This window comes from Pimephales promelas, chromosome 14 (assembly GCF_988280905.1).
Source record: "Pimephales promelas chromosome 14, fPimPro1.hap1.1, whole genome shotgun sequence".
Classification (NCBI taxonomy): domain Eukaryota; kingdom Metazoa; phylum Chordata; class Actinopteri; order Cypriniformes; family Leuciscidae; genus Pimephales; species Pimephales promelas.
Genome location: NC_142782.1, coordinates 19,899,597 through 20,362,345, shown reverse-complemented (window position 1 = coordinate 20,362,345; position 462,749 = coordinate 19,899,597). Strand labels below are relative to the sequence as shown.

Here is a 462,749-nt window from a genome sequence, read left to right as displayed (position 1 = left end):
TTATAATACAATATTGTAGAATTTGAATGCATTATTCATTGTTCAGGTTTTAGTGTGGTTACATAACACCCTACAGAACATGATTTTCCGGCCAGCACATAACTTGGTACACTTGTTCATTTTGTGCAGATGTACTCTACAGTTCAAAAGTTTGGAGTCAATACTTTATTTTGTTAATAAAAAATGAAAAATTTTATTTAGCAAGTCATCAAATGTAAAGTAAAGATACAGTAATTATGAAGTTCGATTTCAAATAAACACTTTGTTTATCAAAGAAACCTGAAAAAAGAAACTGCATCACAGTTTCCATGAAAATATGAAGCAGAACTGTTTTCAAAATTAAAAAAAGAAAAAAAAAAACCTGCATGTTAGAATGATTTCTGAAGGATCACATGACCCTGAAGCAGCACAGTGGTGTCAAACAGTTGGAAGCAGTTTCCAGAGAAACATTACGGCAGAGAGCACCTGTGCCTTAAGTGATAGTGATGACCCGTGGACTCTTGTGTTTACTCGTGATCTGCATCGCTGTGATATACTGAGCAAATGGCATCACGCTGGCACCCACCTGCTTCAATTTAGTCCCTACTGCTAATCTTTCCCCTGAGAAGGTCCCTCAGTCTCTCCTCTTAAACTTGTTTCCTCTAACAAACACACCCAACACTCTTTCCAGACCTTCCGTGAGTTTGGCGAATCCGGCATCCTAACGATACCAGAGGCCTTCTGGAAGCCTGAAGACTCCAAGCTCTTTCTTTCCCGCTTCAGGTCCCTTTCTCTCTTTCTCACTTCAATCCTCCATGGACGTTTTGTCCATGCAAATGGCTCTTATCAACTCTCGAGTACTCAGCATTTCAATCCATCCACCCCAAGACAGTTCACTTCATTTCAACTCACTTTTTTTTTTTTTCTGTTTTCACGGTCAGTCAGCCAGAAAACCAATTATTCGGCCTCCCTTTATCACCTGAATGAAAGGGAGAGGGGTTAAGGCCTGCAGTGATACTATAGTCTCACTCCAGCAGCCCCAGAGCCTTCTTTTTTTTTTGGTACCTCACCTCCTGCAATGGCCCCGCTGTATCGGTTACTGTCTTCATCTTGTTGAAGAGCCAAAATAAATTATCATGGTATTTGCGTCTTCATCCTCAAAAACTGCTGCAATTTCGGGATACGTGAATGAATGACCCAATTTTTCCAAGCACTCTGTCACCCTGCTGATGGGGAGGGTGGAACATTTTGACTGTGTGAGACACAATTCAGGAACAAATTCGAAGAAAACAGCTCAGCGAAAATGCCTGCCTCAGATCCAAGATCACGAGGGGATTGATGGATTTATACACTCAGATGCGGAATAGTCAATTATTCTCGTGGGTGAAATGGAAATTGGACATTGTGACTTTCCCTCCCGCATCTTCGATATTACAAGAAATTGCCATCTTTTGCTTGTTGCTAGTTTAATAGCGTACTTTTATTTTTAGATTTGAGTCTCGCCCAGCTTCATTATCCCGGGCTTCCACAACATGCGTGCGAGATTAGTTGGTTCTCCCACTCTGAGTCGGAGCCTAACTCCAGGCAGCTTTGCGCAAGGACCGGAGTCGACCAAAGCAAGGTGTTCCATTAATCATACGACACAGACTCCACTGAAGGGCAGTGCCAAGGAGGTGGATTGCGTCTGTTGGCCCCCTTTGGTCTGGCGGTTGGCGAACCCCATGGGGTGAACGAATCTGTCACAAAGGGGCTGCGTTGTGTCCTAGCTCAGCACTTAAACACACTTCTTGGTGCCCTTGAAAAATGCAAGCCAACTTTTTGACTGGAGGCATTTTGTTTAATATATAGCGGGGACGGGGTAAAAATAAGAGGTTAGATTGATCATGTGCTTGAGGAAACTAAACCAATCCTGTTGTTTCCAGTGAAACAAAAGCCTTTTATTTTGTGTCACAAGCCATAACTTATCATTGGCTTGCCCGGATTCTTTTTTTTTTTTTTGACCTGGGGATGTCGTCTGCGCTTGTGGGTTGGGAGAACAAAAGACGGACACCGAAGCTGCTGTGACATTGTGTGATTGGGGTCTTTCTCTCTCGTTCTCTGAGGACAGAGAGTGATTGATCTAAAGCGTGTCTGAGTCCTGGTGCGGCAACTGTAAATAACCTGAAACTCATCTTTATTCAGTCCTCTCCACCTACGTATTGACCCACGCGCAGCACAAAACGTCCCTTTATGGACACGCTGAGTCCCTGTACGAGCAAACCTGTCAATATTTTAGCAATGTCATTATTATCTAAAATGTTACCTTTGCCCTGGGCAAGTCAATTACCAGGAAATCATATATGTTTTAGAGCAGTCATCATTTGCAAATCTAAGCATCGCATCCTCTCCTTTCCCACTGCAAATCTTCACTTCAAAGCCTTTGATTCAAGTCAAGTGCCAGGCTGCTCAAATAGAATGGAGCCCTCTGCTGTTTGTCATAAGGTACTGCTTTGTGTTTGAGTTTTCTCTGCACAAAAGACAACAACATTTAGTCAGCTACAAAGTTTAGTGTCAGACATCACGTAAAATGGATATATGATTCAGCAGATGCAGGTTTGACCGAGGAATTTATTTTTAACAGGTTATACCATCTCTAAAACTGACTTCCTAGAATTCAGCACCATCATAAAAGGAACAGCTCCCTGAGTCATGTGCAGCAGATCAGCACTCTCTATCAGCATAGCCCTCCCCGAGACCAGCACACAGCTCCTTCACCACTGTGAGTGAATAGGCTCTTATTTATAGAGCACAGTTTACTTTATGATGTCTTTCGAAACACTAGTCATCGTAGTCCAGCAAAGACCAGGCTCTAGCTTGCAGGTTTTGTCAATGAAATCACATTTTCTGGAGTGAGAGACTAGCTAAAAATTGATCCACCAACTTTAATGCCCAGGCAGCAAATTACACATAACAGCCACAAATCACAAAGCTATTTAGACTCCATTTATGAGCAGTTAATGCTATTTAGTAATGGGAACGAATTTCAGCCAAGTGTGCAGAATAAAAAGTTGCAATTGTGTTTTATTTCTTGGCCTTTATTTGAGCCAGGGATCAGCTATGGTTTCACACACAGGTGGAGCTATAAATAATGCATGGACTGTAACGTATAGAAGTTGAAGTGCTCTCTTTTCATTCAGACACAGTGGCTTTTGAAACTGATTTTCATGCAGTCTATCAAACATGAAGTTCTCAACCTAATGTTACAATAATCTGTTTCCAAATTAGTATTCATGGTGCATGCTAGGCTAGCCAGCTCTGGGTTTCACTTCAAATATTAAAGTCTGTTGCACTTATTATGAATGGCGCCATATACTGTAGCTAGTGTTTAAAAGGAAGTATATCATGTTTAATTATCTTTGTAATTTGCACCGTTCCCACCTTATTCGCTCAGGCTATGGTTTGATTCGGTTTCGGAAGTTCCCTGGAGCTTTGCGATATTTTCGAGTTAAAAGGTGTTTTATTATTAATGAAACTTTGGAAACGTTGGGTCTCTTCTCTTATGCACAAATCTAAAAATGAATCCTCTGATGCCGGGAGACTTATAAATATTTCGGTGAGAATATCAGGACAGCCACCGATGCCAAAACAAGCTCGACAACATCTTCTGAAGTGCGCCCCACATCTGACTCTCAACCCCAACTTTGCTCAGTCAAACTTAGGCCGTGACATTGCAGACGGATAACCTCGTGCTCATTCTGTTTGCTCTCTAATACATAATTCATTTCCAGAAAACATGGTGTTGGTGAGCTCTGAGTGGCTGCAGGAGTTATGTTTTAGAAATGAGCCCAGGTGGAAAGTCTAAAAGAATGGAAATTAGTTATTTCTTAGTTTATTTTTTGCATAAAATAAGACATTTTGTTGTTGGTGAAGAAAGATTTGACAGAATGCGGCACCTGTTCAGTGTAGGATTGACAATGTAGCCTTCGCAGGACCTCATTATTTCCCATGCGGTTTACGTGGCATCTATTAAGTGGCTTATCAATATTTATGTCTGGAGCTAAAAGAAGAGAGGATGGTGAGTCAAAGGTGAATTGACGCCCGTCAACAATCCCTCATGCCATTACATGTTTCTCTAATGGAAAGCTGTGGTGCCTTAAGTAAATGGCATATCAAGTGGCTGACTGCTTGTATCTGTTGTGCAGTTTGAGACAGGAGTCTTGCCATGATTGACCTCTGTACTGTTCCCCTGGGGTACATTGATATTCTTCTCCTCCCCTTTTGTCACACGCCTGATGCAATCTCCGTGTTTAATGAGCCATTGCTCTCACTCTGGATTTTGAAGTGTACAGACAACAGCTATGTGTTCCTGTCTCCCATAATCCTCTGGGTTCCCTTGGTCACACCAAAATCAACAGTCTCATTGAATGCATAAACGGGTCCTTGGAGTCAAATTACACAAAGTCGTCATTTTATAGGTTGTAAGTTGTGACAGTCTGACAAATTGTTGAATGTCACTTGATAAAACAATCTTTTACTTTTGTCTTCAGGACTGAAAGCTCAAGGAAGCCTCTTTGAGGTAGAACAGTCGGCACGTCACCTGAAGGTCACGGGTAAATAAATAAGAGGATTTAATGTGGTGACTATACTAGTACAAATTGAACTCCAAACTACTTTTATCTGAACTGTTTTATCTTGCAAAGTGGAGACAGCCCATGACACAGTGCTATTAAGCAGACACAAATTATCCCAACGGAGCAGGTTTGATGGATATGGAGGGTAGTCTTTATACCTCTGTGCTCAATGAGCAGTGCAAATCCAGTTTGTGGCTGCCATCAGCAGTGATTCTAGGTTTTCAGCCTTTGGGGGGCTCAATCTTGTATCCAAATATGAGCTACTGTGGCTCAGAGGAATGTTTCTTGCTTTAAGATTGACCGATTGTAAATTTGAATCATGCTTGACTGAGATTTTCTTTGTTTGTGACAGTAGGGGGTAGGGTTTTCATAGTGTAACCTCGGCGCACTTCAGACGCTGTTTTCAATACATAAATAAATGATCATGCAGGGCAATAGTAAAAATGATTTACACACTAGTTAGGAAAGCATTATTTGTTCATGTGGAGGTTCATTAACGTTTTTTTCGTAAAGGTGTGCGCCAGTGCTTTCACGCAGCAATGAAAACAGCCGCAAGCATTGATGTCTTGACAGAATTAGTCACAAACAAAATCAAAAAAAGTAATAGGCCTAGTCAATAAAACTCATGAAAATAAGCAGGAACTGTTATTGTGATATGTAGCCTATTATTCAACGTATAAGTTTGTAACTTTGTTTAGGTGCTATGTTGAAACCATAAAACAACCCCACAAATGTGTATTTTATTTTAATTAAGTGAAATGTATACCGCATATTAGTAGTATAACAATCATATATCACTATATTAATATGTACAAAAAGTTAAATTGTCATTTTTTTTTTGTATAGCCAATTAAATCTTCTTTCTGTTTCATTTTTAGGAGCCAATAGCTGCATATTCGTTTTTTTAAAGACATAAACTATTAAAAAGCATTGCATGTTCTTACTACTATTTGTCATCTTTCAGACACAACTAACCGACCATTAACACTATCGGTAAAATTTCGGTTTAGAAAACGGTAGTTGCAGACTAGATGATTGGCAGTTGCTGGACAGGGGAGGAGCCACAGTCTCACAGATGAGTCCTCTCTCCATTATCTTAAACTACCTCCACCCACCCCACAGTGGATCTCGCTCGCTCGCTCTCTCTCTCTCCTCCTCCTCCTCCTCTCTCTGTCCTCTGTTAATTCAGTTCTGGACAGCGCCGGGTACTGATGCTGCTGCCCGTGTAGTCGCATGTATCCTGGGGGCCTCCTCCCACTCATCACAGCTCGAGAAACCGCATGTAGAGCCGTTCGGTGTCTGTCGCAGAAAAGTCTCCGCAGTACTGCATCGGAATAAGGGCTCCTCAGTGCAAACAAATCTTCAACTGTATTCGTGCTTGTGGTTGTGGCGCTTTTCTGCATCAGCGCGAAAGGAAGTTCTGTTCAGTCGTGCGGTGGGTGAGTGATACTGTGAGATGCGTCGTGTTTAGCGCACGGAACCCCGATTTATTCGCTTAGACGGGAGAATAGAAACCCCAACAGTTAATGAAGCACATTTTAACTTTGCTTGGATTTGCTTGGAGATCTTGAACATCAGGATGTTTTGATGGGTGCTCTCCAAACCTGGTTACTGAAGAATTCGCCTTCAACAGAAAAAAAAAAGCATCGGCTGACAGTTTGAAAGGAGGACAAGCTGTCTTTCTGCACAGGATTTAAAACTACCGTCGCTTCGACATCTTTCTGAACCTATAGAGGATAGATTTTGACAGGAGAGATGAAAGTTTTTCCGGCAGTATTGTTTCTGATCACATTTTGGAGTCTGGAGTGGGAACCCGTGCTTCCCGATTCAATTATTCACATTGGTAAGTTCAGATCTCTGATGTACCATCAATGACTGTAATTCCTCACTCAAGCCACGTTGAGAAAAGCTATGCATTGTCGTGCAATTCGTTGAGATACTGAGGCCAGACTAACGTTGAAAAAGGTGGTGGGTGCAAAATCAGGTTAGATAGATGAACGTCTCCATCTGTCCTCATCAATGCGTCCATTATGTAGTCTGTACGGTGGATGAGAACAGGTGGTTTGACTGGAAATTATTCATCGCGACGCCGCAATGGATGCACGCATCATTATGACATCGTTAAAAAGAACTTGTATTTGCAAAGATCGAGTGTTGGTAATAGGATACTCTTTGAAATTGAGCGAACGCGCATGTGCGCGTGCGTGTTTGGCGATGGGCACGAGGATTGGCACTGAGCGAGATCGGATAGGGTTCAAGAGAGGTCTTAAATCAGAACTGTAAAAAAGGGTTTCTCCGAGGGACCACCGTGTGGAGGTGGAGGCCAGGGTTCTGGGGATTTGGCAGGAGGGAATTTGACGTGGGAGCATGCGCGTGTTTAATTAAATTAAAGCTTGATGCACTAAACAAATAAATATTGTAGCGCGTGTTGGCGAGATGGCGTTGTGCATGCCTGAAAGTTGGATCACGCGTTATCCATGTAGGCTAATGAATAGTGCATCCCCAAATGATCAATTTACATATGATTCTAATGTAAATGGACGAGTTGGATAAATTATATATAAAGCTAATGCATTACACTAAAAATTTATAAATTACGATAAAGGCCATAGTTTTTCTTGTTTGATGGTTTGAATTGAAGTTAGTTTCTTATTGTATTCTGTTAATTGTACGTCTTTGTTTTTGTGTTATTTACAATGCGCTTTGTTTTTGTTATTGGCCACAGATGGATAGGCCAGTTGGTTTGTTTTATCTTTAAGACATCATGTGACTATCATGTTATCTAGTCATCATGTGACCTGCCATTACCACTTGTGGTCACACACATACAATTTAATGATGTAAAGTATAGAGTTAAATCATGTAAACTAAAATAGGCTACTAAAAGTGATCTCGTAATGCGCGTAACATACCTGTATTTTTCATTTAGTCTCAGAATCCTACTAGTATCTGCCAAACACAGTTGTCAGTTTTACAGTAGCCTACTTTTCTTTCTTTTTTTTATAACTGTGTTCGTATTTTACTCATTTGATGGATGAAGTTGTGATAATTTAGTGGGGTGAAAAAAACTGACTTGTGCATAAGAAATCTACCAAAGCAAACAGGTGGTCTACAAGACATTCAAGATATTTAATCTCAATCAGAAATGCTTTTCGCCACGTAGCCTACGGTTCTTTGCACAGCGGTGTACCTTAACATGAAACAATAAATAAGATTAAAAGCATAGCCTACAGAAACAAATTAATCTAGCCTACGTTTACGCCTCCTCTTTATTGCCGTACAATGCTTTTGCGTGTTTCAGAGGGACATAGCTTTGACAGATTTGCTTGCCATTAGTAAGTCTCTCCTAATCGGTCCTCTGCAATACCTCAACTGAAAACGTGACGTCGTTTCTTTTCAGCGAGACGACTGATGAAGGCATTTTATCACACGCGCTTTCCTTGATTGCAGAGGAGCCTTTCTAATGATGTGCACACCAAGAGAAGTATCTCGCGAGTCGCGCGCCGTGCGCTGCATCGCAATGCTGCCGCTCCTTTAGGAGCCCATTGAGAGAGTCACAGTGATTTATGTGTGTGGAGAGCCCCGAGTGTCCAGCAGTATGCGGGTGCATCTCCAAATGCGCCCTTTAGTGCCGACCAATAAGTGCCAGGAGACGGCATAGTCCAGCTTCGAAGTTGGTTAGAGACTGGGGATTAGGTAATTAAATTAGCGGCTTGGTGCCCCACAACTGTTTGGTTACAAACATGCTTGTCCTAAACTTCAAATTCTAGTTTTGCACTTTACAACTTCTAGTATTACACTTTTTAAGGTCCCCTACAGACCCATTGTCACACATATTGTTGCTCATAAATAAATTTATATTTATTTGCAAATAAATACATATCAATTTGTTATTGTACACTCTAAAAATGCTGGGTTGTTTTAACCAAATTTTGGGTAAAACATGGTCATGGACAAACCCAGCCATTGGGTTAAAAATGTAACCAAATGGCTGGGTTTGTCCACATTTTACCCCAAATTTGGTTAAAACAACCCAACATTTTTTAGAGTCTATATTGTATGTTATTGTATACCAATTATTGTTTGAGTTCTAAAATTAAAAAAAATGTTTTTTACTTCAAGTTATTTTGAGATCAAACGATAATTGACAGACCCCCTGCCTCACCAACATCAGACCCCTGTTGTAGACCCCTGTGCTAGGTTGCTCTTTGCTCATCTATGAATGCTTTTTGTGAGATATTTGCATTCCTCATTTTGTGTTTCAACCATATAGTGATCCCTTTAAAGAGACATGTAATATTCATATTTTTTCCTCAGATGCATTTTTCAGATGTCTAATTGGTTAGGCGCACAGTATGAATTTTGCAGTACCCATTTCATTCGGATGAAATCTACTCACCCCTGTCTGTGTTCACAATAGATGTTGAGCTTGGACTAGATTTTGTCTGTGACAGTTTTAATGGTATGGATCGCCCTCATTCTCAGGAAGATTTGACATATTGAGAGCACGTCTGGGGCTCTTAGGGGATATCACAATACTCTCCACTGACAGTGCGTGTGTGTTTTCAGTCTGTCTGAAGATTCCTTGTAATATAGGGTGCGTGTATGACTTTTATTGCACGAGTGAAGAGAATAAGACCGAGGGGGGACAATATCAAAGCTGGTGAGGGAATCAAATCATCATCCCCTTCCTTTGCACAGTCATGGTTAGTTGCATGTTAAACTCTAAAGCCAGAGGAAATTGTAGATTATAATCCTGAGCATTGCATTGTAGGTGGGACAGATGGGTTGTGCCATTTTGTTGATCTATTTCTGGACCGAACTGATGTGGCCTCCATCCCAAGAACATGGTGATAATGAGATGTGCTAGCCTGAAGACTATCCTTCATAGTCTTTCTTAATCTCTCTCTCCCCCTCTCTCTCCCCTTCTTTGTAGTCCTGCAATATAAATTTGAAGGTAATGAGGAGCGGTGCTTGTAAGATGTTTGTTTTGATTGGATGGCTGTATTGTGCCTGCTCAGGTGTTGTAACAGATAATGAAAAGTTGAAACGCCAGATAAAGAAGGCTTTTCCAAAGATGATTAGGTGATTAGTTTTAGGCTGGGGTTATTATTGTGGCATTAACAGAAGCATTCCTTTATATTATGGTGGAAATGTTCTCAATTAACTGGCGCATTTTGCAACATCCTGAGTTCTGAGTCGAAAGCATGATTTCTATAAGTGGTGACTCATATAATTGGATGAAAAATGTACTTTTGTAATAGTGTTTGCATATAAATGTGTCTTTGCAGTGTGTGGACAAAACCACCATACAATGAAAAAAAAAAATCCATTCACTCCTTTTTTTTATAATCCTCAAAAACACTCAATCAAGCCATTTGAATTTTCTGAGCAATAAGAGTCATATTGCTCAAGCTCCGCCCACAATCACTGACGGACTGTCCCGTATTAGCATATTTCCGCCTTCAGCCATTTGTCTTGTGTTGACACCCTCCATGGCAAAGAGGTGTGGGCTCATTATCATTTAAAGAGACATGCACCGAAACGGGTCGTTGTGAACAGAGCTGTTTTTGAGGTAAAAGGGTGTTGTTTTACACAACCATTGAGGAACTTTAACCAAAGTATGTTACAAACTTTACATGAAGACCCCCAAAGAATCATACCAACTTCCGATTAACCCCTTTAAGATGTCAGAATGGCTGATATTGTTCGTACGTTTATGCATGACCAGAAAGGCACCTTTTATTCCAGTCCGTTCTCTTTTGACCATACGTCAACATCCGACGTTTTAGGGTACCCTTAAACGTCAGTTAGATGACTCTAACTCTAAATCTAAAACCCTGCCCCAGACCTAAACCTACCCGCGTCATCTAACTCAGTGGTTCTCAAAGTGGGGTCCGCGGACCCCTGGTGGTCCGTGAGCTAAAGCCAGGGGGTCCGCGAAATAATTTATAACAACCTAACGTTTTTTCCGTGCTATAAGTCATGTTTTCTTTATCATCTGAAAACATGCTATTTATTCCTAAGTAACTTATATAATGCATTTAACATCAAAGTAGACACTTAAAGTTTTCTATAGATAGATAATCTATGTCTATGCGTCAAGTAGACTATTCGCTGCTGTTGATTTTGCAGGACGTGCGCCAGAAAGGAGACAGATCGACGGCATGAATCCGCATCCAGTTGTTTTCTGTATTTTTAAAAGGCATGACATTTTGTAGTCATTTATAATGTAGCCTATACACAATTAAAAAATGGACACTTTACCGTTTCGGATGATGCACTCTTGTCTTATCTATGACCATAAATAAGAGTATTCCTGTTTCCACTGCTGAGGAAAAATTCCCACGTAATCGCGCGCCCGTCTCGCGTGCGCGCACAATAGTTGGTTCTAGCACTGCTAGATTTGACATTAGAAGTCTGATCATTATCAAAATAAAAGTGCATAGGGACAGGGCCGAACCCATTGAGGTTGCAAGGATGCACATCGCGATGATAACTGACCTTCTCGTCTGAGCTGCTTCAGCAGACTAACAACGATAGCTCAATGTCAAAATGTTTGAGTCGGAGTGAACTCAAAGTTCTCTGCACGACTCGAATCCCCGCACGACGTTTCTGTCAACGGTCATAAAGTGCGAGATAAGATGTAGGCCTAAATTAACATTAAACAGCTGTTTTAGATAAAAGTTTTAAAAAACGACTGAAACAATCAGTTTGCAAAGTATTAACCGAGCTCAACTTTAACAAAGGAAAAAGCAGGTCAAGAGAAACATACTGTGCCCATGAGATTAACATTATGGATTCATATATTTAACATATACTGTATGTTTTTTTTTTTTTAGCTAATTACAGTAGCTCAAATTAACAATGCACACACCTATTAAACATAATGCCATTATCACTGTATTTATAGGCTTATGGGCTTTATTTGTGTGCAGAATAGACCTAATCATTGAAACATTTCTCTTTTAAGGCCATTCCTGTTTGGAATATGTGATAGTGTTTCGTGACATCTTGACAAAAAAAATGTATGCCACTGCCCACTGACATGCTTCTAAATCTATAGTTATCCAATTGTGGGGCCTTAAAACACCTTAAAATGCACATGTGTAGATCAAGAACATCAAAAATTCCTAAGTGAGGGATCCTAAGTGATTCCTAGCAAGATCACTTTTGGGACCTCAGTAGGCTATTTAGAAATTCCTGCCCTGGGTGGAGACCATTCATTTTGGGCAAAAATATTTCATTAGCCGCTCACACATTAACTTTGTGCTCAATAACGGTTATAAATATGAGGGGGGTCCTTGGAATTTTTTTTCCCCTGAAAGGGGTCCCTGACTCCAAAATGTTTGAGAACCCCTGATCTAAGTGACGCTAAAGGTAAAGCGTCGGTTGGTTGACGCCCTAGGATCGTCATCTAACTGACGTTAAAGGGTACCCTAAAACGTTGGATGTTGGCGTATGGTCAAAAGCGTCAGTTATATGACGTCTTGGGATCAGAATGTGTTATTTATTCCTAAAGAAGTTTTGGTAACACTTTACAATAAGGTTCATTAGTTAACATATTTACTAACATGCACTAACCATGAGCAATGCATTTGTTACTGCATTTGTTCATCTTTGTTAATGTTAGTTCATGAAAACACAGCTGTTCATTGTTTGTTCATGTTAGTTCACGGTGCATTAACTAATGTTAACAAGATTTTAATCAAGTATTAGTAAATGTTGAAAATAACATTAACAAAGATTAACAAATGCTGTATATGTGCTATTCATTATTAGTTCATATTAACTAATGTAGTTAACTAATGTTAACTAACGAACCTTATTGTAAAGTGTTACCGAAGTTTTATTCTTTTATGTAAGGGCATGGGTTATTAAAAATAGCTTGTGTAATTAATCTTACATGAACACTATTTCTTTCAGTTGATGAAAGGCCAGAAAAGGTGTGACAAAAAATAAAGGTTGTTCAGGGGTGCTGCTTGCAACTTTTGCATTTCTTACTCTGGAATTTTTCCCAGAACCATTAGGTAACTTTTGATCTTTTATGCTTCTATATCACCAATCTTTCAAGAAACCATGCAAAGATCATTTGGACTTTTAGATTAATTCTGAGAAATGTTTCACTGGCACCTGACCTCTTGAGTTTCCCTCACTGACAATTGTGCATTTTCTCAGAAATTACCATGTGATGTAATGTCATGTGCATCATACACAATACATACAACAATCAGTCAAAAGTAAAGAAAATAGCATTTACCATCAACAACCATGTTTTATCTGGAAGTACTAGTATGAAATATTTATAATAATCTTAGATCTCTCTCTCTCTCTCACACACACACACACACACACACACACACACACATACACACATAAAAAAAAAATATATATATATATAAATCTTACTGAGCAAACTTTTGATATTATAGTATATACGAAATATAGAAAAGTCATGCATTTCATGTTTGTTTAACCTAACCAGCTCATTTGAGTTAGGACGTGTGATGAATTTGATTTTCAAAAAAAAATTATTTAAAAAAAATATATAATAAAAAAAAAAAAAAAAAAAAAATATATATATATATATATATATATATATATATATATATATAATTGAAGTCATTTACCACACAGAAAATGAGGGCTAATGGGGAGTTATTATGTTACCAGAACATATGAGAAAGTTTCACTATCTCTCTTTGTGTGCATTTGTTTCAATCTTACACTACTTTTGAAGTTTTAGAAAGAGGCTTTACCCGCTGTCATGAAATTTTGAGGATGTAAGGGACCAGTTTTTCCTCTATTGTCTCATTGAATTCATGACACTAAGACATTGAGAGATTTCTACTGTTTAGTAGACAGGCTCCCAGTCGATTGCAATGCAGCGCTACGCTGAACACATCAATCAAGGCTTGCTGCGGGCGTTATGGTTTGTTACAGTGTTGCAATTACAAAACATGCGCTTGAAAAGAGTGTTTCGCCTCAATAACCGCTACTCGATCGTCCATAATATCCCCATGCAAATGTGATGCTTGTATTGTAATAATGTTGGCTGAACTCAAAAACAACACAAAAGTATGGGTGGTTCCTGACTAACAAATGCTGTTACTCTAGGAATGATGTTTGTAAGATTTAGAAAACTCCTAGAACATGTGCAGATGAAAAGTTGTAAACAACCATGCTGTAATAGCATGTAGACACCTTTTCAAGAATCACTCTAAAGGGAGCGAGTCTCCTTTGAGGACTTGTGCCTCTGATCATTGCAAGCTCTTTCACAGGGAGCCTTGGGCCTCCTCCTTTGACTTTTCTCTCTCATTCTTTCATTTTCTTTCTCTGTCTGTATCTTTCTCTTCTTTTTCCACCTGGCCCCGTTCAATAGCTTTCTGCTCTGATCTGCTTCGAAAACCCACAAGTTAAGTTTGTGTTTCTTACAGTCCTTATGCAGTCACTCCCCTGTAGATGGCAGTAGTGAGGCTGGATGTGTGAAATGCAGTACTCTCATGTGTTTACTGCCATCCTCGAATTGTGAATCACAGTCATTTGCAGGTAGCCGGTTGTACTGCAAAGAACATATTTTTATTTTCGGTTACGATTACACTTTTGGTTTCATTGCTTTCTCATGACAAGCTTTGACACTTTCTATCTTTTACCATCCCTCTCTCTCTCTCTCTCCATCTCTTTTGCACACACTTCCCCAAAACTGGTGCACTTTTCATTGTGCTTGTAAAAAAAAAAAAGCTGTCTTCTCATTTGCATAGAATGGTTTTGCCTTTTTCTTCTGAGTCTGTGGTGGAAGCCTGTTTTTGCCTCTCTGTAAAACAAGTAATTGTCCTATGATTTTTTAAATTAACCACATTGAAAAATATAAAGTCCAAATTATTAGAAATAAAGAATCGCAAGAAAAAATGCAACTGTCATATATAAAGTATCAATTGTGAGATATAAAGACAAAATCATGAGGGGGAAAAAAAATCGCAATTATGAGAAATGGTTACAATTGGGAGATATAAAAATGTAATTGTCTGAAATAAAGTCGCAATTACGGGTAATAAAGTTGTTTCAGTAATATCAATTGTGAGAATGACAAAAATCTGTAGCGTCTCACTTGTGAGATGTAGTTACAATTAAAATAAATAGTCAGTATTAAGATATTAAAATCAAATTTCTCAAAAAATGTGATAAAGTAGTTTTATTTTAATTCTATTTCTTTAAAGGAGGAACCTTCTACATCTCTAATTATCTGAACTCTATAAATATATTTATATGATAATTTACTCACCGTCCATGTCTTTCTTTCTTCAGTCGAAAAGAAATTAAGGTTTTTCATGAAAACATTCCAGGATTTTCTCCATATAATGGACTTCAATGGGACCCAAACGGTTCAAGGTCCAAATGAGTTTCAGTGCAGCTTCAAAGGGCTTTAAACGACACCAGACGATGAATAAGGGTCTTATCTAGCGAAACGATCGGTGATTTTTAAAAAATAAATAAAGTTTAAGTTTTATAAGCACAAATGCTCACCTTGCTCTGTTCTGTGATGAGCGTTCGTGACTCTCTTATTCAAACTCGTTCATCAAAATTAAATCTTTTTTCAAGTCATGACTCGAAGGGTCCTAGATAAGACCCTTATTCATCATCTGGTGTCGTTTAAAGCCCTTTGGAGCTGCACTGAAAATCTCATTTGGACCTTGAACCGTTTGGTTCCCATTGAAGTCCATTATATGGTGAAAATCCTGGAATGTTTTCATCAAAAACCTGAATTTCTTTTCGACTGAAGAAAGAAAGACGTGGACATCTTGGATGACATGGGGGTGAGTAAGTTATCAGCAAAAGTTAAAAAAAAAAAAATGAACTACTACGTTAAGGTGTAAACAGGCTTCCTAGTGTTCTGATGGTATTACATGGTTGATATTGATGTTTGATTGTTAAATTACACAAGTTATGAATTGTGCAGCTATACTTATGCAAATACCTTATTCAATTACTCTGTTCAAAGCATAAGTCTTGTAAATCTTAAAAAGTTAATCTTTAAATCCTCTTTGGAAAAAGCCTGCTCTAAATGTGGATATTGTTGTTTGGTCTCACTAATTCCTCTGATTTTTCCTGACCTGGAAATGAGGCATCTGCCTTTGTTCTTTGTAAAAAGTCAATTCCCCTCTTATGCCACTCTAGATCCTCGCCTCATTATTTTTAAGAACTCTGCTTATGTCAATAAAGGTAACAAAACGACAACACACACACACGCATAACGCCATTTTAATGATTGGGACCATAAGCAGCTGCAAGGTAACTGTGTCTAGAGCAGGCCGAGTAAAACGCAATTTAGTTATGAGGATGTGATTTTTGTCTTTCCGGTATTAAATCAGGTGTGTTTATCTGAAGCAAACAGGAAATGAAAATCAGGATGTAGCAACAACAAAAACAGAGAATGGAGTTGTTTAAACGAGTAGTTGTTTTCTGCAGCGATGTCCTATGTGTTTCTATAGTAGGGAAGGCAGTGAAACCACTGTACATTCATGCTGAGAAAATGGAAGTCAGTGGGACGTTACTTACACTGCTGCTGGATAATAGGGCTTCGTTCCAATAGGCAATACGGCATCAGCTTCAAGGCCCGGATCCCAGCCAGGGAAGTGCATGGCTAAAACACTGATCTCAGGCTCTTGCTAGATATTCAGCAATATATATTTTTTTTTTTTGCCATGTAATGTTGCTCTTGGGACAACCTCCATTTGGACTTAATGCACCATGAAAAGAGGATAAACCCTTCCCTTTAGGGTACGAGAGAGGAGGAAAAGTCTGTTGTGTTTACTTTGATGCGACCGTGTGGTAACATGATTCAGACTCCCACTCGGTCCCTAGCTGCATATGCTTTAATGTACTTATTGGCAAGTTTAAACTTCTTGTAACTTCTGTCAAACAGGGTTCTTCAACATATTCAAGGAACAACCAGCGCTTAACACTGGATTCGATTTAGGACAGCCACTCAAATGCTCACAGCAACCAATCAGATTCCATCCTTCTTTTTTTGCTAGAATTGGACTGTATTTAATAAATGGGTCGATGAATAATTTGATGATTTCTTGCAAACATTGATTATTACCTTCTTTTTCCTTCTCAGTTTCACAGTAAAATTTCTTTTTCACACATGATATTCAAATAACACCAAACTTGGTTGCACATTTTATTTGATTATATTGTGAAGTATAAAGCTTTACTTCAGTGATAAGTTAGATGACGCTAGAAAAAATGAAATTTTCATTTCATATTAATCTTGCAAAAGCATTCACCAGCTCAACCCACTTACATTGTTGAATATTGTAATAATCCTATCCGTATTTACCACTCAGGACTCGTGAGAGTATACTAGATGCTGTACAAAGATAATCTCTAGAACTTTACAGTGGTTCTTAACCTTTTTATTTTTATTTCAAGGCCTGTCATTGTCCAGTGTTTAAGTGATGCTCAGCTAAGCCCCCCTTGGAAGTTTGGCCCCCTGCTTGAGAACTATTCTGCACTGTAAAAAAACACAGATTTGTACATTTTTACAAGAAAATAATTTAGTCTTTTGACTTAAAAATGCCCAAATTCAATGTGGTACTTGTCGATTACTTACATTTACATTTATTAATTTAGCTGACGCTTTTATCCAAAGCGACTTACAATTGATATGTCAGAGGTCGCACGCCTCTGGAGCAACTAGGGGTTAAGTGTCTTGCTCAGGGACACATTGGTGTCTCAAAGTGGATTCGAACCCGGGTCTCTCACACCAAAGGCATGTGTCTTATCCACTTTGATTACTTGTAATCATTTGTGAAAGAAGTTATATTATTTTTGTAGAGTTTATACAACCTTTTCTGCAACTGTTCAGAAAGGTGAAGTGTGTCGTTTCTGTCACTATCAACAAACAGAATTTGAAAAATAACTGCAGATTTTCCTGCTCACTCCATTATCTGTCATTGACCAGCCAAACAAATATTTTATGCACAATGAAGTTTACTAAACAAAGAAAAGTTCAGAACATAACAGAAATGCTCCTGAACACTAGGGGCAGATGTTCCTGAGTTGGGCAATCAGTAATCAGTAAGATAAAAAATAAAAACCAAGTTATGCCCACTAAGGGTACATTTAAACAGTCCAAACTATTATATTTAGAAATATTATTACAATTTCTTTTTTTTAAATCCAGTCTTCAATGTCACCTGATCCTTCAGAAATCATTCTAATATTCTAACTTGGTACTCAAGACACATTGTTTATTATTATCAATCATGGAAACCATAATGCATTTTTAGAACTCTTTGATGTATAGACATTTGAACACTATTTGAAATATAATTTTTGTAACTCTATAAATGATTTTTATTGATTCCGTCCATGCTGAATAAAAGTTTTGATTTCTTTCTTTACCTATAGTTGTCCTTGCATGTTAAACTGATTTGTTTGCACGCTTTACTTTTAAACAGGCCAAACCTGCTCTTCTGTAACTTCCAGTATATTCTGTCAATTGCATTTATCTTTCTAAATCATTACCTTTACCAGCTTTCTCACACTGTGCCTCTCACCTCAGCACTCAAGCTATACCTACTCTTCTCTGCTGCCCTTGGTTTGATTACTTCCATAAGTCTTAGCCATTTCCAAATGACCGCCTCAGAATGGGAAATCTCCTCTTTAACCCCTGCTCCCACCCTAGTTTCACAGCTTTAACCAGCCCCTCTGACCTACTCCATCATCCCTTCTCATCCTCCTGGAGCCTTGAGCATCACTCTCATTTGCACTGTTTAATGCCGTGTGACCACCCAGTCAGGCCATCAGTGCTTTGGCTGGCTGGTTAGGATCTCATGTTGATTTCCCATAACTCAGTGCATGTCACTGCATCTCTGTGCATCTTTGACTCATAGAACCTTTGATCTGTGAAAATGCAGTGATTTTACACGTTTTTTTAAGCGTTGCTCGTGAAACACTCGGATGACGCGGATCGACAATGCCATACAGTATGGTCAATGAAGCGTAATGACCTAAATACACTTGCGATATTAATTTGTGTCCATATTGAATATTTCAGCTGCTCAAACTCTTTGCATGTGCTAAAAATGTCACCTTGTAATTGTGCTGGTGAAAAGGAAAAATATAACATCCCTACTGAGTTTAGGTCTATAAACCTTTTCCCCATCGAGTTGTAGTCTGATAATTGGCTTGCACCACCAAACCTGTGCTATTATAAGGTCAATTTGAGAACTGGGCTCACCAATCTAACTGAAAAGTAAGTGTTAAGAGAGAGGAGCCGAAAATGGGCAAATTGGGATAGAATGACGCATTGCTTTTCTCTTGGAGCAAAATTAGCTGTGTTTTGTGGATTGTTTGATCTGCTTGCAATGGCCTGACAGTCTGTCACACAGCCAGTCCGCTGTGCAATTTGCCAACATGTTGAGCCACCATCTACTCAGCTCTCATTTAGTTTCCCCATTCTGCTCACATTCATGTCATCTGACTGGGAAATTGCTTTTCTTGTTATCGGATATCGCTCTTCACGCGAAGCTCGGCATGCGCTTATGCTTAAAGAAAATAGTCCAGTGTGTCTCATAATGGCTTTAAGATTACACTGGGGTTATTATTATGCCTGTATGTTACAATTATAGAGGCCAGAGGCAAATAAAAAAAAATTAAAAATCATTGTACAGTGTGAAGAATTTGGGGCATCAATAGAGATTGTAGCATTCTTTCATGATTCTCTGTCACTGATATTAGATATGCATCCATATATTATGTAAAAGCTGCTCCTGTTATATATTCAAAGCTATTTTTTGATAGGACTCATGCTGTTTACACCTGGAGGTCAAGGTTTTTCTGGTTAGAATGGCCCTATTAGCTCCCAATGCTGTAACTATCTGGTTCGAAAAATCTTTTTCACTCACAGCAATTTGAAGATAACAATGCTCAGTGTTTTATTTTTATAAAAATCACACACACGCGCACACACCCAACGACTGAAGGTAAAATCGTACTTCATACTTTTATGAAGTAAAATCACTAAAACCTTCCTTCCGCTGGAAAATAGTCTCACACTGACCTTGAACAACAACAGAACATTATTTCGCCATTAGATGACTCTTTATGAGTGAGTCTGTCAGTAGACTGTTATATTTAAAGGACTGGGACTTGTGAACATGGAGAACCAAGACACAACTAACAAATGGACCAACGGAAAACCCCGTAGGACCTACCTGTTAAAATGACAAGAGAGCCTATATTTTTTTATTACGAATAGGACTGACTTGAAGGAAAATGCTATATCTACTGTAAATGCAGATACTGCTTACTCGATTCCTCACAATAAGCTTCAATGAACATTGTCAATGAGAACATAACGAGCCGTAACTGACGAAAATAATCGTAAAACTTAACCGCCTAAAGAACAGCAAAGAACCGCACGACATGAAGCTTATATTAGCTATTAGATGTTAGCTATTATTGCTATTAGCATTAATGCTGATATTAGCTATTAAATGTTATTATTTTTTATATCATAGCTCATAATAGTCATTAATGAAGTGTTTGGGACGGTCTGGATTATACTTCATCCACAGTAATTCGTCACATGGCATTTATTCCTCAGGTAATAGGATATGCACTATGGATATGCAGGCAGAAGTTCCGCATTTGACGCAATGCTGCTCTTTAGTTTCCGGTTGGGGAAATTTAAAGCGGAGAAAAACTGGATTATGGCAGAGTCTTTAAAATTTGCTGTCCTCCCGTCTTTGAAACGAAACCTTCATACGTTTAGATGTCGTTTTATATAGGCCTAGTTATATTTATTTAATATAATACACAAAATGAGGGGTGGTTTGAGGGGCTATACTAAACGTTCCGTTAGTATAGCTATAGAGTATAGAAACCAATATAAATTCTCAGAATAGCATAGGACTCTAGGATCGGTGGAAGTAATCCAGCATCCTTAGACCTTCACCGGACATAGAGCCAATTTGGCAATTATGTTGTCCCATGATCAGCCAAGCAAGTGCTATTGAGATGAAAGGGAAAGCTTTTTCGTGTATGTAGATATTCTTGTTTTATATCTGGAGTAATGCACTTTTTGACAACATAAATATTAAATATTGGCTTTTACAACTGCTGCACGCCGGTGGCCTACAGGAGGATGTGGGCGTAATGCAATTTCCATATGGAATCGCAGGGGGACAACAACAGATTGGAGACTGTCGCTGTTAGCAGTTCTTGCCCTTTCCAAAGCGGTGGCATTTTCGTCGGTCAGTTTGTCCCTTGTTTCCTCTGGTCAGTTCAAATTGTGCTACTTGTGTTTTTCTGTCCAGCTGGTAGGACACTGATGTGGTCTGAACTCCCGAGAGAGTGTCTGATCACAGGGCTTAAAATTGCTTTAGAGGAATCAAATAAGGATGCTTCCTCATAGCAAAATATCTCCTTCACCTTTATTGGATAGCCAAGGTTGCGGTCTCTTCTCTTCCCACAATGGCTCGTTGAGTCACTAGCTAATTTGAATATAAGTTCATTTGTGTTGATCGCTGAATGCAGAGTTTTTCTCCGACACTTTAAACAGGGAAACCCACAGGCTGATGCAAAGGCTGGAAATACACGTTTTATTCTCCATGTGCATTGCAGAAATTCCCCACCACCACCATCATGCTATGCTCTCTGACCACCTATCTTTCCATTGATAATTGGATCCTGGAAAAAGCTTAGTGAGAACTACTTTACATAACTTTCTAAATCAGAACATGGATTCCAGTGCTCTTCAATATTGCATTCCAACTTAGTGTGAGTGGATATGAAAAAATCACCTCAGAAATCACTTTAATATGGGAATATTTCTAGAAGTAAGAGGGTGTAATTTGATCTGATATATTGGCATTTAATATGTATTGGTGTTTCGATGCTCTTTTGCGCTAAATCTGGCATATATGCCAAGTTTAAATATTGAAACCCAGTTTTATATGCTGTGGTTTAATAGTTCAAACATTTTGATATCCGTCCTTTTAACCATACATGTAAAACATCATCTAGTTCAAGCTGTGTAGAGGGTAAAAGCACAGGATGCTAATAAGATTAGAAGCTAGCTTTGCCAGGATTGTAACAGTTGCATGGTTAATGCTTTGTAATCCCTTAGTCGTGGAAATGGAAAATTGGGAATTTTTTAGTAGTTCTAAGATCAAAAGATAGAGTCGTTCTGCATCTAAATTCTGCTAAATGAATACTGTAGCTGAAATATAGCAGGACATTTGCAGTAGAGCTGCTTATTAGTAAATCAAACTAAGCAGTGTTGGGGCGTAGCTAATAAAAAGTAGAATCACTACTACTGTAACTACATTTTCATTAGCCTGACAGTAGCTCAGCTTTTCCAATAACAAGCTACTTTATCCAACAAGTAGCACTGTAGTGTAACAACATGGTATATTGCTGTCTCATTGAGTCAACTGAAACATAATATATATATATATATATATATATATATATATATATATATATATATATATATATATATATATATATATTTATATCATACAATACTGTAGCTCGAGTTTAAAGTCCAATTTGTAACCCAGGCTCATGGGAAAAGCATTTCTGACGTTGTTTCTTGCACATTTTATTGCTTCTTACTTAGTTTGATTTGTTTGATTTTTATTTTTTTCCCCCTGAATCTAGAGTTCAGATGCAAAAGCCTCTAAGTGACATTTGAAATTTTCTTCTAGAATGATCATTTTTATCAAGCTTGTATATTTAAGTTCAGTAATTTCAGTTAAATGGCAATGAAGATTACCTATAAATTGTCATTTAAGTGAAAGTACTGAATGTAAATATACAAGTGTGATAAAAATGATCATTCTAGAAGAAAATTTAAAATGGCACTTAGAGGCTTTTGCATCTGAACTCTTCATATATATATATATATATATATATATATATATACACACACATACACACGTGTATGTATATGTGTATATGTATGATATATATATATATATATATATATATATATATATATATACATACAACCAAAGTAAATATATATATATATATATATATATATATTTACTTTGGTTGTTGTACTTATTGTGTCAGTTTCAAAATGAAATCAATGCTCTATTACATTTGAAAACACTGTGTCGCCTAAATTAAAACGTACCCTTAACCTATCCGACAGTGTTCAAAAAAGCAACAACGAAACAGCTATGCCATTTTAGAGCAAGTTTACAACTTGAGCAAGTTGACTTCGACTCGGCGCATAATATGTATCTATGGACTCGGCACAGTAATATCATCACTCTGGAGAGGGAAAGGACTTTTTTTTACGCGTGATGATATTACTGCGCCGAGTCAAAGTGCTCCCAAGCACTTGCTGTGGTATTCCGCCATACATTATAGTTATCCACTTTGCACGCTTATATAAGTGCAACGTTTTATTTTGTGTCACCATTCTTGGTCGAGTCACACTGCTTGAGTAACTGTATTTAAATAGGGAAACCTTGGAGGTGTTTGGTCGCTTCTCTGCTTGGCCCCTATTCAATGAACTGGGCTAGTTAAGTGCTATCAAAGTGTCTCGCACACCAGAGCGATTGAATGCACGCACTGAGACGAGAGAGGTATGCATGAACTCGTCTTATTTAAGGGAATAACATAGTTTAATATGAAAAAAAAAAAAAAAAAAAAACGTGGATTATCCCTTTAATGTAGCTTCACCTACATTGCCTAAGAAATAATAAGCTTTCCCAGCTTACTTCATAGTGCTCGTCTCCTAGTCTCCACGAGAATTTCACAGCAATCAAAATTCAATTAAAAAGATTGTCACACAGTGATTTTGATGTTGTCAAATGTATTGATTTCCAAAGGAAATGTGTCACTCACGAGAGACACACCGTGGGTTGTCATCACTGTCTCTGTGATGTGCTGCTGTGCATTACGATGTTGATGCTGAGCTTACGGTACACTGTTTGATTTTCATAGAAGTGTGTGTTGGCTGTATGAGTAATAAAATGAGAGCGAGAGCACAATGTGGTGCATTTTATAACGGAGCCATAGTAAAAATGATTGTGCATGTGCTCTGTTTGCAAGCATGCCTGACTGCACAGTGCTCATCTTTCTTATTCCAGCATTGAAATTGTGCTTGTTGACCAAGTAAATAAAGCCCAGTCAAAGACCATCTTTTTCTAACTACCTTCAAAAATGATTGAGTGTCTGGTCGAATAGTCATTAACCTTTGTGGTTTCAACAAGGCTTCATTATCTTAGGTGTTATGTTCTCATAAAAGGAACACAATGATTCTTTTTCTAATCACCTGAGCTTAACGGTGCTATATTACCGTAACAATAAATTACTTTGATTTGTGTTTTTGTCCTTTAAAATGAAGAGAAATTAAATGAATATTAAACCAAGAAACCATTCAGCTCTCAGTGCTGTGGGAGCATAAATCACTCTGGCAAAGCTGAATTTTCAACAGCCATTATAATTTTCTATTTTAATATATTTTAAAATGTTTCCAACAGCCATTACATTGTTGAAAACAGTTGTGATTCTTAATATTTTCTGGAAACCATGATCATTTATTTTCTAGTAGGCTATTCTTTGAATAGAATGTTCAAAAGGAAAAAATAAATTTGAATTAGATTTCTTTTATAATGTAAAAGTCTTTACTGTCTCACCATTGATCAATTTAATAGTGTTGCACTTTATTTTACAGTATCTTACGAGTCATGTTTAAGTCAGTGTACTACTTGAGTTAAAGTTATGTTGGTTAGTACCCAATTATTACCTGATTATTGTAACTATTATAATAAGTAAATAGTATGTACATGGGGAACAGCACTGTAAAACAAAGTATTACAATTTAATGTATTTTAGTAGTTACCAGTGTTGTGCCAGAACGCGTTTAATGAACGATAGTTCATGAACATCGACAAAGCAGTGAGCGAGGAGTGAGGTCGTCAACAAAGCAGCGAGCGAGGAGGCGTCATATGATCATTTAAACGGATTTTATGACGAGGCCGAAGATGGGAAAAATCTTACATTTCAATAATAATAATAAAAAGCTTGCAACATGGATAAAAATAACTATGAATGAACTAGTTCATTTTTTGAAGTATGAACTATGAACTGAACTAGTTCATTTTAAAATGTGTGAACTAAACTTAACTAGTTGATGTAGAAAGTGAACTTTCCCAACACTAGTTACTAGTTACACACTGCTACACGTAGGTACTATAGTAATAATTTATGCATAATTACAACTAACTAACCCTAAACCAAACCCTAACCGTAACTCTGTAATAAGTACAGGTAGTTACTTAAAGAGTAACTAAACCCTAAACCAACTTTTTTTAGTTAATGATCTGTAAGAATGGATCTTTATTAATACCAGTCATAGATTTGAGTAACTTTTTTGACATTTGTGTATAAAGTGTTTTATTTCTACTATATATGGTGTAAAACGTCTTAGTGCTGCCCTCTTCAGGTTGAACGGTGGCTGTTCCGCACTTCGCGACGTACGCAGGTTTCATCTCACCGTGCTCTTCGTACGAGCTACGCCCTTTGGCAGTATAAAAACCAGCTTGTTTCGTCAAAACCACTGTAGCGAGTCAGGAGTTGGAATTGCAAGTATTGAAAACGATCAGATAGAGTGTTTTAGCATCTATTTCGTCACCTCTATTTCTGCTGGGGTCTGCCCACTTTTACAGCATTTTTCAAATATTGCCAGTGGGTGGAGTCAGGCTCTGACCAGGGGTTTAGTTACCCTTTAAGGTAGTTAAAAGTAGTCACTTAAAGGTGCAATTGGACAAATGCTAACTTGCCTGATAGCCTGATAGCATTAAAAGCGTACGTCCCACCCTCCCTGCAAATCGACGTCCAAAGCTACACTTCCCGAAAGCATGAATGCACATAGCCAAGAAGACCGGAGACAACGTTATATATCATGACATGAGTCATTCACCGGTGAGAGAACTTTATTGTACAGTTAGTAACAGTACTACAGTACCAAACATCAACAAATTATTAAAAATGGAATTAGATGCAGCAATTTTTTGGTTTGTTTAGCCAGCAAAATTGTCAGTGTGTAATAATATGCCAGGGGTCGATGAGAGTATGCGTGTTGTTGCCGCTTGCCTGTCATTTTTGCTCTGTCTGCGCAGCGTATGTGAACTCGCTGATGACTTATGTCTGCGTGAACAGCCTGCGCAGTGCTATGCAAACACACATTGACTGACAGGGACCAAATGATTGCTATCAGGATATGAGGAGACTTTCAACCATTAGTTGGGGTGTCATGATTCTCCAAATCTTCAATTCGATTTAATTTTCGATTCCAAGGTCACGGTTTGATTCTCTCTCTCTTTTTTTTTTTTCATTTTTATAGCACAGATTGCTATGCCATTTTTAGACTAGACTTTTATGCAATATAATATCTGACATTTGTTTGCAAAATTGTCAAATTTAAAACATTTATTAACAACATAAAGTGCTTATAATATAATAACTTACAGTATACATTTAGTCAATTAGAAACTTCATCAGAATAACCTGCCATAGTTTCTCTGCAGTCTTCTTCACAGAAGATGACATTCAAGTTCACAAAACAAACAAACAGCTGTTGGTTTAACAGATACATTTTTGTTTTTGTGGTGCCCGCGGAGATGCCCTGCCAAGTTAGTCCTGCTGCCAGTGGAAGAATATGGGACACGCACATATTGCAGAGCTTGCAAACTGTGGCTTTTTTGCGAATGCAAATGTTGTCAACATAACTCACTGGAAATCCGAAATATGAAGATGAAATGAAAGCGACTTCAATGAAAGAGTAGACATTCAAGTTCTGTCGATGGATCTCCTCCATCAGCAGTTGCCATGCTATCATTTGATTGGCTGTAGCTAAGTAGCAAATTGCAGTTCTTAAGGAACACAATCTCGGGCATCATTACTCCTCTTAAGCTTTCAGAACAACATTAGGGTGAGACAAATCGCTCACCTTAGAAAAAGCCTGTCCCTCCATCAATAACAGTGTATAAATCATAGATGTAAAAACTTGGTTAGCTAATTTCAATTGAATTTTAGGCCTACTTGAGTATGAAGAGATGCTTGATTCTTACTTCAAAGAACAAAGTTAATCAGGAGGACAAAGACTGGGATTGATAAATGGAGAGAGCAAGAACGTAAACACAAGTCGAGCCATTTGTTTTTCTCCCCAAATCAATTTCAGAAATGCCAAATGGGCAGCTTTATCAGGCCTCGGCTCTGAGACGCATCTTAAAAAAAGAAAGAAAACAATACGTTCTGATGGAGCACAGAGAAAAAGCAAACAGACTGATTTAATTATGACATCGCCTGTGGTACAGTATCTGAGGGATGATGAGTACTAATGGCTGAGCCCAGGCTCACACGACGTGTAATCTGGGACTTGTTTGTTTATCTTTTTTCCCTACTGAGGTGACGATCTACAGTAAGCAGAGCACAGATTAATGAGATGTCATCTGATGAGATTGCCACGAGAAACCACCGGAGTGATCTGGATTTACAGTAGAGTGCATGTGTCGAGCCAGTGTTTGCTGTGATTGAGCCTCTGTGCCTTGTTTGGCTGCTTTAGGGACCATGACAGGATGATGGTCAGAGGTGTTGTTGATTGTTGAGTTGCAGTGTTGACCGCTATAAAGAACCGAACATATTCATATGGCGAAAAAGAACAATGATATATTGTGTTGTCATGCGTGAAACGATTGATTTCGTAAAAAAAAATACCTACACTATCTGTGATATTTTTTCTATTTTTACAGCAATAATAACATAAAAATTAAGTCAAAATATGGCTTAAATATAATTGAACTGTTTTTTGTGAAGTGTGGATTAAGAATAAAACATATTTGCTTGTTAATTTTTCACACTATCCAGCACCAAATTCAATTGAATCATTTTTGCTATTGTCACAAGAATGTCACATTGACTCGTGAGTCGTAAATAATAAGTGTCTTTTTAGGGTAAGTTAATTATTCATAATCAAATCTGCTGAGAGAAGAGTCCCATTGAAGCTTATGTTTTTTATATCTTTTTTTCTTCTTTTCATTCCATAACACTGATATTGTCTTGGTTATTAAATGAACAAAAACACTGAAATTTCATGACACCTTATGAAGTGGGTGTGACGTGACTTGTCAAAACCTTAATATGTAATATGAAGTTCATGAAAGTTAGACATGAGTTTTGAGTTTGAGAAACCAGTCTCTTTGCTGTCAAGAGAAGGAAAAATAGCATAGATAAAAGCATAACATTCTCACTGACAGATCAGTGAAATCATAAGTAACTGGCTTGAAATGCTTGTCTTTTCCATCAAAGTTTATTTGTTTACAATTAAAGGCAATTTCTTTTCATCTGAATGATCTAGCAGGCATGGGACTGAATGCTTGGATGACTAATTTTGTTTTTAAGAAATGAGAGCGCTTTTGATTTCCTTGAAGAAACAAAACAAAACAAAACAAAACAAAAAAACAGACATACAATCTAAATGTAAAACCCACAAAATCAAATCCATTTGAAAGAATTTTATAATGTAATTCTCAGCCGCAATTAGGCTTACTCACGTGATCCTTCAGAAATTATTGTAATATGCTGATTTGGTGCTCAAGATGTTTTTCTTATCAATATTGAAAATAGTTTCTGCTTAATATTTTTGTGGAAACTGTGATACATTGGTGGTACAGGATTATTTGATGAATAAAAGGTTCAAAAGAACAACATTTAATTGAAATGGATTTTTTTGGGTTACACTTTAATTTGTTCTACTTATAATAAGTAACTTTTCAAATATGTGTCAACTAACTCTCATTTCAGTATTAGTATATTACAGTAGACTGTCAGGAGACTGTTAGGTTATGGTTAGGTATTAGGCTTTGGGTTAGTAGAATAAGTTTACTTGTAGTCACCAAGTTACCTGTAGTCAGTTGAATGTCTGTTGAGGGACCAACAAAATAAAGTGTTAGCAGATATTAAGCTAACAGTCTACTAATACTCTAATGACAGTTAGTTGACATGTAGTTGAAAAGTTACTTATAGAATGTCTAAAGTGGACTATCGAAATAAAGTGTTACCTTTTTTGTAACATAAATGCCTTGATTGCACTTTTGACCAATTGAATGCATCCTTACTGAATAAAAGTATTAATTTCTTTCAAAATCTCACTGACCTCAAACTTCTAAATGGCCTGCAATTTTTCATTTTATTTTAATATAATTTTAATATTTTTTATATTTATTATTTTTTTTTATATAATTTTGTTGTTTTTATTTTTTTTAACTTAAACGAATAACACATATAAAACATATAAAACCTGCAGAAATAAGGATTTATCCTTCACAGCCTGATGGTAAACGAAAATATCCAAGCCTTGGCAAGGACCGCTGCCGCATCATCAAAAGAGATTTCCACCATAAGATGTGTGTGTGTGTGTGTGTTGAGCTGATTCAGAGAGAAACAAAACTCTGGCGATTATCTCGCAGCTGTCTTCCAGAGGGCTCACCTCAGCCCCCTTGCGCCTGCGTGGACCTCGAGTTCGGATCTCTGGGCCCCGTGTTCTTTGATTCACCCGAGACGCCGGCGAGACGTGACCTCTCGTGTGCACTCTGTCGCTCACTGCTGCCCTACAGCAAAGCTGCACGAGGACCGCAGATTTACACCAGCGCTGTGCCAGTCTAGCTCTGCTTCATTTGATTAAAGTCTTGGCATAGGAACAAAAGGGGAGCAGATTACTCTATTGATCCAGCCAAGCTCAGCTGCTTTGCGAGGAATAGCTTAGTTCAAATACAAAACTATATACTTTGTATGCATGTATAATGGATTTGTATTATGAGAAGCGTAACCGGAGGATGATATGTAGCGCTTAATATCACGTCTGCCTACATGTGTGCTCATTTTAACCCTCCCACATTTGTCGCTGTCTATTTTTCCTTACCACTCTGAGTAGGTCCTGAAAGCTTGGTGGAATTGCATTGAATTCTATTCTGGTCGGACATTGTTGCAGCATGAGCGATGCTGATGTGGATTGAGTGTTGGCGTGTAGGTGGCGGTGCATCAACTGCACGCCCCAGCCACGGGGAATTATTCCTATGTGCTTTCTTTCACTCTTCAGAGGGAGAACGGTGCTCACATCCTCCCCTTTTGTGATGCAAATGCAGTTTTGTCTGAAAATATGCAGCTTAAAGTGTCCTTGAGGATGGCTCCCCAGCTATGGAATGTCTTTTTTTTTTTTGAATGAATCGCTTTGGAGCACGACCTTGATATTAATGAAAATCACAACTCCTTAAATGCCATCATCTATTGAATGATTCAGGTGCACGCACAGATGCATGTGAATGCTTTTCATAATGCTTTTTCTCTTTTTTTATGCAGCCACCATCCTTTTTTTGTTTGTTTTAGTGAGCGAAAAGTCATCACGGTGTTAATGTACAATTAGGGATTTTATTGTCAAAGACCCGGGACTGTAGTTAACGACATTTGTGCTTGTAGATTTTTGCATTTAGATCTTTATTTACTGCAGTTGTAAAATGGCAGCTATCTGTGCCCCTGCTGTAAATCTAATAGCATAAACGGTTGATTTTACAACAGCACCTTATTGGTTTGCCACTGTGGAATGTTAATTTGTAGGGCGTACATTCTTTTATTGCCCTCATGTTTCAGTGCACTTGTCCGACTGGCACGACTAGTCGTCATCAGTGTTGTGCAAGTTACTTTGAAACTGTAATACATCAGGTATTACTTGTTACTGTTATTTAAAAGTAATTCATTACCTTACAATATTACTGTCCCAGAATTGTAATGCGTTACATTACTCATGTATTACTTTTGAGTTACTTTCACCAAAATAACTAAGTAGAACTTAACTTTTGGGCTGTAACGATATGCAATATGAAACCGAAATCGCGATTCGCCACACGACTCAGATCCACGAACCTACAGAATCGCGACACACCTCTTCCAACTCCAGCATTATTCTCCTTACCATCCAGATCCAATGCTGCCTTATCTTTAAAATAGAATATTAGTATTATTTGAAGTTAACATTATAAAATACGTAGACCTACACCACAAAACTAGTTGAGGATAAATTATTTAAAATTGGGGAAGTCCAGCATAATGGACATGACATTTGCAGTCAAAACTTGAAATAAAAATTCTCAGGAAATACATGTTGAAACGTATATAGGCTACTTCCTTAAAGGACTCCAGACATTAGACAAATATCAGTCTATGTTTTATTTTTAATATTAGGGAAAAGACACACATTCATGCGTGACAAAAAAATAGGAGGCAAAATATATTTTTTGTAATTCTGTTAATTACACTGCGCAAATCGGATGAGGAAGGGTTGGCTCTGCAGTCTCCATAGAACTTAAAATATTCATTTTATTTTAGTTTTCGTGTTTGCATTTATGAGGAAAAAACGATATTACATACATTTACATAGATGTTACATACATTTTACATTTTAGTGCCGCTCTGAACTGGCACTAAAAGACTGCTTTAAAACTTTCACATAGTCTGTTGCCTTTTAAGAAGTAAAAGCAGACAATAATACGATAATAATAATAATACAACTGTAATACAAGCCTCACTGAACATGTAACGAGTAAAATATTACTGAAAATTGATTAGTAATGCCTTACACTACTGCGTTACAGCAAAAAGTAATATGTTACTGTAATGTATTACTTTTGTAATGCGTTACTCCCAACACTGGTCGTCATATTTGATTTGATTTTTAATCACGACTGTTGAATAATAAATATCTCATGGAGAGCCGATCAGGAGCTGAAGGTCAAGCGATCATAAGTTTTATGTTTTAGAGTTAATTCGAATTTACCCGTGGAAAACTAGAAGAGGAAATGGAGAATGAGTCATGATGTGAAATGTTTTTGCATGTTTGTTTCCCTGACTTTTTAAAATTGAATATCTACTCATCGCATTTCGCATCGCAACACTGATTGAAAATCACTCGGAGGGTGAAATTAAAGTGCCATGTGTCGAATCTACCTGCTAGTTGAGAGTGGAGGAACAGGAAAGTCCCTTTGAAGAGTTTCTCCTAGGGCCTTGCGTTTTTTTTGTTTTTTTTTTTTCTAGAGTGGCCATGTTTTAAATGACAGGTGTGAAATTGCTGTGCCGTGGCTGAGGACATCCCCCACACTTCTTTTAAGACACAGTAGTGCCATTCTACTGTCCTCTGACTTCATTTACATATCATATATCTCGCCTGCCACACCATCATAAAAAGCAATTTCAGCCGAGTAGCTGAACCAAAGTGGATATTCTTGATTTCCTCCCAAGAAGTCGGCGCATATAAGCACAGACAGAATGTTTATGTTTATATTTTATAGGTTGTGATATAAAGAAGCGTGTGATTGTGCACAGTGTTTTATTTTTGGGTGTGCTACAGGGGAAGTGCATATTGATATACGTTATATAATCCAAGCAGAAGCAAACTGTGTTTGAGATATCACTATATTGAACAAGCAGTAAATTCTAATTTAAAGCCATGAAAACAGTTGGCTTTTAATATTGTGAGGCTGGTCTTTCACATAAATTGCATCGTATTCGTGTGCAAAAACAATCATATTCTTTGTCTTGTTTTCCTGGGCAACATCTAAACATTCTTGCTAAGCCCTTCTGAATTTAGTGAGGATTAGGCTTGAAACATGGAAAAATGAAACAAGATGCACTTCATCTTGTTCTATTTTTACATGTTTCCTGCTTTTTTCAAGCATATGTTTAACAGTTTGTCTTGTCATGTTAATTTATCCTTTTTTCATGATGCTATGTGTATATGAACAAAATTCAGTATTGAAGAGCAATATATTACTAATTTGAATTGAATTTGGTCACACTCCAGAGAACATTTAATTGGTGAGAAATTTACAGAATTGAAATTCAAATAAATTCACACAGATAATGGGAAATGAAGTGTTCTTTTGTCTGTCTGTAGTTTTCTCTGTACATGTCATCTATGCATACGGTATACAAATTATTTTTTCAATCTAACATACATTTTGACAAACTTGTCTTATAAATGACAGAATTTTAGTGGATGTCAATAATTAGTTCAATTTCAGGAGTTCATTTGGAATGTGAAAGGAATTCACAATTCAATTCTGAATGATACACAACCCTGAAATGCTGTAAATGGATGTGTGTTCTCATCTTCTCTTGGATTCACATATCTCATATTACTACAAATGACTGTAACTACAGTCTCGGCACATATTTTCCCTTTCCTGAGGAATGATTTCCTGTTGTCCTCCCCCATGCCCTCATGACATCTCATTGGTGTGGAAGACAAGACTTTTATAAATTACACATGAGAAAACATGTAATACCTCCACATCAGCAGTGATGTTTTCATATATGCGCTTTGGTCGAGAGTTTTTCATTTTTCTCATTTCGCTCTGAGGCCAAACGGAGCCCTCCGACAGAGGTTACAGTGTGGGATTCTGGAATGACAAACAAGAGGGGGTGGAAGACACCTGGGTTAAACTCTTGAGAGGACACATCGAAAACATGGCATGGTCCCTCGGATGGAAATTTGCGTTCGAGTGCCTCGGTGGTGACCTCGCCAAATCTCATCGGTCTTTTCTTTTAACCTCAGAAAAAAGATATTCTTTCATCGCTTGAAACAGGGAAATGATTATTTATTTATCATGAACGTCTTAACTTCTGACGCCTATGTTGTATTAAGACCTTGGTCTTTGACTGATTCTTTCATAGCTGCTTCAAAAACCCAATCAGTCAGTTTTGGGAGATTTCCTCGGCGTTCATCTGATCTCATTCCTCCGAGTGTATAAGAGCTGTTGAAGGTTAATGAGGAGCACTGGGGCGAAGAGTTTTCCAGCGGCTGTAGCCAGCAGTTTCCCAGCAGCAGATGCTCTCTTCTCAGCCTTGGCGACATGGTGGGAGGCTCTAGGCGTGGAAATCTCACTGTCCTACATAATGCATGACGAGAGATTTTTTGAGTAAACGGGTAGTGAATTTTTTATCACAGACCAATCGGATCAGCCTCTGTCTTTCTGAAGGAAGAAACAATGGTCAAGTGGCTAAAGAGTTTTAAGGATTAGCTCCTCGTATCACGGGTCTTGAAGCTCCAGAGGTTTCTGCATTATTGAAAAGGGGTTTTGCACTAGCTGTCTAACGGCAAAACTGTTTTATTGACAAGCGTGGCGTACAGATAGTGGGAAGATTAAGCACTGGTATCAGGGGAGGATCTTTGCAAACCGCTGATATTTGTGTTTATATCCAAACTCTGTTTTTCATGAGTTGTCTCGCAGAAAGTCTGCATGGTAAGAATACACACAAACACACAGACTGAATTCCACCTTATTTGTATTACCCAGTAATACCAATCGCTCGGTTCCCTTTTGACACTGGATTGCTTGCAAAATCTCCTCTTCTCTATGAATCAAATAATACAGCAGATGACCAGATGACCAAATAATACAGCAGAATGTGGATTACATTAAAATGAGATGTGATTGTCCTGTTTTAAACAACATTCTCTTCTCTTAAAAGGCACAGATGTACCCTTTTGTTGTCCTGTTGAGTGGACCGTCTGTTTGATTGGTGGGCTAATTAGTCAAGATGAATAACTTTAAATAAAAAAAAAACCTAAACAATAAAGGTGGATTAACTGAACGGTTGATCTGTCCTTAATAGAAGAACGATCCAAATTTTTAAATATTTAAATTTTTTTAAGAACCATTTTCGCTGAAATTGTCAGACTGATCTCATGAAGTAGCGTGTGTATGACACGCCAATTCGTATTTCCATTTTTGGCGTGCTATCAAGACGCATAATCGCCTTTCAGCGTGTTTATGAACGCCGTTGACTTAACGTTATATAAATATATGACTTACCTCAACCCCATCCCTAAACTTAACCGTCACTGGGGTTAATGGCATTTATGACTGGAGATTTGACTGCGTGTTCGGACACGCGGAATGAAGCGGACGTTAATGGCGTAGACATATACGCATACACGCGGATACACGCGGATAGCACAAAATGCGTGGAGATAACACGCCACCTGACTCGAAAGTGGCGTATATGTTTACGCAAAAGTCATGATGTCATGTTGGAAATTGTTACCTTTTACCGCTAGCATATTCAAAAAAAAGGTTTTTGTTGTATGAATATCTGAACATGCAATGTATCAATGGAGAGAACAGAGCCTTTGCTTTCAATCAAAGAAATTTATTATACAGGGATGTGATTCTTCTGGAATAATCTGGAATTGCGGTCATTTTAGCCTAAAATCATGACCCACGTGAATCATGCAGATCAGTAATAAAAATAAAATCGAGGGTCGTGGGGAGTGTTTGGAAATTTTGGGAAAGTCATTGTAATTTGTTTAAAAATATTTATATAATAGAACATACGTGATAACATTAGTTAAACTACAGTTCTTAACATTCATTAGATCCATCCAAATACATCATTTCAATCACATTTCGTTTTGCAGTGTTGAGCATTTTAACCAATCAAAGTTTATGAGCATGATGACCAATCAGAGGCGTTCAGATTTGTTTTGTTCAGTGCGCTGACTGAATTCTTCTGACTTCCATCATAAACAACAAAGTGCAGATTCGATGTAAGATTCGTTTTGCTCGTTTCTGTGATTTTTAATGGGAGTTTTGGGAGTTTCGTGCTAGACAGTTATGGAGTTATTGACAGCCTCACAATGATTCCTGGCACTGCGTATCTAGGCCTATAACACGAGTTATTAGGGATTACACCCCTACTCTTTTTCGAAGGACATCCTGGGATTTTTAATGACCACAGAGTCAGGACCTCGGTTTAACGTCTCATCCGAAGGATACTCGTAAAGAGTGACTAACTAATTCCCAATAAATTTCTTTGTGTCATATTTTATAATCTGTTGATTAACGTATACAGATCCTTTTTATTTTGTATACTTGTATTTGTAGATGTCTACTCCCTCTTACAACAATTCAATATGTTCATTACATCTTAGCAGTCCAATCAACACTTCTCAAATCAGGTCAATTTTAGATAGTTGTTCACTCACAAGATGTAACAAGATGTAATATTGCTTAACCTATTCAAATTTGAAATGTATATGTTATCACATTTGGCACATTTTTTTTTTACTAGAATTTGAATCTAGAATAAACTCTTCTTGGGCATGAGAAAACAACAAACATTGTGTGGGGAAAATGAGAGACGTTTATATCTACCTGACCTTCACACTCTCAGTGGGAGCCAAACTGCAAATGATAAGAGTCCTCATTGTAAGAGCAAGGAGAGGAAATGGAAGGAGTGAGAGGGAAGAATGAAGAGAGCGCACAGTGGGAAATCGGACGTGGACAGGGGGTATGAGAGGTGCTAGAGAAAGGTTGAGTGTTGGGTGGGGGGAATTCACAGCAGGGGTTTTGTTACAGTATTGGAAATGAATGCCTTTTTGACTTAAAGAGATAAAAAAAATATATATTTAATTTACTCCCCTCAAGTTGTTCCGAACCTGGACCATTAACTTAAACTTAAATTGAAAAATTATACAGATTTGGGTGAACTATCTCGTATGATCCATTGAAAGAGTCATAGACTAGGTTGTTAGCAAAAAAGGGGAAGCTCTTGTGGAGGTTTGTTGATTTCCCTCTGACCCTCTTTAAAGACAGGACCACTTTAGGTGCATTTTCTGTGACACTTTAATGTGTTCTGCCAGATGTTTTCAAGGCTAGGTGATAAAACTCTGTTTCAAGGACATCCAGACAATAAGTAATAACATCTAGGTGGAGTACTCTTTGTTGAGCGGTCTCACCTCGCTTTAACATGTTATTATGCCAGCTATTTCACTCCCAAGAAGAAGTCATGGAGTTTGATCAATGGCAGTAACTCATACACAGCTGGTGTGGCTGATACGAGAAGCTCTTCACCATAAGTAATGACAACATAAAGGAAATTTACCACCCTGCCACTCAGTGCAGTTGGGCTCTGATATACTGACAACACCCTGATTCTAGCCCATCCAAATGCAAGAGCTTGTGAATGACAAAGAAACAGCGAGGGGTCGGGAAGAAAGAGCAGTATGATTTGGGGAAGAATAAGCTGGCTTGGGCTCATTGTGTTGGGTTTATATTTTTCGGACTTGTCCATATGTTGTTTTGCACTGCTGCCACTGCTGTGGCTGAAGGGCAAAGTATCCAAAGTATTTTTCTGGCTCATGCTGACCTGTAAGGTTGCAAACCTTGAAATGTTTCTTTTCCAAGAAGCAATCTGTGTTAATCTTTCAGAGTCAATGGAGACAAAAAGACAGCAGTTACCCGCTCTGGCCTTCACTATTCACCAGTCAAGTGATCTTCTCTAAGCGTCCCACTGTGATAACAGTGACAGCATCTTGATGACACAAGACGAGTCATGTAGGGTAAATTTTCATTCACAGCAGATACTGATGGCCCTTTTTAAACTTTTTTTTACCCTACCTGCAAAGCTGACTTTCCATTCAGTTCTCCATTCCCTCTCAATTTTAATTATGCAGTTTTCCACAAGAATCCCACATTTTTTGTACTTTTGGTCAATCGCACTTATCAGTGTGCTGTTTCTCCTTTTATTTTTGTTAGTGCTGTCAAACGATTAAAATATTTAATCGCGATTAATCGCATCAATGTCATAGTTAACTCTCGATTAATCACATCTATTATAAATGTCTCTTGAAGTCGATCGGCTTAGCTTTGCGTAAATGTTTTTTTTTATTTTATTGAAAACAACATTAGCATATACAGTGTTCAATTTCACACTAACATTCTCACTTGGAGCAAATAATCTCTCAATGTAACTCTGTCTATCAATAAAAGGGTGAAATAAATTCTGAGGAGGTCCGGAGGGGGCGGAGAATTCGCATCAGCTGTGTGTGTGTGTATGTGTGTGTGCTTGGCCATCATCAAGTGGTATTTCAGACTGGACGTGCTGCGATGATGATAGCTTACTGTAGTTCACAACGACAAAACACACAGATCACTTTGGTCTTGTCAATGGAACCATTTGGCAACTTTTTAAAAGTAAACTTTCCATCCAGAATCTTATTGGCATCCATTTCGGTGTCTCATGCCCATCATCCACTCAAAACGTAACATTAACCAACTATTTTGCCGGCTCACAAGCCCAAACAAGTGTGTGCGACGTGCCTGTTGTTTTGTTTCCGATCTAGCTAGATCCGCTTGCGCTTTGGTCGACGAAGAAACAAAACGTCCTCGCGCGGCGCAAGCCATTGAAATGAATGGGTTTCAGAGCACGCGCTGCACCGCACATGCCGCATCCTGTTGCAAAAGCATGTGAAAAAAATAAACTACAAAGTTTGCTAGGCCAAAACCAAAAACACAGTTAATCGTGCAATAAAAAAAATTAACACCGTTAAAATGGGTTTGCGTTAACGCCGTTAATAACGTGTTTAACTGACAGCTCTAGTTTTTCTCCTTTTTTAATTTTGATATTTTTTCAATATATTTTTTTCAATGAGGGCTTAGAGTTATTGATTTCTATTTTTAATGTCTTTTCAATTTATGCATTTATTATTTATTGTTCAACACCCCCCCCCCATCTCAGTTGAAAATGAATGTGTCCATTACATAACCACATAACTTGTTTTATCAGTTCTTTTGTCTGTTATATTTCAAACAGCTTTCTATCTGTTCTAAATCAGACACAGATGAAGTAGCAAGTAGCGCTGTACAGTTTACATTATGAGTGCATTAGTGAGAGAGTGATTGTGTGTGAATTAATTCTACCTGGCAGCGTCTGTCTACTAACAGTGAAGCTGTGGGTTTTAGTGACTTTTAGTGACCTTTCAGTTTCTAAGCTATTTATCACAGAAGAGTGTTGACAAAACATTTATGAGCTACTGAATGTTCCTGTGAGCGTGCAATCTGCTAATGATGTGCGAACTACTGTCTATATGACATGTGTACATTACAATGTAGTAATGTTTAAGGTATTTGACAAGGATTTGAAAAGAGGATTTGGTCGAATTTTGATATAGAATTAAAAGTTATTGTTTTGTGTACTATTACGTTATTTGGCACCAGTATTCACTCTGCTCACTCTGTCACATGTTACTGAGTTTTGCTTTGGTCATATCTCACTTTAACTTTAGAGAAGTCTTCTGCATACATTCTTAAGCATACTCTGATATTGTATAGTCCGACAGCTCACTCAGTTTATACAATCTGCCGAGTTCCCATTGGAATTGTTCTCCGCTACTCCATGTAGTGGTGTTTATTTAATACTGCATTGCTAAAGGCTTCTCTTGATCGTCTGCAGGCAGAGGGACCTTCAATAGAATTCTTAATGGAAAACATAGCACTACTCACATTACCATTTAATAGTATGCGATCTGCCTGGACCATGATTAAGACCTCATCTTGTGGATATAAGGAGACATACAATGGGTGGATTTAGCTCATACAAGCATACTGTGTGACATCTTAATAATTGAGAAGGCATCTGTTCCAATTAATTTGCCCCTTCATATCAAATCCCCATTTAAATTTCCAAAACTGGGTCACAGTCTCTATAGCATGATGGAATGGAATGAATCGGCAGCTTTATATCTTTACATTTGAACGCTGCAGAATTGCTCATTTCTCTAAAGACTTCAGGTCCCCTGGGCATTTGGCCACGTGGGAATTTAAAGTCGCTAGCGCACAGCACATAGGCTTGTGTGGCAATCAGAATGCAACTCTCCACGCTGGCTTCCTTTGAATGATGAAGCAGATATTTATAATGTCTTTGTGATACAGAAACCTCATTAACCTCATATTATGTTGATAGATGCATTAACACATCCTTAGCGCTGTTTAGTATGCGGTAAAGTAGGCTTGATTGTAAAAATCCTCTGTGGGCGAGATGTAGTGCGCATTTCTCACACAGAATATTAAATTGCGAGATTCTTCTCCATGTCTCTCCCTCTGAGTTGTCTCCTCCAGGCCAAAGCATGTGCGATTCCCTGTAGTAGTGATGGGTACATAAGCTGCAGCATGCCCGAGTCTGACATTACACATGCTATCATCACATGTGCTGTTTGCCAGGCTTATGAACATGTTTGCTCTTTGTCTTTACAGTGCAGTGCAAATACATTTAGTGCCATGGAGGGATATAGGAATCATTTCCAAGTATTAGTTGCTCTAATGATGATCATATCTGACTGCTCCTGGTTCTCCCAGTGCTTTACTGTGCGACTTAGTTGTTGCTACCCATGTACACCATTTGATCTCGAGCTGGATATGATTAAAGCGAGTTGGGAGACCTCAAAGTGGAAGGCTGAGAGACCAAGGGCAATCTGGCTCCATCTGTTCCATAGAGAATCATTAAGGAGCACTGCACCAAATGTGTAAATCTCACCATGCTAACGTTGTCGGATAAAAGGCGTGAGCCGACAACCATTTGGAGGTGAGACACTCAGTATCGCAGTATTCTATCACGCCTGTCAATGGCAGATAAAGCCTTTTTTCGGAGGTATGGCAGTTCACTCCCACCTGAGCCGAGAGCAAAGCTACTCCAGTGGGTTCTGCTTTTCGAGTAGCACAAAACTCTCTGCCTTTCATCCTCCCTCGTTTTTTCCGAACGACATGACATTTCCCATATATCACGGATGTATTGCGCCATAGAAATGTGCTTCGCTGCAAGACACGTCAACTTGTTATTGAAAGTCAGAAAGGGTGTTTAAATGTGGGTGGAAGCTCTGCGATTTGATTATCGCATTTCTATTTGTTTATTCTTAGGTGTGCATCAAGAAATAACCCCATCTGCGTGCAGCCTGACTGACATTTGGCGGTGACGAAAATAGAGAGCGGTAGAGACCAAAACATGGTGCTACAACCCACAATGTGTTTATTATTGAACACTTTTGGTACACGGCTTTCAGGCATTTCCGTGGAAAGATGAACTCTGCCCTGATAGCTCACTTCAGCACAAACAGCCTTAGGTGCCTTGGGTAAAGTCAGAGCTTTAAGCTCTTTCTGTACGTTCAGGGTCCAACACTTGAAGCTTGAGCTCCAAGTGTGTGTTTTGTGGTTTGTGCGCTGTAATTTTTCTCTTGTGGACACTTTAGTACATCTGATCTTGTTCAGTCGAAAAAAAAAAAAAAAAAAGAGTGAGGAAACAAACTAACAAGTCAATAACACATTGTCAGGTTCGCAATACATGAATGTAAGCTGTCTATCACTCGCTTCTTTCACCCATACAATTCTTACTGGTAACCACTGGATCGTGTTTGAACTGGACCTTATTTTTAAATACCGGTAAACAAATTCCCGAACTTGTAACACTACCACTAAATTACTTGTATGATGCAATGTTTGCTAAGAATTGGATTGTCTATGATGTATAAGAATGTGCTGATGTAAAAAGTCTGCTTTGGGTCAAACAAAAAGCTCTAAGTATGTAAACATGAACTAGACAGTGTTTTTTTTCCATTCATCCCATGTTTTTATGAACAAAACGATGTTATTTCACTTCCCTGTGATCAAAAAAAATTCTTCTTCATCCAGATAATTTCCAATTATTGATATCACTGAGTACTTTGGTACTGATGTGTGAATGGTTTCTTATTGGTTAAAAGAGACAACACTTGGTTGTGGGGACGGAAAGTTGGTTTTGTTTTTATGTGCTTTTAAAATAGTGTAACTTTTTCAGTGACAAGTAATTCTTTTTAAAAGCAGCCAAATGCCATATCTGTTTTTAATGTCACGTTGTATTGCGCATGCAGCTTTGTATATCGTTGAAAAATATAACTGATTCTTGTGAGTTGGTTTGTTCTAAAATGTACTCTCTCAAATGTTGTGTTGGAAAATGTGATTCATTTTAGTGAAACCGTTCCTCTCAAATGAACTTCTTTCAATGTTGGATAGTCAGTTTCATGCTAGGGAATTGTTCATGCTAAATAATTTTAATGAATCAGTCTGTCCTAAATAATCCTCTTCATATGTCATAGACATATACACTAGACCTCACCTTGGATACGGCAGTTCATTAGAACGAATGCGTCAATAGAGCCGCCATCTTGAAACAGGGGAGCCCCTCCACTTTAATGCATCAGCGTCAATGTAGTAGACACAGGTCTAACGCAAATAAAATCACCATAAATCATCATGAATGCGATTTTTCTTGTTTTTTTGGTTTGTTCCAACGGTCAGACATGTATTTATCATTGATTCCAGAAAGAAAAAAAAAAATTAATTTTTTTTTTTAAACATTCTTCCTAGTTCAGATTTCATCCGTGAACTTCATACGCTGCACAAAAGTCCGCCACCATCAATGAATTCGAAGTAAAGGCAGAGATAGCAGCGTTACCTAGCTACTTCCTATGACAAGACCCCTGTTCCAAGATGGCGGCGGTTTTGACGCATGCTTAGAACCCCCAGGTGACGTCTAGTGTATATGTCTATGTTCATATGTAATGCTGGAATGTCTGGTGAATTGGTTTGTACTCTACGGTTCCCTTCTCTCACATATGTAGTTATTAAAAAAAATGGTTATTCTCTTGTGAATCAACCCTCTCTTACGGTTTTGGGTAGTATGATTTATTCTGTACGGTCCTCTTCTCTCTAATTTGTAATGTTAAAAAGTTTGGTTCATTTTTCTCTTTCATTGTGCTGTTCCATTGATTAATTAATGAACTCATTTAACATTAGGTTGGTGTGCCAAAGAAAAACAGCAAACAAACAACACAGAGATTACTTTTTCTTATCAACACAACAATGTTGGAAAACTCAGGGACCTCGCAGACAAGCCTGGAATCAGGTTTCCTGACAGCTCGGGGAAATCTGTACAATAGTACAACACACTGTATGGGTACATCAGTACTCAAGATGAGAGCATGCTTATCCCTCCTCTTACAAAAGCCTCTCCCCCCATTAACGTCTTTGTTATTGAAGCTCACAACAGTATTTTAATCATTCAAGGATTACATATTCTTCAAAGGGAAAACCAGCACACATACGTTTGCACAAATTTTGCTCGGAAGGCATCGAGTGCATACACAAGAGATTTTCTCAGCATCATCTGTTGGCACATGCACCGCCCATTCAGAAAGTTAGCAGCAGGAAGGTGAATTTGAGACTGGATTGAACAATGAACAAATTTGACACTTGTTACTGCATTAAAGGGATAGTTCACCCAAAAATAAAAATTCTATCATCATTTACTCACCCTCATGTTGTTCCAAACCTCTATGTGTTTATTTGTTCTGCTGAACACAAAGGAAGATATTTGGAAGAATGTTTTAATCAAACAGATCTCGATCCCCATTGACTACCATAGTATGTATTTTTTCCTACTATGGAAGTCAATGGGGATTGAGATCTGTTTGATTAAAACATTCTTCCAAATATCTTCCTTTTGTGTTCAGCAGAAAAAATAAACACATAGAGGTTTGGAACAACTTGAGGATGAGTAAATGATTATAGAATTGTCATTTTTGGGTGAACTAACCCTTTAAAGGAGTGATTTGCACTGATTGTACATTGATTATTTGTTGGTTAAATGTTACTGGAGCATTTTCTGGACTGAAAGAAAAACTTGGCTATAAGTATAGACATCTTTATTAGTTGCGTTTTGAGTAAATATGTAAATAAGTGTGTTTTGTATACACTTAGCCCATAATGCTGTAATTGTGCACTGTTAAAATTTTCGTTGTGAATTTACAGTAAATAATTGGATAAATTTTGCATTACTTTCACAGTAAGGATTACAGTAATATAATGTGAAATATGCTCACAGCAATTTACTGTAATTTTATATCTGTGATATTACAGTACATTACTGGGGAATTACAATATATATATATATATATATATATATATGAAGAGTTCAGATGCAAAAGCCTCTAAATGCCATTTGAAATTTTCTTCTTTAATAATGATTTTTATCAAACTTTTATATTTAAGTTCAGTAATTTCACCTAAATAACAATTAATAGATAAATATCATTGCCATTAAAGTGAAATTACAGAACTTAAATATACAAGCTTGATAAAAATGATCATTCTAGAAGAAAATTTCAAATGGCATTTAGAGGCTTTTGCATCTGAACTCTTCATATAAACACACACACACAATGTAACCCCCCCCCCCCCCCCAACAACAAACAACTCTGAGGTTAAGTCAATGTTAGCCCAATGGCATATTTATTAACACATATGTTTCAATGTACAGCAAGAATTTAAGAAATTAATTTTTTTAGAATTTCAACTTTAAGATTGTTTTCATAAAAGCCATTTTAAAATGCAGAAAATGCAGAGACATTGTGCAAACTTTTAACTGTGGAGCCTGACAAGTACCACTGCTAAAAAACACTATGACGCCAGTCAATTAGTTTCCTCAATAGGGTGCTAATATGAGGGTTCATTGTGGTCCTCTTCTTGGTCTTCGATCCTCTTTCGGGATTGATGCCCAGGAAGCACCTGTTAATAAGCAAAAATAGTTTCAGTTCTTAACACTTTTCACTCGTGTTTGTTGTTCTAACCGAATCCTGGTCCAACGCACAAGGTGTGCACGGATCTACACTTCGGATTCTGACCGGGAATAGTAACGTTAGACCACCCGATAATCTTTGAAACACTTATTTCAACGTGCGATTTGGGACGTAAGTTACTAATTCTGTTTTCGAATACTATTTAGGACGGTTAGTATGTGAATTGGGACGCAGAAATGTATTAACTTAAACAGCTAACGGTTAGCCCTGCTAATCTATGATAACATTGACTAAGTACAGAAATGTGCACACATAAATAGTAATGTTTGTCCCATCACTGATTTTATAAACTCTACAAAAACCAGATTTGTCTAAACGGTGATAGACATGAAAATAGCAAAACTCGATCGTCATTACTAACTATTAGTATGCTGTGAGAACTTTCAACAATTCCGGGCAGCTGCTAACAAAATGTGAACTGTGTCATGCGATAAACGTTTATTTGAAAGTAAATATTATCATATTAAAATAAAATGGGTGTAAGTGCTGCAAACATGCATGCTCACCTTCTCCGTTAAGCCCGAAATAGAAGAGGCGGCGGGACACGACGGAGCCTGCAACAGTTCGGTTATGTCACATGACTTCCCAGGGCATAGGCTACAGTATTTCACTGCAATAATACTGTTTGATGCTGTGAAATCCTTATTTTTTTTCACTGTGTTGCTGTGATATTACAGACCTTGCTGTGACATAACAGCAGGTTTTAAATTGCAATGTTTTATTGTAAAATAAGAGTTAAATGCTGTAAAATCCAAGGATATTGTAGTTTTTACAGGTATTCATTGGGATATTACAGGGAAATGTAATCACAACAAGTTACTGTGAAATAATACTGTTAATTATTGTGAAATGCTGGTAATTTTTAACAGTGTGGACAAATGTGGGCACAGAGGACTCAGGTGTGATCCTAATTTTTATTTATTATAAATGTTATATCACTGTCTTCGATAAAGTTTTGTCTATCCATTTATGGTGTTTTTTTATTTTGGGGGTATTTTTGAATTTATTTACTTCAAAAAGTACCATATTTTCTATGTAAATTATGCTTATTTTTATGGGAGTTTTTTTTAAACTACATTAAAATATCATTCCAATAAGTTCTTAGAGCTAAAACTTTGCTGTCACCTGGTTTTTCACCCACTTAACATTGTAGAATTGAGTCAAAAACAATTGTGTGTGTTCAGGAGGCAAACATAGGAAAAGAAGCCAAGTCTTCTACTGCTCAGATCAAGGGAAGTATTTTTTTATTTTTTTAAAGAAATCAACACTATTTTGCCCACATTTGTCCAGAATACAGTTTTAGGGTTAAATGATTTGACCAATTCTGTCATACAGTAGCCTTTTCCAGATCAAAAAGTTGTCCCAGAAGTTTCCAAACTTCATGACAATTATTTGAGCTCAGAGTATCAGTCCAGGAATTATTCTTTCAGCATGACTCAAAACTACTGTTGCATTAGCAGGAATCCATATTTTTATCTTTGAGCCGACAATGTCATCACACTGATGTTTTTGTTCTTTGTTTACACAGAAATAGCCCCGTACGGATGCACCGTGTGCTTATGTAAATGCTTGATTTTTGTTATGCTAAGCACTCCATACCTTTCATCATTTTTTTCCAGCTCTTGGCTGGCTGCTAAAGCAACCTCACCTGAGTGTTTACGTCCATTGTTAACAAGATAGTATGTTCAGTGCGACTTGAATTTTACCTTTGTGTTTAGCAAGAATTATTGCTGGCTGCAATGAGGCAAGCTTCAACAGGCACAAATAAAATTTCTCATGGATAAAAAAAGGGTATAAATGAACCTTTAAACAGATTAGGAAAAGGACATGTAAAAACATTGCTGATCTATACAAAAGACTTTAGGCTGGAAAAAAATACTGTGCCTTTTTTGGTCCTATAAATGTTTAATTTTTCCCCCCTTGACTTTGCTTCTCATAATAAGGCGAGTAATTAATTTCTCTCTGTATTTTGGTGGAGGCATGCTTGTCTGAATATCCTTATCCAAAGGTTGAACCAAATTTATTGAATGCTTTTTAAATGACAGTATTAAGAAATTGTTTTGTTCTTTGTTATCTTGATGGAAATGGATAACATAGGTAGAACATAGTAAATTTCCCAAATGTCCTTGGCTATAATTTAATTTTGATTTGGATTAAATTCTCTGACTTAACCGCAGGAACAAAATGCATGGAGAAAATGTCAGGATCTCACACACCCCCCTGAGCCATGAATCCCCTTCAAACCCCGTTTACCTCATTCACGTCATGATTTAGCTGAGATATATAGTTCACAAAATAGCTAATTTAGGAATAATACAAGCAAGTGATTAACATTTCAGACTACAATTTCACTTGCAATTTGAACCACTAATACTGTACATGATGATTGCTTGTGAAATATGCAATCTGAAATAGGGTGAAATGTTAATTTTTCTTCCTTGGCAAATTTCGTTCATTGTTCTTCCTTGGCAAATTGAATGTAGAGCACCGATCAAAAGTGTGGACACATTACGTTTTTTAATGTTTTTCAAAGTAGTCTCTTAATCTCACCAAGGCTGCCATGTATTTGATCAAAAAATACAGTTAAAAAAAGTTATACTGTAAAATATTAGTAACATTTAAATGAACTGGTTTCTGTAATTTATTTAAAAATGTAATTTCTTCCTGTGATGGCAAAGCTGAATTTTTAGAATCTTCAGTGTCACATGATCTTTCAGAAATCATTCTATTATATTTATATAATATTACTGATTATGTAATATTTGTGTGAGATTTGTATTTATTTTGAGCATAAAATAACAATATTGAGCTTAAAACAAGAAAAGACTAAAGATATAGTAACTGAAAATATAATATAGGCTAAAATGTATTTTTTGTAGTGTGTGAGGATTCATCTCCCCCATGATTGTCCACTATAAATTGACCTCAATTCCATCAGATCGCTCTGAATATATGCAGAGCTGCAAAGCTGTTAGACTGTGGGCGAGTGGAGAAGTCGGGGCTGCATATAGCCTGCTTTGCTGGGAGATCTTGCTTTTTTTCATCTTCTTTGCTCCCCCACTCTCTTGTCCTCCAGGCCACCCACTTCTACTGCAGTGATGAATAAAACAACAGACACTGGTTTGTTACATTTGTGCTGACTCTCTCTGTTTTAAATGAAGCACCAGGCAAGCGCGGCTACACTTACAAGTTGCTTGCTTCGTAAAGCACATACTTGTGTGTAGGTCAACAGGGTCAAATGGTTTTTGAATACTTTGGTCCATTGAAAAGATTCCATTCCTTAAATGACAAAAAAAATTACCATTTAAAAATACAAAACATTATGCAAGTTTCTTGGAAAAACACAACTGTTCACCCATAATAGTACATCATTTTCCATCAAAACTCCAAATTTAAAACCCTATTATCCATAAAATTATCAAATTATATTGTAAAAATATTCTAGCCAACAATCTATCAACAATCATTCTTTGAACTTTCATTAATATACCAATTGGAGGTTATAAAACTGCTAATTTATGCCATAATGCAGAAGCTATCAAATTATTCACAATAAATATTCTACCTCTTTAAGACATATGTGGACGAAGCCTTCTCATTTCTACCATTTCTGTAGCAGTCTGTAGAGTCTGTATAGCAGGTCGTACGGGTCCATGTTGTTGATGTCAAGTAGTCTCTACCGATAGAGCCCCTTTCCCTTTTGCTTCCCCCTCTTAATTTATTCCCAAGAAACTGTGCCTTACCACAAAAATGCAAACAAATATCAAGCTGCTCTCTATCTGTGGCTATTTCTCTCGTGCTCACGGTCAAAGTAGCCATGACAATGGATAGCGCATCCTTCTGAGATGGCGACGCCGTCCCACAATGCAAACGTGTGACATCACATTCTCATTCTCAATAAAACACTATGTGGTTTTTCCATCGGTTCTTGGAGCTTTACCATTGGCCAGACTCATCACTGTTGAGTACAGTTCAGTCAATAACAATGGGTACTTTCAGAAGACCTTCAAAAGATTTCTGTGCAATATTAAAATCCTATAATCTGATATTCAGAGGCATATAGATTTGAATAAATATCAACAGCTCTCTTATAAATTTCCGAGGGCTCGGTCAAATCATTCCCATTATCATCCCGTAAGGAATTAATTAGTCTGCTTTGACCATTCTTTTGTTGGTCCAAAAAACCCCAAAAAACCTGGTTGGTGCATCCATCTCGTTTTAAATTCTGAAAGCGAGATCTCACTAATGCTCCTTTTTCTTTGATTCCCAGCAGATCTGTTAAAACATCTTTATTCTTTATAATAGATTGCAAACGACTTTCCAAATGATTTTGAGTGGAGTCACTTAAAAGTGCAATTATTTCACATTATTTCACACTTCAATTAATTTTACAATTCTATTAAAGGTACTAAGATTATATTGTTTACAAAATTGTTAAATCTGAACTTTTTCCAGATCCCTCCATTGTTGAGTTGATTCAAACTGATGTAAATTTGTCTTCCATTGTTCCCTAAAGAACAAAAACCCTACCCAAAACGAGTATCATTTAACAATGAAACATCAAAATGCCAATAAGTACTCTTGGTTTTATTTATTCATGTCATGTTCCATGGAGACGAGGAGGGATATTGATAAGCACCCATCGTCTGTCATGTGATTCCCTGTTTGTCATGTGATCCTGCCATGTGTCTTGCCATTGGTTAATCGTCTGTTCATTGTTCACAGGTGTCCCTTGTCTAATCATTAGTCTGTGTATTTATGCCCTCATGTTTGCCATGTGTCTTTGTCAAGTATTGTTTCCTGTGACCACTGTTAAGTAAGTACATGGTTTTTGTTTCATGCCATGTCATGCTTTATTTTATGTTTTGATCTTGTTATTTTGAATAAACTGCACTTGGGTTCTCTTGTTACAACTTGCCCCCAGTAGATCCTTACACTTTGGCAGAATTGATAAAAACAACTCTATAAACCAAACCACGATCTGACAAACTGGAGTTATAGCACAGGATTTAAAGATCTGTAAATTATGTTTAGAACAATATATTCTATCAATTGTAGCCATGAAAATAGAATATTGTCTAAAAAAAAAACAACAACCTTGTTTATCACGCCTGCTAAGTCAAAAGTTTCCATAATACTTGCAAGCTTGTTTCTTGAAGCCATGTGTGGCTCAACATGATTGCGATCTAAGTTGTTAATCGTACAATTAAAATCTCCTGCTAAAAAAAAAAGAGAGAAAATCAGCAGACTCACATCTTGCCAGTGTATCAGATGATTTTTCCCCCCCCAAAAAAATCTTAATAAAAATATTGTTTTTCTTTCATATTTTACAGTAGCTTTAATGAGCCTTTCTGTTATGAATTCTACCTCATATGACAGATGTATAAAAGATTTTGGAAAAAGAATGGCAACTCCAGCACTAACGTAACTTTTATGACTCATTATAACAGTGCCATCCCGTTCCCTCTGCCAATCAACTTCATTATCAATACATGAGTGAGTTTCTTAAATGAAATGTCAACGTTCCTTAATTTCATCAACTCATCAAAATAAACTTTCTTAACATCTTGTGCTCCCATTTCAATTTAGTGAGGAATAGAGTTATGATTATCAAGATTTAACCTAACATTTCCATGAATTATTTTGGTCCTTCCAATTCATCCTATGTTGATTGTATTTTTCCCTTTTGCACTAATTTCTTAAGATGATAAACTTCAGTTTCCCTGAGGTCATCTCCTACATTTTCCTTTGCAGATTCAATTAAATTAGCAACTACTCCTACATTCACCTTTGCAGATTCAATTAAATTAGTTTGATTCAAGAAAAAAATCAACAGCCACATTTCTCTTTCCTTTTGTTACTTGTAGGAAGCTCTGAAATTGTTCTACATCATAATTCTCCTTCTTTGCACTATTCATGAGTGAAGATTTCTCTTTCACTTCACATCAGATTCTGATGTATACTCCATCTCACTGCAAGTATCAGTCTTATTCACTTCTTTTGTCTCTTTGTCTCTATCTCTTATGTCTCTTAGTATGACCTCTTTTTGAGTTCTGTTCACCTGCAGTCTTCGTTGCTTTACGCTTCAACTGGTATTTTGAAATCTAGTTCAATAACTCCCATCAAATCTTGCCCTGAAACAAATTATGCAACATCTTTTACCATTTCCTCTCTCCCTCTTTATTTTCTATTGCAGTAATATTTGTTTTTTTCAGTCATGACAAATCCCAGTCGAACCCATCAATCGTGAATTTGAACGAGACATTCAACTCTTTAACCTTGTTTCAGCACCATAAACCCTTGTTGTCTCAACGAAACTATGTGCTTCAAAAGAGGTAACTTACAGCCTAACAGTATTTTTCTTGATGCCAAAACATATTGAACATATCGTGACAACTTGCGTACCAAAACACCATCTTTAACAAATAGTGGGACATTTGACAAAGTAATATTCTTTGCTGGATTGACAAACAGGAGTGTGTGTGTTTTTCACTTCAATTCCTTTTTCAACAATCTTCACCTTTTTTATGTTCATTTATTGTTCACCTTCTCTACTGAGTCTAAAAAACCATCGCACTATTCATTCTAGTAGCCAATCTTATGCTTTCATCTCCAATCACCTGTCCAACCGCAAGACTACATTCCTCCACTGAACACTCACCTTAATCCCATGACGCAGAGTGAGCCGTTTAAACCTCATTCCCTTCTTCACACTGGACATAATGGTCAGCAACAAAACAAAAAAGACAACCCTCCTAACTGCTCCTGACTACTAACTTCTAAAAAACGAAATAAACCTAAAAACAAACGATCCGTGAAAGTTGGAAAAAACACAGCCGCTCTCACAAACATGCTTCACTCGCTCCGCCACACACAGAGAAATAGAGAGAGAGGCCCCCATGGGCGGGTGGATGCTGTCAGTGGAGCTTTTAAGTTTGAACCCATTCCCTGCTTCATTTCTACTTGCTTATGCCTGATATGCTCCGTGATGATGGGCCTGGGCGCATTGTGTTAGATCGTGCATATCTTCAGCCAAGCCAAGTCTGGAACGGACCAACCTAGTTTTAAATGAATCCATTCTATCTCTCTTGCTTCCTCGTTGCCCTCCGTTCTTTGACACCTGAATGAGTGGGCAAGTCTGTCTCTTCTCATGCTGAATTTTTTTTACAGAATTACATCAGTGTCAAGCAGGCGATTGCTTCCAGATAATTTACCTCTCAGCTGAGATGGATTTGCATTATAAATAAGGGAATATTGCTAGTCTGTGATGCTGCCTTATTCAAAAAAGAACTGAGTGCAGCCACCTACTTAAAGTGTCACTGTCCTTGTTTATCATCCTCTGCTTAAGTTTCAGTGAGTCTGGCTATCTGCTTAAAAATGTCACAACAAGCTAAATGTGCTTTCGTAGCGAAAGCTTGTGCTTAGCAGCCTTGTTTGAGAAATCCCTTAGAAGGTTGTCTAGTTTTACAGAGGATGTCAGTGTCTTCTAACATGTAATTCTTGTTGATTTTCACACAGACCTGCAGTAGAAACTATGATACAATTAGAATTGTATCATAATGGTTTGGCCTTTTCAATGATGTGATTCTTGGCTCACGTTGGGTTCCTCCTGAGGGCATCGGTACTTAGCGCCACAGTTAAAAAGCAGCATTTATACCTCATTACTGAGACCACCTGTGTGTGTTTCACACACTTGCTGTGTCTGCACACTGACAAATGGCACTGTCTTTAAAGGTAGGAAAGAAAAGCCACATTCAAATTCGTCATAGCTACTAAAATTCCTTCATCTGGCTTATTTTTTAAAGGTATCGTAGGTGTATCTTTTATCCCACAAAATAATTGTTTTTTATTCTAAAATATTTTTCACATGATCCTTCAGAAATCATTCTAAAATACCGATTTGCTGCTCAAGAAACATTTTCATTATTATCAATGTTGAAAACGGCTTAATATTTTTGCAGATACCTGATCAAATTGTTCAGAATTTGGTTGATTAATAGAAAATTCAAAGCAACAGTATTTATTTCAAATAGAAATCTTTTGTAGCACTATAAATGTCTTACTGTCAATTATTTACTGACGCCAATGTTTTTGAACAGTAGCGTTTCTCTGTATATACATTCATAATGGATTTTATTATGTCTGTTGACTTGAACATGTAAATAAATTATCCCATATGTCAAGTTTAAGGGTAAAAACAAACAAAACCATTGGTACAGCGTTTCTTTTAATTCTTAGACTGCGTCATCCCCAATAGGTTTATCTTTTTGAGTTTTGCATCTGCTCTTATAGGACTGAATAGAGTTGACAAAAAAGCCACGTTGGCAAGAGAGAGGGGTACAGGATCTGAAAGGACTATGAGCCGGAAGTCAAATGTGGCCTGAAGCACAAAAATGTCAGGATGCAGCCCATGAGGGCTTAGACCAATGTAGTCATATTTAACGCAACCTTGAAAATGGCCAAGAAAGGCCTTCCAGAAATGGGCAGAAGGTGCAATATGACTCAATCTGGTTCATTCATCTGCATTGTCGCATATGTCGAGTTCAAGTGTGCATAAAAAAAAGAATGGTGTTGTAAAAATGTTCACATTTAACATTTTTATAGCCTGTTATACTGTGAATGAAGGCTCAATGTTATATTAAATTTCCCCCTTGAACTGACAAATAGCACTTTTGAATTTTAAATTCCTTTATGGGAACAAAAATCTATGGATGGGTTCATGAACCATGGCATCATTAATGTGTAATATGTGTTAATACGTAACCCAATCACTCTTTGATAACATGATGATTACGTAACTGCAGATCATCTGTCAGTCATCGTATAAAGCCTGCCCTGGCAATTTGATTGGCCTGACGATTTCTGAACCAATCATAATTACTCCTCAATAGATCGAGTCCAGACCGAACTTCCCAACCAAAAAAATGTTGTGGGCGGGGTTCGGGCTGGCATCCAGGCTAGGGCATAGCAGCAACACAGTCGAATCTCACTGAATTATCCGCACATAGGGCAAAGATTCAAGATAAGTTTTCTTTGTAAAATAGATATGTGAATTCACAATCTAGATCTTGATCCACAATCTGCATTTGATGGAGTGGTTTAAATTTAAATGTAGGCTTTTGACTGCATTTCTGTAGAGAAATGAGGATTATGGTCATTAAATATTTGGTTGGTTAAAGCTCTCTTGAATTTGTTCTAGATAATTAGGCATGCATTATGGTGCCTTAAAGCCTGTCTGACACCAGTTTCCTAAGGGAAGGGCATGTAGAAGCACTGGTGGTTCTTGACTTACAGACACTTGAAGGTTTCGGGACCTCAGAGGAGTAAAGGCGCTTTCCTGATTCAGGTGAGGGAACTTTCCAGCCCCTTGGGACTTTATGGGAGCTCATGTTCTCGCAACGGGAAACACGGATATAGAGGCGCCAGAGCATTAATCACCAAACCGTACGCAGAGGTGAAAATAACTCTTGGCTTGCCCCACTTTCCCCTGCTTCGTGTCTCATTTCTTCTGCGCCTTTCCGTCTGGTGGACAGCGTGACTCATTGTTGGACTGTCACTCTCTTAATGATGTCAAAGGGCCCTTCTCTAACAGGAGTCATGCCTTCACGTGCCCATCTGTCTGAAGACTCAGCAGCCCCATTTAAGCCAGGTTTGATTAAATGTCAGAAGCAAAGATGTGTGCAAAAGGAAAAGGTGAAGGACAGCAATGCAGGATGGAAATTGCTTTAGAGGGGCAGGGGAAGCTGGCAGCTCAATGCATTAATGATGAAGGGAAATTAATTTACATTGTAATAATGAAAGTGTGTCGGAGCCAGAGGGAGGGCAGCATGCAGTATCTTTTGCAGAAGAAATAGCATCTTTGGGAATATTTTTCAAATTACTCTCAAAAAGGATAATGCGCAGCAGGTGTCTTAATGCACACAGGTCATGTCAAGCCATCAACAAAGCTTTCACTGGTGTGTTTTCATTCAGCCAAAGTATTTAATATGGCCGCCATGTACTCTCCTAAATGAGAATTGGACCTGGTGTAATGGTTTTAACCTCATGTGGCTCAATCACAGTTCCTTGTCTTGGAACAACAGGACTGTAAGCACAAATTAACAGTGACTAGTTTTTTTTTTGTACTTATGTTCAGAGCTGAACAGTAATGGAGTTCATTTACTGGAGTAGAATCCTTAACCCTTTCACGGGCACAATCAAACCGGGGTGATCAGTCTTGGCTGGTCCCTGGAGCGTACGATCACACCGGTGTGATTAGAACGGTCATCACGTGATCAACTGCTAAATTCAAATGTGCTTTCGAACGTGCCAGTTGAGTTGCTTCTGTTTCAATTCGTTCAACCTTTTTTTCATAAATGACTGAAATATATGGCATGATTTTTGTTTAAGAAGCGCAGATATGTGATATCATTACCAATCAGATTTTATTCCTGATTTAAAGTAGATTATTAAGTGCATATTATTATTATAAGTGTATTATGAAAGTCTTTCCTTCAAGTTAAAATGAGCTCATGTGTTGCAGTAACCAGTGGGCTTCTCACACTAAAGAACTGGAGAGACATTGTCAAGCTCTGCAAAGGCACAAATCACAAATGCAATTGTTGTGGCCATTGTTTATTGAAATATTTTTCTACACCTACGTGACGTATAAATTAAGAATGTGGCCACATAAAAGTCTGTTTTTACATAATAAAAATAATTTCTCACTTGTACTTTATACCTTAACATAATCTCTATGTTTAAGCCAGTTAAGCAGCACGGTCGAGACATCCCATGCTGGGCATCAGTGTCCAAACCACAGGGTATTCATGGAGGTCTTTCCAGCTGGGGTGTCATCAATGTTTTAATACAGTCACGATAAGCTTTGTTAAAAATAACTGCAAATAACCGCAGCGGGTTAGCAGTCGTTCACGACAGTTTAATTAAATTTCTCCCACGGCCCAATAAATGCGGGCACAGGCTTGAGGGTAGACCACCATACATCCTCAAACAAAAGCCAGAACACCACCGTTTGTTTGCATGCTGGCAGACGACAAGAGGTCCGCACGACTGCAAAGCAAAAAATGGAGAGTTATTAATGGCTGACAGTGCGTGGCGGGCCACTGCCAGTATGATAAACAGTGCTCAGTGTTGCTGTTTTTATATCACATATTATATCAAGCCATTACTGCACTCAGTGGTCTGCAAAGCTCATTAATCCGCCTTGTCTCAGGGGTGTCACCGCAAACAGGCCTCCCTTTTTAGAAATGCGCCCCTGTGACTGTAAATCTGCACCTAAGATGCAGATATCCTCATGTCATCGCTAACTAATATATCATCATCATCAGGCCATGCCTACGACTGAATTGCCTTCAGAACCAATGGCCAGAAGGGGGTTCGGGGTCAATCAGAACAATACTTAAAGATCAATACAAGAGATCAAGCCTTAGCTGGTTAGCATGGTCCATTTCAGCTCCTCTCAACTTTCTGTTGATGCCCAAACAAATGTATCTGTATTTTGTCAGAGTAGACGTTTTATTATTCTGAAATGGATGTATGTTTTCCCAGTTGGCTGCTTTTGACATCACAGCTCAGGATAGTTGCTAGTGAAGGGTTTTGGATTCAGTGCCAATGAGAAGTTCAAATTGTATTCTTCCCGGGGGTCCTAAGCAATTCGCAATTCCCTTGAGGAGAATGCTAACGGATGGCTCTCTCCAGGTATTATAGACCTCCCACACACCAAAGAGAGTTTCCAAATAGCAATTTTCTTGCAAATGCAACATGTGCCTTAGCTCCATTACACTGCCACCCTACTGACTTGGGTTTCAAAGGGTGAACCACAGAGACTTCTCCCAGCTGCTGTCCTCTAAAACTGTCCAACAGTGACAGGCTTGTCAGTGTGCACCAATATAGAGCCTCTAGCTGCTCTGACTGAAGTGTAGGAGGGAAGAAGTCGTCTTTCGTTTTCTTCAGGTCGTGGCAGTTCGCTGAGGGAGAACACATTGTAATACCCGCTTAAGGCCAATTATCCAAGCTTTTCCTCCAATGAATTTGACATTGTTTGAGAAGATCAGTGTGTTATTGTCATCAGTGTGACACAGAATTATTGTGGCATTGTTCCATGTTCATAATCTTTTTTTTATAACCTCAATTGATTCTCACATTTTTTTTGTGCGTTTTGATTGTCCTGTGCCCTTAGTTGAAAATGATTCATTCATGTGTGGCATGCGATCAGTGGCATGTCCAGAGTACTTTGACTAATGGATACAGGCTCTTTCAGCGATTCAAAAAAATCATATGACTTAATAATGTACATTTCTTACAGATAATTTAAAAATAATTGTAGTATCCACCTCATGTTTAACGGAAGAGTGAACATGCACATTTTTACTTTAAATTTGAAAGGCTCCCAGTGTCAGCAGCTTCCAGTTATTTTAGCGGTTGCCAAATTATTTTAATTTATTATTGTAATCATAAACGCATTGTAGCACAAATTATCCATTAAGTTATTGTAAGAAATCGTGCACATTCATATTAGAAATAGCTTACTTGTGCATTGAAAACAAGGTGCATTTGAGGTTAGTTGGTATTAATTAGCTGCAATAATAATGTTATCAAACAAAGCTGGTTCCCCCAATATCTATAAGTTGCACCAGGGCAGCCCATTCTCATCCTTTAGCGTCACATAAAACACTAAATGACAAAACGGCGCGATACGCACATGGCGCCCTTTATCGTTAATATAACATGCGAACCCAAGACGTAATAAATCCTTTAGCGTGAATGACACGCAGACCCTACCCCACACCTAAACTTAGCCCTCACAGCACGTGTTATATTAACGATAACGGGTGCCATGTGCGTAGTATAGCGCCGTTTTGTCATATAGCGTTCTATATGATGCTAAAGGATGAGAATGCGTTGACCAGGGACAGCAAACTGCCATTTGGGTAATCGACTTGTGTTCTTACATTTTTGTTTTGGATATAGCCAAAGCTGAGTAAAGATTAATTGATCCATTTCTTTATGCTGCTTCCAATCCAATCAGATTTTATCAAAGGTCTCATCTCTTGGGAGATAGCTAATCATAGTTAGACCACCCATCTGGACGCATTTATGTTATTGTGAAAAGTTGTTGTTATAGTGACATGACTATGACTAAATCCAGTTGCCCTTGGCTTGTCCAGTTGAGCCAGACTCAGTGCTATTTCTTTGCTCTTTGATTTATTGGATAAATTTGTCTTTTGCCTCGCAACTCAATTGCCCAAGAGCTGCAGCCTCTCTGCCTGTTTAGAGCCGCAATCCAGCAGGTTGTAAATCAGGATTCACAACTACCCTCTAATACTCATCCACACTTACACTCTCTCGCTCATCCGAAGAAGAGAAGCCCCATGGGATGGTGAGTGGGACTGATTAAGACAGGCAAGAATTTGATTCCTGTTGCTTTATTCCTCTTGAGAGTGGCTGCAGGATATTAATCTGGCCAGTGTTGCTTATGAGGACTTGCCACAGGCTCTTGAGTACTTTATTGTGGAATTATGTTTTGCTCTCAATCACACTACCTAAGTGCTTGAGGAAGTCTTTACTGCAGTTTCAACAAGCTTCTACATCCTTTCAACATTTAGATTTTTTTTTTTTGTCTGAGCCGTCTCTCTTTTTTATTTTATTTTTTTAAACATAATGAAACACAGTAGCAAGGTGCTTGTTATTGGCATGCAAGTTCTCAGCAAAAGTCATTTCTTAATGAGATTTTCTTGTTTCCATCTAAATATGTTGTCTATTACAACAGGGGTAAAATTACTTGTTTTGTTTTCAGAGAATTTTGAATTGCATGTTTTTTTTTTTCCTCTATAAAACTCACTACATTTTGTTACTTTAAATATAAATAATAAAAAAAAATATTTGTGGAATATATTTAGCATTTTTTTCCTTGTCATTTAAATGTATCTTTTAGGAATGTTTTAGTATTATTACTAGAAAACAAGACACTAAAAAATCTGATTAAGAAACACATTTGTTAGTCATTTCCAACCTATCAATCAATCAATCAATCAATCAAAATGTACTTTGAATTGCATGTTTTTTTCCCCATCTATAAAACTCACTACATTTTGTTACTTTAAATATATATATATATATATATATATATATATATATATATATATATATATTATTTGTGGAATATATTTAGCATTTTTTTCTTGTAATTTAAATGTATCTTTTAGGAATGTTTTAGTATTATTACTAGAAAACAAGACACTAAAAACTCTGATTAAGAAATACATTTTTTAGTCATTTCCAACCTATCAATCAAGCAATCAATCAATCAAAATGTATTTATAGAGCACTTTCAAATTCAAAGTGGACACAAAATGCTGTACACTAAATCAATAAATGAATACATTTTAAACAAATAAAAACCATACAATGAATGAATAAAATCAATATAACAAAACCTGAATCGTCAATTTCAGTTATCAAAAGTCAAATAATAAAAGTGGGTTTTAAGAACAGACTATGAAGACATCTGTCAAATGTGCAGAGGTAGATCGTTCCACATTTTTGGAGCTGCTACAGCAAATGCACGGCCCCCTTTTAGCTTGCGCTTTGTTTTGGGCACACTTAGGAGCAGTTGATTGGCTGAGCTGAGAGAAGGGGTGGGTCTATAGGGCTGTAGCAGCTCAGAGATGTAGGGTTGGGCAAAACCATTTTGGCCTTTAAAGGCAAATAAAAGAATCTTAAAATTGATCCGTTGATATATAGGCAGCCAATGGAATGAGGATGAAATTGGGAAAATTGGGACCCACTGACCCCCATCTACAGTGCATTACAGTAATCCAACCGAGTGGTAACAAAGGTGTCAGGGTCCATTTTAACCCCTAGGTTAGTGATTGTTGGCTTAATATATTGACTCAAGGAACTCAGATCGGTACGGGGGTCCCAGTGTTGCCAGCAAAAAAAAAAAAAAACAAACAAAAAAAAACCCATTACTTCTGTCTTATTTTCATTAAGTTTGGAGTCATCCAGGCCATTATGTCATCAAGACACTTAAGTAATGGACCAACAGTTTCATTCTTTTTAAGAGGCACATAGATCTGACTATCGTCTGCATGACAGTGGAAAGACTGTGTTTCCTAGATATGGATCCAAGTGGGAGCAAATAAAGAGAGATGAGAAGAGGGCCTAAAATTGAGCCCTGTGGGACCCCTTAAGACAGAGGAGGACACAGACGAAGTCACAGGTTCAAACAGGGGGGGGTCATAATTTAGGGGTCATAAGCTGAAGGTGTGATTTGAGTCCTAATAGTAGTGACCATCAATAAAAAAAGAAAATGAACTTTTCACACACACCATAGGAGGCATCAAAACAGACAGTTAGCGGTACATTGAGTACTGAGTCAAAACCGGGGCTTGTTACAGTTTAACAGAATCATTTCAGCGAAATATTTCCTTTTAGCTTCTTTCATACTTGTTTGATAATGCTGCCAGCAGTCCCTTAACATTTGAAAACACACATGAAGTTTATCCTTTTTCCATTTGCGCTCAGCCCTACGGCACTCACGCCATGACAACACGGCTAGTGTCGTTCAGCCAGGGTTCAGCTTGGCTAGTGTCATTTGCTAGTGTTCAGCTTGGCTAGTGTCATTCAGCCAGGGTTCAGCTTTAATTTTAGATTGCCTAGTTTCAATAGAGCCACAGCAAGTGGAGTGAAACCTTGAGGTAAGCTCCTGAATATAGACTGGTATGACACAGTGCTGACTGAAAATGGAGGAGAATTGGAGCAGTGGAAGGGTTAATAATACGGCAGCGCCGTACAGTAGCGCATGGTTTAGCTGTATTACAGACAAGAACAATCTTAAATAATACTGGCATGTGGTCAGAAAACACAGCGTCACAGGTCTCTAAATTATGAATAGGCAACCCATAGGAAAGGATGCGTGGGACCAGACAAAGACTGCACAAGTTTAAAAGAGAACAGAATAACCTAATAGAATTCAGAATTCTAGATGGTTTTAGTTACGGTGGCAAAACAAATCAAGTCAGATGCGTATGGATTTGAGAATAATACCCCTTTACGGTATTCCCTATTGCAATGGATGAGATATGCGGCTTTAAAAAAGCTTCCACCTTGAGTTTTGTTTCTATGGCAACTCTATTCTGTCCTCAGATAAAATACCCATTATGATGTTTTTTTCAGAGGACAAAGTGAGTTTTTTTTTTTTTTTTTTAGATTTGTCTTGTTAAAGGCTTGACAGATTTCAGAGGGCCCTGCAGGTAGTGTCATGACTTGGCCTGTTCACAACTGACCACAGACTCTAATGTGATATGGGCACATTGACTTCCTCCGGTGTGCCACTCATTGAAAGAGCACCAATTTGTCCCCACTACTGTGAAAATACTCTGCTTCAGCCTACTTCCTACGTATCGCTGAGGGTTGACAATTTTTTGACGTAGCTTTCATGTATACAAGTCGACAAGATTCAATTTCCTAGTACATGCAGTAGATATACAGGATTCAATTTTAGGCCCTGAAATACTGTTTTCCATTGCAGCTGGATCTGTAGAGACCAACAAGTGTAGATGAAATTACTTAGAGAAACATTTGCAGTCTGCCTGCACTTATAAATACCTGACGTGCATGTTTGAAGACATCATTGCATGTTTATTTACTGTATATACTTTTTTGAAAACTTTGTCTAGCTCAAATAATTGTCAGTCTACAAATACCTTTTTTACTTAAAAGCTGGTACTGTATATATTCTTTACCTCATCTAGGATTAATTTATTAAATTAATAAAGTAAGGTCCTAAATTAAGCCAGACAGAGTAATAATAATAAAGCATTGATTTTTATTTATTTATTTATTTTATTTTTTTTGGCACAGTGCTGCTGTCTGGAACTCGTTTTACGTTATGGTGTTTGTGCTGTGCTAGGCTGTTTTCTAACTTTTTGTACAGTATGCACAATGTAATTTATTATTTAATTATTTTTTTTTTACTGTTACAGATTGCTTCAAATATTACTACTGTATAACATGAGAGTTTGTATTTATCAGGAATGAGCAATCTGGATTCTGTTAATTTCATGTGCCTTTTTCTATGTCCAGTTGTCATCTGTATGATCTTAATCTTAATATATTATCTTGTTTTAGGGGCCATTTTTGATGAGTCTGCCAAAAAGGATGATGAGGTGTTCCGCATGGCGGTGGCAGATCTCAACCTCAACAATGAGATCCTGGAGACAGAGAAGATCACTGTGTCCGTGGAGTTTGTAGATGCGAACAACCCTTTCCAGGCAGTGCAGGAAGGTACGTCATCTGATTATTTAAATCTGTTTTAAGAACAAACTCGCAGACCTTTCTGGACTCATCCCCTTTAATGCAAGCCTCTATGGAATTGCAGTGAAAAGCAATTCCAAAAAATCTGATAATCCAATATATGCATCCTTAATCAATCTAAATAATAATTTGAATAGAACAAGACAAAGAGAGTGGGTGGATAGATGGACAGATATGGATAAATTGGTTGGTAGATGGATAGATGGGTAGGTACATGGATGGATGGATGGATGGATAGTCAGACAGACAGATCTGTGAGTGGGTGTTTAGAAATGTACTGTAGGTTAGATAGATCAGTAGTTGGGTGGGCAGATAGGTCATTTAGATCAGTGGGTGGGTATCTACATATGTTATATTGTTAGGTGGGTGTCAAATAGGTTAGATAAATCAGTGGGTCAGTAGAAACTACATAAACTGTAGGTTAGATAAATTGGTGGATGGGTATATAGGTTAGATAGATTAGTGGGTGAGTCGGTATTAGATCTTTAGATTAGAGTGTCTAGATATATTAGGTTGATCACTGGGTTGGTAGATAGATACTGTAGGTTGGATATATCAGCAGATAGATATTACAGTGTATCATATACAGAAATGCATCATGAACTGGAGGGTACTAAATGTTGTAAACAGACCAAATGTAAAGCAGTTTGTTGAAACAAACACTTGTAGGCAGGGGAGTCAAAACAAGTCAATGTTTCTTGCACACAGCGGAAGAATCCTAGTCTTATGGCAGTAGGCAGGAATGACCTTCAGTGGCACCCTCTCTTACACCGTAGAAGGATCACTCTGTTGCTGAATGCACTCTTCATTTTGGCAAACATGCCTGGGAGAGGGTGGGAGACATTTTTCATGATGTTCATTAAGTCGGACACCATTCTGCTCCGAGCCACTACCTCTATAGAGAGTCAAGTAATGTTTGCATAAGACAAAAAAACATGAGTACCCTGCATTTGTTTACTTGCTGTTAAAAAATGCACGTATTATGATGTAAATAGCTTGGCTGAACCTATGAAACCTTTATTTGTAGTCATATCCTCAGTTCATGAATTTAACTTAAAGGGTAAGCATGGCTTAATTAGTTGCCTCTTTTTATCATTAGAATAAATTCTTGCCTCAGTCCTCCACTTTACATGCTCACCCGGCCTGATGTTATGCAACTGTCCGGATTCAACACTTTCATGGCATTCCGAGGTCAGCATTATCTCAGCCTCTAATATTGCATTTAAGATCAGTTGGGTGATCTAATAATATCATGATGCTGTGGTTTCCTCAAATCAGTGCTGTTAGTTCTTGGAGCAGGGCCATTTTCTGTTGTCCTGCGAGAAAAGAGGACAGGTACAAGGCCCTTGGAATGTTGCCATTCACGCATCAGCAATTTCACAGTCTTCTATACTATTGCATAGTTCAGTTAACTAGCACTTAATCTAACTTTGGCTCCTTTCGCTGTTTCTCACTCTGTCCTTATATTAAGTTTTATATGCTTGTTCTTATGTGTTCCAAGGTAAACTGCTTCACTATATTTGACAATGGCACAATATTGGATTCAGTGTTTTAGCCGAGACCAGCTCACTCGAGTCCGAGTCAGGACGAGACCATAGAGGGTCGAGACCGAGACCATAGAGGTTGGATAACCTAAGGTTGGGTCTGAAACCAGACTTAAAGATATCTTCAAGAATATGTAAAATATTTGGTGGTAACAATAAAATTGGCACCATACTACCAAATATACCATGGAATCATGTACAATGTAATGGTAAAAAGGCCACATAGTGGTATAAAGGTAATTTTACCTTTACAAGAAAGTCAGCAATCATTGGACATTTCAATCAAACAACAATTTAAAGAAATATTAACGCACAGTAATAATCATGACATATTTTGAATGGGACTCGAGTGGACTCGGGAATAAATCCGAGTCCTAATATGTTCGAGTACGAGTCAAAATGCACACGAGTCCATTAAAATATGGTCTCGAGACCGAGTCCGAGTCTCGAGTGCACAACACTTATTGGATTGATCTGTATTGTTTCAAACAGAACAAGCTGTAAACTCGCATATGATACCTTACACATGTTATGTTGGTTTTTTTATTTGCATCTGCTGTTTTTCGCACAAGATTCTCTAAATGATAGAGAACAGTGCAAAAAATGAGCGCTCATACTAAATGGGTTAAAGAATTATCCACCTTCTAGTGTGAGGTTGTGCATTTTTTTTTTTTCAGGATCATTAAAATGTGCTCGACTATACCGTGCATGCAAGTCCAGTCTTGATGTTCTTCTCCATTATTTGTTCATCATTTTGACGAATTACTGCTGCCACGATCAACAGAAAATGTGCACAAATACCTCTTTTCAATAAAAGTCTGTTTACTGTCTGCTTAGGATGGGTGGTAATTGTTCAACAATAATTGCACAAGGCAAATAGCACTGACTGAGGCTTGTTGGCACTGAGAAGGATTACAATGGCATTATAAATAGAGGCTAGTTAAGTTGGACTGCAGGTGGTAAGTGAATTAGATGTAGGTTTATGAGCTAAAATGCCACACTGTTTGGACATTTACATGTATTGTAATTGTATTGAGTATTGAGCAATTATTGTTTTGAGTAACTCATATTTAATGATATGTGGCTTTAAATTAAATGCATGCAAAAAAAAATACATAATAAAAACAACAAAATTGCATGGCTGCTTGAATCACACTCGTAACCTCCCTGTTAACTCTGTTAAGATATGTTAATGTAAACATGGCTGACATTTTTCTGACTCTCGTTCTTCTCAATTAATTGTCTGACACTGTTACACCAGTTGGCAAGCGTCTCAGCTTTTTGTTTTCCTTCGCATCTGAGTGTGGATGAATTCAGTGGTGCCGCCATCCTTTTAGCCACACAGAGTGTTTGAGGTGAAGGGTAGAGTGGGAGATGTTGTAGTTGACCCCTGTTATCTAATGGAGCGGGATGCATTAACTAACAACACCCTCTGCTTTTGATGGTTCTTCTCGCTCACATAAAGTGCTCCTCTGCTCTGTTTGTGTGCTTTGCCATCCTTTTTTTTTTTTTTTTTTTGAAGATTCTCAGTGAGGGAGTCTAATTACAGGTGCACATGTGTTTTGGTTCAGCATGAGCGCAGTCGATTCTGCTTCTTATGGATGTATGATTCTGGACCTTGTTATGTATACCTCATTTGTTTAAACATCTGTTTATCTCCTTAAACTCAGCTTCCTGCTATGTGATTAGATGAAACGCATCCAGAAAACACGTCTCTCATGTGCAATCTGTTCTAGCTTGGAACTTTTTAACAAGCCAACAGATACAAAACAACTTTTGTCATAGGTAGAATAAGCCCAATATTTGACAGATTTAATAGACTCTCTAATGCGTAGATCAAGTTCATGCGCACCTGTTCCCTATAGCTCTTTTTATTGAATGTAAATATGTAGAATTCACATTAATGAAGATCAACATTTACATATGCTACAGCATGCATGCTACCGTTGAAACATTTTGGAGTTACTGATGAGAGTAGAAACTGTTAGCAATATTGTGCAGAGTTTATGTAAATGAGCTATGACAACCAATGAGAATGCAGGCAGTGGCCTACAATAGAACACTCTTAGAAGAAAAGATTTTATATAGAACCCCGAAGGGTTTTGTGCTTCATATAGCATTTTAGGGTTAAATAACCTTTTAATAAGCTTACAATAAAATGTAATGCAGTCATTTAAGACATTTCACACATAGAACCTTATGGGCATATATATATATATATATATATATATATATATATATATATATATATATATATATATATATATATATACATACATACATTAAATTGATTGTACTTAAAAATAAAACTTCTTTCATAGTGTAATCAACTTGAATGTTTAAGTCATTTAAACTTAAAATTGTATTGAACTGATTTTAAAATGTGTTAAATCTCGTATAATGTGTAAAACAAATGTAATTGTAATTGCAAATGTAAACTTATTTTGACAAGTTAATGTAAAAAACATGTTGTCATAACAAATTGATCATATACTTTTTTTACAGTGTAGAATCTTTTCTTCTAAGAGTGTAAAGCAGTAGAGACCACAGACTGTCGTGCCAATTAATTATTTTTTAGATTATTTCTTTTTTTGTATTTTGCATGTATTTTACATGGTTATATATATATAAAGAATTACAATATTATACAATGCATATTTATATATATATATATATATATATATATATATATATATATATATATAAAGAATTACAATATTATACAATGCATATTTTTATAACTTTATAAATGTATTAGAGTTAAATCTAAAAATGTTGTTGATACATTTCAAGCTTATATTTTAATGCATTAATAGATGTATTTGATATCTAAAAATGACCTTTTCATTTGGTTTTCCCTACATGTTGTTCCATCTAAATACACATTTTGTTCATGGCAATAGATACAGGTGTACAGAAAATGTATATGTGTGGATCATTTCATACACACTCCTAGTGGTCGGAAAACAACCGAAGTGATATAAACATCAAAATATATATATTAGACCATCCCATTGCATGATCTCGTGTCTTTACATTTGTTTAGGTTTTTAACCTGTGTAGCAAAGGGGGAAATCTCTGTCTTCTAATCACAAGTATCTTAACTGCTTGCAATGTCAGCTTTTGGGTGTGTGCACAGAGAGCTTTGTTCGTCTAGGTTCCTGGGTGCAGCGGGTTTCTTAACCATCAGCGGCTTGTCTGACCTGCCACATACGATTGACAGATTCTCTTTGAACTTGAATCTTTAATTACAGTATGATCTTACATAGATGTATCTTGTTTTCTCTTTTTTCTTTCTTTTTTTTTTTTGAAGCATCACCAGGCTCACCGGGGATCATGTCTATATGAAAGGTCATAAGCACTGAAAGATGTCTGGTGATTTGACAGGCCCTTCACATACATTTAGATTCAGAGAAATAAAGCATGTGCTCAATGAAGTATAGATTTATTTTTTATTTATTAATTTCACCATAAAACACTGCTAATATGTATTGTGAACACCAGATCTTATAATTTTGAAAAACACACAAACCAGTGCTGTATCTATAGCCAATGAAACAGAAACGTCCACATTTAGTAGTCGATTAGCATGGGTGATTCAGCAGTGTTAGATGTAACTCTAGGGTGGGCTGCTTCGGTCCTGGAGTGGTGCTGTCCTGCAGAGTTTAGCTCTAACCCTAATAAAACACATGAACAAGCAAATTGTCACAGAACGTGGTCGTGGAAATAGCATGAAGATGGAGGAGAATGATGATGATAATAATAATGGTCTTTAATGACAACTTGTAACACTAGACATTAACGCACCGTACACAGACAATAACCGACCAGGAGTGAGGGAGAACACAGGGTTTAAATACACATAGAACAGATTGGGGAAACAAGGCACAGCAGGGACAAATGAACTGATAATGACAGGTAAACAAGTGAATTAACTAAACAGTAACAAGGAGCGGGAAAATGGAAACAGGTCTGAACCAAATACACAAAGAACTGGGGAAACACAGGGCACACGTGTAACACAAATCTTCAGGATTAGTAGAAAGCTACAGGCTTTTGAGAGCTAAACTCTGCAGGACTGAAGTCGCCCATTACTAGTTTAACTCATTATTAAGTAATCAATTGCTGCAATTTAATTACTTTTCCTTTGAAAAAGTAAAGCAAGTGATTACTCTTATTTTTCTGTAATTGAATTACAGTTACTTGTAATGTAATTGAATTAGACTGTAGAACAATTATATAAAACAATAGTGGATTTAACATAAAAATTTCACGTCTGATGTGTAAATTTGTTTTTAAGTAACTTAATATACCTTCAAAGAATCTTTCCAGTAAATACTTTGGTCAGTTTAAGAATAATGTATGTGTTTTTATATTATTTATTTAAATTACTTAAGAGATCAGTTTTAATTCTTTTTTTTAAGTCTTATCATTTTAGTTCATATCCTACGAGTCTATCCTTGTATTGTTCAACTGGTCGAGGTTGATATGGGAGTTAAAGGAATTAGTAATGCAGTAAAAGTAATAAGTTTTATAGAGTAATTAAATAATATCTAAATACTCAACTAATGTTGATATTCATTTCTTTTTTAGAGTAACTTCCCCAACACAGTGTTTCGGTAACATATTCATAAACTTTTACCTTTGGTCCTCCCCAGTCTTAAATATTTGGTTACATTCTTGACTCAAATTTTTTTTCTATAATCATTGAAATATGCAATAACAGACTTTATTGATTTTTGTTTAATTTTTATTATCTAAATTTAGGGAAGCACTATGTATAGGAAAGCACAGCCATGGAATCGGCTGATATATTTTCATTTTTTATGTTATTGTTATCAGCCCAATAATAATACGGCAGATATATTAAAAGTGATAATTAATGGATTCAATGCACTGTTCTCCATGTTGTCTTTGAATTGCTTGAAATATGAATGGAATCACTTCAAAAAGGAAAATACAGTTAAGTGCAACATACATGTCTGTCATATAGGCTACATATAATTACATAATAAGATCGTTACAATTGTGTCACGGCTTTTAATGGTAAGACTGTTTTGTAATCAGGATCTTAAAAATGAGATGTATATATTTCGATTTAACTGCCAATATATTGATTGTCAGCTTTCAAATATAAAGAATTATTGGTATTGACCAAAATTTTTATATTGGTGCATCGCTATCAATTAAAAAAAAAAAAAAAGTTTTTTTCTTCAAAGCAACATTGCACAAGATTTGTTTGCTCAGAAAAATTTATTTAATACAATGTATTTCCTCTTACTGCATTGCCACTACCTGATATTTTATAGACTGTGTCCTCAGAAGTCTGTAGTGTATGTGCAGCCTATCACTATACTGGATTTGTGAAAACACTTCCCAGGAAACATTATAATGTGTCAGTTAGAAGTCCCCCATATAATGTTTTTGACAGAACGGTGTACTAAAGCTTCCTAGCATCGTGACATTGCTGTCAAAATACAAGCTGGTACTTTGTGATATAACTGGTGTTGCTTTTATATATCACTGCTTAATACAGTACGTATTATTGCACGTATACTGTTTGGCAAGTGTTTGACACTGATGAAGTGTGATGCATTGTGGAAGGTTTTTTTTGTCCAATATCAAGAGAAAGATAAAGGGACTGATTATAAAGACGAATGAAGATTTCAAGCTTAATCTTAACCTCCATGTTTTTGCATTTGAAAATACAGTCCCACTTTATATTAATTGGCTTTAAGTACTATGTACTTGCATTGATAAATAAATATTATATACTTATTGTGTTCAGGTTGTATTGTAAAACACTTTTCCTGCTATTAAGTCAGGTGTCAGGTGTGGTGGCATGGGTAGGTTTAAGGGTAGGTTAAGGGGTAAGGTAAGGGTCAACAACTGTTATTACAGCTGTAATTACATGCAGGTATTTTCAAAATATAAGTACAATGTAAAAACATGTACTGTATGTACACAATAAGTCCATTGTATCAAATGTCAATGTAAGTGCGCAGTACTTAAAGCCACTTAATGTAAAGTGGGATCAAAAATACATTTTGAAAAAAAAAAATGAAATTTAAGTAGGATTTTAACAAGCTGAAAGGGTGATTTTGATTTATATTATTATTAAATTTTCAGAGTTGTTAAAGTAAAGTTAAATCATCACTATTTTGTTTGCATTGGCTCCTTAACTCAGTACAGCCTACCCTATCTCACGACCAATTCGTACGAATTCGTACGAGTGATTAAAAAGTGGCTAATTCGTACTAATTCGTACGACCTCACTCGTGCGAATTCATACGATTTGTCTAAACCCACGTGACGGTTATGTTTAGGGGCGGGGTCAGGGGTAGGTCATTCGTACGAATTCATACGAATTGGCCAATTCGTAAAATATGTACGATTTAGCAAAAATCGTACTAATTTGTACGACTGAGGTCGTATGAATTGTTACGAATTAGCCACCTCGTAAAATTCGTACGAATTCCCGTGAGATCGGGTTGGTACAGCCTATCCATTATTGATTTCATGGATTTGTCACTAAATCTCTGTTAAATGGAGGCTTTTCATTATTGATGACACATAGCAAGGTATGAGCTTAAATTCAGGCTGTCCCTCTGCTGCTAATTTGTTGATATTTAAGAACAGTTTGTTTAGCCTTTTTTTTTTCCATTTACCTCATAAATCAAGTAAGTCTATAACACTTATGGGAGTTACAGCTGTTAAACTTTGCCTTAGGATATTTCAAATTACTTTTTATAAAAAAAAAAAGAAAGAAAAAAGCATTTAGTTTTAAAAGACTACTAATATCTCAAACTACAAGAGAGGGATTCTGGCTTTGGCAGGTTTTTCAAAGAAAGCCTCAAGCGTCTTAAGTTACTACTGCATGCCAGACAACTGAAACTGAAAGAAATGTCACCTAATGCAATACAATAATTCTAGGTGAATTAAACACTTGTAAGATTATTATTATTGCACTCATGTGTGCAGAAACATTAGATAGTTTTATTGATTTTTTTTTACCTTTTATTTAATAATATCAAAAATATGTATTATTTTATTATGATAGAAAATAGAGAGATGATCGAGAGAAACAAGGCTGGTGTGTTTGTCTATGTTGTTTTGTGTTCCGATTATAAGTTCAGAAACAGAGCTGTTGTACAGTGTCTGTGGCACTTAAGACATTACAGTACACTCTCAATATTCGAAGTGTAAACCGAGACCATAGCCACGAATAAACAATCAAGAGATGGGTATTGGGAGACAGACTAAGACTATGAAGCCTAATTTGTGCATAATGCACATCAGGGAGCTTGTGTTTTACTTTCAAATTGGTGATAGCGCATACTCTGTGTATAGGGAGCAGCAGTGCTGAGCATGCATTCTACAAGACATTTATCAGACGTTTAGTCTATGTTGTGAAGTGAATCCTCCGCCTTCGTCACGCGATCAGTGAATTGTTACTTGTGCAGCACTGATTGCAACGGGAACTCATGCTAGATGAGCCGAGCAGACTTGCATTCGTTTATAATGGTTTTTATTTTTTTTAATATAAACAGCAAAACGATAGTTTAAGCGAATGTGAGTGTAGCGGTGGGATATTCTATTGTAATCATACCCTCACGCTCAGTCTGGCGATATCGCGAGACAGCTTTTCACTCAACAGGAAATCTCGTCATATTTTAGTCTAGCGAGATCTTGTGGCACCCCTAATCACAACATAGACGTAAGAAATAAAAATAACAGTCGTATTTAACTAAAGGGTAAAATATTATTCCTGACTACCTGAATCACAAAATTCAGGGCTCCCCAGTCTGAATGGAAGTCAGAGAGCTTTGGTTCGTGTGACACACTAGCAACTCTCGTCTGTAAACGCTGTAAAAAATATATATATATATATATATTTTCATGATTTGTAATCACAACATTTTTTCTTTTGTCAAATCAACTTAGACAATTTATGTAGTTCAGATAACATAATATTTTGAGTTTCTGATGATTAAATCAATCTCCTTCATTGTATAAACTCAATATTTCCATTTCAATTAACTTAAAATTTTAAGACAACCAGGTTACTTATTTTTTTAAGTTAAACCAACAATATTTTTTACAGTGTATAGTAACCGGCTCCTACCCTTCAATAGGGAGGAGTTTGGCTCATCTGCAACTGATGGCTTCCAATGCCTCCGACCCCTCAATGGAATGGAGTGATCACCAACCGTCTGCCTCTGATAGCTTTTGGTAATACACTAGTCTGCTTCCAAGGACCTGGTGTCCCACACTCATGTCTGAGTGTGTGCGTAAACTCACTGTTTTACTTCCTCACTATATCATAGAATCCATTAGACTCATTAGAATGCAGTGTTCTTAACCAGAGCTTTCTTGAGCTCACACTTTGTATCTTAGTTCCTCTTGTCCGATTCTTCAATATGCACATCCTCACGTTGTATTTCATGGTTTTCACCCTCTAATTGCCCCCCGGCCAGTGTTTCTGAGGTAGAGCCACAATCCAATTATCCAGCCTCTAATCTATGGGGGGTGTTTCCAGCAGTGAGTCTGACATTTCTAATAAAGCAATGATATGATGGCATTCTATAGCTGACAGCTGGATACAACCCTGCTGCTGTGTTTTGGTGGAATCTCAGAGGAACTTGGCCTTCCAAATGTGAAGTTTGGCACTTCAATGGGGCAACTGGCACTTTCAAAGTTTCCCATGAATGATGGACGGACATTTCTTTGCGCTTTTGGAAAATAGGAAAACAGCAGCTGGCAGAATGTCTCTATTGGACATCGCAGGAGGGCTAGCCGGCTTCCTACTCCTGCTGAGAGCCGTCCGTTTGAGCCGTAAGTGTGAATTTGGCTTGTATGATGGAAATGATTATTGTAAGAGGAGTCAAGCACTTGATGGTCTCAAAGACCAGTGTTGAGCAAGTTAATTGGTTTTTGGATTTAAACCCATGGAAATCAGGAAATTCAGATGAAGAAACTCAAAATATATTTGAGGATATTATACATTAATACCAAGGGAATAAATGTACATACTAGGGCTTAAATGGACAGTTCACCCAAAAATGAAAAGTTCCATACAATGACTGTCATTGAATGGACAATAATGGTTTTTCAGAATATTTTTTTTGTTTTCCACAGAAGAAAAAAAAAGAGAAAAAAGAAGAGAAGAACAATTGGTTGAAAATAATAAAGTGACATTTTCTTTCCAATGTTATGATTTCATAGACTCCACATGGAGTTCTCGCCAATAAAAACTAATACAATAACTAATTTAATTCAACAAACGACATGGCAAAAAGTGCATTCGATATACACTCACCTACATGATTATTAAGAACACCATACTAATACTGTGTTTGACCCCCTTTCGCCTTCAGAATTGCCTTATGTGGCTTTGATTCAAGAAGGAAGCATTCTTTAGAAATGTTGGCCCATATTAATAAGATAGCTTTTTGCTGTTGATGGAGATTTGTGGGATGGACATCCAGGGCACAAAGCTCCCATTCCACCACATCACTAAGATACTCTATTGGGTTGAGATCTGGTGACTGTGGGGGCCATTTTACTACAGTGAACTCATTGTCATGTTCAAGAAACCAATTTGAAATGATTCAAGCTGTGGCATATTTCATTATACTGCTGGAAGTAGTCATCAGAGGATGGGTACATGGTGGCCATAAAGGGATGGACATGGGCAGAAACAATGCTCAGGTAGGCCGTGGCATTTAAACGATGCCCAATTGGCACTAAGGGGCCTAAAGTGTGCCAAGAAAACATCCCCCACACCATTACACCACCAACACCAGCCTGCACAGTGGTAACAAGGCATGATGGATCCAAGTTCTCATTCTGTTTATGCCAAATTATGCCAAAAAACTCTACCATCTGAATGTCTTAACAGAAAGAGAGACTAATAAGACCTGGAAACATTTTTCCAACTTTTCCAACATTCTTCAACTGTCCAATTTTTGCGAGCTCTTCCAAATTGCAGCCTCTTTTTCCTATTTTTAGTGGAGATGAGTGGTACCCGGTGAGGTCTTCTGCTGTTATAGCCCATCCGCCTCAAGGTTGTGCGTGTTGTGGCTTCACAAATGCTTTGCTGCATACCTCGGTTGTAACGTTATTTCAGTCAAAGTTGCTCTTCTATCATTTGAATCAGTCGGCCCATTCTTCATTTTCACCCACAGGACTGCTGCATACAGGATCTTTTTCCCTTTTCACACCATTCTTTGTAAACCCTAGAAATGGTTGTGCATGAAAATCCCAATAACTGGGCAGATTGGGGAATACTCAGACCGGCCCGTCTGGCACAAACAACCATGCCACGCTCAAAATTGCTTAACTCACTTTTCTTTCCCATTCTGAAATTCAGTTTGGAATTCAGGAGATCGTATTGACCAGGACCACACCCATAAATGCATTGAAGCAACTGCCATGTGATTGGTTGATTAGATAATTGCATTTATGAGAAATTGAACTGGTGTTCCTAATAATCCTTTAGGTGAGTGTGTATTTGTTACAGTTGATTTTGTTGCACAGATCAAGCAGAAATGTTATTCAAGCTATTGACATAATCCTGACTTAAATGTCGGTCTGTGTGTGCGTGCGTGTGTGTGCACTAACTCTCCCATGTTGTGGTTGTCCAAAGCATAGACCCAGCTTTCAGTTGTCTGAAAAGAGAGGTCCAATCACCCTGGGGCTAAAGCGATTGCCTCTTGCTCTCACTAAGCAGCCTGCCTCCTTCCATCTCTTTTTTTCCCCGCTTTGTCTTTCTCTCCATACACAGCTACAGCAGAAATAATAACTCTCATTTATTTCACAGATTTCCTTCTCAACCTCAATCGCACTCTTTTCAAATCATTCCATTGGATCCTGTCACCGTAATGACACTTCTCATGCCTGATCCCCTTGAGCCGTTGTGTGAGAGAGAATTAGGTTCTCCTGACCAGACCTCCTCTACTCTGCTGTGAACCTGATTGTGCAAACTGCCGACTGGCCTTCCTTCCCCCTCCAGCACAGAAGCAGAATACAAATAAGCCTCCATTTCCCTTCATAGTGATTTGAATCACTCTGAGAATTATAATGACCCAGGGCTTATGAAAGGTAGTATTGATTCATTAGTGCAAGTCATGCGTGTGTCCAACATCACTGCTCAGGTCTTGGATTTCTGGCACACATTCTTATTCCTTTTTAATGTACTAGTTAAATACCTTTTATAAAGAAATTTTGAAATGAAAATTTTGCAAAGAAATTTTGACCTATCATCAATATGGCAAAGTAACAGATTGATTTATTGATTGAATTATTGTATAATTGTCTATTAAACTTTTTAAAGGGTTAGTTCACCCAAAAAGGAAAATTATGTTATTAACGACTCACTCTCATGTCATTTTAAGCCTGTAAGACATCCGTTCATCTTCGGAACACAGTTTAAGATATTTTAGATTTATTCTGAGAGCTTTCTGTCCCTCCATAAAAAATTTATGTACAGTATTCTGTCCTTGTTAAGAAAGAAAATAAAGACAATCAAAGTAGTCCATGTGACACCAGTGGGTTAGTTAGAATGAAGTTAGAAAGACGCTGTTGACGTGTGTCTGGTGTATTCGGATTCAAATATATATGGCTGGGTAAAAAAAAAAAATGCAAATATCAGCAGCGTCTTACTTCATCAGCATCACTGAACGCAACTTGACAACAGAACCGGAAGAGAATACAATGCTGCATAAAGTCGTATTTTTTGTTATTTTTGGACCAAAATATATTTTCGATGCTTCAAAACATTTATCCGAATATGAACGGAGGTCTTACGGGCTTGGAGTGTGTTTTCATTTTTGGGTGAACTAACCCTTTAACTGCTACGGTATTAAAGGGTAACTAAACCCCTGGTCAGAGCCTGACTCCACCCACTGGCAATATTTGAAAAAAGTGGGCAGACCCCAGCGGAGATGGAGGGGATATCGAAATAGATGCTAATACACTCATTTTCAATACTCGCAATTCCAACTCCTGACTCGCTACAGTGGTTTTGACAAAACAAGCTGGTTTTTATACTGCCGCTCGTACCAAGAGCGTTGTGAGCTGAAACCTGCGTACGTCACGAAGTGCGGAACATCCAATAGGACAATTCAACTGCAGTAGCCTCCGTTCAACCTGAAGAGGGCAGCACTAAGATGTTTTTACACCATAAATTGTAGAAATAAAACACTTTATACACAAATGTCTGTATATGTCTGTAATGTCGGTATTAATAAAGAACCATTCTTACAGATAATTAACTAAAAATAGTTGGTTTAGGGTTTAGTTACTCTTTAAGTTGCAATATACTGTATATATGTATATATATATATATATATATATATATATATATATATATATATATATATTATAATATATATATTATAATATTACACTATTTTTAGATCTATAAACTTGTTTTTTTAGTTAATATAAGATACAATTGTGATATTAATTTTAGTAATAAGTGTTTAATGCAATAATTTCCCAAACATTTACAGAATGTGATCACATTACTTTGTTTCATAATGTGTGTGTATATCTGTATATCTGTGTATATACTGTCACATAAGTAAATAATTAGAAACAAAATATTGATCTGAGTCATCTGAGTGTGGCAAGTTCAAACTAGACGGACATTTAAGAGATACGGTATACAGTCCACTTACTACTAAGTATTTCGCCACATAAATAATTATGGGGATAAGAGATATTGATTTGTGATGAAACTGTTTTAAAATCTTACCTGTTTGTTATCTTATATTCCATTACAGTGTTACAGTCGCAAAAGGACAACATCTGCGTTTGTATGAAATAAGAGATTGCAAGTCCACAAGACCAGATGACAAAGCCCTAATTAAATAACTGTACACAAAATATTGATTTGACTGAATTTTAGTATATTTTTTTAGCTTACCAAATGCAAAATTTTCATGAGGAAAAATATTTTCTAGCAATAGTACCGACAGTGACAGATTGAGCCTGTGTTATTAGTTTTTAGCAGTTGTTTCCAGGAAATAATGATTATTCGATTGACCGATCTGTATCAAGTATTCCACAGAGGCGTGTAATAATAATAAAAAAAAAATCACAAGCAAGGGTTCAGTCAAACGTACAAAAACAGCAATATAGTAGGCCATACAGGACTTTAGTTAAATATACTAGCCTAAATATAAAGTATGAAACAGAATTTCGCCCTTAACCAAAATCGATTTGCTCTGGAACATGTGATAGATTAATAAGACCAAAGATTGCCCGTTTGATGTACCCCAAATTAATTATATCTCATGTTTAACCACAATCTACATACAGTAAGAGCCAGCAGCAAATTCTCGAAGTACTGGCCGAGATGACGTTGTTCTCTGTGGGTACATGAGCTCTGAAAGGCCTAGAGCTCAGTCTCTGAAAACGTATTAACAAAGTGTAAAATAGGCACTATGCATAATATACGAGTCACATATTTGAGGTCTAAATAAGTACACTCTCGCCTAAACAACTTAATTCCATGACACAACAACACTTGAGGTTCATTCCACTATTTAAAACTAAACATTACACTGAACTGGCCAAATGTTCCCCACCAAAAAGTTCACATCAGATCGTACCGCATTGTTATAAGGTTAAGCATCACTCAATGAATCATCCATTGATTTGTCCACCTCTGGAGGTCAGACATTGTCTTCAGAAGTCATGGCTGACCTTAGCTCTTTTACTTTACTGTTTTTCTATTGATCTCCACTGTCAAGAGTTCCTCAGACAAGGAAAGAGGTTTTGCAAGGGTTCTGCGGGCCTCAATCCTCTCACAACCCTCTAGCAGCATGCACTGTACTCAAGAATTTACAGCTCCGTTATTCAAAGGCCCCAGATTTAAGTCTCATTTGAGCAGTTGGATGTCAGTGGATGATCCTGGGATGATCTGGGTTTTGTCCTGAAATGAGACACCATGTGTTGTGTAGATCCAGGAGAAAGACACACTCTTATCCCTACACTGTCCCTCGTGTAATCTCCACGTCTTCCCACCTCTTGGCAGCTGCAAAGCCTTGTTTGCCAACACACAAGTGTCGTTCATCACTCTGCCAGTGATTAAAATCCCCAGCTGTTGGCATCTGTGATAGACTGTCAGTCAGCTGACTGAGTTAGTGATCTTCTCAGACACTAGTGGTATAAATCAGGACCTCAATAATTAATCAGAGAATGAATTCTGCATAGTTTCAGTCTTTATCTTTATAATTACTGTCCACCAGGCCACAAGGTAAAAGGATGAGTCAGAAGTCATCAGGCAGCAGGAAATAATTCAAGGGGATCTGATTGTGAATAAGGCCATGTCTGTCAGATATGTTTAAGGAAATCAAACGGTAATGATAATTATAGATACTGTAGGTGATACTTGACTGTCTGTCTTTGACCATGCGATGATGATGATATTTGGTGATGACTTTTTTGGGACCAAATAATCTCGATTTTGTAAATATATTTTAATAATTAAAAATAATTTTTTCTTGTTATCCTTTTAGACATTTTAATAAGCATTGTGCCACTGAATAGTATGATGAACGTTGCTTAGTATGATTGTATATTGTAAAACAAATATCGTTCAACTGAAAAGTCTTTTTTTTCCCCTTTCAGAGAACATAAATTAACATAAAGCTATAAAACCCCACCGATCTTTTAAAGGATGTTTAAGATGCTGAACCTCAGACTGTGAACTTACATATTCATCATTGCTTAATGGGAGTGAAGGCAACTTGTGTTATTGTAAGTCCTCTGATAAGCTCCCAGCTCACAGTGGAAGGTTAACAGATGTGAAATTGGAGGTTAGACAGGGCGCTGAGGCTTTAAAAGACGAGGTTAAGCACATTATTGAGATGTCCTTTTAGGAAAAAATAGCTTATACTGTGTACAGCCTCATGTATTCATTTTCATTGTTAGACTTTGTGAATCCAGTATGTGATGAATGATGACAAGGGGATCATTCTTAACTGTCTATCTGTGACTATGCAATCGCTCTCCTTGTTTAAAGAAAAAGGAAATCATTCTGAATCCTCCCTCTAACAGTAGTTGTAAAGTTGTAAGGATCATTATATTTTGCATTATCCACCCCTCAGTGGTAGACCAAGAGCAGCAATGTTCTCCAGGGCAGCAGGGTCGGGACAAACCCTGCCCTCATCCATCACTCATCAGCAGCCAGCTCTCCATTCCACTTGAATCACAAGTAAATTCCCCCCCGATATACATCCATTGACAAAACATATGCAATTTTGACTCTTTTTTTTTTATTTTTTCCCCCTTACTAAAGGCAAGAAACACACTGTCGATCTAGACCAATGCAACTCACAAGTCTTGTATGGGGCTCAAGCCCCTAAGGCTAAAATCCTAGAATCGCCCCTGGCCACATTAAAAAAACACACTAAAAAACTCTGTAAAATATAGTTTTTCCCCACAGTTTAGGGCATACAGTTTGTGTCATAACTGCATGCACAAAACTTAAAGATGCTAAATGTAACTTTTCTTCTAAAATGAATCCTTTTTTATTGCCTGTGTGTGTGTGAAGGGGTTGTAATCACACATTAAAATGATCCACTTGTCGGGTTTTGCAATTACATCTGAAGGCCAGTATTCCTATTTCTATGTGAAGTCTCCAAGTCGGATTTTCTGCGAAATCCATCTGATGTGACGTGTATGTGCGCATAGTCACAGTACGATTTTGGACATTGGACAACTGATTCAGATCAGTTGGACATGGCTGTGGTAACACGAGGTAAAAACGATATAAATACTGTTCGTTTTCTCACACAAACTGCTCATTGAAATCAAAAATGAATTTCAATGTGAACTATCCCTTTAATGCATGGCACTTGCATGTCACTGTAATCGTCGTCATCCATTCAAAACTTGAATTGCTTGACTCTGGTTTGCTTTATCCAACCTAGAGATGTAGTTTGCTTATCATATGCTCATGCAGCGGTTGGGTGTTTTGAGCCGCCGTTTAGTCTGTTGAGATGAGAAACCGCTTGGGCTGCTTCGATAAAAATCACAGAATTGGAGCGAGATCGTGCTTTGAAGCCAAATACACTCTTCTCTCTGCCATCTCTAATGAAATCGCTGGACTTTTCTCTGCATTAGGGCTGTTTTGGACTGACTATTTGAATGCATTCACTCTCTGCATCCTTGGACAGGAGTTTACGGTTTAAAATGATCTGATCGAAAGCAGAGGAGCGGAAAGATAGTGACGTCGCTTGTCAAAAAAACCCCTGCTTTTTGTTGATTTTGTTTCCCCTATAATGGATTGATTGAATGATTTATCATTAATTAACTCTTGTAATTTTTTTTACCACTTTGTTCGCCTCCCCTGACATGCTCTGGTGGCCCTCACTTTGAAAACCCCTGCAGTAGATAAACTCACCATATGAAGATCAGTACTAAACGTATATTCAAACATTTTCACATAGCGTTTTTATCTGCAGCTGGGCTTTAGTTGCTCTGTAATCTTATATTTGACTCAGAAATGTTCTCTTGCAGCCTGAAGTAATGTTATTCATTCCTTTGGCCTGCCACTTGATGACCCGGTTCCATGACTGCCTGCATGTATTTTTTTTATTACACTTCCTTTTTGGCTTACCCTTCTACTATGACACAAAGCAAGTGACCTCTGACCATTTCTCTCTTCCCTCGAACCTTCTGGCACCATCCATGTCAGTTCGTTCCTAGAACGTCAGTTCTCTTACTATTCTCTAAATTGACTCTATAAATAGCACAGATACAGTTGTGAATAGGGAATGAACACAGGTATTGCAACCATTAAAAGTACTCTTAACGGCAACCGTCTGCTCTTCCATCGTATCTCAATTGATTCCAGGCTCCGTAAAGTGTTTATAATCAGGCTCTTCCTCAGTCCTCCCTCTTCCTGCTGAAACTAATGAGGTGACTTTTCAAAACGCAGCATATCAACCCAGCCTAGGTTTATTTAATTAAAAATGCTCCAGCACTGCTCACGCCACAGCAGCAGTGGAGGACTCTAAATGCCAGGGCCCATGTTACTGCTTCTCTGCTTCTCAGGAGAGTGTCTCTGGAGAGAGATAATTGCTTTGTTTAGTTTTAATGTCAGGATGTTTTTTTATATATATATATTATCGGAGATGCAGTCCAGAGGCTTCCTTGGCTTTTGTTAGATGCGATAAACGGCTCCCTGGGCTTGAACCATAAAAAAACTCTTTCACATCACTTAATTGAATTAACTTCTCTACATCTGACAGCCAGGAGTGGGTAGTGCCACTATGAAGTGCCTTTGACGGAGATCGGCGTTGAAAAGAAAACCGAATCTTGTCGAGGTGGATGAGGTTGTTGTTGATTCTGAGATATTTATGTGGGCTATATTCCAGGTCCAATACAAGGTAAACTCAATCAGTAGCGTTTATGGCATAATTTTTATGAAATAACAGAAATATGTCCTTTTTTTTCTCAAAAAAAAAAATCTGGGTTACAGTGATGCAATTACAAAGGAATTGATTTCAACAGACATAAACAATATGTTAATTATATCGATCTTTATTTATTTGATATGGCATGTTAATAAACATTAGTATAAATTACAAAACAAGCTGGATTATACCAACAGTGCTCATTTACATCCATAGTCCCTATGCGGGTATGCGTTTGACGTCACCGTCGGCCGGAATGCCTGCAGTTACTCACAGTGAGTGGCAAAAAGACTGAGCGGCTGTATATGTTTTCAGCGTGAATGCCGCAACAAACAAATACAACAGATATAAAGTGGGAAAGAGATTTGCGATTGACTGTACAACTGGATTTGACAAAAAATCGGACGTATATTTTTACAGACTGCTATAGAAAGAGGAGCAAATGGATCGCTGCAATTCACAGAAACAACTGGACTGGACCACCAGTCGGCAAAAGGTGGATTTGCAGATCCCATAGAGTTATATGTCAGTCTTTCGTTCGACTTGGCAGAACAGCAGAAAGAGTGTGACCCCAGCTGATACATTGTTTTCTAGGAGGTCTCCATCACTTAAAAATACTTTCCTGGATATTCATGCTCTCACGCCACTGCTGCAGGAGACCTGAGGCTGATGTTGCCATGGCAATGTCATCATCATTGTGTTACTGTCGCTAGGTGCTGACTTTGGTGTGGTTTGCAATGAGTACGTGGGCAGAGACTTCCTGTGAGATAATCGATTTCTGCATGTGGAGATTGTGTGTGGGTGAATGTGCGTGTGTGTTTTCATTGAAGGCTATTAAGCATGAAAACCAGACTGTGTGTGTGTGTGTGCTTTTCCACACTACACAGAGGTCAGTAATGAGATTGCTATCTGTCAGGATTCATTTTTGTGCCGGTTTGAAGATATGAGGAGATTTAGAGAGGGTCAGGAATCACATTGCGCTGGGGTTTTGCTGACAGCAGCCACCAAACATTGCGCCTCTTCTGCTGGGGAGATATTCTCATTTTTCTGGCTCTTGTGTGTGTGACTGGTATAAATATTACTGTACGTCCATCCGTGGTGAAAACAGTCTCTGCAGACAAGTAATAAAAGTGAAATAAAATAAGAGAAAGGGTTTTGATGAAATGTAAGTGACGAGAGGTTATAAAAGAACCGTTTCTGATTGCATTAAGTAGCAATGCCACACTCTCCTCAATCTCCTCAAATCGCCCTCTCTGTCTTGCTTCTTTCTCCACATGTTGCTGATGGAGTCCTGTTCACTTCGGCTCTGCTTCTCTACATTGTAATGAAAGGGTCTCTTTTTTTTTTCTCTCCCAGGCTCGGCACAAATGCAGCCATTAAAGTGCATTAAAGAACAAAATAATTCTCTTTGTGAGAGAGGGAAAATGTCGGGCTACTGTCAGAGTTTTGGCTAATATATGTGTCAACCTGGTACTCCTCAAAATGGAGTCTGTGTATCTACGCCTTTTACAGTATCTACAAAAAAAAAAGCCTGTAAATTACAGACTAATACAAAACAAATAAATTACACTTATGCCAGTTCTTTTAGCGTATCAAAACAATACAGTGCAAGTATGATTCCATAATTAATGACTTTTATGATCTGGTTAGTGGTTCTGTTTAGTGAATCAAACGCATGCAGCTCGACCAACGCAGTCCGATTCACAAACAAATGTTTCTAATGAGTTGGTTCTTTGTAGTGAATTAAATACAGGCTGATTTGCTGAAGAATGATTCTTATGAACCAGTTATTTTTAGTGCATCAAACACACCTGGCAAATAACTGTAAGTGAGCTTGTTTCTTTATACATACAGTAATAATGAGTTTATTTATTTATTTTGATTAGTATTATTGTTTAAGGAGTAGTTCACTAAAAAAAAAAAAAAAAAAAAACTTTTGCTGATAATTTACTCACCCCCATGTCATCCAAGATATCCATGTCATTCTTTCTTCAGTCGAAAAGAAAATATGAAAACATTTTTGATGAAAACATTCCAGGATTTTTCTCAATATAATGTGAACCAAATGGTTCAAGGTCCAAAAGACCGTTTCAGTGCAAACTGCAAACTGTTCAAAGGGCTTTAAACGATTTCAGACGATGAATAAGGGTCTTATCAAGCGAAAAGATCGCTCATTAAAAAAAAAAAAGTTTGTTTTATAAGCTCAAATGGTCGCCTTGCTCTGTTCTGTGATGCGCGTTTGACTCCTATTCGAACTCGTTCATTAAAATGAACGAATCTTTTCCAGAGTCAACTCGTTAATTTCGTTCATTGAATGAACCAAATGACACGAAAAAGATTTGTTCATTTTGATAAACGAGTTCGAACAGGAAAGTCACGAACGCGCATCACAGAACAGAGTAAGGCGACCATTTGAGCAATCTTTTCGCTTGATAAGACCCTTATTCATCGTCTGAAATCGTTTAAAGCCCTTTGAACAGTTTGCAGTTTGCACTGAAACTGCCTTTTGGACCTTGAACTGTTTGGTTCCCATTGAAGTCCATTATATGGAGAAAAATCCTGGAATGTTTTAATCAAAAACCTTAATTTCTTTTCGACTAAATAATGACATGGATTTCTTGGATGACATGGTGGTGAGTAAATTATCAGCAAAAGTTTTTTTTTTTTTTTTTTTTTTAAGTGAACTGTCTGTCATTCTACGACATTTTGATTAAAACGTTTGATCATTTAAATAAATAAAAAATACCTGGATGAATTGTTCAAAATAAAATCTATAACATTCAATTAGAAAATAAATGTGTTGGATTTTCATTTCATGCCAACTTAAGAAACTATGCCACATCATGCCTAGGGTGTTCGACTTCATGTTGTAGAAATAAGCAAGGGTTAGCAAAAATGGGTTGCCAGAGTATTTCCCTCCTCAGGAAGATCTGATGGCTTTTTACAAGCAGCAGTAGTAAGTCGATGTGAGCTGGGACATCCTGACTGGAAGGCAAACACCTGACCTTCAGCTCCTCTGGGAACACTTTAGCACAGAGCAATAAACACTCCTCTAGAGATGTGTGACTCTCAACACTGCAATGTTAAGAGTGACCTTTGTTTTGTAATTAAAACCATGCTACTTCTGCTAAGCCAGTAAATTAAGCCAATAGGATATTGTTAGTTGAAATTAATGTGACTCAAGGAGTGTAACAGCAAGAATGCTAGCCTTAATTACTAGTGAGGCATGCAGGTGTGCCCTTTATGTACTCTAAGCTGGACTTAATAGGAGATGAAGTGAAAAAGTGTGGATTAAACGTTCCATGTAGTTGTTTTCAATCCTTGTCTCCTTTAAAGCACTTTGCAGTGATGCTTTGTATGCTTCAGATGGCAGATTGATGTTGAAGGCACAGTTGGAGCACATCCCTGCATGCCGGTCTTGAGCCTATTGATTTCGCTGCCTCCAGAATGACTATTGACTCCATTTATTTAAGCGAGGTCCCTAATGACACTTGAGATCAACATGATTTCTGTCAAACTGACTGAACGGAGCATGCTCTACTGATCTGGTATAGTCATCTGATCCCGTCAGATTTGCAGGCAGAAGTGGAGATTGGAGTCCCTGAGGGGGCCTTGCCCATATTCCTCACTGAGTACCAGACTCAGGATCTTGACCTGAATTAGCATAACCATCATATTTCTCACCCAACCCTCCACATCATCAAGCATCCAACATTATTTGGTGTTAGCTTTTAAAAAAAAGCCTACTAATTGTCTGTGATTGATGCACATTGCCGCCACTTGTTGATGGTGCACATTTAGTATCAATTTGTAATAGATTGCAATTGCAATTGCCAGAGAGTCTAAAACAGATGCAATTATATCAGTATTAAAGAGATGAAAGCTAATTAATTTTGTGCTATTAATTATTGAAATTGTTCTCTAGAGTTTGACAACTAGGTAACACTGTTTGACATATTGTTGCCATGGCAACATACTAGACTAGTTGGCAAATGCTCCTAGTACACCTACGGTTGAAATGGTGGATAAAAAGCTAGAGATATCCCCAGATGGACCTCTGGTAGGATGAATTCATGACGAAATGGGATTTTATGTCTCCTCAGCAGATGCACCTGCATTCTCCATAGTCACTGTCTCAGCCTCAGGGACAGTAGAGGCACCACAGGATGGAGAGGTGAGCCAAAAGATACAAAAACGATTCATCCCTGTACTAGGAGATGGCCTTAGGAGGATATTGCTTTCATACACTCCCAGAGTGCAGTAGGAAACAAGCCTCTACTTTACCAGGGTCAAATCACCCAGCGGTGTGGAATTAGTTTGACATAAGCAGGCGTCTCCCATCATCCCTGCTACCTTTGGGCTCTAATTATTTACATTTGCGCTAAAATAGCTGCAGATCTTCATCAATTAGTCTGTCACCCAGTCAGAAAGAGGAGAGAGGGTTCCTGTCTCTTTCTTATCACCTCTGTAGTGAATGGTGTCAAGTCCAGTAGTTATTAGATTCACTGTGTGTCTGTGTGAAATGCTTGGATGCATGTTGATGAGGATGGAAAAATCATCTTCTGTACACACTGTGGTCTCCTTGAAATGTTCAGGAGATATTAATGCTCCACTGCTTACGCAATAGAAAGTATCCAGATGATTTTGTAAGTGTGCAAAGCATCATTCACTCTAAGGTCACAACCCATAGATTAATGCAGGAAAACATCTTCCACATTATTACTTTGCACTCAGGTTAATAAAAGCTTGGTCTACTGCTTGAATGTCTAAAGATCTGAATTATATTTGCCAAAACACCTTGGATATTCTCTTTACTTTTGTTGAGGAGTCTTTATATGTTATTCTTCTGTGTTTAGGCAAAACAGCCCAGACACTTTAGCACAGTTATAGTACATACAACTCACTAAGTCAAATCAAAGGAAAAATATGAAGAGCTCTTTTCCAAAACGCTATAAATCCATTTCAATAGTTTTCAGGAAAACTACATTTTTTACCTAGACCCACACATTTTGTGAATATTCAAATTATCCTGTTTAAATGTTTTATTGGTTCAGTCTGAACATTTTGAACAATAATTATTAAATCAAACAACAATATTGTTAATGATAATTTAAAAGTTAATTTTTATTTTTTTCCAAAACGCTATAAATCGAAATAAACCTCAAACAAATAGTACCAATTTCAACATATGCATGAAAAAAAAACAAATTATTAATACCAATTTCAACATATGCATGAAAAAACGAATTATTAAAAATGATCAATATATGATAACGATATTCAAAAAAGGGATGGGCACCCCTCCAGCACATGCACACACACACACAGGCTACATAACATGTGAGCAAAGCGGAGCAGCATGACGCTTAAATATAAGTAAAAATAAAAATAAAAAAATAAACATTTCACATTTGTTTTTAATAATATTACATTACTTATTTTTATTATTTCATCTATGTTGAGTAGGCTATGAAAAGGGAACCGCATGAGATGAGTAAGATACGATCAAAATTCAAAAGCTGCCCAATATCGGAAAATATTTGGAGTGCTTCAGACATGATTTTGACCACTTATTAAGTTTTGTTTTGTAGAAAGCTTGTAAATTTCGTTTCATATAAATTGTATCTTCATTTTAATAAATGTTTCATCGACAAATTGACTGGATTAATACATTAGAAGTAAATATTAGACAATATAATCAGGACACAGAGGCGCGCAGGTGAACCGGAGCGCGTCTCATAATATGAACCGAAACACCGCGATGCTTGCCTCACACAGGCCTGAGAACTAAGCTACAGAAAGCTTTAAATATCTACTTTTAAACAAAACAATTAAAAACTAAAATAAATTGGCAACTCTCTGCGTATGTATAGGCTAATTCGAAGTATGCGTTTCTCTATGCGCGTTCACTGCGAAGATGGCGAGTAAGCATCATCAACTTTATCTTTGTTGCTGACACTGACAGAAAACACTAGTTTATTAATAAACAATTCAAATGTTTCATGCATAATCATTACTTTTGCCGGTTCTTTGTGGCAAGCTTTATGCATAGCCTACGTTGAGATGCGGAATATGCCATTAAAAACGCTCATATGGTTTCTCTCCCATTTAATTAAATCAATATATGTGATTACTGATAATACAAATGGCTTAAATGATCTACTACTAGTCGACTAGAAAACTAGGACTCATTTTGAGGAATGAATGAACATAATAAACCTCTGTTCAGAGTGCCGCCGTGCTGGATTGTGTAGAGCGTTCATTGAATTTGAGGATTTATCGTGTTTAGGCTAAAAACAGGGCTGGTGCTTATCGCGGCTTGGGAAGAAACTGTATCTTGCAGTACATTTTAAACAAGGAAATATAGCGATTCGGCATGAAACGTTGATAGAGCAGTGAAAGGGTTCTGTCCGCAGCAGAATGACACGACAAACTCATTTTTTTTAAAATGTCGTTTAACGCGTTTTGGAAAAGAGCTCTTCATATAGTTGAGGTAAACAACTTTATTATTGTTAAAAAAAACCCACATTTATTAGACATTTAGCTTTATTCTTTAGAACAGCATCCAGGTCCTAACATTGTATTCTGGTGTTTTACATGTGGCTCCAATAATGAGAAAAAAGCTCTTAGTAAGTAGGTAGTCTTTCAGTAGATGCTTTTATCAAAACAACAACAACAACAACAAAAGAACATTGCACAACCTGTGGTTAAGTGCTTCGCTCAAGGACACAATGGTGATGCAAGATTTATAGTTCATTTTATCTGCCATAAGCTTTAGCCGATGGATGGATGCAGGAGACACAACACAGGAGTTCAGCATATGTGAAATACATTTTTCAGTGAGCCAAAGAGAACTTTTTTTACTTAAAATGCGTCCTTTATCCAACGGAGATGTTCACATTTCTCTCAAAGATTCACTCCTACAGTCAGTATCAAATTAACGTTTATGAGCGTGGGATGCCACACTTGTATTAGAACAGCCTCTCTCTCTCATTTCTTATCAAAAAATTGACAAAAATGTGCTGTAATGGCAACAATCCTAGATCTCCAATTCAAACTCAAACGCTACTGAAGAATATAATTATTTGCCAGAATCTACCTAAATTTGAAATGTAAAAGAGGGACATCACTCTAGCTCATTTTATATTGCCTAAACAATAACAAATTATTTAGATAATATATATATATACAGTATATATATACTGTGTGTGTATATATATATATATATATATATATATATATATATCATTTTATATATACCTGCATATGGTTGGGTTAAAATAATATTGGGCAGCGTTTATAAAATGCAAAAATCTTGAAATATTTAAAAAAAAAAGAAGTAAATTAAAAAGGGAATATTGTTGATTAGTTGACAATTGGACAGATGGTAATAACAATTGTGACATCTCGCAGTGCGATACTGTGTGACATCTTGGGATCTTGAACATATTGTGCACTTAAAGTAGAATTATTTGCCTGAAGGACTTTTAGGATGCAGAAATGATTTCATATCGGGAGGAAGATGAGCTTTGACAACATGTTTGTTTTTTTAAAGAATTTTCAGCTTGTTTGTTTTCCATTTTGGCTTGTTCAATTGGATCACTCACTGCCTAGAGCAAAATTAGACAAGGAAGTGAACCAAGAATACAAAGTTGCTTTCACCAGACCTGAATGCCCTCTAAAAACTCTCCCAGCTAAAAATGTTATCATTCACCTGTAGTTAAGACCAGAAAAACAATAGCATATAGCTTTCCTTCCTCTTTAGATCATGATGGTAATGTCATGTTGCATGCTATCTAAAACCAAAACAATCCATCCTAAAACATATGTTGCCTTGTGGTAGAAGTAGGACCACAATTGCAGTTCCTGAAAAATGAAAAATGTAAATAAACCCAAATAAATTCTCAGTCATGCTCAGTGTTTGGTCTCTCTGAGGGAGTGAAGCGCTGCACAACCCATCTGGCCCTAGGCTTATTTGTGACCTGCATACCATTATGGTTGGTGGTCTCTCCCAGTACAACTGAACGATCATTAGATATTAAATAGAATTTTCGGATGGCTATCATCCACTGGGAAGATAACAAAAGCATTTATTGTGGATGACACATTTACATTGATTGCCAATAAGGATAAAGTAGCCTCAAAAAAGACTTGCACAGGTTTTTTTTTCTCTCTTCCCAAAGGAGCAGCTTTATGAACTAAACCGTACAATATAAATGCTGTCAATGAGGAGGTCTGTAGCCATCTTCTTTCTCTTTCTCTCCTCATCTGTCGTGGGTCATGCTGCTTTGTTGCTTAGCTCAATTATCTACCTTTCTTTTGGTTGATAGTTGTGTGCATGTTTGATGGCTGTGTGGTCTCCCACATGAGATCCTGCAGACTTATGACAGCTATTAAGTAATTCCCAAATCGATGGCGACAAGCCACTTCACCCACTGGATTTGTTTTGTAAGGATTTTTGGGTACGCGTCTGAATATTGATCATCATATTTCAAGGAACGCCTGACATCTGGAGTCCCTGTGGGTTGATTTGTCATTCCTCCCCCCACCTCCATTTGCATATTTCTCCTGTGTTTAATTCCCTTTTTAAACAGAGGCTTAATTAGTTGGAGTCACTGGAGCAGTCTTGGATTATGCCTTTCAGAGAAACAAAACATTTGATCTCATTTAGGGCTGTTAAAGAAAGCAGTGAGGCTCACTGACCATTAGCTACGCACCCAACCAGAGCCTCCGGCACATTTGTCGAGAGCAAAGCCATGAGCTACACTCTAAGGGCCTTCAGAATATGCAGATCAGCCTCTAAAGGTGAGATAAATTGAAGGGCTTCAGTACAGTGTATGGCGCTTTCCATGAAGCGGGAGGGGGGAAAATCATCGGAGGCACAAACACCCTGTTTTTGTTTCCAAGAACAAGCAGATATTGCAGATAATGTAGAATCTCTGTCTAAATTTAAAAAGTATCGAAAATGAACGAATAAATACCCCTTTTTTTGTACACTATTTGCAGAAAAGTGCCATGCACAGTGGCCCTCATTTATCAAAAGTGCGTTTACCACATTTCCAGCGTACACCTTGCGTACACTCAAAACCACGCTGAGTTTGAGATTTATCAATATGGACGTTGGCGTACGGCACGCTCGAATCCTTTTTTTTTTTTTTTATTGAATATGTATCAAATAACAAGCAAGTACAGAGCACAAAAACACATAGAACTCCGACATGTTATATCAAGTATATAAAGCTTCACACATGAAAAGAAAAAAATAACATAAAAAATAAATAGTAGGCTGCGATTTAGAGAATTTTTGCTTGTGAATAAAATTTTTCCCAAACAAAATAAAAAAATTAACAATGTAACTAATTGAAGTACTAGCTTTGGCACGCTCGAATCCTACACCAGCTCAGGAGGTGGTGTACGCACGTTTTGAGTTAGTGAGGAAATGCGCAGAAAAATTCCTAACACCACAAAACGCACTGACAAACTAAAAGATATGATATATTATGACCCACTGTAAAACAAACAAACAAACAAACAAACAAAAGAAAAACATAGAAATTATAAACTTCAGTATTTATTTTTGTGTAACGTGGACTTCAATGTTTAATTTGTGTGACTTTACCAAAGCATTTGATTTGTAAGCATATATTCCTTCAGTTGCGAGCCCGCTTTACCCTGACGTTTCAGGATTATCCCCGGCAGGTGCGCATGGACTGAGTTTGGTAGCCTAATGAAAGGCTTTCAATGACCAAAAAATAATTCAGACTGACAAAATAATAAAAAATACATTCTTCTTCTTTTAAATGATAATAATAATAGAAATAATAATAACGACATCCTTCTTCTAAATAACAATAAGCATCATTAATGCAAATCATAATAAGAAGAAGAATACTATTACAAATTGTCATGCAATTATTAATGTGAATGAATGGTACTTCACATCACATCATCATCATCACTATTATACATGTGACGTGATTCGAAATTGAATGCTAATTTCAAAAGACGTGCTGTAAAATAATGAATTGTGATAGGTCATTTCGGCTCCACGTCGGAGAAGTTTCTCTTCTTTGCCGTCTTCCGTGTGTCCATGGCGTAAAATAAGGGCGTGGGGGGAGCGGAGACTTGAATATTTAGGGGCGTGTTATTCTAATGACGATCGTTTTCGGCCGCGGGATTTATCAAGATTTCAAAGGTACGCACATCTTCATAAATCAGGCGGTGAGAGGAGTGTAAGCATAATCTTACACCAAAATATACACCCGTTTCTACGCAAGATTGATAAATGAGGGCCAATGTCTTTAAATGTGTGGATAGTGCAGAGAAAATCCAACCCTGAAAGCTATTGACAAGATCAGGTGTCTCTTCACCTATAATGCTAATCCTGATCAATGAATATATTCAGTGGAGATTCTCGTTAACAGGGGTATTAGCTACATTCTTTCAATTCATGCTGGTGCACGTTTGTAGAATGGCTTTACTTGCTCTGGGGCCCTCGTGCCTGATATAACATGCCGATAATGTCATAGGTGGCTTAATCTTGCGATCCTCTTGGGCATAAAGACGGGAGCATTGTGGTGCTCTTCACCCCTCACTCCGGTCTATGATTGGGACACACAGGTTTCCAAGGGAACAGATCTTGTAGAGCAGCGTCCAGCAGAGACATGCAGGCTCATTCAGGCCCAGCAATGCCCCAGCTTCCTCTCTCAGTCTCCACATTCAGCTGGCCTTTGTCACGGTGGCTCAGCTCCATGCAGTCAGATAGGAGCTGAGCAAAAAGGAAACCAGGAACAAATGCCTCATGACTCACGCCATTCATCCTGTCTTCTATTCTCGCTGCCTCTCTCCTTTCACTCAAAAACAGAAAGAATGAGACAAAAATCACTTTGGGAAGCATGGAATGAGCGGAAGAAAAATATCTTCACTTGTTTTGACCTTTTCTGTTAATTTACAAAGGTGTATTGTTTTATTTTATTTTATATTTCCGCCATACATTTCCCAGGTGTGTACAGTCATCCCAAGGTCTTAAAAAAGGAGAAATATTTATGAAAAGATTTTAATTTGTTTTATTAATGTAAAAGTTTTAAAATATTGTATATATATATTTTTGGACATTTTAAAATACTTTAATTTAAAATAATTTTAATTAAATATTAAATATGCTTCTGTTCAAGCATATTTATTCCGTTTGAATAAATTAATGATTGAATTCCGCAAAGATGCATTCAATTGATCAAATGTGACAGTAACTTAAGTCATTTGAACTTTCTATTTATCAAGAATAATAAAAACATGAATCAGCTTTCCACAAAAAATGTAATATAACAGCACTGTTTTCAGCATTAATAATGATGTTTCTTAATGACCAAATAAATATGATATTTGATGGATTATGTGACACTGAAGACTGGAGTAATGATGCTGAAAATTCAGCTTTGACATCACAGGGAAAACAAAATACACTTTAAAATATATATATATTAAAATAGAAATAACTAATATAAATAAATAATTGAGATGTCTCTGTTATGTTTTCTTAAAGGCACACTATGTAGAAATTGTATTTCTGTCAAAAACAGCGACCCCTATAGTCACTGTCGAATACTTGCACTTTCGTAAATAGCTAGCTTGACATATGTGGAAATGATTGGACTGATCTAATTATCAATATACAACATAGAACACAAACAAGTTTAGAAATAAGAGATTTATTTACTAATCCATCAACAAGATCGCCAGGTCTTGCATAGTGTGCCTTTAACCTTTCTTCCAGTTCCAGTTATCCTAAAGTCATCCTGCAGTAATAGGTTCATGCTGGCTCCTGTGATGGCCAGTACTCAGTATGAAAGAATGAGGTTAGTTAATTATATGAAGGGAAGTATCCATAAATGATCCTTAAATGAATGATTGCTTTGGCTGTTTGTCCTATTATTTTGGCAACATGTACGAACACCCGCACGATTCCACACATTCATATTCACGCAGGCTCACACATCTCGCCCCCCCCTGTCGGAGCTGTCCGACGATCTGACACACCCAGAATCCATTGGTTTGTCAATTAAAGGCAACATTGTGTTTATGAAGTGTCAGAATGATGAACAGGCCCGCTCTGTCAGAACTGCATCTCAGTAAACGTCCAGCAGGCATGGAGGCATCAGTTCTTATGTAGGCTATTAAGTCAGGCAGCCATGCATCTCAATAGCAGAACACAGCCATGGGTTGGAGAGAGACAGACAGCATATGAGCTCAGTATATTGGCCTGCTGTCTGCCAAGGCGACTGCAAATGATTGTTTGGCAGCTTTAAAGTCCACTCGCTCCGACTCAGATTCCTTTATTTGATTTCTCCTCCTGACGTGGATGCTCTGCAGGGCTGGGTGGGGAGGATGGGGACTGTAATACTTAGCTCTTTTATTGGATTGGACTCTTCGCTAGATGTGTTCTCAAGTGCCCAGTCACTAAAGCCTTGTGTAGTAGACTTCTGAATGCTCACAGTGGGATTTTTTATTTATTTATTTATTTTTAAAAAAAAGTATAGCAAATGTACTTTTGTAACCCACACTGATGATTTTTTTAATGTTATGTAACTGGAGGAATTTAATCAATTTTCTCCCCCACATTATAATGTGCAAATTTTTTATTTTATTTTAATGAAAGGAAGGTTTATGGCTGTGGAATTATACAGGTAGATGTGTAAGTACATTTCTGCCATATGGTTTTATGTTTTTTTTTTTTTTTTACATTTGGTCCCAGAGAGTAAATTAAAATAATAGATGAATAATAGACACAAATAAATAAATAAAAAATATTGCATTCAACTGTTTTTTTTATTTATTTTATTTATTTGATATATATATATATATATATATATAGACATCTTTCTAAATATATATAACTTCATCTAACCTAATCAAAGTCAGAGTCAGTAATAAATAAATAAATATTTTTTTATAATAAGTTCCCATAAGGAAATGTCATGAAGTATCAACCTGATGCGTCAATGTTAAGTATGTTTATATGCACTATTAATATAGCCGTGCATCTGGTCTCTGAGACTCCAACATAAACATGAAGACCTGCCATCTATATGAACCAGTTTTCCAATGTATTCATATTTAATTCATATTTTCATTGAATTTACAGTAAGTTTCGATTCATTAACTTTAGGGGTATTACTATCAATGAACAATCGTTTTGCAGCATTTGTTATTCCATGTTAATGACCATTTCTATGTACTACTAGCTACATGTTAAACATGATGGAACAATGAATAGTAGAATATTGTCAATTAAAATCAACCTGGACTAATACATTTAATGAAATAATAAATGTAATACATTATGAAGTCGTGATGGTGACATTCTACACATACTACTCTTTTCAGTGTGCTACAGATCTTCAGCTGTAAATCGCAGACACACAGATGGAAAACATCTCCAGGGATCCAAAGTAATTGTCCATGGCCAGGTCATAGTACCTACTAGATGTATCATTATGCCTCTGAGAGCTTACAGTTCAGGATACCCTTGTCTGCACAGGTTTTCCTATGTAAATCCATTGTCATAGCATCAGACTTGCTGCGCTGGCTTTTCTCCCAGAATCTCAGCGTTTAAGAACATTTAGAACACCAGTGGGGAAGCGTAGGTGCATTAATAACATCAGCTCCTTTCCTCCCTGTGATCCATTTTGTGTTTGACATTTTTAACTAGTCTTTGAATATATTTATAGATGTTTCTACATAGCCACTCATTTCATATAAAGAACCGATTCTTTTATTTTAATATAATTTGTGAGCAAATCATTTTATATATATTATATGAAGAGTTCAGATGCAAAAGCCTCTAAATGCCATTTGAAATCTTCTTCTTTAATGATGATTTTTATCAAACTTGTATATTTAAGTCCAGTAATTTCACTTAAATAACAATTTATAGGTAACTATCATTGCCATTTAAGTGAAATCACTGAACTTACATATACAAGTTTGATAATCATCATTAAAGAAGAAAATTTCAAAAGGCATTTAGAGGCTTTTGCATCTGAACTCTTCATATATCGTTGTAAAGCAATGCACTTTCCAAGCACAGCATATGTGGATTGCAGCATGTACATTTGGCTCATGTTTTTATGTGCTAAGGATCAAGTACACGCTCTTTTCTGAGGCGAATGGCCAAACATATTCATACAGTGGGAGTCAGCCAAAGTCAAGGACAAGAATTGCTTCCTGAGCCAGACGTCTTAACGTTAAGCCTTCTTCAATTTCTGCCATTCTCATAGTGGTGGTCAGTATGCATGCTTTTCTTTATTTGTCAATCTTCTGTAATTTCTCCTCACTGACCTTAAAGGACATGGTATCCAAGGTAACTAAGGCATAATTTGTTTAAGTCTATTATTATAATTGCATGGAAAACAATTACATTTTTTTTACATAAGAAAGAAAGTTATAAGGGTTTATGACATGATGGTAAAAAAAAATGTTTAAAAAACAAAACAAAAAAAAAAAAAAACTTTCAGGTAAAATATTTCATTTTCATAATTTGCATTTCTTTTGTGTGCTATTTATTTGTAGCGACCCCTTTCAGTATGTAATAGAGAAGTGTGGAGGCGTTTCTGACTGGCATGACATCTCTCCTGTCTCTCATCTCTCGTCTCGCTCTCCCCCCTCAAACTCGAGCTTGCTCTGACTCAATTCCACCATCTTTCTTTCATTTGAACTTATAACCAACTGAGAAATTAAAGGTCTGAAGATCATATGGCTTCAGTGTCATCAGGCGACCCAGCACAGTTGAGCTAACAAAGTGCCATTTAGAGTTACTTACAGGGGTTAGTACATTTTATAAAAGAAAAAGCGGTGTAATTTTTATGAAGTTGTAAAATCCAATGAGGCAGTGACTCCTTAGTTGGATGGAATGCATGCTGTGAAATGAATTTAGTGGATGTAAGGCCAGAGCTCAAATTACTGTTTTCTGATCTCGACTCAATGCAGCAAAAGACTTCTCTATAGGCTTAAGCAACACACACAAACACACACAGATACATGTTACATAGTGATAATAGAAACCCCCCTAAGATTCAGATCAAATCATTTTGACAGAAAAAGTTGAGCTTTTGCATTTTATACTTCTATTGCCACCAGTGTTGGGCATGTTACTTAAAAAAGTAATTAGTTACTTCTCACAAATAGTAACTGAGTTTCATCATTATAAAAGTAACTGATTACCAGGGAAAGTAACTATTGTAACTATTGTGTCTTTGCAATAATATTTAATATTGCAATGCACAGACCACAACTGACCAAAAAATAAGTCTAAATATAAATTATGCTTCTTAAGAAATGTACCAATAATGAATAAATAGTAATAAAAATATGCATATACTCTTTGCACTGCAAATTAAAATGATAAAACTGTCAAACAACTTCACAACTTGTAGACATACTGTAGCCTACTTGAAGTTTTTTTTATTCCCTCAAAAGTAAACCGTTTAACAAGAAGTGCTCTCAATCAATATAATACTGAACAATGTATCAAAAATAAATATTTTTAATATTTTGAGGTTTTTTCATAACCTACAGAGAATGTCACCATCAAAGGTTATTTAAGCCAAATGCTAGGCTTGTTTGCCACAAATGTTCACAACCGGTCTAACAATGTTTTCTGGGAATGTTCCCTCCAGGTTATTTTCGGGTTTTATTTTATAACCTAAAGAGAACGTTCCCAACAGGTTATTTTTGTATTTTAGTTTTATAACCATGTAAATAGGCTATATGCACGCATAAGTTCCGCATTTGACGCAAGGCTGCTCTTCAGTCTCTGCTTGGGGAGATTTAAAGCGCAGGAAAACCGAGGAAAATTTACTGTCCTCCTGTCTTTGAAACAAAACCTGAATACGTTTAGATGTCATTAGTTATGTTTATTTAATATAATAAACATAGGAGCATACACAAAATGAAGGGTGTCTGTTTTGTCGATTTTGATAAATCTGCGATTTTGTACATTAATATTTCATAGTTTTGTAATGGGTCCTGCTCATCATTGTTTTTTTTTCTGTCATTGACTTTGAAATTACCTTCTGATGATTATACAGGGTTGTGCAAAAGTAAGAAAACAATTCCAGCTACTCTGGATTTCAAGATCCTTGCCGTTATTACTGTCTTTTCAGCAACATGAAAACAGAAAAGGTGCATGACAAACATAATGGATGTGTGAACACAGAATTTAACTTTACAATGTCCAATTCAGTACACTGACAAACTATTATTTCCCCTCATGTTTTATTGTTTTCTTACTTTTTATGTTTCAACCTTTTCTTTTCAGTTCGATAAAGATGACTTATGTTCAAATCTATTGGCAGATGATGCTCAGTAATGACTAACATTATTCTAAAAGACACATTTTTTCAACAATTAAACATGGCACATTTCCAGATGTACTATGCCAAACTGTCCTTAACTCTTTTATTGTAGTAATTACGCTGTGTAAGAGGACAAGAACTACTTGAAGTATCTACTAGAATTGCAAAATGAAACGCTTAACTGGCATATCTTTTCACTGTTACGCTTCTGATAATCGGATGTACATGCTCGATGATGTTAAAGCCTGGATGGCTATACATTTTTTAAGCTTTAATGTTGATAAAACGGAAGTGATTATTTTTGGTGGTACTAATGGGACTCGTTCTTTGAGTTGGGTGCTTTGGCCCATAATAATAAAACAGTTATCACTAACTTAGGGGTTAAAATCGATGCTGGTGTTAACTTCGACAGCCAGATCAGAGCAGTAGTCGAAACAGGCTTTTCTAGCTGACGTAATTGGCCAAAGTAAAGCCTTTTTTTAAAACGACGACAATTTGAGACAGTAATGCATGCCTTTATCACTAGCCGGCTGGATTACTGTAACGCACTATTTGTGGGTCTTCTTTTGCTCATCTTCAAATGGTGCAAAACGCAGCAGCACGTCTCTTATTACACCCGTCTTTAAAATTCTTTTATTTGTTTTTATGGTCTTGCCCCGTCTTATATCTCTGAGTTATTACATCTCCACACACCTAATCGTTCTCTTAGGTCAGCTGATAAATTGCTTCTACATGTGCCTAAAACAAAACTTAAACTCAGTGGGGACTGTGCGTTTGCAGTGGCAGCTCCAAAAGTGTGGAATGACCTGCCTCAGTCGGTAAAACACTCATTTTAAATCTCTTATAAAAACGTATCTATTTTCTTTGGCCTTTAACACCAGGAGTTGACAGTTTGCTTTTATGGTTTGTTTTATATATTTTGTTTTTTTTAATTTATTTCTTTTTGTATTTTATGCTGCATGAGTTGTGTTGTTTTTGTATATTTGTTTATTCTTGTGTACGACACTTTGTTCTGCTTCGGTCGTTGTAAAGTGCTTTATAAATAAAGTTTGATTGATTGATTGACTTAAGCCGCTTGTGAGACTCACTAGATGGCTTTATTTTATACCAACGAATGACAGCAGAAGCTGTGAGTTAAGCTTGAGCAAATAAGATTTAATTGAGTGTAATGTTAAAAATTGAGTAATGTCTTCCTAACTTAGGAAGAATAAAGGGATCAAGGTTTGGCTAAGTTATCTGGTACTGTAGATGTTGGAACTACACCATCTGGTTCTGAAAACCATCATTCTCCACTGATGACCATTTAAATAGCCATTTATTCTAGCTAAATATATACATGTACTGTAATTTAACATCATATTTTATTCCCAAATGGATGTTGCTATTATTATATTTAAAATATATCTTTAAAAGTACAACTATTCATCTCAGAATAGTACAGTAAGTGTTTGCGTGTTCTTGTAGTCCAATCAGCCAGTCAGCATTGACGTGACATCATTTTTGGACTAGATGCCTTTGTGTTTGTACCATGTTTGGCTTTTCAGTTTTGTTTTTCAGTCCAAGGAACAGTATTTTGGTTAGTATTTTCTGTACACTATGATTTGTGACTCATAACAAGATCCTCAGGAGAGCTGAAAGAACTGTGGACATTTCCACTTCTCTGAAATTTGTATTCCAGAAGGCCAGTACTGCAACCAGGGTTTCCTTTGAGGTCTGTGTAAGAAAAGTCATGTTCTGTGTTTCAAAGTCTCCGACAAACTGACATTGACATTGGGCTGAAATGATTCATGGGAGGAAGTCAGAGGAATGAAGTTTTTCTTCAGAGAAAGGCTTTTTCATAGAGGTAATTACAGATCTACAGCCTCCAACTCTTGTAGTCCTTGTCCAGTTCAGTTCACTGTCCTTCTCAGGTACATACCATCACAAATAGATTCAGTTAGTCGAGACAAACAGCTGATTTTTTACTTTGCCTGAGCATGACATCGCATGGTTTTTATAAATAATCTACCGAAGCTACCTTATGCATTTTAAAGAGATGTACAGATGCATGCTGGGAAAGAAATTGATGGATTGGCCTGTCCTGTTATGTGGTGGATCATTCTCTGACATAGACTCATTGTTTGCATTAATAGGCAAGTCAGCTACACGAATGTCTGATTAAAACATTACAGAAGACAAAACGTCCAAGCGCACATCAGAACAAAGTGGTCTGATGGGAGGTGATTGGTGAAGACGCATTCACTGTTTGTGTTGGGGGAGGCAGTGAACCAATCATCATGACTGAATATGGAGATTTTACATTAATGCATTTAGCATATTTTTCAACATGATCTCATATGTAAAGTCTGGTTCTACACATACATTTTCATATGTTTGCATTGATAACATATGGACAGCATCTAAAACGTAAGCGTTTTATTGTATATTGTAATTAATAGGTTTATTTCATTGTATTTACTCAATTACATGAAATATGGTCAATATCCTCACATTTATTTACAGTAATGTATTTACATCTAATTAGACAGTATCATTTTTTTATTCTGTTCTCTGTGAATTCTGGTGGCGTTAGTTTGTTATGTTTGTTTGCTTGCACCTCAATTCAGAGAATCGGATCTGTCTGATTTACATCACATAAATTCACCCACTTCTTTCAAAAAACAAGAAAGTGACCGGTGAACTGGGAGATGAATAGAGTAAACATTGAATAGTTTTGATATATGATAGAGCTGAGCGTGTCCGTCTCTGGCTCACATTTGGATTTAGCAGTTGATCACATGATGCACTTAACGCTTTACACCAGTGTGATCGTACGCTTCAGGGACCAGCCAAGACTGATCACACCGGTGTGAATTTGCGTGTCAAAGGGTTAAAAAAAAAATGCAGTTTCTATCGGTTTTAGGGAGTAGACGTTTCAAAAAAGGTCTCTTTCTCTGTCTATTTACTTGCACAGCCAGTGACATATGGCACAAACAACTAAAAAACAAAAAGCAATACCAAAAACGAAGCTTAAAATGAAACATGCTTAGATCACCAGTGGACCATGAAACAAATTTTGTCTCTGAAATAATGGTTCCTCTGAGCCGAATTCCAGACATAGAAACCACTTTTCATCCATCATATAACCCCAAAAGACAAGAGAGCAGATTTTCGATCAGCAAGGTGGTTTTAATGCGCTAATAAATGTTTTGAGCAAGTGAGGCACAGAGACTTAGCAGTCATGAAAATAAAAATTGAGAGAAAATTAAATCGCTTGCCAGTGACAGCCGCATGGACGTGTTACAATGCGGTAGAAACTGGGCTGGAGGACTGAAAGGGTCACTGCCGCCAACAAGAACATCCATTTTACTTTGTTCCCCCCCCCTCTCCCCTATTCAATTTCCTGTTCAAGCAGCTTTGGGAAAGACAACAAACAAACGAGAATAGCCTTATAGTGGAGACAAGCTGGCTGGCTCTCGGCCATTTCAATGAGCAGAAATTCCTGCTGATTTTAATGTTTTTCTGTGATATTGATCTCCACGTGTGGCAATCGTGGATGGCGCTTTTGTGATCCATGTAACTGAGCTGATAGCAATGATTTTGAAATGTATGTGGTAAACATACCCACCTCAGCTTCCCTGAGGAAATCCCTTCCTCGGCTGGTCTGGTGGAAGAGATATTGATTTGCTTCAAGTGTGCGATCCATTTAGAGTCCAACAGCTCATTAGTCCCTCAGAGCCACAACATCAACTAATCACTACTTTAACCCCCCTTACATTAGGGTCGGTCCGCCGGTGTGGCTCCACAATGGAGCGTTTTTGTTGTGGGGTGATGGACCTATAGGGAGGAATCCCTCCTGAATTGAGCCTTTCCTCTGTGTTGCTTTCTGATGAATGGAGTGGGCCGAGTTCACTCACTTTCACTGAATAAAAGATACTGTGTAAGCTCTCATGGGATAACATGCCGCCGACCCCTCCCTCTGTGCTTCGCTCTCCCTTTCCACTGCAAACGCAGACTCACATTTCAGGTGCCTGCTTTCTCTAAGTTTGAAGTTCTAAAGGGAAGTGATAGGGGCTGCTGGTGCGCTCCCTTAGCTGGCTCAAGAGATTCACCAGGTGAAGGCAATGAAAGAGAAAGCAAATGAGCTGATATTATACAGAAGGGAATGTTGAAGGGATTGGATCTTTGGCATGATTGCTAAAAGAGTGCTGGTTGGAGCTGCTATATTGCAGTAAAGAAGACCAAGCTCATATTACTGAATTTTATATATATATATATATATATATATGAAGAGTTCAGATGCAAAAGCCTCTAAATGCCATTTGAAATTTTCTTCTTTAATGATGATTTTTATCAAACTTGTATATTTAAGCTAAGTAATTTCACTTAAATAACAATTAATAGGTAATTATCATTGCCATTTAAGTGAAATTACTGAATTTAAATATACAAGTTTGATAAAAATCATCATTAAAGAAGAAAATTTCAACTTTTGCATCTGAACTCTTCATATATATACACACTCACCTAAAGGATTATTCAGCGCAGTCTCATCCCAAGACATCATATAACTGACGTCTTGGGACGTCTTGTGACCATACATCAACATCTGCCTTTTTGGTGTACCCTAAACGTCAGTTAGATGACGTTATCGGCTCCTAACCCTACCCCAGACCTAAACCTACACCACAACGTCAAAGGTAAAGCGTCAGTTGTATGACGGCAAGGGATCGTCATGTAACCGACGTTTAAGGGTCGCCTAAAAAGGCGGATGTTGACATCCCAAGGCGTCAGTTATATGACTTCTTGGGATGAGACTGTGTTAGATTATTAGGACCACCTGTTCAATTTCTCATTAATGCATTTATCTAATCAACCAATCACATGGCAGTTGCTACAATGCATTTAGGGGTGTGGTCCTGGTAAAGACAATCTCCTGAACTCCAAACTGAATGTCAGAATGGGAAAGAAAGTGGACTTTGAAATGAATGACATGAGAGAACGTAGCGTTGCATTCACACAGGACGTCGGCGTTAACTCTTTTAATTTACTTTGAACTGATCGCCTATGCAAGTATTGCAGATTGCAGATGTTCAGTGCCTTCAAATGTAATGTGATTGGCAGTTACTTAAGACACCCCCTTTGTCTCGCATTGACACTGACGCCTTGTTTGAATGCAGTGTAAATAATGCAGTGTACATTTTTATTTTTTATTTTTGGATGAAACATCTCTTAGAGTGAGTTAACAGTTTATTGTTATTTCATATTGATTTCCTTTCCTACTATTTTGGCCACTGTAAAAGAGGTTTAAACTAACCATTACAAATAATGCAGCTAAAATAAGGAGATGGTCCTCATTGCAGAACACGAAATCCAGATCCAACTACTCCCACCTTACATATACCTAATCCTACCCATCACCGCACCCTGATTCCTAACCCAAACCCTAACGTACCTATCTGGATCCATCTCCGTCCCCTGGATCTTGTGGATGAGGTGCTACTGAAAATAAGTGCAAAAACGACCACTATTTTCTAAATTTTTGTCCCAACCTCAGTAAGGCTGGTACAAACACATCCAGATCTGCCCCTCTCATCTGATAGATTTCTCTGTTGCGGTATGATTTATGATTTCAGACTTGTGAGCAAAGAAGGCCATAGCTGTTGTGATGGAAAAGGTCAATATGACAGACTATCATGCAGAACATCTCCAAACTCCAGAAATGAACAGCAGAACCGAATTGGACTTTGTCAGTCAAAAAGAAACTTCAGCTGCCTATGCACGTAGAGAAAAAAAAAAAAAAAAAAAAACACTTCCCCATTAGAGTCTGACATGTCTCTCCTCTCCCAAAGTCTATATCGGCATTTTTCCACCACTTGCTGCTTTTTTTTTCTAGTGTTGTTTGTACTTTTACGCTTTGTGGCACTTGTTTATTCAAGCTTTTTAAACAGAGGAGATCCCGAGAGACAGGGTGCCTTGCCTATAGCCATATTATGGCACAGTCAACATCTCTTCATTGAACTTTGCACAGGAGTCAGCTCAGCGTTTGAACCAGCATTCACAAAGCTACCTCCAACCTGACAGGCTGTGGCTTTGCTCGACTAATTCAGCTGACTGGTTAAGATTAAAGCGGGTAATAGTGCAGATCTGTGGAAGGGATCTTTTGTTATTTAGGTGATTTGTGGAGATGCTCTGCTAGGGTTGTTAAAGCAGCGGCGAATTTCTGTCCGACAGTGCGGCTAATAAATTAATCCAAATAATTGCCGGGAAGGCAAATGGCACGTTGCAGGGGAGCTGTTGTTTTTACTGAGCGATTATTATTGCTGGAGCTGCCTGTGATTGTGCCGTGCTGACCCGACTGTATCCCAGAGGTAATTTCTTCATTAGCAGGCACCCTCATGCGCTCCCTGGTTCTTTGGCTGAAGGCAGGGTGTCAGACTTTCTGTCTCCCAGTCACAACACTTGCAGATAAATCAACATAAAGATTTTCAAAGTGTGACAAAGCCTTCCAGTGGGAGTGTTCTGATGCACGCTCATTTTTATTCTGCTGCCTCCACTAAAACCATATTATGATGCTAAACAAGTTCCTATAGCAGGGTCTCTATTTTTTGGTTTTTGCCTTTATTATAGTTTAAGTTCTGTATGGTGTAGAAAGGAAAGTAGGGTTGAGAGAGGAAGAATGGACGCAGGACATGATCCAGATCAGACTTGAGTCCCCTGCCAAGTGCTCATACACAGGTCGGGTACATAAAAGTTTGTTCTCGATAAAGAAAAGGGAAAACTATTGTTTAAACGCATCAGTGAAGTTATCTGTGTATTCAAATGGGCTTATGGTTTTGAAACCATCTTCAAGAAAGGTTTATATGTAATGTCTGTTGTTTAATGTCCATTGTATGGACTGGAACATGGGAAGAAAAAAACAATTATTTTGCTCTCTCTAGCAAAAAAATTTGCTTTCCCCGAGGAACTTTGTTTCTTGGGGGAACAAAATATTTTGTTAGTGACCAGAAGCATTAAAATATATATATTTTTTCCTTCTATGTCCCATTTAAGGGTTTCATACCATTTTGTAAAACAAATTGAGTAAATATCAATAACATATTTCTATTACATGTGAGTGCATCTTGAGCATTATTTTTCAAAAAGAAAGAGAAAAGAAATAATCAAGATTTTACATTCGGAACTAGAACGTATCAAATTTAACTTTGTAAACTAAAAACTATTTTGCATTGTTACAGTTGTTGCACAGGAAAAAATGGTAAAATGATAACTAGCTGATTCTCAAAAATATATATAAAATATTATTTTACTTATTACTTATGTACTTTACATTTTTTTATTATTATTAAATCAGAAATAGCTTCTTAAGGTACTAACTACTTTACAGGTTAACACTTTTTACAGCAAAACTCAGGGCCAGATGTACTAACGCTTTAGTGGGAAGTTTAGGAGAAAACCCGGATGACCTAAACATTTTCCAAAATATGCAGCAAATGACAGAGCTTATACTGAGATCTTGTCCACAATAATACATTTATTGTTTGAAAACGCTTGTTTCTGTCAATTTTGACCCTCTGTCCACACTGGGGGCCAGATATACTAACGCTTTTGCGCCCACTTTAGCCATATTTTTTTTCGCAAAGTGTGCATAAAACCATGGCGATTTATGTACAGTGAATGGCAAGAGATGAAATCACGGCTGTTACGGGAACTGAAAATAGCAAAATGCACTTTTCATGTCATGCATATGCATTCAGGGGATGGTCAAGGGGAAAGTGGGAGTGTCACATAAAGAGATGGGAGGGGAAGCGTAAACTGCGCCTAATTACCTGTATGTATTCCACGTTATGTATGGGAAAAAGCCATGAAATGAGTATGAAAGCGCGCCTCTATTTTACGCTGAAATTTCTCCGCCTCTTAAAAGCAGGTGCAATTTAGTTAGCGGGTTTCCTGGGATATGCCTCCTGGTGAAATGGCTGCAGTAATCTGAGCCAGATGAAGACATAGACTAATAAGGAGATGAGCTGAAAATATTTTTCACACTTTTTCAGTTGAGTAAAAACAAAATCATTAAAGGTACTCTAAGCGATGTCGAGTTACATGATTCTTGTTGACGTTTAAAGTATTTTCAAACAAAACGGAGGCTAGATAGACCCTCCCTCCTCCTCATCTGCACTGACCCCCCAGGGCCTTCTTGTCAATTATTGGCTGGAAGAGTTTGTTACTGTATGATTCGTGGAGCGGGTTGCCGCAGTTTGTTTTTGTTGCTATTTATGGAGCCTGGGTTGTCTGCATAGACCGCGTTTTTTACAGTGTTTTTAGGGGACAGGCTGCTTGTGGATAGTGAGGAGATGTTTGCTGTATGTGACAAAATGTTTGGGCCTAAGAAACATGTGACTTCGCTTAGAGCGATGAATCTCTGACTCAGCGTTCACATTCCATTCCAGCATTTGTTAAACTTCTCGCTACATTACAATTATTGGCATCAGGATCATTTCAAACAGCAGTGAGAGGAGGAGGCCCATTCAAATATGCTAATTACTTTATAGTGGGTGGGGACAAGCGCTGATTACTTGATAAACTGTACACTGCAGTTTCACATCAAGCGCTTTCTGCGTTGTCTTGACCATGGCGCTATTAATGTTGCGTTCGCAAATGTACGTACATCTGGCCCACTGTATTTAAACCTTTTGACCATAGCATCATGCAACCTGGTTGCATTTATCAACAGAACTGAGGGTTAGAGTTCAAATGGAGAACATTCTGGAACATCTCAGCCCCTGAGGAGCCAAATCTGGACCAACCTGCTGTTCCTGGTTTCCTTTCTTGAGGAAATTGTAGTTTCTTGCTTTATTCATTCCTGAAAATCGGGCTAATTGGTTTATAGCTCACATAAATGTGTTCTATCTTAATAATCCATATGGTCCGATCAATGTTTTACACCCTTACCCTAAAGAATTTTGTAGGAGTCACTAGTAAATTTTGATTTTGTTCCTATTAGAAAAGGTTTTAAAAAATGAAACTGTTGATATTGAACAAGGTTTCTGAAATTAATAAATATAAGGCAAAAAATAACTGGGTCACTCAAATATATGCATTTGTTATAGCGCATAAATAATCATCAGTCTGAATATTAGCTGTAAAGCAATTTGTGTATTCCAGTGAACTCTACTGTACTCTGCCCTCAAGGCTGAAGTTCTCTGGAAATGAAAGTCAGCTGGACAGTGTCACTCCTCGTGAGTCGTAATAATACCAATAGTTTATTTGCGTCCATGTGACAACGTGATAATAGTGTTGGTGACTCAGGCCAAAGCCGATGACTGCTTTAGTCAATTACTCAATTTAGCATCCACATTTGCCTGTTAAGATGTGTCCGAACATTGTGGGGAAGGGGGAGCAGAGAGCTGAGGGTTATACCACCTTCTCTTAAGAGTAGGAATCTGTATTTCTCAGATGCAAAGTGGCTCATGAAAATGGAGGTGCTGTTTAACATTCATCCATATTTCTGCAGTTTGTAAATTGAACATGTTTTATTCAGAACTGGTTGTTTTGGTGCACATTGGGCCAATGCAGATGAAAGATTAGCTACATTAAATGGCAAGCATAAATCAAATAGAGTGACAAGAGCGGCCTCGATCATTTTGTCGTGTCACAGTTTTGGAAATATTCCCCATCAGTCAACATTAAAGGCCATACTAGCACACAAGCCACTCAAAAATATAAAGGTTTGGGTATTTTTGTCATTCCCTTGCATTTTTATGTTTATGTTTTTTTCTAAGTGTGTGTGTGTGTGTGTTTTAATTGCATTTTTAATTACTGTCTTTTATATTTATGTCTATGTAAATGAAGTGATGTGGAGGCTATTTCCATACTGTTGCAAGCTACTCTTAATTTAACTAAAAAGTTACTTGTTTGAAAAAGTTGATTTAAAATAAAACTATTTAAGGTGGCAATATATTTGATAATATATAACTGTCAGACTTTTCATTTACAGTATATTTTAATCAGAGAAAATAATACAGTATCGACTCAGTTTGGACAGTGACATTTATAGCAAAAAATATGTGCGGAACCACAGTCGGTAAATATTAAAATATTAAAATAAATATAGTATGTAGAATTTCAAATTATTAAAAAAAGAAGCTGTACAAGGATGTCTGTGCTGAGTCTCATATGAAATGTTTCTTTTCAAACTGATTAAAGTTTCCCCAATGATACAATAAGTTGGAAGTTTTTGATAATCCCTTTGATCTCTCAGTTGTAAAACTATTTGCACAATACAATATGACAAAAAAAAATTTATACACATTCTTGTTTAGAAAGTACGAAGCCTCTATGGGACATGGTGATGGGAAAACATTTTTTAATGCTTTTTCATTCTCTCGCAAAAATATTGCGTTCTGAAATTCTCTTGCAAAACGTTTTTTTTTTTTTTTTGCTTTTTTTTTTTTGCTTTTGCAAAAGTTTTGTGAGCAAACACAAAGATTCTCAGGGTAAATTTTTCTTCCTACCTCTCTCTCTCTCTCCCTTTTTTTAAACCATCACCATGTCCCTTTAGGAAAGGGGTCCAAAGTCTGTCCTGGAGAGCCACTCTCCTGCAGAGTTTAGCTAAACTTTTCAAGACAGTGGCCCTCCAGGAACAGTATTGGACACCCCTGCTTTAGGGGCTCTGCAAGAAAATACCTTAATCCAGGAAAAAAAAAAAAAAACTTTTGCGAAGTTTGCAATGCCACTTTTAGTTAGTCACACCACAACACTATGTGCAAACCAAAGGTGTAGTTTGCAAGGGCTCAGAGGGGCCTGGCTCCCCTCTAGAGACTGAAAGATGCTACTATAAAGTTTTACAAATGAATTATTTTTTCAAATCAAAAATGAAAATGCATATAATGTAGGTGTTATAATAATTTGTAATTGTTATTTTGTAAGTAAATCAATACATCCCATAAAACTTGCTAACAAAATGAATCTTCATTTTTACTGTTGCATGGAAACCAAGCCTCAGGTGTAAAGCTGCTCTCGTGGTGCAAACTGATGCATGAGGTTGATAAATCACTCTGTGTAAAGAGGATCTGTCAAATTAGACACATATGTTTAGACATAAAAACACTTTTTGATAAATGAAGATCAATTTGTACTTGTCTAGCAAGCCAATGTTTGCATGCAACCATTGATTTTTAGAGGTCATAAATAAACATTTAGCCAGTCACCCTCAAATTGGCCCCGTGTACAGAAGCATAAATAATCCATATGATTTTAAATATGAAGAAATTTCATTAGGGCCATTGCCTGCATATGTGAATGATTGATGTTTTAATATATTTGATGCAAACAAATTTAGAACAATTAAAATATGTGATTCATGGTATTTTACTCCCTCTCTCAGCCTATATACTTTATATATATATATATATATATATATATATATAGCTAGCATCAACTTGTCTTGGGAATGACAGATACAAGTGATACAATTGCTGATGCTGATGGGGGGCAACATTATCTGACTTACTCCTCCAAAATATCCCAAAGTGGCTAAAAAATGTTTAGATCTGGTGTCTGTGCAGATCATGGGGGATGTTTAACTTCACTTTCATGCTCATCAAACCATTCCTAAGTCTTGCTGTATGTATTGGTGGACAATCATGTTTATACACAGCACCCCCTTTAGGGTACAATGTTTGAACCATTAGGTGCACATGGTCTTCCAGAATGTTTCGGTAGTCCTTGGCAATGACGTGGCCACCAAGCACAGTATAGGGAATGTCTGATCCACCCCTGAAGCAACAGTCTGGGTGTTAGGCCTATTGGGGGCTTCTCCACACCGAAACTCCCACAGATGTGGGAAAGACAGTGATGGTGGACTCATCAGAGATAAATAGATGTTTCACATTGTCCACAGCCCAAGTTTTGCACTTTTGGCACCAATGAAACTGACATTGACCAAAGGTTTGGCTATAGCAGCCCGGCCATGAATATTGACTCTGGAGCTCCTGATGAACAATTTTGGTGGAAACAAGAGAGATGGGGTGCACATTAAATTTTTCAGTGAGTTGGGCAGCTGTGGTTTTATGTTTTTTGGATACAGTCAGGTCATTACCTGGTTATCCCTTTCAGAGAGCTTATTCTTGCGTCGACCGTTACTCCTGCATGGAGTTATGCTGGCATTGGATACCTTAGCTATCAATACACCACATCTCGACACACTTGCTCTCCTGGTTACAGATGAGTCAGTGAGACGTGCACCAAGCATGTGTCCTCTTTTGAACTCTGTCTCCCATTATGTTGGCAACAGCACATCTATACATAAAATATTGCAATCTTTTGGGGATTGCAATATTTGATGTACAGCTGTGCTATTGCTCTGCTTATTCAACCTTAATACTTGCTCTTACTGATAGAATGTAAAATCGGTGAAGATTGGCCACAAGGCCGTGCATATGTAGACGTGAAACCTCCACCACCATATTGGCCAGTGTTTTAGCTTCATTGACCAACCACTACCTTATATTGATTTCAGATATTTGTAAATGAACATACCAGCCAGCTATGTTTTATATGTGTGCTATAAAAACTGTATGGGTTAGTACAGTATAATTAGTTTAATTCCTAAAATCACTGTAAATTGTTCTGATCATTTACGCAGGTATACGTCATAATATGCCAGACATTTTAAACAAGCATTTAAGCTTTCATTAAGCCCATTTAGGGAAAAATAGCTTCGTTTTTTAGCCATGTTCAGCTGGTTTCTATCGTCTCACTTAGAATAGTGCTGTAAGCTCTTTATGGTCACATATCCTATAGATTTATTGGCTTGGGACTGCATGGCAAGGCTTTATAACCCCTGTATATGACATTGTAAAGATGCCATTTCAGCTTTATTAGTTAATGCTATTTGTTAAAACCCAGAGCTTTGAAGCTAAAATTTCCCAGCAGAATGGCCAAACAGTTCCCTGTTGTACTGTAGTTGAGCCAATTTAATAATTTCCCCTAGTTTTGTTCTTGCAGGGTTTCAAACTCAGGCCTTTAGGAATGACAAATGGTAAACTCAACGAGTGATTCACAGAGCCATCTGATCCTAATGAACGGTTTGACTCTGAAGTCAAAATCTACAGAACAAACGTTCCATTGCAGCCAACATAATATAATTACAACTGTCACAATAGGTAAATATATGGTGAGACTATAGTATTTAATGCTTGTGTTGATGCCGCCAGCTTCCACGGGACACTAATTGCCATCTTGTTTCTCAGCAGGGCAACATTAGCAGACTTTCTTAGCTGTGGCAGTTCTAGCTAACTAACTTTAGCAATGCTTACTGTCCTTTCATCCATAAATTACAACATATGTTTGGTCCATATACAGAGTGTATTATGAGTTTAATGCAGTGCTGGAAGTTATAAGGGCGTGGTGACTAATGTCAATGTGACAGAGTCAACACTTAAAGTGCTGAAATGTGAGTGTAATCTTCCCACTTTTACATCACATGATAATTAAAGACATCAATCACACGCCAGACCCCTTCACATCCTTGAAAGTGCTCTAATTTGAGGGCTTGCTCGATGAGACACCCTTGTCATTCATCTAGAAGAGATAGATGGCATTGACAGATACAGTGGCTTTATTGACGTTACACATGATTATTTATAGGGAAATCTTTTAGCACGTATGCAATTACACAGATTGGTTTGTAGTATCCTGTATTTTGAAACATTCTTGAGTGACATTGTATTGTATGAATATATTCTGCAGTTTTATTAGGATCTGTCCTTACAGGATGAGATAAATCACTAAATACTGACTTAATTATTCTCCCTTTTAATAAAGACTAATAAAGACAGGATCTTATTTTACAAGAGTGTTCTGACAATATAATTATAATATATATATATATATATATATATATATATATATATATATATAAAAGAATGTGAAAATAAATGGTTTACTTTTATACATTTAGTATTTTCTATATTATATTATTATTTAATTTGATACATTTAAGAAAAAAGAATTACATTTTAAAGCGTACAAAGTCAGTGAAAATTTTTTTTTTAAATTGTATTATTGTTATTATTTAAACATATAAGACAGAGGTTGCACTAGATTGCATAGACATGGTATTGACCATTTCATCTTTCAGTAATCTATTGTAACTCTGGCAATGTGGAAAAGGCAACAGCTGCTGCAGCTATGCGATCTGGTCAACCTATTTTAATGAAAAATATCTCATAAATTATTCCACTGGACTAAAAGTTCTCTTTTCTCTCCCCAAATTATTACTCGTATATCTCTCTCTCAGTCTGTTTCCAATGGGGCACTTTAAAACTTTATGTTCTCCCCTTTTCTTCGCTTCTAATCCTTATTTGCATCCTTGACTGTGTGAATGTTTCCAAAGTAGCCCAAAGCAACAGACCAAATGCTTTATTTTTAAAAGTGTCTTGGATGATCTGTCAGCATTTTTTTCATTAGCATTTTTATTTTATTGCCTTTGCATAACAGGCTCTGACTGGATATAGTGGGACATTTCTGGTGATTGAACTGCAGTGAGGATGAGATGACACAGCGAGATTTAACTTTGGGTTGTCGACATCCGGCTGCATACTTGCCTCTTACATGTCACACGCAATTTTAAATATGCTTTGAAATGACTTTCTTAAAAATGTCACCAGCCTTATATTAACCGCTGAGTCACACTCCTTTCTGTTGGGCCATAGAGGTAAAGATGGGACATTTCCCCTGTAGCACTAGCTACATTATCCTAATGCGCGGTCACCAAGCAGGGTTGAAATTCCCAGCACAGCCTTTTAATGTCTGATTCAGAAGGCATCATTTCTCTCCTGTCAGGTTATATTCAAAAGATTGGACTCAAATTCCATGGGAGACTTTTTCTTATTCCTGTGTCCTAAAGGGATTCCTCATGCAAAGCATTAGATTTGTCAATCTCTCAACTTTGTCATTGGAGATAATGAGCCCTATAGGTACAGTATGTGGCTGCACTTGGACGATTTTGAAATTGTGAAATAGATTTGTGTTTAAGATGTTAAAATCATGGTGCATTATCATAAGTAGCCTGTGTGTTTCTACTCATTTTTTTTTCTTGTTAAAGCACTGAATCATTCAGTGCAAACGTGTTTATTATTTTATCTCTAAACTTGTGTATGTCATGCTTTTAAAGTGGGACTGGGTTTTTCATTTTGAGCTCTGCAGCTTTAAATGCGCTTGTGTGGTAATCCAAGGAAGGCTTTCTATAAAAGGGTTTACCAGACTCAAGCTCAGACGCTTCATTAATTATAAATTGATTACTTACACAATGGCAAGGAAATGAACAGGATGCCTAACAGGATAGAAATCTAACAGGATGTAAATAAAGATCTAAAGTTAACCACACTGTGAGGGGTTGAGAGTTATTTAATGGAATGAAATGGAATTTTACAATGATTAATATTAAAAAAAGTAAAAAAATATTGCAAAAAAAGTGATATTGAGGATACAATTATAAACTTACTTAAATAAATACCAATTTAAAAAAGAAGAAAAAAAAAGAAGAAGCATGACGGGAATGACCCAAGAACTTAGACAACTTAGTCCTATTGGTCAAACATCACTGTGGTGACCTTCCTGTAAAATTATATTACATTGCTTCTTGAAGCAGATGAGCTATCAAGCAAGTTTACTTGAAGAGGCAATACGGAGCTGGTTATCTGTTGCAAACATCAAAATGTATGCAAATCAGGCACTATGGTTAAAGTGTTTTGAGGTCTTAAAGGGATACTCCACTTTTTTTGGAAATAGGCTCATTTTACCACTCACCCAGAGTTAAACAGTTGAGTTTTTACCGTTTTCGAATCCATTCAGCCATTTTTTTTATATATATATTTAAAAGAATATCAGTAACCAGACAGTTTCTGGTCTCATTGACTTCCATAGTATATATATATTTTTTCCTACTATGGAAGTCAATGAGACCAGAAACTCTTTGGTTACTGATATTCTTCTAAATATCAGAAAATCAGCTGAATGGATTCGAAAACGGTAAAACTTAAATGTTTAACCCTGAGGGAGTTGTAAAATGAGCCTATTTCCAAAAAAGTGGAGTATCCCTTTAACACAGTATAGTCCACTCAAGTTTTTGAAGTAGTTTGAAAATTCACTCTCATAGTGCTGGACTATGAGATAATATCACATCCATGTTTGGTTTATCTGATCACTGGCTTGCTACAAGGACAAAACATCAAAATAAGTTATTTTTACCATCCCAGGGGCTGCAGATAGTTTATTATAAACAAGACATGATTGAGGCTCATGCTCTGGCGTTGACTGATTAAACTTTGTTGGCTGGGACATGTGAAAATCACATAGCGAGCATCTCTCTGAAAGCAACGAGTGGGAGGCAGACTGGAAAGTGTCATGGGAGATGTTCCTCAAATGTAATCTGTATGTACACATTTTGCTGTTATTGCTATTTTTGAGCTTACCACAGGAGAATATCACAGCTATCTGGCACCCACTTAAAGTGGTCTTTAATATCCGTGTTTAGTTGAGCAAATTACAGATTCTAAAGATCAGTCTGTTTTGATTTTGTCCTGGCATTTATGTGATCTGGCTGTCCTCCTGCTTTTCATCATATTTAGCATGTGTGGGTGTGTATAACCAACACATTCTCATCCTTTAGCGTCATATACAGTAGGTGACGCTATATGACAAAACGGCGAAATACTACACACATGGCACCCGTTATCGTTAATATAACACACGCTGTGATGGGTAGGTTTAGGTGTGGGGGGTAGGGTAGGGTAGTCTCATATTTACGCTAAAGGATTTATGACGCCTTGGGTTTGCGTGTTATATTAACGATAAAGGGTGCCATGTGCATAGTATTTCGTCGTTATGTCATATAGCGTCACCTAAAGGGTGAGAACGGGCTGGTATATCATAATTCACAATAATTCGCTGCTGAAAAAGATTTTTTCGCATGCTGACACCTCTGCTGAAAAGACTAAGTCATCAGTACATGTAAACCAGAGAGACTTTCATGACCTTACAGCTTCACCAGGTCAGTCTTCCCTCTGCTATATTCCTCCTCCTTTGTGTCTTTCCTGCTCTCTTGACCCTGAGTGAAATGCTTTCATTCTTACCATTGAACTTCGGTCATCACTTCTGTAATCTTCTTTCTATTAGCATTACAAAGGTACAGTTTCCTCCTTCCTTTCTCCCACTGTTACTGAGCAGGAACACATCATAACCCAGAGGTCTGCATGAATACTGATCACGCCTTGACACGACGCCTTACAGCCTCGCTCAACTGCAAAAGCTTCTAGTAAGTAAGAGAAACGGCTTGACATTAGCATTCTGTGCAGTTCAGGAAATGGAATTCTATGCAAATTACGCTGACAGTAAATTGTTGTCATAAATCCCCCTTCCATGCTATTTCACAGTACAGTAAGAGCTGTTAACTCGGCCAAGAAATTGACCTTGCAATAAATTTAATTAAGCAGAGATTGACTTTTGACATATATAAATGCTTTGTATTTACAGGCCTCAGCCAACAAGTCTATAATATTGTGGGCTTTGCCCTGTTAAAGGTCAAGGTGTGTGTGAATTGCATACTGCTGTGTGTGTGTGTGGGTGTGCGTGCTTGCGTGTGTCAGTAAACAATAAAGCACTCAAGATGGGAGTAGCAAACTTTATTCATCTTGTTTACTCTTCATTTCCATTCTAACACACACATTACGTAAGAACACTAGCCTGACTACATCAGACTTTGTACTTCCGCTCAATTTCAGTTCATTTCTGTACTCAGTCTGAGACATTGACATGTCTCTGTCTCTCAGTTTTCCTCCGGCCTGAAAACAGCCGGCCAATCAACAAACAGAGGGCGAGCTGAGAGCCGTGATGTAGAAGCTAAGCCCCGATCGGGAAATCGAAAACGGCCGTGGGATGCAATTCGCTTTGTTGTGGAGAATATTCACGGCATTTGCAAGCCCGAACACGAAGTTTGTTTGTTAAACATTTTTAATGGAGGTGAAGTTGGGGAAAGAGGTGATTGCGTTATGTGATTGGCTTATGGGTAACCAACGATTTAATACTTCAGACAAGCAAGAAATTCCACCAATCCTTGTGGCTATGCTATGTTCGTCTTCCTTTCTGTCATTCCTGCTCTCTTGACCCTGTGTGAAATGCTTTCATTCTTACCATTGAACTTTGGTCATCACTTTTGTAATCTTCTTTACAAAGGTACAGTTTCCTCCTGCCTTTCTCCCGCTGTTACTGAACAGGAACACATCATGACCCTTTATGATAGGATAGACAAGCCAGAAATTCCATCAATGGCGGGGAAACGTTTTCTCACAAATGATGGAAATTTCCATCAATGGTAGGGTAAGATTTCCGATTAAAGGGGTGTAGACTGAGAAATCAAATTTTCTTTGAGCTTTTGACATCTAAGAGGTCATCGTATAATAAAAATATCTTGTAAGTTTCTGAACTGAAAACGTCCTTGTTAGTCCAATAAAAGCTTTTATTGACACCAGGCTCAGCAAACGACTCGTTTTTAAAAGTGGGGAACTATGACGTCAAAGAAGAATAAACCCCACCCCCGCAAAAGATGATCAACTTCTACTTCAACATGGCCGGTTTAGCCCCGCCCACCGATTCGCGCATTACACGCATAGCTAAATAACATAGCCTACCTTGTGATGATGACAAACCGGATCGAGCTACCGAGCAATACAAAATATTGTGCCGTGCCTGTTTGTGGAAGAAGACAGTGGATTCCAATAGGACTGCAAAACTTTATTTTTAATGGCGTTCCACTCCAGCTGATGAGGTAAAACCGTCTGTTCGCTTCATTTCACTGACGATTGTAAACGAGACTGGACTTTCAGACCGATTAAGAGTAAAGAACGGTGTTGTGCCGTTTATATTGGATCTGACAGGAATGGTGCAACACACCTACTCTGGGTTGAACATGTATGGGCAAATTATTCCAGTTGCCATTTTACAACATTGGACATTTTCGAAACAAATTTCCCCACGTACACCGACGAAATGAGTTCAAACTCATTATAATGCAAAACCACTTATCCACTCACAGCAGAGGGCATTTACTTCCAGGTCTTCAGTGCGAGACTCCCATTAAAAATCGAGGGTTTCTGAGCTGGGCTGAAAACTAGGGTAGAACATAGCTTATTAGTTATTCATTTTGATGTTTTTGAATGGAAAAACCAAGCAAACGTCATCATTTCACCTCAGACAACAATATAATAAAATTTAAAAAGCCAGTTCATGACCCCTTTAAAGTAAAAGTCCTCAGTGCAAAGTTTTCATTGTGATAGAAAAACAAGCGTGTGTACTATATGTGTGAGCATAGCGTGAAATATATGACCGATGTGTGAGTTCAAGAGTTGAAATAGTATTGCAGGTAAAGTGGGTCATGTGTGACAAGCTCTGAGTATCTGAGCACTTTTGTGTATACGTGTTTGACAGGTAGCTACTCTATACGGTTGGTCAAGACTGAGGCCAGAGTAGAGCAGCTCAGCTCCAGAGAACTCCCATCAAACAGCAGCTGGTTTAGTCACTGATGGGGTCAGTCATGCAGAAAAAACACAACGCCATATGATGCCCAAGCATAGCTCCGATAGAGATTGCTTTTAAAAAGCCAAGTAAGCCCTTGTTACCCTAAAACTCTCTGGGGAATATACCACATATCAGTATAATGTTGCTGTAAATAAAGCCTGTAACCATAGTGACAGCGAATAAAGTCATTTCAAAATATGGCAACACTGCAAAGTCAATCAAAGTTGACGCAATGCAATTTGGGAAACAAGTCTTTCAAGACATGAGTTCATCCGTCAAATCTTTTTGACAATGGCCTTAATGCTTTATTTATGCTTAACTATTTGTTGTGTTCTGCATTTGGGTTACACACAGGATAGATGGGATGGATGGATGGAGATGATTTAGCTCTACATAGCTCTACATATTAAGCCTTGAAAAAGTACAGTGAGGTAAAAAAAAAAAAAAGTCAAAATGAGAGCCATTGGATTTATAGTGGGAAATTTGTTCTAGTTTCTGAGCTAAGAGAACTTAATTACCTGTCAGGAAATAGCTGACTCATTTTCATATACTGTACTACTAGAGGGGGATGCTTAGATCAAGTCTGAGATAACTATTGTAAAACTAATTTCTCCTCTGTTCGGCTACATTATTTAGTCAGTGTTTGGCCAAAACAGAAAAAAAAAAAAACAAGCAAAAGTGATGAACTACATAGCTTGTAAAAAATCTGGATTCAAACAGTGGGATAATTGCAAACAGTTAGTGTAGGCTTTCCTTTTTACATACTTTGGATCTGCAATGAATTGCTTACACAAATCATATCGTCCCACAAAGTCCTTCCATTGGCCAAGACAACTTATTTATAGTTACTTGCTGTACCCATAACAGATCATGATGTACAAATCTACATATCATTTGGACTTGGATAGGACCATCTGTCCAATCATTTACCCTACCCAAAGGGGTCATTTTCTGCGTGCATTTGCCTACTTGGAGGACAAGTTGTGTGGACAGTGATTCACGTTGTGATTTACTCACGACAGCCGAGAGGCTGTCCCGAACTTTTCCAGCGTGTGGTCCGTCTCTGCTCTAGGTTCCTTGGTGGGTAAAGAGTCTGAATTGGACATTCCCAACTGTGTTTTGTCCACTCATTCAGCAGGCATTTTTCTTCCATGTGGCAGGTAGTGAGAATAGACACAGCTGGAAACACGGTGTCACACCCCAGAGGCTTAATACATATAAAATGCCAAAACACCGTGTTCATAGGTGGGTGAATTGAAGGTCAGGTTTGTGCAGAGGCACTCAGATCATTGTTATTTTATATTTTTATAAAAAATAAATAATTTTCAGTTTAAATTTTAATATTAAAATTATTTATTATAATTATATACTTGGATTTTGTGTTTTCGAATCAGTTCCTTCCATTTTGGAGAAATATTTGAAGCTGAATTTTGAGAGTGTTTGTGTGTGTGTATTTATATTGTACTTACATTGAAATTCTGTGATTTACAGATAAACCAATTAAATCAACTAACTCTTTTAGTTCCTTTTGTTTGTTTCTGTTAGTTGTTTGTCAGTGTCAAGTATTACTTGCAGACTGAAATATTTTTAGAGCAAAGCAATAGTTTGCTGAAATACCAATCCCTGACCTGAGAAATCTGGATAATCCTTTCAAATGCTATAAAGCTGGCTCATAATTCAACATAACAAAGCTTCAAATCTTTCTCGAAAAGGAAAAATAAAATTCTGTGTTCAAAGGAGGTCATAATATAATAAAACCCAAACAAAGACAGACAGGGCCAGACAAACATCGCACCTGGACACTGATTCACTTTATCCTAATAGAGTAAGAGTTAAGAGTTATGACATGAGACCCTCTTCTCTGCCCCCTTTTCTTTCTTCCACAAAGATACACACACACACAGCGACCTTTAAACAGCTTGTCAGGAGTGGCGTTAATATTGTCAGCCTCTGCGACAATAAATTAATAAACAGATTAATTATCTGGATGGTATATGTGTGTGTGGCCCTTCAGGTCTGTGTGAAAATGAGTGAGGCCTCTGTAAAATAAATCTGAAATGAAGGAGGGCACCCCTGAAAGGACAATAGCTGTGATTTACTCCTTGTCTTCATTAATAAAGCCGTATGATGGGTCTCGCCCAGACTGCACTCTCCCCTGGCAGGCAGGCCCAATTAATGCCCATTAAAAGGAGCCACCAGCCCTGGGGGTCCAGTGCCACAGCTGCTGATTCTCTTTTCTATATCCTTATGTTCTTCATAACAAAGTTCAAAGTATGCGTTTTATTTAACATCATTCCGGCATGATTCAAAAGCTTACTTTTAACCAAGGATGTCTATGAAATCTGAAAGCTACTGTATCTGTCCACACAAATGATCTGTTATCTATTGTCATTTCCATTTTAAGCCAATCACCTAAGCCACAGGGAAATTTGCAGTTCTACCAGACTATCCCTAGTCAGAAGATGGGTTAAAAAAAAAAAATCCATTTTACACTATTAAAAGCCCATTAAAAAAAAAAAAAAAAAAATCAGTTGGTTGTTCCTCCACTTTTGCCAGTTTTATGTTTTGTATATATTTTAAAATATCTGTCCCAAAAATCTAGGATTTTCTTAAAAGTGATTTATACAATTTCATTTTTACAATAATTGTATATTTATGTCCACCACACTGAAAATTCACAATCGTCTGCATCTCAATGCATCTAAGAATCGATTTTTTTTGTTCACCCACCCCTTGCCCATACCATAACCCCACCATGAGTAACTCGATCCACAACGTTGACATCAGCAACCCGCTCACCTACACGATTCCATATGCTGTCTGCCCGGCACAGTGAAAACCGGGATTCATCCGTGAAGAGAACAACTCTCCAAAGTGCCAGACGCCATCGAATGTGAGCATTTATCCACTCTGTTACAACGACGAACTGCAGTCAGGTCGAGACGAGGACAACGCGCATGCATATAAGCTTCCCTGGGACGGTTTTTGACAGTTTGTGCTGAAAGTCTTTGGTTGTGCAAATCGATTGTTGCAGCAGCTGTCTGGTTGGCTGGTCTCAGACGATCTTGGAGGTGAAGATGCTGGATGTGGAGGTCCCGGACTGGGGTTTTTACACATGGTCTGCAGTTGTGAGGCCAGTTGGATGTACTGCCAGATTCTCTGAAACTCCTTTGGAGATGGCTTATGGTAGAGAAATGAACATTTAATCTATGGGCAACAGCTCTGGTGGACATTTCTGCAGCCAGCATGGCAATTGCACGCTCCCTCAAAACTTGTGACATCTGTGACATTGTGCTGTGTGATAAAACTGCACATTTTAGAGTGGCCTTTTATTGTGGGCAGCCTAAGGCACAACTGTGCAATTATCAAGCTGTCTAATCAGCATCTTGATATGCCACACCAGTGAGGTGGATGGATTATCTCAGCAAAGGAGAAGTACCAACACAGATTTAGACAGATTTGTGAACAATATTTGAGAGAAGGCCTTTTGTGTACAAAGAAAAATCTCATGAAAAAACGGGGAAAAAACAAAAGTGTTGCATTTATAATTTATAATGCCATGAACGTCATGCTCTGCGCTATGAAACCCATTCATTTTAATGGCTTGCGCCGCGTGAGGACGTTTTTTTGCTTCGTCGACCAAAGCGGATCTAGTTAGACCGGAAACAAAACAACAGGCACACTGAACACAATTGTTGGGCTTGCGAGCCGGCCAAATAGTTGGTTAGCGTAACATTTTGATTGGATGATGGGCATGAGATGCCGAAATGGATGCCAATAAGATTCTGTATGGAAAGTTTACTTTTAAAAAGTTGCCAAATGGTTCGATTGACAAGACCAAAGTGATCTGTGTGTTTTGTCGTTTTGAACTGAGCTATCATCATTGCAGGGCGTCCAGTCTGAAACACCACTTGATGATGGCCAAGCACACACACACACAGCTGATGCGAATTCTCCGCCGCCTTGTCAATACCTCGTCAATATTTCTTCCACCCTTTTATTGATGGACTGTGTTACTTTATATGAGAGATTATTTGCTCCAAGTGAGAATGTTAATGTGAAATTGAACACAGTATATGCCAATGTTGTATTCAATACAAAACATTTGGACTAAGCAAGCCGATCCACTTTTCCATGTTGATGAGAGCATTAAAATGAGAAAACATAATGGGACAAAAAGAAATCAAGAGACATTTAGAATAAATAAAAATGTGCGAGTTAACTATGACATTAATGTGATTATTCGCGATTAAATGATTAAATATTTTAATTGTTTGACAGCACTAATATACTGTGTTTATAGATGTAGAAACAAAGTCGTCCATTTTACTTAAAATTTTTAATTTCACCTACTACTATTTTCATTTTAGGTTGTTATTAAAACCCAAAACATAATTTGAGAGGTGATGGAAATGAAGATAAAAAGAAATGGTTAAAATTGTCATTATTTTTAGAAAACAAACAACAGATTCTCCATTGATTTATATATATATATATATATATATGCTGAGCATTAGTAAGAGTGTGAAAAGTGATTTAAGATTCCATCGGGTCAAAAAGTTCCTATAGCTGAAGAAACAGCCAGTTACAAAACCGTCAAGGAGGGGCTAACTGGCCCATGCTAACCAACCAAAACTGACCCCTTGCTTTAAGTAAAACCTCTGGATATGAGTAACACCCTTGTATCTCTGCAGAAAGACTGTTCCAGTGTTCCTTGAGCTTCATGTGTCGTCAACACACACAAGGCTGCCAAGTCTCAAAAATTTCGTTTAAGTGGCAGACGATACTCTATGGAATAATATTAGAGGATCACAATCGCAGATATCTGCTGATCTCTTGAGCCTGCTGGGCTGATCTCACACCTCTCCAGTGCTGAATGGTATTCTTTTTGCTACAGCGATGGCAATTCCATGAATCAGTAGGACAAATCCAACTCACTTTATTCCTCAGATACTGTAAGTGTTCTGACATTGAGTACCGCCTTAGGTTAGGGCCTGACCAACATTTTGGCACCCTTGTGCACATTTGGTCACTTTTGCTTGATGATATTTAAACCGAACTGACAGTGCAAAGACTAACAATGTCAGCGCTTGTATGCAAATGCAGCTTGTTCTTATGTAGCAGTGTTGAATAACATTATTTCTACCAAGGGTTTCGCACGCACAGTTTACTGGAGACTAATGGCCCCCCTGCATTGCATTCGTCGTAGATCTTATTTCATGTCGTTTACATTAATGTACACTCTGTGCGGCCAAAGATTTGTTAGGAAATCATGTCAGATTAGTGACACTTTCCATGTTTGGCACCCTGCTGTGGTTCACACCGACATAACACCTATATCCACTTAATGGGTATACATCATGTAATTTTGTTGAAAAACAGCATCAGCTGATGGCCATGACCACACTCGGCAACACAACATGGGGCTCTGAAATGGATATAATTATTGGCTAATCTTACTTTTTAACCACTCTGCAAAGCTTCACGCGCATTAAACCTGCTAATTGGTCTATCTATACTGATTTATTTATACATGTGTAACCAGCACCGACTACAATGTCAAATGGTTGGAAATCCCTTGTGGAAAAATAAGCTTTGAGTGCACACTTCAAAATCTTAACAAGTGTGTGTGTGTGTGTGTGTGTGTGTGTGTGTGTGTATATATATATATATATATATATATATATATATATATATAATTATTTTTGTCTTTACATAATATAATTAGATTAGAAATGTTAGATAATATAATATTGAAAATAAAGGCCACAGAGATAGTGTACAGAAATAAACTTAAGTACACACTTAAGTACATTTTTTTAAAAGTACATTTTAAGTGCACTTTTACCTTCATTATAATCTTTAATCATGCCTTTATGAAGAACAATTTTTTGTGTCGACTAACATACTAAAGAGCGTGTGAAATACTTGATTATAATTTGAACTGTTGTGTTATTCGATATTACATATGTACTATGTTGCTACTTATATTTAAATACATGAAATACAAGTTTTAATAGAAATGACTTGAATGTTTACCATAAGTCCTTGTCAGTACATAGCAGTACTTTAACCATATTTCATGAAATCACGCATACATATGAAGGCTACTTAAATCCTGCTTAAGTGGGTCAATAATGCACCCTTAATTTCTTCTAATATAAGTTCATATACATTTAAACTAATAATATTTAAATTTAACTGCATAAAACATTCATTTCAAAGTTTAAAGGGATACTCCACTTTTTTTGGGAAATCAGCTCATTTTACCACTCTCTCAGAGTTAAACAGTTGAGTTTTACCGTTTTCAAATCCATTCAGCCGATTTTCTGATATTTAGAAGAATATCAGTAACCAGACAGTTTCTGGTCTCATTGACTTCCATAGTAGGAAAAAAAAATATACTATGGAAGTCAATGAGACCAGAAACTGTCTGGTTACTGATGTTCTTCTAAATATAAAAAAAATCGGCAGAATACATTCGAAAACGGTAAAACCCAACTGTTTAACTCTGGGGGAGTTGTAAAATAAGCCTATTTCCACAAAAAAAAAAAAAAAAAAAAAAAAAAAGGTGTATCCCTTTAAAAGCATTACAGTCAGTTTACAGTAGTATTTGTTTAAACTGTATCATTTCTGTAGCAAGTACTCTTTTTAAAAAATATGCAAGAGTACTTTCTTTTCCCCAAGGGATGTCCCTGCGCGCACACACACGCCAACAGCTGGCTTTGTGGGACACGGATAAGAATGAATCAATCACAAGGAATCATAGCTCAAATTTCTCATCGCCTCTGACATGCATTCAAAGTCTAAATGCAAGCCCGCGGCACAGCGCTAAATATAAACATTATAGCCAGCTGTCAACATAGACAGGCCCGTTATAATACAGGTCTTGAAGGTTAGCGCCTTACTTTTGCTGTGGGGAGAGAATGTTTCTGTTTTTGGAGGAATCCATCTATTTTTGAAGGAAGCGAGTGCTAATCCTTCATTTATGATTTATGGGTTAGCATCCCCAGCAAGCACTCATGCAATGTTCAGTGGTCTGAACTAAGCATCTTGGCTCTTCAAGAAATGTGAATCGAGAATAAAAAGATTTGCTCAACCGCTCCAGGGGTCTCCAAAGGTGTAATACCCCTCACATCCAGATGTTACGGACAGCTTATCGCCTCAGGCCTCTCAGCCTAAAAGGTTAGGGCTCAGTGTAAGTGGTGTCAAAACTGCTTTGTCTAGCTAACGCTAGCCTCCGCTCTTCTAACTAAGAAAGGACTTTAAATACTCAACTTGATTCTTCAATGAAACAGTAAGTGTTTTGTGAATCAAAAGACATGTGGTGTCAAACGCAATGTTTGTACAGAAAATTTCCATAATCCTCAGAGATATGTCTAGGCCTGCAGATCTTGGCAGCTATAGCAGTCATCTGTTCTGAAAGTCACGAAGGATGATGTGCTTGAGCTGTAAGAACTAGGTCATGTGTCCATTTGATTTCATTATGAAGGTTTGTGATTATAAATATCCATGTGCCAGAGGTGAGTGGCAACAGCTGTAAGCCTGTGCAGAGAGCTCAGTAAAGCAAGCAAAGGAATTCTTCCAAGAACTGAAAGTATGCTAGATTGTGAGAGTTAACGTTGTGGAATACAGTGTGTACTAAATTAAAGATAGAATATTGTGTGAGCTCCTTTTATTTGAATGTGATTCATTTTTATTCTCATTGTGTGGTTATAAGGGCATACATAAATGCTAAGTTTAACATTCATCTGTCTACTTTAGATATTATAGTTTTTGATATGAAAATGTGTGTTTTTTTTTTATTATTTAATTTTATTTTACCTAAACAACTCCTTCCTAAAATACCAAGACAACTATATATTTTCATGCGCATAGACAGTCAGAAAAAAAACGATCTCTGAAAAATAAGAATATAATTGAGATAGATTATCATGCCAATGCAACTTTTTTTTCAATATTGTTGCGAAATATTGCACTTTTCACAATGAAAATTTTTACAGATTTATGGAGAATATTTGGCTTATTCATATCTTGTGGACTTTATTTTCAAGGGCCAAAGTCACACAGATAGTACGAGGTTCCGCAACGGCCGAATTATAGTTTGGGAATTAGGGAAAGTAAAGGACCAGAAATTATCCACTATAGCTAGCAAAGCGAGGTGTTTAGCACATTAAAGATCCTCATAATAGTATCACCCTTTTGCAGAGGTTCAAATGTCTGTGTTGCTTGTGGGCAGATAAGGAGCAGGTTGATTGAATGTGTTGGCCTCTATTGACCGTAAACAGTATACCGGTACTTGCAAAGCTCAATGTAAAACATTGAGCTTATTCAGTTTTCTTATCCATTACAAAGAAAGAAAAGGGGAAAAAAAAATCTTCTTCTATTTTTTGGTCTCTGTAGCCTTTAAACTTTTATGGCAAACAAGTTCATTGAAAACCGTTTGTCTTTCAGTTGTATATTCCACAACTCATCAACAACAACAACAACAAAAAAAGGATTCCCTGTTACCGACATAATGAATAAATCATCATACGCACTGACCATATAAGATTAAGCGTCTGTAATTCACAAAATGTCTCGGAACAAAAGAGCTGACTTTTTAAAAGCCTTGTCGTTCTCTTAACACACAGACACAATTCCTCTGAGTTGGCCTGCTTTCAAATATAGGCAGCTGAAGCAACTACAATTGTCCTGGGATTCTCTCGAAAATGCCTTGTGCACATGGATGCCTGTGATTTCTGGCTGCGCTTCAAATAGCTCTCCTCCTAATGCCGTCTGCGGACATGGCTGTGCTCAAGCGTCAGATGCTACATATACTGCTTTTAAGGGGCCGGCGGCTGAGAGCAGCTCATTAAAAAACACCCACGGTCATGGTAAAAACACCTCGTCTGCTCCCCAACCGCAATGCTTGGTGGTGGACGAAGGTTATCAGCCCATGTCAAGCCAGAGGAACCCATACGTTAAAGGGACACTTCACCAATTTGCATTAAGCTTGGTGTCTTTAGAAACCCAGGATGGGACTGGATGGAAGTGGTATGTTTGAAGTAGTATATATTGTGAAAAAAGCGCTCTATATATATACATATATATATATATATATATATATATATATATATATATATATATACTTGACTTGAAGAATTTATTTAGGGGATGGTCTGTGTCAGCTGCTATTGTGCGTGTTAGGCGTGTGATTCATGTCTGATTGGCTGCACTGAAAAAATATTTTCATTCATCCAATTAAAAAATTTTAGGGTAATGGTTCACATCTATATTTTATAACTTGAACCAATGAAAAATAAATAACTTAGCCGAACCAATAATTTCTATGTCTATGAAAAGGTTTTTTTTAAACTTGGTACAAAGTAAATTTTTCATGTTGAAGAAAGTCAATTAATTTAAATTCTATTTTTGATCTAAACAATAATCTATAGATTTACTTGAAACAAAACTTCTCATTTAAGAAATATGTATTAGAAATTATTTGTTTTCTCCAATCAATTATATATAGATTTAATTAAACAATTATTTTTAAAAATAAATGTTAATAGAAATTATTAATTTTAAACAAACAAAAACATACGGATTTAATAAAACATGTTTCCCATCAAGGAACATTGCTTAATATTTGATCGATCCAAAATCTAATAGATAAAAAAAGACAAATAACTTGCATTGCAAAAAGATTTATTAACCAATTTAAACACATCAGCAATTTCAGTGCTCAAGTGTCATTTTAACTTCAAGGGCGGCCAAACATTGACCTTACAACAGCCTTAAATTGATAGTTAAATGAAAGTTCGGTCAGTAATACTCTCCCTCATGTTGTTCCAACCCCGTAAGACTTTCGTTAATCTTCGGAACACAAATGAAGATATTTTTGATTAAATCTGAAAGCTGGATCACTCCTCCATAGGCTTCTAAGGGACTAAAACTTGACTATTTTAACAATGTCTTTAAAAACTTTTTGGAGCCGGCAAGTTTTAGTTCCTCAGAAGCCCATGTAGGAGTGATCCAGCTCTCAGATTTAATCAAAAATATCTTTATTTGTGTTCTGAATATGAACAAAGGTCTTACAGAGTTGGAACAACATGAGGCAGAGTAATTACTGACCGAACTTTAGTTTTTGGGTGAACTAACCCTGCAGAGAATTAGGGAAATGCAACAATTTCTCAGTTTCAACACTACCAGAAATGCAGCTGTAGTTAAGTATTTCACTATCTCTACTCCAAATGTTGTCAACAAAAAAACAACACATTGCTGAAAATACATGGAAGCACAGAGTTTTTCCAACTAAACTTGTCGCAATTTTATCTGAACTAGACTGCTTCAAGACATGACAGGTACTTCTACTAAAATACTGGACCTATTACTTAAACTGTAGCCAGTCACTTAAAACATTCTTTACAGATTTAAACTGTGTGCAGAGCCTGAATTAGTCATTTAATATAACTAGAACTAGTTAGAAAGACCTTTAAGCTCTATTGTAGAGCTGGTCATAGAGCCTCTTCACTTTTTTGGTCATGCCTTTTGGGTCCAGGTCCATGATGACTTTCTGGATGTACTCAAAAGTCAGTTTCATTGTCTTAGGATACTCTAGATTGAAAGCATAGAGAAGGCCCAGAAGAATGGAAACCGCATTTGCGACAGAGGGCAAGCCGCTCAGAACCTCTTGACCCTCTAAAATGATGGCAATGTTTGTGGGTACACCTTGTGCATCTCTCATTACAACGATTGCGATGGTTTCTTGTTGAAGGACTTGTTCAGCCTTTTCCTTTTCTGAAAACTGGGAGGAAAAAAAAGAAAAGAGAAAGAATAATTAATCGATACAGGTTGTGTTTCCCCCCAGATTAAAGGTTACCAACAACTAATTATAAAATAGTTTTTCTATTAATTCCTTTTTGAAATATAAATACAAGTCTATGCGACTGTTATACAAGTCAGACTGTTTTCAGACATATATCTGAACAGTCAGCTGGCTAATTTTGAAGTTGACAGCCTTAGCTAGAATTTTCCCATTGCTAAATAAATCTTGATTTACCAGGAAATCCTTGATGAGGTCCTCCACTTCTTCTCCCATGTAAACAATTAAACTTTTTAGAGCAATCTCCCTCTTTACAGCAACGTCAGTATCCTGCATCAAGATAGTAAAAATTATGGAAAAATTAAAATGGTTAAAGGGAAAGTTCACTTTGAAATTAAAGGAGAATTCCGGCGCAAAATGAACCTTTGGTCTAATAAAACATCAGTACCTAGTCAACAATTCTCTGAGATTTGTTTTCATGATAATTGAATGTAAAGAGTTTTATCTCTAAAAACTGTTTAGCGTATAACGCTGGTAATGGGGGCATTTAATAAGTAAAAAGAAATCACTAGTTTATACCACTAACAAGGCTCAAAATAGTCCCACACTAACATAGTAACATAATGAGGGTCCCTACATACAAAACGAAGCATTGAGAAATTTGTAAGTGTACAGACCGTTTAATAAGAAGTTATATTATAAAGACAGTTCACTTCGTGTATACAGGCGGCGCCATCTTTGGAAAACAGTCTCGACAAGTCGAACCACGAACGACGTGCCAACTTCTGAACTGTGTAAACAGCGTTCGTGGTTCGAATTGTCGAGACTGTTTTCTCCTGCCTGTATACACGAAGTGGACTGTCTTTATAATATATCTTCTTATTAAACGGTCTGTACACTTACAAAGTTCTCAATGCTTCAGTTTGCATGTATAGAGCCTCATTATGTTATTGTTTTAGTGTGGGGCTATTTTGAGCCTTGTTCGTGGTATTAACTAGCGATTTCTCTTTACTTATTATATGCCCTCATATACTAGCGTTATACACTAAACAGTTTTTAGAGATAAAACTCTTTACATTCAATTATCATGAAAAAAGTCAGTTTCAGTAGCAAGTTGGTTGCAGTCACAAACGTGGCACTTAAAATGTGAGACGTCTTCTATAGATGAATGCGGAGAAGGGTGGTGTGTACATAGATGCTTCAGTAGAGCATTCCAGGTTTTGCATGAAAATGGGCAGCTTTCATACAGGCAGAGATAAGAGGTGTGCCTTCCATATTGTTGATGATTGAGTCTGTTGTGTTTTAGCAAGTCAGATCTTCTGGTACATGAATAGATGCAATGTTTGCATCTCCACATCCGTTTGTTAACCAAAAACCCTCAACACACCCAAAAAAAAAAAAAAAAAAAAAAAGCGAATATTTGGATTCTGCAAAAGTACCTGCACTTCTAGGGTTTTTTCCCACTACAACAGAAGCTATGATAGAGTTGAGGCCGATGAGATGTTTCCACCTGAGAACTCCAATATCCTGCATAAGAGAGAGAAGGGAATGAGAGAGGCCCAGCCAGAACATCTTGGCAAAAGTCAAAAATATAGAGTACTATAAATTAATTTATTTTATCATTTCAACAGATTTGAATAATCACACAGTAATTCATTTTAACTTTTTTAAAGCATCATAATATTGAAATTACATTATAAAAAGAGCTGTGTGCATCATTTATCAAGTTTTTATTTTTTATTTTAAGTAATTTCATTTTTTTTTTATAAAATAAATGTTTGCAATCATGCCAGTTTTTTGGGGGGGAGAAGACTTTCTCGGATGATCTCGTAATAGGCTATGTTGAATTGTAATATAAGATTTGTTATAACACTGTAATGAAAGAGTGCAATGGATATTCGAGAAAATATTACTGTTTAACTACAGTTGGAATGGAGTAAGGAACGGAAGCAAAACTTATTCTAAACTATAGACGGTTTTCACCGACGTCACGTTCTGGGCGGTAACCCGGGTGTACGGCCATTATGGAGGCACTGGGATGTAAAAAAATCTGTACTTAACAGCCTCCAGTTCTGCAGCTCAAAACGCAGTATAGTCCATGGCGGCGGTGGCTAAACATTTTGGCTAGTACATCCTATGGCTAGTACTATGTTTTTGTTTAAAAACCAACCGACGTCGCCCGATTGGCGCCAATGCAGCATTTTTATTTATTTTTTGCCAATGGAGAAATATTAGAAATAAATTGCGTATTTCGTTAGTCATAAATGCGCTACCGAACCATTAAACCAGCCCCTTAACATGTATGTTAGCTTATTCACTTAAGTTAGTTGATCAGGTTAATTGTTTTAACATTATTATACGGCTGACTCGAATTACTTTCAGTTCAATGCTTAAACGTTCACGTTAATCACCATTGTAAAATCAAAATAAGCCACGGGTTTTCTTTAAACGTACAGGTATGTTGCGTTTTGAAATCGGTCAGGAATTGATTAACGTCGACATATTGTGTAAAGTTAGCTAACGTTAGCCAACACGAACATTTTCAAACTGACGTAAGTTACATAAAATTGGCAAAAAAATTATGTTAAGCTACCATTACTATAAATTCAGCCGCACATTTAACGATAAATGGTTGTTTATTTCACTTACCAGAGTTTTTCTGCGATGCATGCAACTTGATTCTCTCTTGTCTGGTCCAGTAATGGTTGATTGTGATCCACCACGGAGAGACTTGAAGAGCGGTCTGGTGACTGTCACTGGTCGAGCGCTGGCACGTGACGTGTGTAACCTTGAAATTGTACATTCGTCGAAACTATTTTTTCTTATTTAAGATCTTAATGAAAAATATTTATATTTAGAAATGTTTAGAACGAAAAATAAATAAATTGAAGAATAAAACTAATAATAGTAAACTGAAATGAAAGAAAAAATATTAATTGAACGAGGTACTGCTTGAAAACCTTTTTTCAGTGTGGGTGTAGGGAGATTGATAATCTTGAAAGAAATATGTGTGATTTTAGTGAGTTTATTTTCGCAAGTGACGGTTAACATTGTGTAGAAACAGGTTGAGCAATACAGCAGGGTGGGTTGGATGATGCTTTTGTAAAGTAGCTGCAAGAGATGTGGGTCAACAGAGTGAGGGTTCAGTTTGCGTATTACATGTAGTCTGTGTTGTGCACGTTTCTGGATGGCAGTGACATGTTCCTTGAAGTTGATTTTATTATCTATTATGAGTCCCAGGTATTTTGGAAGTCCCGTGGATGTGGGTATGGTTCAGTCCAGGTGGTGATAGGAAGTTACGACAATGAGGATTTTGAAATTCTGCTGCTCGAATCCGATGTTCGTGGCTATTTTTACGAGCCGCAATATAGTGAAGCGCAGCTGAGGCTGATGGAGGTACAGGAGGCGGCTGCCTGTCGCGGACGAGGAGGCCGGACTGGCTCGAGCTGGGCGGATAGCTGGTGCCTGTGCTCTTGCTGTGCGCTACGGACACAGATGGAGTCCGTCTGCTGCAGAGAATTTCAACGATGGCATTTTCTCCTGGATATAAATCTCTGAATCAGATGAGCAAACGAACGTTTGTGTTGTGTTTCGCACCGCATATGTTCTGACCGAACATCCCAGTATCATGCAATAATTTGTATCAAGAAATAATGAGGAGTAATTCACTAATGAGTTTGCCAATGAAACAGGGTTCGTTGTTGTGGGAAGAAGGAGGCGGGAACCTGCAAACATTTAAACAATTTATTAAAATAAACCAATAAGCCTCACTGATGACTTCTGGCCACACACAACAGAAACAAAACACATAAAATCAGGCCTGTTCCTATCTCGATCTGCACTGTCGTCGCTTTTCCTTTTATGCTTCTGCTCCTCTGTGAGAGATGCGAGACCGGTGCGTCTCACAGGTGTCATTCATTAGTACTCACGCCACCGGCCTCGTGCCTTCCTCTCATGTCCCTCGGCCTCGTCCTGCTCGTCACAGCCAACTAACTAGAAATTTTGTGTGAAACGAATTTCAAACTCTGGTGGCAGCTTGCCTTGTAGACGGAATTATTTCTCTGATGTTTGCGCTGTTATGGATTAGTGGGAGTGGCTTGCTGAGCTGTGCAACACGGTGCATTGTGGGAGTTGTTATCTTGCACATAAATAAACCCTAAAGTTTTGTTCTGTCTTTTCTCAGGTCAAGAGGGCACCAAATTCAAAATTTCTTTTACATTTCGACTACATATGACCTACTTTCAATAAAGATTAATGTTGAAATGGGTGAAATGGTCCTTTAAGGGCTTTTTGGCTGTCTGTGCCGAGGAAACCCTTTGTACCCATTATTTTTCAGTTTTGCAGTTCCTTATCTGAGTCTATAGGTGTCACTGTTTAATATATCAGGCTGATCTGGCAACAGCGAGGCAGCAGTGATGAATGTGGCAAACATTCATGGCTCTGCACAGTTCAAGCCATTATCATCCATGGCAGAGGCCTGACGGAGTCTAAATCCTAATTATCTGTCTGTGAAAGGGAGCTGTTCTAGCACTGCGATCACCCCTCCTCTCGCGTGTCAATCATTACCGCCTTTTTTAAGCCCAAATAAGGGTGCTACAGCATGTCAAGTAGCAGTGCTCTTTAAATGCCTCTGCTCTGGAGCCACAATGCTGTGTCATTTCATTATCTGCTTTAATAACGCAAAGGTAGACGGGCTGCGTATAGCTGCCTTTTTCTTTGCTTTTTTTTTTTGAAAGTGCAGTCTCATTTTCAAAGGATCTTTTGATCTCCTCCTTCCAAACTCGAAAAAGCCAATTCGTCCCACGTTAATGAATAACTATATGCTCTTATGCAACATGTCTCAGGCAGATCAGGGAATATTTGCAAACATTTAATGGAGGTGGCGGAAGAGGATATGAGGGGTGTGTGTGGATAAGCAGTCAGTCAGTCAGAAGGGACTCTGAACTGGGGCTATGCAAAACTATACATTTGTATAATCAACTAGTATGTCTGAAGGAAGATGTGTAAAATTAGGGTGATTTAGGATCATGACCACCTTTCTTGGTGTTATCTTGATTTCAAAAACCATGTGGAACAAAATTTTGGGGTATCAAGAATTCAATCAGGGTCTTGCACTGTATATGTACCATATTGGTTATCGGCTGATACTGGGGAGTAATCTCATGTTTTAATTTTCTTTAAGAAAGAATAATGAAACCATTATATACAGTGTTAATAATTAATTTGTTCGTTTGTTCGCTCGCACTAAATACATTTGATTAATGTGCTAAGTTAAAGGAGCCGTATGCAAGATTGTGGCCAAAACTGGTACTGCAATCACTTTCAAATTACTGTAGAGCAGTGTATATAAATTATGTTTACATAACAATGCCAATTGGTTTCAGTTTTAAAGAATGATTTCTGAAGAGTCATGTGACATTGAAGACTGAATAATCGGCTGCTGAAAATTCAACCTTTCCATCACAGGAATAAATGGCTGTTGTTGTAAATTGTAATAATATAACTCGTCATTATTGTACTGTATTTTTGATTACGTAAATGTAGCTTGGTCAGATTTTAAGATTTATTTTTATTTTTTAACAGTAATGTATAAATTTAATATGATCGCTTGTACAAGAAATTGATTAAAAAAAAGTAAATAAACTGATCAACCTCATGGTTCAACTAGTCAGTTAGTGATCTTTACTCGTTTACCATCTCATCCATCCTTAACCCGGAACAAGCCAATAAACAGGCCTATGAGGTCTTTGAAATAAAGACTGAAATTAAAAAAAATAGGGTGTGGAGACAAGTATGCATCATTATTCTCCTGAGCGCATATTGCGGGCAACCTTGCGACCCTCTGAAACATTAAAGGGCAAAAAGAGTTGAGCTATCAGAGGATTCAGTGAAGGAGATCAGTAGGCCAGCACATCTGTGTGATGCTGCTGTTCACTAATGATGTTTTCTCTGTCCGGAGGTCGCTCTCATCTTGTCCGCTCTAATGGCCTACCCATGATTATCAGGGTAAGGAAACTGCAATGAGTCATCTACTATTATGGCAGTATGCACTAAAAGTCAAATGGAACCAACAATCAGACCCTGTTTTATCAGTTACATGCTTTTGAACACATCACCATGCTTTTAACATGAACAAAGCTTTCTCGATATGACATCTCTGTTCTGTGAGGCGTGATTCAGGTGTGTTTAAAGAGAGGGAATGGAGGGTCGTAGGAAATAGAGAGAGGAAAGATAGCAGGGGTATTGATCCTTGTCCTCTGTCAGGAGACGCAGTGTGCATACTTAATCCGATTGCAAGCGAGCAGCCTCGCACATACACGGTGGTGACTATTGCATAGTGATGAAATGCTCATGTTAACATGGCGGGAAGAATCTCCTGAGGAATATGAATCATTTTAACGTAGATTTGGGTCCGACAACCCAGGTATTGGCAGATGTCCAGGGACGGGTTGTTTTCACATACTTTCAATGCATGGGAAAATACATTCATACGTCAAAATGAAAAACACTGGACCTGAGACAGAAGTCTACAAATCTCAGGCTCAGATTCAATGTGCCAAGGCCTGGGGTTACTTGTCTGCTTTTTAAAGTGTCTATAGTCTGACTTTCTATTTATTTACTTCTGCTTTGCATTTGAGCTCATTTCTGTGCTCAAGGACAAATGTAGCAGGGTTGGTTATAGACATAGTCTGGCTACGACTCAAACCGTGAATAAATTAATCATGGTTTGCGGTGGCAGGATGTTCCACTGTCATGGTTAGATGTTTGCCTTTTTTTTTGGAGTACTCATATTTTTTTGTTTGTTTGTGATGCATCCTTTTAGCTCATTATTCAAAGAACACTTTCAGTTTTCACTTCCATCGAACACCATAATTACCTGCTTCAGCATCCAATTAACTCCAACTTTTTGCGTCTTTTCCCATAGTGACATGAAAGGCCTTTTCAAACCTGTGAATCAAACAAGTACTCCGACACAATCCTCCTAATGAGGCTGTAACACATGTAGAAGATCTTAGTAAGTGGACAGAACTGCAAATGTTTTACTAAGGAAAACTCTAAAACACTCCACATGACATGCGGGATCCCACATGACTACATCAAATGATTAAAAATGGCCATGTCTGGACTGATAATTTTCCACATCAACCAGTCCCTCATGGACCCAGGGGACAGTGCTTAGCATAAGTGAACACATCCATACTAAAGTTGACTAAAAAGAAGAATACAAAATCATCTTTTGATCTTAATGCCTTTTAAAAAATATCAAATGTCCTTTGTGAATGAATGATGTATCATGTATAAATAATTTAAAAAAATGTTCTTCCTTAAAATACAGGGGTCAGGCTATGTTAAAGGGATAGTTCGCCCAAAAATGAAAATTCTATCATTTTCTCACCCTCAAGTTGTCCCAAACCTTTATGAGTTTATTTGTTCTGCTGTACACAAAGGAAGATATTTGGAAGAATGTTTTAATCAAACAGATCTCGATTGTATGTATTTTTTCCTACTATGGAAGTCAATGGGGATCAAGATCTGTTTGATTTAAAACATTCTTCCAAATATCTTCCTTTGTGTATAGCAGAACAAATTGAGGGTGAGTAAATGATGAAATAATTTTCATTTTTGGGTGAACTATCCCTTTAAATTCCCATAGAGGCCGCAGGCAGATTTTTATTTTTAAAGGCTAGATATTTCATGGATACAGGACGCTATGCATCCTGATAAAGTTCCATTTGCCTTTGGAATTAAAATAGCCTCACATCATCAAAACCCTTCAGCCTGACGTCATCATACTCAGATTTTAGTCAGAATATGAGTCTGATACTGCTCCATTGGGCTATGATCCCGTAGGAAGGACGGCAAAACATCTTTCTGATCTGCAAATGCCTTGATCCCAGTTCTCTGTTCCTCTTTTTAAAAGGATTGTGCTCTCGATACCTTCTATAACAGACATGATGGCAAAATCTACACATCTCAATTCTCCAACTTTGTTGTAAACTAAATCAACCCACGCACTCTTTGGTGACATGGACGATTACATTACTGTTGATCATCTGTCCGTCATCGTATAAAGCCCACCCTGACAATTTGATTGGTCCTAACAGCTCTGGTTCAAGCATAGTTGCTCCACAACGGATCAAGTCCAGACCGAACTTCCTGACCTCACATGTTGTGGGTGGGTCTAACTAAGTTCGGCTGGCATCCAACCTGCCATACCATAGATTGGCATGGTTTTATTTCAGTTAGCATAATAGCTGGTTTGATTTGCATTGACAGATGATCTTATGGGATGTACCCCATGCCAGTCAGTATGGTGGAGAGTATGTGATGATGAAATAAACAAAGATATTGGTGTCCTTAAAGGTTCAATTATTTTTTTTTAATTAAGGCCTTAAGATCAATTTCCAAAAGATGATTTTATATCTTTTTAGCAGTGTTGTAGTACTCGAGACTCGGACTCATCTCGGACTCGGTCTCGAGACCATATTTTAATGGTCTTGGTCTTGTCATGGACTCGTGTGCATTTGGACTCGGAATTGACTCGTACTCGAACATTTTTTTTTTAGGACTCGGACTTATTCCCGAGTCCACTCGAGTTCAATTCAAAATATTTTTCATGATTATTAATGTATGTTAATAAAATATTTCTTTAAATTGATTGACACACACAGTGATTGGTGATTTTCTAGTGCGCAACTGCGCATGACAAATTGTAATAAAATTACTTTTAACACCACCTACTATGTGGCCTTTTTACCCTAAACTGATCATATTTTTTTAACTCTAAGTAAATTCAGTAAAATAAAAAAAGGATTTCTCTAAGTAAATAAAAGTAAATTAGGTAATAACCCTCACTGGTCTCGGTCTCGACTCGGACTCGACCGTCTCTGGTCTCGGACTCGACTCGGACTCGACTCTCTATGGACTCGGTCTTGACTCGGACTCGACTCTCTCTGGTCTCGATCTCGACTCGGACTCGAGTGAGGTGGTCTCGACTACAACACTGCTTTTTAGTCAACTTTAGCAGGGGTGTGTTCAATTATGCTAAGCACTATAAATACAGATCCATCGATAAGAGATTTAAATTATGTTTTTTTTTATTTTAAATTAAGTCTCGTATGCTGCATTTATTTGACATTTATTAAGTACAGTAAAAGTTGTTATTCTGTGAAATATTTTTTGAATTTTAAAACAACTGATTTCTGTTTTCAGTCTTGTTTGATTAATTGACATTTTAAAAGAGCAGCATTTACTTAATGTGTCATTAAAAAGGGATAATAACACTAATTTCTTATACCATTCTTACTGTGGTTGTCTTGAAGTAGTAGTAATTGTAATGTGATAGGTTAACATTAATTGACAAACAATAATGCCAAATCAAAATAATATCTTAACCCCTGCTGTAATGCTCACGTCAACCAGCTAACTCATGCTGTCTTCTGTTCAGTGAGATGGACAGACACCTGCTATCTGTGGTACAGGGTTAAAAACCCACTATGAATCTATATCTCTGTGTGGTATGAAATGCACAGAATGATTCAATCAAGTCAGTAAGGCAAGATGGGTGGAAGGGGCTTGCTGAGGGTTTAAGACATCCGTATTGTACGATTATTTCATTGATTGAAAGCATAACATAATTATAGTTCTTCAACAGTTATTTCGTTCTGCTTTGACCTTGAAACTCATAGACAGCCCTTTCCTTCTTTCCTTCTATTTTTTATTATAGTTTTGATTGTCATCTTTAAATATTCCGAAATTGTAAAAAAAAAGAAAGATTATTATTATTATTGTAAATTTGAAGCTGGTCAGATATTTTGCATGTTCTTATTCATCCATTTTGTATTTTTTTTATCAGGTGACATATTGTTGTTATCAGGCTCATGTGGAATCTGTGTCCCCAGATCTCTGCATAAATATCTACAGAATTCTGTTGAATTATAATGTCCTGTATCCACACAGCTCTGTGACTGTACTTTTTTATTTATTTATATGTGATGCTTTGATTATGCTTTCAGCAATCAAAGAGCTTAAAACTCTCAGCTCTGTTTAACGCATTTAACCATGTTTAAATCCATTCCACAGAATTTCACAGGCGTTTTGCCAAAACAAAACATAACATAAATGTTTTAGATCAGTTACGACACATATATTTTCATATGAAAGTCCAACCTTCATCTGCCATTTTATTATGAACCTTCGACATGTATTTCTCTCTCACTGTTCATTAACCTTTATTGACTTTCTAAATTCCTGCTTTATCTCCTGACATTTAAATGACACATATAAAGTCAATGCGAAGTGTGTACAGCTGGTAATGGCGTTATCCTTCTATCCTTATGTCAACTCTTGAGGGCCTATTAGATACAGGATCTTTAATGACTGATTTCAACGATAAATCCTCCAACGGTGTTGTTGTGTGAACAGAAGATGGCTTGCTGTGCCATTTGAGGATTTTATGCCTGCGATCAATTAAAAAAATTCAAGACACCCAAAATGAACCTTTCTGACTATTTTTTTTTTTTTTTGGCCATGCCTGCTAATGGCCGGTGACTTAAGAAAATATATCATCCAATGACCAGCCATGACACAAAAACTGACAATTTTAGATAGGTAGCTATATTCATATTCCTCTATTCTAATTTGATACCACATCAGCTAAAACTTCTAGCTTATCTAATATCAATTTATTAGTCTACATTTGTGAAGACAAGTATACAGTCAGTAATAAAATAACAACAAACAATCAAATTAAAAGCAAAGGCACAGTATAATACAATACAATAAATTGCAATCCATTCAAATGAAATAAACAGTGCTCTTCAGGCAGGTCTAATAGTTTTCAGGTACCGGAATTGACTAAAGTAGGCTAATCAAATAAATAACACTGCATAGTTTTTGAGTGAATTTGTCCATTGAAGCGCAGGAAAGTGCAGAGCGTCGTTCATGTTTGTTCACGTTCATGTTGTCACAACATTGCATTGTTATAATTCAAAAAATAATTAGCTCATAATAATCGATTAGCTCAGTAGTCACAATACAACAGTGGCTCTGTATGGTTTTGATTATCTAAAAAGAGTAATTCACTTGAGAATAAGACTTCCATTAGTTCTGCTGTACAGTAGGTTTTAAACACTAAGAAGAACCAGCTTTTTTTGAAGAGTTTTTTTTTTTTTTTTTTTTAACTGCTTCTGGAGTCTCAACCCTTATCAAAACTAATGAGGGTCCCTCAGAGGGACACTCACCATCACTTTAAGAGGATTCATCACTACTGTATAGTAAATCAGTTATTAAAGACTGTGTGTGTGTGTGTGTGTTTTGTTTTCTAAAAGGTTATATGGACAGCAGGATAGTGCCTGTCTTTTCTAAACTCATAAATTCTCTTTAGGAGGAGGAATTGCCTGTGTAGTGTCTGGAGTCTCCAGTGATCTTAACAGGAAGAGCAAAAATACGGAAGCGGACTGCGATGGCATGAATCACTTCGCATGCCTTCTAAATGAAAAAAGCAGAAAAGAAAGGGAGCAGGAGGGATATAATATTGCTTATGCAGATGAAGCAGGGGTGCGCAAGTGAGCACAGAGGCATTGTGAGAAATAAGGAGAGTTTCTCCGGGATTGTTTATATTTAACACAGGCGGTAAGAGAGGACGGGTGGCAAATGAGAACCCAGTGTGGGAAGGTCTGGAATGCAGCCAGATTTTAGCTCCAGTCCCACAGTACCCCGCCACACTGGTACTGTGGTACTCATTTGGGTTCATAGGTTTAGGGCCTCGTCTGAGTGACTGATTTGCTTGTGAAAGCATGTCTTTACCAGGTCACCAGTTCCCTTCCAGCCACTGTGAATGCCTCATTGCTCTCAGAAATGTTAAACCAATAAGGCATAAAATGAGAGGGCTATTTCTGATGGTCACGATATGAAATGGAAAAAAAAAAAAAAAAAAATGAGCATGGAAGAAATACAGAAGCACAGAATTCAAATGCATTTCTATAGCAGAGTGAAAGCAGTGCTCTTGCTGCACTATTGGTCAACATGAAAAGATTAGCTTGTGTACAGGAATCTGCTAAAGGCATTTAATTGAATTAAAATAGTAAGCAATTAAAACTGAGAGAATATTGCAAGATCAAGTTCAAGAGCAAATCGAAGAGATACAGTATGTCATCGGGTGGTTTAGAGGGTTTTGCATACTCATGAGTGTATTATCATTTGAATAAAGTCTGTTACAGGCGATTCGGAAAAGAAAAAATGTGGCAACTAAATGCAGATTTTAGGGAGTTCTAGAAGTGACAGAATGCGAGAAAACAACAGCTGTGAAAAAGAAAGAGATGAAATTATCCTGTAAGTATGAGGGTGGATTTGCATAAATTTGAAAACCATCAGTTTTAGGGGAAAATGCGTGTTTTTTTTTTTTGTTTGTTTTTTATCTCGCAATGTATATTTATAGTGCTTTTGCATTCGTCATCCAGCACACATTGGGTGCTAAAAGCAATGCGCTTCCTAATATTTAAAGGTAAGACAGGAGCTGAACCTCCTCACTCTTCATTTCAAAAGCAAATTAGACTTTTTCATTTCCTCTGTCTGTTTTTTTTTTTGAGAGGTATTTTTGTTCCATGGCTCCACAGAGATCCATTAATGCACAATACAGGTTCTCCATCACTTTCTCCACAATCCTTTCTGACAACTGAATGGCCCTGCGTTCCCTCATTGCTGGCTTCTTTTCTTTATTCTCCCTGTAATCCTCTACTCCTCGTTTCCTTCCAGCTGGATTTGTTTTATTCTTATTACCCCCCACTCTTGTTTTCTCGCCCACCATCTCATTTGGCTGGTTAAGTTTAACATTTAATCTGAATTTATCAAAACATTTGTCTTACGTAAGGTCAGATTTAAGCTCTATTTTCAGTATGCTCTCACGTGGTCCATGGTCCTTTTTTGGCTATTCTGAAAATGTTTATTGCTCTAAAATTCTCCAAATTTTAATTCTCCACATTCGTTGTCAAGACCGGGGGAAAAGAAGATACAAACAGATTATTCAAATTAGGTGATAATTTTAGCAATCAAAGTGAACCCTACAGTGTCAAGCAATTCTCCATAGTTCTTTAGCTAAGTAAATCCTTTAAAGAATAAGTCAAAGTTTTGTTTGTGACTAGTGTTGCGAGGTCATATGAGGTTATATGTGCAAATGTTAAAGGGATGGTTCACGCAAAAATGTATTTACTCAACCTAATTTTATTCCAATTCAAAATAATATTTGTGGCCATAGTTTGTTATTTTTTCTTTACTCTTTATTAACATTTTGCATTAGCTGTTATTTTTATATTTTAATTTTACATTTTAAAATAAATGCATTTTTTTTTGCATTTATTTCTTTATTTTTATTTCAAGTAATTGTATTATCTCAACTTATTTTAAGCCAGAAAGGCACCAGTTCTAATTTTCATTCTCATTTTTTTTAGCTTTATTTTGATTAAAGAAACTGATTTTTAATAGTTTTAGTTTTTGGTTTAGTTAACATTTACAACCCTGTTCCACATTTATTGTTCAGATCAAAACAAGTCTGTTGTGTGGTTCAAATGTTTATTACCAAGAAAAAACTGACACAAAATCATTCTAATATTCATGTATTTGATTCAACATTATTTTGTAAAAGTCGACAGGGCCAAAAGTCTCCATAGCTGTGCATAGTTGTACTTGTTTCCTTTTCTTATGTTCAAATGACAAGCTAAGTCCAGTCCAGCCTGGCATCTCAAAATTAGATGCACGCAGGGAGTTGAATCCCAAGGATAGGCTGGTACCTCTAATGGATAGTAGTGGTTGTCTGAGCACACTGGGCTTCGGGAATGATGGTATCTTAGAAAACTATAATGCAACCACTTTGCCCTGAGCCTTTCTGTGAAGCTTCTAATGGTGATGGATTGCACTTACTGTCTATTGAACTTTTCATTGAAGAATCCATGGGTGCTTCATATTGTTTCAGGGTAACTAACTTCAAAGGGGCCACCCACATGCAGCGGTCGCCTACACACAGATGACTCAACTTGTAACGGCGGCAGATTGCTGGTGTTTCGGTTGCTACAGTGCTAATTCTGCCTTCCTTAACCAGGATAATTAAACAGCAGTTATTTTAAGATTAGATTTGCTGCAGATTAGGATTTTATCCAGAACCGTGCTTCATAATACTCTTGTTCTAATTTGAGATGTCTTGTAAAGTCATTAGCAACTAAATGCATTGAATTAACTGCATCATATGCGAGATGTCACATTCATAAGGATTACTTTAATGGTGAAAAATGACTTTTTTTATGCCAAGCCAACTGTCCCTAATGTCATCCATAGACGTAAAATGTGAATAAGTATGCTTTCTATTCTCCTTGGGTGTGAAGTTAAAGATCTTTCCAATATGCTTTTCCCTCTGATGGCATGAATTACAAATGGCTTTAATAACCTCTCTGAGACCGTACTACTGTTTTCCATTGGCAGGCACTGCAGTGACTGGAGCATTTCATGTGTTGCCAGACTTTATGTGCAATTAATGTGCTTCTACTCCTGTGCAGAAGGGGGTCAGCATTACTCAAACAGGCTAATAGCTACAGTACATGATAATACATGAATATGAACATTACGGAGAAAAATTACCCCATTAGGTGAAATATTCACAATACTGAAATGTTCCCAGACCACCATCAGCAGGGAAACAGATCGTTAGATCATTAAATGTGTATAAAGGTATTTATTTTACCCTTACTGGAGTGATACGATGAAAGAGATGTATCAGTTAAGCCTTCGATACAGCGAGTTAATCATCAAATTTTGTTAAATAAACTTTTCTTTTCATTTGTCCTCCTCTGTACAATATATGTTTACAGTATATCATATTTAAGTGACATATCTCAGACTGAAAAAGTGTCTTTTATGGGATTTCCACAGGGCAGCATTTTAGGTCCTTTACTTTTATGTACATTAATGATCTTCCTTATGTGTTTAATTTATCTAGTTTTTTGTTATATGCTGATGACACTGTTTTTTTTTTTTTTTTTTTTTTTTTTTTTTGTCTGGCACAAACAGAGACACAGTTAATTACAAACTTAACACAGATCTGCAGAATATACAAAATTGGCTGCAAGATAACCATTTAACACTTAATTTTAAGAAAACAGAATGTGAAGAGTTCAGATGCAAAAGCCTCTAAATGCCATTTGAAATTTTCTTCTAGAATAATCATTTTTAACAAGCTTGTATATTTAAGTTCAGTAATTTCACTTAAATGGCAATTAATAGGTAATCTTCATTTCCATTTAAGTGAAATTACTGAACTTAAATATACAAGCTTGATAAAAATGATCATTTTAGAAGAAAAATTCAAATGGCACTTAGAGGCGTTTGCATCTGATCTCTTCATGTATGTATTTTTATTCATCTAGGAGACAGCTATCTATATCCAACCCTATCACCTTTTCTAATCAAAAGCTTTTAATCGGATCCACGTATATCTGGGGGTCTCTCTTGACTCACATCTTACTTATCGTGACCATGTCCAAACCTTAACCAGAAAGTTAAACCAAAAGTTATTTGTTTATAGTAAAATTAGACCATATTTGTTGCTTTCTGTTTCTAAAACATACAGTATCTTCATGGCATCATGTCCACTCTGTTGTATTGTTTACCTGTTTGGTCACTCACAACAAATGAGATCCTTGAACCTGTAACACGACTCTACAAAAGATCCACTACAGCCTTCCAGGCTGGACTCATTACTGTATTGCACTGTATCTTTGAGTAATGCCTTGGCATTTCAGAACTATAAAATAAGCCAAGGGATAAACTTGTATTATCAAATCTTAAATGGATGCACTTTAGCAGCATTGACTGTGTTGGTTCCAACACACAGCTCAAGGCTCGAGCGCAGTACGGGATCTGTTACAAATGGACTTCTCCCAATATCGGGCTTTTAGGAACTGCAATGTACAGAGATCTTTTTTTCATGTGCTCACTAAAGCCTGGAATGAGACTCCACAGCACATCAGAACAATAACATCATGACTATTTAAAATAACATTTGCTCGCAATCTAATGGATAGCTAGTATATACAGTATGTGACCACTAAGATGGCTTCATGGCCTCCCTCTGATGCTTATTCTCTTGGTTTGCGTGTTTGTTGCTGTCTTATCTAGGAGTTCTGTTGTGTATGATGTATTTATGTTCTGTTGAACAGGAACCTGCTGAAAATTAGTTTTATATTGAGTCAGGCCTGATTGTCTTGAATCTTTTCCTGTTTAAAATATATATATATATATATATATATATATATATATATATATATATATATATATATATATATATATATATATATAAATCAGATGCTACAGTATGGTCATTTTAGTATACATTTACATTCATACTGTATGATTGTGTTTGATAGTTTTTGACTTTCTTTAGAATGTTTTTTTATATAGTAAAATATAAGAATAGTAAGTATAAGTAAGAGTAAGTAGGGTAAGGGTAAGCATAGTAAGAGATAAAGTTGTTTCAGCTGAACATTAACTAACTTAAGTGACTGAAGGGGTAAACAGGTTTCTTGGTCAATCGTGCTATTCAGTGGTTTAGAGTGCAGCAGTCAGGTTCTGGAAGTTAAAATCCCATGCATTTTTTTAGGGGAATTGATTTTGAACTATGGACTTTTAAAGTCAGACCTGCTGTGAACCTATGAGGTTGTTAATAGTACATGTTTTATTTATTTATTTATTTTTATTTTTCATAAAAGCTCTCAGTCCATATTACTTTAAACTTTTTTTTGTTTGTTTTAATAATCACGTTTAACTGTAGAATTCATGCATGGAAAATAACTAAACTAGCAAAATGCATCAAAAGAACATAGTTCCCATCCACTCCCATGAAAAACTGCGAATGACATTGAATCAGTTTCCATAAGCTATAAAAATACTTAAATATTTGTAACTGATATACACTTTGCATAAGGGTTCTGATCATTCTGTTAGTGTTTGTTTTGTGATTATGATTGCCTGACTGTACTTACCTTAACCCTGACCAATCAGAATCAAGAATTCCTATGTTCTTCCCACACATATGACTTAGTATCTCCCTCCACATCATATTGACATCCTCAGACCATACAAACCACTTTGCTCAACAGTGTTGTGATCTACATACCTTTTACTATCTGTTTCTATTCCACAATGTCTCATAGCAATTCTTCTCAGCCGATTCCTGCTTGGTTCCCCATAGAGGCTCATATGTCAGGTTATGTGTGCTTTGCTATAATGCAGTGAAACAGGAAAAACAAGGCCCAATCACACTAAATCTCCCCCTTTTTTGGTCTTCTGAGACCTGATTGGAAATTGGAGCTCTCTGTGATACTGTAATAGAAATGTCCTGTGGGTTGCAACAAAAAAAAAAAGCCTTATTTTTAGGTTTCAACACAGCTGACAGTGCTCTCTCTCTCCCACCTTCCTTATATACTTAGCTGTTTATTGTTGGCTGGTACCAGGGGTTTAGTTAAAGCTGCAGTCCATTGCTTGGGGTTAAAAATGATCCAAATTACATATTTGAGAAAATACATAACCAGACAGTGTTCAAAACTATCTGCTTGCCTTAGCTCGATTCAAATTGGTAAGCTTGCAATAATGTTTTTAATTCCAGTGGTGCTGGTGGATTTCCATGGAAGTTTCGAGCATGTCATTGCGTCACATCTGTACACATAAAGAAGAGTCTCGGCTAGTAGGCTATATTGTGTGTGAGGATGTTGGAGGAGGAGATTTATAGGCTTTTCTCAGAGCACTTGATATGATTAAACATGTCAATTTGGCGGATCCAGAAAGAATAAACGACAATCACCAGTGAAAACAGACTCACACGCTGTAAAATGCAACTTCGTTTGGACTTCGGAGTGGCAAGAGGCTGCAACCGGCCCATGCGAAAAACAAGGATACATTTCGGAAGGACATTACATGTAGTCACGCAATGCTGACATTGTTAAAATTAACAATTTGAGAACAATATATAATTTGCACAGTTTTGCCTGATGCTAAGCGATTGTTAATCAACGCAATTTACTGCAATGTTAGAACTTGAACAAAAGTGGATGTTACTTACTTGTTCAGATGACATTTTTCTACATTTTTCAAATTCTACATTTGACATTTTTTGACATAATTCTGCGAATGACTGCAATTGCAGATTTCGAACAGAGATGGCGACAAAGAGGAAGAAACTGCGGACTGCAGCTTTAACATATAAATTAATAATTGTGTACATGGATAATTAATAGATAATTAAGTCACTCCCAGCATGATGATCTCACACAGATATTGGCTCACCGGTATGGGCTGTTTCAGAAAATATACACCTTGGTTGCAGCAGGGAAGGAGAATGTTTACGGTATGGCCTCTAGGTAGTGCCATAAATAACTGCTATCATTAATACATTTACGTGACATTTACTTGTTGTCTGGAGCTCAGTGTAATAATTGTTCATTTAAATCTGGTTAAGACTAATCAATAATGTCCCTGCAACCACATAAGCAGTCAATAGAAGGGTGAGCGATGTGTTCATGCAGATCCTCTGTGTTTGTATATAGTGGCACCCCTGCCTGTATGCAAAGTACACACACTGTGTACCATGACTTTATCAGCAAATTAATACATATTATGTAAAATCATTTCTAAATGATGAATATCCAGCCCGTTCTCATCCTTTAACGTCATATAGAACGCTATATGCAAAACCGGCGCTATACTACGCACATGGCACCCTTTATCGTTAATATAACACGCGAACCCAAGACGTCATAAATCCTTTAGCGTGAATATGACACGCAGACCCTACCCCACACCTAAACTTAGCCCTCACAGCACGTGTTATATTAACGATAACGGGTGCCATGTGCGTAGTATAGCGCCGTTTTTGCATATAGCGTTCTATATGACGCTAAAGGATTAGAATGCGTTGGAATATCGATAATCGTGTACTGCATGTCAATTATTTTTTGAAAACTGTGTGTGACTTTTCCCTTGCAATGGTTGTTTTTCCTGCGATTTATTTAACAGTGCAGTCTATCTACTAGTCATCTGTCCATAGTAGTAGTGTGTGCTGTGCTGGCTGTGGTATATTTAGTGTTTTTAGGTCAGGTGTTCAAACAGAATGAAGTGTAGTGAGTTGAGTGAACGCAGTTCACGAGATGCAGTGCAGTGGACATGAAATGCGTTTTTTAAAAGCTGAACTTCTTTGACACGTCGTTTTAAAATAACATGAGGCTGACAACATGGTGCAATGGCCACAGATTAAGTCTAGTCTAGTGCATGTTGACATATGGGTGCCTGTAAGTCTGCAAGATTCAAGAAACTTTCATTTATTTAAAGAGCTGATGAGGTAATAATAAAACTTTGCAGTGAAACCTATGTTGTCTAACTTCCATACTTTAAACCCTTTTGCCCAGTTTGGGTCAAAATGGGACAAGGTTTTAATTAAAGTGGCCAAATGTAGGCTGCTGTAAACAAATTGCTGTTTTGTTGTTGTTTTTGCACCATGAATGAGAATCCAGCAGCTGTCTGTCAGGGTCTATATGTGTACATTTGAGGAAATGAGGTTTTCTGACCTTATTTTTTCATGAGACTCATCCGTCATGGTCTCGTCTCGTCAGCCATACTTACAGCCTAGAGAGTGTTTGCCCTTGTAACCTCAGGCAACATCATGTTCCAGACCTAAACCTCAAACTCCTTCACTGTCTGCTTCATTATTCAGCATTTTTTTTTTTTTTTGTTATTCACCACAGAGGCTTTTGCCTAGACGGTTAGTCACAAGATATAACTGTGACAGTAAAATCGATAGGGCCACAGCTGCTAGTACATGCACATATACATGACATTGCCAAAATACAGCACACACTCACTCATGCCACCTGGAAAAGCACAACACCCCTCGCTTATAGACGAAACTATCTCATATCACATTAAGGTGCTTTGGGCATGGTTTGGAACTGAAAGATTTGGCTCTGATACTTACTGTAGCTATTGACCATGCAATTTGCTTGCCACTACTTATCCATGAGCATCAGTCATGGGCTGCTAAATTTGCCAATAGCATGGATTTCAAACAAGTTTAAACCATGATTGATTTTCTTCAAGCCTGTCTGTCTTCTTGTATGCTATAAAAAATATATTTATCTATTTCTTTATTTTTATATTATTAATAAAAATACAATCTTACTCAAACCGTATTGGCACAACAGCACTTCATGTGTCACAAACACCACCTGTTTCAGCACTTCATGTAACTCTAAAAGATACTTGCAGATAATCTCACCTGTTCTAAATCTGGCCATTCAGACTCAGCACAAAACTATCTCTTATATCATTAGTACAGTTTATTAAATAGCGCGGTTCACCTCCTAACAGCTTTGTTAATTACTGCTGGCTGCTAGACAGCATCAACAGCTTAAACTTTGAACTTTGAGCCTATTTTGGTCATAAACAAGTGTGATGTGAATGTAAATCAGAAATCTCCCCATCATGTCTGCATTAAAGAAGCATATTTGTTCCGTGTCTATTAATGCCTGTTTTTCATCTCTCAGTCTGTCTCCCACTCTACCTTTTTCTATTTAAAAGCTGTATTTTTATAAAAACCATTATACTGGATCTTTAGGCACAAGTCCTCATGTATTTGTTTACTAGCTCATGTAATTGCCCATTTCAGTATTCACTCTTACAAAAGAGACTATGTTTACTCTCTCAGGTGAGAAAGGAGACGCGGTAGAAAACTAATTACATCGGCTCAAAGGCAGCGTGTTGCTTGTGACATTTCTCAAAATTATTTTCTATATACAATGGTGGGGGATGATAGTTCGTCTTTGTTTGCAGACAATAGATGTGGGGGGTGAGCCTGTGGTTTTATAATGTATATTTTACATTACTGTTGATAAGTTTGGGGTCCGTAAAAGAAACCGCTACTTTTATTCAGCAAGGGCGCTTTCAACATTTACATTGTTACTAAATATTTCTGTTACAAAAATGTATCACTGTTTCCCGAAAATATTAAGCAACTGTTTTCAACATATTTAAAATTAAATATACATATTTAGCTGCAAATCAGTATATTAGAATGATTTCTAGAGGTTATAAAGACTGGAGTAATGAAAATAATGAAAATGCCATTGTCAATACAGGAATGCATGACATTTTAAAATATAAAATAGACAAAATATTTCACAATATTTAAATTGTAATAATATTTCACGATATTACTGTTTTTACTGCATCAAATAAATGCAGCATTGGTGACCATTAGGGACTTAAAAAAAACAACAACTTTTGGATGGTTGTGAATGATTATATGTATAATTTACTTGAGAACCACATGCTAAATTTATTTACATAATAATTTCTTCACTGCCCTCTCAGTCTTGTAGGCACCTATCCTTGATTCACTATTCATGTTTAAGACTGACCGTCATGTCTCTCACTTTATTTTTCTCAAGCCCCACTTATGCAATATTCATGTCAGTCTTACCCCATGAATAATGGATTATTTTGTAGCATTCATCCTGTTAAACAGCAGACCAGCGATTGCCTTGCACGACCTCCTTTATTATCTTTCTCGCCAGAGATGGCCTGGGAGAAGGTTGGCCTGAGGATGCATACATGAAGAATGGAGTCTTAAGACATTACTCTGCGGATATATGCTCTTAAAAGAGCAGCATCATTCAAGACGGCACGCTGAACATCCTGCAACATGCACTGGGGAGAGCAATGCATTGCCATGGGTGTAATGTACTGTGTAGCTAATAAACAGCAATGTCAGTCTCTAATTAAAAAAAAAAAAGCTCGAAATGTCTATTCTGCCTTGATTTCATCCTTCGTCTCACTTAGTGCCCAAGCCAGAATGAAATTTTTGCCAGAGATCAAAGGACTTCTTCCTCTCTAATGTGACCTGATGGGCTCGAGGTTTGCTGCCTGCCAGGAAGTGAGGTCATCGGCCGGGAATCTGATGCGGTTGTTTAGAAATATGATTTTATAGGCACATAGCTATGGATTACTGAAAGAAAATTACATTAAGTGTGATGTATTGCCCATAAGTCAGCGTGTGCTTTTTGTGCGTTAGTGCTGGGCGTCTTTATGAATATCTTAGCCGAATTTGACGTGGAAAACAAATAACGGCACAAACAGCCAGACAAGAAATAAAATCCAATAAATAATAGCAGCCAAAGGAGTCTGCTGAAATCTTGCTGCAATGGGGACCTGTCTGCTTACTGAGCTCTCTCTTCTGTTCAAAAACACAAAGCCATTGGTATGCGGCTTTTTTCTCAAGATATAAAAGCCTAACACTCCCCATCCCGCCCCCCACCCCCTTCTGCTACAGTATAATGCCTTCAAGCCATTTCGGACGTATTTAACTCTACTTTATATGCTGTTGAAAACACCTCTGAAGTTTATCTCAGCCGACTGTAATTGCTGGTTATGGGTTGAGCATAGATCTTGAAGGATTAACTTTACTGCAAAGAAGGCACTGATAAGCATGAGGTGATAGGTAATCCCCTCACCGAAAGCTTTGTATACCATTTGTGCCAAGGGACATCACAATGCTCAAAAGGTTTGAGCTTTTTGAAAGGATATTTTCTTTATTCCCCTCTTTCTGCTATCGTTCCATCAGTTCCTCCCCACAGAAATCTGCTAGACTGAAGGATGCGTGCTCTCCGTGCAACTTTGTTTGGATTGGTGATGGGCAAGAGTTTGCTGGCTCTCTCCAGAGTGTCCGCCTGAGTAATTTGTGAGCCAACGAAGTTCTCCCACTACCTCTGTATATCATTGCGACTCTCGCGCTGTGGCCAAGCAGACTGACCTCACATCATGCTGTGAGCCAAAGATAGAATCACTCACTCCAGCTCGATCTGATCTATTTTGGCTCTGTGTCTCTTAGGGATATACTCGATTATGACTCGTTCTAAAGGCCCAATCGGCCTATGTAAATCCTGGTTTCAGCCTCTGACAGCACTCCCACAGTCTGTTCACTGACTGCCTAATGCATATTTCACAAAAACTAGAAAGCACTCGCTTGAACTGCCAAGCTCTAATCTGATTGGCTGGCTTTTGGTTGTTTATTTTTTTTTTCGATCTGTCTGGTTACAAAGTTTGTTTATCGAGTACTGGGTTGATACAATTAACACTTTTTTAGAAGAAGTAATCACTAGATTTGCCTGGGGACCCATCACCAGTTTGAAAAAGTTTAGTTAGAAGCAAGTTCACTAGATATTCATGTGCAGAACAACATATTATTCTGTTTTATGCAAATATTTGTTTTGATCGACACAGATATGCTAGTAGGTGGCGACAAATATGCAATTTTATAATCTTTAATCAAAATAACTTCCCCTCCTCTTTCAACATCACTTCTATGTTCTTCTCTGATGAAGTGTTAACTGTCATGAGATCACAGCAATAGCGAACCACAACAATCCATCAATTCCAGATGGACAAAATCAAGTCCCTCTCTACATTTTTTTTTTCTTGTTTGCAAAGCCATTTCCCTCACATATGCACTAGGTATGCAACAATTCTTTAAATATATATCCAATTTATTTAAACCTCACATTCAGATGTTATGTGCCATTATTGCAAAATGTGCAAAACAAAGTGTCTCTATGTCCTGGCAGCAACCACATTACTAAAGAGCGAAGCAACGTACGTCCACATACAGCGTTTTAAAACTATGCACTCAACATTTCTTCCCAGTCTTTCTTCTGTCATGGGGCCAATTGCCTTGTAGACACTTCATGCATAGAAAACAACACATATGTGTCACAACAAAAATGCTAGATGATGTAATCATCACAAAACAGATATAGAAGAAATGCACTAGCAATGAAAGAGAATTTCTTTTTCCTCTCACTTGTAAAGGTGTAGAAATATACAGTTTACATTGGTCAGCCAAATTGAAGTAGCGTTGATGCCCCTGGCTGTGTCTCATCTCAATGTTTGTACACCGCCTTACCTCAGCATGGTCTGTTTATGAGGAAAACATGATTTATTTATCACCAAACACACACTGATTGAGACTCGCCTGGTCAGAAGGACTGAAACCACTACGGATGGTTTAATACTGTCTGAATAACATTACTGATGAGCTGTCTCAATGGAAAGCTTCCTTGCCTGCAGATGTGGTGTTACCATGGGGATGAGACTCCCAAGCTTGGCTAAACCTGCTGTGTTTTTATAACCTTTTTAAATTGCAAGGGCACTTAGAGATTTGAGTTTGGGAAACATTGATCAGATCAAATCTATCAGTAACAGAGCCGGTAAACATCTTCATCTGGCACTGTTACTGTAACAAGTCCTTGTTTCCTATTGAAGACCTTAATTTTTTTCACACTGCAATATTTTATGATTAGGGCCAGTCAAGATAGAAATAGAGTGTCTTTTGTTTAAGGCAAGGACTGCCTGTTGTTAGGATCTTGACATGTCTTTGTCTACAAGTATTGATTTTGTAAATGGTTGTTACATTTTGTCTGACGAAACAGTAGCCAAGTTTCCATCCACTCGTCAATCGAATTATCTGAAGTTCGGTTAAAAAAAAATGCAAAGAAAGCTGGTGAAAGTGTGTTTCCATCCAACGGCTTTAAAGCGAATTAAAACCTGTGCGTAATGATGTCACATGCTGTTTTGGGATCAAATTGATACTGTATATCGAATTGATTTGAGACATTTTAAGGTGTTTCCATTCATTTTTGCACTGAATCGCACAATATTCAGATTATTCAGTACAATATTCAGATTTGTGAACAGTTTTGCTAGACAAAATGGATCGCACCATCTTCCAACAAATTATCAATATTGCACATATTGTAGCCTAATAGTGCTTATGTGCCAGCTGATAGCGACAAATGCAAGGGATAATTATAAAAATAAGGGGCCGCATACATAAACGACCCTTTTCCCAAAATACTGGGCGGAAATTAACTAAAACTTCTTTTATGTTTTGTGGCGTGTTGAAACCATAAAATGACGTAAATCTTAACAATTCATTATTTATTCAGCAAATAACGTTTCTATCAGCATTTATCGCATAGGCTGTTTATCAATCAAGATAAAATCCGTTGAGACCAAGAGTCGATATTCATGAAATTCAATTTTCCATAAAGCATTTTTCATTCGATATCACTTAATTCGGATAAAAACGTGTGGAGGGAAACATACTGACACACAATCTGACGTCTAGATGTTAGAAAATAGCACTTTTAGATGGTATTTGCCTAATGACTAAAGCACATACATTTTGCATTTTTTTTTAATTAATTTATTTATTTTTTATTTTTTATAAACAGTAGTTATTGATATATTTAGCTTTAAAAGCTTTCCAAGGCAATGCAAAAGTTTGGGCTTGTGTAATGCACTGCTATATGTTTAATTGTGTTGAGAATCTCTGTCACATATTTTAACATTTGATTTTACATGTGGGTCCTATACAAAGTTTTGAACAAACAGCTATTATCTCTGGGAAGAAGCGTAACACCTTGGTGGAGTAACACCTTTAGATACAGTAGTCACTTGAATGAAGTGTTGAATTTCTTTATATCAGTTTGCTTTCAGTCAGTAAGATGAAGTGCTATTCTTGATATTATTGAACTTGTGCTTAATCATGTACATATTCATATACTGTACATATACATACAGTTCAGTTTACCTAATCTGATTGGTCAAGCATTGTTCTAAGAGTGATTTTTTGGAACAATAGCAGTCTTTCTTGTGTGATATTACTTGGATAGATAACCACTGACACGGCTGCTTTTGAAAGGAGTTTTGTTTGTCAATACGGATGTTGTTCAGCCCTGTTACAGTTCTTAGAACTGACCAGACTGATGTTATTTCTGTGGGCTGGAAAAGTAAAAGTAAACAATCGTGGGTCTGTTGAGGAAATTGCATCGATGATGGAAAGGAAAAAAAGAGTAAATAAGAATTCTCTTCAGCATTATGGGTGTTTATTTTGTGTATGGTGGGAGGAAACTGTTTTGTAAATGTGTAAATATAGTATATTTGTTTACTCAGAAGCACACTGCTTTCTGCTTTCCTGGTGGGTTTTTTTTTATGTACACTGTTCTCTGGATGTGCATTGTGAACTTCCAACAAAGAAAAACATGAAAGAGATTCTCTCTCGTCATTTTTCCTGTAAATGTTGTTCAGCTACAAAACAATGATAACCCTTAGAATAGAAATATGCTGTACTTTCTACTCACAGAGGCTCCAAGTTACTCTTTTTGTATGTTATATATATTTACAGTTTTTTTTTTCTTAGTAGGCGACAAATATAGCACACCTGTTATTCTTTATGCTGATCTCAGTTTTTGATTTTGAATTCTATAAACTGGCAAACCTATCTAATTTTTGGAAGTGTGTGTATGTGTGTATATCTGCAAAAGTTTGTTTAAAACTTTGGGGTTGGTAAAGAAGTATATTTAATGTTTTTTACCTTCTGCTTACCAAGGCTGCATTTATGTGGGGAAAAAAAAAAATCTGTTTTAAAATAATATATTAAAATATGTGGCCATAGTGATACATAAATAGAATTAGGACTGTAAAAATGATTTGGACTGAGATGTCAAATGTGATTTTGCTGCATAGTGTATCTGTTCAGCAGAAAATGGAAAGCTGGGGGAATGTTGGTGGAATGTCTGGTCAAAAACACTGACTGATCTGTTTTGTTTTATTTTCAGTAAAAAAAAAAAAAGACTCCAAACAGCACTTTTCAATTTTTCCGCCTCCAGCTAGATATTTTCATGATGAAATTAACTTCCAAGGTTCAATATCCAGTGCTGACCATAGAGTATGTGTGTGGCCCATGAAGTTTTATATATTTCCCTTAAGGCATCATTGTAACAGGTGCTAAACACAGTTAAAATAATTATGTAACTTTTGCTCCCAGTACATAATAACAGCACATTGTGTCATATTTTTTTTTTCTTAAAAGTCATACACCCTCACAGTCTACATTGGGTTTTAAACAGGGTGTGACTAATTAGAAGCTTCTCGAGTGAATTTAATGGTGCCTTTTGGAGTCTCAAGTCATCAAATGTGTTTAATGGGTGTTTCGTATTGGGAATAAATCGATGTGACACTACAATAACATAGTTTCTCCCCAGCATGATGGAATTTGTTCTCTGCTCAAAATGATTCCAGTGATGGGAAGCTATTGTGTGAAATCTGGGCCAGAGTTCTCCCTTACCAGTGAAAGGATTATCTATCCCTCATCACATATCAGCTCTCCTAATACCCACAGATCTGCTTTGACACATGGATAATATCACCACTGAAACGAGACCAAATGAGAGTCTGTACCCTCACCCCACCCCAGCCCTATGTCTGTACTCTAAGTCTTAGTCTGTTTTGGCCGTTCCTATCTGATGATTTGCCAGAAGCAGCCACATTCACATTAAGCATGCGTTTAGCATTGGTCATTTCAAAGAGACCTGGCACTGCCACAGCTCTTCACCACACCGAATCGGTTAGCTGAAGGCTCAGAGCAAAACCAAAGCTCAAAACAATTTCCTTTATCTCCAGGTTGGTTTTTATTCCCTTTTGGTTTTTATTCGAGTGAGACCGCATATTTTTGATCAGATAATGTTGTTTTGAAAATGAAAAACGCATCCAGCCTTGAAAATTGTTTTATGTGGCTTTTATTGTGGCTGAAAACAATAGTTTTCTTGGCTATTAAGGTTGTACCGGAGTCCCTGTGGGAAGATGGCATAACAGAGACTTTGTTTTCCCCATAGTTGCTACTTTAAGGACCGCATGGTAAAGATGCCATTCACCTTAAGATGAATCTAGATCTAAAATAATGAAACAATAATTGAAAACAAGTAAAAAAAAAAAAGAGTAGTATTATTTTTTTATTATTTATAGTATTAATGGATGGCTGTTACAATTAGTAGTTTTTTATTTTATTTTTTTGTCTTTACATCCATTTAAACCCGCAGTCCGCATGTTTTCCTCTTTATCGCCATCTCTGTTCGAAGTCTGCAATTGCAGTCATTCACGGATTTATCTTTAACTTTAGTTGAGTTGTACTTTGTGACAATGTGAGTTGTGCTTCGACACGGCACAACGAGGAACACATTGAGGACAGTGTGCAGCTGTCAGTCACCGCGCCGGTGTGGATACTGGCATTCAGAATCACAAAATATTCGTTCTCGAAGTAAGTAACATCTTGCAGTAAATCGCGATGATTAAATCTAACAATCGCTTATAAGTTATCATATCACGCAAAACCGTGCAAATTATACTTTGATCTCAAATTTTTAATGTTAACAAGTCAGCATTGCATGTCTACATGTAATGTCCTAGGTACGGCAAGCAGATAGCATTGAACATTGGCTGGTAATGTATTTTCTCAAATATGTATTTTGGATTATTTTTAACCCCAAAAAAGCTACCTACTGCAGCTTTAACTACGAATGGCCTGGTTTACTAAGCGCGCAAACCGTCTTTTGGCATTAAAAAACAACTGTCAGGATTTACTAATGACATGCTGTGAAAAATTAGCGCTGAAAAGACGTGGATTCAGTTATTTTTGCGGCTGACCTTATTGTAGGAGTTTCCCTTTCAGATGCAAAATTTATGGGAAGAGAGTATTTAAATGAATCATGGTGATTTGATGTTTGCGCTTGCCAAATTACTGGTATTTGCACATTATTTAACGGCCAAAAAGCGTGTCTTAAATGCTAGTTTGCAGTGCTCCAAGTAGATTGACTTGGTCATTATAAAAAATGATCCGGGTGCGTCTGTGTTCTTTCATTTGTGGGTCGTGAGTGGATCACACAGGACTTTCCACTCCTGTCTGTGCTTTTTTGGAATCGCGCTCTCACGGCAAATTGCCCTGTATAGTTAATATAGCCATAAACAATTTGTTTATGTTAATTAGACTTTAATGTGCTTAATTTTGCTGTTAATTATGAATAAGCTTGTAGTTTCACAATGGTGAACTTTAAACAACATTTCAATGTCTTTTCATGCATGAGTCACATAACATATTCAATGCATAATGCAGATTTATACCGTGGTCTGTCTGAATACTCGATTCTGATTGGTTGGAATGTGTGAAATAAAACCATTTAATGGACAGGTAGTTCACAGTTTCATCTAGTTTCATCTCCATTCAATATTAATGTGGTGTTTTCATTGAAGCACACGGACATATGCCACTTAGAGACCGCACTGCGCAGACACTGAAACACAGAAACTTGTCAACGCAAGTTATATTAACAAAATAGCTTTGCTACTGAATCTACATTTTATTTCTCAGCAATAAGGGGGGTTACATCACTGGTTTTGATGTAATTAAACTTACAGTTTCATTGTTATTAGAGAGAGAGGCTAAAAAGACGCACACACATCTCTCTCTCCAATGAATTCAAATAAATGCTACGATTCATTAATTGAAATAAATGTCATATTACACACTACTTTATCTCTGTCTGATTTAAAACGGACAGAATTCTGGATCTAACGAGCCGCCATTACTGATAAAAATAGCCATAATTTTTACCCTTCCAGTCAAACATCAATTACAGCTTTAAAGAGCACCTATCATGGATTTTTGAAAATGACTCATATGGTGTGGAATATAGCTCTAAATGAATGAAAACATCCTGCAAAGATTTATATCTGAAAGAGCACCGTATATAAAGTTATTGTCTTTTGTCAAGTGAGAGTCGAGTCTATGAAATTAATTGTTTTTGAAACGAGTCATTAGCTGTTACATCGTGACGTAGACAGGTCATTGGCCGCTCCCAACAACTGCGCGCGCAGACTTGTAGTGACGTCTAGAACACATTCAAATACTTCAGCTGAATCGCATCATGTCGAGAAGACGCCGTGTTCTACATTGCAAAGACAGTTCAGCCACTTGTTTTCATTGTCCATGGACGAGCATGTGAAGAATCAGTGGCTTGAGTTCATATTAGCAATGATACCACAACAGTATATCCCGAACCTAGTGTTCTCATCATTTTAATGACGAATCATTCGCAAGCCGGTTGTTCCTGAAGGAGGGCTCAGTATCCAGTGAATATGGATCAGGTTCGTCCTCCTCCGAATCACAATCTGTAAGTAATATTAATAATGTTTGCTGTTATGTTTTCTGTATCATGTACAATACAGTTACATTGTGTTGTGTGTGTGTGTACACTCTGCGCAGCTTCTAAGCGGGGTAAAGTTAGTTTTGTTTTTGATATTCACCAGACATTCATTGAAAAATGGCAATTACCTCCTAAACGACTTAGCCAAATATGACTTCGCTCTGTATAATAAGCACTGCCCCTCAAAAGCCGCCGCAATGTGAGTTTCGCCGGGAAAGCTTGCTCTTGACAGAGATGCGAGTAAAGGACCGTGTGGAAAGTGCACTTTTTCTGACACGTTTGTTCAAACACTATATACAATTTTCAACACTTGACAAGCTATAATCCTGGTTATGGGCATTCCGTTGCCGACAGTCTCCGCCTACGGTTTACCAATAACAACTGACTGGGTCATTTGACCAATCGCCGCAGATTCGCGTCACTCAAAGGAGGTGCTTGGGAAAATGAATCGTCGAACGAATCATTTGGGAGTCATTGAGCAAATCAGTTAAAAACAAATGCATATTATAAGACAAATAAAGTGTTTTTTATCCTTGCATGCACGTTAAACTGTTTTTGGGAACTCCTAAAACAAAAATAGGAAGATTTCAAATGCTATGATAAGGGCTCTTTAAGTTGTCCATGGTGGGAAATTACTCTTGTATAAGCGGTAAAATCCACGGCTAGCTTGGCATTAAACCATTTGAATGCAATCTCGTCGAGTGGTTCTTTGTGTCCATGCCGTGCATTAAAATCACTTAATGCACAGCTAGCCGTGGATTATCTATTATATATTCTCCGTGCCACTTTTCAGCCTTACCTTTATGATTAGTTGTGGTTATATTATAACTTGGCTATATAAAAGTTCAGCCCTGAATTTAATGCTTCTGTCAATATCATTAATATGCATTTCATCATTCTAATTTTAATTCATTATTTTTGGACTGGGATTCTGTCGCTTCACCGCCATGCATGAGTTCCCTATTTACTCAGTGGCCATACTTTATAGCTTGCTGATGACTTTACGACAGGCTTGTGTGAGAAAAGACATTATGAAGAGACAGGTCATGAATGTCGAATAAAAATGGATTTGCCGATGCGTATACCAGCCACTAAATGTAAAAACAGACTGCGAGAGAGAGAGAGTGGGTAATTTTCTTTGATGTGCTCTCTATCAACTTACAGCCCCATATCTTTGGCTGAAATGCAGTAAAAGCCTTAGCGTGCTGCTGGTACCATGGTATTAATGCAATTGCAACACAAGCAGATACAAGGGGAGTGAATAAAAGTGCCATTATAACCACCTACACAGGATTTTTTTTTAAACAAATACATAACATATACACAACATGTGTGACTTTTTTATTTTAATAGATACAAGCTTTATTATAGCAGAAAAATGTTAAAGTTGAACCTGAAAATCGATTTTTACTTTTACAATTTTTACAGTTTACATGGTGAATGTCACATATTGTTTGCTTGTTTGATTGGTGACCTAGATAGAGTGCAGAATAGCATATTACTGTATATATTATTTATATCATTTTTTTAATTCTTTTCAAAAGTTGTATTAGATTCTGAATCCCAGATTTTGAGTGTGAATGTATAAGCCTCATTGTGTGTAAATACTAAGCCGTTCCTTCCTTTGAAACAAAATTACTTCAAATTCAAAGAGAAGAAATTATGCTGTGGGCTGCATTTTGACCTAACACACATATGAATGTTCTCTCAGAAGTCCCATTAAGTGATTTTTTTGTACGTTCGTGCCTTATGTCGAAACCTCAAAGATCAATGGTGTTTATTAGTGCCACAAAAGGCATTTGCACTTCCTGTAATGAACCCTTGAGAGTGGCTGACAGTGAACAGAGTAATGGCCTAGACCCCAAACGGTTCTGTTCCAGCTTAAGGCTGTTTGGATTGGCCTAATGAGCATTACGAATGGGGAGATGATGCTAGCATGTAACTGGGATGGAGGGAAAGCTGTGGGGTCTAAAGGTGAGCTGACCTCATTAGCTACAACGGGAGACGCATTCCAGAGCCTTGCTAATGGAGTGCTTCACTTTACTTTCAAACTCATTACCTTTCTCCAATAATCAAAAATGGGATAATTACTTAATTAAATGGATAAACAAAACAACATCATAAATAGACCCTGACTCAAATATTGCCAATAGCATCCCACCCTTACGCACCTTGTTCTAGTCAATGTCTCCCTTAGCAAAGCCGTGGAGAGATGTAATTTTGATTGAAGGAGGGCGTTGAATGCGTGTAGATGCAATTTGCTTTGCTTGTGCATGCAGAATTAGAATCGGGCTGTGTTGCCGAGCTTTGCTCTGATTTTCATTTAGCTCTAATTATGAAGATTTATATACAAGAACATGGTTACCTACTTGCGTTCAGTTGATAAGATATTCCTTGTGTGGCATTTTCTCAACTGATCATCATGAAAGCAGTTATTTACAACTTAAAAGTGAAGTGTGTTTTTTTTTTTTTTGTTTTCAATGCAAAATAACTTAGTTACATGGTGAGGTTGAAGCAAGGAGGAAGCAGGATCCAAATGCAGCACATTTACTTAAATACACTCAAACTATGCAAAGAGTCAGACACAAGAACAAGACTCAGGAACAGAACAACCTACATTGACGTGACAATGACACAAACTCACAAGGACTGGATTAAAACACAGGGTTTAAATACAAGTGCAAACAAGCTAAACAAGATAAAAAGGGGCGTGGCTAATCAGAAACAAATGGGGAGACTAATAGACATAACAGGAAACAGCTGACATTGGACGAGGCAGGGGAATACTGACGTGAATCATAACAATATTGAGAGAGAACTGAAAATAAAACATTTTTAGGTTGACATCGCAGATAATATTAAACATATTCTACTGCTTAAAATGTTTTGCTGGTAAGATTTTGTAATGTTTTTCAAATTACCCATAATTATATGCTCACCAAGGCTGCGTTTTGGCCTATTTGATCAAAAATAGAGTACAAACAGTACTATTGTAAAATAGCATTACAATTTTATATTAACCATGGCAATGTCTGCCTTGCTCACTCAATCAGAATCGAGGCATAGATAATGTCAATATGTCTATCCAGTGTACTACTTCCAGAAAGCATTCCCGTTAATCACAACTGCAGTTGCTTAGCATCCTGTCTGACTGTGCTGACAATGCTGATTGGTAGCACTAGTCAACTTCTGGCTCAACCAATAGCATTAGATTGAAGTGTGACTACCTGTTTGCCAAACATGGATGGGTGCTCATTGTTTGGTAAGCATTATTATTCTTACAATTACATTTGGTTGCAAAATGGGTATAATAAAGCACTACAATTGAGCACTCTACTTTGAAGAAATTTTTTGTTGTGGTTGCGTATTGCCACTTTACAATGTTAAGTATTCGTTCATGATATAACATTAGTGATTTTACCTGGGCAAGACCTTGACAGTGATGTAAATCTGACCTTATATGCTTAATTAAACATTTACCACATTGCCATGCTTTTCAGGAACAAATGTTTGAGAGAGACATAAATAATTTGAGGATGTGTGTAAGGAGCTCAGCAACACTTTCCATTTAGCACCATAATATCAAAGCTGAAACACGTCATATCTGTTTATCTGGCAGAATTATGCAAAAAGAAAGATTGTTTCCAAACAGGTTTCCAAGACACTCCCCATCTCACAAACTCACAATGACTATGTTTACATGCAGCCAATAACCCGTTCAAAACCGGGATATTAGCAGTAACCTGGTCGCGAACGGCCATGTAAACACTGGCAAAAACCCGAATATGCTCATATCCCCAATTTTAAAAACTGGGATTTTATACCTGGGTACCCCTTTTCTAACCCGAATTTTTGATCATGTAAACGCGTATCGGCATATCCCCATAGTGATTTGTGTTCTGTGCATGTTCTATTCGCAAGGAATCTTGGTCTTTTGAGAGAAACTTCTCGGCGCATACAAAAATCAGCATGCAGTATACCGGCTCAGTAACGTTACCAGCATCAAAGCACAAACAAAGGCCATCGCTATCTGCCCCGAACTATTCATTATCCACATGCTGCTGTTGTTGTCTTTGGATACAGGAAAAAGAATCAGAAATGGTGCATATTGCGTCTCTGTACGTCTAGACGCTAACCGCACGTCAGCGTTTACATCGGGATATTGCAATTCCATGTATACAGGAGAAACTCGCTCTGCTCACGCATGTAAACGGAATAGTGACCTTTACACGACCATAATCCGAAAATTGGCTGCATGTAAGCGTAGTCAATGTTGTTTGAGCGGATCGACATTTGACATTTGAACAATGTTTTGATTGCTTTAAGCATTGACTGGAGAAAGTATTTTAATATCAAAATGACATGTTTTACTTTTAAGTCTGATTAAGCAAGAGGAAAGAATTTGTGATTACATTCAATAAATGTCTTTGTTCTGAATTTGCTCAATGATTTCATGGTGTGACTTTTAGACCAAGTAAATAAAGGAACAAAATAAAACAAATAATATTGCCAGTCTGTCTACTGCGGGCCATGTAAACATAAAAATTAAATACTTCACAAAAAAAAGACTAAAATCCAGAGACCTGCACTAAACTAACACATAGACTTTTTCTCCTTCTCTTTCCATTTTAAACCAAACAAATGATTTTAAGTCGATTTTAGCATTCATCAGGGTTCATTAATTCACCCCAGCACTTGTTTTTTGATAACCTCTTTTGGGCGTTATTCAATTGTGTTATTCAATTTCATGGTTAGGGGTAAAATTTACACTGTCAATTAAATGTTTCGCTTTGCCAGGAACAAAATACACAAACCTCAGATTTACTGGCATTTGGTTGGCAGCCATCCCCTATTATATGAGTGACAGTTTATTATATGGATTAATTATAACACAGCCTCTTTTTATTATTTGAGTGGCAGATGCTAAGTTAACCCTTTAACTGTATTAATCACTGTCATTCAAATGCATTAACTTCACAATGATTACCTTTTTCTGAGCAAATGTGAAACACTATGTCAACAATACCGTTTATCACACTAGAATCATATTATTCACAATCTTATAGTACAGCCACACAATCTGAAAAACAATTGACAGTTTCCCTCCATCTATAATACCATATGTATGTGTTTGCAAGATAGAAAAATTAATTCTCAAGTACTGTTTCTTTTTTTCCATTCCTTTCCTTTTCTTTTGCTCATAGTCACGTTATGGGGCATCTGTGCTTACCCATGTTTTAAGGTTGGTTTGGGCTTGTGAACTGAGAAAAAGGTAAAAAAATAAAAATAATTTGAAAATTAATTAAAATTAATTTAAAATGTTGAGTCTCATGAATAATCACCCATGCTGCACTTACTTAAAATAACTTATTATTAATATAATATATATAATACTATATTGATATATTAACACATCATTTAGACCTGGGATGGCAAAGCTGAACCGTAAACCAGCTCAATCTCTTCCATCTCAGTTAGGGGTATTATTTTATTTTATTTTATTTTTACTCTTAACTGTTTTTATTTATATTGATTGCATTTACTGAATGAGCACTGTGCCACTGTTTGTCCGACTGTTACTGTACATTTTATTTTCGACACTGTATTTTATTTTTATTATTATGATTTTTTTTTATTCTAAACTGTTTTAATTATTCTGACTTCTTTAATTTCTTCCATGTAAAGCACTTTGAATTGCCACTGTGTATGAAATGTGCTATATAAATAAACTTGCCTTGCCATGCCTTGCCTTGAATTTTCAGGAGCCATTCATTAATATTAAAAAACTAATAATATTAAAAAGTAATGTAAAAAGAAATCTGAGCAAACACCTGCTTGATAGTGGCTCAATGATATTTATTCATCTAACGTGACTAAATGGTCTAGGAAGATGTACTGTCTGTATACTGTCCTATATCTTCTTGGAGAGTACTTTTAATATTTATAACTAATTAATATTTATCAGCTCAACCTTTTCCCACCCTCTAAAACTGGAATAAGTTGCATATTGTGTAACATTATACCCTTGTTGATTGCTTACAGCAAGCTTCAAACTCTCACCCCGAAGTAGGGTTGTCTGTCTTTTTTTCTTTCTCTCTCACTGGGTTTTGAACTAAACGTTTCATTGCGCCTGTCATTTAGCATAGTAAGATCTGGGGTCAGTGCAATTACCCCCAAGGATATTGATACCTCAAAGCTTATCTCACACTCTAAGATAGCGGGTTGATATTGCCATCTTTTTTTAATAGAGGTGAGAGACAGTGTGTCAAATGCGGTTTGACAAAGATATGATTGTATGAAACCGCTTGCAGACAACATGTTGCCAAAAAAATAAAATGCGGTGTTGTGTTTATGTGCTAGAAAAAAAAGAAAAAAAAAAATTAAGATTGCAATTGCTTGTTTCTTCGGGACTAATGAACTTCTGAATCATGTTTTATTCAGAGAGAAAGACATAGAATGGCTTGCTAAACCTGAAGGCTCATAAAGGCATTCACAATCTGAGCATCTGCACTGATTGGTTAATGTTTTATTTATTTGCTTGAGATTCAACTGTCAATTACCAAGCATAATTAAATAAATGTCAATGATTCAAACATGAGTATATCCTTCCTTGAAAAAAATGGCATGTTGCACTGCACCAATTATGAGATTTATTTTATTTTTTCTTCATCCAAGCAAGGGAAATGGCTTACTGTCCAATTTTTAAAACAAACACTTTTACAGAAGATCTTTAAATAATTATATTAACAGCCTTGGTGCTGTTTTTGACTTTATAGAAAATGACAGTATGACTCACCATATTCAAAAATCAGCTTTTTGTCTAGATTAAATGAAGCAGCTTTCCTGTATATCGAATGGAACTAAAGTTTATGCGTCTCATTTCCCTGCTGTATTAGAAAAATGCACAGAAATTAATTTCATGCAGCATTCTTTTGGATATTGCAAATTATGGAAATAATCTAGGTTTTATTCGCTCCTCCAAATGGGAAAATCATCAGACTGTGGCATTTTCTTCAAATCAGTATTTCAATAATAGGTGAATTCTGGAGCGCATCATATAGGATACAAACAAGGTGCTGTCTCCGGCCCAACTGTTGTTACTGATGGACTAAGCAGACGGCTTTTAAAAATATGCATATATGAATTCCCTACTGAACAACACCTGAAACCATACTAAAACTTTTCAACTCTGACAGAGAAACAGCTGTCTAAAATCAGTTTGGTAGGGAGACCAGGTTGAACCAGCGAAGACCAACTGTTTTAAGCTGTTTTCAAAGACTAACTGCAATTATTTTGATGGTCTGGCGCAGAGTTCATCCTGACCTCCCTGGGGCTCTAAGCAAAATTATGTCAAGTGGCCCTCCTACCTGACCTGTGAGCCATGGAAACCATTTGTCATTGCCACACAGTCACACCTGACATCCCGGTGATCCCTGATATCAGAAATAGACAAAGTGCATTCTTAAAGGGTTAGTTCACCCAAAAATGAAAATGATGTCTTTAATAGCTATTTCACCCTCATGTCGTTCCAAGCCCATAAGTTCCAAGCCCATCTTCGGAACACAGTTTAAGATGTTTTAGATTTAGTCCGAGAGCTTTCTGTCCCTCCATTGAAAAAGTATGTATAATATGCTTTCCTTGTCAAGAAAGAAATCATCAAAGTAGTCCATGTGACACCAGTGGGTTAGTTAGAATGTTTTGAAGCATCAAAAATACATTTCGGGCCAAAAATAACAAAGACTATGACTTTATTCAGCATCGTATTGTCTTCCGATTCTGTTGTAGAGCCGTGTTCAGTGACACTGAACAAACACTGTTGCCCTTTGTTGTTTATCAAACTTAATAAATAGTTGTAATTCAATCTCACTTTTGTTTTTCCATCAAGCACAAAGTCACAGAACACATCCCTGGAAGTGGCTGGCATTAGCAAGCAAGACACATAAAGACCAAAAGATGGACTGCTGCTAGGTTAGACAGACTACAGAGAGATACACATCAACTTAACTTTACTGTTCTCTGCTGACTGCAAATTTGGAGAGAAGAGAACACAAGTCTACATGATTGCTGTTCCCACAATCCACTCTCAGGGTGTTTTTTTTTTTTTTTCTATCTGTTTTCATGACCAGAAGGATAGTTCCGCTTAATTTTCTCATTGATGTTGAAAATTTGATTGACGCGCTTTGACACGAGGGGGAGGTGTGGCCGTGAGTAATTTGTGGGGCCTTACGCAACTTGCACAGTGCGCGTAATGGGCTTATCGCTCTGGTCTGGCGAAACGCTTGCAAAGACACACCTCCCTTTTACTTATTAAATCAACAAGAAAACACACTTTTTCATTGAAGGACTTTCAAGAACATGCTTTGTAATTGTGCTGGGTTAGACCTCATGAAACATGCAAATCCAACATATGTGTGTGTGTGTTTGTCTGTAGCCTACAGTGTGTGTCTGTGTGTGGCCTGATAAACCCTACAATTTTGGTCCCCTTGAGGAAAACAGCTTATAAATCATACTCACAGTGTATCAAATCATAGTGATGTTTTTTGAAAATGTAAGAATTCATGAAAGTGTCGGAAAGTTTCATGGTTGTCAACATTGATAATAATTAGAAATGTTTCTTGAGCACAAAATCAGCATTTTTTTAAGGATTTCTGAAGGTTCATGTGACACCGAAGCCTTGGGGTAATGATACTTAAAATACAGCTTTGCCATCACAGAAACATTAAATTTCAAATTATATTCAAATAAATACTTTTTTTTCTTCTAAAACATCATCATCATCAAAAAAACAAACAAACAAAAAAACAAAAACAAACAAGCAAAAAAAGTTATGAATGGTAGTGTAATTATAATCAGAAAGGTTATAGGAAAGGTACTGACATACTGTATCAATACATAAGTTCACCCATTTTGTAGAATTACCTTTGTGGTTGTTCTGATGATTTATTGTGGATTTCAGAAGTGTAGCCTGTCTCCTAACTGTTTCTTTCTCTGTTTTTTTTTTTTTTTCTATGTCTTGCTTTCTCGGGTTGATGTTGCTGCGCTGCCAACTTCTGAAAACAGGTAAGAGATCGATTTACTTTCTTGCTGCTCATCCCACACCTACAGTACTGTAGTTCAGATGAAATCGGGTCTGTGTTTCATATAAAACCAACATATACTGAATTATATTTAAACAGTTTCTTTTCTATGCTGGTGGACAAAATGAAGTGTATTCTGGTGAGCTCCAGACAGCAGATTCATTCTGGATGCCCAAACTCGCCTTTTCAGTTCACCAAGACGTGCAGCAGTTGCAGGGGTGTGAAGTAACAAATCACAAATACTCACATTACTGTAATTAAGCTTTTTTAATCAGAAATTTAAAAAAATCTCTCTTTTTTTTTTTTGGTTCTCTATGGAAAAGAAAATGTGAATTACAGTATACATTAGGTGAGGAGGTATAATCCCTACCCATGAGTACTTTTAAATAAGCTACTCTTTTACTCTTTTTTTTTTATTTGCATGTCAATGAAATCGCTGGGGAACTTTATGGGTTATTGTTATTTTGACCATTGGCACCACAGGAGCAGCCCTTTAAAAACACTCATACGGGTAACTTGCTGCTGCAACATATTATAGCTTCCACCAAATGTGAGTAGAAGTGTGAAAACTCCTGCCGGGTTCATCGGAGCGTTCTCCTCCGGTGTCTGGTGGAATGCAGGGATGTAGTCATGAAGGATAAACAGATGGATCAGTACAAGATGGAGCAGTGAGTCATCAGAGGGATGAGAAGAAGTGAGACTCATCAGCAGAGAGTTAGGAGTAAAAAGACTTGACAACTTTTCCAGCTTTATATCAATCAGTGCTGGTGGTCTTATCACTCACACATTTGCGGTTGGGACTGCTCACTATGCAATGTAGCTTTTATTTGTTTATTTATTTATTTTTTCTGTGTAATGATTTTGTTATGCGCTTTTGCCTTTTTTATTAATTATAAACAAGGGTGCACATAACTTAATTGGTCTGGTTCTCAAGGGAGCCTTGTATTCACACTTTACACAGCACACTTATCCTACAAGCTGTCTTCATCACTTTCCTCCTGACTGCTCTCTTCACTATCTCTTTTCTCTCGAACATGGTAGATGATGATGAAATATATATATAAATATTTTTATTAACATTAATGACACAGACAACACTAGGAATAGTAGGCTCCTGTCAGCTTTATTTATTTGCCTTTGATGTTGATATGGCAAGAATACCTGGGTATTGCTATGGTGACATGTCAAAAACAATGCTACTCTCCTTTTTTTGTTGGTGTTATTAATAAAACTCCAGCGCAGCATAAAAATGAGACATTGCCTCAAAAACCAGAGTTAAGTTTTCATGACCAGGTTCATGAGGAATCTGTAGACATTTTGTGTGATTTTGTGGTTAAATCAATGCCATTTTCCAGAAATGTTTTTGAACTTGGTACAATGTGGTTGACTAATTCTGTTCTTGTGATCTCAGTTTAAGCAGATAGCATAGTATACTGATTCTGAGGAAATCTGCGGAGGACGTTTCATTTATTACACCTGGACACATAAAATTCTAGATAATAAAAGCTGTTTATTGTCAGACAAAAATACCTCTAATCCTACATTCGTGTGTCCTTGTAAGGGTAGCCTAAGACAGCTTTAAGTGATTAACAATATTTTGTCAGTTTTTTTTTTTCGTGTGATCTGCATAATCACTGACTGGTGTGTGCCTCATGGCTCCAGCTCTTGCTAACGGCAACAATGCTAATTGTTTAGCAGCTCCTCCCAGTTGGATCCATAAACCTGATGCTGAATTCTGAATGATGGCTAGTATAGCACGTCCCTGGGCTGTTGCCTGAATGAACAATGTACACTTTGAATACAAACTGCCATTTGTTTCCCTTAACAAACCTTTTTGTCCCCCAGACTCCTCTGTGATGAAATGCTTATGAAGTTTTGAGAGCCAAGAATGATGTTACTAATCAAGAGCATAGTCTCAAGTTGAAATCCCACTCCACCAACAGAACTCACTGCCAAGGACATAGCGAGATGGAGAGAGAGATTTTTGAGAGGCAGATAGGGTGTAGTATTAGAGTATATGCAGTTCACTTGAGAGAATGTAGGCTGTAGCCTTTTCCATTTCCTGCACCAAATGGGATTTCAGCGTGTTAATTTGTTATTCTGTGGTATCGGGACCCCACGGGAGATGTGACCAAAAATGAAGTCCTTTAGGGTCGGTGTGTGCATGTAAGTCCACCTCACTTAGAACTGCTAAAAGCTGCATGCCTATAGATCTAGCAACGGTACAGGGGGATTGCTCTGTTGAGCCCCTGGTAGCTGTCAATCAGGATATTTTTAAAGTGTTTGTGTTCTCAGAGGAGGAGACTGCGAACTAGAGTAACGCATTGCTAGCACTGCTTCATGAAGGGAAGAATGGTGTCTGCATTTGTTTTAAACTGAAGACATACAGATTAAGATTTAAGATTTTATAGGTCCGCCAAAAAAAGAAAAAAAGTTCTGTCATTTATTATATGCAATATATATATATATATATATATATATATATATATATAAATAAACTACCATAAACATTGTCCATGTGACTTATACATTAAATTCAAAGTCTTTAGAATATTAAATATTAAAGTCTTTAGGGCTCCATATTTGATTTGAGAACTGCAGCAACGGTGAAAATTATATTCATTTGTAAATAATTTCGGACTGGTCATTGCATAAAGCTATATTATTGGCTTCCAAATACTTGTTTAAAAACAATTTTCTAAATATATTTTCAAAGTAAAAATTATTTTTAATAAATGATGAATTATTAATTTATAAATGTCATTGATTCACATGATTTTTTTACAGCCTCAACTAACAAAACATCAACAATTTTTTTTTTTTTTTTAAATTCAGAAAATCGAAAACATGCTAATGATAGAAGAGGTGTAGTCAAGTAATAATACATTTGCATTTATATATGTATATTTGTGAATAAATTAATAGGTAGTACAAAAAATAGTGTCTCGTCATTGGCCCAGCTTTGTACTGTTATAAAGCATTAATGTGAAGAACATTTTTAAAGTGTGAAGAACATTTTTAAAGTGTATGTTTAACAAAAAAAAATGTAATTTTTCTTTATATTCACTTTAGTCATGTTGTGCCCATGTTGTACCCGTGTTGGTGCCTTAGCTCACCCATGCATGGTTCATCTGTTTGCGAAAACAACACACCACACTACCTCCCAACAGGCGCATACTAGCTGTCCCCAGGTCTGCCGCTGCCTGTCAGGTGCATCCAGATGTGTTTCAGCTACTTGTGCCCATTCCCCAGCTGGGTGCCATGCAGTATGTAAGATGTGGTTTCCTGGCAACGCATATCCGAGAGCTTTCCTCAGTCCATGGCAAGAGACCGTAAGCGCGTGGGGCCTTTACAGTTCCCTCATGTGATGTTAATGGAGCAAGCTATCTAAGCTGAGGAGAGGGCTCTCTGCCACACCACATTTAGCTTGGCTCACCCTCCTGTGGTTTGAGCTCTTCCTCATGTGGCACTTTCCAGGCAGACACCCCTGGACCAGCCTCAGAAGTAGTTCTACATGTGAAAGAGATGAAAGGCAGTGGAGCAAACATGAAATGTCTGGAACCGGGACATGAGCAGAGCTTTTTGTGTCCTGTATCACTGAGGCACATGGCTGAAAATTGCGTGGTAAACTGGCTAATGCGACCATTTTAAAGAAAGACAAGATATGGGCACTGTGCAGCACGCCGGACAGTGGCAGTCATGTGAACCAGCTTAAAAAGAAGAAGAAAAGGCAGTGAGAGGGAGGTTTGCTGTCTTGTTATGATAGTTGGATAAAGCTCCAGATTATTTAAAGTCAACGTAATGTCTACATTCAACCTATTTACTTTCTTAATGTGCAGTCCTGGTATTATTATGCATGATTCACCAGTGGACATTATTTCAGGTGCTGTTTAAAAAAGTCTGTCTTCATATTTTTTTTTCCTTCTTAAACAACTTTTCTTTTCTTCTGATATCACAAACAATTCTTTTCAATCATGCTAAATAGACCCTAAGCTGCTTTGCTGGTCTTAGTTGGACAAGTTGGGCAAGAGCTGGATATTTCTGGACAGAGTTGTCTGGTTTAAAAGGTTTTGAGCTGGTCAGGCTGGGATACATGCACACCAGATTAGGGTGATTTCATATTTATTTATCCGCCCATCCATCCATCTTCTTCTGCTTATCCGGGGCCACCGAGGGGGGGGGGGACACCGAGGCGTTCCAATGTCAGCCGGTAGACATAGTCTCCTAGGTCTTCCCCGGGGTCTCCTCCCAGTGGGACGTGCCCGGAACACCTTCCCGGGAAGGCTTCCAGGAGGCATCCAGAACAGATGCCCGAGCCACCTCAGCTTACCCATCTCGATGTGAAGGAGCAGCGGCTCTACACTGAGCTCCTCCCGAGTAACCGAGCTTCTCTCTCTATCTCTAAGGGATCACCTACCCACCCTGCGGAGAAAGCTCATTTCGGCCGCCTGTATCCGTGCTCTTGTCCTTTCAGTCATGATCCAAAGCTCATGACCATAGGTGAGAGTAGGAACGTAGATAGACCGGTAAATTGAGAGCTTCGCCTTGTGGCTCAGCTCCTTCTTCACCACGAGAGACCGGTAAATCGACCGCATTACTGGAGAAGCCGCACCGATCCGTCTGTCAATCTCCCGCTCCATCCTTCTCTCACTTGTGAACAAAACTCCAAGATACTTAAACTCCTTCACTTGAGGCAGGATCTCTCCACCAAGCTGAATTTATTTATATACATTTTTTTTTTTTCGATCTTGACAACTCAGAAAAGTTTTTGGCATGTTAATAGATATGACAATGTGAATGTATTTGATCTTGCAGGACTTGCTACTGCCAATAGATACAGAGACATGCTGCTGTTGCATGAAAGGTGTACATACATTCCATAGCAAATTTAGGCATGTGGAGCTGGCGAAGGTGTAGGCTAAAGGCATGCAAAGGACCTATCACCCTGCATCATTTGGAATTTCTGAAGTAGATTTATTTATTTATGTAATTATTTATTTTAACCCATCCTCTTCAACCACATGGCTTGACTCAATTCTACCCTACATTTATTTTTATTTTTTTTCTATTATTTAATATCCCATTTTAACACAACATATTATTGTATAAGTGAAATATGTTGCAAACAGTATTTTAAGTCAACAATAATATAAATATAAACCCCCACAGAAGACCTTTATAGTACATGGTCTACATAGCACATGGTGGCATTTTTAGGAGACTCATCCTTTGGCTCTAGAAGGGATAAAGACTGATCTGTCTTCTTACTGATTTTGAGTGAGCGAAGCTGAAATTAGGGGGCACTGTACGGCTCTCCTGGGCATGTTTGATGTGCACATTCAAATTCAGATCTCTTGTGTCTGCTGACATGAATAGAGAGTACTTCACTCCCTGTGGTTTAAAGATGAGCAAAGGAATTGTATTTGCCCTTCAAGCAGCAATGATGCAAGAAGAAGTGGAGAGGATATTTTGCTCTATAACCTGCAATTATTTGCCTGCTTGGATTTTATGTGGAGTTTCACAGAAAACCCTCCAAATTTCCCCAGAATTCCAATGTGCCCTATATACGATTATATATATTGGAGTTTTTTATGCAAAAATATATATAATGAATATTTACATATTAAATGTCTATATAAATATAAAATGTTAATAAATCGAATTGAATATTGCTTGCAGCTAGCATTTAACACATTTTTTCCATATTTAAATGTATTCCACAGACTTTCCTATAATCAGTGGAAAGATTATATGTTGGATCTTAGAGGCACGTTGATTAATCTGCATTTTCCTTCTAAATGTTTGCCTTCTGATAAAGGTGGGACTAATTTCAAGGTCATAAAGTTCTGATCTGCAGGGCCAGTTGCATAAACAGCCATTTTGTTAAGAGTGTGTCTTAAGTATTAGTATGACCAACTAGCAGTTAGTCAAGGGGCAATCAGTCTTACTTTTTAGTATCAAATTAGACCAGTCTACGTTTTATGTAATTGTCTTAAAAAGGAAAATGTGATGACTAACCTTTAAGACTAGTCTAAGTAGTTTACTTACCTGCTGATACCTGGTAGTTCCTTGCTATGTTACTTCAAATAGAGTATAGTTTCATACCTTTGTACAGTGATGACAAGCATTCCGTTCAAAGCTTCGGCAACTTTGTGAGGTGAGAGTCAGAGGCATGTCCCAGACCCTTAGACTATATAGGGCCCAGGGTGGGGGTACTGTTATAATTGTAGATTCTGGTTTAGTGATTTCATACGAATTCATCATCAAAAGCTGCAGTAATCAAATTAATTTATAAAGCTTTGAAAACTTAATTACTGTTTTAAAATGTAATCAAATTGCAGCAATTGTGTCAAAGAATTATTGCTTAATTTTTTTTAAAAACAAATTGCTACACAACAGAAGTTTACTGTATATCCAACGCATTCTCACCCCAAGGCGTCACCTTTGACCATGCTTCAATATTTGACGTTTTAGGCGCCCTTTAGCGTCACTAACATGACGCGATCCAACGGCGTCATCTAACTGACGCTAAAGGAAAGCGTCAGTTAGAGGACGCGGTTAGGTTTAGGTGTGGGGTGGGGGTAGGGTACACGCGATCCTAGGGCGTCATCTAACTGACGCTAAAGGGCGCCTAAAGCGTCAGATATTGAAGCATGTCCAAATGCTTCCCAAGGCGTCAGTTAGGTGACGCCTTGGGAGTGAGAATGGGCTGGTATATCCTGAATGTGACTTCATATTTAAATCTTTTTTGTTTATTAATAATAACATACACTAGTTCACATTGTTCAAATTTGAATTTGATTAATTGTACTGCCCTAATTTTGATTTATTAATCCAGAATTAATAAAAATTCTGTAATATTCAGTCTAGTTGTTTTAATTAGTGTATTCTACAGTTCAGTCTGCATTTTATACATAACAGAAATAATAGGGCCCTAACTATACATAATGGGCCCTATTTTAAAGATCTAAAATGCAAGTATCACAGACAAAGCGCAAGTAACTTTGTGGGCGGACCTCTTTGCTGTTGCTATTTAACCGGCGTAATAATTGACTCTTGCGCTCCATGCAAATCTAAAATGGGTTGGTCTGAAGTAGCTTCATTATTCATTGGTGTGGTTTGGGCATAACGGGAAAACAAACCAATAAGAGCGTCATTTCACATTCCCTTTAAGAGCAAGATTAACTGCGCATTTACCAGGTGCGCTTCAGAATCGATTCACAGTCGAGGAATTGATGTTCTCGTCGGGGCCGTAAAAGAAACAGAAGCGACATTGGGGTTGGGACAAACCCACCCAAATTAGCTTTGGTTAAACATGCATACTAATTTGGGTAAATGTGTAAGCTTTATTCCTATTGTTTTATGTTTTAATATTTTTCGTTATAATAATGTATCATTTGCAAAAATTGAAATGCATCTGTGTAGATGAGAGACTCATCTACAGTGTATCCACATTGTTCACACACTCTGTATTATGGCCAAGCATGCACACTTAAAATAGCATCTGAATGTACGCGCAACACACCATGACCTAAGGCTAGTTTTTATCAGGTCGGTGGCGTAATTGTTTTTTGGAACTGCAAAATAGCACCAGGGATTCTTTGCGCCAGAACACGCCTCCTTTTTTTTTTTTGAGTTGAACCTCCCAGGGAGCGCAAGTTCATTCCCTATATGCCGGCATGCGTCTGTGGAGGTAAAAGTCATCTTTTGCATGGTGCAAAATACGAATGATACATGCGTCGGTGTCCAAAGTCAATTGTACTGCGTGCAAGATGTTTTTATTAGGGCTGTCAAACGATTAATCGCGATTAATCGCATCCAAAATAAAAGTTTGTGTTGGTGCACTTTGTATAATTATTTTGTACATGTATAAATACACACACATGCATGTAAATTTAAGAAAAAATATATTATTTATATATAAAATATTTATATTTATATATAATATAAATTATGTATAAATCTATATACAGTATATACATGAAAATATTTTTTTTAAATATATACAAGCATGTGTGTGTATTTATATATATATATATATATATATATATATATATATATATATATATATATATATATATGAAGAGTTCAGATGCAAAAGCCTCTAAGTGCCAATTGAAATTTTCTTCTAGAATGATCATTTTTATCAAGCTTGTATATTTAAGTTCAGTGATTTCACTTAAATGGCAATGATAATTACCTATTAATTGTTATTTAAGTGAAATTACTGAACTTAAATATACAAGTTTGATAAAAATCATCATTAAAGAAGAAAATTTCAAATGGCATTTAGAGGCTTTTGCATCTGAACTCTTCATATATATATATATATATATATATATATATAAATAATTATACAGAGTGCACCCACATATATTATGTAAATACAAACTTTTATTTTGGATGCGATTAATCGTTTGACAGCCCTAGTTTTTATAGTTAATTTGGCAATTTGGACAAGTGCAGTTTGTCTGAACATTGAAAAGAATACTAGCTACAGTATGATAAATAGAAAGGTGTGCTATAAGCGTGAGCTATGGCAACAATAATGCATATAAGTCATATGTATTTAGAAGTAGCCATCAGAAGAACAGTTGAATTATACATGTGAGAATGTTTCTCGCAAAGGTTAAAGGTGAAGCATGCAATTTCTGCTCCATAAATTGCTGTTTTCAAATAGATTGCTTATACTTCCTTCAACTTCTAATGGTGAGACAAAATGTAGCCTTGCCTCAACCTCACAACATTGCTTGAGTCAGTGTTGCAATCTCGATATGGCCAGGAAGCTCAAACAAACAAATAAAAAATGTTTCAGTTGAACCACATCTAATGTCTAAAATGGCCTATGGACTCTGATGTTGGCAGAGTCCACTCACGCCCCTGGCCATAGACGGGGAATGAGAACTAGAGAAAATGACAGACAATGCCACACACCTGCCCAAGGACTTGGAGGGGCAGGGGCTGGCAAAGATCCCTCAGCATCTGTCAAGATCAATCAATGTGGGCGGTGGGCTGGAGTTTGCCATTTAACAGTGATGTGCACAGAGAGGAGGGGGCCCATGGGGGCCAGCCCATTATAGCCCTCCACTTTCTTGATAAATCACCATTAACAACAGGCAGGAAATAGAGCTGAAGCAGGAGGTGAGAAGATATGACATGGGGTGAGAACATATTGAGACAACTCCTTTTTGGACTTTTGTTGCTCACTGGTGGTGTCGAGAAGGGTGAGATCTGCCGCTGTGCGCAGTTCTTGCATCACACCTTGGTCAAAACTACCCTTGTGCTGTGTAGTTTATACAACATTTTATTATATTATTTCAAAATAGTTTTTATTCATTTCTCTCTCTCTCTCTCTCTCTCTCTCTCTCTCTCTCTCTCTCTCTCTCTCTCTCTCTCTCTCTCTCTCTCTCTCTCTCTCTCTCTCTTTCTCTCTTTCTATATACGTATATATATATATAAAACACACATATATATATATATATATATATATATATATATATATATATATATATATATATATATATACACACACATATATACATACTTACTGTATATTCACACACACACACACACATATATATAGCGATGAAAAAAACAGATTTGGCTTGGGTGCAGTCTTTTTGATGGGGTTGTGGGGGTACATAAGACAAAAAAAGTTGGAAAACATTGGCCTAGATAATTAGAAAATAAATGTATACTTAAACTTACCAATATTTATGGCATGTTTATCTACATTTATGAGGCTTGATTGTAAATGAAAATGATTTCCATTCACAGCACTTGCCGACAAGTGTTCCATGTACTTAAACCAACCCGTGTTGCTGGCCGCCTGATTCCCTGCTTAAATCTGGGATCCACAGGATTCCCTGCGACTAATGAGTGGATGCCTGGTGGGCACGGCGTTGACAAAGGGTTCCTGTAGCATAAGCTAACTTACGCAATACGAGAGAACCTCTCGTAAGAGAACGCTTTGGTTACGTAACGTAACCTCAGTTCTCTCTAATTTTAATTTAATTTTAATTTATTTATTTATAGAAACAGGGACAGAGTACAATAAACATTAAACTCAAAGGGAAAGATGCATTGTACCGGGTTTTAGCTCAAGAGCTAATGATTCTAGAAAAGGGAATGAGTATTGCATAACCCGCCAGGCTTGTGACATGAGTGACTTTCGCTTCAGTCGATGAAAACCAGGAAAACAGCCTCTGAGTCCCGCTTATATACGCTAAACCACGTATGAATGGTTTAGCCATCTTAACCACGGCTAAGATGTCGTGAAGTGCCGCGTTGGGATTCGTGCGACCCATGCGCTTCTGTGAACATAAATCCTGCTTTGATCGGTCATCTCAAACATTTTGCCTTTGCCGACGAGCAGTTTTGAGTGCTGATGATGAGGTCAGTTATCGTTGCGATATGGTGGGTACGGCCCTGATTCGTAGGCGCTACTATTATTCATGTTTCATATCTCTTAGTTTGCACATCTCTAACAACTTACCTTTTTTTGTGGGGCTGCGAGAAAGTAATAACAGAGAAATAGTGGGGCTGTGCTGTGACTGGAGCCTAGAGGGAAAGTATTCAACCCAGTGCCATGACAACACCGGCCCTCCTGGCCAATAAAACAGACCGGCCAACTGGGAGTTCTCCCGGTGCTCCCGATTAGCCAATCCGGGCCTGTGAGAGTGTATGGAGCAATGTGCATCAGTTTTAGTAAGCGTTTGCTTCCCGAAGGCCTCAGCATTGGTGTCAATCCTATTTGAGGCCTAAAATCGACCATCATTTTTATTTTTATTTTCACTTATTTATTTATTTTTGTACTCCCCACTGCACATTTACTCAGCTCAATATCAACAGCCGTTTCTGCAGTTCCTCCAGCTTTTAAAAGAGCTTACATAAATAATTAATTGACCATGAAATAATTAATAAGACAATTTTCGTCTGCATTTGATAATAGAAGAGCTGGAAACTCAGAGGAGAAGAGGTGGTGGGGTAGACGATTCACTTAGGCCCTCATGCACGCATGCTATCACAGCCCTATCACTCTCAGATCAACATGTGCATCTCATTTTCATCCACAAGGGCCCACACAACTCGCATCTGCACCTGCAAGATATGGGTAGCATTTTATTTCCACCAACAAGCACAGATTCACTCTCCACACACTCACCCTTGCGGCGTTCGGTCTGTAGTGTTTCAAGACAGATTATAGATTGCAATTTGTATTCTCTGTCCATGCACACACAGAGAAGTGAAGGGTCTAAAGAAGTACAGCCATGACCCGTGGTTCTTTCCCGTGGAGAAGTGTTCAAAGTTAGTCAGTCAGTCTGGACTCAATGCACTGTCACAGGAGACATACAGCCCTCTACTGGTATGTTACCACTCACACACATCATATGCATACTAAACACTCAAGCTGGCATCTCCCATCATGCTCTTTGGTAACCATGCAGGAACACGCAACCTTAGTCTCCTTAGGGTGATTGTGTTCTAGGTGGTCTGTGGTTTGACAGTGACTGATATAGGAGTGCCTGTCAATGTACATCTGTCCATTGTTTCTTGGGAATCAGTGGGATGACCTTCTTATGGAGAGTCTTTTTGTCTTCTACCCAGCTTGTGAGCGTCTCCTTTGATTTCATGACAATTCTAGGATCTGATATGATGCTTGCAGTCATTTATCTGAAGTTTGATTTTTTTTTTTAAAGGGGATAATTTACACAACTGATGGCAAAATTGCATTAATTGGTTGTTGCATGTGAGCACAACACATATTTGTGATTTCATGTAATTGTAATCTTTTCATCATAATGTTTCAAATACTTAAAATGTCAGAGACTATCAGTCCTGTGTTTTTTTAGAGTAGGAAATAAAAGAAAAACATTTAATAGAGGCTTACATGTAGTTATTTTTATTATTAAACATTTTAATAAATTAGGGGGGTGGGGGAGATCACTGTTGACTCTAGATAGTAGATATTTTCTGCATTAAATTATAATAATTTGCTTTGGCTTTAGTCCAGTGTTAGTAACAAGTATTTAAAGTCCCCGTGAAATCAAAATTGAACCTATTTACTTTGTTAGTGCATATTACTAGTCTTGTGGTGAACAATTAATCCGTGCAAGTAAATGCCTTGGTAATCTTTAATCAAAATCTGAAAAGTTACTTCCGGTCTGGAACGGTTTCTTTTTCTGATGATGTAGGTTTCACAGCTTGGGTGGGGAAACGCTTAACCACTCCCCTCAAACCGTTAGTTTGCTATGAGCGAGAGATGAAGAGGAGGAGCGCTAGAGTAAAACCCTGCCCTCTGTTCAATATTCCGTTTCACTTGGAAATACGTCACAGCACTGGAGAAAAATCGTTTGCAACTTCCGGTTCACGGGGACTTTAATTCTGAAAGTTGAATAAGCCAAATCTCACAGTGTATAAGTGGGTCCCACACAAGGGCATCATCATATTGTGGGGGATTGTCATCAAAAAAACAGTACTATTAAGCACTGTTATGTTACTTTTATGATATTTGTATCAGTATAAATCTCTTTTCAGTTAGTAAACATGGTGCTACTATGTATGTACAGTATACGGTTAAAAGATGGTGGTGTCTAATATGACCTTGTTATTTGTACACACTGTGACTATACAAATCACAACATATAAATAGTTACAATTGGCACAGAGATGAAAAGAGTACAGATGGACTTATCTAACTCTGGGGGATATGGTGAATAAGCTTAAGTCCCAAAAATTCGGCGTGTTCCTTTAAGGATAGTCTGCGGCTATAGTGTCTATCCTCTATTCTTTGGATATTGCCCCTATATTGCACCCTATACACGCTTCTTACAGGATAGCATGTGAGAAGCATTTGTTAAAAAGGACCTCGTCTTCCCAGAAGTTGCTTGTGATGGGATGAAACCAGCTGGAAACGCTTATGGTTAGGGAAACTGGAGTGGATGTAGCCTGTCTGATGCAGTTGTTGAGTTCAGATCGTGACAGATGGTGGAACCAGAGTTAAACTGGCCAACATCTTCGAAAGCCTCTACTTTCAGTGTAATCCAGGGTTGGATCCATTATGCTCAGCAGCTGTGGTTTGGCTATTTTAAGCATTTACTACCTGTGTCCACAGATATGCAAGTTTAGAAACAGCCCCATGTGGTACAAGTCTATATATAAGTAATAAAGCAACCCGTTGGGGTTCTGCACAAGGGTTTATTGCCTGAAGCAAATGCACACTGTTATTTCCAGGTGTATTAAAAGGCAACTCCAGCCCTCGGCCCACCCAACTGTTTTATGCTTTGTGAAATATGATTTAATGGTTGAAAGTGTGATAAAATCTCCATATTGTACACGGTAATTAGGTTGATTTAAAATGTACTGTTCTTAAGTACAGAAGCTACCCACCGAAGCAGACGGAAATAGCTAAGGGCAATCCATCATGGGTCATAGTCTTAGTGTTGAAGAAAGGAACAAATAGATTTTCTTTTTTTTTCCATTTTCTCTGGAAAAACCACACCCTCATGGGTGTCTGAAGAGACAGAAAGTGAGTGTTAGATGATGAACGTTCGATGAAACATCTCTTTAGTCCTTGGGCACTGTGTGTGTGCACTTAGGATGAGGATGGAATAAAAATGCAGAGTCTACCGCTGTACCGCTTGCCTGACTGTGGCTTTTATCATATTTCATTATTCATATTATTTATATAATGCATTAGTGGGTCTCCCTCAGTATTATAGCTGCATTCACCAGCCGCCCCCTTCCCTCAACCTCTCCGGTGGCTCCGGGTGCAGGGGTGTAAAACCCTGCAGCGTTTTCAAGTGTGATTTTCAACAATGCCCCAGGTCAGGAAGATGGAAGGGGGAAAGTGAGATGAAATGTTAAACACTGCTGTGTTCTGTTCCTCCACTGCTCGGGTTTTGTTTGGTGTCTGGCTGTTGATGTTAGGTGTTGGTAGTCCAGAAGTGAAACTGGTTTCATCCAGAGCACTGGTGTTAGCAGGCCATTGCTTGATATGGTACCTTAACGTGACATTTGTTGTTTTCCTAAATATTTCCCCACACAGATTTTTGAAATGTACTGCACGGATTTACCAATTTTACAGATTTACCGCACTGTCAAAAACGAAGGTTGCGTGCTTTGTAAGTAATGTGTGAGATATGCCTCATACATCACAATTGAAAATAATATAATAGTCAGACAATATTACTGATCTGACACTATCGGAACACAAAAACCTGCACTGAATTAATCTGAATAATTACACCATTGTCTTCTGTAGAGCTGCTTTTGAAATCACAATTAATGAACTCAGCCACATTGACTTGTCATTGAACTGAATGGAGCTGAATAATGACAATCAAGCGTAGCGTCAGTTCTGGCAGGTCACGTTAGTCAAGCTCGCATGAGCTGACTCTCAGCTGATCCACATTTACCTTTAGGAATAGGACTCGTCCAGAACGGAACCATACCGTCAATCCAAACTGCATGCTACTGTAATTGTCAATCGCATTTGACGATAGTGGTCCTGTCAGAACAGTTTTCTTCTCAATGGCTAACATTTTTAAACCATCAGCACGTTAGCTTGTAGTGCTAGCAACTTTAAACTCTGCCGATGTGTTAAAGTGGCATTTTTTTCCCCAGCTCTTCTTATTGTGCATACAGTTGTACATTTTTAAGACACAGGCATTCATGTGGTTGCCATACATTCACAAGCCATTCCTTCATCTCCACTGTCCAATGAAATTGAACTGTAGCTTGTTCGCTACTTCAAAACTTGTGTGAAGTGTGGTTGCTATTTCAAAACTTGTCTCATTCACTTCCGTTTCCTTGTCTCTCATTGGTTATTGTGAAAGTATGTCATAATCATTCTTAATTAAAATCATAATTATTAAAGGCATACTATGCAAGAATTGTACCTTAATATAACAGCTTTATCCCCTGACAAATCTTGCGATAATCACGACATACTTTACGGCAATGCCGTCACACACATTAACAACAACACATGAAGCACGAAGACACTTGCACACATTTCAGATGTGATACTCAACGAAAAGGAAAAGAGAATCTGACCGTGAGAGGAACCGGACAAGAGTCCCACTCGGTCGGGCTTTCACTAGTTGGCGCGAGCTAAAAAGCAGTACTGGAGGCAACAGCGATGCTGACCTGTAGTAAATACATTAGTAGTAAATGACCTGTAGATGCTGACCTGTAGTAAATACATTTCTAAACTTGTTTGCGTTCTATATTGTTTGTTGTTGCGCTTGCTTGTAGTATGTAATTTTTTTGATGCAATGCTGTTCATTCATCCATTGTTGATAATTAGACCAGTCCAATCATTTCCACATGTCAAGCTAGCTATTTACGACAGTGCAAGTATTCAACAGTGACTATAGGGGTTGCTGTTTTACAGAAATACAATTTCTACATAGTCTGCCTTTAAACATGTTTGAAAATATCGGGGCCGCCCTGATGTGTCTGCAAGCAGATCGGTTGGTTTAACATTTTTTTTTTTGTAAACGCCTGACATCAGACAATCTGATCTGACGTTGTATTTGATCAAGGTATCAAAAATAATATTTTTTTTTTTTTCAGATTTTTTTTTTTTTCCTGCCAAAGGGCAACAGATGGATATTTGCCTGCTGGGCTACTCTGTCAGGAGGGGTAAATCGAGGATAAATCTGCCTAAAACCCCTGTAGTCTGAACCCAGCTTTAGTGTATCTTGTTCCAGTTCATCAGTATCTATAACGCACGGTAGTAAATTAAGTAACTGAAGAGAAAAAATGTTATGGTCTAGTGTTTTTTGTGTATTTGTATTGTATGTATTATATGTAATATATATGTATAATATATGTGTAATATATAGTTGTATAATAATAATAGTGTTAGATATCAGTGTAAAATTAACAGGCCAATACTGAAAACATTTAAATATGATGTTGACTGTTGATTATCATGGATACCTTTTATTATATATATATATATATATATATATATATATATATATATATATATATATAGTTAACAGTACAGTAGTTGAAAGGTTCGAGGGTCGAGCTTAAAATTCCATTAAAAATACATTCATTCCATCTTTCCAGATGGAAATCAGATTAGCTTGAAAATTCTGCCGGCTGGAATAAATGATTTTGTAGTTGAATAGCTTACAAAATGAGCCAGTCATTTACTTTGACCTCATCTCATTAACAACTTGTCACAATGTAAGACTTATTTTATAATCTAGATGAGCCTTACAGGCTTAAGTTTCTGAACCGACTCTCACATTTAGACTCTTTCTAAGTAAATGTATTTATTAGTTTGTTTGCTTGTTTGATAACTAGCGACTCTGGTAGTTTGGAATTTAGCACCTATAAATAGTGCGAAAATGTGAAGGTTCCCTTTCTCAGAGCTCAGAAATGTTCACTTTCTTTTCTTTCTTTGCTTTTTTTAAAATCCTGCTTTGCATGTTGGCCAGGGGCCGACTAATGGCGGTGTGATGAGGCAGAGAGTGAGGTGCTCGTTAAAGAGCCCGCAGGGGGGTCTGTGCGCGTCTGCATACGTGTGTGTGGGCTAAGACCCCCCGGGAGATGTATAATCATTCCAATTATTAATGACATGGACTGCTAGGCCAGAGGGAGGAAACTGGGGTGAGAGTGAGATGTAGCTTTATTGTGCTTGTGTGCCTTCTGCGAGACATGATTCACGTAGCACGAAGCTGGCATCAGACAAACTAATCAAAAATGAAAGTATAGACAAAACTGAGGGAGGAAAAAAGAAGATATCTGTGGCAAGCAGGTCAGGTCCGAGAGTTGTGGGAATGGAGTGAGACATGGGACATTTTTGTTGTGTTTTTATTATGTTTATATTATATGCAACACTCGTCCACGAGACGCCGCCTCTATACTTTTGTTTTGTTTTTTGTTTATTTTGATATATTAAAATATATTGAACGTTCGCCAGTTCCCAAAACAGACTGCCATCCGGTCCTCCACCAACTGAGTGAACTCCTCCTTGAAGCCTGACGGTGGTCCTGGATACCCCTCGGTGGGCGGCCCTCTGACTTTTCCATCTCCTGGTGAATGGCGACAGCTTCTGGGTTTGGGCTGTCGGCAACAAGCCCCCTGTTCCCTGCTCCCTCCCATCATATAAACATCATAAAAGCACAACATAAACAGTCCAGACCTGGTCCTCTCTCATCCTTCACTGTCATTATTCCTCCTATTATCCTTCCAGAGCTCCTCTGTGAGAGACACGTGGCCGGTGTGGCACGTAGGTGATACTCATTAGCAAATTACGCCAAAGTGTTATCACGGCTTTCGGCTTCACCCTGCTTGCCACTAAATCCTAAAGGAGTTGTGCCCTCAAAAATAATAATACTGTGATAAATTTGTCATCAAATACAGTGGTATGAATAAGTTTTGGCACCCATGCTAAAGTTGCCTAAAAAGAGGAATAAAAAAATCATCTTTTGGATATTGATCGTAATGCCTTAATTAAAAAATGAGGACAACTCCAACCTTTAAGGACACAAATTTTCTTTGTGAACGAATAATGTATCATAAATAAATAAATGTTTTTCCTTAAAATACAGGGTGCATAAGTCTGGGCACCCCTATGTTAAATTCCCATAGAGTCAGGCAGATTTTTAGTTTTAAAAGCCAGTTATTTCATGGATCCAGGATAATATGCATCCTGATAAAGTTCTCTTTGCCTTTGGAATTAAAATATCCCCACATCATCACACACCTTCCACCACACCTAGAGATTGGCATGGGGTACTTTCCATAAGATCATCTTTCAATGCAAATCAAACCAGCTATTAGGCTAACTGAAGTAAAACCATGCCAATCTCTAGGTGTGGTGGAAGGTGTGTGATGATGTGGGGATATTTTAATTCCAAAGTCCAAGGGAACTTTATCAGGATGCATATTATCCTGGATCCATGAAATAACTGGCTTTTAAAAATAAAAATCTGCCTGACTCTATGGGAATTTAACATAGGGGTGCCCAGGCTTATGCACCCTGTATTTTAAGGAAAAACTTTTATTTTTGTATTTATTATACATTATTCATTCACAAAGAAAATTTGTGTCCTTAAAGGTTGGAGTTTTCCTCATTTTTCTAATGAAGTCATTAAGATCAATATCCAAAAGATGATTTTTTTATTCCTCTTTTTAGGCAACTTTAGCATGGGTGCCAAAACTTATTCATACCACTGTATATGGCTTTACAGACTTTAATTGCTGCTACTTCATAAAAGTATTAGTTCAAATAAGTATCATTAAAGTGTTATTTTTAAGTAAACAAGGATTTTTGTGTAGTGGAAAATATAAAGTGGGTGGTTAATCATGAAGGTTTACTTACCGTCATGTCAAACCCATATGTCTAATTAAAAAATAGCAAAGGCATCAAAAAAAAAGTCTTTCAAATTGTCCTTACTGAATCGTTAAAGCAGCACTTTGCAAGATTTCCGTTTTTGTCAAACTGTGACCCCTAGAGTCACTGTGGAGTACTTGTGCTGTCGTAAATAGCATTCACGGCCTGATCCCCTCCCCCTGTATACCGGTACTTGTTTAGTAGGATGGAAGCTGTAACGAGTGGAAATAAGGTGTGGCCCCTTAAAGAGCTGCGCCCTGTTGAACCTTCGGCAGTCTGTATTGTATGCGCCACGGACACCGCATGTATACGGCTCTGGGTTATTTCTGTTTAATGTTTATTTTATCAGATCTTTCTTGCCGTAAAGCAATTCGTCACATCGCGAGACCTGATATCACGCGATGCTGCGCCCAGCGGCCCGGCGGCTCAGTTGCAAGTGTGTTTTTTTCCGTTTACAGGCAACGGGGTGGGGGGCGAGACGCCCAACATTCAACCCGAAAATAGTCATATAAACATTGCAATAACTCTGAAGCTATTCAGTTAAGGTAAAAAAAAAAAAAAAACTAAATAAAAAAACTGCATAGTGCTGCTTCAAGTCAGTGAGTTGAATTAAGGTTTTGGATCAGTCTGATTCTTATGCAAATCATTTGGCTCTGTGCAATGCAAACGGTGATTTTTGGCAGAATGTCTTTTCCATGCTGCTCTTACCTCCGCCCAGTCTGATGCCCTGGTTCAATCTACACTGTATATAATTCCCTTTGTCTGTACAAAGACACACAAAGGAGGTGTAAACGTCTTTAAACTGTGATATGTGAATGTGATAACGTGAATGTTTATTGTGGCTTCAAAGACAGCGGACTGAAAATGCACTGATTTTCATGACAGAGCTGCTGTAGTTCGTCAGTGTAAATACACTGTAGTGGCATGTTTGCAAGAAAAACATCTTTTCTGTGATCCAAAAGAAAGGATTGAGCTCCATTTTGGAACTTTTCCTGCAGAATCGCTTCCCTCTCATTCTCGTCATGGTCAAATGTTTGCTGATGGATTCCAGATTTAAATCCAAATTTAAATCTGGAGTAATGGCTGCTGAAAATTCAACTTTGCCATCACAGGAATAAATTGCATTTTAATTTTATATATATATATATATATATATATATATATATATATATATATATACTGTATATTTACAATCATTTTAAATTGTAATAATTGTTAACAATATTACTGTTTTATTCCAAAAGACTTTGTATGACATCTGCAGATTTAGTGGTGTGTATTTATAATGCATGTTTAGCAGAAGAAAGAACAGCTCAGACAATGTACCAAACTGTGCATTGCAAGAGAAACCAAAGTCTCCATATAAAACGTTATACTGCCCTGGTGCACGGTATTTGTTTAAACCCATGTTTGCCAAATAATAGTGTTTTCTTTGTAGTCTCAAAATGCTACCTTGTACTTAATCCTCTGTATAATATTTTGACAGTGTTCCATGCTGTTGCTGCTTTAGGTAGACATCAAAGACCGCTCAACTGAGTCGCTTGAAAGTGCCTGTGTTATTTACACACTAATTACTGTATGTTATGTTTATTTATGGAGAGACAGAGTCCACTAGATGTAGCTATCTAGTTTTCTTTTGTGAGACAGCATCTGAATCTGTCTTCCATACCATATTTCCATAAATAGTAGACGTTCACATCAGAAGGCAGTTGTCATTGAACATGTATTCCCTTTGTGTCTATGATGTCCTAGTAAAGCTTAGATCCTTTTCCGGCAAGACGACAAATGGGGATTAGTCACAGTAAGAATAAACTGAACCCAGTGAAATGCCTGCCTCACAAAAGACATGCAATAATAAATGAATTCAACAGTTTTCAGCACAAATTATTTCTCGTCTGTCTTGTTTTGGTACACTCACGACCTGAGCGTTAGGAATCTTTCTGATGAGTCCCGTTCTTTTTTATCGTTCTAATGATTGAACGGTCCACCGAGATTAGGGATAGTAAGGAGACGTCGACTCGCTGTGTCGAGAATGGCACTCTGTTTTGAAGCTCTTGCACTTCTCGCCAACTCATTAGTTTAATTAAGTAATTAACGAGTGAGGTGGTGTGCTAGCTGGCGAATTCTCAAAGGAATGATTGTTGTGTTATTCCAAGTTTCGGGCCTGGCATGGATGGTGCTACGAAACCAGTAGTCAGATCTGGCAGATAAAAGGAGCCCTTGCTTTGGAACTGTAATGAGTCATACCTAAAACAGGACGTCCTCAACCCAAACGTCTCTTGTGGATGAAAAGCCTTGTGAAAGCATCAAAGATGCTGTAAAGATTCTGGGCTGCCATTAGTTGAGTAATTATGAGTAAGAGGAGGAACTCTTTGGGTGCACTATCAACATGAAATCACATCTTGTCTACTATTATCGACTGTGCACTACTATTAAAGACTATTATTTTCTGATCTACTGCAGCTTTAAATGGATGCAGATGTTTTCATGGCACTCAAATATATGGCTTTACAGATTTTAATTGCTGTTACTTATATAGTGTTCTTTTTAAGTGAACATGCATTTCACAGTGGAACATATAAAGTGCATGGGTGGTTAAAGGGAGATTTAAACCATGAAAAAAAAAAAAAAAGAAGAAGAATATTCTGTCCTTATTTACTTACCTTCATGTCATTTCAAGCTCATTTGACTTCGTTTCTTCAGAAGTTTTCCGTACAAATCTAATAAATGGGGAATAAGCTTCAGAAAAACAAAAACAAACTAATATAAAAACTAATATAAAATTAAAAATGAAAATGATACATTTAACTCATCTTCCAAGTCATGATGTTTCAGATCAGTCTGATTCATATGCGAATTATTCAGAGCTGATTTGTGAACTGAATCAACCAATTAATTTCAAACATCCCAATCAAAAGAACAATTCCTTTATGAATCAGACATGACTACTTCTCTCATGAATGAGCTGAGGAGAAATTAAGAGTCTTTTATTAAATCCAAGATATTGAAAGACTTGCATTATAGGACACAAGAAATATCGACAATGATATTTTGCTTTTGTGTGCAGTTTGAAGCTTGAAAGATTCAGTCCTCCTTCGTTGTATAGTAATTGCTTGGAAAAGAGCAACCAGTTCTTCAGAATTTTCCTTCAGTTTTTCAGAAAGAAACCTGAAAGATATTGAATGCAACTAAAACAGTTAAGGCTTTTCATAGCCGCATTTTCAGTGTGACAAAACTTCCTGTGCAAGGAAAGAAAAGGAGACAGAGGAGGAGATAGAGAGAGACAAAAAGCAATAGGGAGAAAAGCAGACGGGTGATAAACGATGTAGGAGTGGGAGCAGTGTGCCTTAGCTTAGAATGGTAATGATGACAACCATAAGAAGAAAAATAAAAGTGCAGTTTCATGTCACTGCACTGATTTATGAATCCTAGAGCACAGGAGGAAGTAGGAAAAAGTGCCTGCATGTTTCATATAGATACACGCATACATACACATTGAAATTCATTGCTTGTGAGCAGTCAGGGCCTGGCGCTACTCCAAATAAACATTTACAAGAATTTGAATTTTAAACTCAACCTGCCATAAGTAAGTTATTATCGCAATAGCAAATCTTTGTTCAATGAAACAAGTTCAAAGGAGAATTTGTCAGTGTTCTACGAACCATTCACAAAGTCATAATGACAGATCTTATAGTAACAATAATAGCTGCAGCATTTTACTCCGTTTACTGCCGGAGCTCATACTTCTACTTGTATGACACAAGTAGGAGTTTCCCTTTTCTGTCTAAGGTTTAGTAATCTTGTTACTTTAGTTCTCACATTTAAAGTTTTGTTTCAGATGTATCAGCTAAACTAGCTAAACATGTTTCATACCTTTACATTAGCATAGCAAAACATTAGCTAGCTAAACATGTTTCATACCTTGTTAGTCGAGTGGAAGATAATGTGTGCGCATCTTACACCATGTCTGAAGAAGAGAACTCCTTTTTCTGAAGTGAAATGGTTGGCTGGTGTCACTACAGTGACATGGGTCGCCAGTAACAACTGCATCATATACACCGATATATCTGCGACAGGCTCATATCGGCCGTTAGACTGATAAAATCGGTCGGGCAGTGATAAATTAGCATTGCCAGTGGACAGTTATTTTTGTGGCTAACCTTACGGCATAGGCATTTGAAGGAGTTTCCCTGTCAAACCACTACATTTATGGGGGAATAATATTTAAACAAATCATGCAACAGGAGTTACAAAGGCGTGCATGAAGTCATTCTAATGGTATTTGCGCCATTATTGACCTCCCCAAAAAAACATGTCTTAACCGATTTAATCTGACATGACATTGCATTTTGCACATTATCAACAGAACACTAATCACAACTTTCCACTCCCTTCTGCACTTTTATTAGATTGTGACCACACAATAATATGCCGTGTTTAGTAAATCTTGTAAACCCCTTTTTTTTGTTTATATATATATATATATATATATATATATATATATATATATATATATATACATATACAATTGATATCTTACCGTATGGTTTTACATATATCTAGCGTTTTACATCTTTATTTCTCATTAGTAACTTAATTGCTTAAATGTGTGTTTCCATGAAGAAATCCGTTACTTCAAGGAGGTCCTCTGGGTATGTTATAGTTTCTTATTGTCTGCAGATAAAACATTCAAACAAGGCGTTCATAATTTTAAAGAGCATTGTGAGCATTGTGATTTGTTTTTTCTATCTTCCCGAGTAGAAGTCATAAAGTGGTACTGCTATTATCTGACCATTGCTGTTATACGTATAGGTGTCAATTGCCCCTGCATAGTGTTTTTCCCACACTTTAACTCCCTCACATCTGCTGCATCCAAATGCCAGTTATTGACGAAAATCAATGAAAGTCACTCTTCCACATGTCATTTGCTTTTGTCCAACAATACACAAGGAACCACTGTCCTCTCCCACAGCCGGTGCTGTATTAGCTCTATACGGAAAGAATAGTCCATTTCTGCACACATCCTTTGTTGTCTTTTAACAAAACTTCCTCTGCCCACGCAGCTATTTTCTGCCCAGCTGGTGCAGAGTAGCTGTAATGCTGGGGTACAGCAGGCCACCAATGTCGAGATAGCATAGGGTAATTATATTGATGAAGATAATTATGACTTATTGTTGCATGTAAAAATACCCTTGTGGATGATTTCTCCCATTTCTCTAGTGAATAATCTAATCAGGACCATTTGATCCTTCTTAGAAAGCAATTTATCATCTCATACAGTATAATGTATGTAGCAAATGTCTATATTTTACAAAATGTAATTTATTAATTTAATGAAAGGAACAGGATTAATGTGTACTCTATAGAAATTGCCTATACGTAAATACAGAATTGTTTATCCATTTCCTGTTTACAGATTGACTTTACATCTTGTCACTAAAATAAATGACCCGATTATCAACCCACCACTGATATCATCTCATGGCAAATCATTAAAATCACAGGCACATTACAGTAATGGATACGTTTAGCCAGCCTCTTAATTATTGTTCGGCAAAGGTCGGAATAAATTAAACCCAATTAGAAAGTGATCTTGACGGTCTAAAATGGATCAAATCGCTGTAATATAAATTATATAAATATATAATGGTTAATCAATAACGATATGTATCTGACTCAGGGATGCTGTTATTCTCGCATAGACTAGAGAGAGAGAGAGAGAGAGAGAGAGAGAGAGAGAGGGAGAGTATCATGTGCTTTTATTAGTTAGATTTCTATAGCATGTGTCAGATGTTTTGTCTGATCATGGGCATCCCACCTCCAATTTCTCATACACCTTCAAATGTGCTGGCTTTGTCTACACTGTTGGCTATGTATTGAATTAGTCACCTGCAGGTAGCAAGCCTCTTGGCCATGGAAGGATGTCTGAGCAAATTTGAACTAGCTGAAAACACCTGGTCCACCAGCATTGCCAGCTGTTGGAAAAAATCCTCCATTTTCCTGCCACCACACGACTAACTGCATTATTCTGGCGTGCTTTGCCTCGTGAATGTGAACCACCAATGGAGTTCATCGTTATGCAGGGATACCTTGAGTTTTGGTGCTTATTCTCTGTTTCTGTCTGTTTGATGTTTGAAAACGTGATTCCTAACAACAGGATTTTTCACACTGTAATGCGGAGTACCCTGCTGAACTTCCCACCTTCACCATCTGTTTTCAGTTTGTTTTGCGCTATTTAACTTTAAAAATCTCCCTAATCTTTGCATTGCATGTTTGGAGAGTTGGTTTTGCATGATTAATCTGTGCTAAAACTGCGTTTTGGATGTAATTCAATGTTTCTTTTCTTTTTTTTTTTTTTTTTACTGGCTACTGTAATGTGTAGTGTTTCATTGACGGTTGTTAATTTAACTATTTGTAAAATGGTTACTCTCCTTTATGATGTGCAATTAGATGTCAAGCAGAAGAGAGAGAAAAAAAAAACACCAAACAATGATATCATAAAGAGGATCCCTGCAGACCTCATGTCTTTTTGTCATGGTCAATAATTCTTAAAATGGCAGATAATTAGACCTTTTAATGACTTGTATATCATTGATCGCTTTCCTGTTTCCTAAATCATTCCCCCTGCTTAGTGTCGACTAAATTGATATTTATTTTCATACCTTTTTAATGGTGTTATTCTTGTTTTCTTTATCAAATTACCCTGAAGAATGTGTCAACAATGCAATTAGCAGTGGTGCATTAGAAGCACTGTTCTAAAAGCTCTTGAGTTGATTGAGAGAACGTGCTCTGTTTATAACTCTACACACCGAAGATAAGATGGTGCGTTTCTGTCTGCCACATCACCTGATATATAACTGAGTCCTGTTGCATGATCTGGTCTGACACATCCTCATAATAAGCAAAGAGTTTCCCCTCTGGGGCACCTGTTGGCAGGGTTCGAAATGAAGCGAATGTTATGATCGATGGCTGTTTATTTCCTTCCTCATTTCAGGAATCGAGCTGATGGTTTATTCCCGCTTTAATATGTGCAGCGGTACCTTTCAGACCACTTCGCTTGATAAATATCTATCTTGGCATTTCTTGCATTTTTTACAAATCTGCTTTCTTCCGAACACGCCAACCTCGGAGATTAGGCCAACAAACCGAGGTACTGCTCCCAAATGACACACGGAGCTCATTGAATTTGTAATTGAAGAGTAATTTGGCTCATGTTCAAATAGGATCAGACTGTAATTACAGATGTTGTTTGTTTAAGTGATTACAACGAGCAGTGTGGAGATGAAACCCATTAGGGTCATGGCTATCGGCTGGAGCGTGTATCGGCTTGCTTTACATTAGCCCTGTATTTCACATTATCCTGACCTTGCATATTGATTGCCTTAAACAGATGCAAATGCACTTCCTGTGGCTTTAAGCAAGGGACTAATATGGCACATGCTCTAATTGGCCTGGTTACAGAATTTGGTGTTAGCAAACTTCGGACGATTCCTCATTGTGATTATGCGATTCATTAATTATTATTAAATGAGCACCCAATTATTATAATTTGTCTGGTCACAGATGCCTCTAAATAGGACTGCTGGCAGGCGGATGGATAAATAGACAGACAAAGATAGAATATTGCTTGCATTAGGCAACCCGAATTAAAATGTGAGGATTGACTGACACAATTTTACAAAGTGAAGCTAATTCATTTCAGGTGACAATGAAATCAACTAAATAATTCCATTGTCATGTACAAACTTCTGAATATTTGTTTTAAACCGTAAAGGGTTAGTTCGCCCAAAAATGAAAATTAAGGGTGGTTAATTACTCACCCCCATGCTGTACCAACCCCGTAAGACCTTCGTTCGTCTTCGGAACACAAATGAAGATATTTTTGATTACATTTGAGAGGTGGATCACTGCTACATATGCTCCTAAAGGATCGAAACTTGACGGCCCAGAAAGTCGTTGAAGAAAATGTTTAAATATTCCATATGGGCCTTCTGGGCTTGAGACGAGAGTTCAAGAGATTTCCACGAAGCATGAGCGAGAATTGCGCAGGAAGTAGTTGAAGGAGATCGCAATTCTCGCACATGCGTCGTGGAAATCTCTTGAACTCTCGTCTCAGGCCCAGAAGGAAGAAAAGGAATAGTTGAATAAAGTCGTTATTTTTGATTTATTTCTGCACAAAAAGTATTCCCGTCACTTGATAAACTTATAGTTGAGCCACATGGAATATTTAAACATTTTCTTCAATGACTTTCTGGGCCGTAATGTTTCAATCTCCTAGGAGCCTATGTAGCAGTGATCCACCTCTCAAATGTAATCAAAAATATCTTCATTTGTGTTCCGAAGATGAACGAAGGTCTTACGGGGTTGGTACAGCATTGGGGTGAGTAATTAATGACTTGATTTTCATTTTTGGGTGAACTAACCCTTTGATAAAGCAAAAGTGAAAACTATTTAGAAAATTTTACATTTTAAATATGAGTAATACAGTTTTATGGCCTGTGAAATTTCTCAATTTACTCGCCTTGGCAGGTGTGTCAAAAAGTGTATTTTGATATTTGTGCGTCAACTGGATCCAGGGCCAGGCTGCTCGAAATCTACAATTAACAACTTGCTTTTTGCTGTCAAGGTGTCTGAAAGCTCACCTCAATTTCAAGCCCTTCCTTAAACAAGGCTGTGTTCATTACCCTATCAACCACAGCAGACTTCTGTCGGCTTTATCTCTCTGATGCAGTTTCTCTGGATGCCCTCCAAGGGATCTTCCCCCACGCTGAGATACTGTTCCCTTTACTGTACCTCTAAAGTATGAGCTGCTTGCCACACCAAGCATGTTTTTTTTTTTTTTTTTACGGTGACTATATTGAGGTTTTATATAATGACTCTCCAAGGTGTAAACAGAGGCAGGATCCTTCGGGGCTGTAGGTTTGCATGCACGACAGGGACATTCTGATAATCTCCGGACTCAGCGTCTGTGCCGCCGCTATTCATTCGACCGCGAGAAGATCTTATCGATGAGCTTTTTTTAAATCTCGCAAACACGATGAGGCAGAGACCCCCCGGCGTGAGAGGAACAGGCAAGCTGGATTCAGTCAAACATGGATGTCTTTTAGCCATCGATTTTCTGCTCCTTTGCTCCCTGGCTCTCTCTACGGGGACAGACACGGTGTCCCGTGACTAGGTCCTAACTGAGGCTTTCACTCTCTTCTCCTTTTCATGCCTTCCTTGCTTTGAAAGCCTCATGCGTCAGCAACTTGCCGGAGAGTGCATAAAAAAAAAACAAAAAAAACAATATTGGGTAGTTTAAAAAATAGTGAATATAAAAATTCATTCCAAACCCTGTCTCAAGTTGGACAAAAATTCTGACCAGCATGCACTGCTTCAAGTCTGACAGTGATCAAGTCCAACATACCTATTGTATTGGCAAGGTGGTTGATTGACAGGTGAATGGGCGGTTCTTACAAAAACAATATGATCACACGGTTTCATGTTTTGGTCTATTGACACGATGATTTAGCATTGACAACATGCTTGGCTTACCCGAGAATGTTGTTATCACCAGGTGTAAACTTTGGGATTGTGATACGATATGGGAATGTATTTATGCTAAAAAAATGTAATTAGACTTCCAAATTCGTGGAGCGCCCGGCACAGAGACAGAATATGTAATCAAATGGATTCATGAAGTCACAGGACTAATTTATGGAAATGACTGCTCGCAGACAAATGAGAGTGGTACCATGTAATTACCTACAGGGAGGTGATCAGTATTTGCCAACAGATGATCAAATAAAGGAGAAATCACTGTTCTCAGTCGACAATGGTCGCTAAAGGTGCGAGGTTCTATGAAAAAGGTTCTCTGAATAACAATCTTTGTTAGCAAATGGAACAGCCTTTTCTTTCTGCATTGACATTGTGCATGAGACGGGAATGAAATGGGAATGTGTCTTGCCGGCTCCCAATCCAGCCATAAAACGTATTGTTTTAGGTGATAATCACCACCGCATTTTAGCACCTGCAATTTCCATAAAGCTCAATAAGCAGCCTGATGTGCCTGAGTACAAATAGGATCTACTTGATTTGTCTTGACTGATCGAGCGCAATATGGGAATAAATCTCAGAGACAATGTCCCAAACCCCACTGTGGGAGGCTTGTGAGAGTGTTGCTGTCAGAGTCTCTGAGTGATGCGGCCTGAAACAGAGAGATTTATATGGCTGGATTCCATTAAGGATGCTTTGAGAGCCTTGCAAACACTTTACAGTGACACTAGTCGGCATTCAACCACAGATGAATTATCAATTACATTCCTAGACATTTCACATGGGAATGCGCCTTGATATTCCAGAGAGAGACGTTTAAAATGTACATATCTTGTTCAGAGAAGATCACTTAGTCTGGACTGTTTTTTTTTTTTCAAGCGGCTGAAAGGTTTGTTGTTTATCGGGTAGCTGAAGCTTCTTATGGTCCATTTTTCTAAAAGGACAGTTCCCCTTGAGCAACCTGGAATTAAGTGCTTTACTGGAGGGCACAATAGTAAGAGCATACTAAGATTTGAAGATTCACCCTTTTGGCTAAGATCGTTGGTGAAGTCTGTATTTTTATAAAAAAAAATAAAAAAAAATCATATTCTGTCTTTTTTTTTATGTACACATTTTTAACACTTACTTTGAAAGGAATTGGAAACAATAAATGCTGAAATTACAATGAGGGTATTCTTAATCCATTATAATACACGGATAATGCCTAATAAACAAACTTATAATATGCTGTATCATCTGATAAATATCCATAACAACAGTTACAATACATTATAATACATACCTTTTTGTGGTTATGATGTTTAAGAGTACAATGCATCATAAAACCAGATGAAGCATACATTTATAATGCGTCAGAAAGTTATTCGTAATGCATTATAATGCATGCATAGTGCCATAACCTTATACAAAACAAACAACACAACACAACATTTAGAGCATTCATGGAAGACGTGCAAATAAAAGTGGACACAGACATTAAACGTATTAAGTGTAATTATTTAATTAAAATTAAAGAGTCTGTTAAGAATTTTATGAATATGATTGCCGCTATCTCCTCAATCAAAACTCTTGCATGCCAATATAGGAATAAAGTGACTGTCTATAGATATAGTATACTATCAAGTTAAGAGTTCACCTTTTCTTTCACCTTTATTCACCTTCATGATGTTCCAAACCTTCGACTTTCCTCTGTGGAAAGCAGAACATATTTATTTGTCATTTTTTTATTGTTTGTTTGTACATACAATGGTAGTCAATGTTGTTCAGTCACTGTTATTTTGGACTTTACTGTATGTGAAAATAATGTAAAAGTAAATAATAACAGAATTTTCGATTTTTGGGTGAACTGTCTCTTTAAGGTTTAAATTGCGAGGTTTCCATCAGCAAAGCTAATGTCACTGGTACCAGTGATATAACATGAGTTCCCTCAAGGGATTGAGGAAAAAAAAAAAAAACTATCATGTAATATGTCAATTTTTCATTTCTGTCACATCTAAACAAATTTGCTGTGAGGGATATAGGGATATTAAAGGTGCTGTAAGCAATATTTTTCTAACTTCTGCCAGATTAAGGTTTTTTGCTGTTTACACAAGAGACACATACTTTAATTTTGCAGGGCTTTCACTCCATTCCTGCACATAGATACAATCGAGATAAATGATGGAGAATGTAATGTCAGCTTTATTATTAGATATTGCTTTAAGGGGAGTAAAAATTAATTGGTAATTCCACTTACGCCAGTATTGTTGACTTATAACAAGTTATTATAATTTTCTTCCCAGTGAAGTAGCTCTTAATGTCTATGAATAGTTTTTTTTTTTCTTTTTTTTTTTTCTTTTTAATCTCCATCCTCATCTTTCTGTTCTTTTGGCTCTGGGTCCTGACTGGTACACTGCTATTTAATGGTTCAGAAAATCAGATTGCATAGGACTGGTAAACTTTCACCTCTTCATCTCAGCATTTCTACTGAAACTTCTCTCTCTTAACCTGTTAAAGGAGAACTCCGGCGCAAAATGAACCTTTGGTCTAATAAAACATTGGTACCTAGTCAATCGTTCTCTGAGATTTGTTTTCATGATAATCAAATGTAAAGAGTTTTATCTCAAAAAACTGTTTTGTGTATAATGCTAGCACTGGGGGCATTTACTATGTAAAAAGTAACATAATGAGGGTCCCTGCATGCAAAAGCATTGAGAACTTTGTAAGCGTACAGACTGTTTAATAAGAAAATACTTTATAAAGACAGTCCACACAGACAGGAGCCATCTTAGAAAATAGTCTCTAAGTTAATTACTACAGTACATTTATTTCTATTATTTTCAATGTTAATAGTATTCAGTTGTAATACTATTTTTCAGGATTCTATAATCGAATGTTCAAAAATATATATATATTTTTTGTAATAATGTAAAAGTCTTTTAATCCATTTACTGCAATCCTTGCTGAATAAAAGCATAAACAATCTTACTAACATTTTTCAAACAATCTTACAAACTGTTAAAAGGTATAGTGCATAGTCTATTATAATTATATCAAAAAAGCATTTTATTTCATGTTCAAAACATAATTTAACTCCAAGGTGAAATGATAGTTTCATTAGGTTAAGCATGTTTTCCAAAAGTTATCACCTAGTGATCAGCCACTTTTTTGTTTAGCAAGCCCTTGAAATCTATATTGCATAAAAATAAGTGTGTTTAAAGCACAGAAACACAGTAATTAGTATTTTTGTTTGTTTGTTTGCACTTAATCTACAGAAAGTAGCAGATATGCTTTAGTGATGTTACAATGACTACGTTTACATGCAGCCAATTTTTGTGTTATGGTCAGGTTAAGGTCACTATTCGGGCTTCTGAAACATTAGTAATAAACCCGTTTACATGCGTAAGCAGAGAGAGTTTCTCCTGTATACATGGAATTGCAATATCCCGATGTAAACGCCGACGCGCGGTTAGCGTCTAGACATACGGACAAACTTAAGACGTAATGTCATTTCCGATTCTTCTTACAACAACAACAGCAGCATGCGGATAATGAATAGTTCGGGGAAGATAGCGATCGCCTTTGTTTGCGCTTTGATGCTGGTAACGTTACTGACCTCGCTCCAAAAGTATGCTGTCCTGCGTCTCGCCATGTTTACTTCCGGTATACTGCATGCAAATTTTTGTATGCGCCGAGAAGTTTCTCTTCTCAAAAGACCAAGATTCCTTGCAAATAGAACATGCGCAGAACACAAATCACGGTGGGGATATGCCGATATGCGTTTACATGACCAAAAATTTGGGTTCGAAAAGGGTACCCCGGGTTTTTAAAATCCGGGATATGAGCAAATTCGGGTTTTTGCTGGTGTTTACATGGCAGTTCGCGACCGGGTTATTGCTAATATCCCAGTATTGAACGGGTTGTTGGCTGCATGTAAACATAGTCAGTGTCTAGTGCACACAAAGTGTAAAAAAAAAAAAAAAACAAGAAGAAGATATCATGACATAAAATGTCCTCTACCAAATGGTCGAGGTCCATTAAAGGGTTAATTGTCCAATTAATCTTGTTTATGTGAAAATGATCATTGTTTAATTACTTTGTCTTTGGCTTGTGCTCTGATCACCTGTCTATAACATTTCAATACGAGAGAGAGAGAGAGAGAGAGAGAGAGAGAGAGAGAGAGAGAGAGAGAGAGAGAGAGAGAGAGAGAGAGAGAGAGAGAGAGAGAGAGAGAGAGAGAGAGAGAGAGAGAGAGAGAGAGAGAGAGAGAGAGAGAGAGAGAGAGAGAGAGAGAGAGAGAGAAAAAATAGTGTTTCTGTGATGGGGACAGATTCAGATTGCTTTGAGGATGGCCAAGAAAAAAATTCTGCCATGGCAAGCAGTGGTCACATTTGCATGAAATTGACTTGTTTAAATAACCATAAAACATTCATGCAAAAAAAAAAAAAAAAAAAAAACATCAACGTTTTTGTTGCATCCGTATCATCACTCTCACATTCGTCGTGGAAGTCCATTAAAAATATCACATTATTCCTTCTGTGGGCGCGTTGAGCGTGACAGCGGTTGCAGATCATCTGAGGAATGAAAATAACTCACTGTGGAATGGAGACGGGCAGAGATGAAGAGTTTAGTGGATTCATTCCACCGTCCGCTCGCCACATCTCATTCCATAGCCGTTTCTGCCAACTTTCGACATCTTTCTAATGGCATTAGAGCCAAATGCCAGCCGTTTTCAGCCATGGAGGACGTTTTTGTGCACTGTTGAAAGGAGGAACCTTAAAACAGCTTTGAATTCAGTTTAAACTGGTTTGGATCGAGATTATATTGAGCAGAGAATCGACTCCTGTCTTGTTGGAACTGTTAAATTCATTTAAAGTGAATAGGCCCAGCGTGAGAGGACCCATTTCTTCACTTTTTGTGTGTGTTCGTCAAGCCTGTGGTTATTGAAGGCTAGCCAGGTATCTGCAGCTGTGCCATAATCGATCAAGGATAGAAGCACAGGCTACTTGAAGAAGAAAATGGCCCCTGTGGAGCATAAAAATATAGACTTTTGACTAATGCGTGCTGTACACTACTCTAGTCGGGAACAATAGTAGACACAGATTAGTTTATTGATATGTATTTTAATATACTTTTATCAGCTGTGCTTTAAAGCAGGTGAATTTAGCAATGTCCTCCCTTTTTTGCACGTATTTTTCAAGCTTTTGTGGTCAGTAAGAATTTTAGTGCACTACCATAGTAGGAAAAAAAAAATAATAATAATACATACTATGGTAGTCAATGGGGAATGAGATCTGTTTGATTAAAACATTCTTCCAAATATCTTCCTTTGTGTTCAGCAGAACAAATAAACACATAGAGGTTTGGAACAACATGAGAGTGAGTAAATACTGACAGAATTTTCATTTTTGGGTGAACTAACCCTTTAACTCCCGCATTGCGATCGGCATCTGATGAGTTTTGTCGAGTTGATGTCAATAGCCGCGCGCTCTGTTGGTATGTATTATTGATATTTTGCTGCTATGTAAAAAAAATCCAGGCGGCGCGTTTGTCAACACCAGAGGATTAACTTTAGCCTAACCATGAATTGTGATTAAAATATACATAATCACTCTCATCAAGACGCTGCTGCAGTGGTGGAGTCCAGCGCGAGCTGTGTGGAGAAGCCCATGTCCACCTCTATTTCGTTATCATCCTGACCACTGTACTAAACACAGATAAATCTATGCTAACTTGAAGCTATCCTAACTCTACTATGCTTCTAACTAACTAGGCTACACAAAATAATCTAAATAACTATATAAATTCTATGCTAAATAGATACATATAGCTACAATACTCTATCCTGATCGTTTTCAATATTTGTAATTCCAACTCTTGACTCGCAGTGGTTTTAACGAAACAAGATGATTTTTAAACTGCCGAGGGTGTGGTAGCTGTGGCTCCAACACATTCTCATCCTTTAGCGTCATATAGAACGCGCTATATTACGCACATAGCACCCGTTATCGTTAATATAACACGCGCTGTGAGGCCTGAGTTTTGGTGTGTGGGGTAGGGTCTGCGTGTCATTCACGCTAAAGGATTTATTACGTCTTGGGTTCGCGTGTTATATTAACGATAAAGTGTGCCATGTGCGTGGTATAGCGCCGTTTTGTCATATAGCGTTTTACAGTATGTTGCGCTAAAGGATGAGAACGGGCTGGTAGCTCGTACCCAGGATGTGAATCCTGCTGAAACCTGCGTACGTCACGTAGAACCGCAAACATCCAATAGGAAAATTCAATTGCAGTAGGCATCGTTCAACCTGAAGAGGGCAGCACTAAGATGTTTTTTTACACCATATATTGTAGAATTAAAACACTTTATACCAAAATGTCAAAAAAGTTACTCAAATCAATGATCAGCACTACTGAAGCCCTATTCTTACAGATCATTAACTAAAAAAAGTTGGTTTAGGGTTTAAGTGAGAACAAGAAGTTTAAAGCTTGCAGGGTTCAGTACGTTGACCGCCCGCAGCATCTTTTGGGATTTCTAATGGTTCGATTCTCTCACATCCGGGTACTTTTATGCGTTCTGTACTTGCACTCTTGCACTGATGACGTACGAGAACACAAAGACGCATGAAGTCTTGTTAAGCAAGGTCCTCGTTTTAGTGATGAATAGTCATAGCTATGGTCATGGCTTTGTCTATTTATTTGTTTAACATCTCTCGATTGCCCTTTTGAAGGACAGCTACGCAGCTTATTTAAAGCAAAGCGAACATCTTGAAAATGTAGGAAATGTGAAAGATGGATTTTCAGAGGCCTGTAGGGAATGTACAGAGCCTCATCATCTTTCCTCTTCTCAATAAAAGAACAAATTCCTGTTGGCTGCATCCAACAAGTCAGTGATGGTAATTTAAAAAAAAAAAAAAAAAAAAAAAAACACCAGTGAAGTATTGCACCCTGTTTTAGTCTGACAGGAGAATTGCAAAGGTTGCTCTGGCTAAAAAAAAAAAAAAAGAAGAAAAAAAAAACAATCTCTCTCTCTCTATATATATATATATATATGTATATATAAAGAAGATAAGTCAAGGTCTTAAGTCAAGTTTTTTTTTTTTTTTTTTTTTTTTTTTTGCAATCTTTTACAAAAGTCTTAATATTAAAGGACAATAATAGTTTTAAATATAAGTTATTTATTTAAATACTTAAAATATATTAATTTATTCATACTCACAAAATGTTGGTCAACTATGTTACAAACAAAACCTCCCCCAGCAACACAAAAATGGTTTGTCCCAAGACCATGTGACCAGCACCATGTGATGTCATTTTCCTCTGTGGAGGCCATTTTAAACACACCATGGTGAGTCTCCTCTCAGTTTTTTTTTTCAATATTTGATCTAGAAAAGTGTATTGTCAATGGCCGTATTATTAACCATCAACTATGTTATGTACATTGTCATGGCTTAAAAAGTTTTATTTATTATAATGAAATTTTGTGTTAAATTCTTACATTAACCTGCTAAAAAAATGTTAGCTAGGTTAACTAGGCTAAAGGTCCACCATTTCTGTTATAGGGAAGAAATATGGAAATTGTCAACTAAGTTATGGTCAACTAAGTTACAGTCAACTATCTTTTAACTAAGTTACATCAGTGACTTTTAATATATATGTTAAAAGTCACTGAGTTACATCAGTGACTTTTAATTTAATACGACTTTTTAATATATATATATATATATAAAAAAAATGGTTAGTTCCAATCCTTGATTCTGATTGGTCAATAGCTATGCTTTGTTAATGATAAAACACGGTTTTGACCGCTTCACCCAATGGCTCTTTTTAAATAATAAGGTCTAGGTAGGTTAGATTGATAAGCTAACAATCAGTTCTTGTAAGCGGTAATTAAGAGCTACATTGACAAGGGACATATTTTATTGGCAAAGTAACTGGGTCAGAGTATATCACTGAAACGGCAAGGCTTGAGGTGGCTCTCGGTCAGTATTGATGAGAATTTAACAACAGTGGTCCAAGAAGGACAAACCACACCCCAGTTGTTGGGCGCCCAAAGGCTTATTGATGCATGAGTCTGTCCCGTCTGGTCCGAGCCAACAGAAGGTCTACTTTGGCACAAGTCACACAAAATTGTAATGATGGTGTTTGGAGGAAAGTCACAACACACAGTGCATCTCACTCTACATAGCTTCAGGTCAATTAGAGTGCCTATGATGACCCCTGTCCACCATCAAAAGTGCCAACATTGGCATGTGGGTGTCAGCACTGACCTTGAAGCAGTGGCGGAAGGTTGTCTAGTCTGTTGAGTCTTGTTTTCTTTTACATTACAAAGACAGCCTTTATCTTGGGATTTGATGGCACCGGGATGCATTGTGGGATGACCACAAGCCGGTGGAGTGTGATGAACCCTGTGCCCAGCCATTCATGTGGATGTGAATTTGACAAAACATTGTTGCAAACCAGGTACACCCTTTCTTGACATTGGTGTGCCCTGGTGGACGTGGCCTCTTTTAGCAACAATAATGTACCCTGCCACACACATTGTTCAGGAATGGTTTAAGGAAAATGGTCAAGAGTTCAAGGTATTGCTCTGGCCTCCAAATTCCCTGGATTTCAAACTAATTGAGCACCTGTGGGATGTGCTGTACCAACAAGTTTTGGTCCAAGGTGGCTCCACCTCGCAACCTACAGTACTTGAAAGATCTGCTAGCCTCATGTGGTATTAAGATAAGCTGTCAAACAAATTGAACACATTTAATCTATCCCAACAATTTGTATTATCTTTCTTCCATCTTAGTCCAGGATAAGTCAGTGTCACATTTTACTAGGCTGCTTGCAATGCTGGAAATAAAATCTGTAACACAAGATAAAATGAAAATCTGTTTTGGTCTCATAAAAGCATGGTAGCAGCGGCAGTGCGTTGCTCTGACTATAGATAGTCTTGCCTCGATAATGTTGAGGGCGGCAAAACTAGCAAAGCCGTCAATCTGCCATTTGAACATTAGAACTAAAATTGTAACATAATAATATAATCCAGTTGCTTACCATTCCACACAGATTTTATGCTTGAATTTGTGTTCACTTTTAATGGGGAATGAGAACCGTTGTATGAACACTATATGAAGAAGCAGAATGAAAGATGGATTTTAGTTTAATGCGGCTTTCCCAGTTGTACACCTCTTGTCAGTGTACAATGCCAGTGTAATAATGGAGTATGATAGAACAGCTGTCAAAGGCCTTAATTATAGCATTTTCTAAACAGCTAGAGGCAGCTATATATATATAAAGCTCTCAGTTTCAATAATGACGATAAACTTAGAACGAGTGTACATCATCAGATCTCATTAGCCTCCGACACACTCTGTCCATCACTAATCTTAGAATAATACAAATTCCCTGCACCTGCCATGTAAATATCATATTTTATGTTTTGAATGTTAAAAGTTACTTCAAGACTCAAGGACAAACCTAATTATAGGCATAAAAAGTCACATTAGCAAAATTGCCTGAGTAATTCTAATTTGTTTTCTTTCTTTCTTTCTTTCTTTTTTTTTTTTTGTTTGCTCTGTTATAGAGTCATTTTTTACTAAGCCTGTTAAACATATAAATTTGAAACATTAAGTTGTTCATTAGACGCTGTCTTTTTTTGCTGCCATTACTGTACAGCACATTTTTCTTTATGGTGATGTGATAGAAGTAAAGAAGTACAGAAGAAAATAAATACTGTATATTCATATTTTTGTTTCTTTTTCTGTGCATACCAGTGCAACTTTTGCACTTTGGGATTGTTTTTAACTATGAAAAGTGCTTTACAAAATAAGATTACAAACTATTATTATTATAAATAATCACCACAAGTCATCCCTTCATGTTTGATTGCATGTTTTCAAGAATAAACTTGTGTATTCCCATTGCCTTTTCTAGGATCATAGCTACAGTCAAAAGGATAATCAATTGGTTATTATTTGTGCCAATTGAGCATATCCGACACGTTAATGTAACCCTCTGTTAGTGAGTCGTTATCATGTCCAAGTTCATGTTTTTATTCAGTTAATGTTTCAAGTTAAGTTACAGTATAGTCAAGTCTATACTACGTGCTACATTTACATGTGTTTGCAAAGTAACTTACAGTCAGTAGAATGTCTGTTCGGGGACTATCAAAATAAAGTATTAGTAGATATTAGGCAGACTGAGTAATAGTAAACATGAATTTGCAAAGTTACTTAAAGTTAGTAGAATGTCTAAAGTGGACCATCGAAATAAAGTGTAACCATTTTTTTTGGCAGAAGTGTGCTGCCACTTGTTTCAAGAGAATGTGTTAATAAGCCATAATTTCAAGATAAAAGGTCTTATGAAAATACAATTATGAATAAAGTTAAAATGATGAGATAAAAAGGCGATAAAGTAAGATATTGTCATCATTATCAGATAAAAAGTCATAATTATGACAAAGACTTAAAAATGAATTTGACAATTTATTTTTGTCATAATTTTGTATCTCATTGTATCTCATATTTTTTACTTATGTCTTATAATTATATTTTCAAGTAATCATTTTTGACTTTTGGCCGGCTGCCAACATTTCAAGCAAAATCTTAGCTTAAATGTATTTTAATAATAGATAAATTAATAAGGAATAATACTTATAATAATAATAACAACAACAACAACATGCATTTGTGTTACACTAATGCAGTATATTGCATTTAATGAGATAAAATGTCCATACTATGAAACGGTCTGGACGAGTGCTGGACTAATGCTGTTTTTCTCATTTACTTGAGATACAAAATTAGACTCATTATGCTGAGCAGCATTTTTTTGTTTTTTTCAGTTTTTGCTTTATGTATTTAGAGAGACCTGTTGAAGGCCATTATTGAGAAGACTGAGAGGATCTCACCAGGATGTACTGCTTTAACACTGCAGCACTGTTACCTCACCAGGGAAGAAAAATAATTGAGAGAAAACGAGAGAAAAAAAAAAATCACACATCATATGAAACCAGTGGGGGGAAAAAGACAGGGCCAAGAAGGGTCACTTGTAAAATGGATGGCGTAGAAAAAAAATGCATAGTTATTTTCTTTCTCCTGTTTTATTCCTTTTGCGTGATCGTTGTTAGAAAGTGTTGCAAAGTCATGATGTCCTGTGATAAACAGAGCAGAAGCAAATGAAATTGTGCAGTAGGAGAGACCTCTTCCTTCTTGTACAGTCGGCGTTCGGTTTGGAGTTTTCCACACCGCATCCCCTCAGCTAAAATGAAGGATAGGTGCGCAGTGGGGTGGGGGGGAGGGGGAGGATTTATCAGCTTGATTGTGGAGAGTGATGGAGAGGTTGCGCTGTGGCAATCTTTAACTGCACAATTACTCAAGCGGATTTGCCATCACTAGCCTTATCTTCAAACAAGCAGCTTTGATCGATCATCTTGCAGATAGAAATAAGAAAAAAATAAATATTTCCCCCCGGCGGGCGGAGAAAGCGCCATTTGTAAATCGCTCTCCCACAGGTTAGCCGAGGTGACGGCGCACAGCTGCGGCGCGAGATATCGGCGTTCGCGTTTGTATGTAAAAACCTGCTTACATAACCTTCTCCTTTGCCCTTCTTCACCAACTTCTGGCTTGAAAAGCAAGTGTCAAATGTATTTTGAGGGGAATTTACATGCATCACAAAAATTGGACATGATATGGAAAAAAAGAGCTGCTAACCCAGCAGAGGAGGATTTTGGCAGTAGAGCTGGTTTATCAGGTTGAGAAAAGCTGTGTGATTTCATTTGACGAATTAGGTCTTTTCCACAACAAGAAACTTTCCCAAGCTTGCTTCCCTCACGTACCCTTTATCGATCTGAAGCCTTTTAGGACTGTAATTAGTCCTGGATTAAAACCCGGCCCAGCTCAACTTGGGCGCTGTGTGTGTTAGTGTTCCTCCTGTATCACATCATACGACTTTCCCTGGAAATTTACAGTCATCATTACTCATTTGCTTTCATTAGTGCTTTAGAATGTGAGAACACACACACACACACGCACGCACACACACAAAGGCTAATAGTAATCTAGCACACTTTCTAAAGCTCCCACCTAATCTGATACATTCGCCCACACCAGCCTGGCTCTCTTCTGTTCTTCAACCGCTGGGAGAGGACTTTGATTTTCATCCAGTTGAATAAAATGATCAAGGTCAATGTTTCATTGTAATAGCAGATTTCAGCACACCTCGCTAAACAGCCTGGAGGGCATCTGTTGATGGCAGCATGTGTTCGGCTGGGAGAAGTAATTCTGTTAGGCCAATTTATATTCCGGTTTGCTGTTAAAAGTGGCCAGTGGGGTTAGATCTTAGGATCTGTCTGATCTTGAGATTAATGATTAGATGGGGAAATCCTGCTCATTCATCAGTTGATCATTATGTTTTCCTCTAATCTGATTGGTCAATCAATGTTCCAAGAGCAGTGATTTAGGCCACAATCCAACATCAGTGGGACTTTTCACTATTTGTATCATTTTTGTGTTTTAGTGATTTATATTATTATTATATTTTATTAGTGGATTTTCCCTAATAAAATTCCTTTTTTTAGTGAGTGAATCATAGGGCCCTATCTTGCACGTGGCGCAAATGACTTTGTACAGTTATCATTCCTATTTTGCACCCATGCAAAGCGGGCTTTTCCCTCCACAGACGTGGTGCTATTTTGCAGTTCCAGAAAAGTGACCAGAAAAAACGTAGTCTAAAGTCAGTGACGCGTTGCGCGTACATTCAGATGCTATTTTAAGCACGCATGCTCGGCCATAATACAGAGTGTGAACAACGCGCATACACTGTAGATGATTCTCTCATCCACACAGATGCATTTTACTTTTTGCAAATTATACATTATTATAAGGAAAACTATTAACACGAGGGAAATCATTGTTGTGTTCATGGCATGGCGATGGGAAAAATAGGCATAAACCCATAGACTGTAAAAAATATGGACAAAGCGTCTGTGACGTCACCCATAGACTCTTTGAAGAACGGGTTTGAGGCTGTTTATGGGGGGGGGGGGGGGGGGTATGGGCGACGCCATACTGGAAAATCTTGGAAAATACAAAATACAAAAGTTTCAGAAAGGATACAGAGGTGGTATGATGCGTTGTGTCAGATCATGGCCGAGACGTCAAATTCACTCGGCGCAGCCCGTTATCAGCCGTCAATCAAAGTTATCCGCCCTTATATGTCATACGTTTTATATTTAAATATGATCTAAACTAACGAGTTAGAAAAAAATTCACCCCCCTCACAGTTGTCAGGCACGCGGAACATATTGAAGATTACAATAAAAGTTCATGGGACCAAACTGTAAACATATGAATTTATGCTGTGAAAACCGGCCTCTAGCGGATTTGAGATGTATTGCAGTTCATCGCACTTCGGGGTAGGCTTCATCTTTCAGATTAGAATGTTACCGCTTGCATAAACCTTACACATGTACCCAAATTATCATATGCATGTTTAACCGAAGCTAATTTGGGTGTGTTTGTCCCATCCCCAATGTCACTTCTCTTTCTTTTACGGCCCTGACGAGAACATCAATCTGCTCGGCACCTGGTAAATGCGCCGTTAAAATAGAATTGCGCCATGGAACAAGCGCACCTCGTTCATCACGCTCTTAAAGGGAATATGATATGGCGCTCTTATTGGTTTGTTTCCCGTTACGCCCAAACCACACCTATGAATAATGAAGCTACTTCAGACCAACCCCTTTTAGATTTGCGTTGAGCGCAAGAGTCAATTATCCCACCGCTTAGCAACAGCAACAGAGGTCCGCCCACAAAGTTACTTGCGCAACACGCTTGATACTTGCATTTCAGATCGTTAAAATAGGGCCCAAAGAGTCATTAATTCACTCAGAATAGACAAAACACACTGATTAATACGGAAAAGACTCTAATATCCAACTTTCTCAGCGAGTCTTGGAATCATTAATTCAACTGGTTTGTTGAAAACACTGATCCATGAATTGATTTAATGAATTTAGAACTGCACACTAGCACACTACTAAAGGCAGAAATGAAGTATTATGTTATATGCGGTTCTAAATTCAGCGATTGTCTTTATGAGTGAGCCATTAATTCAACTGTTAAATAATAATAAAAAAAGATGCATTCATGAACTAAACAAATTGCTGTCTTTGAAACGTTCGACTGGTTTTCTTCAGAACACTGATTTGATTCATGAACTAAACAAGTGATTTCTTTCTGATTGAATCTTTGGATGACTCACAATGATTGGATGATTCAATATTTGTACATGTTTTTGACCTTAGATGAACCTGACCATTTATGTTGTCAAGTTGTATGTCAAGTTATAACAGGCCAATGGCCTGTCTTAGTAATGAAGGTCCAATCATCTGTCTGTTCACAAGTTCTAGTCGCTTCAAAAACGCTCACATTCAAGGAAAGTGAATAGATAAACAGAAGGAAACACCATCCATTTTTTTTTATCTCTTTCCCTGTCTCTCTTTTTCTCCACAGGTCTCTCAACAACTCTTTCTGCTTCACTCATTAGATCCCATTTACCCGTCTTTCTCTGCTCTCTGCCTCTGATGTCTATTATTTCTCATTTTTCTTGTCTTAATATTTGCCCCCACAGAGAACAGATGTTTTTTTTGTTCCAGATGAAAAGACAGGAGAGACTTGTTCTTTGTATTTCAATTGGTTTGGTGCAAAGACCCATCAGAGAGAATGTAGGAAATGAACAACAGTGCAAGATTAAGCGTGAGAACAGGAGAATTAAAGTGAAGGATTTGAGTTTTACCTGTACCTTTCTGAGGTTTATATGGTTATGCCTGAGGTAGTGGCCATATTCACCCGAATAGCCGAAAATAAGTATATCAAAGCTGTCTGCTAAAATGTACTGTTTATTAAAGCAATTAAATCTTCTTCTGTGAAAATCCACAAGCTGACCCAAAGATCATTTTAGTCCAGTTCGCACCCTGCATGCTCCTTCCCTAAGCAATAATGTTAAGAATTATTTTGTAACCGCATTTTCTTCTCTTAACTTTTTATCAGCCTATTTAATGAACCACTGAGGACACCTCGAAATTGTTCCTGTATTCCTGTCTGCACAGCGAGGACAATTTCTATGTTCGTCCATGATAAATAACACCACGGATGCTTCATTTAATGAGCACAAGTAAAGGGAGGGACCGTCAGAAATGTTTAAACGTGACTGTCATCAGCACAACGGCATTAAGCAAGCAAGCCATTTGTTTCATGCCTGTGAGAAACAGAGAAGTCAAAGTGATAAGGAGTTGTCTTTTTTCCCCAACCTCTAGCCTTGGAATTGAATTAACATTTCCATGGCAACGGCAGTCTCTCTCTCTCTCTCTCTCTCTCTCTCTCTCTCTCTCTCTCTCTCTCTCTCTCTCTCTCTCTCTCTCTCTCTCTCTCTCTCTCTCTCTCTCTCTCTCTCTCTCTCTCTCTCTCTCTCCCCTGTCCCCCTCCCTCCCTCAAGCTCGCATTATTTCTCTCCAGTGTAAATTCCTTGGATTTTCCCCTTGACTATTTGTTTGGGCACTCTTTCTGTTCTACAAAGTCGCTTCTGATGCTTTAGCATTCTAACAGGGACAAGCGCTGGCCGTCATGGGAAAGGGAGTGAGGGTGAACAGCGAATGTGAGCACAGAATCAGGTTGCCATTTGTCATAACAGAGTCCTGAGGGTGACATTCTTTATGATGTGGAAAAAGACACATTCCCTGTGACCACAATGTCTCCAGCACTGCCCTGAGGTTCTGTCATATAGTCCTGGTCATTTCATTACTGATAAAAGCAAGAGGCCAAAACAGCGTCCGCCTCTCTGTACCGCAAAATGTGTTTGCATCATTCATCTGCTGTTGTCCGTATAAGCCATAGCTGCTGCAATAGGCTCTGATGTCTATTTTCTTGGCTAGGATCCTTTTAGTGTTGCTGTTGAGTTAAATTATTTCTAGAAGCAAAAAAAAAGGTCTCACTCTCTCCCTTCTCATCTCGCTCCTTCAAACAAGCATGTAAATCGGCTCTAGCTGCGAGTTTCATCAGAATATCGTGAGTGTGCGATCTGCTCATCATTTTTGCAATAATGTAAGAGCTGCCCAAAGAGTCCCAGCTGATGCAGAGGAGCAGGGGCAGATAGGGACGATTATACTGGCTGATATTCTGCCTGGCGCTGCCAGAAAAGAGCGACGCTGACAGTTCTTTCCATTCTTGATTACAACCCATCACCGAAGCTACTGTAGTCTCATTCTGTGTCAGTTTAACATAATGCACAAGGCTGTGCACATAAATCCACATTAATGGGTCTGGGCTTTGTTTTGCTGTCTGCTTTGATTGTGTTGTTGTTCTGCTGTTTGTCATGGTAGAGATTCCATTTTGGTAACAGTGGGACACCCATTTTCTCATCAATAATTCAGTCTTTTCCCATTAAAGTCACGTTGTCTCTTGTTTTTCTCTGGGAAACGTATACAATTTGACACTTGAAAGCCGGTTTGGTTTGGGAGAAAGCGTGCGACGTTCCCAAATGCTTAAATTGCACTACGATAATGATCCTTCGCCTTCCAAGAAATATCATCTGCTTCATCTTGCAGTTAACACAGATGTGTAATTCTTGCCTTTAGTGTTTTTCTTTCTTTTCTCGATTGGCTGGCTTGGCTGACATGGAAATCTTTAGGAAGCCGGGAAGGAATGCAACCAGGGCCGAATAATGAAGAGAAAACATTAGAAACTGCAGATACCTATATATATATATATATATATATATATATATATATATATATATATATATATATATATATTGTGTGTGTGTGTGTGTGTGTGTGTCTATTGAGCTGTACTCTTTTGCCAAAGCAGAAATCAGAGCACTGTAGTGTCTTTTTTCATCCTAATTGCTACTTAATTAAATACTAGCACTCATGTGCCCGGGAGCCCTTAGCGGAAGCCTACCTCATACAAACGGCTCTCCAAGCATGAGCACTGGGAAGTTGCCAGTCTCCAAATTGGATCAGAGGCTCTTTTTAAATTGGAATCGGTGTTGAGGTATCAGAGAGATTGGATTGCTGACAGCGGACAGAATTAAGGCATTAAACATAGCATCTGTCCAGGTTCAGGACGGGACATGGCGGACATCGAGAGGGCTCTCCCCGAAGTAGGAAGCGTGAGAAAGGGCTAAGTGGCATGTTTCTTCAGAGTCTGAGCTCTGTTTGTTGTGTTCATGCGTCTGCTCCAGCAAGTTTTGTGCAAATTTTGGGTGACTGGCTCAGATCATTAAAGCATTTCTAAATATAACTCCAGGTTCGAAGAATGAAGAGACCAATTTAACTTGTTCATGCTACATGAGCAGAATGACTCTCTGTGCAAATCAAAATAGCATGCTTACGTAAATTGACTCATTCAATTCAAAGTGACAATTTACAAAAGAATGCGTTCACAAATGACATACACATTTGTTCTGCTAGTGTTTTATGAATAAGGCACAAGTCAAGAATTTAATCCCTTACATTTATGTAATATCTGGTCACCAGTACTATTATTATAAGACATGGGGTTTTCAAATTTAAAATATATCTATATAAAATTACAATCTATATGATAGGCTACTACATTTGGAAATGGCTGAGATGGGATAGTTGTGGAAGTGTTATGTTCTAAACATAGACACAAAATCTCACCATATAGTATTTATGTATGAAATTTGCATAGCTTTTTTGAGGAAATTCTGTGAATAAAAGATTGAAATACTATATTGGAACTCTGTCGTTGATTTAGTCCCCCAGATATGATACAAAAACGATATATATAGTGTTTTGTGTCATATCTGATTATATCATACTGCCCCTGTTTCATTATTCTTTCTTCTCTGCATTCAAATAAATTCTATAAAAATATCCTTAGATGATAATGCAATCAACAGCATATAACAGCAGTGTAGGAATCCGTTGGAATCCATCATAATGACTCACAGAGTCTAAACCAGCCAGATACATCCCACACTCACAGAAACTGATTATTTCTGTCTTACATAATCATTAAGAACATCTTTCATGTGCACTCGATAGGTTAAGATATGTTGTTGGGTAAAGACCTGTCCCTGATCAGCCCCTGTGGGAGATTAGAGGAGCTTTAGGGGACAATACATAGTAGTTGTGAGGAGTAATATGAGATGGAGATTAAACAATGTGTCTTGATCTTCTATTATACCAAGTATGACTTTTATAGTGCCTGGAAGGCCATCCATGGACTTTTCTAAAGGTAATAGAATCATTAGGCTTCTAAAAGCATATCTTAGTCATATCCTATACAGAAGGGCTACAATGAATAGTACAGAAATGTTAAATTAAATTAAGGCCATGTCCACACTAATACGTTTTCATTTGAAAACGTATATTTTTCTCTCCGTTTTGGCCTTCCGTCCACACTGAGACGCCATTTTAAGTCAACAAAAACGTATCGTTTGGAAAACGCTCTCCAAAGTGGATAAATTTGAAAACGGCGTTTTCGCGTTATAGTGTGGACAGTGAAACCGGAGGTATTTCAAAACGATGACGTAAGTTTAGTCATGTGATCCATGTAGTACCAATAGATATTCATGTTTATTGGTATTGTGCCTATTATGTGTTATTCATTTTTACACTATCGCTAAAATATGTTACTTTCTATGTTACTTAATATGTGCTATTCTTCACAGTACTGCAAAGATGACAGATAATGTACTTACATTTGCTGTCCTGCGGCAAAACAGGAGAGCAGTAGCGTTTTAGACCAAACATATGGTGACTGAATGCGACCTGGACGCATCAGTGATGGTGAGATATTTTGCTAAATAAAATTATCATGTTATTAAGCGATAACATTATTATTTATTTTCCCATCTGTATCATCTCAGTGAGCTTTTGTGAAGTTTCACGCATGCGCAGTTAAGTGAATTTAGAAGTTTCTCATCCACACTGAAACGTCGGAAAACACCTGAAAACGGTAGTGTGGACGGAGAGTGTTTTTAAACGAAAACCCCGTTTTCAAATTTATCCGGATTAATGTGGACGTAGTCTAAAGGAAAGTTCACCCATAAATGAAAATTACAACCCTCATGTTGTTGAAAACCTGTAGGACTTTCTTTTTCTGTGGGAAACCAAAAACAAACAAACAAAAAAAGTTATTAAATTGTTGAATTTGTATTTTGTTTTTCGAAAAAGAAAGAAAGTTTGGTTTGACTGCTTTTTCAGTGTATCTAACCAGAAACATCAAAAAAAGCCAATTTTGATGTCATGTTAACTCATTGAATTTTGCCCTTCGAGAGGCTTATTTTTTTATCAAGAGACAGACTTCACACTGCCTTGTTAGTCTCTCTGTTGCTCCGACAATTTTGACTTTTAGAACAGAGTTGTACAAATATTCAGCTGAGTTATTCAGAGACTAAATTTTATGTTTGTTTATGGTGGTAATACATGCTATTTTGTGGTTAGAATCCAACTTTCCAAATAGAAGAGGTATTGCCTGTATTATGCCTGTATTATTATTATTATTATTTTTTTATTCTGACAGCATCACTCACGCATTGCATCTCTTGTTCACTCTTCACATGGATTTAGCGGTTTGAGACAGTGCTGGATGTGTGCCCTATGATTAAAATGTATGGTGTTGCTTGAGGTTCCAGAGGCTTCTTCTGAAACTAAGATTAGTTGTCAGTCTTGAGCTGGATAACCCTTCCCATCCTCAACTGGGAGTTAGCCCTGTCTGTGCCGTCCTTAGACACTTCGTGATCACAAGCCGCGATCGAATAGCTCAAAGGGGAAGCAGAAAAGATCATTAAAACTAGGACTGTAAGAGAGATGTGTAGAAAAAGAGAGGAAAGACAATTAGGTGCAGAGGATTCTGGGCCAGATTCTCAATCACAATGAAAGGAATTGTCTGGGATGCGTTGTTGTTTTCTGTAGTTAATTACCTATGGCTTAAACAATTAATGAGCCGCAATCAATGCCAATCGGAAACAAGGCTCAGTGTACCTGAATCAGTGCCTGCGATATGGGAAAAAGAAGACAAAGCAATCTAACGTATCGATCCGACTACAGGAGATGTGCCAAACCTACCGTTAAAAACCTTAAAGTGGTGGAACGGAAGGCAAAATACAGTTCCAGTGTTTTCCACACACACAGGTGTTTCTCTGAATGAAACACTGAATTGAGATGTCGAGGCTGAACTATTGATGCATCTTTGACATTCTGTGGTGAAATGAGGGTAAAAAATCTGTATTGTAAACTATAGTACAAATCAATTCTGGAACAGGTGCAGTTTGTTAGAATGTCATTCAGAATGCCATAAGGGTTGAATGTGGCTTCGAATAAATAGATAGTTTTCAGTTCCGAGTAAACAAAAAGAGGCTATACTGTATTTCACAATGCGACTTTATCTCTCAAAGAGTCTTTATATCTCACATAGCTCACAATTATGATACAATATGTAACTTTTTTTGTTCAAAATCAACGAGGCCTACGATCAATCAGTTTAAAAAACAACACTAAACCTGTCTTAACTGAAAGAAAACAAGTTAACAAAAAGATTTAATAGAATATTCAGTGATTGAATATTGTGACAAGTGATTAATAAGCTATTTTTTAGGCCGATCAAAAACATCACAAGTGTTACAAGTTTTCATCACAGCACAAGGAGGAGATTCCCTTTGGAAACTGATCATTTCAGTCAGAGGGTCAGAATTAAGGTTGAAAACAGTTTTTTCACATATTTTGTTTATTTGTATTTTTTTTTTGCAAAAACTTTAACTCTATAAGTGAACCTCAAAGAATGTATTAAAATGATTTAAAAAAAAAATCTGTCATGACTTAAAAAAAAAAAAACTGTGCCTTTATATTTCACTTTGAGACTTTCTTTGACTTTATATCTCATAGCTGATGTCAGCTTGATGAAAGCATGACGAACACTGCCAGTCAATTTTGTTGTCCTTTTGACATTATCTGTTCAAATCCCAATTTTCACATTGCGCTTTTGTTTACTCTCAACCCCAGTGGCTAGTGATGTCATTGCCTTCCCAAGGGCAATTTTTCTGTGCATGCATGAGCATGTGTTGAAGCGTGTGTTTGTGCGTGTACACGTGTTTGAGTGCGCGTGTGAGGAAGAGATTTGTGTATTAATGCTCATATTATAGCCTCAAGGATGTCTTTTACTGTGTGTATGACTCCCAGTAGCGGTAGGTTGTGACTTTTTATAAGCCATTGTTCTCTCATGAAACCCTATGTGTGAATGTTGGAGTTGGGAGAGCATTAACCAGATTTTTGACTTCTAACATTGAATCATTCCTCATTGGAGCTTATTCTGGCATGTGACTGACATATTTGGTTACTGAACAAGAATTATGTTTGATGCTAAAGGGATAAATGAATTTGTCAATTGGTATAGACATTTTCACATTTCTTTTCTATTGAATATTTGCCAGTGTTTCATTTTAGTGGTGGTCTGAAAACGTACTGTACATTCAGATGTATCAGCTTCTATTGGGTTGTCTCCTGAGGCTCTCCTTACCTTTAGGTATCACATGGGTTATAAAAACTTAACAGACTAAAGCTTTAAAAAATAATAAAATGAATAAATAAAAATAATGCAGAGTAATAGGTCTTTATACATTTATGGTTTAAAAATTTGGGGTTGGTAAGATTTCTGTATGTTTTTGAAAGAAGTGTTCTGTATTTCATAATATCAGTTATATATTGAAATATTCTTTATGTTATAAGGGATTATTAACTATTATACAAATTACGAATCTACTTTGAAATGTAATTTATGAATAAATTGCATTTTCAGCATTTATTGTCACATGATCCTTCATAAAGCATTCTACGCTGATATCTTTATTATTGAAAATCTGTTGAAAACAGTTGTTCTGGTTAATGTTTCTTGTCAAAATCATAATACAATTTGTTTTCAGGATTTCTTGATGAATAGAAAGTTCAAAAAGGGCATATGTTTTCAAATAGAAATTTCACTTTTGATCAATGTATTACATCCTTGCTGAATAAAAGTATTAATTTCTTTAAAACAAAACATCTTACTGACCCCAGACCTTTAGGCAGTAGTGTACATGTATTACTGTATCTTAAAATAAACATTGAATTTGGACTTTTTTCTATATTTATTTACATTAAAAAGGTGCATTAAAAAGTTAGTTATGTCAAAAAAATATATAAATGTAGTTTTAAAACAAATTAATGAAGTAAAATATATTAGGTGGATTGAACACGATTAAATTAGGTTGTGACGACAACATGTTCAATTGTTACCTTAGCTCATTTTAATTACTTAAACTGAATAAGAGGCAAACATATTTTTTTGAATGTATATTTTGTTTTATTTGTTTTAAAATGTCAATTCTGATTTTCACTTTGAGTTAGCATAATATCAAATCACAATTTAAAATTGCTGACCAGTAAGGAGCCAAAGAGCAGATGTCGAATGTGTCCACCCTGAGCTTTATTGGAACGTTGTATATTGGGTCAAAGTAACTAAATTCAAACAGCATTCCCTTGTTTATGTAAAAGTAATGATACATGTTTGAAGACAGTGGCACTCTCATTTTCTGCTTTGGCAGAAATGTGAAAAGTAATGATAAATGTTTATAAAAGAAGAGAATCATGGGAAGTTAGGAGGTTATGAGCGGAAAAACAGACAGCTGGAGGAAAGTTGTAGAGAAAAGTTGATGACAGCAGAAAGGTTCTGAGTATGTGCTGAGATGTTTGAGTTCTCATTCAGCCCACTATGACCTGTTGACCTCTTTGAAAATATCTAAGGCTGTCTGTCTTTTCTCTGATTCAAACACTCAGGATTCTCTTCCTTTTGGTCCTACACACACACACTCAACCAGAAACAGATTCACATCTGCACACATGCTCCCCTTGCCTCAAGAACACTCTGATGTGTTGGAAGAGTGCGCTGAATGCTCAGCGGCATTGAGGTGCACAATAAGCTGCAGCTCATTCTCCTCCAAAGAACATTGCATTCTGAGAAATAGAGAGAGAACGACATGAGCCAAAGCAGAAAATGAGAGTGCCACTGTCCCCAAATCAACCCGGCATCAGAGTTACCCTGGTCCAGTGATCATAGTAACTTCAGTGAAGGTAATGGAAACGTGGTGTGGTAGTGCATGATCACAGGACTGCTGTGTTTATTAGAAAGTAAACAGGGCAACTGTTGCTTTCTCCAAAAGATGACTTAGATTTCTGATAGAGGGACACATCATTCCCAAACGCTTCCTTTCTTTTATAATTTCCTCAGCGCCTGACCATCTATCACACACACACACCACGGTGCAATGGCTTTTTTTTTTCAACTATCATCATTTCTATCTCCACCTTTCTCCTTTCCTTCTGCTCTTTGTTCTCTCTTTTTTTTTCTGTCACATCCTCCTTTCAAGCATTTCCTTTCTGTATTTGTCCTTCAAACACATGCACACACACATCACATCTTTCCAACTGAGTCTGGCTGCAGAGCTGCACTCTCAGCTCAAATACACCTTTGCGATGTCAAATAAGCTCTCGGCCAAGAAACGGGAAAATACGAAGTGATTATTTGCACTGGCCACACAGCATGGCTATTTGCACCCCAATAGGCTGGTGGAACCAGACAAAACTATGAAAATATGCTATTTAGATTTCAGAAAATTGTCATGTATGGCATGTATTTCTGTTTTTGCTCGGGAGACCTGCGGTTCGAATGCGGCTTGTGACATTTTCCGAACAAAGAATCTTCACCTCATCTTTTTCTATGTCCGCCCTCAATTTCTTGGTAAAAAAAAGCAAAAAGCAAAATAGAAAAATACAAAGATTATATATACACTATACTATATATATATATATATATATATATATATATATGTGCTATCATACTGTTTTAATAGTAATTATTAATATATTACGGTATTTGTAATATACAACAATACAACAATAGTTCTGTACACAAAGCAATGCAGAATCAATCATTGCATTTCCGAGCCATATGTCATTGGAGTTTAATTTATGAAGGAATCATTATTAATTATTTGAGTGAATGAGTCACTGACTCATTCTTTAATTCCTTGGTTTTAATGAATAGCTGATTAATGGTTCAAAAACTGTCACTTGTTGCCAAAGATTGATTAAAAATACCCACCATTAATGCACAGACATAATTTGTTTATATACTGTACAGTATACATTTTATATTATATAGTATGTATATTAAATATTCTTTGTTATTATATTATTCTTACAGTGTGTTTCGTGTATCATGTTTGGTTACGTTGTGAGACACAATATAAGTAGGATTATTTATTTAGTGTAAAAACCATTTTCTTTTTTGTAGGCTATATAGTGCAGAGTGATAGCTTTCGAGCTGCTTGCAGCGGATGACTCTCACCTTACGGGGTTGAGACCCATGTGTGAGGGTAATGGACTAATAGACTTAGATCAGATGGTGCTTTAATGAGTGCTTTGGTGGATAGAGTGATGATGTCACCTGCTGTTTTATGCCGGTGATGGACATGCTGTTGAGGTTTCAGACGAATCAGCATAAGCTGCAGGATGGCATGCTGCCAGAGAGAAGGCACAACTCCACATCCATATTTATGACAAAGATGTCCCTACACACACACACACACCTGCAATTTTGATTAAACACACACACACACATGCTCTGACCTTCTTATGTGTAAAATCAGTATGTCCCTTGGAACCGTTGCTTTGTTTGAAGAGAGGTTTCTTTTTTCCTGTATGAATTTAGCCCTCAGCCAAATGCGTTCAAAGCATCTCTTTTCCCTCTTCTCCAGCAAAGGTGCAGTTTGTGTAACCTCATTCTGGTAAAGTCAAAGTCTTTTGGCCCCATAAGTCCAACTCCATTGCTTTGACTTGGGACAAAAACTAAGATGAAACCTGTTGGAAAGCATCTTTTGCAGCGATTTTTGTGTGAGCATATCAGTGAACACCACAGACCGCTCGGTGACTTTCACTTCTTTGTAAACTAAAGTTGAATGAGTTTTAAGAAGGATTGTTCTAGGGAACCTATGCAATCATTGTGCTGGTTGGGGGGTGCAATCAGACACCGAAAATTCTCGGGCCAGCAATATGCGTCAAAATTTCAATCTTAACTGTTCCATTTCATCAGAAATGCTCTTAAAACAGGGCTTTAAGTGTAAAATATTAAACTTGTCCTTTTAAACTGAATGTATTAAATAATTTGTTGTTGTTGTTGTTGAAATAACCACAAGGACTGCATTTCAGAGGTGTGTTATAAAATGTTTGGTGTAAATACAGTATAGTTGTACAGTATAGAATAATGGACTGAGATTTTAATCACCAGTGAAGACACCATAATCCAGGGAAAGAAAATAAAGAAGGATTTTATAAAAAGAGAAAAAAGAGAAATGTGTTTTTTTTTATTATTATTATTATTATTTAGTGAAAAGTTAGTTTAGGATTAGTTGGGACATATGCTTTATGATGTATGGAATTCTGTGTGATTGATTATTTAATGTATCGGTAACGTGATGGCTATGCTAGATTTACAGTTTATTTACAAATGTGTTCCATATATTTTTATTTACTTTACTTTATGAGTGAATGTCTAGTGAATTAGTTAGGCTTAATTGTTCCTCTCTCACTTTAGCTTGGGGTAAACTCTTTTAAAAAAGGGGGTTCAGTTGAAAGTTACACATAGTTGCTGCGGGCGCCATTAATTGCTTAGGGCCTCTGAAACAAGTCCACCCCTGTACAAAAGCATCATAAAAGTATTTGAAAAAATCCATATATTAAAAAAAAAGTTCTAAACATGATTACTAGAAAACTTAATAAAATAATAATAATAATTAAATTACATGTTTAACATTAAAGTGTTATGCAATCATTTAATCATTCATGCAATTCATAAATCATTCATACAATCATTTTCTCCTTATGTAGAACCTTTTTACTGTTCGTTAAAGTTGAGCCAAAAACTTTTTTTTTCTATTAGCATGTTTTGTGGAAAGATCGGATGCAAATTTTTTTTCATGAACTCGTAAATAAGACTGTTATCATACTGAAAAGATACTTATTTTTAACAGCTGTTTAAAATATTAAAATATTGGCCTCTTTCTTGCACAGCATCACATCAGAAAAAACAATGGCAGTTTCAATTTCATTCTCTGCACATTGAAAGTCACTTTTCATTTTCATTTTAATAATCTGCAGTGCCCTCAATTTACATGAGGTCATAAAACATCCATGCATTATAATTATAAATAAAAAGAAACATTTATTTTATAGTTTTAGATATAAAACAGGCTGTGTTGGATGTTTCAAGCTATTAAATGATTAAGAAAAATTGTTGCCATATGCTGCATCTACAAAATAATGAAATCCTTGAACTATATTATGCCTAATAATGCTGAAAATCACTATTTTTAAAAAAAAAAATTGTCACATTGAAGAAAATGTTCAAAGTTCCAGAAGTTATTTTTCATCAAGTTAATTATTTGATCATTTGCATGTTTGCATATTCATGAATCCGTATATAATAAATGAAGCAAGGGTGAAGTTACATTCAAGCTATTTTAAATATTTTTTTTTTTCCACTGGAAAAAACAAAAACAAAAAAAACAACAACAAAAAAAAAACGTTTAAATGTGCCATCAAATATGAGTTTTAAAGTCCCCTGTTGTCAATAATTGTATCCCTAATCTTTGATTACCAAAATTATATATTCCTTGAAAAAAAAAAAAAAAAAAAAACCTGTCATGCCTTAAAATAGCTCAAATGTAACACCCTTGCTTCATGCGGTTCTATGAATATGCAAATTAGCCCCGCTTCCCCTCACTCACACCAGATCAGAGATCCACTCATTGATGATCACACATTTTCGTGATTGGTTACAAGGTTAAATTATTGATTTCGGGAGGACTTTAAATACTGCATTTTCAAGTAAACCCATAACATTTGATATTTGGACATATTGGGACCTTTTTAATATTAGCACCACTATAGAATTTACTAAAAAGAAAATAAAAAAAAAAACATTTCAACATTTATTAAAAAGTATACTTTTTTTTTTTTTTTTTTTTTTTTGCTTGGTATTAAGGCCTAACTAGAAAAGATAATTCTCTGCTGCCCAAACTAATTATAAAAACCTGAGAAAAGTATGGCATTTTTTTTTCTTTGTACGTAAAAGTGCATCATGTCAACTGCCTATTTGATGAATCTCAAAGGAGGAGGGATTTGCATATTTTCTTCACATAAAGATGTTAGGGACCAGATCCGTGACATCTGGTGCTTTGCTTTAATTTAGAAATCCCACATTTCTTCCCTTTCTTTGTTTTATATCTCTCCTTCAATCACCGCAGAGAGGCTTTGTTCAGAGACCAGCCCTTAGAGGAGATAAGAGGAGGCAGGTAAATGTAGAGAGATGCAGGGGAAAGAGAAAGAGAGCGAGAGCTAAAGAAGATGAATGGAATTAGATGAAAGAGGAGGAGGAGAGGGAGAATGGATGCTGAGGAGATTTCTAATGAGTCACAGGTTGATTCAATCTGTGTTAGCATGTGGAGAATCACTTGTGATGAATGACTCCTTCAGTACTTCAATTAGGGGGGAAACTTTGCAGATATGGTCAGTGATACTTGAGAACACACAGGTACATGCTCACCCTACTGAGTCAGTGAATACCAAATCATTTAAAAACACTGATTCAATGTGGGTGCTGGGTGGTGATGGTATAAAAAAGCTTGTATAAAAAGATATGTCTTAAGACACGTTTTAAAGATGGGTCAGCATAACTGAAAGATCTGGCACCCATGGTAGCAAGTCGAATCTGAGGTACCAGAAGAGAAATTGAAGATGAAGAGATCTGAGAGCGTGTGAAGGAGTGTACACATGGAGAAGTTGTGTATGGTAATGTGGTGCGAGATTATGAAGTGCCTTATAAGTAAGTAGCAGGGTCTAAGTAGCTGTGCAATTGCTGAAGAACTGGAGAAATGTGCGCAGTACAAGGTGTTCTAGAAAGCTGCAGAATTCCATTTGTAGCCATTTGGCGGGAACACCTATGAAAAGAGCATTACAATAGTCTATTTGTGAAGTGACCAGTGCGTGAATAAGAACTGCACTATAAATATTTGAAAGAAAAGTGACGGAGACAGTTAATATTACAAGTGGAAATATGCAATCCGTGTGATGTTATTCATTTGGGCTTCAAAGGATATCGTGCTATCCATGATGACACCCAAACTTTTAATCTGTGAAAAAGGACAGATTGCAATATCGTCAATATACAAAGAAAGACAATTAGTTTTAGACAAAACCGATCTAGAGCCAACAAGCAAAGCCTCAGTTTTGTTGCCATTTACCTTCAAGTTAATTTCAGCTAAACAGCTGGACAAAGATGGTGGTGGAAAAGAACCAGTGGGTTTGGCAAACAGGTAAAGTTGGGTGCCATCCGCATAACAGTGAAAATGAATCCTGTATTTCCTTACTTTTCATTCAGTCTGATGTTGACACGTACCCCTCCTAATAGAGATGACAGCAGAATTTTTGACTTTTGACTGAGGTTTTAGCAGTCATGAGCTTGCGAAACTGGAAGACCAGCCTACACTAGCTCAGACTGTTATTTTCAGCAGGGCAAATGCACAAGAACACCCTAATAGGTAGCAAAATGAACCCACTCGGTTTAACCGCAGGGATTTGGGAGTTCAGAATAGTTTTCCCCAACTCTTTTCTCACTCCATCCCTCCTTGACTTTTCTTTGGCTGTGGTTGTTCTCCTATATCTTTTAAAAGAGCAGCACCAGGTGTGCCCGCAACAGCGTATTGATTCAATCCTCTCGGATAAAGCCAGCTGGCATGCTAACCTGTGCATGCGTCTTCATTTTACAAACAGACATAATGAAACAGATTCCGTCAAGGCTGTCCCTTCGTCAAACACTTACATCTTGACATTTGGATACTCTTCCATTTGGGACTGTTTGACTCGTTTTCCCATAGAGCATAGCACATTTCTAAACAGCTCCTGTGGAGCGCACTGGTAAACATCTGCCTCACAAGCAGCGTGCTGAGTTAGTAGCAGAGATTGGTATTCGTTTAGTTTTTCGAGTGTAAAAATATAGTTGCAATACAACCTGTTAAAAAGATGACCTTATGTAGTTCACTTTAAAAAAAAAAAAAAAACTTTTGCTGATAATTTCCTCACCCTCATGTCTTTCTTTCTTCAGTTGAAAATAAATTAAGGTTTGATGAAAACATTCCAGGATTTTCTCCATATAATGTACTTCAATGGGAACCAAATGGTTCAAGGTCCAAATGAGAGTTTTAGTGCAGCTTCAAAGGGCTTTAAATGACACCAGACGATGAATAAGTGTCTTATCTAGCGAATCGGTCAGTTAAAAAAATAATCAAAAAGTTTGTTTTATGAGTACAAATGCTCGTCTTGCTCTGTTCTGTGATGAGCGTTCGTAACTCTCCTGTTAAAACTCGTTCATCAAAATGAACAAATCTTTTTTCGAGTCATGACTCGAAGGGTCCTAGATAAGACCCTTATTCATCATCTGGTGTCGTTTAAAGCCCTTTGAAGCGGCACTGAAACTCTTATTTGGATCTGAACCGTTTGGTTCCCATTGAAGTCCTTTATATGGAGAAAATCCTGGAATTTTTTCATCAAAAACCTTAATTTATTTTCGACTGAAGAAAGAAAGACGTGGACATCTTGGAAGACATGGGGGTGAGTAAATTATCAGCAAAAGTTTTTTTTTTTTTTTTTTTTTTTTTTAAAGTTAACAACTCCTTTAAGGTCATCTTTTTAACAGGTTGTATTGCAACCATATTTTTACACTTGAAAAACTAAACGAATACCAATAACCATCTCTGCTACTAACTCAGCCCGCTACTTATGAGGAAGATGTTTGAAACTGTCTGTGGGGTCAGAAAGCTCTCAGATTTAATCAATATATCTTCATTTGTGTTCTGAAGATGAACGAAGGTATTACTGGTTTGGAATGACATGAGAGTGAGTAATTAATTACATAATTTTCATTTTTGGGTGAACTAACCCTTTAATGTGGCTTAATTAGTGACATCAAACTACCAAAACTCAGTAAGGCATATTAAGTACAGAAAATTCATTTGGATTTGGCACAATACTGAAGAAAAGATCTGATGCTACTTCTGTATCATCACAACTTCAACGTAACAATTTCTTTGGAATAGCATGTGCCAGTTAGTGGCTCACAGTAAGACCAAAAAAATGTCCATTTTGATTCCATATTCACTCTCAGAGAACATGCTGCAAGATTTTAAAGGAACACTCCGACTTTTTGGGACTTTAGCCTATTCACCTTACCCCCCAGAGTTGGATAAGTCCATACCTTTTTCATCTCCGTGCGTGCTATAAGTCTGTTTGACGCACCCACCGCTAGCCTAGCTTAGCACAAAGACTCGATGTGACTGGTTGCAGCTTTCATACTGATCCAAATGAGTGGCAAAATAACGCAAACGTTTTCCTATTTACATGTTGTGATTTGTATAGTCACATAATGTACAAATAACAAAGTCAAATGAGACACAGACATCTTTTAACCGTATAAAACCTGGGAACTATTCTCTGAAGGCGAAGCACTGCTACTTTGACGGCGTAATAACCGCATCACCTGAGACACGCCGTGGTGAGGAGCGGAGAGTTCGGGTAACAGAGTCAGCAATTTATAAATAGTAAAAGCGTAGTTTAGAGTCATGGGTTTTCACTCTATTGTAAATAGCTGCGACAGTAAACAGGGGAGGTAATACCATGTTTCACAGAATTCCAACTAAAAACGCTGACTGGATGAAGAAATGGCTAACTTACTCTGGATATTTATCCAAACACACCTAAGATTATCAAGGGACATTATGTTTGCTCGGTACATTTCAATGAGGACGACTATTTTGAAAAAATGGAATTTGCCACACGGACCATAATGTGCTGAAGGATACGGCCATCCCATCGATAGCACAGACAGGACAAGTGTATCACCTGCGGCTGAGGTAAGTGTTCCGTTATGTTTTTAGATGACCTACTGTATCAGTGCCTTTAGCCAGATCTAATGTAACGTTAGTGAGACTATTATATGATTAGGGTATGAATATGTTTTTATCTTGATGCGGTGCGGACGCGCTTGGGAAAAAAAACGAGCGCGTTCACCGCGTTGAACTTGCACCCTGCGCGCGGCGCGCCTAGTAGCCTAAATTTGAAATAACCATGGAAATAACGAACTTGAGCGTGCAAAAGGGTACGATAGGCTGTGAGTTCATTGTGCAAAAACAATTTGTGCTATTACTTTCCCCTTATTCTATCCTATAGTAATGCAATACTGTATATATAGGCTACTGTTGAATACATTTGGTTCAGCTAATAAATTGCATTTAAAATATATTGATTCCTGTAATAATAATTATTTATTCATGTGATATTTATAAATCTGGGTGCGTTTTTGGTTGGAAATGAAACATGGTACTGTATTACCTGGTCTCCCCTGTTTATTGTCACAGCTCATACAATAAAGCAAACACCCATGATAAACTATGCTTTTCTATCTAACGTTAGTAATTGCTGACTCTTTGTTCCAACGCTGAGCGAAGCGAACTCTCTGCTCCTCGTCACGGTGCGTCTCAGGTGATTGTTATCACTCTGCCCAAGTAGCAGTGCTTCCCCTTCAGAAAATATAGTATTTATACGGTCAAAAGATGTCTGTGTCTCATATGGCCTTGATATTTGCACACTCTGTGACTATACAAACCACAACATGTAAATAGGAAAACGTTTGCGTTATTTTGTCACTCATTTGGATTAGTATGAAAGCTGCAACCATTCACATCCAGTCTTTGTGCTAAGCTAGGCTAGCGGTGGGTGCGTCAAACAGACTTATAGCACGCACGGAGATGAAAAAGGTATGTATGGACTTATCTAACTCTGGGGGGTAAGGTGAATAGGCTAAAGTCCCAAAAAGTCGGAGTGTTCCTTTAAATAGAATTAAATAGAATATAACACTGAATCTAACACTAAGATGAAGATATCGCCAACAAATGCTCAATTCCTTTCAGAATGTTTTCACGCTCTTTGGGTAATTAGAGAACAATGTCCAGCTCCTCTATCTGTAATTAAACAACTGATAAGCATCTAATTCCCAAAGAAGCAATTAAAAACATTACAATATGAGCTGAAGACAATCTGAAGATATCTAATATCTGTTTGCTCTAATCCAGAACTCTGCCCAATTCTTTGCGATGATAAGAATGAAACACCTTTCAGTGGCAAGGCTAAGCTGGGGGGGAGGAGTGGTGAAGGATGTGTTGCCAATCTTCCTCATAAAAATGACAGCAGCAAAAGCCTCCACTATGAAAAGAAAATCCAATGCTCTCCTGGGACAAATTTATCTGGAGTGCTCAACAGTGTTAGATTTTCAGTTGAGAGAGGGGACTCTGTGTGTGTGTGTGTGTGTGTGTAAGTGGTGGTGGGAAAAGGTAAGGACTACTGCAATGGACCAGTGTGAGAGGCCACAAGCTAAGCGCTTAACCAGACAACTAAGGGTGTCACGATTTCGATTTTAAATCGAAATCGATCAAAATTAATTCACAATCTTGAACTTTGAATTAAAAAATGGAATCGTTGATGCTGCTACGCCCCCATGCCACGTCCTTTTGGCTTGCGAAAAACGTGCTGCGCTTTCACTTCTTAGCTACATTCATTCAAAAGATAGCATGGCAACTGCAGATGCAGGAGTCCCATCGACAGAACATGAACGCCCTCCTCTTTCATTGAAGTCGCAGTTGTGGAAGTTTTTTGGATTTCCAATGAGTCATGTTGACAACGTTCACGCAGAGTGAGCGAGCAAGAGCGAGCGTGCATGCCGAGACAGAAAAAACTGTGCTCCGAACCATAGTGCGTGCACGGCAGAAAGGGAGAGGGCCAGAGACCTTGCATGTGTGCCTCATGAAGCGCATATAAGACAGAGTGCATCCTGATTGGCTGATTGATAAAAATCGAGAATTGAATCGAACCGTGACCTTAGAATCAAAAATGTTATCGAATCGAGGATTTGGAGAAATTTGGACAATTTTTTCCCCACCTTGGGTTTGTATTTATCTTCATCTCTCCTGCTTTTACATGTATTTATAAATCCAAAAAGGTCCATTTATTCAAACTAGAAGTGAACAAATACACCCACCGGAATGGGCAACTGGGGAAAAAAACAGGCGTGTGAACATGACAGCAGCAGCTTAGATTTACATTAGGTTTTGCTCATGTGGATCTGTCAGGAGTCAGTGGGTCCTGTCTAAAGAAACACTCTGTACTCACGGCATTGTCGCTCAGCTGGGGTTTGTGTGATGCAGACTGGAATTGCTGAGACTTGCACATCCCTATGGTGTTGTTGAGAACTCAGGACTACATGTCAGATCCAGAAGGATTTGGATGCAGTGGTGTGGTCAGATTTCTCGAATGAATCGAGTTTTTTTTTTTTTTTTTTTTTTTTAATGAATGTCCTGGATTGATTTAGTTTTCAGTTGGAATTTAATTTGTAAGCTATTGTTATGAGTGAAAATCGTAAAAATGATGAATGAGTTCTCACAAGAGTTGGATGTGCATGGATTTAACTAGGGCAAAATTAAATTTGATAAAAGTTTAATATCAGCAAATAATAACAAATACAATGAGTCTCGGATATACTCTACTTTTTTAGAATTTGATGAATTGAAAGTTCAGAAGAACATCATTTATTTAAAATAGAAATTTAAATGTCTTTACTGTCACTTTTGATCAATTTAATGCATATTTGTTCAATAAAAGTATTAATTTATATTAAAAAACCTTCTGAACTTGAACAGGACAGTGGGTTTATTTATTATTGAATGACAAAGTTTAGTTTTCTATGCAAATCAAATTGGTGTTATGCACAGCGGCACTACTTCCTGAACTTAAACCAGCTCCTTGTTTCCTGTCTGCCATTATTGGACAAATTGATTAATCCAGGTGTGCCTGACCTCAGTAGTCACGGCAACAATAATCAGACACACCTGAATCAAGTTCGGCCAATAATTGCAGACAGGAAACAAGGAGCTGGCTTAAGTTCAGGGAGTAGTGCATCTGCATAAAGTCAATTGCATTAAATAGCAAAATTAAAATGTTAAGTATATGCATTTAAAATTATACAAACATTTATTTAGATGTTTGTAAGAGAATTGAAGATTCATTGGTTAGAGGGATAAACACAATATTTAGTGTGCTTGTTAAAGGCAAATTTTGATGTTTGTGCATCAGAGTACTGTGACTCAACAAAATAAATGTTGCTAATGAACAGCGTGTCACGTATTTATTATAAACACAATCACAATTATGTTAGGAGGAAACCTAATGAACAATAATTATTAATGCTAAATTACACTAATTAATAGTAAATGCCCTAATTTAGTCAACTTGAAAAACACAGTGGCAAACAACACTCTTTTTTTACCCTTTAGATGTTTTATTTATTTATTTATTTATTTTTTGTAACCAATTCTTAAGCAATTCTCTGAAATGAATCTGTCTATGGGACAACCCTGGTGATGGTGTAATGTCAGGGCTGCCTCCGTTAGCAATGGAAAAGCAAGCTCCACAAATCAGTGTCAATGTCAGTGGCTCCCTTTTTAAAAATTAATCATTTTAACTCTTAAAATCTATAAACATGCTTCTTTTTGACATCTTGTGTCGGAATTGATCTCCTCTGTGCTCTGTCACTGACACTAACGTTGTATCCCGCCTTGACTGTTGATAGAGAGAATTCTGACTGGATGGTATAGCTACTGTATTTGTTCTTCAAAATATACTCTGCCGTAATTGTCTACTTTTGATATAGGCTATTCTCGCATGACAGAAGTCTCGCTCTATCGCTTGGCAATAAAGAAATTTGAAGAAAGATAAAATGGAACAAAACATATTTTTTTCATAATTACACTGTAAAAAAAAAAAAAAAAAAAAATACTGGCAGCTGTGGTTACCAGAACAGTCCACTTCGCGTATACAGGCAGACAGGCATTTTTGGAAAACAGTCTTGTCAACTACGAACACCGTTCATGCAGTTCAGAAGTTCGTTGAACTTCATACAGTTCAGATCACTTGGTACGTTTTTCGTGGTTTGACTTGTCGAGACTGTTTTCCAAAGATGGCTCCTGTCTGTATATGCGAAGTGGACTATCTTTATAAAGTAGCTTCTTATTAAACGGTCTGTACACTTACAAAGTTCTCAATGCTTCCTTTTGCATGTAAGGACCCTCATTATGTTACCGTGTTAGTGCGGAGCTATTTTGAGCCTTGTTGGTGGTATTAATGATTTCTTTTTACTTATTGTTTGCCCCATATACTAGTGTTATATGCTGAACAGTTGGTATTAATGGTATTAACAAAAACTATACAATAGTAAGAGCTGAACTTTTGCTTCATTTATCCAATTTCCACCATAATGAAAAAAAAGGGGGCCGGTCTTGGGCCTGAAACTCCTGGGTTAAAAAGTGTAATAACGGCCCTGTAATAACAAGGAAATGGAGCCTTTTATACCTTGTTATGTTTCTTTAGAAATAAACAATGGACAAATGGAGTCTTTAAACGCCTCAGATGTAAAGTTATTCATCCAAGTGACCCCAAAATGAATGGGAGTCAATGGAATGCTAACAGCAGGGGAAGGCTTGTTAGCCAATGGCGGCCAATTCTCAAATAAAATCAAAATTTTCTTACGATATACAAATAGTTGGAAACATGTTGTAAGTAATCAACTAAACAAAATATATAACATTGGCCTAGTGGTTTTTGAATATTTCACTGCAAAAAATCCTACATATTGTACCTTTAAGACTTAGGATGTAATCAAACAAATGGCCAAATTATAAGACTTCATTTGTAATGATTGATCAATGGTGCCTTTCGCTAACATAGTTAGCAATATCTAAGAGGAATGTGGATCACTGACAGATTATAGCACTAATTCACAGAAGTGCTTTAATAAGTAAGGATTAGCCAGCCTTTCCATTTTCAATCAGTCCAATCCATAACGGGGGGCAGCACAAAACACTCTACCTCATTAAACAAGATCTTATTAACTGGAGCTAGGCTTTTTCAGCTTAAAACTTGTGCATTTAATCAATTAAGTTGCATGCGTTAAGTTAATCATCATAACTCTGCACATTTTGTGGGATCAAATGTCAATGTTTCATTATAATGTACTTTATAATTATAATTGGCAGTTCCTTTTTTCTTGCAGAGTATAAATGAACTGTCACAAAAGGAGAAGAAAATTATTTTTTTAAACTGCCTTAAGCTGTAATTGCTAAAGACCAGAGTGCTGAGGGTGAACCCATTAGTATTTTAGTTGTTTTTCTATGTATTTATTTTTATTTTTTAATGTATTTATTATTTTGTATTTTGTATTTTTTTTTTTTTTTTGCTTCTTTTAAAATATTATGAGGCTTTGATACCATTTAAATCCTGGATGATCCACTGATCACTTTCATTCTTTTGACATTTAGCAAAGCACCTTTTACTGTCACTCAAACGGTGAAGTTTGTGTTTAGAACTTAAATGGATAGTCCATCCAATAATTAAAATTCTTTAAGAATAGTTTTAGTTTTTTTTTTTCATATCAAAAGGTTTCAAAAATAAAATGCTTTTAAATATTCAACATTTACACAAAGATTGCTTTGATACCAAATTTTCCCATCATCAAAGCTTGAAAACACCTTCAAGTCAACATGCTGAGCGAATCCCATATTTTGTCCAGAAAACAAAATCCCTTGGGTCTGTTTACAATGTTCACTCAACACAGTATGGAGTGAATTAAAATGGCTTAGTTTGCATTTCCAACCCATGATCATTATAAAAACGTGCCAGTAGCAACATTTCAGCAAAATGATATTCGTTGATACCTAAACGATAGTGTTAACAAAATCTTGAGATGAAAATGCATTTACTGATGCAACCATGCCAGTTTAGTCTGCTTCTACCAGTCTTTGAAATCTTTTATGTGTTGTTATTCGTGTTTCTTAGTACTCGTACCCGAGCTTTCTGCATAATTGCAATGCTGTACCAAGTAAGCTAACAAGCAAATTTACTACATCAGAAAAGCCATAGATATGAAGATGTTTGTTTATGTGATTTATCAGTAATCTGCCCCTTAATCATAATTTATGTGAAAAGGAGCTTGTGTTTTACTGTTTCTAGTAATCATTTAAGCTAGAAACCGCAGTGAATTGTATAGATACGTTTTTGCAAAAATAACTAGAGGCTTGTTTTTCCAATGAGCCTGGGTTGTCCATTTAATCTCACAGTGTGCTTTTTCAGCACTATTGTTTGAATCTTCCATTCTTTCCGTCCTGGTTGACACTTCCAATATTTATTTATTTATTTATTTTTTTTTTTTTTGCCAGAGTTGGCAAATTACACTGCTCCATGTCTCACTTCAACATATTGCATTTTACCTTCCCCAACTTCAGTTACGCTAAATAAAATGACTCAAGTGAGATGAATGTTCATGTCTGACATCAGCTTTACTGCACATCCGGGAGCCACAAACTGATCAAGGGCAAAAAGGTTTGAGTTTATTTGTAGGGGGTACTTTCAGTTCTTTGGAAATAGGCCTTTGCTTCATTACAAAATGTTCTGCAGTAAGATGTAGGATGTAATTAGATATAATATCTTTGCAGCAAGTAAATCAAAACACACAAGTACTATGCCTTCACTTATGCCGCGGGAAAAAAGTGAAGGAACCAATCAGAGCTCTTAAAGCAGCATCAGTGATGATGAGCATCTGTTTATGCAAACCCTGCGAGTAAGTGCTTATCACTGGAATATTTATCAAATTAAAATTTCAAAACCATATATTTATACTGAAGAATTCTGGTTTCCTTGTATGTTTTTCCATAAATACCCCATAGCCTGTGATGGAGTCCTAAATGTTTCTTTGACTATTCAGATGGGAGTCTCTAAAAGTGCTGAATTGTTAATGAAGCTCTAAGTGTAGAGGAAATAATCATTTTTTGCACTGTTAAATCCATTGCTAAAGACATATTGATCACTACCACCTTTGGCTTGCAGACTGTGATTACGCTCAGGGATTGAGCCATAAAATATATATTTCTTCAAGATGGCAAGCCACATGGTTACCTGACTGAACAAAAGGAAACTTCAAAAGGGATTGTTGTAGATATTCCATATATTTGCAGAACTAGAGAAATATGTTCTCAGCTTATTTATGGATAGGTCGATTAAAATACAACCCTACATTTATATTTGTTTTATTCTAGTTTTTTTAAATGGTTTTAGTACTGGTAGCATATAATTACAGTGATAACATTGTGTCATGTTTGACAATTTGAATGATTAAAACCTCTCAGAGAAGTTGTATCTCTCTTTTAATAGCCTGTTACCTTTTGTACAGTCTATGATTCACACAGAGACATGCAGAACATGCAGGATTCGTATTTAAACAGTCTCTCACGCCTAGATGAGTTCTATGGTACTGAAAGCACCAGTTGATTTAATGTGAATTAGTACTTAGTAGTACCGACGTAATTCAGTCGGTGCCATTGCTGATGAATGTTAACTTTGACAGCCAATTAGAATACACACCGACTTTGAAGAGCTCGAGCATTTAAAGTGGCAGACGCGAGACGACAAAACAAAAAATAATTAACAGAAGGTTATCAATCATTACTGTGGATCCTAATGTTGTTACAGTTAACTTTATGGTTTTCATGTTTGTGTACAGGCCTTATAACACCCCCCCCCCGCCCAAAAAAAAAAAAAAAATGCTGATGAAAAAAAGGAATTTACTGTATATTTTTGAACAATAAATAGAAAGCAGTTCACTACACTTGAAATCAAATCGCGATGTAGACTAGTGTGTGTGAATATTAAATCACAAAGACTATTTAAATATGAATCCTGCTAGCCTTGTTCCGTGTGAATGCCGACGCGCAGTTACATTTATCACACACACACACACACTGAAGACAATGAAACATGTGTGACATTTGGGCTGTTTTTTGCCTATATGAAGACAGAAATGCATGAAATTCCTCTCCAGGCCCTAGATCCACTCTTGTGATCATTTAACGCTTCATTTGAGAAACTATCATCATGACATAAACACACAGAAAAGCCTTCAAAAGGTATTTGCGGCAACCCGTCAAAATAAAAGTTCGGTTTAACTTAAATATATTACTGTTGTACAGTAGAATTTAGATATGTCCTCATGTAATAATACACTAACACAAATCTAAATAAATTATGAATTTTTTAAACAAAACTGAGTTTAAGGAATAATCCATGTTTTAATTTTGCTCATTGTGCAGCACTTTATTTTAGTTTTATGGCTTCATATTATTACCAGCAAGGACACAACACAGAATTAGTGTGGAATTTTTTTTTTTCATATGCATATTTTTTTTTCTTAAATGTTCGTAATACATTATTTCAATTAATTAGACATGCTTTTTGATTGCTAAAAAATTACATGGCCGCTCCGCAACACTAGCAGGCAAAAAAATCACTAGCAAAAAAATCCTAGGGGAAACACTGAAGTTTCTCACATACCTAATATTAGTTTACTCTACTTTTTTTTTTTTTTTTTTTTTTTATAATTTGCCAGAGACTGTTACACCAAATATTTGTACTGTCAAATGATTTTGTTATGAGTTTCACCTGTTATGTTTGCACTGAAGATATGGGAAACTAAATCAAATGAATGGAAGATTAAGTCAGTCATTATAAAACGTCTGTCTTCTCTCTCTTTCTGTCGCCCACAGCTTGTGAGTTGATGAACAGAGGTATCCTAGCACTGGTCAGCTCTATCGGCTGCATGTCCGCAGGGTCGCTGCAGTCTTTAGCTGACGCCATGCACATCCCTCACCTCTTCATCCAGAGGGCGCCAGGGGGGACTCCTCGCTCTAGCTGTCCACCCACCAGTCGCGCCCATCCAGACGACTACACTCTCTTCGTGCGACCTCCCGTTTACCTAAATGACGTCATCTTCCAAGTGGTGATGGAGTACACCTGGCAAAAGTTCATTATCTTCTATGACACCGACTATGGTGAGTAGTTTTATTTTACTGATAGCATTAGTAAACCGCCATAAAGAGCTCCTTTAGAGTGTGTCCAATGAGTGACCCCACATTAACACCTCTTTATTACCACCACAGAGAGGAAATTTGACTGCATTATTACCTCCATTGCTCATGTGTTTAAGGCATTGCCTGTGTGTGTTTAAGGGAAAAGAGCATGGAATGAAGGAAAAGCACTCACAGATAAACTGCAGAACCGAATGGGCTGTTTCCCACAGGCCTATCAGTCCAAGGGGCCTCATTTATTTTTTATTTTTTTGGAACATACATCTTCCCTTGAGCCTTTACCTATTGCATTTCGTTGCGTTTCTCTCAGTCTTGCAATGTTTCACCGACTGAGCAAACTGGTTCAAGTTAAGCGTGTTTCGAAATAGGTTTTGACAGGAGCGGAGTAGATGAGAATTGGCCTGCGGTTAGTCAGGCAGTTACCCAGCCACCAGATTAGAGCCATTTTCATTGATCGAGGCACTGAATATTTTCCACAATCATGAAGCTAATTACTCACGTCAGCCAGGGAAAGATTAATGGGAGGTAAAACAAAGCATGCTTTAAGATGGATGTTTTAGTCATAATGTCAGAATTCTACCAATAAGAAAGAAGAACGATAAATGAAGAATGTTATTTGTTGCATTTAAATGATCATACAATAAGAAAATAGGTTCTGATTTGGGGTATATGTTGGTGTTAGAAAAGTGATACCAAATGTGTGAAAAGAGAGTGTAGTGGACAATAAGAGAAAAAAAAGAAAGATAACAATACAAATTGACTGTTTTAGGACACTCTACAACTCTTGAATCATAAACAAATGCTTTCAATGGGTGAATCGCTGATTAATTCTAATAAAGATTGATGTTAGCATGTTAGGGCTGTCAAAATATTTTAAAAAAATCACTACATGATTATCATGGTCAAAAGAATTCATAATATTATTGTAATAGATAATTTTTAAAATAAAATTCTTTCAAATAGAATTCAAAACCATATATAGCTTTGTTTATTTTGAATGAATCACACTTAAAATAACTGTAGGTTGGCAGAGAGAGAGCTGCTCTTTTTTTACTGAATACAAAATAATCCCCACACTGGCTCACATTTTTTTAGTCTATTCTTCTTCATCAAAAAAGTTTATTTGCATGTGTTGCCAATTTTAGACTTAGTAAATGATTTGACTTGCACAATGACATACACTTTTCTGTGCGCACACACCTAGGCATAGAAAGCAGGTGGTCACACAGTAGGGAGGACTGACGTTTTGTTTTCTTTCATGTCTTATTGCAATTAAACTGTCAAATACATACACGGTTTACATGAACACAGACATTTGTGTCTTAAGTGAACGTTAACAGTCGGGACAAAAATCAGATGTGAGAGTATTGGAACTGTGCAGGTTTTAAAGTGACAGCAGTTTTTAACTGCTTAAATACTGGTAAAACAAAGGATCTTAACAGGCAGTGTAATTAAAATTGTTCTGTTCTGGAACAAATGGTGCCTTAAAATCCTGTAGGCTAAGGCAGCTTGTTTGGAACTTAGCATTTGTGTATGTGTGAGTGGGTTAAAGAGAGAGAGGGAGTGATATACAAGTATATAATGCAGAAATATAAAGTAGTTGTGTGTGAAAAAAACTTCATGGTTGATGGTCCCTCTGGAGGGCATGCTCAGCCGCAGCACGTTAAGTTGCGAATGATTAAGTATCTGTCCCCGAACACAAACGGATATGATTTCAGTCATGTCCAGAGGGCCATATGCCTTTGGCAGCTATATAGTAATGATGCCTTTGAGATCCTCTCCCATCCTCCCAGTCTTAAGTGTGCGGAGAGCTTGACCAGTGACTCTCAAGATAGACTCCTCAGACATTTGATTAGCTGTTCTCTGAACAAGAGATCTTTCACAGAGAACAAAGTGTTCCTAAATTGATTTGGCTTTTTAAGATGACTTGGACAATAGAGAGTTCATTGATAAATTGATTTTGCCTCCTTGGTGTCCCCTGTTTTTTAGGAGTAGTGGTGCTGGCAGAAGATCCATTTGTGTTTGTAGTCTGAGGTTTCCCTCTATGTTAAGTATCCTCTGCCATAACTGAAGTTGAAGTTGACAAACAGACTTTTTGTTGCTTCATACGTTTCATAGAGACATAGAAATATGTTTCTATTTCAAATAAATGATGTTCTTTCTGACTCTCTGATTAACAAAATTAAACAGAACAGTTTTTTTCAGTGATAATAATACGAAATCTTGGATATCAAATTAGCATATTAGTACATTAACATTCATTTTGAAGGATTATGTGATATTGAAGAATGGAGTATTGGCTGCTAAACATCAGCTTTGCCATCACAGGAATACATAATAAAGTATGATAATAGAAAACTGTAATTAATGTTACTGTTTTTACTTTTGTTTTGATCACATACATGAACATATATTTTTTTTAAAAAGCAAACAAACAAACAAAAAACACTCACTCCAAACTTAAAGTGTATAGATGTATAATAAAACTATAATGTATAAACTGATAAATATATCTAAAATATATATATATATAAATTGAAATGGAATCAAATTGAGATTGCATTTTTCAAAAGTCCTAGTTGGCAGATAAGCCCTAGTTGGCTTATCTGCAGGTGCACAACTGAAGACAAGTAAATGTATGGGGAGAAAAGAGTAGCCATTGTTAATTGCTAAGATACAAAGTAGTGATTCAATAATTCATATATAATATAACGTGTACAGTTTCTTGACATGCACAATTTTGTGAGAGTTAAGTTTTAATTCTTCTTCTGAATGTAGATTGTAAAGGTAATCAGTGGCGGTTCTACTTTGAATTACACCCAGGTTAGATTAATCATCTAACTTTCAATGGAGGACCATTGGCACATTGGTTACTGCCTTGAATTATATGCATGGCACACTTTTAGTTATGACTCGTTAAGCTACTTTGTCACGAAATGGAGTTTTTAAAAGTGAAAGGGTCAGAGAGATACTTATGTAGTAACACAATACTTAGGCTATCTCTTAAATAATTTCAAACAGCTCTCATATTAACAACTATCCAAACTGTTATAGACCGAAAATAGCTTTTGTAGCCCTATGTCACTCTTAAAATGTCAGAGAAAAGGACAGAATCCGAGATTATTTATTTATTATAGGCTACTGTAAAAAAACAAAAAAATAAACACATAATTAAAGTTGATTTTAGTTGATCATTATGAAAGTTTTCATTTCATGAATATAGTGGACAAAATTATCACATTCAAAAAGTCTAATACACAATGAAAACAATCACCAAGTTAATAACATTTAAAGATTTGTTTTAAAGGAGTGTCTTTTATGTTACCTACTAAACTTAAAAAAGGTTAACACACAAAAAGGTTTTATAAAAAGAAAAACCTCATATTTCAGCATTTAAATCATCTCTATAAAAAGAATGAGTCAATAAAGATACATTCCTGACGTTTATAATGCACAGTAGCTTATCTTTAATTATTAATAGTAAAATTCGGTCCGATTTCCCTGTCCGAAAAGAAGCGATACGTGAACTAATCGGGAGACCCTCTTGACATCGCTTCCGTGAACGGCTCCTTCTCAGCAAGCAGGGGCGCCATTGCCAATAATTGAATCGGAATGATAAAAAATAGAAAACCTTCGTGGCACAGAGGATTTTTTTAACTGCTCGTGCCTCCCCCCATCTGACGCGAAGAAATGCCGCCCCGGGCGACTGCTCGGTTCGCCCATGCCTAAAACCGCTACTGGGTAATAGAGACATGTGTTCAACATAATGTGTTGTCTCACTGCTTAAGGTGAAGTCAGTGACCTCTAATGCGATTATCACCTTCCATAAATTCAGTTTGAATAGCCATGGCATAGCACTTATAATATTAGAATAACCTGTCCAGCACTTTTCCAAACCAGGATAAGGTTAATTTAATGTGCAGCAAGTCCAAATGAGATGATTTCATGGTTAACAGACAAGTGGATAAAAAAGATAAAGGAAATTGAGTCCCTATTTTGAGGAGATAATTAATAACGATCTAGGCCAATGACCCTATTATCCTCTCATGATAACCAGTCGCCCCCTGTATTGTAGGGTGGGTCAGGAGTGAGGATATATTTAATTGGACATTTTCTCTTTTCCTTATTGTACATTGTTACAGTTCATCGTGTTCCTGAATATAGTTTTTAAATACGTACATCTCTTGACTTGGACCAGCATAGAAATTCTTGTTGATCTAAGCTGGTCTTTTCATCAGGGACATCCTCTATCTCTCTGTCTCTGTCTGTCTGTTTCTCTCTTAGCAAGATGCACTGTGACATAAAGATTTGTTTTTAGCCTCCATTGTCTCTCGCTAGTGTCGTAAAGTCTGGTGGAAACATTAAACACAGTAGAGAGGATGCAGCTAGTGGGGAGATTCACAGCGTGAGAGCTCACTCAATCAGTGCTCAGCTGCGGGCCTTAGATCCGGTCCTTTGGATTCTGCTCACAGTTCCTACCAGGCCACATATCACTGCGTCTCTCAGAGAATTTATCTAGCTCTAGAATTTGATTTAAAGAACTCCCATCAGCCAAAAATAGTGGCAGTTCCCTCTAATCAGTAATCTGAGCCGGAAACCGGAATGTATTGACTCATGTCAAGCTTTTGAGTGACTTAAAGGCAATTCTAAAAAGAAATTCTAAACCCATTATAAATGTTAGAATGTTAGATTGTTAAATGTTAGAGTGGGCGTGGTTTCAGTGCAGCCAGAGGACACACCACCAGCATTTGAGAGCAGAGAATACTGCTAAGATTTTGATGGCTTATTTTATGTACTTGCCGGCTTTTTTATCATTCAAATTTGGCTGGGTGTCTAATAAAACACTTTTCTGTGGTGTGACAAACCCAGAACACATACGTCATTTTGACTTTACAGGGACTCTTTAAGTTTCAGGCAGGGGTGGACTTGCTCTAATCAAGCCAAGCACCATTGATTTCTCTTTTAGATAGAAAGAGGTAGAAGTAAACTAAATACTTTAACTTTAGTGTAGCAGTTTGGGATTAAAAAAAATAGAAACTAAAACTTTGCATTAAAGAAGCATACAGTATAATGCTTTGATACAATAATGCCAGGGAGACACTTAATGACTAGCTGAAACATTCTAAGACTGAACTGAACCCACAGACTGTTTCCAATGGGAGCAGATTTCAAACACAGACTAAATGTAACTGACTCTGTGCGTTTGGGCATGATTTGTTGCAAGTATCAAATTTCATTATTATTCGGCTTTACAGTCATTAAGTGAGTCCCCGGCTTAAGACATGTGGGTGTTTTTCTTATTTAATAATGGGCATCCATTCATGCATCTCGAAAGAAAACCACACAACAAAGTATATTAAATTACCATTGATGTGCCCTATTTACTTTATAATAAGAATTGAAACCTAAAAGTTTTTTTTTTTTTTTTAACTTTCTGATGCCAAGGACCACCAAATCACCTCCCAACCCCATTCCTAAAATATCAAAGCAGCTGTATATTTGTCTGTGCATTAGAACCATTTATGCTGTGTGTGATAAACAAGGGTTATATTATAAAGGCAACGTGCAATGTGCAAAATTATTTGATTAGCTTTTGTATTTATATCATATCAGAGCCAAAATAGAAAAAAATCTAGACAGTATTATTTGTACTGTTTAAAGAAAAAAACATTAAAGCAAAATGTAACATTTTATTTTGCATGGAAAAACAGACTAATAATTAAGATTATTATAATAATCTTATAATAATATCGTATAATAATCTTATAATAATCTTATAATAATATTCCTATTCCTACAAAATTACAGGTCACTAACAAATTGCTATAAAATTTACAGCAACTTACAGCACACCTGTAAAATCAGCAAAGCAGAATTTACAGTTCTTTAATGTAATCTTTACAGTATGTTACTGTTATTAAATTTGGGCTTGTTAGCAATATGCCAATTCATGTTGGATACTGACTGTCTGTCTGTCTATCTAGCTTTTGAAACTGCTTAAACTTAAAACTCAAAACCCTCTTACTTACAGTAAATCTTGTTCAAACTTTATGGTCTGGCTCAAGCATAACTTTATCTAGTTAATGTCATGATTTCTGACTAACCAGTCTTAAAAAAGCAGAATTAAACCCAGAACAACTTTCCAATTTGAAATCATCGAGTCAAGGTTTGACTAGTTAGCATCGGTTCAGTTCCCAGGGAATCAAAAAATGTTTTTCACAATATAACCCAATTCACAGTTTTATGTGAACGATTAGGAGGACGATTTTCAGATCATTGTGAAGAAAAAACTCTAGGCAACATCCATCAGTCAAAATTCTTGTGGATGCATATTTCGTATATGTTTTGTGGCCTTATTTCAGGAACTTTCTTTTTTTTTTTTCAATCACCACGCATAAACAATATTCTCTCAGAAATACAAACATGTACATACATGTTGCTCACATATAATGGTAGCCCTGTTTGTGCAAAATAATAATGCTAAGTGTAATTCCACCTATGCCCATTAATATGTTTATAAGCAACTGAAAAAGTACAAACGTCAGGGCATGTCAAGGACCCCAAGTACACCTTGGTCCCCATGGGGTTAATGTGTGTTTAGCTCAGTAATGTATGGTGGTGATGCTAAGAATTACAGCTTGGATTCTCAGACAAAAGAAGTGAGGGAAAAATATGCAATGATTATGGATACTCTAATGCTGATTATAATTGCATGTGTATTTTTTAACAGATAAAAGGGGCCTCAGTTGCTTTTTATGGCTGTACTCTGTATAAATTTTCTTTGATATAACTTCTCCTGTTAACTGGTAAAGCCAAGCAGGCTACTCATCTTTGGAGTCGCAACTGAGAAATAGCAAGCAGTGTACATTAACAGACCATTGCCTTCCACAACACCATCCTGCAATAACGTAGATGTGTTACATCTTTGTAAAACAGCTTCTACCCAGATGCTGCTCCAGCACAGGGACTGTATCGCACCCCCCATGTGTCCTCTACTATAAACACAAGCTGCTGTCTACTGGAGCCCTGCCCTCCGCACTAGCTGGGTTACCCAATAAGACATTTCCAGCAGAACTGAAGCCGTAGATTTGCTTTAAATTGGATCCAGTGCACAGATGGAGGCACCGGTGCTTTTGACCCTCCTCCGGAGTGCTGTGGATGTTGTCCTCATCTTCCCTTTTTATCTGCATCAAATGACAGTGTTTCAGTGGAGGTGCTGGCGGCGATGACCCTGCTAATTAAGCAAAGAGCCAAACGACTCTGATTCAGTTTTTTGGGTGTTTAGAAAGGTAAAAACAATGGATTTATTTTAAAGAGAACTTTACAGTTAAACGTCAAACAGCGACACTACTACTGACTACATTTTTCAGACATATGACAGTTCTTTTCTTAATACAGGGTTTCCGTGGAGTCAAAGAAAGTCATAAAACGTCTTAAATTCACAAAAGTCACAAAAACGTCCATACAAGGTCAAAAATAAACCACGTCTTAAATTGATATGCTCATTCATTCTTTAACGCAATCTATTTTTTTTCTCAGCTTTCACACTTATTCAAATGAACCGCACTAACAAAGCTTTTACACCAGGGTTTGTTTTAATCGAACCTAATGGTGACAACACACCCTCAATTACCCAAAAGAGTCATGACCTTGGCCGAAGGATGGTGCTTGTTACAGTACAATCTCCCCTTCACTATACTGGGGTGTTAAGACCCACATAGCACCCCCTGTTGGCCTCCCTAACTTCTCTTCAAGCTGCAACTTTGTTTTCACAAGATGTCTCCCATCCAGGTACTGAGCTCAACCCTTCTTAGCTTCAATGGGCAATCAATCTTGGGCTATGCAGATGCAGTTAAGCATATAAAACATAAGCATGAAATCAAGTCTTCCTTTAGCACCTTGTGACTGGAGGGCTACCTACAGTAAAGACTTTCATGTGATGCTTTTCCTTAAATTTTCTTTTTTGCTTACATCTCTGTCACACAGAGAGTATCACCTTCAAACCCCCCCCCCCCCCCCCCCCACCTTAATTTCTCTCAGTTCCTTTGCCCCAGTCTCATCTTTCAGGGACACTTTGATCCTATGTTCTCAACGCCTCCCCACTCCGCTGGAAATGGTTTGATGTAGGGAATGGCCGCCTGTGCTGAGGGATGAGTGTGCAGCAACTCGTCCTCTGTGAAATACATCTTTTATTTAGCACAGCCCTGAGACAGCACTTCTGCCTCGCCACACCGCAGTGATAAATGTTCTACACAGGTTTCTGCTACCACCCACTCCTGAGCTCTGTTAGCACACATGCTAATGCATTCCTGTGCGACACTGTCATCACGGTAATGTAGAAGGTGAAAATAAAATGGTTCACATATACCAGGCGTTAGTGAGTTTATTTTCTGATAGAAGTACTATCATCAATTCTGATATTTTTTAATAATAAATCGAACGAATTTGTGATTTTTTGGGGGGAATAAAATAGTAGTCATTTCACATTATATTTGAAAGTCAATTTTAACATTTAATAGGCCTTCAAATTATTAAACATCTTTTAACAACTTTTATTTTAAATGAATGTATAACAAGTGCCAAGCATTTCATTTGAACAAGTCATTTAGCTAGATCATTGTTTAGTGTTTCATGACCTCTGGTAAGCACCACTCTCTGTTTGAATGAGTTGCGATTGAGCGCTCTGTAGTTTGTGTCCTTTTAGCATTTCTGCACACATTCAGTTGAGCTGAAGGAGAAATAGATAATATCCTACATTACTATTTCCTAACAAAATTTGTTCGCTTCAGAGGTTGTTTAATGCACATGTTTTTTGTGCTAAATAATCACTTTTTATTGATTTACACTTTTTATGTTACATTTTAATATACATCCGTGTTACGTAAATGGGGACATGATTTATTGGTCTCACACTCGTGTTCAGTAATTCAATGAGTAATTCCTTTATATATATATATATATATATATATAAACAAATTTGCTTTAAAAAAAACACACTACTACTCAAAAGTTGGGGGTCTGTAAGAGATTTAGATGTCTTTGAGAGATGTATCTCGCTGACTGCATTTATTTGATAAAAACAATCAATCAAGATTGCAAAAATACACTAAAACAGTTATTTTTTAAATAACTGCTTTATATTTTAATATATTTTGAAATTTAATTTATTTGGAAAAGCTGAATTTTCAGTAAACTTCAATCTTTAGTGTCACATGATCCTTCAGAATTCATTTTAATATTCTTATTTGGTACATTTCTCACTATTGTCAATTTTTGGAAGTGTTTTCCTGCTTAATATTTTTGTACAAACTGTGATAGTTTTTATTTCAGGATTCTTTGTTGTATAGAAAGTTATCTCCCGTCATATCAGTAGCAAAAATAATTTCACATGGATCAGGTCCCCTCATGGGGGCAGCCATCTTGAGATCACATGACAGAAGAATTACTGCTTGTTTTATTTCATAACCTGAAGATTAAATAATATTTATTGCATTTCTACAATTTCATCTCTATCTAAAGCATTTTCTAGTGTAAATTCAAAACAATTACAAACAATTCTCCCTACACCTTTAAGGAAACATATATATATATATATTTTTTGAATGCAGACTGGCTCTGAAAAAGACCTTATAGAAAATGAATGTAGTTTGAATGATATTGTCTGTTTTTTCAGATATCCGGGGCATAGAGAACTTCCTGGACCAGACGTCTCAGCAGGGGATGGATGTGTCTCTACAGAAGGTGGAATCTAATATTAACATGATGATCACTGGAATGTTCCGCACCATGAGGATGGAAGAGCTGCATCGCTATAGGGACACACTGAGACGTGCTGTGCTGTTCATGAGCCCAGCCACTGCCAAGGCCTTCATTACTGAGGTATGAATGCATATTGCACACCAGCACTGAAAATGTTAACATTTGCATTTCATACAAATGGTTCCCTTTAGAGTTTAATGGATATCTTTACACTACAGAGACAAGTTACTGGTCCTCAAATCCAGCCAGCGGGCATTTAATGCAAGACCTTTAATCTTTCAGTCCATCCGGCATTTAACTAGTTCACATTATGTTGATCTGTGAGGCTCAAAGCTCCAAGTAGGATATGATGTCAGAGTAAATTGAACACCTTATAATGCAAAGCTTTAGTGTTTTCCATTTGGGCCTAAGTCCCTTTCTTCCTATTGGTCATAGTAATTCAATCTGATTGGAAAATGTCACTTGTTTAAATTGGCAATATTTGTAAGGAAGCCATTAAATGGCTTTGCTCTCTCTGATAACTCTCTCTGGGAATTAAACCGTGAAGTATTGCTTAATCTCACATGCTATTCTCATTCGCCTTTAATTAAAAAATATCCTGTGAAAGCAATCAAAATCCAATTTTGGTTGAACGTGGAATAGGACAGGAACCGTCAGTAGTAGTTGAGACTGCAGGCTGTTGTAATGACTCTTGGGTGTGGGGATGATAAGTTGATCAGGGGAGCTCAGAGTCTTTAAAGATACGCACTTCAGCCAGGGAATCATCGCAGGGAATTTATAACAGTTTATTGTTTTTGTTATTAGATTTGACTGGGAATTTGACTAGATTTGGCTACCTTTTTGCTACAAAGTAGCTTCCTGGAATACGTTGGAAATCACCTTATTGCATGTGCTGCTCATGCATGTATTTTGAAAGGACGTTGGTCACTCTAACATTTCTGTTCCTATAAATCTAAATTGATGATTGGAGAGTAAGCTGTGACCCCTTTTACAGACCTCTCAGCTTGCTTAAATTAATGGTGCATTTTAAATTAAGTCCCTCATTACTTGCTGCAGACTTGGAGTCATATTGTACATAAAAAAAATAAAAAAAATAAAAAAACGAATAATAGCCAATCATCTAAAAGAAACGAAAATATTTTTTTAAGAATATATACATTATATTTATTTATTTTTTTATTATTATTAAATTTGATTGCTCGGTTATTTATATATATATATATATATATATATATATATAAAAATGGGCTTTGATTGCATTCAGCGAGTGTGTTCAGGTCTTCAAGCACCACAGCAGGGAAGACTATTAAACATCTGTTGTGAACGTTTATTACCAGGTCTTGAAACTGAGGCCGCAGTGTTCTGGTTTGTTCAGAAACTGTCACATAAAGGAAGCGTATCTGGCTTATCTACGCCTTTTGTCTGCTCTATAAAGCTGATTTAAATGCCAGTTCATTGTACAAGAGACATTCTGTGTATAGTTAGAGACAAATTGCTCCAATTAGAAGTCATGTTTCAGCATGCAGCTGCTTCTCAGGTGTTTTATGGTCAATTGGGAACATATTTTACTAGAGCTGATATTTAATAATGACAGAATAAAGAATTGCGTTAGTTGCGGAACAGCGAGACAGTGCTCCGCCACACAGTTCATTTGAAACAACCTTCAGAAGTTTCTCAAAAAACAATTCAGTTTTGTCTTTATTGTGTAAGCCTTCAGTGTGCAATACTGTAGTTCGATGAGTCACATTCATTGAAATAATTGATGCTGTCATATTCTTATTGTAGAAGTTTTTTTTTTTTTTTTTTTTTTTTTTTTTTTTTTACGAGCGGAGAAACAACTTTGTTTCTAAATCTTTACATTGGATTCATGCAAAGCCCATAAGTCCCATTAAATAGCCTAAATCGCAGATACATGTGCCAAGATTGATGTTTATTGGGCAAGAGATTCTAAACTTGTAATTTTGGGTCCTGCCCAAACACAACAATGCTGATGCATGTATTCAACAATTTGGCAATGCCACTCTTAACTTACTAGCAAACATATTAAATAATTTTTGGATCCTGTCCAACACTGACAAAAGAAGGCTCAATTGTACCCAATAGTGTGTGTACTACCTGTCAGTGGAAGTCTGGGAGCAAAGTGGAGAAGTCAGAGTGCAAATGGTCTTCCTTGGGTGAAGAAGGCCAGGCATTTAACAGGAAGTGATCAGCCTCACAGTAGACAGACAGAAGACATGATAGAGGATGTCAGTGAGGCGAGAGGTGAGGACAAGACTCGACCAGCCTCCTGTCTTTGTGATGCGCGTATGGTGAACAGTCAGAGACGGATGTCCATCACACTTGTACTGACAAGCTGTCAGAGTATGGAGGGAAACCGTCCACTCTAGTAGACAATTAAGGTATATTGTATTGATGAAACATGATGGGTTTGCTTAGCCTTGTCTGTCGTATATATATATATATGTATATATAAATTATTTTATATATTTCATGGTAAAACCCACTTTAAGTCAAGTTTGATAATGCAGTTTGGCATCTTACTATCATGATTCAATCCCATAGCAAAGATATGCTACTTCATATGCAAACTTTGTCATAATAATCCTCCAGAAAATGGTATTGCATACAGACACTCATCTGATGCATCCAAGATATCATAAAAAAATTGCTTTGCCAGATCATTTTCAATTTGCTCTTCAAAATGAATATTTCAGTCCTGTTGTGCTGGGTAGCTCTGACAAAAATCAACACATTAGTTCCAGAATCCTTCCTCTCGCTACCACAGCAAAATATTTATTAATTTATTTACATTTGAAGCCGTCAGTATCTGGCAGCTGCTGTTTCCCATCAGCCCATGGACTATACATGATTCCCAGGCCTCAGTAACTCAATAGCCGCGTTTCCACTGCCGGGCTAGGGCTGGGCCAGAGCTAACAGCGAGCCGGGCCGAGCTAGTGGCCTCGGGCCTCAAGCACCGGGCTTGCGTTTCCACTGCCGGGCCAGTAGCCCCACAGCGCTGCCCCAGACCCCACCCCTAACACGCCTTTCTGGATCAAACGTCATAAAACCCAACCCATTTCAGCGGGTATTATGAATTAATTTATTTTTTAAATTAGGAAGATAGCATGTATATTAACTCAACTGCCGTAGTGGCTGCAATAGTGTCCCGAGACCAGTACAGGCGATTCTCCATTTCAAGCAGCGATTTTTTGCGCGATATAACAAGTAGGGCTGCGGGCACGTTTTCAAGTTATTAATTAATCGTTAACCGAGGCCCATCGGTTAATACTCGGTGCATAGTGTGCGCGCCGCAACCTCGAGATACAGAGTAAATTTTTAACACCTTTAATAACTGATTGGACCCCATTTGAAACGAAATTAATTTATAGAAATAAAACGCAGCAAGTACGGAGCAGTTAAAGCCCCATTTCCATCACCCTTCAAACTGAAATTGCCAATTGAAAATAAGCAAAACGTCCATTTCACAAAAACTCCGTGTCTGCAAATAATAATAATAATAATAACCATCATCATCATAATTGTAACATTTTATTAGGCTGCATATGTAGAAGACGCCTTTATCCAAAAAAGGAACAGAGCACAAATAAACACAATATTTTTGACAAATATCAGCGCATATCCAGTGTGTGTGGACTGTTGGAGCACGCACTGATGGCTGCGAGACGCCCATGTGAACAGTTTCATTGCATTTCTTTCAGTGGAAACAACTTAAAATACTCTTTAATTTCTGGTCATACAGAAAATAATAATACATTATTCGCAAATAAATTTATTTATAACAAGAAAACGTTGTGCTTTAACAATTAATCAAGGCGCGCTTCATGATCTCCGTGAACTGAAGCGCGAGACCTGAAACAGCCACCGCATTCGAATTTGTTCGTTTTAAATTGGACATTTAAAGCTTTAGTCTACAGGGTTTATATCCTTTGTAGATTAAAGCTTTAAATGTCCAATTTAAAACGAACAAATTCGAATCGAAAGCCAATATCTTCTATGTTTATGTAGCTTAATTTCTCTCTAAATGTGCATCCGGAGATGGAGATATGTTTTTAGCCGAAAATCATTTAGAAAACAATATGTTATTAATAAACAATTAATGCCTCGTTATTTTATATTATTTTATTATCAGACACATTTATTATAGCCTATAAATCACCCATAAATCCCCTTATAGGCTGTGGTTACGGCTCTTCTCATTCAGCACTGCGGGGAAAATATCATTTCCAGGTTCTAATTTGGCCTCAGAAAACCAGTAAAATATATATTTTTTTCATATTAATTTGTCAAATATTTTAAATGTTTAAGGGGCAAAAAATCAAACAAATATCTGAAAATTCGTCGATATGTAGCTATATATAGCCTAACAATGCGCAGCATTTGGCATAGGCCTACAGTTCAAATTAAAATGTTATGCAATTTTAAACGGTTAATCGGTTAAACATGGACACCCGTGCATCTTGCTTCAGATCATAACGTTCCATAACACCGATAAACTCCGCCTTTTACCTTGAGCACGCCTCTAGCCCGAGCTGGCCCCCTCTGGCCCAAGGTATTCGACGGGCCAGAAATCCTGGCCGTTGGCCCTGAGGAAGCCCCGATCAAGCCCCGGAAGTGACAGTGGAAACGCGACTGGCCCTGGCACGCACTAGCACGGCCCGGCCCTGGCCCGGCAGTGGAAACGCGGCTATTAATGTCTGTGGTCACTTTGGCTCAAGGACAAGGTCCTGGTGACGGATGGCCCTGTCCTCTCTCTCACACACACACACACACACACACACACACACACACACACACACACACACACACACACACACACACACAGAAACGTATGTCTGGATTAATATCTTTGTGAGGACTCTCCTTAGACATAATGGTTTTTATACTGTACAAACTGTATATTTTGTCCCTACCCTACCCCGAAACCTACCCATCAGAGGAAACATTCTGCATTATTACATTTTCAAAAAAAAAAAAAAAAAAAAAAAAAATTCAGTATCATTTATAAGAATGTTTACCCATGGGGACCTCAATTTAGGTCCCCACAGTGACACAATTCCCCATGAGTATGTGTGCATTCAGGTTTAAGTCCCCACCGGGATAGAAAATCATGAACACACACACACACACACAAACACATGCACAGGGACACGCAAACACACACACAGACAGGTGTGTTTAGACAAGTTCATCTAACCACCACCCAAGGTCACACTCAAAGAATCAGACAAACACAGGAGGTGATCTCAGTTGGCACTCGCTGTGACTTTGAGAGCTTTGATTGGATAAGAGGTAAACACAGACATTGGAGCATCTGTGTGAGCTGCACCAGAAAAATGTCACAAAATAAAGACATTACAGAAGCATGGCAAGATAACACATGACTAAAAGGGCGAGGTTAATATCTTTGAAGGTTAAAAAGACAAGAGGGAGTGATTGCTTCCTCTTCAACAGAGTCACTTATGATAAAGTTAAGTCATTAAAATGCCTCCTGATAGTCACCAAGCTTCCTTTTTCATTCACACGAGTTTATACTGTTTTAATTATTCTTATTTATTTTGATTATTTTAATTCCTTCTATGTAAAGCACTTTGAATTGCCATCGTGTATGAAATGTGCTATATAAATAAACTTGTCTTGCCTTGCCTATATTTGAGATGTTCATTCAAGGTGACAATTTGGATGTAGACACTCCGCTGAGCTCTTATGCTGATCGACGTATGAGAAACTTTTCTGCTGCTCAGACAAATCCTTTCCACAGTAGCAGGAAACGGAGAGGCTTTTTCAGATGTATTATTTAAAATGGAGTACAGGAGATGATGACTGCTCAGATTCATTGTATGTTATATTGCCGACCTGACATCATTGGTGCCTTTGCCGTGGTGACAGACAAGGGAAGTCTTACCGAGTACAAAGAGCCTTTGTGATGAATTGTAATGAGAAGCGCTTCCCTTTTGCCATAGAAATTAACAAAGATTTAATGTGTGCGACCGCATGGTTTTCTAAATTCATCTGTGACAATATAAAGTTGTAATGGAAATTATTCAACCCCCATTGAAAATCAGGTTCATTGGCAACATTTGCAGACTTTCATCTATTTGCAATGACCAATCAAACAAAAGTAATTGAAATAGCTCAACACAACAATGTTTTAAGTGGTTTCCCCAAATTCAACTGAAAATGCAACATTTAATGACTTTTGCAGTCTCAAAATTATTCAACCCCTTCATGGTCTAACAACTTATTTCTACACAGTTATTTGTTATAATGACAAATAACCTTTAAAACTCACTCAGATCCATCCCCCAAAAGACCATTTAGGGCAAGAAAGGCCTCAGTTACCATGACAACCAACTGATAGTTTATTGTTCTAAAAAAATGTAGTTGCATGGAAAAGCAGAGGCCATAGGAAATACCCACAGCCCTTAAAACAGACTTTCCTGCATTAATTTGTAGACGAACGGATCTGTACCTGAACCTGAAAATGAACATGAACCCCAGGACATTATGTGAATGATTATTACGATCTTATGTACTGCACTATTATTATTATTATTTTTTTTTTGATACAATGTAATCTATGATAAAACCAATGGTCAATGTAACCTTACCTATACCATATTTGGTCTCCATAAATTTGTACTTTGAAGATTAAATGATAGTGTATTTGATATTGATAGCTCTGCAACATATTAGTATTACAAGAATCTTTAATAGTTTATTCATCAGCAACCAATCTAGCTGCACATGCAAAATTTCCCCACTTGGAAATTCCACATTTCTCATTGGTGAAGCCCAACCCAGAGAGGTGTGACTTTTCTCAGGCTTTATAGAGCCAAATTCACAGTGACCTCCCTCTCTTCTTCTTGCTTTTAGTGCTGCTTCTTCGGGTTTATGTGCGTGGGGACCAGGCCATGACCACACCCTGCTGTGTCTTCACTCTCCCAACAGAGTCAGACCGTAATTTCTTCATTCCTCCTAATCGGAAGAAAATAGCAAATTCCCTGAATGGGCAATCATCAACTCTTGGCCTTCTCGGTATATTCGGGTTGTTAGACAGTTATCCGTGTCATTGTATTATGAGTTACTTCCTGATCTTGATGGTGAAAAACAATGCTTGAAACTTATGGGCATTTTACAGTTTAATTATTTTAGCTAAGCAGTTTATACATAAATGTAGATTTATGAAGGTAAGACCTTTGTTTTTGTTTTTGTTTTTATGAAGGATTTAACTCTGTATAAGAAAGCTTTGAAAGATAAGTATTTTCTGTAAGTGTAATTTTGAGAATCCCCATAGGAAAGTATTTTTTTTTTTTTAATATCTCAGTTGCTTAACCTAGACCGCAATATGTAGTACTCTGTAGTACCATTTAGCCACGTGTTATAAAATCAATAATTGGCTTGTTTCTGTTTTGTATGTCCTAGGAATTGTAGGAAAAACATCCAAAACAAAATTGAGTTGGTAACACTTTATTTCGATAGTCCACTTTAGACGTTCTACTAACTATAAGTAACTTTTCAACTATGTCAACTAACTGTCATTAGAGTATTAGTAAACTGTTAGCTTAATATCTGCTAACACTTTATTTTGTTGGTCCCCCAACAGAAATTCAACTGACTATACGTAACTTGGCGACTACAAGTAAACTTATTCTCCTAACCCAAAGCCTAACACCTAACCATTACCTACTGACAGTCTTACTGTAATACTCAAATAAGAGTTAGTTGACATGTAGTTGAAAAGTTACTTATAATTAATAGAACGTCTAAAGTGACTATCAAAATAAAGTGTAACCGTTGAGTTTATTGTCTAGATTCTCAAAAAGAGCAATGTTTGATTGTATAGTATTCACAGATTTGCAGCCCTACAATTTTCCCAAAAACAGTAGTATCTGCTTGTTAAGCTAAGAGAGGAGAAATATGACACACCTTAGCCTAGTTGAAACATAATTTAGACTCCAGTAAATCTCCTAAACCTTGAAAGAGCAATCAACGAAAACTACAATTTTCATCATCATAATGAGATAAATGTCTTTCATTGTCCATGTTTATTTAACTCAATACTCTTGTTGTTGTTGGATAACAATTACTCCCTTTGCACAATGCTGAAACATCAGCAAACCATCCAGTGCTGTGTGAGCAAAGGCTTGTATTTATATAGCGGAAGGGCCAGCGCCCTCATCTTCGTGTGATCACCGGGCCAAGGCGGTGGCTGATCGGGACGTTACAAGCGGAGATGATTCTTGGAGACGGGGTGGAGGCACTGATTGACGTGTCAGCTTTTTTACTGGGGTGGATGGCCACGGCTGTCAGCTTGCGAGCATTTCAGCCCGTATGATGGATTATTTACAGCTCTTGCGCTGGTGTCACTCGCCACATCCTCCGAGCCGCTCCCGAACATTACATGGCCAATTACGCCACACTGGCCATTTTCTCATCTCAATCAAATTATCTCTACATTGTGTTTAATTTCAGTCGCAGAGACCTCAGCCGTTTTTACACGGGTCTGTAGAAACAATATATCACCCTGGGAGTCCTGTTGAATGGGCAAACAGGCTGCTATAAAGCAGTCTTTGGAAAATAGATAACACAGCTAGTGCTGGCTTTTTCGATTAAAGTGGAATGAAGGATGAAGAATGAAATTACTTGCGCTAGTATTTCTCTTTAATTTATGCACTTTGCTTAAATGGGAAGCTCGCTACTAAGACATCTGCGGTGGCGAGAGGAGAAGTGCATTGTAAATTCATACATTTTCCTTTGACTTAGATGGAACCACTGCAGACCTTCTTTCAACACAATGACGGAAGACGAATTTACTTTTATTTGCATACATATTTATTTTTCGCATGGGCAACCAGAATGTCATTAATTGTTATTGATTCACAAGGATGTTATGGATTAATTGAATTGTAATGAGTATTACCGCCATCAGCAACTTTTCAGTTCACAGACTGAAAGCATGCAGTCTTTCAAACCAAAAAAACTGTCCTGCCTAGTTTGGATTTTGCATTTGGATTTACTTGTAGTGTTGTGCCTGTTGCCTTGGGACCGTCTTATTTCAATGCCATGTATTTTCATTTATTTCTTTGCTATTAATGCTGCAAGTCTCCCATAGAGGAATTTGATGAATAGTGACACAAGCATGGCCTGTGCTGATAAGCTTACAGTGGCTGGATTACTCCCATAATCCTCTTCCAGCTCATGCAGGGGTCACACACCAGGTCACGATTGCATTGTCACCACCCATCATACTTTGCTTCTGCCACCATCAGCCAGGTGCAAACAGCACTTTGTTGGAGTGTTAGATGATATCTGGGGACCTCCATCTTGTGGCAGATTGCTGGACGTTAAATTGATGTGGTTTTGTCAGGAGGAGAGAGACAACACACTGGCATCAAGTTCTCTGGTTTGAGCCTGCGGGGACCTGACTGAACTATTGCACTTATAAAGCGAGCTCTTGATTATTCAAAGTGTTGTTTTTTTGAGGGGTGCAAGTGTGCTAGGATGTTAGGGAATAATGAAACAGAACCAGCATCTGAGGATTTTATGGAGTTGAACATGTGTTGGCATATTGGGATCTTGGTATAGCTAAGAGTCAACCACTTTTGAGCCCCTAATGAGAAACTGAGCCTTGAGTTTGTGAACATTTCCACACATCGCAGAGTTGCAGATTGTTTTTACTCATAAATCCCCATTCTTTGAGAACTAACACTCTGACATTCAGGCTCATAAAACATGAAGTACTGTATTACTTGCACAATACTGACAAGGATGCTGATAGAGGGGAGTTGAGACAGTGTTTAGTTCTCCTCCCACCTAGAGTGAAATTACAATCCAGCTGCCATATCACCCTGTAGCCCAAGACTGGTTGCCCACTGAAGCTAAGCAGGGCTGAGCCTGGCTAGATGGGACACCTCCTGAGAAAACCAAGTTGCTGCTGGTAGAGGTGTGAGTGAGGCCAGCAGGGGCGCTCACCCTGTGGTCTGTGTGGGTCCTAACACCCCAGTATAGTGACGGGGACACTACTGTCAAAGAGCACCGGCCTTCGTGTGAGACATTAAGCTGAGGTCCTGACTCTCCGTGGTCATTAAAAATCTCAGGATCTCTTTCGAAAGAGTAGGGGTATCTACTCTTTCCGGCATCTTGGCCAAATTTGCATCTTGGCCATCAAATTTGCATCTTGGCCATCTAATCCCGGCATCTTGGCCAAATTTGCCCAGTGGCCTCTGTCCATCATGGCCTTCTAATCATCCCCATATCATTGATGGTGGTTGAAGAGATTCCCCCTTCCATGTGAAGCTCTTTGAGTGCCTAAAAAAGCGCTATATAAATGTAATGAATTACAACCTTAGCATCACTATTAGGGTCCTGCTGCACAGATATTGTGTAGAGAAACAGAAAAGGTTACTTTTTATCAACATTTTTGTTTGCGATAGCATCTTAGTGTCATGTTAAAATTAGAAAATGTGTACAAGTTCAAATAAATGTATACAGTTATTATGAAAGTCATAATGAGAATAAGTCATAAAGTTTCAATAATTTCAGATTAATCATTATGAGCCATATGTATAAAGTTGCAAGTAAACTAACATAATATGGGACATTATTCTAAATTGCTTCACATTAAAAACTTTTTACAAGACTTTCCCATTTGTAGGTTTCTTTTATATATTATGTTTGTTTTTTTTAAATAAATTTTACTTTTAACGTTATTTTTAGTCTCATGATATTGTAACTTTAATCCCAATATATATTGTAACCAGTGTTGGGAGTAACGCATTACAAAAGTAAAACATTACAGTAACATATTACTTTTTGCTGTAACGCAGTAGTGTAAGGCATTACTAATCAATTTTCAGTAATATTTTACTCGTTACATGTTCAGTGAGGCTTGTATTACAGTTGTATTACAGTGTATTGTCTGCTTTTACTTCCTAAAGGCAACAGACTATGTGAAAGTTTTAAAGCAGTCTTTTAGTGCCAGTTCAGAGCGGTCGCGTCTGTAACATTGTTTTTTCCTCATAAATGCGAACACGAAAACTAAAATAAAATGAATATTTTAAGTTCTATGGAGACTGGAGAGCCAACCCTTCCTCATCCGATTTGCACAGTGTAATTAACAGAATTACAAAAAATATATTTTGCCTCCTATTTTTTTGTCACGCATGAATGTGTGTCTTTTCCCTAATATTAAAAATAAAACATAGACTGATATTTGTCTAATGTCTGGAGTCCTTTAAGGAAGTAGCCTATTTTCAATACATGTATTTTCTGAGAATTTTTATTTCAAGTTTTGACTGCAAATGTCATGTCCATAATACTGGACTTCCCCAATTTTAAATAATTTATCCTCAACTAGTTTTGTGGTGTAGGTCCACGTATTTTATAATGTTAACTTCAAATAATACTAATAGCCTAATTTAAAGATAAGGCAGCATTGGATATGGACGGTAAGGAGAATAACGCTGGAGTTGGAAGAGGTGTGTCGCGATTCTGTAGGTTCGTGGATCTGAGTCGTGTTACGAATCGCGATTTCGGTTTCATATTGCATATCGTTACAGCCCAAAAGTTAAGTTCTACTTAGTTATTTTGGTGAAAGTAACTCAAAAGTAATACATGAGTAATGTAACGCATTACAATTCTGGGACAGTAATATTGTAAGGTAATGAATTACTTTTAAATAACAGTAACCAGTAATACCTAATGTATTACAGTTTGGAAGTAACTTGCACAACACTGATTGTAACTTAATTAAAAGTAATTAGAGTTGGGCCGATAGATGATGCCAGACATTGCGATGTTGAGCCGGCAGTGGACATGCACCGTTATTTTACTTTTGCTTTAGAATTATCGCCAATTCGAGGACACACAACAACTAGAAAAACTTAACGAATTCTTTGCAGGTTACCTATTTGCATTTGCATTGGGTTTAAATCCAATATATTGCCAAATAATCGATTTTACATTTTGCTTTGAACCAAATCTTCCGCCATCGTAATGTGATGAATGCAATCTGACCCCTGCTGATGATCTATACTGCGAGTCTCTCGGCTCATGCTGCATTGAGTAGACATGCTAAGTTTTTAATTGTAGTGTCTGTTCTCAACTGAACTAAATTATTTGTATTACGCTACTATAACAAATGTGTGTGGTAAGCGGTGAATAGGAGATGGTAAAAGTGAGTGGGTCCAATATCATTGGTCTTAAAAAGAAGGTGGGTCTTGGAACATTAATACTGTATATAATATTATTCTCCATGAAAATGTTCCATTTTTTTAATGCACTGTGAACTAACATGAACATGAGCATTTTTATTAACATTACCAAACATAATAAATGCTGTAAGAATACAGTATATTGCTCATTGTAACAGTAGCTCATGTTAGTTCATACATTAATGTTAAGAAAGGAGATTTTAGTGTTAAGCGTTACCTGATTGTACAGTGTGTGTGGGTGAGATTGTATATTTTTTTTTTAATTATGACATGACTACTACTATTACTACTATACCTACTAGTTTGAGGACATACCCAATTTAAAAAAAAAAATATATATAATAAAAAAATAAACCAGCTCTGACCTTTTTTTAAATTCCATGTGGGTGTGCAGTGTAAAAATAAAAGGAGAAAAAATCTCATTTATCTTCTGCCTTTTCACTTGTTCCACACTTTGCTCAGTGTGGATCAAACATGGTAATGGAGAGAAATTACTTTCATGTTGCCCGCTACAGCTTCTTGCCTCTGCTGTCAACACATGAGCCTGCGAGGCAATTATTTGACTACATTATAATTATTTTATGTTAGGATCTCCAAAGATGACTGGTTGGGCAAAGAAACATGGGAAATCCTCTCACGTCAACGAAGCAATACTCAGCAAAGACAGGCTTGCTGTTTCAGCTGAACTGTCAAGAGTGCAGAAGCTTGATTATACAGTATAATCTATTAAAACAGGTGATCAATAGCTCTGATAGTTGCTCTTTGTCATGACACCCTGAACTTGTCGTGTTTGCTCTAGCTCGCCCTTGAGTTTATGCATCTGTTTATAGCCACAGTAAATCAGCAGCATATTTACGGTGAGATCAGGACCAAATTATACAGTAGTTCAGGGTAATTAAGCTAAAGGGCTATGTGAGAAGGATAAAGATATTGTCCTCAGAAACAAGAGGCTTCTGACCTGTTTCCTTATTTAATTGATTAATTTTAATTTAAAAAAAAAAATATTGTAATTTTTGTTTTAGTTTTATTGTTTTTCTGTAACATATGTGGCCAGATTAGTGTTTTTTTTTTTCCCTCAAACTACATGTCCACAATGGTTGTCGTGGTTACAGCACAAATAGGTATATGTTTTTTCTTTTTTCTTTTTTTAATAAGGGCAGAGTCCATGCAAACAAATGGCAAATATATATATATATATATATATATATATATATATATATATATATATATACAGTATATTGATCATGCAGACCATGCATTAACAAATGTCAGATTTTAATTTGATTTCAAACCACCTTTGAAATTTTTGATTTTATTTATTGCCACGTTAAATGAGAGAAGAGAAGTGGGTGGAATGGAGCCGGATCAACTGTAAGTTTGCTAAAACAATGCCTACACAGCTGTTTGGCTATTTGTTAAAGCACAGCTGTTTGGCTATTGGTTAATATTATTTAGAAGAACAAGAGCAAGTTACATTTTGATGGAATATTCTAAAATTATATATATAGGCCTACTGTATATATATGAAGAGTTCAGATGCAAAAGCCTCTAAATGCCATTTGAAATTTTCTTCTTTAATGATGATTTGTATTAAACTTGTATATTTAAGTTCAGTAATTTCACTTAAATAACATTACTGAACTTAAATATACAAGTTTGATAAAAATCATCATTAAAGAAGAACATTTCAAATGGCATTTAGAGGCTTTTGCATCTGAACTCTTCATATATAGTCTTCAGAACAACATGTGCCAATGAATAGTTCACATTAAGGCATCAATGTGCATTAAGAAAGTAAATTGGGTAAATTTTGATTTTGTGTTGACTATAATATGACTTTAATGTGATACTGATGATGTTCAATGAGATTCCACAGAGTGAGTTTTGAAACATTTTGTCATGACTAGCTAAGGAAAGCTTGGCTTGTTTTGTATTTAGTTTTTTTTATTAAAAAAAAAAAAATAAAAATTCCCATGGTTATGTAATTATGATTTCACAGCATATTCAATTTAGACTTGTCCCTTTGTTATCAGAGACACAAGTGGCATAATTATGAAGCGTGAACAAGTTGTAGTGTTTCTGTATGTGTCTCTAGTGTTGCTGTGGGAATTCATCATCTTAACCTCCGTTACAGGAGACACTGTGCTGCACCCTCAGAGATGATGGCATGATAAGTGTTTTGTGTGCTGAGGAAAGTCACACTACAGATGCGAGATGGGCCACCCTCCTGACAGACTCCACACAGTGGATGAATTATACATGACTAAAGCCGCAGCTCACAGCGAGGCTGGCTGACATTAAGGCAAAATGACAATTGTGACACATAACAGTTTTGATGTATTTAAAGCGCTCATGCTCGAGCAAGTGTGAGCTAAGTACATAACATGCTGGAATTCACTCTGAAGAATAATGTGCCATGTTGAGGAATTAATCAGTAAACTACCAGAGCCTTTTTCTCCTATTTGTTTCTGCCACATATGGCATTCGTGGTTAGCGGTACAGACGGGTTTTCTATGAGATCTTGTGCTGTCAACTTTGCCAAGAATGAATAATGGCTGCTCTTTTCTTTCTTCTTCTTTTTTTTTTTTACTTTACAGAGAAATCTCATAACCAGTAAATATGAAAAATAATAATTGCACTGGACGGAAGTTATAAGGCCACTACAATGAGGAAGAACTTGTATCTTTTAAAAATATTTTCTAAAGTTCAAAAGGGTCACTTGAATGTAAACAAAAAAAGTATTTGTCTTGTTTCTCACTAAAAAAAAAAAAACCCCACAACAACAATGAAATATTCTTAAAACTACATCAATTAGTTTGAGAAGCAAAATTTTGTATGATAGTACAACTTCAGAAAACACTGTATACACTACCCTTAAAAGTCTAAGGTTTGGTAAGATTGTTTTTTAAAGATTAGCGTTGCAAAAATACACTAAGACAGTAATATTTTGAGTTATTATTACAATTTAAAATAACTGTTTTCTATTATAATGTATTTTAAAAAGTAATGTATTCCAGTGATGGTAAAGCTGTAGTGTAACCTAGAATTAAATGTATTTTTTCTTAAGACATTCGAAAACTGTTAACTGTTTTAAGCATAATCTGTTCCGTACACAAAACTATTTATTTTATTTTTTATTTTTTTAAATCTAGATTTCATCTAGCATTATATTAGAGGTCATTTTTATCCTAACATTTACATTTGGAACAATTCTGTCCGTTTACTTGATCCATTCCACCTGCAAACACATTCCCAAGATGAAATATGGAATTTGAAATATGAAAAGTATGTCTCAACAGAGAAACCAAAACTTCTTGGCAAAGTTTCAAGTTAAGTTAAAATTTGCATCAGCTGGGTCACTTATGAGGTAAAAGGGGTGATGCGGAGGCATATTTGTGCAGTTTGTAGATGTCAAAGTTCACGTCTAATTCTTGCCATCTCTTTCTGGTTTTCTTTAATGAATATGCACCATCTCACCTTCCACTTCCAGGGCTCAGGCAGGTGGAAAATATGAGATAATAACAATAATCTTCATTCTGTGAAAGCACCTGGTTGAAGGACATTGCTTTCACCGTATAATTTAAACAACTGATTGTATTTGAAAGTGTATAGAGCTTGAATGATTCTCCTTGAAGAAATTTTTTTTTTTTTTTTGGTCTTTTCTTTTCTAATGTGTGAATTGTTAAAAGCAGGCCGCAACCGCTCTGGATCATTAGAAATCAAGGGAAATAACTAAGAAGGAAATTAAAGAGATGTGTGATGGTGGTTAACAGTAGCTGCTTATTATTCGGGTTTTCACATTAGTACTGAGGTGACAGCTCTCTGAATGGGGAACTCTGGGACAACAACCTGGATGTGAATTCGTATGGCCTCCCCTTAAATCTCAGGGTTGATTTACAGGTGACAGCACTGCCAAAGAGTGGGAGTCACTGAGTGGTCACGGGATTTGATCAGGCGTAAGACTTTACTTTAACCCACTGTCATTCAGGGGTGTTGTTCCAGCTCCACAGCAAGTTAGACCAGATTCAGTTATTCATATTCAGACTGTAATTTTGCAAGTTCCAAGTTTTGATATTTGAAATGCAATTACTTATTATTCTCCTCTGTGGTTGTTATATGGATAGTTTACTCAAAAATGTCAAAAATGAATGTCCTTATTTTATCATATAATAAAAGTGAATGGGGTTTCTGTGAAAAGGGGAAAAAAAGTCTCATAAGTGCTACAAGCCATACGAATTAAGTTCCATTATCTCTTCTCAATATGTACATGTTGTAAAATGTAAAATATATCATTGTATATCAGTTAGGGCTGGGCACATTTTGATTTATTTTTCAATTAATCTTTTTTTTTTAAAATGTGGTCGATTCGTTATCTCAAAAACGACGAATCAATTTTCCCTGTATTTTTTTTTTTGCAAACATTGAACATAAAGGGCCCTATTTTAACGATCTGAAATACAAGTAGCAAGCACAAAGCACAAGTAACTTTGTAGGCGGGTCTTGGGCACTGTTGCTATTTAACCGGCGGGATAAATGACTCGGGCGCAAGTTTAAAAGGGGTTGGTCTGAAGTAGCTTCATTAAGTTGGCTTGAGAAAGCCAACTTACTGAAATCCTATTTAAACTTATTATTATTAGTGGTGCTTGCTGAAAGCAAGGCAACACTATTACTATTGTGTTTTTTGAGTCGGCCCAAAAGTTTGGCGCGCTACTCCTCCCGCAGTTTTTGTCACACACCCATGAATGAGGTCTCAAAACGTGCGGAATATTCGGGAATGGTGTGCTATGACTTTTCTAAGCGATCGGGGGTACGATGTTCGCCCGAAGGGCGAACAAATTTCCCAAAAATCCCATAGACTTAACATTGCGACAAACTTTGACGACTCGTAGCTCCGAGCGAGGATTTCGCAGAAGCCTGCGATTTACCACATTTGAAGAGGCTGACAGGCTCTGTAAGAACATACCTCACAATGGGGTAAAAGTTGCACCCCTGGGGGGCAGGAGCTGCCCAAATTTTCCCCATAGACCCCAATGTTATTTATTATTAGTGGTGCTTGCTGAAAGCAAGGCAACACTATTACTATTGTGTTTTTTGAGCCGGCCCAAAAGTTTGGCACGCTACTCCTCCCGCAGTTTTTGTCACACACCCATGAATGAGGTCTCAAAACGTGCGGAATATTCGGGAATGGTGTGCTATGACTTTTCTAAGCGATCGGGGGTACGATGTTCGCCCGAAGGGCGAACAAATTTTCCAAAAATCCCATAGACTTAACATTGCGACAAACTTTGACGACTCATAGCTCCGAGCGAGAATTTCACAGAAGCCTGCGATTTACCACATTTGAAGAGGCTGATAGGCTCTGTAAGAACATACCTCACAATGGGGTAAAAGTTGCACCCCTGGGGGGCAGGAGCTGCCCAAATTTTCCCCCATTGACTCCCATGTTATTTATTATTAGTGGTGCTTGCTGAAAGCAAGGCAACACTATTACTATTGTGTTTTTTGAGTCGGCCCAAAAGTTTGGCACGCTACTCCTCCCGCAGTTTTTGTCACACACCCATGAATGAGGTCTCAAATCGTGCGGAATATTCGGGAATGGTGTGCTATGACTTTTCTAAGCAATCGGGGGTACGATGTTCGCCCGAAGGGCGAACAAATTTCCCAAAAATCCCATAGACTTAACATTGCGACAAACTTTGACGAATCATAGCTCCGAGCGAGAATTTCACAGAAGCCTGCGATTTACCACATTTGAAGAGGCTGACAGGCTCTGTAAGAACATACCTCACAATGGGGTAAAAGTTGCACCCCTGGGGGGCAGGAGCTGCCCAAACTTTCCCCCATTGACCCCAATGTTATTTATTATTTTTTTTTTTTTTTCAACTTCCGTGCGTTTTTTGGCACGCTACTCCTCCCGCAGCTTTTGTCACAGACCCATGGGTGAGGCGTCAAATCGACCGGCTTATTTAGGAGAGGTGTGCTATGACTTTTCTAAGAGATCGGGGGTACGATGGTCGCCCCAGGGGCGAAAAACGGCCGAAAAAAATCCCATAGACTTAACATTGCGAAAAATTTTGACGAGTCATAGCTCTGAGATCGGATTTCGCAGAAACCTGTGATTTACCACATTTGAAGAGGGTGACAGGCTCTGTAAGAAAATACCTCACATTGGGGTAAAAGTTGCACCCCTTGGAGGCAGGAGCTCCCCAAATTTTTCCCATTGAAAATTTTCTAGTATAGCATTTTACTATTCCAGGAAAAAGTTTGGAGCACTCCTACGTCCACAGTTTTTGTCACAGACCCATGAATGAGGCATCAAATCGTGCGGCCTATTGAAGAGAAGTGTCCTATCACTTTTATCAGAGATCGGGGGTACGGTGTTCGACCCAGGGGCGAACAAATTTCCAAAAAATCCCATAGACTTAACATTGAGACAAACTTTGACGACTCGTAGCTCCAAACAAGGATTTCGGACAAATGTGAGATTTGCCACATTTAAAGAGGCTGGCAGGCTCTTTAAGAACATACCACACAATGGGGTAAAAGTTGCACCCCTGGGGGGCAGGAGCTGCCCAAAGTTTTCCCCATTGACTTACTATGGTGAAGGACGTCCCATCAAATGCATGTGTTTTTCCTACTATGGTAAATTGCATAGGGATTTTGTATTGAACATAGCTCTGGATCACAGTGTCATAGAGACAAGGGGGCGGGCTCATTTTACTCAGATGACCAATCAGTCTCTCAGGATCATTGTGAAGCTATTAAGCCACGCCCTAGCAACCATATAGAGCACCTTAGCAACAAGTACCATAGACTTCCATTGAAAGAGATCAAAGGGATATCTCCGGATAGAAGTGTCATAGAAACATGAGGGTGGGCTCGTTTGACTTGGGCCAGCAAACAGCCAATCCTGAATCACCTCAACACTTACTGGCAACGCCCTAGCAACCATTGTAGAGCACCTTAGCAACCAAAATCCAAAGAGGGATATCTTCCATTCTGAATGTCATAGAGGCATGGGAGTTGTATTATATCATTCATACTGACAAGCAGCCTTTGGCGATTCATGATTGGCAGCTGCCAAGCCACTCCCTAGCAACCAAACAGAGTACCCTAGCAACCATTTTGCAAGACCTATATCTCTGCATCAAAACATCGTATAGAGATGGGGGTTGGTTTAAACATTCACATTGACTTTGGAGCTTCATGATTGGCAGCTGCCAAGCCACTCCCTAACAACCAAACAGAGTACCCTAGCAACCATTTTGAAAGACCTATATCTCTGCTTCAAAACATTGTATAGAGATGGGGGTTGGTTTATACATTCACATTGACTTTGGAGCTTCATGATTGCCAGCTGCCAAGCCACTCCCTAGCAACCAAACAGAGTACCCTAGCAACCATTTTGTAAGACCTACATCTCTGCATCAAAACATCGTATAGAGATGGGGGTTGGCTCTTTTTACTCGTGCTAGCAAACAGGACTTGCTACATGCTACACATGCTAGCAGTGAATAGCTACATGCTAATATTTATTAGCTAAGTGCTAAATCATGCCATGAACATTATAAAAACTCCATAGTAACCATATATGAACACTACCAACCACCTAGGAACACCATAGCAACCTCCCAAAATACCATAGCAACCACCTAAAACACCCTAGCAACCACCTAGAAACACCATAGCAACCACCCAGAACACCCTAGCAACCACCTAGCAACACCCTAGCAACCGCCTAGCAACCATCCAGAACACCTTAGCAACACCCTAGCAACCGCCTAGCAACCATCCAGAACACCCTAGCAACCACCTATCAACACCCTAGCAACCACCCAGAACACCATAGCAACCACCTAGCAACACCTAGCAACACTCTAGAAACCACCAAGAAAACCCTAGCAACCACCCAGAACACCGTATTAACCACCCAGAACACCCTAGCAACCGGGTGGTGAGTTTTGCCACTGCAAGCACCACTTCACATTTTCCTCTGGAAATGTACATTCTAGTTAGTGGTGCTTGCAAAGCAACACTATTGTTATCCTGCATACTTATTATTATTTTTCCTCTACTTCTTCTTCTTCTTATTCCGTACAAATTTCGGCGCGCTACTCCTCCCGCAGCTTTTGTCACAGACCCATGAAAGTGGTATCAAAACGTGCGGCTTGTTCGGGAATGGTGTGCTATGACTTTTCTAAGAGATCGGGTGTACGATGTTCGCACAGCGGACGAAAAAGCGGCCAAAAATGTCCTAGTTCATTTCCTATGGGGAATTTTCAAAAATTCTAATCCCAACTGTCACTTTCTCACAGACACAAAAAGGGGCCTGACAGCCCTATTTTGACAGCTATTTCAGCCATTAAAACTTTAAAATGTTGAGAAATTTGTCAGCTATTAAAGTTGTATTCAACTTTTTGATATCTATTATACTTTTTTCACAATCTCTACTTTAGTCTCATGATGTTTTTCAAGCCGTTTCTGAAATTATAATGGGAGTGAATGAGAGCGACTGTTCAGAGCTAGAGCACGTGATGTCATAAGCTAGAGTGAGCCAGCTTGAAAACTAATGCTAAAAAATAATTTTTAAATCGCTGGCCTGGCCACAATCTTCACTCTTTGGCCATGAAATTATACTTAAAACGTAGGTATTTTTGTTGTGCTTCCTCTCGTGTGTTTAGTAAATCCCTCGGACTTATAGTTTTTTCTCTGTGTCCTTCCAAACGACAGGAGTGACAGACATTCCTCCATTGGCAGCAATTATAAATTCAGGTCAAACTTTAGTAATCAGAGCATTACAGACCAGTTTTTTAACTTGCCAAAGTGGTCCCTTTTTTCAACTCTATCCACACAAAAAATACATCACAGCGTTCACAAAGGCCTTGTCTCGCTCACGGTCAGGTCATTTCGCTGATACAACCTATAGTTTTGTCTCTAGGGAGGTTTGTTCGAGGCCAAGTATCAGCGATTTTGACTAAACATTGGGGGATTTTCAAAAATTCAAATCCCAACTGTCACTTTCTCACAGACACAAAAGGGCCTGACAGCCCTGCTGTAGGGCAGACCTCTCTCTCTCCCTAGGAGGATTTAATTTATCAAGCAGCCAGTAAGTAATGGCCTAAAATCTTAATAGCCACACCATAGCAACCGGTTAAAGCACCCTAGCAACCGTGGGCAATAGGCACGAGGCCGCAGGCCTCGTGCCATACTAAATAACTCTATAAAAACTCTATAAAAACTAATTTTAGAGACTAAATAGTAATCATCTGTTAAAAAATACACGCCGACATCACAGACCCCTGATTGAGGCGTCAAATTTTGCGGATTATTGAGTAGAGGTGTGCTGTGACTTTTCGTAGCGATCGGGGGTACGGTGTTCGCCCCAGGGGCAAATCATTGGGTAAAAAAGTCCCATAGACTTTTAGTGTTTTTCCTACTATGGTAAATTGCATAGGGATTTTGTATTGAACATAGCTCTGGATCACAGTGTCATAGAGACAAGGGGGCGGGCTCATTTTACTCAGACGACCAATCAGTCTTTCAGCATCATTGTGAAGCTATTAAGCCACGCCCTAGCAACCATTTAGAGCACCTTAGCAACAACTCCCATAGACTTCCATTAAAAGAGATCAAATGGATATCTCAGGATATAAGTGTCATAGAAACATGAGGGTGGGCTCGTTTGACTTGGGCCAGCAAACAGCCAATCATGAATCACCTCAACAATTTCTGGCCATGCCCTAGCAACCATTGTAGAGCACCTTAGCAACCAAAATCCAAAGAGGGATATCTTCCATTCTGAATGTCATAGAGGCATGGGAGTTGGTTTATATCATTCATACTGACAAGCAGCCTTTGGAGTTTCATGATTGGCAGCTACCAAGCCACTCCCTAGCAACCAAACAGAGTACCCTAGCAACCATTTTGCAAGACTTTATCTCTGCATCAAAACATCGTATAGAGATGGGGGTTGGTTCATACATTCACATTGACTTTGGAGCTTCATGATTGGCAGCTGCCAAGCCACTCCCTAGCAACCAAACAGAGTACCCTAGCAACCATTTTGTAAGACCTACATCTCTGCATCAAAACATCGTATAGAGATGGGGGTTGGCTCTTTTTACTCATGCTAGCAAACATGACTTGCTACATGCTACACATGCTAGCAGAGAATAGCTACATGCTAATATTGATTAGCTAAGTGCTAAATCATGCCAAGAAAATGCTACAAACTTCATAGTAACCATCTGTGACAACTACCAACCTCCTAGCAACAACCTAGCAACCACCCAGAACACGCTAGCAACACCCTAGCAACCACCCAGAATACCCTAGCAACCACCTAACAACACCATAGCAACCACCCAGAACACCCTAGCAACCACCAAGAACACCCTAGCAACCACCCAGAATACCCTAGCAACCGCCCATCAACACCATAGCAACCACCCATAAAACCCTAGCAACCACCCAGAACACCCTAGCAACCACCTAGCAACACCCTAGCAACCACTCAGAACACCCTAGAAACTGCCTAGCAACACCCTAGCAACCACCCAGAACACCCTAGCAACCACCCAAAACACCCTAGCAACCACCTAGCAACACCCTAGCAACCACCCAGAACACCCTAGCAACCACCTAGCAACACCCTTGCAACCACCCAGAATACCCTAGCAACCACATAGCAACCACCTAGCAACACCCAGAACAACTTAGCAACCAACAATAATACCCTAGCAACCGCCTAGCAACCACCCAGAACACCATAGCAACCACCTAGCAACACCTAGCAACACTCTAGCAACCACCAAGAAAACCCTAGCAACCACCCAGAACACCGTATTAACCACCCAGAACACCCTAGCAACCGGGTGGTGAGTTTTGCCACTGCAAGCACCACTTCACATTTTCCTCTGGAAATGTACATTCTAGTTAGTGGTGCTTGCTGAAAGCAAGGCAACACTATTACTATTGTGTTTTTTGAGTCGGCCCAAAAGTTTGGCACGCTACTCCTCCCGCAGTTTTTGTCACACACCCATGAATGAGGTCTCAAAACGTGCGGAATATTCGGGAATGGTGTGCTATGACTTTTCTAAGCGATCGGGGGTACGATGTTCGCCCGAAGGGCGAACAAATTTCCCAAAAATCCCATAGACTTAACATTGCGACAAACTTTGACGACTCATAGCTCCGAGCGAGAATTTCACAGAAGCCTGCGATTCACCACATTTGAAGAGGCTGACAGGCTCTGTAAGAACATACCTCACAATGGGGTAAAAGTTGCACCCCTGGGGGGCAGGAGCTGCCCAAATTTTCCCCATTGACCCCCATGTTATTTATTATTCTTCTTCTTCTTCTTCTTCTTATTATTATTCTGGCCACTTTTTGGTTCGCTACTCCTCCCGCAAATTTTGTCACAGACCCATGGGTGAGGTGTCAAATCGACCGGCTCATTTAGGAGAGGTGTGCTATGACTTTTCTAAGAGATCGGGGGTACGATGGTCGCCCCAGGGGCGAAAAACGGCCGAAAAAAATCCCATAGACTTAACATTGCGAAAAATTTTGACGAGTCATAGCTCTGAGATCGGATTTCGCAGAAACCTGTGATTTACCACATTTGAAGAGGGTGACAGGCTCTGTAAGAAAATACCTCACATTGGGGTAAAAGTTGCACCCCTTGGGGGCAGGAGCTGCCCAAAATTTTGCCAAAATTCCCATAGACTTAACATTGCGAAAAAATTTGACGAGTCATAGCTCTGAGCGAGGATTTCGCAGAAACTTGCAATTTACCACATTTGAAGAGGCTGACAGGCTCTTTAAGAAAATACCTCACAATGGGGTAAAGGTTGCACCCCTGGGGGGCAGGAGCTCCCCAAATATTTTTCCCATTGAAATTTTCTAGTATAGCATTTTACTATTCCAGGAAAAAGTTTGGAGCACTCCTACGTCCACATTTTTTGTCACAGACCCATGAATGAGGCATCAAATCGTGCGGCCTATTGAGGAGAAGTGTCAAATGAATTTTATAAGAGATCAGGGGTACGGTGCTCGCCCCAGGGGCGAACAAATTTCCAAAAAATCCCATAGACTTAACATTGAGACAAACTTTGACGACTCATAGCTCCGAACAACGATTTCGGAAAAATGTGTGATTTTCCACATTTGAAGAGGCTTGCAGGCTCTGTAAGAATATACCTCACAATGGGGTAAAAGTTGCACCCCTGGGGGGCAGGAGCTGCCCAAAATTTTTCCCCATTGACTTACTATGGTGAAGGACGTCCCATCAAATGCATGTGTTTTTCCTACTATGGTAAATTGCATAGGGATTTTGTATTGAACATAGCTCTGGATCACAGTGTCATAGAGACAAGGGGGCGGGCTCATTTTACTCAGACGACCAATCAGTCTCTCAGGATCATTGTGATGCTATCAAGCCACGCCCTAGCAACCATATAGAGCACCTTAGCAACAACTCCCATAGACTTCCATTGAAAGAGATCAAAGGGATATCTCCGGATAGAAGTGTCATAGAAACACAAGGGTGGTCTTGTTTGACTCGGGGTAGCAAACAGCCAATCATGAATCACCTCAACAATTTCTGGCCACACCCTAGCAACCATTATCGAGCACCTTAGCAACCAAATTTTAAAGAGGGATATCTTCCATTCTGAATGTCATACAGGCTTGGGAGTTGTATTATATCAATTATACTGACAAGCAGCCTTTGGAGATTCATGATTGGCAGCTGCCAAGCCACTCCCTAGCAACCAAAAAGAGTACCCTAGCAACCATTTTGCAAGGCCTACATCTCTGCATCAGAACATCGTATAGAGATGGGGGTTGGTTTATACATTCACATTGACTTTGGAGCTTCATGATTGGAAGCTGCCAAGCCACTCCCTAGCAACCAAACAGAGTACCCTAGCAACCGTTTTGCAAGACCTATATCTCTGCATCAAAACATCGTATAGAGATGGGGGTTGGTTTATCCATTCACATTGACTTTGGAGCTTCATGATTGGCAGCTGCCAAGCCACTCCCTAGCAACCAAACAGAGTACCCTAGCAACCATTTTGTAACAGCTATATCTCAGCATCAGAACATTGTATCGCGATGGGGGTTGGGTCTTTTGACTCATGCTAGCACATAGAACTTTCAAAATGTTAAACATGCTAGATGTGAATAGCTACATGCTAATATTGATTAGCTAAGTGCTAAATCATGCCATTAACATTATAAAAACTCTATAGTAACCATATGTGAACAATACCAACCACCTAGTAACACCATAGCAACCACCCAGAACACCCTAGCAACCACCTAGCAACACCATAGCAACCTCCCATAACACCCTAGCAACCACCCAGAACACCCTAGCAACCACCTAGCAACACCCTAGCAACCACTCAGAACACCCTAGCAACCACCTAGCAACACCCTAGCAACCACCCAGAATACCCTAGCAACCACATAGCAACCACATAGCAACACCCAGAACAACTTAGCAACCAACAATAATACCCTAGCAACCGCCTAGCAACCACCCAGAACACCATAGCAACCAGACATAACACCCTAGCAACCGGGTGGTGAGTTTTGCCACTGCAAGCACCACTTCACATTTTCCTCTGGAAATGTACATTCTAGTTCTTATTCTTATTGTTCTGGTCACTTTTTGACGCGCTACTCCTCCCGCAGCTTTTGTCACAGACCCATGGGTGAGGTGTCAAAACGTGCGGATTATTCGGGAATGGTGTGCTATGACTTTTCTAAGAGATCGGGGGTATGATGTTCGCCCCAGGGGCGAAAAACGGCCAAAAAAAATCCCATAGACTTAACATGGTGAAAAAATTTGACGAGTCATAGCTCTGAGCGAGGATTTCGCAGAAACTTGCAATTTACCACATTTGAAGAGGGTGACAGGCTCTTTAAGAAAATACCTCACAATGGGGTAAAAGTTGCACCCCTGGGGGGCAGGAGCTCCCCAAATTTTTTTTCCATTGAAATTTTCTAGTATAGCATTTTACTATTCCAGGAAAAAGTTTGGAGCACTCCTACGTCCACATTTTTTGTCACAGACCCATGAATGAGGCATCAAATCGTGCGGCCTATTGAGGAGAAGTGTCATATTAATTTTATAAGAGATCAGGGGTACGGTGTTCGCCCCAGGGGCGAACAAATTTCCAAAAAATCCCATAGACTTAACATTGAGACAAACTTTGACGACTCGTAGCTCCGAACGAGGATTTCGGACAAATGTGTGATTTGCCACATTTGAAGAGGCTGGCAGTGTCTGTAAGAACATACCTCACAATGGGGTAAAAGTTGCACCCCTGGGGGGCAGGAGCTGCCTAAAGTTTTCCCCATTGACTTACTATGGTGAAGGACGTCCCATCAAATGCATGTGTTTTTCCTAATATGGTAAATTGCATAGGGATTTTGTATTGAACATAGCTCTGGATCACAGTGTCATAGAGACAAGGGGGCGGGCTCATTTTACTCAGATGACCAATCAGTCTCTCAGGATCATTGTGAAGCTATTAAGCCACGCCCTAGCAACCATTTAGAGCACCTTAGCAACAACTCCCATAGACTTCCATTGAAAGAGATCAAATGGATATCTCAGGATATAAGTGTCATAGAAACATGAGGGTGGTCTCGTTTGACTTGGGCAAGCAAACAGCCAATCCTGAATCACCTCAACACTTACTGGCAACGCCCTAGCAACCATTGTAGAGCACCTTAGCAACCAAAATCCAAAGAGGGATATCTTCCATTCTGAATGTCATAGAGGCATGGGAGTTGTATTATATCATTCATACTGACAAGCAGCCTTTGGAGATTCATGATTGGCAGCTGCCAAGCCACTCCCTAGCAACCAAACAGAGTACCCAGCAACCATTTTGCAAGACCTATATCTCTGCATCAAAACATCGTATAGAGATGGGGGTTGGTTTATACATTCACATTGACTTTGGAGCTTCATGATTGGCAGCTGCCAAGCCACTCCCTAGCAACCAAACAGAGTACCCTAGCAACCGTTTTGCAAGACCTATATCTCTGCCTCAAAACATCGTATAGAGATGGGGGTTGGTTTAAACATTCACATTGACTTTGGAGCTTCATGATTGGCAGCTGCCAAGCCACTCCCTAGCAACCAAACAGAGTACCCTAGCAACCATTTTGTAAGACCTATATCTCTGCATCAAAACATCGTATAGAGATGGGGTTTGGCTCTTTTTACTCATGTTAGCAAACATGACTTGCTACATGCTACACATGCTAGCAGTGAATAGCTACATGCTAATATTGATTAGCTAAGTGCTAAATCATGCCATGAATGTTATAAAAACTCTATAGTAACCATATGTGAACACTACCAACCACCTAGTAACACCATAGCAACCACCCAGAATACCATAGCAACCACCTAGCAACACCCTAGCAACCACCAAGAATACCCTAGCAACCACCTAGCAACACCCTAGCAACCACACAGAACACCCTAGCAACCGCCTAGCAACACCCTAGCAACCAACCAGAACACCTAGCAACAGCAACCACCCAGAACACCCTAGTAACCACCTACCAATACCCTAGCAACCATCTATAACACCCTAGCAACCACCCGGAACACCCTAGCAACCGCCTAGCAACACCCTGGCAACCATATAGAACACCCTAGCAACCACATAGCAACACCCTAGCAACCACCCAGAACACCCTAGCAACCACCTAGCAACACCCTGGCAACCATCTATAACACCCTAGAAACCACCTAGAACACCTTAGCAACCACCTAGCAACACCCTAGCAACCACTCAGAACACCCTAGCAACCACCTAGCAACACCATAGCAACCACCCAGAACACCCTAGCAACCGCCTAGCAACACCCTAGCAACCACACAGAACACCCTAGCAACCAACTAGCAACACCCTAGCAACCACCCAGAACACCCTAGCAACCGAGCGAGCTTTTTGCCACTGCAAGCACCACTTCACATTTTCCTCTGGAAATGTACATTCTAGTTAGTGGTGCTTGCTGAAAGCAAGGCAACACTATTACTATTGTGTTTTTTGAGTCGGCCCAAAAGTTTGACGCGCTACTCCTCCCGCAGTTTTTGTCACACACCCATGAATGAGGTCTCAAAACGTGCGGAATATTCGGGAATGGTGTGCTATGACTTTTCTAAGCGATCGGGGGTACGATGTTCGCCCGAAGGGCGAACAAATTTCCCAAAAATCCCATAGACTTAACATTGCAACAAACTTTGACGACTCATAGCTCCGAGCGAGGATTTCACAGAAGCCTGCGATTTACCACATTTGAAGAGGCTGACAGGCTCTGTAAGAACATACCTCACAATGGGGTAAAAGTTGCACCCCTGGGGGGCAGGAGCTGCCCAAACTTTCCCCCATTGACCCCAATGTTATTTATTATTTTTTTTTTTTTTCAACTTCCGTGCGTTTTTTGGCACGCTACTCCTCCCGCAGCTTTTGTCACAGACCCATGGGTGAGGCGTCAAATCGACCGGCTTATTTAGGAGAGGTGTGCTATGACTTTTCTAAGAGATCGGGGGTACGATGGTCGCCCCAGGGGCGAAAAACGGCCGAAAAAAATCCCATAGACTTAACATTGCGAAAAATTTTGACGAGTCATAGCTCTGAGATCGGATTTCGCAGAAACCTGTGATTTACCACATTTGAAGAGGGTGACAGGCTCTGTAAGAAAATACCTCACATTGGGGTAAAAGTTGCACCCCTTGGAGGCAGGAGCTCCCCAAATTTTTCCCATTGAAAATTTTCTAGTATAGCATTTTACTATTCCAGGAAAAAGTTTGGAGCACTCCTACGTCCACAGTTTTTGTCACAGACCCATGAATGAGGCATCAAATCGTGCGGCCTATTGAAGAGAAGTGTCCTATCACTTTTATCAGAGATCGGGGGTACGGTGTTCGACCCAGGGGCGAACAAATTTCCAAAAAATCCCATAGACTTAACATTGAGACAAACTTTGACGACTCGTAGCTCCAAACAAGGATTTCGGACAAATGTGAGATTTGCCACATTTAAAGAGGCTGGCAGGCTCTTTAAGAACATACCACACAATGGGGTAAAAGTTGCACCCCTGGGGGGCAGGAGCTGCCCAAATTTTCCCCATTGACTTACTATGGTGAAGGACGTCCCATCAAATGCATGTGTTTTTCCTACTATGGTAAATTGCATAGGGATTTTGTATTGAACATAGCTCTGGATCACAATGTCATAGAGACAAGGGGGCGGGCTCATTTTACTCAGATGACCAATCAGTCTCTCAGGATAATTGTGAAGCTATTAAGCCACGCCCTAGCAACCATATAGAGCACCTTAGCAACAAGTACTATAGACTTCCATTGAAAGAGATCAAAGGGATATCTCCGGATAGAAGTGTCATAGAAACATGAGGGTGGGCTCGTTTGACTTGGGCCAGCAAACAGCCAATCCTGAATCACCTCAACACTTACTGGCAACGCCCTAGCAACCATTGTAGAGCACCTTAGCAACCAAAATCCAAAGAGGGATATCTTCCATTCTGAATGTCATAGAGGCATGGGAGTTGTATTATATCATTCAGACTGACAAGCAGCCTTTGGCGATTCATGATTGGCAGCTGCCAAGCCACTCCCTAGCAACCAAACAGAGTACCCTAGCAACCATTTTGCAAGACCTATATCTCTGCATCAAAACATCGTATAGAGATGGGGGTTGGTTTAAACATTCACATTGACTTTGGAGCTTCATGATTGGCAGCTGCCAAGCCACTCCCTAACAACCAAACAGAGTACCCTAGCAACCATTTTGAAAGACCTATATCTCTGCTTCAAAACATTGTATAGAGATGGGGGTTGGTTTATACATTCACATTGACTTTGGAGCTTCATGATTGCCAGCTGCCAAGCCACTCCCTAGCAACCAAACAGAGTACCCTAGCAACCATTTTGTAAGACCTACATCTCTGCATCAAAACATCGTATAGAGATGGGGGTTGGCTCTTTTTACTCGTGCTAGCAAACAGGACTTGCTACATGCTACACATGCTAGCAGTGAATAGCTACATGCTAATATTGATTAGCTAAGTGCTAAATCATGCCATGAACATTATAAAAACTCTATAGTAACCATATATGAACACTACCAACCACCTAGTAACACCATAGCAACCACCCAAAATACCATAGCAACCACCTAAAACACCCTAGCAACCACCTAGAAACACCATAGCAACCACCCAGAACACCCTAGCAACCGCCTAGCAACCATCCAGAACACCTTAGCAACACCCTAGCAACCGCCTAGCAACCATCCAGAACACCCTAGCAACCACCTATCAAGACCCTAGCAACCACCCAGAACACCATAGCAACCACCTAGCAACACCTAGCAACATTCTAGCAACCACCAAGAAAACCCTAGCAACCACCCAGAACCCCGTATTAACCACCCAGAACACCCTAGCAACCAGGTGGTGAGTTTTGCCACTGCAAGCACCACTTCACATTTTCCTCTGGAAATGTACATTCTAGTGTTGTGAATACTATTCTCCAAGACAAAACTTTGGCACGCTACTCCTCCCGCATTTTTTGTCGTAGACCCATGAATGAGGTGTCAAATCGACCCAGTCATTGAGGAGAGGTGTGCTATGACTTTTCTAAGCGATCGGTTGTACGATGTTCGTCTGGCGGGCGATAAATCGGCCAAAAAAAGTCCCATAGACTTAACATTGCCACCAAATTTGTGAGATCATATCTTTTGACCAGAAGGTCATAGAGACTTGGGGTTGGGCTCTTTTGACTCGGCCTATCATGCAGCTAACAATTAGTGACATAATAACTTCATATTCATGCCCTAGCAACCACTTAGGGCAGCCTAGCAACCATAAAACAACATATAAAAGACATATCTCAGCTCCAGAAAATAGAAGAAACATGGATTTTGCCTTTTTTGACTCAGACTGTCAACTAGTCTTTAAATATCATCTTATAAACTGTATAATCACACCATAGCAACCATGTAGGGTACCCTAGTAACCACACAAACACACGAATAAGCCATTTCTCAGCCCCAGAACATCGTACACACATGATTGTTGGCTCGTATGCAATTCTGTAACACACCCTAGCAACCGGGTGGTGAGTTTTGCCACTGCAAGCACCACTTCACATTTTCCTCTGGAAATGTACATTCTAGTTATTATTATTCTTCTTACTCAAAATTTTCTGACTGCTACTCCTCCTAGAGCTTTAACTCTACAAACTCCAAACTCGGGTCAGACCTTCAGACTGTTCTGACTCGAGTTGCTATATCTTTTTAGACTGATTCGACTTTCAGATTTCTTAAAAATTAATATTAAAAATCATAAAAATCCCATTGACTTTCATTGCAGCATGGTCAAATTGAGCCAAGACTACGGTGGCCCAATAGCGTACAACAAAAACTCAAATCTAAATTCCCTGAAGCCCTAGACTCAATTAAACTACTATTCTATATGAACTAATGAACTTATCTATCTATCTATCCATCCATCCATCCATCCATCCATCCATCCATCCATCCATCTTTCTACCTAATCTTTCTTTCTTTCTAACAAATCTATCCATCTTTCTTTCTAACTAATCTATCCATCTTTCTTTCTAACAAATCTATCCATCTTTCTTTCTAACTAATCTATCCATCTTTCTTTCTAACTAATCTATCCATCTTTCTTTCTAACTAATCTATCCATCTTTCTTTCTAACTAATCTATCCATCTTTCTTTCTACTTAACTAATCTATCCATCTTTCTTTCTAACTAATCTATCCATCTTTCTTTCTAGCAAATCTATCCATCTTTCTTTCTAACTAATCTATCCATCTTTCTTTCTTTCTAAATAACTAATCTATCCATCTTTCTTTCTAACAAATCTATCCATCTTTCTTTCGAACTAATCTATCCATCTTTCTTTCGAACAAATCTATCCATCTTTCTTTCTAACTAATATACCCATCTTTCTTTCTAATAAATCTATCCATCTTTCTTTTTAACTAATCTATCGTTCTTTCTTTCTACCTAACTAATCTATCCATCTTTCTTTCTAACTAATCTATCCATCTTTCTTTCTAACAAATCTATCCATCTTTCTTTCTAACTAATCTATCCATCTTTCTTTCTAACAAATCTATCCATCTTTCTTTCTAACTAATCTACCCATCTTTCTTTCTAACAAATCTATCCATCTTTCTTTTTAACTAATCTATCGTTCTTTCTTTCTACATAACTAATCTATCCATCTTTCTTTCTAACAAATCTATCCATCTTTCTTTCTAACTAATCTATGCATCTTTCTTTCTTTCTTTCTAACTAATCTATCCATCTTTCTTTCTAACAAATCTATCCATCTTTCTTTCTAACTAATCTATGCATCTTTCTTTCTTTCTAACTAATCTATCCATCTTTCTTTCTAACAAATCTATCCATCTTTCTTTCTAACTAATCTATGCATCTTTCTTTCTAACAATTCGTTCCTTACTCTTTCTTTCTTTCTTTCTTTCTTTCTTTCTTTCTTTCTTTCTTTCTTTCTTTCTTTCTTGATGCTAATAACATGCTAATCATGCTAGCTTTATGCTAATCATATTAGCTTCTTGTTAAAAACATGCTAGCTACATGCTAGTCATGTTAGCATGATGCTAGCTACATGCTAATCATGTTAGATTCTTGCTAAAAACATGCTAGCATGATGCTAGCAACATGCTAATCATGCTAGCATGATGTTAGCTACATGCTAATCATGCTAGCTTCTTGCTAAAAACATGCTAGCATGATGCTAGCAACATGTTCTTCATGCTAGCATGATGCTAGCTACATGCTAATCATGCTAGCTTCTTGCTAAAAACATGCTAGCATGATGCTAGCAACATGCAAATCGTGCTAGCATGATGCTAGCTACATGTTAATCATGCTAGCTTCTTGCTAGCAACATGCTAATCATGCTAGCTTCTTGCTAAAAACATGCTAGCATGATGCTAGCTACATGCTAATCATGCTAGCATGATGCTAGCTACATGTTAATCATGCTAGCTTCTTGCTAAAAACATGTTAGCATGATGCTAGCAACATGCTAATCATGCTAGCATGATGCTAGCTACATGCTAAGCATGCTAGCATGATGCTAGCTACATGCTAATCATACTAGCTTCTTGCTAAAAACATGCTAGCATGATGCTAGCAACATGTTAATCATGCTAGCATGATGCTAGCTACATGCTAATCATGCTAGCATGATGCTAGCTACATGCTAATCATGCTAGCTTCTTGCTAAAAACATGCTAGCATGATGCTAGCTACATGGTAATCATGCTAGCATGATGCTAGCTACATGCTAATCATGCTAGCTTCTTGCTAGCAACATGTTAATCATGCTAGCATGATGCTAGCTACATGCTAATCATGCTAGCTTCTTGTTAAAAACATGCTAGCATGATGCTAGCTACATGCTAATCATGCTAGCTTCTTGTTAAAAACATGCTAGCATGATGCTAGCAACATGCTAATCATGCTAGCATGATGCTAGCTACATGCTAATCATGCTAGCTTCTTGCTAGCAACATGTTAATCATGCTAGCATGATGCTAGCTACATGCTAATCATGCTAGCTTCTTGCTAAAAACATGCTAGCATGATGCTAGCTACATGCTAATCATGCTAGCTTCTTGCTGAAAACATGCTAGCATGATGATAGCGACATGCTAATCATGTTATTATGATGCTAGCTACATGTTAATCATGTTAGCATGATGCTAGCTACATGCTAATTATGCTACCATGATGCTAGCTACATGTTAATCATGTTAGCTTCTTGTCAATAACATCTATCTATCTATCTTTCTATCTATCTTTCTAACTAATCTATCTTTCTAACTAATCTATCCATCTTTCTTTCTTTCTTTATTTTTAATTCCATCTTTTTTCAACTTAATTCAAAATTCAAAATTCTTCAAACGCTCTGGTCCGGCTTTCTCAAGCCAACTTAAAGTTTGTGTCATCAAACTTTTTTTTCTAGTTATTCATTGGTGTGGTTTGGGCGTAACAGGAAACAAACCAATCAGAGCGTCAAAACACATTCCCTTTAAGAGTGCGATGAACGAGTTGCGCTTTTTCCATGGCGTAATACTATTATAACGTGCATTTACCGGCGCTTCAGAATCGGTTAACACAGTCTCATCCCAAAAAGTCTCATTCTCATCCCATATAACTGACGTTTTGGGACGTATTTTGACCATACGTCAATATCCGCCTTTTTAGGGCCCCCTTAAACGTCGGTAGATGGCGATCCCGGGCCGTCATACAACTGACGCTTTACCTTTAACGTCAGTTAGGTGACTGGTTAGGTTTAGGTATGGGGTAGAGTTAGGATCCCATAACCTCATCTACCGACGTTTAAGGGGGCCCTAAAAAGGCGAATATTGACGTATGGTCAAAAGACGTCCCAAAACGTCAGTTATATGACGTCTTGGGATGAGACCGGGTTGAATCGGTTCACAGCCGAGAAGATCGATGTTCTCGTCAGGGACATAAAAGAAAGAAAAGGGACATTGGGGATGGGACAAACCCACCCAAATTAGCTTCGGTTAAACGTGCATATAATAATTTGAGTAAATGTATAAGCTTTATTCCTATTTTTCCCATCGTCATGGACACAACAACGATTTCCCTCATTTTTTTTTTATATTTTTCCTTATAATAATGAATCATTGGCAAAAAGTAAAATGCATCTGTGCGAATTAGAGAATCATCAACAGTGTATGCGTGTTGTTCTCACTCTGTATTATGGCCAAGAATGCGTGCTTAAAGTAGCATCTGAATGTACGTGCAACGCGCCACTGACTTAAGACCAGTTTTTTTTTTCTGGTCATTGGCGCAATTGTTTTCTGGAACTGCAAAATAGCACTAGGGAATATTTGCGCCGAAACACACCTCCCAGGGAGCGCAAGTTTATTCCCTAGTTTACCGGCGTGCGTCTGTGGAGGGAAAAGCCCGCTTTGCGCGGGTGCAAAATAGGAATGATAAATGCGTCAGTGTATAAAGTCATATGCGCCGCGTGCAAGATAGGGCCCAAAATCTGATTGACGTTAACTTTATTACTAGTCGTCTCCGCTAGATGTCATCCACTTATTTACCAGCGTGTTGTTAAAGCGGGGCCCTGTCATTCATTCTGTGCTGAACAGGATGGAGGTGCGGCTTTCAGCTTGAAAGATGTTTCGGACAGTTGAAGGAGCATTCACTGTCCCGATCGGACCAGTGCATAGTGCATGGTCACGGAAGTTAATCATTTGCATGCATTTTCAAGCCTCACCAGTTTAAGCATTGAAGAGAACTCATGCACAATGTGTGAGAAGTTTTGTGTTTGCACAGAGCTGCACATCTCAGACAGCGTACAAATTATAAAATGACTTCTTTTTCACACCTCCTTGCACATAAACAATAAAATTCACACAAGTTATCTAAAAGAATATGTACAATACTTTGTACTTTTGTGTTGATGTTGTATTGCAAAACAGTTTTGCGGCTATTGAGGTGGGATACGGGTAAGGTTGGGGAAAGGTTTGTTGGAATGTTTAGGTTAAGGGTGGGGTAAGGGGAATGGTCAACTGTAGATGTAATAACAGATTAATTACATGCAGGTATTTTTAAAAGTAAATCGTAAAAATCATGTGTACACAATACGAGCATTGTATCAAATTATTAATTTAAATGTCACTACATAGTGGGACCATTTTATCTAATATGATATATGGGTGTTTAATACGTTGGAGATGCAGAGAAACATGTCACCCTCACTTTTGATAAAGCGTAAACTTTTCCCTGCACTTTTTTCGGTCAAGTGTGTTGACATTTCCATGGGCCTATGTTGATAAATCAAGACTTAAATTTAAATTTACTGACACAATAAATTAAGTTGTAAGGGGTGACTGTTCAGTTTGTACCTCGATATTGAAGTCATGGTACAGCTTTGGTACAGCAAGGGGGAGAAAACTAAACATAAAATTGCTTTTTTTTTTTTTTAAAGAGTGGTTTACTATCTTTACGTTAATTAATTTATAGTGCAACTATTTAGCGATAGAGTTCATTTCTCTAGCTAACTAAGAAGCTGTGGACACTGATTTATTTGCCTGAGGTAATTGCTATATAACATTGTTTACAAGCTGTTTTTTATGCCGCTGAAACACAGATTGAGCGATTACACCAGATATGATATATTTCAGTTAGTAGTACTCTGTCTTTCAACATACCTTCAGATGTTCATTCATGTTTATTCTGTAACTAGTATTAAAGAGGAAGAGAGGATCCCGTTTACACACACAATAATATTTTTTTGACCCCATTTCCCATTCATAGTACCAGTGTTGTAGTACTCGAGACTCGGACTCTTCTCGGACTCGGTCTCGAGACCATATTTTAATGGTCTTGGTCTTGTCCATTTGGACTCGGAATTGACTCGTACTCGAACATTTTTTTTAGGACTTGGAATTATTCCCGAGTCCACTCGAGTTCAATTAAAAATATTTTTCATGATTATTAATGTATGTTAATAAAATATTTCTTTAAATTGATTGACACGCCCAGTGATTGGTGATTTTCTAGTGCGCAACTGCGCATGACAAATTGGAATGAAATTACTTTTAACACCACCTACTATGTTTTGCCCTAAACTGATCATATTTTTTAAACTCTACGTAAATTCAGTAAAAAAAAAAAAGTGACAAAAAAGAACAAGTGGGAAGACAAAAAAGTGGTGAAAATGGTGAACTATCCCTTTAAGGAACATCAAAGATGTAGGTCTATTTGCTAATTTCATGGACCTGATTTTGCCCAGGAGATGACTTTGTTTAACTTGGACAGATCTTTTGCTTAAGGATTTTCCTAGATTTCGGTGTGAGCATCTCAATCTCCTCTGTGCAAACTTTCAGCTCCCTGCCAGAATCAATACCTTCCTCCTTGGCAATGGACGACACAACTCTCAACATAAACTTTAATTGCATATTCAACAAAGAAAAAAATCAGCATGGATGCAGCTTTGGATGGATGCAAATATTTAGCATTTCACCGTCTAACATAGAGAGAGATTTGATTAGGTCAAGCACACTCTGTAACAACCTTGAACTTTTTTCTTGGCATTAGGACAAGCCTTAGAGGACCGTCTTAGTCTAGTAGAAGTTATGCCAAAAGCTTTAATTAAGCTGAACCATCTGCCTCGGAGTCAAACTTTTGACTGTATGTACACAGTTACATAAACTTTTTTTTGAGTTACTATAATAACCTCATAAAGCCTCACTGATCAACATGATTGGGCCATGCCATTAACACTAACAGCGGACACTTTATGTCTTGAGTGTCAAGAGGTGGTGATGTACTTTTTTTCTCGATGAGGGCTTCTTGTTAACATATTAGGCTGATCTAAGGAGTTTCATAGGTCATTTAAACATCAGTTACTAAGCTAATGTTTACACATGGCACTGGGGGTGTTTTAATACTTTCATTTGCGAAATGTGCTTTGTTCTGAGGGATTAAAAATGCATAAAACAAATATATTTTTTATATTTTTTTCATGTTTAATATGTGGTTTTGAAAATGTGTATGATATTTATGTTTTTAATTATGCTCTTAGTTCAGTTAAATAGGGTGAAGTGTGGTGGCGAGGAATGGCATGATTTTTTTATTAGTGTTACCACCCACCTTTGTTGCACTCATTAACATGGTTTAGTGATAAGCAGTTTAATTCTGAATTAATTTGTTGAAATTCATGAGTCACATGGTTAAAAATACCTACAAGTTAAAAGCCAGATGTTACAACCCTCCCCAGTCTCTCCTATCTAACGATCAATGATGAAGACCCCCAGAGCCTTCTTGTACCAATTGATGATCATTTGTTATGCCTCTCGTCTCTTTTGTAATTATAAAGTTTATTAGGTGTTTGTGGAAGATTAAAACACTATTAGCGCTGTTCCAGCCATCAGATTCTCCTGCTGTTCCTTTTGTTTATGACCAAAATGTTTTATGACATCCACATTTAGTCACCTAAACGATTATGGTTAATGAAATGCGGTGCTGGTTCAGTGGCCAGGAGAAACATTGGTGAAGGGTACTTCGTTCTTGTGTCATGTTGGTGTGGAGAGAGAGAAGCAAAGATGAGAAACAATGGGAAGAACACTGTGTAGTTAGTACATGTGGACAGACGGAGATTATAAAACTGGTAATATCACAGGCTGTAATACTATGCCTCTGTTATGATGTCAATTTTATTCTGTTTATTCATTTCAAAAACCTTTGCCTTATCCACTATTAAACCTTTGACGCGAAATCATTAAAAGTTCAACGGAAACCCTGTAGCTGTCAATACTTTTACAATAAATGAAATGCATGATTGAAGGAGACAGTTCACTCCCTTCCAAATAATTCAGTTTCTAAGTGGCTAAATGTTTCTTTTTCTCTAGGTGGTGGAAACCAATCTCGTGGCTTTTGACTGTCACTGGATCATCATAAATGAGGTGGGTTCCTTCTAACAATTTTGTGAGAAATCCAGTTTATTCTTCTTGTAAGCACATTTGAATATATTTGCATCTTTACATACCGATTTGTCTAAGTGAGAGGCGGACAATGGCTCATTCAGAGCCTGAAGAAGGTGGCCAGATAAGGACAAATCACAGCACAATGATTTAAATGAGATTTGGCAAGAAGCTAGTAGCGCTCCAAAATAATTCAGCTCTTTCCTTAACGAATAAAGCATTTTCCAAAATGATCCAGCGACAAGAGAAGACAATGAAGATATAGACCTTGAACCCATCTGCCTGAATTATAGCTATTTCAATAACTTAAAAGTCAATCTCTATGGTAACCTCTATTAATCTCTCTGGTTTTATTTAAAAAGGCCATACAATCAATCTAGTGGTTTTTTAAATAATGGGCTTATGTGCACTATGAAACTGTACTGTAACAAATTCACTCCCCAGGCCAAAATGTTATGAATTGCAACAGTTTGAAGCCGGCTAGACTCTATAACTAGGCTTATCCAGTAATGCTGTTGTATTTTTTTGATTTTGTTACTTGAGACCAGAAGAACTAACTAACTGTAAAATAAGGGAAAGTCCACCAAACATTTGCTGTTCCTAGATGTAGGTAACACCAGTCACTGTGCAATTTTTTACAAAGTTGGGAAAATGTGTCTAAATTTAAAAATAATTTTAAGGTTCTCTTTCAGGATCCAAGCTGCTATTTGAGTCTTAAAGGCACATCTGCAAAAAAAAAATTAATAATAATAATAATAATAATTTCAAGAGACATGACATATTAAATGGTGACTGTTTCTGGCACAAAATATTTTGACTTACATTATAGGAGCCCCTTTAGTGAGTCCAAACATCACTTTATAAAATTAAATAACACAGAAAAAGTCTGTTTTTGAAGCTCCAAAGAGCGCATCTATCCATCATAAAAGTAATCCATGCTTAATCAATGTTTTAATAATGTATTTCTGAAGGAAAGCGTTTTCGTAAGAAAAAATGTTTAGAACTTTATAAACTATATTCACTTGCTTCTCAAATATTGAAGGTCAGTTTCTTCTGATCATATAAACTGATTATATAAATTTGATAGAACATTTCAGACTTTTCAAAGTAACCTTTCGGATAAAGTTTTAAAGCCGTCATACTACTTTAGGCAGGTTGAGAGTTTGGAGCATCTGAGGAAAGTTTTATGTCCTCGTAAATAAAGCACAAAGGCACATGACGTTACCTTGACATGTCCCTGTATGGACATGCATTGCTCACGGTTGGCCTTACTTGACAGCACTCATAGGGGACAAAACAAGCAGCTGCCAAAACCTGAACCCTAAAATTGGGCCATAACCCTGTAGGCTCGTATTTGTGTCATTCTAATTTAGCGCTCCTAATTAAGCATCAAGGGCCTTTGCGTTTGTCATCCGGGGGTAGAATAAGCCACTCGGTGTCAGTATATTCTGGCCTGTAAAAGCGTGATGTCCTTGTGCTCTTAAAAGTTGTACAGCTCACTATAGAGGCCTCACATGCCCTCTCGTGATGCCTCCTTATTCGCCTTCATTCTTACCCCATTATTAACACCAGCTCAAACATCGTTTGACAGTGTTCAGCTGTGCTTCAGGCCAGATTTTGATTTGCCCAATCAGAAACCTTCAAATTACCTTTCAGATAACAGGTTGCGTTGTAGACAACTTTAATTTGAATCTTATTGAAGGCTGAGCAGCTTCGACATTCCAAGTAAGTTTCTCGCCGGTGTGCCACAAGTTCAGATTTAATGACGTACTTCATGAGAGCCAGTCACCAGCAATCACAGCTTTGCAGGTGAGAATGAAACTCAAAAGTGAAGGCTGTCAGAGGGAACAGCTTGGCCGCTCTGAAGTCTAGCTTCGCTGGGGGACGTTCCCTGTCCATTCTCATCACATCATTCCCAGCTCGCTCACTTTACTCTGCCCGTCTGTGGAAAAGATGTCTTCAGGCTAAAATTAGCAATCATTTCTCTCAAGGCTGCACAAGGACACTCGAGCGCACGCGGTCATGTCTTTCTGCCTTTTGGCAGCACCCTGAATACCCATTCATGAGAATAATTGTAATACTAATGATAATTTTTATGTAGTTCTATTTCTTGTATTTAAATTGGACCCAATTTTTTTTAGCTAACTGGGGACTGGAGAATTTGACCTTGACTTGATGAGAGAGAATAACTTAACCATGTGTGAAGAAAGTTTAGTTTGTGTGTCAGAACCAGTGTCAGGTATTAACGTTTTTAATGAAGGAGAAACATTTGTTTAACAGGAACAAATTTTGCCCTTGGTGAGGGCAGCCAGTGACTTTTTAACCAAATATAAATACAGTGTTGTCCATTTAACTTAGTTTCCTATCATTTCATAAACAGTCTCTAGAACAAGTACTGTAAATTATTACTATTGAGTACTTTACAATCTAACTAAACCCACTGCTAGATTGGCACATTCACATTTTTAATATCAGAGTCTTCTTGTTTTTGTGGAATGTTGGCCCTGATAGTGGAATTATTATGTGACCCTGGTTGGTACAGTTCATTTTTACATTTTAAGATATAATATTTCAGAATGTTAATCCATTATATACTTTGTTGTTAAGCTGTTTATCATTTTTTTTCTTATCAATAAACATAAAAATTGTTAATGTAATGTAATTAAGCTAAACTCTTGCCGTATAGTCCTAAATATTTTCAGATGACATCCAGTTGAAAGTGTCCCCTGTATAGCAATTGTCGACACAAGCATTAAAAATGTCCTTTTTGATTTCGGCCTGGTTTCACAGGCAGGGCTTAGATCAAGCCAGAATTTGACCTTTGTTTAATTAGGACATTTAAGGACATTAAAAAAAAAAAAACTGGTGTGCGCACAATGGAAATGACATATTTTAAGATTTGCCAGTGCAAGTTGCTTTCAATTAAAACAGCTCAAACACATGCATTTTATGGAATGATAATCTATTAAATTCAGGGTTATTATCTATTGACTTGATGTTCCAAGCAGAAAAAAATAGCATTTTAGTCTGAGACTAGGTTTAAGCCTTGTCTGTGAAACCGTAAATATGAAATAATTAAATATGTATACCTGTAGAGTAAGAAAATGAAAGTTTAAGAGAACTGGTGGTAATGCTTTTGTTGCTACATTTTGTTTCACATTTAACCTGTACCCCTTTTTCTTTCTCTATCTCAACCAAAAGTTTTCTTATTTACTGAAGTGAAAATCATGATTGTAATATTTTCCCTGGTCCTACTTCTGCTCTTTCTTTTCCATTAAAGTGTGAAATAGAAGCTCTTCTCAGCAGGATGCTGTTTGTCTTTGTAGCCGATTTACACTGCACATGGAAAATCTCTTTTCTTTTGACATTATTTTTTCTTTCTCTGCTCTTTTCCTCTCACGGGATGCAGGAGATTTCAGACATCGATGTGCAGGAACTGGTGATGAAGTCTATAGGTCGCCTGACCCTGGTGAGACAGACCTTTCCTTTCCCACAGAACAACAGTCAGCGCTGCGTCAGGAGCAACCACCGCATCAACGCGTCCCTCTGCGACCCCAAAGACCCAAAGGCACAGTCGTTAGAGGTGCGATTCATTCCCCCATACTCATATTTATTCATGTCCATTCAAGTTAATCATAAATCATTTGCCTTAAATGCCTTCATTTCCCTTTTGATTGTGTCCATTAACTGTCATCATTAGCCTTTGAGCTAACTTCCTTAGAAAACTGGAAAATATCAGTGTGAAAATTAGCAATCTTGTTTTGGTGAGTTTTTAGTCCTTTTCATTGTGCCTGTGGGTCCCCATTCTTGTTTTCTACTATTTATCCAAGTGACATTACATTTTCTCAAATGACAACAGAAATGAACAGATGTGATGTGTATTGAGCCACATTAAATACTGGAAATTAAACATTGCACATTATATCAATACATGCTTTCAAAGCCCCTATTAACAATATTAATTCATATTTGGGTGGGTGTATGTTGGTGGCAACAAGGCAAATACAGTGTATATTTTCAGCAAGATTAGGCGATATTTCAGATATTCATGATATATCACAGTGATTCTAATAATTTTTGTTTTATCATTGTTGTTCCTTTTCCTGTGACTTGTGTGAATGTGAGAGTGTTTGACAGAGATTTTTAGATTTAAAATTGTCATTAGAGGTTATCATATTGCTTTTGGTGTACAGTGCATGCATTGCAAATGATTAAATAGTCAGTATATTGTTTTACACTGTTTTTACTTTCATAAAAAAAACAACAACATATATTGATATTTTTCTATGAATAGAAAAAGTGGCAAGCCCAAATTGCAAACTACACTCAAAATAAATGTCACTTTTCTTTGGAAGTGAAGAAAAGTATTATTTAACTTCTAATTTGAAAACGGTCATTTGAAAAGAACATTTTGGTGCATTTATTTATTTACTGAATTTCCTCAAATGGCAGAAAGATTTTGAGATAATATAATTCAGCACTTATTTTCACAATGTTAGTGGGGACGAGGACTCTGTGAAGTGCTGAATGCCTACTGTATAAGCTGGACGTGTTTGATATTAAGAATTCAGTTCTGCTCAGTGGTCAGGAGTCCAACCCAGAAGAGCCCAATTTTGCCCTGCTCTGAAGCATACCACATCTCTCTTTCTTGACATATATCCAACCCTCCCTTTGGAATACGCCTTTGCACCTGCTGTTCCCTTTAAACCACCAATCACCTTCCCTGGAGAGACCCACTAACTCTTGTACTTCAAAAAGACTTAATGGATTTCCCTGGTCAGCTGATCTTCTCCCCCCTGAATTTAACCCAGTCTTTGTCTGTCTGCCCCTTTGGCACTGGCAGCTTTGTTGCTTCAGTGGTCTCAGCTCCTTCTGCAAATGATATATCATGAAATGGCCTTCCCGGAAAACAGCCCACCCAAAAACAGCAGCATCTTATGCCATTTCTATGGAGCGAAGTATGTGCCTAAACCTCACACACAAACAAAACGTGTTTTACTCACACCCAATGATTCACAAACAAACTCAGTGTGGTTTGTAAATACAAAACATCACTCACAAACTAATGCATATTGTTCTGCAAATAAAAAACGTACCTATCAAACAAATACAGTATGTTTTACATATACATAGAAACGTATTTCTTCAATGACCAAAATATCCTGCAAGTACAAACTAAAATCTTTGAAAGTACAAAACAAAATTCTACACGTACAAAACAAAATTCTACAAGTACAAAGCAAAATTCTACAAGTACAAAACAAAATTCTACAAGTACAAAGCAAAATTCTACAAGTACAAAGCAAAATTATACAAGTACAAAGCAAAATTCTACAAGTACAAAACAGAATTCTACAACTACAAAACAGAATTCTACAAGTACGAAAAACTGTCACGTGACTTTTGGCACTATTTTTCCGCGTCCAGGCAGAATCAGATTTTCTCACAAATACAGTGGAACAACTTCCTCTTCTAGAACAGTAGATGGCGCTAAGATAAGGGATCAATTTGCTCGCCTTTGCCCATGGGAAAATGAGCGGTGAACAGGTGTGTTTCTGTCCAACTTTATCTAAATTAACCTTATTGAGGTTTTGGAAAATGTTTATTATATAGACAGAAATCCACATTAGCACTTAGTAGTAACGTACTCCACTCTAAGGGAATCTATAAGCTGAAAGCTGCCATCATGTTGCTTTTACTTTTTGTTAAAATGTTTCATTTACTGAATGACTCTATTTCTTTCGTTCTCCGTAAATTAATGAGAATTAATTTCATTTAATTGAAAGGGTCCCACTTATTCATTAATTTAGTTGGAATTCAGTCAGCGTAACTGTTAATGTAATAAAATAATGAATGAACAAAACAATATAGGCCTACAGTTGTTTCTTCCTTGTGATGTATTGTCCAAATTATTATTTTGGACAGACAAATTAAACCCTCCTTTCAATTAAATTAAATGGTCTCATTAATGTATGGAGAACGAAAGTAATAGATTCGTTCAGTGAACATAATCACTAATTTAGTCATTTCACACGCGTCTTATGTAGATTATTAGCCTAATATTATTTTTTAAAGCAACATATGACATAGATTTCAGCCTAGATTCCCCTAGAGAGAGTGAAGTGCTAATAGCGGTAATATGGATTTTTGTCAAGAAATAATTAACATTTTGCAAAAGAAAACCTCAATAAGGTTAATTATATAAAGTAATACAGAAACACACCGTTCACCGCTCACTTTCCTCAGCTGTAGTAGGCAGTGTTGGGAAAACGTATTTCGTTACAGAATAAATGCCCCAAAATGTCATTTGTAACGTATTCCATTACATTAGCTACTCAATCTGAGGGATTACATCCGCATTGAATTGCCTTTTAGAAGTGTAAGAATTGTGGCCATCTAATTCTGTTTACTAAACTGGGCTATTCTGGTGGGTGCGGTGATGCGGTGGTGACGCGTGTAACATGTAGGGTGGCACTGCCAATAAAGCACCTTAAAGCTGTCACAAAGATTATGAATAGGCTATGTAAAATATAGCAAGAAGATATTTTAATTGTTTATTAATAAACAAGTGTATCTTTGTCAGTGTGTCGGCTGAAAACATGAAGTTGACAATGCTCACTCGCGATCTTCGCCGCGCCAGGATTAAAGCCTACAAGATGCGTGTGAAATGACTAAAGTAGTGATTATGTATAGCCTACACTGAACGAATCTATTACTTTCGTTTCGTTCTTAATAATGAAAACATTTAATTTAATTGAAAGGAGGGTTTCATTTGTCTGACCAAAATAATAATTTGGACAATACATCACAGGGAAGAAACAACTGTATATTGTTTGATTTGTTCATTCATTATTTTATTACATTAACAGTTACGCTGACTGAATTCCAACAAAATTAATGAATAAGTGGGACCCTTTCAATTAAATGAAATTAATTCTCATTAATTTACGGAGAACGAAAGAAATAGTCATTCAGTAAATGAAACATTTTTACAAAAAGTAAAAGCAACATGATGGCAGCTTTCAGCTTATAGATTCCCTTATCCTAGAGTGGAGTTCGTTACTACTAAGTGCTAATGTGGATTTCTGTCTATATAATAAACATTTTCCAAAACCTCAATAAGGTTAATTTAGATAAAGTTGGACAGAAACACACCTGTTCACCGCTCATTTTCCCATGGGCAAAGGCGAGCAAATTGATCCCTTATCTTAGCGCCATCTACTGTTCTAGAAGAGGAAGTTGTTCCACTGTATTTGTGAGAAAATCTGATTCTGCCTGGACGCGGAAAAATAGTGCCAAAAGTCACGTGACAGTTTTTCGTACTTGTAGAATTCTGTTTTGTAGTTGTAGAATTTTGCTTTGTACTTGTATAATTTTGCTTTGTACTTGTAGAATTTTGCTTTGTACTTGTAGAATTTTGTTTTGTACTTGTAGAATTTTGCTTTGTACTTGTAGAATTTTGTTTTGTACGTGTAGAATTTTGTTTTGTACTTTCAAAGATTTTAGTTTGTACTTGCAGGATATTTTGGTCATTGAAGAAATACGTTTCTATGTATATGTAAAACATACTGTATTTGTTTGATAGGTACGTTTTTTATTTGCAGAACAATATGCATTAGTTTGTGAGTGATGTTTTGTATTTACAAACCACACTGAGTTTGTTTGTGAATCATTGGGTGTGAGTAAAACACGTTTTGTTTGTGTGTGAGGTTTAGGCACATACTTCGCTCCATACATTTCACTTTGTGTCTAAGACATGAAATATACAGGTAAATCAATAAGTAAGCGCTTTGTGTTTCTTCTCTTGCTGATGAAAACATACAGCAAACAGGGGAAAGCCACTACGCTTGACAAATAAAACGCTGTTCCTTGGTAGTCTTGTGGATTCCCTGTCAAGTCTGCTTCTTTGGGTCAATGGTCTTTTTGTTCGCCCATTCTCCTGGTAGACGGAGAGTTGTTTTGTGGGAGTGGGGAAGCGTAAATACAAGCACCACTAGTGTTGTGTTGGGATGTCGAACCCAATTCCTTTGAAAAATAGAGTATGATCTCGTCTTAACTCCACTATGTGCGGCAGAAACATTAGATGAGATCGTCATCTCCGCTTTTAAGCCTATGTGGCAGTTAGTTTTGTGGCTTTCAAAGCCATTACAGCCTTATAGTGGAGCGTACCTACAAATGCTTGCTGATGGAGTCAACAGAGTGTGACTCTTAACATAATCAGTATAGCCTTTTCTTTGTGTTTATCTGATTACTGGTGAACTTATTTTTTCAAAGCGAGTATGTGAATAGTTTACCTGACGAATTGCGTTTCTTACAATTATGGCAAGCAAAGCTGATGGCGAGAGGTTTTTCTCAGCTATTTTTCGACATGGTTTGGATTTACTCAGACACTCGATACAGTGTCAAGTATGCAGTGCAGCGTGGGTTAATAAACAACGCTGGAAACCTAATGACCGCTTCACTCTATTTATCACCTTCTCATTAAAATGGAGACAACACGTGGGCCGTGCAAATCGATCAGAGCGGAATTAAAAAGCCCTTAAAAAGCTTATTAGTGAAGTGGCTGATTGTCTTGTATAATAAGGTATATATACAGTATATATACAACATTTCAAAGTAATAGAATTGTTTTCTGTTTTAAATCTAACATCATATTCAAATAATTTGAAATTTATTTTAGCATTTAGTTCAATATATACTGTATATGCATAAAGAAATAAAAAAATAATAATATTGTGAAATAAAATGTACAATAATTTTGAAAATGTTTGTAAATAAAATGTGATTTATTCCTAAATGGCAGAGCTCAATTTTCCGCAGATGCTCAAGTCTTCAGTGCCACGTGATCCTTCGGAAATAATTCTATGAAATTATTACAATTATTTTATTAGATCGGTGATCAAGAAATATTTATTATTATAATTATCAAGGTTTGAGACATGCTCCTTAAAGGGACAATGTGTAGGAATTTCTCCCATCTAGTAATGAAAATGTATTTTGCGTTCAAACTAATTGTGCTCTCCAGCTCCTCACTTTTTTCAAATGCACGTTGTATCTATGGTAACCATTATGTACCAAAAAGCTATGACAGGATGTCTTCTTATAGCACTTTGTCAAGTGTTCCAATCTCCAGTTTCCTTTCCTTTTACGATCTATTTTAGATTTTTCTGGTGACGAGGATTTGCAATGCAGCCTTTTAAACTTGCCGGGGCAGTGAAGCGCCTCTCACTGCTCTGCTCCTTCATTTCTGCTGCTTTCAGTTAAATCACGCTGGCTCTGAATGAAAACGTGCTGTGGAAACGCGTTGGCCTAGAGCTTTTTGTCCCTCTCTGCTATTATAGTTTTTCAAGATGGCGGAACTACATGGAAGCCTCCATGGACCTACCTGTCCCATGTATATAAAGATAATAAATTAAGTCAATTTAGATAATGATAAGTCAAATAATTGGCTCATTTTCCCTTTAATATTGTTTTTTTTTTCTTGATTCTGAGAATCTGACATCATAGTTTTAAATGTTATTGAATATACATTTGATTTAAAATGATAGTTGCTACCAATGTTTTACTTACATTTCAAATGGAGATACCGAGTATACTTTTATTATTAATTTTACTTAATAAACTGAGTGTGTCTCATTTTCCATAAATAGAAACACAGCATGGAGTTATGCTACAAGACTTAATTCCACAGATCCCATATTGATATTTTAACATAAAAAAAAACTTGCTAAGATGATTGAATTGCCAAGATTATTTTCTTTAATTGATCTGGTTCTTTTGTACCATTCCATTTGTTGTCCCTTGTTATTCATGATCAACGAAGCCTATATGTATGGGTAGAAATAATGCTACAGATAGCAGGTGTTAAGTGTGCCTTTTTTTATTCCGTATTAAACTCCACTGTCTACTTGGACTTGTTCAATGTGAGCAGCTTGTTGTCATTTCCACTGTATACCTTTCATCCCAACTGTACCCACTCAGACATAAATCTTTTTCTTGTAAAAGAATATTAATCTGGTGTCTCTCTGCTCTCTGTGCTCACATAGTTTTTCTCTTTTTTTCTTCTTTGTTTCCCTGCTGTTTTTTGTCATCTTGTCAGATCACCAACCGCTACATCTACGACACAGTGCTTCTGCTGGCGAACACCTTCCACAGGAAGCTGGAGGACAGGAAATGGCACAGCATGGCGAGTCTTTCGTGCATCCGCAAGGGCTCCAAACCCTGGCAGGGTGGCAAGTCTATGCTGGATACTGTGAAGAAGGTAAAATACTGTACAGGGCTTAGCAATAAAGATGACCCGTTGGCCTTGCAAGCTTAAACTTTTGGTTCTCTGTGATGTACTAAATATATTGCTGTTGCAAATCCTGTTTTAAATATATCTGGATATCAAGGTAAAGTTATCCAGATAGCCAACATAGATTGGATTATGTTGAAATTGCAAAAAAGATTATTCATGGCCTTGGAAGCATTGAACTTTTTATACAATAATTTAGCTATCATAGGTAACATTTGTGGCCGTGCAATTTTATCTTTATTAATGTTTTTACTGTTATTAGTAGTATTACTGTAAATAAATTGCAATGCATTAAGTGCATTATATTTATATTTTTCGCAATTGAAAACTTTTTGTAAAAAAACAAACACTTCTCTTCAAATTCCCTTACATTTTCTTTAAAATGCTAAATTATCTAATCATTTACTCTCCCTCATGTTATTCCAAACCCGTTTAACCTTATTTTTTTGTGGAAAACCTTAAACATCCTTGCACTTTTTAATTAACCATTCAGCCATTTTGGTGAAGTGGATCAATCAGTTGTCTTTTTATTTAACTAGTGCAATGCCTGTGCAAAATTGTTGGTATGTTTTCAGTTGCTGAATAGCCTAGGCTACTATTACCAGTGTTGTAGTCGAGACCACCTCACTCGAGTCCGAGTCGACACCGAGATCAGAGAGAGTCGAGTCGAGTCAAGACCGAGTCCATAGAGAGTCGAGTCCGAGACCAGAGACGGTCGGGTCCGAGTCGAGACCGAGACCAGTGAGGGTTGATTACCTAATTTACTTTTATTTACTTAGAGAAATCCTTTTTTTTTTTTTTTACTGAATTTACTTAGAGTTTAAAAAATATGATCAGTTTAGGGTAAAAAGGCCACATAGTAGGTGGTGTTAAAAGTAATTTTATTACAATTTGTCATGCGCACTAGAAAATCACCAATCACTGGGTGTGTCAATCAATTTAAAGAAATATTTTATTAACATACATTAATAATCATGAAAAATATTTTTAATTGAACTCGAGTGAAAAAAAAAAATGTTCGAGTACGAGTCAATTCCGAGTCAAGACCAAGACCATTAAAATATGGTTTTGAGACCGAGTCCGAGACGAGTCCGAGTCTCGAGTACTACAACACTGACTATTACACAGGAGCCTAAACTTTGAGAAAACAATAACGTTAAGCGCACCCGAATAAAATATTGAGAATTAAACAGTGTAGTTGACTTAGAGATTTAGTTAATATTCACAAATTAATAAGCAGGGTGAATTCAGGGGAGGTTCAGACCTTGGCTTGAGCAGCTTCACAGTGAACTCCAGGAAAGCGCTACGCTTGAGCAAACAGTTTGTGAGTGGCTACTACAAATGATTGCCATGAATAAAATGTAATATTCAGATATTTTTAAACCACAAACCTCTAATATCAGAATTCTTTATTCAGAGCGGTCACTCAGTGTGAGAGACGGGGTGGCCACTCAGTGTGCAGTGGGAGAGAGAGGGGGAGTGGCCACTCAGTGTGCAGTGTGAGAGGGGGAGTGGCCACTTGACCAGTGTGAGAGGAGGAGTGGCCACTCAGTGTGCAGTGGGAGAGAGAGGGGGAGTGGCCACTCAGTGTGCAGTGTGAGAGGGGGAGTGGCCACTTGACCAGTGTGAGAGGAGGAGTGGCCACTCAGTGTGCAGTGTGAGAGGGGGATTGGCCACTGATTGTGCAGTGTGAGAGTAGGAGTGGCCACTCAGTGTTGGTCACTCAGTGTGCAGTGTGAGAGGGGGAGTGGCCACTCAGTGTGCAGTGTGAGTGGTGGTCTTAACATTGGGGCCCCCACGCAGTTAACATTTAAATATAGTATAGCATTAATACACATAATGCACTGTTAAAAGTTAAAAGACCTGTGAAAATGTTGGCAGTACAAAGTAAAACCTGACCAGGCCATCAAAAAGGTCCTAACTGTGAGCCCATGACATGATTAAAGAGATGTGACCAAGTGGAAGTTTGACCTTGGATTTATTTGCATTGGAAACCAAATGACTATTTGGATTTGAGGACCGTAATGAGTCTCTATCTTTGTTCCAGTTGGGGAGAGGGGGGGTTGTGTGATACAGTGAAACTCTCCTCCCTGTCTTCAGCAGGGCTACAGAAATGGCTCACTGCTTTGGGTGAGATGACAGTCTATGTTACAGGGCTAGTGACTGAGTGCTGGTTTAACACTGTGCTTGCTGTTGAATGGCTTTACCCCCTGAGGGATGTACTGTTCCTCCTGTATCCACATGTATCTGAACCTCCCTGCCATACCGCAGTAGAGATATCACCTCTCAGCCGGCTCTCACCTCCACACCACTGCTTGTGTGACATTAAAGTAGAAAGTAGCATCGTATTAAAGTAGATAGAGTGATTTATTCAGACTGGGTGACCGCTAGAACACACTGGCTCGTGCCGTCTTCAAATCTGCCTAAATTTTAATGACCTAATTTCCAAGGGATGTCTGAGAGAACGGAAATATATATATATATATATATATTAGTAGGCACGTATATGTATGAAATGGTACACTTATTTTACTGTACATCAGCTGCATAATGGCCTTGTATTCAATTCCCGGGTGACTGTTTGGACTGGAACATTTTTTTACAGCTTAATTAGGGGAAGTTTGTGTGTATCAGCTTTACAAAGCAGCAGTTGGTGAACTCATTTGGAAAGCGCTCATCATCTTTTGTAATTGGCTGTCTAATTTTTTTCTGTCAGCACTGGTATTGGTAGAGTGAATTTACAACAATTATCTGTCTGTTCATGTGGGTTTTCGCTGGGCAGGATGGTGTGGGTACAGTTTAGGAAGGGCTGCCTGAGGACTTTTGCTGGTATAATGCTGCAGAGTTTAAATTAGTGGTGCTAATGAAGAGAGGATAGAAAATGGGGGAGGACAGGAGCGAGGCCCTTTTGCCATTTTTATTCATAGAGATATTTGAAACAGGAGAGGAAATGGCAGGGACAAGAGCAAATATAACGCATCAAGTTGGACTCAAACACGCATCCTGCCACATGAGGCCCAAAGTGTGATGATAACCACTGTCATGCTCTGAGACATTTAAGAGTTTTTTGACATAATTTGCTCATGTTATTTTTATGATGATGATGATGAAAGACTAAGTGTGCAAATAAATAAATAAATATATATATATATATATATCATCATCATCATCTTCTTCTTCCGCTCATCCGGGGCCGGGTCGCGGGGGCAGCAGTCTAAGCAGAGATGCCCAGACTTCCCTCTACCTAGACACTTCCTCCAGCTCTTCTGGGGGGATACCGAGGCGTTCCCAGGCCAGCCGGGAGACATAGTCTCTCCAGCGTGTCCTAGGTCTTCCCCGGGGCCTCCGCCCAGTGGGACGTGCCCGGAACACCTCCCCAGGAAGGCGTCCAGGAGGCATCCGGAACAGATGCCCGAGCCACCTCAGCTGACCCCTCTCGATGTGGAGGAGCAGCGGCTCTAGTCTGAGCTCCTCCCGAGTGACCGAGCTTCTCACCCTATCTCTAAGGGATCGCCCAGCCACCCTGCGGAGAAAGCTCATTTCAGCCGCCTGTATCCGGGATCTTGTCCTTTCGGTCATGACCCAAAGCTCATGACCATAGGTGAGAGTAGGAACGTAGATTGACTGGTAAATCGAGAGCTTTGCCTTACGGCTCAGCTCCTTCTTCACCACAACAGACCGGTACATCGACCGCATTACTGCTGAAGCTGCACCGATCCGTCTGTCAATCTCCCGTTCCATCCTTCCCTCACTCGTGAACAAAACCCCAAGATACTTAAACTCCTCCACTTGAGGAAGGATCTCTCCACCAACCTGAAGTGGGCAAGCCACCCTTTTCCGGCTGAGGACCATGGCCTCGGATTTGGAGGTGCTTATTTTCATCCCAGCCGCTTCACACTCGGCTGCAAACCGTCCCAGTGCATGCTGAAGGTCCTGGTGTGAAGGGGCCAACACGACAACATCATCCGCGAAGAGCAGAGACGAAATCGTGTGGTCCCCAAACCTGACGCCCTCCGGCCCCTGGCTGCGCCTAGAAATTCTGTCCATAAAAATTATGAACAGAACCGGCGACAAAGGGCAGCCCTGCCGGAGTCCAACATGCACCGGGAAGAAGTCTGACTTACTACCGGCAATGCGAACCAAGCAATGCGAACCTGCTTCGGTCATACAGGGACCGGACAGCCCTTAGCAAAGGACCCCGGACCCCATATTCCCGGAGCACCCTCCACAGGCCGCCTCGGGGGACACAGTCGAATGCCTTCTCCAAATCCACAAAACACATGTGGACTGGTTGGGCAAACTCCCATGAACCCTCCAGCACCCTGTAGAGAGTATAGAGCTGGTCCAGTGTTCCACGGGCAGGACGAAATATATATATATATATATATATATATATATATATTTATTTTTTGTTATACACTACTGGGCTAATGTTTGGGGTCAGTACAATTTTAAATGCCCACCAAGATTGTATTTATTTGAATATATTATTTAGAAAACTCTATAAAAAAAACTGTCAATATTATTCAAATGTAGTTTTTAACCATATTGCAAATGTATCCTATTTGAAAATATTTTAAAATTGATTTTTTTTTTTATTTATTTTTATTTTTTTTTTTTTTGTAGCCATTACTCAAGTCTTCAGTTTCATATGATCTTCAGAAATCATTCTAATATACTGATTTGGTGTATTCTCATAATATGAAAATAAACATATTATTATCAATGTTGAAAATAGCTTAATATTTTTGAGAACTATGAATGAACTAACAATGAACAACAGTATTTTTAACTAACATTAACAAAGATTAACAAATTATTATCACTTTTAATTAATGTAATGCATCCTACCTAAATAGTAGTGTTAATTTCTTTCAAGAAAACACTTACTGACCGCAATCTTTTGAACAGTTGTGAAAAGTATTATTATTGGAAGTTCATTTTAAATAAAGCAAGGCATAAACGCTTTCTCCATGTATTAAACACCTCGATGTTGACACCAAACAGAATCACATTCTTTGTTTATTTGAGTGGTCTGACTGGGTCAGACACGACAATGTTGACTCAACCAATGATGCGGCTTTGGAGCGGCACTTCCTGGCTGATGAGAGGACTGTTGCTGCCTTAATCATTTCTGTAGTTCTTTGTGGTACCAGTAGTGGTGTTGATATTACACACAGTTCTTGTTATAGCATTTAACAAGACATATTTGTATCCACATTTCATTAGATGTGCCATGTCAAATTAAAGCATTTAATTAAAATATTTTTTTTTGTTTTTGTTTTTTTGTTGTTGTTTTTTTACAGGGAGGTGTAAGTGGTCTGACCAGCTTGCTGGAGTTTAATGACAATGGCTCCAACCCCAACATCCACTTTGAGATCCTGGGCACCAACTACGGAGAGGACCGTGGCCGTGGAGTCAGCCGGGTAAGAGACATCACACTCAGACCCACAATATCGCTTCCAGAAACACAATTGTCTTAATTCAAAGAGCTTTGGGATTTTAATTGATAATCACAGAAGCCTAATGAATTCCATCAGCCTCCCTCAGAGAGGCGCAGTGCATCAGCACACTTTGTTTATCAGTTTTACTGTTGTTTGCTCGTCTGTTCATCACGGCTTTGGTGGAGTGAGGAGGTAGTTAAGCAGCAGTAACATAAGAGTCGTCCCCCAGTGATCCGCTAGATAATTAATCTGTTCTTTCCATTCGTTTGTCGTTAATTACTTTAGTCATATTTATGTGTATTTGCTCATTCAAATATTGGTCCTAATCTGTCTCTGTCTTCCCCACGGAATGTGGATCAATTGCTCATGACAGAACGGCAGCTTTGGAGCTGAATAATGTGCAGATCAGGCCACTCTCCTGGATGGGGAAACCCCAATCTCCTCCCGTCTGGAGAAATAAGTTAGACTTGTTTATTTAGCAGGAATAAATGAAATATTTGATTTGTGTCAGTTGCTGATTAGTAAGTCATTTATGCATTCCTTGTGGCTACACAAAAACACTCTATGGCAAATAAGCACTTTTTAGTATTTAGTAGGAGTGTAACAGTCCATGTATTCATCCTGAACCGTACGGTACAGATGTCACAGTTCGGTCAAATCCTAGATGGGGGCATTGCATGGCTGTGCAATGCTGTTTTCTACCAGTAAAGTACAGAAGAAGAGACGATCCCTCTGTTTTCATGGCTGCGTTCCAGTCCACTTTTAGACACGCACTTGCGAATTCGGGGGAATCCCTGCCGCCATTTTGAAGTGCGTTCCACTTTGTGAATCGATTTAGACCAAGGGAGCGAGTCTACTTCATATGTACACTTCAGGCATCTATATATCCCACAATGCAGTACGATTGTGACGTAACCAAAGATTGTCTAGTCACCACCACAACAAACACTCTTTATTTATTTATTTTAAAATAACCCAAACACACCTATATACATGTGGATGCTGCATTAAACAAATTCGTAAAGGTGAAAAAAGTATATAATAAATCAACTCATAGCTGATTCAAAGTGATCAAGGACGTTCCAGTTCAGCTCATTGCAGTTTCCGCCAGGAGTGGGCACTCGTGCAACGTAAGCAATGACGTACATCCGAGTGAACGAGACGGAGGGAAGTTAGCGAGTAAAGGCCATGGCAATTTTGGACTGGAACGCAGCATACTGTATCTCTCAACCAGTTTCAACTGTGGAAAGTTATCAATAAAACAGTTTTAGAATAATATCTCACATAGCATTGCATTTACCTCAGGCATTTAGTGTCGACAGCAGGTTAGTTTGCTAAAACTAAATGATCTCTAGAGAGAAGCATTTTGTATATGCGGTATATTAGCCTATTCATTATATTTACTTAACCTGTTAGTAATGATTATTACTTGATTCTTGATTATGTTTAAATAGATTTGTCATGAAAACAAGTTATAACAGCCACTGTTTAAATGATTTTGTTTAAAAAAATGAATTGAAGTAGAAAAATAAGTTTACAATAAGATTTAGAAGTCAATGCAAAACCTGCCTTATGTGCAATTTGTAGTACATCTTTTTTTTTTTTTTTTTTTTTTTTGGTAATGTGTAATTAAAGGCTCCCCATACAGTTTACAGTATAGGATAGTTTTTATTATTATTATTATTCTTAAGAAATTGTAATTGAATTTATTTAAACACATATACACATTTGTAAAAAAAATAAAATAAATAATAATAATAAATAAATAAGTTTAAAAGTTAATCACCCGCTGTACCAACCCGTACCGAACCATGACTTCAGTTCTGAACCCATACCGAACCGTCATGTTTGTTTACCGTCACACCCCTAGTATTTAGGGTGTGAACATCTGAGATTTTCAACTTCATTTTCTACAGTTTTATCAGTTGTTATGCAGTACTGGAAAAACTAATTAAATTGAACACCACTTTTTGTTGCACAATAGTTTTAGAGTGAAGTTATAAAATAATTTGCAAGTGCATCAGAACATTAACCAGTATGAATATGACCACTGGAATTGAGACACATCAAGACACTGCTGCAGTGGTGGAGTCAATGCAGTCAATGCAATCCATTACTATCCCAACCACTGTACTAAATAGATAAATCTATGCTAACCAGTGTTGTGCAAGTTACTTCCAAACTGTAATACATTAGGTATTACTTGTTACTGTTATTTAAAAGTAATTCATTACCTTACAATATTACTGTCTCAGAATTGTAATGCGTTACATTACTCATGTATTACTTTTGAGTTACTTTCACCAAAATAACTAAGTAGAACTTAACTTTGGGGCTGTAACGATATGTAATATGAAACCGAAATCGCGATTCGCCACACGACTCAGATCCACGAACCTACAGAATCGCGACACACCTCTTCCAACTCCCAGCGTTATTCTCCTTACTGTCCATATCCAATGCTGCCTTATCTTTAAATTAGGCTATTAGTATTATTTGAAGTTAACATTATAAAATACGTAGACCTACACCACAAAACTAGTTCAGGATAAATTATTTAAAATTGGGTCCAGCATTATAGACATGATGACATTTGCAGTCAAAACTTGAAATAAAAATTCTCAGAAAATACATGTATTGAAACGTATATAGGCTACTTCCTTAAAGGACTCCAGACATTAGACAAATATCAGTCTATGTTTTATTTTTAATATTAGGGAAAAGACACACATTCATGCGTGACAAAAAAATAGGAGGCAAACATATATTTTTTGTAATTCTGTTAATTACACTTCGGATGAGGAAGGGTTGGCTCTCCAGTCTCCATAAATATTCATTTTATTTTAGTTTTCGTGTTCGCATTTATGAGGAAAAAACAATGTTACAGACGCGACCGCTCTGAACTGGCACTAAAAGACTGCTTTAAAACTTTCACATAGTCTGTTGCCTTTAAGAAGTAAAAGCAGACAATACACGGTAATACAACTGTAATACAAGCCTCACTGAACATGTAACGAGTAAAATATTACTGAAAATTGATTAGTAATGCCTTACACTACTGCGTTACAGCAAAAACGAATATGTTACTGTAATGTATTACTTTTGTAATGCGTTACTCCCAACACTGATGCTAACTTGAAGCTATATTTAGTACAGTGGTCGGGATAGTAATGGATTGCATTGACTCCACCATCATTAGTGTCTTGATGTGAGTGATCATGTATATTTTAATCACAATTTATGGTTAGGCTAAAGTTAATCCTCTGGGGTAAATAAACGTGCCGACACATTTTGCTGGATTTTTTCACATAGCGGCAAAATATCAGTATGAATATATAGCTACAGAGATACCGCACTATTGACATACCGCACTATTGACATCAACTCGACAAAACTCATCAGATCCTGATCGCGATGTGGGAGTTAAGACCGCAGTTTGAGCCAGCGACTCGAATTGATATGGCCCTGCGTTCAGCAGCTGTCACTGCGGGTCTCAGGTTAATTTTTGGACCTTGGGTTTAAACTACAATATGTAAATGTTGTTGGCTTGTGTATTCATCTCTGTCCTGCTGATGCTTTGAAAATCCCAAGTCCACAGTGTTTAATGTGCACTAAAGAATTTTATAGATCATCAGATAGCAAAACTTGTTGATCGTGTGTCTGAAATGACTTGGATCTGATGGAGTGAGATTTTAATCAGGAGGTCAGTGATTGTCCTTGAGGACTCCAGTGTGCCAAAGTCAACAGTCAACCATCAGACAACAGACTAGAGTCCTTAAATAATGCCACTTCCTCTTAACCACTGGAACCTCACTGCATCCTTACTGCCATCATGCACAAATTAAATTGTCAGATTTCATTAAAGATAATAGTCTCTGACGCAAACAAGATTGGTGCTGCACTTCCAAAAGATGAAATGAGTCTTCTAAGTACAAAGTAATTAAATTAAGCTATTTTTTTTTTTTATCAGAGTGGATAATTGTTTTAGAAGCAATGCTTTTTATACTAGGTTCTGCACACTACTGCTGGCAAAGCACATGAAGCAACAATATAAAATGTCTCGGTTACGGATGTAACTCTCTTTCCCGCGTTACGTTGGATGACGTTGAATGGGGTTTGCTTAGAACCTTCTCATCTCATCGAAAGGAAAAATACACAAATGACCCAGAGGGAAGCATATGGAGAACACTGGGATGTCGAGCTGCAGCTGGAATATTTCAACCCCAGGGGTGACTTGCCAAGGGAAAGACACATGCTCAGCAAGGCTTAAAGTGCAATACACATGTGGGGGTCGCCCAGAGAGGGGAACAATGCACACGGATGCACCTAGTCAACGCACAGGCAATGGACACTGGCGTCGACGTCAGCAGTACTGGAGGAACTCAGTGCTTGAGGAGAAAGCTCACCTGAGGAAAATATCATATCCAGTCCTTGGAGTGACATCTGAAGACACCTGAGCGGGTCTGGTACTAGCTGGTTGAAGCGAGTACATGAGGACACAGGCTCCACTCGGAGATTGAAGAATCTGGCAAATGTGTTGGGTGTCGCCCTGCTTGCAGCTCTGCAGGTGTCTGTTAGTGAGGCACCACGCACTAGAGCCCAAGAGAACGCCACACTCTGGGTGGAGTGGCGAATTACACCAGGGGCCACAGTAGATCTTGCTGCTTGTAAGCCAAAGCTATCCAGTGAAACAGCCTTTGCTTGGAGAGAGACTTTCCCTTCAGCTTCTCACCATAACAAACAAGAGCTGGTCTGAGGTCCTGAAACACTGTGTTTTGCTTACATGGGTGTGGAGAGCACGTACTGGACAGAGCAGTGCCAAGGCTGGGTCTGCCTCCTCCAGGGGCAGCACTTGCCGGTTCACCACCTAGTCCAGAAAGGGAGTGGTGGGAACCTTGGGCGCATATCCAAGCCGGGGTCTCAGGAACACATGGATTAGCTTGCTCGAACTGATGGTAGCCACCGCTGCAGGTGGTAGGATACTCAAACATCCTTTCTCGGAGGAATTGGTCAGGGAGGTGCTTGAGGTTTCACAAGAATTATGAGTTCGTAGAACCAGGTCCGGGTGGGCCAGTGTGGCGTGACCAGAATGACTTGCTCCTCGCCCTCCCTGACCTTGCGCAGGATCTGCGCATGAAGGCTCAAGGGGGGAAACACATGCTTGCGGCCCCGTGGCCAGCTGTGCGCCAGTGCCGAGCGTGCTCTTGGTCATGGATAATACAGGCCGCAATGGGATCGAGTCATGAGAGGCAAGCAGATCTATCTGTGCGTCCCTGAACTGGTCCCAAATCAGCTGAACCGACTGGGGTTGGGGAGTGGGGAGTCGCCATTCTCCAGGGTGGGGCTGAAATCTTGAGAGCTTGTTGGCTGCTCAGTTCAGGGCTCCGGAAATATAAATGGTTCAAAGCAACCTCAGATGCTTCTGACTCCATATGAGGAGGTGGCGGGTGAGTTGCGACATACGGAGGTGGCGGGTGAGTTGCGACATACGGCTTGCCATGCCCACCTCGGGACTCGGTCGCGAAGCCAGAGCTGAAGTGGTCTCATTGAAGCAATCATTGCGGCAATGAAGGGCTGCAAATGCCATATGCCCCAGGAGCCTCTGAAATAGTTTCAGTGGAACTGCACTCTTGCCCTTGAATTGTCTCAGGCAAATCAGCAGTGACTCGTAAGCTGATGGTGACCAAGTCGATTTCCATACCGAGAAAAGAGATCCTCTGCACAGGGTTTGCTCTTCTCCCAGTTGACCCAAAGGCCCAGACGAGCTAGGTGCCGGTGCACTAGGTCCCTGTGTTTGCAAACCTGGTCTCGAGAGTGAGCCAGGATAGGATCAGCCAGTCATCGAGATAGTTCAGGCTGGAAACTCTGTGTTCCCGTAGGGGAACAAGGGCTGCCTCGATGACCTTCGTAAAAACACAAGGAGACAAGGCAAGCCCGAACGGGAGAACCGTGTACGGTATGCCTATCCCTCAAAACCAAACCGCATGAACGGTCTGTGTGGAAGTAAAAGTAGGCGTCCTTCAGGTTGATTGCTGCAAACCAATCCGAGGGCGGGACGAGAGTTGCAAGGCTTGTGAGCGGCACGTACTGCAATCCGCGCCCTCTGGGGCCTCAGAGATGGGATGCAGCTCTTTGGAGAAGAGATTCTCCTCCGGCTGGGGGAAGAAGTGGCCCTGCAACCACTTCCTGAAAGAACTGCAACCCACGTCTGAACTGCCCGTAACAGGGGCACCTTCCTGCGATACTCACGGTACTGCTGGGGCCGGGCGGGAGGAAGTGGAAGTCAGCCGAGAACTGTTGGGCAGAGTCCTAGACCGCGCCACAAAGGGACACAGATGTGTTGCCACAGAACACACCACTGGGGGAACACCAGTGTACCCTTGGCTGCAGTCTCTGCGAGGACAGAGAAGGCGGAAGAGGCCGCTGAGCCGTTGTGAAAAGTCAAAGGAGACTCTCACGATCTCATGACCTCTTTATGCAAGTCCGGGTAGAAAGGATTTGGGTTCGCGTTCCCTCAAAAATAAATTATCAGCCTTAAGTGCTCGGGACATGGCGAATGGTTCCACACAAGCCCGATCCTCGCGGCAGCCCGGGAAAGCATAGCTGTCAACTTTGGATCAGACTCGTTATGCTAGCACACCCGAGGATGGCAGCACAGATGAGCCATCATCTCCAGAGGACTCCAGCTCACCTTGTGATGCTGCAATATACATGATTTCATCAACCGGGGGACCAAATGAGTTCCAGCGATCTCATTCGGTCCCCTGGTTCATCAAATCATGTATATCGCTGCATCACAAGGTGATGAACTCATTCGGAACCGCATGGGCTGCAATGTGAAAAACGGGGTGTGGACTGAGGATATTTCGTCGGTTTAGTTCCAGACCTGCTGTCTTAGATCACCCTGGTCACCAGCCAAAATATTATCTTGCGTGGAGAAAAATAGATCGGGGTGTGGATGAAGGGACTCTCGCTCTATTGAGCTCATCGAGTCTCGACCGTTACATTGCCATGGTCATGTTCCCGCTGGGAGAATGTGACGCATCCACAAACGCTGTCTGAACGTGATCGAAGCCAAACACATCAAAACAGCACTCATGCCCATCAGCTGTATCTATCAGAATACCGCACTCGGAAATACACGGGCAGATCGTCTTTATAAAGACGTGCCAGAGAAAAACTTGCAGCAGTGCTGAAGCACCCAGGGAGAAACACACACACACTGTTCAGTTCAGCAGGCAGGAATGTGAAACTCGCTGGAACTCGCCATCACTCCAACACCGACTGGAAGCTGCTCGTCTAGAAGATTCTCGAAGATAGTCAGAGAATAGCCTGCAGGAGTGAAGAGAACTTTTTGGCTACGAAGCGAAAACATCCTCGAGCACCTCCCTGACCAATTCTATCTATCTATCTATCTATCTATCTATCTATCTATCTATCTATCTATCTATCTATCTATCTATCTATCTATCTATCTATCCATCTATCCATCTATCCATCTATCCATCTATCCATCTATCCATCTATCCATCTATCCATCTATCCATCTATCCATCATCTCTCTGTCTCTCTGTCTGTCCAGCTATCTATCTATCTGTTTTTTCAATTTGGCTTAAGTACATTTATCTTTTTTTAGCGATGTTTAAATATTCAGCCCATTCTCACTCCCATGGCGTCACCTAACTGACGCCTTGGGAAGCATTTGGACATGCTTCAATATCTGACGCTTTAGGCGCCCTTTAGCGTCAGTTAGATGACGCCCTAGGATCGCGTATACCCTACCCCCACCCCACACCTAAACCTAACCGCGTCCTCTAACTGACGCTTTCCTTTAGCGTCAGTTAGATGACGCCGTAGGATCGCGTCATGTAAGTGACGCTAAAGGGCGCCTAAAACGTCAAATATTGAAGCATGGTCAAAGGTGACGCCTTGGGGTGAGAATGCGTTGAAATATTTTACTGATCTGTGCCATTTTAGTCCCTATTTTTTATAAAGACTCTCATGCATTACTTTTGCAGTAAACAATCTGTATTTACACTGGCTTGATAATATTCAAACACATATAGATACATAAAAGGACAGTTCTTCACAAGTAGTACTGAACATATGTTTAAGCCACTTGTGTTTTAAACATCTCTTCAATTAATTGCTGTGTTTACAGACATGCCAGTATGTATTTCCACACTTGTTGACATTGACCAGATACAAAATCTGTTTAATGTGACCACCTGCTAACACATTAGCAGTAGTTATCTTAGCTACCTCCTGTGAGGGGGATGTTCTTCGCAGCTAACACACTTGAGCATCTTTCTAAAATAACTTTGTAGTTTTTAAATCCACATTTTTAGTGTCACAACAAGGGACTGGACAACCTTTGCTCTCTTTTTATATGGTCAATTGTCCTGAACATTATCAGTCCCTTTTGTAGTAGCATTTAATAGCTTTTGTTTCTAACGTAGACTTGTTGCCTGGGTAATCGGTGTGAAGTTGACTCCAGGGTAAAGAGTGATATCAATATCTCAACAACTGGTGTTATATCCTTGACACAGTATTCTATTTAGAGATTCACAGGGTTGATAGTGAAAATGATTTTGATTTGATACAAATTAAATTATTTGCATAACACTTTGGGTGACAAGTTAAATTGAAAAGGGAAAATTTTAATGTTTCTGTGTTTTAAATTATTCAAAATCATAAGATGTTTTATTGTTTCAAGCTATAAATTAGATTTTGAATCCTATATATTTTTTTTAATATGGTTTAAAAATGTTTTGGACCCTACTCTAATATGTAGATGTACTGTGTACATATCTCCATTATGATGGTTAAAAGCAATCTGTCACAATTAGTTTTACCACCATGCAAGAATTAGTTTTCCACATCATTAAATACATTGGCTACATTCAGCTTACCTCTCTATATATCAAAACATCTAAAAGCTTCACTGCGGCGTAATTGCTCGATTAGCCATTTTGGCTAATCATCCATGCTGGGATACAAAATATTCTTTTGTTTTTGCCTTCATTTAAAATGTATTAGCGCACAGGTTGGGCAGTCAGTAGGGAATATGTGATGGAGTTTGCGCTAATGTGTAGGTCCACTGAGCCGGAAGAGGTGGGGAAAATTTGCAGAGAAAAAGGTTAGATAGACGTCAAGAGAACAAGTTAGGTAGACGTCACTGGGATTAGAGAATAAGGAAAGTCTATTATTAGCCATCTTAACATCCCATCAGCAGCTCATTAACTATGTATGACCATCAGTAAGCGCCAATGTAGTTAAAGCTTACATATGTGATTTTTAACATATGTTACATCATTAGCATAGAAACATGCATTACGGAAAGGGGTCGGTAAGATTTTTTTTTTCTCCTGTGCTCACCAAGGCTGCATTACTTTTAGCAAAAACAGTATTGTGTGTAAAACAATTTAAAATAACTGTTTTCTAGTATTAGATATTATTATTTTTCAAATAAAAAGCCAAGATGATTTTTCAGCAGCCATTATTCATTCAGAAATCAATCTAAAATGCTGATTTGGTGCTCAAGTAACATTTTCTTATTATTACCGGTGTTGCAACCAGTTATGCTGCTTAATAACTAGCAGTATAACATTCATAGAACAGTATACAGTTCAAAGAACAGCATTTATTTGAGAAAAAAAAAAAAAAAAAACGTACTGGCCCTAAAATTTTAAACGGTAGTGTTTGCATTAGTATGCAAATATTTTACCTATTGAAATGTACACTACATCATTTGCAGTTCTCTATCACCACTCTATCTGTGGTTGAAGTTACGATCAGATTAATCTGATGGATTGAGGTTACCTTCACATGTGTGCGCCATTAGTTCAGATGTTATTTAGAAGACAAACCTGCTCAGAAGGACCCCCCGCACTGCACATTTTGAATGTCTGCCTTATCCGCAGAGTACTCCAGAGGTCTGTTTGATAAGAGAAACATACAATATGTGCAGACAATGCTGGAGGTCCTTCGGGAGAGGTTAGAATCTGATCTAAACCATGTGAGCTTTTTCATTTAATATGATTCTTTTCCTTCATTCCCTGACAGAAAATGGTCCTTAGCTGAAAACAGCAACACATAATTGCATATACATTGTGGATTGGCACATTTCACAGTCACAGAAACGAGCTTGCATAGCTAAAAGCGCATGTGTTCACATACTTAGAGTTTGTTTCAGGTCTTAAATATTTTGTAGTTCACTGTTGAGAACGATCTGTCATATGACTAGATAAAGTCAGCCCTAAGGGTATGGCCAGAGTTGTACAACATGACTTTTTGTGTGTTCATATTCGAAAATGGTACCCTTTCGACTGGGTGATGTGCATTAATGTGTTCGGCGACTCGCGAGGCAAGGTTGTAGAAGCGCCCGTGTTAAATATGTGAAAACTGTACAGTGGGGAAAGAAATCCCCTCGGGTCTGACCCATTTCCCCCAATTTTCCATTCCATTATAGGTAGATTCAGATGTTCTTTGAGAGGAGCTGTCTCAGCCTGTATGATTGGAGATGGAGAGAGTGTGAATGAGCAAGGCTATCATTGATTTGTGCTGCTTTAAAGACATTTTACTTTTTTTGGCACATTTTGTCTAGACATCTCCCTGTAGATTGCCAATGTGTTAAATGCCTTGAGTTTCTCTTTTCAACCGCAGCCCCTCTTCAATTTTCCAAGAGTAAAAAAGATATTTTCTTCCACATGTGTGACACGGATTATATTATCATATTGTTAAAGGATGAAGTGATTGAATAGATATGGGGAAAGAGCTAGGCATAGCAACGCTTTTGTTCGATGCAGTCCCATATTTATCTCCACACTAGTCCTCAATTCCACTTTGTAGGCTTTTACTGAGATCTATTACTTTTTGTGCAAAGACAAAAATGCACTTATTCTATTACGCTAAAGTTTCTCGTGTCCTAGAATTTGGCTAGAAGAGTTTTTGAACTTTCAGATCAAAATCCTATTGTATTAATGAATGTGGGTTGTGAATGAATGTGGGTTATGATGCGGATACAATGTCAGGTTAAACCTATTTTGAGGTCTTTTACTTGAGCTGCCAGCAGAATCTTTTTTTTTTTTTTCTTCTTGAAGCACTCATGGAAGGGGTCATAGTTCACTTATATCAGAAAAAAATAAAATAAAATTGCATGTGATTTAATGGGAATTTTCTTGTATCCAAAGGTGTTTGTCACAGTTACAGTTGTTGTGAGAATTATTGTAGATGAAAAAAAGTTTTTTTTTTTTTTTTTAATGGAAAAAGTTTTAAATTTAAATTGGATTGCAGGACTTTTGTGTGAGTGTGAAATTTCAACGACTACAAAGCTGCTATAGAAATGTTTGTGGGCTGGTTTGACGACCATCATCTACAGATCAATGTCAAAAAAAAAAAAAACAAAAAAAAAAACTGAAGAGGTCATCATAGACCCGAGACTAATGTTGGATAGGAGCTCTGTTGTGGTTCATGTTGAAGTTATTAAACAGGTTTCTGTTTCTGTTCTCAGTGAGCTTAAGTCACACACGTCATGGGTGTGGACAAGGGTCCATCAGCGCCTATATTTTCTATGGAGTGAGCAGTAATATGTTATTTTTTATATAAAGCAACAGAGTGTGTTTTAAGATATGGAAGTATTGTTTGGTTTGGTATTTAACAGTAAAACTGAGAGCTCAAATAATTAACTTGGTGAGAGTGTCAGGAAAAATTATGGGGACACATGCAGACAATTAGCTCTTTACAGGATATTTTTGAGCAAACAAGATTTTATTAGACTTCACATGTGTTGTATCCTGAGTATGCACTGATGAACGCTGGTCGGAGATTCAGGGTTCTATTATGCTAGCATAACCAATACAAATACTGTATGTATTTGTACCACTGTCTGTTAAATTACAGTAATTGAGCAATTGCAGCAGGAAGTTAAATAACTGCAATAGCTGGTAAAACAGGCAGGAACTGAGGGTGGTGTTATGAGATGTACTGTTTTTATGATGCAGGGTTTTTAGGATTTGAAATGTTTATTAATGTTGTATGTTACATATGTTGTGTTGATGCGGCAGCAGTATTTTAATCTAAAACAAATTTCTAAAGGTAGACAAAAAATGCTACCTTGACCTTGATTTTTAGCTAATGTGTTCGCAATTCTAGGCTTTGTTTTTTTTTTTTTTTTTTTTTTTTTTTTTTTTTAAATACCGCTAAAATACATTACAAAGTTTATGTACGTTTCCACCAAAATGCCATACAGAAAAAATAAAAGACAATAACACAGTTTTTGTTTGTGATATTTTACATCATTTTCAAATACAAATGTACAAAATGTAACTTGGATGTTTATACGTAAATTCAAATAAGCGATTTTTCTCCAGACTGCGATTGTGCTTTGTAGCGCTTCTTAACAGGTTTCCCTGTAATGTGATATCTTTCTCTTTGCATATTCTTGTGCAATGTTTAAAATAGAAATCTAAAATCATTCCTTTTTCTTCATTATTTATTTATGGCTTTTGTATTTGTGTTTGTATTGTGGCTGCATGTTGAATAGTCGTAGAGATAAACATCTCTTGCTCAGTATAGAGAAGTGTAGTCCTCAAAGCCGAGCTGCACGTCACCGCCTAGACTTCACTGGAACAAATATCTGTTGTGGCACTGGGAAACATCTTAGACCTGTAGTGAACGAAACATCCATTTTGGGTGATTTTGAAAAGTACAGAGAACCCCTGTGATCGTTATTTATTTATGATGCTGTTTTGCTGAGAACTTTGCCATGAAAAAGAGAAATTCATAGAAAGTATAAGGATAAACAGCATTTTTTTTTTCTACAGAAAGATGATAGACACACATGTGTACATAAATGACCAATGCCACACAAGTAGGAGTGCAATATGACTCTTTATCAGCATGGCTGTGATTATACCAACTTTTATAATTACTTTGATAGTTTTCAACTTTGATAATAACAACATGTTGATTTCATGTTAAAAGATGTTGCATCATAATGCAGTACCAAATGCATTCGCAGTGAGGGTGTATTGAAGGCTGTGGTTGCAGGTTTTAGGTTAGACCCCCAGTGTGTGCTCCTGCAGTCTTCCAATAGAATTACAGCATGTAAACCCGAGGATTACCGCAGACAGTGCCGTTTAGACTCGTCATGCCTCTGTGGATCAGCGCATTCCCATGTTCCTGCTCCAGCCGGATTAACACAACCAGTCCATAGTGTCCTCACCTCTCCATACCTCAGAGCCTGGACTTGCCAGTTGTTTCTCTCACTCTCTCTCCTTGTTCCCTTCTTTCTTCTGTGCCTCAGGCTTTGATCACTGCAGGTTCCTCTGCTGCCTGCTGGTAATTACCAGGTGCTGATGAAGCCGTCAGAAAAAAAGCTAGTGTGTGCCACAGGTGCTGTCTACTTTCTAAAGGTCAAGCAAAGGTGTGAAAGCGACAAGTGTTTTCATCAAAAAGCTAAGAATACTGTTGATCCAATGCCGGCTCTGAAACTGACGTGAAAGGTGCCATATGTCAGAAAGATTCATAAAAGCGAAACATGGCTGTTCGCTTGCCCATTCTTCAATGAAATGCCCAAGGCTGTTGTCTGTGCTAAAAAAAAAAAAAAAAAAAAAAAAGAGGCAGGAATCATGTGGCCTTCGAGTGACTCTTCTGTGATGAGGTTATATATATATATATATATATATATATATATATATATATATATATATATATATATATAATTTATTTTATTTATTTATTTATTTTCAGAATTTAAAATTCATTGATATTTTTTTGGAAGGAGTTTTGAAAAATTACGTCATAAAGTATATGTACATGAAAAATGCATTTACAAAATTAGTACATATACAAATTCAGGTCCAAAATATTTGTACGCATTTGTCGTAGACACGAAATAGCATAACTAAGAGGCTATAAAGCCAGCGCTGTCATTTAATGAAACTGAAACATTACGTCTGAAATGAATCAGAGTACATTTGCACATATTGCCTAAACTACATGTTGTAAATATAATACCTAAAAGGTAAAAGAAGCTATACAATAAGAAATTAAGCAAACGATTCAGTCAAACATAAGTCAGCTCTCTTGTAGGCTACAACGTTAAATTCAAATAGTCTAATTATATAAAGTTATGAAACTTCACTTTGCCCTCAGCCAAAGCGATTTGCCAGGGAACAAAGTGCAGTATAGATTAATTAGACCAAAGATTGGCCATTAGATATACACAAAATGAATTATTTCTCATGTTTAACCACTAGACTAGAGACATCAGTGCCAGTGGCAAACGTCAGATGGACCAGGCGGGGTTAATGAGCGCTGAGCGTCCGGTGATCGCCTGGATCTCACAATTCCGAAAACGTCAGATAATTTTTTTTTTTTTAAATAGGCACTATCTTTATAAATTAACCGCAGATTTGAGCTTTAAACAACTACATTCTGAAAACATTTTATGACGATAACAGTAGTAATTTTAAATTACACTGGTTTTCTTCTTTTCCATTGACGCTTGCTGGTTGGTGCGTGATGAATTCTGGGATACCTAGCTGTCTCAAGTCCGTACAAGTCACCTCTCTTTCTCACTCTCTCTTTATCTTCAATAAAAAGGGAGGATCAAGACCACATCCGGGTATTTGAACTGTACTTAGATGTGAACTTTGAATTGGAAATTCACATTAACACAATTACAGACAAGACCTCATATTGAGAAACGGCCAATGTCAAGACGATCCGTGGGTTCTGAGCATCAGAATGGGAAAGAAAGATTATATAAGTGACTTTGAATGTGACATGGCTGTTGGTGCCAGACGGTTTTAAGCAGATTAGCCACTAATGTTAGCTAACATCAGGAAACTGAGGCTATAATTTGCAGTGGTAAAAACTTTACTTGGTCTCGATTATATCTGTGACATTTAGGTGGTAGGGTCAGAATTTGGTGCAGACAACATGAAAGCATGATTCTTCCTACCTTGTATCAACGGTTCATGATGGTGCTGGTGTTGTGGGGGATATTATCTTGGCACAGTTTGTGCCCCTTAAATGCTACAGCCTACCTGAGTATTGTTGCTGACCATGTTTGGTCCTTTAGGACCACAGTGTACCATCTTCTGATGGCTGCTTCCAGTGCCATGTCACAAAGCTCAATTCACCTCAAACTGGTTTCTTGAACATGACAATGAAATCACTAAACTCAAATGGCCTCCACAATCACCAGATCTCAATCTAATAAAGCACCTTTTGGATGTGATATGACATTCACATCATGGATGTACAGCTGACAAATCTGCAGCAACTACACAATGCTATCATGTCCATATGGACCAAAATCTTTGAATGTTTCCAGCATCTTGTTGAATCTATGCCACAATGAATTATGACAGTTCTGATGGCAAAATGAGGTCAAACCGGCTGCTAGCAAAGTCTACCCAATTTATTAGGAACACTTTGCTAATAGCCAGTTTGGCCTCATTTTGCCTTTAGAACTGCCCTAAATCTGTGTGGCATATTCAGGAAGATGCTGGCAACATTCATCAGAGATCTTGTATGTTTTAAAGGGTACATATCATGCTTTTAAATCATTCATTTTTACATATAAATCATACCGTTGTGGTATAAAACATAACTGCAATGCTTGGGTCTGAATTCCTCATTATTATAGCTCCACAAGCCCCTTTTCTACCCCTTTTCTGATGTGCGTCTTTGAGCGACCCGTTGCTATTTCTCTTGTTAAAACAAGGACACTGACAAGATAAATGACTACGGTCTAATCTTACCACAAAAAATCTTTATTGATATTATGATACATTTAGAAAAGCATCAGAAAACACAGCAGCTCAATGACCATTGATGAAACTCGAGAACAAGAATACTGCAGACGTGTAACGTTACTTCAAAACAAAAACAAAGAAAGACAAAGGTACTGCTAAACCATGACCACCATGTGTTTTAAGAAAGTAAAGTAATTTATTTTTATTAACGATATTTACAGCTTATCGAAATCTGTTCGTCGTCTCCAAAGATAGAAGGAATTTACCTCTCATTCAGATGAAGCCAATCAGCAAACCCTTCTTTATAATGGCGGAGGTTGTTGAAGTGGGAATCCTTGAAGTGATTCAGGTCACTACATCCAAAAACCGAACATTTTGACTTGCCCTCTCGTAACTTCTGCATCATTGAGCTCGGACTACAAAATCGGAGCGAGAAATAATAATGGCGGATTGCTCGAAGTGTTGGACCGGTAGTCAATGTCCTTATTTGTCAGTTCCGCTGCAAATACTGTGATGTGATGCGTCATAGAAAACAGAAAATTCTGAACAGGTTGAAAAATATGACCAAAACAGAATATAAAGATATAAACGAAGCACCTGAAGAGAATAATTTCATGTTTTCTGTACTTATAAACACTCCAAATATACAACAAAATGCATTTAAGGGCTAAAAAATTGGATTTTGCATGATATGTCCCCTTTAAAAGAAATACATTTTTGAAAACCATATGGAACCTTGAATATAAAGAGTACATTACTAGCTTGCCACATTTAAACTAGATTTTTAAAAGATATTTTCAAACCAGTGTTCTGTTGAATTTCTGAAGAATATCCTGGCCACCTTTTTCAATACGATGATATAAAGTTAATTAAGTCTTGGCTTGTAAAGCTTAAAAAAGGATGGAAACTCCCTATAAAAGTAGCTCCGTAAGTCATACAGGTTTGGAACATCGTGGGGATGTGTAAATAATGACTTTCTCAATACTCATCATACTTGTCATCTGTTATTCATGAGAAGAGAGAAGAAAAAAAAAGATAAAAAAATTCACAATCATACAGTATGTTCCACTATAAATGACCCCTTCACGTCCATTCCTGTAATTAAAGTGTATCTTGGCATCAAGATCAGTGTTCTTTCCAGGTGCTCCATCCAGGGAGAGATGGAGCAGGACGCCACAGTTAGACAGGAAAAGTGCACGACAGCGGTCCCCTGAGAAAAAGCACTTAGCAAACCACCGCCTGAAATATTTAACATGGCCACATCATTATCTGCTGGCAGGAAGTAGGGACTACATAATACAGGCTTTATGATGTTGGCTAATCCCATCTACAGAACATTTCCTCATGACTGAATCAGTGTGTCCCTGAAGCCCACCACCTCCGGCCTCATGCGGCAGATAAAGAGAGGGTGCAAGGATCCGGGGTCAGGATCCCACAGGTCTTTCGGACTTACCCGTTCTGCTGCCTCATAATACTGTTTTGGGGCTAGACTTTAGGGCTGCATCAACTTCAAAACTGCTTAAAATATAAAGGAGAACTGCTTTAAGTATAAAGGCGAGAGGCATTCGCAGTCGTTCCTGTCTCCTCCTCCTCCTCCTCCTCTGCTTGTTGGTCTCTCACTCGCTCACTCCTTTGCTCTCCCTGGGAGGCATGTTGTTGGAGAAGGTTGAGTCAGTCCACACTCTGTCAATGTCTTAATAGGATGAGGAGGAAGTTTTTCACAGTTGCCCTAGATATTGCTGAAGGGTATGATAGTGTGTAGCTCTAATTTTAATGCGCTAGTAAGGAAGGAAGTACACTCAATTAAGTGTCATTTCAGATCTTTACTGATTTATGCGAGCACCTTTTTTTTAGTACACGTGCAAATGTGCGTGAACAGGCAGAATTAGAGCAGGACGATATCTAAATTTCTTCATTTTGCTCTGTTCATTTTGCATCATTCTCTGTATAATCTTTAAAAGTATTCTTAAAAAAAAATCATCAACATTGCATCAAACATTGCCATTCATTACTTGCTTCAGGCAAAAACATCTAAATAAACCAAAATGTTAAATAATAAACTCATTTGATTTAACCCTTGTCCAATTAAAAAAAGTTATATAGAGGACAAAAATGTCCTTGTCAAAAAACTGTCATAAAAATGTGAAGCTTGGGAGCACAGACTTAAGTATGGTATCATTTTAAAGACCCATGGCAGATTATTGCTGAAGTAAAAAATAAATAAAACACATCAATAAATCCATTTTTTTTTTCATAAACTTATACCTAAAATTAAAATTATTTAATTTTATATAAAATATATATTTTATAAAATAAGTTGAACTCTGTGTTCCAAATTTGAGGTTGATATCTCAAAAAATGAGCATTCTGTAAGAGTTTGTTTGGGCACAGTAACAGATTTTCCCCATTGGGTGCCAGCAAAACTCCACTGATACACACAGTGATTGGATTTTAGATTTGCAATTGAGCTTTTCTCCCTCAAATATTACAAGCACACAAACACACACATTGTTTTTATTACACGGATACAAACCACACTCAGACATCCATACCAACACACAATTAGCGTTGCACAATTTATCCAATTGGCTCTATAATATGCCGAAGAAGAAAACAGGAATAAAACGATATTTGTTTTATAGGCCAAATCTGGACAAATGGCACCATCTGATTAAAAAAAAAAAAAAAAAGAAAATGGTAAAAATTTAAATTTTGAAGCCTTGCCAACAGAATGAAAGCCTCTTAACAAAGATTTCATCATTTTATAGTTAAATTGCCCTGGGATTAAAAATTGCCCTTTTAATGGCTTTCAATGGGGCCATTTTTGTCCAAAAGGCATTGAGAGGGAAAATAGTGCTAGCAGTGAAATAGTCAAATAAAAAAAAAAATACACATCTGTGCCAAATGTTATGCAGTTAGCATTAACACCGGCAAAGTGATAAAAAAAACCTGAAAAGGACAAAAATGTAAAGGATGCACAAGGGTTAATAACAAAACAAATTTAATTTAATATTATGTAGTATAAATAAATGTAATCTTAAAAATAATACAACTTTGAATATAACTCATAATACCATAAACTGTGAAGTATGGATTATGATAATAGTATAGATTAACACAATACGTTATACCCATCTGTTTATTTTATTAATTTTATGTGTTTACATTAGGGTACAGTTTGCAGAATCGTGTGTCTTGCAAACATTATATAACAAGATTTAGATCTGCCATTACAAACAGTAAGGCAGTGAATACAAAGCTGTCTTTGTTTTATATAAATAAGAATAATAAACTTTCCCCCCAGGTAATTACATTTCAAAAAAAAAATATGAATAGTGGTAATGCTTGATGTAAGCTCAAACATGGTCTTACTGGAAACTTCAAAAACTAATCAGTGAACACAGTGAATACTTTTAAGTGATGAATCTTTGACTTTGGTGTGCTTGTTCTCACAAATGTTCAATCTCAATTTATAATTGTTTTTAATCTTTTTTTATATATATAAACTAATTGACTTTGTTCAGAAAGCTTTATTAAAATAGCACACACGTTCACCTCTCTGAAGCCCTGTGCTGTCTATGAAGATTAAATATTAAATAGATTGGCTTTAGTCCATCATTACAGTCAAATTCATTATTGTTTATCGAATCATTAGTTCAAATGAATATTTCAGTTTAACTCATAATTGTGTTCACAAAACTCTTTTCATCATAAACATATTTCCATTAACTTTTTTCACTTTGTAATTATTTTACGAATGTGTTTGCATGCATCAATAATTGTCACATGGGAGTTTACTTACAGCACTTTTACTCTTCATGGATTAATTATAATTTTTCAGGTAAAGCAGAATAACCTCTGACAACTACTTCAATTAACAAAAGAAAGTCTGTTCAATCCATTTAAGTTCCATTTATTCCATTCACACAGTGCAGTAACAGACACGTAGAGTACAGACTGAACTTTGATGTACTGTACGGCCTGGAGCTCCTCACTCCTTTCAGCAGTCTACAGCGTGCTGTGTCACAACCTTGCAGTCTCCCAGTCTTAATTCTGCTTTAGTTTAGCATACACAAAGAGAAAATGTTACTTTATTTATTTCTCATTTATTTCATTCCTTTAAAACAAATACAACGACAGCATTTAACATGAATGAAAAGGAGCAGAAAGAAGTAAAAACGTATAATGTCTGCCTCATGTCAACACAAAATCATTTACAGTTCCAGTTCTTTTGAGCTGTCTTGTGCAGCCATCTCTTTTCCTAAGGTATTAAAACACAAAATTACATCAATAAAGTTGATCTGCTACTCCACAGTATTATATTTGATTTTTAAGGTCTTACTGTAACCTTTACAATATTCTACTGTAAAAATCTTTTACAGTATTGTTACTGTGACATCTACAGTAAATAACTGTAGATTTCACAGGCATTTTTTACAGTGTTAATAAAGGGTTAGTTGGATCTCTGTATACTTCCACTAATAATTCTAATCGCTCTTTTCTGTAAGAGTAAATTGGTTTAATGTATATTTTGCAGGCATTTCCTCACTTCAATGCAATAGGTCAGATATGGAACAATCAATGAGGTATACAGGAAAAACAATGCATTCTTATTTAAATCTAAGTTAAATTCTATCATAAAACCTAGAAGCGTAATCGCATGTGCCCTTTCAATTTCGAATCCATTAATAAACAATGACGTTTCAACATATTTCTTTTTACGTACTACAAAATATCATAAATTTAGTTTTGCTGATATTTAGGGACAATCTATTGGCATTGAACCACTTCACAATCTTCTGAAATTCATTCATACAATTTGTAAGACATCTTTTATATTTTTTCCTGAATAGGAAAAAGTGGTGTCATCTGCAAACAGAATGCACCCAAGTAACTGAGACACAGACACACATGTAATTTACATATAGAGGAAAAAATATATGTCCTAGGACCGATCCTTGTGGTACCTCACAAGTTATGTTACAATTTTTCGAATTTACAAACTGACTTCTGTTTTTTAAATAGCTCGCAACCCATTAGTGTGCCACACATGTGATACCATATTTATATAATTAATGTAACAATATCTTGTGGTCCAGTGTATCAAAGACGTTTTGATCCACAAAGATACTTACTAAATAGTGCCTTTTATCTATAGCATTGGTAATTTCTTCAGTTAGTTCCATAACTGCTGTAGCAGTTGAGTGATTAAGACTAATTCCTTATTGACTATTACTTATTCTTAAATTCAGAATTGTATTCAGTCTAATTGCAAATAACTTCTCCAGAATTTTAGAAAACTGGAAGTAATGATATTGGTCTAATTAGACATTTTTAAACAATGGAATTACTTTGGCTATTTTTATGCAGTCTGGAAATATCCCTAAAGTAAATGACAAATTACAGATATATGTAAAAGATTCAATAATTACATCTATAATAATTTGCTTTATTAATACCATATTCATATCATTATAATCATTTGATTTTTCTTCTTTTTGAATTGGCACTTCTGAACAATTGTCAATATGTCACTTGATTGTACACTTTCGAGAAAAAAAACACTGTTAACGTTATCTGGTACTGTGTCACCAATGGTGTTTCCATCTCGAATTTGTTGTGATAAAATAGGGCCAATATTTACAAAGTAATTATTTAATTATTTTACAATTTTAGTTTTATTGCAAATGTCAACATTATTCTTTGTAAACTGATTTAGACATTTTCTTTTTACCTTGCCTTTTTGCATGACAGAATTTATAAAGCTCCATGTGTCTTTTGTACTATTTTTATTATTTTATTATTTATTGAACATGTGTACATGTCTTGTACTTCATGTCCATGGGGGCGGTTGTGGTACACCTCATTGTGGTTTCTTTTGAACAAAACAGAATGGACTGGAAACCCTGAAGGGAGTTTGTCTTAGCAGAAACGTTTTCTCTCATTGGATAGCTTCATTATCAGATATTATTATTGAATACTATTTATAGGAACCAACAGACCTGCTAAAGTTGAGTCATCTGCTATGTTCAGTCTATCTGTATAGGCATATGCTATGGTCAGTCTTTCCACATGGTACCCTACTGCTTGGTCAGTAGTATATATATATATATATATATATATATATATATATATATATATATATATACAGTATGTGTTAGGGGTGTAACGGTACATGTATTTTTTGTATTGAACCGTTTCGGTAACGGTACAAATACATGTACCGTTACACCCCTAATATATATATATATATATATATATATATACCAACAAATGAAGTTTGATCCACTTCAAATGTTGACTTAAAAACAAAAGGGATCCTTGGTAAGCTTCTGCTGGTACATTTCTATATCAGTGTTTGTAGAGAATGGCGTGTCTTATAAGTATTTTCTATAATATTAACTTGCTTGACTCTTAGAGGACTTGAAGCATAATTGTAAGATTGATGCAAAATTAAAGTCCACTCATCTATTTTTGATGGCAAAGCCACACATCATCCAGCGAATTGAGGTGTTTTTGAAATATGCATGGAGAGATTCTCTGGATGACTTTGACTTAAGACGACTGCCGTGATAATGCTGTTTGTGGTTAATAAGCCTGTGGGGGCAGTCATTCTTTGGCTGTTTGTATGACAGGTGCTGCTTTGCATCGTTAGCATTGTGTTTACGTCGATTGAACCACGAACTTGTGAAGTCTGTTTACAAATTGCCTGAGGCAGGGCTCCATCGATATGACCCTGCTTGCAATATGTTAGTATAGTGATGCATCCCATAAAGTCCCAGTGGAGCATCCTGGCAAGGAAAGGCATAACTGCTATTATGAATTGCTAGACACATATGGAAATCCTGTGAACATGGATTCAGTGAGGTGAACTAGATTTGCAGGCCAGCATTGACAATATGGTAATTGTTTGGATGGTGTGTCTTTAGGTAAAAATAGGCCGGGAAAAACAAACAAACAAACAAAAAACATATACATATATGTTATATAACAATACATAACAATATATATATATATATATATATATATATATATATATATATATATATATACATTATATTTATTTATTTATTTCTTTTTCTGATTAGTCCTATAAGACCAGTTGTTCAGATTTTATACTGTCAGAATTTTTATATTTTTTTATAATATATTTTTTATTTTTATTGGTGCCACGACAAAATATTTATTCCCTAATGAATAAAAAGATCAAAAGAAAAGTTTTTATTTACAATAGAAAGCTTTTGTAAAATTATAAATGTCTTAACTGTCTCATTTTATCAATTGAATGCTTCTGAATAAACTGTTAATTAATTATTAATTTTTTAACTAAAAAAAAAAAAACTAACCCAAATTGTTTACAGTAGCTGTGGGTTTTTAATATTCTATATATATATATATATATATATATATAATAATTTGCAAAAACATATATATTTTTTTACTTTTATTTTTTGGTATTTTCATCATTCACTCATCTTCATGTTTGTCCAAACCCATGTGACTTCCCTCTTTAGTGATCCAAAGAAGAATGAAAGTCATACAGGTTTTGAATGTCATGACTTATGAGGGTGAGTAAATGATGACAGAATTTTCTAACTTTATGTCACTGCTAAAATATGTACTAAAATCTCTGCTTTAAGACATTACTTTAAATGTGCTCTAAGCGATGTCGGGTGACGTGACTTCTTGTTGACGTTTCGTGGAGTGGGTTGCCGCAGTTTGTTTTTGTCGCCATTTGTGTAGCCTGGGTTGTCTAGACCATGTTTTTTTTTTTGTTTTTTTTTACAGTGTGTTTAGAGGACTGGCAGCAAGCGGATATTGAGGAGATGTTTGCTGTGTGTGACAAAAAATGTTTGGGCCTAAAAAAAACGTGTGACATCGCTTAGAGCATCGCTTTAAGACAGGAACGGGTGATAAATGGTAAGTTTATGAAGACACCTTGCTTGTAGTGATCTTTGCGTTGACTTTCGTCTGCCTTGCACTACAGCAACGTGTCACATCATCACCCTAAGAGGTTATCGAAACCCTGGCATTACCGGCCATGAGGTCGCTCACATCCACACGTCACCTTTGAAACTATCTGCTAACTCCAGCTCTGTGGCAGTGGCAGCAATTGCATGTGATGAAGATGAACAGATCCAAACGTGAAGTGCAGAAACAGCCAGAGCGGACAGCGTTATACGCCCGCACACAAAATGTGAATGTGCAGAATAGAGCGAGGCATTATGGGATGCTAATGGTGTCATTCTCTTGCCAGAGAGCTTGTTTCTATTCTGCAGTGAGAAATGGGCTCTTATCTGTCCCTCTGAAGATAAGAGGCAGAACTCTCTCTCTCTCTCTCTCTCGCCTCTTTTCTGCTTGAAATTTACAGTATTTTTTTTTTTTTCTCGGGATGAGGCAGCTCACCCTAACTCTTAGGCGATTTCAAACATTCTGCCGCTGGCTTGAGATTCAGCATGCAAAACAAATTTTAAAAGATGCCACACCATGGCCTCAGAAGTACCCCTGCTGAAACTAAACCACCAAAGAATGACAGTTCTGCTTCAGTAATTTTGACGATGATACTTTTTAGAGTTTTTTTGGCCTGTTGTGATTCTCACTTCTGAGTTTTTTTGGCCTGTTGTGATTCTCACTTCTGAGTTTTTTTGGCCTGTTGTGATTCTCACTTCTCCCAGAAGTCAACATGATGAGCGATGAGTCCAGAGAACAAGAATTATTTAAAATATAAATCTTTTGTAACTTTAGGTCTTTACTTTTACCTTTGATCAACTTTTAATTAATTTCTGACCCCAAATTGTTGAATGGTAGTGTATTTTGGGGTATCTTTCTTTTATTTGGTCATATAAAGTGTCTATTTGATGCTTTTTTAAAGTGATAGTACTCAAAAAAAAAAAACAAAAAAAAAAGGAAAATTCTTTCATCATTTACTTACCCTCCATGTTGTTCCAATTCCTTCTTTTGTATTCCATGAAGGTTTGGAACAACACAAGGGTTAGTAAATGATGAAACATGAATTTGTTTTGGGGTAAAATATATAAAAGACACTACTTTAAGACAGGAGCAGTGATCTAACTCCTAGAATGCTCTGATTTGAAAATCGCCAGGTCGGCCTGTTGTGTTTCATCAGTTCGACGAGCCCAAAGGTTGATGGATGTGTCGATTCATGCTGACGCCGTCAGCGGCAGCAATTCAGCAATAGGGCTACATATTCTCCCGATGGATAATATTTTATAGATTAGATGAGGCTAGAAATTTCTCACAGGCATTTAGCATGCCTCGCCTGTGGTAAATATAGCTGTTATTAGTTCATGTAGACATGCTCAAGGAGACCTCTATCAGATATTGCAGCTTCAGCTTCAGTGGACAGTCTCTGGGTTTTATATTAAATTGATGCACAATCAAACCAGAATTACCGATTTTAGACTCGCATTTGCTTTGGATCTACTTTTCAGGGACACTCTTCAAAAGTCTATTCCTTGAGATCAATGCGGGGACACTTAAAAGCATAGCAGTGTCCTTAACCACAAAAACATTCGTTTTAATTAATGGAGCTTTGTGAATCAATCAATCATAGATCATAAAAAATATTCCACCTGCTCCCACAAGAGAGGAAATGGACTGATAATAAATGTTTAATGGCAGAAATTGAAGGTTGATTGTCTATTGAATTGTGCTGCTATTTTATAAATGCATCTGGGTAAATGAGACAGGAACAACATTCTTTCTCTTTTTTTTTTTTTTTATTTGCACCAGAAAACAATCTATATGGAATCGCCATTCTATAAGATCTGTTATAGCTGCATGGACATCCAGTTCAAGAGAATCCATTTTATTTAAGCTTCAGCTTGAAGTTATAAACATGAGTCAGGCTAGTCCTTTCTCACCTTCAATTACGTGCACAGATCAGTATGAATTGTGTCAAATTTCTCCATCTTGTATTTATTTTTCACTTTTATATTTCTATTACATTGAGTTATTACATGACTATAATATACAGTATACAATGTATAAACTGTCTAGTCATCTATGTTGTTCCTATCACATGAGAATCACATGTTCTTCCTAATTTCCATGTTAATATTTTGGACTGCCCTGCCCTTGACTAGCTGGCTGAATTGATGATAAGCCACTAAGGGCAGACTGCCTATGAGAAGAATGAATAAATAGTCTCAAAGGTTAGCATACAAACCATTTTCTTCACAAAACTTTTTGAAGGATCTTTGATGTAGCTTGGTATTCAACAATATCAATTCTTGTCAAAGAAAATACACACACTTTCACATGCCCGTACCCCTTCGAGCCCATTAATATTTCAGGTGATTTTATTACATAATGATAGTTAGTAGGCTGGTACTTCAGACACATTTGATTAGAATTAACTTAAAATGGCTGCCTTGGGTAAAAAAAAAAAGAGAAGACCCCAGCGCCTCTGAAGTGGATAGTTATGTAAAGGCTCTGTCATATTAGCCTCCATGGGATGGTGTGTACCCTGTCTAATCCCAGTCTAAATATTATGCTAATAACGAGCCAGAGCTCATGATAATACGACTCATAGCGTGCAGTGTTATGTCAAATTGATGCGTTTCAAACCTCTTGTGTATGAAGGTGAGCTGCATCACCTCTCAGATCTATTGAGGGTTTTTTTTATTTTATTTTTTATTTTTTTTAACAAGGTTCTTTTGGTGCCATGTTTCTGAATGCATAAAGGATGACATTTGTATTGACATTACATTTGGTCTGGTACAAAGCTGGACATAGAAGTATGTGTCAGCTTTTTATTCCAAACATATTTTTTATGCAGTTTGTTCTTGAAGGGAAACCTCAAAAGCATCAAAGTCTTATACATTGTGCCTTCCGAACCCCTTCATCATGTTTTGATGGAGCAGGAAAATCTTTTTTCCAACACTCTCTTGCAGGACACCCAGAAATCTATATCTATACGGAGAGGATTTTTTTCACAGGTAGCTTGACGTACTTCAGGAAGTATTGCTTTTGTCTCTACGCTATTGTTTTATTGGGCAAATAAATCAATAGTTGTTTTCTGTTATTATCCAACTCGAAAGGAAAAATGAGCACAGTAGGGCAACAAATTGTTTGTTTATGCGGCACACATTAGCTAAGTGTAATTAGAGTTTGGTGAACAGATTTGTGCTTGGGTATTAGAGCAAAGCCCTAAATTACTCGTCTAAATCATGATTGTTTGCTCCTTGCTGTGTTTCTATGTAAAAGCTTGTTTTTGTGTCGCTTGTTCGTGTGTGTTCATGTTGCATTGTATTCATAATAGATTTTTACATCAGTTTTATTAAGCGAGACTAACTTATGTTTACTTAACATCAAAAAGAGAGGTATTCAGCAAATTTGGTGAGTCATAGTCTGATTGTAATTTATTGCAGCCCATTCTCACCCCCAAGGCGTAACTGACGCCTTGGGAAGCATTTGACCATGCTTCAATATCTGACGCTTTAGGTGCCCTTTAGCGTCAGTTAGATGACGCCCTAGGATCGCGTGTACCCTACCCCACCCCACACCTAAACCTAACCGCGTCCTCTAACTGACGCTTTCCTTTAGCGTCAGTTAGATGATGCCGTAGGATCACATCATGTAAGTGACGCTAAAGGGCGCCTAAAACGTCAAATATTGAAGCATGGTCAAAGGTGACGCCTTGGGGTGAGAATGCGTTGTTTATTGTGGTTTAAAAATTGCCAGAACCAGGTGTGTGCATGTAGCACAAGTGTAAAATTGTTGCACAGTATAAAATGTATGTTAGTAGTGCCGTTCTTCACTTAAAACAGGCATATGACTGACAATTGACATTAATGTTCCATACAGGGCAAACAAAATACAAACCTACAATCCAGAAATGTTTTCAGACAAACATTTTATTTGCTAAAAAAGGTTGACTGCAGGAACATAGCTCCTCTTGCTAAGCTTTAAGTCAATTTTGTTTAAATAGCAATACCACTAATCTCAATCCAAACAAAATCCATCTCTTTTGTTTGAGCACTTGCAAATGCTGCTTTATTTTCCTATAAATCATAAGAGAGATCTACAGTTTTATTATGTATTATTAAATTGTAATGAAAGAAATCTGTGACAGTAATTTCTTACTCTTTGTCAGGAAATCCTATGCATTTTATGCTGATAGAGAGAGAGGGAAATAAAAAATAAATAAATAAATAAAAAGCGTGTCTACATTGGAGACAAACCTATGGATTTTCATATGTTTACTTCACATTTCTTTGGAGAGATGTAGTATTTTTCCTATTTTTACACAAAATAGGGTGTTGTGGGCTTTAGTGAGTACACTTATGTAATGGTCTGTTTCGTTCATACTCGTAGCCAGAGGGCCCTTGCAATTGAGACTCATTGAAGTCATAAAAACTTATAACATTCTAGGAAATCCTTTACAAGGACAAAGACAATAAACATACAAATGTAACAAAATATGGTTTATCCGTGTTCTAGACATCTTGGGTATTTTTTTTTTAACCCCTTACAAGTCAGCCCCAATTTTGGCAAGTGATGCGGTAATGACATACCCAAAATATAAAGGTTTCTGCTCATAAGTCATTCTGAAATGACACATAACACACACACACACACACACACACACACACACACACACACACACACACACACACACACATATATATACTATATATATATATATATATATATATATATATATATATATATATATATATATATATATTTAGAAAGCCAACCCTTGATAGTTTAGTTCATGATTCAAAATTAAACAGACTGTTGTTAATATTGAGATATAATAAGCTCAAAAAATAAATAAATATATGACTAATATGAGTATTAAATGTATTAAAATAGTATGTGAATGTAGGATTGCAACTTATAACCACAACTGAAGTGTAGCCACAATTGTGGTCATGCTTCATTTCAAATCTGAGGATGATATCTCTATAATTAGGCTATGTGTTTTATGAAGTCTATTATAAAACCATGTCAGTGGAGATTTTGGATAAGTTTTAGAGAAGGCTGATAAGTTGCATATCAAATATTTTAGTGCCCTGTAAACACCGATTTACAGTAATTGACTTATGTCTGGCAAGGCGAATTGGCCCATTCATGGTCTATTGATGTAAATTGGTGAACATTTCACACCTCTGCCGGTGTGAGACATAATCTTCATCATTCTTTTGCCCTTATTCTTTTGTTTGAATTCAACCATTATAGCCTTTACTCAGCCATTATAGCCATTATAGCCTTTAACTCTCAGAAGTGACGTTGCATGGGGATAAGTTATATCCTTATACAGTACATTACTACAATAAGCGGGTAGCCTAGCTAAATGTCTAAGCTTGAAGATGCGAGTGAAATGGGTGTAAACGACTTTTGCTTCAGTTTGAAAAACCCCGTTCTCCATAACAGAGCGAATTGCATCCCGTGTCTTGTTTCCCATTTCTGCGGTCGTTTCGGTTTTCGATTTCTCTAACCTACAATGTAAAACTCGGCGCTTAGCATCTATGTCACGGCTCTCAGCCCGCCCTCTGATCGTTGGATTAACCGGCTGTTTTCAGATCGGTGGAAAACTGAAAGATAGGCTGCTATCTCAGACTGACTACAGGAGCGAAATCAAATTAGAGGAAGTAGGGAGTCTGACGTAGTCTCTTTCTCAAATCACTCCACATTTTTTCAAACTTTTTAAGTAAACTGCATGCCAAATTTTAATGTAATTGAATCTGTAAATTTTGTGTTTACTCGCTGAGAAATAAAATAATGAATTCACAAATAATGAAAAGTTAACTGATAACTACTATAACACCTCCAATGAGCAGTTACCTAGATACGGCAACATTTTTGACAGTATGCCACGATCAGTTAATCTTGCAGGCCCCTCATCCACAATGTCTACACTGCGCAATTAATCTATTCATATTGAGAGTTTTCTCAGTGTTTAGAACTCAGCATTGAACAGAAACTCCAGTGTTTTGAGCCATAAGTGGATTCTTACTAACAAACAACTCTGATTAACCATTGGGTTCAAGAGATCAACAGCCTTGTCTGTGATTGGCTACATTGCTCAACACTGCAAAAACACATTGTAAATAGAAACCTTTGATGCTCTCCACAGTGCAAATACGCCAGACCTCTTTCGCCAATAAGGTGTATTCTATTATTACAGTTTCTCTAGCACCCCATGTAGATCCAGGCCTGATATTTTCACTGTTTTTTTATTTTTTTATTATTATTATTTCAGATTAACAAAGTAGTTTTTGTGTGTGAATCGACACAATCACAGATAACTGGGAAACTATCTTTGATTTGAACTGGCCCTCTCCTAACAAGCTCTTAGCACCCTTTGTTCGACAGGTGTCTTTGCCAGGAAGCAAGGGTTGTGATTCATTGTCACTATCACATCTGTGTTGTGTTGTTCGTGGGCTATACACTCTAAGGCATATAATCATTTTCTCTGTGAGAGAAGCAAAACTCATCCCTGTGTCTGGTGCGAGAGGGGCTTCTGCAGCTCAGAGTGTGTTGGTCCTAAATTTGAGGTAGATTTTGATTTCTCTGATCTACATATGTGCATTTCAAGACATTTGAAGCCAAAAAAATGGATAAGAAATGGCTTTAAATCCATCTCAGTGGGCAGTGGATTATTTGTCAATTACTGCTCTCTCCTGATCTCGTTTACTTTTTACGTCCAACAGATTTTTTTCCATGTTTAGCATGAGAATCCAACTCTTTAACTGTGTAAATAAGTCATCCCATTTAATATTGAAATCTGACTTTTCATTGGAAACTTTATATTTACAGAACTTAGCACAGTTTGAGACATTGTTGAGATCTCATGCGAAATTCTAGAGGAGATAATGGACCATTTTTCAGGAGAAGCATCTGGGGTGCAAGTCCATTGTCCAAGCAATGTCTATAGAATCTCCATTTAAAATTATAGATTTGTAAGAGAAGCAACTGATATATTATCAAGTTCTCATTCATGATGTTTGTTTCTTATGAATAGATGAAAACGAAAAAAAAAACGAAAAATGAATTTACATAACTGTAAAAATCTATGGGCTGTTGGTGTAATCAATACATCCTTCTCTGCATGCCTTGAACTTACTCTGAACTGTCTGCATTTTTTTAGCTTGCTACTTGGGACCCCATCCACGGACTGAACGGGACACTGACGGATCGAAAGCTGGAAAACAACATGCGTGGGGTCATCCTGCGGGTGGTCACTGTACTGGTAGGTACTCTTACAGCATTACCAGTCAAGTCAATAGGCTTTGAATGTCATCTTACAGTACAGCTACAACAGTCTTCATAGCTACAAAGTTTTAAAAGATGACGGTGTTCTAATATTCACTGTTGCTCAGTGATGGTCTCTCCCTTTACCTCTAATGTAAATTACATCAAACTGACTTAATTAGGACTACCCTCTGTTTTACTGGACCTCATAAGGTTGAAGTAACCCCAGAGTAATCCATATTCATTCCAGTAAGCTCCAGAGGTCTGTTCACATCAAGTCACCGGTCTCTAAGTACATTAAGAGTGACTTTTGGGGTGCGATGAATGTAGACCAAGGGAGCTAGGTTATATTGAGATTTGAATTTTGCTATCTTCCCTCCAGCGCCGATTTGAGTGAGTCCCTGGAGTTCTTTAACAATTCAGAGGTTTAAATTCTTCATATCCCTGCTTTGAAGTCAGTCGGAGAAGAAAGCGGTGATGCTGCTACTCTCTCTCTCTCTCTCTCTCTCTCTCTCTCTCTCTCTCTCTCTCTCTCTCTCTCTCTCTCTCTCTTCTTTATTCTATGATTTCTCGCCCTGACGGAACGCTCTGTGAATAACTTGCATCCACAATCACTAACAGCGAGCAGTCGGTGGAGGCTGTCATGTTATTGAACTCCCCCTGGTGGCATATGAGTCAGGGGACTACAACTCAATCCACATGTGCACATGTTGCCAAACTATTTGAGCTGAAATTTCACTGACACATTCTGGGGATACCATGTATTTATATTACATCTTGTGAAAATAATGTCACCTTTAAAAAGGTCTTTTTTTATCTTTGAAATATTTTATTTAAATATCTTTGTACACCGTCACAAGAGTATGCGGAGGATCTCCCCACTCTAAAAAATGCTGGGTTGTTTTAACCCAACTTTGGGTCAAATATGGACTAACCCAGCCGTTGGGTTAAATTTTTACATTACATTTTTAACCCAACATTTCGGGTTTGTCCATATTTGACCCAAAATTGGGTTAAAAAAACCCAGCATTTTTTAGAGTGATAATTTCCTGTACATGTTGCACCACATAAGTTTGATGAAAGGTGTCTATTAACAATCAAACAAAGTTTGCCGTTACCTTGCTCAAAGACTTCTGGATAATAACATAACGGGACTAAGTGAAACTGCAATGTCTTTGCATGCAAAATTGTAATTTCAAGTTCAAACATTGTATTAAAATCAGGATGAATTATTCCTCAAAAAATGTAGAAAAAGCGAAGTAAGCGTGCCAGGGTAGTTCCATACACCCTTGTGGTGTAGCATATGGTTTGGGAAACAGGGAGCTCGGAACCATGGGATATGTTGTCATTTGTAAAGTAAACCTTCAGGTGGATGGGGAAGGCTCATGCTCCCTGTTGGTGGCTGATGGAGCGCTCCCTTCGGTTTTACTGCTAACTGGTAGCAACTTAAACTCCCCACTGCTCCCAGCTGCCCCAGTGGCAGGCGTGTCAGGATACGTGACATGCCAGCTCCGACAGCCCTTCACCAGTCTGAGAAACGCTGGTGCTGTTCCAAACATAAAAAAACTGTCTGAGAACACACACACACACAGCTGCCGTGAAACATTGCAGTCTCAATGCACCATGACACTATTTTGATTTACTCACCGGTAGAAGTCTCTTATGTGCACCAAGGCTGTATTTGTTTTAAGAAACATACAGTAAAACCATAATATTGTGAAATAGTTGCATACATTATGTAGAGTTGAATGAAATAATAGATCATCACATTGACCAAATGCAGGCCCGCAGCAATAACACTTGAACAAAACAAGATGATGCTAATGTTAGCAACATTGTTGCATCACCTTTGCTCCATGTCTTCTATCGATTTCCAAAGTAGAGATTGTCCTCAAGATCGGTGTGAATTTAAACCACTGCATGTGTAGTTGGGTGGAAGGAATGGCTGTATAATGAGTGAGGAAATCAATATAACATGGGTTGGACATGAGTGTGGGGAACCGTACCCCCACTAGGTCGGCTCAATAAGAGCGAGGCTTCATCTCAATGTAGATAAAAAACGATATTGCAGGAATCCTGTTAAAAGGGTCATTGTCGCTGTGTTTTTGCCCCTAGTCTAAGCGCTACAGCTATTCTTCAGATCGTGCTGATGGCCGAGTGGTCTGAGATAATCTAGCAGGGTCTTGCACAAGCCCCTCAGAGGGAGGTCTGATAGATGGCACCTTGTGGGCTATAGTGCGAGTTGGCATGCATATCCTCACTTCCTCTAATAGCTTATTGAGCGAGGGGGGTCTGGTGAGGATTAGAAAGCGCTGGTTTAATGTGAAGGCTGCATGCAGTCAATAACACTCCTTCCATGATAAATCTGCCTGACATATTCCCAGAAACACTTCAGACATCAATAGGGATTTGTTTAAGAGAATATGAAAAATAAACAGCAGGCTATTATTTTCACTGGGCCGCTAGCGCCACACTATACCGTGGTATTGGATTGCAATGGAATGTGAACAGAGCTGTTGAAGACTCCGGAGGAAGATGTTTGCTGCACCTAGACACCAACACAACGCAGCGCGGAATGTCAGCAGGGACCGTGTCTACTAGACGATCCACTGTCAAGGCCTTGTCGACATGACAGTCATTGGCGCAGGTCCTCGGCAGAGACCACAAGAACCAGACAGGTCCTCCGCACAGACCCTAAGGCAAGCTTCGGCTCTATACCAGCGTGATGAATCATAATGACACTGTGTTCATTAGTTGGCCAGAGGGGAACCGGCCCCCTGACTGAGCCTGGTTTCTCCCAAGGTTTTTTTTTTTTTTTCTGTCAGCTGACTGAGTTTGGGTTCCTTGCCACTGTTGCCTCTGGCTTGACTTAATATTCAACAATATTATGTGTCAGTAGAGTCAATAAAAATTTTTTAGTGACTGTACTGACACTGTTGTATGAGAACTAAACTGAGCAGGATGATGACATCATTTTTTACAGAACTGCTTTATAGTTGAAATTAACTGTATTGATCTTTACAAATCTGAACACTGTAGAGACTTCAGATGAAGAATAGATAAACAGTCATTTTTCCGTTTTATCATTGTAAAGCTCCTTTGAAACAATCTATATTGTAAAATGCGCTTTATAAATAAAGGTGACTTGACTTTGCTGTTCTCAAATGGTTGGTCAACGGCCTTCAGCTAGCAGCTGTGTGTTGAATGCAGCCAAGCCTGTGAAAGCTCCTTGCTAATTTGAGCTCCTCCAACTTTCGACTTTGCAAGATTTTGTTCAGCAAGACTTTAGAAATCTGTTGCGGTGCAGATGAACAAGGGAATCCAATTTGGTTCTTCATAAATGCATGTTTTATCACATCTCTGTTGGTGACTTCTATATAAAATAACTGACTTAGTGGTGTTGTCAAATGTCAAGTGATATAATATGCTAGTGTGATTTCTAACTAACTTGGAAAGTGTCCTATTATGCTTTTTCACTTATTCAACTTTAGTTAGTGTGTAATGTTGCTGTTTGAGCATTTAAAAAAGGTTACAAAGCTCAAAGTCCAATCCAAAGGGAGATATTTTATTGAACAGAAATTTTACAAAAATAAACGGCTTGTTTGGATTACAATGCACTTTTTCCGGATCTTATGAAGTCAAAATGTTCTTCATTTAAATAATGATGCAAAAAAGTTGGTGTGGCCTGGTTGAGCTACGCTAGAGAAGATGAATACCCTTGTCACTGTTTTTTCCATCCCGGAAAAGGTTTGTCCTAAGGATGACGAACTTATAAAAAGATATAAGTCTTGAAATTTCCATGTCCTGAAAGACGTAGCCATTCCCATTTTGATGGGACAATCTGTTGTTTATGGACTTGTATGTATTATTGCTTGCTTAGCAGTATTGATTATAGTATTGATGTGATGTTTACTTCAGCTTTGTAAGCTCTTGCTTTTGTAAGACTGTTCACTTAGGAAATTGATCCATGATTTTGTGATTGATAGCGTCGATATATTCGTATTAATACGTATACGTATTAAACCATTCGGTACGAGGCTTTCGGTTCTCTTTTCGGTACACATTTTTAAACCGGACGGTTCGTTGGACCATTTTCCTGCCGACCAAAATGTCCTTATTTTAAATCTAGGTGTGTCGCGCATGGCAAGCACACTCATAATGTAAGAGACGGTGGCGTGACCACAACATTGCCCAATCAAATGGCAAAGGTACTGTTACTACACGGCAAAATCCAGTAAAGAAAAAAATAATAATTTGCCACTAAAGTAATAACATTGCTGCGAGATCTAGTGAGAAACATTCACATTTCTCAGTTATTAACAGAGGTGAGACCAAGTCATTGTTTTGCAAGTCCCAAGTCAAGTCCCGAGTCAAGACAGACATGTCCAAGTCAAGTTGCAAGTCCTCGAGTTTAAGCTTCAAGTCTAAAACAAGTCATTAGAGCTTTTACACAAATTACTGTCTCATTGTTAAGTACTATAGTAAATGAAATGTATATTAATTTATATCAGGAAGGCCTTTAAAATATGATATAATATAATAATATTATCATATTTATTCAAACTTAGTGGATGTTGATTGGTTGGTTGAATGTGAAGAGTGGCAATGCAGATTAAAAAAAATAATATAATAATATAAAATAATTTTTTTTTTTTTCTCAAATTATAAATGGTTCGCTAGTACTTGTGTATTTAAATGCCTGAAAAAGAAAAAAAGAAAACATTATTTGGTTGAAAACTGTCTGAACGTGTGATAATAAATGACAACTGACACGCGCTGCTGAACGCACTCTATCACACGCTCTCTGGCTCAGTGCCAAATATGCGAAAGCAACGCTAATCAGCGCTGTGATCATGCGTCAATGATACAGTGCTATGCTACAGTCGGTGATTATTACAACTCTGATATGTGGTTTTAGAAGGTAGGTCAAGTCACAGGGCTCAAGTCCGAGTCAAGTCGTGAGTCACTGATGTCTAAGTCGAGTCGCAAGTCATCTTTGAATATGTCATATCGGGTCGCAAGTCATAAAATTTGGGACTCGAGTCCAAGTCAAGTCTAAGTCATGCAACTCGAGTTCACAACCCTGGTTGTTAACAAATCAAACAGCACTGATGTGAAAACCAGGAAGAAACATTTTGCCATGAATTAACTATTCAGTGTCCACATATCAGCAACATTCATCATGGATTTACTGTAGTAACACTAGTAACTGTAACCATGGAAGTGGTAATGCTTTCAAGTAACATTACGTCGGTTTTATTTTGACATTATGAATACAATCGCTGCCCTTAAATGTTAATCTGAACTAAAATAAACCTTTGTTTATAACTACTACAAAATTACATTTAATTTTGTCCAAGGAGCTGTTTTGTGTTATATGCTCCTATTGCTGTATCGAAAACATACCGAACCATGACACAAGTGTATCATATCGAACCGAACCATGAATTTTGTGAACCGTTATACAGTACCCCTAGTATCTACATGAAAATTCCCCCCAAAAAACATACCACTCTGAAACGTCCTGTGAAATCCGTGATTGCAGAGTCCGTGCTTGAAATCTGTTCAGCACGATCCTCTTGATTGTTAACATTGACAGACTCCGAATCGGACTCAAAATGGTTTGAAAATGATGCCATCGTTAATACATCTGAGTCGAGTTTGCGGTCATGAAGGGGTGTGACATATTCTAAACACACGCTAAGCGTTGCTAATCCCAACACACTGGGCCAGCTAACCAATCACAGCACATTTCATATTTCAGAAGTAGGGGCTTCATTGAAAACAACGTGGTCAACCAGACTGGGAAGAAAGGAGCAGTAATAATGTAAAATATGTAAAAAAAAAAAAAAAAAAAGAAAAATAAAAAAAAAGAAAAGAAAAAAAGTATGTTTTTTGAACAATCAGGCATGAAAACATATTCTAGTATTATCGCAAAACGATATCAAGACTTCGTAAAAGGGCATAATAGGACCCCTTTAACAAAAAAAGCTTCTGGTTTGTGATTTCCAGTAAACTATGGATTCAACAACATTTAGACTGACTTGATATTAAAGGTGAAAGGAAAGGCATGTTTACAGTGATAATTAAATCTGCTGTTGAAGAGGGAGAAGACTTCCCCCTTTGTAATATTTAGTGTAGAATTTTTTATGTTACTCTTAAACGTACAGTATGAAATTTTTGGCCACCAGGGGTCACTCATTTTAAAATAATAACAAAAGACGTACTTTGATGACGTCGGGAAAGAGCGTGGGCTCACGGGAGTTGTTGTCGCTGTCAATGACAACCAGCTCAGCTCATGGCATGACATCATCGTTTCACAAAATATATGGATATACGGCATCTCTCTGTAGATTTAGCTTGTCGAGAAGCTTTAAATGCAACCCCAATGTTTACCTGTGTCATGCTTCTCCTGTCCCAAACCCTTCTCGGGTCATATTTTTCACCCGTACGTTTGAGCTTCACTGAGCTGGCTGTAGCAGCAGAACGTGCAGGCAAATCGTGCTCCATAACTATAATACAGACCGCAGTAGACGAATATAAATATTTATATTACGCTCCTTCAATGAATGACCTATTTTAGAACATTTTTCATATATAGGGCGCACCGGATTATAAAGCACATACTGCTTAGATACTATAAAGATAGTGCAGTCAAACGTTTGACTGGGTTTGCGTTATGCATCCACTATGTGCTAAAGGCTCAAGAGAATGTAGTGAGTGCGCGGCGCCGGAGGTGAGGCGTTTATTTAGTAAGCATGAGAGAGCTGAAGCGGGCACGTACATTCGCAGCCTGATTCATATGAGTATTCAATGTGCGCGGCTCGCTAACAGCAACAGTTGGCTGATTTAAATGAGACGACCCGGTTACTGTGAACGGGGAGCGCTTTATGCGCGAGCAGCACCGGGGACAGTGTCTGTTAAGAGTGAGCGCTCGTGAGCGGGCACGTGATTTACACACATAAAAATACATACTGCTTTTTTTTCTTCGTCATTTTCTTTGCTTTATTGACGGTAGTCCAGTGTTCCCCTTTGTGTTTGACGGTTTCGCCTGGTTCCGCAAGGAAGTTGGAGAAAATAGAGGAGTCAAAGGTTATATGACGGCATAGACGGGCGACGAAACGGAAATAAAGAAACGTCCCGTGTCTTCGAATTAAACTATAAATTTCTCCGTATTTGAAAGTTGGTGGAAACTGTCAGGATAATGTAAGTACACATCTAATAGAAATATATAACATAGATACAGTTATTTTTGCTATTTTTTAAAGCACAAAAAATAGATATTGTGGCTTTAAGAACCATAGTGTTGTGGCCCTCAAGTTGATCTTGAAGAGTCCTTCTTTTAGGAGCCTCCTGTTTTCAGAAAATCCCTCAACATACACTCGTTCTACTCTACCATAAAAACTGGTAATGCTACCCCACCACAAAAAGATGTGTTACACCTCCTTCTCTTCTGTATGAGTCAATTCAGCTGACAGGGTTACATATATCTCTGCCATGCTTCTATGCTTCTAATAGAACTACTGTTTGTACTGTTCTAATAGAACTACTGGGAACTACTGCAGCTTGTCCTTGAGAATTTTTTTCACAATTCGAGGTAACAGCTGTCAGCATTACTGACGACATTTCCGTTGCTCACATAGCGTCTCACTCTAAACTTCCTCCTTATAAAAATAAGTATTTTCTCTGTGTGACCTTCAGAAACTCTCCAGAGCCAGTTTGGCAGTGTATGACAATGTTTGTAGACCTTTTATGAAACACCAGTTGGCCCCAAGCTCAGACTTAATCCAAATCGCATCATATCCACCTCCACAATAGTCTGCCAAACTGGTTTTGGAGATCCTTGGAGACTCCGTTCGTCTTTATCAGTGGAGAACCATTAATCAATTGAAATGCCGGTCTCGCTGCTTCAGAAGAATGGTTTCTTCAGCCATAGGCAGAGCTAATGCTTGTATGATGAGTGTGAATCCGGGTATATATTTTTTATTTAAAATCCTTCTCGTAAAGACTTAATTTCTTTGATGTGAGCACAGTAAAACCTTAAATCCCTAATTGAGCATTAGGGATCTTATGAGTCAGTCAGAACCCACTATGAATAATGTATGACTGACAAGCACTATCAAGTTCAGTAATGTTTGATAAATGTGAATCTTTATTAAGCACTAAGAGAGAATCGTTGGTTCAGACCCCTTTTCTATTGAAATGACTTTTTATTATTATTTTTGTTTCAGAGCATATTGCCTACATTTCCATTCCAAGAAATTCAGAACTGATTTGAAATGTTTGAAGGGAACTATGCAAATCACTGGAGAAACTTTCTTTACTCATATAGTATGATTACATTGTGACGAAATGTTAATAAATTTCCTGGTCTCTATTAAGGAAGTACACATGTGAAGTGTTGCCTTGACAACAGTTGAGGGTATATTTTGGAGAAAGAATGGCAGCGTGAGTCTCTGGGTTTGATCCGGAGCAAGATGACGGCCCGAAGAAGTTTAACAATTAAGGCTCGAACAGGACGTTTCTGAATGGTTGGTTAACAATGTCACTTTGATCTATCTTTGTATGTACTGGCAGGGTAGAGTAGTGAGATATGAGATACGAACGTTGTGTGTTTACTGATGTATACGTTAGTTCATTGACAGCTAATGGTCATGAAAACTTTTTTTCGCGATTTGCAAAGATTAATAAAACTTTACACTCACTTCTTCTGGAGGTGCAGCAGGGACATTTTTGTTTTTCAGGAGCAGCTTCTGAGTAAAACCAGCTTTATATTGACCCTCGTTTATAAAGCAGCCTGAAATGATGCGCGCAAACATGAAAGCATTGACGTTGATTGTGGGGAATATTCCCTTCGAAAACAAAACTCAGCCACTGCATCTTCAGCGCTTCGAATTTAGGAACATCAAAATGACTGCTGTGTTCGCTGTTACACCCAAGAACAGAACGCCACAATCACTTAGACGCCATTCTGCTTCAGCGTATTAACAATGGCGGACTACGATGACAGCTTGTCCAGGGCGGGTATGCGTTGAAACACTGCTGTCAATCAACAATCGTGGCGTGGAAGGGACTTCCGACCATGTGACCATCACGCGGTCAGACGGTTCGATTTGAGACAGGGGAAAACATATAAGGAGATTAAGAAAAAAACACTGGATGGAATTTTTATCATTATATGTAACACAGTCTCATCCCAAAAAGTCATATAACTGACGTTTTGGGACGTATTTTGACCATACGTCAATATCCGCCTTTTTAGGGCCCCCTTAAACGTCGGTAGATGGCGATCCGGGGCCGTCATACAACTGACGCTTTACCTTTAACGTCAGTTAGGTGACGGGTTAGGTTTAGGGTTAGGTTTAGGTATGGGGTAGAGTTAGGATCCCATAACCTCATCTACCGATGTTTAAGGGGGCCCTAAAAAGGCGAATATTGACGTATGGTCAAAAGACGTCCCAAAACGTCAGTTATATGACGTATTGGGATGAGACCGGGTTGTTATATGATGGTTGTGTACAGGAACTGCCAGCACACATTTCTCTACTATCAACTTTTAAAAGTGCATGTACCATTATATGACCCTTTAAACCTGTAGCCTCAAACAAATAAGCACCTCTTAGCATCTCCTGTATGTTCTGTAGATTCACTCAACTATCCTAAAACCGAAGCCATGCATATTTACTTTCCTCACATTACTGTTGATTGGATATGACATGGCACTAATTCCTGCCTGACTTTTTTTTCTTTTTTTCTCTGAATTATGCCACAGCTCATAAGGGGAGGTTAAAGCCAAGTGACATTGCCTCTTGCTGAAAATAAAATCAAATTATGAGCATTAGCTAAGCCGCTGTAGGAGCTTATGCGTCTGCTTCAGGTAAACATGTGTCAGCTCCAAGAATGGATCCGCCACCCTCAGAATCATGAACGTCAAGCTGTGTTCTCAGTAGACCTTTTATGATACCCTGTTGACTCTAAAACCGGTGCCCTCAACTTATACTTAATACAGACTATTTGTTTTTTGTGTGCGTTATAATCCATCCTCTGCAACTATTTTTGTTGCTTTTAGCTAGAGGATTTTGTCTCTTTATAAACTGAAATGATAATTATTGTGCTATTGCTCATTTCAGGAAGAACCATTTGTGATGGTCTCAGAAAATGTGCTTGGGAAACCTAAGAAGTACCAAGGGTTCTCGATCGACGTGCTGGACGCTCTGGCCAACTACCTTGGTTTCAAATATGAGATCTACGTGGCCCCAGATCACAAGTATGGCAGCCAGCAGGCTGATGCGTCCTGGAATGGTCTTATTGGAGAACTGGTTTCGAAGGTAAGATGTTTATCTAGATTGTGCAAAATCTGTCTGCCTGTTTACTACGTGTCTATGGTAAAAAAAATACATAACCAGCCAGTGTTCAAAATCTGTTTGCCTTAGCTCGATTCAAAACGGTAAGCTTTTCATATGGTAAATTCCAGCGTTACTGGTGGATTGCACAGGAGATTTGAGTGCGTCTTTGCGTCATTACGTCACATCTGTACACATAAAGAAGAGTCTCGGCTAGTATATTGCGAGTGAGGATGTTGGAGGTGGAGATTTATAACCTTTTCTCAAAGCACTTGATATAATTAAACTTATCAATTTGAATCCAGAAAAATTCAAACGACAATCACCAGTGACAACTAGAGATTCATGAGCGATTGTTAGATTTAAAGTAGATAATCTCGATTTACTGCAATGTCAGAACCAGAACAAAAGTGGATGTTACTTACTTGTTCAGATGACATTTTCCCATGAAAATTATTATGTTGGTCATACTTCCAAAAAGAATAATCTGTGATTCTGAATGCCATATCCACACCAGCATGGTGACTGACAGCTGCACTCTCTCCTCAAACATTGTGTTCATCCGCGCTGTGCAATGTCGAGGTAGTTTAACTCACGTAAAGTTGATAATTCCGCGAATAACTGCATTTGCAGATTTCGAACAGAGATGGCGACAAAGATGAAAAACTGCAGACTTCAGTATAATTATAAATGGTGCCCAACTCTGCTCTTAAATGGGTATATACATTGCATGGCCAAAACTAGGTTGACACCCCTTATAATAACAAATTTGACTAGTTTTAAAATTAAATTTGAGCTATATCCATAATCAACCAGTGCAAAAAATGCAGCACACACCATTAAAATCTCATTAGACAAACACTTTTTTTAGCGAATTGAAAACAATCTCCACATATAAATGAAAGACAGTATTTCAAGTATTAACACATTTAAATCTCAAAGGACCATTTCAAACCCTTTTAATGAGGCAGAATTATTTTAGCGCGGTCAGCACTGCCTTTGATTTGACTAATATAATACAGTCTGGCTGAATGCCTCAGATTTATGTGCTTTCCTTTGGCTTTCTCAGACTATCTTGGGCTTTTCATTTTCCCTGATATTCCCAAACAGTCTGCACTGCTTTGATAAAGAAGAGCACAGATTTCTTACATGTGAATGAGGGAAAAACATCATACTGAAATGTTGTCCGCTGCCAGATAAACAAAAGGCAAATCTCACAGCTGTAAGAGGTCAGATACACATTTTCAGGGCCATTACTCCAAACATCCCGCTGCTTTCCATTCCACAGCTTTTTCAGGTCCCCGACACACCTCCATCCCTACTGCTGTCCTGTGCTGAGAATTTTCCTCACCACTGTTCTGTCAGGGAAACGGAAATATGAACCACAGTGTACTGCCGCTTATCTTCATTTCCAGAGAGATAGACCAAAACACAAGGAAAATATTAAGGAGCTTTAATCCCATTGTAACTGTCTCTGTTGGCACATTGTTTTCCAGCAACTTTACATCTGTATGTGCTTTCATGATAGAGTTTTTGGATTTTTGCGTTTGCTTTTTGTGTTCTAATTATGTAAAAAGGCTGTTAAGACATGATATTACAGGACAGGGCATTACAGAGGAAACAACAATCACTTTACAAAATTCTTCAAAAGTTTGGGGTCAGTTAGATTTTTTTTTTCTTCTTCCTTTTTGGTTGAAGAATAACTTTCTAATAATGAATAACATTCTGGAAGAATTCATTAAATTGGTGACTTTTTGAAAATTTGAAAACTTTACATTGTTACAAATACATTCTATTTCAAATAAATTCTAGGGATGGGCATGAGTTCTCCAGTACTAGAGTATTAGGGATAAAGTTACTGTAAAAGGATAGAATATAGTTTGTACAGTATAAAAATCATTACGCCTATATAAACTTCTCGTAAACAACAAATGCCAACATACAGTTGGCATTAAATAGAAATTAAATCTTTTTTCAGTAAATAGAAAAAAGAGAGCTTTGCTATCACATAAATAAATTTAATTGTAAAATAGAAAATAATTCTTTTTAAATTGTAGTAATATTACTGTTTTACTTACTTTGGTACATATCTGCTTTTCTAAGCTTTTTTTTACTTGGCAGCCCATGAAATTTATTAGATTTCGTCAGCTGTGAGTTAATTGAGTGTGGTGGCGTAAAATCAGGATGTAGTGATTATGTTTTGTACATCCTCTTTCTTCTTATACAAGTAATTTCTTCTTGATTCACTGATCAAACAAAATATCAATGTGTAGCTGCTCTCTGTCAGCTATACTCATGTAAAGATGTAAACTTTGAACATCTTTTTTTTTAATTTTTGTTTGTTTATTTGTTTTTGTTTTTTTTTTGCTTTTAGATGTTTTAAAAAGCCAGCACTTGACAATATGCTTTTTTTTTTTTTTTTTTTTTTTTCCACAAAATAAGTGGTGCATTTTCAAAGCTTAGTATTCTCTCAAGTAGCCTAGTCATTTCTCAAAAGGTCATTTCATTCAATTCCTTGGTACAATAGACAAATAGTCAAGTAATACAAATCCCACAACCAAGGTGTTTCATAAATACAAAGCTTTCATGTCAAGTAATTGTAATACAGTTAACAATGGATACATATTAAAGGCATTTTTGATTTTATGTCCCTTTGGTCCTCAAATGATGACTACATTACAATACCATTACTTTTTTTTTTTTTTTTTCTTTCATTCAACACATCTGAAGGCATTTTAAAACATGTATCTTGTATTGTTTGCTGCTGAATTACTGAAACACGTTTGTGCAATAAATACTCTTTTTGAAGTGGGAGAGGAGTTTTAAAGTAAAAGTTTAATCTTAATCTTTAAATAGACATTTTTATTCTTAGACAAAGACATTTTTAGACAAAGGCATTTTTATTCTTTAAAGGGATAGTTCACTTTGAAAGTAATTTTTGATATATTTTAGCTTACCTCAAGGGCATCCAAGATTTAGGTGTCTTTGTTTCCACAGTATTTTCAATTTAGAAATTTTTCGGTCAAACGATTGCTGTCTATCAGTCATATAATGCAGGTTTAGGGGGTCCACCTCAAAGAGCATGCACAGAGAAGTCCAAATTAAACATGATTTAATGACTCATAACTGTAAGTGCACATTGATGGCCTAAGACACGAAACGAGCGGTTTGTGTGAGAAAACGAACAGTCACTTGGACATTTACGAGTCATTAAATCATGTTTAATTTTGACTTCTCTGTGCATGCTCTTTGAGGTGGGCCCCCATACCTTCATTATATGACTGACAGACAACGGTTTGACCGAAAAATGTCAAAATTGAAAGTTCTGTGGAAACAAAGACACCTACATCTTGGATGCCCTTGAGGTAAGCTAAAACATATCAAAAGTTAATTTCAAAGTTAAATATCCCTTTAAATGACCCCTTCAGTTTTGGTATAATTCATCAAAAAGTTAGTTTTAAATTAGGTGTACCACTAGCAAACTAATTATGCATCTATTCTGTTCTCATTTTAGATGTTTTCTATTGTGAAAGTGTCATTTGTCAGGCTCTCGTTGTAAAGCAGGCAGTCTGCTTCTACCGAGTTTCTAGGTCGAGACAATCAGAGGAGCACTTGTTGTGTGGATTAACATTTGTGAAGTGATCCGGGCTCCGGATGCTTCTCTAACCCTGCTCAAATACAGAGGTCCTGTGGGGTCCCTGATCTCTGAAGGTGGCCGGGCGGGTTAATGGGAGTCAGGCAGGTGACTCTGGCTCTCCCCCTATGATAATGACATGCCTTTGTTCTGCCGATGGTAATGTCTCTTGACAGGAACTCTCTGAGGCTGCAGAGGTCTCATCTAATCTCACCGCTGCTGTGCGCACCTAGTCACAATCATTTCCAGAACTGCCAAAAAAGAAAAAGAACACAACATTAGATGTTGTTTAGCATTTAAAAACCTTACAAACAATTTTAGTTTTTGGCAGCAGACCGTGTTACCTTGGAATTCACTAGAGGAAGTTTATTTATTTATATTGTGATTGGGGACAATGAGAAGTGCTGTGTATTTGCACATTTACTGATTCAACATAATGAAAGCGTAATTGTCTGTCCCTAAGCTGATTTATTTTATTTTTTTTATATATATTTTTAAATATGGGATAGTAAATGGAAATTTTGCATTATGTATATAATGGAAATTTTGCATTTAGGCACTATGGGTCCAGTGCCTTCTGGTCATTTTATTTTCTACTGAAAAAGAAATAAAGAGAAACGGAAATGGGGGAAAAAAAAACACATTTAAGATATGTAAAAACAAGATAAATGAGATTTACGTTTAAATTTTTTATGCTACTGAAGTTTAATTCAAAGGCTATATTAAAGTGTTCATATCACAAATAATAAATTTTTCCTTTGATTATGTGATAAACGCATTGTATTATGAAAGTATAATATGATTCCTTGGCATCTCAAAATGTTCTTCCTAGGGAGATTTATTAAAACTTAGCTGCAAAAGCATGTTTCAGACTTCCACTGTTTTCTGACTTCAGACATTTATAATGTAAGATTTAACCGGGCTGTCATATTTCACATTCAAAGTATCTCGATTTGTTTTCATGTTATCAATTTTCATTAAATAATGGTTTATACATATTTTGAAAAAATGTTTTAATTAGTGCTGTCAAAATGAATGTGTGTGATTTGGATTTGTGAAACCCTATTAAATGTCAACCTACAATAACATGAAACGTGTTAACGTTTTTCAGTTTTTCAGTTTAACACGTTAAAAATATTCAACGCAATTAACGCAGCATGCATTTTTTTTCCCCTTTTTTTTCAAATTACAGAAAAATGTGTGATTAATTAGGTGTTTTTTTGCGATTAACAGCACTAATTATAACATTAAAATCTAAAAAAAAAATGTTTGGTATCACTTTACAATAAGCTCTTATTAGCTAATGCATTAACTAAAATTAAATAACAATGAACAATTTTGTAACAGTTTATGCCTGTTTGTTAATATTAGTTAAAAATAAAACTGTCCATCCTCTTTTCATTTTAATGAAGTTAACATTGCCTGAGATATAAATGCTTCAGAAGTATTGTTCACTGTTAGTTCATGCTAACTAGTTATAACAAATGGAACCGCACTGTAAAGCATTATCAAATTTTTCAATATTGTCGTTATCTTTCATGGTTCGACTGGTCGAGACTGTTTTCCAAAGATGGCTTCTGCCTGTATATGCAACCCGGTCTCATCCCAAGACGTCATATAACTGACGTTTTGGGACGTCTTTTGACCATACGTCAATATTCGCCTTTTTAGGGCCCCCTTAAACGTCGGTAGATGAGGTTATGGGATCCTAACTCTACCCCAGACCTAAACCTAACCCTAAACCTAACCCGTCACCTAACTGACGTTAAAGGTGAAGCGTCAGTTGTATGATCGCCATCTACCGACATTTAAGGGGGGCCTAAAAAGACGGATATTGACGTATGGTCAAAAGATGTCCCAAGACGTCAGTTATATGACTTTTTGGGATGAGACTGTGTTAGTATATGCGAAGTGGACTGAAGAAATATCTTCTTATCAAACTCTGTACTCTTACAATGCTTAAGTTCTCAATGCTTCGGATTGCATGTAGGGACCCTCATTATGTTACTGTGTTAATGTGGGGCTATTTTGTTTGTAGTATTAACTAGTGATTTTTATTTTTCATTACTCTTTGCCCTATATACTAGCATTATACGCTAAACAGTTTTTAGAGATAAAACTCTTTACATTTGATTATCATGAAAACAAATCTCAAAAGAACATTTGACTACATGTACCAATGTGTTATTAGACAAAAGGTTCATTTTGCGCCGGAGTTCTCCTTTAATGTGTTTTTAGAGTTTGTATTGTATTGTATTGTCTTATGCTATAAGCGTGATACACATAAGAACCTGTTCTTTGCACGATCTGGTTTTAAATATGTCCGTTTTCTGTGTCTTTTTGTTGGGCAGAGAGCAGATGTAGGTCTGTCAGCCCTGACCATCACCCCTGAGCGGGAGAGCGTGGTAGACTTCACCACACGCTACATGGACTACTCCGTCGGTGTGTTGCTGAGGAAGGCGGAGAGGACAGTGGATATGTTTGCATGCCTGGCCCCCTTCGACCTGTCTCTGTGGGCATGTATAGCCGGCACGGTGCTGCTGGTGGGCACCCTGGTGTATCTCCTCAACTGGTTGAACCCTCCCAGACTGCCGATGGGCTCGGTGTCCTCCACGACCCTCTACAACTCCATGTGGTTTGTCTACGGATCCTTCGTTCAGCAGGGTGAGTATGTGCGTGAGCGTGTGATATGCTTTGTGCTGGAAGAAGAAAGGAGATTCAAGAGCGAGAAAAAGTAGAGATATCGAGAACAGCAGGGCAGAAAGATAATTTTAAGTGCTCACTTTCTGTTTAAAGTGTGTCTTTGTGTAGTGCTAGATGTGTGTGAGCTAGATGTGTTTTGTGCACCAAAGATTATACGTGACAAAGGGAGAAAGGGAGAGTCAAGGGAAAGTGAAAAATTATATGCAAATCATATCTGCACTTTCTGGTTTTCTTGCAAATTTTTAAAGGGTCAAGGCTGTTTTTTTTTTTGGACAAAAGATGGACAGAAAATCTGTGAGCTTCAGTGAATAAAAACGATAGTGTGTAATAAAAGAGGAATACTGAGTCAGTCACTATGCAGGGTTTGTATCCTCACCATGTTGAACGAACATCAATTGATATAATTAATTACCAGCAATATTTTGACATGTTTTGCTACAGACTGCTTGTGAAGGCCAATTCCCGTTTTTACGGCTGTGACATTTGCAGTGAAATGTAGCCTCTGAGAGAAACTTCTAATTATAGCAAACCATTATGCTCTTTTCTAAACCCCCAGCAGATCCAATTGTAGATTTTCGTTCCCATTTTAAGGTAAATTAACTTGCAGTATGAACTGAACTTTACTGTTTGTAGTTCCTCTGTGACTTGAAATGCACTATCTAGAAGCGACTGTATCAACAGAATGAAAATTTTGCTCTCCATAGGACAGAATATTTTTTGTGATTATTGTCTTTTTGGGGAAATTTGGACATAATTCTGAAAGTGGTGTTTACTGAACAAAAGATAAAAAAAAAAAGAAAATTGCCATAACCCTCATGTTGTTTTAAACCTTTATGACTTGCTTTCTTCTGTGGAACACACACACAAACAATGAAGTGGAAGTCAATAGAAGCCAAAAATGTTTGGTTATCAACATTCTTTAAAATATCTTATTCATTTGACGCAAGTTGCCATAGGTCAGAGCCAGTCTGCAGATTTTGGCCTGTCGTTTATGATGGGCACAGAGTCAGATTTTTTTTTTTTTTTTTTTTTTGAGCATATCAAACATGCATGCTATTTTAAAGTGAATTTAGAACATAATTGTTTCATTTGTCTCCTAGCAACAAGGCTCATGTTTTGAGTTTGTCTAGTATTTAGTGACCTTCAGTTTTTAGTGTATGATGCCCAATTTTGCATAAATGAAAATATAAGCATCTCAAAGTGTTTTGCTGTGAAATATATTGCAGTTTCACTAGATGACTTGAATACCTTTATTTGGAAAGAATGAATCATTATAGAAGAATTGGGATGATTTTGTAGGGGAGTGAATCTGCATAGAAAATACAAAAATACAAGAAATAGTGCTTTAACTTTTATTGTTTTTCTGGTAAGTCTAACAGTATTTAGTTACAGTAATGTAATTATCAAATGTGAAATAACACTGCATAGTCTTTACTGTATAAGCTACAAAAGGGATTTTCTCTTTGTATATTGTTGTTTGATTAACATTAATGACAGACAGCAGCAGGAATATTAGTCGCTGTCGCTTTAAGAGCTGAGTACGGATACAATATAATGATACACATCCATTTTCTTTCTCAATTGTTTACATTCACATAAGCCATGTGTGACTGTGTTTACATGGAAACTCACCGAGATGGGTATTTTGGCATCTACGTGCGTCTACGCGTACAGTGTATAACCATGACTGTAGCAAATTTAGTTATGAGGAGGAGGAGGCGGGAATCGGCGAACATTTAACAACTTTAATAAATAAACAAATACAAAATGAAAGTAAAGACTGCTGCCGCTCATGGACTCCCGCCACATATATATATATATACATATATATATATATATATATATAAAAAAAAAAAACATAACATAAATTATAGTCCAGGCCTGTTCCTAACTTATCCTTTACTGTTGTCGCTCCTCCTTTTATGTATCCTCTCCTGAGATACGAGACTGGTGCGTTGCGCAGATATCGCTCATTATCAATCACGCCACCGCCTCGCGATGTTCTGTCATGCCCCACGGGGATACTTGGATAAGATAAAGTAAAATTCTTTTGGAACCATCAAACATGTCTGGTAAATGTTGTTTTATCGGTGCGCACCTCGTGTGGTGGATAAATAGACTCCAAAATTGTGTTAAATTATAGTAGGAAGAATTAATTAAAATTGAGACCTAAATGAGGTTACGTTCCTTGAGTAAACACTTCATTATCCCATGGTAAGGTTGACATTTGCTTGGAATTGCACTTAACCAAAAATCAGTAAATTTACATGAGCGGGTAATAATGACGATGATTATAATAAGACAGCCTAATTGCTCCCTTGTATCTGGGTCCATTTCTTTTCTAATTGCAATCTATGCTTCTTTTTGAAACGCGCTCATTATGGTGAGAAATCAGTTTATTAATGCGCTTTCATCAGACCATTGAGCCGAGTTCAGTCTCTTTTTAGGATGAAATTGTTTAAATGGAGCTGATTACATACTGTGGAATATGATGCAGCTCCAGAAGCAAACAAAGATGGAAACACATACACACAATTGCGCTGTGTGCTTACATGCATTCCCCCGACAACTTAAAACATCACTATCAGTATCATCCTTTTGTCTTGCAGTCCTGTTTGATGTTTTGTAGAGAGCTGGTTGTACAAATACACCCGATCTCTAAAACAAGAGAGAAGTGAGTGGGGAGAGAAGGGACGTAGCTGGAATGGCATAGCTAGAATCGGTCTCTTTGATGAGTCACTCTCATCTGCCTCACAAAGACCTCTGCCTCTCTCCGCTGATGCTTCTTGACTTTTTGTTTTATATATCCCCCTTAAACAAATGTAATTTTCACATTCCTTTCTTTGCTCCTGTATTTTTTTACAGAGATAAATTAAATGTCATGTGAACTACATGTACTGTTTCATGTCACCATCTTTGCATATTATTGTTTTTCAAAAGTATTGCCACAACATGTACAATATATTTACAATGTAACCTATAAAAATCATCATAAAAAAGATTTGAAACAACTTCATACCTCAAATACCTTCAACACTTTGTTTTTTAAGGACCTGAAACTAAACCAGTTAAATTAACAATATTTCATTGTTGTTGTTGTTTTTTAGTCTATATCAGTTGCAATGATTTGTAAAGCTCATGAAACAGAGAACACATGCTGAGTAAACTAATTCAAAACCATTCAAAACCAACTGAGGGCTTCAAGGAGCTTCTTTTATATCTTTTAAATCCCAGAAGATTTTGTGAAAATGTTTCTTTATCCGTGTGCATTTGTAAGTAAAACGTGTAGATTCGTAATTAATGCCAAGCTCCCTGATGTCTTAAGCTTACCAAGAAACCGCTTTTAATTAACTGAGAAAAAGCATTTGTGCTATAAGATCTTTGAAGCCACCAATTGAACGCTCAATAACTTTTCTTTTATTGTAGCACTGTAATGAACTGAGATTCACATTTTTCCCCTTTATAATGCCCAGTAATCCTGATAAGCGCTTTCATAAACACTTTTTTTTCACTGTTTCACTGCAACACCGCATTCAGATGTGTAAAATGCAACAGTGCATCAGGACTGTTTTGTTGTAGCATGTTATTTTACTTTATTAAATTCATATACAGAATATTTTTTTGTAGTTTCAAAATGGGCGGCTACAGGAGGGCTTTCCAGGGCTTTTCCAGCCCCAAATGTTTTTAGTAAAGCCCCGAATGTTTTTATTGTTATTATCCCCGTATATGTTTCCCACAAAGTTTTCAATTTAATTTTGTCACAAATAAAATCATTCAAAGCTGCAATCTGCTCTGGGAATCAGGGGTATTTGTAATTGTAGTTTATTCTGCAGAAGTGAAAGCTCATTGAAATTATTGATCAAGCCTTCTGTTGTTCAGACAACCCCAAAGAAATGTATCGTTCTTGCAAGACATTCAAACTTAAGAAGGTCCAGCAGCTATATATATATATTTTTTTTAAGGAGAGTCCATTTTAACAGCCTGCTAAAATCTTAACAGTCTTAACACTTGACTATGGTACGGAAGTCCTGAACCGCAACCTAAAAAAAAAAAAAAAAGTCAGTAAAAAAAAAAAATCTTAAAAAAAAAAAAATATCTGTAAAAAAAAATAAATAAATCTAGCATTTCGAGATTAAAGTCTAAATGTTTCGAGATTAAAGTCGAAATGTTTCGAGATTAAAGCCGAAATATTGTGCATTCATAACAGTGTGCGTCCACTGGCTCAGAGCGTTTTCAAAGGTTCGCTATTGCTAGCCACTCCAAAATTGTCTACCCTACCTTTAATGTGTGCAGCATTCTCTCCTGGTGCCTCCAGGTTGTGTTCACACATCTGTTTAACTCGACCCCCACTCCCCAAACCAACCTTTACATGCATACACACATTAAATAGTGTGGCATCACAATGAATATGAGGGCCACAGGCCCCTATCAGTGCTTTCATCTCAGCTCTTGTCTTTTATTCCTTTCATCTTCATTCTGACTGAGCTCCCCCTCGCTCCACTATCAAGTCTGAAAAATGAAAAGTGCATTCTCGAATGTTGTAGATTTCACTCTTTTTTTTTTCATCCTAGTCATATGTCAGTCTGAAGAGAGGCATTATAATGGCTTTGAAGAACCCTGTTTTTGTCTGACACTTAGAGAGGAGAACAGAACAAGCTATTTATTTCTCTTTTCATTCTTTTTTTTTCTTCCTCCCATACCACATGTCCTTTACCTTATCGCTGACTCACAGAGTCCTAGCACTGGGTTCCTCAGCATGGCGCAGGATTTGCTCTGACTACCATTAGCTTTAATCTGTACAACCATTGGCAAACCAGCACACAAACACCCTTGGTGGCTTGCGGGTCTTCGCCTTGCAGTGTTTGAGCTCACAGACGGCCACTTACAAACATGGACAGGAAAAGTCAAGCCCCAGATGACCCTTCAGCAAAAATGAGATAAACCGAGATGATGTTCTTTGCAGGAACTGCGTCAAATCCTGTCGCAAATATCACCCTCGAGGGGTTTCAAGCTTTGAAAGGTTTCAGAAGGATTTTTTTTTTCTTTTTAAAGAACAGGGTTCTTCATCATTTAAGGCCACAGACCCCCAGTTGGGTACTGTTTAAAACTAGTTGTTGCCTTTTAAGCGTGCCTTTGGTAGCATGCATTTAGTGGCATACAAGGTAACACTTTAGAATACTGTTCTATCATTAATGAATAACTACACAGGAACAAATTAACACTAGTAACTACTATTAACTGTCAAGAATCTCTGATTATTAGTAGTAATAGTGCTTAGTCGAATGTAGTTACTTCTATTATCTAATCACTGACTACTATTTTTTCATACCTCCCAGAGGACTACTATGAACTACTACGTACAGGTTCATAATTATTATGAATAATGTATAATTAATTCTAAAGTGAAGATCATAGGTATTGTAAAGTGGTAACACTTTACTTTCCTATTTGTTATTGTAAGTTAAGGTATAACTGACACATAACTAACACAGAGCAATATGTTTGTTAAAGTATTTATTTTTATGTTATCATTCGGGTCCATTAAATAATGTTAAGATACAACCATTGAGTTTAATAATGTCAAGTTCAACATTTCCTATATATATTAATTAAGATTAATGAATGCTTTAGAAGTATTTTTCATTATTAGTCCATGTAAACTAATGTAGTTAACTAATGTTAACAAATGCACCTTGTTGTAAAGTGTTACAATTTAACTGTTTATTTATTTATTTTTCTGTTAAAGCTACTGTGTAACTCTTTTATTTTATTCTTAGCTAAAAAAACACTTAGTACTTTCAAAAATGTAAGTGCTCATTAATTTATTTACGTTTAAGAATTCTCGTGAGTGTATAATATGCCATTGAAAATATATACGGGTAAGGGGTTCTAATGTCGGTCGCCATGTTGCCCCTCCATCTTAGTGGAGTACATTAGCCAAAGAGGGACATACCCATTAATTCAAGCTTCGCCTTTCGCGTTTATGTTTGAGTTAACACTCATGGACGAGGTCGAACTGGAAGCCATGTTAATCTTGGACTACATTGGCCACCGTAGGAGTTAAAATGAAATCGGAGAGGAACAGAAACTAATATTCACTGGATGATCATATACCTTTTCACTGCTAGATGGGGGTAAAAATCACACAGTGTAGCTCGAAATGCATATTTTAATTTATTTCAGATCAAACAATAATTGGCAGATCTCCTGCCATACACTGCAGACTACCTGTTTGCGACCTCAGTCATTAACACTAGAACGGCCACAACGGTCATTTTGACCGTTTTGAATTTTTTATCTACAATAACTTTGTTGAAAAAAATAATAAAATCCTGCTGGTACCTGACTTTTCCTAAAATTGTCTGTATTTTCATTTAAAATGCTTTTCATATAAATTAAGTTACGTAAACGTAAGGCAAAACAAAAAAAATGAACATATTTACCTATTTCGGCCATAGACGGTCATATTGACCGCACTGAATTTGCGGTATTTTTTTGTTAAATATCCCGCGGTTGATCGTGTTCTCTCTCAACTGTCAACAGAAAGGTCCGTCCGGTCGACTGTAAACACCTCTGTAGCAGTGTTTGCTATAATAATTTCTACATTAGTTGTTGATCAGAAATAAGCAAATAAAACCGGACTACAGATATAATAATACTTACGTTATCTATAGGCTATATAGCCTATATATATATTGCAAGGCTAAAATGTCTAAAATGAATGAGCGAATGAAGAGAAACTCGAACTATGGCCCTGGAGATGCTTCAGAACTTGACGAGTGATGATTCGGATGCAGGGGAACAATCGGAGGTGGAAAGTGACAGCGACGTTTCCTGGGTGCAAGTTATCATTTCCTCCTCATCAGAGAGTGATTCAGAGTCAGAGTCCACATCAAGGAAAAAGAGACGGCTGCTATCATCAGACACGGCGGATCCAGATGTTCCGTTCATGTCGGGTGAGCTCTGCTGCCCTGTCCTGCGCTGTTTGTTTTGCTTCATGGGCTGTTCACTAATTCTGCTTGTCCTATTATTTTTATTAGCCTATTGACCGCTTCGCAAATCGTCACTATCTAACATTTTCGTCATAGTTTTTGTCATTTAAACCTAGTTTTTATTTAGTTATCGTCTCGTTTTCGTCTTTGAAAAAATGTGGTTTACGAAAATAATTACAAAAAATTATTCGTCAACACTGTTTTGAATCTAACGGTCAAAATGACCGTTTGTGGCCGTTCTAGTAGTTTTGGAATTCTGGCACTTCTAGTGTTAAGCAACACATTGCCTCCGCTGGCCTTCCTCTTTCCTGTACATGGAACAGATTTCATCATCCTCCAACACTACTGTACATGGAGAGGAGATGTAATGCGTGCAAGATTGGAACATAACTCCGCACTATATAATTCATCATGAATATGTAAGGGAGATTAGTGTATAATTTCAGACATTGCTGTGAATCGCCACTGGAATCCGAGATGTAAGCTACCTCACAAGCTCAACATGCATAAATATGCTTTCAAACAAACATAATTTGCACGCAAACATGTTGTCTGACATAGGACACTCATCAGACACATACTAAAAGCTGTTATACCCAGTATATTAAGGTCCCCTTTTTTTGGCAGTAATATTTTAATTCAGACTTTTTTTTTCTTGCTAGCATTCTTAAGTTAGAGCTGAGGAAGTGGTGGATGTCACATTGCTTAGCGCTTTGCTTTTACAAATTACAGTTCACATAAACTTTTAAAAAGATACACATGCTGGTGCTGTTGTTTTGAATATAAACACAATATCGCTAGTTACAATACCGTTCAAAAGTTTGGGGTCGAAATTCTGGGGTCAGATATTTTTGAAAGAAGTTTCTAATGCTCAGCAAGGCTGCATTTACAACGCATTCTCACCCCAAGGCGTCACCTTTGACCATTCTTCAATATTTGACGTTTTAGGCGCCCTTTAGCGTCACTTACATGACGCGATCCTACGGCGTCATCAAACTGACGTTAAAAGAAAGCGTCAGTTAGAGGACGCGGTTAGGTTTAGGTATGGGGTGGGGGAAGGGTACACGCGATCCCAGGGCGTCATCTAACTGACGCTAAAGGGCGCCTAAAGCGTCAGATATTGAAGCATGGTCAAATGCTTCCCAAGGCGTCAGTTAGGTGATGCCTTGGGGGTGAGAATGGGCTGGCATTTATGTGATCAAATACAGTAATATCGGTAATATACGGTAATATCGGTAATAACAGTAAAAAATGGTTACTCCAGTCTTCAGTGTCACATGATCCTTCAGAAATCATTCTAATATGGAAAGCGCGCTCATTATGCGCTCACGGGAAGCGCGCTCATAAACTTTTCAGCACGTGCTGAGTGTTTTTCTCTTCTCCGTAGAAAATAAATCTTTTAGCAGAGCTACAGCAAGCGTTTTTCTGTGGTGGAAATACATTAGCTACTAAAACTTCTCTGTCATTGCGGAGAGCGTTCGAAGGTGGTCTCGCCCTGGGTGTAATTCAAAGTAGAACCGCCACTGTTTGGATTACATCAAACTAATAAAATTGATTTCTTTTGTGAATTTTTGTTATGTTTTATAGGAGAAAACGCTTTATGTGTCTCAAGGTAAATAAACTACAAAATGGTTAAACGGGTAATGTTAAAGAATGTATTTTAAAGGTTTTATAGTGTATTGTTTAACACCATGCAGGCGAAACGAGCAAAATGTTAATATTTATAGTATGATATCAATAAATGCGACTGAAAACTTAATTAATAAGACAGTGGAATGCAATAGAGTCAAAACATAATGCTACGATATTAATATGCATAAATTGTGATGTGTATAAATGTGTACGTCGGTGGATTTGTTCATACGTAAATAAATTACGTTTTTGTGATGTCAATACGTAAATATTTTACGTTTTAGTACTGTAAATACGTCAGTATTATACGTTTCTGCGCATATAGAACGTAATTATATATACGTATGATAGAACGAAACTTTACGTACAAATATATATACGTATTCTCATTGGACTGTCATCATCCGTGTGGAACAAGCAAACACAGACAAGCAGGTATACTAGATACCAAAAGAAGCACTATCATTTAAATTAGTCAAAAACATGAAGAGGGACTTGAATTGTTGAATCAATTTTTATTTGTTCATTTATATGAACCATCCAAATGAATTGATTCACTGAAATAAATTGGACTTTCAAACACTGCATTCGAGAGAATAAATAACGTTTAGTTGTGTTTGTTTGAATATTATCAGTTCAGATTAAAACGGAATTTGGTCATGCTACACCGCACTGCTTGTTTCTAGAAAATCTACATTACTTAGAAAACAGCTGAACTTCTTTCAATCTATTGATAAATTAAGGAAAGCGTGGCTACTTTTTTTCTGTCATTTCTCCTCAGCATTGGTTAGGAAACAAACTCGTTGCATACAGTAACGCCACAAATACAAACCCATGGTTCTCTTCGCTCCCAGTAGTCTCTTGTCAATGCTTTTTCCTGTATAATTGGGGCAGATCTATTTCAAGTGGATACTGTTACACAGTTATGAGAGAGTACAGTGGTAAGAACAAAGATGAAAAGTGGAGTGCAGTTGAGTGAAGCTATTTGAGGGAGGCAAGACTTGTCCTCACTCATTCTCCCCTCTCGCAGGGAGCCCCACGCAGCCCATGCGAAAGATTACTCATTTCCAGCCTCACCTCACTTTTCTCCTTTCATTAGTCTGGCCCATTTAGACAGCCAGAGAGGTGCCGAGCCTCTCGGCTGTGTGCAGTCGTAATTATTACTGACATGCTCAGCCTGCCCCGCCTCCCCGCTGACCTAAACTGGAGGATTGTGGCGGGGAGGGTCGACTCTACCCGTCACACTGTATGACCGGAAGCCGATCTCAGCACTGACATCTTATTTGTTTCACCTAATCAGACTGTGGGTGGCGCTTCACAAAAGGTGGCAAACAGGGAGCAAAGGGGCATTAGGAGTTATTTTGCCTTCCCCTCCCTACAAAAGAAACTGTTGTCAGGTAGAGGGGTCCCTTCCATTTCGTCAGTGTTTTAGGTTCAATACGCACTGTTTTGTGTTTCTGGCCTGCTCAGCTAGCAATATTTTGGTTCTAAGAACGTTCTGGGAATGTTCACGTTTGGTTCTAAGAACGTTTTTTTCACATGTAAAAATCTTGATGTTGATGTTGTTGGTCCAAATCTTCTTGTTTTCTGGTTTTTATATTGGGCACGTTTGCTGTGGTCTGAGTGCGATAGTTCCCAACGCCAACCCCGCAGTGTTGGTCTGGATTCACTCTCAACTTCATTCTATCAAACCCTGGCGCATTTGCGTTCATCTTACTTTATCACAAACGTCCACAGTGCATGATAGACAATGGAAAATGGGTCAATAATTATTTTTTTGTTATTAATTTTGTGCTATTATCTGCGCAAATGAGTAAACAACACTTTTACTGTATGTGTGTTGAATAAGGCTTATTGCAAACATACTGTTTTGAGGAGACAGTGGTGTGCGCTATGCGCAATTACACGGATAATAGATAGAAATGTCCATTTTTAATTATGGACATACGCAATTGGCTCAAGAAAGCTCAAACCTCAACATCACAACAAGACGAAATGACACGGCCAGCCGATGAAAGCAGTGATCCCCGCCCTACAACCTCAGTCTCACCCACTCTCACCCACACTCTCACCCACGATCAAATCAGTTTGGTTTGAAATGTGTTGGAGACAGAAGTTTGGTTTGAAATGTGTTGGAGACAGAGACACATTCTGAAGTGCACTTTCAAAAGTGCTGGGTACAAATTTGTCAAACTGTGCAGCCTCTCTGCTCAACCAGTAAATAAATGCATCGATCCGCAAAATTTTATTTGAGTTCTTCAATGGTCAGGGTTTATTCTGGCAAATCTTTTGCCAATCATGTCTAGCAATCAGCAAATCAAGCTGTGGTACTTGACATTTACCAACAAGCGATGGGTAATTCACAAGGCACAATGCTATTTTCTGTTTTCCCAGCAGTAAGAGATTTGAAAAATAAGAGGCGGGGCACCAGTATTTTAATATCAATACCAATTGGTAGGTATTGGTACTACCAATATTTTAATAACTACCAATATTTTAGTAAAATATGGATTGTTTATAGCTGAATTAGTAGAACACACTTATATTTGGAACATAGATTTGGACCAAGTAAAATAAGCAACACTCATTATTTTACGACTACTTCCAGCGTACATGCAGTTGAGTTTTGTTGACAATATGCGTAGCTCAACATATGTCACTTACTGCGTTCTGATTGGTTGTAGGTCTATCCAATTGAGTGCAGAGGTTTTTTTTTTTTCTTTCCTGGTTCAGTTAAGACACACTTCATAATCTAAGCCCTATGGAGCAGTATCAGACTCACATTCTGACTAGAATGAGTATGATGAAGTCAGGGTATCGAAATACTATTGAGTAATTTGGCAGTGGGCAAAATCACACAGATCAAAACAACAACAAAAAAAAAACTACATACTGCACCTTTAACAAATGTTATCCAAGCAAGCCTAGTGTTTTGATGTTTTCTGTCAGCTAACAATATTTGGTTCCCAGAACATTACAGGAATGTTAGATTTTGGTCCTTAGAACATTCCCAGAATGAACATCCAACGTTTTAGAGAACATTCCATTAACATAAGTACATTTGTTTTATTGTTGTTGTTGTTACTTTTCACATAAAAAAATCAACAAAATTTTCTGCTTTTTTAAACCAGCGAACCATTGTAAAACCAGCCTGTTCATGTGTTAAGCATTTTATCCGGCCTGCCTTCGAGCTTTTAAAATGAATACTAAGAGGTCCAAGCAATCTTAATTAAATTGGCCATACTATATGTACAATTATGCTGTTCTCCTTAATGTAACATTTGAAACTAGGCTCTCTTTAGGATAACCTCTCTTTTTAAAATAATTGATTTTTCTTAAATTATGCTGAGATCTACTTATAGCTGTGTTGACATTGATTTATTTTTTTTACTGCAGTTTGAAATATCCATTACACTTGTGTCATGTCGGGTCTATACCCTTGCATTAGTAACATCCAATACTCCATATAAAGCTCCATAGACTTAGGACATAGACACAATAATTCAGTCAGGAGTCACTTTACATTGTATTATTCCAGTGGGTGACACCCACCTAGTGAATTTACTAGACTTACGTAACACCCATCGGAAATCGAACTGCATGTCTTTGAGGAACACGCTATATGTGTCTTCTCATGCTAGTGTGAGGCAGTATGTGCAAAGTGCAGCAAAGTTAGTCAGTGCTGTAAGTTCTGTAACAGCAAAGGACTTGTGAGGTTAGAGGACTGAATGAGTGATAATTAAGTGATCATTAAGACACATGCATAAGAGAATACTCAGCGGCAAAAACAGGTCTTCATCTTGAGATGAAGACAAGATACTCTCACTGATGCACACAGGTGCTCAGCTTTGCTGTGAATCATACTCTTGAGTATCTTACGATTCTTTCCATATCATTGTTTAATTGAAAGTGTGTAAAATTATACATTTACGATGTTCGTATACAGTACTAATCAAAAGGTTGGGAGCACCCAAAATAGCTAAACAAAACAAAAAATGTTATTTAATATATTATATTGTATATAATTCACATTACCATTCAGAAGTTTGGGTTTGGTAATATTTATTATTTTTTTTTTTATTATTATTATTTTTTTATCTATTATGCTTGCCAATACTTGATTTTTATTTTTATTTTTATAAAATAAGTAAATAAACAGTAGTCATATACAGTAATACTGTGAAACTGTATGACAGTTTACAATAACTGTCTTAAATGTAAGGGTTTTTTTTTTTTTTTTTTTTTTGTGATGGCAAAGCAGAATTTTCAGAAGCTATTACTCCAGTCTTCAGTGTCACATGATCCTTCAGAAATCCTTCTAATGCTTATTTGGTGCTGAAGAAACATTTCTTATCATTATTAATGTTAAAAATAGTTGTGCTGCTTAATATTTTTGTGGAAACCACAATAGCCATGCTTTTCTTTGATGAATAGAGAGTTCAATATAATAATCATTAATTTCATTTTTTTGGAACATTATAAATGCCATCGCTGATCAATTTAATGCAGCCTTGCTAAATAAAAGTGTTTTTTTTTTTTTAAATAAAATGTTACTGACCCCAAACACGCATAGAGTTCATCTGGTCATCTGTTTATAGCATCAATATACCAAATATTTAATCTGTCTGACCCGTTGAAAGTTCTGACCTCAGATGTGTAAGTGTACTGTTTATAAGTGTTTCTGTCACAAGCCATGAATTATTCACTGTACTTTATTTTAGTTGAAAGTGTACGCCATTGGCAAAACTGGTTCTTGATGCATTTTGTCACATCAGCACTGTGTGACTAAGTGAATTAGATCCAAACACCATCCAGTGAGATTGAAAATGGTCAGTGACAGCTGGCCTTTCTAGATAGATAATTTATCTGTCAATCATCTCTGCAATTATACCAGCATTCAGTCAGATGGGAGTGTAGAGTCAGACGAACTCATCGCTGCCTCTGCGCCTCCTTCTGAAAAGATCGTAAGCCCACCTCCACATGAGGGAGGACAGGAGCCTTTGTTTCATTCACGCTACACTTCACACAGCTTTTCCCAGGCCTGGCACTTGCATGAAGAGCTGGGCGTGCTTGCTGTAACCTTGGCCTTTTGAGTTCATAATTCGTTCTGCCCAACCAGAACATGAATGACACAACTGACTCATCATGATGAAATAATCAGACACTCTAAATGAAACCTTTTTTGGGAATAAATTCATGAGGCCTTGCAGTTTCTGATTAAATAAACTGAGATAAATTGACAATGAGGGGATTGCATATTAAATGCACACTGACTTGACAGCTTTGAAATTAAAGGGATATCTCTGGAAATATGAATGTGTATATTAAATGGGTCATTTTATGTAGAAGAAATGTGAAAGTATTTTTGAATTTGGAGCTTTCTAGACTGAGAAAAGCCAGTTTAACTTTAGTTAAACAACAAGGCTACTAGTCTCCATGCGAGGCCTGTGAGACGCACCGCTCTCGTATCTTTCACGGAGGAGGAGCAGGGATATTCTTAGCCAACTCTACTAATTCTGCTGTTTCTACTAATTCAACTCTAATTGTATTCTACTAATACAAAGCTTAATGCTAAATCCTGAAGTATCCATTTAAAGACTCTGATTTGCACTGCCTTCTTGCGAAAAAAAAAATTGCTGGAATATCTTAATATGACAACTTCACCTATTCTCTTCAACAGATATTTTAAGGCCTCTAAGTCTCAAATAATTCCCTACAATGCATCCAGTACAAATCTTTTATCTTTTATAGGTCAGTCAGTGAAGGCTAACTTTTTGCAGGTATTTATTGCAGTGTTTTTTGTACCATTTTAATGCCGAAAGCATGTATGAATGTTTTTTTTTTAATTTATTTTTAAACAGCGAAAGAGTTCAATAATGCACCACTGACTATCATTATATGGAGAAAAACCTTTAAAAAAGTGCTATTTTTATAGGTTTGGACAAACTTATAGTCCTTTCCTTACTTATAGTTGCCTCTGCACATTAAACTAGAACAAGAGGAAGTATTTTGTCATTCAAAAGCTTTAAAAATGTGTTGGTCAGCATGTTATATATAATAAAAATTATTTATGGTGCACGGAAAACTGTGAAACTCAGCTTGACAGCAGTGCATAATACTATCAGCTTCTATTGGAACTGGATTTCTTTTTCTAGCACACTGCACGTCTACTGGCTCCTGTTTTCCCAAATGTTGCTGCCAGAGCTGATCGGAATAATCGTTGAATCACCACAGAGCCACAGTGTTTATACTTTTTAGGGAAATCAACTTACTAATGGCTTACTAAATGTCTCTGCATATTGGAATTCGGTAAGAAGATGTATTTTAACACTGGAAAAAAAATAATAAATATATATATATATATATATATATATATATATATATACTGTATATATATATGTATGTATGTGTGTGTATGTGTGTGTGTATATATATATATATATATATATATATAGAACAGCAGTTTAAATCAACTTTGCAGAGTTTTTCCTAGTTTATATTTATGTCCTACTCTTCCACCGGGTTTTTTATGTGACATTGACAGGTGGTCGTTTTTTTATGCCCCTTCGAGCTGGGGAAAAGATCCGCATCATTTGCCAAAGATACATTCAAGCATAGAATTGTGCAATGACAGCAAAGGCTGGAGAGAGGAGCATAGGCAGGCCCAAAATCCAAAAATGTGTTTATTTAGAGCATAAATAAATTGCAGAATAGGGAGGAATCAGCAATGGGCTGTTATATGGGTCCCTGTGGACTGTTATAGAGAAATTGCTCTTAAAAAAAAATAGAAATAATGAAGAAAATAAACAAATAGACTGGCTGATGGGTTTTGTGGCATTTTCATTATACATTAACACCTTTCCCAACTGTATTAAGCACAATAACCAGTGATTCCCCTCAAGTGGGAAAAATGCATTTTTCTTGTCCGTACAAACTCTCAATATGTATCATGTTTATTAATTCTGAAAATGAGAAACAAACTAGTGGAAGAAGAGAATCTGCTGAATTAGTCCGTTTTTGTTTTGTTTGTCTTTTTTTTTTCCCTGAATTTCAGATATTTATGTACAGCTTCTGAGTAAACTGAATTCCTCTACTACTTTTCCAAAGAATCACAATGACTGTTGATGAAAAGCAAGAGTGAGAACATTTTGTACATAATGCAATCCAAAGTCAATGCTCTCGAACAAGCTTTTTTAAGACAAAGGTCCACATGACACGTCTCACATCCTCACGTCAGAAATGTACATTGTATCACACCAGATTATCTGGTGTGTCGTTGGCATGCATAATGTATTTCATTTCTTTGCTGAGTACCTTCAACAAGGATTAAAAGAGATCTCTCTCTGTGAAAGCTCACTTGTATTCCATGCATTTCAATATCCACTTCTGTCAAGTGCATATCCCTTTAAATCAAAGCATCCCTTTATTTCCACAATCACATAATTCAAAGATCTCCATGAACGGATACAGCATGGAACAAACAAACATGTCACAAGAGATGACGTTAAACTATCTCATGTCTCACTTAACATTATAATAATAATCAACTTAAATAGTAGTACTTGATAGTGTTGCCACTCATTGTTTTGGTTCAGGAGAAACTATGGCTGCAGTTCTCGGTGATTGACTTCTGTCCAACTCATAACATGAAATGTGAGGATGACGTGTGATTCGGAGCGAATGCAATGATCGTGACTTGGTGTAAACCCCGTTCAATCTGTATAGGGGCCCGATGCCATTTTTTTTTTTTTTTGCATAAGAATAGTTTAAATAGATCACACTCTCATCTCATGCCATTTATTATGAAAACGCATGCACCTTACTTAACTGCCCAAGTTAATAAATAATGTGGACATGTTCTACATGATCAGAGGTGCGTTAATAATAATGTTGTTGCGTGCTTGGTACAGATTTGGAAACCACTGTTTGACATGCTTTAATATGAAATTCATGTCATATGAGGTGCTAGTCTGCAATTGTAACTGATCTAGATGACTATATCACTCCTGACAGCTTGTGTGGGTTAGCAGGTCTGCTGTGTGTTTAGTAAACAGACATGTCCTGATGTAAATGCTGTAATCTAACCAGTCATAAAGAGATTCTTACTTGAACAAGGTCAGATTTGGACTTGTCATTATATTAACATACAGCCTAGAACATATTTAATTATAGTCTAAGCTCATTACCACTGGAAAAAAAAGGTCTTTAACAGCACATGTAGGCACACACTGGTGACTCTGTAATTATGCTAACAAAATCATGTATAAAGGTTATGTTTGGACACTTGCTGTGCATTTTATCTATCAAGGGGGCAACAGAAGGCAAACAACCCACATTGCCTTCATACTGTGTGAAGTGCGTCATGATACACTCCTACAATATCTAATGAAATTTAATCACATTATGAGCACTTGTATGGGATTACATATGGATTACTTGAATATGTGCTGTGGATTCAAGTTGTCAATTTATAGACTGGTGTCTCTGTGGGACGTTGTCATGCTGGAGAATCTGTTTTAAAGTTTCATATTCTTTTAAAATATTTAAGTGAAATTGTGTTTTTATTATTTTGTTTGTGTCTGTGTGTGAAGAACTCTATATCTATTTAGCCCATTTCAATACCTTGTAATATCTTGATGAAACACAAGTTATTGGGGAGTGTAAATTTATACTGAATGTACTCACATGTAAACTTGTTCTAACCCTAACTAACCCTAACCCTAACCTCTACTAATAATCTAATAACACTCTAATGAGAGTTAGTAGACATGTAGGTGCAACATTACTTATAGTCAACAGAATGTGGACATCAATACTGAAGTGAAACCAAAAGATTAATCTAGTGTTCTTTCGGTTAGCACAGTTCGGTTTAAAGCTGTGTAGAGAAAGAAAACTGGCAACATCTTTAGGCCAAATTGGTTGGCTAAACTTGTCACATGCTGCATTTTGCATTCCATATGGTACCATCATTACAATACCTCTTAGCAACACATGCAAATTCACTGGGTTTGTGGGTGTTCATAAATATTTCATGATCACCAGTGTGTACATCTGTGTGTGTACATATATGACCTTAGGGTAGATTTTAACTTGAAGCGAAGTTGAAGGTTGTACCCTTTCAAAAAGCATGCAAAAAGCTTGCTCACTTGATGTTATCAGAATTTTACATGATCTAGTGAGGACCTCTGTATCTGATTTTTAAAGTAGATATGACACTCCTGTAAATGTTTTGGTTTATTAATTAATTAATTTTTTTTTGTTTTTCATATGAAAAGTCATGATGTGTCCTCATGCCCATGTAGTGACAGACATATATGACAAGATGGATTTTATTGGGTCACTTCTTGAGAAGGTTTGATGGTTAGGGGAACACAGAAAGCAGTTTGTGTGCAGCAGTTTGGCTCTTCTGACACATTTATCAGACAACAGCATTTCTAAAGCACTTTCTCTCATTCTGACACGCATCGTGAACACCTCGGTCCGTTCAGGGTTCCCTGCGCTTCACTTAGCACAAAGCCATTTATTTATATAAAAGAAAAAAATATCAAGCATCAGATGTTACACTGCAAGCTACATTAATGCACATGCATATTGAATGGTGAAAATGGTTTGCATTCATGTTGTATCTTCATTCATATAGAAATTGACTATAGAGTAATCCTTTCTTAATCTGTAGCGATTTTTGGTTTTACTTGGTTTCCAGTGAAAACATTTTTAAAAATCTTTAAAAAGTTTAAATTAAGGCTACATTGTACTTTTTCAGTAAATAAATTTACAGTGGGGTAAAGAAAATAAACTTGCTGTAAACCCAGACAAAAATACTTGAGAGCATGCCTAAAGTGTAACTTCGCTGATTTTCAACCCGCTTTGAATTGTTACAGTGACTACGTTTATATGCAGACAATTTTCAGGTTATGGTCAGGTTAAGGTCCCTATTCGGGTTTCTGAAACATTAGGAATAACCCGTTTACATGCGTGAGCAGAGAGAGTTTCTCCTGTATACATGGAATTGCAATATCCCGATGTAAACGGCGACGGGCGGTTAGATCTAGACGTACGGACAAACTTAAGACGCAATATGCACCATTATCGATTCTTCTTCCTGTATCCAAAGACAACAATAACAGCAGCACGTGGATAATGAATGGTTCGGGGCAGATAGCGATCACCTTTGTTTGCGCTTTTGATGCTGGTAACGTTACTGACCTCGCTCCAAAAGTATTCTGTGCTGTGTCTCGCCTGGTCTCGCCATGTTTACATCCGGTATTCTCCACGCAGATTTTTGTATGCGCCGATAAGTTTCTCTACTCAAAAGACCAAGATTCCTTGCGAATAGAACATGCGCAAAACACAAATCACTATGTCGATATGCCGATACGCGTTTACATGACCAAAAATTCGGGTTAGAAAAGGGGTATAATATCCCGGTTTTTAAAATCCGGGATATGAGTATATTCGGGTTTTTGCCGGTGTTTACATGGCCGTTCGCGACCGGGTTATTGCTAATATCCCGGTTATGAATGGGTTATTGGATGCATGTCAGTGTTGGTAGTAGGCTATATGTAAATAAACAATGTTTACTCGTTCTCAGAGAAATTCAGATTTATTTATCCAGGGCTTTTGTGAAAACTACTGAATATACTTTCGCATTTTTGTATCCCCACCCACGGACAGTCAGATCGAACAAGGGTTGTTAACAGAAAGTTGTATGGTACTTTGTAAAAATGGAACACCATGGAAATAAATATCTCAGATTTTATTTAAAATATCTTCGTTTGCATTTCGAAGATGAATAAAGGTCTTACGGGTTTGGAACGACATGAGGATTAGTAATTCATGACCATTTTGTATTTGAATTTTGGGTAAACTAACCCATTAATTGAATCAATAAAAATATCGTTTGACTAGCAAGTATCACCATGATCAAGAGGCTGTTGAATGGCTTTCCCACTTTGCTCTTTTATCTTCTTTCCCCATATGTTTCTTTCACCATATGTCTGAACCCAGCATGCTATCTTTGCTATTTCACAAGCAGTAACTAAATAGATGTGCTCTGATGTGTACCTCGTGATTTATTTACTTTAATTTTGATGATTTACAGCGGTGAAAGTTCCAGAGTGGCTGCGTGCTGTGACAGAGATTTGGCAATTGGGGTCGCACTTCAGAGCATTAAACTTTATGAAAATGGATGGCAATATTTGCTAGCGAGCATCATAATGGTATAGTTGATGGCTTAAATAAATAGCAGTCATAAACTGTACAGGGAACACACACACACACATATATATATTTATACACGCACACCAAAACCTGGCAGGGCTGGTGTGGTGAAAGGAAAATAAAGGTGAGATGTTGCAAGGAACCGCGCTCCAGCGAAACGACTAACATGTTTTTCCTTAAGTTATTTATCGCCAGAGTGCTTTTGGAAAGAATGGAAATAAATAAATAAAACTAACAGCTCTCATCAGAAGCTACAATCTCCAGCTCTCAAGGTGCTGCAGAGATTTAAGGCTTTACAAGGTAGCAATGTATAAACCTTTGAATGTTCAGCACCAGTGGTTTCAAAGGGCTTATTTGAAGTTGCTTTAACTGCTGAGAAACGACCAACTGGAGAGGTACATTTTCAGTTATCAAAACAGAAGAAAAAAATTAGCAACCTTATTTCAGCCTTTTTTTATTAAAGAACATTTCAGACCAAAGAAAAGTTGTCTTTGAACTTTTTTTTTATTGATGTGTATGAACCATGAAACGACTAGAGATTTACATCTTGTCGACAACAACACTAATCTGGGACTGTTTCCTCAAATCTGCTAATTTAGTCTTTTTTTTTCTCTCTTACTTAAAGGAATAGTTCACTTTTCTGTCATCATTTACTCACCCTCAAGTTGTTTTAAACCTGTATGAATGTCTTTCTTCTGCTGAACACAAAGGAAGATATTTTGAAGGATGTAACCAAGGTCTGATGGACCTCATTGACAGGAAATACCCCATAGTAAGAAAAAAACATACTATTCAATGGCACCCATCAACTGTTTGGTTACCGACATTCTTCAAAATATCATCTTTTATGTTCAGCAGAAGAAAGACATTCATACAGTTTTGAAACAACTTGAGGGTGAGTAAATGATGACATAATTAGAATTTTTCAGTGAACTATTCCTTGTACGGTATATGCAACACTATCTCATGACCAATTCGTACAAATTTGACGCATGATTAAAAAGTGTCTAATTTGTACTAATTCGTACGACCTCACTCGTACTAATTCGTACGATTTGTCTAAACCCACGTGGACTCGGACGTCAGAATTAATAAACATGATACATATTGAGAGTTTGTACGGACAAGAAAAATGCATTTTTCCCACTTGAGGGGAATCACTGGTTATTGTGCTTAATACAGTTGGGAAAGGTGTTAATGTATAATGAAAATGCCACAAAACCCATCACTCGGACATTAATGGCGTAGACTTACATGCATATACGCCGATACATGTATATAGCTCAAAATGCATATAGATAACACGCCACTTGACTTGAAAGTGGCGTGTATGTTTACGCAAAAGTCGTGTCATGTTGCAGAGTGTGTGTGTTTACATACAGTATTCTATGAGTTAGCTATTTATATTGCCTGTTGCTTTTCCCAAAAAAAGGGTAACACTTTCCTATACAGTTCCATTGGTTAGCATACAGTTAGTTAACTTTAGTAAACATAAACCTTATTTTTATGACTGAAAATAATTTTTAATAGTTTCAGTTTTACTATAAGTCCAGAAGCATTTTTACGTTTTTACGTGGAATAATACACATGGAATCATTAAATCATGCAATGATTTAAATCCATTTATATTGCTACCGTTATCATAACGTATTGATACTATCATTTAGTGTTAAGGAGTATAGTCAGCAGGCAATTGTTTCGTATCCCTTCATTCAAGATGTTTGGAAAGAAGCCTTCTGATATTCTTGGCCTTCTTCAGCCTCTCTAGTAGAATGTGTTGACAAGATGTGTATATACTCATCCTCGGATATATCTACAAAGCTCCTATCAGCCATGAAGGGCACTTCACTGTTTCATGGCAGCTTGTGCCACTTCGGAATCCACTTAATTTCGGAGAGTCCTGGTTGCTCAGATCCAGCTACTGGGAAACACACAACACACAAATGTTATTTGACCCTTTAAACATCTACATTGAACATATGACATTTTCTTGCAAATAGCTATTGAATAACGGATTTTATGCAGTTATTTTTTGAATATTACAACGTAAGAACAGTGAAAGTATTACTTTCTTTTATGCACAAACATCTCAGACACAAACGAGAAACACATTCCTGCTTTAAAAGCTTTTGTCTCCCTCATACACGCATTCTGTCTGTTTCTGTCTCAGTATGTGTTAGCTCACAGCGAGGGGTTGCGAGGAGTGTGTAGCCCCTGGCCTGCTGCTGAATCAAAAGCAAGCAGTGAGGAACCTGCTGGAAACGGGGCTTGCTGATTTGATGTGCGTGGCAGGGCGGCTTTGAACCCCAGTTGCTGGGTGTGCAGATAAAAGCTACATTACCGTCCTGCTCATTTTCTAAAGATCAACATCCTGCAGCCACAGAGAATGGCATTGCAATCAGCACGCGCCAAAGCACTGACATTCCACGATTCTTTACTCACTGCCAGTCATATCTGATAACAGTAGTCTGCTTACTGCCGGTCACATTTCATCACAGATCATTACCAGTGCAGGACTGAGCCTGGGTGAAGGGCAACGGGGGGGTTTTCAGCATGGCCAATGTCAAGGATTCCTAAGCTTTTGTCAGCCAAACCCTTTTGACCTAAAATATTTACTTGATATTTTACCCCCTGAAATTTTAAGTTAACATTTCAATAATTTAACAAAGCATTCACGTTCACGGTTAGGATGTCGGTTAATGGTCATGTGACATGCAGATAAAATATTTAAACTTTTTGAGTGTTATTTTTTTCTTTCATTTTTTTTAAATTATTTTAATTTTAAGTTTTTTGATTTAATGTATTAGCATTTCATCAACTCATGAACCCTCATAAACTACTTATACAGTACAGCTTTTATACAAACGTATTGTGAAAAAATTGCAATGGTTTTTTATATCATATCTTGTTGTGGCAATCTTTTATAAGCAACCACAACCAATGTATCTGGTATTTGAAGCATTGTATTTATATATAAGTCAGTTGCATACGAGTCAACTCTTTCTTTTGGATTCGGGCTTCACAATTTATCAAACTAATAATTAAGATTAGCACAGTGGCAAATACTTCTGTTTTTAATTTACTGTAGGTTTAATTTACTGCTTTCCCTGCGTCAAAATTGTCTTCGTGAACATGAATGCAATGGCTATTCAAAGCTGTTTAAATTAGACTTGGTTTGATTTATTTTAATTTATACTGTAGATTATAACCAGTGACTAACTAGTCCAAATCATCATCTGATTCACAAACTTTTTAAGTTTAACTTCTATTTGCAGTCACACATAAAAATGGGTTTTGAATAAACATCACATGACATTCTAGATAAAATGCAATTTGCTATTATTTTGTTGCATACATACATTTAGATCCAACATCCAATACACACTTCAACTTAACCTGAGAAATTGAGAACGCAGTGATCAACAAGTTGACATGGTAACTAAGAGGTTTATTCTGAAGCAAAGCCAGCTTTGTTAATATAATGAGAGTACAGAAGTCATGGCTCAAGCAGTTGTTCTGTTCTGTTCTGAACTTGCAGTGACAGCCTCAGTGATTATGCCATTTAATCATTCTTGTCACATTGCTTGCTTTTGGGGTGTGATTTATTATTATTAGTTTTGTATTTATTCAGGGGCAACATGAAATTGACTGTTTAGGCAGTTTTTTTGATTTGCAAAAACAGTCAAGCGTCACAGTTTCTGGAAAGAGAATACAGCATGCGGTTTTCCTCTGTTTTTGCACCCCTCAGAGTCCCCCCCAAAAATGTAGTTTTTGTATTGTAAATCGTCGAGCCCGTTCTCATCCTTTAACGTCATATAGAACACTATATGCAAAAACGGCGCTATACTACGCACATGGCACCCTTTATCGTTAATATAACACGACGTTATAAATCCTTTAGCGTGAATATGACACGCACACCCTACCCCACACCTAAACTTAGCCCTCACAGCGCGTGTTATATTAACGATAACGGGTGCCATGTGCGTAGTATAGCGCCGTTTTGTCATATAGTGTTCTATATGACGTTAAAGGATGAGAATGCGTTGAAATCGCCATATATTCATTCTCTCCTATGCTGCATTGTGCACAGAAACACGTTTTTTGTAGTTGTATCTCCACACACCAGCACATAATCTTTCAGGAGGATGGTTGTAGTCGACTTTCTCAGCTCGCTTCAGCTCAGAGAATAATTTTAGCATAGAACGTTCTGATTAATCCTCAACAGCACTGTATTTTGACACTTTTGCATTTCCCTTTTTGCAGCTTAGCATTTCTCACATATCCATGCAAGTGTGAGATTGGACTCTTTATAACCTTAGATCCTTATTTTTATATTTATCATGACTGTAGGATTCCCATAAGCGGTAATTGTGGCCTCCTGTAATGCTGGCCTCCTGTAGCTGTGTTCAATCTAGTCTCAGACTCATTATTTTTCGCATCCATTTGCTTTAGCAGGCTCCAGACCAGAGTTGCTGCATCAGTCTTGGGCCCTCTGTTTTTTTTTTTTTTTTTTTTTTTTTTTTCTTTAAACAGTAGTGTGTGTATACAATATATATATATATATATATATATATTCTTCATTTATCCTGCTTGTTGTTAGGATAGGAGCATACCTTTGCCATACCTATCTTCACTAGAATTTATATTTAATTACACTACCATCCAGTTTGTTGTGTACAAAACAATATTTTTGAAGCACTGTTGAATATGGAAATTAGCTTTTTAGTCGATTGCCTTGATTTCGAACAAATGTTCTCACCAAGAACTCTTACAGATGTTGGTTTTGTTGGTGTGATTATTTTTCATGTCACAGATGTGCTTGGGTATGAAGATAATTAGTCAAAATTTCAGCCTTGTTTCATTTAGAAACTGAACAGAACATGCAAGTTTTATCTTTCTGAAAATATAATATGTTTATGTGGAAATATAAGGTTTATGTGAACTTGTCATCTTTAATTATTATTATTATTATTATTATTATTATTATTATTGCTATTTATTTTTGGTGCGTGATTTGCTTGAAAGGGCTGATCAATAAAATATATTTTATTAGTATTCATACTGCCGTTAACACGTACATTTTCATATATTTGGACAATGTTTAAGTATTTAAATATGCACAGATTTTAGGAATGTAAAAGTTTTAACAAATAAAATGTATTATATATGAAGAGTTCAGATGAAAAAGCCTCTAAGTGCCATTTGAAATTTTCTTCTAGAATGACAATTTTTATCAAGCTTGTATATTTAAGTTCAGTAATTTCACTTAAATCACAATTAATAGGTAATTTTTATTGCAATTTAAGTGAAATTACTGAACTTAAATATACAAGCTTGATAAAAATGATCATTCTAGAAGAAAATTTCAAATGGCACTTAGAGGCTTTTGCATCTGAATTCTTCATATATATATATGTGTGTGTGTGTGTGTGTGTGTGTGTGTGTGTGTGCGTGTGTGTGTGTGTGTGTGTGCGTGTGCGTGTGTATGTGTTTATTATATATGATTATTTATACTAATATTAATCCATTAAGATTAGTAAATGTGATGGCATTGAACATAATTTATAAAAAATAAAATAAAAACCTGTTAATTAATTTGTGAATAAGGTGCAAATAAACAATAGTTTATTCTAATAGAATTCATTCTTATAGAATTACTGCCCGTTTCATTCAGTCAGATGAAGGAGCTGGTCGAGTATTCTCTGACATTTGCTTAAACTGAAGTTCAAAATCTCTGCGGTTTACATAGCAGATGAAGGAAGAAGTGCCATTTAAATATCCCTAACCTTAAAGTCTACTAACCTAAGAAAGATGATTATAAGAAATGTGTAAGCCAACTTTTCCATCATGGACTTGTTTGCTGAAATTAAAATTGCACAAAGTTTGCGTGGAGCAGAGAGTACACAGCCTGCATATGTATGTGACTGAGTCATCTAAAAACTTTCTTTAATAAGACAGCTCATCTCAGTGGACCCCCTACAGAAACAGAATTGTCAGATACCTTATTGAGTGCTGAAATGCTTGGCACTTACAACGCAAGGCTGGAATGATACGGGAAGCCACGAGGATAGATGGGACTAATTTTTAACGGATTTCACTGTTGCTGCGAGCCTTGTATTGTGCAGATCTATCATTATTGTGGTGTGTGGTACTTTTAGAGGAGCCGCTGTCATCTCTGACTGTTGAATTAGCAGGGATCTGAATGCAAAATAAACAGACGTGTTTTTGCTCTGACTGTGGTGACTGGGGAAATGTAGATTTGACATTACAATTGGTGGCCCTTTTTTGTGAGTCTCATACTGAGTTTTATGTTATTTATTTTTATCAGTTAAGTCTCAGTTGTTTGAATCCTGCACACCCACACCGGATGAATCCATTTGTTTCCAGTCTGTCGGAGTACTGCACTATACTAAAGATGAAGTTTTTTTGTTCAAAGCATATACAGGAAGATAAGAAACACATTTTACATTACAAATGAGTGGGGGCGAACATGACATTGGGGCAGGTCATAACATTCTCACTCAAATAAATGCAATGACATTTAAATGTATCTAAACATACATTATATGTACACATCTAAATATAAACTTACACTGTGTAACTCGTTTATTCTTAGCTAAAACACATAGTTCTTTCAAAAGTATATGTGCTCATTAATGTGTATTTACTTTGTTCAAGTAATAAAGTATCCTCGTGAGTGTATAATATGCCGTTGAAAATACATACGAGTAAGGGGTTCTAATGTCGGTCGCCATGTTGCCCCTCCATCTTGAAAGTACATTAGCCAAAGAGGGACATACCCGTTAATTCAAGCTCCACCTTTCGCGTTTACGTTTGAGTTAACACTCATGGACGAGGTCAAACTGGAAGGCATGTTAATCTTGGACTACATTGGCCACCGTAGGAGTTCAAACTAAATCAGAATTGAGAGGAAGAGAAACTAATATTCACTGGATGGTCATATACCTTTTCACCGCTAGATGGGGGTAAAAATCACACAGTGTAGCTTTAAATAGCAATGTAGTAGTCTACTTCTACAAACAAGATAATATATATTAGCACAGCATATATATTAATATATTCATATTTAATGAATTCAATATCCAGACATATAAAATTAGAGAATATGTCTTGAATTAAGTTTTCATTTTTAAACATAAAATGTTGTTCTATTTATTATGTAATGCTTTTAGATTGAACCTGAGGTCTCAGCATTTTTGGCAGCATTAAAGTCAGTAAATAAAATAAATAATCATTGCTTAATAAACAGACACACAGATCTATAAATAATACCAACCAAAGAAAGTCTTCATATGGAGGAAGCTGTGCTATTGTGGCTACGTCTACCATATGCCCCAGGAGACTTTGAAAGTTGGACCCTTTCTCACTTGGCATCGACCAGACATGTTCCTCCTGAGAGAAGTGTTGGACCGAGTTCATCTCCATACCAGAAAAGAGATCCTCAGGCCGTAGGCAAGTTTACTCTTTTCCCATTTTTTCCCGAAGACCCAGCTATGGACGAATAGGCGGAGGATGGGTGGAGGCAACAGCGGGCCGTCTGGACAGGATGTGCCCGGATGGCCTCTGTCTGCTTCTGGGCGGTAGAGAACTGTTGGGCAAAGTTCTCTACCATGTCGCCGAACAAATCAACCTGTGAAATGGGGGAGTCCAAGACCCAAACTTTGTTTGCATTACTCATGTTTGCCATGTTGAGCCAGAGATGGCATGGATCCGGCTCGGGCAACGCTACTTTCCCAGAGGGAAAATCATCTCCAGATCCCAGCTCACCCTTTGATTCTGCAATGGACACCCTGCCCTCCGAAGAGACCCCGAACAAAATGACTGGTCGGTCCACTACAAAGGGACCAGGGCGCTCATCAGGGAGATCCACCGGCTGCGATGCAAAAGAGGAGTGAGTGAGCCGGGCAGATTACCCCTTACTGTAATCCTCAGTGTCTTTCAGAAGAGCACCGACACACTCGCTCATTGTAAAGAACAACACTCTTCAGAGACATCAACACCGATCGGCTCCGAAGCGATAAACAACTGTTTTGTGCATCCACTTCCGTATTTATACCTGTGCTGCAGGGCGGAGCGTGTGATGCAATTCTCGCATGCCAATGTGCATTGGTTCATTTTAACAATACTCAAAGATGACATGCTCCCTAAGCGTGATCCCAATCAGACAACTATTCGAACGTGAAAGGGAACAAAGGTTGTGTAATTTATAAAGAGCGAAATATGATATGTATATTTTCTAAAAAGAGAAATTAATTTCAAAAGTGTACACATCTAGTTTCCAAGACAGCACAGTCATCAGCCTTTTCTGTTTTCTTTTTTTGCTGTTCTCTCTACAGGTGGTGAGGTGCCCTACACGACTTTGGCTACAAGGATGATGATGGGGGTTTGGTGGCTTTTTGCTCTGATTGTCATCTCCTCCTACACAGCAAATCTGGCTGCCTTCCTCACCATCTCCCGCATCGAGAACTCCATTCAGTGAGTACACACATTTATGCATGTCACTCTTGCGGTGCATCAAACACTGTAATCATCCTCACAATAACATAACAACAAACAAGTTGTGGCTTTCAAACTTCTTCTCAGTTGAATATGCTGTGTAGTTTAAGAATAATACTAACAAAGGCATGAATTTCTGGGAGCATTGCTTAGTTTTGGATAGGAATGGTATTATTTGAGCAGCATTCTTCAAATGAAAACGTCTAAATACATCACATTCTTAAGCTACAAAAAAAAAAAACACTCAAAAAGAACAAATCTGTTTGTGTCTAATGTTGCTGCAAAACACACTATTTCATGCTGTGTGTAATGAATACTCACAAGACTTCAACACGGTTTCATGGTGCTCAGACTTCTGCTGTGTGTGTGTGCCTACTTAAGCTTATTTTGGGGACAAATTTGTACCCAGCAGTGAGCTAAACCTGACAAAACATTCTCGTTTGCAAATTCGTTTGCCGTTCTCGTTTGCAAAAAGGTAGAGTAAATACTTTTTCTTTCTTTTTTGAATGCAGGAAGTTTTCTCTTAAAGGTTAAAGGGTTACACTGTCTGTAAAAAATAACTGTGATTTTAACGGTAAAATACTGTAAAAATGCTACAGTGCAAAACTGTTAATTGGTTAACAGAAAGTTTCCGTACTTTACACGGTAAATAACCGTGATATAATTTTACAGGAAAATACTGTTAAATTTACAGTTTTTTAAAGTGAAAAAGAACAAATCATTGTATAATTTACCGTGAAAAACAGTAAATTGACATTTCCACAATTCCCTGTGTCACACTTCACATTTTATGTATTTTTTTTTTTAAATAACTATGGTTCCTCATAATTTTATTGTTTTTTTTCTTTGTTTGTTTTTTTAATCATGTACATTAGGGTTTTATGTTACATTTAATGTTGTTAAATTAATGTTTATTGAATTTTTTTTTTTAATTTCATGTGTGTTACCATGATGGTGTTTAATGTTTGTGTGAATGGTCTAAAAATGGTCTAAAACAGATATCAATATGTCAATAAGTTGGTAAATTAACATTTTATCAGAAGCTAAAATACGGTTTATTATTGTAAATTTTAAGTTAAGTCTGTAAAACCATTAACGTTCCTACCGTACTTTTAACGGTAAAGTTCTGGCAACCACAGCTGCCGTTTTCTTTTTTTACAGTAAAATTTACGGTTTATTTCTTAGAGTGTAGTTCAGCCAAAAATGAAAATGCTGTCAGTATTTGCTCACCCTCATGTTGTTCCAACCCCGTAAGACCTTCGTTCATCTTCGGAACACAAATTAAGATATTTTTTGATGAAATCTGAGAGCTGGATCACTCCTGCATACTAGTCCATAGGCTTCTTGAGGAATTGAAACTTGCTGTCCTCAAAGTTATTAAAGACATCATTAAAATAGTCAGAGTGACTACAGTGACTCAATCTTAACTTTATCAACACTTTTTGTGCGCAAAAAACAACAAAAATATTGTCATATTCTTGACTTTTGAATGCTAATAACAGAAGGTCAAAATTTTCATAAGAGTAAGATCAGCAACCACATTTTGTTAAATATTTGAAATGTTGCACATAGTCATACATTTAATTTAATTATATAAACACTTCAAAATCACTCTTTTTCTGTCTGTCTCTTTGCTCTTAACCCGGCAGGTTAAATAAATTACCAGTGCAGAAATGTCTGACGTCATTCTCACTGGAATGATAAATCTAATTTGTGGCACTGGAAATTAAAACAGGGAGTTGCATGCCCGTAAGAGATTATTCCACATATGCACACATACACACAGGGACTCTCCATAGGGACAATGGTTTTTACACTCTACAAACCTGTTTTATGAAAATTGTATTCTATGTATTATTACTATAATAAAATGTATATATGAAATGTAATAAATATACATATTCGTATATTTATTCGTATATGCAACATGTCACAAAGCTTGAATCATTTCAAATTGGTTTCTTGGACATGACAATGAGTTCACTGTACTAAAATGGCCCCCACAGTCACCAGATCTCAACCCAATAGAGCATCTCTGGGATGTGGTGGAACTGGAGCTTCGTGCCCTGGATGTGCATCTCACGAATCTCCATCAACTGCAAGATGCTATCCTATCAATATGGGCCAACATTTCTAAAGAATGCTTTCAGCACCTTGTTGAATCCATACTATGTAGAATTAAGGTGGTTCTGAAGGCGAAAGGGGGTCAAACACAGTATTAGTATGGTGTTCCTAATAATCATTTAGGTGTGTGTGTGTATATATATAGCAGAGGCAGTCCAAACTGTGTCCGTCTGTTTTAAACGTTGAGCAGGGTGGAGTTATGGGGTTTTATAGACAGTTTGAGGATCCAGTGCAGTTACATGGTTTAGTCACAAGTTCTTTTTTAATCAGTTTTTATTGTTAAAATGTTTGCAAACCCACAGACAGGAGTAAAGAGTGAAGAGTAAAGAGTGACCAATAGTAATGATTTGGAGCTACTAGGTTTGTGCTCTATACAGAGACGATATACAAATTTGTAACATATTTAAGCTTTGCAAAATTGTTAATACCAGTTTAGTGCACTTTATAAAAAGTTGATACAGCCTTCAAATGCAACCTCAAGAGGACGCAGCCTTCGAAATGAGATGCGGCTATAATAACAGTCCTCGTAATATAACCATGTAGGCGAATCGGGGAGGTGGTGTTACTAGGGAAAATTTAGTATTTATTTTTTCGAGATCTCGGTTTGTTTATTTTTCTTTGCATTAGATTATCATTAATGAGCCTGTGCTTAGATCGCTTGATTCTGGCTCTATGCACCTAATTAGGATTTCCATAAATTTAAATCTATTATCTTTTAATGTGTAGACGATGGCAGGGTCATTACAGAAATAATTACAGCCTAAACTCCACACCCAGGGGTCTGTTGTATTTAAAATACACCATTCAGTCAGGAAGAGCTGAAAGATTTATGAGAACAACTAGGTAGTGGGGTGAGTTTGTTTTGTCTTTAGAGGAGTTTCATTACCTAATAGATTTAAAGTCGGTGCAGTTTGTTTAGTATCATTTTCTTTTGTTGCTGTGAGAATTTTAAGCCCGATGGATACGGGACAAAAAGAGGGAGCGTTAGTTCATCAGTCTCTTTTAAATCGACTTTACTGATCCTAACCCAGTGTTAATTAAATCAGAGCAACGCCAACTTATCGACAACTCTCACTTACCCCACATAGCTCTTAACCAGTTAACACAAAATCTATACGTTCGCTCGTTTCATTCATCAGGCTGGTCCTCAAGGAATTCAGATGAACACTTTGTACTTACTTCATATTGAATGCATTTATGTGAAACTTTTGCATCAAGGCTGAATTCTGCCTGCAGAGTAAAATTTAACTCCGGATATTTCGTATTTTTTAGTTTTGGTTTTCAATATGTCGTGCTGGCACCATGATGCCTCGGATTCAGCTCTAGATGTTTAGAGAAAGAGAAATTGATCATCTTGTGAGTGAGGAAAACACTTCAGATGTGTCTTGTTTGTGCTGATTGCTTTTGTTTTGAATGATTTGCGAGGCTTTACCACTGATTTGCTGGATGTACAGCTTAGCAAAAAAAATAAACACTTCACTGATGTTCACTTTTATCCTGAAACAGCATGAAAATGGCATTTAATTAGCTTTTCTAACAGAGAAAAGTAATAAAGACTACTGCAGCCTTCTGAATGCAATGCACCCTTGTAAGGAAGTGCTTTTGAATATTCATGCATATTGCTACATCAGTTTAGAAATATAAAAATGGTTTAGGAAACAGACTGTAGAGTGCGGCTCCGTACGTGTCAGTTTTCAACATGGCTGTGAGATGCCATCCATCTGTGAAGGTGAAGGAGGGCCAGGCTACAGGCTTCTCGAGATTTTTATTTTTTTTTTTTCTGCACTCACAGTTTCTCATGCCAGTTTGCCTGCGGTCTGGCTAATCACAGTCACTCCGTGCCACAGATGACAGTTTTCCTGGCCAAAGTAAAAAGATCAGCTAAGCGGCCCCGCATTTGAATGCCGCCAGATGGTCACCTATAAAGGGTGTGAAAAAGTGTATACACAGATAGATTGCTATTCTTAAGGCTAATTGAATTTTGCAGTAACAAGCACATAATGCTACATTGCAAATGTTCCACTATTATTAAAAATTACATAGATTAAACTCTGTAAGTCATCTCTTTGCTAGTATCCTCCTAAACATAGATGAATGCTTTTAAAATTTGCAGTTGTTCTCTTTCAAGAAAACAAACCTAAATTATTGACGACTCATCCTGCACTACATAGATTTTCTCCAATCAGATGCTTTCTCTGAGAATGTCCTCAGTAATACCACCTGCACCTGACTAGCAAGAGTTTCTCTCATTTGTGATCTTTTTTTTTAAATGTATAAAACACTATGTTAATTGTAATATCATTACAATATAAAATAACTGTTTTCTCAACGCATTCTCATCCTTTAACGTCATATAGAACGCTATATGACAAAACGGCGCTATACTAGGCACATGGCACCCGTTATCGTTAATATAACACACGCTGTGAGGGCTAAGTTTAGGAGTGGGGTAGGGTGTGCGTGTCATATTCACGCTAAAGGATTTATAAAGTCTTGGGTTCGCGTGTTATATTAACGATAAAGGGTGCCATGTGCGTAGTATAGCGCCGTTTTTGCATATAGCGTTCTATATGACGTTAAAGGATGAGAACGGGCTGGATACCCTTTATCGTTTATATAACACGCGCTGTGATGGGTAGGTTTATGTGTGGGTTAGGGTTGGGTAGTCTCATATTACACTAAAGGATTTATGACGCCTTGAGTTTGCGTGTTATATAAACGATAAAGGGTACCATGTGCGTAGTATAGCGCCATTTTGTCATAAAGCATTCTATGTGACGCTAAAGGATGAGAACGGGCTGGTTTTCTATTTTAATATATAGTTTATTCCTGAACTTACAGCATTATTAGTCTTCAGTGCCACATGATCCTTCAGAAAGTCATTATAATATGCTGTTAAACTCAATAAATGTACTCAAAAAACTTGTCTTATTATTTTTAGTTGAAAACAGTTGTGCTTCTTAATATGATTAAGTTCAAAAGAATTTAATTGATTTGTAATAGAAACGTTTGTAACATTGTCTTAACTGTCACTTTTGATCAATTTAATGCTTCCTTGCTTAATAAAAGTTTTAATTCCTCAATAAAATATATTTGTTAAGACCCCAAACCTTTGAAAAATAGTATATTTATAATATTATAAATGTATGTAATTTATAATAAATAACTGTAAGCATTGCAATTAAACAGAAGACAAAAACATCAATAATAAAAATGTTAAGTTATTATGAATAATTAATCATTTTGAATTAATATCAAAGACAAGTCATTTTACATGTTCTGCCCAAACAAAAGAAAGACGTCAACACAGTGGTGAGAACTTTTAATGCTGTTTTATTATGTGCACTGTGACCTACAGAGTAAACCACAAAGATGAAGGACTTGCATTAGCACTGAAAGTGTAATGTCACAGACCGGACTTGCATTGCTCAGTAGCCCTGCGGTGGTGTTTTATAGTACTGCAGGGTACTCGCGGGTCATTTTTATGGCTATTCTCCATGCAAATGACACCCAACACTTAACCATCATTCTCAGGGAGGGGTGGGGATTAAGTGGCGGGATTAATTGGGAGCAATAAAAGATTAACGTTTGTGGGTAAGTTCATTAAACCTTCAAAGGGTGCCAGCAGAGTTAAGTACTAGAAGACGACGACAGCTGTCTGAAGTAATAAAATATTTGATAAATTAGAGGTCAGTCTGATTATCTGCGTGAATCTCAATGGTACCAACCCATGCTCTCCGCTGTCAGTGACGTACTGCTCGAATGTATAGAAATATTATTACAGTGGATGTTGAATACAATGCGAAAGCACTCACTTGCGTCATTTGAAGTGAGAATTTTGAAACTCTTTGATGAACTGCAGTATGATGATGGCGTGAAGGGAAACCAAGAAGGCTTCATCTTTATTATACGCTTAATATAAATATTACTGCTGAGAATTAGTGTCCCTTGGTTGGCTAACTTTGAATTAGATGTAAGATATTAACACAAGTTGCTGAATAAACAGTATTTGACATAACATAAGTGGTCTGTGCAGCAGAGCCGCTGGATACATTTACACTCACTTACATTGGCACAATTAAGCTCAAACATGTGGTTATTCGTGCGTTCACATTGTAGAGTTTTCAAATAATGTTTTAATCGTAAAATGATTATGCCCCCCAGGCATCAACCCAATAATGTTGATTTCTAAATATCTTTGATTTGAAAATGTTTTTCTGTTCCCCTACAGGTCACTGCAGGACTTGGCTAAGCAGACAGATTTGCCGTACGGCACGGTTCTAGACTCATCCGTCTACGACCAGGTCCGCAGTAAAGGCATGAACCCCTTTGAGAGGGACCCGATGTACTCACAGATGTGGAGGATGATCAACCGCACGGGAGGAGCTGAAAACAACGTGGAGGAATCAAAAGAAGGCATCCGGAAGGTAGGACGCTCCCGGCGCTGTGACTACCGCCACCGTTTATCTAATTACAGTGCTTAACTAAGCAACGGTTTGTGAAGATAATGCTAATGTTCTCTGAATAGAGATATCAAAGTAAAAATGCACTAATGCGACTCAATGGTGCTTGAGTTATGAGTGATTTAACTCTGAGAATTCCCCCACTGAATTCCCATACTAATTAGGTGCGGGTTAATGCCTTATTTGTTAACCCACGATTTTTTATTCCTCTCTTCCAAGCGTGTTTTCATTTGGAATTTTAAACGAGCTCGAGCACTGCAATTAAAAAGGCTGGTAGGCAAGTGAAGTATGAAGGCAGAGAGTCTTTGCTGTGTGCTGCCTTTAGATCTTGAGAGAATCCTAAAGAGTAAATGGCTTAGGGTGTTTTGTTAATGTGATATCATCTCACAGGTGTTCGGTTAAATATTGTATGACAAGGTGACACCTCTGTCTTGCCAGAGGCGTCACCCTCCTTCAACCTCTCCATCCTTCGCCTCTCTTCTGTGCCTGCCTGCCTCCTTTGGTAGCTTGTAGGCTTCAGAGCGTCCCCTAGTGACCTACCTCTGGAGTTTCTCTCATTATGATCATGACATGGTTTACATTTCAGCCATTTTGCCCAAAGCCATTTACAAAAGGTGTTTCAGCTTTACATATGATGCTACCTAAATGATTGACAACAGATTGTTGCCATACAAATCGCGCAGCTAATAAACAAGCCAGCATGATACATTTTTTTCCAAGTATACTTATATATTTGCTAGCAATAATGAACAGAATTTGTTGAAACCGAGAAATCTGGACATACATGTGTGCAGAGTCTGCAGACAAAAAAACGGTAGCTAGTAATGTTTATAAAGTTTTTAAATATGGATATTTTTCCTCACAAAACTGTATCACTTCGTTTCAGAAGGCCTTTATTAACCCCCTGGTGCCATTACTTTTATGATGGATTGATACATTTTTGGGGGGCTTCAAAATCCAAGTTATCATTCACTCCCATTATAAAGCTTGGAAGAGCCTGATAATTGTTTTATTTAACTCCTCCGATTGTGTTTGGCTGAAAGAAGAAAGTCATAAACACCTAGCATGACATGAGGGGAAGTAAATTATGGGATCATTTTCATTTTAGGGAAAACTAACCCTTTAAATGCAAAATTCCCTGAAATTCCCAACAGAACTTCCAAAAAAACCCTCCCAAAAATTCCCAACAGAGACAATGGTGACTTTTTTGGCACATACTATTTTGATGTCCAAAAATAGTTATCTTATAAATCATGACCTGGCTTATAGAGGCACATATTGTTCTCTACGTTAATGCAGTTTAAGAATACTCAACAATGGACAAAAGATTTATTTTCCATTTCTAAAGGAAAAGTGGTGGATTCTTAGTAACAGAAGCCTCTCTGACATTTCCTCTTCTCATGTATTACATAAATAGTGTTGCAGACGGTTTGCAAGCGCAAGCAAATGTTCTTCATAGAATTTTCAGCCAAAAATTAAAGTTCTGTCATCATTTAGTTATTGACTTTCTTCCATGAAAAACAATAAAGTTTAATATTTAGCAAAATGCCAGAGCTTCTGCATACAGTGAATGGTCAACCTCAAAGAAGCCATAAAAGTTGCCCATATATTTTTTTAAGTCTTCTAAAACCATACAATTGCTTTTTGTGAGGAACAATAAATAACACCTTTTGTGTTTTACAGATAGAAAAAAAGCTAAACTGAACGTTTGGAACAATGTGATAGAGTAAATGATGATGTATTTTCATTTTTGGATGAACTATCCCTTTAAAGAATCAAATAACAGCCGCAGAATTTGTTGTGTAACAGCAGGACTTGTCGCAGCTTGTGAGATTGATCATAAAGGAGTGTCTGTACACTGGACAAACATCTGCTCTGATTTCCACTGCAAATATTTACTATGTTTATTCTCAATTGTATTCATCTCTTCTCTGAGCTTGTCATGTGGTGAGAGACCCTGTTTGTCTCATTTTTCAATAATAGGAGCAGACTGGGAATTTCATTTCTTTGCTAAGGAAGATGCTTTCATAATTCATGAGCAGAGCATACAGGATTTCTATTTTTATGGCACATTTTCACCCACATTGCAAAACATTAATACTTGCACTCAAGATGAATGTGTTTCATGAATTTTCATAGGTCTTAAAAAGTGTAAAAAATTAGGTGTCCCTGGAACTGAAGATGGGAAAAATGAAGGTAACTGTTTGTAGTTAAGAGTTTTTCTTCTTTGTATGGAATATGTTTACTTAATTATTTTAAGTAATAAAATAACCCTCTGACAGAAGAAGCTTCCAGTACAACAACAGTACACAGATAATGTTTACTATGTAATTAAGAGTACATAGTAAATAAATGAACAAGATACACACACATACACACTCATATATATACAGTATATATAGCCTATAAATGGAAAAAATAGACACATTTTTATGTACAGGTGTGCTATATACAACAGAATAGAATATTAACAGGGAATGAAACAAGATGTAGGTTATTGTCAAATATTGCACATATTTATCATTGCCCATTGAAGGCATTTAACACATGCCTTACTCTATATCTATTTAAAAGTACAGAGGAAGATGACATTAGACAATTTCTGTTGAGATTTAATGATATACAATTCATCTTGTGCCGTGTCGCGTCAGATCAATGAGCAGCAAGTCAGAATTTTGACTTGGTATGTCAAATTTCATTCATGTTTCGTCTTAGTAATCTCATAATTTCAATTTGCTATGTCAAAATGTATAAGTCAACTTCGATTTAGTAAGTCATCATTTTGACTTTTATCGCATAATTCTGAAAAAAAAAAAGTCTGAAAAAAAAAATTCTAATGTGGCGTGAATGGTCTTCCATATCCTGTCGAGTGGGGTCACGTGAGATCATTGAGCAGCAAGTCATAATTTCGACTTGGTATGTCAATATTTTTCATAATTAGGACTTACGTTTTTTTTTTTCTTATGTGGCAGGAATGGTCTTCCATACTAAACATATGTAGTTGCCAAGACTTCAAATCTGTCATCATGCAAACAATTACCTTTTTTTATTAAGTATGGTAACTGTAAGATATTTTATCATGTTATTATAATAACTTAAAAATAACTTTTTATCATTGTTTTAGTTTGTTCAATATTTGCGAATTTGACTGTGCATTGCATCCTTAAATGATTCAGCATCAGCAATGTCATATTACAACAATTGTTTTCCTGTTCACAACTAGAAAATCAAATGTGGATGTATGAAGGAAACTGTAACACTTGGAGAAGGACACGAGAAGGTCTGCATAGGAAGTCATTTTTCAGGTCATAAGATGAGATATCCCCATTATGTCTAGCTCAGTACCCAACGGAGGAGAATTTTGTACACAGACCATTAGTTGACATCAAAACATGATAGAAAGAGGGTAGCGGGAGGGGGTGTGGGGAAGGAGAGAGAGGTGCCTTTGACTGCAAACAAGACAGTCGATATAAGCCAGCACTAAAAGGATTTCAATCATATTTCACCATGCACAGACTTCATTATCTAAGGCTTATATGGCCAGCATGTCCATTGCCAGAGAGAGAGATAGAGAGAGAGAAAGAAGAAAGCAACTGAGGGGCAGACACAGCTGAGAGAGTGAAGAAGACTCAGGCACAGAGGGAGGTGGGAGGAAAGACAGATTAATGGAGTTTGTCCAAAAATGATAGTTCTGTCATTATTTATTCACCTTTGTGTCGTTACAAGTCTGTATGACTTTTCTATTCACTTACAATGAATTGCTACTAAAGATTTCAAGCTCCAAAGAGGTCACAAAATAGCCATAAAAGTGCCTTAAGTGTCACATATGGCTCATTAACAATATTTGCTAAATATACTATTCAAAGGTTTGGGGTTGGTAAGTTTTTATATTAAAATAAAGTAGTAATATTGTAGCCTGGATGCCAGGCTTTTTATAAGTTTTATAAATGTATAAGTTTAATTTGAATTTATTTTAAGGTGATGTTGTATCTTTTTAAAAAAAAAAAAAGTTTGAATGCTTTGATTCCTTTTTCATTGTGAAGTAATTGAATTGAAAACAGCAACCAAGACTTGTTTTTCCACAGAAGAAAGAAAGCCATGTGGATTTGAAAAGATCAGTGGGTGAGTCCGTGATGACAAAATATTCGAGTGAATTCTCATTATAGAGGGCTTCTAATGATCTTTCCTCTGTTCGTTCTTCATTCCCCAAATTCACACAAACACGCTATACAAAGAGCTGCTCTCTTCTCATTACACAAACACGTATTTATCATTCCATTCTCAGCTTGCTCATTAGCGTGTTGTCACACCGAACAGCACAAAACATGTGGGAAGTCGGACGGTGATTGTTTAGAAAGCGTAATGATGAGATTTGAGTCATCACCAGCTGAGGCAACGTGAACACATGAGGAGGCCTGCTCTATGGGAAAAATTAAAACTCTTTAACACCTGCTTGGTGCGTTTGAGAAATTTTCACGAAGATCAAAGAGAGCCGCTGTGTTTGCGCAGAACTGTGTTTAGAGTCACGACGCTCATCGTGTGCACCTGCTCGCCACAAATTGCTATTGTTGATTTGCAGATATTTAGACTTTTGTTAATAGCAGTGTGAATAGGTTTGTGTTAATCTCACCTTCATAAGAAGCTGAGAGTGTTTTATTAGCGGCATTTAACTCTTATTTGAAACCAAGAGACTACTGTGTGGATGAGCAGTGAGAGAATGTTTAGCGGTTATTTGTTAAAAAGGGCTTTCAAACTGACGGTGATTAAATCAATGCAAATGAATTATCAGAATTATCAAAAAGGCCACCGGATCTCTGTGATTTTGATATTTAGTAGTTGTTCTGGCTCAACCACTGTATCCAAATTTCAGGTGGACTAAAACAATTTGTCTTTTTAAAATGATGACATATAAATGCTTTTTTGTCTTACTAAATTCACAGCTTTCTTGCTGAAAATCACTGATAGTGTGGACATCCTTGAGTCTAATTGCAAGGACAATCTGTGTAATTTTATAGCCTGTGAACAGGTCGATCCCAAGAACACTTGCTGTGTTTATCGTTAATTTGATGTTTTGTGGGGCAAAACGGTTATATTCAGGTCCACACAGAACTCCATAAGATTTCTACAAAATCGGAATGCCTAGCTTTCACAGACTTTCCCAGACTTTCCCATCCTCTCACATCCTCGTGTGTTTGATTATTAAATATTTTGACTAGTTTACTTATGCTTTCATTTACTAATGTCAGTGTAGTACTCTCAGCTCAGTTTAACACATTTGACCATGTTTAATTCCATAGATATTTTTCCAAAATCAGTGCAGAAAATGCAAAAATCTGCAGATTAGTCTGGGCCTGGATAAACATTTATATTGCGTGAGCTTAGAATTGTAAGGTTATATCTCCGTTTGGGGTAGTTCTGAGATATTGAGCATCAAAGTTTTTACATCTCAGCTGGCAAAACTGTTATGTAGTATAATCTTCTATTATAGCTTTATCTATTTATCTTTTTTTTTTTACAAAAATAACACCACACAGGCATTAATAAACACCTAATGCATCAGATTATGTCAAACTCAATTTCGACCAAAAGTGGAGATGGAACCTTATAATTGTAAGCTCACGATTGGAAAAGCAGTAAGTGGTAACAAAATTTGAGTTACAGTAGTCACGATTCACTTATTTGCACACTTGCGCTCATACAAGTTTGTGGTAGATAAGAATGAAATAACTGTTTATTGTTATGTAAAGCTGAATTTTCAGCATCATTAGTCTAGTCTTTAGTGTCGCATGATACTCCAGAAAGCATTGTAATATGATGATTTGGTTTTTAAGGAAAAAAAAAAATATTATGTAAGGAAACTAGCTCAGGTTTGGGGAATACATATGCAAGTCTTATTGATTTATGATCAACAACTATTGAATATGGGTTTGAACCAGGTCTATACATAAAAAACATAAAAGAGTTCATTTGTCTTCCCCTGATGACCTCAATTGCGTGTTTTTATGAAGTCGCAAGTTTGGCTATTTCACTTCAAAGATGGAAAAACATAGTGGAGTAATTCTTACAGTAACCTCTTACATACAGTATATTTGGCTCGGGAAAGTCGAGACATTTCGTTTGATACCAAGAAGTTTGCGTTTGGCATGCATACAAGAATTTTTACTCTTAGATTCTTTATAGAACCCCTTGTTCAATTACACAACTAACAATCCTAGCTAGACTTGATACAACAGTATAAAACTCAAACATACCGGAATACATCATATACTGTATAAATTCCTGAATCACTCATTTCTGGGTTTTAATGTCAGGAATCTGTTTGTGTGTGTGTGTGCGTTTATCTTCATGTGACATCTGGCCTTCCTCCCTCGCCAGTGGAAACGTAATATATAAAATATATTTACAAATTATATAAAATCATTTGTAGCATTTTAAGGGCCAGATTTACTAAACAGGGCAAATTAGCATGAGAGTGCAATTCCAAAAATGCACCAATGGGAGTGGAAAGTTCTGGGTGATCCACCAACGGCAAACAAATGAAAGAACACAGACTTAGATGTACTGTAGACCAACTAAGAGCAACATCTACTAAGAGCAGCACAAACTAAGACATTTTTTTTTTTCGTTAAATAATGGCGTAAATACCAGTAAATTGACAAGCAAACCTTAGTAAATCACCTTGCATGATTCATTTAAATACTATCCTCCCATAAATTTTGCATCTGAAAGGGAAACTCCCACAAATGCATACGCAATAAGGTCAGCTGCAAAAAAAAAAAAAAAAAAGGGATTACTGTCCATCCCTTTTTATGGCTAATTTTTCACTGCATGACTTTAGTAAATCCTAACAGTAGTTTTATTTATTTTATTTTTTTTTTATTTATTTTTTTTACTGTAACTCTTTTCAATTTAATGTGTCCTTGAAAAGAAATCTTACTGTACTCGAACAACAAGTGTAGCCAAATATGTAGCTATTTTCTGTAACTCTTGTTTGACTTAATAAAACACAACGCATTCTCACCCCAAGGCGTCACCTTTGACCATGCTTCAATATTTGACGTTTTAGGCGCCCTTTAGCGTCACTTACATGACGCGATCCTACGGCGTCATCTAACTGACGCTAAAGGAAAGCGTCAGTTAGAGGACGCGGTTAGGTTTAGGTGTGGGGTGGGGGTAGGGTACACGCGATCCTAGGGCGTCATCTAACTGACGCTAAAGGGCGCCTAAAGCGTCAGATATTGAAGCATGTCCAAATGCTTCCCAAGGCGTCAGTTAAGTGACGCCTTGGGGGTGAGAATGGGCTGTAAAACACTGAGTAAATATTCTTAATGTTTTTCCTTATTCTACATCAACTCTTTGAACCCTACTCCACTCACAACACTCAAAGAGAGTGAGAGAGCAGAAAAAAATAAAAGCGTTTTGGACACCAAATGGAGAAGAGAGAGAGAGATGTGTATAGAATGTGGAAGGGGAAGATAATTGAGACTGGACATCACAGGTAAGATACAAATAAATGAGGAAGAGAGGTAGAATGGAAATGCTATTTAAATGGAATTAGCTGAGATGTATCTTCTTCCTCCTGATAGATTGGTGGAGCATTAATTCTATAGGCATCTGATGGAATGAGCTGGTGTTAAAAATTCAAGAGAAGGGGCAGACCGGAGAAAGACCCTAAGAGAGAGGATAAGTGTTCAGAAAAGATAAGAGGGTTGCAAGAAGTGGTGCGAATTGTGTGAAGCTGTATTTAAGGGGTCTGATATGTATATGACTTTAAATGCACCCTTATTCATATACTGCAATTTGTTGAGCAAAACGTCTCTGTTACATATGTAACCCTCGTTCCCTGAAGGAGGGAACGGAGACTGGGATCACGCTTAGAGAGCCTGTCATCTTTGGTTAAAATGAGCTAATGTAATTGGCATACGTGGAATACATTACACACTCTGCCCCCGCGGCATGGAAATAATATGGAAGTGGATGCACGCACTAGTTGTTTTTCGCTGAAGAGCCAAGCGTAAATCTGAGTCAGCGGTGGTCCAGCAATAGTGGCGATAGGACTACGTCTTCCTCCTTCAGGAAACGAGGGTTACATACGTGACCAAGACATTCCCTTTCAGTCGCTCGTGTTCAACGTATTCGACGTGTCGACTGATTGGGATTCCAATTAAAATGCCATCTAGTGCTGCCACCTTCCAGTGCCTAGACCAGGGTTCACCAATCTCGGCCCTGGAAAGCCAGGAGTTTGATCAGGGTTGGAGCTAAACTCTGCAGGGACAGTGGCCCTCCAGGACCGAGATTGGTGAACCCTGGCCTAGACAAATGCCTCCAGATCCCCCTGCAGTTAAGGCGGGGAAGGGACAGGGCTTAGGCCAGGTAAGTCACTGCTGTTCCTACAGGGCCAAGGGAAGACAGGCTCTGCCAAGGGAAGACACGGGCTCGCTGCAGGGAGCCATACCGTGGACGAATACACATATGGGATTGCTGTAGGGATCGTAGCATATGGATCCAGCCTAGCACAGGTTCCACCAGTGCATACAAGTGATAGGCCTGGCTTCAGAATTCCGCCATGGTCGTTGCCAAAGGCTATGGAGGAACTCGACAGGGTTCGGCTAGAAAGGGGAACTCAACTGGAGCAAGAAATTGTGCACGTATCCAGTCCATAGGACGATCAGGATGTGCTTCCCATGCTTCTGCATATGATGTTTGTATCATATTGAGGGTGAAGGAACAGCCTACTCCTACCCAACTTGCAGGAAATAGAGCACTGAAATGACTGAACACTCTCAGGATCTCCTCACGGAGAGAAGACTCATCAACGAATAAGTTTCACTTCTAACTAGCGAAACACAACTGCCTTATCTTAAGGGTAGTGCCCTGCCTTATCTAAGGGTGGTATCTTGCAGAAGTGATGGTCACTACCACATATCATTGAGATAGCGACCTGAACCTCCCCGTCCAGTTCTTTGAACGCAGTTGCCATCATGGGACAGGGTCAGGGACAGGGCATGACTAAGTCTTTCGAGGGAACTAGATCTGGTTGGGCCAAAAAAGGGCAACTATCAAGACCTGTTCCGCTCCTGACTTGGCACAGTAGGTGCAAGCGACATGGACACATAAGACAGGAGCACTGCTCAACAGTATATGATAATTCACTGAGCTTCAGGAGCATTTCTGCTTAACACCTGAGTATGATGAAATTCCCTGAGCTTCAGGAGCATTCATGATGTTGTCTTTTCAGACCAGTACCAGCTTGCTGAGCAGCGGTGGCTTAAAGCGAGGTGAACCACCAACTCGAATACCAGTAATGAATACCAATGCAATCGGAGGTCGCCCAGCCCTCCGTTAAAGCATGCCCTTTTAACATGGCCCCTCAGTCGGTGTTAGTGGACCTGAAAGATTGAACATGGGCTGAGAGTTTGGCAGCAGGCAGGGGTGATCTCTTTTCACACAGGGCGTGCCGGTCTGCCATGGTCACCTCGAGACTCAAACATAAAATCGGTGCTGAAGCGGTCTTCATATGGACAAAGCCAAGCAGCTGCATCTGCAATAAGCCCCAGGAGCCTCTAAAATCTCCCAGTTGACATGAAGACTGGCTATGGAGGACTCGAAGGGTAGGACTTGCACTGATACTTTGTACCCTCGACGCTAGAACACAGAATAGTCCGTGGAGTGGAAGGATAGAGATCGGAAGTGCTGTCCTTCAGGTCGAATGCTGCAGGCCAACCTTGGGTTCGGAGCATTGAAAATGCATTTGCAATTTGCATTTCTGTGCAGTAATTGAACGGAGGCTTTCAAAAAAGGGTCAGTTTCAATTGACACAGGTCCAAGATGGCTACATCGTGTTTTTCGCCAGTAGGATTGTGACGTGCGCAACCAGGACAGGAGCAGCGCTCAACACGTGTGTGTGACAAATATATCTAATCTTAGGATCATGTCAGCTCAACACCTAGGCATGATGAATATCACTGAGCCAGGGAGAAGCCAAGGGAAATAAATTACAAGCCGAGTCTGCTGGTAGTTTCAGGGTCAGCTGGAGCGATAGGAAGCATCTTCAGGCTTACACACACCGTGCCAGGGAACCACAGACGTACCCGAAGTACGCTGCTGCACTCGCGCTGTAGAAACCACTAGTACTGGGAGAGAATAACTCCAATTTCCAGAAGAAGACCAATACACTCGCTTGTTGTAAACAACATCACTCTTCAGAGACATGAAACGATCGGCTCTGAAGCGAAAGAAAACTAGTGCGTGTATCCACTTCCGTATTTATTCCTGTGCCACAGGGCGGAGTATGTAATGCACGCCAACTATTGGCTCATTTTAATAGTACTCGAAGAAGACATGCTCTCTAAGCGCGATCCCAATCAGTCGACTATTTCGAACTGAAAGTGATTTAAAAGGAAATTAGGCCGCATTGTCTGTCTGAACTTCATGAAAGAGAGGTACAGTATTTTCAAGTACACACAGTCATTTATGTCTTAACTGAACTTTGAGGTGAGAGAGAAAACGCACAAGTATATTGGATCCGTGCAGTCGGTCTTAAAGTGAAAGCATCCAAATTCACCTGCTGTCATTACTAATTTTAATCAAACGAAAAAAGAGAAAATGTAGCAGTGCTCTTGACTAAATCACTTTTGTAACTTTAATAAGAATAATTTTATTATACAAGGAGTGCAAAAATAGTGCTGTGCGGGGTGTAAAATCTGTATCCTGGTACTCTTTGGGTGTAGGAATAATTCGACTCCTACAAAAGTATCAAGCCAAGGCACTCAAATCCAAACCAATTTTAACGGCGTACATTTTTTATCGCATTTTTATTAGCGGTCTTTTTGGCCAAGCAAACTTTGTCGTTTTTTTTCACATGCTTTTGCAAAAAGACGCGGCATGCACGGTGCTACAATATGAAACCCATTCATTTTAATGGCTTGCGCCGTGTGAGGACGTTTTGTTGTTTCGTCGATCAAATCGCAAGCGGATCTAGCTAGACCGGAAACAAAACAACAGGCACACCGCACACATTTGTTGGGATTGCGAGCCGGCCAAAGAGTTGGTTAACGTTACGTTTTGATGACAAGCAGGAGACGCCGAAATGGATGCCAATAAGATTCTGAATGGAAAGTTTACTTCATCATCGCAGCACGTCCAGTCTGAAATACCACTTGATGATGGCCAAGCACTCACACACAGCTGATGCGAATTCTCCACCCCCTCATCAATATCATTACCTCGTCAGTATTTCTTTCACCCTTTTATTGATAGACAGTGTTACATTGTGTGAGAGATTATTTGCTCCAAGTGAGAATGTTAGTGTGAAATTGAACAGTATATTCAATTGTTGTATTCAATAGAAATAGAAAACATTTGCACAAAGCATGCCGATCCACTTTTCCATGTTGATGAGGGCATTAAAATGAGAAAAAAAAATAATGGGACAAAAAGAAATCAAGAGACATTTAGAATAGATAAAAATGTATGATTAAACGTAAGTTAACTATGACATTATGCGATTAATCACGATTAAATATTTTAATCGTTTGACTGCACTAGTAAATATATATGAAAAGGCTTTATTTAGTCATGGCTTAGGCAATTTAAATCAGTTTACAGAAAACCCCACAACGGCTTGTCATGGTTAATGAGCTTTCATCAGGACCCAGTTATCTGTAAACTGATTTTAATTGCCTAAGCCATGACTAAATAAAGGTTTTTTATATGTTTACTTAATGAGTGTTTCTTGGCTTGATACATTTGTAAGAATAAATGTATATTTAATTTACACAGTAAAGACTATGCATTGTTTTATTTATACATTTGATTACTTTATTCATTTTATGTAGAATTTTTTGTAGCATTTATAGTGCTTGAAGTTTTTCAGGGATAGGCCTTTGTTCTATTGTAGTTTATTTTCTTTCCTTATTAATTTACTTGTCTTTGTCAATTTACTCGTTTTTTTAGGCTTCTATTGTTTTGTTGTTGTTTTTTTAATGATATTGAAAATGGTAATACGAATTATTTTCAATGTTATCAAAAATGTTGATATCATAAAAAAAAACTTTATTTAAAGCAAAAATAACTTTTTTAATAGAATCTAGCAGTAACAAAACAGGAACCTCTGGGGCATTCAATGATGTCATGCAGTCAAGTGCTTTTCCAAGCTTTTGCATGTACGTCCATGCTGCACGTTTTTCATTAAAGTGCTTTTCAATTACACACGCCTTGTAACTGCATTATTATTTTACTCTAGCTCTGTGGCGTATATAAGATCCCAGGTTGGGAACCAGTGTACGTACACTAAAGCTACTTTTTGTCAGGAATTGGGAAGGAAAGACATTGCCCGCAACAACTTTTATTGCATCCAAAATCATGTGTGTGCACATCGGAACTACAAACTTGTAAGTTGCAACTCCCCAGAAGGACTCTGAGCTGATGTCTCTTATTCCTAGTTTGACACTTAAAAAAAGGATTGTGACAGGGTTTAATTAAAAAAAACAATTAAAATTCCCTTTTTAAAGTAGAAAAGGCTGGCTTAAAAGTAAATTCTGGAGCTCACATTGCCATTTCTCTGAGCAATGTTTCTCCTTCATGCAGATAAACATTCTCAATCAGATTCTTAACGAGTCACTCCGGTGAATAGTAATAACACATGTGCTATATTACCAGGGAAATGGAAAGCCCACACAGCAGCACTTCCACATGGGGAAAAAAAATGGAGGGGTGGGGGGAACGTAACTAATGCAGAGGGCATAAATTTGCAGGGAGAAACATCAGTGTGAGAAAAAGCAAAAGACAAACAGCCTTTAAATGATGAGTTTAATCTCCAGCTCAACAACCCTCCGGTCTGCCAGCAAGATGACCCAAATTGGATCATTAAATTTCACTTCTGTATTCCTGTGGTGACGTGAGAAGGAGAATACCCTCTCCACCCACCATTCTTTCCAGTTTGTTTTTAGAAGACAAAGTTCAATTATTGAATTGTAAATGAATTAAAAGGACAGGGCGGCAGTATCTAAGTGTCAGAAGCTGCATACATTTTGTGGCGGCTGTGTAGAGCAAGAGGTGAGTGTGTGTGTATTTTCTTGAGGTAAACTTCAGCGATGCCCCACTCATTCTCATTCTGTTTGTCCCTGCATCCCTCCACCACATCTTTATCTTTGTCTGCGGGAGACAAGATGGCCCACTGCCAGGCCTTAATGGACTTTTGGAAAGCAAAGAAAATAATACATCACAGGTCGAGTAAGGAGTAGTGGTCCTATTTATTTCTTGCCAGCAAATATTTGAGAAAATGACCATGGCCATTCATAGAAATACTACCTGGGCTTCACCCAGACTCTGTATGTATAGCTACTGTATGTTCCACTATTAGACAGATTACTAACACTTTATAGTTATTGTTAAAGTCAATGTCCTTGGTAAACAGCCCATTTACACACATAATTCCAACAAGGCGGATGGCATAAGAGAAATTAAGATAATAAATAAGCTTATCTTTAAATTAAAAACTAAAATGTATTGGCAAATATAGTTAATCGTTATTGAAAAAAATATTATTTTACACAATTTTCCTTATGTATTGTAATGCTTATTAGACTACAAGACTAAACAGGTGAGGCCACGTTTAATATTGTTCATTGAATTTTTGCATGCAAAAACTGCATTCAATGCAAATTATTTTGTGAATTCTAATAGGAATTGACGCATTCAGGAATTTCACATGAGCACAAATTATTTTCCCGCTGACTTCGCAACGGGTTCAAGTCTTTCACGGATTCACCACGTTGACCAACAAAAAGCTGCTTGGATTGCTTAATGCATTGGTACAATATTGACTATATTTTTGCCTGGAAGATTTTGCTAATTGACCTTTAGCTTAGCGATATGCTAACAGCGTGCCTGTTACAGCATGCCTTAAGACTCTGCCCGGAGGAAGCTCACAAGGTTTTGGAGTGCAAGACCTTAAATTATTCTCAAGTCGGAAGAAAGTGAGCTGTCAGTTGTGAGAGGGCAGGCTTGCTTGAACTCTATATCTTTGTCATCTCAGCATGAGTAAAAACCATAAAATGTCACATCACAGCCACTCTTGATGCAGAGGACAGGGCCTTCGTGAAGTGTGTATGTCGCAACTGTGAGGAGGACCAGAGACGGACCGCTGCGGATGACAGCCGCATGAGCGATGGGGAGCACTCTGATTATACAGCATGGTGTGTGAGCATGCATGCGTTCAAAGACGTGCATGTGTGCACTCATATCAGTGAGTGCTAAGAATGTCAGGATGTCTGCGTCCTCACAGCCTTTTCTTTCCATCTCTGCAGGGATTTAGTGAAGCCTGTATTTTCCTTCTATGTGGACAAGATGCATCCACTGATCCATGCTGTCATCACAAATAGACAGAGAGAATCAGCAAAAGAGCCATTACTTTCTGGACTATTTCAGTGTCACGTACAAAAAAAAAAGGTGTGGTCCAAGACTTGGCAGGTAGACTGTGATTCAGTGGGTGACCTGACTTTGAATGTTACTTGATCCTTCTCCCATTTATCTTGTTTGGTTGAAAAGAGATTGGTCATCCAAAAATGAAAATAATGTTTTTTTTTACTCACCCTCATATCGTTCCGAACCCATATAAAGCAATCTCTTCACAAGAATTGGATTAAACCCCTCAATTCATATAGATTCATTTTCTAATTTCATTTTCCTTTATAACCTTTTTGTATCTAACTTCTGGTTACCTGTACTTCCAATGGAGGAACAGAAACTTTGAAGTTGAAATGGTTTGAAATGAGATAGGGGTGTAAAAGTTCGGTCCTTAAAGTGTTGTTGCAGAGAGGTTAGACGGCTTTCTTTGCAATCAATCTCTATATTCTCTGAGGCTAAACTTGCAGTCTCATGGCTGTCTTAGCTGCTTTATCTTACGCCCTTTGTGTGGGAAGCTCAAAAGGATATGCACAGGCCCTCTTCTCTTTTCTTTTGAAGCCTATGTCTAACAGTGGTGTGTTTGTGTAAATGATCAAACGAACAATTCAGCTCATACATTGCCTCAAATTCAGTGTTAAATTAACCATTGTATTTTAGTTGTCTCTGGAAACATGCATAGCACTTGTACAGGTGGAAGCTTGCTGTAGGAGTCCTTGAATCTGGTCAAGCAGTGTTCAAACAATGCTGAAAATTCAAAAGCAATGGGACTTTCACAAACTATCACTCTGTGTTTTAGTGATGAGGATATTTTTAGCGATTCTTTCCACAGGTTAAATTGTTACCCGAGTAGGTGACATCACGTCAGAGTCTTTATGAGGGATTTATTGACTCCATTCATTCATTCATTCATTCATTCATTCATTCATTCATTCATTCAAATACATAAAGATTATTTCATGAATTAAACCCTTTATGAGTGAATCATTGAATCATCCACTCAAACGATTTGTTCAAAAACAATGATTAATTCAGGTTTGGTTGATTTAACTGCCTTTGTTTGGAATTATTTTTGTTGCCTGAGTAAACAACAATATTTTTTTATAGAAAATGTAAGTTACTCGATATTAACTTACCATTTTGGCTCATTTTTCCTTGCTTTGTGTCAGTGACTTTCTTGTCAAATGTTGTCAGATGTTTGAGTAAAGAGAACTAAAACAATGGATGGGAGATGAAAATGTGTATTGTCAGATTTGAATGACTATTGTCATCATGAACAGTGAAAAACAGTCATGTCCCTTTCACTTATTCTTTCTGTCAGCCATTGAGCAACGTTTGAGTAATTTTAGAGTAAATTGAAGAATTTTCCCTTATTTCAGACTTAAAACGTCTCAGATGTCTTTAGTTCATTTATAATGTGCTCTCGGTTCCCTTTATTTTCAATTATTGTAGACATATACATATATCTACATATAATTGTCCATTAGAGTTTATCTGTTCACTACTTTTGTGAAAAGAGAATGTACTGTATTTTTTGCTGTCACCATGTATCAAACAAGTCAGAATGTAGACATTTGATCCTAGTCAACACAAATTGCAGACTAGTGTCAAAACTGATCGATTTGTCAAAACAGTCAAGAAAGACAATTGGAAAGAAAGCAGTTTTAAGGATAAACAGTTAAGAGACATTGATGAGCATTGGCACACTGTAGTATACTAGTCGGATTCAGCGTGGGGTACTCCTGTCAAGGAACGCTCCTACATGCCTTTGTTAAAAAGGCATTCATGCATCTTTTGTGTTTTTATTATTATTATTCCAAAGTAGATCAAAATTTTCTTGTTTTTCTTGAGTCGATGTTTTTCTTATAAGAAATGAAAACAGGAAATGAGAATTACACTTCTTTTTGTGGTTCACCATTCCCACTAAATGTCAGAGGCATAATTCATCTGTTTCAGCAATCAATAGCCTACATGTCATATTCTCCCTCTAATGTTCCCTCCCCGCTGAACACACTGCTGTTTGCTATTTTCATGTTGGAGCCTTATGGAAAATTGACTAGTATATGACTGCAAAATGTTAGAACTATGACTTTGACATAATGTTTTTTTTTTGGGGGGGGGGGGTTTCATGTTAGAAACCAAATTAGGCGAAACTATTATATTTATTGAATGGTACTTCTTTTTGGTATTATCCCTTTTGTCGTAGTTTTTTTTAATGGGATAGTTCACCCAAAATGACAACTGACATAATTTACTTACCCTCATGTCGTTTCTTTCTTGTGGAGAACACATTAGATGATGTTACAAGATGTTACATAGAAGATGAGATAAGACGTTTTCGTCCATACCCAGAGAAAGTCAACGGGCTCCAATATCGTTTGTCAATGTATGGATAAAAAGCTATTCAGATTATCTTTTATTCATTTAGCTGACGCTTTTATCCAAAGCGACTTACAATTGCTGTATATGTCAGAGGTCGCATGCCTCTGGAGCAACTAGGGGTTAAGTGTCTTGCTCAGGGACACATTGTTGTCTCATAGTGCATTCAAACCTGGGTCTCTCACACCGGAGGCATGTGTCTTATCCACTGCGCCATCACCATCTTCTTTTATGTTCCACAGACGAAGAAAAATTAATGCAGGTTTGGGAGTGGGACAACAGGAGGGTTGAGTAAATGATACTTGAAGTTTCAATTTTGGGTGAACTATTCCTGTTAAGAAGCAATAAGTGGTATGTAAACAACAAGCTTGTTTTAGTTTGCAAATTAATATCTCATTATGCTACAGAGACTGCACTGTAGGGCTGGGTATTGACACATTTCACAATTCAATTCATTTCAATTCACAAGCTTTCAATTCAATTTCGATTCAGATTCAAGTCAATATTGATAATTTTGGATATCAGGTACAATTTATGGCCAATTTTCTCATGGAAAACAAATTACTAACTATTATTGTTAACTATGGGAGTCAGTTGTACCCTACTAGGCTCCATTAGCCTAATATTGAAGGAAAAAAATCACTGATTTGTATACAAACACTTAAATTACACTTATTTATTTTTATAATGATAAAGTTATATGAAATTGTTATGACCTCCTAGTCTAGGGTTAGGAACGCCAATAACAAAACAACTGAAATATCCCCTCTCCTGTCCCAGATCACATACAAATTACCACAACACAATGTAGTGTCAAAAAGATTTACGCAGGAATAAAGAAAGCAGAAAGCGTGAATCTTCAGGAGGGGTTCAAGCCAAAATAACAAACCAAAAATGAATTCTACCTAATAAAGAGTTAAATATAAATTACCTAACAAATGAAAATCCCCAAAGAAAATACAACAAACTTCCCTTACTCCCTAACTAGCCAGTAACCAAGAGAAAATGTTTAATAAAGAAAAGTATGGCAACCTCATCCCTACGGCTTTCTAAATAAGCATTCAAACATACGTTTAGTGACATAACTCAGAAACAAGATAAACAAGGGAGAATAAATGTAAATCAATAAACAAAAGAGACTAAACTTACGACATTCAAATCAAGAAAATAAGTGTCTACATAACTTCAAAGAAAACTCACTAAAATATCAGCACAACAACACTAAAGATCTCAACAACATGTCTGGGGCAGGAGTCATAAAAAAAACATACTTGTTTAACTAACGCAACCTCGGTTCTCTCTAGAAGAGGGAACGACTATTGCGTAATACCTTAACCATAGGGTAAAACCTCTTTTCCTCAAGATGTTGAAGCCAAAAATTATCCTTAATTTTTAATTAATGTAAAACATGTTGCGGCAGCATGCAGACAAAGGCAAGGCGGCTTGCATGAATATTGGCTGTCCTGCGGCAACTGCAGCAGCCTATCCTTTGGTGACGGTCCAATGGGGGTGCTTTACACCCACTGCGTCACTCTCCCGCCAAAGAGGGCGTGGCCTAGCCCTATAAATATAGCTCGATGGACTGATATAATCTGTTTTTTCATCGCCGAAGCGAACCAGAGCATGTTGCAGGGACGGCAAGATACGCAGTACTCGTTCCCTCTTCTAGAGAGAACCGAGGTTACGTTAATAACCGAGTACGTTCTCTTACGAGAGGTTTTCTCGTACTGTGAAATATCTTACACTAGAGGAACACAGTGTAAAGCATTGTGTGTGCTGGGATCCAACACCAAAGTCTCAAGGGCAGGTGCCCGGGGCTCATATAGTGCACAATCTCCAGGGACTCACAGAGAGGTTGAGAAGAGAGGCTAGCAGCATCATTCCCAATAAGCAAGCATCCCAAAGGAGCTAATCACTGTCACAGTGTTTCACAGTGTTTCAGGATCTGACACCGCCCTGGTTTATGTTGGCTACCACTGACAAGACATAGTGACCTTTTATTCGAGGACAAAGGTGCCTCAGCGCGATGTCGACTGCCATAATTTCTAGACAGTTTAGAGCTTCTCTCGTTCTGACCACTGGCCGAAAAATGGTCTTCCCTCGTGCAGCGCTCCACATCCCGAGGTGCAGGCGTCCGTGGACACCACCTGCACACTCGAGGAAGTCCCCAGGTTTACACCTGACTGGTACCAGTCGGCCGCTTTCCAAGGTTTCAGAGCTGTGACTCATTTCTGATCGAAACAGACCAGAGGCCCAAGCTCGTAGCAGTACTCCTGCTTTTAGCCATAACTGAAGTGGGCTATGAGACCCAGTATTTTCTGAAACCTTTGAGCGGGACTATAGTGCCACAGCCGAAGGCTTTCGTCATGCGCTGAAAGTTCATTCTGTGCCCAGAAAAGATATTTTCTGGGAGACAGCGAACTTTTCGCCCAATTGACTGTGAGACCTAGATTCTCGAGGTGCTCTAGTAATATGGTCCTGTGATCTGTGAGGTCTGAATGAGATCTAGCTAGAATCAGCCAATTGTCCAAGTAGTTCAAAACTCACATGCCCCGAAGTTTCAGGGGTGCGAGAGCCATCCACATTGTAAATGTATGGGGTGCAAGAGACAGGCCGAAAGGTAGGACTGTGTATTGATATGCCTGGCCCTCGAAGGCGAATCTCAAGAATTGCCTGTGACGTGAAGCTATTTGCATCTGGAAATAAGCATCCTTCAGATCTTTTCACGTAAACCAGTCCCCTTGGCAAATCTGTGTGCGGATTGTCCTGGTTGTGAGCATTCTGAACTGGCATCTGATAAGCACTCTGTTCAGCTGTCTACCCCACACCTAAACCTAACCATCACAGCACGTGTTATATTAACGATAACGGGTGCCATGTGCGTAGTATAGCGCCGTTTTGTCATATAGCGTTCTATATGACGCTAAAGTATGAGAATGCGTTGGTATTTTTATTACACTTATAACACCATCGGTTGTGGCCGGAATACCAGAAATGACACTGCTTATATGATTTTTCTGGGTCGCCGTGGAAACGGCATTTGTGTGCAGGCAAGTGGGCCGTGGTACCGGCTTGCTTACTGCAAAATACATTGGAGCAAAAAGTTTCAGTAGCTCCTGCGAGAATTTGAGATTTGAGAAATGGAGATTGGTTCCTCGGCGGGACTAAAACACACTCTTTCCTCATATTGGCGGTGACGCATGCCCACGGGGGGCAGAGATGGAGTAGCTTACTCATAATGTAAAGAAAGCTAGCCGTGGTTTTGATGCTGACTCGTTTCCCTGACGACTCGCGGACAGAAGGGGGAGGTCCACAGAGCTCGCCCAATCCTCAAAACAGGATGTTTCTTGGCCTAATCGATTCTTGGGACTTAAGAATTGATATTGGTTTGTAACAATGACAATCGATTAAAATCTATATTTTTTTACCCAGCTCTACCTCATCGCCTCTTTTAAAGCCATAGTTTTTGAATATTTTGATAATTTTCCTCATTAATCTTCACGTTGAACATTCTGTAAGGAGTTATATTTGGAATATTGCAAAACAACAGATTGAAAAAGAGGAGTGAAAAAAAAAAAGATTCATGCCATATCCCATTAGCAACAGTATTTCAGTTCTAGCTCAGTGAGCTGTCCTGGACTGTTTCTCAAACATCTGTGCCTAATTATTCCTCACTCCCTTATAGATCCTGTCTTTGGGAAAGAGGTACGTCCTTTTGCATATGGTCTGTGATGGACTATTAATTGCTTTTCATTCATTTTCTGTTGGAGAGAGAGTCCTAATGACAGCTCAAATCCAATTAGAGAGGAGAAGAAACATGGGAGAGGAAGTTGTCACATATTGGTGTCTCTCCATGTTGTCTCCATCAAGTGCAGATTCGAGCACAGGCCACCTGGGTGTGTGATTTCAGTGTACCCTCTGTGAGAGCGTGTAAAGACTGTTGCCTAGCTGTCCCTGTTTAAAAACAGCTAATTATTAATATCATCAATGCTTTTTCTATATAAAATTTATTTCAGTGGCTCTCTGTATGTATGGAGAATGTATGTATGGAGAATGTATGTAATGTATGGATAATTTGAAAAAAAAAACATATTTTTGCTATAATTTAAAGTATGATTTTCTCTTTTTTTACTTTTGCTTGTGATAAGGAGTTCAGCTTAGATAAAGTTTGAAAAAAACTATTTTAAAATGTATTTATTTATGTTCAGTCGAGACAAATATTAATTATACAAACATTCAGTATTTGTGGTTTATTTTAGATTTGCTTGGAAATGGAGCACATTTCGGGTAAAAATGGTAATCATGGTTAAATTATAATCTAAAAGAATATGGATCTTTTAAACATAAATGAGATCTAATGAAAAAGTGCTTTGGATAGAAATGAAACAGAGCCCACTTTGACGCTGGGGACCAATTCTCGAAACAGAATGAAGCCGACCTTAATGGAGGTCAGGCTTTTCCATGTACAAAATCTTGCGGCTGGCATAGTGGCCTCTGGGACATTGAGCCCGAGCCTTTTGAAGATGTCTCAGCAGGAAAGCTGAGGACAAAGCTGATTGGCTCTAAGTAATGTCGTCCTGGGAGATGATCACTCAGCAGGAATATCCTCCATCAAAATGAAGCAGGTCTCTCTCCACACTTCCCCGGGTTTTCTGCAGCATGGTGTCTGGAAAATCTTTTGCTTTTAACCTTTCGGAGTTAGAACCCGATAAAGAGAGATTTTTCCTTAAGGTTGACTTAAGGTTCCAAATAGAAATGTGACTTCATCTAGAGCAAAATAAATCCAATATATTATGCACTGCAACTCAGAACCATTCGGATGAATGCTTCAAATGAAAACTGTTAGCACTACACCCTTCAACGACTGTCTTTAGCCATGTTTCCATCCAAGTTGTGTATTTAATTATGAACATCACATAAACTATTTGTAAAACGCAGCATTTCCATCCCATATGTTCAAGAAAACATGATCATTACTTTCAGGGAAATTTGCGTAAAATGAATTGTGGCTCTTTTAGTTATGTAGTAAGTTACTTGAGATTTATCTGCCGAACTTTGTATCTGCCAGCTATCGCCAGAGTAACAAGTCAGCTGATCATATGTATTCAGTCACATTGCTTTTTTTATGCACATCGTCTTACTGAATAAAAGCTGTTTTTTTATGCACGTTTGGAAAATGTATTCACATCTTGAGGTCTCTATCCAGCATTATATATATAAATATAAATAAATAAATATATAAATATCTTAAAATTCACAGTAAAATATATGGCTGAAAACCCAGCATATGAAGACCAGCAGGCAAACCAATTTGGAAAATATGTGAAATTACGCCTACTATGTTGACACCTTAAACAAATGTGGGCGAAAGAAATCAAACTATGCTGATTTTTGGAAAAATATGCCTTGAATAATGTTGAAGCATTATGTATATATCCTTTGAAGCACTTTCATTAACTGCTCTTCTGGGTAAGATGTATGTAATTTATATTACATTATATAAAATATCTCTGGGCTGTTTTTTCCAAATTAAATATCTGTCCGCAATATAGGTGTGGCAGTATAAGTGTGTACATTATTCACTTGGGTAATTTTGAATGAACTGGGTTTTAAAAAGAAAGTAAGTAAAAACAATCTCTGCACCTTGTGAAAATTATGCAGCTGTGTCCTTTTGGAAGTTATTGATTTCATAAAAGCTTTGATTCGTTTCATATTATAGAGCTTACTTCTCAGCAAATGTCAATTGAATCCTGCTGTTTTTATAGAGTGCTGTCATTTTCCCTAGCCTTTGAATCCATGGTAGTTTTCCGAGCAGTACATTTCTAAAATAGTCACATCCAATGTGTCCCTTTATTTCAAAGGTCCTGATAGAAGACAACGTTGAATATGTATGGGTGAATATCTAATGAGGCCATGTGCTTGATGCCTCCTTTAAAAATAATGTACTGATTAGGATGCACTGAGCATTGTTTGCTTTAGGGAAAATTGCTTCAAATAATTACCTTGGCACAGTTAAAATCACAGCCACTATGTTTGCTATGGCTGGAGGGTTGTTGGACATGCTTCACTTTTCTGTCAGTAATGTTCTCCGGGTCAAGAAGTTTCTCTTTTTCTCAACTTTTTTGCCGCTTTCAGCCAGTGGTATATTTCTTCGCTGTTTGTAGGCCCGGTCTCTGTCTCTGCCCATTATAATGGAGCTGTGGCAATTTTATCACCTGCAATTGTACCACGGGCATTTTTTTTCTCTGCTGCCTGAGTTCAATTGAATTAAAATCAATAGGATAGGCCTCTGGTATTACAAACAATCTCTATTCAGCTTCTCAATTGAATGTACTTATGTTGTGGTGAGAGTTGAGAGTGTGTGTGTGTGTGTGTGTGTGTGTGTGTGTGTGTGTGTGTGTGTGTGTGTAAATACAAGATAAATACTTGTTCTTACAGACATGCAGAGTACACAAATTTGAAAAATTATTATTATTAATCAACATGTGATATTTAACAGATTTGTTAATAATTATTTTCATGTTTATTAGATAAAATAAAAATCATTTTAAATTCTACAAGTGAATTTAGGTGTCAAATTATTAGTGTTTTTACACAATAACTTTATATTACAGGAAAGGTAATCTACATGTAAACAGTGGGGGAATGAGCTGCACCAATAAACAATATCGACTGATAACAATAAATAAAAAAAATCTCTAATATTGGCCAACAGCTGATGTACATTACTTGCCCACTGCCTCCACAAAAGCAAGAGAGATTTTGTTAAAAGTAGTTAATAATAATAATTAATATATTAATAAACAATTAATATAAGTGAAGTGTCTATTTTATTATAATTGTCTGTTTTATTGTTTGTAAAAAAAAATAATGATCCACTGCATTCACAGCAAACTAAGCATTCATGTTAAATAAGAGTATAATATTTTATTTATGTATGTATACAACATGGGCATACCATATCATATCATTAAAATAAGAGATTTTGTCAGGCCAGTGTGAACAACAACAGTAGTAGGCCTATATTAGATTAAGTCATTCGTTAACCAATTAGTCTATACATTTTGTTCTTTGGAAACCGCCAAACTGACCCCATACCTACCCAAATTTTGCAGTAACACCTCGTTGCAGTACACGAGATCCAGGGGGCGGAGATGGATCCAGATCTAAGGGGTGGAGATGGGTAGGATTGTGGGGTTAGGGATCAGGAGGTGGAGATGGGTAGAATTAGGGCTGGGGTTAGGGATCAGAAGGTGGAGATGGGTAGGATTAGGGGTGGGGTTAGGGATCAGGGGGTGGAGATGGGTAGGATTAGGGGTGGGGTTAGGAGGTGGAGATGGGTAGGATTAGGGGTGGGGTTAGGGATCAGGAGGTGGAGGTGGGTAGAATCAGGGGTGGGGTTGGGGATCAGGGTGTGGAGATGGGTAGGATTAGGGGTGGGGTTAGGAGGTGGATATGGGTAGGATTAGGGGTGGGGTTAGGGATCAGGAGGTGGGTAGAATTAAGGGTGGGTTTAGGGATCTGGGGTGGAGATGGGTAGAATTAGGGGTGGGGTTAGGGATCAGGGGTGGAGATGGGTAGGATTAGGTGTGTGGTTAGGGATCAGGAGGTGGAGATGGGTAGAATTAGGGATGTGGTTAAGGATCAGGAGGTGGAGATGTGTAGAATTAGGGGTGGGAATAGGGATCAGGAGGTGGAGATGGGTAGGATTAGGGATGTGGTTAAGGATCAGGAGGTGGAGATGGGTAGAATTAGGGATGTGGTTAAGGATCAGGAGGTGGAGATGTGTAGAATTAGGGATGTGGTTAAGGATCAGGAGGTGGAGATGTGTAGGATTAGGGGTGGGAATAGGGATCAGGGGGTGGAGATGGGTAGGATTAGGGGTGGGGTTAGGAGGTGGAGATGGGTAGGATTAGGGGTGGGGTTAGGGATCAGGAGGTGGAGGTGGGTAGAATTAGGGGTGGGGTTGGGGATCAGGGTGTGGAGATGGGTAGGATTAGGGGTGGGGTTAGGAGGTGGATATGGGTAGGATTAGGGGTGGGGTTAGGGATCAGGAGGTGGGTAGAATTAAGGGTGGGTTTAGGGATCTGGGGTGGAGATGGGTAGAATTAGGGGTGGGGTTAGGGATCAGGGGTGGAGATGGGTAGGATTAGGTGTGTGGTTAGGGATCAGGAGGTGGAGATGGGTAGAATTAGGGATGTGGTTAAGGATCAGGAGGTGGAGATGTGTAGGATTAGGGGTGGGAATAGGGATCAGGAGGTGGAGATGGGTAGGATTAGGGGTGTGGTTAGGGATCAGGAGGTGGAGATGGGTAGAATTAGGGGTGTGGTTAAGGATCAGGAGGTGGAGATGTGTAGGATTAGGGGTGGGAATAGGGATCAGGAGGTGGAGATGGGTAGGATTAGGGGTGGGGTTAGGGATCAGGAGGTGGAGATGGGTAGAATTAGGGGTGTGGTTAATGATCAGGGGGTGGAGATGGGTAGAATTAGGGGTGGGGTTAGGGATCAGGTGGTTTGAGATGGGTAGGATTAGGGTTAGGTTAATTAAATTCAAAACTGTCTAGTCTGGCAGCACTGCATAGATCACCCTTAATTTTTTTTTTTTCTGGGACTCCACATCGGGCAATCCAGCAACTGTATAAGTTATCCCCCGATAACAACCGGTAAAAACTGATAACACAGGTTCATCGGGTAACCATTTCTGAAGTCGGCGCTTTACACTTCTGGAAGTTTTGTGTTGGGGAGCTAATCAAATTTTAAAACTCACTCAATATTTTTTGTACAGTTATTTCCATAATGTCATCTGTAATCACAGACCCACTCTCTTGTTTTATACAAACGCAGCTGCATGCCATTTTACGCCTATTCTTTTGTACACTGTAATGGATTATAAAATAACAAACAGATAAGATTTTCATCTCAAATTAAAATCTCTTAATCCCCATAATTATTTATGTGGTGAAATACCATGTAATAAGCGATATAATACCTACACTTAACATCTACCTTACTAGCTATTAATAAGCAGCGATTAGAAGTTTATTGAGATTTTAGCAAGGTCCATTTCTAAAGCTCTATGCAATGTATTTTGAAACAAGCACCTGAGCATATTGAACGCTTTTGAAGGGATGCTGAATGAGGGGGATTGGTCAGTTAGGGGGAGTGTTATCATATCTGTAAGCAGTGAAGTTCCATCTGCATTCGTTGCAGTGAAATGACTGCTGCTCTTATCTAAATAAGCTCTTGATGTGAGAAAATGCTCAGTGTTTTCTGAAGCCAGGAGCCACTTGCAGACCATTTTAGTGCTTAGCAGACTGACCTGTAGTTACACGCTATGTCTGGTAAGCCGTTTTGGAGTAAATAAGATGTTTACTCATTTAATAGTGATTTTCTCTGAAGGCAGTTTCTCTGATCTAGCTCTGTCCTGTTGCAGACTGTTTTGAAATGCCTGAAAAATTCATGAGAAGGCTATTAAAATGTTTCAGCCTAAAAAGTCAGCCTTGTCTGCCATCAAAAAACCCACGCAAATGTGTGTACAAATTTTACATCAACAGTTAACGGTATCTTAGCATGAAGTCGCTTCAAAATATATCTTTGGATGTAGACCTGCAGACTGGAACTGAAAAAGAAAGCTCTCTGGTTTTCATTAAAAGCACATTGATTTTTGTTTGACGCAAGACTTTCGTAACCTTGAAATGTTCAATCAGAGGATAGAGGCCACCTTTCTCTTGACTTGTTCAAGGAGAGCATCTTCAGTATCGGAAATGAATACCCCTTTTGTCTGTAGCTGTTGAATAAAAATGGGCCTTTTTTAGAATTGAAGTCTAGAGCTTTTGAAAAGTTTATTTTCACTCAAAGAGCAAATATTGTATTTAGAACTATATTATAGCAAGGCTTTTTTTTCTGCTGAAATTGTTTTGGTAAAAGTAAAATTTAGAAACGGCAACCCTGCAAGCTAAGTTTGAAGATGTAAAACCTCCTTGTGCTTCACTTCTGAGCCGTACTTAATAAACAATTAATGCTAAAAGTGTAGCGAGGTCCTGCTGGGATTTAATTAAGGCTTATTTGTTTTTCAGCAATGGCGCTTTATGTGGACCAGCCACTTTTGATAAATGTTGAGCACCTGGTTGCGTTATTTATGGATAGTTGGTTCTCACCTTATTTGCTTTTGAATTCGTCCTCATGTGCCTCTCTGTTTTTCTTTGAATGTGATTTCCATTGCGTCTCTTTTAACTCTCCTGTTCTTTTGTGTACACATTTATGTCTTTTTTTCTCACCCTCTTAGGTGAAGTACGGGCGTTTTGCATTTGTGTGGGATGCAGCTGTCCTGGAGTATGTGGCCATTAATGATGAGGACTGCTCGCTCTACACTGTGAGCAACAATGTCGCTGATAGGGGCTACGGCATCGCGATGCAGCATGGCAGTCCCTACAGGGATATCTTCTCTCAGAGGTACTGTATGATGAGATTCTTATTATCCATATGTAGCCATTCGTCTCTGGGTCCCTGCTGTTATTTTTTTAACGGAAAATTCTATTTAAGTCTGAGTTTGTGATTTAAAATCTATTTCTCAAAGAGAGGAGAGTGGGAATTGTTGTTAAACAGCCTCAGTTGTAACACAGTCAGTTTAAAACATAGAAAGTACATGGATTAAATCACTATTATAATACCAACGCATTCTCATCCTTTAACGTCAAATAGAACGCTATATGCAAAAACGGCGCTATACTACGCACATGGCACCCGTTATCGTTAATATAACATGCGCTGTGAGGGCTAAGTTTAGGTGTGGGGTAGGTGTGCGTGTCATATTCACACTAAAGGATTTATGACGTCTTGGGTTCGCGTGTTATATTAACGATAAAGGGTGCCATGTGCGTAGTATAGCGCCGTTTTTGCATATAGCGTTCTATATGACGTTAAAGGATGAGAACGGGCTGATAATACAAGTTAGAACTATAAGTAACAAATATAACTATATAACAAATTGCTCTGCTCTGCAGCAGCAGCAAAGCAGATCTAGTCTGCCCTGATCAAATACATTAAAAGGGTCATGAACTGGCTTTTGAAATTTTATTATATTGTTGTCTGAGGTCAACTTATGACGTTCGCTTGGTTTTTGTATTCAAAAACATCAAAATGAATAAGTAATTGGCTATTTTCTATCCTAGTTTTGAGCCTAGCTGAAAAACGCTCGGTTTTTATGGGCGTCTCGCACTGAAGTAAATGCCATTGCCCACTGCTGTGAGTGGATAACAGTTTTGCATATTATAATGAGTTTCAACTCACCCGTCGATGCACTTGGGGGAAATTGTTTTGAAAACGTCCAATGTTGTAAAATGGCAACTGGAATGATTCGCCCATACATCATTTATTTGAAGTCCGTGTGTGAGACCAACCACTCGGTTGAACGGATGAACGTTAAGGGTTGTTTTAAGGACATGTTTGTGCATGCCCATTGACAGCCAGTCTAACGCTGTCACAGGCGATTCTAAAAAAGTCAAAAAGTCGAGACAGCACCCATTGTCAAAATTTCTAAGTCCACAACTCTATTTCATTCAAAACAAACTACAAAATAGACTCAAGGTGTTAAATACCGGAATTATCCTTTAATGTCAGGAACGTGTTTACGGGGAGCTGAATAGAGAATAAAAGTGTTAAATTGTTCATTCTGAGTGAAATTGCTATATTGAAATACCACCATACCGACAGACTGAGAAAAATATGATGGAGTGATGGCCCCATTGTTGATGTAAAATTCGATACATCCTCTACATTTACTCATCTCCAGGAGTCTTAAAAGAAGAGGAGAAAGAGTGGAAAACTTGACTCAACTCTATAATGAACATGCGTAGTGAAAGTGCACCAATCCCTTACATTGTCCTATTGTGGTTCTCTGCAAAATTCATGTGTATTTTAAAGAGCTCTTACCTCTCCAAACCACAGATAACCATCTTCCATCTGTTGTCTCCATGCATTTGGACTAAATGCATCCGTTTTTGTATGGAGAGTGCACAGGAAGCACAGATTCACCTGAAATGCAATTTACTATGACAATGTGTTAAATGGTCTTTATTCAAATAATCTGTATATTTTGTACATGTCAATTTATTCTTCTACCAACCCTAACCTACAGGTAACAGTCTACTAACACTCTAATGAGAGTTAGTTGACATGTTGCAAAGTTACTTCTAATTGGTATAATGTCTGAAGTTGACTCTCAAAAAAAAAACCAGTTAACCCATTTAAATATTTTAGTAAGTAAAAATGACACAATTATATGCAATCTGCTTTAATCCACATGGAGACATTTGTAGAATTCTGTAGACATTGGCCCAGGCAACAGAGCCTCATTGAATCTGTGCTGCAGTTTGAAGATACCTGAACCATAGATTTAATTAATTGAACAAAATTAATTGATGAAGTTTATTAACTGACAAGAGGTAAACACAGCATTTTGGGTTCAGCCAGAAGCTGTGTTTCAATGGAAGTCTATGAGAGCAGAAGGAGTGTTAGTTGTATTGGATTAACTACAATTTGTATTGAATATCAAAATAAAATCAATATCGCAATATAGCTTAGTGCTCATCTATCAGTTCATCTATGCTCTGAGACACTTTAAAAACTGTGTACAAGTGCTGTGTTTCACTTTAAAACTTAAATCTTGTTGGTTTGGTTCATGGAAAAGGTATTTAAATACCCACATTTTTAAAGTTTAACCAAATACTTTCGCTGTAAGTAGATGGTTCACACTTTACACTCAAAATAATAAAAACATAGTTTATAAAAGAAAATTTTATAAAATAATAATGAAAGTATTATAATAACATCAGAGCGAAAAAAAATCTGATCACTTTTCCCCTTCATTTTTAAAAAAATTATTTTTGGAAGCACTCCCCTAAAAAATAACCTAAAAATAACCATTCTAGAATGACTAATTATTTTTAAATAGAGCAGTTCAAGTAATCTGTGATATTTTCCACAATTTATTGCGGAATGTTCACTAATGTCATTTTTTCAATATTGTGCTATCAAAGAATGTTTGATAAATTACATTTGGGTTTTCTTGAAAAGCACCAGTATTTGTATGTGTAGGTATTCTTAGATGTGTTAATGTGTAGATTGATATAGTCTACTACCAATCCAAACATATCAGGGGGGTTATTGCTTATTGAGTACATGTAGTTTATAATCTAGCATATAAGCAATTTCAAAAATCATTATTTCTTAGGTTGAGATCTAAATTACACATTATTGATTGGTGTGCTAGTTCACTGGAGGGATGTGAGAGAAAGAGAATCAAAGAGTGTAAAATAAAGACCAACAGAGAGAGGTATTTTAGGTGTTTTGATTTAAGCTTATTGTGAGTCAGAAAAGTGCTCTCTTTCAGATTGCATGTGATTATATCTTTAGATGGTTAAACAGATGGCATGTTATAGAAATGTGTATACCTGTGATACAGTGCTCATGCACATGTGTCTTTGTACACCATTCAATACTTTAAGTTGGCTTGACGTTGGACGTTTGATATTTGCAAAATGCTATTGATTTTGTGAATGAGCCCATTTGTTGTGAAATAAATAGGCATTATTACACATGATTGACAGTTTGTTTTATTAAATATCTAAAGTTCTTCTCTTCAAATGCTATTGAGCTTTTATACTACTTTTATACTTATATAACTATTGAGATTTGTCCCTACATTTGCTAATATCGAACATCCAACGTCAAGCCAACTTCATGCCAGTCCATCACAGGTGTTCTGACATTAATTTAGCTAGGCCTAGTTAGTTAGTCATTTGGTCATCCTAATTATAATGTAAGAATCACTATAACTATTTGGGTTCAGAGAATAAAATGGATGTCGTAGGGTTTAGTCGATAAAATGGATGACTATCAGAGAGAGAAAGAGGCTGTTTTTTGTTTTTTGTTTTTTTCAGATTGGTAGATTGGTCTAATTTGAATCCAAAAAGTAAGACTGATTAGCCAACTGCTACTGTAGTTGGTCATACTAGTTCTTAAGTCTTAACTTAGTAGCTATGTTTGTGTAATTGGCCTCAGAATATCTTAGCAACCACATAAAAATGGCATGGCATCGGTGCCCTGCATAGCATCATGGCATTGCATTTTGTGCAGGCAACCACCACTCGTATTTCTTTCATTCACTGTAAAAATATAGTTGTTTCTTGTTGTTTTCATCAGCAGGGTTATTAGAGGAGTGAAAACCAAGAGTCAAGAGCAATTACCCTATTAAAATGGCACACTCTAGAGCGATCGCCGCTTATACCTGACATTTTGCAGCCCACAGTGCCAGTCAATTTCCAGGACAGATGCGAGCTTGCTTATACTCCTCAGGGCAAGATACCCATGTCAGCCTGGTTATGGCCACATGTCGCCTGTTTACACAATCAGTCCCTTAGCAAATGGTGCTGGGAACACATGACATTTTGGACTCATTGTCCCCTGATAGAAAATTGTTAGAACAGAGCTACATTACACTTCTGCTATTGAAAGCGCTGAGCTTGGTAAATACATGCAGTGCTAACACTGAAGATTTCTACCTCATTGTCACATGTATTTTGGTTTCATGATTCTTGTTTAACCTTTATGCGGCTCTGCGCAGACCAATTGGTGTCTTGACTTAAAGCAATGCGTGCCTGTTTGAAATTTCCGGCTTGATCCAGCATCGACATTTTGTCACTGTGACATGGCATCAAAAAATCGAGAGCGATTCGAGAGCTTACGGCTGACGGCAAGAGCGGCTGACCGAGCTCTGATGATGACACAGCTGTCCCAAGATTGGAAGCAAAAAGTGTCCGACTTCACGTCTCTGTTTTCAGCTCCTCGCCAATGCAGCTCTGTTACATCGATTACATCCAGCCGCAGACAGACTAAACACACTTATTAGCCGTTTCTTAATATCAAGTACGCAAACTTCGGACTTGCGTCCTTGGTAGTTCGGACTTGCCAAGTTCACAATCTCTTTATGTATATTTTAGGCAACGATAAGACGAAACGCCTCTTTTCATTTAAAAAAAGAAATCTAAACATATTAGCCTAATGGCGATGTGGTTCAGGCAACGCGTACATTGATTATTTTTACTGCATATATTTATAACAAAATGAACATGAATCTTTTTGTTTTCATTTTAAAAATATGAAACATTATTTTATTGACGTTTAACATAAAGAGACAGGTTGTGTCCTTTTATTTTATTGTACATATAGGAAAGTATATAAAATAAAATTACACAACCCTGTCTCTTTATGTTATATGTCAGTTTTAATGATGAATAATATAGCCTAAAAGGTATAGAAGCTAAAATGAGAAATAAGGCAAACAATTCAAACATAAGTAAGCTCTCTAGGCTACAAAGTTATAGATAAATAGCCTAAATATATAAAGTTATGAAACTTTGCCTTCAGCCAAAACGATTTTTTGCCATGGAACAAACTATAGTTTAAAGAGACCAAAGATAGACTTATACACAAAACGAATTATGCGTGAAGTTTATCCACTAGACTAGAGACATCAGAGCCAGCGGCAAATGTCAGAATCACTAGCCGAGGAAAAGCTTTTCCTGTCGGGGTTGATGAGCGCTGAAACCCCGGTGAGCGCTTGGATGTCACAACTCCGAAAACGTCAGATACATGTTTCAAATAGGTGCTGTTTTTATAAATAAACCACAGATTTGAGATTTAAACAACCACATTCTCGCAACTGAAACACATAAAATTACATTTCATGACACAATAACAGTAGTATTTTTAGTATTGCTTGCTGGTTGGTGCGAGATGCATTCTGGGATACCTGGCTAGAACACATCCGGGGATTTGAACTGGACTTGGATGTGAACTTTGAATTGGAACAGTACTTGGGCAGTGACTGATGACATTTCACAAGTCCACAAGAACACAAGTACTGACAAGAACGCCTCTGTGTTTCGGTTTGGTTTAGTTCTAGTTCTAGTTCCTGTTTCCTTCATTCTAATTTTCCTGCCACTGGTTGGTTTCCATGGTTAAATAGTTCACACCTGTTCCCTGTTCTGTTGATTAGCTTCCCTTGTGTATGTAAGCTCTTATCCTCAGTTCCTTGTCTAGTTTTAATGTTGTGTTTGAGGATTGCTTGGGTTCCCTCTGTGTTCATTAAAAGTCAATTTAAGAGTCTTCAAAGTTGATCATTTGGATTGCTAGAACTTAACATATCTTTTTAAAATACAGTATATGGGGTCTACATAGAGAGATTGAAATTTATGGCTATTATGTCGGCTATTATACTGATATAAGTGTCTTTCACAATCTTTTGAGATGTCTAACGTCCTTCAGATATCTGGTTCATATTGATAAGCTGAGAGGAAATACCATCTGCATTTCCCAGGCAAAAGAACTGCTTGCCTTTGTCTTTTTGTTCTTTTTCTCATCGTGTTTTCCCTTCTCTTATCAAGTAGTTTGTCTCTCCGCAGACAGATACATCTAATAACGTGATCATTTCTGCCGCAGCTGGTTGCCATAGCAACAGATCCAGCAGTCCACACTCGATTCAGTGTATAGGGCCCGAGAGGCAAGCGAGGAGACTACATGACAGACAGACCTGAAGAGAGAACCGCAAATCCCCACCCGCATTATCCCCAAAGAACAGAAAAATGAATCTGAAGTTCTGCTGCAACCAGGTGCACTAAAAGACAAAGATTCACACTCAGTGTCATACTGGGGTCTTAAATGAAAGCTTTCTGCTTTCTTTCAGATCACTCAGTTGTCATGGAGAATCAGGTTGATCTGGACTTGTGCTAACAGGGCCAAGTGTTTGTGTTTAGCCCCTGATATTGAACATGGACCAAATCCAGCTGAACTCCCTTGGCTGCACTGGTCAGTGATAGTGCAATTCAAAGACAAAAACACAGAGCAGAGCAGGTGAATTTGTAGCCAGCGTTTTGCCCTGGCCTGTCAGTCGAGCACAACTTGTTCAGCAAACCCACCGCTTATCTCCTTCTCTTCGTCCTCACTCACCTTTCCCTCCGTTTTGGGAGGAGAGGGAATAAAGAACAAATAAAAATGTTTGCTGTTATGAAGCCGCTGTTTCTCTGTAAGTTCCCTGAAGGCAAAACAGCAGGTTTGAGTCGTTTTTGTTTTTTTTTTAGTAAAAGGGCACATTTTTTTAAAGACCTCATACAATTTAAATTAGAATTTCATGACTGTTAACTTCTAGATAGCATATAGAGGTCATCTAGTGCAGGGATATTATTTCAAATATTTATTAGTAATTCAAATGCTTTTTTTGTAAAAAGCAAATTCTTTGGCTATTTAAATAAAAGTTGCATGCCCAAATTTCCTGATTCAATAGGAAACAAGTCAGTGGCAAAGTTTACAGATTTTTATCAGATTGACGAGTCAATCAGACTAAAAAGGCTTCATGTGAACACCTTAATCAATCCGATTGAGGTCGACGCTAATACAATTTCGATCCGATCGAAAAGGGGATTTATTCCTTTTCTAATCCAATCGGGAGAGTTTGAAACATTTAATTGGATCGAAAGCCGAAACTTGAAAGGACTGGGCATGTGCAATGATGTTAAAATGGTGTGTAAAGATGCATAACGCGTGGAATGAGCTGCAGTTGTTTTTAAATATAATGTCATAAATTGCTGTTGTGTTAACCTAAAATTCCCCTACCACTCATTGGCTGTGAAGTGGAACAGAACTATGACCCATCAGTCCTCACTTCATACTGTCATCCACAGACACTTTGTTTTGGGTGCAGGAATGGGGTGTTTTTACAAATATAAGCAGCACGGCACTAGCCTGGTTAAACCCAGACCATTCTCAGTTGTAACCACTGATCTATGTCAGTCTATATAGATATAGAGTTATGGTCGGGCAAAGCGTCATAGACAAATCATTTCCAGAGGGGCGTCACCAGTGGACGTCGCAGATAGACCTAACACCAATCAGAGCGATGAAGATGACGTATGCAGAGTGGTGGCTGGCGGAGAAACATCTCCGAGTGTTGTTCTTCGCTCGGTTTTTAACACAAAGGAAACGTTCAAATCGCTTAAAACAGATGTGATTGCTGATTCGAACGAGTGATGTTCGACGGCTGCGTCCATCTTTGTAATGTAGGCTACAAAATCTGCTTCAAAATCCCAGCGCTGTCGTCATCGTGTAAAGCCCGCTCCAACGTTTCTGATTGGTGCCGCGATTTCGTCTAATTGGAAATTGGCTTGAATGAGCTCTTTGACAGACTAACTTTCAGAGCAAATAATTTGCCAGAAGTTGTCTGGGTTTTCTCAGGCTAGCACAACGGTTCAACCGGATTACTTTATTTAGCGTTCATGTAAACACTACAGTCGAATTCATTAATCAGAATCAATTCATTCAGATTGAAACAAAAAAGTGTGCATGCAAACATAGCCAATGTGAGAAAGAAACCCATGCTCATAAAGTGATTAGTTTTTCTTTTTTTTAAAAAATGTGGACAATTAAAGTGCTTGATGGGAAAAAATCCAAGTGAAAAACTTTTTTTAGAGAAGTTTATTAAAAACAAAACTGAGCAGGCAAAAAAAAAAAAAAAATTCAGCATATGGCCATCAGTGGGCTTATCTTCTCAACAAACAAGGTAAAATCTGGTCCCCTCTGAGATGTCTGTCATGTCTCTCCTGAGACTTCTGAAGACAAACATGTGGCGTTTCCTCAAGGGCAAAACTGGACAGTTGATTCTCACAGGAAAAGTACCTAGTGTTAATTCCTGTGGATCTCACCACTTCTCATTTGTTAAAAACTCCAGGGTGTTAATTCATTAAACACAGAGACTGTTCATTTGCCCAGTACCAGCTGCTGGAAAACCACAAGGTCAGAAACACTCTTTCCAACACAAGTCTTTGAATGTTGACACTTGTATTAGACTTGGGTTGAAAAGTAGAATAGAATAGAATAGAATAGAATAGAATAGAATAGAATAGAATAGAATAGAATAGAATAGAATAGAATACACTCTAAAAAATGCTGGGTTGTTTTAACCCAATTTTGGGTCAAATATGGACAAACCCGAAATGTTGGGTTAAAAATGTAATGTAAAAATTTAACCCAACGGCTGGGTTAGTCCATATTTGACCCAAAGTTGGGTTAAAACAACCCAGCATTTTTTAGAGTGTAGAATAGAATAGAATACACTCTAAAAAATGCTGGGTTGTTTTAACCCAATTTTGGGTCAAATATGGACAAACCCGAAATGTTGGGTTAAAAATGTAATGTAAAAATTTAACCCAACGGCTGGGTTAGTCCATATTTGACCCAAAGTTGGGTTAAAACAACCCAGCATTTTTTAGAGTGTAGAATAGAATAGAATAGAATACGTAGAATAGAATAGAATAGAATAGAATAGACTAGAATAGAATTTTCTATTAAGAATGGTTACACAAAACATACTTGCCTCCTCCTTGTCATTCTATTAGTGTGGTCAGATGTATCCTATTATCTAAGCCCTGAAGCAGCTCATGGCATGTTGAACCACCAAGTGTTGACACATCCATCATGGCAACACTCGTCACAGACTAATTTTTCAAGGGTAGGCCCTTCCATATGCCTGTGATAGGAGTTGTTCTGTGGTGACCTCCAGTGGCAATGAGGTCTTAAAGGAATAACTGTGCTACTGAAGACCAAGGCATCTAATCTCAGAACTCATTCATCACAGTAGTTTAATACCATGGAAAATGAAAACAGAAATTGGAAAATGCACCAATGTTAAAATAGCTAAATGTACAAATCTGTCTCCACGATGGGGGGGGGGTCATTTATCTAACCTCACTCAAAAAACGTTTGGAATTATTGTTAACTAAAGCTCTTAAAATCATTTTGGTTAATTGAAAAAAATAATGAAATAAAAATGTTAATAGTATTTAAAGGGATACTCCACTTTGTTTGGAAATAGGATCATTTTACCACTCCCCCAGAGTTAAACAGTTGGGTTTTACCGTTTTAGAATCCATTCAGTCGATTTAGAAGAACATCAATTATTTGGACAAAGGAAAAAAAATACTATGGAAGTCAATGAGACCAGAAACTGTCTGGTTACTGATATTCTTCTAAATATCAAAAAATCGGCTAAATGGATTCGAAAACGGAAAAACTCAACTGTTTAACTCTGGGGGAGTGGTAAAATGAGCCTATTTCCAAAAAAAAAGTGGAGTATACCTTTAAATAATACTAAAATAACACACATCACCTGAATCCTTCCTATTACATTAAAGGGGACATATCATGCAAAATCCACTTTTTTTAGCCCTTAAATGCATTTTGTTGTATATTTGGAGTGTTTATAAGTACAGAAAAGATTAAATTACTCTCTTCAGGTGCTTCGTTTTTATCTTTATATTCTGTTTTGGTCCTAATTTTCAACCTGTTCAGATTTTTCTGTTTTCTATTACATTTTTTTAACAATTACATCACAGTATTTGCAGCGGAACTGACAAATAAGGACATTTACTACCGGTCCAACACTTCGAGCAATCCGCCATTATTATTTCTCGCTCCGATTTTTTGTAGTCCGAGCTCAATGATGCAGAAGTTACGAGAGGGCAAGTCAAAATGTACGGTTGTTGGATGTAGTGACCTGAAGCACTTCAACAACCTCCGCCAGTATACAGAAGGGTTTGCCGATCGACTTCGTCTGGTCTGAATGAGGGGTAAATTCCTTCTATCATTTAGCTGCTGTGTTTGCTGATGCTTTTCTAAACGCAAGTTATCATATTATTATCAATACAGATTTTTAGTGGTAAGATTAGACCGTAGTCATTTATCTTGTCTGTGTGCTTGTTTTAACAAGAGAAAATAGTCGACTTTCACTAATAACACAACATAGATAACTTAACTATACCACTGCATCCATATGAAGACGTTGTTCTGCTGATTAGTCGTTGTCTTTTTCAAATCGCTCGCTCTGGCTCGAATATAGGCTTGAGGGACAAGTCTTCCATTGTTGACATTTTGTTAACGTGTGAATAAAAATGTTCTTTGAAGCTATAGTAATCGTATATCTCTTATCAAACTACACTAATGGCCGAACGGGGGGAGTTGAACCGACCGTGAACTCAGCGACCTGGAGAGCGGGCGGGGGGAAAGACGCAACTCCTTTTTATTTAAAGGGGCCGCTTTGAAACGACTTTCTCACAGAAGCACATCAGAAAAGGGGCCTGTTGAGCTATAATAATGAGGAATTCAGACCCAAGCATTGCAGTTATGCTTTATATAGACCACAAATGTATGATTTATAAGTAAAAATGAATGATTTAAAAGCATGATATTTAAAGAAATCATGCTGTACTTTTTTTCATCTTTTAATATTCCTTTAGGCAAAGAAATTGCATGGGTTCTCGGGAACTGGAATATACTGCATTAGTCAATGAATAAGTACTAGTACTTAGATACTAGTATCTAAAAAATAAGTACTAGCATGAAAAGAGACTAGGTTTAAATGATTAAATGTTAAAACGGCTTGCCATAAAGGTGCTTTTTTTATAGTACAACGACTTGAGGGAGATCTGATTGAGTTAACTAATTCTTTCACTTTCAACTGTTCCATCTGTGGGACATTGATTACATCTTTGATTACTCAGTCACAGTACTTGGCATTGTAATGGCACTGGATCACAGCTCCCCAGGTATGTTTTGTGCTGTTCTCTTGAATTGTCCTCATTGTTGTTTCATGTCTCTACTATCGCACTCCGAATCCTCTAATGCAACATATGTGGGCGGTGTTGCATTGCTAAATGTTGTTGGCACATTTAAAATGTGATCTATAAAGCAAATCTTTTAACATTGGCCCACCTTGTTGTGAGTCCTGTGAGCTGTGTCCATAGCAGAATGTGGATGGGTCATTCTCCATCTGTTAAGTGCAATAGGACTTTTTTTTTCTTACTCCTGTATTATATTGTTATGAGACAGGGATATGGATATAAAGAATGAAGGGTAGCTTTTTGAATAAAAGTTGAACAGGATTTTAGACAGCATTGTGTGTTACTGTGAATTCTGAACATTTCCATTGTGTGTGTGGCTGTTTGGACAAGTGTTTGCTGCAGCTGCAGTTTGGATGTGAATATGGGCTCTTGGAAGCACGCTAGTCTCCTCCTCTGGGGCTAAATGTGCGCTGACTCCTGACTGCAGACAATCAGGCTAGAGAGAGAACACCACACAATACAGAGCAGCCAATCAATGAGGCAAATTCTCCTAAACCTTTGTGTCCTGTATTCATTATCATTCATTTGCAGCCGCTGGACTGGCATTAGTACAAACTGCCATCACTACATCAGAACACACTCATTCTTTATGGTGAGGAAGATGCCATTATTTCTGTGGAGACACTGCCCCCTGGTGTTGGGAGAAAAAAGTAAATCACTGCAGCAACAGATGCAATTGAACAGACTGGGACCATTCGGGTTATTTATAGTGTGTTACACAGATCTCAGTGGCTCAATTAATGTGTAAGAATGAAGCAATCTGCCATTCAATTTCAATCCATAACACAGTCCATTTCTGTAATGCGACACACAATAAAATTGTGCATAATCGTGCATACATTTAGGCCAGTAGTAAATGTCCAGGCGTGGAGTGCAGAGTTATCAAAAGAAGCTGCATATTTGTCTTACTTTAGCCAAATTTAGTGAGAGGAACTTTTCTGTCTATGGTCGTTGATTATAGTGGATTTTATGGGTCTTTTGCCTCTTTTTAAAAAGTGCAGGAATTGCCTGAATTTTCTTATTTTGAGCTTGTATAGGCTAAGTTAAAACCAGTAAAATTCATATTTGCACATATTCAAGAAAATCATATTTGCAATACATTTTTATATTATTATGCATTGTCAAAGGATTTCTTTATTATTACTATCTTCAATAATGCTGTCATCAAGCGTTTTGAATTGCTATAAGACACTATTCAATATTCAATCCATTATTTCTTTATTTCTGTTGTAATTCTGACAAAGTTGCTTGTTTTTATTAACAGAAACTGGGAGTATTGATATATTACTTGCATGATTCATTTTGTGACTGAGATTTCAAGAACCTTTACAACAAAATTATAAATGATTACTAGGTAGTTATTTATAATAATTCAGAAACAAAACTGTTTTTATAAGTTGAAAGTTAATTAACTGCTAGGTAACAAACAAATGACAAAAGAAAAAATACCATCAGACATTATCAGAAATTCACACCATCACATTCCAGACAAAATCATCTTGAAATATCATCCTAATATGTGATGGTATGGATTCTTCATTACCTTTATTCCAGGATTAATGCTGTAAAGACATAATTTGAAATAAACTGAAAAGTGCCCCCGAATAAAGAATCATCCATATCTGTGTCTGTTTTCTTGCTGTGTCCAGGATCTTAGAGCTTCAGCAGAATGGGGACATGGACATCTTGAAGCTGAAGTGGTGGCCGCGGGATAGTCCGTGTGACCTGTACTCGCCTGTGGGCACTCGGAAGAGTGCCAGCGCCTTGGACATCCACAGTTTTGCTGGGGTGTTTTTTGTACTAGCAGCTGGTGTAGTGCTCTCCTGTCTTATTGCCACGGTGGAAACCTGGTGGACGCGAAGGAAAGGCTCCAGAGTCCCATCGAAGGAGGTAAGAGCCCTTATGAATAGGGATGAGGTTGATAATTAGCTTATCATAAACAGAAGAGTGTGGAACATGTTTAAACACAGTAACTAATGGACATTGTCCAACTGCCCAAGACCAGATGGGATCCAATTCAACTTCAAGTTCTATGACATTGCTTCTAAATTTCCCCTCAGAAGGGATGGCTAACCTAAAAATTAAATAAAGTCATCATTTACCCACCCTGGTGTTGTTCTAATGCCCTTTTCTTTTCTTTTTTTCTTTTTTTTGAACCACAAAAGGAGAAATAAAAAAGTAAAGTGTGTACTTTTCTGTATGCAGTAAATAATGACCAGTATCAAGCTTTAAAAAAAGATGCAAAAGTATCACAGTAACACATTATGCAACAGGTGAGATATATTTCAAGTGTTCTGGAGGTAAACAATTCAGTTTGGCAAAAACAAGCCAAAATGAAATGTATTATTTAACAGAAATCCTGACCTTGACCGTGGGTCTACCGCGCTTGACTGCGTATTCATGTGACTCTATTAGCACAGTTCACTCCGACTCGCCCAAAAATACGTGTCGTGAAATACAATGCCTAGAATTTCCAAATATGTGTACCGGCACTTTCTTCACTGAGTTAAACATCTCAGTTTGTCTGATTAGAGTCAGAATGACATTCGAAAGATGTGAAAGCGATAACTTTTTGTTGCGGCAAACACAGCAGATGAATTCACATGAGAGAAGAAAGAATGTTGTATTTAATTTCTTGTTTGTATTAATCTGGATTTCTCACAACTTAAGTGATTTTTCTGGGTGATTCGGAGTAAACTGCAGTGCCAATAGAGTCACATTGAGCTCACAGTAGAGCACAGAAGGCCAAGGAAAGGATTTCCATTAAATAATACATTACATTTAATTTTGTTTTTCATCGAACCCTATTGTATGCCCCCAGAACACTTGTAATATATGACACGTGTCACATACTTTTGCATTTTTTGCAAGCTTGATGATGGTCGCTATTCACTGCCGTTATATGGATGAGCACGAGCAGGACATTAATTTTAATACTCCTTTTGTGGTCCGAACAACACCAGTAGAGTAAACAATGACTTACTTTTCATTTAGGGTGAACTTTCAATGCAGGACAGCAAAAATTTAAAGAATGTAAAATAAGGCAGTAAGAAAGTCATATGATGTTACGAGTTTATATCCTGTTAACTGCTGTTTTTACCATATATTTGGTGAAATTTAAAATATATATATATATATTATATTAAATGGTACTGAAGCATAATATTTTAATTAAGTTATATAAATTCAATTAATATAAAATAATAATATGAATATTCATTAAAAATTTGATTAAATAACCTTTTTAAACTTTTTTACTTTACAAATGAAATGATTTTCTCTTGTATTTGCAACGTGATGGTCGCAAATCAAAAGATGATAATAATAATAATAATTAAGATTTTATTAAGATATTTTCACTTTTGAAGTTGTTCAAAAGCCATAAAACACCCCATGTGACCTCAAATCAATCTGTAATAATGCAGCAATTGCAACCATAATCTATTTGTACCTAACAAACACCCCTTAATAACACAATCCTTCTGTACCTCTGGACACGTCGCACTGCATTTGCTTTCTGTAAATAACATAAATCCTTTGGACTTATCTGCCATGGAACAAACAGTTAAGCAGAATCAATACAGGCCGTATGCCATCAAAGCCTTGGAAGGATATTAGTAACATTAACAAAAAAGACTAAAAGAGATTAAAATAGTCAGCATTACTGTAGACAAAGCACTTTTTCTTGAAATATTATAGTTTCTGATAGCGCACTTAAACCTCTCCAAAAAAAACGCAATGTTGTTCAATTGCCTATCAAGCACATTAACAACACTGTAATAGAGCTGTTGAGAAAAAATAACAAATAAACAGGTGCTAAAAAATATGTGTGCTTATAAAAGCTGCATATATCTTGATAATTACTTTAAGACAAGGCTCTAATTTTTTCTTTAATATCCCATAGCTAAGTTCATGATGATCAGTTTAGATGAATGTGTTTACACATATTGTTTTTCTTTGTTTTCTTGTTCTTACAACTGTTTGCCTATTGTTGGAATTAGGCAATTAGAATTAGAACATTAATTAACAAATAAACCCATTGCTTGCATTTCACATGACAACACTTCAATGTAACACAGGCGTAGCAGTGACAGCGCATTCATATGGCTGGGAATGAACCTTTGTGATGTTGCTCTTGATGCATTTCTTTGATTTGATGAGTTTATGGCTCCTTGTTATCTTCTGCAGCTGTCATATTGTGGGTGTTCTTTTTCCTGATATTACATCCCCATCTCCCGCATTACTCCAATTGAGTCCCATCACCCACCCCCCGACATACACACCTGACCTCTCCTCACACCCCTCCGGTCTGAGTCATCAGACTCTCCACAGGCCAAAAAACACAGCATTTCATGTCTAGCTTTCCACCTGAAAAACAAAGTAGTGCTTTTGATCAACGGTCAGGGGCTTTTTCTTGTCTTCCGTCCTCCCGCCATGAAGCAGCTTTTATCTGTCAGGGGCAGCAGCAGCAGGGCACTCGTGACCCCCAGGGAGAAGAGCGACTCTCCTGAATCCCTGCTCCTCTGAAGGCCATCGTCCACTCTTCTGCTCGCCATAATGTTCAGACGTTTATATGGAAAAATTATGTTCCTTGCAGAAATGGCAGATGAGCTTCAACCTGCTAGTTTTTTATTGCAGCATGCTACAATTAGCATATTTACGTCATATAAAGCTGAATGGTTGTTTATAAGCAAGGTCCAAAGTAAATGAATAAAAATGGCCCTTTATTGCGAACTGTGACAGGTTTGAATTTTAAAAATGATAGTCTGCACAGACAATTTAAAGCACAGACAGACCATCTACTAACTAAAGAAGTCAACTGTCTTGTCTTTTAACAACTTTTCAGAACATTGAAAATTATTTTCAGGGCTTTATTTAAGATTTCTTAAAGGAGAAATCTAGTGCAAAATGAACCTTTGGTGTTAGAACATATTGGTACCTAGTCAACCGTTCTCTGAGATTTGTTTTCATAATTGTCGAATGTAAAGAGTTTTATCTCTAAAAACTGTTTAGCTTATAACGCTAGTATATGGGGTATAGATTTATGAAAATAAAAATCGCTGGTTAATACCACTAACAAGGCTCAAAATAGCCCCACACTAAAACGGTAGCATAGAAGATATGGTAACACTTTACAATACGGGTGCACTAATAAGCATTAATTCATGCTTAACTAATGCACAGATAATACTGAATTAATGTGTAACTAATGATTATTTAAGCTATTCATTAATGATTACCACATTAGGAATTAATTAAGAGTCTGTAAGGTTAATGTATTAGTTCATACATGAATTGTTATTAATTAAATATGTAATTGTGGATTAATTCCATAACAAATTTTTTAACTAATAGTGTTAATTAATGTTAATTACCAGAATGAGCCATATGCATTAATACATGATTAATTACTTCATTGTTAGTGCAAATTCATGTGCAAATTACTACAATTACTAAATGACTATAATTAATAATGGTGTGCCCCAACAAGTAAAGTCATAACATAATGATACCTTTGCAAATCATTAGCTAATGATTAACTAAAGCAGACAACTGGAAGTTTAAGTGCATAGCTTTGACTCATTGTGGTAATTAACACATTCATTTACACTATTAGTTAATAAAATATGTTATTAATACACAATGACACATTGAATTAATGTATTCATGCAATTCATGTATTACTTAATCTATTAATCATATAGACTCTTTATTAGTTTCTGATGCAGTAATCATTAATTAATCGTTTCGTTCTTCATGAGTTATACATTAACTCATGATTATCTGTGCATTAGTTAAGCATGAATTAATGCATAGTGCACCCGTATTGTAAAGTGTTACCGAAGATATTTCATAAAGACAGTCCACTTTGCTAAAACAGGCTGATGGCTATCTTTGGAAAACAGTCTTGAGCAGTCGATCCACGAACGCCGAGCCAAGTTCTGGCTTGTTCACATCTCACCAGCGCACTTGGCTCGGTGTTTGTGGTTTCGACTGCTCGAGACTGTTTTCCAAAGTGGACTGTCTTTATAAAATATCGTCTTATTAAACGGTTTGTACACTTACAACGTTCTCAATGCTTCGGTTTGCATGTAGGGACCCTGATCATGCTACCGTGTTAGTGTTGGGCTATTTTGAGCCTTGTTAGTGGTATTAACTAGCGATTTTTATTTTCATTACTCTATGCCCCATATATTACCGTTATAAGCTAAACAGTTTTTAGAGATAAAACTCTACATTCGATAATCATGAAAACAAATCTTAGAGAATGGTTGACTTAGTACCAATGGGTAATTAGACCAAAGATTCATTTTGCGCCGGAGTTCTCCTTTAAGTGTTTTTCCTCTTATGAAATAATACATAAAGTCTTTTTGTATGATGCTGCACTGTACATTGCTCTTAGTCACAAATATGCATAGTCATATTACAAATATATAATTAATAAAAGTAAGGCAAATACAAAAAGCAATACAATCTTATTTTAGCTGATAAATTCACCATTGGCCTCAAAGTTAACATTGGACCTTCTACTGTATATAAGCATGCTAAGTCATTAGTTGTAGCTAATATAGTGGTGTAGTTGAAGATGTAACAGTGAGCACAGAGATAAGGGTGGAGCGCTTTGGCAGTTGAACCCCGCTCCTTTTCTGCCCCAGTGGTTGGATCATGCTGATTTGGGCTCATTCCTCAAGGCACTCTTCCAGATGGTTCCATCAGAGTAGAAGCTTGGCAGAGCTTTGAACAAATATTCACACGCACACATTTTAACACACACACGGTCCAGTGAGCGGGACGTGTTAATGCCAAAAGCGACCAAGACAAACGCTAAAAATTAGCACATATCACACTCATCTCACAGATGTTTTTTTTGTTTTACAATTTAAAGCTCTTTGGTTTATAGCAGAGTTCATTTAAGACTTCTTTACTGCAAAATTATCGTATTTTTGACTTGTTTTCCAGTCAAATTATTTATGCTTTCTGAGAATAATTCAATGAATTAAGTTTGTCTTTATTACCCCCTTTAGCAAATTGTTGTTTTATGCATAACTTAATTTAGAGAGATTTAACAAAAAAAAACTATTGTGGTAATAAAAATAAACTTGTTTGAAATACTAAATTAAATGAATAAATTAATTATATTCTATTTATTCATTTTAAATAAATATTAAAAGGATCTTGTTTTAAGGATGTTTGGATCATTTTTGAACGAGGCAAAAATACTGAATAAGATAATTATTTTTGCAGTATTTGTCATTTTGTCTTTCCTAAAAACCATTCTTCCATCTTTCAGCATGATGCAACTATCTTTTTGGTGTGTCCCAGTGCTGTCTTGTACCATCCTTAAATCTTCTTAACTGCTTCCTCTTTTCTTTGTGATATTTCTTGACACCTGCAGGCCATGGCTAACAGAGTTCATTGCACATCAGAACAATAGAATGACTTTGTGCTCATGTCTGTGTCTGACACACACACACATACACACACGTTGCATATGCCATGGTGTTAGTTTGTCCCTGTTTCCTCTCTCTATTTCTCTGTGATCTCGCCGTCACGGCTCCTTCTGTGGTGTCGCAATTGGTCAGAAATGATTCGATGTGACAAATCGTCAAAACGAGTTCCACCTCGTAGTGACGAATAACCGTTTTCCACCCAAGTCAAAATGTTTTCATAGCGCACCACCTGCCAATCCAGAGAGGACGAGCAGGCGGTCCAGAGAACTGGAGGTTTTGCTTTATGAATAAGCCATTTCACTTGTCAAGCTTTGTGTTTTAATCATTCCTGAAAAACCAAATGATGAAAAGTTCTTCACCTCAGACGTCTACTGTGTCATTGATATTGTGGCTGTCTGGAGTCCTGCGGTGCCTCTACCATTTCTCGGCCGCGGTATGAGGTCTGCATTCAAATAGCCAACTGTTTTTCAGTCTTAGAAGAAAGAAAAAAGGAAAAATTATATTTGTATTCCTATTATGTTCAGAGTGGCTATAGTATTAGAAGGTATTTGAAAGTCATACCTCATGTGGCTGCATAATTAATAGAGGCCGCCGAACGCCAAACAGAGATCTGTGTCAGTCATTACTCTGAAAATGTTTGGTTATTTTTCAGAAAAGACCAAAACAATCATGTTATTCTGCTACCAAAGCCTGAAACAACTTTTATTTTGTTGATTTTGTTTTATAGATAAGTACTCTGTGTTGAGGGGTGGGAGAGAAATGCAAAATGCCATTTTTACCATCTCACACTTCCAGGTATCTGGCTCCTTGGACATAAAAAAAGAAAGAAAAAAACATCTGTGTGCTGACTGTTTGTTTGTTGTCTTTTTCTATTCATTCCCCCACCTCTCTGAAAACAACCTCTTTCCCATCCTCTCATCTGCCTGCTTCATCTGTTGGGTCATGTCCTTTCACGCACACGCACAGACACAAGCTGACGGGCCGTCTGTGAGGCAAGACGAGCCGTGTCATGAGCCGCAGACTGACATCATGCTCACGCTCAGGCCTTCCTCCAATCATTTGTCACCTGCATGCTGCGCCACGCCCCTCGACTCCAAGCTGAGGCACACGTTCGCCATCCCGTCGCGAACTGTCTTCTGCCAGCACTGAGCTACACTCTTTCCACACTTCTCCAAGCCTCGAGCCCACGTAGGTTATTAAATGCGTAAAGATAAGTTTTGTACGAACTTAAGCAATCGCACATTTGCTGCTGGAAGAGAATCCACTTGGGTGCTACAAGGAAGGTCATTACCATTTATTTCCCGAAATGCAATAAAACGGGCCGTTTTCAATACCAATCTTTTTAAGGCCCACAAAGATCAATCCATTATAGTACTAGACAAAATTGGCTTAAAGAATACATTATTTGAGAGGTGTAGCTTACAAGGGGATCCGCATGCTGGCGTTTGCAAAATACCTAAAAGTGCCTAATTCAGTATTTATTATCAATACAATTAATGCAAGGTATAAAATTATGTTTAAAGCAGTGGTTCTCAATTAGGGGGGCCTGAAGCAAAAAAAAAAAAAAAAAAAAAACGTAATACATTTATGTACGAAATTTATAATATTAGTCATTGCATCAGGTAAGATGTGGTTCTCAGTCAGGTGTCCTGGGGCCCACTAGGGGGCCTCAGCAAACTTCTAATGGCTTAATTTATAGGTTAGTATTGGTATGTGTGTGCTTTGTGGGTGGGTTCTTAGACTGTAAAGTTTGAATTCAGTTTTTAGTTGTAGGCTACTGTAACCACTTAAGTCTGACTGAATCACCATACTCATCTGGCTTTTGTGAAGTCGGACCAACAGACCTAGATAATGCGATTGTAGCTCGGCTACATGTTATAGATACCTATTGGCCTTTGCGTTGTGCACATGCTCCACAAAACAAAGACAATGTGCATATCTATATAATCCTTTAGATTGAGATTCAGTTACACATTCTGTCATGCATACTTGAACAGATGCATGTTGCTGCTGTAGCTCCATTATAACTGTTAAGAACCACTGGTTTAAAGATTTCACACTAGTGTTACATCAATATCTGCACTCTCAGGGAAAAAAATAGCAAAAATTCTATCTATAGGGGTTTAAAGTTTCAGTAGCACCTCATTGCAGTACACAAGATCCAGGGGCGGAGTCGGATCCAGATCCGAGGGGTTTAGGAGTGGGTTTAGGGATCAGGGGTGGAGCTAGTTAGGTTTAGGTATGTGTAAGGTGGGAGGAGTTGGATCTGGATCCGACTCCTCCCCGTGGATTTCATGTTCTGCAGTGAGGACCACCTCAGTTTGGGCAGTACCCCCAAAGAACCTTATTTACCCATAAAAGTTCAAAGTAGTAGTGGTGATGTAATCCAATTTAAAAACAGTTTTCCCTGCATGAATTGAGTATTTAAGCTTTCAGATGACACCTAATTTATGATGAATACTAAAATACGTGTTAGGGAAAATAGGCGGGACCACTACCGGGACACTGACAGTTTACAGGCTATAGATAGGCCTACATATTACTACTCTAAGGTACTAAACTTCTCTTTTTAGGGCCTGATAAGACACCAAGTTGTCCCTTTAAGGGTGTTGCATTGACAAGTCTAGTTGTATATCCCTAAAGACACCATTTTTACAAAAACAAATTCTGGCTAAGATAAAATCCATAGGTTTAGACTCATAATTCAATCTCACCTTGCCCCAAAAAGAAAAGTGTAAGGGTTCAAAACAATCTTCAAAACACACCAAAGTATTTTGAGAAGCACAAGGTCCCAGTTTAGGTCAACCAAACACCACATGTAACAGAATTCCCACATTACTCTTTCCCTTCACACTTTCACCCCGATTATACCGCCTTCCTCCACCATGGTGGTAGGACAAGTACCTACGAACTGTCCCCCTGACCTCCCGCCCCCCTCGGCCCGACCAGGTTCCCCAACCACCCCTCTTTACTCAGGGCCACGCTGCCTGCCGCTGGTGGCTGGAGTCAACTAAGTGCTTTATGCTGGTCCAAACCAGATGCCATTTTATCTCTGAGCTCCCTGCAGCCACAATGTCAGCCCACGTCACCTCGTGAGTTCTTTACAGCAATCTACATATTTTATAGTAGTTATGTTAGTTAAACTCATTATACTAGATAAGCTACAGTTTTGTCACAATCGTGGTTTCAGATGGCTTGAAAATGGAAAGGTTTTGTAGTCTGTGTCTACATATCCAAAGATCTATCTGTCACACAACGTTAATGTTGATGATAGACTAGTCCAAGGACAGTTCTAGTTAAGACTGTTTTCATTACTGTAGCTCAGTATGTTTCCCTTTTTGTACCCCTACCTTCTCTGTCTTGCTTTCCATGCAAACACTAAAACCTCATTGGGCCTCTAATTCTACATCACTATCCGCCCCTCAACCTACTTCCAAATTCTCTTTTTCCCAACTGCATCCGAAAACACTTTCTTCACATCTCACTGGCTCACCAACTCCCTTCCTCCTTCACCGCCCCAATCCGTTTCCCTGTTAACCACCTTGTGCTGTCCCACTTCACTAAACCATCCCACTCTCTATCTGCTCTTATGAATACACACCCCTTCACTTCACTTTACACCTCTTTTCTCTTCTGATCCTATAACAACCTTCGCTCCTCCTCCTGTTCTTCTCTCCTTCCTTATTTTCCCCACTCCGCTTTCCTCCTCCCGTTCTCCCCTCTTCTAGGACGATAAGGAGATCGACCTGGAGCACCTTCATCACCGGGTTAACAGCTTGTGCACGGACGATGAGAGCCCCCACAAACAGTTCTCCACCTCCTCCATCGACTTGACGCCCCTGGACATGGACTCCCTCCCGGCCGCCCGGCAGGCCCTGGAGCAGATCAGCGACTTCCGCAACACGCACATCACCACCACCACCTTCATCCCCGAGCAGATCCAGACACTCAGCCGCAGCCTGTCGGCCAAAGCCGCAGCCGGCTTCGCCTTTGGGGCCGTACAGGACCACCGGACTGGGGGGCCCTTCCGGCAGCGAGCCCCCAACGGAGGCTTCTTTCGCAGCCCCGTCAAGACAATGTCCAGCATCCCATATCAGCCCACCCCGGCACCCAACTTTAGCTACGGCAACGACCCGGACAGGGGCACCTCCATATAGACTGCAGGAGTTCCTGTGCCTGCGAGTTCGAAACAAAAAAAAAAAAAAGAGAGAGAGAGAGAGAGATATGTAAATACAAATGTTCCATTTTGGTTGTCGTTTTCTCTTGACTTTTGCTCTTGGCAATGGAGCTTGCTTGACCCCACCGAACTCGTCAACAGGACGAGGATGGAATAAAATGATCATTATTGTCATTGTGGTTTGTCGGGAGATTTTCTCTGTGAACTAAATGAATTTGCCTTTTGTTTGCCACACTCAATTTTGTGGGGAGAAAAAAAAAAGACTATCAAATGTTGAAATGATGGTATGTTTACCTTTTTGTTTTGTTTTTTGTTTTTCGAAATAGACTCTGCCTAGTGTTTCCCAGATCTGCAATAACTCAGTTTAGAAGAATCTTGTCAACTCATCGACTGAATTGTGCTTCATCTCAGCGCTCTGTTAATGTTCAGTGCTCCCTCTAGCTGAAGCGTTCGACAAGGCGCTGCTAAACTGAGAGAAAATAACCCGCTTTTCTCGGAAGCCTCACAGTAAGTGACTGTGTTTCTAAGGACCTCTCATCCTTTCTGCCTTCTCCCTCAAGTCGAGATCTACTTCGAGTCTTTAAACGGACACTCTGTGGAAAAGACTCGATTGAACTTGAAATAAAAAAGAATAAACATCATTGGGAGGAATGAAACAAACGCTACTAAATGTCTCTTACTGACTTTAAGTATAACAAATCTTTAATGCGTGGAATGTGTCTGGTCAGAGAGTTTTAACAACAAAATAAATGTTCAGAGCTGTCTGTAGTTTTAGTTTTCTCTTTTTTTATGATTAGTTTTGAGATTGCTTCAGTGCCATCATCTTTCATTGATTTGCACCATTAAACCATTAAGAGTTTGTATTCACTTCTGTAGCCGTACTCCAGGATTCGACGAAAACGTTCTGTAGAATAGCTTCATTGTATATGCCACAATCTCGCGGCTGTGCGTCATAGATTTTGGAAATCAAAGAGCAAGAGAGTTTTTAAAAGGAATTCTTAACACGAGCCTCAGGAGACGGGGCTTTTTTTACTTATACTCGCCATTTGAAGACGCTGATACAGTGGCGACTTTTGAGGGGTGATTTGAAATATCTTTCTATTTCATTTCGTTAATTTTTTTTTTTTTTCAAAGTGCTAATTGTTTAAACAAGGCCAATGAGGTGTGGTAAGTTTTAAAGAAAAAATACACCTTTTGAGGACAAAAAAAACAACCAATCCTTTTAACTAACATAAACTGTATTAATATTTACTAATGTTAGTTGTTTAGAATGAGCTTTCAGTTTGTTATCCTCTGACTAATTCGCAAATGTTGTGTATAGGAAACGGCAACAGTGTTTTGACGCAAGCATTCTAGATGTACTTTTCTTAAGTATGATTAATGAAAGACTAGGAGCAATTTTATTTAGTATCAGTTTAAATATTTTTACTTAGAGTAAATGAAGAGACATTAAAGTGTATATTTTACATGCAGATACTTTTTGTGTTGGATTTAAAGAAGATATAGAGTATAATATCTGAGTCTGTGAAGCTCAGTTAGCCACTATCACATTACAAGGAGTTCTCCACGGTTTCTCTGGCGGGAAGACATTCTCATTCGACTTCATTCCATGTTGATTTCCGAATCTTTCAAAAGGAGGCAAGGTTTTTTTTTTTTTTTTGTCCCCCGTAAAAGAAGCATGCAAAACCTGCCATGCCTGTAACATTTTTAATTTCATACATAGAATTGTACAGGATTACATCATTTTCAACTGATTATAATGTACAGTATTTAATATAGGCCTATTTTGTTGTATGTGTTGCATATTATTCAAATGGAACAAACTGAGGCCTCTGTTACAAGTGGCAAAGCTTTCTGTGTATAATTTGTCTAATAAACATGTTTTCTACAGTGGTTTTTGTTGTGTTGTCTGTATCATCAGAAATGTCCTGAAGTGCTGTATGTGAAGAGTAACCCTGTTCTACTTTATTCCTTCCACCTCAGGGTGAGCTGATGCTTTGAACACAATGAAGGATGTGGTCAAAGGTTATCCACATTTGCTTTGACTTTGTGAACCAGATTCATGCACTACAGGTCAAAGTGAAAGGCACCACAGCGTTTCAAGTCATGCTCCAGTGCTTGGAGAGTTTGTCGCCACAGGTCTGACCCTGAACCTGCTCTTCCAGATATAGTAGGCCAAGTTCTGTTTATGTCATTTATTTATAGCCTATATTGTTTGATGTTACACTTTTTGCCAAACACCCTGATGCACAAACATGGCATTTTTTCATCTTATAATGATAAAAAGCGTTACACATATAGTGTAGCACCTGAGTAGACTAGCAATTCCAGACAAATAGAAAAGTTGCTGCTTTCAGTTTTTAAGTACAATCAACTTGAATGTTTAAGTCATTTCAACTTAAATTATATTAAACTGACATGAGTTTAATCTTGTGTAATTTAAAAAAAAAAGTTGAAAATGTCTTAACTTATTTTAAAGCAATTGTAAAAACATATGTTGTCAATGTATTGGTCATTTGATTGTTTACAGTGTAGGCCTATGGACAAAAAAAGAGGATAGCTTGTGGTAAATCAAATTAGAGAATTCCATTGGACAGGCTTTCACTCAAATTCAAGGTGTTGAATGTTTTATTGTATGACAAACTGTAGTAAAATGGCTGTTTGCATTTTGATAACTGAGGTGAATTTCATCTATATATGAAGAGTTCAGATGCAAAAGCCTCTAAGTGCCATTTGAAATTTTCTTCTAGAATGATCATTTTTATCAAGCTTGTATATTTAAGTTCAGTGATTTCACTTAATGGCAATGATAATTACCTATTAATTGTTATTTAAGTGAAATTACTGAACTTAAATATACAAGTTTGATAAAAATCATCATTAAAGAAAAACATTTCAAATGGCATTTAGAGGCTTTTTCATCTAAACTCTTCATATTCATTCTAAAAAAAAATGACCACTTGAGCTAGGGTAAATGCATTGCATGGCCACTAGATGTCGTCTTTGATGTCTTTTCAGTAGATTTTTAAAAAGATGCAAATAAGCGTGCACCTGTTCTGATAGGCTATTTAGAAAATCAGAAGTCTTATTTGTTTCATGTATTATGGGAAACACTTAAAAATGGAACGCTTGTGGATTCAGATTCACACTTTGAAATAATTACTGAATGAATGTAATCAAATTATTACAATTCTATCTATGTAACATTATTGTTAGATATATAGGAAATTAGGCTATTTTATTTGTTACACGATTCAAACAATTACTTTAGAAGCTTTCTGTGGCTGAAATTAGTTTTATAATAATAATTAGCCTATTATTATTCGTGTTGGAACCTTGTCTTTCATTGACTTTTATCAAGCACGCGATACCTCTGGGTTTCCCGGGAAACAGGAATGAAGAAAGCAGCACGCAGACTCGATCGCGGTGGAAGCCCCCATCGAGACACATTTTGTGCCCTTTTTCCAAAGAGTTCTTCAGGCGTGTCGAATGGAACATTGAGTCGCTATTGTCCCTGGGACACTTTAATAATCGACGGCAGCAATCCCAACCTGTTGTTTGCTTTAGGACCTATTCCAAGACACACAAGCCGCCTGGATGAGGCTCCAGTTGGGGTGAGCGCAGGCGCCAGTCCGCAAACCTCTGCTCTGCTCTCTATGAATTCATGAATAAATGTAAAAAAGATGAATGTGGACTTTTTAATGCCAGAAAACCGGAATTAAGGCCATGTGCATCACTGCGTTACATATGCCTACTTGTTTCGGTCACTAACCAGGGAACGCAGCTGTAGCCATGCGTCACAAAGTTTGTTTGCACTCTGCACATTTATCCACGTTATATGGTTCAGTCCTGATAAGGTCTTTTCTATAGTTCCACGATATTTAGGCAGTATCCCATTATTTTATTATTGGCTTTTAAAGCCTAATTATTGTAGGCTTGTTACTTTATTGTTTACTTAAAAAGTAGCCTATAGCCTACAATCAAACGAAAATTACCTAATTAGTTACCTACCTAATATTATTAATATTGTTATTAATCTTGCTGCCCCATGCGCTTGCTCTCTTTCTAAAGCTCGTGACAGCAAGGGACTGTCGCGCCTCCAGATCAAGTTTCTGATATTTGGGAAGCTCTTTTGCTAAAAGGGCGTTCCTTAAATCGGATCAAAAGGTTTTTAACTTGTTCAAAAAAGAAACGAAACGCAAGCTGCCACACACATTGCTTGAATGTCTTATGTGCACCAATAGAACGAATTATTTCACTTTATTTAATGTTAATGTTGCATAACTGTTTTTGCACTGAGAGAATTAGCACACAGGTAATATATTGATTATTTATTAATTTATATAATTATTACGCTATAAGCACGATTAGCCTATTATTCGGTAATTTAATAAATAAATACGCATAATTAAATTAGAAAAACATTTGTAAATAACCTTCTAATAGGCCTAGCTTATTACATTTCATTGACTAAAAGATGCAAAATACAAAATGATGCAAGTTTCTTTCATTCCATGGGACAATATGCATGAAAGAATATGCATGAAATGTTTGTCAACGCAGTAGGCAGGTCATGTTTGTTTTTGTTTTTTTTTTTTGTTTTTTTTTTGGGTTTTTTTCGTATTGAGGTTTGGGCCAAAGCAAGGTGATTTTTGATAATCCCTTTCTCTTTATTTCAGACAGTCTAGAAAACGTTTTTCTTGTTTTTGTTTGTATTTAAAGCCTAGGCTAGGCCTATAGCCTATGTAGCTAATTTCCTAAACGTACGTGTAAGGAGACTCGCCACAAAACTTGAGTAGGCCGTCCTGTGGGACGACCCATTGTGATAATAATTCTGTAGTTAAACAGGCTTGAAGCGCAACATTATAAAAAAAAAAGAAGAAAGAAAGAAAGTAAGTTTGGGCATAATAACCTCTCTCGGGTTCGCTGCGACTTCTCATTGGTCGCCTACACGCGCCTGCCCCGCGTGCTCTTATTGGTCAAAGTGCCACGCGACCAGCTTGGGAAGGGGGGCTCCCCGGCGCGTGCCGCTTTTAAAAACGACGAGTCGCTCTGAGACATCAGTAAAGAAATCCTGTTCACCACAGGTGTAAGAAGAGAAATCCTCGGCAACAACCCCGCTCCCATATCCATAGCCACCCACTTTCCTCCAAAAAGCATAAAACAACAAAATGGATGGAATGAGCACGGATACAAGGGAGGTGGTTGAACTCGACGTCCAGCATCCAAGCTTGGGGCGGGGGGAGCAACGCGAGTACCCACCAGCTTTGGCACTCATGGCCAGCAGTGACCCACGCGCCTGGCTGGCTCCCGTGCAGGCTGGCACCTGCGCGGCACACGCCGAATACCTGCTGCATTCGCCCGGCTCGAGCTCGGAAGGCGTGTCCTCTGCTTCCAACTTCAGGAAGAGAAGCAAGAGTCCTGTCAAAGTACGCGAGCTCTGCCGGCTTAAAGGAGCTGTGGGTGCAGATGAGGGCAGACAGCGGGCACCGTCCAGCAAAGCGACCAACGGCGTGCAGAAACAGAGGCGAGTGGCTGCCAATGCCCGGGAGAGGCGAAGGATGCACGGATTGAACCACGCATTTGACGCGCTGCGCAGTGTCATCCCAGCCTTCGATGACGACAAGAAGCTCTCCAAATACGAAACCCTACAGATGGCCCAGATCTACATCAACGCCCTGTCCGACTTGCTTCAGGGCCCCGGTGCTAAAGCCGACCCGCCAAACTGCGACTTGCTGCCTGCCAAGGGGTTCGAGGAGGACGGCTCTCCGAGAGGATCGCCGAGTGCCTGTCGGAGAGGCACAGGCGCGGGTTACCCGTACCAGTACGACGATGGAACATTCGCCTCTTTCATGGAGCAAGAGCTTCAGTCGCCCTCTAGAACGAGCAAGTCCGGTTCGGAGGCCAGCAAGGACTCGCCTCGGTCGAACCGGAGCGACGGAGAGTTCTCCCCTCACTCGCACTTCAGTGACTCTGACGAAGCGCACTTGGAGTTGCAGAGCGAAGACGAGCTCTCGGAACTGAAACTTCCCAAGCACCGCGCTTTTTAGAAAACACACTACTGGACTGACCATCAATCGTGTCAATCGCATACTTGGGCTTTGTAATGGGTTGCTTTATTTATCCATTTGTTGTACGATCTTTTGACAATGATGTTGTTGTGTCTGACGCCAATAGATTTAGTTGCCTTCTCGTGACATTGACCAGACCCCTACGCCATGTGAACTGCCGCGTGCAGCAGTGCCATGGGCTCGAATGTCATGCATAAAACTGTCTTCCGTGAAAGTTTTTGAAACTGTTTATTATTCAGAAATGATTGTCATGGGCCTATTTCGTGGATACGATTGATTTTGAACCCTGTAAGCATTTGCAACTTCTAAAGTTTACGTGCACTTTAAAAACGGGCCATAGGCTTGAGAAACATTCTTTTGTCGTGGAACAAGAAATTGTGTTTATGTAGAAGTAATGCCAATTTGATGAATATATTTAATATAGCCATTAGATTTTGTACATCCGTTCTTTTTAATATTTGATTTCAATGCAAACTTGTGTTCTGCTTCTGTAGCTGAAGTAAGCTATTTATTTTCGTTTGCCTTGTCAATTTTTTGCCTTGCATTGGAATTTTGCTACTCGTATGTTTTGGTTTATTGTAGAAATAAAAAGGCAACTTTAACATGATCATGTCTCTGAGTTATCTCTATCTCTATCTCGGTTATAGGCTACTTCTTATCCAGTTTTTCATCATGTCTCATAACATGTCTAGGCCAATATCTTATTGTTGAAATCATTTCAATATGTACATTGCAACAAAATGTCTTAATGTGTGTTATATTTTACAAATGTTATAATTTATAATTGGAGCACTTTAGTTAGAAATGATGTGACATTTAATCATTACAACTATCAAAACATATAGTGATGAAAATAAACCTTTATTTTAAGTGTAGGCTATATATGTGGCGAGTTCAGTGAAACAAGAAACATGATGGCTCTTTATCAAGTTGGTTATTTTTTCTTTATATATAGCCTATATATATATATATATATATATATTAGGGCTGTGCAAAAGTTAATTGCGATTAATCGCATCCAAAATAAAAGTCTGTTTTACATAATATATTTGAGTGTGCTGTATATAATTATTTTGTATATATAAATACACACACATGCATGTATATGTTTAAGAAAATGTGTTATTCCTATATAAAATATTTATATTTATATAATATAGATTATGTATTTATATATATATACAGAATTTAAGCGCAAATAATTCTTAAATATATACATGCATGCATAGCTATTTATATATACAAAATAATTATATACAGCACACACAAATATATTATGTAAAACAGACTTTTATTTTGGATGCGATTAATCGCAATTAACTTTTGCACAGCCCTAATATATATATATATATATATATATGTTTATCAGTTCAGTGTATTGGTTGAGTTCTTTAAAGCACAACAACTTGATTTTAGAACTAGAGAATAAAGTTATTATGGAATTCAAACAGGTTCTTTATGGCATCAGGCTGTGAAACAATTTTGTTTATTATTGGGACCTTTAAATTTAACTGTTATTTAGATACTGTAAAGGTGCAATACCATTTTAGAGCTGTAGCCTACACTTCAACACATTTAATATGCAGTGACACCAAAGGAAAAAAAAAAAACAAATTCAACTGATAATGTCTACTCATAATGTCAGTTCACCTTTCCATTCTTTAGCTTGTTCATTCTAATGTTGGTTTCAAAATGTTTAAAAAATATTTTTTCTTGTGGAATTGTAATCAAGATATTTGTCAAATAAAATTTAAACGTCCTCTTTAAGATAATATCCTAATATCGTTGCGTTTCAGTCGGTTGGTCAACCCGTACTCATGAGAAAAAATTTTAAGATTGCGATTTGGTAGTTAAATCCGTATGATTTAATTCGTACGAATCGTAAAAAAAATGTAGGTTAAGCATCAACAACGTGTTTTAATGAGAAAACGTATATCTGTGCGTATCTGTGTATCCGTATTTTGTGCTGTCACTCTAAAACGAACAAAAAATGTCATTTCTATTGTAACATCTTAGTTTCAACGTTAATCTTTTCATTTGCTCAGAGTTTGAAAACACTTCTCTAAAGACGTTTAGCACAAACGTTATACGGTTTTCTTAATGCGAGTGCACATGTATGCCGAAGCTGCCAAATGCCCCCGTGCCAACTGTCAGCTTCTCTACCCTCGAGCCATGACAAACATCATCTATTTGATTTTGCGTGTGAAATGATTTTAATAGTCTTCTTATGCGTAACCACCTTTATTGAAGAAATTGTTTTAACTGTAGCCTAATTGAAGCGTTTATTATTTTATACAAAATTGCTGGCCGACCCGTGGCAAGTGGTGTTGGGTGTCCTCCTGGAAGCACGCGCTGTCAGCTGGTGAGCGCACTGAGTGGAGTCCCACAGGACTTGACTCGAGAGACTATACACTCGCTCAGTGAGTCTGCCACACACGCGCTCACACGCCCGCCAGCACGCACCAAAGTACACATGCTGACGTAGTAGGCGACATACTATACACAATACTACTCCTATAATTATCTTAAAATAAAAGGGGACTTATATAGCCTAATTTTGTTGATGTTGTTGTTTTTATAAAACAAAAATTGCTACAGCATTGTAGCCTAAAAAAAGTTGTTGCCTCAATTTTTAGGCTACAATCAACTTGAAAGTTAGGCTATTTCAAAATGAACCTACATTAAACTGACTTAACAAATTAGTTGAATCTCGTATAATTAATACAAAAGTTAAAAACTGCTTAACTTATTTTGAGAAGTTAAAAGCAATGCAAAAAACATGTAACTTATTGATCATAGCTTCGCTTTGACAGTAGGCTACCTCTAAAATAGGCTACATCGTTTAAAAAACAATGTACACTTTTGAAAATTAACAACATTTATCAATTCATTTATCAATTCAACAATCTCATTTACCTCAAGTGAATTAGGCTATTTTTACAAAAGCTTATTTTGATCCGCTCATTTAAATAAAGTAGCTATAGGGCATGTTGATTCTTTCAACATTATTACACTTATGAGTCACGCACATTGCAAATTGTATAAGTTGACAGTTCCTTTAGGAATAAAAGGGATGCGTCATTTTCAAAAACTTTTTTTTTGTTTTTTTGTCCGTTCCCTTGAAAGACTTCACTGGAATTGCTCACGAATTATTAATGAAAGTGGGCGCTCTCTACTGCTTTTTTGTGTCTCCACCCCTGCGTTTAACCAATGACTTGAGCCATGTGTCTGCGATCCCTATCTAGATTAACATCGAGAATAATAGGGAATATCATGCACACGCTCAGAACGCTAAATTATTCACAGCCTTATCCATAATACCTTTATCTTCAAGTGAACCGCGCAACCATCTGTGCCGTCCTGTATGCGTCCCTCAAACGAAAAAGGGGCTCAAATTTCGCGACCACACGCCTGTAAACTGGGAGTAGCCTAGACTAGATGTTTAACAAACTGGGTAAAAAGTTTATCACCTGCATTTAGCAGGCAAATTTGATATTATTATTCTCAAGCGTAAAACTGTCCCATTTAGCCCGTTTCTATTCCCCTCGTTACACAACGGCGTACGGTATACGACGGAGACTGTCTGATTATTTCTTAAAGTATGTGCGCATAGTTACAAGTTACAGGACTGTCAGGTTCAGACGTGCTGAACTAAGCTTTCACCATAGCTATGTACAGCCTGCTCAACACACTGGAAAAAGCTCTGAAAATGATTACCTTGGAACATGTCACTTGTAAATTATAAAATAGTTCTGCTTTTAAAGGTCTCTGCAGTTATATTGTTAGTTTTATGAAGTAGTGCTCCTTTAAGAAACTTAGCCTATATGCACAGACCTGACAGGTTCACTGAATGAGGATTCATTCAGTGAAATGAGGATAAAATGAAGGTAGAGGATAGCTCTTTTAATGTCTACTTTATATTACTCTATTATGCATATTGGCTAATGTTTGTCAGTTATTAAATTTGACACACAAACTTGTACCTTCAGGTCTCACGAAGGCAATTTTGTAGCCTTATAACACCTTTTTTTATCTGACAAACTATCGTCCAGTATTCTCGTTTTTTTTTTTTTTTTTTTGAAAATGATGCAGATTTATGTGTGACTTGCGTTTTGCGGAAAACCTTTGTCCTTATATCTATATAAAATGTAGAAAACAACTCTGTTTGTATGGCTCTACTAGCCTATACAACGCGTTCTCATCCCAAAGCGCCATATAGGACGCTTTTGCAAAAGCGTATATCCAACGCACATGGCACCCTTTAACGTCTAATGAGACGCTTCGGTTATGGTTAAGTTTAGGTAAGGTGTTTTTTTTTTTTTTTTTTTTTTTAACCGATTAGAATTAGCCTACATCAGCAATCAGCCCTATTGTGGTGTGGAAGAGAAAGGTGATAATTTTGGTGCATTTGGTCAATTGTTTTACAGTAATTCAGAAATAATTGGTAAAAATGGAAAATACTGTTATGTTACAGAAACGAAATGGTTGTGGACCCAAATGGATCCAACATCTATTTACATTTGTCGAGTCTTGAGTAAATACTTGCTGTATAACTGTCAGTTGACCCATCGCGTGCCCATACCACAGCATCGGTGACACCAACGTCTTTTTTTTTTTTTCGTTTTACTCGTGGAGTATTCCTGACAACAGCTGGGAGCCTGTCAGAGTTGAGGTTTCACATCTCATTAAATATTAAGATAGAGCGTTGAAAAACATAAACAAATAGGCCTACCTTCATTTTTTGTGCAATGCGCAGGCGCATAATCTGAGAGTATCGCGCGCAATGGTCCTGTTGCTTTTCAACTGCATTTATTAAACATAGTAACCAAAAAAAAACAAAAAACATTTGGGCTAATGCTATATGGCAACACAATGTTTCTTATTTGATACGCGGTTAACATGTTATGTAGACAGAAAAGACTGGATCTTTCTCAACTTCATGGTCTCTAACCCGCTGCATACAGGTGGACTGTTTTTGTTTGACAATTACAGATAATGTAGGAAGAACATATTGAAGTGACTTGTCAGCTCCTTGCACTTTAATTCTATTGCACTTTATTTCCCCCTATGTGGTTGTGAGGTGCTGGGGAATAGTTTGCTTTTACTCTTAAATCAACCTTCTCTTCATTCAGTGCTAGATAGATATTTCAGAACATAATGCACACTGAACTGGTAAAGTGTTAAAAAGTGAGTACAACAATGTAAACTTGTAAACTGCAAGCCGAGCACATGCTCATTCCTATGCTAGTTGAAAAGTGTGGTTCCTAAAGTTCATTGGAGATAAGGGGAGTGGGAGGAGCCAAGGAAAGGGCCCCGGACTCTCTGGGGACATTGGAACAAAAGCTAAAACTGGGCCGTACTCTCCATCTGCTTGGAGACTGTAGCAACAACCAGAGCAAGATAGAAAAAGAGAGAAGAGGGCATGTGGGGGTGAGGTGAAAAAGGCATTCAAAAGAGAGGAAAAAAGACAACTTTAATGCAAGTGCAGAGAGGGAATAAGAAATGGAGAAAAGATTCACTGTAACATGTTGCAGTGAGAATATGTAAGCACTGATCTGACTTTTGCCAGCCAGGTAACTGTTAAATAAAATATTAACATCAAGTAATGTATTAGAGGCCGTAGATGATAGATATGCATACAACCTGTATGTACCACAACTACGTGGTTAAAAAAGGCTTTGTGGCCTTTTAAAAAAGATTGTTATCTAAGCAAGGGGAGAAAATAATAGAAAATGTCACATGATCCGAAGAGGTATGAATAATGCATAGGCTTCCTGTGAACACTAGTCTGCAGTCTCTGATGATGCGCATCAATGTAACCTAGATAGCCAGGATTATTCTTGTGGAATCATAGATAATGTTATTCATGAATGCTCTTAACCAAAAAAAAAAAAAAAAAAAAAAAGATGTTCACGCAGTTCGGAAAAAGTTTTTGGGAACATTGGTTTAGGTATCTGCTGACATATATTAATGCACTTAACAGAATATTCCAGGTTCAACTCAATCAACGGCATTTTTTACATAACATTTAAAAAAAAACATGATTTAAAGTTAAGTTGTAGCAGTTAAAATGGAAGTGAATGATGCCTATTTAAAAATATGAAGCTTCTAATTTTATAAAATCACCCAGATTCATTCTTCACACTTCTGTTAAATTATTTAGCATATATTTAATTCTTCTTTTTATCTTTATAGTCATTTTAAGGCAACAAAGTTGAGAAATTGGATAGAATTTTACATAGCAGATTATGTCAAAGGGATACTCCACTTTTTTGGAAATAGGCTCATTTTACCACTCCCCTAGAGATAAACATTTGGGTTTTACCGTTTTTGAATGTATTCGGCCAATTTCTGATATTTAGCTAGAAGAATATCAGTAAACAGACAGTTTCTGATCTCATTGACTTCCATAGTATATTTTTTTTCCTACTATGGAAGTCAATAAGACCAGAAACTGTCTGGTTACTGATATTCTTCTAAATATCAGAAAATCGGCTGAATAGGTTCGAAAATGGTAAGACTTCACTGTTTATGTGGGAGTGGTAAAATGAGCCTATTTCCAAAAAAAGTGGAGTATCCCTTTAAACTTCTTGTTTTGTGTTTTTGAAACAGTGTGTATAACACAGTGACTCGCCCCATTCACTTCTTTTGTAAGTTTGCCTCTTACTTCTTTTGCCTCACTGCAACCCATTTTTTGTTTGAAATTCATTTTTATGGTAATCAGCAGTGTGATATTCCTGGAATATTCCTTTTTGAAACATATGGAATGCTTTATCATTTTAATTGGAAAAAATCAGCAGAAAAAAAAATGGATGGATTAGCCATTTGTTAGATAGCCTTGTCTAACCCATCTCAGTATCTTTCAGCATGCCGTAAAAAGAAACTGAAAGAGCAGTGGTGATTCTTCACATCTTTGTTTCTCCTGTGGCTGCCCTTTTGTGTCTGCAAAATGTTCAAAGTGGACGTACCTACACCAACATGAGGCTTCTTGGGTAACCGTCTCATTCAAAGGTACACAATGGTGAGGCCAATTATATTGACGTTCAATGCCCTTTGAGCATCAGTTACATTCATTGTGAGGATATGGATGTGTGTGCATATGTATAGGAAACACCTAAACTGTAGGCGCATTTATCCTTTTTGTCGACTTCCTCGTGGGTTGAGTTACGTCCAGCGTGCTGTTCCCCTTCCGACGAACGAGAGGCTGTGGTAGTGAATGGTTGAGGTCAAAAAATTGGCTCTCGCAGCGCTGGAGGCTTTTTCCAGCGACGCCTCAGAACACGAGGGGCAATTCTTTCTTTAAAACTATGGTGAATGCTTTGACTTATAGATTACAGGGGGAGATTTGTGGTGTAAACCCCATCTAAGAGCCTCCTGTGTGGGGTTTTCTCTGGATGCAGAATTGATATGCAGTCGTGAACTTCAAATTGAAGTTGTAAACAAAGATTAGTGGAGTATGGTTTGCAAGAAAATGTACTTTGTTTATTCTGCTTCAAAATTTCATGTTTAATTCAATGTGTTACTTGCAATTTTCGGAGTGAATATTGTTAATATTAATATTGTGATATCAACCAAAGCTCTGAAGGTTCAAATTATTGTGATTTCATTCAGAAAATTATTGATTTATTCAGCATCAAAAAAATTTCCAGAAGTAAAGTATGTAAACTGAAATCATGCACCAGGACCTTCCTTGCCCCTCTCATCTCTCTCAATGCCTTGAACTCATTTAACTCTGCCAGGCTTGGAGAGCACTGGCTGTCCCACCCACTCACCTGTGAAGGCCACGCATCTATTAAGGGACTCTTGCCCCCATTGTACAGTGGCAGCACATATAGTGTTTCAGCTGTGAGCCATGCTCTAGGGAGGGATACTGTATATTGTCAGGAGTTTTCTTGTGTTTTATTACGCTCTCCTTTCATGGCCACTGAAAGCCTCCCCTAGTCCAGTTCCCCAGAGACCCTCACTCTCAGGTATCCTGTGGGTGGAGCAGAGGGGAGTGGGGCAAGCTAGGGGAGACAAGGATATCGCTTTCAGCTGTACGCAGAGACAACCGTGCCCCCCGCCCACCTTTTCTCCCTCCCACTCCCAATTAGGGATACATGTCCGACCCCTTTTCTTTTTTTTCCTCCCCATTTCCATTCATCTATTCAGCACCAGGAGAGGAGCCTCTGACAATGGAGAGTTGTGGAAACCAACTTTGCTAATCGAACAGTGTCATGCAGGGCAGAGAGATGGAAAACAGAGATAGATAGATAGATAGATAGATAGATAGATAGATAGATAGATAGATAGATAGATAGATAGATAGATAGATGGATAGATGGATAGATGGATAGATAGATAGATAGATAGATAGATAGATAGATAGATAGATAGATAGATGGATAGATGGATAGATGGATAGATGGATAGATAGATAGATAGATAGATAGATAGATAGATAGATAGATAGATAGATAGATAGATAGATAGATAGATAGATAGATAGATGGATAGATGGATAGATGATAGATAGATGGATGGATGGATGGATGGATGGATGGATGGATGGATGGATACTGTAGACAGATAGATAGATAGATAGATAGATAGATAGATAGATAGATAGATAGATAGATAGATAGATAGATAGATAGATAGATAGATAGATAGATAGATAGATAGATAGATAGATAGATGGATGGATGGATGGATGGATGGATGGATGGATGGATGGATGGATGGATGGATGGATGGATGGATGGATGGATGGATGGATGGATGGATGGATGGATGGATGGATGGATGGATGGATGGATGGATGGATGGATGGATGGATGGATGGATGGATGGATACTGTAGATAGATAGATAGATAGATAGATAGATAGATAGATAGATAGATAGATAGATAGATAGATAGATAGATAGATAGATAGATAGATAGATAGATAGATAGATAGATAGATAGATAGATAGATAGATAGATGGATGGATGGATGGATGGATGGATGGATGGATGGATGGATACTGTAGATAGATAGATAGATAGATAGATAGATAGATAGATAGATAGATAGATAGATAGATAGATAGATAGATAGATAGATAGATAGATAGATAGATAGATAGATAGATAGATAGATAGATAGATAGATAGATAGATAGATAGATAGAGTATTGCCTAATGAGTTTGTGGGGTTTTTTTTTTGTTTTTACATGGAGAAAAAGAGATGTCTGAATCACTGATGAGTCACCAGACACAAAGTTTCAGGCTGTCATTATAAGGAAAAGAGAGTGAAACCTGAGATGAATGACCTTAACATGTAGGCCTTGTTTGAAATGTATAATTTATTCTAATTTCACAAGTCAGCCTGCTAAAGTAAAAGCACTGTCGTGTTCGAGTTCCCGATTTTCCTCAGTGGCATAACAATACTCAGTGTCATCATTAGAGTGTCGATATTTTGTAGAAGACCCGACCGCAACATGAGTGTGAGACATGGGAGTGGAGGGAATCGTGCCTGCAGGGTATACTTAGAAAATGTGACCTCTTTTTAAGTAGTTTGTGCCCAACACTTACAGAGTGACTTCCGTGTTGCATTAATACAGCCCGGATTTACTCAAGATACAAAAGAGCTAATTAGTTAACCAGCCAGCAGGCGGACGCCAGCAGCTCAAGCCTCTCAACACCAACACCCCATTCCCCTCCAAAACATTACACTGCAAACCCAAGTGCTATTTTTAGCTATCTACTTTCCTGTGGCTCAAACAGTAGCGTGTTGGTCATGGGTTTGATTCCCAGGGAATCCAAGAACAGATAAGAATGTAAATGTTTACCTTGAAATGCAATATAAGTCGCTATGGATAAAAGCGTCTGCCAAACGTGTAAATGTTACCACTATCAGTGTTGGGAGTAACGCATTACAAAAGTAATACATTACAGTAACATATTACTTTTTGCTGTAACGCAGTAGTGTAAGGCATTACTAATCAATTTTCAGTAATATTTTACTCGTTACATGTTCAGTGAGGCTTGTATTACAGTTGTATTACAGTGTATTGTCTGCTTTTTCTTCTTAAAGGCAACAGACTATGTGAAAGTTTTAAAGCAGTCTTTTAGTGCCAGTTCAGAGCGGTCGCGTCTGTAACATTGTTTTTTCCTCATAAATGCGAACACGAAAACTAAAATAAAATGAATATTTTAAGGTTCTATGGAGACTGGAAAGCCAACCCTTCCACATCCGATTTGCGCAGTGTAATTAACAGAATTACAAAAAATATATTTTACCTCCTATTTTTTGTCACGCATGAATGTGTTTCTTTTCCCTAATATTAAAAATAAAACATAGACTGATATTTGTCTAATGTCTGGAGTCCTTTAAGGAAGTAGCCAATATACGTTTCAATGCATGTATTTTCTGAGAATTTTTATTTCAAGTTTTGACTGCAAATGTCATGTCCATAATGCTGGACTTCCCCAATTTTAAATAATTTATCCTCAACTAGTTTTGTGTAGGTCTACGTATTTTATAATGTTAACTTCAAATAATAGTAATAGCCTAATTTAGATAAGGCAGCATTGGATCTGGAGGGTAAGGAGAATAACGCTGGAGTTGGAAGAGGTGTGTCGCGATTCTGTAGGTTCGTGGATCTGAGTCGTGTGGCGAATCGCGATTTCGGTTTCATATTGCTCATCGTTACAGCCCAAAAGTTAAGTTCTACTTAGTTTTTTTGATGAAAGTAACTCAAAAGTAATACATGAGTAATGTAACGCATTACAATTCTGGGACAGTAATATTGTAAGGTAATGAATTACTTTTAAATAACAGTAACAAGTAATACCTAATGTATTACAGTTTGGAAGTAACTTGCACAACACTGACCACTATACAGCGAAGTTTGCCACTGACAGACCCTCATTCCAAACCATGCTTTTTTTTGTGAAAAAAACAATATAATATTTTTTTCATAAAGAGACCACATCTGTAAAGTTAAAAAAATGAAAACCTCCCAGAAACTCCAGTACCATGAGAGCAACCCATGTCACAGATTTAAAACAGCTGTCTGTGAACCCCCAAGGGACCTCAAGGGGGTGCTATAGCATCTGGGGAAAGATTCAGAGAATAACACGGTACACTTTACAATAAGGTTCATTAGTTAACATTAGTTAATTTAATTACTAATAATTAGTTATTATACAGCATTTTAAAACTTTGTTAATGTTAATTTCAACATTTACTAATACTTTATTAAAGTCTTGTTAACATTAGTTGATGCACTGTGAACTAACGTGAACAAACAATGAACAGCTGTATTTTTATTAATTAACATTAACAAAGAATAACAAATATTTCTCATGGTCAGTCCATGTTAGTAAATACATTAACTAATGTTAACCAATGAACCTTATTGTAAAGTGTTAGCAGTAACACAATAAGGTTCATTAGTTAATGTATAACAAGAACAATACATTTATTGTTTTTGTTAATATTAGTAAATAAAAATACAGCTGTTCATGTTAGGTCACATTGCATTAACTAATGTTAACAAATGCAACCTTTGATTTTACTTGAATGTTGAAATTAATATTAACTAAGATTAATAAATGAAGAGTTCAGATGCAAAAGCCTCTAAGTGCCATTTGAAATTTTCTTCTAGAATGATCATTTTTATCAAGCTTGTATATTTAAGTTCAGTAATTTCACTTAAATGGCAATTCATAGGTAATCTTCATTGTCATTTAAGTGAAATTACTGAACTTAAATATATAAGCTTGATAAAAATTATCATTTTAGAAGAAAATTTCAAATGGCACTTAGAGGCTTTTGCATCTGAACTCTTCAAATGCTGAAGAAGTATTGTTCATTCTTAGTTCATATTGACTTGTCGTTAATGTTAACTAATGAACCTTATTGTAAAGTGTTACCAATTGATGTTTGTTTATATTCCTTATTATTTATTTGCATGCACACGCACACATATTAGTTCAAATATATTCTGTTTATCAACATATTATTTCTTAGACATGCACGGTAATACATTTGTATGTCACAGTCCTGGAGTAGTGAAGGTGATTGGCATTGGATACAGTATCATCTGTGTTGATTGTTGTGAAGCAGTTTGTTCAGGCGAGCATGGGAAAGCTCTCTGTGCCTCCCATACTCGAGCTCATCTTCCCTCCCTGCAGATTATCCCTGCATCCCTTGTTTTCACATCATCAGACTCAATCCACATCCTCTTGCTCTTCTCCTGAGGGATGCTTCCCCCCTCTTGCAGATCAGTGCAGCTTCACTGCATCTGTCAATCTGCCCCCCCCCCCCTCTCTCTCTTCACCTTCCCACCCTAGTTCATTTTTCTGCACAAGATATGTGACACCCTGAAGTTAAATTTGTTAAAAAATTGATCACCAATTAAAGCCAATGCAAACAGAACATATAACATTAAACAACAACACAATGTTTTTCAATGTATTGGATTGGAAAACAGCACATCAGTGACAGAATATCAATTAATGACTGCCATTTTTGACACTTATGTTAAAAATCTTAAAAAGCTAAGTTTCAGTTTAGCCACATGATAAAACAAAAATGCAAACGACATTTATTGGCAGTAACTATCTACATTGTTTGCTCTATAGATGTTGGATAAACTGACCATTGTGGCTTCCTTGAGGTGATGAACAGCGTGTCAAAACTTTACCAGCGGCATTGCTCTTCTGTCTTTCCTTTTCTTGATGTACAGAAAACCAGTCTAGCCCCCCCCCCCCCCCCCCCCCAAATCCAAAAGTGTGTACTTTAGGGAAGAGCATGAGATGTGAAGGCTCTGCCCTGCCAGGGAGACAGGGGCGAAACCAAAATGGCACGGCTAACAAAAGGGCCTGTATCCAGGCCGAGGCTAGCCATTGTCCTGTGCAGAGCCTGTCGTCGAACGTGAGACGAGCGGGTCCCCCCTCCACTGCAGGAACCTAATAGGAAATCAAAGTTCTCACGGAGAATGGGCCAGGCTCAGAGTTACCCTCCCTTGGGTCTTGCTGAAAGAAGAGTGCAGAAAGAGTTCTGGCAGGACCAGAGAAGGTTAATGCAGTGGATAGTCTTTCTATGGCCCACACTAAACTCTCTGTCTGTCTGTCTGTCTGTCTGTCTGTCCGTCTGTCTGGAAAGATACCTTCACTGTCCAGCGTATAAGCTGGAAACCTTCTGGCTCCCAAAACTCAATTATGCACCAAAATTGCCTTTCATAAATCAATTTTAGGGCTCAGTCACTCAAAAAATAAAATAAAATGTACATTGAGATAAAAAAATTTAATTATTTAAAATAGGAAATAAATAAAGTTTAAGGATAGTGAAACATGTAAACAAGGACACTGACTAAATAATTTATAAATGAAAAAAATCACCTTTTTTAAATAGATGTTTAAGACTTTTAAGATAAATATTTAAGGTTTTTTGTGACATATATGTGACTTCACAAACAGTCCGATTTCTTTTGTTGAAGCACAAAAATTGTTTTGAATAAAAATCATGAAGGAGAACATGATCATCAGTTTATACACAAACTTCTGGAGCATGTATTTGGATAAACCCAATACCAAGACATGTTTTAAAAATGTAATTTTTCCTGAAAAGTCTCTTAGAGAAAATAGATCCATTCCCACTAGTAAGACAATTGAAAGTCCATTTAAAGGGATAGTTCACTCAAAAATTACCTTTCGTGTTATTTCAAATTTGCATGAGTTACTTTCCTCTTAAAAAAAAAAAAAAAAAAAGATGTACATTTGAAGAATGTTGGTAACTAAACCATTTTGATAACCATTTGCTTTTATTGTATGGACATCAAACACTGAGACAATATCTTCTTTTATGTCCCAGAGAAGAAAGAAAGTCACACAGGTGTGAATAAATAGAGGGTGAGTAAATGATGACAGAATTGTCATTTTTGGGTGAACTATCCCTTTAACTCGGTTTATGTCCACTTGCGTTTGACTCTTCGGATATCTCAGAGGTCAAGAAGAAGGCTTGAATGGGACATGTGAAACAGCAAGCGCCTCTTCTCATAGCAACTGTGTTAAGCTGCTTAAACACCCCAGAAGCCCAGGAGGCAGGAACAGTGGAAGGAAGATCACCTGAGGGAAGTTTTTTACCGTGACACAACACAGCACAGCCTTTGCACCCCCCCGGGTCTGTTTCTGGGTTACTCGCCAGAGAACAAGAGCTTTCCGCGGTTCAGATTCTTGGAAGGTGTTGGATGTCTGCAGTGTCACAACTAACAAAACCATTTGAAAACAAAGTGGCCCACTGAATGCAGTGCTGCAATGTGATCCCCGTCCCTTTGTGCCGCAGTAGAAAATGTCCCCTCAGAAGCAAGGGGGAGACACACCATTTAATTCCTCTGATTTTCCCCTTTTAAGTGTATTCTTCAAAGGTGAACATGTTAACTATAAAAGAGCTATGTTACCTCTCGGGCAGAGGCAAACCCTCCCTCGTTGTTAGATGTAAAGATGACAGACACTCTGCACTAGTCTAATGTCACACTATAAACCAGACACAAATCTAACAAGTAAAGATATGTTTTAAATACCAAAAAGAACATGAAAGTTACATATTTATTTATCAATATTTATTTAAATATTACACTACTTTTTTATCATTTTATTTATGCATTTTATCAAATTTTCTAATTAATTTATGCATTTATTATGCATTAAAGCTGAAAATTTTAAATTCTGTCATCCTTTACTCACCCTGAAGTTGTTCCGATACTGTGTGAATTTCTTTCTTCTGATGAACACAAAAAAAGATTATGTTGAAGAATATGGGTAGCTACCAAACAGTTGATGAGCCCCATTGACTTCTATATAGATTTCTATGGTGATGAAATGAAAACAAAACACAAAATCGGTGCATACATCCGAATTTTTTTTGTTGGGGAGACCCAACAGCTCTGCAGGGATTTACTAATATACTACAAACTAAACAGACATTCAGAACACTACTTTCATGATGTGTGTACCTTTTAATATAGAAAAATATCTTAAAATATGGATAGATTGATAGATGGATGGATGGATGGATGGATGGATGGATGGATAGATCTGGTTACCCATATTCCTTAAAATATCTTATTTTGCGTTCAGCAAAAGAAAGAAATTCATACAGGTTTGCAAACAACATTTTCATTTTTGTATGAACTATGCTTTTAAAGCTGAAATAAACAGACTGATCTCATGAAATGGCATATGTAGCCTATGACACGCCAATTCGTATTTCCATTTTTGGCGTGCTATCAACACGCATAATTATGGAACGCTAAATGGCTCACAATACGCCACTTTCCTACAGCAATTTGTTAAAAAAGAGCCGTAAAAAGCGCAATTTGGACGGCCAGGACGCCGCTTTTTACGCCGTCAAAAAGTGAAACGCCGTAAAAAACGCCGTGGAATTGTGTAAACTCTGGGGTATAGCCATTTAGCGTTCCATACAATGCATATAGATGACACGCTACTTGACTTGAAAGTGGCCTTTATGTTTACGCAAAAGTCATGATGGCATTAAAACATTTCAATTATTAGTATAAAGAGATTAAAGGAATGGGGGTATAGCGTAAAAGGTTTATGACTATATTAGTCATATGCCTGTGTAATTCTTCAAAACATCAAAACTCCTTATAATGTCTATCATGTATTGACAAGGTATTTCTGTATTTATACAATGAAAAAGAGAAAATAGAGCTCCACTAAATATGGTTATTTATCACAACAACAAAACAGACCCAGATTAGTACATGCTTTACACTGAACTGATTAGCAGTTGCGATTCATGACAGAGGGTCAGAATCCAGAAGGTCACTCTTGTCCACAATGAAACTGAACTAAGGCCTTCCAACTGTCTATCTGTTGTGTTTGACAGCGGTGCGACGGCTCATTCTCCTTTCCCTGTTGCTGTCACACTCTTGTCAATCAGCTAGTTAATTACAGCCTGTGTGAAAATCTATGTCAAGAACTTTGACCTCATGGGTTGTAGCCTCCTCCATTCCTGTCTACAGCGTCATGGCCGGAGAGGTCCCGCCACAGTGCACAGTGGTGGTGCACTGACCACCTGACACAACTGTCCAGCAACCCATGGAGGCCTTAATGGGCAGACGTCCACCTACGTGTGTATGATGATATGTTATGCAAGCGCAGGGCCAATCGGTGTCAGCAAGGTCAAGAGATAAATGTATGATTGTGCATGTGTGTGTGTGTGAAAACCCTTTCTGTGTTGACAGTGACGGATGGAGATGAAGAGGAGCAGGACTCCTGGGACTTAAAGCTAATCCAGCATCTTAACAATGGGCTATCCTGGCAGGAGGGCTTTTACTCGCTGTGACCAAGGCAGGAGGCGGAAAATGACACACTGACATGTTTCATTAAGCTTGTTAATGCCGTCTCTGCCCCTGTCTCTCCTCCCAGATCCCACAGGCTATATGCCAGACATCCATGTTCGGGAATGCAGCTGAAGGAAGATCTGATCAATCATTGTTTACCTAAGATTGAATAAGGAGACTGACTGGCATGGGAATAATGACTGAGCTGGTAATGTATATGAGCAATGGTTTTCATAAATGGGGGACATGAGCACATGAAGCTTTTTAGAAATGATTTATTCGATAAAACTGGAAAAGGCAGCCACTTTTCAATGTTTTTGTAGTAGTATGTAACATTGTCTTAATGAGTTATCACACATAGCAATAGCATTTAGTTGAAATTCCAGAGCTTAGTCACATATACTGTCAGAAGCCATGTATGAATTGTTTTATAGTGGTACGTTTCATTTCGCTTGTCGTTTTATTTTACAATCAAATTTGTTTGATGAAACAAGGGAAATTGAAAGTGTTTCGTAAAGCCAGTCAGACATGGAACTTCACTCCCAATAAAATAACCAAAAATAATAATAATCATCAAAAATGCTCCGATAATCAAGTAAAAGCCACAGTCTTGTGAATCCTTTTCTTTTCTCTTGTAAAAAAAATCAAAAACAACTGCTGAAACACAGTTACACCCTAAAAATAACAGACAAATTCTACTTCTGCTTTTTTTTTAAAGTGATTGTACACCACAAGCACTCATAAAACATCATTGCACAGTCAATATCTCATATTGAAGCATTCGCACATCCATAAACACTTATTACCAGCTTGTCTTTTCTTCACCACAGCCCAGATTAACCAGGACGTATCTGCCTTAAAAGAATTTCAAAGAAAAACATACTCTCCACAATTCCTTTGAGGAAAATAATGTCATTTGCCGTGATCAATACCAACCTGGATCTGTGTGGAAGGCGAGAAAAAAACAGCCGGCTAAATAAATAAAGTGTAACACGAGAATGAAAATTAAAATGCCATCGCTTTGTGGCAAGATGAAAGGGAGAGTTTAAAAGAAAGGCTCTGGAAGCAGATTGGGTTAGGGTGCCCGAAATCACATCACTAAAGACTTGCCCTCTCTCCCCAAATTCGATCGCGAGCAATAACCGACGATTAAGAGCACACTCCATGGGTATAAAGAGAAAATTCAAAAGTCCACTGTGACTATGGGGACTTGGCAGGATTGGATTAAGGGCCAGAGAAGGAAAGTGACCACAGGGGAGGCATACTGATCAGAGAGGAGGTGAGAGGGAGAGGCAGAAAGAACCCTTCCAGTAAGTAAACCCAGCAACAATCATTACTGCATGTTAAAGATTTTGCTATGTATTACAGGTTTTACCTTATTTACTACCTTATTACCATAATACCTTAGAGTAGAATTCACTCAAAAGTGACAATTCTATCATCACCCCCCGTCATTTCAAACTTGTATGAGATACGGAAAATACAATATTTTGAGTAATGAATCATCTTGGCATTTTGACATCAATGGTCACCAACATTGGTTCCCACCATTCTTCAAAATATGCTCTTTTGTGTTCTGCAAAAGAAAGAAAGCCAGAGGTTTGTAATGACATTGTTGTTTTCAGGTATCTATATAAATAAGGCAGGGGCTCCCAACCAATGGCATATACCCAATATAGATAGAGAGATAGAAACCTCAATGATGCATGTGTAAACATAATGTGAACCTCTTATTTTATATTCAATGCTTAATATTATGCATATGTCATCTAAGGTAATTAAAATCCTTTTGACAGATTTCTCTGACTTTTATCATGACTTTGACATGTTCAATATTGTAATGCTTTTAATATAATTGCTTTTGTAATAATAGTAAAGTAATAATAATAATAGTAAAAACTTGAAAAACTTGCTGAAGTGTATGTGTTTCAATAGTTTTTGTCCATACAATCAAAGTGGAGTCTACAACATGCTGGATCCTATTGCTTTTACCATTTTAAAACATCTTCTTTTGTGTTCTGCAGGATGAAGAAAGTCAAGTATTGGAATGACATGAGAGCAAAAGATTTTCATTCTTTGAATGAACCTCTTTGACAATTCTTAAAGGCATTACAATGTCCCTGGCATCACGAGACCCCAAGTAGAACTTGAGTTTTAATACAAATCAGCTGAAATGGAGGAAGATAAAGGCACGAAATGTCTAGCGACCAAAATAACCTATGAACTCAGCGACCCAAAGTAGCCTACTCAAAATGCAAGTGAAAAGCAAAAGGAGAAATACGAGGTGTGGTACCTTCATCTCACGGTGAACTTTAATGGCCAAAGCCCCCTTCTCTGATTACTTTCTGACAAATTGTCTTATCAGTCCCGAGGCCGATTGGGCGAATGAAAACATGACCCTGACCTGAATCTCACCGACATTCATGCAGACATCTCGGGTACAACCGATGGGGCTGATAAGCCGGATCAGTGCAGCCACTGGAGTGGCTAACAAGCGGCCATTAGACTTTCTTTTCATGCATGCTGCTGGAAGAGGCCGGCGACCGGAGGGGAGGCAGGGGGAGGACGATGGTGCTGGAGAGGGGGAACGGAGCAAAGTAACCTTTTAGATCAGCATCATTGTGCGCTGTTAAGAGGCACAGCCTTTGTGCCCGAGAGGCAGGGGGAGCGGGGGGTGAGGTGAAGGGGGGCAGGCTGGAGATAAGTGGCTCCTCCTTTCTGATTCACGCTCTGCTACTCCCACAGTTGTGGATGGGGACACGGGGAGAGAGGCTGCCGGTGACACAGTGGAGGCTTTGTGGGAGCAGCCCAGGCGGCCCCCTGGTTAAGAAACAGAGTGAGAAAGAGAAAGGTATGGAAAGAGGGAGAGAGAAAAGCAGAGTCACTTAGAAAGGTCAAGAGGAAGATGAGGAGGAAGAAGGGAATCCGAGGTGGACGTGCTCATGGAGAATCGTAGCACACCTTGAGATTGACCAGAGCCCTGACAGGGAGGAGGGTTAATGGGATGAAGGTATATAGGAGGTGGGGTTTAAGCTTAGGTTACACTAGTGCACGCCTGTCATGCCCGTCAATTTCTTTTTCCGCTCAGTGTCACTGAGAGATAAAAGAAAGAATAGGTCTGGACTACTTCCTCTCCCAGGTTTGTGGGCAGGACTGAATATCACACCTCAAAACCAGGGAAACATCACAGAGCTACAACACAATACACATGTTCAGGACACACTGAGGACCATACATACTTGTGGGCAGATTTGAACAATGCAGATCACTGTTTTTAAAGTTTAAATTGTTTACTTTCTTAATCAAATAGTAAATCATTCTTACCAGTGGTATGAATTATTTTTTTTAAGTGTTGGAAAAACATCAACATTGCAGCTCATGATACAGCTGCACCAATTAAATGATATCAACAAGTATTCAGTAAGTACGCACAGTGGTATTTATGAATGATGTTTGTGTCTCAATCATCATTAGCTTGTTCATATTTCTAGATGATTTTAAATGTGAAATGATTAGCCATATATGACCTTTTCCAGAATGTTTTAAACATAGCCTAAATTGTAAAGCTGCGAGCTCATGGCATTAGAAAAACAGAAGCATTCGAAACAAACACACTGGCTGCACTCTTAAATAAAAATTCAAATGGGGACAGTAAACAAAAATCTTTTTTGGGTTCCCCAAATAACTTTTCGGTAAACAATTGGCTTTATGCACAGCTGCACTACTTCCTGAACTTCACCCAGCTCCTTGTTTCCTGTTTGCCATTATTGGCCAAATTTGATTAATTCAGGTGTGTCTGATTATTGTTGCCGTCACTACTGAGGTCAGACACACCTGAATTAATCAATTTGTACAATAATGGCAGACAGGAAACAAGGAGCTGGCTGAAGTTCAGGAAGTAGTGCAGCTGTGCATAAAGCCAATTCCTTAAAATATTTTTTTTCCTTCATGTGAAGAACAGTTTAATAAACTAAAGAACCTTTCTCCACTATAAAGAACCTTTGGAAAGATTTCATGGATGTTAAAGATTCCTATAATGGAACCGGTTGCCAATAAAGAAACCATTATTTTTAAAGGGATACTCCACTTTTTTTTTTGGAAATAGGCTCATTTTTTCTCATTTAACTCCCCCAGAGTTAAACAGTTGAGTTTTACCGTTTTCGAATCCATTCAGCCGATTTTCTCATATTTAGAAGAATATCTGTGACCAGACAGTTTCTGGTCTCATTGACTCCCATGGTATATTTTTTTCCTACTATGGAAGTCAATGAGACCAGAAACTGTCTGGTTACTGATATTCTTCTAAACATCAGAAAATCGGCTGAATGGATTCGAAAACAGTAAAATCCAACTGTTTAACTCTGAGGGACTTGTAAAATGAGCCTATTTCCAAAAAAGTAGTATCCCTTTAAGAACTGTTTGAGTGAGGGATGTGTATATCTTTGTGAATGATGGATGTTCTAATCCATGAAGGTCTGACTATTAGCTGAGAATAATAATTATTATTGTCCTAAAAGCAATCATCTCTGGCATTATTTTGATTCAAAATAAGTCTTGCTCACCTGATTGCTCAGTAAGCTGCTTTATTTGTTGCAGTTTGAGATGCAGTTTATTATTTCTCAACAGATTTTCAGATACTGTTCTGGAGCATCACCATGCAAATCTCACAGTTTATAAGATGTGGTGGGCTCCTAATATTAATTCTATTAAACGCTTTATCATAAACGCAATTACAAAAAAATTGGAATTATCTTGGTCCAGGGCTTGGATACTGATCAAATGGTCTTGGTGCCCATTAAACTTGCTGCAACATGAGAAATGAATAGCTAGCTAGCATAGTAGTCCACAAGCAAAGTGGATGAACAAAGGCAGAGCTCATGGCAAAAGGACTGAGAATCATGACGACCAGTCCAGAGCCTGATGATGGCCTCTAGAGACCTTGCAGAGGCCACGCTGAGAAGGGTCATGTCAGACATCGACTCCCATGGTGGGGCCCTTCTTCCTTACTCCTCCTCCACTGTGACTGTCACCACCTCCCCACTGGGCCCGTCCCATGCTCAGACTGACCCCACCAGTCCAAACCAGCAGGGGTGTGTTCCATGCGTCACAGTCCCAGTCGAGCCATAATGAGAGCGAGGGCCTTGATGCTTTGTATGCCATCGTTATTTGTTCAGGACCTTTTGGATGTTTTTATAATGTACAGTTAATATAAGAGAATGTGGAGACAAAATATTTTGGTCGTGGTGTTTATCACCATGCTTGTCCTTCATTATCACACATCTGTGATATGGTGATGATGAAGCAGGGATCAATTTTTATTTAATTCATATTGAGTAATCCGGTAACACTTCTCACTCCCAAGGCGTCACCTAACTGACGCCTTGGGAAGCATTTGACCATGCTTCAATATCTGACGCTTTAGGCGCCCTTTAGCGTCAGTTAGATGACGCCCTAGGATCGCGTGTACCCTACCCCCACCCCATACCTAAACCTAACCGCGTCCTCTAACTGACGCTTTCCTTTAGCGTCAGTTAGATGACGCCGTAGGATCGCGTCATGTAAGTGACGCTAAAGGGCGCCTAAAACGTCAAATATTGAAGCATGGTCAAAGGTGACGCCTTGGGGTGAGAATGTGTTGTAAGGTAACATTAGTTAACTACATTAGTCAACATGAACCAACAATGAACAATACTTCACTGTCGTTATAAATATATTAAATCTTAAGAGCCAGGACATTTTTTTGTATAACTCCGATTGTATTCGTCTGAAAGAAGAATGTCATACACATGACCTGAGGGTGAGTAATCATGGGGTCATTTTTTGGTGGTGAACTATCCCTTTAAATGATCTTTTGGGTGTCATTTCTCAGCCAAATTGTACACTCTAAGAAATGCTGGGTTGTTTTAACCCAATTTTGGGTCAAAAATGGACAAACCCAGCCATTGGGTTAAAAATATCATGTAAAAATGTAACCCAATGGCTGGGTTTGTCCATATTTTACTCAAAATTGGGTTAAAACAACCCAGCATTTTTAAGAGTGTATGTGCAATTAATTTGCTACTAATTAGATGACTTAATTAGTACATCATGTAATTAATTCTATTTAAAAAAATCATATATAGCCTCCCCTGCATGGTCACTTTCTTCTGGCCCTTAATCCAATCCTGCCAAGTCCCTATAGTCACAGTGGACTTTTGAATTTTCTCTTTATACACATGGAGTGTGCTCTTAATCTATTGACAGCCTTAATATATAAATATGTATTGGTCAGTAAATTAGCCAAATTTAAGCAAATGCACTACTGAAAAAGCTCATTGCTGTCTCAGAATAGCCTATATCAAAATGGGAAGTTGTGTGTGGCATGATGAATCACAATGAAACACAAGTTGCATGGTGATGCTCCAGATCAGTGTCTGAAAATCTGTTGAGAAATATAATAACAAACTGGATCTCTCCCTCTGTAAAGTATGGAGGAAGATATCATTGAGTGGGGAGCCTTTGAGCACAGGAGGGTGAGGGTACAGGAGAATATTGCACAATTGAAAAGTGATCTAAAGATAAATGATCAGATGTTATTTTTCAACAAGACAATGCTCCTGCCCAGTTTGCAAAGACAAACAATGAGTGGCTTCCTTAGTCCAGATTTGAACCGTATTGACAATTTGGTCTCACATTCAACTCAAACTAACTGGGAGACATTTTTCAACTACTCATGAAGCCCTCAACATTGAGTGGAACAACATTGACTCTCCTACCTGTAAAAAGCTGTCTTCAAGTTTACCCAGAAAACAAATGGCTAAGTTATTTTATCTACAGTATTTGTGCAATTCTTGCCAATTTTCTGATTAAAATGGTTGACACCATTAAAGCAACACTAAATATTTTGCTGTTTTTCGCTTTAATATAGTCCTTTTTTTCTGGACTGGATTGTTTGTATGATATAATTCCAATTAAATAGAACTGGTCAAAGCAAATCACTAGTCATCAATTGCTGGCATTCTAGCGGTCTGTCACTAATATCAACTCCAATGCAAAATTATGCATGTATGATGTTTATGGTCTGTATGCTCATCAACAATAGTTCTGTAGCTGACTTGAACTTCTTAATTTGGAAATAATTATTATCATAGCATATGCTCTTATGTGCATACAATTTTTGATTCAAATCAAGTGTGTCTTTCACCTCTCATTCCTTGGGAATTCCCACAGTATACAAGAAGTGGTGGGACACAAAGAGAAGACACAGCAAGGAGGTGCACATTCTCTTCCCACACTGCCTTTACCCTGGAGATGGTCAGATCCCCCTCACTAACCCCAACTCCCCCTCCTTCCAAACTTCCCTCCACTTCCATCTTCCTCATTGTAGGCTGATTTAATTAAAAAATACCCAGCAGCACCACCCTGGACCTCGCCCGCCGGGGTGGGACCTCTAGCTGTGGTGCAGTGAGACTGTCATTGACTGCTTGCACACACACACACACACACACACACACACACCATGTTTTGGACCAAATATGTCCCCATGAGGTCAACATTTGGTCTCCATAATGTAGGGAATACACATTCAAGCCTAAAGTAATTCATTCCTGACAGGACTTTATTTTATTGCCATCGAACTCTTCTCTAAAAACAATAATTTTCTTTGTTTATCAGTCAAACATATCATAGGAAGGGAGCTTTTTTTCTTCTGATTATGGTGGCTACCGTACCGTAAACATCTAAGGTAGGTAACTGCTGTCATGTTAACCATAGTTATCCCAACATAAATCATCATAATTAATCTGCACGTTTCGTCCATCCTTTGCAAGCCTTGTTTGACAGCTCCTGGACAATGTCTAATGAATGTAGAATGAGACAATGGCAATTAATTTTGTGATGATCTTGTCTTTTGGAATGGGCGGGCATTTTGTTGTAGGGGGTGGGAAGGAGCCAAATCGCAGACATGTTGCCACGGTGATAAGGTACTCCCTGCCGCCGTCGGGTCTCGGACAAGCAGGGAGCCATGGCGACTGGATAGTGACAGACAAAGTGACAAGTCTGCAAGGATGGTAGGTCAACCTTGAGCACAATTCCTCAAACTTCCATAGGGATGTCATACACTTATGTAAGCCATTGACACAGTAAACTGATGAGAATGAGCATGGATGGATTCTGGCCATCTTAACTTCCATCCTGCAGAGCTTTTGATGTAAGTTTGCAGAAACATTATGGCACACACGTTGTCACTATCATAATGTTTCGGTACATTTTCATTGTAATAGCCTACATTGTCTAATGCTGTAACTTACTTTGCTAATGTTATGCTATGCCTGCCTATGAGACTGCAGTAAACTAACTGGGGTCCCTGATTCAGTTCCCTGCTGTTTAGGGTCAGGAGTCTGATCAAACTCAATGTCAGTGTGCCCATTGTGTGCATGGCACTAGTGTAAGTTATAGGAATCTCCATAGTGACAAGGAAAGGGAGACAGAGTGGCGGCATGCAATACTCAGCACAATTCAGGACTGCATACTGCGTACATGTACTTTTGACATTGATTCTACAGTATGTGGATGGTTGCCAACTTTTCTTATAATTATCATTGTTTATACGTATGAATTTCCACTGTAAATTCATCATTAATCCTATTACACAGCTAGTATCTTCATCCAAATCCAGTAGGTGTATTAAGAATGATAGTTTGTGCATGCACCGCTGTATAAAACTGAGATAGCAGCACATGCTTTGCAGCAGCACACTGTTTGATGTCAGTAACCCAGATGATTTCAGTAACCCAAATTATTCCAATGTTAAATTAACCAATTGCATGTGGAAATAGAATGAAATGTGATCTTGACATGATATGTAATATGATATATGTTTAGAATCTCACAAAATGCTTTGCAAGAGTACCAGTGACCTGTTGCTAGTCAGGCTTTCTTATGCTTTTTCTGTCA

General features: G+C 37.7%; 2 protein-coding genes and 2 long non-coding RNA genes across 8 annotated transcripts; 2 read left to right on the top strand and 2 right to left on the bottom strand.

Annotated features, from left to right (window-relative positions):
* Positions 1-5,712: 5,712 nt before the first annotated feature.
* On the top strand, positions 5,713-433,297 carry grid2 (glutamate receptor, ionotropic, delta 2). 5 transcript variants are annotated; one of them, XM_039679496.2, is made up of 17 exons: positions 5,713-6,432; positions 61,252-61,407; positions 234,006-234,290; positions 244,000-244,205; positions 282,832-282,885; positions 286,313-286,486; positions 293,003-293,164; positions 298,504-298,623; positions 329,530-329,631; positions 339,764-339,961; positions 345,962-346,274; positions 374,518-374,656; positions 381,033-381,228; positions 408,334-408,500; positions 421,426-421,666; positions 428,194-428,415; positions 430,956-431,095. In XM_039679496.2, the coding sequence occupies exons 1-16, from the start codon at positions 6,345-6,347 to the stop codon at positions 428,374-428,376; spliced, it is 2,784 nt and encodes a 927-aa protein (XP_039535430.1). In that variant the 5' UTR covers positions 5,713-6,344; the 3' UTR covers positions 428,377-428,415; positions 430,956-431,095. The 5 variants fall into 5 exon arrangements, 3 of the variants coding, with proteins under 3 accessions (XP_039535430.1, XP_039535416.1, XP_088975682.1); XR_005623733.2 differs by lacking the exon at positions 428,194-428,415 and adding an exon at positions 427,955-428,022 and having other exon boundaries at positions 5,714-6,432; positions 430,956-431,044; XR_005623736.2 differs by lacking the exon at positions 430,956-431,095 and adding an exon at positions 427,955-428,022 and having other exon boundaries at positions 5,714-6,432; positions 428,194-428,293.
* LOC120462773 (uncharacterized) lies at positions 43,752-44,988 on the bottom strand. Its single transcript, XR_016146425.1, has 2 exons — positions 44,628-44,988; positions 43,752-44,050 (listed from the first exon to the last, which is right to left on the bottom strand). It is a non-coding gene; the product is annotated as an uncharacterized LOC120462773 (long non-coding RNA).
* LOC148973718 (uncharacterized) lies at positions 125,993-129,914 on the bottom strand. The gene is made up of 4 exons (XR_016146506.1): positions 129,776-129,914; positions 128,566-128,653; positions 127,364-127,456; positions 125,993-127,108 (listed from the first exon to the last, which is right to left on the bottom strand). It is a non-coding gene; the product is annotated as an uncharacterized LOC148973718 (long non-coding RNA).
* A 3,143-nt stretch (positions 433,298-436,440) lies between the features above and the next one.
* On the top strand, positions 436,441-438,080 carry atoh1a (atonal bHLH transcription factor 1a). Its single transcript, XM_039668104.2, has one exon. It carries the CDS (start codon positions 436,576-436,578, stop codon positions 437,452-437,454), a length of 879 nt encoding a protein of 292 aa, XP_039524038.1. The 5' UTR covers positions 436,441-436,575; the 3' UTR covers positions 437,455-438,080.
* The last annotated feature ends 24,669 nt before the right edge of the window (positions 438,081-462,749 follow it).

Excerpts from the sequence above, each read along its gene's own strand:
- atoh1a (XM_039668104.2), top strand. The coding sequence starts at position 436,576 with ATGGATGGAATGAGCACGGATACAAGGGAGGTGGTTGAACTCGACGTC.
- grid2 (XM_039679482.2), top strand. The coding sequence starts at position 6,345 with ATGAAAGTTTTTCCGGCAGTATTGTTTCTGATCACATTTTGGAGTCTG. Across the intron at positions 293,165-298,503 it reads TGCTGGATACTGTGAAGAAG|GGAGGTGTAAGTGGTCTGAC; the intron begins GTAAAATACTGT and ends GTTTTTTTACAG. Across the intron at positions 298,624-329,529 it reads GTGGCCGTGGAGTCAGCCGG|CTTGCTACTTGGGACCCCAT; the intron begins GTAAGAGACATC and ends GCATTTTTTTAG.